The sequence below is a fragment of the Toxorhynchites rutilus genome, chromosome 2 (genome assembly GCF_029784135.1).
Source record: "Toxorhynchites rutilus septentrionalis strain SRP chromosome 2, ASM2978413v1, whole genome shotgun sequence".
Taxonomy (NCBI): Eukaryota; Metazoa; Arthropoda; class Insecta; order Diptera; family Culicidae; genus Toxorhynchites; species Toxorhynchites rutilus.
The window spans coordinates 287,655,317-288,232,032 of NC_073745.1; the positions used below are offsets into that span (position 1 = coordinate 287,655,317).

General features: G+C 37.9%; 2 protein-coding genes and 2 pseudogenes across 3 annotated transcripts; 2 read left to right on the forward strand and 2 right to left on the reverse strand.

Annotated features, from left to right (window-relative positions):
* Window positions 1–70,174: 70,174 nt before the first annotated feature.
* On the reverse strand, window positions 70,175–380,276 carry LOC129765164 (semaphorin-2A). 2 transcript variants are annotated; one of them, XM_055765066.1, is made up of 16 exons: window positions 378,878–380,276; window positions 353,452–353,619; window positions 169,922–170,009; window positions 151,788–151,839; window positions 136,587–136,655; window positions 116,959–117,066; window positions 112,275–112,412; window positions 101,919–102,051; window positions 93,739–94,095; window positions 93,067–93,295; window positions 82,378–82,714; window positions 81,994–82,310; window positions 81,808–81,916; window positions 81,333–81,411; window positions 80,646–81,174; window positions 70,175–71,415 (listed from the first exon to the last, which is right to left on the reverse strand). In XM_055765066.1, exons 2-14 carry the CDS (start codon window positions 353,540–353,542, stop codon window positions 81,340–81,342), a joined length of 2,100 nt encoding a protein of 699 aa, XP_055621041.1. In that variant the 5' UTR covers window positions 353,543–353,619; window positions 378,878–380,276; the 3' UTR covers window positions 70,175–71,415; window positions 80,646–81,174; window positions 81,333–81,339. The 2 variants fall into 2 exon arrangements, with proteins under 2 accessions (XP_055621041.1, XP_055621040.1); XM_055765065.1 differs by lacking the exons at window positions 353,452–353,619; window positions 378,878–380,276 and adding exons at window positions 243,569–244,531; window positions 287,957–288,695.
* LOC129772198 (U4 spliceosomal RNA) lies at window positions 305,336–305,412 on the forward strand (annotated as a pseudogene).
* Window positions 380,277–407,811: 27,535 nt separating the features above from the next.
* On the reverse strand, window positions 407,812–409,035 carry LOC129766947 (uncharacterized). Its single transcript, XM_055767544.1, has one exon. The coding sequence runs from the start codon at window positions 409,033–409,035 to the stop codon at window positions 407,812–407,814; it is 1,224 nt and encodes a 407-aa protein (XP_055623519.1).
* A 56,949-nt stretch (window positions 409,036–465,984) lies between these two features.
* Window positions 465,985–466,065, forward strand: LOC129772345 (U4 spliceosomal RNA; annotated as a pseudogene).
* Window positions 466,066–576,716: the final 110,651 nt, after the last annotated feature.

The window sequence follows — 576,716 nt, forward strand, 5'->3', positions numbered from 1 at the left end:
TAGGTGGGTTCAAAGAGTTTCATCGATTCAGGTTGACTCTGATTCTAATCGGAATATACGATTGAAAGTGGTTTGCCAGCGATACTTTGAAATCGAATGCACTCTTGGAATGATGCTGCAGTCGTCAAACGCAAAGGAGCGTGTGTTACGGGACTTCAATCACCGAGCGAGTTAGGTTCTAGAAAAATCATAATGTTAACTATGGAATATGGAGCGCTCACTACTTCACTATGAACAGTATTTTCCACTTATGTTCGTACGAAAATTCCAATTGGCCTATTCGCTTATTCGTAGACTTTTCGGAAATAGTATGATAATGCTTCACAATTTCTAACGCTTACCCAACGCTGTTCCAACTTTTTCGCAAATTAAATAAGAATCTAGCATTGGGTATAGAACATGTCACAATTCATTTTATACTTCCATCTTGCGATGTTAAATTATATTTTCCGCTCATTTTCACTTAAATTATCTAGTAAACAATTCTCTGGAATATCGTATAAAGACTTTCTCAGTATAATCAAATTCACAATACGTGAATTCCTTCAACAAATTTATATTTATAGTTTTTTTTTTCTTCGATTACCCTAATCAGGATGTGGATCGAGTCAGACCGAGAATATGCTGTTGCATGTTTTTACAAACACATCCGATTCAATAAGACAATCAGATATCTCCGCATTTTAGCATATCTTCATTTAATCTTAATTAGGTATGGGACGTGGAAAAACTTATTTCCTCCCATCGGCCACTGCCGCGTGGTGTCCGGTCCCCGGGGGAAGCATCGACCCTCATTGCTCGTTGTCCGACCCACACGAACTTCTAGCCAGCGTCGAATTAAAAGATCATCCGCTTTCTCCCTGTCGCTATTCGGACAAACAGGAGAGAAAAGAATACACACAACAGAATGAAAACCAGCTGGCAAAATAAGTAGGGCAAAAAGCGGGAAACGGTTTGTCCCGCTTTCCCGGGCCAGTGCTTGTTTCTTTGATAATGTTTAATTCTAGGAAACCCGAAACGCGAAGCGGCGAATGTGCCGCTACTTAATAGCGCGGGCAGTAATAGTGGCGAACCGTAACGACGCATTTTCCTTGAAAGCAATTATCCCCACGTTTACTTTGTGCCTCCCTTGCATGTCCAGCCCAGCTAGAGGTAGCGGGGGATAACAACTGAACGCATCGAATAGGATGAGCGGCAGTGCTGCTGAATTTTCTACGAATAGTTTGATTTAAAGTCTGGTCCACTTAGAAACCGGAATATTGAAATAATTTCTATCTAGCTATCCATCTATTTGACTAACGCGATACCGATGCCCTGATGATATAACTATAAAATGAATATCACAATCGATTCTGTAGAGTAACCTTATAGTTCTATCATGGGGGCATTCAGCATTTCAAGTTATTATTACAGAGTGTCCGAAATATGACTCAGAACGGTATATGAAATAGTCATAATAGAGATATTTCATTATTTTTCATCATAGGAAATAATTTCAAACAGCATTGGACTTTCTTGGGAGTTTCCACCAGCATCTGTTGCACTCGTTGTTGTTCCTCTGTGGCCAGTCTTCTGTGCCATCTGTGCAGCTTCTCGAGCTACTCGCTTCACTGCCGTGCTACGCATATATGTCCAATGTAACTTCTTGACAATTACTTCTCTTCATGAAACGAAGTTTTTATGCATGATCTTCACACGAAAAGTTGAAGGAGGTTGTGTTCAAGACACCACCGCATTGTTGACGAAGAACTACGCTGTAGTTTAATTCAAGTCGCTTGTTTATAACTGCGGATATTATTTTATAATGCTACGAACATTTTGAAATAACCATTCTAACAGTTTGGTCGCCCTGAAATGTTTCTTTTATTGCAGAATCATTTGACGATAATTGTTTGATGATTCATTCGTGTGCTGGCAGAACAATACATGCTCGAGATAAGCGCAGTCCTGTCATCCTTAGTGCAGAAAGTTTTGCTACTGGCAAGCGAAACAAAATCACATACAAAATTCCAGAACGATATTTACTTTCTTGGTGACTAAATAAACGAAATAAACTCTATATGTTAATCTCAACAACCTCGAAAAGAGTAGCACTGTTTCATTATGATCAAGATTAGCGCAAATGCAATCCTAGTTTAAAGCAGTTCTGCGACTGACACGCGAACCCAAATAAATTAATAAATTATTATATCAATTATAACTTCTTGAATAACTTGGTATTCCCCAAATAATATTTTTGGTGCACAACCTTGACACCTGCTTCACCATAGCGTCAGTTCAATGCATTGATGCATTGATGCCATGCGAAACCAAATCACTGACAAAATTCCAGAACATTCATTTTCTTGGTGAGCTGACGATAGTCTAGTTTGATTATTCCTCACACAATTGTGTAGTCCAGAACCTTAATGCAATGGCCTGGATGCAATGATTGCAATGTCAGAGACATCAGCGAGTGAGTAATTTGGTCGCGTCCACAGCTCAATCCGAAACGAAGACATGTGATGACGCAAAACAAGGTAGAACAAGCGATATCCATTGCTTTGAACACAGAACGAGACTGAAAGTTTACCTTTTTTCCTTGCTTGTTAAATTAGATAGACTTTGAACTTCTTCAGTTCATTCGTCTCTAACCTTCAAAAAGGCTCTTGGAAAACTTTACTTTATCCATCATATTACTCCTCCTCCACCATTGCCTTGAGAAGAGTATTCGATCCCTTGCCGTCCAGCTCGCCCAACAACGATGTTATTCAGTCGATTTCCTCACGAAGAATGAAAGTTTGCCTCAGCGAGAGCAACCGTTCATACTCTAGGCAAACATTCCCCTTCCTTCTTCTTCTTTTCCTTTGTTCACGGAGACTTTACACCCTATGGTTTCCCCTTCGTTGCTCGTCAATAAGTTGCTCGTTATTGAGAGCTCTGTTCGGGAAAGCACACAAATGGATAGAACAAATGTATGAGGAAATGGGAATGCTTCCAAATTTCATCTATTTAAACCTAATACAGACTACGGGATTGTAATGTTTAGCATATCAAACAAGTCTTAGGGAATTTCCGATTAGTTTGGTATGTAAATCGCCAAAATCAGTTCGCTGCAAAAATAGTTATTAATTATTAATGTTAACTTTATTTCATAAAAAACGTGACCTGTTTTCCGATTTGGCACCCTTAATGAAAGACGTAGTTCTACGTCAAAAACTTACTCAGTTCCCAGTATTTCAAAAAACAACATCAAGCCCAATTGTCCCATGTTGATATTCTAGGCATGTCCCAACTATGTATTTTTTGTAAACCCAAAATTAAGAAATCGGTTCAAGTACAAGAATTTTATATCCCGCTTTCAGCCGTGCTAATGTACTCATTTGTGGTTTGATAGAACGAACTATTTCTCAAACTAATAAAAAAAAATCACAGAACATCTGTACACCTTGTTAGCGAATGCCTAATAACAATGAGATTTATATTCTGCGAAGGTGTTGCAGATCACTCACTGCTCTCATACCCTTGTACAAGGGGTATCACTACCATATATTATATACCGATGATATTTTTTACGGCAGCAATTGTGTTTACTTTTTCATGCTATTAAACTGTTGTTTTACGCATAGTTCTCACGTATTACTTTCTGACAAATTCCACTTTTCTTTATAAAACGATGGTTTTATGCATAATCTTCCGGAAAAAACACAAAGAACTTATTGTTTGTTCCCAGTATTTAAAAAACAACATGTTAATATTTTAGTCATTATAGTCCCACCACAAATTTTAAGCCCGCAATTGAACTTGATTGATCTAAGTTGGAGGATCTTGTCACATTTCATTTATCAATAGTTTAGTGCCTTTAAAAAAACCCAGTGTGTTGCTAAACTGGAATGCTTAAAGCTTCTGGTAGACAAATATGGCAGAAAACTTTGATTGCGTTTTTCTCAGTTGCTGATTTTCGATCTTGGGACAACTATGTGTAGAACGGCCGTTCAGTTTTCTCTTGATAGTTGCCCGATATAGGCGATCGAGCAGAATTGGGAACATTTTGGTGGATTTATATCCTTTTGGGCGAATTACACCCCGTTTATCTGGAAAGATACAGAATTTTTCGTTATTTTTGGTACAAATTCAGTACGGTACAGATTACAGACTTTGTCAAAAAGTACAGATTGGTGCAATTTTTTTCCGCGTGTGAAATTTCTCTCAGAAATTTTATTGAATGATAGTACGCAATCAAAATTTAGAAAAACTCATTATTTTGTAATAATTAAATGAGTATTTTTTGTGGTACATATTTTGTGAAGAAAAGGAACAGATGAAAAGATTTTTTTTTCTTCTGGTATATATTAAAATGTGGCAACACTGGTCATGGTACCACTAGAGTGCCTTTCAGCTGTAGTGGCAGCTCGCCAAATCATCACTTCACAGGACCTTCGTGTGCTTCAATTGACGGTAGAATGTGCTTTCTAGGCTCTTTTGTTCGTACACCTTCGAATCCGTTATCGTCCATAGCTGCCATTCCTCCACCAGATCTTTGAAGCACTGTCCACTTAGCATCCTTACGGAAGAAATCACAATCACACAATCACAAATCTGTCAGACAAATGAAGCATACATTTTTGCATAACTCAAGAAATTTGAACAACATTTGACATATGGAGGTTTGAGGGAGCAATAAATGTTTCTATGGTGGTTCGACACAACTACCCCCTCTCTAATGGGCTGCCATACAAATGAAACACAAACTTCTGCAAAACTCGAGAACTAATCATGCAAATGAAGCCAAATTTGGGATGTAAGGATTTTTCGGTACGAGAAATCCTGCGTAACTTTTGGAAAGGTCCAATGTAACATTTTCGTCAACTTGAGAAGAACGAAGTTGAAGACCCGAACATTATTCCACGAGCTGTCTTAAAAGGTATCGTTCTTTATCACTACTTTCACTACTAGCAGTCAATAATAGCTCTCGAAAAACCTATCGTAACGGTTGTTCCGTGATTTGGGCTTAAAGTAGCAGCATCGGAGCGAAAAATGTTACATTGGACGTTTTGGCTGCCCGTGTTTGCACACTAGACATATTACGTTGCACGATAAAAATTTGAAACTAACTACTAAACAACAATCCAAATATAAGCATTTCGTTCGAAAGACAGATTACTGAGCAACAGCTGAGTGCTTAAAATCTGAATCTGTACATTGCATCGTATTTTTTGCATCGACGATAAAAAAAATGAAGAAGATAGGAGCATGAATGATTGTTTTTTAATGCATTCAATGATTGGAAACTAATAGCGTGCATCCATTAACTAGATTTGTTTACATTTGTTACATAGGACTTTACATTTGGAATTTACGCGAGAAATTTTTCTATGATGGTATGACACCCCTCTCTCCTCTGGAATGGAGTGGTGGTCCGATAAAAATATTACACATATTTCAACGAAACATATTCCAATCAAACATGACAATTGAAAATTTTCTTAAAACTCTGAAGGAAAATGGGAAAATTCGTAAAATTCAATTGTTTTACAATGACATAGTAACAAGCGTTGTTAGTTCATTTCATATTTGTGCTAGCGAAATTGTTCTTTGTTTGAACTGAAAATATATTTTCAGGTGATGAAACGCACTCTGTTATCAATACAAATAAAAATGGATCGCCGAATGTGTTGATAAGAGCAAAACTCGAGGAAGGAATTGTCCTATTAAGGGCTGTCTTTATTCCATCGTATTTTTAGTATCAAACATTTATATTATAATGACGAGTTTTGGTAGAAGTACTAGGGAGTTTATAGTATAAGACAATTGTAAAGGGTCAATTAGAATCAATCAATGAACAGTTCTGCGACTGAACCCATGAACGCTAGTGAAATATTTAAAAAAAATCATATCTAAATTTTGGTGAGATCAACATAGCACCACTATACGTTAAGCATTGTAAATATCGATGAGAACATTTTTTTTTATTATACATATTTTTAATATTAACGCTTTGTGGTCGTTTGTCTGTTCTCAGCCACCACAGCATGTAATCATACTAAATATTTTATTCAACGAGGTAATATTTTACATTTTTTCAAAATGAATTTTAATGTCTAGTGAACTTTGTCACGAATGTATACGGAGTTTCTATGAACAATAGGTAACGGTACTCGGTATAAACAAAATATTTTTAGCGTGGAAAGATAAGAGGATCACTTTCAAGGGATAATAATTCCGACCGCAAAGAGTTAAATGCAATGGAGTTATACAACATGTTCATTAGGGTGCCAATGAAAATGGTCATCTCGAATTTCAAAAAGTTACCACATAAAAAATGTTCACCACCTCGAAAAACCCCCCCTATGCCGAATTTCAGTTCAATCGGATTTAAGGGACACTGGCGCAAAGCGGTCAAAGTTTGAGTTTTTTGAAAATCGAAAAATCACTCAAGGGAGGAGACATTTAAGACATTTGGCATCAATTTTTTTTTAAAACCTCGATTTTCGGTGATTTTTTGTTTTTCAAAAAAACTCAAATTTTAACGTTTGTGACACCAGTAAATGAAGTCAGAATGAGCTTATATTTCGTATAGTGTATATTATCGTGCAAATCAACATTTCGTAGCAAGTTCCGAATGAACAATCGAGATAACTATTTTTATTGGCACCCAAAACCATACTTTTTGTTTCGTACTCCGAAAAAAAACTAAGTCCCAGATTGCCGATTTTTGACAATTTTTTTTCTCGAGATGACACTAGATCTCGACGTTTCATGCAATTTTAAGACATTTGGCATCAAAATTTTATTTTCGAAAAAATAAGTGCAAAAAACTTATGTTTCGATTAGCGATGCGATCATTATTTATTGGGATATGATTCATCAAAGATGAAAAGGAAATTTATCATTCAAACAATAATATCTCTGTATTGAAAGTTCATACAGGGATGTTAATGGAATCAAATGAGGGCTGGTTGATAAGGCTACTTGGATTTTCTATTGAATTAGTTGGTAAAAATGAATGTCAGTCCACAAAATCTTTGAAAAGACCAGAAAGAAATCGATTTTCTATTTCTTTTCAAGATAAAAAATTGTTCTCAAATTTTCCAAAATGCTTCAAAATGACAAATGTAAATCCGTATATCCCATGTGTTCATTTTTGAACAAAGTTCGAAATGAGGTCGCTTAGGCTTTGAATAACAGAATAGAGTAAAACGTGTTTTTATTTTGACTTAATCGGGATTGATTTGTCAGCCATTTTGGATCCCCAGATGTTGACGACATAACAGAAAATTAGACGATGAGTTTTTAGTCTAGTTTGATGTCTCCGATGTCCTAAGAACAAGGCCGTAAACAACTAAACTTTGGGACAAGTTAATAATTAAGAGTTCAAGGAATCAACTTACAATGAATGGAATCAATCCATGTATGTCAGAAAATTTTCCAAACCGTTCTGAAATTTAGATCGAATAGTTTTTTTTCAGTCTATAATGAATAATACAACAACAGGTGAAAAAACCGCGAATTAACATGCCCCAATATGTATCGAGAGTTCAGGGAGACTTTGTTCAATGCGAAAACAGTTCACTTTCGCTCTCTTCAAAATCAAATAAAATTTCAATCCTGAAGCAAGCAAAGCAACACATTGTCATAATAACATTTAAACATTGTCATGGGTTAAGAGCCCTTGAAATACAATACATCAATAAATTATCCAAAAATGCCATCCGCTCTGTGGAACATAAATAGGGGAACTGGGGAGAATGTGGTCACCCTAAGGAACATGTCCATTTCCTGTGTCCACATACCACTAAAATTTCCGATTATTGAAATAGTAGGTACATGTATGAAATGAGCTAGGCCTATTCACCTAGAATCGTAATTGAAATTTTCTCATACGTACAAAAACGTAATAGGAAACACATAACGTTTTTCAAAATAAGGATTGGTTTTGGTTGGGGTGACATATTTTTCCTGGGTCAAACCCACAAAAGGGACCTCTTTAGGAGCAGAAGGTGGTAAGATATATCAGCTTTTGAAAACAGAACATTGTCAGTAATAATCCTCCACTGACCCATTTGCCCCCCAAACAACGAAATGCGAAATATGTGAAATAATCGCTGAAATTGAACAAAATATCTGTTCACCTCTCCTAGAAAATGTGAACAGTCGTCCAAACTGTTGATTTGTCGCGAATATCAGGTCAAATAAACTGAATTTCACTAGAAATTCCTTAAATTCGAGACGCACAAAACTACGGCCGAATGGCTACCGAGAGATCGTTTTTTTTTTGTTTTTATTTATATCTTGACATACGACAGCTCCACTGTAGTACAGAGTTACTCAAAAGTCATGCCATTCCTCAAACATAAGAAGACTATCAATACGGTGTCAATAGTGAATAGTTATACTACCAAACAAGCAGGTTACCCCCACTACCCCTACATATCGCATAAGCAAATTAAATTGCATCCAACGAGCGCAGCGTGTTCCCGACCGAGTGGCAATGAAACGCAGGATTTCAAAATGTACTATCGGTTCAGGACCATTGCCATCTGAATATTTGACAATGCAGTTTTACAAAATCGAAGATTCTCCCGCTGTCTCACTAATTTACATTATTAACATAGAACTAGAGTAGATTAAGTTGAAAAAAATTGTGTAAATCCATATAAATACCCCGAATCAATAAACGATTTGCTTTTGAGACCAATTAAACAGTCAATGTTTTAACCTTCTACATGGCGATCGTGTCAGGACTCGAACCTGCAATCTTCGGTTAAAAAATTGAAGATACATTCAAGAAACAATTCAGTAAAAATTAAACAAAATCTTACAAATTTAGTCCAACTTCTATTTAATTACGATATTTTGCAATTTAATAAAGTTACTCAAAACAACAGAAACAAAAAAAAAAATGATAGCTGAATAAGACATGACCAATTTCCCTACTTTCGCGAAAGATAGACTTAATGAGTTATCCAACGATTTGTTTGTCCTTCAGAATGACACTTTGACTTGCAGCAATTTCTATAAACAAAAATTTAACTTGAATGACTCGACACCAGTTTAGATAAAAAATTATGAAATACCTGGATTTCATAGAACAAAAATAAACATACATGTACAACCAATGCTCGACGAACAAATTATTCAACCATCTATCTATATATATACTAGCTGACCAGGCAAACGTTGTTCTGCCAAATAAATTATTTCTTGTGACTATTTTGGGTGTTAAAACATAATAAAACACACTAATGTATTGTAAGTGTGTTTGGATATTTTAACGATCTTTAAAATAAATCGAATGTGACCGATAAACGAAAGGTTATATGATGTTTCTTGGTATATTTCATTAACGTAACTGACATGTTTGATCTCTTAAAAGTTAAACGTCAACTGAAAAAAGTAATATAAGTTTGTCGTAAAGTAGAAAAAATGAAATATAGAAAATCTATATTTATTGCTGTCTCCTTGTTAGAAAATACGTGCATGTGATTTCCAACATGGCTTAGTTTATAACAGCTTGGTCTCGTTCATAAATTGGAAAACAGCGATACGCCAGCTACCTTCAATGGAGCTGATTAATCGGCCTGTTTGGAATCGCATTATTTTATCGTTGTCATTCAATCGAGGAGTATTCACATCGGTAATCTAAGTTTGAAACACAGCCATATTGCTTCCTTTATTCATGGATGTTTTTATTACTTTTCACCGATTTGCAGAACTCAATATTCATATATGCATATGAGTGATCGGATTTTACAATTCGATCGAAATCGACTTTTACACTCTTAAATTTGTTCGCCTTGTCGCGAAACAATGGTCAAAATAAGTCATCCGTATTTGTGCATTACTCTCTATCTGATCGGCATAATTCCGGAAATAATTCTAAATTGTTGAAATTTTGTATGAAAATTATTATTCGATTTCGTTTGGATGCTAAATTTGTTTTGAATGTGTTTGAATGCAAAATTTTGCGTGTTTATTCCACCCGAAAAACCATTACTATTTTTGCTTCATAGAAATGGAACATGGAGACCAATGTTGTTTACGTCGAATTGCGTGGCAAAGTTGTCACATTTGCTCAACTCGATTGGACTTGAGCTTGAATAGAATGCAAAATTGCGCTTTTTCCATTCAACAGAATACAACCAACAATATGTGGGGACGAATACGATCGAACTTCATTTTGTGTTTGAACACAAAATTGCGCTTTGGCCTGGCTATAACTAAAGCTGTGTCGGCGTTGCTCATGATAGTGTCTCGCAAGTGAATGTATTATTCCTCGCACCGCTTTTGTTGATTGTGTAGTAAGAATTGCAGTCGTTCAATCTCTACCTTCGCGTATATGTCGACCATAAATTGTTGGCACAGCTTACGATATCTTGAATTGGCGTTTCTTGACCATGTCAAATCGCCATATGATAAACATAAAAATCCTTCGAGCGTGCCCTCTGTTTGTTTCGTCGCATGTTCATAAATATTAAATCAAAATGAGAAATGATATTCATAATGAATTAAGTATCTGTGACGAGGTCTCGTTGGTCTAATGTTTAAAATAAGGAATTGGGGTTAAAATTTAAGGTTATATGTATGGTATGAAGTCAAATTTTTGAAAAAAAATATCCAGATCTTTTTTTCTGCATAGAGCCACCCTATTCGGTATTAAATGTATGGTTATCGGTATCCTACCGGTATCATATATAGTTTACAACCTATTCTCATACCTACCAAGTATTTTGAGTATAATTTCATCAAAATCGGTCGAGCCGTTTCGGTGGAGTTCGGTAACAAACACCGTGACACGAAATTATATATATATATAGACATATAATTCTCGTGTCACGATGTTCGTGGTCGAACTCCTCCGAAACGGCTAGACCGATTTTCATGAAGTTATGCACTGAAAACTTGGTAAGCATGAGAATAGGACGTAAACTATATATGATACCGCTAGGGTACCGATTACCATTTGTTTTCGACCGATTAGGGTGGTCCTATGCAAAAAAAATCTAAATAATTTTTATTTCTTTTTTTTTTATAAATTTGGCATAAAAGTACATATAACCTCAAAGGTTTACCTCCATTTCCTATTTTTAATCGCGATTTTAGTATTTTGGTATAAATAATATCCAAATAATCGACCCGTAGATTGTTTTTCAAAGAGAACGAATGTCATCCGACCTTGAAACGCAATGCGTATAGACGTCATTGAGCTTCATGTTCCATTTCTGTGAAGCGTAAATTGTTATGAATTTTCGAGTGAAACAAAAATTTTAAATGAACTATGGCTCTACTGCAAGGAATGCAAGGAGATTTATAGAAAAATAGTTGAGTTAGAAATAATTCACTAATTCACTAGAAATAATTTTTATGGCAGAACAACGTTTGCCGGGTCAGCTAGTCTCATTATATAATTCCCCAGTTATACCCATGAAATCTACTAACAACGACAGAAACGGGCGTATTGTTGTAGATTTTAGACAATTGAATAAGAAAGTAATTGCATATAAATTCCCCCTACCTCGAATTTATGATATACTTGATCAATTGGGTAGTATTTCTCTACGCTTGATCTAATGTCAGGTTTTCGCCAAGTTAAGCTAGAGGAAAAATCAAAACAATTTACAGCTTTTTCGACAAATTCAGACCATTATGAATTTAATAGACTACTTTCCGGCCTTACCATTTCACTTAATAGCCAGCATATGATGGCGATAGCTCTTAAACCGCCAGAATACACATTCCTATACAGTCTTCAGAAAACATGCGCAGCGCTGCGCTTGATTTTAATTTTTATCAGCACGAGTTCAAAACAAACACGTATTCTCTCTTGGTGCGAAGTGCACAAAATTCATAAACACGACAGCGCAAAATGTACCCGGCGCAGAACTCAGATACTAAACATCTCTTCTCACTTGTGTGATGCGCACCTCATTCTATACACATATACACATCAAAGCCTAGCGCCTGCTTTGTCTTCGCTTCTAAGCGAAGCATACACACAACAGCGCGTCTCCATACGAAACGTATGCGCTTGTGTGGAGAAAAATATCTCAACAGAGAGAGCAATCGAGATTCAAGCGAGCGATATAGAAACACGGCGCAAGCACGGCGCAAAATTCAACACAAAACTCAGCTCAAAACAGGGCGCGAGAACGGCGCTGACACCAAAACATTTCATCTGTGTTTCGTAGCGTGCTCATTCGCGAGGGCGCATGTGTGCAAAAGGAATGGGAGCTCAACTGGGTACAAAGATCTTGTTGCGCATCAGCATCTAGCTGCATTTTGAAGACAGTTCCTATACATCGACGACACCATAGTCGTGGGATATCATTATAAAATCATTATAAAAAAGTCAATGTCAATGTAAGAATCTATATCTTTTCACTGAAAAGCAGTATTTCACCAACAAATTAAATTTCAGCATGGAATGTGCACAAAAAAAAAATTAAATCTAAACTGGTACAAACGAGCGGGAATAAACCGTTCTCGAATGAAGCACAAACGTTTTAATTTACAATTTATTTTAATTTATTAATTTAAATTTACTTTGAAATGTAATGTTTGAAGTCTCTCTAAAGCAAACATCAAACTTTAAAGCTATTACTTGCAAATCTGCTACTGAATTTTGTACACGTTCTACACATAGTTGTCCCATGTTTCTTTCTGACAATTTTCACTTTTCTTCATAAAACGATGTTTTAATGCATAATCTTTCGGAAAAAACAAAAAAAACTTATTGTTTGTTCCCAGTATTTCAAAAAACATCATCAAGTTCGATTGTCCCATGTTGATATTCTAGGCATAACTGTCCCAATAAGATTGAATGATTCAAATGAGAGGATCTTTTCACATTTTATTGAACAACAGTCTATGCATGTAAAAAAAACCGGTGTATTGCCAAACTGAAATGCTTGAAGCTTCTGGCAGACAAATATATTAGAAAACTTTGAATGCGTTTTTCTCAGTAGAACGGCAGTTACAGTCATACTGAAGGTTTTTCTCCGAACTAGAATCGGCTCTTGTAATGGAATTTAGGAAAGCAACCAATATGTGGTTCCAACGAAGCTGACGGTGGATGGCTTATCCGTATGGGAAAGCAGATTTCGACATTAAGTGCTTCAAAGCTTACAGATGAGATTGAGAAATATTTCCAGATAAACGAAGCTGTGGATGTAGACGAATTACTAATCTCTCTGTAATTATTCATCTGTTTAGAGCTTACAATTACATCTGTCGGTGGACGATTTGGAACGTGACTAACTTTAAATTCAAAATTAAATACGGATAAATCCATGGTGATTGTGCTAATACCGATAGAATTCGATAAGGATCCGTATTCCCGTAAAAATCAAACAAATGCGTAGATCTGCCGATATGTCTGGAAGTACACGAAATCAGATTGGGTGACGACCCTATGAAAAAATTGACAATGCAAATTTCCGCTGATAACAGCGAGACCCGAAATTCCAAACGAAGTGGTTTCACACGCTCGAGTGCTTGGGTCAGCGATTAAGACCCTCCTCGATGCAATAAAATGCGCCACAATGTAGGGAACATTACGAGTTCCAAGAAAACGCGACAATTAAAAACAAGTATAATGTTCGGCAGCGATAAGATCGAGAATACCATATCGATGCACGACGTCGCATCATATTCCATAGACGGGGCATTCATCGTGGCGATGGTGATCGCCATCATTTACTACCATTGGAGGAGAAACACGAAACGACTGCGCGAACTGGAAGGGGCGCAGCGGAGGATCCGACTCGATAGTGTGAATGCTGTATAATCAAAATAATGCGAACGCTGTATAATCAAACGCACATTTTGTGCTGACATGGAGAAACAAGAAACACCCAAGTGACCTAAGCAATGTAAAATTTAAGGAAATACAGTTCAGTCTAAAACCGACCGTGAAGGAGTTAGTACTTAGTCCGAAAGCCGTGTTGGGCCACTATGGCCCAATACTAACATCTTAATTTTAACGAACAACATTTGGTGACCCCGACGTGATCGCACTTCGAGCGATCACGGACTCGCGAAAGTAATCGATTCTGATAAGTGAAGTGACATTCTCTCCGCGCGCGAAAAAGTGATGCCATTGCATGGCTGTATAATCGGAAAGTGAAGTGACATTGTCTCAGCGCACGGAAGATGTTGCGCCATTAAGTGGCTGAAACCAAGAAAATGAATCTCCCATTCGCGGGAAGTATGGTGTGCCACTGCGTGGCTAAAAATTAACAAAGTGAACTTCCTACTCGCGGGAAGTATGCTGCGCCACTGCATAGTTATTACAATGCGCCACTGTGTGGCTGAAAATTGACAACGTGAATTTCCCATTCGCGGGAATCATAACATGACACTGCGTGACTGTGTGATCAATAAGTAAACTTCGCCCGTGAGCGAAGCACGGTGTGCAACTGCGTGGAAGATGTGTGATAAACACGAATTATTGTGACTGATGTGAAAAATTTGTAAAGATGAATTCTCGACATTCCAACGACCTACTGTATTCCATGTGCTACATGTATATGAGGGATACGGAGGAGAATTTGAAACAGGACCCGCGTCGTACGCGGGAAGAAGCTGCAGCGATAAAACTGATAATATCGCACATGTTCAACTTGGCGGCAGGAGCCGCGGATACGAAAGCAGATTTACCACTGAACTAAATAGATCGGCCGAAGCCATAGCCGACTATTTAGACTGGAGCATAATCAATGACCCAGCTAAGTATTTGAGTCAATCAAACAAGTAAAGCGGTTAGTAATTATCAAATCAAATAAACATGACGACAAACGAGGACGATGCCGTTGAAAGCTGGAAAAAGCAGCTAACGGCACTGGAGCAAAGCATTGCTCCGATTATCAAAGACGCATGCAAATTAGCAGAAGACGACGACGAAGTCGAAACATTACTAGTGCAACAAGAAGTACTAACAAGCTTGTACGATCAAGCTTGTGCAGTGATACTGAAAATTGAGGGCCAAACGGGGCCCTCCAAGAGACGGGATGCTCTCCTCCCCGCATATATCAAGTCCAGAGCCAGTTTGGCAAAGAGAATACGGCATGCGCAATCACAGACGAATGAACCGAGTCAGGATGAAGGTTCAAGGCAAGTACTGGATCAAACAATGATCACCGGCAATAGCAAGGCCGATTATTTACCCCGATTGGAGCTCCCGAAGTTCCGTGGGTCAGCCACCGAGTGGCTATCGTTTAAAGCCCGCTTTGAGAAGCGGATTGCGACCCTAAACGAGAATGCAAGCAAATACGCTTTCCTGGCGAAATGTTTAGAATACGAGCCCGCTCGTAACTCCTGCGAAGCACTCGAGAATTCAGGAGTGCCTTTCACTGAAGCCTGGGCCAAACTGGAAGCAAGATTCTACAAGAAACGAATCGCATATGAAGGTTACTTTTACACTCTGCTGAAAATTAAAAGGATACATAAGGCATCGCAAAGAGCGATACTAGGACTGATCGACGCTGTCGATACACTATTGTCCGCCACTCGACAAATAGCAAATGAACAACCTGGCGAACCAGATTGCATCGCCAATGGGTTACTAATATGCTTAGTGAAAGAACGATTGGATGAATCAACACTTTCTAAGATTGAAGAAAAGTTGGACCTCCAGCGCATTTATGTTTGGAGCGAATTCAAAATAGAATTAGAGCGGCTGGCTAACCAGATGACTTGCAAAGTGGCTGCCGAAACGGCACACTCTAGTCATCGACCCCAGCCGAAAGTCGTAGCAGCAATCGAAGGCAAAGCTGCGACCACCAAAGACAAAAGGGAAGCACAGCGGTGCTACGTTTGTCACAATGAAGGACACACAGCATTTACGTGTCCTAAATTCACGAAAATGAGCATCCCAGAACGATGGGAAACTATCAAAGCAGGGAGGCACTGCTTTAATTGCCTCATACCTGGGCACTCAACGAAGGAGTGCAAATCACAACGGAAATGCCAAATATGCAGCACGAAGCATCATACACTACTTCATCGTGGAGACTCTCCCAAGGGGGACGAGATCCATCCCGAGAAGGATGTCAATCAAGCACAAGCAAGTTCAACGAAATGACTAGCTCAGGAAGAATACGTCTTTCTGGGCACAGCCATAATTCATGTTAAGGGTGAGCAGAAATGGCACCCTCTTCGATGTCTACTTGATTCAGGGAGTCAAGTAGAAACAATCACAGAAAAGGCTGCTCGAAGCCTAGGAATTCCGCAACACTCGGTAAACGTAACCATTAAAGGAGTTAGCGGACAAGCACATGTTAAAAGGGGTATCAAAACTGTGATAGCCTCTCACGCAAGCAACTACAATGAAAGTTTAGAATTGATCATAGTGCCAAAGATATTGGACGATCAACCAAGCACAGCTATTGATGAAAAGGGTATACGGATACCAGAACAATTGCACCTTGCCGATCCCCAGTTTTACAGATCGAATGAAATCGACATTCTCCTCGGAGCGAGAATATTTTTCAAAATTCTAATGCCAGGCCGGCTTAGCGTAGCCAACGGTCTTACGTATCAAGAGTCCAGCTTGGGCTGGATTGCATGTGGGACGCTACGTCACAGCAGCCCATCAACCACTGTATTGTCTGCTACAAGGTGTAGCAGAAATGAATTCGAATTCCCACAGGACGAAATGGCCAAACTCATAGAGAAGTTTTGGCGTCTTGAAGAAGCGTGCTTTCAAGACTGGGAACCAAAGCAACATGACGAATGCGAGGCGGAAAGTCACTTCCGCACAACGTTAGAGATCGCTCCCGACGGGAGATACATTACACGAATGCCCCTACGGGGGGAGCCGTCATCGTTAGGCGACTCTTATCAACAAGCATATAGAAGATTCACATCGCTTGAGCAAAGGCTCAAGCGGAATGCAGACCTGTACAAAGAGTACAGGGCTTTCATGAATGAATATGAAACACTGGGACATATGGTACCAGTCACCACAGAAGACTTTCACAAAGTAAAGTATTTCATCCCTCACTCGTGTGTGGTGAAACCAGATTCAACATCCACCAAGGTTAGGGTGGTGTTCGACGCAAGTGCAAAGACGTCAACCGGAGTATCCCTGAACGATATACAAATCGTGGGACCAACCATTCAAAAGGACTTATTTGATCTGCTAATTGATTTCAAGACGCACAACGACGTGCTAGTAGCAGATATTGCAAAGATGTACAGACAAATTCACATCGCATACACAGACACTTGGTTACAATGTATTTTGTGGCGCGACAGCCCCAATGATCAATTGAAAGCGTATAGACTGACGACTGTCACATATGGTGAAGCGTCTTCATCATTCTTGGCCTGTAGGGCACTACACGAAGCAGCTGAAGATTATCGGTCGGTAAATCCGAGAATTGCCGACACCATTCAACGATCGTTCTATGTTGACAATCTAATGATTGGAGCGTCCAACGCAGATGAACTGACGGAGACGAAACGAGAAATAGAGCATGCATTGTCACTTCATGGATTTCCACTTCGAAAGTGGGCATCAAACAACGCAAGCGTACTGGAAGAAATTCCAGAGAAAGACTTGGAACCATTGATCCAAGTTGGTGACCAAGAGGTCATAAAGACATTGGGGATAGCCTGGAACCCCAAAACAGACGTGTTCCAGTTCATCAGTACGAAAAACATAGGTGAAACATACGAAGCGCTCACAAAGCGACAGATGGTCTCGAAGATTTTGAGACTGTATGACCCAATCGGATTGATACAACCTGTAATCATTACAGCTAAAATATTGATGCAAGAATTGTGGACTTATAACGTCAGCTGGGACGATGATGTTCCAGATCAAGCACTAAGCTCATGGAAGAAGTTCGAAGCTTCATTAGTGGAGCTCAGCAAGATAGAAATACCTCGGATGTCGACTCCGAGTCATACGATCGCACTAGATTTACACGGATTCAGTGACGCCTCCGAAAAGGCTTATGGATGCGTCATTTACTTACATGCAATCAACTTAAAAGGAGAAGAGAGTACGAATCTCTTATGTTCGAAATCGAGAGTGGCGCCTTTGAAGAAGGTCACTCTGCCCCGTCTGGAACTCTTGGCGGCGGCACTTCTAGCAGAACTAACTGCTAAAATAAAGAGCATTCTGGCCGGTCGAATCTCGTCGGAATATTACTACAGTGATTCACAAGTAGCGTTAAGTTGGATCAAATCTTCAAATACACGTTGGGGAACCTTCATTAGAAATAGAGTGCAGAAGATACACTCCACCACGAATCCAGAGCATTGGAAATATATATCTACGAAAGAAAATCCGGCTGATATGGTTTCGAGAGGAATTCCAGTCAGAAAATTACGCGAAGCAAAACTAGAATTTGGTTACACGGACCGGAATGTATACGAAGAAGACAATATTATCTGCAGAGCGGCTACGAATACACTGCTGCTGCAGAACAGGAAGAGATTAAAGAACCAATAACACGATTGGTAGCAGCAACAGGAAAGGCATGCGAAGACTTAATCGCAAAATACCCGCACCATCACACTCATGACAAAACAGTAAGACACTTTGCATGGCTGTGTAGAGCCATAAACAATATGAAGAAGGTCAATAAAGACACAGGCATCAGAAACGAAAAGAGATCGGGCCCACTCACCACCACTGAATTGAATGAAGGACTAACACTCGTAGTCCGAATTATGCAAGCCACTATTTATCCAAATGAAGTAGCGGAATTACGAAAAACTGGGAAGGTGCCTACGAAAGGACCTTTCCAGCATCTCAACGCAATCGTCAGAAATGGAGTCATACATGTCACAGGGAGACTCCACAATGCAGAAATGCCCATCTCACAAAAGAATCCAATATTGATTCCCAAATCGCACCCATTTTCGAGGGTAATAATTCAAAAAATACATGAGGATAGATTTCACGCCGGAACAGATCTGGTAATAAACGAATTTCGACAAAGATTTTGGATGAGGGATCTCCGAAGGACCGTACAAGGAGTCATTCAACGATGCATCTTATGTGCCAAAGCGCGGCCCAGACGTTTACAGCAACGAATGGGACAACTGCCCTCGCCCAGGGTAAATGAATCAGTAGCGTTCACTCACACGGGAGTGGACTTATGTGGGCCATTCGAAGTATATCTCAATCAAAAATCGAAATGCAAGACCACAGCATATGCTTGCATCTTCATATGTTTTGCGACCAAAGCAGTTCACCTAGAAGTCGTCGAAGATCAGTCGACGGCAGCGTTCATATCAGCACTTCTCCGTTTCACATCAGTGAGGGGAATACCCGAGGTTATTTACTCCGACAATGGGCGGAACTTTGTCGGGGCCAGCAGAGAACTCAATCGTTTACGAAGAATATATAACAATGAAGTTTTTCAAAACAAATTAGTTGATATTGCGGCAACTCACAGAATAAGATTTTCATTCATTCCACCCCGAAGCCCCAGCTTTGGAGGACTTTGGGAAGCGAACATAAAGGTAGCCAAGCGGCTCTTTAGTGCAGCGGCCAGAGGAGCACAGCTAAACATCATGGAATTGCAGACACTGTTCTACCAAGTGGCCGCAATAATGAATTCGCGACCACTCACACCTGTTTACACGACGCCAGATTCACCGACCGCGATCACACCCGGTCATTTTTTGATAGCACGCCCAATGCTAGCCGTGCCCATCCCTACGCAGAGTGAGGATGGAAGCAATCTCACAACCAGATGGAAACGAGTACAATCGCAGCTCGAACAATTTTGGAGAAGATGGAGAGACGAGTATCTCCACCAGTTACGTGATTATGCAAAATGGACCAAGCAACAAGCCAACGTTAAGGTAGGCCAAATCGTATTGATCGGAGACGATCACCTTCCCGTAGCAAGGTGGCCTATGGGAATTGTCACACAAATACACCCTGGAAATGATGGAGTAGTCCGAGTGGCAGTAGTGCGAACCGCTACCGGAATTTACAAACGCAACGTGCGAACACTTGCTCCTCTACCAGTCGAGGAGCACACCATTCAACCCATTATAGAAGAGTATGACAACACAGCTGATAACGAACAGCAATCTCAAGCCGAAGCAATCGAACTAGAAGACGATCCCCCTCCCCAAGCACCCCAAATGATTTGGGACGGTAGACTACGCCCTCGTCCCAAAGGGGGGAGAAAATGGAAGTACACGAAATCAGATTGGGTGACGACCCTATGAAAAAATTGACAATGCAAATTTCCGCTGATAACAGCGAGACCCGAAATTCCAAACGAAGTGGTTTCACACGCTCGAGTGCTTGGGTCAGCGATTAAGACCCTCCTCGATGCAATAAAATGCGCCACAATGTAGGGAACATTACGAGTTCCAAGAAAACGCGACAATTAAAAACAAGTATAATGTTCGGCAGCGATAAGATCGAGAATACCATATCGATGCACGACGTCGCATCATATTCCATAGACGGGGCATTCATCGTGGCGATGGTGATCGCCATCATTTACTACCATTGGAGGAGAAACACGAAACGAGTGCGCGAACTGGAAGGGGCGCAGCGGAGGATCCGACTCGATAGTGTGAATGCTGTATAATCAAAATAATGCGAACGCTGTATAATCAAACGCACATTTTGTGCTGACATGGAGAAACAAGAAACACCCAAGTGACCTAAGCAATGTAAAATTTAAGGAAATACAGTTCAGTCTAAAACCGACCGTGAAGGAGTTAGTACTTAGTCCGAAAGCCGTGTTGGGCCACTATGGCCCAATACTAACATCTTAATTTTAACGAACAACAATGTCCATATGTCCAACTGTCTGCGAGAAAATTCACTAATCCATTATAAATATTGTATACAAATATGTGATAGCGATATGAACTAACATTTCAAACGATGTTATCGGTGCAATCTTATACGACTACCAATTGAGTGGGAAACAGACTCGACAAATGAGAAAAATTCTCTACAGCTGCCAGCACTGCAAATCGGTAACACTACAAATGTGATTTCGATCAGCTCATAAAAGTTTTATCCACCCAGGCGCAGCAAATGTGCGTGCCTCGGAAACCCTCTCGCGTGGACCATCGAATTGATGGTATCGTCGGTGAGCGGACGGAAGGTGGTGCCTTACACGAAGCCACCACAATGTGATCAGTTTGATTTCTATGGGGAATTTTCCGTTCGTTGAATATTTAATAGCACTAAGACTGGAGAGGTAATCACAGTTTGCCAATGGCTGCCCTTCACGGATAAGAGGGTTTCGGATCAATTACCTAATGGTTGGACAAAGTCAGTGCAAGGGCCGGAAAATTGTACATCAAAGCCGGATGGGTGCAATGGGATGACCAGCCCATTTGTGTACTATCAGCAACGCAAGGATGAGGGTTTTTGTTGGAATTAATCAATAATTTATTAACCCAAGCGTGCAGGTGATTTGAGAACGGAAATGTCGTGGGTAGGGGCTCACGTTTAAGGACATTGTTTCTTGTTTTGCAATGTAAGAATTATTCTCCCCAATGCGATAGTTTTTCGAGCGTCAGAAATCGGTTGTGTGTATATCTCTTTGCCATTCAACTTTTGATATGCATCGAATCCGGATGGTAAAGTATTGCTCCCATGCCGGGAATTGGGCCGGTTACGAGCACGAAAACTCACTTAGGATAATCCAACTATCCGTTTCTACATCCATTGTTTCACATATATGCATAAGATTTGAATAACTGACTCCAGAGAGCAACAAAATCGGCTCGAGTAGTACTGTTCCAAAGCCTGGCTGACATGGACTTGCACTCAGCCGTCAGCACCGCTCCGTCCAAAGGGACTCCCATAAAAACATATACAAGTCGTCACATTTGGGAGGGATACATTCTCATCCTTTCAGCCCGTTCCGGCAGTGACAAGTTTGTTCGTCGTGCAGAGCTATTCGTCTCTATTCGTTGTGATTGCTCTCCTGAGCCAGAGTTTAGTAAGTCCTAGAAAGTCGTTCATATTTTTATACCCGTAGAACATCACCAGAAATAACTTTCTCCAAATCAGGGACTTTATAGCAAAGATAAAAATTAAACATCAAGAGCTGCTCTTGTAAATTGTTTACCGCTGGACGGGTATACTTGAATGCTTCAATCATTATTCCCTGGCGGCTTCACAATGCTTATCCAACCAAGTGTGCAACCGACACTCTCTTAGAATACTTTCTAATACTCAATTCCTCGTGGTTAATGCACTTTATCATCAGGCCTCTATCACTTACGGAACCATCATGCACTCCAGCGAAATGTCGGTTGAAAAAATCGAAGATTAAATCGAAAAAAACACATCCTCACGTTCTTTGACTCGTCTTGAATAGTGATAAAATTTATCAACATAATATCTTCCCTCGACACCGTCTAACTCTACAACAGAACATTTTTCATTAAAAAAAAACAACCACAATCTCCAAAACGCAAAGAAGTGGGGCTGCGGCCTTCGAAACGAGAGTTGCTGTCAAATGCTATTCAGCAGGCGCATCTCGCACGTCCAGCTTTATATGCGAAATCTGTCATGTAGAAAGAGAGAGAGTGCTTCTAAGTGAACCCAGATCAAAGAAAAAATCTTTCTCCATTCGCTTCCACGCACATACACACACACCAAACACTTCAACCTGAGAGTGGTGGAAATGATGCGGATGTGGGATGGACCATTTTGGCTTATGCATCGGCGTTTGCCCTTCATGTGCAGTTTTATCGCATTTGATAGACCTTTCCATATTAAAAGCTTTTTTGTTTGTTTGTAAATTTACGAAAGATATACTTCAGATGCGATGGCTTATCTGCATCTGAAATGTTGTGCAGCATATTTGGATTAGTTGTCTTTTTGGAAACCAGTCCTCGTCGGTGCACTTGTACTTATATTGAAACAAACATAGCAGCTTTGATGTTTAAACTAGACATAGAAAAACTGATAAGACTTGAGGTGTCGCTTGCTCATATTCATTTCTTCATCCCAAAGGTACTTATTGTATAAATAGAAAATAGTCAGAAATACGACTAGAAAGTAGCCACATTTTGTAAAACATTCGAAAACAAACCATATATATTTTTCTTTTCTTATTTTGTAACTGTCAGTCCTAGTCAGTCAGTGCTTTCCTATCAAAAAGCTCAGTGGTCCCTGAGAAAATTAAGGCGGCCAAAACTCAGATTTTTGAGCTGAAAACCCAATTTTTGGTAGACTGGGGTTTTCGGATACACTGAGTTAATTTTTTAAACCCTGTTTCACCAAAAACCCAAATAAGGGGAGAGGGGCATGGAAGCAAAGTGCAAAATTTTCAGTTTTTATCGTGTTTGGTATCAAAATGTATGTTTTCGGGATACGCAGAGTTCATTTTTCAGCTCGATTTAACTAAAAAACTAAAATAAGAGGTGATGCGAGGGAGAAAAGTGCAATATTTTTTATTTAATAATGTGTGATTTTTATATGAATAATCGAAAATCAATACTAGAGATCAAAATATTATTTGAAATAGTGTAGTACAAATATTCTACTGAACCGATCAACATGAAACGTGGTATGTAGGGGTTTTTGGGACCGGGGAAGGTTTTCGTGATAGTTTGAGACCCCTCCCCCCTCTCTAGGGAGGGGCTGACATACATATGAAATACAAATTTCTGCATTATTCGAGAATTATTCAAGCAAATGAAATCAAATTGGGAATATTGAGGTTTTAGGGTGCAATAAATGTTTTTGTGATGGTGAGATCCACCCCCACCGCCCCTCTAAGGGAGGGGGGGGCGTTGTCTGCCTTACAAATGAAACACAAATTTCTTAATTACTCGAGAATTAATCAAGCAAACGAAACCAAATTTATTATGTGGAGGTTTTAGGACGCAACAAATATTTCTATGGTGGTTAGACACTCCTCCCGCTCTCTAAGGGTGGACTGTCATACACTTACTTACCTCGAAAATTTCTTCATAACTCGAAAACTAATCAAGCAAATGGAGCCACATTTGGCATGTTAAGGTTTTACGGGGCACGAATCGTTTCTATGGTGAATACACTCCTCCCCCCTCTCTAAAGGGGAGCCCCTATACAAATGAAACACAAAATTCTGCATAACTCGAGAACTAATCAAGCACAATTTGGGATGTGAGGGTTTTTGGGTATGAGAAATGTTTCTATAATGGTATGACACCCCTCCCTCCTCTGGAATGTAGAGGGGGTCCCATCAAAATATTACACATATTTCAACCAAAAATATTCCAACCAAACATGACAATTGAAAATTTTCGGAAAACTCTGAAGGAAAATGAAAAACAAATTTGGCATGTGAAGATTTTAGGGGGCACGAAACGTTTCTATAGTGACTAGACACTCTCCCCCTCTCTAAGAGGACAAAGAGAGAGGGGCCTGTCTTTATTCCTTTATTCTGTATCCAAAATGTATCCCATGTAACGGAGAAACATGTTATTTGCAAGTGGTTGAAAAATCTTGAACGAGAATTGTGTCTGAAAATAATCTGATATTATAATGATGAGTTTTGGTAGAAGTATTAGGATTTTTTCATTAAAAGGTAAGTTCAACGGGGTCGATTAGAAATAAATGAATGAACAGTTCTGTGATTGGACTCATGAACTTGCGCTTAGTAAGTAAACGTGAATTGATAACAAAAAAACAAAAAACAAATTTTGGGCGGGAAGAAGTTTGCCGGGTTAGCTAGTTTATAATAAGAAAACACTAAAATTACCAATTTCTGAAGGAATTACAAATTCCAACTTCAGCCATGGATCTTCTTTATTTGAAAGTCGGTCCACCATATTCTTTGCGGAGCCCCATTTCTCTACTAATTTACTAACAAATCTTCCAATATTCTTTCGTAGAAGCGCTTGCAAAGTTGACGAAATGTTGGTTAAATTTGTTTTCCCTATAACGAAGTCGTATAATGAATTCCTCACGGAAGTTGAGACAGTTACATTCTTCGAAAAAGTTGTTACATATGGCAGAGGGCCCATTTTCATGTTGCCAAAAATAGGGTGATCAACATTTTTAATGAAATAAGAAATCTAACTTTCTTATCTCTAGGTAAAAGAAAACATAGTTCGACAATGTTGTAGCCCCTGTTATTTGATACATCTTTGTAGAACAAAGTTTTTTTTCTATCCCTCGAAATAACCGATGTAGCGCCTTTTTTCTAAGTTGCGTTAGGGTCACCATGAAAAAAAATTGTTTTTTTGCTCTAACTTTTATATTTCCAATTCTACATACAAACTGTCTTCGAAATACTTTTAGAACATACTGATACAAATATTTTTCGATGCAGAACTTGTCAATATCTCAACTTCACTAAAAGTTCCAATCATTTCTTCTCAAAGAATACGCTCTCTTCAATTGTTTGCCATTCTTTCTGGGGCAAACATAAACATAGTTTAACGTAAAACATAGTAAAACGATATTTCGAGAACCTAACCATCGACCGGAAGGTGAAGAACGGCAAAAATGGATGTTCCGTCAGTGAAAAAGATCACAAGCGCGTAGTTAAGCAGTTTAGACGTGATCCGAGAAGTTCGGTCCGGGATGTCGCCAATAAGCTGAATTTGTCAAGTTCATTCGTTCAGCGGACCAAGCAGCGGGAGGTCCTGCGTATCTACAAGGTTCAGAAGGCTCCTAACCGCGACGAAAGGCAAAACATGGTGGGGAAGACGCGAGCCCGGAAGCTGTACACCGAAATGCTGACGAAGCCGCATTGCCTAGTAATGGACGACGAAACCTACGTCAAAGCGGACTTTCGTCAGCTGCCGGGCCTGTTGTTCTTCTCCGCAGAGGACAAATTCAGCGTTCCGGAGGAGATTCGCAAGCAGAAACTATCCAAGTTTGCCAAAAAGTACATGGTGTGGCAAGCGATCTGCTCTTGCGGAAAGCGGAGCGCCCCCTTCGTGATGACCGGCACGGTAAACGGGCAGGTTTACCTTAAGGAGTGCCTACAGAAGCGCTTACCACCACTATTGAAGCAGCACGAGGGCCCGACCATCTTCTGGCCGGATCTCGCTTCGTGCCACTATTCAAAGGACGTGTTGGAGTGGTACGAAGCCAACGGGGTCACCTTCGTGCCAAAGGAAATGAACCCGCCCAACGCGCGGGAGCTTCGCCCAATAGAGACATATTGGGCGATTATGAAGCAGGCCCTCCGGAAGAACCCAAAAGTTGTCAAATCGGAGGCGGACTTCAAGAGAAAATGGATTTTTGTTCAAAAAAAACTACAACCTGACGTTGTACAGAACCTTATGGACGGGGTAAAGAGGAAGGTGCGAGCATACGGGCTTGGGCTCGAAGTATGAATAAAAAGAAAATGCCAAAAGTTGTTTAATAGTTTTTATTTTACTGTCTAAAATTTTCAAAAGGATCGGTCTACTGGGCGAATTTCTACAGCGTTTTTTCCGTGATGCAATTTGATGTGACACACCCTTTAAATATGAAATTTTAACAGTAGTACCATATATTTCAGTTTTTATATGGTACACCATATGATCTATGGTAAAAAATGCACCTTTTCGTTTTTTTCACGCCATTCTCAATAGCTTTGAGAAAATAATATGAAAAAAATACGGAGAGTACATCTTTCGAAGGTGAATTGATCAATATTTTCAAACAATTTTTCCACCAAAAAATTGACAATTTAATTATTTTTTATTTTTATTTTAAAATATATTTTTTTTATTTTGAGATTCAGTACTATGCTAGTTTGTGTTCAAATTTCTTCCTACGTCTATTTTAGATATATGTGATTTTTGCAGAATTTTTAAAGTATTCTTCGCGGTACAAAAAAATTAATAGGGGAGAGGGAGGTAAGTTGGCGAGGGAGGCAAGATGACGAATCGGTAATTTGACCCGTTGTAATGAAGGTAGCGCCACCTACTTTTCACTGAAGATGCATCATAACAAGGCCAAACTTTGTACTCGTTAACACTGCCGAAAACGTTGTCACAAAAAAAGTTAAAAATAAAAATGAGAAAAATCGTAATTTTGTTATTTTTTCCGTTTTTTTTAATTTCATTATCCACTTTATGAGAAAAGTTAAAATTTCAAAATAATTTTATACATGAAAAAGGTACTCTATTGTACATAATCTGTTTGTTTCCGGCAAGTTTCAATCATGAATTTTTTTCAGCTAAATTTTTTTCATTGAAAAAGTCGCTTGGGGGCAAGGTGGCGAACTTTAGTTTTTTATTGCAGATAGTTAGAACTTATAAGCGAAAAAGAGACGAATAATGGTCGGACACCAGTTTGAAGAATGTTATGAAAGCTATGTATCAATTTCAGGATACGTCGTCCAATAAAGGCCTCTTTAAAGCCACATTCAGGTCCAGCTTCGAAGAATTGCCTATTCGTTTGCGGTTAAAAATGGCATAGAGCACCCTTTCAAAGGAACATGCGCTGGACGGATATGGGTTGAAATATTTATGAAGGTTCATAAGCTACATCTTTGAGAAAGCCAGAAAATACCTCAGCGGCTCGATTAATGGCGTTCAATAAAGAAAATTGTGACTTATTTTTTCGAACTTCGGGAGATATACGAGCTCAGTATCGTTTTCCTGCGTGTGACATTTACAGTGTTGATGAAAATGGCATTTCCACTGTTCCAACCAAGGATAAATAAATAATTGTTATTACATTTTGTTCATTTTTAGGTGACCAAACCATATTCGCCAACTTGCCTCCAGGCATTCGCCATCTTGCCTCCACGTGGAGGCAAGATGGCGAATTCGACGCTTTTGCACAAAGCTTTTGAGTGGACAAGTTTTTTTAGTTTTTTCGCCCATCCAATAGGTATTATGATAGAAACACTTCAGGTTTTATGAATCAGCATCAACATTTTAAAAAAAAATCCAAGATCCAAGACTCGCCAAAGCTTATCGTTGCCAACTTGCCTCCCTCTCCCCTATATATTTTCAGGCATTTCGAAATTTTGGAAAAAAATTTATTACTTTGGGACCCACTTTTGCTCTATTTGTTATTTAAATGCGTTCGTATGTGTTGTTTTTTCCATATGTAGCGAAGTGAAATTTTCTTTTTAAGAGGATTGCGCGAAAAAAAAAATTCTGCCTTTGGGCATTTTTTTTTGTTTGAATTTGGAGGCCCAGCACTGCTCTAATATTTATTTAAATTTTGTTTTTTATGTGTCTAAATTTTGTCGGTTTATTTAGAGCATTGCACTGTACAAAGATTTTTTTTTCTCGTATCTTATAATATAAGAGATTATCTTTACATTGGATTAGATGGTTTACCAAATTCATAGGAGTCAGCAGTACGATAGAGCTCTGTGAGAAAAAAAGAAAGTCCTTGAGGAAAGATCATTCGGATTAATAAGAAGAACACTCAAAAAAATCCAAATTATTATTATTTTTTTTTATTTTAATCTAACAATTGAAAACCGCGAATACAATAGAATAATCGATTTCAAGAAAATAAAAATAATAATGCAGACGATGAATAACATTATTTTTGTGTCTCGTAATGCTCTTAAAAATTCAGGAAAAAATTACGTCACATGTAGAAAAAAGACACATACGAACGCATTTAAATAAAAATTAGAGCAAATTATTTTTGCAAAATTTCAATATTTTTTTAGTATTTCAATTTTTGATGAAATTTTTTTTTGATAATTTTTCTTGATACACCATTGTGAGATTCAGTATTTTTTTCAAATTTTTATCTCGAAGCTATTGAGAATGGCGTGAAATAAACGAAAAAGCACGTTTTTCACCATAGACCCTATGTTAAACCACATAGGATTCAAACAAACCGCCAAAAGTTCTTATTTAATATCTTATACAATATTTGCCATACAGCTAGTGATTCGGTTTTGGGACACTTTTTATTTCCTTACCCGGCCAGGCCATTTCTGCATAACTCGAGAACTAATCAATAAAATGCAACCAAATTTGTCAAATGGAAGTTTTAGGGAGCAATAAGTGTCTTTATAGTGGTTTGACATTCCTTTACCTTCTCTAAAGAGGGGGAGGGGAGGGTGCTGAACAACTCGATAACTAATCAAATAAATGGAATCAAACTTAGCATACAGAGGTTTTAGGGATCGATAAACGTTTCTATCGTAGTTCGACACTTCTCCCCCCTGTCTAAAGGGGGCTCCCACACAAATGAATCACAAACTTCTACATAACTCGAGAACTAATCAAGCAAATGGAGTCAAATTTGGGATGTGAGGGATTTGGGTACGAGAAATGTTTATTTGATGGTATGACATCCTTTCCTCCTTTGGAAAGGAGAGGGGGTCCCATGAAAATAATGCACATATTTCAACCAAACATGACAATTGAAAATTTTCGGAAAACTCTGAAGGAAAATGGGAAAATTCGAAAAATTCAATTCGTATATGTTCTTCAATTATATATTGACAAGCATTGTTAGTCCATTTGATGTTTGCGGTAACGAAATTGATTTTCGTTCGAAAGTGAAAATGGATTTTAATGTGATAAAACGCACTCCTATATCGTCTTCTATCTATATGAATGAAAATGGATCGCCGAATGTGTTGATAAGAGCAGAACTGGAGAAAGGAATTGTCCGATTTAGGGCTGTCTTCATTCTATCATATCAAACATTTATTCCATGTGCAGGAGAAATATGTTATTTGCAAGTGGATGAAAAATCTCTGGAAATAATCTGATATTATAATGTCGAGTTTCGGTAGAAGTACTGAAATGTTAAAGTAAAAAATAATTTTAAAGGGTAGATTAGAAGATCAATCAATGAACAGTTCTGCGATTGGACCCATGAACGTAGTAGGAAAACGTGGATGTGATAACAAAAAATAAATTTTGGGCGGGACGAAGTTTGCCGGGTCAGCTAGTGAAAAAATAAAAAAATGCGCTTTTTTCCAGTTTGAAGTGCAAACGATTTCAATTACATCATTTCCCCCCATTTGATCATATTTCAATCGATTTCTGGAACAGGAAACAGCTCCACCCCTCCGGATCGGGTCAGCAACGTCAAGCGGCACTACTGCGGGATTAATGTCGATTTGCCACTGCAGTCTGAAAATGCACCAAAAGCTTCATTAGCCGGATTACCTTCGAATAGCTGAGTAAATAACTGACTGACATACGGAATTATGCTTTATTATGCAGCAGTAGCGGTGGCGGCAACAACGGCACTGCGATTATATTGGCCACCGGAGCAAAACAGTAGTAAAATCAACAATGAATTTTCCATCCATACGCCAGTCAAAGCAATACACTTTGCCACTGTAATACAACCAACTAGCAGCCGAACCGTTCGTGTGGAATGTTTACTCCGTCGGATTGGGATCTAGGACTTTCCACAACACAGGGGCGGCTATTGTTAGTCGCTTTCGTGTCGATAATTGATGGCTGGCGATCGAAACGGGCCATTTCTCCTTGCCCGAAATGCTTCATTCAAGTCGATTGCATTGGAGAGAAAGTGTAGTAGAAAAAAGTCGGAAAAACTTTAATTTGCTTGTTTGTTAACGGTAACAATAGCCTTCCAGATAAGGGTCCTTCAGATGTCGGTCAACAGAATACATATTTGATAATTTTCCCCGGTCGAAACTAGTAATTTTGGTATTACAGGTTCTGGCAAGTCATTGAGAGATACTGCGTCTCCTTAATTTGTTTCCCAAGGAAATATAGTTCAACACGATTGATTTCTATTTCTTCCCTCGATTCTGATCGAACCGATGAAGTATGCTAATGGAGCTGCCTATCTGATGATCCACCTTTGCCCGCATCAACATCAGAATATTATTCCACGTTCACTGGCTTTATGAAATTGGGAACGGGATCTCTCACCAAAGCAAAGCCGAAAATTGAAACAATATCGGATGAATATTTGCATATTTTTGCCTATTTCGTTCTCGCAAATGCGATAAATAAAGTTGATAATGCCTCGACGAGTATCCCTTTCGAATCGGGGGAATCCTTTTCGGATCCACAGGCACACACAAACACTTACCCGATGGGGTGGTAAAAGTTTACGAAGATGTAAGCGCTTTCTCCGAGGGGGCTGCTTTCTGAACAGAACCTTTCTATTTAGCATGGAAAAACTGAGAAAACCCATTTCGCTCAGTTTGAAAAACCTCCAATCTCTAGCGGCGTGTATTAGGAAGTTGATTTTCTTTTGATCTTCGAGGAGTGATATAAATGGGGAATTTATGGTTTTTTGCCTTTTCCTGGAACTTTTTTTTTTCTGCCCCCTTATCTCCAATTTGGGTGATTTTCATTTACGAATGATGCTTTGATTCGGTAACAATTACTTGGTTGAGAAGCGAGCGACGAAAGCTTTGGTGATGAAAATGATTGCCAATGCGAAAAAGCGCTCCCCATTATTTGTCGTTGTTGTTGATGTTTTTAGCACTCGAGTTTTTGGAATGGAGCAATTGTCTTCGTTTCGTGGCAGCCGATAAGCGAAAAGTGTGAAAACTGTCCTCAAAATCGTACCCACTCTTTGTTTCTCGAATCAAAGAAAAAAAAAACGGAAAAGGAAAACGCAGTACGAAAAAAAAGCTGCGGATTGAAAGTCGAAATTGGATTTTGCCTTTTGTAAACAATTTTTGTTTTTTCCTTCCGTATCCTTCCCCCTCCACGCAGCATTAACCGTTGGCGGTGAGCGCTAATCTTTGATGTTTCAGCGGAGCAATCTGTCAACGAACCCAACAACGAGTGGCAATTCTGCCGAGCTGCCGAGGTTCAGCCTTGCGAAACGGGGAATCAAAATTTGACAGTTTCAGCTTTGGTGACATGTTGTTTCTGCCGCGTTTAGATGGAAAATAAACAATCTTTTCGTTTGCCACTCGTGAGCCGATTATTTCAATTGGATTGCGCCGGGAAAAGCTCGACAAAATTGACTTTTGGAGACAACTTTGGAGGGGCATTTTGATTTCGAATGAGAAATTCCTCGCAGAGTTGCTATTATCCTGGATTATGTGCGAGAGCTTTGGGATCCGAACGTGTGGTAGGTGGAAGAAAATTGAACAATTATAACGAGATCAATTTATATTTAGAATAACATTTTCTTCATTAAGGTGTCCAAATTTTATCGAGTAATATTTTAATGATTCCGAATTATTTGCAAGCAGCAGTTATCAAACAGACTGAAATATGTTTTCTAAAATCTTTGAATTTCTTCCAACCAACTCCACACAGATTCGGCCACCTGCGGCCGATTCCCTATCCTATGTTTTACAGATTGTTTTCAATATGATGTTAGCCATGTATAATGCCATTTTTCATTTTCATATGGTCAAATGGCACGAATACTAAAAACATATTAACTTTGAAAAATCATAACTCAAAAACGAAAAAAAAACCTCTCTGGTGTTATGTAGAAAAGCCAGGACTTTCAAGAAAACATATAAAAAATAGCACCCTTTATTTCTAGACTATGTATTATACATAATCAATCATAATGATCGTATTTGGGCCAGTGGCCTCCATTGCCATTTTATGTTGTTGCAATTTTCTGTTAGTCTAATCCTAAAAATAGGAACAAAAAATTTCTATTCATTTAGGACAATCCGAAGCCTTTACCGAATCCAAATAAACAAATTTACGTCCTCTGGATACGTCAGGATTTTGTTCTAAAAATGCCACCAGGCGGGTAGATTGCTTTTTGTTCATCTTTTTTTTTTTTTTCAAAAAGCAAGACCAGATTCAAAATGTTAGCAAAAAACTTAATAAATGCCAAATCAATCTTACTCCATTACGCGTGACTAGCTTTCACCATTTAAAACACAAGTGACAAATATACTTGTTTTTCCCCGTGACGTGACAGTATCGTAGTATTCATAATAACCCCGAGTTCATCAAAGTTGTCACGATGGATGAACTCTTCCGGGTTCTACACGCACGGTGGCAGCCGTTATAACGTTGTATACAATTCACTTCGTTTTCACCGTGAAGTGACATTGGTGATCAGGCCCAGAGTGAACGCCATTCAAACATGTGTGTTGTCAACTTCAACGCAGGCAGTCTGAACCTCAACCATCTAACCGTTAGTTCCTGTGGGTGTAATCGTTTCCACACTCATGAGTTTGATTTGTACCAGTAACGTCTTTTTTGTTTTGCAGTGACCTCCTAACAACAGACTAGTTTTTTCACCCAAGATATGACCCGATCGAGCCAAATTAAAATACGTATATCGCACGACCCTTTTTGCGGATCGTGTGAGTCATAGGTGGCATTTGATTACACCCAGGTTTTTTTGCGCGGTTTTTTACGAGGTTTTTTACGCGGATTTTCCAATCAATACGGTTTTTTACGCAGGTTTTCCAATTAACGCCGTAAAAAAAGACCAGTGCAATAACACATCTCCCCCTCAGCTTACATTTTTCTCTCATGTTCCCTCAGAGCATATTACGGTAATTAGTGCTTAGGTGTATAGTGAAAAATAAATGCATCCTACCTGCACGATCCCTTGTATGCCTTGTGTTACTCATAGATGTGTCTAGTTGTACCTAGGCAGTCAAACTTATTACAAGTTCGTTTTTCTATTATGCTTCGAAATTTTACAATAGGGACGAGCTTATCAAATGTTCGTTTTGCTCATTATGTTCTGAGGAAGTAATATATAGTTGCCTTCTAAATGGCAACAAGTTTGCGAACGAAACGGCGCATATTTGACTTAAATTGGATAATTTTAAGTATGTTAAATAAAGCGTCAAATTTCGATCAAAAATACGACATTTCTTTATCTCCAACCCATTATTTAATAAAAAAAAAAAACTTGTGTAAAGAGGTTGTTCATATGAATCCAGTGGACTGGAGACACCTTTAGAGAAAAGACGATTCGGATAACGAAATGATAAATTCGATGGTTTACAACAGACTGACTTTGTATATTTCGGTTATAGAGCTTGAACCTAATAAATTTCATTTGTTCTAGTATAAGTGTTATACGGTTCACTGGATTCAACCCGTTTTATAGGAAGTTCATTACACTTGTATATATAGATTAACAGACAATGAATAAAGAGTCGGTTGTATTTTGTCCACTGCGACGTAACGTCATTTCTTCAAAATAATTCCAGTACACTTTTATTGGCATAGTTATTCTACCATAAATTTGTCTCATCCGTAAACTAGATTTTTCAATGTAATTCGGGATAATTTCCATCCCTTCCAAATCCCAGTTTGCAAGCACTGGAAGCAATCCATAATAACACACTTGAAAATGGCATGATTGACTGAACACATATCACGGCCAATGCAAGATTTGGAGAATCCAAGATGACCGCCATGAGTAAGCAAAATCCTACTTTATCTACTGGGAAGCACTATATAATATTGGGCTTAGATGCTTACGTTGGCGAAATCCAATATTCCTAATGCGTTTCCATGCGGTTTCCACCCAAAATGTGAAAAATATAATGAATGTCATTTGTATCTTACTTTTATGATTATACTAAACTGAACAGGTGAGGACCCTTAGATTGAACTCAAGGTGTTTGCTCAATCAGCAAACGTGAAATCTTTTAACTGACCCACATTTGAAGTCCTCTTACATTAACAACTAAAGGAATTTTCACGTTCGTTCGGAAACCTTGCAATTTGTGTTTCAAATACATATAGCGAAACAGGAGAGTATTTTACAGTATTTTTTTAAATGAAATTATTTTTGGAATATCTGCTAAAGGGTACGATGATCAAAATTTGGTCAACTTAAATTTAGCGTATTTCTTCGAAGTGTGCATTAAAAAAAACCTAAACATCCCTCATTTATTAGGTGTGTGCGTGTAAAATTATTCCACTATTTTGATTTTGACGTTTGTCCTTCAGTACTCAAAATGGCATCTAAACAAGATTCTGGGATTCCCATGGAATCCCAGATCACCTACGCTCCGATTCTATTCCGCCGATATTTTCGGCAGAATATGGGAAAGTTGGATCTGATAAAATGTTCTTTACTGACGGTTCATTCATAAACGGGTCCACTGGCTTCGGCATCTTCAATGAAAATTCCAGTGCCTCTTTCAAACTCAAAGATCCTTGCTCCGTGTATGTCGCTGAACTGGGTGCGATATATTACGCATTAGGGATCATTGAAACATTGCCCATCGACCACTATTTTATTTTTTCAGACAGTTTCAGCTCAATAGAGGCAATCCGCTCAATGAAGGTTGATAAACGCTCATCTTATTTCCTAACTAGAATAAGACAACTATTGAGTGTTTTGGTCGAAAAATTATTCAAGATTACCTTAGTATGGGTTCCCTCTCATTGCTCGATTCCGGGGAATGAGAAAGCGGACTCGCTAGCTAAGGTGGGCGCTTTAGAAGGCACACTTTTTGAAAGGTAAATTGCTTATAATGAATTTTTCCACATTCCTCGTCAGTATACGCTCGTAAGTTGGCAGCGCATGTGGAGTGGTGATGAGTTCGGTCGTTGGTTACACACGATTATCCCTAAGGTCTCGACGAGGGCATGGTTCAAGGGATTGAATGTAGGTCGTGATTTCATTCGCGTGATATCTCGGCTTATGTCCAATCACTACAACCTAAACGCGCATCTCTATCGCATTGGGCTCGCAGCAAACAATCTTTGTGATTGTGGCGATGGCTACCACGACATCGAGCATGTTGTCTGGTCGTGTATCCGGTTCCATGCTGCTCGCTCTCAGCTCTCTAGAGCACTGAGAGCATAAGGCAGACAATCGGATATCCCCGTCCGGGATATCTTAGGTAGCCGGGATCCTGATCTTCTGCTTCATCTATACCTGTTCCTCAGAAACGCCGATGTCAACGTTTAATGATGTTTCCTTCGTTGTGTCCCCGTTTCATATCCCTCCTATCCGATCGATAAACTTTTACTTAGTCGCGGCAATACATACACACACTCTTTACAGACACACGGGCCAAAGGTTGTGCAGTCCACTGATCATTCAACAAGAGCCAAAGGTTGTACCGCTCATGACAACTCTACACGAGCTGATGATTGCGCCGCCATTCTATCCTGGATTCCTCGAGTCGAGAAAGACGCACCACGCTAGATATGGGGTACAGACTAGGGGGGCGTTGCTGATTAATGGTCAGCTGCATCCCAATAGGAAGTATCCTGTGTCGGGCACACGTACAGAGCATCGAAGACTGCGACATACCAATTATGAGAACACTTGTAATACTAACCTCGAGTCAACCGCGAGTAATCGGTTACATATTACTAACATAGTCTAAGCAAACATTGTCAAAATATTGAACTCCCGGCCCCGTTAGGCTGACGCCATATGAGCCTTAATAAAATATATATTTTGGATAAAAAAAAAATAAACAAGAGGAAAAAAAATCAATTTTTGTTTGCGCAATGTGAAAACGCACACGTAATTGGAAAATCGGATTTCGAGAAAGTTTTTGGACAGGAGTTTTACATGACTTCGAGAAAGGGGAAAGAACTCTCCTCACTTCACACCTAAAACTTTTGTTAAATTGTGAATAACTCGCTTTCGTTAAACTTTTTTTTATTAATTTTCATACTCAAAAGAATAGTAAACAAAAAAATAAATAGGGTAAGAGATCCAATTTTCGACCCTGTGCTAGTTTTCGCACCATTACTGAAACATTAATTAAATAAACACCATAAATGATTATTGAGAAAAGTTTTGATTGCAGGAATATGATTCCACATTTTTCCACTTCGACTAGAAATTGAAATTCTTCGATTTAAAAAGATAATGTTTAGTTACCTTGTTTTTTTAAATTTATTGCTGTATGCAGGTGTTGCATTTTTATTGCAGTAAAAAAAGACTCAGTAATTAATCACACGAATTTTGGCCATATCGATAATAACATCATGTAGTGAAATATTGTATTACAAAAAGACAGTAATTTTTTTTGAAAAATCTTCTGTTGGATGTTTTATTTATTTTAATAATCTATAAAACTAACATTTTTAAAACGATCGAAAATTGGAACCTAAAACAACACATGTGTTATATTTCGACCGGTGGAAAAAGCATGCCATGTCTTTTCAAACTGACGTGTTTTGATTTTCGACCTGTTCACCGCGGTATCGGTTTTATAGAGAACTGTTTTCAAATTCCGGAACTACTCAGACAATATGGTGAGTTATAACTACAAATTTTGCATTCAATCTATACCAGAGGTGGCCAAACTTTTGGGCATTGCGGGCGACTAATTGCCCAAATGTTAGGCTGAGGTCTACCAACGTTGACTGTGTTAAAAAACCATCAGAAATCGAATGTAGTACTAGACGATAAAAGAAAGTTTTAACCTTCCTGTACTCGCGCACACAATCATAACTCCTATACTCGCGCACGGTGTCATAGACTGTGCGTGTTTTTGTATTTGTGTATTGCTATTGTGTATTTTTATGCATTATTGGTATTTATTTAAAGTAAAAAAAAGATATAATTGAATGAAAAAACTTCAAAAAATATGTTTTTCTTCTACATCATTCAGTTTTAATAGTAATTTCCTTTCCAGCCTCCTCGAAACAATTGATGCTCGAGTATAGGAGGGTCAAATAATGGAAAAACATAGGTCATACTAATGAATATTCAATAAGGAATGTTTCTATAAAATAAAAATAATTATCGGTTACTAGATATATTACATTTTTAATGAAATAAAAATACACCCAAAATGGTTTATATACTGCAATTACCTAGAGGTATAAGAGGAATATTTATGGAAATATTGACCCCTGTTATGTAAATTGAATCGAATAGTCGATCCTATCCTTATAACTATCACACCGAGCAAATTTTTGTATATTGTAAATCGATAGAATGTTATCAAATCGATTGATTTATTATTCATCGTCAATGACGACAGGGTACTTTTTTTATTCAAACAAAAATATCTCTGTATTGGAAGTTCTTACAGGAACTTTCTAGAAACCAAGGGATAGCTAGTTGATAAGATTAATAGGATTTTCTATTCAGTTGGTTAGCAAAAAATTGTGTTGATCCACTAAATCTTTGGAAAAACAGAAAAAAACAAAAGATCTCGAACGAAAGTAACGAATCGTACATTCTGGGTGAAAGCCGTTCGTTCTGTATTTCTGGTATAATTTGCGATGAAGTCCTCATCTCATTTAATCCAAGCTTTTAAAAATCGGCTGAGCGTATCAATATGAACTATTCACAGAGGTTTATAGGATACATTATGCTAAACCATTGCCTGCAAACATTCGAACTTACTGCAATATTTCCAATATTTAAGTTGATTTCCTAAAACACTACAAAAAAACTGTTTGGGGCACTTTTTTGAAATCGATTCGAAAAATTCAAATGGTTTTTTTTCGACAAAGTAAAAAATAACCCTTGTACAGAATTTATTGGAGTTTTAAAAACTGCCATTCGATTTGCTAACAAAATCTTTGAAAGAAACGAAAACAAATCGATTTTTTATATCTTCCCGATTTGTTGTCCGCTTCACCTACACAGATAAAAATATGTACATAAAATATTCTACCACCTCAAAGATGGAGTTTTCATCCATCTATATGCGTTGATTTTTCACGAAATTACATCATGTCAACAATCACTTAACATTTTTGACCTCGTACTCTATCCTCTCAATTGCTTGTCGAGTGTATGATACGACCCAATATTTAATTTTAGAATTTTCTAGTTTCTCATTTATCACTGTTGTTCTATTTATAACTATATTTCTCGAAAGAAATATACAAAATTAATTCACATTACTCATAAAAATAACTATACTGCATTAAAATTTCGCATTCGCAGATTTCAAAGGCGAAATTTTCTCCAAAAATATAGTTCTTCTTTATTTTCGAAACCTTATGCCAGATGTTTCCAGCATTTTGAATTGGTCATTTAATAAATGATATGCCTGGAGAAAACATCGTTGACATTATTCCTAGTGATAATTTTTTGCTTTATTTCAAGTTATGGTTGAGAAACTGGATGTGTCAATATAAAATAACTATCTGGAATAAAATATTAGAACGGAAAACCTAATGAAGAAATATCTACTCTTACAACTATTATGTTTTATTGAGGATAGCATAAACACCTTATAAAATGATCACGGCAAAAGGTGAAGGGGTGTCCAATCCATTGCGTTTGGAGGTTACACTATCCTAGACTAACTGGCGGGCACCTACGAATACCTACGCGGGCGACCGGTAGACCGCGGATTACCGTTTGGCCACCCCTGATCTATACAATACTTATCATGTTTTTAATCGAAGCGACCTGGAAAATACAGACAAGTGTACACGGAAGATGCTCTCCAGGAAGCAGTTTGCAAAATACGAAACAAAGAACTTACCATCTATGCGGCAGTTAAGCAGTACCAAATTCCAAAATCAACTATAAAGTCGAGATTGCTCTAGAAATTTCAAACCATTTTCCGATCTGGACCGTCTACCATACTTTCCCAGAAAGAAGAAAATGATGTAGAAAATTGGATATTCGATATGCAGAGGAGAGGCTTTCCAGTAACTCGGGAAATGCTTACAGAAACTGTAAGGCAATTCCTGGAAGCATCCGCCAGACCCAATAACTTCAAGAACAACCGCCCAGGTAAATGAAGTCTGTGTTTCCCCGGAGATTGATTAACATAGTATATAATTTGTTTACAATAAGGACGCACGTGGATGCGATTATTCCTTAAAAGACACCCGCAGATCACGCTTCGCACTCCGGAATTCGTTACGAACGCCAGCGCAAAAGTGTCCAAGCCGGAATCATGGTTTAAAAAAATTCAAGACTTTTTGACAACGGAAGGACATTTGGACATTTTGAACGATCCTGAAAGAATTTTCAACGGAGATGAAACTTCGTTCTATTTAAATCCAAAAACAAAATCTGTTTTCGCGCAGCGTGGAAGTCGTAACGTATATGACATCGAGAGAGGCTGTAGTAAAACCAACATTACAACGATGTTTAGTTTCTCCGCAGCTGGTAAAGTAGTTCCTTCTACAATTATTTATCCATATAAAACCATTCCTAAAAAAGTAGCTGACTCGGTTCCATCAAAATGGGGAATCGCGAAATCTGACAATGGTTGGATGACGTCGGACGTGTTCCGGGATTATATCCGCAATGTTTTTCGCCCATTCATTGAAAGCAATAACATTTCAAAGCCGGTTTTATTCATTATTGATGGCCACAGTAGCCACATTAATTTAAACACATCACTGATGTGCCGAGAACTGGGTATCATTTTAGTCGCGTTGTATCCGAACGTAACGCGAATCATGCAGCCAGCTGATGTCGCGGCCTTCAAACCTCTTAAAAATGGTTGGCCAAAAGCTGTTGCGAGATTCAGGAGTCAAAATCTGATAGCTTCTGTGACAACCATGAATTTTGCATTAGTGCTTCAAGACTGTCTTCGAAATTCTTTGACTATCCAAACTATTAAGAATGGTTTTAGGTCCTCTGGTTTATACCCATGGGATCAGACAGCAATTGACTATTCAAAGTGTTTGGGGAAATATACTAACGAATCAGATTCCCTGGAAATAATTGAAAGAGATCAGTTGGAAACATCTGAGGAATCATTTCAACTCCAAGAAAGATTATTTACTGCCACGAACACTTTGCAGGAATGTGTTAAAACTATTGACTCACGAAGAATTAAAAAGTTCAAGAGTGAACTCGTCTGCCTACAAAACGAAGACGAAAGAGCATTATTTAAAAATTTTACTATAATAGAGAATAATTTTCCTGATTTTATTGAGACAATTCAGGAAAATGATCTCAACGATAACTTGCTATGCGACATCGACTATGGTGAACCGCTTGTAGCACCAGTAGAAGGAGTTTCTGCTGCAATGCAAGTTATCAATGACGATTCTGTACATAACAAGCCTCTTGCATCTTGTTACAGCTGATGCAGCAGATCTAGCAACGATGCCTTCAGAGCCAGCATTGGGAAATTATTTGACCACACCTCCTACTCCAACGAGAAAAAATACACGAGAAAATAAATCGAAAAGGTATCATGTACTTACGTCAGATGAATTAATTCGAGAGTTCAAACAAAAGGAAGAGGACAAGCGTCGTTTGGTGCAAGAAAAGGAGAACATGAAGATTGCTAGAATGGAACGTAAACGGATATCCGAATTGAAGAAACAGAAACAAGAGGAGGCAAAACGAATGCGGCAGAGTTTGAAGCACGATAAGTTGACCAGAGAAAATCATCCTTCGAAGAAAAGGAACTTAATCTAAAGTCTAACAACAGTACCTTATTAAAGCAAGATCAATATTGATCAATATTATAATTGATGGATATAAATCGATTGATAAGAAACATATAATATAGTTCAAATGGATTAGCATTCGATTGCCGTGATGTTTTAATAGTAATGATAGTACTATACCATAAAATAGTATATGTAGTTGTAGTTGTAGTTAGATACCAATGAAATATATTGCTTTTTGTTTTGAAAACTGTATTTTTTCACTTGTGTCGAAAATTAGAACACTTAGAGGTCGAAAATTGAAACCAGTGGTCGAAAATTAGAACAATAGAACATTACAGGGGAAAATGGACCTTCGCCGATTGCCCGAAGAAATCAGACGAAGGAAAGTCGCGTCCAAGTTCCGTTATCGGTTACCGCGTGATTGTTGTTTTTTTTGCCGCTGAAGAGTTCATTTCGCTATCTGGATAGTGAGTGAAGTACCCTGCCTGCTAGTGGATAGAGGCTTTCATCCTCGGAAAGCTAAGCATTGGTTTTTGTTTTGTCGCTGCTTCGCCGACATTGGAGATTTCGCCGAGTCATCGTGCCAACAGTGACAGTGCGGGTAAGCTTTCACCGACGACTGTGTGTAGTGGTGTCGTAGGCACATTCCCACCACCAACGAGCTTTCAGCACGCTCCCGTTCATCTGCACTGGAGTGCGTTCATAGGTGAATAAGATTGAATATAGTGAGAGAAAATATTTATTAATTATAAGTTTTTTTTTGTTTGTTTTTGTGAATTATTATTATTGTGAAATATTATTTTTAAAAAAATACTTAGAATATAAGTGCCAATTTTAAAATGGCAGAGGGTGGGGGACCTTCGGATATGGAGGTCTCTGACTCTAGTTCCCTCCTAAGTGATAAAAAAAAGTCACTCAAACGCGTACCAAATACGGAAGATACTTCTTCTGGGGACGAGTCAGCTAACCCTACCAAGCCTCCCTCCAAAAAACTAGCAAATCTCCCATCTGCCCTTAACGATCTCACTCTACCTTCAACCTCGTCTTCTCCCTCTGTTCTTCCCGCTCCTTCTCAACCTTCGTCTTCCCACTCTCAATCCCCGTCCTCGCCTTCCCCCCCCTGTTATTCCCACTCCCCGTGTAAAGGTCTATCCAGAAGATGCGCCCGGAACTGGTCCCTGGGTTGTTTTCTTCAGGCCTAAGCCAAATGGAAAGGCGTTGAGAGTCATGCAGATCGCGAAAGATCTGGCAAGGTATACCTCCGTTTCGGAAATTTCGAAGGTTAGACCAAACAAATTGCGAGTTGTCGTGAATGATCGAAAAGACGCAAACAAGATTGTTGTCGATCAGCATTTTACAATTGAGTATCGGGTCTACATTCCCTCTCACATAGTCGAAATTGAGGGTGTGATAACCGAAACGGGCTTGACGTGCGAATACATTACGAGTGAAGGTACCGGCCGTTTTAAAAAACTGCCCTCGACGACTGTTAAGATCTTGGGTTGCCGCCAGCTCGGAACAGTCTCCCATGAAGGAGAAGAAAAGAAATTTACGCCGTCCAACTCGTTTCGAGTCACCTTCGCTGGTTCAGCTCTCCCTGACTACGTGATGGTAGATAAATTGAGGTTAGCCGTGCGACTTTTTATTCCAAAGCCAATGACTTGTCTAAAGTGCAAGTCAGTTGGTCACACGGCTGCTTATTGTGCCAATAAAGAACGATGTGCCACTTGCGGAGAACAACATGAGGGGAAATCCTGCAGTGCGACTGAGCATAAGTGTCCATATTGCGGGGGATCCCCACACGTGCTCTCAGCTTGTGAAACATACAAGGCTCGCTGGGAGAAACAGAAGCGCTCTTTGAGGGAACGCTCTAAACGCACTTTCGCAGAAATTTTGAAGGGCGCTTCTCCACTGGCTCAACAACAACAACCAATCAATACACACAATGTCTTCGCTACGTTGTCAGTTGACGAAATGGAAGCGGATACAGCTAACGGGGGCACGCCGTTTATTTCTCAAGGGAATCACGGCGCAAAAATGTGACCACTCCCAAAGTTCAAGGACAAGTCCCTCCGGTGATACCCCCTGTTAGCTTGCCCAAAAAATCGAGTGCAGCGGATAAGCAAAATCAGGTCCCTCCTGGCCTCCGTGGTAATAGTTCACCTTCGAACGACCCAGCACTTGAGGGGACATCAAAAACCCCAACTGTCCCTGTTTTTCCGTCAAGTTCAACTTCCCAATCGGGATTTATAAAGTTGTCTGACCTTGTGGATCAAATCTTCACGTGTTTTAATGTTTCCGACTCCATCAGAACCATTGTCACCGCAATGCTTCCAGTACTAAAGACAATTTTGCAGCAATTGATGCAAACATGGCCCCTCCTTGCAATGATTATCTCTCTTGATGTCTAATTTAAATAGAGAGGTCGGAGATATCACTGTTTTACAGTGGAATTGTCGTAGTCTTATCCCTAAATTGGATACATTCATAAACTCAATTGTGATGTTTTTGCTCTATCCGAAACCTGGCTCTCTTCTCAAAATGATCTCTCTTTCCACGATTTTAATATAATACGCTTGGACCGCGATGACAGATACGGAGGGGTACTATTGGGGATCAATAAGTGTCACCCATTTTTTAGAATTGAACTTCCACCTATTGGAGGGATCGAAGCTGTTGCTTGTCATGCAACCATCAGAGGCAAAGACCTCTGTATTGTCAGCTTGTATTGGCCTCCGAGAGCTTTAGCGGTTAGCCGCAAACAACTTGTTGACATGTGCTCACTCCTTCCTGAGCCACGATTGATCTTGGGAGACTTCAACTCTCACGGAACTGCCTGGGGGGAACCGTACGACGATAATCGTTCATCGTTGATATATGACCTTTGTAACAGCTTCAATATGACCGTTTTGAATACTGGGGAAACAACACGTGTACCTAAACCTCCTGCTAAACCAAGTGCTCTTGACCTCTCGCTTTGCTCGAATTCACTATCGTTAGATTGCAAGTGGAATGTAATACAGGATCCCAACGGTAGTGATCACTTGCCAATCAAAATTTCCATCACCATTGGGTCGAATTCTTCTGAATCTATAAACATGGCATATGACCTCACAAGACACATTGACCTGAAAAAATATGCGGACGCGATTGCTCTAGCCATCAATTCCAGAGATGGTTTGCCTCCATTGGAGGAGTATAACTTCATTTCTCGTTTGATCTATGACAGCGCGGTTCGCGCTCAAACGAAACCCATCCCAGGTTCCACTATTCGTCGAAGGCCTCCCAATCCATGGTGGGATGGCCAGTGTTCCAAGCTTTATGGAGATAAATCGAATGCATTTAAAGCTTTTCGGAAACGTGGAACCATTGAGTATTTTCAAACGTATTTGGACCTTGAAAATCAATTTAAAAACTTGATCAAAGGGAAAAAACGTGCTTATTGGCGAAATTTCGTGGGAGGTTTGTCACGAGAAACGTCAATGAAAAAATAATGGAAAGTGGCTCGAAACATGAGAAATCGCTCTTCAACGAATGAAAGCGAAAAATATTCACATCGATGGATTTTTAATTTTGCACGGAAGGTTTGTCCCGATTCCGCTCCAGTGCAAAGAATTATTCGAGATATACCACAAGATAGGTGCGATCTTGATTCCGAGTTTTCGATGGTAGAATTCTCTCTTGCTCTCCTTTCATGTAACAATTCTGCTCCGGGATCGGATAGAATTAAGTTCAACTTGCTGAAAAATCTCCCTGATGTGGCGAAACATCGCTTGTTGAACTTATTCAATCGGTTTCTGGAGCATAATATTGTTCCAGATGATTGGAGACAAGTACGAGTTATAGCTATTCAAAAACCCGGAAAACCCGCGTCCGACTTCAATTCGTACCGCCCAATAGCAATGCTGTCTTGTATACGGAAATTGTTGGAGAAAATGATCTTGTTTCGCCTTGATCGATGGGTTGAAACGAATGGCCTACTCTCAGATACACAATATGGGTTCCGCAGGGGCAAGGGGACGAATGATTGTCTTGCGTTGCTTTCTTCAGAAATTCAAATGGCTTACGCCGAAAAAAAACAAATGGCTTCAGTATTCTTGGACATAAAGGGGGCCTTTGATTATGTTTCAATAGAGGTTTTGTCAGACAAATTACAATCTCGGGGTCTGCCGCCTCTATTGAATAATATGTTATATAACTTGCTTTGTGAGAAACATTTGAACTTTTCTCACGGAGATTCGGCAGTAAGTCGGGTCTCTTACATGGGACTCCCCCAGGGCTCATGTTTAAGCCCCCTTTTGTACAACTTCTACGTAAGCGACATTGACAATTGCCTTACACAAAATTGCAGCCTAAGACAACTTGCAGATGATGGAGTGGTGTCTGTCGTAGGATCAAACGAATCCGACCTGCAAGAATCTTTACAAGATACTTTGAACAATTTTTCAACCTGGGCCATTGGGCTAGGGATCGAATTCTCCACGGAGAAAACAGAGATGGTGGTGTTTTCTAGGAAGCATAAACCAGCAAAACCAAAGCTTCAACTTTTGGGTAAACCGATCACTCATGCTATGTCATTCAAGTATCTTGGGGTTTGGTTCGACTCTAAATGTACTTGGGGGGCCCATATTAGGTATCTGAGTAAAAAATGTCAACAAAGAATAAACTTTCTCCGTACAATTACCGGCACCTGGTGGGGAGCCCATCCCGAAGATCTTATAATGTTGTATCGAACAACTATTCTCTCAGTGATGGAGTATGGCAGTTTCTGTTTTCAATCAGCTGCCAAAACACACCTCATTAAACTCGAGCCAATTCAGTATCTTTGTCTCCGTATCGCGTTGGGATGTATGCCCTCAACGCATACCATGAGTCTCGAGGTTTTGGCAGGCCTACTCCCACTAAAAGATCGCTTCAATTTATTATCTCTTCGGTTCCTCATCCGGTGTAAGGTTATGAACCCATTGGTGATCGGAAATTTTGAGCAGCTGATCGAGCTAAATTTTCATTCTGGATTCATGAGCTCATATCATGAATTCGTCTCCATGCAGGTTAATCCTTCTTCGTATATTCCCAACCGTGTTTGTTTTCCTGACTACATCAATTCCTCTGTGCATTTTGATCTGTCCATGAAGCAGGATATCCATGGAACATCAGACTATCTTCGATCGAGGATCGTTCCAACGATCTTCGATGCAAAGTATGGGGATATCAATTGTGATAATATGTACTTTACTGATGGGTCCTCTATGAATGAGTCCACAGGATTTGGAGTGTTCAACGAATTTTTTAGCACCTCACACAGTCTTCAGTATCCTTGCTCAGTGTATATTGCTGAATTGGCAGCGATACACTGGGCGCTGGACAGCGTCGCCTCACGACCTGTTGAACACTATTACATTGTAACGGATAGTCTTAGCTCTGTCGAAGCTATCCGTTCAGTGAGGCCGGAAAAGCACTCGCCGTACTTCCTTGAGAGAATACGAGAAATTTTGAGTGCTTTATCCAGACGCTGTTATGTCATTACCTTTATCTGGGTCCCTTCACATTGTTCAATTCCGGGTAATGAGAGGGCTGACTCATTAGCAAAGGTAGGTGCAATTGAAGGCGAAATTTATCAGTGTCAAATCGCCTTCAATGAATTTTATTCTTTAGTCCGCAAAAATACCATAGTTAACTGGCAACGCAAATGGAACGAAGATGAATTGGGCCGGTGGCTCCACTCGATTATCCCTAAGGTTAGCCTCAAACCATGGTTCAAAAGTCTGGACTTGAGTCGGGACTTTATTGGCACCTTCTCCCGACTCATGTCCAATCACTGTTCGTTAGATGCGCTACTCTTTCGTATTAATCTTGCCGACAACAATCTTTGTGTTTGTGGCCAAGGTTACCACGACATCGAGCACGTTGTTTGGTCGTGCGAGCTGTATCTTGTCGCCAGATCGAATTTAGTAGTCACCCTTCGGGCCCGAGGAAGGCAGCCCATGATGCCGGTGAGAGACGTGTTGGCTCGGTTAGACCTTGATTACATGTCCCAAATATATGTATTCCTTAAAGCTATCGATCTTCGTGTGTGATTGTCCTTACACCCTTAGTTTTTCCTTTTCCTTTTCCTTAATGAGAGATCGGATCCCTTCTTAAGAATAAGATGAAATGTAAATACATATTAGATATAAGATAGGTTTAAGAATTGAGTGTGATGAGTGTGATTGAGAGTGTGAGTGTGATCATTGTCAATATATCCTCATATCCCCTCCTTTTCCTGAAGAAAATATGTCACCCTTCTAAACTCGAGTCGACCGCGAGTAATCGGTTTCCTATATTATTAACATTAGAATTAAGGAAAAATGTTTATATACTAGTAACAATACAGTAAGGAGTTCGGCTCCTTTAAACCTATGTAACTGAGCCTGTAAAAATAAACGATTTAAATAAAAAAAAAAAGGGGAAAATGGATATAGAGGTATTGTATGATTATTTTTCATATAAAACCAGATTCAATGAATGTCTATCTCTAACATTGGGACATCTTCCATGAAAAACCATACTGTTTTTGTGATATACACACGTTTCTTTTACCATGAGCTGGACTTATGGGTCGAATTATAGTGCCTTTACCCTAATGGATGGTAAAACTATAATTTGTTTTATTTATTCAGATCTCAAAAAACGTGCCACAAAATCTTGCCTCTACACTTGAATACCAACTTACGAATTCACTCTTGAAATTAAAAATCCTTATAGTCAGGAAAAACTTAGTTCCTGTGTGCCCATAAGCCTCCGCGGGATAATCAGAGACCGCCCGAAGCCGAGCGGTGACTGCCTGCTGAGGAGATGGCGGAGAATGAGCCGAGTGCCCGGCCCAATAGATCGCTAAGCTGACGATGCCTGTGTTACCAGAACTATGCTGTGGATCTACAATACTTTGCAGAACATAAATCTCGTTGTTATTAGGCATTCGCCAACACGGTGTACATGTTTTCTGTTAAAGTTTTTTTTTTATCTGAGAACTAGTTCGTTCTTCCAAACCAGAAATGAGTACATTAGCCTTGCTGAAAACGTGCCAAAAAATTCTTGTACTTGAACCGATTTATTTGATATGGATCTACAAGAAATATATGGTGGGACAGTTATGAAAAGAATATAAACATGGGACAATTGAGCTTGATGTTGTTTTTTTAAAAGCTGGGAACAAACTATAACGTTTTTTTTGTGTTTTTCCGGAAGACTATAAGAACATCGTTTTATGGAAAAAAGTGAAAATTGCCAAAAAGTAACATGGGACAACTATGCGTAGAAGCGCAGAAAGGGTCTGGCTGGGTAAGGGAGTAAAAAGTCCCCCAAACCAAATCACCAGCTGTATGGAAAATATTGTATAGGGTACTAAATAAAACATTTTGGAAGTACAGGTCGGACTCGATTATATATAATCGCAACTTCACTTTCAACGTTAATTTTCGAATCCAGTACATAATCGAATCACAAAAGAAGCTATTTTTCTCTTAATGCTTGACATTCATACATTAATGAAATTGTTTTCTTGAGATTCAATTATGTATAGGATTTGAAAATAATTGTTGAAAAAAAATGGTCGACTATATATAATCGAGTCCGACCTGTAGTACCATATATTTGAGTCCTTATATGGTAGGACCTATGGTAAAATCACCTTTCCTTTTTTTTCACGCCATTCTCAATAGCTTTGGGACGAAAATATGAAAAAATACTTAAAGTACATTTTACTAAGGTGTATCGATAAATATCTTCAAACTATTTTTTCATAAAAAAATTTAAATACGCAGTACAAAACAATGTTATATATTTTCTGGCATTTCAAAATTTTGAAAAAAAGTATAACTTTGAGACCCACTTCTGCTCTATTTTTTGTTTAAATGCGTTCGTATGTGTCTTTTTTTTCTACATGTGGCGTAGTTTTTCCTAAATTTTTAAGAGCATTGTGAGACACAAAAATAATTTTCTTCATCGTCTGCATTATTATTTTTATTTTCTTAAAATCGATTATTATGTTGTATTTGTGGTTTTCAATTGTGAGATTAAAATAATAAAAATAAAAATAATTCGGTTTTTTTAAGTGCTCATCTCATTAATCCGAATGATCTCTCCACAAGGACTTAATTATTTCTCACATAGCTCTAGCGTACTGCTGACTCCCATGAATTTGGTAACCATATAAATCCAATGTAAAAATAATCTCATAAATTTCAAGATACGACAAAAAAAATCTTTGTACAGCGCAATGCTCTAAATATACCGACAAAATTTAGATATATGAAAAACAAAATTTAAAAAATATTAGAGCAGTAAAGGGTCTCTAAATTCAAAATAAATTAAAAATGCCCAAAGGCCAAAAAAACTCACTCAAAAATCACATATACCTAAAATAGACATAGGAAAAAAAAAAATAAATGCAAAGTAGAGTAGTACTGAATCTCGAAATAAAGAAAAATAAAATTTAATTTAAAATTAAAATAAAAATTAATTTAAAATTTTTTTAGTGTTTGAGTTTCTGATGAAATTTTTTTTTTAAATATTGATCGATACACCTAAGTAAGATATTCTTTCAGTATTTTTTTCATATTTTTGTCTCGAAGCTATTGAGGATGGCTTAAAATAAACGAAAAAATACGTTTTTCACTATAGATCCTATGTGAAACCACATAAGGGTTCAAATAAACCGTCAAAATTTCTTATTTAATATCCTATACAATATTTGCCATACAGCTAGTGATTTGGTTTGTGGGGACTTTTTACTCCCTTACCCGGTCAGGCCCTTTGACCAAAACATTATTTGGCGGAGAAATGCTCATGAGTGTTATATTAATGTTGATGCTGTAATTTATAAACTTTCTTTATAATGCGTTTGCTTCTAAAATTGCATGAGTAGACTGTGAATGTGGCCAAAACATATGTAAATTATGAGTAAATTATGAGTGAAACCCAGAAAATCTGTTACAGATATTACAGATATTACAGATATTTGTTTCTAAAAAGTCAGAAAAAATGTAGAAAGCATATTAATCACTTGGCAACCCTGGTGTGGACTGCATTTCCAGACCGCATTGATAGGATATTTAGTTATAGTTTTATAGTTACTAGAAGACATATTACTGAATGAAAGGGGGAAAATGTATATATCCCAGATAACTCATTCTAAAAAACAAAAAAAAATTGTCGACCATTTTTTTTCAACAATTATTTTCAAATCCTATACATAATCGAATCTCAAGAAAACAATTTTTTGATTAATGTATGAATGTCAATATATATATATATATATATATATATATATAACTCAACTTCCTATGTGAGGAAGTGGAGTTTTTTTAAAAAAGACTAACTAAACTAAGCTAAAGCTAAAAAGGAAAACGCGACTGTTCTCGTCGGCTCACTAATTTAATCTGAATCTTTATTCAATTTCTTTTTGGTACAATACGAGTTGGAAATCATTATTACTTGGAGAGATGTTGGCATAATTTGATGCCTCCGCGGTTGGTCTCTGCTGCGATCCGGTTCCGTTGTTTACAGTCACAGCACGTCTTATGCCGTGGGTATGGTTGCTGGTTTGATTATATGGGCCTGGCGATAACTTGTGGACCTGGCGATAACTTCTCCCTTTGGTAAGAATGAGACGTCCCGGCTCACTAAGGATGATTTAGCTTCTTCGGATGCTGTTATGGGATTTTCTGCTGGTTTTGGTAAACGATCTAAGAAAGATTCGTGTGGTTGAGGTTTTCCAAGAATTCTGATATTGATGCTTTTGGATTTTATTAAGTACAGCACGATCATTATTATAACTCCCAGGATACTGACAATAGATAAACTCATTGATGAGTAATGGTGAATTTTATAGCTTTCCACCAATGAATCAGTTAGAAGCTTGATTTCATTTTTCCGTTCATATTTTTCAAACGTACAATTTCCAGTAAATCCTCGTAATATTTTTGAGAAGCATTTATCATCGCTGTAGTTTAGGAGCATGTCTTCGTTACAAATGTTGTTCTGCTCGATCTGCTGACATTCTCTCGTGATGAAGTAAGTTCCTATCTCGCTCGTCATTGCTTTGTTTGCTGGTATGTTCAATATCTTGTTTCCAACTGGTAAGGTTTCTAGTATCAAATTACTATATGTTACATTTTGAAGAGAAGGTATCTTGACTACAAATATCAGTTCAAATGAATTAAAAAATGCAGATATTTCAAGGAAGTCGTAAGCTTGCTCTATATTTTTGATTTCTATGCCTTTTTCTTCTAATCTTTCTATTGAAAACAAAAGTTCTTCTGGGTGGAGGATATGTTTCGAGATAATGTTAAGTTTTGCTAAATGAATCGACTCTGCTATGTCCTTGAAATGTGAGATTAAGTTATCTAGTAACATGTTGATTTTCATTACATCTTTGATTATTTGTATTTGTTTTGCTGTGTTATCCATACGAGCCTGATTGAAATTTTTGACAATGATTTCTTGCTGTTTATTAATTTGTTTTATAATTGTATCTATTCTGTTATTCAATTGATAATTTATCTTGGCTTGTTTGTTATTTTCATTGATAAGTTGATTGCCTTTAATTCTTAGCTCCTCCAAATCTTTAATAATTTCATTGTAATCTTCGTTATCCAAGTTTCCGGTGATAAATTTTATTCCGCTTCCCACAAAATTCAATAATCCTCTTTTGGGTCGTGGTTTATTCTGAAGGCTATGATAAAGATAGTTAAGATTATTAAATTTTGAAAGGATAATTTCGTTCAATTCCGATGTATTGCAAATATTCTTTATTTCGACGATCATATTTTTTATCGTTATCAAAGTGGGGTGATAAATTTCGAAATCTATGATGTGGTAAATTTTGTGTTCCCCATCTTTGATGTAGTTTTTACCTGATGCTATTGCTAGCAGACCTGGATTGTGACTAAGTTCCATTATTTGTATGGTAGGTTGCCTGCCCATAGTTCCAGATACTAAAACGAGAAATAAGAGAGTTCGGACGGCGGTCCATATCCTAAAATAGAAAAATAGATTAGAGTTCATTTTATTACTTCCTTATTCTACGCATTTTTGCTTTATGTAGTTTCCTATTTTTATCGTCTTCATACGTTTGGTTCCTGTCTTCGACAACTTTAATAGGTTGAAACCATTCTTTAGTTTTTGCTTTAATACCCTGCCGTCTATTAAAAACTGTTTGATCGGCTTCAAGTAATGGTGGGTCTTCTCTAGATGCATTTTGTTGTTGATGTTGTTTCTGCTGTGTATCAGTAGCTCTAGCCTCTGCTTCTTTATAAATTTTGTCACGGTATTCCAAAAGCTGGGCTCTATCTAAAGGTCGTTCTTCTTCGCTTTTTATTCCGTAGAATATTTCGCGAGGTCTCATATTGGTAGAGCTGTGAATTGTATTATTGCACAAGCTACACGATATTTGAAACATTTCCTTATTGGTGACATTCTCATATTTGTCTTTATTGCATCTGAAAATTTCTTCTATTGTTGAATGGAATCGTTCTACCGTTCCATTTTGTTCACTGTAGTTGGTTGGTGTAAAATACTGTTGAATATGAAGTTTGTCTAGCATGTCCCGCATTTCAATGGATTTGAATGCTGGTTCATTATCAGATATTATCATTTTAGGTGTTCCGTATAATGAAATAAATTTGACAATAGCTTTTCTAATGTCTACTGTGGTTCTTGATTTAATAGGAAGTAGAAATCCAAATTTAGACAGTTTGTCTATAATTGATAAAAATAAATTAGGTTGGGATATTAACACATCAATGTGGATAATATCCAATGGTTGCTTTGGGATAGGGGTTTCGCCTAGAAGAATCTTATACGGTTTTCTCTCATACTTCATTCGATTGCAGGTATTACATAATATGATAAACTTCCTTATCTTAATTTTCATTTTTGGAAAATAGAATCTTCTTCTCATTACTGCCAGATTTTCTTGAATTCCACGATGTGCAATTTCGTGAGTTTCTTCAATTAAAGTATCTTGCTCTTCATCGGATCTCACGTCGATTAGTAAGCGTTGTGATATTCTAACCTTGAAAGTACGACATCTACTGAAATAATTTTTATAAACTATTTGAATTTGGTTTATGAGATTTTCTGGACATATCATGCAATTTGTGCGTCGAGGGTCCATATATTCTTTAAACATTTTAATTAGAAACGGTACGCCAAATATTACTTTGGTAATAGTCCGCCTGTAAACTCTGGGAAACACTTCTTCGAAAGTAGTACTTTCTTCACCAATTTTGAGTATAATTTGATTATGGAAATAATTTATGGGAGCCTCTGTGCATTGTATGAATTCTGAATCATCAGTATTCGCTGAATGCACGGTGATATCGTCGGAAGATGAATCAGTTTCATTAATGTTAAGTTCGTGGAAAACTCTGGACAATCCATCGGCTACCACATTCTGTTTGCCAGGTTTGTATTGGATGTCAAAATCAAATTCTGATAAACTTAACTGCCAATGAATGAGCCTTTGATTTGGTTCTTTGAGGTTTAGGCTGTAGGTGAGCGGTTTGTGATCAGTATAAAGTGTAAATCTGTTGCCATAAAGGTATGGTCTGAAATGTTTGCAACCCCAAACTATTGCTAATAGCTCCTTTTCTATGGTGGAGTAGTTCTCCTCGGATTTATTAAGGGTACGAGAGGCATAGGCAATTGGCCTATCTTTACCTATTGGCCCTTGCGAAAGTACGGCACCTATTGCGTGATTAGACGCGTCAGTGGTCAAAATAAAAGGTTTTGTGAAGTCTGGGTACTGAAGGATGTCACTACTGGTCAAAATGTTTTTGCATTTGTCAAATGCCTTTACGAAGTCTTCATTGTGAACTATTTTTTCACCTTTTCTCAAAGAGTTAGTCAAAGGTTTTGCAATTTTTGCAAAGTCCTTTATAAATTTTCTATAATAACCGAGTATTCCTAGAAATCCTCGAAGTTCTTTATCACTCTTAGGTAAAGGCCAATTTTGAATTGACTCGATTTTATCCGGGTTGGGTCTCACACCTTCGGATGTGACGACATGTCCCAGAAAGGCGACTTCTTTACTTAGAAATTCGCACTTATCCAGCTGAATTTTCATATTATATTTAGACAATGAATCCAAAATTTTCTTTAGATTGTCTAAATGTTCTTGCAAACTTGTAGAAAAAACGATGATATCATCCATATTGATGAAACATCGCAAACCAATATGCTCTCTAAGAATATTGTCCATCACTCTTTGAAATGTGGATGGCGCATTCTTGAGTCTAAATGGCATTCGTAAGAACTCATAGTGCCCATTTTCGACACTAAAAGCCGTCTTTGGAATGTCTGTTTTCTCGACTTCTATCTGGTGAAAACCAGACGCTAAATCAATAGTAGAAAAATAATTACATCTCCCAAGCTTATCGAGAATATCGGAAATGTTGGGGATTGGGTACCGATCGTTGATTGTTTTATCGTTCAGTTTACGATAGTCAATCACTAATCTCCATTTCTTTTTGCCAGAGGCGTCTAGCTTCTTGGGAACTATCCAAACTGGAGAGGTCCACGGGCTAACTGAGTGTCTTATAATACCCTGTTGTAACATCTGGGATATTTGTTTCTGCACTTCTTCTCGATGGCAAAAAGGGTACCTGTATGATTTGGCATAAATTGGTAAATCGTCTTTTGCTTGAATATTATGCTTAATAGCATTAGTGAATGATAAAGCTTCTCCTTCTAATAGAAAAACATCTTGGTTTTCCGCAATTATTTTCAGTAGCTTCGATTTTTCTTCTGAGTTGAGGTGATTCAATCTTAGTTGATCAAAAAGTCTTCGGTTTATTGGAACTGGAGTTGTTGAGCGAATTTGTGTTTCAAAATTATTCAATTCGAATTCAAAGGGTTTCTCAATGTTAATTTTAGTAGGTTCCTTTGAGTAATTAGTAATTGTCATGAAAGCACGATTGTTTACGGCGTTGTATATTCCAGAGTGAATAAATGTGGTATCGGAAATATTCATGTCAGTGTTCACGAAGAAATCTCCTTCACTGATTGTTACTGGAAGGCTCACTACTTTCGTTTCTTCAGGATTCAATTGTATTTCAGTAGCAAACGGATATTTTCTTTTCATTTTTATTTTCCCAGTAGGAAATTGTAACTCATTTGTATTTGTGAGAATGTCGATTCGAAGCATTTGTAAAGATTCGTAACCAATCAGTCCATCAAAAAATGGATGAAAGTCAAAAACGTAAAATTGCAATTTTTGTGTTTGAGGCACTTGAATGAATGGATTGAATTCTACAAAACGATTAATTGTATGAGAACAGTTAATATTAGTGACAATGGCTGGATCGGTGTGTCTGCAATTTTCAAAGTTAACATGTCGGGTGCTTATGTAGTTTTTATTTGCCCCGGTATCTATTAAAAATTTTAAAACTCCTTTCGAAGTAGGAACTTCGATATAAGGTATGAAATTATTTACGTTGGATTGAATTCTGCATCCTGCTGTCGAAAATTTAGGTCATCGATTTCATTTGTGATTTTCTCTTCCTTATTGGTTTCAATTTGTTGGTCTGATGGCTGGGTTTCTGAGCAAATCTCATTGCTTTGGTTTTCGAAATTTTGATATGCGTAATAGTATTCGTCATTATTGGGGTAATAGTAATTTTCAGGATTTAATTCCTCAGGAATTTGGAAGTTGGGTCTATTCATATAATTGACTTGACGAGTTCTCATGGAGTGGTCAACCTCCATCGGTACCGGTCTCGGTTGTTGATCGTTGGGTCTTTGTACATACGCGTCCCTTTGGGGGTTCGGTAAGTTGAAGCGTGGTTGATTGAAAGATTGTGAGTGATGAGCTCTTGGAGGTGGATGGAAAGGTGGTTGCAATGCTCTATGTTGTGGTTGGAATTGTCTATGTGGTGGTTGGAATGGTCTATGTTGTAATTGGAATGGCCTAGAATGTTGCTGTGATGATCTAGGGTGTTGTTGGAATAAATTTGGGATCGAATTGTTGGGTCTTGGTGGAATTGGGGGTGCAGCTTTAAAAGGGTTTCTAACATAATTATAATTTCCTTCCTCGAGGCAGAGTCGTAACGCTTCCTTTAGTGTTTTTGGACATTGCGCTCTTATGATTGGTCCAAGTGGATCCTTTAATCCTGCCAAAAATACTTTTAGACCTAATTCTTGATAAAATGAATTTTTCGCTGCTTTCACGTCAGCATTATTTTCGTTCAAATTGAGAAGATTCACTAGCAGTGAAATTGAATGAGAAATCCGACTATAAAATTCTTCTACGGTAGTGCTCTGGTTCGATTTAAATAAATCCCGCGTGAGGGAAATTTCGTCACGCTCATCGCTATAATGTGTAATCAATGTGTTTTTAATATCGTCCCAATCTGTCGAGGTGCCGTAAATTTCCAGAACGGTATCGGCATCTCCTATTATTTTGCTACGGATGGCTTGCATCCAGACTTGAAATATAGGGGAATTTCTAGCTTCGGCCAGAAGTGGAATTAAATTGTCGATGCATTTGATGAAACTGTGCAGTTTCACTGGGTTTCCATCGAAACAAGCGATGTCCCTTATGATTTGTGGTGTTTGCAAAGATTTTATGATTGTTTCTGTTCTGGCAAAATTGTTGGCAACATCGTTTTGAACGTTCACAGGTTCAGGTTGATGTTGAATAATTTGTGCTGCTTGCGGAGCAACAATTTGTGGGGCGGCATGTTGAGCAGCGCGTACTGCTTCAACGGCGCCTTGTATCTCAAGCTGAAGCTGTTGAATTTGATCATCTCGGTCCATGATGGCTTGTTGCAATTCTGCAATATGCGCATCCATTTTTACTTTAATTAATTCCGCACTTGATAAAAGTAAATAATCAAATCACTATTTTACGGTGTACTTATTGTTCTTTTGAAAGTATTTTATTTCACTTATATCTCTTATTTATTTAATAGAATAAACTCTTTAATTATTTTGGCACTTGATAGATAGTTAAATCGTAATTGAGTGATTGGTATGTATTGTTTTATTTCACTTTTATTTTTCTTATTTATTTAGTAGAATAAAATAAAATTCTTACCTTAGAAAAAGAAATGGTCCCATATCCTTTGGGTTCTTTTTATGTAGAAGCAGGTCGTTAGCTCCGTGATGTGTCAGCTGCTGCGTTTTGTATCTGATATGCACTCAGGGAACACTTTCACTAAACACTCAACACGGGGCGCTAACTAATCCTACCGACTGCGCCACTTAGCTTCCCATGTGAGGAAGTGGAGTTTTTTTTAAGAAAGACTAACTAAACTAAGCTAAAGCTAAAAAGGAAAACGCGACTGTTCTCGTCGGCTCACTAATTTAATCTGAATCTTTATTCAATTTCTTTTTGGTACAATACGAGTTGGAAATCATTATTACTTGGAGAGATGTTGAATCGGCATAATTTGATGCCTCCGCGGTTGGTCTCTGCTGCGATCCGGTTCCGTTGTTTACAGTCACAGCACGTCTTATGCCGTGGGTATGGTTGCTGGTTTGATTATATGGGCCTGGCGATAACTTGTGGACCTGGCGATAACTTATATATATATATATATATATATATATATATATATATATATTTATTTATTTATTAAGAATATGCAATGACCGATTTGTTCTGGGACTTCGAGTTCTATCTATATTTTATCCATTTATTCATGCGTGGAATCATAAACACAAAATCACCAGATCTCAAATCTCTGGAGGTGCGCGGCTAGCTTAACGAATGTTTCGATGGGATGCCCAGAAACAATTTATCACGTGAAAACATACGACCCCATGTTTCCCAACTGTCGGGTTGTTAAAGTAATCAGTAATTAATATTCCACAAGAACTCGGACAATGCAACTGGACAAAAAACTTTATAAATTATCCCTGCCTCTCCCGCTAGCCCCACTCAAATTAAAATTGCCAACTATTACATAATTCCAGACGATCAAATGCTGGCTCCTATCCCTGCGCCCAGCAAATCAGGAAAGAAATTAAAACTTCCTCAACAAGATCGAAGGAAAGAGAATTAAAAAAAAACTTTCCTTCAAATTATGGGGTAATAATAACAGAGCTTTCCAGTGAAGAGATTTATTCATCTCCAGCACGACTTCGGAGACACGTACAGAATACTTGCTTCATTCCCTATCCCAACTATCGCTCGAGACGGCGGTCCAGGCCTCTCGTTTACAGGCATCCTCTTCGCGATGTTGATATCTCGTCATCCCTTTCGTTTTGTGTAAACTCATAGGCAGGCCATCGTCAGCCCTCCAGCCGCCTCACTCCCCCCCAACTCCCAACGCGGCGCCTCCTGCCTGAACTCTAATGAAATTATGGTTTTATAAAATTATTAATGAGACTTTCTTTGTTTCGTATCATTTTCTCATCTCGTCGCATCAGCTGGAGCCAACCAGATTGGGGAAAGATCTTTCGCCACTTTCTCATCTGTCATACCGTTTTCCCGGCCGCTCTCGAGCATCGCTTCAATGTTCGATTGGACTCTCGCAGGCGGAGGCTTGATTTGCGCTATTTGTCAATGAGTTTTGTAGTTTGTAATTAATGAGAAAATATGATTGAAAACTGAAGAAAAAAGATACTTTCATTTCGTAAAGTTTGCGAGGAAAGGGTCATCGTGGACTGAGAAGCGAGCCTGCAGTTTTCCCCTGCAGTGTAATTATGGCGTAGGGAAAGCTAAAATGTGTATCGTTTGAAATTATTCTTTCTGGTGGAGCATAACGACCGCCACCACAAACGCCACGATAAGACAAATAAATAATTTTAAGGAAAATGCAGACGGCGACCGCAGTGAGGCGATTACGCTAGTCCGGATCAGGAAGCACATACACACATCAGTAGTGAGAAGGAAGGAAAAAAATAAATAAATGAACGGAGAGCGGTTAAATTTTATTTCCGTTTTCCAGACAAATAAATGAACACACGCAATGCGGTGGTGCCGTTCTGTGGTGTGGCCCTACGACCGTAAAAAGGCCACCCCTCCCGCACAAATAGTCAGAGGTCAGCGGCTCAGGTGGGGTGGAGTTGTGGTTCGTGCGGATCAAGCGGATATATGGTTAAAGTTTATAGTTACCATCACGAATGCCGAGGAGGTGGAGAGTGATTGAAGAAGTTTTCTCTTGGATCGCCTACAACTGACATTAAATTGTTACATGAAAGTGATATCGTGATGAGCAGTGGACCCCGATAAATTCTCCATCGTCTGGATAATCTTTCTAGTTCCCGCTGCTGTGAAATACAAGATCTGTCAACAATTTATCCAAATAGTTTTCTACGATTTTGGTACTTTCACAATTGCTCTCTTTCTAACTCTTGAAAGTGAATTTTAGAGCCATTGGTTTAGCTGAATGTTATTTTATTTGGTATCACAAGAGCCAAATTCGATGCGTGATTATAATAATTTGACTGGATCGCCCAAAAGCTTGTCGTATTTTGTACAATTAACCAATATTTCTTTCATTGTGTATCTTAAGTGATTTTTTTTTGATTTTTTAAATATTTTTATACTTTCATTCTTCCAGCAATATACCTTTTAACCAACTTGTTTTTAATACTGTACATTTCAAGAGAGATTACTTTTTTACGTCAAGCTTACGAATAAATTTTAGACGTGGCCGGCGTCGTTATTGACCATTTAAAGCTGGAAACCCCAGGAATTGCACAACGAGAATGATTTTGTTTTTTGTGCAATTTGGTTGGTTCAGGTCAATCACGGAGAGCAACTACGAAGTGTACAGTCTACTCAAGCTCAAGCTCAAGCTTACGAATAAATTTTATCGAAATTTTTTCGTTATGTTATGTTTTAGATTGAAGTTATCGTTTTGATTGATATCCCTAAAATACTAATTGAACCTTCGAAATGGTGAATGTTTTGTACAGAAATGGAAGGAAACGATCTTCGTATGTTATTGTATCATACCCATTACTTCCCCTTCTGTTCCTCAAACAAATAAGTCTCTCTACTTAACTTAAAGCCCGTAAGAGATCGGTTCCGAACATGTGAAAACGAATGAGGCTTTTGAGAAGCAATGTAGCTAGGCTGAAAGAAATACAAAAGGCCTGGCCGGTAAGGGAGAAAAAAGTGCCCCCAAACCAAATCACCAGCTGTATGACAAATATTGTATAGGGTACTAAATGAAACATTTTGACAGTAGTACCATATATTTGAGTCCTTATATGGTACACCATAGATTCTATGGTGAAAAATGCACCTTTCCGTTTTTTTCTACGCCATTCTCAATAGCTTTGAGACAAAGATAAGAAAAAAATAATGAAAGTACATCTTACTAATGTGTATCGATAAATATCTTCAAACTATTTTTTCATCAAAAAATCTTATAATGAAAAACAAATTAAATACGCGGTGCAAAAAATATATATATTTTCTGGCATTTCGAAATTTTGAAAAAAATATAATTTTGAGACGCACTTCTACTCTCATTTTTATTCAAATGCGTTCGTATGTGTTTTTTTGCACGTGGCGTAATTTTCTCTCAGAATTTTTAAGAATATTGCGAGACACAAAAATAATTTTCTTCGTACACATTACTACGCACGCATTATTATTTTTATTTTCTTGAAATCGATTTTTATTATATTCTTGGTTCTAATTGTAAGATTAAAATAAAAAATAATGAAAATTTGGATTTTTGTTAAGTGTTCTTCTCATTAATCCGAATGATCTTTCCACAAGAATTTTTTCGCACAGAGCTCTATCCTACTGCTGACTCTTATGAATTTGGTAAACTATCTAAATCCAATGTAAAGATAATCTCATATATTTTAAGATACGAGAAAAAAATCTTTGTACAGCGCAATGCTCTAAATATACCGACAAAATTTAGACATATAAAAAACAAAATTTGAATAAATATTAGATATATAGTATATATAATATATGCGTCTCTAAATTCAAAATAAATTAAAAATGCCCAAAGGTCAAACAATTTTTTTTGCGCAATCTTCTTAAAAAATCAAGAAAAAATTACGCTACATGTGGAAAAAACACACATACGAACGCATTTAAATAAAAACTAGAGCAGAAGTGGGTCTCAAAGTAATTTTTTTTTTTTTCAAAATTTCGAAATGCAAACTAGAGTAGTACTGAATCTCAAAATAAAAAAAAAATTAAATGTAATTTAAAATTAAAATAAAAAATAATTAAAAATTGTTTTTAAGTATTTGAATTTTGATTAAAAAATTCTTTGAAAATATTTATCGATACGTCTTAGTAAGATGTACTTTCAGTATTTTTTTTTTTCATATTTTTGTCTCAAAGCTATTAAGAATGGCGTGACAAAAAACGAAAAGGTGTATTTTTTACCATAGATCCTGTGTTGTATCATATAAGAACTCAAATATATGGTACTACTGTCAAAATTGCATATTTAGTACCCTGTACAATATGTTTATACAGCTGGTGATTTGGGTTGGGGGCACTTTTTACTCCCTTACCCAGCCAGGACCTTAAAATATAAAAAAATATATATAAAAAAAAATATTTTTTGTACCGCGCAGCACTGAAAAAAAATCATATATATCTAGAAAAGCCGTAGGAATACATTTAAATATGAATTATAGTAGTACTGAATCTCTAAATGCCAAAAAATTTTTTTTTTCTAAATTTGAATATTTTTTTAGTACTTTTTCTGGATACACCGTAGTGAGATGCACATTCAGTTTTTTCCCAAATTTTTATATCAAAGCTTTTGAGGATGGCGTGAAATAAACGAAAAAGTACGTTTGTCACTATAGATCCTATGTAAAACCAATAAGTGTTCAAAAAACCGCCAAATTTTTTTTATTTAATATCTTCTTCTTCTTGAATGGCGTTAACGTTCCCTGTGGGACTTTTGCCGTCTCAACATATGCATTAACTAGCGTCATTCATTAATACTTAGTTGAGATCTCTTAAGCCAAATAACACGCCTTGAATGTATTCCGAGGGGCAAGCTCTAGAATACGCGTGACCACAGTGCAGGTCGGAGGAAATTTCTTTGACGAAAAATCCTCCGGCCAGAACGGGAATCGAACCCGTTCTGGCCGTTTAATATCCTATACAGTATTTTCCATACAGCTGGTGATTTGTTTTGGGGGCACTTTTTACTTCCTTACCAGGCCCTTTGGAATTTCAATTATATCCATATCTATGAAGAAATTTTGACAATTTTAAGCGATTGAAGAAAATCATGAATTAAAACAAAATTGTTTACAAATTATTACATCGATTTTACGAATTGCATGTATTAAAAAAGACTGTAAAAATAACGATGAAAGATGTTATAGGAAACTGCAACAATATATTCCGGTCGGAACACCAATCCGAAATAATCCTGGAAAAATTATGTATATATAGTCATTCCGTGCCAAACCGATATAGTGGGTTTTGCAAAAAAGTGATAGCAAAATATTAAACTCGTATTTTCTTATTTTTTCATTCTGGTGACAAGGTTCCATTTTAGGGTGTTCCGAAAAATCAACCTTTTCCCTTTTTTTTTTTTCCAAAAATGATTTCTTTTTCAAAAAAATCATAACTATTGAACTACTGGACCGACTCAGATGATTTATATATAAAATTTAAGCCAGTGAACTAGTCTTTTAAGTATTATGTTTGCAAAAAAAAAATTACAGTTTACATAGTCGCGGGACCAAGGGCGCTATATTTTCCTATACATCCTCAAATATATGACTTGGAATAATTTAATATAACGAGTCCGCAAAAAATAAATTTAAATAACGAGCGGACATGTCTTTCTAAATGATTGATATCTAATGTACAAAATATCTGTATTTCCCAAACCATATTAGTTGTACCGGTAAGTTTATTCGGTTTTACAACAGATGGCGTAACTTGATTATTATTCCAGTGAATCAAATATCCAGACATTCGTTGGAAAGCTACTGTTATTGCGCGTCTTTTTCAGTATATGTCAGAAAGTTGGAGCGTAGGCAACATAATTTTTTGCCACCTCGAATATGTCGAATTTCGTACAAACGAGAGTGTTTTTGCGGGGAGTGTTACTTCATTACTTTGATATGAAGAAAAAAGCTGCGGAAAGTCATCGCATTTTGGTGGAAGTTTATGGTGACCATGCTCCAACTGAGCGAACGTGTCAGACGTGTTTTGCATGGTTTAAAAGTGGTGATTTTGACATGGAAGACGAAGAACGTTCCGGACCGCCAAAAAAGTTTAAGATGAAGAGTTGAAGGCGTCACAAACGCAACAAGAACTTGCAGATACACTCAGAAAACCATATCCGATCGTTTAACACGTTGACTGCCATGTCAGTCAACGGTGACTGACAGTATAACATATGATGATAAAGCTAACTAACATAAGAGTATAAGCTTATAAGCATTCCCTTTCGAACAAAAATACCTTCCACTACGATAAGATACGTTGGCCCTAATACGTTTAAAAATTTCCATAGAGTCACTATAAAACCGTGGCACTCAACGTGTTGAAAGCAATGGGAATGATCCGAAAGATAGGGCATTGGGTGCCGTATGAATTGAAGCCACGAGACGTTGAACGCTGTTTTTCACGTGCAAACAACTGTTCCAACGGAATAAAAGAAAGGGTGTTTTGCATCGAATAGTTACTGGCGATGAAAAGTGGGTCCATTACGACAATACTAAACGTCGGGCAACGTATGGATACCCCGGCCATGCATCAACATCGACGGCCGCGCGGAATATTTACGGCCAGAAGGTTATGCTGTCTATTTGGTGTGACTAGCTGGGTGTGGTGTACTATGAGCTGCTAAAACCGAATGAAACCATTACGAGGGACCTCTACCGACGACAATTGATGCGTTTGAGCCGTGCACTGAAGGAAAAACGGTCACAATATGAACAAAAACACGATAAAGTTAGTTTGCAGAACGACAATGCTCGGCCGCATGTCGAGAAACCGGTCAAAACATACTTGGAAACGCTGAAATGGGAAATCCTACCCCACCCGCCGTATTCTCCAGACATTGCTCCGTCCGATCACTACCTTTTTCGATGGATGCAACATGGCCTGGTTGACCAGCACTTCTACAATTTTGATGAAATCAACAATTGGATCGATTCGTGGTTAGCCGACAAACCGACCGATTATTTCCGCAAAGGGATCCGTGAATTGCCATAAAGATGGGAAAAAGTTGTGACTAGCGATGCTTTAAATATTAAATTTGTAACCATTTCTGAAGAATAAAGCATTAAATTTTGAAAAAAAAACTAAGAAACTTATCGGTACTCGTATTATAAACAAAAAACAAATATAATCAAAAACAACAGAAACCAAATTGTTTTTGCAGATCTTCCGTTGATTTCGATCTTTCTATGAAGGACGAAACTCGAGACATTTCAGATCATCTTCGATCATCGTCAATCCCTAATATTTTCGCTTCAAAATATAACCATATCAATTCTTCAAGAATGTTTTTCACTGATGGTTCAAGAATCAACGGATCCACTGGTTTTGGTATCTTTAATGAACATTACACTAGCTTTCATAAACTTGAAGACCCTTGTTCAGTGTATGTTGCCGAACTGGCTGCAATATATCATGCAATTAAGACCATTGAGTCCTTACCACCTGATCACTATTTTATTTTCTCGGATAGTCTTAGCAGTATACAAGCTATTCAATCCTTGAAACAACAGACGAAAGCATCATATTTTCTTATCGAAATTAGGAATGCATTGAATTTTCTTGTTGATAAAAGTATTCGAATCACTTTCATTTGGATTCCTTCCCATTGCTCTATTCCTGGTAATGAGAAAGCGGATACACTCGCAAAGATAGGTAGTATGCAGGGCACAGTTTTTGAAAGAAAAATAGCGTATCGGGAATTCTTCTCCATTTCCCGACAGCAGTCACTCACCAGTTGGCAAACCAGTGGAACAGAAACCAAATTCAAATTTTCTGCAACCGTAGTATTTTTTCCAAAAAGTTTTTTAAAAATTTTTTTTTTAATGTGTCGATCATCTGAATCAGTCGAGTAGTTTAAAAGTAATGAATTTTAATAAAAGTCATTTTTGAAAAAAAAAATTCAAAAAAAAAAATTTTTCGGGCACCTTCACGAAAAAAAATTACGAGTCTAGTGTTTTGCAATAAAGAACAACATTAGGACTTTTCGTGAAAATTTGAGAACCACTATATCGGTTTGGCTGTACGAAGAATCATATAGGGGAAGTGGAAATATTTATATTTTGACATGCGACAGCTCTATTGAAGTACAGGGTGACTCAAAAGTCATTAAATTCTTCAAACATAAGGTGACTATCAATACGGCATGTATAGTAAATAGTTGTACTACCAAACAAGCAGGGTACCCCTTTACCCCCCATGACCAATTTGCCCCCACTGCCCCTATGAACACTTGAGCCTCGAACTGTTCTGGCTGCGCTTTCCATTCGGCCCAAATTAAATGCGCTTGCAGAATGTCAATGTGGTTAACATCATCCCTACCTCTCACACTGAAGGACACGAGTTCAATTCTCACTCCCAACCAAAAAAACGTTCCTATATTAGTTATGGATTGATATCAATAATATTTTTTCCCATCTCACCAATTTTAATCATATAGCATTGGGATCACTCTGAATAAGAATCATTTTGGTATTCATATTTAGCGTGAAGTTCTTCTTTCTGCTGTTCGATCCAAGGCGGAAAGATACAAAATCTGCGTTATACTTTACAATGAATAAAATAATACTGTTAACTTTTTCACAGTAAATGTGAATTTCAAAAGTGCGCCCATACTGTCGTGAAAATCCATTTATTGAAAATATCAAAAAGAATCATCGGTTTTGACGTAGTATTACGTTTTTGGGAACATATAGCAATTACAAATTAAATATTATATATCGGTCGCGTCACGAAAGTGATGCTCAAGTTGGGTTTTACTGGAAACCGTCGTTGAACGCAACCTAAAAAGATTCAACTATGACCAATAGATTTTGGAGATTCTTAACAACGTGAAAAAGTCACACGAGCGTGCTTCGGTGTTGAAGAAGCTGCTGAACTGGGCGAAATCAGAAAAAATCAATCTATTAGGCTGTCAAAAAAGTCCTGCAGTATTTTTTTTGAATTTTCATTTGTTCATAAAATTAGTTACAATCATCTGTTTTAAGTCAAATATGCGCCGTTTTGTTCGATGACTTGTTCCCAACGAGATGCCAACTTCATAATACCCCTGTTATAGAAGCTCGCTTCCTTATTAGCAAAAAACTCGGATAGCCAATTTTCACAGGCCTTTTTTGTGGCTAACTTCTGACAACCTAGCTCGTTCGCCATGGACAAAAACAGGTGGTAGTCACTTGGTGCAAGGTCCGGACTATACGGCGGATGCAAAAGAACCTCCCATTCGAGCTCCCGGAGCTTCTGGCGCGTCACCAAAGAAGTGTGTGGCCTGGCGTTGTCCTGATGGAAGACAATGCGGCCTCTGTTTATCAAAGATGGCCTCTTCTTCATGAGTGCTACCTTCAAGCGGTCCAGTTGTTGGCAGTACAGGTCCGAATTGAGCGTTTGGCCATAGGGAAGCAGCTCATAATAGATTATTCCTTGACAATCCCACCAAACACACAGCAGAACCTTCCTGGCCGTTAATGAGGGCTTGGCCACCGTCTGAGCCGCTTCAGCGGGCTTCGACCACGACCGTTTGCGCTTCACGTTGTCGTAAGTGACCCGCTTTTCATCGCCAGTCACCATCCACTTCAGAAACGGGTCGATTTCGTTGCGATTCAGCAGCGATTCACATGCGTCGATACGGTCAAAGATGTTTTTTTGCGTCAACGTGTGTGGCACCCATACATCGAGCTTCTTTGTGAATCCAAGCTTCTTCAAATGATTAATAACGGTTTGATGACTTATCCCCAGCTCTTGGCCGATGCTACGGCTGCTACTATGCCGGTCTTTCTCGGCTAATTCAGCGATTTTGTCGCAATTTTCGACGACACGCCTTCCGGAGCGTGGCGCATTTTCGACGACCTCTACACCAGAACAAAAACGTTGAAACCATCGTTGTGCGGTGGAAATGGAAACTGTATCGGGTCCATAAACTGCACAAATTTTATTGGCAGCTTGAGATGCATTTTTGCCTTTGTCATAGTAGTACTGTAAAATATGTCGGATTTTCTCTTTATTTTGCTCCATATTTGCGACACTATAACTTACGAACGACTTAACCAAACAAAACACTGTCAATGACTACGTTATAGCAAATACCTTTCCAACAAGCTATAGTATGACTCGATACAATGAATACAACTAGAACTACTCGTTTAGAACGACACCTCGCGGAAATACCGCAGGACTTTTTTGACAGCCTAATATATAAAATCAGAACCTGTCCGTACACTAACCATATGATTTCAAAGCAGCTACATGTCTATTTTTTAAGCGTTGGAAGTTCTTTTTTTTTGGTTGTAAAAATCTGTTCGCAATGTAAAAAAGCTGGCACTGGTAACTGTTGGAACTTCCATTACACCTCAATTAAGCATTGTATTTTTACTACAGCCTGGTTCTACGTGGATACCATCAACATCGTCCAATTCATAATATGCCAATCAATGATACTAAAGCAAAATTGGGCTAATAAATTTAATACAGATTTTCTTAGAAAAAATCAAGATAAAAAGATTTTTTTGTGACTAAAAACACAGATTTTATTATAGCCCTGCAACATTCTTCCAGCGGTATAAATTAGTTGATCCAAGATCCATATCACTAATTGAAAATGCTCGAAAACTATTTGAAACCTATTTCGTACCTTGAAATAACTACAGGCGAGCCTTTTTTTGTGCGGGGGATAAGGACCGCACAAGAAAGTCGCATAAAAAAATCGTGCAAAACATCACCAGCAGCTTTAAAAAATCGTGTTTGGTACACATATTGAGAAAAACATTTTTTGTGTAGTAGATAGGGGCCGCATAAAAAAAGTTTCTCAAATCCACGCCATTCACCGTTTAATTTCCTTTTGTTTCCCTGCTTTGCGATGGGACACTTTGCCTTTTCGGTTGCGCGTGGTTGTTTTGTGCTTTTAGTTGCATGTCGAAACGTGTTGCTTAGGGTGCCAATGAATGTATGGGAAAAAATCGACCCTAAAATTTCAAAAAGTTACCCTATACAAAATGTTCACCCCCTCGAAAAAACACCCTATGCCGAATTTCAGCTCAATCGGACTTAAGAGAGAGTGGCGCAAAGCGGTCAAAGTTGGAGTTTTTTGAAAATCTAAAAATCACCCAAGGGGGGAGTAAAGGGAATCGGAGTTTTCGAAAAAAAATTTTGATGCCAAATGTCTTAAAATTGCATGAAACGTCGAGATCTAGTGTCGTCTCGAAAAATTTAGTTTTGTCAAAAATCGGCATTCTAGGACTTAGTTTTTTTTTCGGAGTACGAAATGAAAAGTATGGTTTTGGGTGCCAATAAAAATAGTTATCTAGATTTTTCATTCGGAACTTGCTATGAAATGTTGATTTGCACGATAATATACCCTATGCAAAATATTACCTCATTCGGGCTTCATTTACTGGTGTCACAAACGTTAAAATTTGAGTTTTTTTGAAAACTTAAAAATCACCGGAAATCAGGGTTAAAAGAAAATTGGTGCCAAATTTATTAAAATTCCATGACACGTCAAGATTTACAGTTACACCAAAAATATTTTTTTTGTTGAAAATAGATAGTCCGATTAAGCTGAAATTCGGCATAGGGTTGTTCGAGGTGGTGAATATTTTTTATGAGGTAACTTTTTAAAATTAAAGATGACCATTTTCATTCGCACCCTAGTGTTGCTGTTAAAAATCATGTCTTGCAAAAACATGGAAAAACTTAGAAAAGCATTTGATGAGAGGAGGGGAATGTTTTCAAAAGTAGATAATTGAGACGCAAATATGCTTTTTTCGCACAGAAATGCATATAAATCAACGAAAAAAACAAAATGGACGATAACTTCGTCAAATATGCTTCTTTTCATACACCGCACAAAAAAAATCGCACAAAAAAACCGCACAAAAACAGGTTTTACTGTACAAGCAAGAAATCGTCTAAACTTCGAGTGTAGTTCAAAAAAATAGTTTTCCCTACAAAATATTTGTTTTAAAAAATAGTGGAGGATAGGGACCACATGAAAAAGTCGGGCGCAGAAAATAACTGAAATCTCGTTGATTTCGTTGGTGATTACCGTCCGATTTATTTTTGTTTTATTGCTGTATTTTGGGACAGGTCCCCTTTTCGTTTGCACGCGGGTGTGCTGTGCTTCTAGCTGCATTTCTGTAGCATTTTGAAATTATGCCATGCACAACATATTGCATTTGATGAAAGAATGAGAATTGGAATGGCAATGGGATGGGAGTGTAAAATTTAAATGTAACCTTGCTCTTTTCACACTGTCAGTTGCGAACAAACTACCATTTACACTTCGAAATAAATGTTATCGTAATGGTTCAGGTTCGTGGAAGTGTAGAACGTGAACGTCAATTATCGAAGGATATAAAAATTAAAACACACGTTATATATCTTTGTAGTTTTTTTCCATTTTAATAAGTGGCCTACTCACTTACGCAAATCATAAAATCAGCTCTTTGCTCCCATCAATAAGCTGATACTTACAAGTCTAACGTAAATCAAATGGGAACCAGTGCTCTAAATAAATATATTGAACAAGAAAATCACATTGTCGGGCGAACGAAGAGACTTATAGAGTACATCCTTATTAACAAAGTAACTCAAAGCATCATGTATATAAGAAAAATAAAGAAATTAGAATATTGTTTCATCGTGTTTTAAATGTTTTCGATTTCTCATAACCAATAACTATGCGATATCTCTGCCAATGTTCAATTGCTCTCAGTTATGATGAAACAACCGATCATTTCAATTTGTAAATTTTCAGTTGTTTATTTCTAAATTCATCTCCATTACTTACCGTTGAACATTCATCAAATGAATTTTATCGAATGATTCGACGAAATGCACCGTTCACGTGTGTTCAAAACTCACAACTCCAGAAAGAAATTTCGGATGAATCACAACACAAACGACGCCACATCTTATTTTTATTTTTTTTTTTATTTTCGGGTTGACAATTATTGTCATATTAGATTCACGTACAAAAAGCAATTATAAGAAATCAAATTAAACATTGTTTTTTTTTTACTTCTCAGTCTTAAACTTCTAATAAAAACTTAGTGCTAAATGTAATACTTTTCTTTATGTACAACTTTCGGCGTTTACTCTTTCTGGTCTTCACAACGCTTCTTCCGTGTTTCTGTTTTTGCTTCTTTTGGGCATTTCACTCTACATTCTACCGTATTCATTCCTAATAACACTATACCTTCGAACATTCATGTTTTTTTTTGTTTCTTGCTTGTCGATTTCTGTTTCGTTACTTCCGGCTCCGGTGATATGTCAGCGGGTATTGCATCGGTCACTAAAACAAACCTTTCACCATTTTTTGTCTGTTTTGCCCGTTGTTGACTCTGTGTTTTTTGTAAAAAAAAATCGTGTCCTATTCCTTTCCTTCCAGGCGGCTACCCTAAACTCTAACAGCACGCACTTTTACACTTACATACATTCGCTCGATGTGTGTGTGTGTGTGTGTGTGTGTGTGTGTGTGTGTGTGTGTGTGTTTGTGTTATCATTTCTATGAAATTGAAGAGAGAGAATCTATGCGTAAGGGGTTATTGCTATCAGGGAGATGGGAGAGATTATCGAAGCATGTTACGTGTATACGCGCTTTTTTCTGCTTCGATTATGTTTTTTTTCATTTCAATTGTCGTATAGTTTGAAGAGTAGGGGTGGGAGATGAAAATGGCTATAGGGAGATGAATGGGCTATATAGAGATTTTTTTTGTTTGTTTCTTTTCTTCTTGTGTCTAGCTTTTCCCACCGTCCGCTGGTTATAGGTTTGTCTCAGGTGTAATAACTCTTTCTTTTTTTTTGTCTCTCGCAGATTGATTTGTCTTATGTTTTATTTTGCTCGCTCACTATGAACTCGTGTGGTTTGATGTTCGTGGCATTTGAATTGCTTTTCTGTGATAAAATGCTAGTTGTTTGTTATCTAATACTTACCTAGGTTTGTTTGTTAGTTTTAAAAAAATAAATGAAAACTAAACTATCCCTTCCGCGCTCTCTCCATTTGGGGTGGGTGACAGAGAGAGAGAGGGTGAAACGTTTCATGACTATTTTTCCAGGTGTGGTTCTCTGCAATTACGGCTGTCTCTCGAGCGGTGCATTTTTCAGTAGGATTATTTACATTTGGAAAGTCAGGGGGGAGAAAAGAGGCATTCTACAACCTGTGAAGATATCGGAGAGAGGAAAGAAAAAGAAATACTTCGATTAAACAGCAAATATAAGTCTATTGCTTTGAAATGATAGATTTTCGATCAATCATCAAATAACCAATACACAGAAAAAAAAATTTTCAGATGTAGATCCCTTCGAATATTAAAAAATAAGATGTGCTGAAATTAACATTACGACGAAAGACGAGGTCAGAAAATGAAGCAATAAAATTCTGTTTCAACTGGCTGTTGTATTTATTTCTTAGCTTCTTCGCTCTGTAACATGTGATTCACAGTTTTTCTTACTGTTAATGTCACACATAACGGTTTTTTCGATACGAAGCCCGAGGGCTAAAACTCCTCGGATAGTGTGTTATGAATGACAGATAATACACATGAGAGCCGATTTTCATCGCAATTTCATATTTGAGGTACAGGGTCGATTATGTGATATACTTAGTTGGTTTCATGCCGGCTGATGGAGAGTGATGGTGTATTTTTGCATCACATGCACACATTGTTCTTGTTTTATGCGTTTCCAAAGATACATTAATGTAGTTACGATGGTATTGTGTTTTGTTTATCAGAAATTTTATCAGCGTACGGAATAGTTGGTTTTGATTGGCCATTTTGTAAAGATAGAGGTGGTAAACTATAAAGGTTGAATCCTCTTTAATATAAAGAAGACGACCGTAACCACTTTCAGTGCAATCCAGTACTTTGTCGACACCTTCCTTCTAGACATGTGATTCACACTCAGCTGCGCGAACCTTTATCGTGAAAGTCCGTATAATTTCTCAAAAACACACGTTTTTCACTAGACTTTCAGGTGTTAGATGTCACAAAAAAGTTGATTGGACATTTTTATACAGCAATAAAAACCGGAAGGGTCTCATCGAAGCTGTCAGGAACAATAGAATCCTGTCTAACCGTTTCTTTATCAGGTCTTTCTCGACTATATGACGTCGAATTTGAACGAAACATTGATAAAACATTGCGTAGAGGCTTGACACACACCTTCCACTGCATACTGTTGCCGTCCACATGACCGTTGTTTGACCCAATTAGAGTTCAATAGCAGATAAAATTAATTTCCTCATTTTGGTGAGCTCAACACGGCACCGTGACACGTCAAACTTTGTTGAATTAAAACAGTTTTGTATTAAAAAATACATCAAAAGGAGGGTGTTTTGAGTTATAAAAGTTTTCCATGCTGAACGCAATTTTTGGATAAAACTTTTAATGATGTTTTAAAAATATTTTGGGAAATTAATTAACTATCCATTGATTTTCCAACAACTTAGCCGTTCACCATATTATAATTAGACGTGTATATTTCGAGTAACGATTTTTTGAAAAAAAAACCAAAGAAATTATGAAATTCTGCCTCGTCATCTCGAACTTTTGAACGGAACTTCCTGCAAAATGTTAATCTCCGCGAAAAAAAATTCCCTATGCAGAATTTCAGCTCCATCGAACCTCGTTTAGTAGTGTCGCAAAGACGTCAAAGTTCGAGTTATTTCAAAACCGGAAAATCATTGGAAATCGGGGTTTAAAAAAATGATGTCAAATGTCTTGAAATTACATGTTGAAAAAATTGGAAATTGAATTTTTGACTCTGGGTCTTTTTTTCTATCTGAAATGTCGATTTTTGCACTGTCAAAAAACCTTATTCAAAAATAGGATTTTATATTTAGAACAATAGTTATATTTCGGGAAAGGTAAATCCTAGGATAAAACTTTACACATAGTTTCTCATGTAGAATCGCATGTAGATTCCATTTTTATGTTACTTTCCTTAAACGATTACGATTTTGCAAAGTATTATCAAGTATTATAAATTTTCAAAAATGTATATCTCCATTTTGGTGAGTTTGCCACAGAACCACTGTACGTTAAATTTTGTAAAATTAAGAGGGGTTTCCAATAACGGTGTTTTGAGATACAATAGTTTTAATATCAAATTTATTTTTTGAGTGATATATTTTAACATCGAATTTGAAATGTTATGTTTCCTGAAGAGTTCATTCATTTTAAAACAGGCTGAATTAAATGACTGTTAAAACTAAATGAAGTGAAAGAAAAAATATTTTCTGGAGTTTTTTCATTTAATTATATGTTTTCAAGAAAAAATAATTTTAATTTTTAAAAAAAAATTTTTTCAATGATTTTTTTTTTCAAAATTTTTTTCAAAAGTTTGTTTGATATTTTTCAATGAATCAATTTCTACATTTAATTTTTTAACCAACATTTCGCAGATCTTAAAGTTTTGCAATTAATATTTTTCGAAAAATGTTAAAAAAAACTCAAAATTTCGGAAAAAATTTCACACAAAATCTATAAGGCCTTCAAAATTGTAGTCAAAGGATGAAATATTTTATTCATGTTTTCATTAAAAAATATCAAACAAATTTTTAAAAACAATTTTTTGAAAACAAATTTTTGAAAAAATTTGAAAAAAATAAATTTTAAAGTTCAATTTATTTTTCTCGAAAACATGTTTTTTTCAAAATTCTGAAAAAAAATATGAATAGCCGATACAATTTACACCATGTAACCCATACATCGGAAGATGAGCACTTTTACAGGGGAAGAGTTTTTCAAACAACAACTTTTTCATATTTTTCTTTGAAAAATTACTGTGTAAATTAATTCATGTCACCTTTTTTCTATTTATAAACATGTCAAACGCGATATTTAAACACACATAAATGTGGAGGCGATCTGGCGTGGTGGTAACATCCATACCACTCACGCAGAGATCACAAGTTCAATTCTCACTCCCGACATTCTTCCAAAAATGGAAGCAAAAGTGACGAACCAGCCGAAATGTTTTGAAAGTATAGTGAAAGTATAGTGATAGAGAAAAAAAAAACACACACATAAATGTTACGAATAAAACATTATTTTTTCAGGAGTATCCATATAAAAATGCCTTATATTCCAGAATCTATAAAAGATAGAAAGTTGACGTCTTCGACAAAAGTTCATATTTTAATAACATCTAAAACTTTGCCGAATGCACTATCTCGCTATCTTGACTTTAAACAAAATTAGGATTATGTAGTTGAATTTTTTTCATAGAGAACATGAAAAGGTTGTTGGAAAAACTTATTCCTTGTAAAAGTGCCCATCTTCCGATTCATGGACGATTTGGTAAACATTTCAAGATATTCACACTTTTTTTTTGAGAATTTAAAAAAAAGGTTTTTAAGAAAAATGAGTTTTCATTTTTAAAATATTTTTTTTTTTTAATTTGGTAATTTTTTCATGAAAATTCCTGTATTTCATTTTTTGAACGATTTTTTTAACACTAAATTTCTCAAGCAGTAATAATGATGACATATTATGACAAATTTTCTCAAAAAGTTGTGACTTTTTGTACAACTTATTAATACGTTTATTAATATGTACAACTTAACTCACAATTTTTTAAGGAATTATGTCATCATTATTTTTCTAATTGAAATTGAAAAGCAGTCAAAATAACTTGCTTGGGCAATCTAGTGTTAAATCTTATAGTTTTTGCGTTAGAATTTTACAAAAAGTTCTAACTCATAAACTAAAAGACCAAGAAAATCGATCAAAGGATGCAATGTAGGAAATCGTTTAAACTTTCATTGAAAACATCAAAATGAGTTTAAAAAAAAAGCACTGAAAAAAAAGTTATTTTAAAAATGAAAATTGATTTTTCTCAAAAACGGATAATTTTAAAATTCCATACAATAAGTCATCCAAACATCGAAAGAAGGGCACTTTTACAGGAGAAGTGTTTTTCTTACAGCAACTTTTTCATGTTTTCTTTGGAAAAGAGAATTCACATACAAAGAGGTTGCGAGAAATATATTAGTTTTTCAGGAGTATCCATGTAAAATTCCATACATTTCAGTAGCTATAAGAGATAGAAAGTTGACGTCTTTGAAAATAATCCATATCTTAATATTCTTATAAACCTTGTCGAATATACTATAACGTTGTATTGACTTTAAACAATATTAGGATTAGTTGTAATCATTTCAACGAAACCATGAATAATTTGTTGTTGGAAAAAGTTTCCCTGTAGAAATGCTCATCTTCCGATGTATGAATGATTTGTTGGTTACTCTATTCATTTTTTTTTTAATTAAAAAGAAGAAAAATATTTTGGTGAAAATTGAACTTTAATTGTTTGAATATTAATTTTTCAGTGTATTTTGTTTTAAATTTGTTTAATATTTATTATTGAAAATTTGAACAAATTCATCCATTCTTCGACCATAATGTTGTAGGTTGTAGGTTGTAGTTTTTAAGTTACAATTTTTTGTAAAAATTTAAGAAAACTACTAAGACTCTTTTAAAAAAATCATCTAAATTTTCTTAGAAAATTCAAGTATGCAAAGGAGCTTAAACGGCCAATGCATAATGATCCAGGGGATGAATTTAGGTGGAAAGTTTCAACTAGAGCTCAACTGTTATTCTCTAGACAAAAACCGTCCTCGACAAAGTGGTCACATGTGATGGAGTACTCATTTTCATATTGTCATAAATAGGGTGACCCAAATTTTAGGTAAAGTAAAAAACGAACATTCTTATAGATAGAGGTAAATTTAGTTTGAGAATGTTGGAGCCCTAGTTATTTTAGGCAACATTGTAGACAGTTTTTTTTGTGTATAGGATAACGTTCTTTGACAAAGTTGTTTATCGCGTTTCCTATTTGGGTCGCATTAGGGTCGCCATGAGAGAAATGGTGTTTTTGCTTTCATTTATATTTTCGAAGTTCTAAATGCAAACCTTTTTCGGACGACTTTTAGAACTTGCCAAGACAAACATTTTGCGATGCTGAACTTATCAATATCTTGATACCATTCAAAATTATTTTCCACAAAAATACGCCCTTTTCAATTGTTTGTCGTTTTTTTCTGGGCAAACATGAAAAGATTTATTGACGAGTAAAATATGCCCTTCAAATATTTTACTCTACATAATGTGAGTGTTTCCAAAATATCTTATTTTTTGTATTTGTATAATTTGTATAAAATTATTTTTATATATAAATTTATAAGTATACAAAAATATGGTTTATAAATTTATAGTAAAATATAGTTCGACAATGTTGCAGCCCCAGTTATTCTAAGCAACTTGGTAGAACAAAGTTTTTTCTTCTATCTTTTAAAATAACCGATTTATCGCTTTTTTCTAAGTTGAAATAGGGTGACCATGAAAAAAACGGATTTTTCGCCATAATTTAGGCATTTTTAATTCTACATTAAAACTGTCTTCGAACGACTTTTAGAGTTTATCAAGGCAATTACTTTGCAATGCCAAACTTGTCAGTATCTTAATCCTACTCGAAGTTATTGATGTTTTTTTACCCAAAAACTCACGATTACAAGTTGAGTTTATTCAAATACAAAAAAAACATATTACTGAATCATTCACATTATGTACAGTAAAATATTAAAAAGGCAAAATGGTAAAAAAAAGATTTTTCATGTTTGCCCCAGGAAGAATAACACGGGCGTATCTTATTGGGGTAAAAATGCCAATAACTTTAAGTTGCATAAAAATAACATGTTCTATTTTGCAAAATATTTATTTTGGTGAGCTCCAAAAGTCGTCTCAAGACAGTTTGTATGTAGGTTTTGGAAAAAACAAAGATAGAAAAACATGATAGAAAAAAAAAATTGTACCTCAAAGTTTCTTAAAATAACTAGGGCTACAACAAACTGTCAAACTTGTCAAACTTGTCAAACTATATTTACCTCTATCTATAAAGAGGAGAATAAGATTTTTGATTTCACATAAAATTTTGGTCATCCTGTTTTTGACAACATGAAAATGAACGCTCCGTCCTATGGAACAACTTTGTCAAAGACAGTTTTTATCTAGAGAATAATTATAGCGCTATAGATGCAAATTTCTACTTAAATCTCTTCCCCGAACCATTGTGCAATCTTTCTAAAATCCATGAAGATTCACTGCAACATGAGATGGTGTTGACAATGACTGACTAGTCGAGTTGGGATGAAATTCGTCGATTAGTGTAGATGAAACTGAAAACTACGAGGAATCGTCATGATGGTTGGGAATATGTGATTGAATAGTTTATTTAAAAAAATGTTTTAGTTTACTTTCCATAATAAAAAAAAATCGAAAAAAAACGTCTTTAATTTTTAGGCATTTAAGTAACTTTCACAATTACACGTTGAATAAGTTTTATATGCGAACAATAACCCAAATAATCTCATGAACAACTATTGCGGTAGCTAACAAAAACACTATTTTGCAATGAAAAATGGCGCTTAAGACGCTTTATGAGGTTCAAAATATTTAAGAGAATTTCATGCCAACTCGGTTGGCCATTGGCCGCACCATCTCAAATTGCAGTGAAACTTTATGGCAATGTGGCAAGTAAGCAATTTTGCATACTTGAAATATTCAAAACAAGATTTTTTTTACATATTAATACAAAAGTTTCTAATTCAAAAACTATAATACCTAAAAATAATGAAAAAATAGTGCAATCTCAGAAATTATTTCAATATCCATTAAAAAAACAAAAAAAAAATTTAAAAAAACTGAAATTGAGAAAACAATTAATTGAAATTAATGTTTCTGAAAAACGTATTTTTAATTTTTTTTTTAAATAAATTGCTGCAACACTGCAACATGAGATGGCGCTGCTAACTCCTAACATGAGTTGGCATGACATTCGTCTTACTAATTTTGATTTTTTTATTACCGTATTTTAGTGACTTTCAACACATTTGGTTCAGCTCTTTTGACTTTCATTTCTGGAAGAATGTCGGGAGTGAGAATTGAACTCGTGACCTTGAGCGTGAGAGGTACGGATGTTACCACTACGCCAGATCGCCTCCGATAAAATGCAGAGTAGTTCACTTCATGAAAACATAAAGTTTGTACAGTCGTAAAATACACCTTTTACTAGAAAAACGAAAAAAAAAATTGAGGTGGTGAAAAAAATAAATGAATAATATACAGGGTTTTCCAACTTTAAATTCCGAAAGTAAATTGAAATAAAACACACTTAGAATTCGAATTTCGATGAAACTTTTAATTCAAATTAAAGTTTGGTTTATGCCATTATGTGTGAAATACAACATCATTCAAATGTCCACCTAGGGATTCCTCGCACACCTTGATCCGGAACAGGTAATTTTCGATTACTTTTCGGCACATATGGGGCGGTATCTCGGTCATAACTTCACGAATGTTGTCTTTCAAATGTTCAAGAGTTTGCGGAGAGTTGGCATAGACACGGTCTTTCGCATAACCCCACAAAAAAAAGTTTAGCGGGTTCAAATAGCATGATCTGGACGGCCAATTGGCATCACCAAAACGCGAAATTATGCGTCCCCCAAATTTCGTTCGCAATATGGCCATGTTCGGTCGTGTTGTGTGGCACGTGGCGCCGTCCTGCTGAAACCATATGTCATCCGTATCCATATCTTCAATTTGTGGCAAAAAAAAAATCGGTTAACATACGGCCATAGCGCTCACCATTCACAGTTACCGTCTCGCCGTCCTCATTTTCAAAGAAATACGGCCCGATGAATCCACCAGACCATAATGCGCACCAAACAGTGACTTTTGGCGGATGTAATGGCCTCTCAACAGTCACGTGTGGATTTTGTGAGCCCCATATACGGAAATTTTGGGTGTTCACATAGCCACCGAGCTCGAAATGTGCCTCATCGCTGAAGAAAATTTGATGCGAAAATTCAGCATTTTGCTGCTGTTGTTCGTTCACCCAATCGATGAATGCCCGACGCATTCCATCACCACGCTCTAATTTTTGTACCAGTTGGACTTTATATGGATGTAGGTGCAAGTCCAAATGCAAATGCCAAAGTCCAAATGCAAAATTCGACACAATGATGTGTTTGACAAGCTTCAGCATCGCACAACGTGTTAATTTTGTTAAATTATACTATAAAAATGATGAAAACCAGGCAAATGTTTTTCGAGCATTACGGACGGATTGTGGTCGTCATGAACGGCCTACAAAGCACACAATCGCTAATGTAGTGCGTAAATTCGAACAAACTGGATCCGTAGCGGATATTGTGAAACCTGTGCATCATCGTAATGTGCGTTCGGCCGAAAATGGATGACGATGGATGGATGACGGATGACGGATGATGGAGGATGACCAGAATGTTTCGATTCCACGGCGTGCTCAGCAATTGGGCTTGTCAAACACATCATTGTGGCGAATTTCGCATTTGGACTTGCACCTACATCCATATAAAGTCCAACTGGTACAAAAATTAGAGCGTGGTGACCATGGAATGCGTCGGGCATACGTCGATTGGGTGAACGAACAACAGCAGCAAAATGCTGAATTTTCGCATCAAATTTTTTCAGCGATGAGGCACATTTCGAGCTCGGTGGCTATGTGAACACCCAAAATTTCCGTATATGGGGCTCAGAAAATAGACACGTGATTGTTGAGAGGCCATTGCATCCGCCAAAAGTCACTGTTTGGTGCGCATTATGGTCTGGTGGAGTCATCGGGCCGTATTTCTTTGAAAATGAGGACGGCGAGACGGTAACTGTGAATGGTTAGCGCTATGGGCGCATGTTAACCGATTTTTGTCTTGCCACAAATTGAATATGTGGATACGGATGACATGTGGTTTCAGCAGGACGGCGCCACGTGCCACACAACACGACCGAACATGGCCATAATGCGAACGGAATTTGAGGGACGCATAATTTCGCGTTTTGGTGATGCCAATTGGCCGTCCAGATCATGTGATTTGAACCCGCTAGATTTTTTTTGTGGGGTTATGCGAAAGACCGTGTCTATGCCAATTCTCCGCAAACTCTTGAACATTTTAAAGACAACATTCGTGAAGTTATGACCGAGATACCGCCCCATATGTGCCGAAAAGTAATCGAAAATTACCTGTTCCGGATCAAGGTGTGCGAGGAAGCCCTAGGTGGACATTTGAATGATGTTGTATTTCACACATAATGGCATAAACCAAACTTTAATTTGAATTAAAAGTTTCATCGGAATTCGAATTCTAAGTGTGTTTTATTTCAATTTACTTTCGGAATTTAAAGTTGGAAAACCCTGTATAAGTGAAATAAATAATTTCACTTTGATTTAACAGGTGGTTTGGAAAAAAAATGAATATTACAGTTATTCACTCAATCATGTGCTCAATGTGAAATTTGATGATTCGATATTCAAAAGCCAGCAGCAAAACAGAGGAAGAAGCCCATAAACTCACCTTGAAACGCTACGCGTTGCTCTACTGACGTCCAGATAGAGATGAAAAAATGACAACCTGTACAGTTTTACTCCGGGGTATGATGATCTTGCGCAAGCTCGTTGGAATTGGCTAATAATGTGTTATGTTTTATTTGTTTTTTTTTATTTTCCTCTAATATTCTGCTGCTGCTGTTGCTGCGGTTTTTCAAATAGAAAATCGAAGTTCTTCTCTGGATACACGAGATTTTGCCGCTGCTGACTCTATTACATTCATTTCATCAAACGCAACCGCAGTGTGTATCACCGATTGTGTGGCAAGCTCCATGTTTTATTTTGCAGCACAGCTCCCTTTGCTGCCACCACTCGTCAGCGCTTCAATCTATTTTTTTGTTTGTGTGTTTTTTTTGTTGTTTCATTTTGTTTTCATTCTTTTTCTCTTGTTTCTTAATATTGGATCATTAAGGGTATCACAGTTCATTTAGTTGATTGTAGTACCCTACCAAAGGTAGTGGACAAGCTATTCGATGTTGAAGTGTCAATGTTTGGTCCTGCGGTGCCGGGAAGGAGAGAAGGAAGACAGACAATAAAACAATATAGCGATAAAACGTGGAAGGGGAGGGCTACAGAAGGATCCGATGGATGGTAGCCCCCGGCGCATATCCGACGAAATCAGTGATGATAATTTTTCAATTTCGTTCTCGCTTACCTTGATATCAGACGTTGGGATTGCGTTGGAAAACATCGTTAGGATGTTGATTGCTGTAGTTTTGCTTGGATGAACATTGCTGGAAGTGAGACGAGAAGCGAAAGAGAGGGGGCCATTATTGTTTATTCTACTGCTGGATCGTAAAAACACGGCGGCGGATTGGACAATCCTGGACTGGGTTTCTATCAATAATGGAACGAGATTGTGGGTCGGTGTTGCCAGACGAGCGCAACAGCTTTTATCGTTATTAACGAAATCAATTTTCCCGATTCCAGCAACACTTGGGCTGCTATTGACGCTATCAGCATTTTATTTGCATCATTGCGACCGTTTGGAATAATTCGAAGAATCGGTCATAAAAATGAATTGACGGAACACATGGTGCTTCGAGATGTGACAAACAATAAAAACATTAACGATTCTGCTCCCGATAGACGGAAAGAATAGGGCTTGAGGCGCAAAGATGAACACTTACTGCTTGTTTCTTCTCCCAGGTCTTCATCGCCGATTTGTACTTCTCGAACTCGTGGCACCAGTCGGAATAGATCTTCTGGTAGTCGTTGCTCTTATTCGGTGGTGTACATCTGTTGGAACGAATTATCACGGAGAAAAAAAAAACATTCAAGCAAATAACCTACAAAACGTGCCAAACCGTTATTACCTGTGAGCATCCACTGTTATGTTGTAACTGCAGAGAAGTGACCCCCCAAGGTGACAATCGTACCGACCGCCGTCCGCTTCGTTCACCGAAATCACAACCAAACCACGCTCCGTAGTCTCGATATATTTTGTCGGATTGTACTTGATCTCGTAGCGTCCCTTTTCCTTCGAGTGATGATACCAGGTGACCGATTGATCCTTCAATATCTCCGGAACTTTCACGAAGCAACCCAAATGAACACTCTGACCGTATGTGACGATGATTTTCTTCTTCAGAACACTCGTATCGCAGATGTCGTACGTCTCGTTACCAACGTCCTGTTCGTGTGAAACCAAACATTACCCTCAAAGCCACTGCACCAGTACCGACATAATCCCAACTCACCTGTAACAGTCCCAGCTCGTACGGTTTGCACGTGCTCGAATCTTTATCCCAACCGCAGTACGGATCCTTAACGCACCGGTAGCAGCTGTCGTACCGTCGATTGCACATCGCCAGGTCGACCTGCTTGACGCGATAGTCGGTGGCGACGTAAAGCGATTTGCGGGACTGGCTGATTTGCATCACCTGGATCGGTTCGTTCTGGGCGATTTCGAAGATGTCCAGCAGTTTGGACTTGGACTCTCCGTTCGAGAGATAGTGGACAATCTTGTAGATGCGACCCGCGTTGGTACCGACGTAGTACACCGTGTACTCCTGGTTGAGAATATCGATTTTGATTCTGGAACCGAAATGGAAACATAGATTTCCGTTAATTTTGACACACGCTCTGCTCTCGAACGGCAGTAAATTTCATTACATTTCGCGGACGGTTTATCAATTGCGACCGCGATGACCCTAATTGAAAGCTGGCAGCTTACCGAGGAATCAATTAGCAGGTTTTCCGGGAGATTTTTTTTCAATTGCTCGAAATTCATTTTCCCCACAAATTGCTACCACCTATTTTTGAAGCGTAGCCCCCGATGGGTGACCAATGCCACGAACATTTCGACGTTTCGGGGTTACCAATTTATGTGAAATTATGTGTGTGTATGTGTTTGTGTGTACATGTATCGATGGTCAGTTTCATTAATTAGTGGTCAACAACCCCCACCTGCGTTCGCTTCAAATTTGAACGTGCACAAAAAAATGTGTCTGATAACGGATCAGTGTTTGCTGCTTCTAATGAAGCATATAATTACTTGGGTCGAAGCAATTGAACCACGAGTAATCATTTGTGGATTGCACAATAGAGCGACTATGGATCAGTTTTGTTTCGTTATGTCTTTTCAGAATATCCATTGCGTGCTTTAACACTTTGATCGCCCCGTCACCCAGATGTGCGTGACACTTTTCTCGTTCAATTTGAATAGGATTTTCAATCGGAATTTGATAGAATAGGCACTTAAATGTAAATATGGGATATGTAGAATAATCAACAAATCAAAAACATAAAATATACAGTTTTTATACTATACCTCTGAACGGTTTTATTTAGCATGACCTATTGTAAGTTTGTATGTTTATCTGTAGGGTTTTCCCATATCAATAGAAATTTAACCCCCTTCCTCTTGACCGATTGATCTGAAATTTGGAACACGCCTTTATCTCTACTGTAGTTATAAAACTGCGTGTTCCATGATCTTTAAAATCCAATATGGCGGCCGTTATAAAATGGCGGACTACATATTTTATCAAAACCCCATCAATATGGGCATCAAATGAAAGGGCTTGACACAATTATTTATGAAAAATGCAAATCCAAAATGGCAACCTTTTTTTCAACTCATGAATATGGGTATCAAACGAAAGGGCTTGACTAGTAGAACATAGTTATTTTTGAAAATGCAAATCCAAAAGTGCGATATAGGATTTTTTAAAAACTTCTCCAATATGGATATCAAATGAATGGCTTGACTAGTAGAACACATTAGTTCATGAAAAATCCAAATTCAAAATGGTCAATTACTTTTACGCATACAACTCTCATACAGAGCAATTCCACCCCAAAGCTGCTGACACGATCCTCTACAAACGTTTGAAACTTGGAATAAACTACCTAAATTACAATTTTCATTATTATAGGATCAATTTAAATTACGACTGATTTTTTTAAAGGGCGTAATTGAAATGATTGATCTTTCATTCGAAAAATTGTAACTCAAAAACCAGATGTCTAATCAAAATATGATGTTTGACAAAGTTATTGGAAAATCAATAAACCGTTTGAGGAAAATCATTCTCATTACCAGAAAAAAAAACTTGTAACTTGCTTCTTCTTTTAGATTTTTGTCTGCCAAGCGCAAAGAATAATGAAAACGAATCCGGTGAGAAATCGGAGTTGCCAAATGTGATATAGTTTGCGACGATTATTTTCCCACAAAAGTGACATATGTTCTCGGTATGATATATTCACAGAGCCTTCGCAATCGATTGAACAGAATATTTCATATCTATCTTTATAAATAAAAAAAAGGATTTTCCCACGTACGTGTACAATATCATCACGGGAGAACGGCTGATCAGATCTACGCCATCCATATATTTTACGAGTTTATCTTCACCCAAATTACAATGTTAGATAACTTAAGAAAATATTTGAGATGATTAGAAAAATTCGAAAAAATTTACTATGCATATCTTTATATATATATAAATGGATTTCTGTCTGTCTGTCTGATTCTTATGGACTCGGAAACCCCTGAACCGATCGGCATGAAACACAAATTTCTGCATTACTCGAGAATTAATCAAGCAAATGAAACGAAATTTGGCATGTGGAGGTTTTAGGGTGCAATAAATGTTTCTAAGGCGCATTAACACTCCACCTTCCCCTCTAAGGGGGGGCTCCCATACAATGAAACAAAAATTTCTGCATTACTCGAGAATTAATGAAGCAAATGAAACGAAATTTCGCATGTCGAGATTTCAGGGTGCAATAAATGATTCTATAGTGGTGTTAGACTCTCCTCCCCCCTCTCTTAGGGGGGGCTGCCATACAGATGAAACACTTCCATGAAAACGAAATCAAATTTGGCATGTGAAGATTTTAGGGGGCACGAAACGTTTCTATGGTGAATATACACTCCTCCCCCTTCTTTAAGGGAGAAGAGGGGAGGGGTCTGTCCTTATTCTATCATATTTTCTGTATCAAACATTTATTCCATTTAACGGAGAAACATGTTATTTGCAAGTGGTTCAAAAATCTTGAACGAGTCTTGTGTCTGAAAATAATCTTATACTATAATGATGAGTTTTGGTAGAAGCACTAGTAATTTTTTAGTAAAAGGTAAATTCAACGGTGTCGATTAGAAGATCAATCAATGAATAGTTCTGTGATTGGACTCATGAACTTGCGCTTAGTAAGGAAACGTGAATGTTTGAAGGTATTGATACCAAAATTTTGGGCTGGACGAAGTTTGCCGGGTCAGCTAGTTCTCCTATAGAATTGCAGTTATTCATCGTCATCGAATATAGTATATAGAGCAAGTAAGTTCGGTTGAATTTCATTTTTTATTACACACTATACAATTGGCTGAAAAATTATTTCTATAAGATTTCTAATCAGCAATCAGTTGATTTTATTCGGATTCAACAGAAAAGTAGTCCTGAATCGTTGCCCGCTTATTTCTCTAGCGCACTGAGAGTTGAATTTGGGCCCCGCAAGAAACTCGACCGAATCGCTCTGGGCGACGAAAGTGTTAAAATGTTAAGACTCATGAATCATAAAAGTTGTTTTTCTATTGTTCTGCAATTCTCCCAAAATATTCGTTAAAGTAAGACACGAATCTTCACACACTCTTTAAATAACATTTTACAAGGCCGAAAAATTTCGAAAAAAATATGTTTAAATTCTTACTGCTTTCACATAAACGACTATTTGAACCGCACTTACTCGTTATTCGAATCTAGGAAATTCATACCATCATATTTGAGTGAATTCGAATGTCTCCTACTCTTATAGTTTGTACATCCAAATATTCAAATATTCGGCAGACAAGAATGCCAACATTTTTAGACTTTTCATTAAGCAAATGATCTGGACAAAACTCGACAGGGTAACACCTATAGATTTTAATCATGAAACATGAGAGATTTAACGCCACTCGACTAGGTTTGAAATATGTTGATACTTTGTAAATTTGGAGACTTTAAATGAATAAGCATCTCAGTATACCTAATGTTCCCAGAATTAGTATGCACTGTCTTTTAGCACAGCAATTTTATGAAAAAATATTTACACCGAAAAATAAATGCTCTGATTTTGTTCAACCCCTGTTCCGATCCGAATCATATTTCGGACCCTCAAGGCATATGATGCAGAAAACAGATCTCAACTTTATGCACAGGTGTTATTTGGTGGATATTTTTAATAAATTAGTTCAATGAGAACCAATGAAACACGAGAGAAATTTCAATATTGATGAAGAGGTGAATTCTACGTGCTCACGCTAAGCAAACGTCAAACACAAACGGAAATGAGTAGCGCTGTTGGATTTTTTCCTACCATGTTATAATTCAAATGTAATTCCCAAATGAAGTGATAGTGAAACCAAGGGATTAAAGAAAAGAAGCAATTGTGATATTGATTTTATAGTTATATCATCAGTGCATTAAGCATTTCAAGATATCAGAACAATGTGTCCGATATATGATGTTGTCCGAAATATGATTCAGAACGGTATATTTGTTTCGTTTCGAAAACTTTTAGGCACATTTTCATTAATATTCGCCCTTAGAGTGCATAAATTCGGAATTAGGGTAGTCTGTTTTTTTCGGCTGCGCTTTCTTGAATGAAAATGAAAAATGTTCGATAGACTTTTCAAATAAAATATTTTATGGCACTTCAAACGCTTAGTTTTATGCGAAAATATCAGAAATGTTAAAACAAATTTTAAAAAAAAACATTAAAAATATGACAATCTCAGGAACGCTTATTTTTTCCAAAATTAATGAGCGGTTGAAAAATTACAAATTTTTAAACATTAGTATGGTTTTTTCAAAATCTCCATAAAAAATGGCAAAAATTATACATCTAATTTTTTACATTTTTCATGCTGATTTCTTTTATCCCATTTGTTAGTTTATTTATTTTAGCTCTCTAGAATTTTAGCTGTCAACAGCACACGTTTTATCGTATCCATATAAATTGTTAATTACACCACCTTTAGACGAATATTAAAATAAAACGTTTTTATGGTTTTTGAGATATCGAGAAACCTCTCCTCTTCCTGAAAAAAAATATCACCCTGCTAAACTTAAATCACAATAGAATTGAGTGAAAATTTTGATGTTCTATTCATAAAAGTCTCACCTTCCCGAAATTTATACTCAAAAACGAGGGTCTCTAATGAAATAAGTGTTTCAGGGATTCAGATGTTTTATGTAAAAAAATAAATAAAAATGATTTGAAAAGTTAGGGTTTCTCAGGTCTTGAAACCTGGAAAACTAAAAAAAAGAACAAAACTAAAAAAATAAAGCGGGGTTTAAAAAAAAATTATGCCAAATATTTAAAAACTGGGATGTCGAGATCTACTGCTATCTTGATTTGTTTATGTTGCAAAATCGGGTTTCTGAGACTTTTCGTTTCGTTTTTCGAAAAACATGCCAGTAAATATGAATGATTTGTTTGAGAAAAACCCCATAAGTTTGACACGCTTATGAGAACACAACAAAAAACTGTTTTTCTCAAAAATTATACCCGGTCCTCCTATTGGTATCAGGTTCGATTATAAGGGGAAGCGCGGATAATACGGAAAGTAATATAATACGGACGGTAATATGGACATGTGGTTGATTTGTAAAGTTACACTAGCTGACCCGGCAAACTTCGTCCCACCCAAAATTTATTTTTCGTTATCAAATTCACGATTTCTTACTAAGCACACGTTCATGGGTCCAATCGCAGAACTGCTCATTGATTGATATTCTAATCTACCCTTTAAAATTACCTTTCACTATAAATTTCCTAGTACTTCCACCAAAACTCTTCATTATAATATCAGATTATTTTCAGACACAATTCTCGAAGATTTTTCAACCACTTGCAAATAACATGTTTTTCCATTACATTGAATAAATGTTTGCTACAGAAAATATGATAGAATAAAGATAGTTCTAAAGCGGACAATTCCTTTCTCGAGTTTTGCTATTATCAACACATTCGGTAATCCATTTTTTTATATAGATAGAGGAAGTTTTAGGAGTGCGTTTTATAAAATTCAAATCCATTTCCACTTTCGTATAAAAATCAATTTCAATTATCAAACATCAAATGGACTGACAACGTTTGTCGCATATGTTCTACATGCGAATTGGAATTTTCCTAATTTTCCCATTTTCCTAATTATTCCAGTTTTCCAAAAATTTCAATTGTCATGTTTGGTTGAAATATGTGTATTTACTATTTACTGAACTCCCTCTCCATTTTAGAAGAGAGAGGGGTGTTATACCATCATATAAATATTTCACGTATCCAAAAACCCTTACATCCCAAATTTGGCTCCATTTGCTTGATTAATCTCGAGTTATGTAAAAGATTGTGTTTCATTTGTATGGCAGCCCTCTTGACTTTAGAGAGGTGGAAGGACTGTCCCACCTCCCCCCCCCCCCCCCCTTAGAGAGGGAGAGGAGCGTTCATTCTTCATAGAAACATTCCCTGTCCCTTTAAACCTTCACATGCCAAATTTGGCTCTATTTGCTTGATTGGTTCTTGAGTTATGGAGAAATTTATGCCTCATTTGTATGGCAGCCTCTTAGAGAGAGGGAGGAGTGTCTATTCATCATAGAAACGTTTCGTAGGTATTTGAATACAATTTCAATGTATTATAAATCATTGGTATGCAATACTTTTATAGTATAGTACAATTAGGGCCTTTGGAATCAGAATTTTTTCAATACCCCGATTTTCATTTTCTGAAGGAAAAATCACTCGCCGCGCGAAATTAGGATGATTGGCTGGTTTTGCTGTATGTGATGGAGCATTATCATGCAACCATTTTTTTTTCGTTGCTTTTTTTGTGGTCCTTTCATTTGCTGTGGACAGCATCGGTCAAGTAGCTCAAAAGTATTTTTTTTATCGATTTCGGCAAAAAATGAGAAAAAAAGTGTTTTTCTTGATATATGATATGTTATATGTTATGTACAAAGTTTGGGGTAACCAAAAATAATAGAAACAACAAACAGCTTAGACACATGAAGTGCAGATCACTAAAGTTCAAGAGTTCATTGATATACCATTCATTTGTTGGTAATAGATCGAAAATTGGTTCAGAGGTTCAGATAGATTGTGAAAACAGATAGTAGCAGAACTGGCAAATAACGAACTCAGATCACTCCAATTCAGGATGATGCACCCTCACAAAATTTTGAAATTTTTCAAAAATTATATACCGGGTGTTCAATAACTAACCCGGATTCTTTCAGGAGGAAACAGAAGAATATAATTTATGAAAAAATCCTTCTACGCATACGATCGAATCTCAACTATGATAGACTCATTGAACTGAGACTTCAACTGGTTCTAATTCAAAAAACACGAGACACTACATGATAAACTTGGTTGTTTCTATCAACCATTTTGAAGCACTAGAGTTCGTTCTTTGACACCCAATTCCTATCTTTACGCAAATTCCGCTGTAAAAGCCTATGAAATAGAGCTAAAATATTATTCCTGATTAGAATCAATTAGAATTTTCAAGAGCCAGATTTTATACACCAATGTATCTCCATAATTTGTTCTGATTTTGCACAAATCTCGTATATATAGTTACTATATATATACGAGATTTGTGCAAAATCAGAACAAATTATTTTCGATAAATCTTTTTTTTAAATGAAATTGTTGTACATGAACAATGGTAAATGATAAAACGGAAAACGGACAGCTACACATTACAAAAAAAAAAATTAAATATTTTCGTAGACTTACGTTACAAAGTTGAAGCGCTAATTGAAAGCTGAATGGCATTTTTTTGTAACATTTCACGGAGAAGGTTCCAGTGATACTATTGGGATAACTATTGAATGGTTGATCGTGATCTTCATTCACTACCGACAAAACTCGTGAAAGTAGTCCAAAATCAGTTATTGTGTCCGATAGCTTGGGACTGCGTGAAAATTGCCCTAGGACAAGCTGTGAAAGGTATTAGTTCCCCTAGATTATAATGATGATCGCTCCACAGGATCTTTCTAATAAAAAAAATGAATTCCGAAATAAAAAAATTCTGAAAAATAAATTATCAAACTTAATCAAACATTGACACAAAAATCCTAACTGGAATAAATTTAATTTTACGCTTCTATGTTACACATATCTACACAAATGTTACAAATTGTTTGGAAGCTTTACTAGGTAACAGCGAAATGGGTGGTTTAAACACCGGCACATAGCTGGTAGCTAGAATGTTCATGACGCAACGTGGATCAAGATAGACGAAGTAAAAAATGTATGAATGTTTGTCTGATGTTCGCTATTCTCAGGTATATGTAGGGTAAGTTGGGGTGATTTGGACCACCCCTTTATCTCAAAAAGTACGGCTCAACTTGGTTTTTTAATAATGACTTATATTGTTGAACCGTTTGTACCTAACGTAAAAAACATTGGTAAATTTGTTCGCTTACAGAAGAGGAACAATTTGATGCAGCGAAACTGTAAGTTTGATAACAACAAATGACATTAATTGCATTTTAATTTTCGCATGTTGTGTGGGGTGTATTGGTCCTACAGGTTTGAAGCTTTTCATTGGTCTAATTGATTCCAGATGCCGCTGAATTGCAAAAAAATTGTAAGGGGTTGTATCTAGGACACGACCGCATAATTTCGACGTAGAACTATGCAATTATATTATGCAATCCACTTGTTTACCACTTCGAATATTATTTCGGAATGCATCGAAATTTTTGTAATAGATTATATTCTTCGTTACAAATAAATTTGATGAACGTCCTTTTACGTTTGATATGATGCCTAGGACTACCAAAATATTTGAACGGAAAAATTGTCAAACGATCATTGTATTTTACATTTCCGTCTCAAATTATTGCACATCTCATGTTTACGTAGTTCTCGAACCGCGAAAGTTCAATCACCTCTAGTATCTGAAATGACGATTTTCCTAGGCTTCTAAGTGTAAAGTACGTTTTAAGGAAACATATTACGGTCTGCATAACGACAAGCGAGTACAAATGTACTCAACACCAAAAATTACCCCGACATGTATGTATTTGGAAAGCGGATTCCCCCAGGTACATTAATTTGAAGTCCGTGTTAGGGAAACACAGCTAAGTGGGAAAAAATACACCCAACTTGCATGTTTTGACGAAGCGGATTCCCCCAGGCACATTGATTTTGAAGTCCGTGTTAGGGGAACACAGCTCGGTGGGAACAAAAATACCCCAACTTGCATGTACATTTGCAAAACGGATTTCCAAAGGTACATCGATTTTGAAGTCTCTGTTGGGGAAACCGTTAATCGGGCCAATCAAAACTTGGCAGTTAGGGCGTTTAGATAACGCTTGATATTTTACAGTTATTCAATTGTTCATCTAATGAAAAATAACATTTTATTAATTGCGATAAACGCGTAGAAATATTTCCTATCAATTGATGCAAACATCTTTCCGATCTGTTAAGAATTGTTCTAGTTATAAGCATCCGAAATACGGGTAGGGTTAGCACAAATGTATGGGAAAAAAGGAAGTTCTTCCAGTTTTCATGAATTTAAACCGTTTAGAGATTAGCGAATTGTAATCTATAGCATATCAAACAAATCTTAGAGAATTTCCGATTCGATTGGTATACAAATCATGAGAATTCGTTCACAGATAAAATAGTTATTAACGTTAACTTTATTTCACAAAAACGTGACCTGTTTTCTGATTTGGCACCCTTCCTGAAAGACGTAGTTCTACGTCAAAACTCAAACTTTGCGCCACTCTCCCTTAAGTCCGACTGAGCTGAACTTCGGCATAGGGTGTTTTTTCGAGGTGGTGAACATTTTGAACCCTAAACCCTAAAAGTTCGATTTTTTCCCATACGTTCATTGGCACCCTAACTTATACGCTAGCGACAGTTCACTATGCAGGGGTGGAGTTTACTTCGCAAATATTCTCCTTTCGATATCCCCCTTCATTGTTTCTATTCTAGCAGCTGCATAAGTTGTCCATTATTGACAGCTCTGTTCGGGAAAGCACACAAATGGACAGAACAAATGTATGGGGAAATGGGAATGCTTCCAATTTGCATCAACTTAAACCATATACAGACTATGGGATTGTAATGTATAGCATTTCAAACAAATCTTAGAATATCTCCGATTCGATTGGTATGCAAATCGTTAAAGTCCGTTCGCAGCAAAAATAGTTATTAACGTTAACTTTATTTCATAAAAACGTGACCTGTTTTCTGATTTGGCACCCTTAATGTAAGACGTAGTCCTACGTCAAACAGATGGACAGACAACGTTGAAAGAGGAAGGCGATATATTTAGTAGTTCGAAGCTTGATATAATGATTGAGAGAAAACAAGTGTAGCTCAGTGTTCAATGTGACATTTTTCGTTTAGACCATATTAGTTTGGAAATAGGCGATTTGCTTAACACGTTAATCCCCGCGTCGGTCCCTGGGGACTGACACTGAATTTTTCATCTTTTTCGCGCCGATCTCACCGGACTGACAGTTGATTTTTCGTTCGGAGAGTGTCGGCATTTGGAACGGCAACAACAAAGCTACAAAATGATATTTAGGAAAGCCCACTACCGATTCGTTGGGACCGACACGGGTCAGATGAAAAGTTCTTTATCAGTCCACTATTTCGGTCAACGTGTTAAAGGGGCCAAATTGCTCTCACTTACCCTACTTGACATAAAACCAAAGGCAAAATTTATACGACATTTAAAAAACACACATCAACACCAATGCACCTTTCTCTCGAATAGGTGCTTGTTGTTTGATTATGTTGTTCCCAAAAAAAAAAAAGCTAATGGTCATTCGTTACCCGTCGGGATTGGGGCTTGAAGCCTCACCCCAACTCTTGTTATTCGGTGCTTAAATTAACCTTTTTTTTTTCCTAAACAAAATCCATAATATACTCACTTGTCAACGACCAGCTTGGTGAAGACGAGGTCCCGCTTGTAGAAGACCGGATTGTTGTGCTCGTGATTAACGGCCCTGTCCATGAGCGGGTGGGAGCGGATGAAGTTCAGCACCGAGTCCGGAAGTGCCGATGTATCGTTGACGCACGTGCCCGGCCGCGGGTCCGGAATCTTCGAGTTCAGCACCGGAAGCCAGGCGGAATTGGATGTGGCCTGCTCCTTGAATTTGCCTGATGTCGATGTTAATCAAGCAGCGGTGGGTGGGGTGGCAGCGGGGAAGGGCGGTCACAAAACATGGAAATAAATCACAATTTAGATTCTCACTGTGAGCAGCAAAATAAAAATGTCGCATTTATGTGTGGTAGTGAAATGAGCCTGCGAATCGTTACGGCATAAATCAAAGGCGATAAAGTGTGAAAAGGTGCCACGAAACCAACGGCGGAAATATTTTATTTCTGCTCCCCTCCGCGAATACCGGGACGTAAGTAGCTTCGCACGCAATTTAAATTAATTTGCGGTAACGGTTGTACACGAGCGATAAGGTGGTAGCTCTGAATGTGCTTGGCAAGCGAAAATTTTCGGGCTCGGTGGCGACGTGTAGGATTTTCTATTTTTTTCTTAAAATTCCAAAAAAACGAAATCATAAATACAAACAGCGCAAGTGTTCTCTCACCTGCGAATGCCCCGTGCACCTCGCCTATGTCAAAGCTACACACCGCCGAGCCCACGAGCCCATTGGTGCTGGTGGTGAACGTGGCATAGAATTTGCTCTTGTCCGACGGCAATTGGTACACATCCTGGATCTCATTGAAGTAGAACGGAAACTCGCCGGAGATGCTGCAGTTGATGCGAGCCTTCAGATAGGTGGCCCAGTTCTGGTTGAGGATGTTCTTCCCGCCGGTGTCTTTCTTGCAGACCCGGGCGATCCGCGAATAGACGGCCTTTCCGCAGTTGATGTACTCGACGGCGGTCTCCCGGAAGAAGAAGTACACGTACTCACCGATGTCGAATGAGCCTACGAAGTTGGGTTCTGGAATAGAGGTGGGGGAAAAGAGACACAGAGGGAGGGAGGGTGGTTAATACGTTTACAGATCCAGATGATAGATGATGATGATGGCACTTAATAAATCAACAACGCTCATGAGCGCTCGCTTATTATTCATTACGTCGGCAAATATTAGCATAGACCATGGTTTCCCGCAACCAAACAGGGAATCGGATTTCCTCCATAAAATTACGATGAACAGTTTCAATTTTGGAGCCCTAAAATGTATGGTTGCAGCAACGCGGTAAAGTGATGTACACCCAGATTTTTTACGCGTTTTTTGCGCGGTTTTTTTACGAGGTTTTTGTTACGCGAAATTTCCAATTAACGCGATTTTTTTCACAAGGATTTTCCAATTAACGCGGTTTTTTAGAATTAACGCGTTTTTTTACGCGGATTTTCCAATTAACGTGGTTTTTTCACGCCGATTTTCCAATTAACGCGTTTTTTACGCGGATTTTCCAATTAACGCGATTTAATTTTTTACGCGGATTTTGCTATTAACGCGTTTTTTACGCGGAATTTCCAATTAACGCGTTTTTTACGCGGATTTTCCAATTAACGCGATTTAATTTTTTACGCGGATTTTGCTATTAACGCGTTTTTTACGCGGAATTTCCAATTAACGCGTTTTTTACGCGGATTTCCCGATTAACGCGGTTTTTTTACGCGGATTTCCCAATTTACGCGGATTTTTAAATTTACGCGGATTTTACAATTAACGCGTTTTTTTACGCCGATTTTCCAATCAACGCGATTTTTCACGCGGATTTTCCAATTAATGCAGTTTTTCCAATTAACGCGGATCTTCCAAATAACGCGTTTTTTACGCGGATTTTCCAATTAACGCGTTTTTTCTACGCGGAATTTCCAATTAACGCGTTTTTTTTACGCGGAATTTTCTATTAACGCGGATTTCCCAATTATCGCGGTGCAATATCACGACTCTCTCTCAGCTCACGTTTCTCTCTTATTGTCCCTCAGAGCAAATTACGGTAATTAGTGCTTGTAACGGAGCATAGCGTTTATGAAGGAAATTAGTGCCGCACCTTATCACGATTCTTACATAGATTATAGGTGTTGGGTAACGGGTAACTCACCGGGCGGTACAACGGCACGGGGTTTTTACGGGCAGCGATTCGTGAATGTCTTTCCCTGTCTCCTTAGCTGTGGACGGCCCAACAGCAACACAACACTACACTTTTTAATTCCGTTCTACGTTGTGTATTGAAACAATTTTATAATGGATAAGACAAAAAAAAAATACAGAGGACGTGAACAATGGAATTCAAGTTGGAATATTTGGAATAGATAGAAAGCGCAACTAACTTGCGCTATTGAATATTTCAGCGATACAAGGATAGTCCGATTTGATATCTTTCATTAGGTGACATGTTCTTTTACGCGGATTTTCCAATTTACGCGTTTTTTACGCGGATTTTCGAATTAACGCGGATTTTCCATTTGACGCGGTTTTTTACGCGTTTTTTTACGAGGTACGTATCCCCCGCGTAAAAAAACCTGGGTGTATTTGTTATCATGATTGTGAAAATCGGGAGCAATACCCGGTAGCCAGATTTCAGAAATGATCCAAAAACTTAAACAAAAACGTGCTATATCAAATCGCTCATCAGGAACATTGCACCTCTATTGTAATTATACCATTGAATGCTGAATAAGTTCGACACATGTCACCGGGAATACAGTTCACGAAAGAGATTAAAAAAAATTAAAATGAATCTTTACTAAGCGTTATAATGAATTGTCGATCCTAGTTGAGCATTGAGATAAAAATTGTAAATTCAGAAACAGACGTTCGGACATATTCATATATTTATTAATCGAGCAACTAATAGCGATATTGGGTATTCGTAAATATTGTAGAGTTTTTATTATGTGGTAATGTATTTATTTTAACCAAATATTATCGTCATAGCTTTTAAAAAGAACTGAGTTGTCGCAAAAATAAATTAATTCGTCAACAATGAAAAGCCTCATGTAAGGATTTTGAGAAAATAGCTTTAAGACGCTGAAGCCGTATTTTTACTTTTTGGAATGTTCGATAATGTTCAAAATATCTAAAGACATAAAGACATTCCAATTTTGTTAAAATTCACAATAATCATTTTTTTCATTATATCATCTGAGATCTAAGTTTTTGGATTTGGCAGCGTTTCATTTCAGATCACAAAAAATATATACAGTTTCAAATAAAGCCCAGTGTAGGGTAGCGCTTAACGTCATATGATTTTTTTTACTAGTTGAATAACTGAATCAAATGCTTTTTACATGTTTCTACTAATTATCACATTTCCCATCCTGTGTAACTGTGAAATACACTTAATGGATTATATTTTACTCCATTCGAACCATAGAACAAGTGATAGTCAATGGGTGCTATATTTGAATTATATGTGAGATGCACAAACATATCACAAATAAACTCACATATATTCTACTTTATCGCCAAAAACGTATATGGTTTCAGATCATTCTCTACCTATGTCCTGGTGTAATCAACCCAACTAAGCTATAATCTCACACAGCATAACTTTTTTCAGGACCAATTGATTTATTTTTTGCAATTCAATAAATTGCAGCCGCATATCTGTTCCTCTATGTTATACATCAATATAGGTGTGTAGGAATTTCCATTATTTAAATACACATTCTACTTGACTGCTTCAATGAATTCATAAGGTTTTCCAGTTATGGTTAAGCAAAAACATATTTTCAAAAGCTCTAATATTTGCAAAACCAACTAGACATAATTCTTTGCCATTATTTTGAGACTTTCAGTCAATGTTTTTCAGTTTGAAATTTGAAAGAAAAAATCCACGAGAAGATTTTAATTTAAATTATTCATTGAAAGGATACTGGAAGATCGTTATCAGCCACTTGTTTTTGAAACGCTCCCACGAGAAAAAATACTGCTCGAAATACGCCGTAAATTCTGAAATGCGTTTCTATTGTAAAAAACGGCGGGGAAGGCTATTTATGGGAAACCTGAGGAGGAAACCGAACCGACGTTATAATTCGACACTCATCGGGTAGCGAACTATGAAATCAAATATCAAGTTTTACGATATGCGATTGAACGACTGGACAATCTTATTAAAACATGTATTTAGCCGAAGACGTTATTAAAATATGTATTTAGTCTAAATTTTACAGTTTCTGGAATATGTGGCTTTTATTGTATGGAGAAAAATATTATGTTATCCTCGTAAATTTTCTGTACGTAAATTCTTGTGTTAGACATGTTCTTGGCGTGTTTCTACACAGAAAAAAAGTTTTTAGAACATGTCAAACTCGATAATTCACACAGAGTTAAGCATTAGTAGTATTTTTTTCAAATATAACATGAAAAGGTTATTGTTAGAGAAACTTTTTCCATGAAAAACATGCCTTTCTTCCGATGTATAGATGACTTGTTGGTAATTGTATGGGCTATGCATTTATTTAGTTTTTCAGAAATTAAAAAAAGGTATTTGAATTTTAATTCTCGAAAAAAAAAAATTCAACGAAATTTTCTAGAACAACTTGTTTGATATTTTTTTAATAAAACATGAAGAGTATTCTAAATTTCATTTTCTGTTAATTAAATAATTTTCATGTGAGTTAGAAATTTATGTAAATAAAGTAAAAAAAATTTAAAAAAAAACTTTGCTTTTTCCTTGTCCTTTGAACATCATTTTGAAAGGGTTATAGTTTTAAGTTGGAAATTTTCGTAAAAAATTTAAAAAAATAACAAAATGTTGCCCTTTCAGAAAAAAACTAGTCTAACTATTTTTTGCGATTTCAAGCGTGTAAAGTTGATAAAATGACTAATGTAGATACACCCACTGCAAGATAGTGCTGCCAATGGCCTGTCGAGTTGGCATGAAATTCGTCATTTTTGAAATAGGGCGAACTCGATTATATGCAGTCTCCGATTTCTTTTTACTGTATACGATCGAATCCTGTATGTAATGTAGTCAAAAAAATATGTTTCCAAAATTTATTTTTTATGCATATATTTTTCGTTTTTTGAATATGAAAGAATAATCAAATTTTTTATTCATCCCCCAAAAGTCATAAAATACCTTTTATACATAAAAAATCCGAATTCTTTGAAATATGTGATAGAGGATCATATATGATGAAAAAAAAAATCCTCCAATGTTCGAATATCAACAATGACACAATTATTGAACTTTTTTTCTGTCCGGACTCTGTTTGCCTTAAGCAGGCTCTCATTAAAAAAATACGCTATGTAGGACAATTCGGTTATTCCATTTGAAAGATGAGAAAATTCAATACAGGATATAGTTGTAAAACTTTCAAATTAGTGGAATTAAGTATCATTTTAGAAGTGGCAGCCTTAAAAGTTAGTGGTTTTTAAGGTGTTATTCTTATTTTATATAAAAATACATGATAAACTTGAATGTTTCTATCAACCAAATTAAAGCTCTCAATTTGTTCTTTGACACCTAACCCATATTTTTTTTTTTAGTTTCGCTGCAATATTATTTTTCAACGATTCTTAGTGAATCTTCAACTAGAATCTACCAAAATCACGATTTTTACTCTACTGTACTCCTAATATCCAACTAACTTTAACTTTAATGTTGAAATATTTCATTTTCGCTTATTTCAAAGCCACATTTGAAAAATATTTATTTTTATATACAGGCGAACCTTTTTTTAAACGGAGTATAGGGACCACACAAAAAAAGTCGCATAAAAAATCGTGCAAAACTTCACCAGCAGCTTCAAAAAATCGTGTTCGGTACACATTTTGAAAAAAAACTTTTTTGCGCGGTAGATAGGGACCACACAAAAAAGTTTCCCCCAAGAAAATAACTCAAATTTATACCATTCACCGTTCAATTTCCTTTTGTTTCTCTGCTTTGCGATGGGACACTTTGCCTTTTCGATTGCGTGTTGCTGTTTTGTGCTTTAAGTTGCATGTCGAAACGTGTTGCTGTTAGAAATCATGTCATGCAAAAACTTAGAGCATTTGATGAGAGGAGGGGAATGATTTCAAAAGTGGATAATTTCGCACTGAAATCCATCGAAAAAAAACTAAATGAACGATAACTTCGTCAAATATGCTTCTTTTCATACACCGCACAAAAAAGAATCGCACAAGAAAAAAACCGCAAAAAATTTTGAAATTTTGAAATTTTGAAATTTTGATATTTGATATTTGATATTGTGATTTTTTGATATGTTGATAAGTTGATAGTTTGATAGTTTGATAGTTTGATAGTTTGATAGTTTGATAGTTTGATAGTTTGATAGTTTGATAGTTTTATAGTTTGATAGTTTGATAGTTTGATAGTTTGATAGTTTGATAGTTTGATAGTTTGATAGTTTGATAGTTTGATAGTTTGATAGTTTGATAGTTTGATAGTTTGATAGTTTGATAGTTTGATAGTTTGATAGTTTGATAGTTTGATAGTTTGATAGTTTTATAGTTTGAAAGTTTGATAGTTTGATAGTTTGATAGTTTGATAGTTTGATAGTTTGATAGTTTGATAGTTTGATAGTTTGATAGTTTGATAGTTTGATAGTTTGATAGTTTGATAGTTTGATAGTTTGATAGTTTGATAGTTTGATAGTTTGATAGTTTGATAGTTTGATAGTTTGATAGTTTGATAGTTTGATAGTTTGATAGTTTGATAGTTTGATAGTTTGATAATTTGATAGTTTGATAGTTTGATAGTTTGATAGTTTGATAGTTTGATAGTTTGATAGTATGATAGTTTGATAGTTTGATAGTTTTAATAGTTTGATAGTTTGATAGTTTGATAGTTTGATAGTTTGATAGTTTGATAGTTTGATAGTTTGATAGTTTGATAGTTTGATAGTTTGATAGTTTGATAGTTTGATATATTGATATTTGATAGTTTGATATATTGATATTTTGATAGTTTGATATATTGATATTTTGATATTTGATATTTTGAAATTTGATATTTTAATGTTTTGATATTTTGATATGATGATATGAATATTAAAAAAAAAATACTAGCTTTTTCAATATTATAATTGCAAACATAACGTCGAATTGTTATAGTCAAATGACTATTAACACGTTAAGCTCCAATTTTTTCCTGTTGCGCTTTCCATTAAGCATGCATCAAGAGCGTTTGCACAATATCAGTGTCGGTCCCAGATCCCAAAGACACTTATTGTATTAATAGAAAATAGTCAGAAATTCGACTAGTAAGTAGTCACATTTTGTAAAACATCCGAAAACAAACCGTATATATTTTGACTGTCAGTCCCAGTCAGTCAGCACTTTCCTACCAAAAAGCTCAACGTCGGCCCCTAGGGACCGACGCTGGGCTCAACGTGTTAAAATGGAGGAAAAAAGAAGATAAAGGAATAGTTCGCATCAAAATTTAAATTCAAACTGAACAAAAAAAATGGTAATATCAATAATCTGACACAGCTACTCTAATCTTCCGGCATCTTTCCAAACCGGCACCAAAATTGAAACGCAAATGTTTCGGATAAAACACAAAAAAAAGTTAATGCAAGCTGCTCTTCCACAGCAATTTACACAAAGTCGGGAAAGAACTACTGGAAGTGTTACAATTAGGAGTGGTAAGCCCCCTAAACACCTGGCGCACAAAAAGAAAGTAAAGTGAAAAAATTCATTCAGAGAAAAACGGCAAAAAGCTTTCTGCAAACACAGAATGCATAGAGAAAAAAACAGCTATGCAACACCTACAACACTCAACACTTTTCCATTTGCATTCATCACCTAGGCGCGCAGGACGAAGTCGGAGAAAGAAAGCAACAGGAAAAAAAATAAAATCTGAAAACTACTACCGGGAGGGTTTTTTTCCCCGGTAGGTCAGGAATGTGCTGATAGTTGGCTATGGTGGCCACTCCAGGCTGAATTCATGTTTGAATAGTTGTCTGTCGGGACAGGTGAGTTAATGATTCCGAGATGGATGGGGTGAGAGGGGGAACGAAGGAAGCAAATAAATGACACACTCCGTGCGATGCTCGTCAGTCAGTTAGTCAGTCAGTCAGTCAGTTTCCTCGGCCAATGACTGCTGCCGCCAAGAGTGTGAAAAGAATGCTACCTAGTATTTGCGTGATAACCTGTCCTGCGGTTGTTGACTACAGCATTCTGAAAGGAATATGTTTCATTTGAAGTGCTCAAAGGTGATACGGCTTGGCGTTCTTTTAATTGTTCAATGATAAACGAGTGACCACTCCATGAATAGGAAATGATTTACTTTCCATTGAGTAGCAGTTGGGAACTATCCGGAAGGCTTAATGGGGGATTTTAAGGAAAGTAGGACACTGGTCTTGTTCGCTTTGGTTGATTTCTAGACGTGGTTTGGAAACGGTGTAAACTTACATTGAGCCCTCACAATGTTCCACAGAATAGGGTTATCATTAGATCTCTAATGCTTCGGACAATTCGAGGCTCTACACTATTGCACCCGACAAAGGAACGAACGAGAGCTGCGTCATCAGCTCCGACCCAACCATAGCGAAATCCAATAAATTATCTCACCACACAACACCAAACTATCCCTGAGAGTAACGATGGAACAAATTCCTTACCAACACCTCGCACACGTCACAACCACCCGCGCCTTACAGGAATCGTCTCCCAGGAGGCAACAATGGGCGAAGACATTAAACGTACAAATCAGTCCGTTACAGAATCCCTTTAACCGGTTTTCTTTATTGCAGAAAGTGCGGCATGTTCGCCCCCACATACACACACATGCTCTCACATACGTGAACGTCTTGCTCTGCTGCGTCCCAAGATTACAGCCATAAATTATACTTACTATCCAGCCACTTGGAGTCGTATTTCAAGGTGCGCTTAAAGTTGAACACTTTCTTGCCGGTCGTCATGTTGTACAGATCGGTCCGGAATATCACCGTGTCGGCTTTGGTGAATTCCGCATTGGTGCCGGAGTACTGGGGAGGAAGAAGAAAAGAGCAATGGTTTAAAGAAACGTTTGTCGAATCTGTTGAGGAATAAGTGATTTTGGAGAAATAATTCAATTAGGTGAGATATTGCAATACCATCATTACGTTTGAAATATTCCTGGGTGATTCCGCCCAAAAAAGTCTAGTAATTTTATAAATATGACCTCGAAAAATATGAAGATTTTGGCGAAACTTTGTGGTATAGTAAATTAAAGTTTTTTTTTGCCACGGATGCTAAGATTATTCCGACCGAAAGGAAATTGTTTAAAAAAAGTTGTATTTTGAGACAAACTTTGATAAGAAAATTGTAGCTTGACAATATCGTGTTTAAAGAAAAAAAACTGACTTAAGGACATTTCACGAAAGTAATAAGGTTTTGCGAAAAAAGTACCATTGAAATTATAAACCTCGGCGCAACGTTGAGTGCTCGTTATTGACGGCTCTGTTTGGAGAGCGCAAAAAAGTCTATAGAATAATGGAAAAACTTCCGGTTTTGCGTCAATTTGAAATATTTACGAACCCAAACCTATTTAATAAGAACTTCCCATGTTTTATGATATGATACATTTGAAGGTAGACGTAGTCTTACGTCAAACCGTTAATGTAAAAAAAATTGAAACCAAAATTTGCGACATTTTGATTATTTGATTATTTTGACAATCTGAAAGAACGAATGTTTTCAAGTGATATAAGTGATTATTTAATTCCGAAAAGCTCATATTGTCAGACATCCCTAAAAGATCCATTTCCAGGCTCAACGCATATCGTTATACGGTTTTCAACAAACTTGTTATTTACTGTTGTTGTATTGTATTGTGAGATATATCATTTCGCCGTCCATTGTAGCCAAAATATTAACAAATTTGCGATTTAATACACCAGCTGATCTATCAACCGAAGCGTGCAAAGATAAGTGCTCGACCTGATCTAGCGCAACCAAAGCGGAATGAAGATTAATATCGTGAAGATTGGTCGCGAAAACTTAAGGCGCCAAAGAAGTGGGAATGTAGAACCAAAACACCAAAAGATCGCCGGAGGAAATTCAAATCTATATCATTGGAGGTATTGATTGTGTCGGTAAATGAAATAGTGAATTACTATATCTCGAATTTTATTTCGGTGTTCAGTAAAATATCGCAAGTTGTAAAATGTGAATCATGCAATAGAAAGCGTTCAAAAGGATTTGGTTTTAGAGTCATTATTATTTTTAACTCTTACCAACCATCCAATATTTCGTCTTGCCCAAAGATTGGATCATTGTTTCTAGTCAACCGACGATTCTGCTTTGCGATACGTTGCTTGGGACAAGCCGCATCCTCCGAGAGACGATCCTTATGGATCTACTGGTACTAAAAACGAGCATGATGGAATTCAATCTTATATTTAAGCAGGGTTCATGGTATCTGCGGATGGAAGCAGCGGTAAACATCCGGACGGCGATCCAAAAAGCGAAGAAGGCATCGAAACAAAAGCGAGGGGATGACGAGTTTTGCCTCGCATTCCGAAAACAAGTCCCAGAGTGTCGATTTTTGACAAAACAAAATTCGAGATGACAGTAGATCTCGACGTTTCATGCAGTTTTAATATATTTGGAATCGAAATCATTTTTTCAAACCCCGATTTCCGAAAGAGGGAGCTTGGGTTAATTTTTTTTTTAAACCGCTTTGCGCCACTCTCCCTTAAGTCCGATTGAGCTGATATTTTGCATAGAGTGTTTTTTCGAGGTGGTGAACGTTTTTTATGGGGTAACTTATTGATAATCGAGATTCGAGATTCATTGGCATCCTTATATACAGCCATTCCATGCCGCACCGATGTTCTCAGATTTTCGTGAAAATTGGTAGTTTTGTTCTTCATCGCAAAATATTAGACCCGTTTTTTATTTTTTCGTTAGGGTAGTCATATCCATTTTAGGGGGGTCCGGAAAATAATTAGTTTCCCTTTTTTCCTAAAATAAGAAAAAGGAAAAGTCCGAATTGGGTTATTTTTTTCGGTCTCTGTACATCGATCGCACTCCCTCGAAATTATAGTAGTGGTAACATCCATGCCTCTCACGCTAAAGGTCACGAGTTCAAATCTCACTCCCGACATTCTGCCAAAAATGGAAGTAAAAGTGACGAACCAGCCAAATGAGTTGAAAATCACTATAATACAGATAAAAAATAGCTAGTAAGTAATAACGTTATCGTTCTTAATAGAGAGTTGGAAAAAATCTTTGAAAAAAGCATATGTTCCTAAATTATTTGAACTCTAAAAAACTTAATCCCAAATTCCTCGAAAACATACTGGGTCTGCAACTCTTTACGGCAACTTACGTATTCCGTTGCGAAAGAAGCATTCATCTTTTTGAGGCAAAGAATGAATCCAATCAATTTTAGATAGCCTGTTCTGAAGTAAAGCCTATTCCACACAAACCGTTCATGCAACATTTCAGACATGCAAAATCGCCTTTCGACATCTCTCGCTTTCAATTCGTGTAGAACATAATCTCTTTGCTTTGGCTTGTCGAGAAAAAAATAGCTTGTCGAGATACTCCCAATGAATCTGCAAGTTCTGATTGCGTTTGACACGACTCTTGATCGAATAATGTCTCTAATTATTCGTCTTCAAACATTTTCGGTAGACCTCCAGGTCTTTTTGTTTTTAACATTAAAATCACCACTTTTCAACCATTTGCTACAAAATTTATCCGATGGTGCAGGGTCGCGATGAACTTCCATAGACATATAATGCACTTCCGCTGCATTTTTCTTTCAATAGGAACCGGAAATCAAAACTTCTCGCAAATGGTGCTTATTTGCAACGAAGCTCGTCATTTTTAATGCATTAAAAAATGGAACTTGTGCAAAACTCAATATCCGGATGACAGATGTCGACAGTTCACGATTCAGCAAAAATCAGCTGTCGCCATTAACTATTTATGGTCCGTTGAGTTATCTTGTGGAAACGGAACGAACTAAGTTGCACATCCAATATTCACCGAGGATTTTTTTACATGTCTATTTTACAATCTTTTATATATTTTTTTTAATCTTTTACGACCCAGTATATTCAGTTTTCCAAAAAACTCGCAAGAACTTTTAGAAAATCGGCATGCATTTTGTGACGTTACAGCGCACTCTGTGCGAAAAAAAACAGTCTCCACAAAGCGTTGCCATGTTACACACGTCTCAGCTATATAAATTGAATCTACCAGTTCCCTGGAGTACACGGTATGCCGTTATTTGGGAAAAGTCGGGGTGGCCCTCAACCGATTCACAGTTTTTACATCGTGATTGTTAAGCACTGATGTACATTAGGGTGGCAGCGAAAATGGTCATGTCAAATTTCAAAAACCGAAAAACGATATGTACAAATTTTCAGCTCGATCGGACATGATTTAGGGGTGCCTCAAAGCGCTCAAAGTTTTGATTTCTTGATCCTCGAAAATCTTCAAAGGGGGGGGGGGGGGGGGGGGGGGGTGAGTAAAAGAAATTTAGAAAATCGAAATTTTTTTTTCGATGCCAAATGATTTAAAAATGCATAAAACGTCAAGATCTGGTGTCAACACGAAAAAAAATTTGGCCGAAAATCGACTTTTTGGGACTTAACCTGAGTGGCCAAAAAATCAAAACTTTGAGTACTTTGAGGCATCCCTCAATCATGTCCGATCGAGCTGAAAATTTGCACAGATAATTTTTTTAAACAAAATGTACATGGTCGGTTTTTGAAATTCGATGATGAAATTTTTCCCATAGGGTAACACGGGGTGATTTGGACCACCCCTTTATCTCAAAAAGTACGGCTCAACTTGGATTTTTTATAATGTCATATCTTTCTATTGTTGAACCGCATGTACCTAACGTAAAAAAACATTGGTAAAATTCGACAGCTGGAAGGAATCGGTAGCATGAACACAACAAACACTTAGATTGTCAAAAAATGTGAGTTTTCCAATCGGGGTTTTAAGGTTTTCCCGCTGATTAAACAAACTTTTCGAGTATTGTGCAGTAAAGTTTAGTTCGCCTACAGAAGAGGAACAATTTGATGCAGCGAAACTGTAAGTTTGATAACAATACATGAAATTAATTGCATTTGAATTTTTGCATGTTTTTTTTTATAAATCGTTTATTTTTACAGGCTCAGTTACATTAGTTTAAAGGAGCCGAATTCTTAAATATATTTTTTAAAACTATACATACACAATTTTCCTAACACTATGGTTAGTAAGGTGGAAAAACGGTTTACTCGAGTTTAGAAGGGTGACATATTCTTTCAGGAAAGGGATGGGATATAAGGGAATTGTTACAATGTTGATGATCACACTCAATTCTTAAATCTATTCGTATATCTATTGTATATTTACATTTCAACTTATTTTACTGTTTATACCAAGGGGGGCAATCGCTCGCAATGAATGAAAAGGAGGGTATAAAGACATAGGGACAATCACACACGAAGATCGATAGCTTTAAGGAAAACATATATTTGGATCATGTAATCAAGGTCTAACCGAGCCAACACATCTCTCGCCGGCACATTGGGCTGTCTTCATCGGGCCCGAAGGGAGTTTTCTAAATTCAATCTGGCGACAAGATACACCTCGCACGACCAAACAACATGCTCGATGTCGTGATAACCTTGACCACAGACGCAGAGATTGTTGCTGGCAAGATTGAAACGAAAGAGTAGCGCATCTAACGAACAGTGATTGGACATGAGTCGGGAGAAGGTGCGAATAAAGTCCCGACTCAAGTCCAGACTTTTGAACCACGGTTTGAGGCTAACCTTAGGGATAATCGAGTGAAACCACCGGCCCAATTCATCTTCATTCCACTTGCGTTGCCAGTTAGCGATGGTATTTTTACGGACTAAAGAATAAAATTCATTGAAGGCGAATTGACGCCTACCTTTGCTAATGAGTCAGCCCTCTCATTACCCGGAATGGATCCTTTTTTTTTTTTTTGCATGTTGTGTGGGGTGAATTGGTCCTACAGGTGTGAGGCTTTTTTTTGGTCTAATCGATTCCAGATGCCGATAAATTACAAAAAGAGGTTGGGCAGACAATGTTGGAACAAGGAGTAGCTTGAAAAAGTAATGCGGGCCATCAAGAACGGATTTTCTTTGACCAAGCATCGAAAGTGTTTGAAAATGCTCGAACAACAGAGAAAAGATCCATGCAGAATTCGAGATGGTCTCAATCCAATTTTTCTGGTCTGGAATCTGGCCAAGACACCTGGTATCGATTCCAACACACTGTTACTGATTGTAACATTATCCCAAAATACTTTACATAAACATATGTATGTTTTTTTCGATGAAACACACTCTGGACCAAATCACCCCGCATCAAATTTTAATGTCCAAAAATCATCTCTTTTATTTTATGATATATTTGGTAGATCGAAGCTTTATATCATGATTAAATACTATTGATTGAGAGAAAACAAGTGCAGCTCAATGTTCAATGTTACATTTTTTATTTAGACCGTATTGGTTTGGAAATATTAGGCGATTCGATTAGGGGGTCTAAATTCCCCCCTTTTACCCTACATCCATTGCCACCCTAATGTACATATACATCATCACGCATTTGTAGGTTAAATCCTATTCGCTCGCTATCAAACTTTATTTTCTTTTTTCATCCTTCTTCGCGTACCTATGGATATATGCCAACGCTACCATTTACGATCGTATTGTGGGATATTATGCCATTTCCGGTCTTTTAAATCCGTTTTTAACAAACCGGAAGCCAACATCCTCGATTTTAAAATGACTTCGGAATACGATATTCGATTTCCGCTGGTAAGCAACCACAACCTGCAACCAATACCCATATCGTATGGGGTTCCCATATTTTGTTTGTCACTCAGTACTATCATCAGAAAACCGGTAGTCGAAACAAGAATCTATTCTATATTCTGGAATCTATGTTCGTCTATTGTTGATAGAACATAGAAGAAAGTTCATTTGTATGTTTTGTAACGGAACTGTTTGTATTGAGTCAAAATATTACAACGTCACGCTGGAATGGATCGTATACTTTGCGTGACGTGACAACATCTTCTTGAGACAGTTGATACTCCTCTATTTGTGGATCGATCTTAACCAAATTTTGTGTGTTGTTGACTCTCATTGTTTGCTCGGAGAATAAACTAAAGCTGATAAACTAAACAAATGCTCTATTTTTGTGACTTTGAAGCGTTGCCTGTTTTTCGAATCCTTGTTTCTCACAAATTTCAAAATGAAACCTCTGTCTACCCGCGGCTCTTCGAACAAATAGTCAATTATCCATTATATGGTATATATACATTAAAGTTTGGTGAGCAGAGATTCCAGAATAATAAAAATAATGAAGACCTAAAATATTTTTAATAATTATGTAGTTTTTTAACTCGCCCCTTTCAAAGGTTGGTGCATAAAAATCAAGTTCTTTCCAAGAATTTATGGTATAACTAGTGCTTATTCAAATAAAGTTTTCACTTTTCTCCTAAACTAGATTTGAAATTTGGTTCTCTGGTGTATAACCACATGGAATGGCTTTTGTGGCTGCATTCACATCGTAACATGAGTGTTCAATTAGAGTTTTTGGGTGTCAAGTTTATTAACTTTTACACAACCTACAATTCTTTTTCATACGAATAATTATCCGAGCTATAATTCCTTGGTTATAGACTCTCCTTAAACAAAATCACCTTTTTGAAAAATTATTCTTTAGTCAGCATACAGGAAAAAATATGATTTTGCCAAATATAAAATGAATAATTCAACCTACCATAGAAGAGCAATATACATACGATGTAAAATGAATAATTGGAATAATGGAATTCAACATCATCGTTACTGTGATTTAGCCATTGCGCTATAGGAACTTGTGTGAATAAAATGAAAGTTCCTTGGCCCTTCCATTTAGTGAGTCTCCATAAAATAGATAGATACGTTACCACAGGTTTTTGGAACATTGAAAGTGTTTTCGGAACGAAGAATTTTATCAAAAATCGAGACTAGTAATTCACATACGAGAATAAACAATAGCATTAATTTCCTGGAAATACCTTAAACATTGACAGGAAAAAAATCTGTTCTTTCGTGTTTGTACATCACGTTCCAAATATTTAAGCGGGAATCATACCTTTCTTATTAACAAACAGTCCCTTCAAGTTATATTGATTTATTGAATTGATGCTATTGATTATGAACATATGATTATGGATCATACATTTTTAAAAATGTTTTCTCCTTTTTATTAGGGCGAATGTGACATTCGGACTTGTTGAGATTAATGTTTTAAGGAAAATAGAAAACTTTACCAGGTGTGTAGGTTGAGTTTGTACGGTTTTTTTTGATGAATAAAACACACAAAATCTCCAAATATTTTTAATCAATTCCTATTTGATTCTTCACTTTCCGCCCATCTCTCGGGCAAATTGCGGATTCCTTTCCTATTTACCTTTTTTGTTTCGACGAAAACCATTCGCCGAACCATCGGCATTTTCATATTAGGCGAAGTGCTGCCCTTCAAGTGCATATCCCATTGAATCGAAAAGTTGGTTATCTAACGGAGCTAAATCCGGAGAATATAGCGTGTGCTACAACGTTTCCCAGTTAAGAATTTTTATTGAGTTCTTATCGACTTTAGAAGTGTGCGCCGGAGCGTTGTCATGCTATAATATAACTTTACCGTGTCTTTGGTCTCATTCCGGTCTGTTTTTCTATCAATGCAAAATTCAAACTAAACATTCGTTGTCAGTAACGATCTGTATTCACCATTTCACCCGGTTTTAGTTCATGGTACAGCATACTCTTCTGGTTCCACCATACACAAATCGTCTTTTGGGTGAAACGATTTGGCTTTGCAAAGAATGGTCAGCCTGCACCGGGTTCAAGTCACGATTTTTTGCGCCTTGGATTCTCGAAATAACGTTATAACTGCTTTTCGAATGTAAAAAAAAGTAGCGAAGGACATTGACATATTTCTAAAGTTTAATGTCGTATGAACAAATGACATAAATGATTTTGGTTTGTCCAGTCGAAAATATGATCATGGTTTGTTCACTTTTTTTTAATGTTCTAATTTAGCAAATCTTTGTCAAATCAGGTATTCGAATGTTTCAATACATATAAATAAAATTGTCTTCTTCATGATTTACAGTAGTTTTATAGTATATTTTTACGAAATCACATGTTTTAAAGGATTCTAAAATACACCTTCTATCTGTGTCAATGCGCCCCTCTTTCGAGCTGATTTTTAATCGATCACCAGAATTTTATTTGGCACGTATTCAGACCTTTTCTGGATTATAACACTTACAAATATTGTTTACATCATGCTTGAACACCATTTGTATCAGATTTACATAGCTAAACCATTAAATTAACGCATTTTAATGAACTCAATTCTGATCATGAGATCATGAGTCAATAATGTTGTTTTGTCTACATGATTTCTATGGCAACCGCTTGGCGCGCTAAAGTTTGTTTATTGTGTCCTTCGCGCATAGCAGAAATAAAGTTTCTCTGTGTTGAGTGTGTTGAGGGTAACACTTTTAAAACGCCCAAGAAAAGGCACTATTCTGAAGAAAGCCTAAATTATCAATGGATCAATATGATGACAGTAAACTCGAGCAATGATAAATGCCGCATCTACTTGAGAATTCGAATGTTTTCATTCAAAAATGGTGATTTCTGAACCCGGACAAACCATGATAATTTTTTGGACAAACCATGATCGGAGGTGGTCAAACCATGATCATAATTCCTCTTTGAGGAAAATCGTTAAAAACATAAAAATTTGAATAATTTCAACACCTTATGGTAATATTAGTAACTATAGACTTGGGGCTTTGCAACAAACCCAAACTCGTATCGATTATATGTGATTTTATGAAGAAAAATCGATTTGCATCTACTAGTTGCGTAAAAACACCCCAAATCGGGCAAACCAAGATCATTTACCCTATATGTCAAATCGAAGGAATGCCCTGTTAGCAACATCTAAAACATCAACCGATCAATTCCAACTTGCACACCCGGTATTACGCTTTTCATAACAGTTTAAAAAATATGTTGTTATCGCTAGCTTACTCAATGTGTGATTCGCTTATTATCGATGAAATTTCGAGGTCACTGCACTGCAGTATAATTTATATTTTTTGTCGTGTATTGAGGTAAGACCAAATTAGTCGCCCTACAGAAACTACAGAAACTACAGAAATAGCAGTTCCTGTTCCTGCGATCGTTAGAATTGCCATAATCATCTCCTATTGTAAATAACACCTCATTGAAATTGAAAAAATAGTAATTTGTAGAACAATGTGAATGTGTTAGAAAAAATTATTGTAATTTGAATTTTGCTGAGTTATCAATGTATTTTAAAAAGGCGTATTCATATATATATTTAAGAAAACAAATGTGATCTTTTTATTGTCGTTTTTTAAAGCCTGTAATAAAAATTACAATTAACTTCTAATAATAAAACTCTAGTGTTTTACCCGAACAAAAGTTAATTTGGAGTAAATGTTACAATCGAGTAAATGTCACAATGCAATTCGCGAATTCGGATGTGACAGAAGTCAAGTCTGATCGATCCGTCATTTAGCGTTGAATTTTCATTCACCAAAAAATCACAATAAAAGAACAAAAAACTACCGGATTGAAATCGCTTCTATTCGCCGGTTTGAATACATTAAATAACCAGGTTCACCTGCAAAAGACGTAACTTTTCCATATTTCCACCGCGTTAAATAAACTAGGATCTGTTTTTTTCTCCCAACCGTTGATTTGGTTTGTTCCCTATTGTAAATTGATAACTTCCTGTCTGACATTTCCATTCGGCTGCTGCTGCTGCTGGCTGCGCCAATTGAATCACCAAACAATCCACTTCGACCGACACACAAGTTGAAGTTTCGGCCGTGGCAAATAAAAACCGCGGCACATACACACAGACACACACAATTGATGGCTTTCGCGAGCTTTTCGAAAATTTATTCCGCGATAGTTATTTTAGTTCAGTTTTTTTTCTCCTGTTTGTGTGCCGGCTATATTTGCACTCATTGGCGGCCATATATTACATACAGGGAGTTTTGGCGCAGAGATTTTTTCGTTATATGTTTTTGTTTAGCTTGTAGTTTCCTCGTGGTCCAGGGGGCCTGGCCCGAGTACCTCGCGGTTCTCTCTCGCTAATGGTTCTAATGGATGTGTTGCTGTGTTTTCTAGGTTCATATTTTACTCACCAGCGCGGGTAAATCTCCGGGATTGCCATGGTGCACGTAGATGGCCGTCGAGTTATCCAGCGGGTCGTATGGGCACTTGGCGATACCGAGCCCAATCCCGGGCACGAATTCCGTCCGTGATAGATGAGTGAGGTTGGACTGCAAGTGAATAAGAGAGGTTCATTTTTATTTTTTGCTTGTTATTCCGTTACATTTGCGATCCAATGTATTCTCGGGATGAATCCGGTTCTGTAGAAGGCGGGGAAAGTGAGGGGAGAAAATGTGATGATTTAAATGATTCCGACGGAACTGCGCGGTTGGCGGAAAGGGATTCGGACAATAGCGAAAATGCAAACGAGCGGAATGCAAACAATCAATGCACCCGATCGGAGCCTTTTGTGCCGATGGAGAAATATTAAATGGAGGAGGAAAAACGAACAAGTTTGCTGAAAATTTAGACTGCTCACATGGCGAACAGAACAATTCCAAAAAATGGTCAACTACTGATGGACAAACTTTTTCAATTCGATTCTTGTTTTCTGCTCTGCGTTATGCTTTGTTCAGGATGTTTATTTATTCGGCATATATGAATGTGAAACTGACAGAGTCCGCCCATAAATGAGAGAAACTTTCGGATAGAATTTGGTAAATATAAACATTGAGGCAAGCGGCATTCTTCCCCTACCGAGAATTTAATTGAAAGTTCCATAATTGAAACAATGTTGCTGCGACATGTTGACATAAATCTGCCGCTTGTGTCACCGAATTTTCAAATTCGCGGCTTTGTGTGAAATACACCGAACGAGGAAATCAAAATAATGCTTGCCGAGCCGAACGGTCTATTCAAATAAGCGCGTTGGCTCTTCTCCAACGCATGTAATTGTTGCGTGATGAAAATTTTGTGTCCAATGGTGCACACCTACATGGTAACATAATGTGACACCGGTACATGTGGGAATTAGACACATGTCGAATTTACAATCAAATTAATTCGCTGATAACAGAACAGCGCATATAATCGAAATGGATTAGAAAATGTATTCCAAATCTGACCCAATGTGAGCTGATGTGAAATAGTTGTCATTGTATTTATTTGAATTTTAACAGATTTTACCATTTTCAGCATGGAGTGTTCCCACATGTTATTCTCCAATATGTAAAAATACATGAAAATCGACTCCTGGTCGCAGCTTACCCGAACTGCTTGGGATAGGTAAGAGGCGAAGTAATATGTGGGCGAGCAGTAATTCAATATTTTCAGACTATTCGAATACCATTCTTTTTCGTCAAAAATGTCTCCGTCTACCGTGAAATATCTTGAAGCTATGCTCATCAAAATAGAGAATTGCCATCAAACCACTTTCTGGTATTGCCTCGGCTCTCCCAGAATGTTCTTGTTCACATGATAGTACCAGTAGTACCAAAAGATTTGCATCAAGGTCTCAAGTGACACTACTGAGGTTACTGCGACATATTCCATGCTTCGGAATCTAGCTGGGAGAAACGTACCGATGCAGAAGAGTCTACTAACATGGCCTACAGATAGTGGGCATGTTTGTATGTGACATTGGCAGCACATTGATTTGCGCTCATGCTAAGTTTCTGCTAATGAGCGTTTATCTTGAGGATGGAGATTTGTTAAAATCAAGATTTTACGTTGTGGTTTTCTTTGACGCAGAACTACGTCTTTCATTAAGGATGCCAAATCAGGAAACAGGTCACGTTTTTATGACATAAAGTTAACGTTAATAACTATTTTTGCCGCGAACGGATTTTGGCGATTTACATACCAAACGAATCGGAAATTCCTTATGATTTGTTTGATATGCTATACATTACAATTCCATATTATGTATATGGTTTAAATTGATGAAAATTGAAAGCATTCTCATTTCCTCATACATTTGTTCTGTCCATTTGGGTGCTTACCCGAAACTTATCGACGAGCAACGAAGGGGAAATCGTAAGATGCAAAGTCTCCGTGAACAAAGGAAAAGAAGGACGAAGGGGAATATTTGCCTAGAGTATAAACAGTGGATCTCGCTGAGGCAAACTTTCATTCTTCGTGAGGAAATCGACTGAACAACATTGTTGCTGGGCGAGCTGGACGACGAGGGATCGAATGCCTTTCTCAAGGCAATGGAGGTGGAGGAGTAATATGATGGATAAAATTTTCCAAGGGCCTTTTCGAAGGTTAGAGACGAATGAACTGAAAAAGTTTAAAGTCTCAAGCAACGAAAGAAGACAAACTTTCAGTATCGTTCTGTATTCAAAGCAATGAATATCGCTTGTTCTTCCTTGTTTTGCGTCATCACATGTCTTCGTTTCGGATTGAGCTGTGGACGCGACCAAATTACTCACTCGTTGATGTCTCTGGCATTGCAATCATTGCATCAAATTGACGCCATTGCATTAAGGTTCTGAGCTACACAATTGTGTGAGGAACCATCAAGCTAGGCTATCGTCAGCTCATCAAGAATGTTCTGGAATTTTGTCAGTGATTTGGTTTCGCATGACGGTAGGAAAATTCTCTCTACAAAGGATGGCAGCTAAGCTAATCTAGACTGGCAATATTAACAAAAAGGGCTTCTGTTGGGAAGAGCGCAAAACGGTGATAAATGTGTGTATATTTAGTTGCTTCAAGCCATCGATATATGGATATTTATGTGCGTACGTGCGTGCTTCATAACCCGTACGTAAAAATAGTGCATCTTCGCTACGCTGAAACCCCATTTGTATCTGCTCCCATGTGCATTGACGCTGTAACGATGCAACAATCGCATACTTTTTTTATGCTATGATTGACATTTGTTTTGTGTCGCAAATTATGCAGTCGCAATGATAAATATAAACAAGGAGGGGAGATAGCGGGAGGGAAATATTTACGCTAGGGTATTAGTGATGAATCTCTGTTGAGGCAAATATTCAGCCTTTTTCCAAGCAGTTAACATAGTTTGTTTTCTGTCATCATAAATGCTTCGTTGGTGCCTTTAACATTGCATCAATGCATTGAACTGACACTATGGTGAAACAGGCGTTAAAGTTGTGCACCAAACAATTATTTGGGAAATACCAAGTTATTCAATAAGTCATAATAAGTTATTAATTTATTTGGGTTCACGTGCAGATAGAGTTTATTTCGCTTATTTAGTCACCAAGAAAGTAAATGTCATTCTGAAATTTTATATGTGATTTGGTTTCGCTTGCCAGTAGCAAAACATTCCCCACTAAGGATGACAGCTGCACCTTGTGTCGAGCATGTATTGTTCTGCGATTATTTTAAAATTTTAAAATTTTAAAATTGTTTAGCATTATAAAATAATATCCGCAGTTATAAACAAGCGACTGGAATTAAACCACAGCTTAGTTCTACATCAACAATGCAGTCGTGTCTTGAACACAACCTCCTATAATTTTTTTGAACCCTAAAAAATAGTTTTAAAATAAATTGTGAGGCTGAAATTAATGGCTTCATGGCCCATATGAAATATTTATGAATATATTGACAATGTAGCTTATCTTTGAAGAAAACTGAAGAAAAAGTTGATACAATTTGTTCGAAAATCGCAAACTGATGATCAGAAAACTAGCAGAGATCAACAACATATCATTCATATGTTTTCAGAACGTTTTCATTTTTTCAGACTGAATCTCATTCAATAGTTGTGGCTTAGCACATAACAATCTTTTTTAGAAAAACCGAAAGGAACTAAACTCGCGATAAAAAAATCATGGCGATTTTCACAGCCGCGAATATCTTTTCAGAATCAATCGGGAAAATCGAGTTAAACCATGAAAATGAATATTTGTAGGGAAAGTTACTCATTATAATCTCACTTCCGTTTGAAGAAAAACTGAGCCACAAGATTCGTGACAAAATTTACTTCAATTCACTGTTTTGAACAATCTGTGCTGTCATTATATGAGTACTCTGGGTGGGATTAAATTTAGAAATTAAATTAGAAAATATATTCAAAATTTCACGTTTCTCCATTTACACGGTTTTAAATAGTACTGCACTAAAATCTCGAAAGAGATGCTTCTCGTGGTCGATTTCGACCCAGCTGTCATCAGACGCACAATTTCATGTAACGAAACGTAGATACAGGATAACTTCGATATAACGTACATTTTACGTTCAAAATTGTACGCTGTATCGAATTGTACGGTATATCGAAGCATAATAAAGAACTCAGAAACGTAACTTATATTACTTTATTGTGTTGCTGTTTGAGTAATGTAAATGAATAAAATCAATTAGAAGACTAAGTCAACCTTGATTAATCGTACTGTTGATTAAAATTTGATTCATTTAGAATCCGGAATCACAAAACAGTTGTACTTCGGGATTGGTTAAAGATACAAAACAAGCTTTAGTATCAAAATACATATAATTTGTTGTTCTTTCAGAAAAACAATACTCGAAAAATTATTCCTCTGGACTTTGATAATTTGTACGTTATATCGAGTGACGTTATATCGAGGGTACGTTATAACGAGGGTACGTTATATCGAAGTTTCCCTGTATATCTAACGTGAGTAGACAGTTGACAGGGAAAATTTCCACGGAAAATTGTGAATTTTAGTTGTTTTTCATAATTGTAGAATTTAAAAACATTTTAACACTTAACTGGTAAACTTGTCCAATTCAATAATATTCGGATCAACCATGTAGACATAAATAAGAACGGAAAGAGCAACTTACGTAGATCACCACATCCTTTGGGTTGTGCGCATTGGTACCGCAAATGTATAATCGGTTCCCGCTGTCCATCGGTTGAATCACTCGTATGTGGTTCTTGCAGTCGAACATCTGAAAAAAATAAGAAGAAAACACGTTAATTATTTTATAACTGGGGATTACGTAAAGTCAGTTAATTTGTCCGTTTGGATCAGACTCTGATATAGTCAAATATATAAATATATGATTCTAGGATCCGACTCAGTTATATCTATTTGGAATACGTGTTTGGAGCCTGAGAACCTGGATTTCGAATCATGTATCTAAAATCTGTATTCGGATTCAGAAGCCGGAACCAGGTTTTCAGTTACAAACGGAATCTGGAATCTAGAAAACAGTACTTCAGGTAGATTGGACGTTTTAATGAGAAATCAAATCTAGTTTTGGATTCTAGACACTTAATCTGAAATGTCAGAAATTTATAATGCTGCTTCTATGTTCAGAATTGCGTATTCCCATCTCGTTACATGCGAGATCGAGAATCCCAGAAACCCAATCCTGTACCTGAACGAGGAGTGTGTGTGTATGAAATTCATCTAATACCTGACTTTGGAGACATAAAGCCTACGAATGAAATGCTTGAAAAAAAGATCCAATATCTTTCATTCAAATCTAAACTATGGATTCATAAGTGTCTGATATTTAAGTTTATAATTTAAGTGTGGAATCTTAAAAGAAAAGTGCACATGCACATGTGGTAAAGTGATATCCCATGTGCTTCCGGGGCCGAATGGTTGTCGTCACACATTCCATGCCGGAAGTTCGGGTTCGATTCCCCTTCTGAAATGATTTCCGGCTAGCATTGTCACGCGTACTCAGATTCAACTCAGAAAATATTCAAGGTGTGTTATTTGGTATAGAAATCTTACCCCATCCTTTCCACTCAAACATGTTTGTACGACATTTGTAATATGCGAACAGGCGTTGTCAGGTACTAAAATGTTTGTTATTCCTTTTATAAATTATTTTTACGTAAAAATATGTTTAGAAGGAAGCTCTAGGATGTAGAATTAAAACCTTAAAAAGCATGTAACAAAAAATGAAGGATTTTAAACGCTTATAACCCGGTAATTTTTCAATAGACCGTATAGATATTTGCATCTATCGATTGGAAATATTCATACGTACCCATTAAAATAATATGAATTATTATTCTCGAGAAAGTTATTCAACAATTGAAAAATGTCAAGCATCAAGCAGAACGAGAATCCCACGATTAGTTAATTGGTACGAACAATCTGTGCTCCCCCAACCGGGCCGTCTAATACCGTAACGGCGTGGCAAAGTTCATCATTTTCTTACGACTTTTTTCTCTTGTTTTGCTCTGTCCAGCGAGCCATCAACAACAAATGCTATGTAAACAAAAACAACAAACATTGTGATAAAACATGCATTGGACGCATGTTTTCCTGCTGATATGTATATCGGTTGCGAACATGTCACGTTGAATCGTGAAACAGTATAAAAGTAGCTTTTTGTGTTTCCAGTGTCGCTCTAGCGAGCGAGTATTAAACATAGTTGATTTTTCAAATTGGCTATTTCAAAGGCTATGATAGAGTTACGACAAAAATCTTTTTACTATACCCTTTTTCATCTCTAATAACTATCTGGAACCAATAAAATACAGGGTCTTTCAGATTGAATGCTCACGCAACAAATTTTAATAACTTCTACAAAAGTGAACCGATTTTAATTTTTAAAAAACGAAAATAAAGCCTATTTTAGCACATTTGCGATGTGACCACACCTTTTTTCGATAACGCGTTTTAAACGGTGAACAAAATTCTTCATGCACAACTCTAACATTACGACTTCGATGCTGTTGAAAATCCGAGTAATTTCTACTTTAAGTTCCTCCAAACCCGTTCCCGTTCCCGTTCCCGTACCCGTTCCCGTACCCGTTCTTGTAAATTGTACATCTTGACACTAAAAACCATCCGATCAGACTGAACGAGTATTATCGTCCCGAAGTGGGGAATGCAGTATTACCATCGACGGGACGAAAACAAATTTTTATAAGGAGGTATTCGATTTTTGTTTTTGCGAGAGCGTTTGATCTGAAAGTTCCTATATACCCAACGTTCGATATGCTTGTTATTTAGTTCGTGATGAGCCCTGTAACAAACTTTTTAAATTATTCCATTTCTGCAATTTTCATTTATCGATATTCGATGTTTGGTAACAATCTTCAGTAAATATTTCTATCAATTAATTAAATTTTTTGTTGTGATATCCATACTCTTTGCCGTCATTGTCAAAACGATCATTTATACATCGTCGAAATCATTCTTTGCTAATCGTTTTATTTTGTATAATGTGGAATGTGTAAATGGAAAGTTTCCATTGAACTTTTATTCGCAGTTTCAAATCGTTATATTTTGAATGAGAATAATTACGTTATAATTTTCTGATGCTTAAAATACTAGGACTACGTTAACTAATTGTTTATAAATGTTCTGCTATTTTCATAAAAGCTCATCATCATTATATGGATTATTATCCGATAGAGTTTTTTTTAATACATGTCAACATTTGCGAAAAAAAACGTGTTCCTCTATTATTTGGAACAAATATTCGACAGGGAAAAGTTAATTTTCATTAATTTGATTCTAAAAGAGCGTTTATTCCACCTGTAAATCCAATAAGATTTTCGCTTCAAAATGATATAAAACGAAACTTGAAGCCGTCAACGCGGAATGAATAAATGAACATTGAGGATAGTGCTACGATTTTTTGTACTTCTCACTCCTGAATCTTAATTCAAGCATATTTTATATGTAACAGTTCGGCTGAAAAGTTCATAAGGTTGACGTCTAGAGGGCGCCTCTTGCAAAAATCTACTTGACTATCACAAAGCACCATCTTTCAATGGATACGTGTCAAAATTTGAACAGCGATTGGTTCGTGAGTTACAGCATTGAGAGTAAAGCAACTTTTGTTTATTGAGAAACAAATAAGAAAATCCGAATTTCGTGTATTGATAAAGCAATTGCATAAATTGGTCTTCGAATTGCTTCCGCATCCACCGTGTTCTTCAGATCTGGCCCCCAGCGACTCGCTGCTCGCTGTTCGGCTGCTCGGCAGCTCGCTGGCAAGAAATTTTAGACCGATGAAGAAGTGATTACCGAAACTGAGGCCTATTTTGAGGGATAACCGAAAGAGTACTATAAAAATGGTTTGCAAGTTGCAAGATCGCTATCATCGTTGTATCGCCCTCGAAGGTTGAATAATAAAATTAAATTTTGCAAAAAAAAATAGTTTTACTGTGTTACCTTATGAACTTTTCAGCCGAACTGCATTTGAAAAAAATCTGATGCCTCTGTATAATCTTTCGCAATTGATCTCAAAGATGCATTTATTAATTATTTTCAAATCACTGGAGATCATCGAAATCAGTCGATGCGGCAGGAATCAGTGATTGTGGCAGTGCCACACAATTTTGCCGAAAAAGCTTAAATGGATTGCATCTCTATTGCATTTATGAAACGACTCACTTCATAAACGTAACGAAAATTTTTAGACTCTGGCTGGGATCTGCTATCCTATCAGCTAAACTAACCGAATACTGCACCTACAGATTATCACAGGTTCATTCCTGCGAAGTCCACTTAAGGGGGGACCCCGGTCTGGAAAATTGAAAATAAAAGATAATTTGTTTTTTTTTGCATTTTTGGGAAGCTTATGCCCTCAGAAATGTTGTCCTAAAAAGATTTTTCGATATTTAATTTCTTTGGAAAGTTACAGCCAAAAGTATGAAGTCACTTCAAGGGATATAGTATTGCTGTACGAATTTTAAAACACGTCTTTCTCGAAACCATGTTATCTTGACTGGTGGTATCGATATCTTAGAATTTACTCGACCGATTTGGCTGAAATTTTTTTATCAGCATGTAAAAATGAATTATCTAAGGCGCTACATAACCATTTTTTCGAGGAAAAATATCTTATTTTTAACAAAAATGGCTGCCGTTTTGGCAAGTTTCCCAATTTTCAAAAGCTTCTATGTAACGCTTTAAGTATTGTCCTAACGTTTCAAAATATTCATTGGAATTTGTTCTACGATACCCCGTTGCTCCAGAACCGATACCACCAGCAAGGCACCGATTTTCAGACAGCATAGATGCATCCAACTGTCAACAGCGTCCAAATAATCATTCGTGCACTCAAAAAATGGAAAATACATCTTCAAATATACCTTGAACAATAACCAAAATACACGAACACTTCACTTTACTCGTAACATCCGAAAAAAATCCACGAAAATTTAATGTTTTCCGACTTTCCAAACAGGGGTCCCGCCTTAAGAGCACGACTCTATGGACAGCGTAAAATATACGTTGAAAAGTTTACAACAAGAAAGCAAACATATTCTGGGTGGATAGATTTTTTGAGTTACCTAAGAGATAGCGATAGATTGTGAGACAAAACTGTAAATATAAAGTTGAATAAATATATGTTTGCCTATAAAAGTGATGCTTTTGTATTCCCACGACCTTTCCGGACAACCCAATATGGTCTATCCGGATTTCTTCCTGATTTTAAACTATAGAAAATTATAGTTGGCGACCCTGGTAACGAATTACTGTTGGTACTTTTCTTTTCAGCTTTATTCCAGTTTCAGTTTCCCCGTCTCTTCCATGCTTCTTACAATAGGCTACCCCAGCTGTTTAGTTCTTAAATTGTTTGTATGACGGACTGTTGTTGTTTTTTTTTACATTTAGCGTCCTGCTTCCTATAGTTGAATTTATCTAATTGATCTTACCTAATTAAAAATTAAGAGTAGACATAACTTCTCAGAAATTGTCCGTGTAGTAATTTCATTTTTTTTTATTGTAGCAGAAAATTATTACAAAGAGCAATGGGCAAACTTCCAGTATGTCTTCATCAATAAACCAGATTGTTTTCTATTGTAATCTGTATGCTTATTAGCGCTAGCTGATCAATATCGCCCATATTTTGCTAAAAATCTGATCAAAACACGAGCTCATAATTCGTATACAGGATATCAATACAGATTTCCTGAGAAGAAAACTAAGGTGGAAACACTTTTATAGATCGAAAACACAGATTTTATTTTGGAAACTCTGCTGTTCTAGGAGGGCTCGATTTCTTTCATCGAAGTTAAAAACGTTCAAAAATTCCCCTTTTTTAAAAAACAAATTTCAAAAAAATTAGAGAGGTTCGGTCGGCTGATTTGGCGTGCAATTGCTCTATATTTCAAATTAAAAATTTTATACAAAAATGAAACATTTGGCAAAGATAAACGTGAGGTCAAAAGCTGCTAGACAAAGGATTCTACTGTGTCCAGAATTCTCTCACCAGGCGACACTCCTGAATAATCAAGTATTCTTATGAATGGTTATGAATATACCCAATATCGTCTAACGAAACATTTCTACTTCCGGAACGAGCGGTTGCTGTATTGAGCAATGGTCGTTGGTTAATCTTCAGGTATTTGGATATGATAAGTTCTCAAATAAACTTGGCAAGAATAAATTCACTAGCGACGAGCCATTCAAGGTCATGGATTAACAAAACGAGATCAATTTGTTATAAATTATATTTACTCAATCCGGATAAATGAAACAAAGGTTAGCATCCTCTAACCACGGGGATACTGCAATTCCTTTTCCGTATATCCGTGTTCCACGTGAGAAAAATCCCAACGCACACACACACACATTTCGGCGAACATGATTGATTGAATAATCAATAGCAATCCGGAGCCAAAAATTATCCGCCTGCTGGAAACCATTAGTTGATGAGGGTGGCGGAATTTAATTTGAAGGCATGATTTTCCACTCACTACATCATCAATACACACGACACCCCGAGAAGTCCCGTCTCGTTTTTCCGGGAAAACCCGAGAAATACTAACTGTAGCCTTCTTGGCGGGACGAAAGCCAGGCACGCCACAATACACCAATTCTTCCCGCCACAAATGCCACACGCCACACATCGAATCGTCAAATTTCACCCCGCTGAAATTGGCTTAGTTTTCTCGGCACGTAGCCATTTTTCTCGCGCGCGTACGTGAAAATGAGAAATCGAAGAAGCTGATTCATCTTGGGAACGAGCGCTCGATTTGGCGCGTGTGTGCGAGGGGAGGAGGGGTCGACAGGGGGAAAGTTGTTCAACATCTGCTGATTCACGCTCGTCTCGCGCTGTTTCATCCACAAATTGTCGACTTTGCGCACAGCACTCTCGCCTCGCCCCCCTCGCGGAAGTAAGAGATAAGCGTTCGGAATTCGCGTTCGGTTAGGAATGCAATTATGCTGAACTGTTGCGAAAAAAGAACCGCGCTGCTCGGGTGGTGATATGCTCAGAGCAGAGCTTGGAGTGCGTTTCAATGGAAAGAAGGTGTTTTTCTTCGATTTGTGTAAGGTAAGCAGAAGCTAACTTACGTGGAAAGCGATTCACTTCGTGAAGAAACCACTGTCTATTGTAGCTTTACCCGGAAAATGAACTTATTTGGACCGTGATTTCGTTGGAATTGAGATAATATTGCGAATAAAATGTCTCCATCTCACGGATATCGGGATGTAGGTGGAAATTGAGATCTGAAATTTACCGATGACGTAATTTGAAAATATTTGTATAAGTGTGAATTTGATAGCTTCACACAAAGATAAAATAAATAATATTTTTTGATGACATCCCAAAACATTTCATGTCTGATATTAAACTGCGAAGAAAGATGTGAACATCCCAATAGCGATGATTCGATATAAAACGGTGGTAAATGTTTGTATTATGTCACCGCCGAAATCTGGAAATATGACACCTTTTACACGCTCGTTACGCTTCCTCGCGCGTGTGTTTTGCCAGAGATTGACTTGATCGGGGTTCCCCAACGCATTCCCGCCTCCCCATAGCCAGCAGCAGGCAGCCATCGCGTGTTCACTTCTGCAACGATGGCGGAATTGAAAAGCGATAAAGTGGAACAATACAGGTGAGTACACGAACCGAACCGTGTGGGTGTGTGGAAATATGAAAAAAATACTAAAAGAACCGAGCGAAATTCCAATCAAGCGCGCCCAAGATAAATGGAAAATTTCGATATCTTTACGGTGATGTTTTCCCCCTCTCATAAAGGATGCCATTGAGTGATGCGAAAAAGGGCTAAGGTGTAGAAATATTATATTTTTATGATTTAAAGTATGGGTGACAAAGGAATCAATTGCTTGGCTGTAGAATTATTCGGAAAGTTTTGCAGATGCGAGAATTTGCGAACGAAATATATGTTAGTATCTGGATCGAAAAGCCGGTCAGAATGATTTCAACGTATTCTCAAATTTTGATCGACGTATGTTAGAAATTTTCAATACAAAGATTCACCGAGTGTAAAAATGGGTGCGTTATATCTATGATATAACCACAAGGTTGACGTAGGACTACCGTTGACTTAGTAACTAGAGAGTATTGTATTCATATTCGCTTTTGTAGTCCGGAGTACAACCCGGAGTACAAAAATCCATGCGGATACAAAAGTATCCTAAAAAAACTTTATGGCCACTGCAGTTTTTTTTCTCTCAAATTGATTTTAATGAAGGCAAATCAGGCAAAGCAATTCACCATGTAGTGATATCTCATTTCACATCTTCAAATCACATTGTTCTGCATGTCTCTTGTTGGGGGATTTTTGCTTTATCATTCTGTCAGCGTTCCAGATCATTTATGTTATGTACAGTGAGCATAGCAATGAAAAATTGGAAAAGCAAAAGTGAATGAAATTATAATGTATTTTACGTGTTGCCGCATATTAACTGTATTTGATATTATTTTACCAATTAGTTTTTTTTACATTTTCGTTCAACGATTTTTAATAATTTTCATATCAAATAAAAGTTTGGCCTAGAAACAAAAGAAAAGCCGAATAGTTCCCGAATCAGGGCTCTCATCTCAGCCTTGATTCGGGATTCATTTTTTCCCATATTTTGTACAGTTGCAAGTATAATATAAAAATAAATGCAATTATCAATTAAAGAAATTATAAAAGCGTTTATGTTTTTCAACATTTAAATCGTGAAAACATATTTATTTTATTAATATAGAATCTGTATTAGAAGAAAACATGGACGTTAAGCATTTTTTTACAATTATTTCAATATACAAAGGAAGGGGAAGGTTACACCCCCCCCCCCTCTCTAAGAGGGGGCTGCCATACAAATAAAACACAAATTTCTGCATTACTCGAGAATTAATCAAGCAAATGGAACCAAATTTTGCATGTGGAGATTTTAGAGTGCAATAAATGATTCTATAGTGGTTAGATACTCCTCCTTCCTCTCTTAGGTGGGGCTGCCATACAAATCACTGCATAATTCGAAAACTAATCAAGCAAATGGAGCCGAATTTGTCATGCGAATGTTCTAGGGGACACGAAACGTTTCCATGGTGAATAGACACTCCTCCCCTCTCTCTGAGGGGGGGCTGCCATACAAATGAAAGACAAATTTCTGCATAATTCGAAAACTAATCAAGCAAATGGCGCCAATTTTGTCATGCGAATGTTTTAGGGGACATGAAACGTTTCCATGGCGAATAGACACTCTTCCCCTCTCTCTGAGGGGGGGGGTCTGCCATACAAATGAAACTCAAAATTTCTGCATTACTCGATAATTAATCAAGCAAACGGAACCAAATTTTGCATGTGGAGGTTTTAGGGTGCAATAAATGTTTTTACGGTGGTTAGACACTCCATCCCCTCTCTCTAAGGGGGAGCTGCCCTACAAAATTCAACGGGGTCGATTAAAAGATCAATCAATGAACAGGTCTGCGATTGGATCCATGAACTTGCTCATAGTAAGAAAACGTGAAAGTATCCGATTAACACTAAAAACTAGTTCCACATGGCGCTTGTTGATTATTTTCCTCATAAATATTCGCCAGCTGTCAACAACTAAATTTGCATTCTGAGCCTCTAGAAGAGCAAGAATCATGCTCATCTTATTTCCTAACAAGAATAAGACAACTATTGAGTGTTTTGGTCGAAAAATTATTCAAGATTACCTTAGCATGGGTTCCCTCTCATTGCTCGATTCCGGGGAATGAGAAAGCGGACTCGCTAGCTAAGGTGGGCGCTTTAGAAGGCACACTTTTTGAAAGGCAAATTGCTTATAATGAATTTTTCCACATTCCTCGTCAGTATACGCTCGTAAGTTGGCAGCGCATGTGGAGTGTTGATGAGTTCGGTCGTTGGTTACACACGATTATCCCTAAGGTCTCGACGAGTGCATGGTTCAAGGGATTGAATGTAGATCGTGATTTCATTCGCGTGATATCTCGGCTTATGTCCAATCACTACAACCTAAACGCGCATCTCTATCGCATTGGGCTCGCAGCAAACAATCTTTGTGATTGTGGCGATGGCTACCACGACATCGAGCATGTTGTCTGGTCGTGTATCCGGTTCCATGCTGCTCGCTCTCAGCTCTCTAGAGCACTGAGAGCACAAGGCAGACAATCGGAGATCCCCGTCCGGGATATCTTAGGTAGCTGTGATCCTGATCTTCTGCTTCATCTATACCTGTTCCTCAGAAACGCCGATGTCAACGTTTAATGATGTTTCCTTCGTTGTGTCCCCGTTTCATATCCCTCCTATCCAAACGATAAACTTTTACTTAGTCGCGGCAATACATACAAACACTCTTTACAGATACACGGGCCAAAGGTTGTGCAGTCCACTGATCATTCAACAAGAGCCAAAGGTTGTACCGCTTATGACAACTCTACACGAGCTGATGATTGCGCCGGCTAGTGACCATTCTATCCTGGATTCCTCGAGTCGAGAAAGACGCACCACGCTAGATATGGGGTACAGACTAGGGGGGCGTTGCTGATTAATGGTCAGCTGCATCTCAATAGGAGGTATCCCATGTCGGGCACACGTACAGAGCACTGAAGACTGCAACATACCAATTATGAGAACACTTGTAATACTAACCTCGAGCCAACCGCGAGTAATCGGTTACATATTACTAACATAGTTGTAAGCAAACGTTGTCGAAATATTGAACTCCCGGCCCCGTTAGGCTGACGCCATATGAGCCTTAATAAAAATATATATTTTGGATAAAAAAAAAAAAAAAAAAAAAAAAAGAGCAAGAATTTCTTCATTGCTGCCTTCTGCGCTCATCGGAAAAAAGCCAACTAACGTCTCCGGTTGGGAGATTTGGTCTTCATCAACTGCAATAAGCACTGCCCCCACCCATGAAACTATTTTAGAGATCACACCTTTGATCCAGTCATATGTTTCCTGGTTTTTACAAATCTAAATCAAATATCCTGGCCTAAACAAGCAATTCCCAAACTTGGGCTTCAACTTTTCTTTTCGCTGTTCTACTACTTTTTTTGAGAACAGCTTTTTGCGTTGCAAGAAGCTGCTGCATTGTTAACTCTGAGTTAGGGTAGTCCTTTGGAAGTATGCCTACCTTAACACTGTTGATCACATCCCTATACGATGGCTTGTCCTTAACCTCTGTTCTTTGATGCTGTACAGGGGATTTCGCTCTAGTCGGATTCAAGCGATGTTGAACTGATCCCCCATCAAGGGACAGTTTTGATCCTGGGATACGACCCTGCTTCTTTGGGCGCGGATTATTGCCGCTGCTATCACTATTATGATAGCGCTTGGTTGGGTTCGAGTTTGGTGTCACCAAAGGTAGCATAGCCAACCGTCGTGCCTCATCAGGAGTGATCCCGCTTTCAATGAAGCGTTTGAATCGCTTCTTCCTAGCCCCGCTTAGAGGTTTCATTGAATCGCTCTTAAGTTTAGTGCCTTTTTGGTCCTGTCTGAGTAGAGTAGTCGCAACCTCCAATGGTGGTTTCGAGATTATAGTGATTTGTAAATTGTTATCATCCGGGTCACTTACAGTTTTATCAGCATCACCTCCATTCTTTTTCTTTTGAGGCGTATTTAGGATGGACGACGAGCAGGAAAGTACACCGTCATCCGATATACTCTGCATATTTCCCTCTTCTATATCTATATCTTCTATATGGAACAGCACAGATATTAACACAAGAGGTGAGTGTTTATTACAATATTTGACAACCAATAATATAAATATTTGTAATGAAGGTACCAACTGTACTTTTATGAACTCCATAAGACTTCACCTTAAACCCCAACCAAAATGGTAATGGGTTCAAGTTGAAGTGTACACAATTAAATGAAAACTATGAATTAAAATTAACATTTCCATATGGAATACGCATGTAATTTGACAATATCTCCATATCATATTTAGTATATTATCGACTCGCAGTGATGCCAGTGTCGTAGATTTCGAACACTTACGTTCCCCCGTTAATTTATCTTTTGTATATAATATTTTTGGGATATAAACCTGACGCAGGTTAAAACGCATCAAACCTGATACTGCTTTCGTATGCGTTGCTCCGTTCTCGAGTTAAATTGTGAAGAACGGACACCATCTTTTTTATTTACATAGATATGCAAAATTTGCTTTCTAATTTCCAAAATTTCCGAATGATTTTCATACGCTATGAAAAAAGATTATCAAATTTTTCAACTTTTCGAATGATTTTCATAGGCTAAAAAATTACATTCTAACTTACCAACTCTTCGAATGATTTTCATACGCTAAAAAAAACTTTCCGATTTCCCAAATTTCCGAATGATTTCCATACGCTAAAATGACTTTCTAATTTACCAACTTTTCGAATGATTTTCATACGCCTAAAAAACTGACCAACCTAAGAAAATTGGCACCCTAATAAAAAAAAATCGAGTGTCATATTTAGCAATAAGCAACAAAAATTTCACGAAAATCTGAAAACCACTATATCGGTTTGGCATGGAATGGTTGTATGTGTACGTATTGCAAGATTTACTCAGACACATTGATTTTGAAGTTCGTGTTAGGAAAGCACATTCATTCCGTAATGGAACAGAAGTGCTGCAAAGTCACCGAGAATAACGAAAATCGCGGATAACGCAATAAAATGATAACAATGAGGTAGAAACACAAAACGAAATATTTCAGCATGCAAACTATGTTTTATCAATACAGAAATAATTGAACTATCCATCTATATTCTATAAGGTCGTGTACACCAGTGATAATGTCATATAATGTCAGATAATGTGAAAGCCAAAACCAAACAAAAGATGCATGGACCTACCACTCACTGACAAATCTTAGGAAGGGCCATATATGTGCTATGGAAACCACTGTCGAGAGTAATCCGCAATACGGATCATCCGCTCGCGGATAACCGGGGTTCTACTGTATTTGCAATTTCGATTTCCCATTATTTAAGAAGTCTGTGTTAGGGAAACCGTATTTTATTGTTACTCTGGTTGCTCCTTTTGGTCGGATACATTTGAGGACCAATCAAAACGTAGCACTTAACGCTTATTCAATTGTTTATCTCAAGACAAATAAAATGTTATTCATTGTGATAAATGCGAAAAAAATATTTCTTATCAATTGATGCAAGCATCTTTGCGATCTATTAAGAAATGCTCAAGTGCTATGCATTCGAAATCTTTCATTTTTTCTACAAGTTCAGTGTTTAGATTTTCATTTTACCTACGTCAAAACGTCAAAACATTTACAGTTAATGCAGCAGTATACGGTATTTCTACAACTTATTCAAACTACAATTGCGGGTTCGTCACACAGCGAACTAAATAGATATTAGAGGAATATTCGATTCCAGAAACCAACCAACAGCTTTATCTTTGTTATGAAATGCTATAGAAGCTGTTTATGTGATAAACCCCGTAGAGATCTTCCTGGCAACAACCGCACAAGTGCGTACCGAATCGATTTCTCGTTCTAGATAGAATATGTTTCCGGCTCGAAAGTAAACAAAGGCAAATGAAAATATTTAATATTCGCATCGATACGTGTATAATATCGGAACCGGTGGGCAAAAAAGAAGAATTTAAAACAAAACTCCCATTAAAGCTAAACCACACTTCGAGAAATAACCGTCTGGAAGCACCAGCTGAACCGATCCCCTAGCAATTTCCTATTTACAAAATTATTACCATTATTATGTGCTAATGCAGGAATGGCGTGTCTTCTCGACCGTCGGCTTCCCAACTCGGCGGAACGCTTCGTGAGAGAAGTAACATTCTAACTTTAGGGTAGCCAATTATTTCTGTTATATTTTCTTCTTTTCCCCGCTGCTTCCCGACTGACACACCCCCCCCGCGCCTTACGTCGGGCGTCATCGGGTTGCCTGCCGAAACTGGATCAACTGAAACCTGCCCCTGGAAGTTGGGTTGAGTGGTTCAAGTTTTAACGATAGGAGGAGCGCAGGTTGGGGCCGGTTCCAGCGCGCCACGAGTAACCGCTGGTGACTTACCTTCCGAATGTATTGATTTTGTGCCTCTTCTAAATTGAGCCGGCCGAGCCGGGGGGGGAGCGTGGGTGAAAATTTCCGTTTGTCAGTGTAATAATACGTCGGCGAGGGTCCAACCAAGTGCCGTTCAACTTTCAAGGTTTAATTTGGAATTTTCTAAATGGTGGGGCTGTTGCCGCACGTTGGGAACAAACACCTCCCCGTTGTGTCGAGGGGGAGGGGTCGTTCAAAGTATCGATTGGTTGACACTTGATCGACATTGCTTCGGACGTAATATCGGAAAATGGAATCGGGCTGCCCCGGTCACGCAATGGCGCCATGTCAAGCCCTGAAGGTGAAATGCCAATAGTTCTATAATTCTAAGACTGATGTATCAATTTGTAACAGCGATACAAAAGTACGTTCCGGTGCGTTTGCGAGTTTTCGCACTACCCGTGTGTTATTACTTTGAAAACGCGTGTACAAGTGCGAACCGGAAGTACACGCATCTACAGCAACATGCAACCTCGGCGGTTTAAGTTCGTGACTCGGTCAAGTCGGTCGAGTTTGTAGTGAAAGAACAAAGAATGTGCCCGGAATTTGTTGAAATGAAAACGTTATAGAAGGGTAAGAAATGTTTTTAATTTCGATACTGTCACAATTTCGGGGAAATTAACTACTATTATATGGTTATGGACGCTATCTTGTATTGTTGAAAAATGTTATCGCTACGTTCTGTATTAATCCACATGTCAAAAGGACAATAAATTAGAAATATTTCTTTAAATACCTCGAGAATGGCTGCAGTTAGAAGTAGATTGATAAAGAGCTTTCTTGCTTTAAATCACATCAGAATTAATAATTTGTGGTTAAAAATGATTATTAACATACAAAAATTCGAAGTTTCGCAAATTCATAAAAAATCAATGTTCCACAAAGTTCGTCAAAAATAGTCTTACCATCTTGTACCCATTTTTTAAATTTTCTACATGACTTCTATTTTATATGAAAAAATTGAAAAAAAAAATAAAAACTATGTATTTAAAATATTGCAAATTAAAGTTTTTTTTTTTGTAAATAAAAAAAGGACTAATTTTTTTCTCGGCGTACATTTTTTTTCACACTTGCACATCAATTATCTATAACTCTTTCTAAGACACTATTTCTGGACGACTCATAGTTTTGGAGATATAAATTATCCAAGATTTCTCTTGCTAATCGATACGCTCTTTCAAAAATTACACTTGAGTCAAAAAATTCCCAAATGCTGTGGAAAACTCATATTTTCACAAACCCAAACGGAATACAAACTTTCATTCGAATCAAAAATACTCATGTTTTGTCATTTGTCGATTTCATTGGGAATTGCTCTATAGAAGAAAGTTACGTTGTTGTATTCGAAACGTAGGGTAGGGCGGGCCAGTTGATCATAGGGGTAAGTTGATCAGTGACGATGTCATAGGGGTAAGTTGATGTGAGATTGATGTGGGGCGCTACATACAAACAAGTTACAAACGTGTTACAGGGCAAGCTAAATAAAACCGTTTAAAAATACGAACATTATGCCGATTTTTCCAGAAATCATTCGCTGTTTGCGCATTATACAATTGGTTCTGAAAATGGTTACTAATCAGAAAAAAAATCGAACGTAAAACAAAAGTTTATTGTATGAATTAGTTTTAAATGTTAATGGAAACCGCATTCAAAATTATTTTTATTGATTTTTTTATGAATATTCTTCTCTATATATAGAGCAAAATTGCTTGTTTGAGAGCAACGCATATAAAATTTTCAGGTATGCCGCGTTTCATTACGCATGCTATAAACAAATATAGAAAGTAATGTTTTACTGCCAAACCAAGTGTAGTAGAAACGAGACAACCTGATACCAACCACCGCACAAACCACTTGCAATATAATTGACATATTTTTATTTTTTTTTTTTCTGTAAAATTTTCATTAAATATAATAAACGCGTACATTTAATTTCAGAACTCACAATAATGCATGCATACCTGGAGGTTATTTCAATATACTTTGGGGCGAACGGTACAAATGCAAGCAAGAAACCGGTTGTAGGTCGCAGGGATGTCAGGTGATTTTTTCGAATGTCTTCAGCATAATATCGGAGGAAAGTTCTTCACACAAAAACGGAGCTGTGATAACTCTGTTTGTTTATTTCAGCTTTGAAGTTTTGGTTGTTGCTCAAACCATATCCATCAAACTAATTGTAGAAGAGATATGTAACCGGAAAACCTTCGATTTGTGAAGTGGTCGTTTGAAAGATCTAGATTAATCTATTGTATCATATAGGCCCAAAATAATAGAAATGCAATGTCACAATGATTCGAATTTTCGAGCGCAAATGAACTAATGTCTTCCAGAGACAATATGTATTCAGACCGCTTCGTTCGCTGAGACTAAAGCCCTTTTTTTTTGACGATTGTTTGATTGGCCAATAGTTAGAATTTCATGGAAATAATTTTTTTTTAAATCCACGTACGCTATTATACTGAAATGTCTTCACTATATTTCATAATGTTTTAAAAATGTCTTCACAAAATCAAATGTCTTCAAAAATGAAGACATGTCTTCAAACCTGGCATCTCTGGTGCGCCGCAAAGTGGAAGAGAGACGAAATCGCTAAAAAAGATTGCCTGAGTAATTTCCAACAACGATGAGAATTTAAATTTTCATTAATTTGTTTTTCTACTTGACTACATGCTATTTCTTAACTGTTTTTGTTTTGATATTATTAATCAATTTATAATGAAGGAAACTTCTAATGAAAAAACGCTTATTATTTGCTCAAACAGAAAATTCCTATTATTGACCTACTTACCCCGTGTGTGGGGTTAGTTGATCAATTTATTCAGAAATATAAAGACGCTAAATAAAAGAAAAATGTCAAATAATTGATTCCCTGGTTATTTTTCATTGAAAGGGTAAAAGGTAAGATTCATTGTGGTACATAACATTCTAACGCAAAACTTCGTACTACAAAGTTATAGCCAAATTAATTAAAAAGTGACCAACTGCCCCGCCCTACCCTACTCACCGAAATTATTGGAAGCGGCGAGGTGAAATATTATGCAGTGCGACAGTATGAGTAATCAGTTTCTGGAGGTGGTGATTTTGTGGTAAACGTGCCTCTTCCAATTTTTCTTTCCTCGAAGACGGTTTAAGAACAACCAATTTTAGTGAATGAAAAAAACAGATAAAACTTTCAATTTAAAACAGCGAGCGCCCTTTTTACGCATCACACAATGAAACTCTTTGATGAAAAAAATGTTTGTAGTCCATTCGGACAGTTTCAATCGTCAATGAAGACTTCTGCTTTCGAAATTGAAAGGACGCTACTGACGAATTTCATGCCAACTCATCTTAGGAGTTGACAGCACCATCTCAGATAGTAGTGAAACATTGTGGGTGTAAAGACATGGGTCATTTAAGCAACTTTGCATACTTGAAAAAGAATTAGAATACTTTTTGGAAAAAAACAATTTTTTTTCTTGATGTTTTACAAAAATTTATAATTTGAAAACTATGATACCTACAAAATTCTTGTCAAAGGATGAAATGTAGGAAATTGTTTAAATTTTCACAAAAAAATACCAAAAATTTTTTGGAAAAAAATTTCGCTGACAAAAAAGTTATTTTTAAAATTAAAATCCATTTTTCTCAAAATAGTATTTTTTTTAAATTCCCAAAAATATATATATGAATAGCCCTTACAATTTCCAACAAGTCGTCCATACATGGGAAGATGGGCACTTTTACAGAGAAAAAGTTTTTCTAACATAAACTTTTTCATGTTTTCTTTGAAAATAATTCAACTAGCCCTAATTTTGCTTAAAGTCAAGAGTATTCGACAGAGTTTTAGATCTTGTTAAAATATGAACTTTTGTCGAGGACATCAACTTTCTATCTTTTATAGTTTTTGGAATATAAGTTATTTTTTATGAAGACTCCTGAAAAAAATAATGTTTTGCTCGTAACATTGTTGTGTGTAAATTCTCACGTTTGACATATCCTTGACATGTTTTTAAATTGAGAAAAGTTAGCAGAGCATGGAAATTGCGATAATTTATACATAACAATGTTACGAATTAAACATTATTACTATTTTTTCAAAGAAAAAAAATGAAAAAGTTGTTGTTCAAACAACTCTTCCCATGTAAATGTGCCATCGTCCGATGTATGGAAAACTTGTGGGAAGTTTTAAGGGCTATTTATATTTTTTTTTCAGAATTTTAAAAGCATATGTTTTCGAGAAAAATGAATTTTAATTTTCAAAATATTGAAATATATATATTTCATATATAGAATGAAATGTAGGAAATTACTTAGGTTTTCATTAAAAATATCAAGGAATTTTTCGGAAAAAAATTTCATCGAAAAAAAAATATTTGGAAATCAAAATAAATTTGATTTTAATTTCTGCTTTTAAAATTCTGAAAAAATAACTTTGTCGAATACACTATATCGCTATCTTGACTTTAAACAAAATTAGGGATAGTTGTATTTTTTTTCAAAAAAAAACATGAAAAAGTTGTTGTTCGAAAAACTTTTTACCTGTAAAAGGATGGGCACTTTTACACGTAAAAAGTTTTTCCATTTCGACTTGTTGGAAATTGTAAGGACTAGTCATATATATATATATATATATATATATATATATATATATATATATATATATATATATATATATATATATATATATATATATATATATATATATATATATATATATATATATATATATATATATATATATATATATATATATATATATATATATATATATATTTTTTTTTTTAAGAATTTAAAAAAATACGTTTTTGAGAAAAATGAATTTTAATTTTTTAAATAACTTTTTTGTCAGCGAAATTTTTTTCCAAAAATTTATTGGTATTTTTTTATAAAAATTTAAATAACTTCCTACATTTCATCCTTTGACAAGAATTTTGTAGATATCATATATCATAGTTCTTAAGTTATTATTTTTTTGTAAAAAAATTAAGAAAAAACTTTTTCCAAAAAGTAGTCTAATTATTTTTCGGATATTTCAAGTATGCAAAGTTGCTTAAATGACCTATGTCTTTTCACCCTCAACGTTTCACTGCTATCTGAGATGGTGCTGCCAGCGGCCAGTCGAATTGACATGAAACTCGTCTACTGCAGAAATTAACGTAACTTCTCTCCGACAGGTTTAAATAAATCAATCGAAAGTCAATCAATAGTGATGGTGTCGCCTTATCCCCACACATATGTTTGAGCTGGACGAGTTATCTCATAGTTAATAATATGAAGGAATTTTATTCATGATATCACACTAGATCAGTAAGGTGGCTGAAAGGAAACAAATTGGACAGAAGTTATTACAGATATCGATATTGGAGATATCAATCCATTAATACGATTCTGGATACTGAGCCAACCCAAGTCAAAATCTAACCGATACTTCAAGCCAATTTCTTATTCCGAGGTATGTCAAGAAAACATCCAATCTAACTGTTTTACCGTGTTAATGTGTTAAGCTGAGGCTGTGACGAGATTTGTCATAACACAAAAAAATCTCGAAATAACCATTTGTGGAAAAAATAGAAGTAATTCGGTTGAGTACATATTAGATACACTTGAAAATAAAAAAAATAGAAGCAAATGATTGCTTTGAAGAAATGTTTTATTATAATTTACCACATCGATTTTAAAAAAGGTACCGAAAACCGTTTTCTGAAGAATTTAAGACAATGTATTGCAGTTTTGAAAACATTACAGTAAGTTAAAATTTGATGATAATGTTTAGCTTAGTGTATCCCCAAAACCCCGTTTTTCTTCGCGGATCGATAACATTGTTGAGTAAATTCAGGGAGCACTCCATCAAAAAATGTAATGGGAGTTAAACTTAATAGAAATACTCGTGAAATGTACTTCAAATTTGAAGGGACAAAATGGCATTAACTTAAAAATGATGCATATTTTGTCACTAGTTGCTCATTTGGAACCAAGGTACAACATTAAGAAAATCTCAATATAAACTCGATGTTGCCCCCTGCTTCTATTGTTTTCATCTAGTGCATCTTCTTATTATGTGAAGGAATACTTTTTGATAATGATAATTTCTCTCATGGTCTCTAGAAGTATTACGTAGAATCCAAAAATTTTACACAGGTGTAAGTTTAAAAATACTAAAAATTGTAATACTTTTCAGATACTTTGAATGCAAATATGATTATGTTGTAATACTTGATACGATCATAGACACTTACCTCACTCTTGCCTTTTGATACGCAGTTTCGTATATCCGAGCTGGATGGATCCAGGACGATGGCATCTCGCTGAAAATATAAGAAAATACAGTTCGTTAGTATATGCGAAAGAGAACAACGGCGAACCAATTTCTGCTATCATGTTATCAAAGTAACTATTCCATGTCAGCTTTAACATTTACAAGATCATTAGCAGCGCGACAGTATAGATATGGATAATCATTTCTGCAAATCATTTCCCACCGACATCGTGCCCTTTTCCAGTGAAGATACACTACTCCTCGACTGCTAGCTAGATCAGATTATAGCCTGACACCCGATTTGTTGCCAAACTCGTGGCAATCGTGATGCGATTTTCCGGGCTGATTGTTGAGAAATCTTATGTCAACGCGAAAAGCATACACCCGGCGCACACGTTGACAAACTGATCCAGTGCCCTAATCAGCTGGCAAACAGTTGACTGAGCAAATAGAGGCGCCTGTGCCACAGTCGTGTACGCTAATTACTAAATTAATTAGTTTTGATTCGAGAATAAATATTGTAGTTTACCCTTCGGGAGGGGTGCCACTCCTTCCAATGCGTCTTTCTCTCGTGTTACCAGAATCAAGCATTTGAACAATTTCGAATGATCCTGTGTGTGCATCAATCAACTTTGGAATTCAATCAGTGGCTGGAGAATTTGAAAATGGCTAATTATGTACGAATTGTACATATTGAACATCGTGTTGACGCCAGACTGCTATATGACCAGTTTTCTTTGAAGCAGAGAGACAAATATGCACTATTTGGCATTCATCCAGAAACAATGTGATAGAAGTGATTCGTCATTAGTATCGGGCGAATGCCATTTCATGAATAACACAATTTCAGAAATGTCAAATGAATTAATACCGAACAAGAATCGTTCATTACATTCCAGACTTCCGTCTGATGCCAACGGCAAAATTAAATTCACACACACAGCCATCGTTCGAGTCATAAAATTTTCATCGTCAAATTTCATTCGCAGGCTGAAATTTAAAGCCACGCCAAAAGTTATCCCTCACCAATCGCGCTCGCAAATGGTCTAAATCCCTTCGGAATCAACCATCACCACATTTACTCTTCCGAACAACCCATAATTCTACCCCTGTCAGGAGAAGATAAACTTCTGTGGGCGCACACAGTTTTCAAAGATTACGTACGTTCGCCCCCTCGCGCCATCCTCTCGCTGCAGTGCGACGGTGAACGCAATTATACACACATTCACGAGTCACGAGCCTTGCAACATAAAATTCTATCTCCCGGTAGAAATGATGTGTTTGTACACACTATTTAATTTTCCCGTCCCAGCGCGTATTTTGCTCCCTTCGTATCGAAGGGAACCCCTCCTCCTGTATGGAACGAACGGGGACGAATGCGTCGTACGCGTCCGGATGTTCATCTCTCCTGGGATTTCAAGTGGATTCAATTATTTTGTGTACGCGCTATTTTTAATCAAGATCAGTTCCGTCCCATTTGCCGGTGGATCGGGAGAAGCACGGAGAGAAACCTAAACCGGGTAATATTTTCAGCTTGATCGACTCGCGAGCGTCACGCGCTTCGACGCTCCAACACACACTCTGGGGAATTATTGGGGTGAAGAATTATAAACGATCAATCCATAATTTTTTTCTGAGTGTCATGATGTATGCAAAACATGGAATCGCACGATTCCCCCTTTTTTCTAGCGAAACGCGATCGCCGACATATTCCTCTGTCGACAGAGAGCGAAAGGATATACTCGTGTTTTGTTTATCGTGCGTATTTGGGGCGTAATTCGGCGTCGATTCCGGCTGGATTCTGCTTGACTGGATGGCTTCAAAGCTCAAAACAGCAACGCAATTAATATAAATTCTTCGTGAGCATAATTTAGCCTTCCCCTTACGCGTACCTCATTCTCGCTCTCTCACGTGCTCGAAACGAATGGAATTCTTTGGAGAATTGATGTGCACATGAATCCGAAAGAAATAATAATAATTAATGAACATAAATATTTGAACGCGCTTTAACTAATGCAGGAGGCGTGCATGTTGGGACGTATTGCTTAATCTGAAACGCACACACACAGTGTTTGTGTTTGAGGGTGAATTAAATGCGTTATATGATTTAGACGGTATTTAATTTTTTTTTATCCAAAATATAATATTTATTAGACTCTTTTGGCGTTAGCCCTACGAGAGAGACCAGGATTCCATGGTTTCACTTTTCAAACCATACAAACTTAACTATAGGCGTACATGTACTTTAGAGCTCAAAACAGAGCGGTTTACTCGAGATAAGTATTACATAAATCCAAATTCACTGAGTTGACAATCAACAATTAATTATGATCAAATATCATTCTCATTATCTTTTTGAGAACACAAAGAAATAACAAAAAGTAATCGTATGAGTTTTCACGAAATAATCAACTAAGAATCTAGGTTAGTTTTTTTTTTTGACATATTCAGCCTCCTGGGCTGGTTCGTCTCAGGGTTAGTTGTAGGATTGAGCGATTTTTAGAAAAAGGTCGATCTTGATAGATCGATTTTCTACACAGCGCAGGGATCGATTCACTGATTAAGTCGGTGCCAAAGAATCGATCTTTGCTGAATCAATCTTTGAAAAATCGAATGCCAATGTGAATATTTACTTTTTTAATTACTTGTTCTATATAAGTATTGTCTTTTTCTAAAACATGAAATAAACATTTCAAACATCAAAGGCATTTCAGTTTGATTCTATGAATGTAAGTCACAAATAACTTGAAAGCGTAGAAAAATGTATTCATCTTGAACCGTTAAGGAATTATTTAATCAAATAAATTTTCACTGTCAGCCTTGTGAATGTGATGCTGTAAATATAACTTGTGACCACTTGTTTTGTAATGACCAAACTTACAAAACTGCTTCTCCTGAATTTACGACCACTAATTTGACAACCTTGCAAAGGATCCAATGTTTATGAAATTTGTGGATTTTGGTGAGAATCAATGTTCACAAAAAAACAAATTCACAAAAAAATTTCTACGATCAAAAAGTTTGGAAATATAGCAAAGAGAAGATATATTTCCGCAATTTTATTTGGAGTAGGAAGAATCAATTCGAAAAATCGTAAATCGGAGAGAAAAAGACCGATCTTCTAAATATCGATCTTGGATAGCTCAATCCTATTCACTAATCACTTATTTGACATCCTCGAAAGCTATCCAAATATTGTCATTATGTTCATAAAATTTGTCAGGTGGTGAGATTAAAATCGATGAACATTGAAAATCGGAAGACAATGAAACATCGGAAGAAAAAGATCGATCTTTACGATTTTTTCGGGTACAAAGAATCGATCCAAAAAATCGGAAATCGAAATGGAAAAGATCGATCTTCTGAAAATCGATCCAAGATCGCCCAATCCTAGTTAGTTGAATTAATAATAGTATCTTAACATTTAACATATGCTTTGTTAATAAGACTATTTTCGCGGAAGCGACACGACATAGTAACTATAATATACTGCGCAATAAACCAGGAGATGCATTCAAGTGGAAATTAGCAATTAGAGCTCGATAGTTACTTTTAAGTTTCCACTTCCGAAATGTTTTTTAAATCCACTAATTCACACTACAATATCCTGCACTAAATTTTCACATCTTTCAAATAGAAGTAACATAATCGTCTTCAGTAGCGTACTTTTTAATGTAGAGTCAAGTTGAGGCAACAGAGTCCGAAACAGATAAAAAGTTCTATAACTCTCTCGTTGTTGAAATTCGAACATATACTCGATTCTGAATAAATTTATTTTTTTCATGTGAGAAAGGTGTTTTCTGACTTCAAGAGGATAAATAAAAAATCAAATTTTTATTTTATATTCAAACAACAAAACATATATGCATAAACATTGAATAAAAAATTTATTTAACTCGATTATATACAGGATTCGATTATATACAGTGAAAAGAATAATCCGAGACCGAATATAATCGAGTCCGCCCTGTACAGCCATTCCATGCCACACCGATATAGTGGTTCTGAGATGATTGTCAAAAGTGGTAATTATAAACATTAGATCCGTTTTTTTTTTGTGCCCATTTCCATTTTTGAGGTGGTCAGAAAAATCATTTTTTTCCACTTTTTCCCAAAAAAAGTGTTCATTCAACTTATTCAAAACTCATAACTTTGGACCACCTAACCGATTTAGGTGATTGTCATATTAAATTGAATTGAGTTTTGAAAAATAATATCTTGAAAACAACAAAAAACCTCTCTGATATCGAGATATGTAATGCAAAAGAAACCTCAGTTTTCAAGAAAAAATATAAAGATAAAAAACGCCCTCTAGTCCATAGCCATTGAAACAGTAAAAAACGACCACAATCAATAATTACGAAAATTTACGTTTTAATATTATTTAATGAAAGGCTAGCTTGTATTTGATATGGCGATTATCAAAATCGGTTCAATGGTTCAAATGTTATGAATTTCATTCTGAAAGTCATTTTTGGGAAAAAGTGAAAAAAAAATTTCGGACACTTAAAATGGAAATGAGCACCCTAATGAAAAAAAAATACACGTTTGATGTTTTGCGATAAAGAACAAAATTAGCACTTTTAACGAAAATCTAAGAGTCACTATACCGGGTTGGCATGGAATGGCTATATCATACAAATACTGTAGCAGTGTGGGAGGGTAGCACATTTTTTGTTGTTTTTAAGCTCATTTAATGTTATAAATCAGGATGTCAAAACATGTGCCAAAAATTTATTTTAGTTATACATAAACGGATTTTTTTTTCTCAACACTACCAGAGTAAACGAATTTCCAGACCATCCGTCATGCACATGAGCTAGATCCGTAAATTGATCGATGTGGATTGCAAATTAAGGGGATTCCTCTCGGTCAAAATTTGCACTTTAACGGCTTTAGATTTATCAGTGTATCTTTTTTGCATGGTGTTGTTTCTCAACGAAAATTTCCGTATTTGAAATGCACTTAATTTCCCAAGAACTGATATCGCTGTTTTTCAAAATGCAAGGTTTAATAATGATTTCTCCGGTTGTGTGGGTTATTGATATAAAGAACCATTTATCAGCCCCTTCATAGTTTATATTAAAGTAAATTAGAAGCATTTCAATTTTACCTTACATTTGTTGTAAATCAAACTATCCATAACGAGCACCGAACGCAACGACAAAGCACAATTTTAATATACTATTACTATTGAGGATCCAACCGTAACAGAATATGAATCAAAGAGAAAAACACTGCAACAAAGCATAATTTGCTGCTCTGGTACTGTGCGGATCGGCCACGCGAATTTAGAATGCGCTTCAAAATGAATTCGTAGAATGTGTGTGCATGGTGTAAAAGGAGATATTATTGAAGATTTTCACTATAGTCTCGTTCTAGCCAGCGAGTGATAAACAGCATTTCCTTTGACGGCTTTGAACTGACGCGCAAAAGCAAATAAAAAACTAGTAAAGAAATATTTGCACCACAAGCTCGGTCTTTGCACCGGCCGAAAGAATAGAAGAGATTTTTTTTTCGAATTTTGATTTGATACGTTTATTTCTTTCGTAGATCATCTTCTGCATTCGTACTAGCAGATCATCAAAAGGGTTTATAGCAACTTCAGGTCCGTGGTGATGTTTTTTTTATGAGTGCTTACGACGTTGTTATTTCTCTACATTTTCTCTACCATGGCCTTCGATCGAGTGTCAGAGTTTTTTGTGTTCATCCAGAAGACAGAGCAAATGAACACAGACAATCGGAAAACGGGGAGACACAATGCAGAGAACGCTGTGAAATAAATCAACGATCGACGTTTTATTGATGTAGCATCACTCACCGTTTTCATATATTGCTCAAATTATTCATCTGCTTAATGCCATTCCTTGAGGCTCCCGTGGCCGAGTGGTTAGCGTCATACCTAACATGCCGGGAGTTCGGGTTCGATTCCCATTCTGGTCGGTGGAATTTTCAAATCGTCAAATTAATTACCTCCGAATTGCACTGTGGTCATGGGTATTCTAGAACTTGCCACTCAGAATGCATTCAAGGCGTGTTATTTGGCATAGAAATCTCCAACTAAGTACTAATAAAAATGACGCAAGTAATACTACGTTGGGACGGCGAAGTTCCTCTAGGAATGTTAGTGCCATTCAAGACAAGACAATACCATTCCTTATGCAGAATTACATTAATTTTTTTTCTATTACTTTTCATAAAAAAATGCAACTTTATAAAGTGTATAAAGTTCAATTATTACTGTCATATTTTAGCGGATCAAGTCAGTATTTTAATAAGAATAAATAAAAAAATATATATATCGCAATGGGGGATATTTGGAATTGTGATTTGTGTGAATTTTGATTGCCCAAACTGTCTGTCCGATTCTTATTATCCAAGCCAGTGGATGTTATTGAAAACTAACGTAAAGGGAATAGGAAAAAAAATGAGACTATCAGAATTTCTCATATGTCTATATATTCAAATCTTTAAAAAAAACTGTACTTATTTGGATGCAACTGGTTGGATTTGACAAGAAAATGCATCTAGTTTGCATCATTATCATGTGTTCATGTCTTTTCAACCGTGGCCGAGTGGTTAGCGTCTCACATTATCATGCCGGGTGTTCGGGTTCGATTCCCGTTCTGGCCGGGGGATTTTTCGTCAAAGAAATTTCCTTCGACTTGCACTGTGGTCACGCGTATTCTAAAGCTTGCCCCTCGGAATACAATCAAGGCGTGTTATTTGGCTTAAGAAATCTCAACTAAGTATTAATAAATGACGCTAATTAATGCATACGTTGAGACGGCAAAAGTTCCACAGGCAACGTTAACGCCATTCAAGAAGAAGAAGATGTCTTTTCAAAGCTTTTTGATGGTAAAAACTAACATTTTTTGGATGATTTTTTTCTTTTTTCACGAAAACAATTAATAATTTCTGGATCGATTGTCGTCTCAAGCAGCATGAATGAGGCGAATTAATTGTGGAACAAAACGATACATGTGATATTACACGAATATATGTCTACATGCACGAATTTTCGATGAAATTTACATTTCAATGTATTGATGGGTTATTTCGGGCGAATGTTCAATGCTGATTTTTTTTTACTCACGTATGGTAATCGAATTCACTGAATTAGAGCAAAATTTAAACTAATTTACGGTTAACAATTATCTTTTGAATGTATTTTTATTTAATACTAGCTCACCCGGCAAACTTCGTTCCGCCCAAAATTTATTTTTCGTTATCAGATTCATGTTTTCTTACTAAGAGCACATTCATGGGTCCTATCGTAGAACTGTTCATTGAATGATCTTACAATCTACCCTTTAATACTACCTTTTACTATAAAATTCCTAGGACTTCTACCAAAACTCGTCATTATAATATCAATTTTTTTTCACTCACAATTCTCGTTCAAGATTTTTCAACCACTTGCAAATAACATGTTTCTTCGTTACATGGAACAAATGTACAGAAATATGATAGAATTGAATTTTCCGATTTTTTCCATTTTCCTTCAAATTTTTCCGAAAATTTTCAATTGTCATGTCTGATTGGAATATGTTTGGTTGAAATATGTGTATCATTTTTGCTGGACCCCCTCTCCATTCCAGAGGAGGGAGGGTCGTCATAACAACAGAAACATTTCTCGTTCCCAAAAACCTTCACATCCCACATTTGGCTCCATTTACTTGATTAGTTCTCGAGTTATGCAGAAGTTTGTGTTTCATTTGTATGGCAGCCCCCTTGACCTTAGAGAGGGGGTAGGTGTGTTCAACTCAATTGACTAGTTATCGAGCTATGCAACTGTTTTACATAATTTTTCCATGAAAGTTACCCATGTCAGAGCAGATCTTGAGAGGTTCTCATGACTGAACTGAATGTAGTGGTTAATGAATATAATCAACTTTACGCTAGGTTGAAGAAAAAATGATGTCATTAAAAGTTTGCGCTGAAACATTCGGCTGTAAAAATAATAATATATTTGGTTTTTCTTTTTGCTTTCTTTTGTTTTTAAATACCTCCATCCTCAGCCTTCCACAGTGTCTTTCTTGTTTTAACAAATAAATCCCTTAATGCTTAATGGGAAATTTATGTTCGTTCCCATTTTCAATTACCAAACGTCAGGTTAATAAGATAAACGGATGGAGATAGAGAGCCTCTAATCATCTGTTTCAATCTCGATCCCAGCCGAATGCTGTCACGACATGTTGCCCGATTTCCGCGTGATTATCCCGCTCTCCACACCCTCCGGGGTTGTTCGACGATTTGGTCTGAAGGGGATTTAAAACTTGATGAAGTATAAACATGCCATTTTCTCCCGCGACCTCATTTCACTGCCATTTATTTGCTTTCATTACATCAGAAAGTCAAATGAAACAAAATCACTACGCGCCGAGCGGAGCGGCGACAGATTGAGTTCCCCTGCCTCCTGGAGATGGCATTAAACCAGAAATACCCTGGCTTGAAACCCAAATCCCGCAAGGGAACCCATGATGATATAGGAATAAGAGAGGAGCAGCAAAAAACTCCGAAACGAGATGAGAACACGACGCACAGCACAGGGGAACAAATATTTGAGTCATCTTTTATTTATGAAATTCGTCTCTTTTAGAGGCTTGTAATATGCGAATCAGACCTCGTGCTCTTGCTGCACTATTTACTCAGTGTAGGATTACCCTGTGCTTCTGTCGTAGCCTGAATGCGAATATACATTTCCTCTATGCAGCACGATAATGTCGCTACCTCCCAAATCATCGTGAGAGATGCTGAAGCTGATCAGACGCCCGGAGGCGCCTTGGTCTGCTTGGATTCTTAAGTTATGCGGTTGTCCGACGTCTCCGTCTGTATGCTCTGTGCTCGCTTGCTTGCACAACAGCACCATTTAGCAATAAACACATCAAAGAGTGGAAGACAGATAGGGAGAAAGCGGATCCCAATCCTGGAAACCCTAGGTCCAGGCTTGCTCCCTTCGGGATTGATTGTCGGGGAAAAAATAAACGCGTGCATTCCCTTTTAATTTAAATGCTGTACAAATATTATTCTATTATCTCGCAAATGCGCTCTTTGTGAGTGCGGATTAACAACAGAAGGAGGGGTGGTGGTATGAACTGATTTTCCCTCACCCTGGATAACGGAAAGCTCGCCCCCTTTTGGTATCGGGCAAAGACGTTTGATGTTTCCTTCGGTCCCCGGAGGGAATAGGGAGAACCTCGAATGCCACACACTTGAGGAGGAACATGTTGCGATCAAACAGATAGCTGGATAATAAGGTGTAGCACTCGTAGAATCAGACAGACGGCCAGATGTTGTGCCCAATGGAAAAGAGAAAAAGGGTTATATAGACACTGGCACACTTGACGGATTGAACAGAGTTTTCATTTTAGAGCAGATTAGATTGATGGTGTTGGAGGTGTGTGTCATGTTCAATTGTATGTCATTGAAAAAGGGGGATTCACCGATAAGTACATCGCGGATTGACGCGATCATCATCAAGATTTGTACAGCTCGTTTGCTTTGGTAAGAGTTTGGGAAGAAAGTTGGTCTCAAGTATCAAGAGTGTTCAACAAAAGATCTGAAATTGATGATGATGGTCCTCATCATACCACTAAAAATGTTTTGACAGAATGATATATACAGGGTGTTCTGACAAGAGGAGTAGGGTCCATCCTACGCAATCAGTTTATAAGAGAGATGCTGAAAATACAGTTACGGCCAAAAGAACACGATATCGGGACAGTTTTTTATAGTCAGGATTTGAGTATATTTCGGTTTTATCCATCTCATTAGGAGTCTTGATCTTGATTCGATCAGATCAAGGCAGATGCGAGAATCATTAAGATACTGTTATTGAGTCGATATCCAAATACATCAAAACAATATTGATGGATTTCATGCCAACTCGTCTTAGGAAATTCGGAAATTTTCAAATTAAAACGGAAATACCAAATAAATTGCACCGAAAAGAAAATTATTTTAAAAATTGAAATTAATTTTTCTCAAAAACGTTCTCTTTTGAATTCTCTGAAAAAAATGTTGATATCTCTTACAATTTCCAATAAGTCACCCATACACCGAAAGATGGACACAAGGGTGCCAATGAATGTATGGGAAAAAATCGACCCTAAAATTTCAAAAAGTTACCCTATACAAAATGTTCATTACCTCGAAAAAACACCCTATGCCAAATATCAGCTCAATCGAACTTGAAGGAGAATTTTTGAAAATTGAAAAATCACCCAAGGAGGAGTAAAGGAAATCGGGTTTTTCGAAAAAAAAAATTTTGATGCCAAATGTCAGAATTGCATGAAACGTCGAGATCCTGTCTCGAATTTTTATTTTCATCAAAAACTTTGACCGCTTTGCGCCATTCTCCCTTAAGTCCGATTGAGCTGATATTTGGCACAGGATGTTTTTTCGAGGTGATGAACATTTTTTATGGGGTAACTTTTTAAAATTGGAGATGACCATTTTCATTGGCACCCTAATGGACACTTTCACAGAGAAAAAGTTTTTCCAACAACAACTTTTTCATGTTTTCTTTGAAAAAAATACAACTAATCTCAATTTTGTTTAAAGTCAAGATAGCGATATAGCGTATCCGGCAAAGTTTTGGATCTCATTAAAATATGAACTTTTGTCGCAAACATTAACTTTCTATCTTTTATAGTTTCATTTTTGTACGGAAACTATTGAAAAAATAAAGTTTTGTGTGAAAATTCTCGTGTTTAACATGGTTCTTAAAAAGAAAAAAAAAGATTTCAGGCCATGTAAATTGCGATGATTTGTGCACAAAAATGTTACGAGTTAAACATTAATAGTATTTATTCAAAGAAAACATGAAAAAGTTGTTGTTGGAAAAACTTGTTCCTTGTAAAAGTTCCTATAAAAGTGATGTATGGGAATATGTTGAGAGACTTGTTGGAAATTATAAGTGCTGTTCACATCTATTCTTTTCAGAATTTGAAAGAATTTTCAAAAAAAATGAATGTTAATTTTCAATTTTTTTTTCAATGAAATGTTGTTTTAAAAATTTGTTCGATGTTTTTTAAAGAAAACGTAAATAATTTCCTACATTTTGTTCTCTTACTAAAATTTTGTAGGTCTTATAGTTTTGAAGCTATGATTTTTCTAAAAAAATGTTGAAAAAAACCTCAAAATTTTAAAAAAACTTCCACTCAAAAACTGTAAGACCTAAAACTGTTGATTAAATGAAATGTAAAAAAAATGGGAGGGTTATATCTATGATATAACCACAAGGTTGCACCCGTGGCCGAGTGGTTAGCGTCCCACACTATCATGCCGGGTGTTCGGGTTCGATTCCCGTTCTGGCCGGGGGATTTTTCGTCAAAGAAAATTCATCCGGCTTGCACTGTGGTCACGCGTATTCTAGAGCTTGTCACTCCAGAGTACATTTAAGGCGTGTTATTCGGCATCGAAATCTCAACCAAGTATTAATGAATGACGCTAGTTAATGAACACGTTGAGACGGCAAAAGTTCCACAGGGAACGTTAACGCCATTAAAGAAGAAAGAAGAACCACAAGGTTGACGTGGGACTACCTTAGCTTAGCAATCATTTGTTTGTATTGATTGACTTTTTGATTGAATGAAACAATTTCCGAATTTAATATATTCGGTTGTGGGTAAAAAGATTGAATAAATGCCATATAAGGTCAATTCATGCATTGTGATAGATTATGTTCTTCGTTATAAGTAACATGACATGACATTTCTTTTACGTTTGGTATGATGCCTAGGACAAAATAAGTGAACGGAAGAGTTATCAAACGATTATTTTATTTTACATTTCCCTCTGAAGGTTGCATCTCTCAAGTGTACGTACTTCTTGAACCGCGAATTCGCTTGATTTGATGAATTTCAGGCACTCAGTTTCGATTTTGATATGTACGTCGAACGCATATTGTTCAATCATCGTTTGACACCGGAGAAGGGAAATCAAAAACAGAATCCGAGAGTATTGGGTACATCCCATTCTCAGTGATTCGCACGGCATGTATGTAGGATTCCAAAATTGAGAGCGAATTGAACTATCGATCAATAAACAATCGTCGTATGGCCGCAGGTCAAAGCTAGCCAGTACTGATCAAACAGACGGCCGATAGTTTGCCGACAAAACAGTTTGAATGCTGTTTTCCGATACTGAATCGGTGAAGTGTGCGCATATGCATATCGCTTTGTACTAATTAAGTCGGACAATCAAACTATCGGCCAACAAAAGCCTGCAGTCTGCGGGGGCTTTTAGGGAAACACATTACAATCAGAACAAAAAAAAAACCCCGACTTGCATGAATTTTCAATGCCAATTTCCCCATGCTCCATGAATTTGAAGTCTGTGTTAAGGAAATATATTCCAGCCAGAACAAAAATACTCCTGACTTACATGAATTTGTAATGCCAGTTTCCCCACGCTCCATTGATTTCAAGTCTACGTTAAAGAAACACATTAGAGTCGCAACAAAAATGCCCACGACTTACATGTATTCGTAATGCCAATTTCCCCACGCTCCATGGATTAAAAGTCCGTGTTAGGGAAATACATTTCAGTCGGAACAAAAATACCCCCGACTTTCATGTATTGGCAATGCCGATTTCTCCAACGCTGCTTGGTTTTGAAGTCTGTGTTAGGGAACACATTTCGATGAGAACAAAAGTCCCCATACTTTCATGTATTTGCGATGCCGATTTCCCCAATGCTGCTTGATTTTGATGGCTGTGTTGGGGAAACCGTTAATCGGGCCAATCAAAGCGAGGTAGTTTAGGCGTTTAGATAACGCTTAACATTTTACAGTAATTCAATTGTTTATCTAATGAAAAATAACATTTTATTAATTGATTAATTGATTAATTGATTAATTGATAGATGCGTAGAATTATTCCCTATCAGTTGATGCAAACATCTTTCCGATCCAGTAAGAAATGTTCGAGTTATAAGCATTCGGAATCTTTCATTTTTTCCTGCATGTTCTGTGTTTAGGTTTTCATTTTACCCCCCATATACTCCGGTTAGACGTAGTCCCACGTCAAAATTGAAAAAAAAATATTTTGAAAATTAACCCATTGCGGTCGTATTAAATTTGAACATGGGTATAATACTGGTCGTAATTATTTTTCCTTGAAAAAGCTGTGATGCATAACTTTGTGAGATTTTTTGCAGTATATTCATAACTTATGAGATTATGAAAGATGAAAATGATTATTTGTTTTGTAAACTTCAGATAAGTATCTACTAAACATGTATTTCAATGTGTAACTTTCATATAAAGATTATGTGTAACAAAATTTCTTCGATATCTTTCGAAACAGCCCTGGTTCTCGCATATATAACAAAAAAAAAATAGTTTGGTGTCTTCCGCCTTGAATCTTTCAGTTTCAATATACAGAACAATGTCTTTACATCTACACATTGCCGTAATACATAAAATCTTGCATTAATTCTTTCCTCAAGTATGGGTAACAACTTTTATTTATACTGAGTACCGTTATTCATTATTCAAGCACCGTTTTGATTCGTGAACAAGTTTACTAGACATTAAAATTCGTTTATAAAATGTGTAAACTGATAAATTGTTGCGTAAAGTAAAAGATTAGTATAGTTTCTTGATGTGGTGGCTGAGAGCAGACAAACGACCCCAAAGAGTTAAAATTATTTTTTCTCAATAATATGATTTTTTGAATTTTTGAAAAAATAGATATACTGTAGTCGTTTTTTAGGCGTGGGATACGTTCCGCGTAAACAAAAACCGCGTAAAAGAAAAGCGTGTTAATTCCAAAATCCGTGCAAAAAAAACGCGTTTTTGGAACTATCCGCGTAATTTTCGAAAACTTTTTCCCTGTGAAAGTGTCTATCTTCCGATGTATGGGTGACTTGTTGAATATTGTAAGCGCTGTTCACATATATTTTTCAGAGTTTAAAAAAACGGTTTTGAGAAAAATGAATTTCAATTTTTAAATTTTTTTTTTCAATGTAATTTGTAAATGGCCAGTCGAGTTGGCATGGCATTCGTCTATTATATCATTTTTATTTTGGCGTTTTCAATGTAACCGATGTTTACAACCGAAACAACGAACGATTCAACTAGACTTTGATCATATATGCACATTCAAAATCGTTGAATTTAATTTTAACGATTTAAAGTCTCTTCGTTACCATGATAAACCATCTTTATATTATTTTCACGCTCAATTCACTTCCCATAAACAAAATAAAGCTGCCACAGTTTGGCGAAAAAAAAATCAATCGGATTAATTGGAATGCCCAATAAAAAGCCCGAAGCGTTACAGAAACCACTTTCCATAAGCCGATGGGATAGTTTGTGCCATTAGCTCATTAAACTTTGATAAACTTGTGGTCTGTTGTTTCCAGTTTCATTCTATTTATATTTGTACGCCAACAAATTCATGCCGGATAGTGTGGGTCCAGCGCTCATCTCCAAATCGACACTCAATCAAGCATGAATACTCGCAATCAATTTAACACCACAACAAGCACTTTGAACTCATCCTTCCCACACCCACACCCACACCCACCACCTGCTGGCTTGCTGTGTTTTCGCATCGTTTCAAAGAATCCTCGAAAAAAAATATCCTGCTCGACCGTATGTTTTCAGCCTATTTACCACCCCCTCCCACACACTCGGTTCGCACTAGTGAGCTGTCCAGATTGAGCAGCAGCGACAGTGTAGCTTCCGAAGAGCTCTTTTTTCCATTCAATTGGATCGGAATGGCATTTCGCTTTATCAAAGTCAATTTTTGGCTTTTGTTGGCTGTTTTTTTTCTGTTCATGGCTGTTTTCTCGCACCCTCATGCTTCACAGAATTTTGTGCGTGAAAACTTCACACTTCCAGTCGTCTTTGCGTGAGGCAGAGCGAAATCGGAGAAGACGACTGGAACGACGATTCTGTAGGGTGTGGGAAATCACCGAAATCGATTTGTGTGAAAGGACGTGGAAAAACATCCATACTCGATTGTCGGTCAATAAAATCACCAAATAAGTATGTGTTATCTGCGACGTGACGTGAGACGTGAGCAGCGAGAGTGTGGAAAGCCTCTTTTCCTAGGGTCAATTATGATGCTACAAGCTGCGGAAAGAGAGATGTTCGGACAGTATGCTGCCGATGTTGTAATCTAGTGAAGATAAGTGTTGATGGAGTCGGTCGAATGAGTGTGCTTACCTCACAAGATGTCATGCTGATGTTTTTCAGATTTAACCTGAAGACGCGATCCCTGGAAGAAAAAAAGAGAAATGAAACCGTATGAATAATTTTATCTTTGGTATGTTATAAGCGCCGTTGAAATTCAAAATGACTATTTTGAAATGAGAACGAAGACTTCCCTTAAACCAGCAACTAGATTTCTTCGAATATGTGAAAACTACGAAGAATATCATCGAAATGATTTTCTAGTCATGAAATCATAATCATTGACGTATATTAATGAAGAAATCAAAAACTAATGTTTCATTCTGCAAAAATGGTTACAAATTTGATGTCCAAAGTATTGGCCATCACTAGTCACAACCAGTGTTGCCACATTTTAATCTGTACCAGAGGGGTTAGAAATCTTTCTCATATGTACTTTTACTTCCAAAAATCTGACGGAGCAATGTCTGGAGAATACGGCGGGTGGGAGAGGATCTCCCATTTAAGCGCTTCCAAGTATGTGATGTATGTAACATTTTCGCGACATGCGGCCGAACGTTGTCGTGCTGGAAAATAACATTATCGTGTCTTTGCTCGTATTGTGACCGTTTTTCCTTCAGTGTACGGCTCAAACGCATCAATTGTCATCGGTAGAGGTCCCCCGTAATGGTTTCATTTGGTTTTAGCAGCTCATAGTACACCACACCCAGCTGGTCCCACCAAATAGACATCATAACCTTCTGGGCGTGAAAATTCCGCGCGGCCATCGATGATGCATGGCCGGGATATCCATACGTTTCCCGACGTTTAGGATTATTGTAATGGACCCACTTTTCATCGCCAGCAACAATTCAATGCAAAAAACCCGTGCTTTTATGCCGTTGGAGCCGTTCTTCGCATGTGAAAAAAAGGCGTTCGACGTCTCGTGGCTTCAATTCATACGGCACTCAATGTCCTATCTTTCGGATCATTCCCATTGCTTTTAAACGATCGGATATGTTTCGCTGAGCTTCTCTTAGTGTATCTGCAAGTTTTTGTTGCGTTTGTGACGGATCTTGATCGAGTAAAGACTCCAATTCTTCATCTTCAAACTTCTTTGGCGGTCCGGAACGCTCTTCGTCTTCCAAGTCAAAATTACCACTTTTAAACCGTTCAAACCACGTCTGACGCGTTCGCTCAGTTGGATGGACAGTTCTGCGATTGGACCCGTAAACGTTCGCTTAGTAAGAAAACCTGAATGTTTCGTATTGATAACAAAAAAATAAATTTGGGGCGGGACAAAAGTCCCAGAGTGTCGATTTTTGACAAAAAAAATTACGAAATGACATAAGACCTCGACGTTTCATGCAGTTTTAAGACATTTGGCATCAAAAAAATTTTTTCGAAAACCCCGATCTCCTTTACTCCCCTCTTGGGGAGTTTTCGATTTTCAAAAATTTTCAAAAAAAAATGATACCTTGATCGCTTTGCGCCACTCTCCCTTAAGTTCGATTGAGCTGATATTTGGCATAGGGTGTTTTTTTCGAGGTGGTGAACATTTTTTATGAGGTAACTTTTTGAAATTAGAGTCGACCATTTTCATTGGCACCCTAATCTATAAAAAGAAAAATGTAAGGCAAAATCTGTTGGTAAGCGGAAAAACCCGAAGAAGGGATGGTCCGATTTTAGTCTCCTGTATTTTGTTGTATTCGTATCTTCCCGTAGATCAATATAGTGGATAGAAATATCGGAAAATTTTCGGAAAATCCTGAAGGAAGGTCGGAAAATTCGGACAATTGAATTTCCTCATGTTCGAAAATTACGTTATAACAAGCGTTGTTAGTCCATTCGATGTTTGCGCTATCGAAATTGTTCTTTGTTCGTAAGCGGAAATGGATTTTCAGGCGAAATAACGCATTACCATATCTTATATCTATCTATCTATATAAATAAAAATGTTAGGCAAAATCTGTTGTTAAGCGGAAAACCCGAAGAAGGGATGGTCCGATTTCAGCCTCCTGTATTTTGTTGTATTCGTCTCTTCCCATCAATATAGTGGAGAAATACAATCACTAACTGAAACCAACCCAATACATTGATTAATTTAAATTTTGGCTTATTTTTATGTAAATTTTAGAACGTTTCAACCATTTCCAAAAAACAAAGCCCATCAGTTTTCAATCTTCAATTCACATTTGGAAACTTTTAAATACGGATCTCGAAGGAACGCTCCAAGATTCTATGTTTTCGCCACTGTTTCAACCAAAAGCCGGGTAACATCTCTAAATTCTAAAAACATCCAAATTTTGTACGACTTAAAGGTGTCTGAAGTTCCCTTCACGGAGCGTTTTTGCGCGCTAATTCATGTCAATGACTTTTTGCGATTTATTTATCTTCCCCCCACAAATAAAAAGAAAGCTGCATCATCTTCAAATGTGATGAATCATCAGCTTCAATCTGGCACGACCACGGGTGGATCATTCGTTGGCTGGCTACCATCATATCCCCCGCGCTGCTAGAACAAAAAATAGACCAGCATCGAGGAATCGGGCACGCTTGGCCAGCGTAATGGAACCGAATCAATTTATTTTGTGCCAGTTGGGGTGTGTAAACATGGAGATAATAAAACCCAAAGGGAGGAGGACAAAGACTTTTCACGGTTCAGCAGTCATTGGTTAAGATTGGGACCATTGCAAAATCGAATCCCATTTCCATCTCCCGGGAGGAGCTGGCCCATTTCTTTCTGCGAATTCACAAACTGTGTCCCAAAGTCAGCTGGCAAGACCGATTCGTTGCTAGACAGCAGCGAAGGAGTTGGGGCGCTGACGGGGGAAGAACAGAAAGTTCCAATTGAGTGAATTAAAATATGTTTTACAGTCGATTAGCTTCTGAATGCATAAAATTCTCGTCCCCCTACAGCCCGAACCGGAAGACCGAAGGATCGAACTGTTTAGGCGTGCAATCGGCGCCAACGGAGGGACCGGCGAAAATCTGGCCCAAGTGAAGGAAAATTCATGTTCACTAATCGGAAAAAGCAATAAATTTGGTGTTTTGACTCTTGCTTTCACCCTCGTCTGCTGAGTTTGGGGCCTTCTTCGGCTCTCGGCGCGTTATCATATCGTGGGACTCTTCGACTCGGGCAAACAAATAATTGAATTTTCCGCTGTTTTCACAAATAAATTTCGCGATATGGAAGTGGAAAGCGGAGAGCCAACGGCAGCACAACTACCGAAAGCCCAATCCGTTGTCCATCAATTGATTTGTTAGCGTGAAGGCAAATGCCAAACTAGTGGAGATGAAGTCGACAGCGGATCGCACTCCGCCGGGGGCCGTAACCCATGTCAGTTTGTTTCGGAATGGAGAATCTGCCGCCGCTTATAGACACAACTTAGGTAAGATGTTATCGGAGAAACTGTATACTGCGTAACAGATGTCTTCATAATTTGCGCCGTTTGTTCTACAACTAAATGGCTCTCGGTATTCGGATAACCTCTTTCTAGGCGAGGCTTGATTGGTTGCTCATTTGGGTAAATGCGGGAATCGGGATTGGGAATGGTTACGTTTTGAGATGAATGACAGCCTCCGAGGTATTCCCTTCCCTCGTAAGCAAAAGGACCGAAAGAAAACTGTAGATTTGATTTATTAATGCTGACTTGTTAATTGATGGCTACGAAGGCTTGGGATGATAGTGGGTCTTTACTCTTTCTTTTTTTTCAGCAAACATGTTACAGGGTAACTTCGATATAACGTACATTTTACTTTCAAAATTGTACGTTGTATCGAATTGTACGTTATATCGAAGCATATTAAAGAACTCTGAAACGTAGCTTATATTACTTTATTGTGTTGCTGTTTGAGTAAGGTTGATGAATAAAATCAATAAGAAGACGAAGCCAACTTTTCTCATGATGTTTCCCTTCGTTCGGTTGATTGAAGTTTGATTCATTTAGAATCCGGAATCACAAAACAGTTGTATTTCGGGATTGGTTAAAGTTACAACACAAGCTTCAATATCAAAATACAGATAATTTATTGTTCTGTAAGAAAAAGATATTCAAAAAAAATTTTTTTTTTGACTTTCATAATGTGTACGTTATATCGAGGTAAAATGTACGTTATATCGAGTGACGTTATATCGAGGGTACGTTATAAAGAGGGTACGTTATATCGAAGTTTCCCTGTATTGATTTTTTTTCCTCGCAACACAGTCCTTCATTTCCCACCAAGAGGACCTAAGCACTCAGAAAATGCCAAAAGAAGATAAACCAATTCATCCCCCGTTAACCGCATTGTATCGAATGCGCTAGACAATTAAATTTAATGCAATCAATTATCCCGGGCAAAACATTATCGTGAAACGTGATGCACTTGAAATTTCGTTCCGTTCCGACTTTGGTGTGCTTCCGAAGTACCCTTCCCAGGCTACGCCAGAGTATGCACAATGTTTAGCCAAGTGGTACGTGTTTTCCGGACGTCTGGACGGAGTCGTTTCTCACTATCAAAAATAAAGAAAATTTATTGCAATGAAACAGCAACAATTACAACCATTTGCTGCTGCCGATCATCCGGGATGTGCCTTCCCTTATGGTTTTACAGCGCAAGAAGAGCGAAGAAAAAAATTGCACTAACTTAACTTCCCTCTCCCTCTCGTATTCCTCGGCTGGTAATAAATTCTTCTTCGAGACGCTTTACACTCTGTGTGGTGTTCTGCTGGGGGGAAATGGGCTCCGAGTTCATTCTCACGTGCGGTGGATTAAGATTGGGACCGCTCAACATTGTGAACTTTTAATGTTCCCACGAGAGGGCATTCGTTTAATTAGGCTAGTGGAGTGAATGCAAATTCCGTGGGGATATGGATCCACGAAATGTACAATGTAACACAGTTATCGTCGATTCTGATGTCAAATTTTAGCACATTGTGGCTTTTTAACGGATATTTGAAAATGTACCAGGAAATTATGAAATGTTCCCTACAGAATTATCACATGCTATTTCTGGAAATGAAACACTTTATTCCATTTAAATCAAAGAATTTGAATATTTGAATCAAAGAATTTAAAGGAAGCTATGTCGAAGAAACAGATCCTATCTAGAATGTTGGAGACCAACCGAACACCCTTACTGCAACCCTGGAAAAAAGAGTTTGTTTACGTCTGCGATTTGCGATCAATGCCCTCACTATGATCTTCATCAGCTGATTGCGGACAGAGAGGCAGTTGTAAACAAACCGGGTGATAGTAACGGTACGGCTAACTGGTACAGGAATCCCACTAGCGGAAGCGAGAACACTACTACACCCAAACTAGCGTTGGCAGAAAACATTTCATCTTTGGCAGAAATGATGCCATTTAGTGTGCTAGAGAGTCAAACGCGCAAATAATGAGCTGTTTTAAAAGCTTAAAAATGGTTTGTATGTATGCGTGCAGACATCTCCTTCTGTTTTCTTTTCCCATTTCATTTGGGATTGTGCCAAAAAAAAAGTTCATTCGACGTCAATGGGGATCGAACCAAGGCCGGTTGGAATGCAAAGCTATTTTACACGACCACGCTATCCACATGGCTAATGATGCTTCAGCAGTCATTTAGCAAATACGTGGATAATATTGCACCTTATTATAAAATGAAGTTGGGAAGTGTTTTCTAAGAGTAAAAAAGGAGCGCATGAAGGAGAACAATATCTATCTCGGTCTGGGCCGTGTATGTGGCAAAGCATGCGGAAAGCTTATTTGTCTTTTGTTTCGCTCGCTCGTATTAATCTTATATTGCTGTACCATGTATATTATACAAATGCTTACCAGTATTTGTGAGTCATGAAATTTTTTGTTATGTTATGTCTCATTTAATGTCATAAATCGGGATGACAAAACATGAGCTATAAATCAATTTTGGGTGTAGAAAGTGATTCCCAATCTTACCCTTTATTGATTTTGCGAAAGGTAGGAAGCTAACCTCTGGTTCTTATGATGGAAACTACCCAAAATCACAGTTTTCATTATCATTTGACCAATTTAAATTACTACTGATTTTTTAAAAGGGCTTATTCGAAATCATTGGTATTTCTTCCAGCAAATCGTAACTCAAAATCCAAATGTCTGATTGGAATATAATGTTGGACAAAGTTGTTGGAAAATCAATGAACTATTTAGGAAACATTGAATTTGAAATGCACTAATAAAAAATTATACACAGAAATTGAATTTAACATTGAAAACATTTATAGCGTAAGACACCCTTCGATATTTTTTGCATATTTTTATAGGAAAAGTTTTCCAATTTAACAAAGTTTGCCGTATAGTGGTGCCATTTCAGATTCACCAAAATGGAGATATGAATTTTTGAAAATTTAAACTAAACTTTAAATAAATTTAAACTTTGTGAAATTGTAACCATTTAAGAAAAATAACATGATGAACATAGTTTTAATAACAAAATATCTTTTTTCGCTTTAGTACCTCATTTTAGTTTTTTTTACGTTATCCGCGATGACCTTGCCCGATTATTCCGCGGATAATCAGGGTCCTACTGTATTTTTATTATAAGAAATTGTTTATATCTCGAGAACGGTTGGTCCTAGGATATAAGGTAAATGATTTTGGTTTGTCCAGTCGAAAATATGATCATGGTTTGTCCACTGTTCTGAATGCTTTAGTTCAACGCACCTGTATCAAATTAGGTATTCGAATATTTCAAAACATGTAAATAATATTGTCTTCTTCATGATTTACAGTAGTTTTATAGTATATTTTTAAGGATTCAAATGTTTCAAAGGATTATAAAATCCACATGCTATTGGTGTCAATACGCCCCTCACTTGAGCTAACTTTTAATCGATCACCAGATGATTTTTTCGCACGTATTCAGACCTTTTCTAGATTATAACACTTACAAATGTTGTAAATATCATGGTTGCACACCATTTGTATCAGATTAACATAGCTAAACCATTAAATTAACGCATTTCGATGAAATCAATTCTGATCATGAGTTGTCCAATTCACTAATGTTGTTTTGTCCACATGATTTGTATGGCAACCGCTTGGCGCGCTGCAGTTTATTTATTGTGTCCTTCGCGTATAGCAGAAATGAAGTTTCTCTATGTTGAGTGTGTTCAGGTGAACACTTTTAAAATGCCCACGAAAAGGCAACATTCTGAAGAAAGCCTAAATTATGAATGGATCAATATGATGACATTAAACTCAAGCGATGATAAATGCAACATCTACTTGAAAATTCGAATCTTTTCATTCAAAAACGGTGATTTCTAAAACCGGACAAATCATTTTTTGAACAAATCATGATAAGAGCTGGACAAACCATGATCATAATTTCTCTTTGAAGTAAATTGTTAAAAACCCTGAATATTTGAATAATTTCAACGCCATACGGTAGAACTAGAAACTAGAGACTTAGGGCTTTTCAAGAAACCCAAACTCGTCTCAATTATATATGATTTTCATGATGAAAAATCGATTTGTATTTACTAGTTGCGTGAAAACACCCTAAATTGGACAAACCAAGATCATTTACCCTATAGTTTTTTATGTTTTTTTTTTTTTTAATTCGTTTATTTTTACAGGCTCAGTTACTTAAGTTTAAAGGAGCCGAATTCTTAAATATAATTTTAAAACTATATATATAAACAATTTTCTTACATCTATGGTTAGTAAGGTGGAAAACCGATTACTCGCGGTGTACTCGAGTTTAGGAGGGTGACATATTTTTAGGAGAAGGATGGGATATAAGGAAATTGTAACAATGTTGATGAACACTCAATTTATAAATCTATTCGTATATCTATAGTGTATTTACATTTCAACTTATTCTACTATTTATAGCAAGGGGACGAATTACCCGCAAAGGAAGGAAAGGAGGATATAAGGATGTAGGGGCAATCACACACGAAGATCTATAGCTTTAAGGAAAACATATATATGGGACATGTAATCAAGGTCTAACCGAGCCAACACATCTCTCACCGGCACATTGGGCTGTCTTCCTCGGGCCCGAAGGGAGTTTTTTAAATTCGATCTGGCGACCAGATACACCTCGCACGACCAAACAATGTGCTCGATGTCGTGATAACCTTGGCCACAAACGCAGATATTGCTGCTGGCAAGATTGAAACGGAAGAGTAGTGCATCTAACGAACAGTGATTGGACATGAGTCGGGAGAAGGTGCGAATAAAGTCCCGACTCAAGTCCAGACTTTTGAACCACGGTTTGAGGCTAACCTTAGGGATAATCGAGTGAAACCACCGGCCCAATTCATCTCCATTCCACTTGCGTTGCCAATTAGCGATGGTATTTTTGCGGACTAAAGAATAAAATTCATTGAAGGCGATTTGACGCTGATAAATATCGCCTTCAATTGCACCTACCTTTGCTAATGAGTCAGCCCTCTCATTACCCGGAATTGAGCAATGTGAAGGGACCCAGATAAAGGTAATGACATAACAGCGTCTGGATAAAGCACTCAAAATTTCTCGTATTCTCTCAAGGAAGTACGGCGAGTGCTTTTCCGGCCTCACTGAACGGATAGCTTCGACAGAGCTAAGACTATCCGTTACAATGTAATAGTGTTCAACAGGTCGTGAGGCGACGCTGTCCAGCGCCCAATGAATTGCTGCCAATTCAGCAATATACACAGAGCAAGGATTCTGAAGACTGTGTGAGGTGCTAAAAAATTCGTTGAACACTCCAAATCCTGTGGACTCGTTTATAGTGGACCCATCAGTAAAGTACATATTATCACAATTGATACCCCCATACTTTTCATCGAAGATCGTTGGAGCGATCCTCGATCGTTGGTAATCTGAATATACATGGATATCTTGCTTCATGGACAGATCAAAATGCACAGAGGAATTGATGTAGTCATGGAAACAAACACGGTTGGGAATATACGAAGAAGGATCAACCTGCATGGAGATGAATTCATGATATGAACTCATGAATCCGGAGTGAAAATTTAGCTCGATCAGCTGCTCAAAATTTCCGATCACCAATGGGTTCATGACCTTACACCGGATGAAGAACCGAAGAGATAATAAATTGAAGCGATCTTTTAGTGGGAGTAGGCCTGCCAAAACCTCGAGACTCATGGTATGCGTTGAGGGCATACATCCCAACGCAATACGGAGACAAAGATACTGAATTCGCTCGAGTTTAATGAGGTGTGTTTTGGCAGCTGATTGAAAACAGAAACTGCCATACTCCATCACTGAGAGAATAGTTGTTCGATACAACATTATAAGATCTTCTGGGTGGGCTCCCCACCAGGTGCCGGTAATTGTACGGAGAAAGTTTATTCTTTGTTGGCATTTTTTACTCAGATACCTAATATGGGCCCCCCAAGTACATTTGGAGTCGAACCAGACCCCAAGATACTTGAATGACATAGCATGAGTGATCGGTTTACCCAAAAGTTGAAGCTTTGGTTTTGCTGGTCTATGCTTCCTAGAAAAAACCACCATCTCTGTTTTCTCCGTGGAGAATTCGATCCCTAGTCCAATGGCCCAGGTTGAAAAATTGTTCAAAGTATCTTGTAAGGGTTCTTGCAGGTCGGATTCTTTTGATCCTACGACAGACACTACTCCATCATCTGCAAGTTGTCTTAAGCTGCAATTTTGTGTAAGGCAATTGTCGATGTCGCTTACATAGAAGTTGTACAAAAGGGGGCTTAAACATGAGCCCTGGGGGAGGCCCATGTAAGAGACCCGACTTACTGCCGAATCTCCGTGAGAAAAGTTCAAATGTTTCTCACAAAGCAAGTTATATAACATATTATTCAATAGAGGCGGCAGACCCCGAGAGTGTAATTTGTCCGACAAAACCTCTATTGAAACAGAATCGAAGGCCCCCTTTATGTCTAAGAATACTGAAGCCATTTGTTTTTTTTCGGCGTAAGCCATTTGAATTTCTGAAGAAAGCAACGCAAGACAATCATTCGTCCCCTTGCCCCTGCGGAACCCATATTGTGTATCTGAGAGTAGGCCATTCGTTTCAACCCATCGATCAAGGCGAAACAAGATCATTTTCTCCAACAATTTCCGTATACAAGACAGCATTGCTATTGGGCGGTACGAATTGAGGTCGGACGCGGGTTTACCGGGTTTTTGAATAGCTATAACTCGTACTTGTCTCCAATCATCTGGAACAATATTATTCTCCAGAAACCGATTGAATAAATTCAACAAGCGATGTTTCGCCACATCAGGGAGGTTTTTCAGCAAGTTGAACTTAAATCTATCCGATCCCGGAGCAGAATTGTTACATGAAAGGAGAACAAGAGAGAATTCTACCATCGAAAACTCGGAATCAAGATCGCACCTATCTTGTGGTATATCTCGAACAATTTTTTGCACAGGAGCGGAATCAGGACAAACCTTCCGTGCAAAATTAAAAATCCATCGATGTGAATATTCTTCGCTTTCATTCGTTGAAGAGCGATTTCTCATGTTTCGAGCCACTTTCCATAATTTTTTCATTGACGTTTCTCGTGACAAACCTCCCACGAAATTTCGCCAATAAGCACGTTTTTTCCCTTTGATCAAGTTTTTAAATTGATTTTCAAGGTCCAAATACGTTTGAAAATTCTCAATGGTTCCACGTTTTCGAAAAGCTTTAAATGCGTTCGATTTATCCTAACAGAGCTTGGAACATTGGCTATCCCACCATAGATTTGGGTTAGCAGGAGGTTTAGGTACACGTGTTGTTTCCCCAGTGTTCAAAACGGTCATATTGAAGTTGTTACAAAGGTCATATATCAACAATGAACGATTGTCGTCGTACTGTTCCCCCCAGGCAGTTCCGTGAGAGTTGAAGTCTCCCAAGATCGTGGCTCAGGAAGGAGTGAGCACATGTCATCAAGTTGTTTGCGGCTAACCGCAGCTCTCGGAGGCCAATACAAGCTGACAATACAGAGGTCTTTGCCTCTGATGTTTGCATGACAAGCAACAGCTTCGATCCCTCCAATAGGTGGAAGGTCAATTCTAAAAAATGAGTGGCACTTATTGATCCCCAAAAGCACCCCTCCGTATCTATCATCACGGTCCAAGCGTATAATATTAAAATCGTGGAAAGAGATATCATCTCGCGAAGAAAGCCAAGTTTCGGACAGAGCAAAAACATCACAATTGAAGTTATGAATTAAAAATTTGAATGTATCCAATTTAGGGATAAGACTACGACAATTCCACTGTAAAACAGTGATATCTCCGACCTCTCTATTTGAATTAGACATCAAGAGAGATAATCATTGCAAGGAGGGGCCATGTTTGCATCAATTGTTGCAAAATTGTCTTTAATACTGGAAGCATTGAGATGACAAGGGTTCTGATGGAGTCGGAAACATTAAAACACTTGAAGATTTGGTCCAAAAGGTCAGACAACTTTATAAATCCCGATTGGGAAGTTGAACTGGACGGAAAAATAGGGACAGTTGGGGTTTTTGATGTCCCCTCGAGTGCTGGGCCATTCGAAGGTGAATTATTCCCACGGAAACCAGGAGGAACCTGATTTTGCTTGTCCGCTGCACTCGATTTTTTAGGCATGCTAACAGGGGGTATCACCGGAGGGGCTTGTCCTTGAACTTTGGGAGTGGTCACATTTTTGCGCCGGGGATTCCCTTGGAAAATGAACGGTGTGCCCCCGTTAGCTGTGTCCGCTTCTATTTCGTCAACGGGCAACGTGGCGAAGACATTTTGTGTGTTGATTGGTTGTTGTTGTTGGGTCAGTGGAGAAGCGCCCTTTAAAATATCCGCAAAAGTGCGTTTCGAGCGTTCCTTCAAAGAGCGCTTCTGTTTCTCCCAGCGACTCTTGTAATTTTCACAAACTGAGAGCTCGTGTGGGGATCCCCCGCAATATGGACATTTATGCTCAGTCGCACTGCAGGATTTCCCCTCATGTTGCTCTCCGCAAGTGGCACAGCGCTCCTTGTTGGCACAATAATCCGAAGTGTGACCAACTGACTTGCATTTGTTGCAAGTCATGGGCTTTGGCACGAAGAGTCGCACAGGTAGTCTCAATTTGTCCACCATAACGTAGTCAGGGAGGGCGGCACCAGCAAAGGTGACTCGAAACGAGTCGGACGGCGTAAATTTAGTTTGGTCCCCATCATGGGAAAGTTTCCCGAGTTGGCGACAGTCCAAGATTTTCACTTCCATTGAGGGGAGCTTCTTGAACTTGCCTTTTCCTTCTGCTTTTATTTGTTCGCTCGTCAGACCCGTTTCAGTTATCACCCCCTCAATTTCTACGTTATGGGAGGGTATAAATGTTCGATATTCGAGAGTGAAATGTTGATCAGCAACAATCTCGTTTGCGTGTTTCCGTTCGTTCACGACAACTCGCAATTTGTTCGGTCTAACCCTGCGAATTTCAGATACAGAAGTGTATCTGGCCAGATCTTTCATGATCTGAATCACGTTAAGGTTTTTTCCTTTCGGTTTTGGCCGGAGGAAAACAACCCAAGGGCCAGTTCCAGGTGCATCTTCTGGATAAACTCTGACACGTGGAGCGGAGACAACAGAGGGGGAAGACGAGGACGAGGACGAGGACGAGGATGAGGATGAGGACGAGGACGAGGATTGGGTTGGATCGGAAGCATCAGAAAGGGGAAGCGAAATCGATGATGGGAGAGGGGGAGTGGAAGTAACAGTGGGTTGAGAAGGGAGGCTTGCAATTTTCTTAGAGGGGGGCTTGGTAGGATGAGCGGATTCGTCCCCAGAAGAATTATCTTCCTTATGAGGGACTCGTTTATGTTTTTTCCCTGATCTTGTATGAGATTCATTATCGGAGATCTCCATCTCTGGAGATCCTCCACTATTCTCCATTTTACAAAAATTTCTGTCTTATTTCTAAATTATTTTTGATTTTAACAATAATCTTAAAAAAAGATAGCAAAAAAAAATTATGATAATAATATCAAACAATGAACAAATGAATTGAATAATAATATTAATAATAAATATGTGTACCTTAATATATAAGTTGTTCCAATAATGCGCTCTACTGCCCTAATCAGGGAGAGACAGAGGCTACGCGCTACGGAGACAACACAATAGCGCAAGAATAGCTTACGCAGCCACGTGATGATGAATCCCGTTTGCGACAGTCACGCGATGGCGATCCCGTTATGCCGAATCAGTTCAACAGCCGCAATCCGGATCGCTGCAAGAGCGCTGCTTCCTTTGTTCCTTCGTTCCACTTCACAAAAGGTCAGGTCGAAAGCGGACAGCAATGACCTTCACTCGTACACGATTCACTCGTACCAATAGCACAATAGCAAAAGTGGCAACGCACAATACCGACACTGAACTTTACTCGTCAAGAGTTGGATAGCGAATGAGTTTTTTATGTTGAATCTCATATATATTCTATTTTTTATGTTACTTTTCTTAAATGGTTACGTTTTCATAGAGAATTGAAATCTGATAAATTTTCAAAAACTCGTGATAGTGTACCATACAATTTCGATCGTGGAGGAGCTACAGAAAATCACCGGGAGGTGGAAAATATTCGATTTTTCGGGAAATGGAAATGCTTGACCATTTGCCATTTCTCCACCGTCAACAATAAAAATAACAGCAATAAATTTTGTTTGGAAGAAAGAGATCGCCAGTAATAACTTCAAACTACATAAAATAAGGCAGATCATATTTCATCATTGGTGGAATGAATTTCGGCTTTTCCATAGGTACATTCAACTTCCTGTGCTTTTTCGTCTCGGAATGTAACATTAGTTCAATCATGAATACTAATTAAAGTGACTGTTTGAGTTTGTACTTGCAAATAAAAAAAGCAAGTTTTGACCAATGTACGAGTCATTTCTCGGAAAATAAAAAAAAAATAAAAATAATGTTTGGAGGCGATCTGGTGTGGTGGTAACATTCACGCCTCTCACGCTAAAGGTCACGAGTTCAATTCTCACTCCCGACATTCTTCCAAAAATGGGAAGTGAAAGTGACGAACCAGCCAAATGAGTTGAAAGTCACTATAATACAGGTAAAAAAAAATGTTTTTTTGAATAATGGGATTTCTCTAGCTAATCAAAATTACAACAATCTTGTACCTCAAAAAAAAAAATGGAATAAATCGCTAATGGGTCAATTAAAAAAGTTGATTGTATCTATGTACTTTTTTACTATTTCGGTCATAATTTTAGAAAGCTTTCATTAAGCTAGCTAAGTTTATTTCGTTGTCAGAAAGTGCCCCAGGACTGTCGGAAAATTGGACACATTCGGACACAAAGGCAAATTCGAATAAACCATTCGTAATTGCATCAACGAACTTCGATGTCCAATTAACAACCAGAATGAATTCAAGATTGTTCTTGACGTTTAAAAAAATATGAAAAATCAAGGAAAAAAAGTGTCCTAATGTGGCCTCTCTCCCCCGTATGTATTATTATGGCAACTTTATAAGTTTTTTTTTGTAAAAAAAATTACGATGTTCCTGTGACTTCAAAACGTTACAAAACTACCAATTTTGATGAAAATCTGAAAACTGTTATATCGACTTGGAAAGGAATGGATGTATACAGCGCGGACTCGATTATATACAGTTTTTGATTTCTTTTCGCTGTATATAATCGAATCCTGTATATAATGGAGTCAAAAAAATTGTGTTATTCGTTTTTTTTGCATGTATTTTTGCTTTTTGAATATTAAAGAGGAATTTGGGTTTTGATTCAACCCCTTAATGTCAGAAATCACCTTTCTCACATGAAAAAAATAAATTTATCCGGATTCTTTCAGAAGGTGATAGACGATCATATTTCATGAAAAAACCTTCTACGCATATGTTCTAATTTCAACAATGACAGAGTTATAGAACTATTTTTTTGTTTCGGACTCTGTTGCCTCAAACTGGCTCGCATTACAAAGTACGCTCCAGAAGACGATTTTGTTGCGTTCATTTGAAAGATGAGAAAATTTAGTACAGGATATAGTAGTGGAACATCTAAATAAGTGGATTTTAATAACATTTTGAAAGTGAAAAACATAAAAGTTAATTATTTTTAATGTGTTATTATTAATTTCATCCTAAAAAATTATATTAAACTAGATTGTTTTTATCAATTAAATTAAAGCTTTTTAACCGTTCTACAATTTGTTCTTTGACACCGAACTTCTATCGTTCTTAATTTGGCTGCAATATCGATATAAACAATTATTGGTGAAAATTCAATCAAAATCTTCAAAAATCACGATTTTTACCCCACTGTACATGTAATAGCCACTTAAATTACACCTCAACGTTGAAAGATTACATTTCTTCTTGAAATAAGTCATATTTGAAATATAAAAAAAAATTCCAAAATTGTATATAATCGAATCACATATAATCGAGTCCGACCTGTAATTAAAATTATTCAAACAACTTAAAAAAAAGTTCTATTATTCGTCCACTTTCTCCTCGTTTGTTGAATCAAGATTGATTTCAAAGTATGGGCAAAGCATTCAGAGAAATTCTTAATGCTGGCTTTTCTTTAATTGACCCATCTGGTGCGGTTTTTGGGAAGAAATATGAACGAGATCTGTCGAAGAGGCGACACGTGACCAAGTGAGCCTGTTTTATCAAAAATGTGTGTTTTCTATCGTTTCCGTCGGCTTCGTTCAAGAGACAACTTTGAGCCTCAAATATATCTTTTTACGCAATGCAGCGCATTCGTAGTACATCGCTGACTGCGTTTGCCCTATCGCACTTGAAGATAGAGAAAAGTGTTTCAATGACGAAGGGTTCAGATGGAAGGTTTGATCCCGGTAGTCATTATTGCTTATTTCGTAGTGTTGTGTTGTGTTGCGTGCGGGTTGTGTGGTGTAGTCAAGTGTAGCCATCAGACACCATTCTTTAACTTGGAGAAGTTTCACCCAAACAGTAAATAAAATAAGGATTTTCGGGACAATATGTAAATCTATATAAATAAAAATGTAAGGCAAAATCTGTTGGTAAGCGGAAAACCCGAAGAAAGGATGATCCGATTTTAGCCTCCTGTATTTTGTTGTATTCGTCTCTTCCCGTTGATCAGTATAGCGGAGAGAAAAATCGGAAAATTCGGAAAATTTAATCCCCATATGTTCTACAATTAGCTAAGCGTTGTTAATCCATTTGATGTTGGTGCTAACGAAATTGATTTTCGTTCGAAAGTGGAAAAGGATTTTCAGACGGAATAACGCAGTCCTATATCTTCTATCTGTATAAACAGAAATGGAAGGCCAAATGTGTTGGTGTGCCCTAAACCCGTGGAAGGAATGGTCCGATTTTTGCTGTCTTTATTTTGTAGTATTCTCTGTATCAAACATGTATTCCATGCAACGGAGAAACATGTTATTTCCAAATGCTTGAAGAATCTTGAACGAGAATTGCGTCGGAAAATAATTTTATATTATAAGGACGAATTTTTGTAGAAGTACTAGACAACTTATAGTAAAAGGAAATTGTAAAGGGTCAAAGGGTAATCAATCAATGAAGAGTTCAGTGATTGGACTCACCAACGTTCACTTAGTAAGAAAACGTGGATGTTGGAAAGTATTCAAATCAAAAAATCTATTTTGGGCGGGACGAAGTTCGTCGGGTCAGCTAGTTACAAATAAATTACCTTCGATAATTCCTCATCCGTGCTACAAATGTGAAATAATGAAAATAATAATAAGTATTTATTAATGTTAACCAAAATCGAATTTTAAAACATTATTTGAGGAGCTCAAAATGAAAGGTTGTAAGTGACATCATCGATTTCTTTACATCGACTCTCTCTTTTGGTCATAACTCAGCTGTAAACAAAATTCTTATCTGTATTTGACAATGTGGAAGATAGATCAGAACTTCATCTCTCGGATTCTATAACAAACTAAAATTGGATCGTTTTTACAGTTGGGTTATTAACTAAAGAAAAAGTTGATGAAGAGAGATCGATCACGTCATTTATAGCCCTTTCCTTCTGAGCCTCTCAATAGTCAAGTATTCATGTAGTTAATTGTACATCAATCAGTTTACTTAAAATTTGCCAGAAATTATGTAAGGCATGAATTTTAATTATCAAAATATGAATTTGTTAATGGAATCTTGATAGAAAATATCATTGCTGAAATCTATTTATGATTTCTTAAGCTGTACGAATTGATAAACAACTCGAAATTGGTTTCACTGTGGGAAGCAGAACTTGATCGTGATTCAATCACGGCTTCTAACTAGATGCTGTCATAATAGTTTATCATCTAAGTTAAAACAATTTTCGAAAATCTTGTCAAACGTAGGAAATTCCAAACCGCACTCAAAAAAACTAACAACTATGGAAATTCGAACGCGGTGTGCAAAACTTTCTCCGGCTCAACCTCGCTGCAGCGAGACTGCGGGAAACCAAATTCCGGAAGCAATAACACACACTCTGTCAAAATGATCTGTTAGCTCACTAACTTTAATTGAATTTTATTGTACAACGCAAACTTTTCCCTTTCATTCGCACCAGCCCCAGACATGATCTCATACATCAGGCTCATAAGCTACCATTTATTCCTCGCCGAACATAGAGCGAACTCGAACTGTGCTCCGGCGGCATAAGGAAAAAGACAAACTGTGGTAGGATTATTCAAATCTGATTCCACGTTACTTGCTAATTATTTAGTGGTAAGTGTGTGTGTGGCAATGTGTCTGTACATACACATACACTCCATAACCTGGCCTCCCTGCCCAACTGAATCCCTGCGATGAGAGTTTCACCTGGCGAGGAGGGCTGACACGAGACATTATGAGTCGTTGTGTGTACTTAAGCCAAATAGGTTCGGTGAGACAGAGAGACAGGGTACATTCATTACGTCTACCGCCGGCGGATTGCACACCCACCCCTTCCTCCCAGAACAACAAAGCGGATTAATTATTTTATGTAATTAATTTTTTTAACAGTCCTTCCCAATTCAGGCACACTCGAAGGCGGGTCTACGGGAGGAGTGCACCGATTCACAACTGGCTGAAATTCTTGGAAAAGTGGTTGTAAAATAGTACTCCGACTATTGCTGGGAAAGGCACATGTGGCAGCATGCACTAGGCGGCGACACATCCATCGGGCGCAAAATGGTTCACGATGCGAAACTAAATATTTATAATATTTATATAGTTTTTTGTTTCACCTGTGTGGTACGAAGCAGGAAGGGAATGGTGTGGCTCTATATGGGGTTGCTATTGATACTTACATCGCTCCAACGTAGAGGGCATCCCGGTCCTCGTCCAGGTAGAACGTTCGGTAGTAAAACTTCCCGCACTGGAATTCTCGCACATGGTCTGAAATGAAACGAAGCGTTCATAAGATGGGGTTATTATTGGGCTAATTGTTTAATTACGGTGTGCTTTGTTTGTTTAGTCGCGGACAGAAGCGAGGGTGTACTGGAGGGTTTAATAATCATTTTAATAAGCTCTAAAGGGTTTTTACGTTCAAATAAGCCGCACAATGATATTCACATGTCGTGTACCAAGTGTTTCATGATATCGATTTGCAGTCGCATGAGTGTTATTTCCTTTCATAGCTCTATTTTTCTGAGTTTCCAGAGAAATGTAAGAAGTCAGTTTAATTGAAGTATATAGTGTAGAATACAAAATCTATCTTCATTTATAAGACTGTTCATTTGAACTTTATTGTTGTGTTCAGGCGCGGACCATTCAAAAAACTAAAATTCCAGTGTTTCAAAACTATAGAACCAGATGGAAAAACGCTCACTCCTTCACAAAATTAACGTCAATTACACATTAATTACGACAAGTTTCTAATTCGTAGGTCATCTTTAGTTCTCAATCAGCGCCATGCTGTAGAGCGTATCTCGATCTACGAATACTGCTCGTTTAAGATCTTCAAATCATTCACACTGCTTGTAAGCTGCATTTACTATTTTTCTTTGCATTCTGGACGTAGCTCTGCGACATGCCGATCTCACGGCTTGATACGATGGGATTTGCTTTAATCATCCGCTTCACCTTTCCCTCCGTCTTTTTGTTCTCCGGTCCCGGTTTTCTTCCAGCTCCTTTGTCGTGGTCCAACGTCAACCGCTCCTGGAACCGCTTCAACACTCTGGAGACGGTTGAATGGTGAATGTTCAACATTTTCCCCAACAGCCGGTGCGACAGGTCAGGAAATTCCAGGTGTTCGGGAAGAATTTGTTCTCTCGACTCGCGTTGGTTCACCACCATTTTCGTTGAATCGAAAAACACGACTTCGAGTTTGACAGCATGTAGACAATACACATCAATGAGAAAGTGTGCAAAATTTGGTTGATTTTTCGCATTTTTTTTTGTCGCAATAATTCCGTGTGCGCCCTTTATGCTCACTCCTCATAAGTTCTTGACAGGGTTTTGATCTGGTAAACAAACCGACCAGTCCAGAATCTGAAGCCCCTGTTCATTGAACCATGCCATTTTTGCCAATTTAATGGATTAATGCCAAATTACCCAATTATCACGGTGTTTTTGATGTAAAAACAGAAGTAAATGATTCTGAAGTACTTCATTGCACTTCTGACCGTACATTCGTGTTGATGAAAAGCTATCCAGGCCTTTATGAACATATTTTCATCGAACCATCAAACCACCGCCTGCAAAGTAACGAGTTGAAAAATTACATGACACGTTCCGTAAGTCCTACCAGTATGAAGAAATTCTATTCAAGTTGAATTTCAGTTTTTATTAGAGAAATTCTCCTGAAATAGTGAAACCCATAGGATTAGTTTCCACATTAGTTTTTGAACCCGCAGCTTTGTAAATGGGACTTTTATGGTTTGAGGAGAATTTTTTCAAAAAGACCTGTTTCAGATAGCTTACCTTCAATACGAATGAACAGCCAGAAGGGCAACGAAGTACTCCAGAATCTGATGTTTTCGCATAAAAAACAATGTGATAATTGGGTAATTTGGCATCAATTCATAAAATCCGAAAAGTCATGGCATGGTTTAATGCAGAGATTCTCAAACTATTTTAGACAATAGACCCCTTTTTCAGGATAAACCCACCTCAGGTCCTATAGTCAATTTTTTTTAAACAGAAATCAATTTATAGTTTCTGTCTTATTCATACAAAATTCTTACTAATTTAAAGACTTTGCGGTTGGATAATCTGTTATAGGGCCGTAACAACTATATGGCCACCCACAGATTTTTTTTGTTCACTTGGAATCACTTGCTTAACCAAAGACTTATAAAAGAATTCTGTTAAAATTCGTTGAACATGTAACAAGTTGATAAGTTTTTCACTGTAAGCGTTCTAATTATGATCTACTGTCTAAGTTCGTACAGCCAGGGTTGCCAGGTGTATTCAACAGAAATCTGGATGTTGGAGAGTCAAAAATCTGGATTTGTTTGGATCTTTGTCGACATTATTTATGTTTAATTGCGAATTTCATTGAACATTTTCACGAGAACGTCGTTTGATGTTTGTGGAAACGGACACGATTTGTGGACGAGCAATGACAATGAAGTGCCTTTCTCAAGGCAGGTGAAGAAGGAGTTTGGATTGAGATTGTGCACAAGGGTCCTCAGGACTAGAACTACAAAAGTTTCATGTCTTTATAATTCAACACAATCAATCAATCAACATTTTTATGTCTGATGTGTAAAACCTGGTTTAAAAGTTATTTCTTCTTATCATATATCGGCTCATAATACATAAACTTGATGGTTGCAGACATGTGCACAAAACCACTTTCGTCACCACCACGGATAGTTGTGGCTAGAACTTTACCCCAAAACATAACTACATTGGTTCGGTCATCCGGAGGATAGTCTGAAAAATCAACGTTGTGCAGCTCTCTGAATTCCTCGTCAATTGGCTGAATCAGTTCTCTGGGAACCAGATTAAAAAATAAATTTCAGTAAGCTTTAGTATGGCTTGATGTTTCTTTTTCTGATATAAAATTAAAAACATGAAATATGATTAATAGTTTCACATTAATAGATATGATTAATAGTTTCACAAATCCAAAGTAGATTGGGAGAGGTTCATATCTGGCAAGCACTCTTTGCACCACTGCTTCCAGTGAAATTCATCTAGTTGCGCATGGATGCAGCAATTGGATTCAAGAATTTCCTGAATTTCATCACACTCACTAGACTGCAGCTAAGACAGCTAGCTTGCTCAATTTCATTTGGAATATGTTTACACGCATACGAAAAGCCTAAGGCAGAACTATAGCAAATACACTTCATAATGTAAAGCGATAGAAATTTCTTTTAAGTAAAGCGCCAAGTGAGTTGCCTGGTGAAGTCATGATCTTTGCTCCATCAGCCTCATAGCCAATCAAACAAATTTTGGTATGCAATCATTCACGAACAGTATACCATCCTCCCAATAGCTAGCAGTCGCTTTTGTGCTTCTCAGTATTAACATGCTTCAAAAAATCCTTCAATCCTCCAAGACACTTTGTGTTTTTTCTACATGCTTTGTAGAAACCAGCATGCTCTGAGAAAGCCAGCTCAATCTGGCCTCACAATCTCTTAGCTGAAATCAGTGTTTCAGTAAAAATAGCACAAACTAGCTTTCCAAATAATAAAGTCAAATGTGATTGCAGAATTTTTTTTCTAATCTGGAAAAATCTGGGCAAAGGAAAGCCTGGACTACCCAAAGTGCGTTCTGGATATCTGAATGCCAAAATCAGGAAGATTCCAGACAAATACGGAAGTCTGACAACATCATTTCCTTATCAAGAGTCAACAAAATAAATAGATGTAAAATTATAAAAATATTCATTTAATTGCAAATATGTTAGTAGGCAATAATTTTTTGAAAAAAATATAAAAACCGCACTTTAATGATAAAAAAAAAACTGTGTTATGAGATGAACCCGGTGGCTTTCTTTCTATTCCTACTAATGTAATCTGATTATGTAATTATGTAATATCTTGTGTTAAATTAGTAAATGAGTATATTCATATTCTAACAAATTCAGAACGCTAATGCCAAATTCACTTGCCAAATTTTTCATTTCATATGATCTTATGCGCGCTCACCTATTTGTTGAGTTGTTGAAAAGTACAACAATAATACTTTCCACTAGAAATCAAGTTGGATCACGTAATATAACTTATACTGTACCTTGAAAGCTTCCAACAAGAACTTGTGTTAATTAAAGGGGGTCAATTCTTAGACTTCGTCGACCCCCAAAATCAATTTTCGTTCATGTGGACCCCTAAGGAACCAATATCGACTCCAAGGGGTCGATATCGACCGCTTTGAGAACCCCTGGTTTAATGAATAGGGTCTTCCGAATTTTCTATTTTAAACGTGTTCATTCCGCCTGAATATCAATTACTATCTTTGACGCTCCCCGAACTCCTCAAACGAAGCTCAATGCCGTCTACGTGAATGAATTAAGGTTCCATGAAGCGGACGTAGCGCCATCTGTCATTCAACAACGTAAATAAATTCGTTCTGTTTTGAAAACGAACGACGATTATTGTTTATACAAAAATACTAAAATCGAGACTAAAAATGCAATTCCGGATTCTCATGGTCAGCTGCTTGGTGTCCGTGGCCAACCAATTATTCTTATACGTCAGGGCACTGAGGGAGCCGAAAAAATCCTCGATCGGACGGCACTGGGTCAAGTTGGTCGGGTTCCGTTCGTTGGGTACGAACGGTATCTGTTTTTCCTCGAGGTACGCTAACGTCTTCTTGGCATAGTGGGAAGACACCTTGTCCGACCAGACGACGTACATCTCATCAGAATGATGCTCTTCTAGGAACGGAACCCAAATCTTCTTCAGGCACTCCTCCTGGTGCACCCTCCTGCTTGAGAGTTCTGGGGACGCAGAAATGAGAGCGGCGAAATTTTCGGCCGGCGTCACGCAATCTCGTATAATCCTTGTTGTCGAACAGCTTTTTCAGAGGTTCCTTCTTCTTTTTCGTCATGATCTTCACCGGACGGCCACTACCGGTCTTCTGCTCGACGTTCCGTGATGACAGGTCCGGTAAACAGTGCTCAACGGCACATTTTCGTCCCGAATATGGTCGACTATAATTTTTTTCCCTTTACTTTCACGCGTTTCAAAAAACCGTACAACGCGCTCCCGGAGTGCTTGTAGTTTCGACGCCATCTTTGATCGAACTTAGTGATCCCCGGTAATCGTTCGATTAATCGATTAATCGAATACTTCCTACAGAAATCGATTATTTTTTTATTTTTTTTTTATCCAAAATATATATTTTTATTAAGGCTCATATGGCGTCAACCTGACGGAGCCGGGAGTATAATATTTCGACAATGTTTGCCTTATAACTATGTTAGTAATATGTAACCGATTACTCGCGGTTGGCTCGAGGTTAGTATTACAAGTGTTTTCGTAATTGTGATGTTGCTGTTTCCAATGCTCTGTACCTGTGCCCGACACGGGATACTTCCTTTTGGGATGCAGCTGACCATTAATCAGCAACGCCCCCTAGTCAGTACCCCATATCTAGCGTGGTGCGTCTTCTCGACTCGAGGAATCCAGGATAGAATGGTCACTAGCCGGCGCAAACATCAGCTCATGTAGAGTTGTCATGAGCGGTACAACCTTTGGCTCTTGTTGAATGATCAGTGGACTGCACAACCTTTGGCCCGTGTATCTGTAAAGAGTGTGTGAATGTATTGCCGCGACTAAGTAAAAGTTTATCGATCGGATAGGAGGGATATAAAACGGGGACACAACGAAGGAAACATCATCAAACGTTGACATCGGCGTTTCTCAGGAACAGGTATAGATGAAGCAGAAGATCAGGATCACGGCTACCTAAGATATCCCGGACGGGGATATCCGATTGTCTGCCTTTTGCTCTCAGTGCTCTAGAGAGCTGAGAGCGAGCAGCATGGAATCGGATACACGACCAGACAATATGCTCGATGTCGTGGTAGCCATCGCCACAATCACAAAGATTGTTTGCTGCGAGCCCAGTGCGATAGAGATGCGCGTTTAGGTTGTAGTGATTGGACATAAGCCGAGATATCACGCGAATGAAATCACGACCTACATTCAATCCCTTAAACCAAGCTTTCGTCGAAACCTTAGGGATAATCGTGTGTAACCAACGACCGAACTCATCTTCACTCCACATGCGCTGCCAACTAACGAGTGTGTCCTGACGAGGAATGTGAAAAAATTCATTATAGGCAATTTGCCTTTCAAAAAGTGTGCCTTCTGAAGCGCCCACCTTAGCTAGCGAGTCCGCTTTCTCATTCCCCGGAATCGAGCAATGAGAGGGAACCCATGATAAGGTAATCTTGAATAATTTTTCGACCAAAACACTCAATAGATGTCTTATTCTTGTTAGGAAATAAGATGAGCGTTTATCAACTTTCATTGAACGAATTGCCTCTATTGAGCTGAGACTGTCTGAAAAAATAAAATAATGGTCGATGGGCAGTGTTTCAATGATCCCTAGTGCGTAGTATATCGCACCCAGTTCAGCGACATACACGGAACAAGGATCTTTGAGTTTGAAAGAGGCACTGGAATTTTCATTGAAGATGCCGAAGCCAGTGGACCCGTTTATGAATGAACCGTCAGTAAAGAACATTTTATCAGATCTAACTTTCCCATATTCTGCCGAAAATATCGGCGGAATAGAATCGGAGCGTAGATGATCTGGGATTCCATGGTGAAATTAACCGTTAATCGATTATTAATCGAACGAATACTGCACAACCAATAATCGAAGCGAACGAATAATTTACGTCGATTAATCGATCCAAACCCAGAGCAAAAAAACCGTACAGCCGCTGCAGTTTTATCCTGAAAATCAATCATAATCTTTGACGCTCTCCTAAACTCCTAAAAGAAGCTCAATGCCGTCGATGCGAGATGAGCTTCGTTTACGAGTTTAGGGGAGCGTAAAAGATAATAATTGATTTTCAGGCGTAATGAACATTTTTTTGATTCCAGATGGCTTTCTAACGAATGAGAAATATTAGTCTAACTAATTATTTCTCTCAGTGTGACGATTAATCGATTAATCGATTATTTGGATCGATTAATCGTATCGAATAAGAAACTGCTTAAAAGTATTCGATTAGTGGATGAACGATTAATTTCAAAAATCGGGGATCACTAATCGAACTGATAGCACCCGAGCGAAAAGAAACGTTTGTTGGGAGCTCAGAGAGCAATTCCCTCGGTGAGAAACAAATTTACGCTCTTTACTTTTTTTACAGAAAGGTATTCAAATCATTCTCATTTTTTATTGAACACCCGTTATACTGCGGATACAATTCACATAGGGAACATTCAGAAGCGATCCAAACACGGTTTTGATGGACCCCTTACGGAAGTAAATTCATCACGATTTTTTAAAATATTTTTCTCCATATCTTTAACACCAAGATTAGACGTCAGCTGTCTAAGATTGTTGCCAGAGCCATCTCCTACCAGCACATTTTCTTTCCCATGGGCCAAATGCACAATTATTTCATCAGCGAACAGCTTGCCCATTTCATTCCTATAAATTTCCTATAATTTCCTATTTCCTATAAATATTTATGTCAATTATTGTGTCAATACACACCGATGACAATCGACCGTTATCGCCCAATAAGATATCTTTTCAACAGATTTAGTTAATAAATATGGGCCGAAGCGAAATTAGTTGGTTAGTTATTACTAGGACCTTATGTGAATTTTTAGTATTTTAAGTGAACGAATAAAGTTTTTTTTATATGTTTTCTACCTTGAGTGAGTCTTATTATTCTAGACATGGTTCAAGTTGAACATTTTCGTTGATAGACAAACGCGTAACATGTACCGTTTAATTTAATTTTCATTTTTTACATAATTTGTTTGTGGTTTAACATCAATATTTTTATTCACATCAAAATCATCAGTTTTGTTCGCGAGAAATCAAATCCCTTCTTACTAACTATAGAAAAAGGTGAAATGTAAATACATATTAGATATAAGATAGGCTTAAGAATTGAGTATGATGAATGTGAGTGCGAATGTGAGTGTGAACATTGTCAATATATCCTTTTATCCCTTCCTTTTCCTGAAAAAAAATGTCACCCTTCTAAACTCGAGCAAACCGCGAGTAATCGGTTATCTACTTCATTAACATTAGAATTAATGAAAAATGTTTATATATACTTGTAACTATACAGATAGGAGTTTGGCTCCTTTAAACTTATGTAAGTGAGCCTCATAAAAATCATCAGTTTTGAATTGATAGAATCAATGTATTCATAATTGACCTGAGATGGTGTATTTTCGTCGTCAGCTTGTACATCCATTTGGTGAAATTGAACTACAGTTTTCTACGAAGCATAAAAAAGGATTAACTCTCCTGTAAATCTTTTTTCTTCGATTCTGGACTCTACATTTTCGAAGAAAATAACATGAATTTCTAATACCCTATTTCTCCACCTAGTACAGAATTTCTAGGTTACAAACAGTCGAACAAAATGCTATACATCTATGTAGAATAACCGAATAAAAAAACGACTCAAGTGAACTATTATACTACTCAATCACAGTAAAACATGGGAAACAGCTCATTTTCAACTACCCGAAATAGCAGAAGGAAGAATGCAGTCTATAATATTTGGCTGTTAGATACACCATCAACAAAACACAACTGAAAATTTTAGAAATTACCATGACAAAACCGAAACCGATTCGTTGGTTCACGGGTCAACCTCGATGCCGGCGCCGACAGCCGCAACCTCTTGAAATTAGCTACCCCACTTGACACGGAGCCAGAGCCAGAAGCTCCCAGGAAATTCACCCAGTTCATTACTGCTGCCATCATCCGCCCGAGGACACTCCAGGCTGTCTCATGATAAAATTATTTCCAAACTCCAGAAAATCAAATTCCACCGAACAGCTGGAGATGACACATTCTCGACTGGTCTACTCCGAAAGCCCTACCGCTTCGCCGCTCCTTCCTTCCCTCTTGGGTCGGTGCTGAATTTCCAAATCACAGTGTGATGGAAAGTTTTGGAATCATTCAACCCTCTCAACCGCCCGCCACTCCCCCGTCAGTGAAAAACCAAAGGATGAGTTTGAGAGGTGGTCGGAATGAACGTTAAATATTTGCTCTTGAGCCGACGCTGTCCCCATCGCGGCGAGTTTTCTCCGAACGCGAAGACAATAATGGTCCTGTGTGTGTGTGGAAAATGGGAAAGGTGAAAGTGAAAAACGAACGACGCCCAATCCTTGGTCTGGTGTCACTTGCTGAGAGCAACCATTGTGTATGGAAAGCAGAGCAGAGCATAGCATAGCATAAGCATACCGCCCAAAGATAGTAGCTAATCAAAATTCAAGTGGCGTCGCGGCGTTATTAATGGGGTACAAGTTTTAGTTCCAATGGATTTGCCCCTTGATGACACAAACGCCTGTACCGGGAGATGGCCGTGCGAGGCAATTAGGACTGGGTGTACGATGAAGGAAAAATAAATCTTCCTGAAATGGGAGGCATGATGGTTCGCTTGAAGTATAGTATCGATTGAATCTGCTTCGGCAACTAATTTCCATAGCCATAGACAAACTACGCCTGTTGTAATGCACAGTCAACTCATTGAAGCGCCGCCCCAATCATGTTTGCGTTAATAATTGTATTTATTGAATATTCATGTGACAAACAAAAACACAATTCATTTAGCCCTCCGCGTCGCGGCAATTCGGAATATTAAATTTCATCCATTAGCCTCTCCGTCGGATAAAACAAGCATGGGAACCATTTCACCCAGATTCAATCTGTTACAGTGGCCGAAAATAATAACTACTCCCTGCATTATATCTCAGCCACAACTAAAAAGATACGAATGCATCATAAATGGAAATCTAAGCGCGGGACAGTGGCTTTGTTTCGGACATAGTGGATCCCAACTCAACTCAACAACATAATGAGCTTATGTTGATCTCCCGAGATTCGTTGTTCTTTGTCTTGATCTCGCTGCGTTGTGGGTGGATGTAAGTGCTTTTATTTATTCACTTTTTTTGGGTAGCCTGCTTTGAAACCTACCAAAAGCTGTTCGCGTGTGGCCTTGGGAGAGCTTTATTTAATTTTCTACATGAGTGGACAGAAACGGAACGAGAAACAACCAAAAAAAACCCGATTCTGATTCTGCTGCCAACGAGCAGCACTGTGCCGCGTTTGCGAGTGGAGTGGATAACGTGTAATTAGTTAGGCAGTAGCCGCGTATACAATGTTAATGGGTGGGAGATATTTCGCCGTGAAGTGTCTTTTCGTGGCGGACAAAGAAGTGGCAAGAGATTTCGCTAGCGTTGGCGTTGTTTGTTTCCTAAAGTTAAATTGAATCTTCGGCAAACACGCAAAAACCGTCGTCTGTTAATATGAAACAACGGCTGGTTATATTTACAGGAATGTTCATTATCGTTGAAATGTGTAGATCAAAATGTATGAAAAGCTTTGATATCATGTGTAGGATGTAATGTTAATTTACATGTTAATTTCGTTTAGAAGCTCCGTGGGCACATGTTCTGCAACCGTTGCGTTGGAGAAAGCTTGATTAATCTGACACGAACGGTTGCCATTTAAATACTAATAAAATTAATTATAAAATTTACTTGTTTTCTTTATTTTTTTTTATTATTTCATTTATTATTTGAAAATTATTTTAAACTAGCTGTACCCTGTCATGCTTTGCTGTGGCACATTGTGGTTGCATGGTTGAGTTGAGTTTTCCATTTTTTTTAAATTTTTGTATTTAATTCTAGATGTGTTTGGTTGTTTTCTATATTGTATCATAGTTTGAGCTCAGTCGGTTCCGTACTTTTCGAGTTTTTAACGCGCACACAAACGAACAAAAAACTTTTATATATATAGAGATAGATGGGGGGAATCGATACATTTTAAATCACTTCGAAACACAATTTCAGTTCATGATTTTGTCAAACACGTGGAAAAAAAAAGTTTCCTTCACCTTCACATACTCATTACTGAATAGTCGATTTTCATTAGAAGCTCAATTTCAGAAACGCTCTATAACATAAAACATAAAACAGAACCATCGTATCAACGTGTATACTTCTTCTTCTATGATACTCACTTTTTACAACTGTAAAATTCGGCGAAATAAGATTAAAAATAAAACAAAAAAATCAATAGATGATACAGATACATATTCATTATAAAGTTGGATTGCTTTAACGATCATTTTCGCTCACTGGAGTTAGATAGTTTATCGGCAATCTCTTTGGTAGGGTTAGAAAATTATATTTGCTTATAAAATTTCTCTACGCTACGGTATATCCCGCTATATCTAATTCATCGTTTATAATCTAGTATTTACATTCAAAAGTTTAATTCCACGAATGTAAAATATAGCAATACAATATTGCTTTGTCTCGAAAGATGGGGAACCCCACTTAGTCGAACATTATCTGATGTAATTTTACTTCACGCACACTTTGGAAATTCACTGGACCACGGATTCTTAAACTATTTTGGCCAAGAGATACCTTTTCCAGAATGAAGTGATACCATCGACCCCAATAGTAAAATTTCTTTAAAAAATTAATTTTTATCTCATTCATACAAAATACATACCATTAAAAACATTTTGAGTTTACTATTGGTTAACGATTGGATAAATGAGTGAACTTGACATCATATGTTCATCAATAAATAGTCATAAAATTCCGTAAACATCAAGCATAATTAATAATTATTGATACAAATTACAACAATTACACTTTCTACTACAATATTAGGCATTCTTATAACAAGTCGGTCCAAGTAACACAACTTATACAAATAAGAACTTATGTTAATTATTTAAATAAGTTTTCGGTTTTGTCGACCCCAGGAATCCGATATCAACCACTTTGAGAATGCTTGCTCTAGACACTCAATGGCGCTGATGCACTATTAGCCGAAATATGGAGTAAAACGTGTCCTCTAAAAGTCTCCAAATTCTCCGGAAAAGGTTTTGTACTGCATCGACGACAACAGTTGAGCTAAGATACTAGAGTCAAGATGAATCAATCATATTCCGCAATGTACAATATCATCATGGACCAAAGAAATAGAACACAAAATATTAGTTTTCGCTGCCTACTTTATCTTTTAATTAAATATAAAAGATGGTAAATGTTCCATTGGTTAACAGGGATAGGAGTATAATCAATTACCTCGTTTGACCACGGAGGGAAAGGGGAAGTCTAAAATCTCAATGCGAACATTCAAACATTGAGGAGGTCTGGGGTTTTTTCCTTCTGGTACGGAGTTGGCCTAATTTTCTGCCAGATAATGGATCAGTATCTTTATAATGCGTTCATGGAAAACGCAATACTACCATTTTCGGAATGGGATGAGGCGATATAATGGTAGTTCATGTCTTCATGCATAGTGATCTTTTTACAGCCCATATTCATGATTCATGATCTTTAAATGGATTTCTTGATAAATCCAGCCTCCCGATCTATATCCAATCGAAATACTATGGAACATTGTCAAAAAATCTGTGAACCCTGTGGAGTTAGAGAATAAAGATAAACTGTGGATCAAAACCGAGGAGCCCTGCTATGCTATTCCTGTAAGTACGTGTCGGAATCTCGTAGAGTCAATGTCGAGGAGAGCTCGTGAAATGATGCGGGCCATGGTTATACGAGGGTCGTTCAAAAAATAAGTTTCAGTGCCTCAGAAATCGCGGAAAAATAGAGTTAGGAAAAATAAAATAAGTAGAAAGAAACTTTTTAAGTTAAACGGTTTAATTATGATTAAACATAATAATGTACTAAAAGCTAGAAAAAAGTTAGGCAAGTAGCAGTTAGCAGTTATCACACCTCTCCTTCATTAGTCTAGGGCATTAATAAGACTAAAATAAAATCGTGGGACATATGATGAAGTCGCTAATTGTGGATAATGGAAATACACGCTCCATTATTTTATTTTAGCAGAAAGCGAAAAAAATTGTTCAAATTACATTCACGATAGAAAATGTTGTTTTCACAAAATGAGTATTTATTGGAAATGTTTTTCTACTGCAGACCACCGTATATGTGGATATATTACCACAAAGTAAGTTACAACAGCTATTGTGATTATTCTCTTTATTTTAAAAATATATACTACAGTTCAAGCTGATGATATCATTCTCAAATAGTGTTCGGTTTTTCATCATTGAATGGGCTTAACATTAGTAATTTTTTTTTCTCAGTATGATTTTTTTTCTTAAAATTATAACTCATTCATTCAGTCTTGAGAAACCGTCAGCGGGAAAAGCAAGATGACACAATCAAAAATATGATAAAATGGGCAGAATTAAACAACTTAGATTTAGGTATATGATACATGGTATATGTTTCAAATCTATCACGTTTTCATTAAATCGCGCGAAAATTTGTTTTGAGCGTGATATAATCGAGACGTTATTGCATCATATATCACGGTTTACTAAAATAGGCTGAACGCTAATAACTGTTCTCGTTGCGAGAGAATTTTGTCGACTAGCATACTAATCTAATCCTCTAAAATTTGGTTGATATGTTATACATTATACTTCCCAAATCCGGAGGAAGCATTCCCATTTTCCCATACGTTTGTTCTGTTCCTTCCTATGCTTCCTACCCATGTTTCAATAACGAGCAACTTATGGAACGAGGCACATTTGTTTGTACTGTGCAGTGATATATAAAAATTAGAGTTGGTTTTGAGTGAATTACGACCTACGACCAGCTTATGTATTGTTCTGGCGAGGGCCACCTCAGCTGCTACTACAAAACCACGTAAAACTATCGGCCCCTTGCAGAGTCGTCCCAACATTAGGTTGATAATAACATCATGATACATACAACAAGCAATGACCAAAAGGAAAAACAAGCGAATAAAATAAAATTAAATAATTATTCTTAAACACAGTAAAACCTGTTTTTGCGCGTTGGATGAATGGACCAAATAAAGGGTGTGTCACATCAAATTGCATCACGGAAAAACACTGTAGAAATTCGCCCAGTAGACCGATCCTTTTGAAAATTTTAGACAGTAAAATAAAAACTATTACATATACAACTTTTGGCATTTTATTTTTATTCATACTTCGAGCCCAAGCCCGTATGATCGCACCTTCCTCTTTACCCCGTCCATAAGGTTTTGTACAACGCCAGGTAGTAGTTTTTTTTGAACAGAAATCCATTTTCTCTTGAAGTCCGCCTCCGATTTGACAACTTTTGGGTTCTTCCGGAGGGCCTGCTTCATAATCGCCCAATATAGGAGAGCCCGTTGGCTTCGTACCACTCCAACACGTCCTTTGAATAGTGGCACGAAGCGAGATCCGGCCAGAAGATGGTCGGGCCCTCGTGCTGCTTCAATAGTGGTAGTAAGCGCTTCTGTAGGCACTCCTTAAGGTAAACCTGCCCGTTTACCGTGCCGGTCATCATGAAGGGGGCGCTCCGCTTTCCGCAAGAGCAGATCGCTTGCCACACCATGTACTTTTTGGCAAACTTGGATAGTTTCTGCTTGCGAATCTCCTCCGGAACGCTGAATTTCTCCTCTGCGGAGAAGAACAACAGGCCCGGCAGCTGACGAAAGTCCGCTTTGACGTAGGTTTCGTCGTCCATTACCAGACAATGCGGCTTCGTCAGCATTTCGGTGTACAGCTTCCGGGCTCGCGTCTTCCCCACCATGTTTTGCCTTTCGTCGCGGTTAGGAGCCTTCTGAACCTTGTATGTACGCAGGCCCTCCTGCTGCTTGGTCCGCTGGACGAATGAACTTGACAAATTCAGCTTATTGGCGACATCCCGGACCGAACTTCTCGGATCACGTCTAAACTGCTTAACTACGCGCTTGTGATCTTTTTCACTGACGGAGCATCCATTTTTGCCGTTCTTCACCTTCCGGTCGATGGTTAGGTTCTCGAAGTATCGTTTTAGTACTCTGCTGACCGAGGATTGGACGATTCCCAGCATCTTACCGATGTCCCGATGTGACAACTCCGGATTCTCGAAATGAGTGCACAGGATTAATTCACGACGCTCTTTTTCGTTCGACTATACTAAACATTGGTCGTTCTTGACGAGGTGATCTATTTATCGCATACTCGACATTTATGTTTGAGTTTTACTTTTTCTGAGTTGCTTGAAGCTAATCATTCCTTTTACTTGAGATTAGCGACAGGAACTCTGAAAGAAACATTCTTACAACATTCTCGATGAATTCGTCTCATACATAGTTCATATATTCTCGATCGAGTTCCGAATACAATACATGTTCTAGCTGATTTTATCTGTAACCTGATAAGTCTCGAATTCACGTTATATCGAATGATAACAAATCTATATTTTGATTTATAGCCCTTATCTTGTTGTCAGCTATCTACTGACAACTTCATCGATATTTTATCTAACTCTATCTGCCAATATCAGCTTCGAATTATTATTTACAAGAAAGTTAGCAAAACAAACTAGCTTGTAAGGTTAAAAAAACAATAAATTCATCTAAGAAAAAAACATTTTAGTTGGAGCTGACCACGAATCTCGTTTCGCCATATCCGGAAAATCAATTTTAAAATTTTGATCATTGTTAATTTCTGAATTCCTATAAAAATGTCAATATTGTACTCTAATAGAATGTTATTTTGCCGAAAAACTGGGTACTTATTTGATAAAATCGGACAGCATATGTTAACGGTATGCATTTTTTATGCTCGTGTTTATAATAAAGAATGTACTCTTAAAAACAACATGCTTAGTTTATAATTTGTGGCGATATTGGTTGTCATAAAAAAAAATTGCGAACGAAATAGAAAAAATACATTGACTACATATAATTCCAAAAGGATAATGTTAACTTTTTATATAACGCGTTTATATAGAACAAAAAAAAACATTAAAACTAACTCTCAACCTCAACAAACGCAGTTGAATGTTCGCTGGCAATACTGGCATAAAAATCGCAGAGCAGATCTGCTATTCTCTCGCCCGGTAAATTCTGCCTTGCAGCTGTCCTTGTTTTTGATGCCACTATTTGAGGAGCACAGATTACTCGTGCTGGTGGACCAATCAGAATGTGACATTTTTGTGTAGATCATGCATGACGTTCTTCAATGAACCATTACTTTGTTATAATACTTTATTTCATTGTGGTAAAAGGTGCGTCAAATATTTCTAAACTATTAACTCAAACATTTCTGTGATCTATCAAGTAATGATCGAATCAGATTAGGGTTCAAAATCAGGAAAGAAAGTTTTAATTGTTTATTATCGGTTACTTTGGCCTCAGCAGTGGGTATCTGAGCGCACATCAATCTTCGATTGGTGTGCCACGTCACGCCCATCCTCCCTCAATTGACGGTATAACGGATGGCGGTATTGTGACTCCAGCCTTAGACAAGTTTTGTGCAACGCAATACACCAGGCAATGCGGTAAAAATTAAAACCCAATCGAAAGGAATAGATGAAAATAACAAAAAAATATAATTCGTCATCAAAATAAGCGTTGCTCAATCTTGAATGCTGAAATGTTGATGCTGAAAGTAATATTGCTTCGAATTTTGTAACCGCTGAATCTGAATTCCAATTCTCCGTGCATTCGCAAACATATAGGGATAAAAAGTGCGATCAATATGTAGAGATATCCAGAATCTACTTTGGACGATTTTTTAATCGTCATTAAAACATGATCTGTGAAACTGTGCGCTGTCGGAATTCCTGAGAATATATATCCAATCAAGGTTCAATATTCCACCTCTCTCTCTATCTCTGAAACCGGATTCGCCATCAAGTGCGGTTGGATTGACCGTTAGCAAACTGCGGCCATCAACGAGAAGTCCCGACGCCGACTAGCCAGCCACCAGGCTAATTTACCCACATGAAACAGGGCCACTGTGCGGTGTCGATTCGTGACATAGGCCGGCGCTTCATTCAGCACGACGAGCACTACAATTAGCCCCAACCTGGTGTCAATCACGAACACAACGGGAGCTCTTTCACGCTTATCTCGCCCGATCCTTATGCGTGGCTGACGTGAGGAGCGAACAGATGCGAGCCAAATAGAAGCCCATGAAGCCGGGCTATGTGCCGACCGGAGCCGGCCCATACCGTGAGTCTGACAAACATTCCCGGGTGAATAAACAACCGAAAACCGCAGGCTGAATCTGTATTATAGATACGAGCCACACATGGAGATAAATTAAATTTCAGAACCTTCGACTTGTCTCATTTGCCGGAGAACCGACAGGACAAAGTCGAAAATGTATGATCATGTGTGTGTGCGTGATGATATAATGCCACTGGCTTCGGGCGAGGCGCTGTGTATACCATGTCAGGAAAGCAGCAGCACATGACTAGAAAATATTTCCCGTTCGACGGGTTCCACAGAAATACCCGCGTATGCTTCCCACATAATAATGCGTAGATGATACCACGCCACGTCAAGGTTCGTCGTGGTTGAAATATGAGCGGAGATGTGCACCTCATCAACTTGTCTGCACCAAAATAGATCCGTGTCAATCGCGTATATGTGCCAGCTAAATTCGACTTATCGATCAGCTCAAATTAGTCCAGCGGAAAAGTTTTCCCATTCCGGTTCGATACCGTCCAGCTGCTAATATCCCGTGTATCGATCGCTGCCCCTCACCGCACCGCCCTAAGCGACAAGGGCGAAACGATTTTTCTACCTCAACGAGTTTCACCAGCATCCATTTGGGCTGCGACGGGAGAGAGAGAAAAAAGAACATCCACAGCGAATGTAAGTATATACGAAGGGATAGGAAGCGAAGCTTGGTCCTTCTTCCTCATTTACTAATTCCAGTGGGAGGAAAAATTATGAGCCCGAGGAAAAACTTTGGCAGCAAGTTCACCCGGCATGGGGGTGGTGGGAATGTGAGGCGAAAGCTTAACTTCATCTCTCGTCTATCACCATGGATACCATGGATGGCCAGTGGTGATGCGGGACAACGCCGAGTCCCAACGGAACCGGAACGTAGAAATGGCACTAAAAATGGAAGCGTTAATCCTTTACACATAAATGTAGCTTCGGGGAAATCCTTTTTTTTGTTCTTCCTTGCTGTCGGTTGCTCCTTCTGTTTTTTTCTGTCTCTTTCTCGCTCTCTAGCTCACAGCAGCCACTTTAATCCAATAAAAAGAATCCTAATTAGGTGACTTAGTGTGACCATTTGTCCGGTAGTTGGAACTGCGGTTTTCCCCCAGGGCTCCGGATGGAAAATGAAGACAGAAACAGGCCAGCTGAGTGGAGAGATAAAAAGCGACGAAAAAGCCACGTGAGTCATTCGAAGCAGATAAAGCAATCAGTGTTTGGAGTTTTTGCTTCGGTGTGTCGACGGAGTTGGAAAAATATCGTGAATTCGCTGCGCATGAAACACTTAATTCGACTAAATAGAGAAGCTAGCTTTTGGGGAGATTACTTCGGACAGTTCACTGCATCAATCATTTTGTATTATTTTGCGTAATTCTAAATTAATATTTCGATTCCATTCCTCCGTAACGGTTTGATTCAGTTTGACTGACTTTTATTCAAACTTTATCGATGCGCTAGAGCCTTCTTATTCTCAACCATTATGCCTGGCAGAGCACAGTCGCAATAAGCCTCAAATTTGGAAATCGGAAGGAAATCACTCGAAGCTTTCGTAAGTTTCATACGGCTTCCGAATTTCGGACTGTCTTCCAAAAAAAAGTGACAATAAAATAATTATAGGAGATAGTGTCCAAGATACGACCTTATTGTTGACGTAGAACTACGCTACGCTTTTATATAAGTTACTTTGGATATAATGGTGTGAAATTTTCGAAATAACTGTTTAGCAGAATGGTTTGATGAAATGTTTTTTTTATTGTAGAATCAGTTGACGATAATTGATTGATGATCCATTCTTGCCCTCGAAGAACAATTCACTAAATGATCGCGTGTCGCACTTTGTTTCATGTCAATGCATTGAAAATTTACCTCGAACGCTATTCCGGTGACCTTTTTCGCAATTGACATAAACTCGCCTACAATACTTGTGGCCCCAGTTCCTTTATTCCACATCTCATAACATGCAATTATCATATACCATCATACTACATTTTTTTTATTTTTGTCTCAGTGGAATCGCGCCTCTAGACATCGTTCGTACAACGTAAACCAAGCGTTTACCATAGCATGAATACAGAGCCATACATTGGTGGCTTGAAGCTACTAGAAATATAAACACTTCTCATCATTTTTCTCTATTCTCAAAAGAAACGCTCCTGTTAAAATTACTGGCCTCGAAAAAAGTTGCATTACTTTTTCATGCTCGAGATAAGCGCAGCTGTTATCCTTAGTGGAGAAAGTTTTGATACTAGCAAGCGAAATCAAATCACATACAAAATTCCAGAACGACATTTACTTTCTTGGTGACTAAATAAAAGAAATAAACTCTTTCTGTTAATCTCAATAACCTCGAAAAGAGTAGCATTGCTTCATTATGCTCAAGATTGGCGCAAATGGAATCCTAGTTGAAGACAGTTTTGCGAATGGCACGCGAAACCAAATAACTTATACATTCCAGTACGACATTCAAGATGCTTGGTATTCCCCAAATATGTTTTTGGCGCACAACCTTAACGCTTGCTTCGCCATAGCGTCAGTTCAATGCAGTGAAGCAATGTCAAAGGCACCAACGAAGCCTTTATGATGACGGAAAACAAACAATGTTAACTGCTTGTAAAAAGTCGGAATATTTGCCTCAGCAGAGATTCATTACTAATACCCTAGTGCAAACATTTCCCTCACACTATCTCCCCTCCTTGTTCATATTTATAATTACGGCTACATAATTTGCACCACCAAACAATCGACAATCATAGCATCAAAAAATTAGGCAATTGTTGTATCGTGACAGGGCCAATGCACACGGGAACATACAAATGGGGTTTCAGCGTAGCAAAGAGTTACTGTTTTTGCGTGCGGGTTATGCAGCACGCACATACGCACACAAATATCCATATATCGATGGCTTGAAGCAACTAAATATACACACGCTTATCTCCGTTTTGCGCTCTTCTCAACAAAAGCCCGTTCTGTTAATATTGCCGGTCTAGATTAGCTTAGCCAAATCACAGGCAAAATTCCAGAACATTTTTTTCTTGGTGAGCTGACGATAGCCTAGCTTGATGACTCCACACATAATTGTGTAGCTCAAAACATTAATGCAATGGCGCCAGTTCGATGCAATGATTGCAATGCCAGAGACATCAGCGAGTGAGTAATTTGGTCGCATCCACGGCTCAATCCGAAACGAAGACATGTGAAGGCGCAAAACAAGGAAGAACAAGCGATGTTCATTGCTTCGTATCTAGAACGATGCTGATCCTCTAGGCAAATATTCCCCTTCGTTTTTTTTTTCTTTTTCTTTGTTCAGGGAGACTATATATCTTACGATTTCCCCTTCGTTGCTCGTCGATTAGTTGCTCGTTATTGACGGCACGGGGTTGGGAAGCTCACATATGAGCAGAACAATGTATGGGAAAGGAGGCGATCTGGCGTAGTGGTAACATCCATGCCTCTCACGCTAAAGATCACGAGTTCAATTCTCACTCCCGACATTCTTCCAAAAATGGAAGTAAAAAGTGACGAACCAGCCAAATGAGTTGAAAATCACTATAATACAGATAATAAAAAAAAATGTATGGGAAAATGGAAATGCTTCTAGTTTTCATCAATTTAAACCATTTACGCACCAGGGGATTGTAATGTATAGCATATCGAACAAATCTTAGGGATTTTCTGATTCGTTTAGTATGTATATCGCCAAAATCCGTTCGCGGCAAAAATAGTTATTAACGTTAACTTTATTTCATAGAAACGTGACCAGTTTTCTGATTTGGCACCCTTAATGAAAAACGTAGTTCTACGTCAAAAAGCTACAGGAAGACATAGCACTCACGCTTAGCACTACACCGTCGGTAACTGATAACTCATTCTAGCATACTGTACAGCCTTTTACCTCACCGTGTTCATTCGTTCCATTAAGTACGTTTTGAATAAAACTACAAAACTTTCGTTTGAATATCAACAGCTCTGAAAAAGATATTTGAAATTTTCACATTGGTTTGAAGAATGAAACGAATGAACGTGAAGTGAGGGGAGCTTGAACGGAGGCAATGAAATATTTTCCTCATTGAGCGTGGAAAGAGAGCAGCAACATATTGTCCCAGAGTGGTTAAGGTACAACACGAAATGAAGTAGGTATATTATTGAGCGACTATGAATGACTAATTCTAGAAAATGCAATCTTCTTTATAAGAAACATGAGTAAACATAACATGATTCAACATATTTTTATTGAGAACTTGCATTACAATAATCGAACATGTATCGTACAACACTGCAAAAATTTACTTGATTATCACAAAGCACCATCTTTCAATGGATACGTGTCAAAATTTGACAGCAATCGGTCGATTGGTTCGTGAGTTACAGCATTGACGGTGAAGGAACTTTTGTTATTGTGAAAAAAAATGGAAAAATCCGAATTTCGTGTATTGATAAAGCAATTGCATGAATTGGGCTTCGAATTGCTTCCGCATCCACCGTATTCGCTAGATCTGGCCCCCAGCGTCTATTTTCTGTTCGCAGATCTGAAAAGAATGCTCGCTGGCAAGAAATTTAAGACCGATGATGAAGTGATTACCGAAACTGAGGCCTGTTTTGGAAAAACCGAAACAGTACTACAAAAATGGTATCGAAAAGTTGCAAGGTCGCTATAATGGCTGTATCGCCCGCGAAGGCAATATTATTTCGTTGAATAATAAAATTTAATTTCGCAAAAAAAAATAGTTTTACTGTGTTCTTATAAACCTTTCAGCAGAGCTGTTATGTGAGATTATATGGAGAATGTGTATAACTTGTGAGATTATGAAAGATGAACAAGATTTATTTATTTTTATGTCAACTTCAGATAATTATCAACTAAACAATGTGTTTCCATATAAAATATATATCCTATAGTTCGAATAATATCTTTCGAAACAGTCCCCAAAATGCAGTTCAGGTGTTCGCATGTATCACAAAAATAATTAGTTTGGTTTCTTTCGATTTTTACACAATACATGGAGTTTTCAATTAAGCTCTTCCTTTTATTTTATTGAACTATATGTTCACAATATATAATAAAAATTATTTACTTTTAGGAAATTATTAAAAAAATAGTAATTGTAAGAGTGAAATCATTTCCCCATAATGCGAGCAGAGTAACATAAAAGAATATGTTAACCAATTAACGACCAGCTGTTCGAAAAATTGAACAGCAAATTTGATTATTTTTCATGTTATGTTTATGCACCAAATGAACGCTTAATTTATTAATCGTTACTAACATTTTATATTTTATATGGAAACACATTGTTTAGTTAATACTTATCTGAAGTTGACATAAAAATAAATAAATCTTGTTCATCCTTCATATATATGGAGATAGTGTTTCCAATTTCAGTTGCAAAACCTGATAAAATACGAAAACATGTGAACTTTTCTACAATATCACTTAATCACATTAATAATACACACATTATGATGTAAGACAAAAACATAAGAAAATATTGGTGAAACTAAAGTATTCGAAAAATAAAATATTGGCAATAACGAACTTTTTTTTTCTACTGAATCACAACTAACACATCTGACTTCCGCAGCGCATTCAAGATTGTCTTCTTCGGAAGACGATATATTTTTTTCATTTATTTTTACGTTTCCAACCGAGAATGTTTATAGGCATCGATTTATTTAGTAAATATCGATTAAAAGACACGATTTTGTTCCCAACAACCCCCGGGTGATGGCGTTCCGTACAATTTTGAACGTGGAAAAACTGGAGTAAATCATCGGGACGTGAAGCGACGATTTTAATCAGTTTGCTGGTGTGGATGTTCTTCCACCGAATACGTTGGGCCAACTCACCGATGGAGAAAACATAGATGATGATTATATTCCACTGAATAATAACCTCCCAGCCATCAACGCCATTTTTTTTCGCAGCATATTTCGTAGTGTATTTTCGCAGCGTATTTGTTCTTTGCTGGTTTTGTGAATTGTTCGATTTTTTGGGAAATGGATAATCGGAAAGTGTTAATTCCTGGACATTTCTCGCCAACAATAAAAATAACAGCAAACAGTTTTCGTTTGAATGAAAAATCTGGCTGGGTAATAGGTAAAAATCATATAAAATAAGGATGGTCTCATCTCACCACAGGTGGATGAATTTAGGTTTGTCCTGAGAGAGTTTCATCTTCCTGTGCTTGTTGGTCTCGAAATGTAAGATGAATGAGTGTCGTATATTTGCTAATGATAGTGACTTTTCGTTCATAGTGTGTTTGTACTTGCAAAAAAACGTTGACCTATTACTCCCAGTCTTTTTCAAGACTAACTTATGTTTGAAGTCTTCAATTTTTGACATGAAATTAAAAATCAGACGTTATGAGTTTTCAGAATAGATATACTAGGCTGTCAAAAAAGTCCTGCGGTATTTTTTTTTGAATTTTCATTTGTTCATAAAATTAGTTACAATCATCTGTTTTAAGTCAAATATGCGCCGTTTTGTTCGATGACTTGTTCCCAACGAGATGCCAACTTCATAATACCCCTGTTATAGAAGCTCGCTTCCTTATTGGCAAAAAACTCGGATAGCCAATTTTCACAGGCCTCTTTTGTGGCTAACTTCTGACTACCTAGCTCGTTCGCCATGGACAAAAACAGGTGGTAGTCACTTGGTGCAAGGTCCGGACTATACGGCGGATGCAAAAGAACCTCCCATCCGAGCTCCCGGAGCTTCTGGCGCGTCACCAAAGAAGTGTGTGGCCTGGAGTTGTCCTGATGGAAGACAATGCGGCCTCTGTTTATCAAAGATGGCCTCTTCTTCATGAGTGCTACCTTCAAGCGGTCCAGTTGTTGGCAGTACAGGTCCGAATTGAGCGTTTGGCCATAGGGAAGTAGCTCATAATAGATTATTCCTTGACAAACCCACCAAACACACAGCAGAACCCTCCTGGCCGTTAATGAGGGCTTGGCCACCGTCTGAGCCGCTTCAGCGGGCTTCGACCACGACCGTTTGCGCTTCACGTTGTCGTAAGTTACCCACTTTTCATCGCCAGTCACCATCCGCTTCAGAAGCGGGGTCGATTTTGTTGCGATTCAGCAGAGATTCACATGCGTCGATACGGTCAAAGATGTTTTCTTGCGTCAACGTGTGTGGCACCCATACATCGAGCTTCTTTGTGAATCCAAGCTTCTTCAAATGGTTAATAACGGTTTGATAACTTATCCCCAGCTCTTGGCCGATGCTATGGCTGCCACTATGCCGGTCTTTCTCGACTAATTCAGCGATTTTGTCGCAATTTTCGACGACAGGCCTTCCGGAGCGTGGCGCATCTTCGACGACCTCTACAACAGAACGAAAACGTTGAAACCATCGTTGTGCGGTGGAAATGGAAACTGTATCGGGTCAATAAACTGCACAAATGTTATTGGCAGCTTGAGATGCATTTTTGCCTTTGTCATAGTAGTACTGTAAAATATGTCGGATTTTCTCTTTATTTTGCTCCATATTTGCGACACTATAACTCACGAACGACTTAACCAAACAAAACACTGTCAAGGACTATATTTAGCGCGCAAAAATACCTTTCCAACAAGCTATAGTGTGACTCGATACAATATATACAACTTGAACTACGCGCTTACAACGATACCTCGTGGAAATACCGCAGGCCTTTTTTGACAGCCTAATATTTGGGAAATATCGTAAAAATATTAAAAACCTGTTTTCCAAACCACTCGAACTTAGGCAACCCAATGGCCAAATGAGATATAGAGTCGATTTTCGTTAACAAATGAATATAGATCATTTGAGCCAAATCGGAACAATTTTTTTGTCTATCGTTTTTCACGGATTTTTCGCTGTATAGTTGTAATAGAGTTTTATTTTCATTTTGCTTTTGCTAAGATGTAACAAAACAGTTTTCAATCAACATAAAAAAATTCCTTGAAGATTATAGTCAACTTCGGTGGTAAAACCTGTTCTGAAAATAGCAAAATTAGTATTCAAAAATTATCTTTAATTCTCTTATAAATGTAGTTGTTGCTACCTATAAGAATTGACTTACACGTGCAACCGTCGGAAAAAAAATCATGAAAGTGAGAAGAAAAAATAAATTTAATCGACCCAAAGTTTCATTCAGCAATCGAAAATTATTCACATTCATGTATTGTCATCCAATCAGTGTTCAGAAAGTACAGGAATGGTAATGCGATGGTTTACAAACGTAGACAAATGTTTACATTTTTGTTTAGCGATATTTTGTGTTTTGCTACGGGAGCAAGGGAAAAATTAAACCGTGATCTGTTCCAACTTAACAACGATATATATCAATATCATATTTCTTAGTTTATCTGAGTAAGTTAGCTATTTGACAATTTTCTATAAGTTTTGTTAATGTTGGTGTTTGCAAGAATAGTTGCTATTATGCCATTTTATATTTCTTTCTCATTTAACACATAGTTGAATAAGTTTTTCACACAAGTAAAATGAATTGGTTCCATCAAATGAGCGTGAAATTATGAGGTAAATTGTGTTTTTAGCTGTTATGATCTAATTTTTTAAATTTAAAATAGCAATTTCACATCTCAATTTATGGTCGTTCTTGATGCTTTCGTGTTTATTCTACGAGTTATCAACTCTCGCCCTTCCTTAAATCGTGACGTTATTCATGAATGATCCCACAGAGATTTTTATTTACTTCGGGAAAAATGGGACATTGATGATGATTTTGCGCTGCTTTGAGACGAAAAGTGTAGCAGAAAATCATCGATTACTTGAAGAAAATTATCGAGATTGTCCTCCATCGCATACATCATATCAGCCATTTCATGCCAAAATTTCATGTAGTGGTTTTCAAATTTTCGTGAAAAGTGGTAGATTTGTTCTTTATCGCAAATTTTGGACTAGAGAGGGATTTCAATCGAGCGGCCGTCGGATGTGGACGTGTGTTTCTTGTGCTCCGCGTATTTCGTTTGCGAGTTCTTGTGTTTTCACTGTGTTGAGCAGGAGGCAACATACTGAAAAATATGTGCGCGTTAGTGCTGTGTTGATTATTTTATTTTGAATGGGCAAAAAATAATGCATGTGATTTCGAAACCATTACATTTTTCAATTCTTCGAAGATGTTTTTGAGATAGTTTGGTGAAGTTTTCTGGGAAGCCATTTTTATACCGCGTTTGTGGTAGTGAAGAGATCGTTTTGTTGCATTTTCAATTCGTCGCATGTTCGGTTCTGTATTATAGTGCGCTCTCTCTCAGGCACGGGCATATTTCATCATGACGAACGGTTTGTTTGCCCTCGTCTAATACATCGAGTGCGGAGTTATTACGTCGTAGTGAGTTTATCACAATTGAAGGAATCACCGACACGGATGGGCTGAACATGCAGCAGTGCCAGCTAAGTTTTCTTTCACCATACACACATACAGCTTTTTTCATACTAAATTGTATCCATTTCTAAAGAGTTGGAATGTTGATTTATTTAGATAGGATGCTACAGAAGATTACGTTGACTTCTCCCTGCTCGCTGATGGTGCGATTGCTAACGTGTTTTTTCAACTCACCGATATAGCAATCTCGGTGTCGGTGCTATTCCGGAAACGATTGTTGAGTCGTTCCCGGAGATCAAAGTTCTAAGCAAAAAATATAAATATAACAATCCCAAAAATTAGAAATCTAAAAATCTAAGAATGTAAAAATCTAGAAATCTAAAAATCTTAAAATCTAGTCATCTAAAATCTAAAAATTTAAAAATCTAAAATATAGTAATCTGAAAATACAAATATCTAAAAATTTAAAAATCTAAAAATCCAAAAATCCGAAGGTCTAAAAATCTAAAAATCTAAAAAAGTCAAAATATCTAAAAATTTAAAAATCTAGAAATCTAAAAATCTAAAAATCTCAAAACATAGAAGTCAAATAATCTAAAATCCAAATATTCAAAAATCTAAATAAAAAAAATAAAATAAAATTTAAAAATCTAAAAATCTAAAACTGTAGAGATCTAAAACTTTAATAAACATATTCTTTTTCCACAGCTATCAACGTGACGGCAATTAGAAGGCTGAAGTTCATTTATAACAATTAGTATCATATTTTCTAGTAATAGTAATAGTAATACAGCCAACTCTCCCAAACTCGATGATCTGTAGCTCGATGGATTTCATGGCACCTTCGATTGATTTTACAAGCATTCTCCACTCCATAACTCGATACCTCCCTAACTCGACGGTCCCTCGGATATCGAGCTAGAGAGAGTTGACTGTAGTAATAGTAATAGTAATAGTAATAGTAATAGTAATAGTAATAGTAATAGTAATAGTAATAGTAATATTAATAGTAATAGTAATAGTAATAGTAATAGTAATAGTAATAGTAATAGTAATAGTAATAGTAATAGTAATAGTAATAGTAATAGTAATAGTAATAGTAATAGTAATAGTAATAGTAATAGTAATAGTAATAGTAATAGTAATAGTAATAGTAATAGTAATAGTAATAGTAATAGTAATAGTAATAGTAATAGTAATAGTAATAGTAATAGTAATAGTAATAGTAATAGTAATAGTAATAGTAATAGTAATAGTAATAGTAATAGTAATAGTAATAGTAATAGTAATAGTAATAGTAATAGTAATAGTAATAGTAATAGTAATAGTAATAGTAATAGTAATAGTAATAGTAATAGTAATAGTAATAGTAATAGTAATAGTAATAGTAATAGTAATAGTAATAGTAATAGTAATAGTAATAGTAATAGTAATAGTAATAGTAATAGTAATAGTAATAGTAATAGTAATAGTAATAGTAATAGTAATAGTAATAGTAATAGTAATAGTAATAGTAACAGTAATAGTAATAATAATAGCAATAGTTATAATAACATGCGCCAATAACACCGGCTGAGTGTATCCTATGGCTCACCTCCCCTACTAATACATTCCTAAATTCCCGAGACATTTATGAGAGGTCGTAGAGTTCTCTGCATCTCTCTAAAGTAAATGTCGAACTAACATTCCTTCCCTTTCCTTAGCAGTTGCAAGGACGTGGCCAAGACAATTCGTAACTGTTGGAGAAAGCATGCCTTCATCTAAGAGATATTACCAATCATCAGCAACGGATGAGGGCTAGTTTTTGACTTAACAGTTATGAATTCGTACCACCTACGATATTGTGCAACTTGCTCAATGCTAATGCTATCGCAAATTTTGGACTAGAGAGTGCTATATTTTTTTATAATTTTTCTGAAAAGCATAACAAAACATATCCAACAATCAGAGATGTGATTTTTATCGTTTTTGAGTTATGATTTTCAATTATTAACCAATGTTCCAAAAACATTTTTTTCCAAAAAAAGACTTTCTAACCACTGGACCGATTCAAATAATCGACATATAAAATTGAAGCCAATTAGCAAGTCTACTTAACACATTAGCAATTAAACACTTGGAGATAAATTATTATAATTTTTTATAATTTATAATTATTGTTTTTTTTATTTTCTATAGTTTGCATGGTTAAAGATAGAGCGTGCTATATTTTTTATGTTTATTTCTTGAAAGCTGGGGGTTTTTTACATCATATATATATATATAAAAAAAGGAATGTAACTTTTATCGTTCTTGATGATTTATAAAAGTTAACTTGTTTTTAGTCTTCGTTCAATATTCCTATGCAACTGAACTAGATCTTTACGAATATTATACAATTTTTCCTCAAGTATCTTATTGTTCCAAAGCTCATTGACTTCAATTTGATGTATTGATCATCTGAATCAGTTCAATTGTTCATATGTTATGAATTTTTGAGAATAGTCATTTTTGGAAGAAAAAAGTGGAATAATAATTTTTCGGACCATCGGTCAACTTTGAAAAATAATCACTTTAAAATGAAAAAAAATCACATCTCTAATTTTTGGATATATTATTAAAAAAAAACGCAACTTTCAAGAAAAAATATTTAAAAATATAGCGCCCTCTAGTTAAAGCTTAGCCATGAAAACAACAAAAATAAATATAATCAAAAATTGCGAAAACGAAATCAATTTTTTTTTCAAATGTAATATTTTTTCAAGAAAAAAAGTCCTGCTCATTGGCTTTAATACGTCAATCATCTCAATCGGTCCAGTTGTTCAAAAGTTATGAATTTGATGAAGCTAATTTTTGGAACAAAATGAAACAAAATCGATTTTTCGGATCACCCTAAAAAAAGGAAAAAAAAATACGGGTCTAAAATTTTGCGATGAGGAATAAATCTACCATTTTTCACGATAATCTGAGAACCACTTTATCGGTTTAGCATGGAATGCTGCCGTATTTTTTCAAAACTTCATCAATAGGGATATCAGATGAAAGGGTTTGACTAGTAGAACAAAGTTATTTATGCAAAATGTAAATCCAAGATGGCGGCCGCTACAAAATGGGTGATCACATATTTTCTCGGAACCCCATCAATATGGGTATCAAATAAAAAGGCTTGATTAGTAGATCACATTTATTTATGAAAAATTCAAATCCAAAATGACCACCACCACAAAATGGCGCCATATATATATTTTTTTAAATCATATCAATATGGGTATCAAATGTAAGGGCTTGTCTAGTAGAGCATAGTTATTTATGAAAAAATCAAATCCAAAATGACCACCACTACAAAATGGTGAAGCGGCAAATATTGTTTGTCCAATACCCCATCAATATGGGTTTCAAATGAAAGTACTATTAGAACGTAGTAGGTCGTTTAAAATTCAAATACAAGATGGGCGCAGTCCTCAAATAACCATTTACTTTTTTAAATGTTTTTATTCAGCTTAACCTGTTTGTATGTATATTTGAATGTCTGTGGGGTAGGTATCATGTATTTTTGCAATCCCTTCAATGTCGGTATTAAATGAAATGATTTAACTAATAGAATACAGTACATCATAAAAATATTCCGAGAAAATTAGGTAAGAAATAAAAAAACTGAAAACAAAGTTGAATGGTTTTATTATAGAGGAATAAGCCAATGACACAAATAATGCACTAAAAACTAGAAAATAAAATAAATTAAAAAAACTTTTTAAGTTAAACGGTTTCTTTGTGGTTAAACATAATAATAATACAGATAATGTACTTAAAGCTAGAAAATAATTAGGCAAGTTGCAGTTAGCATTTATCATACCCCTTCCTTCATTAATCAAGGACATTGATGAGACTAAAATAAAATCGTAATAAATTTCCATTATCCGCATTTAATGGTTTCATCATATGCATATTGGATATGGATCTTCAAAAATATATGGTGGGACAGTTATGAATAGAACATCAACATGGGTCAATTGAGCTTGATGCTGCTTTTTTTTAAATATGGAGCAAACTATAACTTTTTTTATGTTTTTCCGGTAGACTTATGCCTAATCTTATGAAGACTTACATCGTTTTATGAAGAAAAGTGAAAATTGTCAAAAAGTAACATGGGACAAGTATGCGTAGAACGGCAGAATGGCTGATATACTATATAAGAGTGGTATGAATGAATTAAAAGTAATGATTTCAAAGTCAATGACAAACCATGTTCAAGACAGCCGAAACAAATCGATGATGATGAATCGCTTGTATTGCATCATCAAAATACAGCTAGCACATTAGAAGTATTTGGTAACGAACTAGGAGTTAGTGACGTTCTCAATTGTTTATATATTCACGAGAGATTACTTACTTTTGAGTAGTTTTTGCCTATTTTTATAGGTATATTTTTTGTCTATATAGTCTTTGGACATCATCTGTCAAGTGATGTGGACAATATAGTGGTACAATATACGCTATATCGGTGAATTTACATAAAGGAGAACATGTCCAGCTTGATTCTCGCTAAAAAATATCCAAAGCAAATTGTAGCGATTGTGGGATACCATCTAGATACCGTTTACCGCGTGAAACGTTCTCTTCTTGTTGGACCATGGCCACGGAAACCGGGTAGTGGACGACCAAGGTATGCATACACTGCAAAAGTGGTGAAATCGGTCAACAAGAAAATGAAACGGAATTCAGTAAGCTGGCAAAATCCTCCATGCATCAATTGGTCGAATATGGCTTAGAAGCATCACCCAGGGCTAGGGAGAGGTGTCATTTGATAACGGTACGGATCAAAGCACTCAAAAAACAATGGGAAACAATGGGTACCTCACGGCTGAAAAAAGGCAAGCGATCATCATATTCTCATATGCTAAACTTTTCTCGATTGATCCGGTAACCATTTCTCGAACGGAAAGGTATACTAATTCCTGAAGACTGAGAATACTCCCGAGAATGTAAAATATAAGTTCACCACCAAGCATCCAAGACAAGTATAGTGTCATGGTATTTGGAGCGGTTGCGTCGGACATGGATATTTTGGAGAACCAAGTGTTTCCATGGATTCAAGAAAAGTCCGACGAACACGAGAATATTGTTTTCCAACAAGATGAACATGTCATTCTGGTCGAAATATATTCGGCCTCCAAGCAGTGAATGTCTGCTTATCCTCAAACGCAAGTGTCGATTCTTTGAAAGCTTCCATCACCAAGGCATGAGCTTCAATGCCAGAGGACCATGATATGAAGGTGTGCTCTTCATTTCGCAGTCGCCTGGAGGGAGTAGTTGAGAATGAAGGTGGAAATATCGAGTGATTATTTATGAATTGGCTAAAATATTTGCTTGGATAAATAAAAAGGTGTTTGCATTATAAAAAAAAACAGAAATTGCTTTTGAACCATTAGGAAGGATTTTCTCTTTTCTTTATGGAACGCTCTGTACAGAACCATTTCAATTACTCGTTTCCTTTCCTGTTAGACAAAAAAAAAGTTTTGGGCCGTATTGTGACTAAAATAAATAAATGGATCCACTACGACAATCCTGAAGTCAGGAAATCGTGGGTAGAGTCCATGGGACAAATATAAACATCGCAGTCAAAATGAAACATTTGCGACCATAAGGTAATGCTTCTACTGTAAACTGTAGACTCAAACCGTTCCCCTAAATCAGCTACCATAATCCTTCACCAAATCATCACCTAAGCGCTCAGTGAAGCACAACAAAAAACGGCATGAAAAATAGCACATAAAATTTGCTCAAAGTCAACGTGGAAAATAGAGCTGTAAACCCGGAAATCACTTCTAAACATGCTTACCGCCCGCCCTGCAGCTCGGATGCATAGAAACGTATAAACATGTTTAAATTTGATAGATTTTTCCGCTCGAAAAGTATCGGAAAGCAAAATTTGGATGGTCTCCGAGTTAAGGTATGGAGAGGGGATGGACGGCAGAGTGGTGAAAAGTAAACGCAAATCCGGAACCCTTTTCCCATCTGCATCACCGATGCATACATATGTGAATGAACGATGGTGCTCTGCATTCCGCGTTAATGCCCCGCTTGGGTTCCGTAAAAGGAGCAAATGTACGAAAATCGTTGAATGGGAAAAGTGTTTTCCTTTTTCACACTCTTTTTTTTTTGCTCGATCTCTGCTCCGTTGTTGGAAATAAAGGAAAATCCGATGGCGTGCAAGTCGGAAAACTTCCGCCCTGCGCGGAGTTGCAGGGACGTAGATTTTGTGCAAACATTCTTTGAGAAAGACGAAGTGTTGCAGCTGCAGGCTGACAGCGAGGACGACGACAACGACGATGACGGCGGCCGGTTTCGATTGGTGAAATGTGGTACAAATCGAAGTATTGGGTCAAAATTGTGCACCCCCAAATCGATGACGTTGGATCCACTGTGCAGCGAAGCAAAAAGACAATCTACCGCAACTCCTGCGAGGACAAGGATATGTGTAGGTACGTACACTGGCTGCCGCTGCTGCTGGTTGGCTCGGCTGGAGGTTCCTGCTGGCGCAAAACGTTAGCTGTTTACATCAATTCCACATTGAATAGAAATTGAATCGTTAGTTCGTCACGTGGAAAATGTTATCGTCGTTTTTCCTGCACCCGGTTTCCGACAGTCGGTAGTCGGTATCGTTTCAGTTTTGTTCGCAATTTTCTCCCCATATCGATAGGTATTTTTTTTTTGCACACGTTCTCAACGTTACCATGTACACCCGGTGGTGGTATGCCTAACTGAGCGCTATAACCAACCACTTTCAGGAGTGATTCTCCGAGTGGACTCTCCTTACCGGAAGAACAACCAAGACAGTCGAAGAATATGGGCCAAGAACGTAGAAGAACGTGGTGGCCAGTACTCGCACAGGTGCGGGGCTTGGACGGGGAGGGGGCGAGCCAACTGTGCAGTTCCGTTGGTGATGTGTGCTCAATTTATGCAAATTAAATCGATTTGTTCGAGTGAGAAAATCTTCACAGTATATCCAGTGGGAAATATGTTTTGCTTTGTTGGAAAGTACACACAGCGCTTCTCGTGAGTGAAACATTGCTGTGCTGCAAAATTATAGTACACGTTATGGGGAATGTTTTGTGTTGTGAAACAGAGTGGTAATTCGATGAAACGAAACAGCTTCACCGCTGTTGTCAATTAGTTTCAACCTCATACTAACCCGGCCTATTTTGTTTATTGGTTTGCACAAATAAAATGTTGTACAGATTACGTCTTTTATTCGGACGAATGCACTACACGATTTCTGGCGAACAAAAATCGGAAAAGTAACTGTCACCGATCTGTTTTTCTATATTTTCTATAGAAAGTACACACTTTAATCAAGAAAAGTTCAAAATTTCACCACTGTAACAGGTACTATACCTAAGTTATTGCGAAATAAAGATGGAAAAATGTAAAAGAAAACATTTGTTTTGGAGAAAAATGCAAGTTCTAAAAAAATTGCTTTGATCATAATTACAGAATAAGTTATGTGAACATAAATAATTATTATGTGTGGTTAAGTGGATTCATGGGTAAAAATAGATAGAAGATAGTCATAGTAGCTCCTAGGTCGGGTCCTGGTTTTTTTCCAAGTTTTTTGTATATACTAACAAGCTTTGAAGAGGTGTGCTGCGACAACCTGCGTCTGTATGATTTGGAGCGTTTTGATAATTTTTGGTCTCTATAGGAAATATACAAAATCCAAAATGTTTTCAACAATTATAAACAATTATTTGTCAATAAAATAGGTGTGTGACGATATACCGTTTAATATGTGTAGCACTCAAACTTTTACTATCACAGCGTCCACCATGATTGCACCATGATCCGTATCTTCATCTATTCGCTTGATTTTGTCGATGTGTGTGTGGCAATTCATTTGATGGTGTCAAGTAAACTGACGCTATTGACGAATTTACGCAAAGCTGAATCAGCTCATGCGACACCTACATTAGAGCTCAGAACCACTAACGTGATGATGTTTGTTCATTCTACGCACTGAAAAGCAAGATTCGGTTGTGATTATTCATATTATTTCTGTTTAGATTTATTTCAACCATGAAATGTCGTCTGTATATGGTAAGAAAGTTAGGGCTTTGTATATTTACGATAGTTTCAACACGCAATTGGACCAAAGTCATTGAAAATCTTCGAAAATTTTAAGTTTGATAATGTATACCGGTTATTGATACTATGGATAATTGCGATGAAATCGATATCATATCAAATTGGCTGATATCATTGATTATATAGAGGCCGATACGAGAAGGATTTGCAATATTTTTAGCGAAACACATGTTAATCATCATTTACCTAGTTGAAAAATAATGAAGTTATGATACTTATACCAAGTCATTTTTCAAAATATGCATATCACATTGTAAAATTGCGATTTTCTAACCTTTTTAGTGCAGAAATAATACATGAAACCGGGAAATTTGAAGATAAATTCTGATTTTTCTAGAAAATTTAAACGAATTTCATACCAATAAAACAAAACATCCTCATTTTACTCGCTGCGTCATCTGGTTGTAAATCCAACATAAATTCGTCAATTGGCGATCTAACGTACCTAGGCGGCGCTGCAGTGAAAGGTGGAAGGTGGAAGCTAGTCACAAATGGCTGCCACAATGGCGCTCATTTCTTTCATCTCCCTCCCTCAACCCTCGCCCAAAAATCAATAGTTTTGCGAAACAGTGTGAAGAAAATGATCGTTTGCACAAACTTCCCACCAAGTAATACTAACCAAACTCTAATCGATTACTCACAAGATATTAAATTTTCATCTGCTGTCGCACTGTATAGTGAAAAACGTCGGAAAACTCGAGCTAGTGCTCTGAAAGTTAAATTTCCATTTTTCAATCTTCGGCAATGGCTTTGTTTGTATTGGTGAAAGCATCGTTATTTTTTCGACACTGATACCAGACAACATCATCGAAACAGCTATAAAAACCACTCAATACAATGTTATTCCTGAGCCATAGCGTTTCATGTCACGAAAATCAATAGAATAAAATTGTGTTGATAACAATACCATTACTATTTTTACGTTTAATGGGTATATAATGTAAGTTTTAGCAGCTTTAACATTGGATAAGAAAATTGTATTGCAGAGTTCGGAACACTGCCACGGCTGCCTATGCTTCCAGAAACAGTAAACGGAAAAGTATTACATCCAATCAAAATGCCTCGGCCAACGAAGAGAAGGATTAAGGCTCTCCAAAGTGAATATATGATAACAATACGATCAACGAAGGAAAATATCAAGGAATTATCAACATCGAGTTACTATGCGGAAGAACTTGTTAATACCAAAAGAGCCCAAATTTGCATGTGTTATTAATTTGCTCATGTTATGCTCGCGTATAATCAGAATTTTACTTCATATGCAAATGCACCTTCAATATATATTTATATTTGCAATTGTTCATCGGAACATATCGTTCAAACATTTTACTTTAGTATTGAATTGTTATTTTTTTCAAATGTATTCAAAGACTCTTGTCAATGAAGCGCCACCCAGTCTGATAAGTGAATTGATCTATTCACGTGTGCTTTGCTCTTCTCTCACAAACACTATTGCCCCATTTTTATACGTGAGGTTACGTGGCTATACTACTCCAATGGCTAGCTTCCACTTTCACCTTAATGGAAGGTTTGTAGTTCTTTCCATAAATTAAAATATTATAATCATAAAAGATTATTTGATTGCGATGAATTTGGGAGAAATTTATTTCTGCGCAATTTTATATATAACACTAGCTGACCCAGCAAACTTCGTACCGACCGAAATTTGTTTTTTGTTATCAATACCTTCAAACATTCACGTTTTCTCACTAAGCGCAAGTTCATGAGCCCAATCGCAGAACTGTTCATTTATTGATCTTCTTATCGACCCCGTTGAATTTACCTTTTACTATAAAATTCCTAGTACTTCTACTAAAACTCATCATTAGAATATCAGATTATTTTCAGACAAAATTATCGTTCAAGATTTTTCAACCACTTGCAAATAACATGTTTCTCCGTTACATGAACTAAATGTTTGGTACAGAAAATATGATAGAATAAAGACAGACCCCTTCCCTCTTCACCCCTCAGACAGGAGGGAGGAGTGTCTATTCACCACAGAAACATTTCGTGTCTCCTAAAATCTTCAAATGTCAAATTTGGCTCCATTTGCTTGATTAGTTTTCGAGTTATGCAGAAATTTGTTTTTCGTTTATATGACAGCCCACCCTAAGAGAGGGGCGAGGAGTGTCGAACCACCATAGAAACATTTATTGTATCCTAAAACCTGCACATGCCAAATTTGATTTCGTTTGCTTGATTGATTCTCGAGTAATGCAGAAATTTGTGTTTCATTTGTATGGCATCCCCCCTCCCTTAGAGAGGGGGGTGGAGTGTCTAACCACCGTGAAAACATTTATTGCGCGCTAAAACCTCTATATACCTAATTTGGTTTAGTTTGCTTGATTTATTCTCGAGCAATGCAGACAATTTGTGTTTCATTTGTGTCATTGCCGATTTTCTAATCTATTTAACGTAGAAAGAGTATGTGAAATCAGGTAATTTGAAGATAAATTATGTTTTTACGTAAAAATAGTACGAATTTCAAAAACAAAACATCATCATTTTACTCGCTGCGCTATCTGGTTGTAAATCCAACGTAAATTCGTCAATTGCCGATCTAATGTACAAATCTACACCTAGGCGGCGCTGCGGTGAAAGTGATGATGGTTCTAAATTTTGCAACGTAAGTTTATAGAAGGTTTGTAGTTCTTTCCATAAATCCATGAATCACAATGTTATAGTTGTAAAGATTATTTGGTTGCGATGAGTTTGGAAGAAAATCAATTCTGCGCAATTTTACATATAACATGATATTTTCTTACCTCTTTCAGTGGTGAAAACTTTATGGTTGAATCAAAAAAAGGAAATACGAGAGCACGATCAAAAACAAGTTGCAAAATGCAAGGTGCCTGCATGTGAGAGCTACCTTGAAAAGTCCGGAAGTAAAATATGAGTGATTTGTTGTTGAGTTTTAGGTTACATTATCATCATTTTCTTAGTTCAGAAACAAAATCCAGATGTCTCACCGATCGTTTACGCTTTGCGTTAGATCGCCAATTGGCGAACAAATCACGTATATTTCACTTCCGGTATTTCGAAGGTAGTTCCCACATGTAGGAAACAGGCATTTTTCAACTTGTTTTTGATTGTGCTCTCGAATTTTCTTTTTTGATTCAACCATTGTCAACATTTATACAATTCTCACTACTGAAAAAGGTAAGAAAATAACATGTTATATATAAAATTGCGCAGAATTAAGTTTCTTACAAACCAATCGCAATCAAATAATTCTTTATGACTATAACATTGTGATTTATGGAAAGAACTACAAGCCTTCCATAAACAAATAAATAAATAAGCCTTCCATAAGCAAAATTCAAAACCATCATCACTTTCACCGCAGCGCCGCCTAGGTCTAGATTTGTACGTTAGATCGCCAATTGACGAATTTACGCAAAGCTGAATCAGCTCATGCGACACCTACATTAGAGCTCAGAACCACTAACGTGATGATGTTTGTTCATTCTACGCACTGAAAAGCAAGATTCGGTTGTGATTATTCATATTATTTCTGTTTAGATTTATTTCAACCATGAAATGTCGTCTGTATATGGTAAGAAAGTTAGGGCTTTGTATATTTACGATAGTTTTAACACGCAATTGGACCAAAGTCATTGATAATCTTCGAAAATTTTATGTTTGATAATGCATACAGGTTATGAATACAGTGGATAATGGTGATGAAATCGATATCATAATAAGTTGGATGATATCATTGATAATGTAAGGGCCGATACGAAGGATTTGCAGTATTTCGAGCGCAACACATGCTACTCATCGTTTACCTTGTTGAAAAAAAATAAAGTTATAATACTTATACCAAGCCATTTTTCAAAATATACATACTACATTGTAAAATGGCGATTTTCTAATCTATTTAACGTAGAAAGAATACGAGAAATCGGGAAATTTGAAGATAAATTCTGGTTTTTCTAGAGAATTTGAAAGAATTTCATACCAAAAAAAGAAACAAAACATCCTTCATTCATTTCCTTCATTCATTCGCTGCGCCATCTGATTGTAAATCCAACGTGAATTCGTCAATACAAAAAAAAACAAAAAAAATTCGGAAAAGTGGCGTTTTATTTCTCAGCGCGATACACTTGACTCCAACTTCTTTAATCCATCTGAAAAATACGTTTTCTCGAGGTCTGCAAAGTAGGCCTCCGTGGCGGCGATGACCTTCTCATTCGACTCAAAATTCTGTTCGGCGAGTGACTTTTTCAAGATTGGAAACAAAAAAAAGTCGCACGGGGCCAAATCTGGAGAATACAGTGGATGGGACAGCAGTTCGTGATGCAATTCGACCAATTTGGCCGTGGCGACGGCGGAATTTCCATTTTTTCCATTTTTCTAAAATCCGCGGACACGCCCGCTTTCACACACGGTCAAAACAAAACTACGAGTCCGATTCGGCTGAAATTTTGACAGTAGCCGTTTACGAGATTTACGATAAGTAATCTCTCTTGCGATACTGACACAATCGTGCGATGAGGCTAAGTACTTATCGGAGCGCCCTTGTCTTTTATTCTAGCTAGTTTTCATTTAATCTCCTGTAGTTGGTAGGATTGATTAATCTTGCAGTTATAAGTTTTTCATTTTCAACGGAAATAATTTCTGAACTCTCTTTCAGAACAACTAGAATGGGCATAAATCGTCACTGTATGTACTTCTGAAAAAAGAGACCTAGTGAGAAAACTTAGTGATGAGGGTGAAACATATAAAACCATCGCTAAAATGCTGGGACGATCTGAAAATTTCGTAGCCAATACCTTGAAGCCAGCAAAAATAACGGAAATGGCAACTAGGAAACCACACCGAGAACAGACCATCGTATAGTATTTCTGCTGATCCATTTACGTCGTTCAGAACAATTTGCTCCCAAATTGACAACATCGTAAGTTCTAGAACAGTTCGTCAACGATTGGAAGTAGCGAAACTACTCGAGCGAATCACTAGGAAATTTCCAGAAAGAAGAATGTGCATGATGGTGGCAATATCATGGTTTAGGGTTATTGTTCCTGATATGGTGTGGGTTCTATATTCCGAATTAAGAACACAATGAATGATGTCGATTACAAGTCAATTACGGATAAGGTAGTGCTTCTTTACGCAGAGGAAAATATGCCTCTCAAATGGCTATAAAAGCAAGATAAAGACCCCAAACATGCATCAAAGCTGCTAAAATCGCAGTTTGATACAAATCAAATATTAGTTCCTCCTGGGCCAAACCAGTTTCCAGATCCAAACCCGATAGAAAACTTTCGGAATGAGTTGAAGAAAAAGTTATCAGCGCAGTATTTTGTTTAGCAAGGATATACTTCGGGTGAAAGTGCAGGAATAATGGTATTTAATACATCTGAATACATGTCAAGTTTTGGTAGACTCTGTGCCCAGAACTGTGCATAAAGTGCTTCAAAATAATGGTGGTTATGTCTGTTTTTTATAATATCAGGAAAGCCTCAGGAAAGATCTTATTGTTAACTCAAACCTATTTTATTCATCATATACTTTTTATTCCTTTTAATGGGAATAAGAAAGTTACTGGAAATGTCTCGAATCTCTTTATCTATTTTACTAACACTGTTTGAATTGTTTACCCTTTTTTAAGTTTCTGTTATACGGTTGAATCTTGTCATCTATGGTATTTTTTTGTATATTTCACGACCAACCTATTAAAAGGGCTTATTTTTTCCAGTTTTTCCCAAAAATGACTTTTTTCAAAAATTCAAAACTTTTGAGCCGCTGAACCGATTTAGATGATCGGCATATCAAATTGAAGCCAATGAGGCTTTTATTACAAAATATTGAGTTAAAAAAATGGATTTTATTTTCGTAATCATTGATTTTAGTCGTTCTTTATTGTTTTCATGGTTTTGGATTGGAGGGCGCTATATTTTTTTTATATTTTTTCTTGGAGGTTAGGACTTTTCACAAAATATATCTCGATATTAGAGATGCATTTTTTTTCGTTTTTGAGATATGATTTTTCAAAGTTAACCAATGGTTAAAAAAAACAATTTCCCCCCCTTTTTTCCACTACAAAAAATCAAACTTTTTAACTACTGAACCGATTTAGATGATCGACATATCAAATTGAAGCTTATGAGTTAGTTTTCTTTGAAAAAATACAGCTTTTGCGATTAATTTGGATTTTCGTTTTTGTAATTATTGATTATGTTAGTTTTTCATAGTTTTCTCGATTAAAGAGAGAAGGCGCTATATTTTTTTATATTTTTTTCTGGAAAGCTGAGGCTTTTTTACATAGTATATCCGAAAATCAGAGAGGTGTTTTTTTTCGTTTTTGCGTTATTATTCTGCAAATTTAACATGTTTTTTATTTAAATAATGGAACACGTAACGCCATTTGCTGAACGTTGGCAACATTAGAAAGGTAAAGATCTCACCTTTCAAACGCAGCCAACTTTATGTAAATCGGTTGACAGGTTAAAGGTCGTAAAATACTATGGAACAAAGAGCAAACATTAAATTTTGTTTCGTTATTTTTTTTAGTTTTGGGAATACAAAATAGTCGCATGGTGATAGTTCAGGAGAATACAGAGGGATGACACAAATCTGTTTTTTCATCAAAAATTCACGAAACAAAATTTAATATTTGCTCTTTGTTCCCTTGTATTTATCCGACACAAGCACAAAACATACTGTCAATTAAAAGCGCGTAACTTTTGACGTAGGACTACGTCTTTCATTTCTATACCGGGGTGTAGAATCAAAGTTTCGAAAACGAAAGCGTTACGCCGGAGACCGAGATTTTGAGCGTTAATAGCTCCTAAACAACTGAACGAAATGGTATGATAAACACTTCATTCGAAAGATAAAATGTCTACGCGTTCTATACTTGTTACTTTTTGATCCAAAAACTTGTTTCAATAGTCTTAAAATTGCTTTCAAAACAGGCTATTGAAATCACCAATCGGTATATAAGCGAGCGCCGCTCGGAAATCTACTCAGTTCTAATTGAACAGCGATTGGAGCATGTTGTCGCTGTTGTGGTGAAGCTCTACGTTTATCATGAAAGCGCTGATGAACGGTGTCACCAAGAGCCTGTTTGTGCATCTTAGGCTAGACATGAATCCATTAGAAGGAGAGTGATGCCACAAACGGTTCCCCGGGAAGATCTCGAAGCAGCCGCTACACACACACATACACGCGCGGAATTCTTTCCGTTTGGATGCCATTCAGCATGGAGAAAGATCCGAAAAATAATCTGCCAGTTCCTCTGGGAATTTAAAAATACATTCATGTGAAAGAGTTTATTTGAATGTTTTCTATTCATGTAACACTGTGACCAAATATTTTTCAATCAAGTACTATTAACAGGTGGTTATCGAGCTAGTATTAACCACTGGTGGGCTTCCAGTATCGAGGAAAATGTGGAAATATCTAATCGTTACTGAAAATAATCTGCCAGTTCCTCTGGGAATTTAAAATTACATTCATGTGAAAGAGTTTATTTTAATGTTTTCTATCCATAAAATATCCATATAATACATTTAGGTTTGTGATTTGTCAATCAAGTACAGTTAGCAGGTTAGCTTCTGAAGATTATTCTTCAGAACAAGGTTTTTCGTATCCTATATTGGATGCATAAAACCTTGTGCCTCCAACGTAACGCTCTCGTTTTCGAAGTCTCCCAAATATTCATTTATTCATTCATTCAGAATGGATTTAGATTCAACTTCAAACAAATGATCTCTAAATCAACGATAGTCCTACGTCACCCTTGCGGTTATACCATAGATATATCCCACTTCCTGTTTTTAACCTGTCAATCGATACTTTTGCGTAACTAGCTGATGTGTACACGTTTTCAAGGTAATAGTTAGAACAGCTACTGATTCATCTAAATTATCGACTTCGAATGGAAAATCCAGGCTTCTCGTCACAAGATTCGAAATAGCATGTTTCGAATATTTCCTCCAGCACTTTAATTTAACAAAATCGTCGTTTGCCACGAAATAATCTACAATATTGATAACTAAGGTTTCATGATCGGGTATTTTCAAATTGGTATCAGTGACAAAACACCATAATTACCCATCTTCATGCCACGTTCAACTGTAATGCCCAAAAACCAGTTTCCATCAATAACTTCGTTGAGGCGAATATTAAATTGAACTGATTCTTTGACATAAATAGCAACACCGCCAGTATGTCTGGAATGTGATAAACAAGCAGCAACATTGTATCCCGCAATACTATATTGATCAAATGATTCAATTTCAACAATATGTGTTTCTGATAATAAAACTAAACGTGGGCGCTTTTCCTCAGCAATCTGACGTAATGCGTCGTAGTTTGTTGACAACCCCGCAATATTCAAATACAGAACATGAAATTGATTCACAATTCTTCTGGAACATGGTTGCTATTTGATGAAATGTAATTCATTTTTTTCAATTCATAAAGTCTTTTGTATACTAACACTCAGAACTAAATACGGTATGGTTGACGTCCAAATTCATTTTACGTTCTCTATTCATTTTCAAACAATTAACACATTTCAATACAGTTGACCTGCACTCAGATGTCTTGTGTTTCCCTAGAACACAACCTAGAACACGTTTCGCAATTTTGTTTGCAATCCGTGCTCTTATGTCCAAATTCTCCGCATTTGAAGCATCTTAACACACTAATCGCGGGAACTACGGAGCACCAACCCACATTTATTTTTTTCGCATTTAGTAAATTATTACATGTGTCAACATCTACTTCAATCATAGCGCTATACTTGTTCTATGTGAAGCGTGGATTTTCGAAAACTTTTAAAACTTTTACATCTTTAAATGTGATGTTTTCATTTTGGCTCTTTAAATAGTCAATGAAAACGTCGGAGGAATGCTGATCGCTCATGCTCACAATTTTCATCCAAATTGCTTTCAATATCATTTTTGACATCATTTATGTTGATGGCCTAACGTTATTTAAATTATTTAAATAAAAAGTCTTAATTTATTGAACATACTGTGTGTGACTAGACTAAACCTATGCGACTAGAATCCAATCTTCCCGTGAATGTGATATTTTTCCAAAGAAGCTTATTGGCTTCAATTTAATATGTCGATCATCCTAATCGGTTCGATAGTTCAAATGTTATGATTTTTTGTATAATGTCATTTTTGAATAGAAGGAGACAATTTTTTTTTGGGTCACCGGTTAACTTTGGAGAATCATATCTCAAAAACGAAAATAAAAGCATCTGTGATATCGATATATGTTATGTAGAAAAGGTTTCAAAAGAAAAATATGAACAATATAGCGCCCTTGGACTAGAGGCCATGAAAACAATAAAAAACGACTACAATCAATAATTACGAAAAATAAAAGCCATTTGTGCATGTTCAATATTTTTCAATAAAAGACTCGCTTCAATTTGATATGTCGATCATCTAAATCGGTTCAATTCAAATGATATAATTTTTTGAAAAAAGGCATTTTTGGGAAAAAATGGAAAAAATTGATTTTTGGGACCACCCTAAAATGGAAATGGGCATCCTAATAAAAAAATTATAGGAGGTTGTATTCAAGACACGACTGCATTGTTGACGTAGAACCCCGCTGTAGTTTCATTCAAGTCGCTTGTTTATAACTGCGGATATTATTTTATAATGCTACGAAAATTTTGAAATAACCATTCTACCAGTTTGGTCGCCCTGAAATGTTTTTCTTTATTGTAGAATCATTTGACGATAATTGTTTGTTTGATTCATTCTTGTGCTCGCAGAACAACACATGCTCGAGATAAGCGCAGCTGTCATCCTTAGTGGAGAAAGTTTTGCTACTGGTAAGCGAAATCAAATCACATACAAAATTCCAGAACGACATTTACTTTCTTGGTGATTAAATAAGCGAAATAAATTCTATCTGCCACGAACCGAAATTACAAATGGGGTTTCAGAGTAGCGAAGATGCACTATTTTTACGTACGGGTGATGAAGCACGCACGTACGCACAAAAATATCCATATATCGATGGCTTGAAGGAACTAAAAATACACACACTTATCTTTGTTTTGAGCTCTTATCAACAGACCTTTGTGGAAAGAGTTTTCCTACCGTCATGCGAAACCCTGACAAAATTCCAGAGCATTTATTTTCTTGGTGAGCTGACGATAGCCATTAATGCAATGGTGTCAGTTTGATGCAATGATTGCAATACCATTCGATTCCTCGCCGTCCAGCTCGCCCAGCAACGGTGTTGTGCAGTCGGTGTCCTCACGAAGAATGAAGTTTGCCTCAGCAAGATCCACTGTTTATACTGTAGGCAAATATTCGCCTCCGTTCTTCTTCTTTTCCTTTGTTCACGGAGATTTTACATCTTACTATTTCCTCTTCGTTGCTCGTCGATAAGTCGTCGTTATTGACAGCTCTGTTCGGGAAAACACACAAATGGATAGAACAAATGTATGAGGAAATGGTAATGCTTCAAATATTCATCAATTTAAACCATATACAGACTATGGGATTGTAATGTATAGCATAGAAAACAAACCTTAGGGAATTTCCGATTCGTTTGGTATGTAAATCGCCTGATTCCGTTCACGGCAAAAATAGTTATTAACGTTAACTTTATTTCATAAAAACGTGACCTGTTTTCTGATTTGGCACCCTTAATGATAGACGTAGTTCTACGTCAAAAAAAAAATACGGGTCTAATGTTTTGCGATAAAGAACAAAATTACCACTTTTGACGTAAATCTGAGTTTGGCATGGAATGGCTGTATCTATGAATGTTTTTCACCATATCTCTGAAATCCCTTGACCAATATTCACCAAACTTGACATGCATGTTCCTTACGCATTAGAGGTGGTCAATGTGCATTAGCAATGGAAGGGCAGCCACTGAAGGGGGAAGGACTGAATTCCGAACAAAATCATTGTATAATTTCTGCTTTTTATATGAAAAAAAAATACACGCTTCTATCAAAATTTGACCGTAATATAGTCACAGATGGTCTTAAGCAACTTGTTTCGATCGTAACCAGTAGAAAAAATATCGGAAGTATTGAGAAATTTATTAAAAGATTTTCGTCCGCCTGCTTGTATGGAAGTTCCCATGGTGGAATGACACTAAAACCGACACAGATATGCCATATCCACGGATATATTCGTATATCTACTGATTTGTGTGTTTCTACGGTAACACGGATCCGTTGAAAAAATCCACCAAATTATTCTGATACATATCAATTTTTGTTTGCAGTGAGTGTTGTTTCGATCAATACACGTTCCTAATATAAACAGCCTAACCCCGCTTGTAATTTGTCTTGTCACTGTAAACTGTTTGGATTTCTCGCTATTTGTAAGGACATAAAGTCCAATTCAAATCATCAAGCTTAACCCGGGTTTTGCTGAGGAAATTTGGTCCCCAGATTTGAATAATTAAACGGTTTTACACTAAAAAAATTACATCTCTGAACACGGGCCGTGAGCCGCTAGTCCCATTTTCCAGCCAATTTCCGCGACTGTATCCATCGGGGCTGCAGGCAGTGATGGAAACTAGACAGTGACACAACGCAACGCTTTTACCCGGCAGACAAATGGGCTGCAGCAAGGTTTCAGGTCATCACGTTCCTACCTAATTCCAGTAGTTGTTTCACACTTTGCTGCTGGTTGTATTTTTTTTTCTGCTCCCACACACCTTCCCAATCGCCCCCGTCCCGCCCCGAACTGATGAATGACATGCAGTAATCGCATTGAGCCCGGACTTTTCCTGTAATAGACTTACGAGAAATGCGAAAGCAAAACGTATCACCGCTAGGCCGTAAGTTGCGTGTGGTTTTTTGTCCACGACAGTTCTTTTTCGCAGAACTGCCACACCAAGGCTTCAGCCCTATGTCGTCGTTTGGGTAGGGGTGAAAAACGTTTAGCACACATTACTGCTTAATTGCAGGGCACTTCTGACTGAGGCCCCGCGTTCCCAACGGTTTCGGTGGGGGGTTGGTGTCCAGTTACCTCACACAACAGCATGCAACCTCTAGAGCAGCTAATTAGAGTTTAGACATTTTTCCGAGAAGCAGATTCGAAGTCGGAGGGTGCTTGCAGTGTCCTGGGAATATCCAGGAGTACCAGGTATCCTGCCCGCTACAACCCTGCACCGAGCCAGTTGTAAAATCCGTCGACCAGTCAATGTCACACTAATTTTCACGCTTCTGGTCGTCTGATGGTACACAAGCAAGGCAGCGACGACAGTCATTCATTCATTTCGTGCGAAACCCTTTTTTCGTCGAATCTCGGGTTAAATGTTGCCATCGATAACGAACCGATTCCTCGCTGGCAAACACGAAAATCTTGGCTATCCCCGCCGAGCGTACACACATTCGCGCGCGCACTCCCGGTTGCGCCCGAACGAGTTCAGTTGCTATAATGCCAAAACGCTAGGCGATTATCGAAGTTACATGGAGGAACTGTCAGTCCCGTCAGGGCTGATTGATTGATTAACTCGGGAAGTGGACTAATTCATTCTTCCGGGGAGAGATGACGGAGGAATGCTCTCCGTTTCGGATAAGTAGAAATGCCAATGGGAGGACCCGATTGATCCACTTCCAGTTCATTAGGACTGCAGTGATCTGGAAAAAAGTGCGTATGTAGTTTTTGCGGGATGGCCCTTCTAGCGGGAAAGAAATTTTAAGATGGTATGGAAGCACATTTCGGTGGAGTTCTGCCATAGTGCTATTTTTGCGCTGACGTAAGAACCGATTACTGAAATAATGACCAAATTGTCTGGGAATGTTCACTTGTTTGGCAAGATTACATGACTAAAATACACACTTAAATCTCTTTCAACACTCGTGGAAATGTGACGCTTATATAGACGTTACAATCCTTGTTAACTCTTCAGTGGTAATGTGGATCAATGTTGGAGATATAAGTTCAGCGGCCAGATTTTACTAATTACCGTTGTGAATAATATTTCGGACACTCTGTAATGGTAACTTAATGCCCTGATGATATAACTATAAAAATTATATCACAATTGATTCTTTAGAGTAATCCTTTAGTAATATCATCAGGGCATTAAGTAGTTTGAGTTACTGTTAAAACACGAACACATCGAGTCGTTCTGCTACAGTCAACCCTCCTATAGTGCGGAAAACTGGAAGCATTCTCATTTTCCCATACATTTGTTCAGTCGATATGTGTGCATTCCCGAACAGAGCTGTCAATAACGAGAAACTGATACATTCGTTTCTGCCCGTTTTTAACATATTTGGTTTAAATAAGCCATCCACGATTTGAAGCCACACCATTGGAGGCGAATGAACTGCAAAATTTAAAGCCTTTCAAAAACAAAGAATGAATGAATGAATGAATGAAGCCACACCACTTCTCGTTTGGTGGTCATCGAAACAACATGGTTGCCGCAGAGCGTCGAGCGAGAGGGGATTGTTTTCTTGACGGGTGAAGGAGGAGTATGGAATAGAGTTTCTTTCCACAAGGGCCCTTCTCAGGGCTAGAGGCGGAAACCAAAAATATAATAGAATGAAAACACAGATGCGAGTGAGCAACGAGCGAATATCATTCATGCCTAATGCTGATTTCACACACATACACACATAGCTCGATACAAGGAAAGGAAGCCCTCTGTATCGAGGTGTGCTACGACAAAGAAGAGCAGCATACGAGAAGTTTTTGTGCTAGTGCGGATATGGAAGAGAATTCAGAATTTTGGAATATAAATATACACTGCATTCATTTAGATAAATGTATATTTCATGAAAGTATGCTCTCAAATTCCAGCAGGGTAACCTTACTGTTGTATGTTGTGGGGTTCGATCACATCTCAAGCAGAATATAAGAGCAAACGAGTTCATACTTCGTAATCGATATATGATATATGAGGAAAGAGAAAGTTTGATGCAAGTTTAACCAATTGATTAGTTCATATAAGAAAATGATTGAAAAATGAAACAAAAACTGAACTAAAAAACTGTTTTCCAACAAAAAAGAAAGAATTTTTGTAAAATTATAAAAAATTTTAACAATCATCCTCGCTGTCAAATATGAGTTGCCCAACTCGTCTCCTTCTGATGGATAAAATGTCTTCCTCACTTGGTTCGTCTTCACATTGGTTTTCAATTGTAGCTTATTTCTCTAGCTCAACTAACACCTCTCTATAAGGAGCTAAGCAATTTGTTAACTCTCTTTCAAACTTTGCACTGCGCATCGTTGAATGATCAGTTTGAATGAAATGATGTTCTAATTCTTTAGCTCAATTTAGCCCTTTTTTCACATCTTGTAAATCAGGACTTGGTACTAATTTGTTTTCCATCTCATCGTATATCAATGCACTTGAGGTAGGTGCACCAATTAATTTCATCAGTTCTTCCTCGTCTAAAGTTTATTCCTCGAGTACTAGTTCTCTCACATCCTGATGGTTTACTACAAATTCTTCATCGATTAAACGATAACCTTTCTGTAACTGGGAGTGAAATTGTAGAATCATCTTGTATTGCTTGAACCATTTGAGGTAAGAGAGGTTTCCAACACACATCAAGCGTAGGTGGTTTAATTTCCGCGCAGGCCGATGACACGGTTCTGATACAATCTAAAACATTAAATTCATTCCTCACTTCAGTGAGAGTTTCATTTTCACTATTTTCTAATCTGAAGAAAACGGTTTGGAAAAGTTGGTGTTTGTAGTACATTTTCAAGGTTTGAATGACTCCTTGGTCCAAAGGTTGTATCATTGACGTGCAGTTAGGAGGAAGGAAGACAATTTTCAATTTTGAATGATTCATTATTATGTTGATACTAGCTGACCCAGCAAACTTCGTCTCGCCCAAAATTTAAGTTTCGTTATCAATACCTTCAAACATTCACGTATTCTTACTAAGCGCAAGTTCATGAGTCCAATCGCAGAACTGTTCATTGATTTATCTTCTAATCGAATCCGTTGAATTTTGTATGGCAGCTCCCCCTTAGAGAGAGGAGGTGGAGTGTCTAACCACCGTAAAAACATTTATTGCACCCATAAACCTCCACATGCCAAATTTGGTCTCATTTTCTTGATTAATTCTCGAGTTATGCAGAAAATTTGTTTTCATTTGTATGGCAGTCCCACCTAAGAGAGGGGGAGGAGTATCTAACCACCATAGAATCATTTGTTGCACTTTAAAACCTCCACTTGCAAAATTTGGTTCCATCTGCTTGATTGATTCTCGAGTTATGCATAAATTTGAGTTTCATTTGTATGACAGCTCCCCCTTAGAGAGGGGAGTGGAGTATCTAACCACCGTAAAAACATTGATTGCACCCTAAAACCATCACATACCTAATTTGGTTTCATTTGCTTGATTAATTCTCGAGTAATGCAGAAATTTGCGTTTCATTTGTATGGCAGCCCTCCCTTAAAGAAAGTGGAGGGGTCTCAAACTATCACGAAAATCTTCCCCGGCCCCTTAAAACCCTACATACCAACTTTCACGTTGATTAGTTCAGTAGTTTCCGAGTCCATAAGAATCAGACAGAAACATATATATCTATTATAAAAATCTCGTGTCACGGTGTTTGTTACCGAACTCCTCCGAAACGGCTCGACCGATTTTGATGAAATTATACTCAAAATACTTGGTAGGTATGAGAATAGGTTTAAACTATATATGATACCGGTAGGATACCGATAACCATACATTTAATACCGAATAGGGTGACTCTATGCAGAAAAAAAGATCTGGATATTTTTTTTCAAAAATTTGACTTCATACCATACATATAACCTTAAATTTTGACCCCAATTCCCTATTTTTAATTGCGATTTTATTATTTTTGTGTCAAAAATATTCTAATAATTTAACCGTTGTTCGTTTTTCAACAGAAAGAATTTATTTAAGTTGTTCAATGACCGATGGCGTAATGCCCGCTTCATTGAACATCTATCTACAAATACACAATTAACATCAATTCATCTAAAGCAGGGAGCATCTCCGACGAGCTAGAAACCTTTTTGAATGAGCACAATGAGTTATCGAAATTCTTCAAATCACATTTGCTCGGATTACAAAATGACAATCACGCTATTGCCATCAACCCTGATAAAACATCAGCTGGAGAGCACGTGTGTAGATTCAAAGCACATTCATGATAGCACGGTGACACGAGAAATTTAATGCGAAGAAAAAACAGTAATCTGGAATTCATCGTTGACACACACCGTTCATACGACCCTCGCTATGTTCTTCTTCAATGGCACTAACGTTCCCAAGGTTTGCCTTATCAACGTAGTATTACTTGCGTCATTTTTATTAGTAAATAGTTGAGATTTCTATGACGAACAATGCGCCTTGAATGTATTCTGGAGTGGCAAGCTCAAGAATACGCGTGACTACAGTGCAAGTCAGAAGGGTTTCTTTAACCAAAAATCTCTTGCATAAACATTAGACCAACGAGACCCCGTCACAGATACTTAATTCATTATGAACATCATTTCTCATTTTGATTTAATATTTATGAACATGCGACGAAACAAACAGAGGGCGCGCTCGATGGATTGTTATGTTTATCATATGGTGATTTGACATGGTCAAGAAACGCCAATTCAAGATGTCGTAAGCTGTGCCAACAATTTATGGTCGACATATACGCGAAGGTAGAGTGTGAACGACTGCAATTCTTACTACACAATCAACAAAAGCGGTGCGAGGAATAATACATTCACTTGCGAGACACTATCATGAGCAACGCCGACACAGCTTTAGTTATAGCCAGGCCAAAGCGCAATGCATTGTCATGACATCGCGTGTGTGTTCAAACACAAAATGAAGTTCGATCATATTCGTCCCCACATATTGTTGGTTGTATTCTGTTGAATAGAAAAAGCGCAATTTTGCATTCTGTTCAAGCTCAAGTCCAATCGAGTTGAGCAAATGTGACAACCTTGCCACGCAATTCGACGTTCGACAACATTGGTCTCCATGTTTCATTTGTATGAAGCAAAAATAGTAATGGTTTTTCGGGTGGAATAAACACGCAAAATTTAGCATTCAAACACATTCAAAATTGGTTTGTAGGTCATCCAGAAAGTGGAACCTTTCAACGGCTCACTTACATGATAGTTTTGAAAAATTATGAAGTTCTATATGTCTCATGATGGGATTTGGTTCTGCCCATAGAGAGGTCTCTTCCATCGGAAACCTAATCCGGAACATATACAGGTTACGTCAACAAGCTCATGTAGGCTTGAATTGGCCTGCTGACTCCTTATCGACTATTTTGTCTGAATAGTTGAGATCAGTTCTCGCACTCAGCCGTAGGTTCGAGACATGTTTATCTTTTATCTTTAACTTTTCTTCTTGATTTAAACGACACTCAAAAGTTTTCCGAACGCAGGATGAAAAATTACATATAGATGAGATATAGATGATTACCTTCCAATCCCACCAAACACACAGCGTTACAGTATCGGGTCCATAAACTACACGATTTTTTTTGGCCGCCTTCGGTGCAGTTTTACCTCGCAGGTAGTAAAAACGTAAAATATGGCGAATTTCTTGCTTGGTGGACTCAATCTTTGACGCGCTTTAACTTGAGACTGAAAAGGACAATCACAACACTGTCAAAACGACACTTGTAGCACAGATTGTCGTCTTTAAATAGCCGTAGAGGAATGCGGGGCAAATGTGCGCACCTAACTGTTGTTGTCCAATAACTCTTAAAATAAAAGCAAATAAAATTCCGTTGCTTACCAAATTGTAACTATATGTATTACCTTCGAAACGACCGGGTTCAGACACTGGTTGTTATACCTAGTATACACTAACCCCAAAAAACTCCCAATAAATCTAAATAAACTATATACCACCACAACAAATTTGTGCTGACGTGTCAGCGGTCTGCCGACGCAATTGCTTGAAACAAATCGATAGGTCGGGGCCAAGCACCAAATCATACCCAATCGTCTCCGCACTTAGGGTTTCTTATTCCGTTCGATCCTTATCAAACGCTTCGCCATAATCAGCGCGAAGGTGTGATTAGTTTATCAGGGATCGCTTCTGAATATGTATCTGCGCGTCATTGGCGCCTTCCACAACAGGGAAGCCTGCCAGGCCAGGCACTGCCGATGGGAATTCCACCCAATATGCCACCTGCTGGCATATTCATGACGCAAACAGGCCTAAGCCCCAAATGTTGCACCATATTATCATCTCACATTCGGCGGCGAAAGAATAATCATTTCTCATCGAGCCGACGACCCGATGGAATACACGCGCTTGATGGATAGCATCCATAACTCATCGCGTCTAGACCTTCTCAACCTCCTCCTCCAGGACCTACGTTGCCTATTACCTTCTGGTCGATTACTGAGTGAGCATGAGATTGATGTGCTTTTCGATTTCATTCTTCCACATCGGGAGTGGAGAATCCTTCGAGGTCGACCGTCGAAAACGTTCGAACCCGAGGTTTCTATCAAACCGCCGCCGTCGTCGTCGTCGTCGGAGAACACGGATCGTAGATGCTGGAGATATTTCCATTCTCGATGCCAAGGGGTGGAATTTTTCATTTCCCACTGTCACCGGATGTCGACAATTTTCTCCACTTGTGCGAATAATTAATTGATCGATGGTGAGCCGTTTTTCCGGTGGATGATCATCATTATTATCCCGGAACGATGGTGACTTGTGGAGGGGGGGTGAAATTCGGTTTTCAATCGAACGTTTTTAAAGTTGAGTCTTTAAACGCCGATAAACTACGGCAAAATTACTCGCTCGCTTTTATGTTCATTGGGTAGCTCGTGATTATCGAGATTTGATTACACGATAACACATTATGGGCAAGCTACTTTCGATGAGCTATAAAAATGTGGAAGATTTATTGCATCACGTGCCCCGGCGGCATGGGATTAGATATAAATTAGGAAATGACCAATATGAAAGTTTGCTCGTCCCCTACTCGGGAAGCCCGATCTCACTTCCTGTTGACAGTGAGACGGCGCAGGCAGTGGTTTAAGGGTTGGGGGACGAAATGCTCATAATCAAGTGAATAAATTAGAGGGAAAGCTCGCACTCCCCTCGTCAGCTTGTTTGGTCAGAGTGCAACTAAATGAAGTAAAAATAACGCATAAATTTCAGCTATATCATAGATTAAAATGGCTGCCTTTTTCGGGGGTGGATTTGTTTTCGAATGCTAAACATATTTTCGTTCCCTAACTATGGTACCGAAATGCCTGGACTTGTGGAACTCATAATAATAATAATAGCCGTTGTTTCTCCCCTCGATCCTTTCGGCAGGACGAACGAAACGCGCACGAAAACTACCAAATAACGATTCTATTTTTTCTTCTCTCCTCGGGCGTGTTTTGATTATTTATATCCCTTTTCTTTATTAGCGATAGCATATGCACGATTTAATTTATCTTTCCGGTTCAATCAGTATTTAGGGAAGCCCCGCCACCATGTCAGCACAGTATTGGGCCGCCGCCCCTCGCCCACAACCCGTCGCAACTCGGCTCGCTATTGTTGTTATTCCAGTTGATTGGGGGAAAACAAGAAATATAGACTCCAGTGGCCCACGCGCTAGTGGCAGCTCATTCAAATTTTAATATGTTTTGTAACGAAATAGTTCTGTTGTGAACACATAAAATTCCGTCGAACGCGGAAGGAGGCGTTTTTTCCTCCCGTCTGGGGGAAGTTTTTTCGAGTTTCGGTTCGTTGATGCTTTCGCTTTCATTGACCTCCTCCTTCTGCTTCTCCTGAAATGCGCTGGATTCCGATAATTTTTCATCGTATACTTTAGGGAAAAAGCTGGTTATAGTACATCAAAGACCAGTGGGCTGGCTTATTGGTTTTTCGTGAACTTTGGTGAGTCATCGGTATTGAAGCAGGGAGGGGATGTGGAAGCAACAATAGTTTTATTTGTGATTTTCCCTATGAGCCAAATAGGAAATAACTTGCTTTGAGAGTTCCGGTTATTCATCCATCGGGTAGGAGAGATAATGCAAACAAAAGAGTATACTTATTCAGTAATGAATATACATAACGTACACAGGATATGTCACAAAGTTTAAGCAAAATAAAGATTGTCAGACTACCATATCTTAGGGTGTGTTTAGACTAGTGATATATGCATGTTAAGAAATATGATGAGATTTATAGAAATCGCATCAACCGTTTACAATAGCGTGAACTTATATAATGAATATATTCATAATTACGGTGAATTTATTCACCTGAAGTAGAACTGCATCCAACTTTAATGATTTCTCACCAGTGAGAAATTCACAAGCGTTTACAAATGCTGAATTTATTCAAGTTATATACACCTCGAATAAATGTATCATAATTATTTTCACCCGTTTACATCTATTTCAGGTGAATAAATCAATCTATAGCTATAGATCTCCCTAATGTAAACCCGCCATAAGTAGCTTCGGAACATGAATTGTTATATATTTCATGCCAACTCGACTTAGGTGTTGACAGTACCATCTAAGATTGCAGTGGAACGTTGTGGGTGTAAAGATTTTGGGCATTGAGGTAACTTTGCATACTTGAAATGTTCAGAAAAGAGTGAAACTACTTTCTGAAAAAAGTATTTTTTTCTTATTTTGTTACAAAAAAAAACTAACTCAAAAATTATAATACTTAAAACACTTTGGTCAAAGAATAAAATGTGAGAAGTTGTTCAAATTTACTATAATTGTATTTGACAATTTACAAAAATACACTGGGAACAAAAATTTTCAAATTTAAAATTCATGTTTCTCAAATTTTTTTTTTATTCTCGAAAAAATATAGGAATAGTCCGTACAAAAAATTATTGGGTTTTTGTGAATTATAAAACCATTTTCTATATTTCATTTTCTGATTAAAATTTTGAAGGTCCTCAAGAGAATTTTTTTCGAAAAAAATTCAAAAAAAAACTTCAGATATCAAAAAGTTTCTGACTTAAAACCATAAGACCTATAAGATTGTGCTCTCGTGGTCGAGTGGTTAGCGTCACACCTAACATGCCGGGGGTTCGGATTCGATTCCCGTTCTGGTCGGGAGAATTTTTCGTCAAAGAAATTTTCTCCTACTTGCACTGTGGTCACGCGTATTCTAGAGCTTGCCACTTAGAATGCATTCAATGCGTGTTATTCGACATAGAAATCTCAACTAATTACTAATAAAAATGACGCAAGTAATACTAAGTTGAGACGGCGAAGTTCCTCTAGGAACGTTAGTGCCATTTAAGAAGAAGAAGAACCTATAAGAATTTTAGTCAGAGAATCAAATATCAGTAATTCTTTATTCTTCCATAAAAATTGCAAAGAAACAGAAAAATACACTTAAAAAAATTAGAATTGTAAATCTTTTTTCTCAATTTTTTTTTAAATTCTGAACGAAAATTATATGAATAGTCCAATTACCAACAAGTCACCTATGAATCAAACTAGGACCACTACTACTAGGAAATAATTTTTATAACTACAACTTTTCATGTTTTCTTCGAAAAATCACTTTTAATGTTCTACTCTCAACTTCTTTGTGTGTAAATTTTCACGTTTGGCATGTTCTTGACATGATTCTAAATAGAAAAAAGATTTCAAAACTTTTCAATCGCGATAATATGCACACAAAAATGTTACGAGTAGAACATTAATAGTAATTTTGCAAAGAAAACATGACAAAGTTGGTGGTAGAAAAACTCTTTCTTTACTTACTTTATGGTAATTGTGTAGACTATTCATATAATTTTCGGTCAGAATACAAAAAAAATGAGAAAAATTAATTTCAATTCAGATTTTTTTTGTTTTCAGTGTAATTAAAAAAAAAGTGTTTTTTGGGAATTATTAAACAATTTCCTATATTTCATTCTTTGATTAAAATTTTGATGGTCTTAAAATTTTCAACTCAAAACTTTTAAGTGACGAAAAAAGTAAGTGACTTTAGATATAAAACAAAATCTGGTTTCAAAACTATAGGACCTACAGAATTTTAGTCAAAAAATGAAATATAGGAAATTTTTTAATATTCAATAAAAAAAAATCAAAAAAAAACCGTGCAAGTGCAAGTGCACAAAATTCATCAACACGACAGCGCAAAATGTACCCGGCGTAGAATTCAGATACTAAACATCTCTTCTCTCTTTTGTGACGCGCGCCTCATTATAAACACACGCACATATACGCACATACACATCAAATTATAGCGTTCGCTCGTTCTAAGCAAAGCATAAAAACTACAGCGCGCCTCCATACGAACCGTATACGTTTGTGTGAACTCTCAACGTAATATCTCAACAGAGAGAGCAATCCAGATTCAAGCGCGTGGTGTAGAAATACGGCGCAAAATTCAGCGCAAAACTGGGCGCAAAAACGGCGCTGACAACAATTTCATTTCAACTTTTTTGTTAGCCAGAGCGCAAGTGTACACAAGAGCTCAACTGGGTACAAACATCTTGTTACACATCAGCACCGCGTTGCATTCTGAAGACTGATCCATACAAAAATGCCATATATTCCACGAACTATAGAAGAGAAAAAGTTGACGTCTTCTAAAAAAGATTATATTTTAATAAGATCTAAAACTTTGAATACACTATATCGCTATATTGACTCTAAATAAAATTATAGTTAGTTGTTATTTTTTCAAAAAAACATTGTGAAGTTGTTGTTGGAAAAACATTTTTTTCCTGTAAAAGTGCCCATCTTTCGAATTCGACACACAATAAAAACTGCAGCAGTTCCAGTGATAATCTCTGGTAAACTCATCCCGCGAGGTCACGTTCATTGCTCTCCTATTAACTATGAATTTTTAATCAATCAATGTTGACAGCATGTTGCCAAATTGCTTCTTCTTACTCAGCACTATTTGTTCAGATTTCCTGTCCCGAAGAACAATTCTTATAGGAATTAACGCATTTATATTTTTGTTATTGACGCACACTCGTTCAGCATGAGATCTAAACAGTTGAACACTTTTTCAATAATCTGAGTCACACTCGCATTTGGAACTGTTGGTTTGCCCCAGATTGCAATGTTATGGTCAAAAGCAGCTTTATCGGACTTGCTGACGTTTGCTTCCAACTTATAGACCATATTTTGTAGTTCGTTATGCGACTTTTTCAAACATTCTACTTATTTTTTTTTTATTTTTTGTTTTCTAATTTAATGTCTTTAAAATCAGTCACAATCTCATCGATCTTAGAGGACGAAAACTTCCGAGATCTTCCTATCGTAGTGGTGATCAACCTGATTTTAGACGAGCCAGATTCATTAGCAACAGAGGCTGAAGTGGTTGCTTTCATTTAAGCAGCAAAAGAAGACATCAGAGACTTGTTATGTATTACCATACTCATATAATCCCATATTCAGTCTTAGGGCAGCTCCACATAAGATTGGATTCAATGATCGTGTAACACCACCCAAAATATGTGAAAAATTCGCAACCATTAGGCCCCGCGTGGCTCAAGGTAACGCCTTTTTTCCCTAAGACTTAGAGAAAGGGGTTGGAAAAAAAATACGCGATGGGGTTTTCGAAAATTTCACAGCAATGGCGAATGATGATGGCACACAATGGCGCTCGCCTTCTTTCTCTTGCGTTCTTCCGGAAGGTGACACTTCTATGAAGTGGGCATTTTTTGCTTGCTTGCTGTTGTTTCACTCCGCCATCGTTAAATGTTGAATCGCAGGAATTGCAGCCCTGGAGAGGCTCCCGGAGAAGGGAGCTTTGACAAAACGCACAACAACAACAACAACATCAGCAAAATAAGTGAGAAAATGCAACGTAATCCTTTAGTGCTTGTCCTCTTGGGGTGTTGCGAGTTCTCCCCTCATACTTTTCATTGCGCGCAAACACAGCATAACAGCCGTGTGTGTATGTGTGCATCCACACGTGTGGTGTGTTACTTGAGCACGAAAAAATGGAGAAGTTTTAAATAGTAGGAAAAAAATGGAAGTGGTCCACGGCGACCTCCGCCAACGCCTCCATCAACTTCACTGTGCAGCGCACCATTATACTCGCAGCCTGATTTCATGCAGTTTAACACTCTGCACTCGCCCTCTCTTCCATGCATGACGCATCTCATGCTTCCACCCACCACCACTCTCACGCCACCTCCCAGACCACAGGATCACGTATGGCACTTTCCTTCATACTCCGCCCCGCCGCTCATTGGAGTGGTTATTTGTTTCGTGTGTTCTGCGCGCTCTTTCTCTCTCGTCGTCCTTATTTCCCGTCGGCTCTTATTTCCACACAAGGCAGACCCGCAGCCGATACATGGTTGGCGGGGCTGTGCTTGGGCTTCACACATTTTAAGGAGATTAATTTTCGTATATGCAAATGTTTTTTTTTGTATTTGCTTTCAATAATACTGGAAAAAAGGATTACAAGCTATGCCGTTTCAGGGCGTTTGCTCTCTTCTTGGTGCTCCTCCCGAAACCTCTTAAATCCTTCCCACCAGCCACCGCGTCTCGTGTGCGTGCTCCGCTGCTCGATGATAAGCCATTACAAGCTTTTTCTCCGTTTCCGAAACGAAGCCGAAATCGACCGACAGGTGGAGCAACCTTTCGATGCGGTAACAGCCCGCAAATGGCAGACCAATAAGACATTGGTTTTTTTTGTTTTATCCAAAACTATTTTTTTATATTTTTTGTTTATCCATGGATACAAAAGTTGATCAAACTCCCTACCAACGATCTGATCTGTTATTTAGTAGTTGCCAAGGTAATTTAGATAAAAATGGAAGCGGGACGCTTCATTACGCATGCTATTGCGGTGTATTACGGAAACGATGTTGGTGTTTTTGTCTAATTATAAAACAATTTCCCACGAGGCGTTTTCTAAAGAAGGGAAACAAAATTTGATCCCCGTCGGCTCCGATTGTTTCTGCCGTTATCTTCATGATGAACTTTGGGGCACCTCCCATTTTGAGCGTGATTTTTTTAAGTCAAACAGAAGCAAAACTGAACTTGATTGCAATACAAAAAAACTTTTTCGAATACAGGGCGGACCCGATTATGTATATCCAGTCTCCAACTTTTGTTCACTGTATAATCGGATGGATTTTTTTATGCATATATACATGATTTTTTGAATATAAAAGAAGAATTGTATTTTTGATTCATCCTCCGAAAATACATTTCTTTAATTGAAATAAAAATGCATATATATGTATCCAGTATCTTTCAAGATGATAGACGATCACATTTTCTATCTTTTTTGATTTCGCTGCAATATTATATTGACCGATTCCTGATGAGCCTTCAAGAAGAATATTTAAAATCGCAATTTTTGCTCCACTGTACTTGAAATATCCAGTTAACTTTCACCTTAAAATTGAAATATTAATTTTTTTCTTAAAATATGCCATTTGACATATATAAAATATTTGTTTACGTGCCTAGAACTTCCGACCGGTCAAAATGGCCGATTGTATTACAGGTCGGAATCGATTTTATACAGACTCAATTATATGGGATTGGATTATATACAATTTTGGACTCGATTATATACAGTTTGAAAAAAATTTTTTTTAAATTTTTCAAATATGACTTATTCAAGAAAAAATGTTACCTTTTAACGTTAAGGTGAAATTTAAGTGGCTTTTATATGTACAGTGGGATTACAAATCGAGTTTTTTTTGAAGATTTTGCTTGGATTTTTACCAGGAATTGCTTATATCGATATTGCAACGAAATTAAGATAGATAGAAGTTGGATGTTAAAAAACAAATTGTAGAGCGACTAGAAAGCTTAAATTTAAATAATAGAAACAATCAAGTTCAATATAAATTTTTAGCATAAAATTAATAATAACACATTCAAAATTATTAACTTGGAAATTTTTCACTTCTAAAATGTTATCTTAATCCACTAATTTAGATATTTCACAACTATATCCTGTACTAAATTTTCTCATCTTTCAAATGAAAGCAATATAATGGTCTTCTGTAGCGTACTTTTTAATGAAGAACCAGTTTGAGGCAACAGAGTCCGAAACAAAAAAAAAAGTTCTATAACTCGGTCATTGTTCGAATTTGAACATATTCGTAGAAGGTTTTTTTTTCATCAAATATTATTCTCCATCACCCCCTGAATGAATTCGAATTTTTCATATGACAAAGGTATTTTTTGACTTTAAGGGGATGAATCAAAAATAAATTCTTCTTTTATATTCAAAAAAACGAAAAATATATGCATAACAAACGATTAATTTTTTTTGGTTATATATAGCGAAAATAAATTCGAAACTGTATATAATCGAGTCCGCGCTGTATTTGGCCACAAAATTGTTGTAATTTTAAAATTTTTAAAATTTCTCAATAGCTTTTTCTAAATAATAATAGTTTATTTCCATCAATTTTTTTAATATTTTCACAACTGGATATCACATTATTCAAAATGATCGGTTTGGTAGAAAAAGGTATATTAAATATGTCGGTAGTTTTAGTGTTGATGGAACCAGTCAAAGACGTTTGTGTGCCATGGCTTTATATGCGTATACTAGTTATTGAGAAAGGAAAATGTTGTCGTTTATAGGACTGTTTGAAATGTAAGAAATAACTGAGAAATAACACTTCTTATCAAACAGTTTGAACATTTTGTTGATGAAAAAATAATTTAAAATAATGAAGATTTTCTGAATTGCAAACAAAATTTGTAAAAATTCAGTAGGAATCGAGCATTGATAAAACGGTCAAATTCGACTAAAAAGTCACCAAAATGTGATCGAAATTTGGCCCCAATTCAATTGAAATTGGCATAAACTTCACTTTCATTGGTAAAAAAAGAAAATCGAGTGAAATTTAATTTTACTTGATATTACAATTTGGCTGTATATCTTTTATGGTTGATAGTTTCTTGACAATAGAATTATTGGACTTCATTTAAAATTTGGAGAAACTTCATAGCACTTCACACCGAAATATTCCACATACAATTACAAAATCTAGCTCATAGCTCAGCATTTATTTCCGAGGATTGATTTAATTTTGAAATTCGAATAGAGTTAAATATGTTTTTTTTTTTTAATCTCTTCGCGACAATTGTGATGAATTTAGTTGACTAAAATTACCACAAATTGATTCAAAATTTGATTGACATCAAATCACAAATGATGGATAATCCCATACTTGATAATTAACAAAACCGGCTGATGACAGTTTTAAATTTATTATTAATTGTGTAACAGAAAAAAAAATATTTACATGATTTCTTTCTTCAATCTTCAACTTATCTCTCACATCCGCTCTTTTCTTTTTCTATTTCATTTCTCACTCTTCGCTCCCATTTTCTTACCTCTCTCTTTATTCAACTCTTCCTCTCTCCCTCTCTCTCACTATCTCACTCCCTACTGCTCTCTTTATCCCACTCCCTACCTCCCTCTATTCCTCCCTTCCTCTCTCCCTCTCTCCATCCCTCCATCTCTCCATCTCTCCATCTCTCCATCTCTCCATCTCTCCATCTCTCCATCTCTCCATCTCTCCATCGCTCCATCTCTCCCTCTCTCCATCTCTTTCTCCCCTCTCTTCCTTTCTCTCTTCTTCTCTCCCTCTCTTTCACTAAAGCTCGGTCGGATAATGCTAAAGGAGTGTATCCTATGTTTCAAACTAAATGTTAACAAATGAAAAGGTTTGCGTGCGAGAGACCGTCGCTTTCGACGGCGGGTCGACGGTCAACTCGGATCGTATACTTTTGGTGGCAGCTTGGGTCGTCTCGATTCCTTATCCTCGTTAAATGTGGACTTGGTCTCCATCACATTGACCTCAGAATAAATTTCGAAAAAAATAAAACGAGAAAATTAGTTTACTATAGAAATCACCGTTTTTTTTATACACAGGATGCTTTTCCCGCGCCACTATATTTTTACCCTACTTGTGAAATTGCATTTTTTCTGAGTAGTTGTTTCTCTTGCTGTTGTTTTATGGGACGAATTTTTCCAGTCAGTGACCAGTTGTGACCTGATCAGTTATCTACGATTATTAGTATTTTTTTAAATATACCCAAATTCATCCGTATGTTTGATGCTCACCTCCTCACTGGAACGGTTAATGTTGTATTTTTAATTCCGTTCCAAAACAGTCGAGTGTATACTCGACTAAAAATTTAGAGGAACAGAATGCGAAGTCGGAAATTTTAAGTGATTTTTGACATGCTGTAACATCGTGAAAAATAAACGCATATCGATGGGAGACGCATCATTTTGAAGCTACAACTTTCAGGTATTAGAGTATTTTTCGTACATATTTTTATCTTGGTGTGTGTAGGTGTAGTGGACAACAATATCGAGAAGAAACGAAAAATCGATTTTTCTTTATTTTTTCAAGAATATTCTGGACTAACAATTTTTTTTTGCCAACCAACTCAACAGCAAATCCAATTAACCTCACCTTTTTTGGTTTCAAGAATGTTCCTATAGGACCTTCCCACACAGAGATATTTCAGTTTGAATGAAAAATCGTCTTTGATGATGAATAATTCAAGAAACAACCATCGCACCGCAAATCGTAAGGCAGTTTTGAAAACTCAAATAAATTCTGCACAAGGATAATTTGTTACTTTGACGAAAAAAAAAAATAGTTGAATTTTTGCATCGATTTAAAAAAAATACCAGAAACAGGATTTTCATAGAGCTTTACAAAATTCACTGTAGTTCTGCAAATATCGCAGTAAGTTCTAATGTTTGCAGGCAAATTTTTAGCCAAGTGTATTCCCTAAACATCTGTGAACATTTCATATTGATACGTTCCGCCGTTTTTTCTAGCCGATTTTTCAAAGTTTGGAATAAATTAGAGGAGCATTTAATCGCAAATCGTATCAGAAGTACAAAATCCTACGCGACTCTCAGAATGAACCATTCGTAATTTTCGTTTTCACTGCGTTTTTTACTGCGATATTTGCAGAACAACAGTGAATTTTGTAAAGCACTATGAAAATCCTGTTTCTGGAACTTTTTTTAAAATCGATGCAAAAAACTTAACTAATTTTTTTTTCGTCAAAGTAACAAATTATCATTGTGCAGAATTTATTGGAGTTTTAAAAACTGCCTTACGACTTGCGGTGCGATGGTTGTTTCTTGAATTATTCATCATCAAAAACGAAGGGGTGATTTTTCATTCAAACTGAAATATCTCTGTGTGGAAAGGTCCTATAGGAACGTTCTTGAAACCAAAAAAAAAGCAGATTAATGAGGTTAATTGGATTTGCTATTGAGTTGGTTGGCAAAAAAATTGTTAGTGCAGAATATTCTAGAAAAAATACAGAAAAATCGGTTTTTCGTTTCTTCCCGATATTGTTGTCCACTACACCTACACACACCCAAGATAAAAATATGTACGAAAAATATTCTAATACCTGAAAGTTGTAGCTTCAAAATGATGCGTCTCCCATCGATATGCGTTTATTTTTCACGAAGTTACAGCATGTCAAAAATCACTTAAAATTTCCGACTTCGCATTCTGTTCCTCTAATTTTTTTGTCGAGTGTAGGTGAATTTTGTCTATGATTTATCAACAATAGAAGAAAATTGAATACAGAATTTAGAATATCATCTGTGCTCCCTTGGCCGAGTGGTTAGCGTCACAACTAACATGCCGGGTGTTCGGGTTCGATTCCCGTTCTGGTTGGGGGAATTTTTCGTCAAAGAAATTTCCTCCGACTTGCACTGTGATCACGCGAATTCTAGAGCTTGCCACTCAGAATGCATTCAAGGCGTGTTACTTGGCATAGAAATCTCAACTAAGTACTAATAAAAATGACGCAAGTAATACTACGTTGAGACGGCGAAGTTCCTCTAGGAACGTTAGTGCCATTGAAGAAGAAGAAGAATATCATCTTGTTTCGACTTCCAGATTGCTGATAATAGTTCCCAAAAACAAACAAAAAAAATGCCATTGCGGTTTCGAAAATGGCGTCTTCGTCGAAAGCGGCTGCATAAGACCGAAAATGGCATGGATTCCAACAATACGATCGGAAACGATAATGTTGACATATATCCATTGGGTGTGTGAAGAAGAATGGAAAACGAACATTAAAAAAATTTAAAAAGTGTGTGTATACTTTCAAAAGAAGGTTTAGGTTATATTGAATATATTCGTTTGAATAATATGTTAACGTTAAAAAACAGATCAGTGTGCTGTTCAGGCGTGCGACTCTTCTTAAAATTATTTAGCTTTTCGACCGCTGCTTTATATATGGGATGCTATACTATATACTTCATTTCAACCAAGTTCTTACATATCTCTGGATACTAAAAAAAAGTGGTTCTAACGGTATGAAATATCGGGTTGTTAAGATTCTTGCTCCACCAAACTTTTTTTTTCCAATCAATCAAAGGACTTTGAACATAGAAACTCTGATGTTTCGGGTTGTGATTCAGCATCCCTCCTTTATGTACAGGCTCACAAGAAGTCTAGTTGCACCAAGCGAATAAGACCGAATGAAGTGCCATTAGGGACACCGGACGCAGAGAAACCTTCGAATTACATTAGAACCAATTTGCTTTCAATCAGCGCGCCACGTGCGCGCTAGTAATTGTAACGCGGAACCATTTTGTGCCCTTTCAATTCCCGGATACCGGATACCGAAGGGAATCGATGTAATGCTTTCACAAAACCTGGAGCCCGGAATTTCATTTACCAAAGTGAATGCAACCGTCGGATGTTAATAGTTGCGAGGAGTAAGCCATCGAATTCGAAGGTTCCCTCCTGAAGCATGATTCGTTCCCTATCGTATTCGTGTTGTGGAAAAAAAATCGATTTTACTAAATGTAACTCTGAATCCCGCTCAGAGTTCACATTATTAGAGCATCGCGCATGGACTTGCAACGCAATTAAAAACCCATAAAGTACCATCAGAAATCCATTACCCGGAGTGCATTATTAATTCATCCTTCCGATATCGCCAGAACAAACAGCTGTTTGATTGGATGAGTTATTATACTGCAGTTGTTATGAATTTGATACTGATCTGCAAACAAAGAAAGTGTTTTGTGGCTCAATTCATTGCAGGAAACATCTGTTTGTGCGAATGGTTTCCAGTCCAAATCAACGTCATTTTCAGAAGTCATTGGAAACAGACAGCGGCCGCCATGAGCGATGCTTAAGCATCGCTAAATGGCCTGTAAACATAACGAAGGAGCGCTCAGAGCTGGAATAAAAATTCTTCAAATAGCTATAAAAGCAGAAAAAAAACCGTCGCAGGAAACCATCGTCGGTTGTGCACACCCGGGTCGAATAGTGTCGCATCGAGTCGACCAGCGGTGGGTAATCGATTCCAGATTGCGGGCGTACATCTGCCACCCAATGCGACCCTCGCGGGTAGCTTCTTGGGAAATTGGTTCCAGATCGGAATTTGATCGATCCCCCGCAACTGATAGTGGTGGCACGGGTGGCATATTATGTGTGTCTCTGTCTGTCCGTCGATCTCAGATGGGGGAAATTCGGTGTGCTGCATTTGTGTTTTCCTTTTGCGCTACCACACCTCTCCTCAGGGTGAGTGTAACGACAGTGACTTTTCGCCAATAGATCATAACCTTGCAGAAATGTTTCGATAGATTGAATGGTGTGTTTTTACTTTGAGAAAAACTCAAAATTTTCTTCTTAGAATCGCAGAAATTGGTAGAAGATAACACTGAACCTGAGTCTTGTACGGACTTCATTAACTACGTCTATCAGTCTATCAGAATCAGAAAACAGGCTACTTTTATGAAACTAATAATAAGATTAATAAAATAACCGTTATAACTACCTTCACTACGAACGATGATTTGCAAACAGGAATTCTCTAAAATCGGTTTGATATACTATACATTATGATTCCTTAATTTGTAAACGGTTTAAATTAACGAAAATGGAATCATTCCCATTTTCCCACACATTTGTTCTGACCAATTGTGTGCTTATCCGTGATGTCAAGAAGGTTAAACTTATGCATCGGGGAGGTACAATACCACATGCAAGCTGCTGACACTTTTTTACTCACTTGCATTGTTACAGACAGGAATATGTTTCCACAGAATACAAAACTAAGGAGTCTGAGTCAGATATAGGGGAACTTCGTAGTCTAAAGGGCAGCCCGTCCGCCGAGCAAGCGAACCATCGTGGGGTTCGATTCCGGGACCCTCCATTAATTGATTGGTCTTTTTCGAAGTTAGAGACGATTTAACTTACAGATACACAATTACAAATCATCAGCTAGTGATCGGACAACAGTGGTGACGAGACGAAAATCGCCGCGATAGCTGTTGCAGCTATGAAACCAAGAACATGAATAACACTTGCGTTATATATGATCAGTGCATAAGCAGCTGCAGGGTTGCCACATATACAGAATATTCTGTATTTTACCGATTTTCCGCCAAAATTGAAATACAGAATCTGTATACACAGAATTACAGATTTTCAGCTAAAATACATGATTTACAGATTTTTTTTCAAAATTAAATTTTAAATATTAAATTTATTATACGTAAATACATTTTTTATTAAAAAAAAATTACGCAACGCAACGAGATGGATTTCGTTGCAAGCAGTCATTAAGCGAACTCTTGAGCAATTTGAAGAGCTTAAACTAACAATAGGTGGGACTCGATTATATACAATTTGAAAAAAAAAATTCTTATAGTTAAAATATGACTTATTTCAAGACAAAATGTAACCTTCCAACGTTAAGGTGAAATTTAAGTGGCTATTATGAGAACAGTGGGGTGAAAATAGCGATTTCTGAAGATTTTGCTTGAATTTTCAGCAGGAATAGTTTATATCGATATCGCAGCGAAATTAAGAAAGATAGAAGTTGGGCGTCAAAGAACATATTGTAGAGTGGTTTTAGAGCTTCAATTTCATTTGTAGAAACAATCAAGTTCAATTTTAATTTTTGGGATAACAATAATAATTACAAATTGAAAATTACTAACTTTTAAAATTTTCACCTACAAAATGTTTTTTAAATACACTAATTTAGATGTTCGACTACTATATCCTGTACTAAATTTTCTCATCTTTCAAATAAAAGCAACAGAGTTGGCTTGCGTAGCGTACTTTTTATTGTAGAGCCAGTTTGAGGCAACAGAGTCCGAAACAAAAAAAAGTTCTTTGGCTCGGTCATTGTTGAAATTCGAACATATGCATAGAAGGATTTTTTCCATCAAATATGATCATCTATCACCTCCTGAGAAATTCTGGGAAAAACTATTTTTTTCATGTGAGAAAGTTGTTTTCTGACTTCAACACGTTAAGCCCCGACCGAAATAGGACAATGAACAATGAACTTTTCGTCAGGCTCGTGTTGGTTCCAGCGAATCGATGGGGGACTTTTCTAAATATCATTTTGTAACTTTGTTGTTGCCGTTCCCAATGCCGACACTCTCCGAAAGAAAAGTCTACTGTCGGTCCGGTGACATCGGCGCGAAAAAGATGAAAAATCAGTGTCAGTCCTTAGGGACCGACGCGGGGCTGAATCAAAAATTAATTTTTTCTTTTATTTTCAATAAACGAAAAATATGTGCATAAAAAACGAATAAACAAAATATTTCTTTGACTCGATTATATACGGTGAAAATAAATCGAAGACTGTATATTATCCCCGCTGTATTTATAATGAGAGAAGACTGATATTGTTGATCATGTTGGGTAACTTATGTTTGGAGAGCTATGTACAACGATTCGCTGATGCTGACCTTTATGGGAAAGATTTTGAAGACTGTGTGATGAAGCTTGAGGATGTTTACGTTAGTATCGATGCAGAAGAAGCTGAAAAAGATTTGGATGCAGCTGGGAAGTTGATCTTCAGATCGATTTCTATATTGAACTGGTGAAGCATAATTGCAGCCTTGACAAACACCCAAAACTTCGTAAAGCCACCAAAACTTAATGAGTTGATGCGCCAATTTCCTCAATTCGTTGAAACAGGCAATAGACAAGAATGAATGAATTCAGGGTACTCAAGTCGAATCATATTGGACAAAAATTGAGTGACTCGGATGTCAAAAAAACGTGATGGTAAATTTTTGTAGGTCGTTTGTAAGACATTTGTTTGATAACATTCATAAGCATGTGTTGAGCGAATATTTTTGCTTTATAGTGCCAACGAAACAAAGGAATCCGGTTGGCTCCCACAATTATGGACTCTATTTTGAAAGCGAAGGCAAAGTTCAACAAAACCATGTAAAACATCACACAATTCAGCGGAGGCGATCTGGCGTAGTGGTAACATCCATACCTCTCACACGGAGATCACGAGTTGAGATTTTTCATACAGATTTTTTGGCTAAAAATGCAGATGTACAGATTTTTTCAGAAAATTTTACAGAATTAAATGTGGCAACCCTGGCAGCCAGTGTACAGGTCGGACTCTATTATACAGGGTAACTTCGATATAACGTACATTTCACTTTCAAAATTGTATATGTATCGAATTTTTACCTTATATCGAAGCACACTAAATAACTCAGTAACATAGCTTATATTATTTTGTTGTGTTGTTGTTTGGGTGAGGTAAGTAATTAATGATGAAAAAGTTCAACTAGAAGATGATGCCTGTTGATTAAAGCTAGAATCAGAAATCATAAAACCAGTTGTATTTCGGGATTGGTTAAAAATACAAAAAATTGTTTATATCAAAATATAGATAATTTCAGAAAAAAATTATTGTAGAAATTATTCCTTTACACTATGTTCTTTTACGTTTATGTTCCACTAAGACGCGTCCTTTGATCCATCAGAACAACACTTGCACGTCCACGAAAACGTTTCAGTACATCATACACTGTCGATTTAGCCGATATCGTGATTCAAGTACCTTACCACGTCGGATTTTTAATATGGATGTCCAAAATCAAATTTCTTCTGCAATTTTTTTCAAAACGAAACGAATCAAACTAGGTAGTTTTCCAAACAATTAGCTGTCAAAGTATTTTAGATACGCCTACTACAACCGCTGGTTTAAATGAACTAAGCTTCTAGATTCTAACTGAATCAATTCCAAAGTGTAAAAAGCCATACTGCAGAGCATGTAATGCAAAAATGCTGATTTCATTTTCAGTTCTAGTTACGGGCTATGGTTTCAGACATGAGACTATAATCAGCTTATTCAGAGTGCACAATACACAGGTCGATTGTTTTTATGGGGTTTCAAATGGCCTAATTAAAATTCGGAAACCCATACCCAGGCCACCAAGTAATCTTTGTTGAACCTCTGAGTTTGAGATGAAACTCTCAGTACCTATTCCGAAAATATTGTTTACACATTGAAAATGTGTACGTATCGTAGATGATTGTTATATCGAGGATACGTTATAACGAAGTTCCCCTGTATATGTTTCCATTATATACAATTATAAAATACAGCTTAAAAACTGTTTGTCGTAATATTTAAAGACTTTTTTCGAAAAAATGTAATATTTCAACGTTAAGATGATATTATTGACTATTAGAAAGGTGTAGGAGTGCCAGGAATTATTTAAACTGATGCTGCAGAGAAATTTGAAAAGATAGGTGTTGGGTGTCAAAGAACAAATTGTAAAGCTTTTTAACTTTCTTGAAAAAACAATCAAGATTATTAGGATTTTTTAAAATAAAATTAATAATAACACATTAAAAACCACTAACTTTTTACTTCCAAAATGCTACTTAAATGAATTTCTAGATTTGTGACTAGATGTTTTACAACTGCATCCTGTATTTTTTTTTCGTTGAGCGATTTCAGGCCAAATCAGCCGAAAACTCTCCGATTTTTTCAAACATTGTGCAATATGATGTACGGCAGAGTTGTTGGGAAACCAGTTAACTATGTAGGAAAGATAATATTTTGAATACATCGTTAAAAAAATCAAAAAATTAATTTAATATTAAAAATGTTTATAGCTCACAACGTGTTCCCTTCGGTATTTTAAAAAATATTTTTTATTAGAAAACTCTTTTAATAATTTTAACAAAGTTTGACATATAGTGGTGTCATGTTGGAGTTACCAAATGGAGATTTGAATTATGAAAAATTTATGATGTTTTAATACTCTGCGAAATCGTTGAATGGTTGCGAAAAGTAAATATAAAAAATAAAAGTAAGAAAAGTAATATAAAAAATTAAAGCTAATTTTTTTTTTTATCTGTATTAAAGTGATTTTCAACTCATTTGGCTGGTTCGTCACTTATACTTCCATTTTTGGAAGAATGTCGGGAGTGAGAATTGAACTCGTGACCTTTAGCTTGAGAGGCATGGATGTTACCACAACGCCAGATCGCCTCAACGTGAAATGCTTGTGATTTGTGATTTTGTATTAAAAAGAAATTTTTAACATTATATCCTCGGACTAACCGTTTCGAGATTCTTCAAGTTTCGTTTGTCAATGGTCCAATGCAGTGGGATTTTTTTCTATAATCGCACCAAGATTTTTTACAGCTTCTACATATGATTTTGTATTAAAAAGAAATTTTTAACATTATATCCTCGGACTAACCGTTTCGAGATTCTTCAAGATTCGTTTGTGAATGGTCCAATACAGTGGGAATTTTTTCTGTAAGCGCACCAAGGTTTTTTACAGCTTCTTTTTTAAATAGTACCAAGTCAACCCATTTCAATTATTATGTTTCCGTAAGTATATTCGTGCTGTAAAAATATTGTTTTCGCTACAATTAGTGCTTCTATACTTTTTTGGCATGAGATTTTTCATATTTTGGAGTATTTAGTATCACCAAACCTTAATCACAATATCTTGACCACCTGTTAAATCATCAAGAGGAGATTGTAGGTGTGTACACTCATACCATAATCAGACGATTTTTAAACACGATTCCGAAAGGAAAGTTCTTAAGACGCGTCCAGCCGTAAAGCCGACTAAATATGGACATTCCGCCCGGGTTTGCCGACGTGCCGAAAACCGACTCGAATCAAACCGAACCCAAACCGAAACAAGTGGGTCCGGTTCGAGAGAGTCGAACCAAAACAAAACGAAGTAAATTAGCGTTGACGACATTGTACTTCGTGCGTTCGTGACGGCTCCGTTCATCCGATGGGTCTTCGGCTTCGTGCACCCGATGGGGCGTCCACATTACATAACGAACCGAATATGCCGCCGACAGGCCGATCTGCATCATTCGGCGTAATGTGGACGAGCCTTTAGACAAAACTGAGCGGAAATTAATTAGCAAATTGAAAGATATCGGCTTAAAAACCGGGCGATAGCGAAGAGGATCAACAGAGGAGAAAGTGGTTAAGAAAAATTCTTAAGTAAGGTCTCAAATATGGCATATGGAAGAAAAACAAAGGCACCTCCAAGATTTCAAACCGGGACCAGAACAGCATTATACAGCTTGGAGAGACTGGAAAGCTTAATGACTAGGAAATGAAGCAAGAACTTGACCTTCCCATATCGAAAAGACGTGTATCTCAAATTCTATGAAGTTTTGGACATTTGGTTTGCACTACAAAGGCGAAGAAACCTAACCTTACCCCAAGGCATGTACAGGTGAGATTGGAATTAGCGAAACAACACATGAGCTAAAAAGCGGAGTGGGATGGGTTTATTTTTTACGATGAGAAGAAGTTGAATCGTGATGGACTTGACTGCTGCGCGTTTTATTGACATGATTCTTGAAAAAATCCTCGAGTTAAGTTGAACAGGAACTTTGGAGGCGCCATTCTCATGGTATTGGTCATTTTTTCAAGTAGAGGAATACGTCTTCAGCAACAATTTCGACATGAATGAATTTGGAAGCTTATTTGGAGCTGCTGGACAGTGTACTGATATCGTTTACCGAAGACGTAATAGACGACAGCATCAACATCTTGCTGGATGATAATGAGATCACGTCAGCAAGAAGTCTTTGTCATGGTTTTTCGAGAGAAACATTCACGTTTTGAACTGGCCAGCTCGTAGTCTGCGCTTGACCCCTATTGGGAACCTTTGGGGAATTCTGTCAAGGCAAGTTTACAGTGGCGGACGACAATTTGAAACATTTCGTGAGCTGCAGAGACAGTGTTAGAGATGAGTGGAATAAAATTTCATGAGAATGCTGGATGATCTGATTGATTCAATGCAAACCAAATTTATGAAACGATTCTGGAAAATGAAAAGTCAACCAAATATTATTGATTTTTCAGTTCCTTGTTTTAATCTTTTTTATTCTTTTTTTTTTTTTTTTTTTTAGAATAATATATGAGGTGCGCTTATAAGAATTTCTACTCCGAAAATGGTATTTTACGTATTGTATCTGTCTATGAAACGGAGTCCTAAGGTATTCATAGGTTGTGAGAGCGCATCACACTCATTTTTTTTCCATTACTACAGGGTGAAAAATCCGGCAGAAGCAGAAAAGATACATTTTTCGAGTTTCTCGCATGTAATAAGCTCCTTTTGCTCCTTTTGCTTGGACATCATTTTGAAAACTGAAAAACAAGCGTCAAAAACAAAATATAATGATCATTCTACACGAACACACCTACAAAATGAGGGTGGTTATATGTTTGTTGAAATACGTCAAATTTAAATTGACCAAATTTTGATTGTTCCACCCTTTACTTATCTGTCCATTCTATCGATATACTTTCTCTACCATAGTATGACTATCGTTCATATTAATTAGTTATGGATTCGTGGTTGAGTTGATTAGTAAAACATTGTGTTAGTCCACAGAACCTTTGTAAAAACATAAATGAATCGATTTTTTATTTCTTCTCAATATTGTTGTGCACTACACCTACACACACGAAGATAAAAATGTGTACGTAGAATATTCTGAAACTTGAAAGATGGAGCTTTGAAATGATGTACATCCCATCTTTATGCGTTTATTTTCACGAAGCTACTGTATTTCAAAAATCAACTAAAAACTTCAACTTCGCACTCTATTCCTCAATTTTTTTTGTCGAGCTTTTGTGGTGGCTCGAGATATGATTTTTTTTTAAATTTTTGTTTTTTTAAATTTTTCCTGATAATTTCATATTTAATTCTCTTTCCGACCGGACACGAAAACTGGTTTGCCGAACATTTTTCTGCAATTTTCACTTACACCACGTTCTTGATGATTCATCGAATGTTGGTGAAGGTGAAACAAAGACATTGACCAATGTGAATTGCCGAATAACAAACACGTGTTTAAATTTCATGAAATTTTACCGTTCATGATCCTGTGAAACGCCTTAGTTGTATTTGAAAACTTGATGTCTGTATTCAAGGTATTAACAAGCTGTAGAAAAAAAAGACGGCTCCGTCATTGTGATGTCTGAGATTTTTTTTAATGAAATGCAAACTAGAGATATTTGATTCAGTTACATGTTAGAGGAATGTCAAATGCAACAGATTTAGAGAACAAAACGATCAACCAATTAACCATTGAAACGCTAAGCTAGATCTTTCAAAATTATTTCAATGGTGAATCTTATAAATAAAAGAATCTTTTTAAACTTTTTCGAATTTGTTATAAACATGATCACAGAATGAAAATATAACACAGCTTTTCCACTTACCCCTGTGATGCCGCAGGTGATGTGTGTTGGTGGTTCCGCAGCAGGGCTGCTCGTAGTAAAAGTTCCAGGTATTCTCATAGTCACACCGGGCTCCATCCAGCAGTAGCACTACCAGGAGCAGTGCAACCGATCCCAGCACCGTATCCAGCGAGCTCATCATCGCCCCTCGGGTACCCATTTGTCTATGAGGAACTATATTTTCACCTATCTCCCCAGCAAATTTGCCGTTCGCCAACTACCTCTCCCCCAGGGGATGGGAGGCAAAATAACATGCAATTCTGAGCGAAAATATTCAATTTCCAATGGAAATCCCCAAGAGATTCATAAATTCACCTTTATAGCATACTCCTCCCCACGATGGCTCATACATCGGAGATACACAGAAGCGAAATAAAACAGAAACAACTAACTTTTTTTTTGCTTAGGTATAATTTACATACTCTTATGTCTTTTTTTTTGCCCACTCTTCTCCCGCTTTGGCAAATCGAATATATTTTTTCTCTGCTATCCTCTTTCCCGGCCTTCGGTTTCACACAATGGGAATCTATAATTGATGCTCCGGTATCGACATACTTATTCAGTACCCTATACACGCGCTCTCCCCCACATCTACATATGCATATACTATGTGGGTGGGAAGCAGCACTCCCGCTTTGTTTTCCCAAACGCACGGCACTACTATTTATTCATGAAAGAACTTTTTTTTTCTCGTTGCCACCGCAACTTCTTCTGGCTCAATAAACCAGTGGCTCTTCTCGATGTCGATGATTTTCGCTGCTATGATGTTACGTGTGTGTGGTACAGTAAGAGCGGAAGTAATTATTCACAGAACGCGTTTAGAATACCAATTTTTCCGACCAACCAAACGCGCAGGACGCAACAACTGTGGGGACGAAGGCTCGACCCGACGCTTCCTAGCTGCTGCTGTTCGAATATCGTTGTGAAGGGCTTGAACGGAAAATCCTGCAAAAATCAAACAGTTCATTGGTTATTTGAACGACGACCGGAAACTGCGGTTCCTGTGTTTGGAAAGTTTGAATAGTGGATGACAGCATTCACAGAAATTGGAGGTTCTAACTCCGTCGTGTATCGTTTAACGTTAATATTCCGGAATAAAATCGACTCTCAACTGTCACAATTAGAGATTGTGAATCCACGGCCAAATACTGACCACAACACTGGACGCAGAAGAAGCTCATCCCCTTAGTTGGTTCTCCAATTTCGCTACACCACAGCTCACAGTTTCTTGCGCTAATTACTCTCCCTTACACAGCTAATTAAATTTCCCTACTTCCTCCGCGAAACGCACAGCAAAAAAAAACATTACGCCGCAGGGAGGGATTCCAACTTTTGGCAAGATGCACACAATTAAACACACAGATCCTGGCGATTCACTACCAGCCAACGTTCCTGATTTGTTTCTGTACTTCTCGGGGAAGCTTTACCCGCCGCTCTGCTCTCTACGCCGTCATCCATTTCAACTGCAACCCGCGAGCTCAACCCAAAATAATTGAAGAAGCAAACTTTAGCAGAACTATGGAACAAAAAAAAACAGCATCTTAATGAAAACTTAATTATGCTACCCGCCTGAAAATTTAGTTCGCATAAGAGAACGTGGAAAAAAAAAACTATGGCGCTCGGAGGATTCTCTGCTTCCGAGGTGGTGCACTGTTGGTTGCAGATTCACTGCATTCGGTAAAAACTTGGATGGTCAGTAAGCTTGGAAATGAATCAAATTGATTTCTAATGAAATCATTCCTATGAATATTCCACAATTTTGAGCTGCTTCAGATCGCCATAAACACCTCAAGGCTTATCCATTGTCCACGCTTTCCATGGATATAAATCGTTCATCAAATTTAGACTAATCGAGCCGCATCAATCGCCCGGTGTCCGACCTCATCAAGCCGGCGGAAGAGCGCCAGAAGAGTCAACAGGAAGGACAGAGTTATATCTTCCGCGGAGATCTGTAGTTCAGACGGACTTTGTTTTTTTTTCAATTCCCCTATCTTCTCGACCGGATTACCACTATCCACCGGTCCATGCCATGAGCAACTGCTTGGGTCGGGATGGCACGAAGAAAGATACTACACAAACGCAGAAGGAAATTTCGGAAAACATAAAACAAAATAAATCTTAATTATGGTTTTCGATGGTACTTGAGACAACAAAGCGCTTTATCATGTTGCGACTAATTATAATGGCCGTAACGATATGTTCGGCAGAGGCAGAGGCCACAGGATCGTGACAGCGGTTTGCACGGAAGTTCAAGTGACGCGAGCACTCGAAGGATGAGGGTCCTGTTCTCGCAGTGTGGTGGGGATTCTCTCTCGCTCGGACAAGATTTATAACTGAAGACCGGCGGCTGCCAGTTCAAGCGTTCGCTGTCTTCGTGGTCATTATACAGATCACATTGTCGGCATATTCAAGTCGGAGCGCTTTGATTGAAGGTTCCGACAGGGAACCGGTCGCTCCAAACGTTCTCGACTTGGCGGAACTGCTGCTGTAATGATGCGATGAAATAGGCATTGGTTCATCGGCTGGTAAATTATGAATGGCACAATCACAGCAATCACTGTTGTTGAACAATGACATATGTTGTTGAACAGATACCTCAATATTGCATCAACGACCAGCATTCCAGGGTAAGATCGGAACGATTGCCGGCAATAATATAGCGCAGTAGTTGCGAATATACAGCAGCTGCTCATGTGTCTCCATCCGCCATCACAAACGTGCGATACAACAATTTCTTTCAAAGCCCGAAGTGCCAGATATGTGTAGGATGTTTTCGATAAATTTGTGAAATTATTTTAAAGCAAGGAATAATCCTTTTAAGTTCTTAAGTTGATGTATCCGATAACTGCACTTGATCTGTATTATACTTGACTCTTTACAATCTGTACAGCAGTCGAATATTTTTGTCAGAAACAGTTTTTAGACGTTTTTTTTTAGCTTTTCTTATAATATGTGTTTTTGACATGTTTGTCTGTAGCGCTGTCCCACATTAATAGAAATTTGACCCCCTTCCTGTTAACCGATCGACCTGAAATTTGGAACACACCTTTATCTCTGTAGTCATTATAAAACTGCATATTTCATTACCTTGAAAATCCAAGATGGCGATCGCTACGAAACACATATTTTCCTATGCGGAATACATTTTTTCCGAAACCCCATCAATATGGGTAAAATGGGTAGCACATCAATATTATTTATGAAAATCCAAATCCAAAATGGCTGCCACCAAAAATGGCGGTATATATATTTTTTCAAAACCCCATGAATATGGGTATCAAATTTAAGGGCTTGACTAGAAGAACACAGCTCTTCATGAGAGATGGAAATGCAAAATGGCCGCAACAACGAAATTGTGATACAGGGTGGACTCCATTATATACAGTCTCCGATTACATTTCACTGTATATAATCAAATCCTGTATGTAATCGAGTAAAAAAAAAATTTTTTTTATTTGTTTTTCATACATATATTTTTCGTTTTTGAAATAAAAAAAGGTTGGACGATTCTTTTGTCTCTATTTGAAAAACGAGAAAATTTGGTATAGGATATAGTTGTCAATCATCTAAATTAGTGAATTTAAACATTTTGAAAATGAAAAACATATTAGGCTGTCAAAAAAGTCCTGCGGTATTTCCGCGAGGTGTCGTTGCAAGCGCGTAGTTCTAGTTGTATTCATTGTATCGAGTCATACTATAGCTTGTTGGATAGGTATTTTTGATTCATTGTATCGAGTCATACTATAGCTTGTTGGATAGGTATTTTTGCGCGCTATAATATAGTCCTTGACAGTGTTTTGTTTGGTTAAGTCGTTCGTGAGTTATAGTTTCGCAAATATGGAGCAAAATAAAGAGAAAATCCGACATATTTTACAGTACTACTATGACAAAGGCAAAAATGCATCTCAAGCTGCCAATAAAATTTGTGCAGTTTATGGACCCGATACAGTTTCCATTTCCACCGCACAACGATGGTTTCAACGTTTTCGTTCTGGTGTAGAGGTCGTCGAAGATGCGCCACGCTCCGGAAGGCCTGTCGTCGAAAATTGCGACAAAATCACTGAATTAGCCGAGAAAGACCGGCATAGTAGCAGCCGTAGCATCGGCCAAGAGCTGGGGATGAGTCATCAAACCGTTATTAACCATTTGAAGAAGCCACACACGTTGACGCAAAAAAACATCTTCGACCGTAACGACGCATGTGAATCGCTGCTGAATCGCAACAAAATCGACCCGTTTCTGAAGCGGATGGTGACTGGCGATGAAAAGTGGCTCACTTACGACAACGTGAAGCGCAAACGGTCGTGGTCGAAGCCCGCTGAAGCGGCTTCCCTCATTAACGGCCAGGAAGGTTCTGCTGTGTGTTTGGTGGGATTGTCAAGGAATAATCTATTATGAGCTGCTTCCCTATGGCCAAACGCTCAATTCAGACCTGTACTGCCAACAACTGGACCGCTTGAAGGTAGCACTCATGAAGAAGAGGCCATCTTTGATAAACAGAGGCCGCATTGTCTTCCATCAGGACAACGCCAGGCCACACACTTCTTTGGTGACGCGCCAGAAGTTCCGGGAGCTCGGATGGGAGGTTCTTTTGCATCCGCTGTATAGTCTGGACCTTGCACCAAGTGACTACCACCTGTTTTTGTCCATGTCGAACGAGCTAGGTAGTCAGAAGTTAGCCACAAAAGAGGCCTGTGAAAATTGGCTAACCGAGTTTTTTGCCAATAAGGAAGCGAGCTTCTATAACAGGGGTATTATGAAGTTGGCATCTCGTTGGGAACAAGTCATCGAACAAAACGGCACATATTTGACTTAAAACAGATGATTGTAACTAATTTTATGAACAAATGAAAATTCAAAAAAAAATACCGCAGGACTTTTTTGACAGCCTAATATATATTTTATCAATAACATCGTCAATATGGGTATCGAATGAAATTATTAGACTAATCAAATACAGTACATCATGAAAAAATTCCGAAAAAATGAAGTAAGGAATAAAAATTAAATAAAATAATTTAATGTTTTTTTTTTTTTGCAGAGAAATATACTAAGGATACAAATAATGTAATAAAAACTAGAAAAAAGTAAAAACTAACTTTTCAATTTAAACTGTTTCATTCTGATTAAACATAATAATAATACATATAATGTATCATAAATAATAAAAACTAATAAATTTGCTGGAAATACTTTTTGGAAATCGATGAAAAACAAGCTTTTTTTCGTCGATGTATCATATTATTCCAAAACTTGAGAGTTTAAGCTTTAAAATGATGTATATCCCATCGTTATGCGTTCATTCTATGTACACAGGATTGCCAACTATAATTTGAAAAAATCAGGGAAAATGAAAATAAAAATCAGGACAAATCAGGATAGCTCATATTGGTTTGTCCGAAAAGTTAATGTCGATTTTTGGGAAAACAAAAACATCATTGTCAATCAAAGCATTATAATTTAATTTTATATCCATAGTTCTGTTTCACAATCTTTCGCCATCTTTCAAACAGCTTAAATATTCTATACTCACTGTACATGTTTGCTTCCTCGTCGAAAATTGCTGCTGAAAATTGCTTTACATGTGAGAAACAGGATGCTTGGTGGAGGCGATCTGGCGTAGTGGTAACATCCATGCTACTCACGCTTAAGGTCACGAGTTCAATTCTCACTCCCGACATTCTTCCAAAAATGGAAGTAGAAGTGACGAACCAGCCAAATGAGTTGAAAGTCACTATAATACAGATAAAAAAAAAAAGGATGCTTGGTAGAAGCTCATAATACAGAATCCATTCCAAATCCCAACAGAAACAGAGTATATCTTCCTTCGGGCGAAGACCGGATATGTAAAAGAATTAATAAGCATGCTTTATACCTCGCATAAGCGGAAATGCTAGTGTTTCACCTGACTTTTTGATCGTTCATATTTTTTCCGGAAAACCTACACCATCACTACAGTCAATTGCAGAGAAATCCATTTTCAAATTTTGACTGAATTCATCATCCATGCTTTAAAATGAATCTTTACTCAACAAATGAGGAAAGCATAGCAATGGAAGCCTTGTTGAATTTTCCTAATTTTCATGATATTTAGTACGGTTATAGATATATTTACCATAGTCCCATCATTAGAGTTGATTCTACTTTGAATCAGACGAACAAATTATATATAAAATCTTTATATATTGCCTGTTGATTCAAAAATTTTCTCTTGAGTAATTTTACACTCTGAAACGTATTCCTACATTAATAATTCTGGGGATACATCTACATACACAATCTCCTCAATAAAGCAATGTTGTTCCTCAAACTTAATCTCGTTGTAATTTCATAAATTCGTCAGTCAATCTGATATCATAAAATTTTCTAACATTGTTTTGGAAAGCCACGGAACAATTTAGGGTAGAGATAAAAAAGTTAAGTACAGCTTTGCGTCTAGAAAATTTAACTTAAAGTAAGATATATACAAGTGCGAACCGGAAAAATATCATGACAGAAAGCTTTGGCATGGAAACCAGTATATTTATTACGAATAATGTGAAGAGTACAAAAATCCGGAAAAATCAGGATCATTTCAGAAAAAACCAGAATAAATTGAGTGTTCGTCAGGATATCAGGGAGCGTGCTAAAAAATCTGGGAAATCCTGAAAAATCAGGAAGGTTAGCATCTCTATATGTACACAAAATTGTATGTTATTTGTAATGAAAAAAACGGCCTTGCTGTTACACTCCGAATTAACTTTCTAGGGAAAATAACATTTCAAATACATTGTTTAGAAATTTACTCGAAAATGAAATTCATTAAATTGTTCAATCTTTCAGGAACCCCCTTTGAAGATATTTTTAAAATATTAATAGATTATTGTTCCACTATAGCATGGTTTGCCGCATAGTGGTGATGTGTCAAACTCACCAAAGTGAAGATATGAGTTTTTAACAATAAATTTATTTTCGAGCAAGATTTTCCAACAGTGTATTCTGAAGGTTGTTTATCTGAGAAACTTCATAGATTTTCCAATATCTTTCTTGAACACCTTATTACAATCAAACAGCTGAATTTCGATTTTCTGTTCATTGAAAAAAAGTCAATGATTTTGGATAAGCCGTTATAAAAAAATAAATCGTAATTGATATCTTTCATATGGTAAAAAAAAACTATGGGTGGGTTATATCTAAGATATAACCGCAAGGTTGACGTAGGCTTAGCCAACCAACCAACCAAGCCAACAACCATTTGAGTGTATTGATTAACTTATTGGTTCAATCAGTGATTGAATGAAACAATTTACGAATTCAATTGCCCACAAATCCCAATTTTGGTCAATTCATGCATTGCGATAGAGTACATTCTTCGTTGCAAATCTGACGTATGGCACGATTCCTTGTTTATTTAATACATTTAAGGTGGACTTCCAAAATATGTGAATGGAAAAATGGCTAAACGATCGATGTACTTTACATTAACCTCTGGTTACAAAAGTACCCGCATCTTGCATATCTTTGCAATGCCGATGCCCTCAAACTCCTTGGTTTCCAAGTCTGTGTTGGGGAAACTCATTCCGGTCTGCAAAATTAATGCGGGTACAAAAATACCCTCACCTTGCATCTTTTTTGCAACGCCGGTTTCCCCTGGCACATTGGTTTTGAAATTTGTGTTAGGGAAACACACAGATTTCAGCGATCGTACATCAACCGCGGCGCAATCATAACTGAGTGGATTTCCGAGAGGGTGTTCGTGTTCAGATTTATGTGATTTCAATAGCCTGTTTCAAAGCAACTTTTGAGCTATAGAAGCAAGTTTTCGGGTCAATAATTAACAATAATATAACTTTTGGACATTTTATCTTTCGAATGAAGTGATTATCATACCACTCCGTTCACTCTCTCGTTTTCGGAACTTTGAACTTACACCCCATTACAGAAATGAAAGACGTAGTCCTAGGTAAAAAAAGGAGTTTTGAGTAATAGGAGAGGGTCGAGCAGCAATCGGTTTATTTGACGTGGAATTGCTACAAACTAACCGTGGAATATTTGACAATTGATTGCCAGAAAATGAGAAAACGAGGATTAGAAGATAATAGGTACTTGCTTCCAGAAACTGCCATCATTGATGGTCTTCAATAGAAAATATTGGAGTACAGCACAGTTGGAGTACAGTTTGCAACGACGAATATCTGTATATCATGCAGATGAAGTTCGTGAGCCGCATAAACGTATGTTTTTAATCAATGAAGTACTGCGTAAAATCGTGTTACATGCTGTGGAAAATCATTTAATCATATTAGAAGATCGTACAAAGATATCGTAGAAGATATGTACTCTATATCACATCTTATTCTGAATTCGACACATCAAAATTCTTTTTCTTGCACTGACGTTTTTTGAGGTACTTCGGCGTTTCAACGTTATAGAGATTTATATGCCAAATAGCTTGAAAGCCTTGAGTATATTCTAAGTGGGAAGCTCTAAAATACGCGTGATACAGTGCAAGTCGGAAGAATCTTCTTTGACGAAAGATCCGTCCGACTACAATGGGAAACAAATTTGAACCTCTGGAATTATATGTGTGAAACTACATTCAGAATTACTTGAGAGAACAAATTGTTTTTTTTTTATTAATCCGTTTATTTTTACAGGCTCATTTACATAATATAATGGAGCCAAACTCTTACATATATTTCAACTAGCATATATCAACATGTTGCTTCCTTAATTCTATGGTTAATGAAATAGGAAACCGGTTACTCGCGGTCGACTCGAGCTTAGAAGGATGACACATTTTCATTAGGAAAAGGATGGGATGTAAGGAGATGTGTGTTTACACTCGCACTCACATTCACATTCACATTCTCATTCACACTGACACTTCACACTCAATTCTTAAAACTATCCTTACATCTAATATGTATTTACAATTTAACTTATTCTAATGTTAGTAGGAAGGGAACCGATAGCTCGCGAAGGACGAAAAGGAGGGGAAAAGGATGTATGAACAATCACACTCGAAGATCGATAGCTTTAAGGAAAACATATATTTGGAACATGTAATCAAGGTCTAACCGAGCCAACACATCTCTCACCGGCACATTGGACTGCCTTCCTCCAGCCCGAAGGGAGTTTTCTAAATTCGATCTGGCGACAAGATACAACTCGCACGACCAAACAACGTGTTCGATGTCGTGGTAACCATGGCCACAACCGCAGAGATTGCTGTCGGCAAGATTAAAACGAAAAAGCAGCGCGTCTAACAAACAGTGATTGGACATGAGTCGGGAGAAGGTGCGAATAAAGTCCCGACTCAAGTCCAGACTTTTGAACCACGGACTGAGGCTAACCTTAGGGATAATTGAGTGAAGCCACCGGCCCAATTCATCTTCGTTCCATTTGCGTTGCCAGTTAACGATGGTATTTTTACGAACTAAAGAATAAAATTCATTGAAGGCGATTTGACGCTGATAAATTTCGCCTTCAATTGCACCTACCTTTGCTAATGAGTCAGCCCTCTCATTACCCGGAATTGAGCAATGTGAAGGGACCCAGACAAAGGTAATGACATAACAGCGTCTGGATAAAGCACTAAAAATTTCTCGTATTCTCTCAAGGAAGTACGGCGAGTGCTTTTCCGGCCTCACTGAACGGATAGCTTCGACAGAGCTCAGACTATCCGTTACAATGTAATAATGTTCAACAGGTCGTGAGGCGACGCTGTCCAGCGCCCAGTGTATTGCTGCCAATTCAGCAATGTACACTGAGCAAGGATACTGAAGACTGTGTGAGGTGCTAAAAAAATTGTTGAACACTACAAATTCTGTGGACTCATTCATAGAGGACCCATCAGTAAAGTACATATTATCACAATTGACACGCCCATACTTTGCTTCGAAAATCGTAGGAACGATCCCCGATCGATGATAATCTGGAATTCCATGGATATCCTGCTTCATGGACAGATCAAAATGCACAGAGGAATTGATGTAGTCAGGGAAACAAACACGGTTGGGAATATACGAAGAAGGATCAACCTGCATGGAGACGAATTCATGATATGAGCTCATGAATCCAGAATGAAAATTTAGCTCGATCAGCTGCTCAAAATTTACGATCACCAATGGGTTCATTGAACAAATTGTTGTCAGATATGTTTTGTTTAGTTGGGAAGTTGGGAAGACTTTCATTTTAAACATTTATATTCCATACTAAAAGCCAATTGAATTGAATACTATTTCTACAAACATCAATATTCTCATATATAAAAATGGCGATTCGTGAGGTTATAATTACATTAGAATATTCGCCATTTGTTTTCTTCTATGCCTGCAGTAAATCGAATATTCGTAGAATAATTCGTATAAGACGCCGTAAGTCGTATAATAAATATAATATAATAAATGCATATATAAATCGTTTATTCATCCAAACCTATTCGCAAGTTTGTGTCATGTATGTATATTGCCTCCACTTTTGTATGTATATGCCAATTGGACACATCATATACCACCCAAAATTTGGGATATATGCTGCTGTACATACGCTGGTTTTACGATTTCATGTTTGCTGGGACAGTGTGACTCCATGGAAGCCATGAGAAAAATAGAAGGAAGGATAAAATATCAACATGATTCTGTGGGTCAAATTAAAAAGAAAATTGGCAAAGAATTTGTGAAAGTTTGCCTACCAGATACAAAAAAAAAGTCATTCATGTTCGCGACCAGGGATGAGAGGTGGATATATTTCAATAATCCTAAGCACAAAAGATCATATGTGGACTCCGGCCAACTATTCACATCGATCGCAAAGCCAAAAAGCTGTGGGAAGAACACAATGATGTGTTTTGAAGTACCTCTTAGCTCAAGTTATCTCAAGTTACATCTCTATCGCTTTCAAAGACACCATTCTCAAAGAAATAATCAACAAATTATATTATGCAGCACATTTCGCAGAATTGCAACAGAAAATCCGAACCGAATCGGGTGTGTGATTCAGTTCAGACAGTTTAAACAGTTTTAAACCGAAGAACACAACTCTCATCGCTAAAAAATAGCTCCTCCATATCCGGCTTGAAATGCGTTGCATTTTGACGTCACTTCTCACCCAGAAAAAATGCACGAATTCGCGGAAATTGGATGATCGATCATAAATTCATAAATTCACATATGATCTGCTTATTCCTCTATGTATCAGAAAAGCTTTTAAATTTGTAGTTCATTCGCTTCTAAATAATTGCTATTTATTAGGCCGCTTTCATGTTATTTACCGCGGTCGAGTAATGTATGACATTTTTCAATTAATAATTAATTAAATCGTTCAAAGAATAAGTTTCAGTGCCTCAGATATCGCGGAAAAATAAAGTTAGGACAAAAAACAACGTGATTTTCGTAATCTACCTTTTATTTTCTATTTTACTACATAATCGCCGTAACGTTCGAGGCATTTTCGTTGTGCGGTCAACGATTCGATAACACTGAAGAAATTCGTGACGCAGTTACATCGTACTTCAAAAAGTTGGACGCTACGCACTTCGCGTTCGGAATAGAAAAACTCGTGCCACGCTATGAAAAATGCCTCGAACGTTACGGCGATTATGTAGAAAAATAGAAAATAAAAGGTAGATTACGAAAACCACGTTGTTTGTTGTCCTAACTTTATTTTTCCGCGATTTCTGCGGCACTGAAACTTATTTCTTGAACGACCCTCGTATATCGTTCGTTTAACACGTTGACTGCCACGTCAGTCACCGGTGACTGACAGCACAAAATATGTTAATAAAGGTAACTAACATAAGCATATAAGCTTATAAGCACTCCCTTTCGAACAAAAATACCTTCGACTACGATAAGAAAAGTTGGCACTAATACAATTAAAAATTTCCATAGAGTCGCTAGAAACCGTTATATCAACGAGCAAAAAAAAAATTTTTTTATGCGTAGAAATATTCCCAACCAATTAATACTAGCATCATGACGAATTATCAAGTTATGCGCGATCGATTTTTTTTATTGTTTCTTACAAGTATAGTATTCTGATTTTCAAAAATAATCTAGAAAAAATGAGCTGAAAAGTTCTGCCTCAGCTGCCATACTCCCTCAACATGAAATTTATATTCGTTCCGATGGCATCGGCTCTTTTTGAAGACATTTTTCATCATGAAGGCTCCTCTATTTTTAGTTCCAATCCAAAATCAAAGTACTCTTCCCTAATTAAACATCTAAGCTTAACGAGAGAAGTCTTATTATGAGTCGTGATTATCATACCCTAATGATTTTTAGCTTGAGTTCTATTAATCCCAAAAAACTTTTTTCTTCCTTGCTTCCTTTCGTCTGTTTAAGGTTTGGATTTATATTTATTCCTAAATACAGTGATATTAGCATAACTCATGCAGTCGAATAAACAACAAGATGTGATGTGATAAAAAAATTCTAGTGAAAGAAATGTTCGAATGATCCGATCGTAGACAGTCGACTGCTATTTGGGGGACCCTCCCAAGTAAACTCTAATGAATATCATTTTCATTTTCCTGCTTGCTTCTCGGGAAAAGAAAAGTTTTAATCCATCTTCCCGCAGCATCGCACGATACGTCCTGCGTCGCGCAGAATCCCCGCCGAACAACTTCGCACTGCTCATCATTCGTCGGCAAAGTTATAATTATATAATTGAAATTGCTTGTTCTCACTCAGCTGTCCGGACTGTGAAAACATAATAATTAAGTTTGTCAAGTTTTGTACGCCGAATGTAGGACCAGTGTGTATGTGTGTGCTCTAGTATAAAATACTTTCCGAAGCGAGTGAGTATTGATACTCGGAGCATCTAATTCAAAACACATGCATCATGTGAAGACCGTTGCAATACAATGAATTCCTCATTAAGACTAAGAGTTACGATCGAGATATGCGCATAAAGTACAATTAGTCCGTCGGGGACTCGATTCGCGAAACCATTAAATGATCTCCCGCATCGGTTCTAAGCACATATCCGTTCAATGCTCCCGCGACTTTATTTCGCTGTCCGAACCAACTCCAATTCTTCGAGTTCAACAATCTTTGGGTTCACCACAGCGCACATAAGCGTGATATTCCACAGCGCGCGCGGAGCAAACGAGCAAAATTTATGCGAACCTTTGGCTTTGCTCATCACCCAAATCGGGGCATGGGAATGGATCGCGACGACGAGAGTAAAAAAGCCGCTACGGGAACCGGTTTAGAAGCGATGATTGTTCTCGGCTCTTGATTGCCCAGTGGTGGTTCAAGCTGCAACCAAGACCAATGATCGTATATTTGTTTCATTATTCGAGGTGGCAGAAGTTGTGTTTTCCTATACAATTAGTTGTTGCTATAAATGGATTTTGGTTTCATGTTCTAAGGTTTTGTCTTCGGCATTTTAAATTGTTTTGAATATGTCCTTATCTTTTCGCCGAAATGCAGCTTTGAGGTATTCCATCATTATAAACGAAATTTGAGTCATCTAAAAGGCCCCAAAATCCTCATAGTCTCGATTTGTAGGACAGCTTTTAAAAGGTACGCCAGCAACTATGAATCAAAAATAATATGATAAGCCATAGTCAGAACACATATCCAGATGGACACCTGGTTACCGCAGTTATTTTCATATCTCGTCTATAGCACGATAAATAAAATTGTTGTATTGGTTAGATAGTTCTATAGTGAAACTTTGATAACAATTTAAACCTCGTCATCTCTTCAACGAACAACTATTGTAGGAGAGAGACACAATCTGATCTGAACTTTGAAAATAGAAACTCAAACAACACTTCCAATGACTACTTTGAGTAGATACTATTCAAAATTTCGATATTTTTTATTAAATTTTGAGGTGTCGAAACCAAAGAGACGTTGTTTGCTTGCATGTTTTTGGCAAACTATCATATTATTAACTCATTAGTGGTTAAGCTTTTTTTGACGAAAGTCGTTGATATGATTTTGATTATTGATGGTAAAGAAACCCCCAATTATTTTCTCCAATCATCCATTTTCCGGGAAATGACAAAATATAAAAAAAAAACATTAAAAAATTATGTTCGATTTTTCAGCCGCAAAAATTAAAACTATGAGTTATTGATTGCATTAGGTTAAGCATTTCGTAAGCTACATAACACATTTATCAGATTTGGAAAAGCACACGTACAGCAGGAATAACGAATCGAAATTGTTTTGAATACTCAACGAAAACCCCTTCAAACATCCAAACTTCAAGGTCGTTTTTTCTCGGAATCATAAAAATGTCACATGCTCCACACCGACCACATCAGACTGAGAATGTTTTAAAATCATGGAGGATGATGTCTAAGACACGACCGTAGTCTTCGTAGTCTTCAAAACTCAGGGCTCTCAATTGATCATCTTTGTGTTGTTACAGAATAACTACGTCCATCATAAGCGATGGAGATCGATCCACGGTGGAAATGAGATCGATTCATCCATACAACTGCTCTGCTCTGCAAGAAACATTGAGCTGATGTTCTATTGATAACACAACAATGATCATATCAACTGTTTCCGCTGTCCGGTCTAACTGAACAATGCACAATGGTCCAGGAGATGCATTTAAGTAGAAATTAGCATTTTGAGCTCGACAGTTATTCTCTAGACAAAAAGTGTCTTAGACAAAGTTGTTATATATGATAGAGCGCTCGTTTTTATGTTGTCAAGCATAGGGTGACCAAAATTATTGATGAAATAAAAAATCTAACTTTCTTATCTCTATAGATAGAGGTAAACATAGTTCGACAATGTTGTAGCTCCAATTATTTGAGATATCTTTGTAAAACAATGTTTTTCTCTATCTCTTGAAATAACCGATACAGCGTTTTTTTTCTAAGTTACGTTAGGGTCACCATGAAAAAAACCGTTTTTTTGCTCTAACTTTTATATTTCAAATTTTACATGCAAACTGTTTTCGAAAGACTTTTAGAGCTTACTAATACAAAAGTTTGTCAATGCAGAACATGTCAATATCTCAACTTTACTCAAAGTTGTGCATATTTCTCCTCAAAAAACAGGCTCTTTTCATTTGTTTGTCATTCTTTCTGGGGCAAACGCAAACATAGTTTATTGGCGGCATTTGAAAGAGAGAAATCATGAGTTTTTGGGTAAAAAACCATCAATAACTTTGAGTAGGATTAAGATATAGACAAGTTCTGCATCGCAAAATGTTGGTATAGATAATTTCTAAAAGTCGTACGAAAACAGTTTTGATGTAGAATTTGAAAAATAAAAGTTAAAGCAGAAAAAAACACGGTGATGAAACCCTAATGCAACTTAGAAAAAAAGCGTTAAATCGATTATTTTAAGAGATAGAAAAAAGATTTGCTCTACAAAGTTGTTTAAAATAACTGGGGCTACAACATTGTTGAACAATGTTTGTCTCTATCTATAAAGATAAGAAAGTTATATTTTTAATTTTATCGACAATTTTGGTCACCCTATTTTTGGTAACATAAAAATGAGCGCTCTATCATATGTAGCAACTTTGTCTAAGACTGTTTTTGTCTAAACAATAAATATCTCCCACAAAGTTGTTTTTAGCGCCTTCTATCTGAGTTGCATTAAGGTAACTATGAAAAAACGGATTCTTACTTTTATACTTAAAATTCTACATCAAAATGGTCCTCGTACGACTTTTAGAGCTTATTAATACCAACTTTTTGCGATGCAGAACATGTCAATATCTTAATCCCGCTCAAAGTTATTGATGGGTTTTCATCCAGAAACTCATGATTTCAATTTTAATTTACTCAAACACAAAAAAAAACTCGTTTTGAAAATCACATATTAAAGGGTGTGTCACATCAACTTGCATCACGGAAAAAACGCTGTAGAAATTCGCCCAGTAGACCGATCTTTTTGAAAATTTTAGACAGTAAAATAAAAACTATTAAACAACTTTTGGCATTTTCTTTTTATTCATACTTCGAGCCCAAGCCCGTATGCTCGCACCTTCCTCTTTACCCCGTCCGTAAGGTCCGTAAGTTGTAGCTCCAATTATTTGAGATATCTTTGTAAAACAATGTTTTTCTCTATCTCTTGAAATAACCGATACAGCGTTTTTTTTCTAAGTTACGTTAGGGTCACCATGAAAAAAACCGTTTTTTTGCTCTAACTTTTATATTTCAAATTTTACATGCAAACTGTTTTCGAAAGACTTTTAGAGCTTACTAATACAAAAGTTTGTCAATGCAGAACATGTCAATATCTCAACTTTACTCAAAGTTGTGCATATTTCTCCTCAAAAAACAGGCTCTTTTCATTTGTTTGTCATTCTTTCTGGGGCAAACGCAAACATAGTTTATTGGCGGCATTTGAAAGAGAGAAATCATGAGTTTTTGGGTAAAAAACCATCAATAACTTTGAGTAGGATTAAGATATAGACAAGTTCTGCATCGCAAAATGTTGGTATAGATAATTTCTAAAAGTCGTACGAAAACAGTTTTGATGTAGAATTTGAAAAATAAAAGTTAAAGCAGAAAAAACACGGTGATGAAACCCTAATGCAACTTAGAAAAAAAGCGTTAAATCAATTATTTTAAGAGATAGAAAAAAGATTTGCTCTACAAAGTTGTTTAAAATAACTGGGGCTACAACATTGTTGAACAATGTTTGTCTCTATCTATAAAGATAAGAAAGTTATATTTTTAATTTTATCGACAATTTTGGTCACCCTATTTTTGGTAACATAAAAATGAGCGCTCTATCATATGTAGCAACTTTGTCTAAGACTGTTTTTGTCTAAACAATAAATATCTCCCACAAAGTTGTTTTTAGCGCCTTCTATCTGAGTTGCATTAAGGTAACTATGAAAAAACGGATTCTTACTTTTATACTTAAAATTCTACATCAAAATGGTCCTCGTACGACTTTTAGAGCTTATTAATACCAACTTTTTGCGATGCAGAACATGTCAATATCTTAATCCCGCTCAAAGTTATTGATGGGTTTTCATCCAGAAACTCATGATTTCAATTTTAATTTACTCAAACACAAACACGTTTTGAAAATCACATATTAAAGGGTGTGTCACATCAACTTGCATCACGGAAAAAACGCTGTAGAAATTCGCCCAGTAGACCGATCTTTTTGAAAATTTTAGACAGTAAAATAAAAACTATTAAACAACTTTTGGCATTTTCTTTTTATTCATACTTCGAGCCCAAGCCCGTATGCTCGCACCTTCCTCTTTACCCCGTCCGTAAGGTTCTGTACAACGTCAGGTTGTAGTTTTTTTGAACAGAAATCCATTTTTTCTTGAAGTCCGCCTCCGATTTGACAACTTTTGGGTTCTTCCGGAGGGCCTGCTTCATAATCGCCCAATATTTCTCTATTGGGCGAAGCTCCGGCGCGTTGGGCGGGTTCATTTCCTTTGGCACGAAGGTGACCCCGTTGGCTTCATACCACTCCAACACGTCCTTTGAATAGTGGCACGAAGCGAGATCCGGCCAGAAGATGGTCGGGCCCTCGTGCTGCTTCAATAGTGGTAGTAAGCGCTTCTGTAGGCACTCCTTAAGGTAAACCTGCCCGTTTACCGTGCCGATCATCACGAAGGGGGCGCTCCGCTTTTCGCAAGAGCAGATCGCTTGCCACACCATGAACTTTTTGGCAAACTTGGATAGTTTCTGCTTGCGAATCTCCACCGGAACGCTGAATTTGTCCTCTGCGGAGAAGAACAACAGGCCCGGCAGCTGACGAAAGTCCGCTTTGACGTAGGTTTCGTCGTCCATTACCAGGCAATGCGGCTTCGTCAGCATTTCGGTGTACAGCTTCCGGGCTCGCGTCTTCCCCACCATGTTTTGCCTTTCGTCGCGGTTAGGAGCCTTCTGAACCTTGTATGTACGCAGGCCCTCCCGCTGCTTGGTCCGCTGGACGAATGAACTTGACAAATTCAGCTTATTGGCGACATCCCGGACCGAACTTCTCGGATCACGTCTAAACTGCTTAACTACGCGCTTGTGATCTTTTTCACTGACGGAGCATCCATTTTTGCCGTTCTTCACCTTCCGGTCGATGGTTAGGTTCTCGAAGTATCGTTTTAGTACTCTGCTGACCGTGGATTGGACGATTCCCAGCATCTTACCGATGTCCCGATGTGACAACTCCGGATTCTCGAAATGAGTGCGCAGGATTAATTCACGACGCTCTTTTTCGTTCGACGACATTTTTCCAAATTTACGAAAAATTGACAGTGAAGCATGGGCAACGTGATCGATACACTCTTATCTGATTATAAGCGAAAGCTGAAGATATAATTCCTAAAAATTAAATTTCTACAGCGTTTTTTCCGTGATGCAATTTGATGTGACACACCTTTTATACAGCGTGAAATCTGCTCTTTCAAATTCCGTCAACAAACATTTTTTATGTTTGCCCCACAAAGAATGACAAACAAATGAAAAGAGACCGTTTTTTGGGAAGAAATATCAATAACTATGAGTAAAGCTGAGATATTGATAAGTTCTGCATCGAAAAATGTTTGTGTTAGTAAGCTCTAAAAATCTTTCGTAGACAGTTAGCATGTAAAATTTGAAATATAAAAGTTAGAGCAAAAAAAAACATTTCATGGTGACTCTAACGTAACTTAGAAAAAAGGCGCTACATCGGTTATTTCAAGAGATAGAGAAAAACTTTATTCTACAAAGATGTCTCAAATAATTGGAGCTACAACATTGTCGAACTATGTTTACCTCTATCTATAGAGATAAGAAAGTCAGATTTTTTATTTCATCGACAATTTTGGTCACCCTATTTTTGACAACATAAAAACGAGCGCTCTATCATAAGTAACAACTTTTTCTAAGACACTTTTTATCTAGAGAATAACTGTCAAGCTCTAAATGCTAATTTCCACATAAATGCATGTCCTGGACCATTCTGCAATGGAAGAACAGAAGGAATACTCTTATGCCTAAAAGTAGCAACTGTGAAATGTGCTATTGTAAGATACGATAAAAACATGTGACATGTGCGTGGAGGCGATCTGACGAAGTGGTTAACATCCGTACCTCTCACGCTAAAGGTCACAAGTTCAATTCTCACTCCCAAAATTCTTCTAATGGAATAAATCCGTTGGTCCAAGTGACGAACCAGCCAAAGGGTGAAAATCACTATAATACAGCAAAAAAAAATTGACATGTACACGATTCATATTCAGCTCTGTTACAGCAAAAATTTAATTAGCCTAAAGAAATAAACAAATGGGATTAAAAAAAGACATGACCGCACTGTTTACGTAGGACTACGAACTACTTTCATACGGAAAAAGTTTTTCTAACAAATACTTTTTCATGTTCTCTATGAAAAGCAATACATCTATTCGACAAAGTTTGAGATCTTATTACAGTCAACTCTCCCTAACTCGATATCCAAAGGGACCATCGAGTTAGGGAGGTATCAAGATACAGAACATTTTTTCCTAATTTTTTTTTATGTCTCAAATTGTCATATATTAGGGTAAGTGTCCCAATTATGGTATGAATTTGAATTTTTGATTCATTCCCTTAAAGTGAAAAAACACCTTTCTCATATAAAAAAAAAATATTTTTTCCAGAATCTTTCAGGAGGTGATAGACGGTTATATTTCACGAAAAAAATCCTTCTACGCATATGTTAGAATTTCAACGATGACAGACTTATAGAACTTTTTCTTTGTTTCGGATTTTGTTGGCTCAAACTGACTCTACATTGAAAAGTATGCTACGTAATCCGATTTTGTTGCTTTCATTTGAAAGATGAGAAAATTTAGTACAGGATATAGTAGTGGAACATCTAAATTAGTGGATTAAACATTTTTGAAGTGGAAAATTTAAAAGTTTTTTTTTATTTGTAATTATTAATTTTATCCTAAAAATTCATACTAAACTTGATTGTTTCTATCAATTAAATTAAAGCTCTCTAACCTCTCTACAATTTGTTCTTTGACGCCCAACTTCTATCTCTCTTAATTTCGCTGCAATATCGATATAAACAATTCCTGATGAAGATTCAATCAAAATCTTCAAAAATCGCGATTTTTAACCCACTGTACTTATAAAAGCCACTTAAATTTCACCTTAATGCTGAAAGGTTAATTTTTTTTCTTGAAATTATTCATATTTGAATTATAAAAAAAAAACTTTTTTTTTTAAACTGTATACAATCGAGTCCTAAATTTTACATAATCGAATCATATATAATCGAGTTTGTATATAATCGAGTCCGACTTGCATGAGGCACTAGGTTAACAAAGAAAATATTGATTAAGTATGTTACTCAAACTGAATTGTAACGATCACGCAGGAACTGTTCAATCACAAAGAAATGTTCGAATAGTTTCACAGGAACATTTTCAGTTGATTTCAATATTCCGGACATATTCTTCAGGTTTGATTAAACGTTCGAATTAACATCTCAATAGAACTACTATCTTCAGCGTTTTTCTCAGGTTTTTCAACACTTTCCAGTATATCGGTATCTGGCATCAGATCACAGCAAATCACGTTTTGGTCCTTTTTGCACTAATTATTAAAAGACATTGAGCAATCGAACGGTATTGTACCGTCGACATCAGCAAGCTCACGACGCATTAATTATGCCAGCGGAATATCACTCCCGTCCATGTTGGTTGTGCTTTGAAGTTAGGAATTCCCAGTTTCTGGACAAATTCTCAAGCCATATCCCGAAGAATAGAAGAGGGGCAATTTATTTTGTCTAGCTTGACAAGACAAAAATTCATTGACCAACCTTATATGCTTTTGGTCTAGATACAATTTTCCATTCCGATTCCATTTTTACTTTAGTTTAAGTAGTGTTGATACCGCACTTTGTGCAATACTGAAATTTTTTGCAGCTTCAGACCCCTTCCGTCCATACTTTTCGACCTGCTCGATGATGCTCAAACGTTGCCCAATGGTTAGCGTTTTGATTGTTCGCTTGAAAGGTTTCTCGTGGTTTTCCATACTTGAAAAGAAATTGTTTGATGACACGAACACTCCGTCTTCACTTTCAAGAACAATTGAGGGGCTCAGAATGCAAGGGGTGTAAGTGACTTGATCGATTTCTCTTCATCAACTTTTTAATCCGATAGATGAGGTTCCGACCTATTTTCCACATTGGTAAATACAGCTGGGAATGTATTTGCAGCTGAGTTATGACCCAAAGAGAGAGTCGATGTAGACAAATCGATCAAATCACTTACACCCCTTTCATTCTAAGCCTCTCAATTGAAATATGAGGTAATAACGCACAAAAACATGTACGCGAAAATCAATCGAGTTAGGGAGGTGAAAATCCATGGAAAAATGAATCAAAACACATCGAGTAAGAGAGGCATCGAGTTAGGGAGGTATCGTGTTATGGAGTGAAGAATGCTTGTAAAATCGAAGGTGCCATGAAATCCATCGAGTTAGGGAAAATATCGAGATACAGAACATCGAGTTAGGGAGAGTTGACTGTATAACATAAATTTTTATCGTCAACATTCTATCTTTTATAGTTTTTGGAATATAGTATTTTAAATTGTTTTGTGAGGAGACTGCAATGTAATGTAAAACATGATGATTTACCCGTAACATTTTTGTGTGTAAATTATGACGTTATGTGTGTAAATTATGACGTAACGTAACAAAAATGTTACGAGTAAAAAATTAGCAGAAATTTCTCAAAGAAAACATAAAAAAGTTGTCAGAAAAACTCTTTTTCGGTAACAGTGCCCTTCTTTCGATGTACGGATGACTTGTTGGTAATTGTATGGTTTATTCATAAATTTTCCAGAATTTAAAAAAAATATATATCCTCGATTGGAATGAATTTTAATTTTCAAAATATTTTTTTTCAGCGATTTTTTAATTTTTTAAATTGTTTGATATTTTTTATGAAATGCAAAATGATTTCCTACATTTCATTCTATGATAAAAAAAAATTGTAGGCTTATAGTTTATGAGGTAAAATTTTTCTAAAACAAAGTTTAAGAAACTCATAATTTAAAAAAAAAAAGTGACTCAAAAACTATGAAACCTACAAAATTTTCTCAATGGATGAAATGCGGGAAATAGTTAAAGCATTCATTAAGAAATAACACTGTTAAAAACATTTCAGTGAAAACAAAATTTTCATTTATAAAACCTACAAAATTTTGGTAATAGAATGAAATGCAGGAAATTCTTTAAGCTCTCATTAAAAAGCATGATTTTTTTTCAAATTCATTGAAAAAAATATCAGTAATATCACATATCTCCCTCAACCGAAGCTTTTTGTACATTTGAACATTTTGAATTAAATTTAGTGCTATTTATATGACGGAAATTTGTGCCGCATCCTCACGTGGATTATTGGGATGACCCTGATTTTTTACGCGGATTTTCCAATTGACGGCTTTTTGAAGTCTATATTTTTAACGGATAAATCGCAAAAAAAACATAAGAATCCAGAGAAGCGTGCAAAGAATCGATCAAAAATTACCGTTATCATATGAGGGGATCAACATGAAAGGGGTGTAAGTCATCGATTTCTCTACATCGACTCTCTCTTTTGGTCTTTTGGTGTTTGCTCATAACAAACACATACCTAGCTGTGTTTGACAATGTGAAAATAATAGGTCATAGGTCAGAACCTCATCTATCGAATTCTATAGCTAACTCGAATTGGAACGTTTTCGCAGTTGAGTTATTAACTAAAGAAAAAGTTGACGAAGAGAAATCTATCAAGTCAATTACACCCCTTTCCTTCTGTGCCCCACATATCAAATTAACCATTAGGCTATTTGTGCCACTACAGTAGATCAAACTAATGGTCGCAGTGATACAATGCTCCTACAGAAGAAGGCTATTTGTGGATTCCTTCAATATTATCCTTCTCGGCAACTGAGTCAGATCCTCTCCAAAACAAACGCATTCAACCAGACTCTGAAGGAATAAATTTTAATTGAGGGGCTTAGAATGCAAGAAGTGTAAGTGATAAATATTAACATAGGACTATGTCTTTGATTTCTATATAGGGGGGTCACTTTCAAAATGTAACGATTTATTAAGAGTTTTCAAACGCATATTACACAAAATGGATATTGCGACATATGTTGTGTTATATATCATTAGACAGGAAATTTATCCACAATTTTTCTTGTTTGAAACGTGAACAGTGAATATAGTAAAAAAAAGCTAACAATTGGAGGATTTAATTGGGTATGTTTTCTTTCGATTGCACTATCCACTCGCTTCCTCCCCGACGCAACCAGCAATCTTTTTGCCTAAATTCGGGCGTTAGCTCATAAAGTGAGTTGATGTGTAAAATGAATTATTCTCCATTTACCGATAATAGACATTAATTTTCTATTATATTGTATGTTGTCCAGTCAATTTATGTTTTTATCCTGTAGGTCTCACTACTAACAATTTGTGTAATTGTGGTCCAGGATGTCATAACATCGAGTATGTTGTTTGGTTATGAGAAAATGCAATAAAAGAATTTAAATGGCTGCTGATTTAGAATATCGAGAGGGTATACTCACGTAAATCAGATTATGATAGCTTGAGTAGTCGCGATCTTACAGGGCTATAAAGTTATTACAAACAATGTTCCGGACATCATGGTAACGATGGATATAATGCTATCTACAATATATTTTTGTAGTCATAGATTGATTTGACTCAGTCTTATATTTATGTAGGTCATAACTATTTAGACTTGTGTTTAAAAATGATACATGATGACTATTTGTATTCTTCTGCATGATTGAATAAACAGAAAAAAGGGTAATAATGGCTTTAATGGTATTTTTGTGTACATTTTTGAACAGAATGCGGTACCGAATTCTACCACGTTATGTCATCTAACCCGTTTAAAGGATACAAGTACATACAGAAAACGGTTTTTCCAGGGCATCCATTCGATGTATCAGAAGAGAAAAAAATACAGATTTTGAACAATGAAAAACTCAATTTAAATGCAATTACTACACACAATCACAGTCCTATGTCAAGATCCCGTCCATGCCCTAGGCTCAGACCCATCAACTTTATTTATATCGCCATTTTGTCAAAACAAAATTTGTCTTATCCGAGTTTATAGTAGCCATAGCGACATCTTTACTGAATCAGAATCTGTTCAATTTTTTTGTTTAAGAAAATAAGAAAGGCTCGTGTACGCCATGGTACAACTTTTTTAGAACCCCCTCACTTCACCAACTTGTAACAATTCTAAATTTGAATATATTGTTGTATTTGTTTTATCTTTACTTATTGTATTGTTAAAAGATAAAGAAACAAATTTTATAATAAGGGGTGCCAAAATGTTCTTTATTTTATAAGTTCAGAGCTCAAAAAACGTTGAAATTCGCGCCTCTAAACTAGAATACTCCCTTAATCGCAATATTCACCCCTAATTATTCGATGTATTCGTTTTTTTATTGCGCATTACAGAATTACTATTGTAATTAATAATTTATTGAACGATTATCCGACATCTCTACTCGATGCCTCCACCGCAAGCTCTACACTGAGTAGGCTTCGTGCATAGGGGTAGTGGGGGCAAGGTGGTCACCTGCTTGTTTGGTAGTATAACTATTGACTATAGATGCCATATTGATAGTCACCTTATGCTTGAAGAATTTAATGACGTGTGTGTCACCCTGTACTTCGATAGAGCTGTCGCATGTCAAAATACAAATAAAAACAGAAATTACTCTCTCGATAGCCATTCGGCCGTAGTTCTGTGCGCATCGTTTCTAAGGAATTTCCCGAGAAATGTAGTTTATTCTATTTGATATGTTGCACAAATCATCAGTTTGGACGACATATTCTAGGAGAGGTGAACAGATATTACGTCAATCTCAACATTTAATTAACATAGAAATTATTTTCATGTTTGGGGGCAAAGTGGTCATAGGTGAATAACAACTTACAATGTTCCGTTTACTAAAGCTGATATACCTCATCACATTCTGCTCTTGAAGAAGATCCTTTTGTGGCTTTGACCCTGGATCAATATGCCACTCCAACTAAACCAAGCCTCATTATGCGGAACGTTATGTGTTTCATACTACGTTTTCGTATGCATGAGAACATTTAAATTGAAATAATAAATGAATAGTCCAATCTTATTTCATAAATGTACCTACTACAATAAATATGATTTGAACAAATTTGGACGAAAAAAAACGCATAAATCTATCACATTTAGCTTGATATGTACGGGTGACCACTTTGCCCCCAGTAGGTGACATTACCTCCAAGCAAAAAAAAAAAGTTCGATTTTTCACCTTTTTTTCTAATGATGAAAAGTGTACTATTTTGAATTTTTCTAGTAAAAGCTGTTTGCTATCTCGAAGAACAATGAGTTGAACTATAATATTCTTCGAGAAAAATGGAAATTCAATCGGTATGTGGGCGCTGCAAATGGGAATATTCCTTAGGGTGATGACTATGCCCCCCTAAGGAAATTAAATCGACTTCCCCTATTTTGAAGGTGCATTCTGAAACACACGATTTCGGGTGGTTGTTCCACACGGGATCGGTTTGTGAAGCACGGAACAACTGTATAGGAAAATGGAAGTGCTTCCAGTTTCGTCAATTCGTACCTTTTTCGAACTAGGAAAATGTTATGTATAGCATATCAAGTCAATTTCCGATTCAATTGATATGCAAATCATCAAAATTCGTTCACAGCGGAAAATTTGATTAACGTTAGAATTATTTCATAAAACGTAATCTATTTTCTGATTTGGCACCCTACTGAAAGATGCAGGCCTACGTCAAAAATACAGTTGAATAACGTTTTGATGATTAAATTATTCATTGATGAAGAGATTTCTTTTTGGAACTGGTCTACTTAGAAGGTTAATTACAGTGAACTCAGAGAATTTGAATGCACAATAAGAATTTTGTGTTGTATTGACTCGTTTTCCGAAACCGTTTCACAGACTGAGAAATTTACCTTTTTCTCGCTTGTATGAATTGAGACATTATTTTGATCAAATTGGATGAATCTTGTGAGCGAACTGATAATTACACGTGCGATGAGTTCCTCAATCATACGCAAAAGCAATACTATTACAGGTAAACTTCGATATAACGTACATTTCTCTTTCAAAATTGTACGTTGTATCGAAGCAAAATAAAGAACATAGGAACATAGCTTATATTACTTTTTTATGTTGTTGTTTGGGTGAGGTAAATAAATAAGGATGAAAAGTTCAACTAAAAGATGAAGCCAACCTACATCCCGATGTTCCCCTTCATGTTATTGATTCATTTAGAATCCGGAATAATAAAACCAGTTGTATTCCGAGATTGGTTAAAAGTACAGACCAGCAAGAGGCCTTTGTTGAACCTGTGAGATTGACATGAAACTCTCAGTACCTATTTCGGAAAATATTTTTTACACATTGAACATGTGTACGTTATATCGAGTGACGTTATATCGAGGGTACGTTATATCGAAGTTACCCTGTAACAATACAGTAGTCGTTCGCTTACTGGGCCTACTTTAACTGAACTGCTTTTTTAACAGGGCGTGCATCAACTAGGCTGCAGCCCATTTATGTATTAACTAGCTGACCCAGCAAACTTCGTCCCGCCCAAAATTTGTTTGTTGTTATCAATACCTTCAAACATTCACGTTTTCTCACTATAAGCAAGTTCATGGGTCCAATCGCAGAACTGTTCATTGATTGATCGACCTCGTTGAATTTACCTTTTACTATAAAATTCCTAGTATTTCTAACAAAACTCATCAATATAATAACAGATTATTTTCAGACACAATTCTAGTTCAAGATTTTTCAATCACTTGTAAATAACATGTTTCTCCGTTACATGGAATAAATGTTTTATACAGAAAATATGATAGAATAAAGACAGCTCTAAATCGGACAATTCAAAAACCTTCACATGCAAAATTTGGTTTCATTTGCTTGATTAATTCTCGAGTAATGCAGAAATTTGAGTTTCATTTGGATGGCAGCCCCCCCCTTAGAGAGGAGGGTGGAGAGTCTAACCATCATAGAAACATTCATTTCCCCCTAAAACCTTCACATGCAAAATTTGGTTTCATTTGCTGGATTAATTCTCGAGTAATGCAGAAATTTGTGTTTTATTTGTATGGTAGCCTCCCCTTAGAGAGGGGGTAGAGAGTCTAACCTCCATAGAAACATTTATTGCACCCTAAAACCTCAATATGGCTAATTTGGTTTCATTTGCTTGATTAATTCTCGAGTAATGTAGAAATTTGTGTTTAATTTGTATGGGAGACAAACCCCCCCCCCCCTTTGAGAGTGGGGAGGGGTCACAAACTATCACGAAAACCTTCGCCGACCCCAAAAACCCCTACATACCAATTTTCATGTTGATCGGTCCAGTAGTTTCCGAATCCATAAGAATCAGACAGACAGAAATCCATTTATATATATATATATATATATATATATATATATATATATATATATATATATATATATATATATATATATATATATATATATATATATATATATATATATATATATATATATATATATATATATATATATATATATATATATATATATATATATATATATATATATATATGTATATATATATATATATATATATATATATATATATATATATATATATATATATATATATATATATATATAGATAATAGGTAGCGAACTGTAGTCGCAAAAATACTCTTAACATCGAATATGTGTTGTTTACGATCGTCAGCCAAAAATTATCATATTACACCTCGAGTTGAAGAAGAATTGTGTCCATGCATAGCATCTCTACCGTATCCTACCATCGCCTCTCTCATTCACAGTAAAGAAGTCCTAATTAAAATACTTCCCAATTCCTTATCCTATAAATTGTCGATTAAGAATATTTACGACGCCAACTCTACGAGGCGCGTATTTAATATCCAGACCATAATTAAGCATCGTTTCTGGGCTTCACTGTGTGCGAAGGTGCTTCCAATCTTCCAGTGTATTTCTTTTTTTTCCATTCTCATCTTCGATCTGTAGGGGGTATCGCTAACTTGAGATGCCTACCTGGCGGCGAGCGAAAATAACCCCGGTAAAAAACAAGAAGAACCAATTCCAAGCCACACGAGACGAGGACGAAGCGCCGATCTGTTCGACTAGCAAGCGAGCGAGCACACAAACAACAAACCCAATTCAATTCTGCTTTGAGGAGATCCATCTAAGATAATTATATTTTTTTTTTTCTTCTCTGTGTGTGCTCTCTGTGAGAAAACGAATAAAAACACCTTCGCCACACGAATCGGAGAAGTACCTGAGAGTGTCAAGGTATCTGCGGCGGTCCGAAGCTGGACAGGGTGGTGTTGATGACGGTGCTGCGCTGCGAGCTGAATTGAGTTATTTAGTTTTCTACTTTTTCCTCGGCTTGATAATGATGCGATGCTTCACGCGGCAGGTAGCCTTCGCTCAGTCATCGCGATTCCCTCCGGAGTTTGTTGCCGTCGCTAACCAGCTGCTGGCACTGCTGCTGCTGATCCGATAGACTACGGTGACTATCATGTTTTTCGCATCGCAATCAAAGTCAGCATCCCCCAATTATTAACATTCGCTTGTCCCAAACACTCGTTCGAGAGCCAATGATTGACCGCCGCAAAAACAATCGTTTTCCGTTAGCTCTTGAAAGTTTTTTCCGTCCCCCGCGATAGGACCAAAAACCATAGCACAGAAAGCCAAGATTGCATTCCGTTTTCGACCATCGGACTTATGCTCGACTCAAACATAAGTATCTATTTCTGTGAACCTTCACCGATTCGCCGTGTAGAGAGGGAAACACGGAAAAATCCATCGGTGAAACGTTGAGGTGCGCGCGGAGCGAAAAGTGGCAAAAGGAAAAATATCAGACAGCCCCTGAACCTCCTGGCGGTAGTGAGAAGGGTACCTACGAACCGTTGAGAGAGCGAGAACGGGCTGAAAGATGCAATCTTTCACTCACACAAGCTCGAGCTCCGGCAAAGGTGTAGCGTAGAATAGGCGCAACAGAGGAATAAAAATGCTTCGTCCGACACACACAGCCGAACATACACAAGCATTTAAGCACACGTGCGTGCCACCGCCGGAGTAGGGTGTAATAACCGGTGCATATGTGTTTGTTTGATGACTTTATGGCTGATTTTTTGCCAAACCTCTTTGGTAAAACGGAGTAAAAATGAATCGTATGAACCGCTTTGGAAGATGATTTTCTGGATGGAAATTGGTGTGTTTTCAAGGTGCACCGGTTTACCGGTCATGCGCGGCAAACGGTGAGCAATCAACGTATTTAGTCTAGTGTTTCATTAATGCTGGAGAAATTGACAGTTTCCAGCACTGACACTAACCAGAATATATCTACTAAAATAGAGCACTTTCCATAAATCTGAGAAGGGAATCTTAACCCTCCTGTACTCGCGTGCAAAATCATAACACGTATACTCGCGCACGGTGTCACAGACCGAAAATTGCACTTCTACATATGTTTTCTTCGTCTTTATTATGTTTTAATAGTCATCTAATTCAGCCTCCTCAAAATAGAGTAATTTTTAATACTCCAACACAAATAACGAAATTCGAATTTTTCACTGTTTTTAATTAAAAGTAAGCAACTGAATATAATTCATGGAAGTATAAAGAGTTATAAAATAACATAAAAACGTATTAATCGATTGTGGTTTCATTGGAGTAAGAATCAGAACATAGCATAACTGCATGCTCGAAACAAACATATTTTTTTACATTGCATGCAGTTGTTGCGTGTTTTTCGGGTTTTTAATCGAAAAGAAGAATGTATAATGACCTTCTAGATGATTACCAGATGATAAAGGTTCTGGAATATAAAATTTGCATATTTATAATATTCTTTGTCTCTGTTTTCTTGGTAAACTAAGAATTAATGCCTTTTTTAGATAGGGCATAAAAAGATGATATAAAAGGATTTCTAGGAACCTCCTTTTCTTTTTCTTGTTGTGTAAAAAAAAATATCCCCGAAACTGTAACTGTTAAAAATTACCATAAGCTACCGATTAGTTTATAGTTTACTGTTTACAATTCTTCCACAAGTGAAATTCTTTCGCAAGTATGTCTATGTATGACCATTCTATTTAGCGAATAACTATACAAAAGTCAAACATTTATATTTTGCTTTTATATAAACTTTTGAACGTTTTCCCGTTAAATTTGAACGTTGAGGAACGCTCTACCAGCCTTATCTGGGAAGGGTTAACCCAGACGTCGAGTGGGGATCGCACCCACAAAAACCAAGCCCTCTACTCGTTGCCTTATTCCCCCTGGGACCACATCTAGGCGACTACTTCAGGGGGCGGCTGTGCTCATGCACTCTTCGAGTTTTCAACGCTGACTAGCGTTGTCCTTCCTTTTTCTCAACATTTTTTCTCTCTATTCGCTTTTCATTCCACTGCGCTTATGTCCTCTTCGCAGGCCTCCATTTACCCGTCGAGACGTGTACCGATTAGGAATTGCCTTCCAACTTGACGCGCAACCCGTCACAGTCACCCTCGCGGGATTTCTCACCTGTCGAGACGTGCACCGATTAGGAAGCGCCCTCCAACTTGACGCGCGCCCCGTCACAGTCACCCTCGCAGGATTTCTCTCCCAGCGGAGCGCCGATTAGGTAGTGCCCTCCAACATGACGCGCACTCCGTCACAGCTACTCTCGTGGGGTATGCACCATTTTGATCATGGTTTCATCCTTGATGCTCGCTCCTTCGAAACGTTCGCAGTGTTTCTCCATCCAGGCCACGATCAGGCGTTGCCAGGCAGGCATTTTTGCTCTTCTCCGTGGCAGTATCCGGTTACCTGTCGAGACGTGCACCGATTAGGAAGCGCCCTCCAACTTGACGCGCGCCCCGTCACAGTCACCCTCGCAGGATTTCTCTTCCCAGCGGAGCGCCGATTAGGTAGTGCCCTCCAACATGACGCGCACTCCGTCACGGCGGCTCTCTGGGGGGCGGGGGGAATGACTATCCGGTACTACAGTCGTCTCGATTGTTCATCTCTTATGGTCAGGCGTTATCCGCATGCTGGTCGGTCCTCCACTTCCGCTGTAGCTCGGACATGATATGTACGATTGCACTGTTTACTGCGTTCCAGGTGCCCTCGTCACGACACATTTCCTCCACGATGTTTCCAGCATGAAGGGTAGGCAGCCCCTCGCGCACTGTGGTGAATCTGGGACATTCGAACACATCGTTCCGGTGTTTCCTCCACATTTTCACACTCCGGACAAAGAGGCGAACTTGCGTGTCCGAACCGGTGCAGATACTGCCTGAAGCAGCCATGACCAGACAAAAACTGCGTTAGATGGAAATTTACCTCTCCGTGTTTCCTGTTCACACAGCCCATTAGTGTCGGTATGAGCTTTTGAACGTATGAATCTAATGACAAATCTATATATATATATATATAAATGGAGTGATGTATGTCTGTCTGATTCTTATAGACTCGGAAACTACTGAACCGATCGACATGAAAATTGGTATGTAGGGGTTTTTGGGACCGGGGAAGGTTTTCGTGATATTTTGAGACCCCTCCCCCCTCTCTAAGGGGGGGCTGCTATACAAATGAAACACAAATTTCTGCATTACTCGGAAATTAACCAAGCAAACGAAACCAAAGTTGGCATGTGAAAGTTTTAGGGTGCAATAAATGTTTCTATGATGGTTAGACAGTCCTTCCCCCACTCAAAGGGGGGCTGCCATACAAATGAAACACAATTTTTTGCATTACTCGGAAATTAATCAATCAAACGAAACCAAAGTTGGCATGTGAAAGTTTTAGGGTGCAATAAATGTTTCTATGATGGTTAGACAGTCCTTCCCCCACTCAAAGGGGAGGCTGCCATACAAATGAAACACAAATTTCTGCATTACTCGAGAATTAATCAAGCAAATGAAACCAAATTTGGCATGTGGAGGTTTTAGGATGCAATAAATGTTTCTATGGTGTTAAGATACTCCTTCCCCCTCTCTTAGAGGGGGCTGCCGTACAAATGAAACACAAATTTTTGCATTAACCGAGAATTAATCAAGCAAATTAAACCAAATTAAGCATATGGAAACTTTAGAGTGCAATGAATGTTTCCATGGTGGTTAGATACCCCTCCCCCCTCTCTTAGGGGTGGCTGCCATACAAATAAAACACAAATTTCTGCATTACTCGAGAATTAATCAAGTAAATGGGCGGGACGAAGTTTGCCGGGTCAGCTAGTAGTTAATATGTGGATCCGTTCAATCCAGTTGCAAAAGGGACTGAAATCAAATAAGAAATGTCCGGTAATGATCTCATGCATTATATTTAATAAATATTCCACGCCACTAACATTAATTTATACATTTCATTCAACAATATTCCAGGATATGAAAAAAGGCACTTGTCCAAAATAGTTACTCCTATACTCGCGTCGGTGTGTCAGACCGAAAGTGTTAAAAAAGTGACACACGTCCCATTTGTACCAACACATGCGATACGCTAAACGATGACGAACGACGAATAACGAAGCTAGAGAGAATCGCAAAGTTGTAGTGTTGATATTTTCTGAGAAATGAACGACTTATTGATTTGTCGGTCTCACAGACCAATGCGCGAGTATAGGAGTGTTAAGAACGTCGAAGACGCTTAACAGCAAACTCTGCAAAACGGAAATACGAGAGTCGATTGAAAATTCCGTGCGAAAATATTAATTAATAAATGGTTTTAGTAAACCTTTTCTATTTTTCAATATAGTATTCTTTCAGACATATCGATCAACGCTACTGTAGTATCCCTCTCCAATAATAGGATTTGTCCAAGTCTGGAAAATAGCCATTCGTTTCAGCAAGCACCACCTCGTTTGAATGAAATCTTTTTCCCGTCCGTCATTTCTTCAAATTGGGGAACAAATAATAGTCCGATGGAGCCAAGTCTGGAGAATAGGGGGTATGTGAAACATGTTGGAACCGTATTTCCCTTAATTTTGCGACCACAACTCCACTGGCGTAAGCTGGTGCGTTGTTCTAATGAAAAAAAAAATTCCGACTTCTTCAATTGAAACGGATGCTGAACACACAAACAGACCGATCTGCCTGAAACTTTGTGTGTTCTTCCAAGAGATGCTACTAACTGAACATAACCTCGTACGCGTCAGTAGTGCCATCTGTCTGACTTTGGACGGACTTTTCAAACGATTCTCGATTCTCGTTGATTCAGCCATACTATGTAATACAGGTCGGACTCGATTATATATAATCGCAATTTCACTTTCAACGTTAATTTTCGAATCCAATATATAATCGAATCACAAAAAAAGCTATTTTTCTATTAATGTTTGACATTCATACACTAATGAAAAAATTGTTTTCTTGAGATTCGATTATGTATAGGATTTGAAAATAATTGTTGAAAAAAATGGTCGACTATATATAATCGAGTCCGACCTGTATACACATTTTGAAAATTCATGATAACCATGATTTGTTTCTATAAAAATATTCGTATCGGATAGAAGAAAAATAAATACCGGGTTTTCCAGTAAGAGCACTACAAAACTTTTTTTTAAGTGAACGGTTTTGGATGTTAATTTCATTGACATCCAAAACCGTTCACAAAGTTTATTCATGTGAAAGTACCGTTTTGTCACAAATTCCGAACACCTCAGATTTGGTGGTCATTAAACAGTGTCTCATTACTCAAAATGGTACTCTTTCGCGAAGTTTAATTGCTTTTTGGATACAATAGATCCTTCTTTTCAACTTGACTACAACAAAATTGATTTACAAATGTGTATTCAAGGTGAAAAACTAAAAATATGTTTAATCACTTTTGTCTCAAATTCCGAACACCATTTTTGTCACTGACTCCGAATTCCGAACACTTTTGTCTCGAATTCCGAACAGCAAAGATGCATTTCTTAAAAAAAATCATACCTTTTAAACTACTGGACCGATTCATATGATCGATATATCAAATCAAAGTCAATAAGCTAGTCTTTTTTGGAAAAATTTTATACTCGCGAAAACAAATTGGATTTTGCTTTCGTGATTATTGATTGTATTTGGTTTTTATAGTTTACATGGTTTCGGGACCAAGGGAGCTATATCGGTATCGATACCTGTAAATGATGTTAAAATGAAGTCTATAACCAAAAGAAAGTCAAGATTTTGATTATTAAATTATTTATTACATGAAAGTTCAGTAAATTCACATCGAGAAATGATGTGTTCGCAAATTGAATCATGCGAAGAAACTTGATTCATATTCCGAACACTAATTTTAATGAAGATTTCTGCATAAAATATCGTTTTTTCTTTCATTTTTTTTGTAGATTCGTACAAATTCTTGCACTTACCATAAAAACAACAAACAAAATAGATGAAAAAACTACTAAAACTGAAAAATTAACAATGCATGTTTTTTACAGAATTTGCTAACGTAAAAATTTAATCATTGGTTTTAATTGTCTCTTTTTTGAAAATGCTCAATATTATAAATTAAAGGCTGTATCGAAATAAAGGCTATAACCCAAATAATTTCAGGGTTTTGATTATTCAACTATTTATAACATTTAAGTTCAGTAATTCTACATTTGAAATGAAGCGTTCGGAATTTGAATCATGCGTAGAAATTTGATTCATATTCCGAACACTACTTCAATATTAATTTTAGTCAAGATTTCTGCATAAAATATCATTTTTTCACCCAGTTATTATAGGTTCTTACATTCTCTAGCACTTAACATGAAAACAGCAATCAAAACAGTTGAAACAACTACAAAAACTGAAAAATTAACGATGCCTGCTTTTTACGGAATTTGCTAACGCATACATTCTATCATTGGTTTCACTGTCACTTTTTTGCAAATGTCTAATATTATAAATTATAAGCTGAACTGATACCTGTAAATGATGTCAAAATGAAGCCTACACCTCAAAGAATGTCTGTGTTTTCATTATTTTATTATTTGTAACATAAAAGTTTAGGAAATTTATATTTACAAATGAAGTGTTCGGAATTTGAAACTGTTCGGAATATGAGACAAAACGGTACATTTGATGCCATTATGAATGGAGCTCGATTTCTTTTGCATGACCACCACGGGTACGCTTGCAGAAGTCTAGACGCTGAACCCAATTTTCGACGGTTTTCAAGCATAAATCGGCCGATACTGCTGCGATTTCAAGTTCGATATTCGTACGAAGTTCATCAATCGTCGCTGGCTTGTTGGCATAGACCATAGACTATTTCGTGAGATAACACGCTCACCAAAATTGGTTTTCAATAAATCGATTGTTAAATTCGCGATTCCCATTCACAGTAACGTGCCGAATTTGATGATCACGGAAGAAGTACGGCCCAATGACGCCGCCGGACCATAAACCGCACCAAATCGTATTTTTTTCAGGATTCAATGGTGACTCATGGAGTACGTGTGGATTGCTGCCTGACCGATAACGCATATTTTGCTTAGCCATATTTTGCTCAGCCAGAAATGAGCCTCATCGCTGAAGATGATTTTTCGATGAAAATCCGAATTATTTTCAAGTTGTTGCTCAGCTCAATTCATGAACATACGACGCTTCTGGTGGTCTAGCGGCTTCGGCTCTTGCGTCAATTTGATCTTGTCCAAGCCAAGTCCATTGGCCAAGATCTTTTCGCAAAGACGTCACAGAGATGCCCCACGCTTGAGAACGACGTGTGAGAGACTTCCTCAATTGATGCGCTAGTAGCAGCAATATTCTCGACACTACGGGCACTTCTTTGTCTCACTGGGACGGGAACATTTTGTACTGTGCCTGTGGATTCAAATTTTTCCACTAGACTTAAAATTGAGGCCATTGACTCCGAATCTCGATAGTAAATTCTAATAAACTCGACTCGTTGTTGGATCGTATATCTTTCCTTTATGAAATGGCAAGCTTTACTAAAAAGAAATGTCAAGAGAGCAGGAAAAAATATGGCGTCGTTTGCTGTCCCTATAGGTCTACTTTTGTGGCGTTCCTATTGAAATACACGTTAGAAATATAAAAAAATGTTCAGTATGTTAATTGACATCAAACCTATACCCAAAATAGCGTTGGCTGAAAACATTTCATCTTTGGCAGAAATGATGCCATTTCGTATGCTGTGGGGTCAAATGCGCAAATAATGAGCTGTTTTAAAAACTTAAAAATGGTTTGTATGTATGTATGTATGTATATTTAATGTAATAAATCGGGATGCCATAACATGTGCTAAAAATTAACTTTGGGTGTACGAATACTCTCGACTGAATTTGTTTTGACATTTGAAAATACAAAATTCTCCTCCATGTACATTGGTTCGCATTGTTTTCCCGTTAAATTTGAAATCACGAAAGCTCGGTGTTTTCAAAAACAATTCCTTTGTGGGTTCATGAATTGCTGGTTCATGATGAGGGGAATGGCGAATCGCATCGTTGAAAAGTAAGTTGGAAAAAATCAGTAGTGGAGTAGTAGTAGAGCCAAGAAACGCAATACTGATACAAGGATGGTTACCAAAACCTTGCGGGGAATGAAAAAAAATCCAAAGGTCATCATCAGAAAGATACAGAAAACCCTTATGCCGCTAGTTCATGATCATAACAATTCGCCGGAGAAACGCAGAACAGCAAGCTTGCTTGGGAGTTGTCATTCATCAGCAATGACAATAAAACCAAGAGGCAGAAGTTTGCTCAGGAGCATGTGGATAAGCCGGCAGTGTATTGATTGGATGAAGGTTCTGTGGACTGATGAAACAATGTTTGAGCTTTCTGAACAGGATAATGCGTGTTCGTGTAGTGTGAAAACTGGGAGAGCAGCTTCAGGAACGGAATATTCAAAGCACAATTAAGCATTATGGAAGCAATGTTATGGTTTTTAGAGGCGAATGAACTTAAAAGTTTAAACCCTCTTAAAGCCAAAAAGAAGAAGAAGAAGAATATTATGGTTTGAGGGTGTTTTCATGAGCTTGCAAAAATGAATGATATTACGGGTCTAGCAAACTAATTTGTGAAACACACTTGTTTGAAAACCTGTTTTGTGTCCTAAACTCACAACAAACTGCCGTTTCGTTCATGCCGTATTAAACCCATTTATTGGAATTGGAATCGGTAATTTGACCCGTTGCAATGAAGGTAGCGCCACCTACGTTTTAATGAAGATGCATCATAACAAGGCCAAACTTTGTACTCGGTAACTCGGCCGAAAACGTTATCACAAAAATGTGAAAAATAAAAATGAGAAAAATCGTGATTTTGTTATTTTTTCCGTCTTTTCAATATTTTCATTATCAACTTTATGAGGAAAGTTAAAATTTCAAAATAATTTTATACATGATAAAGGTACTCTATTGTACATAATCTGTTTGTTTCCGTCGAGTTTCAATCATGAATTTTTTTCAGCTTTTTTTTTAGGGGGCAAGTTGGCGAACTGCAACATTATGTTAATTTTTAGTTTTTTATTGCAGACGGTTAGAACTTATAAGCGAAAAGAGACCAATGTTGGTCGGACACCAGTTTGGAGAATGCTATGAAAGCTATAGAAGAAGGTTCTTCTGTTTTGGGTGCTTCAAAACAGTTCGGTGTGCCAGAATCAATTTTGAGACGCTATCGACGAAAATGTCAAGACATGGAGGTTAGATTTTCAATTCAGCACATTCTGAATGCAGTTACTGGATATATCCTGACAAACCATATGTGTGTGATTTATGTGTACATTGAACATATTTGTACTTCTTATGTCCTTCTGTCATTAAAATAAATAATTATTGTTACATTTTGTTGATTCATATGGAGGCAAGATGGCGAATTCCACACTTTTGCGCAAAGTTTTTTGGTGGACCAGTTTTTCAGTTTTTTTTGCCCATATAATAGATAGTATGATTCTTCAGACTATAAGAACCAGCATCAACATTGAAAAATAAATCCAAGTTCCAGGGCTCGCCAAAGCTTAACGTCGCCAACTTGCCTCCCTGTCCCCTACACACTACTAAAATTATTTCAATAGTATTATTTCCACTCACAAATGGATTTACTTTCTGATACATGCCTAATATCGTTTTGATTTTATCGTATCAGTCTTCGTTTGTTTATTGGTGGTTCAAATATCATAGAATAACACGTAGGAAAAGTTCCCACTAGCCGGAATATGAAATTCGAAATGTAAGTATGTAAATCAATCGTATATCCACTTTACCCCCACTGTGGTATAAAACGACCGGTTAAACTTTGACAAAGATGCATCAATTCGACTAACACTTATTAGCATTAAAATAAGTTCAGTATTGGTACAAAAGGTATATTGTTAAGATTTAACTACTCCATTTCCAAATTCCATTTCAACATAACAAGTTGGTTTACTAGTAAAGGGTTTTCCAACTTTAAATTCCGAAAGTAAATTGAAATAAAACACACTTAGAATTCGAATTTCGATGAAACTTTTATTTCAAATTAAAGTTTGGTTTATGCCATTATGTGTGAAATACAACATCATTCAAATGTCAGGTAACAGGTAATTTTCGATTACTTTTCGGCACATATGGGGCAGTATCTCGGTCATAACTTCACGAATGTTGTCTTTCAAATGTTCAAGAGTTTGTGGAGAGTTGGCATAGACACGGTCTTTCGCATAACCCCACAAAAAAAATCTAGCGGGTTCAAATCGCATGATCTGGACGGCTAATTGGCATCACCAAAACGCGAAATTATGCGTCCCTCAAATTTCATTCGCAATATGGCCATGTTCGGTCGTGTTGTGTGGCACGTGGCGCCGTCCTGCTGGAACCACATGTCATCCGTATCCATATCTTCAATTTGTGCAAAAAAAAATCGGTTAACATGCGGCCATAGCGCTCACCATTCATAGTTACCGTCTCGCCGTCCTCATTTTCAAAGAAATACGGCCCGATGACTCCACCAGACCATAATGCGCACCAAACAGTGACTTTTGGCGGATGCAATGGCCTCTCAACAATCACGTGTGGATTTTCTGAGCCCCATATACGGAAATTTTGGGTGTTCACATAGCCACCGAGCTCGAAATGTGCCTCATCGCTGAAGAAAATTTGATGCGAAAATTCAGCATTTTGCTGCTGTTGTTCGTTCACCTAATCGACGTATGCCCGACGCATTCCATGGTCACCACGCTCTAATTTTTGTACCAGTTGGACTTTATATGGATGTAGGTGCAAGTCCAAATGCAAAATTCGCCACAATGATGTGTTTGACAAGCCCAATTGCTGAGCACGCCGTGGAATCGAAAAATTCAGGTCATCCTCCACACTGGCAGCAACATTAGCAATATTTTCGGCCGAACGCACATTACGATGATGCACAGGTTTCACAATATCCGCTACGGATCCAGTTTGTTCGAATTTACGCACTACATTAGCGATTGTGTGCTCTGTAGGCCGTCCATGACGACCAAAATCCGTCCGTAATGCTCGAAAAACATTTGCCGGTTTTTCATCATTTTTATAGTATAATTTAACAAAATTAACACGTTGTGCGATGCTAAAACGATCCATATTGTAAAATGGCAGACATTCAACTAAAGATATGACGCTTTGGTTGACAGCTATGTCAAACGGTTGTCAGCGCAGGGCTGTATACTTTCGGAAGCCCGAAATGGAAAACCCTGTACATTAATGAAATAGACACATTTCAATCTGTCCCATATGTAGCTGATTTAGACTTTACCACAATTGGATAAAATATAGTCAGTATTTCTAACGCCTATACAATGTGCTAAAACAGCACTTTAGATCAAAATAATTCGATGAAAAACTCGGTTGCGGTACTATTTACATTGGTTCGGTGAATTCATCGAAGAAACCTCATCAACCAGCTTTCGTACGTTCTTGGAACCAAATAAAAGCTGGTTGATAAGGTTGATTGGATTTACTGTTGAGTTGTTTATCAAAAAATTGTGTTTATCCAGAATATTCTTGAAAAAAAAACAAAGAAAAATATATTTTTGATTTCTTCCCGATATTGTTGCCCACAAACCCTACACACACTAAGTTGAAAATATGTACGCAAAAAGCATGTTTTGACATACAGCATGTCAAAAATCACTTGAAGGTTTCGACACTCTGTTCCTCTAATTTTTTTCTCGAGTTTGTATATATATATAGTTACAACTTGGTAAGCAAACTGAGTTATTGTACGACAACAGTTAGGTGCGCACCTTTGCCCCGCACTACTCTATGTTTTTGTTCTTTACCTGAGAGTTTCTCAAATATTCGACTTAAAATAAATTTTTGGTGATCAGTCAGCTGCATTTTTTCGAGTACGGTCTTCATGACAGCTGATATTCTCACGGAGAGTTTGATGGAATCGCTTCGAAAAACTGGGCTGAGGAACGATTTCGTCTTTCAAAACACACTGCAAAAAAGGGCGAAGTTCTGTATCCGATCTCAATGTAAGAAAAAACTGAAATGGTCTCTCCTAAGCCCACATCTTAAACCAATTAGAATTTGTGGGGTTCTTTGGATTGTAACGTAATGAGGAATGATTTTTTTAGTCCCTTTGTTTATATTTTTAGGCTCATTAGCATTTTAGCTGTAACAGAGCCGAATTTAAATTGTGTACATGTCACATGTTTATCATATCTATAATCAGCACATTACACATCAGCCATTTAGGCGTAAGAGTTTTCCTTCTGTTCTTCCATTATCCAGTTAGACCAGACAGCGGAGACAGTTGATTGATCATTGTTGAGTTATTTACAGAACAGCAGCCCGATGTGTCTTGCAGAGCAGAGCATTTGTATGGATGAATCGACGTGGACGTAGTTATTCTGTAACAACACAAAGATGGTCAATGAGGGTCCTGAGTTTTGAACTAACAATCGATCGCTTACTAAGCGAACGCGAATTAAGAATGATGTCAGGAATTAGAACAATTATTTTGAGGCTCATCACAGGGCCCACAGCATCAACGAAACCTTACTGACAGCATATCAAAGCGTCTGCAACATGTCACGGAGACTAATGAAGATCATGAATCATTGATATTTTTGGTTACGCTCTATGGTATATTTAAACCTTTCACATTTCAATATGGGCTTTTTGTTATACATATTTTCATGTATTTATCAGAAAACATGCGTATTTTCCTGTTACGGACAAAATTGAATCGATTATAATATGAGAGTTACAATGTTCGAACAATTTTCAGAATACATGAAACTCCTTCACTTTACCAATTGTGATCGAGCCAAACAATGAAACTCAAACGAGCCTAATATGGCAAAATACATGACAAAATGATCACTCTGTGGGATAGCGCACATGCTAGAAAAGCCTTCCGAGCAACCTTGGAGACGATTCAATGGGATGTCCTACACTGCATTCCGATTCACCGGGACATTGCTCCATTCGATCATAAATTGTTCCGGTCAGTGACTGATGACCGGATGGCCTAATTGCTAATTTCACTGTTCGACTGAGTACTAATAAAAATAACACATGTAATACCGAAGGCAAAGTTCTACTAGGAACTTTAATGCCAATGAAGAAGAAGAAAATGTGTTATGTTTAGGATCTAAATTAGGGATTGCAAAATCTCATAATCATTTTACTGACAGGGTGGAATACCTTCATCCGTAAACTGTTTAACTGAGAATGGACAGTTAAAATATTCACATTCATCTTCGATCAACTGACAGTGAAAGAAAACAAATATTCATTCCGAGGAATATCGTCATTTTTATGACGATTTTACGTTTATACTCGCGTTACGTATATATTATATTTCACCGAACCGGACCTTTGTACCACATAGATGATGGAAATAAGTCACAATACAATTGTCATCCGTGAAAAAACCAACAGTTGCAATATTTCATGAGAACATTTGGCTCGTGAGTAGTGACGTGGGACTACGTCTTTCATTTCTATACCGGGATGTAAGTTCAAAGTTTCTAAAACGAGAGCGTTACACGTGGAGTGCAAGGTTTTGAACGTTAATATCCTTTTGCCGGCTGAATGGAATGACATGATAATAGCTTCATTCGAATGATAAAATGTCCAAGAGTTATATGCTTGTTAATTATCTTCCCGTAAGCTTATTTCAATAGCTTAAAAAATTTGTGGAGGCGATCTGGCGTAGTGGTAACATCCATGCCTCTCACGCTGAAGGTCACGAGTTCAATTCTCACTCCCGACATTCTTCCAAAAATGGAAGTAAAAAGTGACGAACCAGCCAAATGAGTTGAAAATCACTATAATACAGATAAAAAAAAAAAAAAAAGCTTAAAAATTACTTTGGAAATGGTCGATGTTAAGTCAGAGCGGACCAAGTCGCAAAATGAAAAAAATCGAGTTATTGATTGCATTAGGTTAAAAATTTTGTAAGCTACACTCAACATTTATCAGATTTGAGAAATCACGCGTATAGAAGGAATAACTTATCGAAATTGTTTTGGACGCTCAATGAAAATCCCTTGTAGCACCAAACTTAAAACTCGTTTTTCTCGAAATCATAAAAATGTCACACGGTCCGGTCTGAATTAACACCGACTAAATAGTCTACCGAAATCATACAAATCTCTATATAAACGAATGCCCGCTCTGAAATCCACTCTGTTAATATTGCGAAGCGGTTGATATACGATCGCTTTTTGTTGACCGGAAGAAGTTTCCCCAACACAGACTTCAAAACCAAGGAGCCTAGGGAAATTGGCATTGCAAAAATATGCATAAATTTTACTTTTTTTTACTGGAATGTGTGCGGAATTCAAAAGCGGTATGAACACAACGCTTTGGCTCTGTTATAGAAGACTGCATTGGAAGATATCGCATCATGTCTTCAGCTCACTGAAATTCTGCGTATATCGTTTGGCAAAATGTCGATAAAATTTTTCTACGTTAACATCGATAACGTCGATTGAACAATATACGTTCAACTTGCATGTCAAAATCAAAACTGAGTTCCTGAAGATCATCAAATGAAGCAAATTTCCGGTTCGAGAAGTACATACACTTGAGAGATGCAATAACTTTGAAATACAATTTAGCAATTCTTCCGTTCACATATTTTGGAAGTCCACGATAAATTAATGAAATGAACAAGGTATCATTCCATACGTCAGAATTGCAACGAAGAACACAGCGCATGAATTGACCTAAATTGGGATTTGTTCGTAATCGAGTTCGGCGATTGTTCCATTCAATCACTGGTTCAATCAATAATTCAATCAATACACTCAAATGATTACTAAGCCAAAGTAGTTGTACGTCATCATGCGGTTATATCTTAGGTATAACCCACCCATAGTTTATAGAATATTGTTTGTTTCTTTCACTTTCACTTCATATAGAATGCAAATAATTACGACACCATATTTTGCTTGCCAATACAAGTATACTTCGCCTAAACGAACGTGATTATGAACCAGTTTCCAAATCGTAGGGACTGTGATGTCAAGAAATGAATAGTGGAGATTTGGTTTGCACTGAAAATATTTCAACATGTATGTGCTAAATTCTTGCATCCTTTAATTCTGAAATATTAAAATCATTAAAATCACATAGCTCTGCTAACTTTATCGAGGAAGGATCATCGAACTTTCAATTCTAAAACTAATCGAACCTTATCACGAGTCTCATAACAACCTTATCACCGAAGCCAAATGTGCTTATCTGTTCTCTCCGAGTACGGATCTACATCAGGTCAAACAGTCACACAGCCATCCCACACTCTGTGTCTGTCTCAACAGATATGCTAATATTAGCGCCCGGAAACGCATCCATCTGAAGCAGCTTCCGCTCAGACCACAGTGGCCAATGAGCCAGTAACTATCGAAGCCATCAGTGTCTGTTGATGTGTCCATATCCCATAGAGATTGGCAGCCAAAGCTGAGACAGATATGTTTGTGACATATCTGATCCGAGTGGGTGAGCTCCAATCAGAAGGTCAACTTCGATTCCTGCGATAGTGACCCGGATGACAGAGTAACATATCTTCCATTTCCCCAAATTGGGACAAGCATCGGTATAATCATTCCATGTTATCAGAAACAGTTACACAAACGAACGGAACAGTTCATTTTCCGGTTTCGTTCTAAAAGGTAAACCACGGCACCCAGTGTTCTAAACAGTTACTTGTGTGACAATCCAACTCCGACACATCGTGTAGTGGCAGCGTTTATACGCCAGGCCGGCAGAGAGCACTTAAAATAAAGAAAGAAAAACTAGTTTTCAGTTTATCTGTTTTCTTCGAGTCTCTGTGGTTCGGTTCGGTTCCACATCTGCTTTCTTTGCCTCTTTGTTATGCTTCTACTATGTAGCGGAGAATATGCGCCACGTTGGTGGTATGAGTGTGTCTTTTCCGTCGAGTTGAACCTATTTGCTTTCTGTGAATGCTGCAAACTTTCCAAAAGAAACAGACAAATATGCTCGGAAATTACATACTTGAAACAACACTTCATATCTTCCGTGCACACAGTGTTTCTTCCCGAAGGGGCCACTATCACTTTAACTTTTTTTCTCGCTTTATTTCCTTCGAATTTGAAACTCTTATTTGCTTCACTCCGTAGTTTCTGGTTGCACCTTCACCACAACTGCGCGGCTCTGTTTTGGTGCCACTTATAGGTATCGCTTATACGCGTCGTGAGAGCTCCCCGTTCACTTAAACTTGGTGCATTTCATCCATCTGCAGAAATTCTTTTCCGCCCGTTGGCCACATCAAACCGCTAGCTTCACGCGCATCGCGCCGCTGTCTTCGCACTGTCGATAGCACTCGCGACGACCCGTGGCGTTGTGGCGTTCGTCGAATGCTGAGATCATCAAAACCACAGGAAACGCCAAAACACGAGAAAACCGCCCGCCTGCAACAAGCGGACTCAGAGAACAACCGAAATACGAAATATATCCGCCAGGTCAAAACCCGGGGACACGAAAACGCAGTGTTTGTCCTCTCGCCCGGTTTATACACAACAAACAGCAAGTCGCGCAAACATGCTGTGCATGGGTTCGTACGTGTGTTTGTGTACACTCTGTTCACACGGACCAGCAGTCAGTCAGCCAGTACCAGTTTTGGCAGATTTTGTCGGTACCGAGAAACTGCCAGCATAAATGGGAGTTTGGATCCGGAGTTGGAATAAATATATCGCACCGAAAACACACCCAACATACACATCCGATGCCGACCGATGTTCAGAATAAACTAAGCGCCCTTCGGTCGAAACCCAGCTAATACACACAAAGAGAGACACGCGAACCCCCGACACGAGCGAAGCCCGAAGAGCGTGGTCAACATATGGCAGAGGAGCCGAACGCGTGAACCCAATGTTGGCGGTTGTGAGTTAACGGGTGAACACCACACTGGAAGAGTCATTTCGCTCGAGTCGGGAGCGAATGAAGCGGCCACGGCGCTGCCATTTTCTATTCGTTGGTTGGTGCGTTTGTTCATTCGGTTAGGAAGGCGGTGGTGAAGCAAGGTAAATGCACACGATGAGTGGAATGCAATGGGCGTTCATCTATACGCAACGGATGAACATAAACATTGCGAAAGAGATCTAATCGGAGGCGGTGAATGCGTATTTCCTCGGAATAGCCAACAGCGTTATCCGGAGAGCATTCGACTATCGAATGATTGCCGGATGAGAAACATTGCTCATGCTGAATGGTTGATGCTGGTTTTAGGTAGAACATTTGTTTCCCAAACTTAGCTCGCTCACACGCACAATTGCTATTCCAATTTGCCACTCTAATGAGAAGTAATTGATGGAAAATATATTGATGGAAAACAAATATAATTGATGTAATATATAGTGTTGGAAAAACCATCCAAAACTGACTATGAACCATTTTTAAGAACATTTGAGTTCATATTACATTTTTTAGAATTGTTCATAGTCAGTTTCGAATGTATGTTCCAATACTGTATATTTTATCAATAATGTATTTCCATCAATTACTTTTTTTTAGAAATACAGATTGAAATGAAAATTGTGCGAGTGAACAATCTTTGGGAAACAAATCATTTACCAGAAATCAGCATAGAGGTAATTAAAATTGGTCTAAACTTCTACCACATGATCTCATGCCCAATCAGTTGTTCTATGGCTGCACATAACTTTAAGAATTATCACCATTTTGCATTGGTGAAAACAAGTGCAACTTTACAATTTTTTTACTGTTTATTGAAATATAAATGGTAAGGTATTACATTTATATTACTGCATATTGCAATTTGAATATTGCTTCTACTTGAGTGTAAATATCAAAATGGTCTCATGACAACAGAAAATAAGTATACTCAAGTCTCTCAAAACATTGTACGATTCATTTGACCTGGCCTCATAGAAGTTGGACAGAGAGTATGCCTATGAATGGTATACCTATGGTATGATTTGAGATTTATGGAATACACAACTTTAAAAGCGAAACGAAGAATTTCAATTAGTCAATAATGAGAATCCACAATCAGGAAGCTCAAAACAGTTTCTTAAATCATTATTATGTTAATGAGACGCCCATACATTGTAGTGCATGACGAATTTCATGCCCTTTTTCAAGTGGAACGTTGTGTGTGTGTGTGTGTGTAAAGACATTGAAATCTGATTTAGACTACTTTTTGAAAAAGGCCAAAAAAATTTCCAAATTTTTTGCAAAAATCATAATTCAAAAACTATTAGGTGTTCCGGTAAGTTTCTTCGGTTTTGTAACAGATGACGTGACTTGATCATTATTCCAGTGAATCAAATTTCCAGACATTCATTGGAAAGCTACTGTCATTGCGCTTCTTTTTCAGTATATGTCAGAAAGTTGGAGCGTAGGCAACATAGTTTTTTGCCACCTCGAATATGTCGAATTTCGTACAAACGATTATTTCCGCAAAGGGATCCGTGAATTGCCAGAAAGATGGGAAAAAGTTGTGACTAGCGATGGACAACCCTTTGAATAATAAATTTGTAACCATTTTTGCAGAACAAAGCATTAAATTTCGAAAAAAAAGAAGAAACTTACCGGTACTCCTATTATATTACTTGCAAAAATCTGGTCAAAGGATGAAATGTGTTTTTTTCAGTTTATTTTATTAGGCTCATTTAGAAATTCAGCTGTAACAGAGCCGAATTCATTCGTGTACATTTTTATCTCAAGATAGCTTTTGTTGCATATTACACTTTTACCATTTTTTATATGCGTAAGAATATTCCATCGATAAACATTTGTTTTATCTATTACACTGTAGCCGTTCAGGCGTAAGAGTATTCCTATTCTATCAATACACAACACATGTCACCTTATTTCGGCGTAAAAGTATTCCATTTGTTCGAATGTTTGCGGTTGGACTGCTCACAACGGGACTGTTGATATGAGGCTTCAATTGTTGTGTTATTAATAGTGCCAATTACCAATTCAGCAGACCGAAAATGTGAGCGGCAAGGGACTGGGATTGCCGTCACATGATGATTGTTGCGTGGACATACTAGCTAGAATAACACACAAAGATGGTCAATTGAGGGACCCTGAGTTATGAACTCATGATCGTTCGCTTAGTAGCGGACACGCAACCAATTAGGCAACGAAGCCCCCTTAGGATGAACTGTAGTGAATTTCAAATTTTCGTAAAAGAAATACTTATTGATAAAAATAATTTTTACAAATTTAAATTCTCAAAAAAGTTTTTTTTTAAATTAAAAAAAAATAATTTGGAACAAAAAATATACAAATAGCCCTTATAATTTTCAAAAAGTCATCCATGCATCGGGAAATGGGCGCTTTTACAGGGAAAAAATGTTTCTTTTTCTAATGACTACTTTTCCATGTTTTCTTTGAAAAAATTACAACAAATCCTATTTTTTTTTAAGTCAAGATATGCTAGATCGCATATTCAACAATGTTTTGTATCTTATTGAAATATGAACTTCTGTCGACATTAACTTTTTATCTTTTATAGTTACTGAAATATTTGGCATTTTTGTATGGAGATTCTTGAAAGAATAATGTTTTATTCGTTAGATTTTTTTGTGTAAATTCTCGCGTTCGACGTGTCATGAGAAAGTTTTCTAACAATGTGTTTTTTAATCTGAAAACAATAGATATGAATAGCCCTCACAAGTACCAAAAAGTCATTGTTGTTCGAAAAATGCCCATCTTCCGATGTATGGGTGACTTGTTTGAAATTGTAAGGGTTATTTGCATAATGTTTTTAAGAATTTAAAAAAATACGTTTTTGAGAAAAAAATAATTTTTAGATTTTTTGGCATTTTTTATGAAAATTCGAGCAAATCACTACATTTCGCTCTTTGATCAGATTTTTGTAAACATTATAGTTTTTAAATCATATTTTTTTTCAAAAAATTAAAAAAAAAAGACGGGTGGGTAATGTCGGGGACATAACCGGAGTGACGTAGGACTATACAAATGGGACAGCTTTTGTTAAATATATATTTTAAATATATTGTTTTATTTTCTTCTTCTACGTGAATACCTACCTATCTACCTGAAAAATGGATTAGTTTACTGTTTACTCTTTATGAATATGTTGATGGTTCTGAAAAGAACCTTTGGTGTTGTGTTTTTGTTATCACTCGATATTCCCATCTTGTTCGGTTAAACCTTCCTGTTTAGCTATTGCGTTTGCCACTCGCCACAGCTTTCACAGTTGGAAAATTTCTTCCCATCCAGCTTGTGACATGTTGTTCAGTAAATTACATTTAATGCGACGTGCCGGAGAAACACTTTGCCACTCACTGAAACTAATTGTTGCCTTGATGAGCGCCGAACCGAAGCTGCTCTGTTCTTGATGCGGGTTTTCTGATTGTCGTGAGCAGCTTTGCAAGCCAACTCGAGCACTCCGACGGCCGAAACTCTATAATCGCTGTTAGGTATACTGGTGCTCCGGCACCAATCCGTTCGGCCTAGTTACCCTTGCGGAGCAATCAGTGAATGCGACCAACAGGGAACTGGAGACCTGCACGGTTCGAGTGAGACTTTGCCTTTCCCTTAACTTGTCCTCCTTTGTTACGTCCACGATGCCGATACCGTACAACCGCACGGGTTTACGGTTTGAAAGAAAATAAGATATTTTTTGGGGTCCGCGTGTTTTATACTCTAGCGGTACACACTCACAGGATAGAGACAAATCGGTAGACTTAGCCAGAGGGACGAGTCCAACGAGGCGAACGAATGAGCGTTAAAAGGGAGCGATGGCAAAAAAATACATTCATTACGATTTGTTCGCTCGTTGGATTTACATGAAGGCTAAAAAGGGTCCTTTTCAGGATCACAAAATTATCTTCAATCTAAAGAGTTTATTGTTTTGTTATCACTCGATATTCCCATCTTGTTCGGCTAAACCTTCCTGTTTAGCGATTTGTTGCCACTCGCCACAGCTTTCACAGTTGGAAAAATGTCCTACTAAATAAGTCGCATTACATGTCCGTCCAATTAGCTAAATGTCGAACTAATTGTAAATTACTGTACTTTCAATCTGGAAACAATTTAAGAATTGGTGAAAATTGAATAATCAGGAAAGTCCCCAACTATCAATAAGCTCAGAACAACTGCCAAATTCACATACTCATCAGATCCTGGCAAACAAATTATGAAAAAATCAATTTATGTTTTATTATTATTTTGGATAATGTTTTAGAAAGCATTGAACTGTATTTCCTAAACTCTTTTTTGGAAGGTTTAATGGCCCTGAAAAGCGCCTTGTTTTATGGAATGGTTCCAATTTAGAAAACTTAGTACTCGTGGTTTTGAAAAAAAACCATTTCGAACGCCCTCGATGCCGGCTTGTTCTGGATTTGCCACCACAGCAGATTGTGTAAAGAACAAACTTTTTTCTAATGCTACCTGCTGCCGTTTTGCGATTGCGTTTGCCACTCGCCACTCGCTGCAACTGCCTGTTGTCTTGATGTCCACCGAACCGAATGTGTTCTGTTCCGAATGCGGGTTTTATTATCGTCGCGAGCAGCTTTGCCAGCTAACTCGATAACATCGGCGGCCGAAACTATATGTCGCCTGCTAGGCGAACCGATGTGGTGTACGGTTTGAATGAGAATGATCGTTACGGAAGGAAGGAAGGTATTGTATTATAGAGACTTTAAACTTTTGCAGTTCATTCGTCTCTAGCCTTGAGAAAGACCGTTTGAAAACTCTACTCTACTCTACTTCAGCGCTACCAACTCCGCCCTCTTGCCTTGAGAAAGGCACTCGATCCCTCGCCGTCCAGCTCGTCCAGCAACTATGTTGTCCAGTCGGTGTCCACACAAAGAATGATCGTTACGGAAGGAAGGAAGGAAGGTCTTGTATTATAGAGACTTTAAACTTTTGCAGTTCATTCGTCTCTCGCCTTGAGAAAGGCCCTTTGAAAACTCTACTCTACTCTATTACTCTACTCCATCGCTACCACCTCCGCCCTCTTGCCTTGAGAAAGGCACTCGATCCCTCGCCGTCCAGCTCGTCCAGCAACGATGTTGTCCAGTCGGTGTCCACACAAAGAATGATCGTTACGGCAGCGGAGCGGGGATTTTTAAGCTGACTGGCTGGCTCGAGAATTACGCATGTGTGAGACTGCGACCAATGTTTCGTTCATTTTTTTCTTTTTCCTTCCGAATCGTGCTTCATTCTATTTCGCTGCTGCTCTGGTTGCCCGTTTTGGTCGGTACGATTTGAGGAGCACAAAATGGACCAATCAAAAATGGGCACATAGTGCATTTTGACAATGCTTGATATTTCACAATTATTCAATTATTTATCTCAAGAAAAATGAAATGTTATTCGTTATGATAGATGCGTAGATATATTTCCTATCAATTGATGCAAAAACCTTTGCGATCTATTGAGAAATGCTCGAGTTATAAGCGTTCCAAATCTTGCATTTTTTCCTACTTGTTCAGTGCCTAGATTTCCATTTCACCCCCTATATCTTCCGGTTAGACGTAGTCCTACGTCAAAAGCTTTTTATAAAGTAGTTTAATTTTTGACGTAAGACAACGTCTAACCGGAGGATATAGGGGATCGAATGAAAATCTAGGCACCGAACGCTTATAAACATGCATTATAATGCATTTATTAATAAATCGCAAAGATTTTTACAACAATTGATAGGAAATCTTTCTACGCATTTATCACGATGAACATTTTCTTGAGATAAACAATCGAATATTTGTGAAATGTCAAGCATTGTCCAAACGCACTATGTGCCTCGTTTTGATTGGTCCAATTTTTGCTCCTCAAATAGTTCCGACCAAAAGGAGTCCTACGTCTCTTCGGTTATGTCCCCAACATTACCAACCCGTCTTTTTTTTTAATTTCAAGTATGCAAAGCTGCTTAAATGGCCAATGTCCTTACACCCATATTGTCTCACTGTCATCTGAAATGGTGCTGCCATCTTCTAAGACGAATTGTCATGAAATTCGTCGCATGTAGTAAAAATTTAAAATTGAACTTCTCATCAAATTTAATTTCTTTCTGTAGACCAAGTCAGTTTGTTCGATTAGTAGGGTAGGGTGGGCTAGTTGGTCATAGGGGTAAGTTAGTCAGTGACGATATCATGAAATTTGAGCGTCCAAAAAATAAGCGATCTATGGATGAAAATAGTGAATTGCTTATGCAATAAAATAAGCAAATTGGGAAAACTTTTTATTAAGTAGGATAAAAAATACGAACATTGTGCCGATTTTTCCAAAAATCATTCACTGTTTGCGCATTATCAAATATGTTCTAAAAATGGTAGTATCATGAAAAAAATCGGTTCTAACGTAAAACAAAGGTTTATTTTATGTATTAGTTTTAAATGTTAATAGTTAAATCATTTTTATTTAATTTTTTTTTGAATATTCTTTTTCATCATTAGAGAGGCTAGCTGGGATACGAATAGCATCGTTGTAGAAATTGCTTGTTTGAGAGCAACGCATATAGAATTTAAACATATTTAAACATATAAAACTATGGGGCGAACGGTACAAATGTCAAAACAAATGCAAGCAAGAAACCGGCTATGCGCCACAAATTCCTGATTCTGATGCGAGCTACATGGAAGAGAGACGAAAATTGCCTGACTAATTTCCAACAACGGAAATCTACGCTATCGATTAAAAAGCCGGAAGCTTGTTGTTTTTTTTACTTGACAACATTAAATTGGTTAACTGTTTTTGTTTTGATTTAATTAATTAATTAATAATGAAGGAAACCTCTAATGAAAAAACGTTCATAATTTGATCAAAAATAGCATGCATATTATATGCTAGACATGCCCTATCTATTGATCAACTCACCCCGTGTGTAGGGTTGGTCGGTCACTTTATTCTGAAATATAAAGACGTTAAATAAAACGAAAAATGCCAAATAGATGATTCTCTGGTTATTTTTCATTGAAGTGTACATAACATTCTAACGCAAAACTCCGTACTACAAAGTTATAACCAAATTTATTTAAAAATTACTAGCCCCGCCCTACCCTAACGGAAGTTTGTGGATTCATATCCATATGAAATAGTAAGAGTTCAAGAGAGGTAGATAGGTTTCAATTTTTGCAATTTATTAAATTTAATTATATTTTCTCAATTGATTTTTTCGTTCATGATTGTTCAACAAAACTAAACAAAATAGTTTTGTCCAATCAATATCTAACCAATAATTAAGAGTTTTCTTGGTGATAGGATAAACATTCCTATCACTATCTTTGTCCTTCGTTATTCGTTATCCTAAAACGTGTATAATTTGACGTTGCCCTGGTGGAGGATGACCCCTATTATAAATACTAATTCTGGAGGTTTGTTCTGGATCTGTCATGCCCAGTTGCTAGCAGTACTTATTGGAATTTATAGACTGTTTTCTTGGTAAAAGCTCATGACGCAGATTTTTTTTTCCGTCCCACTAGATGCGATTATATTTGATCCTGATGGCTTATTTCACTTGCACCAAGATTTATTCGATCAGTGTTGTTGTAAATCGTCCCTCCGGACCCTCCGGACCCTCCGGATAACCCAAAAATATTGAATTTATAGTTTCCAAGTTTCCAATCTCTTTGAACGAAAGAATACCATCGAATTATATCATGTGAAAATGAGTTACAATCAGCCAGTCTTCCCCTTTTATCAGATTTTTTTTGAAACGGACACAGGATTTACAACAATCTTACAAATCTGCAAACTTGAATAGTGTTGGTCATGTTGTTGTTGATGATGATGATGCTAAAGACCCAATCCATGCCCCTAGAAAGGTTTGAGCAGGACGATTTATCTTATAGATGAGGGGCTCAAGATGAAAGGGGTGTAAGTGATATCATCGATTTCTCTACATCGACTCTCTCTTTTGGTCATAACTTAGCTGCAAACACATTCCCAGCTGTATTTGACAATGTGGAAGATAGGTCACAACCTCATCTATCGGATTCTATAGTAAACTTAAATTGGAACGTTTTTGCAGTTGAGTTATTAACTAAAGGAAAAGTTAATGAATATAAATCGATCAAATCTCGCGTAATTTTTGAAAAGGACCTATCTACATTGATCGATTCGCTTCATCGAAATTCTCTTTCGTTAATAACTTTGCGATCAAAACATTTACTGATGTGTTCGAAGAACAGGAGTGTAGTATGTAACATCTTTTATCAAGCTATGTAACAAAACTGGCGCAAAATCTGTTCGCAAGGCCGTGGTTATCGAAAGAGAAAGTCAATGAAGAGAATCGATCAATGTAGATAGGTCCTTTTCAAAAGTTACGCGAGAAATCACCTACACCCCTTTCCTTCTGAGCCCCTTAGATAATATTTATGTTTCACTAGATGAAGAAACAAATATTTTTATTTATTTATTTCTTAATTAAACTGACAGATGAATAACAACATAAACTAATCTTAACTAATCTAATAATATACTAATCTTAAACCGAATCTGCCGTACGAAATAGGCCGAGAAGCCGTTGTCGAAAATTGTTGGCAGAAATATTAAGGCCGAAAAGACTGGCGTTGTCTTTGAAGCGCTAGCATATCGAACGAATGGGCTCATACAACCCATGGTTTCTGCTTCATGGTGCCAACAACAGAAAATCACATTGGCGAAGTGATCTTTCATGCACGTACAATGCTTCTGCAAATTATTTTTCAGCAATGGGGAGGAAATAACGATAGTGTTCATTTTATTCATATCGCTGGTGCATGAATAAATTTGCTTTAACACGTTGAGCCCAGCGTCGGTCCCTTGGGACAAGACTTTCCTACTACTTGCAAAACAAACGTGTTACTCTATTACACAGAGTACACATCTGAAAAAAAAAAGTTAATTCTCATACATAATTTATGTGTTGAAAACGTGTTTATTTCACCTCCAAATCCATTATCATTTTCGCTCCACAAATCGAAAACACGAAGCTTCAACGCGAATAATAGCTGATATTCATTTCGTCGGAATGAAATTCAATTTTGGCGTCTTCAATAATCATGATGAATATGACTATCTGTGAAAAATGAACTTCAAACCATTGTGTAGAACTTAAGTTCATCTGCACATATTCACTGGCTGTCTAGATCCCTTACTTTGGATTTTCGTTTGGAATATATAGATTACCGATGCAACGTTGTCCAGAAATCTAAAGCGGCCCTCAAACGCTCATCCGTATTGATATTACCGGTAATGATATTCATTCTAGGTTCCCTTCAATCCACATTATCATTATTCTTCAACCCTACACAATTATTTCCATTGCCATTACTTTCCTACAGTATTGTTATGGTTTTAAGTTTAACAGGTATGCTTGAATTTTTATATTTTACACCAAAATTACGCACATAAATGAAAATAGTTTGCAGAACTTCGATGTTATTGCACAAAATATTTTGCTGTTTATTCACTAATAGTAATGCGTGGACCTTTACAGAATACTGAATATGTACAATGGATCACGACAATAAAGCCGATTTTGACAGCAACTCTAGCACTCATATCCGTGGGAGAAATTAACACACTTTCAAAATGACAATTCTTGATGAAAATCATCTTTTCTGTATCGAATATATATTCTGATTGATAATTTGAACAGTTTTCTTTAAGCAGTGAAAGAATCATGAACGAAAAGTATTTCTGACTTTTATTTATAATTTCAAAAATTTGATTTATCCTGGTTGAAAAATGTTTGGAATAGCATGTTTTGAGAGTTCAAAAACCATTAGCAATTATTTTTATTGATTTTTTGACGATTCAAAACTGCCTTTTTGCATAGTTATTTAAATGGCTTATGCTTGCTTCACTCGTTCAAAACGTTTCTAGATGTCGATACCGTACTTTTTTGTCCGAAAATGTACTCAACACACATTACTTTATTAAATTAAGTAAGAACAATAAATGTTATGTCTTGTCTCGCGTCGCGTCGTATAAGTGTCATGAAGTTCTTACGTTGCACAGCAATTAAAAATAATAAGTGACACATTACTTTTTCTACCGTTATTAATGAAATAAACGTGCCCTGCCTTATTCCAGTAATGCGGTATTGAAAATCCGGATTTTCGTCATTATTATATAACTTGGGTTTGAATGATCATTATGAATGTCGTTCTATTGAACTAATGTCAATCGTAAAGATTGTGTAAGGCCGCTTAATGATTTGAGCAACAATATTGTGATAATGATTCCGAAAAGAAAATCCTCTATCCAGAATAACTTCGGGCTAGATGTCAAGCCGTGGTACACATTTACGTAACGCTAAAAATGCCTGTTTTGAGTTTTTCATCCAAGTGAGATCCGTCATGATCATGAGGAAGTATTAAACCTGCTAACTTCTGGAAAAGGGGAGCCATCCGACGCTTAACTCGGTTGAAAGCACTGCGTCCTGGAGCATTTGTAGCAACGAATATTGCATCGAGATGCAATCGAAAATATTTGTTTTGACGTGGGACTACGTCTAACCGGAGTATATGGGGGGTAAAATGAAAACCTAAACACAGAACATGCAGGAAAAAATGAAAGATTCCGAATACTTATGACTCGAACATTTCTTACAGGATCGGAAAGATGTTTGCATCAATTGATAGGGAATATTTCTACGCTTCTATCGCAATTAATAAAATGTTATTTTTCATTAGATAAACAATTGAACAACTGTAAAATGTTAAGCGTTATCTAAACGCCCTAACTGCCTCATTTTGATTGGCCCGATCTACTGTTTCCCTAACACAGCCATCAAAACTAAGCAGTCTTGGGGAAATCGACATTGTAAGTACCTGAAAGTATGGGGACTTTTGTTTTCACCGAAATGTGTTCCCTAACACAGACTTTAAAACCAAGCAGCGTTGGAGAGATCGGCATTGCAAATACATGAAAGTGTATATATGTTTTTGACGTAGGACTACATCTAACCGGAAGATATAGGGGGTGAAATGGAAATCTAGGCACTGAACAAGTAGGAAAAAATGCAAGATTTGGAACGCTTATAACTCGAGCATTTCTCAATAGATCGCAAAGATTTTTGCATCAATTGATAGGAAATATATCTACGCATCTATCATAACGAATAACATTTCATTTTTCTTGAGATAAATAATTGAATAATTGTGAAATATCAAGCATTGTCCAAATACACTATGTGCCCATTTTTGATTGGTCCATTTTGTGCTCCTCAAATCGTACCGACCAAAACGGGCAACCAGAGCAGCAGCGAAATAGAATGAAGCACGATTGGAAAGGAAAAAGAAAAAAATGAACGAAACATCGGTCGCAGTCTCACACATGCGTAATTCTCGAGCCAGCCAGTCAGCTTAAAAATCCCCGCTCCGCTGCCGTAACGATCATTCTCATCCGAACCGTACACCACATCGTTTCGCATCACCTCACATCAACAAACCAACACAAGCAGCCATGGTTGGATATGGCAAAGGAGGAAAAGTGAAGGGAAAGGCAAAATCCCGCTCGAACCTTGATCTGGAGTTCCCGCTCGTGTTGATCTGGAGTTCCCCGCAAGGGTAGCTAGGCCGAGCGCGTTAGTACCAGTGCACCAGTCCACCTAGCCGGCGTTATATAGTTTCGGCCGCCGAAGTGATCGAGTTTGCTGGCAAAGCTGCTCGCGACGATAAGAAAACCCGCATTCAGAACAGACCACATTCGGTTCGGTGGACATCAAGACAACAACAGGCAGTTGCAGCGAGTGGCGAGTGGCAAACACAATCGCAAAACGGCATCAGGTAGCAGAAGAAAAAAGTTTGTTCTTTATACAAACTGCTTTGGCGGCAAATCCAGAACAAGGCGGCATCGAGGGCGTTCGAAATGGTTTTTTTCAAAACCACGAGTACTAAGTTTTCTAAATTGGAACCATTCCATAAAACAAGGCGCTTTTCAGGGCCATTAAACCTTCCAAAAAAGAGTTTAGGAAATAAAGTTCAATGCTTTCTAAAACATTATCCAAAATAATAATAAAACACAAATTGATGTTTTCATAATTTGTTTGCCAGGATCTGATGAGTATGTGAATTTGGCAGTTGTTCTGAGCTTATTGACAGTTGGGGACTTTCCTGATTATTCAATTTTCACCAATTCTTAAATTGTTTCCAGATTTAAAGTACAGTAATCTACAATTAGTTCGACATTTAGCTAATTGGACGGACATGTAATGCGACTTATTTAGTTGGACATTTTTGTAAACATAGAGATCCAAATTATGACCCCACATTGAAAGTCGACACTGTACCACTGTCATCGCAAATGTTCAATTACAGGTTAAAATTACCTCCAATCCGGCACTGAGTGGTGGTAATGCGACGTGCCATTGAATATAATTTACTGTAAAATATGTCACAAGCTGGATGGGAAGAAATTTTCCAACTGTGAAAGCTGTGGCGAGTGGCAAATGCAATCGCTAAACAGAAAGGTTTAGCCGAACAAGATGGGGATATCGAGTGATAACAAAACAATAAACTCTTTAGACTTTTTGTGATCCTGAAAAGGACCTTTTTTAGCCTGTATGTGAATCCAACGAGCGAACAAATCGTAATGAATGTATTTTTTTGCCATCGCTCCCTTTTAACGCTCATTCGTTCGTCTCGTTGGACCCGCCCCTTTGGCTGAGTCTGCCGATTTGTCTCTATCCTGTGAGTGTGTACCGCTAGAGTATAAAACACGCGAACCCCAAAAAAATATTTAATTTTCTTTCAAACCGTAAACCCGTGTGGTTGTACGACATCGGCATCGTGTACTCAACAAAGGAGGAAAAGAGAAGGGAAAGGCAAAATCCCGCTCGAACCGTGGTGGTCTGCAATTTCCCGTAGGTGTATCCGCCAATTGCACCGGAAAAGGTAGCTAGGCCGAGCGCGTTAGTACCTGTGTACCAGTCCACCTAGCCGGCGTTATATAGTTTCGGCCGCCGGAGTGATCGAGTTAGCGGGCAAAGCTGCTCGCGACGATAAGAAAACCTGCATTCGGAACATAACACATTCGGAACAGAACACATTCGGTTCGGCGGACATCAAGACAACAGGCAGTTGCAGCGAATGGCGAGTGGCAAACGCAATCGCAAAACGGCATCAGGTAGCAGAAGAAAAAAGTTTGTTCTTTATACAAACTGCTTTGGTGGCAAATCCAGAACAAGGCGGCATCGAGGGCGTTCGAAATGGTTTTTTTCAAAACCACGAGTACTAAGTTTTCTAAATTGGAACCATTCCATAAAACAAGGCGCTTTTCAGGGCCATTAAACCTTCCAAAAAAGAGTTTAGGAAATAAAGTTCAATGCTTTCTAAAACATTATCCAAAATAATAATAAAACACAAATTGATGTTTTCATAATTTGTTTGCCAGGATTTGATGAGTATGTGAATTTGGCAGTTGTTCTGAGCTTATTGATAGTTGGGGACTTTCCTGATAATTCAATTTTCACCAATTCTTAAATTGTTTCCAGATTTAAAGTACAGTAATCTACAATTAGTTCGACATTTAGCTAATTGGACGGACATGTAATGTGACTTATTTAGTTGGACATTTTTGTAAACATAGAGATCCAAATTATGACCCCACATTGAAAGTCGACACTGTACCACTGTCATCGCAAATGTTCAATTACAGGTTAAAATTACCTCCAATCCGGCACTGAGTGGTGGTAATGCGACGTGCCATTGAATGTAATTTACTGTAAAATATGTCACAAGCTGGATGGGAAGAAATTTTCCAACTGTGAAAGCTGTGGCGAGTGACAACAAATCGCTAAACAGGAAGGTTTAGCCGAACAAGATGGGAATATCGAGTGATAACAAAAACACAACACCAAAGGTTCTTTTCAGAACCATCAACATATTCATAAAGAGTAAACAGTAAACTAATCCATTTTTCAGGTAGATAGGTAGGTATTCACGTAGGTGAAGAAAATAAAACAATATATTTAAAATATATATTTAACAAAAGCTGTCCCCTTTGTATAGTCCTACGTCACTCCGGTTATGTCCCCGACATTACCCACCCGTCTTTTGTTTCGACTGAAATGTGTTTCCCTAACACAGACTTCAAATCCATGGAGCGTGGGGAAATTGGCATTGCAAATTCGTGTAAGTCGGGGCATTTTTGATTTTGTGTTGGGGGCAAATAAATGCAAACTGGAGTGCTTTTGACTCGCTTGCCTTTGTGCAAGTGCCTGAAGTTCATCAAATCAAGCAGATTCGCGGTTCGAGAAATACGTACACTTGAGAGATGCAAACTTCAGAAGGAAACGTAAAATAAAATACTCGTTTAACAATTCTTCCGTTCACATATTCTGTCCTAAGCATCATACCAAACGTAAAAGGACTGTCATTAAATTTACTTGTAACGAAGAACATAATCTAAACACAATGCATGAATTGACCTTATATGGAATTATACAATTTTTTACTCTCAAAGCAAATATATTGAATTCAATTGAATTGTTTCATTCTATCAAAAATTTCATCAATTCAAACGAATGATTGCTACGCTAAGGCAGTCCCACGACAACCTTACGGTTATATCATAGATATAAACCACCCATTTTTTTTTATATCACGAGGGTACTCGTCTGGTTCTCCAACCACATTTATTATGAATTATGAGCTGGCTTGATTATAACTTGATGCCGATTATCCTCGAATTCAGGCAGCTCGCACACCTTTTTAAAATCGAACCCATGAGAAAATGCGTTCGAAAAACAGTGCCTTCCTAAACGAACTGTAACGTACATTGGACCATTGCATTCTACTGCTTCAGCATGAGCAGAGAATCCTAGCTTTATTTTACATCCTGCGCTAGTAAACGGAATAGGCTTATTTTCAGCATACATGACATGATTAACACGATATTAGAGATGCATTAATCGGTGCCTGCTTACTGGCTGCTGTCAGGCCGATTACAGCACGTGCTTTATCATTTTGGCTCAGTAAACAAACCTCATTCGGTCCCAGAATCGAAGCTAGTTGCTCAAACATATAGGGACGCGTGAATTTATTGACGTAGGACTACGTCTTTCATTTCTATACTGGGGTGTAAGTTCAAAGTTTCGAAAACGAAAGCGTTACGGCAGACACGGAGATTTTGAGCGATAATAGCTCCTAAACAACTGAACGAAATGGTATGATAAACACTTCATTCGAAAGATAAAATGTCTACGCGCTCTATACTTGTTACTTTTTGATCCAAAAACTTGTTTCAATAGTCTCAAAATTGCTATTAAAACAGGCTATTGAAGCCACACCTATCGGTATAAAAGCGAGTGTCGCTCAGAAATCCACTCAGTTATGATTGCGCAACGATCGAGATACCATCGCAGGAATGAATGGATGTTTCTCCAACACGGACTTCAAAACCATGGAGCCTGGGGAAATCGGCATTGCAAAATAGATACAAGCAGCGGGTACTTTTGTACTCGTTTGCATTTCTGCAAATCGGAATGTTTCCATATCACAGACTTCAAAACCATGGAGCCTGGGAAAATCGGCCTTGCAAAATAGATTTAAGCAGCGGGTACTTTTGTACTCGTTTGCATTTCTGCAAATCTGAATGTTACTCGTTTGAATTTCTGTTACACATTGAATGTTTACACCCTAACACAGATTTAAAAACTATGGAGCTTGGGGAAACAGGCATTGCAAATGAGATGCAATCAACGAGTACGTTTGCGCTTTTGCAAATCGGAATGTTTCCCTAACACAGACTTCAAAACCATGGAGCTTGGGTAAACTGGCATCGGTCTTGCAAAATGATACAAGCAGCCGATACTTTTGTACTCGCTTGCATTTCTGCAAATCGGAAAATTTCCCTAGCACAGACTTCAAAACCATGGAGCCTAGGGAAACTGACATTGCAAATGAGATGCAATCAACGGGTAATTTTGGACTCGTTTGCGTTTCTTCAAATCGGAATGTATCCCTAACACGGATTTCAAAACCATGAAGCGTGGGGAAATTGGCATTGCAAATGAGATGCAAGCTGCGAGTACTTCTGTACTCTACTATACTTTGTTTGCAAACCGGAATGTGTTTTCCCAACACAGATTCCGAAACCAATAAGTTGGGAAAATCGGCATTGCAGATCTCGACAGTACTTTTATACACCCATGCATTTTTACACTTCGGAAATGTTTTTGCTAACACGGTCTACAAAAGCGGGTACTAATGCAACGCTTTAGCTCGGTTATTCAAGACTGCATATTACTTCATGTCACTGGCTCACTGAACTTTTGAGCATACCGTTTGATGATTAGGCAAAATGTTGATAACTATTTGCTGCGATAACCACTACCATTATACATGATTTGACCTGAATTGGAATTTGTTTGCAATTGAATTCGTAAATTGTTTCATTCATTCACTAGTTTAATCAATAATTTATTCAATACATACGAAAGATAGCTCTGCGCAGCGGCGATATCGTACCCAATGAGGAACATCCGAGGTGCGATTATTGCTAATTGAAAAAACACAAATGATTACTAAGCCAACGGCAGTCCTACATCAACCTTGCGGTTATATCATAGGTATAACCCATCCATAGTTTTTAGAAATAAACATTGAGCTTTGTTACGTAACGATTACCGTTAACTCCCCTCCCCCATATGTCACCTTAGGTAACGCAGCCTCGTTTTTCTCCCCCCCGCTTCACGCGTTACGTAATTTGTGCACGATGCCTTATAACGAACTAACAGCATTTAAAAAATCACCTTAAATATCGATGTCTTATTTTTCTCTTGTAATTTTGTTGACTGGTGTATATTTTCAATTAATAATGAATACTTACAATTATTTACTGTAAAAATCGACGACGGATTCTTCATGAAGTAGAAGTTCTCATACATGAGTTATATTCTTCTGTTTTGTATAATATTTATGGCATCTTCCCGGCCATACCAAAATAGTATACTACTAAAATTTGTAATCTTTGCTGACAAAACACTGATCTGAGTCATATTGATATATTCATTTAACCATTTGAGGAATCATCCGATCGGACTAAATCTGGAGAATATTGATGTTATACCTCATCTAAGCCGTTGTAGATTTGTACAACAATCGAAATTTTTGACACAAGCCCAATTTCAAAACATTTTGCTACTACACATCGTTCGACAGTTTGTTATTGATCTCTCACTTTTGTTTATAAAATAATTACTATACATAAATTGAAAATAACCAATGAAAGGCAGTTTTAAAAAACACAAGAACTTCTGAAGGAGTATAAATTTTCATATATATATTTTTGAATTCAATGATGTGGGAAGACGAAACACTTATCTGAGTATTATTTGCATCGCCTGCCTCAATTTACCTTTTTTCGAAATCTTCAAACCATTTCAATAATGGAACAATATTGTGTTAGATCGAGAGCCGGTGAACTGTCCGGTGAGTATAAACTGTTTTGACGTAGGACTACGTCTTTCATTTCTATACCGGGGTGTAAAACCAAAGTTTCGAGAACGAAAGCGTTACGCCGGAGACCGAGATTTTGAGCGTTAATAGCTCTTAAACAACTGAACGAAATGGTATGATAAACACTTCATTTGAAAGATAAAATGTCTACGCGTCATATACTTGTTACTTTTTCATCCAAAAACTTGTTTCAATAGTCTTAAAATTGCTTTCAAAACAGGCTATTGAAATCACCAATCGGTATATAAGCGAGCGCCGCTCGTAAACCCACTCAGTTATGATTGAACAGCGATTGGAGCATGTTGTCGCTGTTGTTGTGAAGCTAATTTCGTTTATCATGAAAGCGCTGATGAACGGTGTCACCAAGAGCCTGTTTGTGCACCTAAGGCCAAAAGGGAATCCATCAGGAGGAGAGTGATGCCACGGTTCCGCTTGAAACATCGGAGCAGCCGCCACACACACACACACACACATACACGCGCGGAATTCTCGTTGCTGAAAAATAATCTGCCAGATCCCCTGGGAATTGAAAAATACATTCATGCGAAATAGTTTATTTTAATGTTTTCTATCCATATAACACTGCAACCAAATACATTTGGTTTTGTTATTTTTCAATCAATCACAATTAACAGGAAAGCTTCTGAATATTTTTTTCCCCATCAGTGGAAATTTTCGTATCCAATGTTGGATGCATAACATGAAAAACGGAAAATGTTTTACATCGCGAAAATCAAGTCATTTTCGAGCGATTATTTGCTTTCTACTCATATAATGCTGCGACCAAATACATTTCGTTTTGGATTTTTTCAATCAAGTGCGATCAACGTAAGACCACGTCTTTCGGCAATTTATTAGAGGTGCAATGAATATTTAGGAATTCCCGCTCTACGCGCACTGGCAAACAATGTTTACTCAACAATTTCTCAAACTAGAAATGGGTGTTGTGAGAAAGGATTAGCGAACGCGAAAACGACAAACGGGAGAAAGATACGTTTGGAGGTTGAAGGAAATTGGCAGAAAACTTCTTCATTCTATCATTCAAATAATGTGATTCATACCACATCGTTTTGCCAGAAAGAGATTATTAATGCTCAAAGGAGGAATCGAGTCCTCCGAGGAAATTACCCAGCGCAAATTAGAGTCGACTATCGATTGCGGCATTCGTACACAAATAATTTTATAATGCAGTTTCACCAAAGTGATTTCTTCGGATATATTCACTACATCATGTCATGTATTTCATATTCTTCATTAAGAAATCCATATCCATGGCACCTATCGGTAACGAATTATTATCGAAACCACGATTTTCGCTAAATGCTCCTTTCAGTTCGGCCTGTAAAAAACTTTTCTAAACTCTAATCCATCAAATTTGGAGCCCTGAAAAGGGCCGTTGATTATATGCTAAGCTAATATAGCAAGCTCTCCTCGGATACGATGGGCCAGCTAGATGTCCTTGGGCATGATGTGACGCGTTTTGCATGGATAGCACACAAATTGGTATCTTCGAATAAGCCTCCTGCAGCGTCATAACCGCGGAACTTTGGAAGCCCAAGTCGGTTTTGAAGTCCTGAGCAATTCCACGAACCAAATGCTGCGAAGGTAGCTTGCGGATCAGCAATTCGGTCGACTTCCGATAGCGATGAATTTCACGCAAAGTTCCCGGTCGATAGCGATGTGGCTTCTCCACCTATCCTGCTACTGGTGCGCTTATCCGAGCTGACTTCGTGTGCCTTACCACCGAATGACTAACGAGCTGTCTGCGAAAGACTAACGAGCTCGAGTCCTCACGGTGCGAGAGTAGAGTAAGAAATGAACGAAAGCAAAGGAAGCGTCATTTTATAAACCATAAAAGTATAGAATCTAAATCCCACCCTTATTATATTCGTGAGTATACAGTAAGCTTATACAATAAAGAGGGTGGGGTTTACATTCGATTCTTTTATGTTTTATAAAACGACACTTCCCTTGCTTTCGTTCATTTCTTACTCTACTCTCGCACCGTGAGGATTCGTTTCATCGGGACTAAGCAGACAGCTCGTTAGTCTTTCGGTGGCAAGGCACCACGAAAGCAGCTCGGATAAGCGCATCAGCCGCAGGAAGCGTGAAGAAGCCACATCGCTATCGACCGGGAACTTCGCATGAAATTCGTCGCTATCAGAAGTCGACCGACTTGCTGATCCGCAAGCTACCTTTGCAGCATTTGGTTCGTGGAATTGCTCAGGACTTCAAAACCGACTTGCGCTTCCAAAGTTCCGCGGTTATGACGCTGCAGGAAGCTTATTCGAAGATACCAATTTGTGTGCTATCCATGCAAAACGCGTCACATCATGCCCAAGGACATCCAGCTGGCCCATCGTATCCGAGGAGAGCGTGCTATATTAGCTTAGCATATAATCAACAGCCCTTTTCAGGGCTCCAAATTTGATGGATTAGAGTTCAGAAAAGTTTTTTACAGGCCGAACTGAAAGGAGCATTTAGCGAAAATCGTGGTATCGATGATAATTCGATACCGATAGGTGCCATGGATATGGATTTCATAATGAAAAATATGAAATATATGACATGATGTAGTGAATATATCCCCATATCGAAGAAATCACTTTGATGAAACTGTTTACCATTTGTCGTTTTTAATTGTTGGGAAAGGGCATTATTTCTGCTGACTAAATTCCAAGAAAAAATCCATTCCTTCTTTAAGCGTGATTCATTCTGCTTCGGATCAACGGAACAGTATGATAATCATTTCATACAAAAGATAAAATGTCCAAGAGTTATATGATTGCTATTTATTGAGTCGAAAAATTGTTTCAATAGCTTAATGATAGCTTCGAAAACAGGTTATTGAAATCATTCGTATCCGTATGTAGCGCGCCCACTTGGAAACCCATTAATCTTATTGGAATGTGAGATGGGGAAGCTCATACTTACGTCTATGCATTATGCTGTACACCACAGACTTTTTTTCTCCGTACTGATTAAGAAGCCGACCGAACTATCGGTCGACAAGTCAGTCTGCAGTCGGCGAGCGCTCTTAATTTCGTTTTTGCAGGCCGAACCGAAAAAATTTCAGTCGAGTTAACTCTTTTTTACAGTAATGCTTTTGAATCCGGACACTTTGCATTACATTCAATATCATACCACAGCCATAACATTTTTTTCATGTTGAATTTATGCGATTAATAGTTGCTAATATAGTTACTGATAGTTTCTTGATAGTTACTTATCAATCGCATTAATTCAACATGCAGAAAATGTTGTGGCTGCGGTATGGTATTAAATGTAACGCAAAGTGTCCGGATTCAAATACATTACTGTATACTTACTTCGATGTTATTCGTTTCTCTCTCAGGGTAAGCAACGAATATAATAAGGGTGGGGTTTACATTCGATTCTTTTATGTTTTATAAAATGACACTTCCCTTGCCTTCGTTCATTTCTTACTCTACTCTCGCACCGTGACGACTCGTTTGTTTGGGACCAAGCAGATAGCAGGTTAGTCTTTCAGTGGTAAGGCACACGAAAGCAGCTCGGATAGGCGCACCAGCCGCAGGATAGGTGAAGAAGCCACATCGCTATCGACCGGGAACTTTGCGTGAAATTCATCGCTATCGGAAGTCGACCGAATTGCTGATCCGCAAGCTACCTTTGCAGCTTTTGGATCGTGGAATTGCTCAGGACTTCAAAACCGACTTGCGCTTCCAAAGTTCCGCGGTTATGACGCTGCAGGAGGCTTATTCGAAGATACAAATTTGTGTGCTATCCACGCAAAACGCGTCACATCATGCCCAAGGACATTCAGCTGGCCCATCGAATCCAAGGAAAGGGTGCTATATTAGCTTAGCATATAATCAACGGCCCTTTTCAGGGCTCCAAATTTGATGGATTAGAGTTTAGAAAAGTTTTTTACAGGCCAAACTAAAACGAGAATTTTCGTTTGGATGCCATACAGCATCGAGAAAATTCCGGAAAGATCTAATCGTTGCTGAAAAATAATCTGCCAGTTCCCTGGGAATTGAAGAATACATTCATGCGAAAGAGTTTATTTTAATGTTTTCTAATTATATGGCGAAAACAGCGACCAACTACATTTGATTTCGTAATCTTTCAATCAAGTGTAATTAGCTGGAAAGCTTCTGAAGATTATTCTTTCCCATCAGTAGGATATTTTCGTATCCAATATTGGATGCATAACATGAAAAACGGAAAATGTTTCGTATCGCGAAAATTATATAATTTTCAATCGATTATTGCTCAGTCGCCGAAATTTTCATACTCAGAGAGTTAATTCTCCTCTAGTTTGCCTTCCAAATTGCCATCGTAAACCACACCTTCGCTCGATTCAATCACGCACGAAAAGCATACTGAAATGATATTCAACATCGTTACTGAACGAGCTGAACGGCGAGGGATCGAGGGATTCATTACCTGGCCTGACCTGACCTGAAATGCAATCAGTTTGTTTTAACTGTGAGGGAGCGCAGAGAAGCCGATGCTGATACTCTCGTGACCAAGAGAGTATCAGCATCGAAATACGATTCCTCGGGAAAACATAGAAGCAGCCGCCACACCCACACACATACACGCGCGCAACTCTTTTCATTTGCTGGTTATCGAGAGGAAACCTGGAAAGAAATGATCGTTGCTGAAAAATAATCTGCCAGTTTCCCTTGGAATTGAAAATTACATTCAAGCGAGTTTATTTTAATGTTTTCTATCCATATAATACTGCGACCACATACATTTGGTTTTGTGATTTGTCAATCAAGTGCAGTTAGCAGGAAAGCTTCTGAAGATTATTCTTCAGAACAAGGTTTTTTGTATCCAATATTGGATGCATAAAACCTTGAGTCTCCAACGTAACACTCTCGTTTTTTAAGTCACCCAAATATTTATTTATTCATTCATTCAGGATGGATTTAGATTCAACTTCAAACAAATGATCTCTAAATCAACGATAGTCCTACGTCACCCTTGCGGTTATACCATAGATATAACCCACTTCCTGTTTTTTTAAAGTTGATAGAGCTTTTTTGGCCGAAACCCCAAACGAAAAGAACTTCAAATAGGTAGAAAATTTTATTATATGAGATGTAATCCGTTGAAAATTATTGTGAACCGGTACCAAATGATGATGAGCAACGAATAAAAAAGCAGATGTTTTTATGGAATGGAATATCAAATTTAACGTCCTGTATACTGATTTCACTAAAATGGTTTTTGCAATTTTCAAAGATTCGTTCCAATCAGCCAATCACAGAATGACTTTTCCACTCATCCAAGCATACAACTTGCATCGAATTAAAACCCAATTTTCTTTCTCGATGACATCATAACAAGAGAGCGTAACGAGCCAGAACTGAGTTGATCAATATTTATATTTTCATCAATGGTCCAGCGGACGTCGCCAAGCTTAGCCGGCACAGTTTCCACCATGCACGAGAAAAAAAATAATAAAAACTAAACGAGTAGGGGGAAGCACCACTCGATGACACTTCCATTGTCAGTGTGGAAACCACAGCAGCACCGAACAGCAGTGGACTATTTTTCAACGTCTAAAATGGGACATAAACATCTGTTTTGCCATCAACAAGTTATTTATTTTCCTCCAGAAACGATGCCCCCTATCCCCTAACCATACACTTCCTCCCTCGCCGTTCATCGGAGTGCCGGCCATATGTATGTTATTCTGGGCGTTGATATCCGTTTAGAACCAATTTGGGTGGCCGGTGGGTGGAATGATGGGCTGGAAATGCGGAGTGCCCGGGAGGGGAACGGAGGAGGCTGCGGACCAATTCGGGCAAGATAAACTCCTCGAAATTTTCAAGTGACACTTTAGACGCTATATGGCGCGAGCACTGTGAAATGTGTGTCGTCCCAATGTGCTCCCACCGATTCTTCGGTGTGCTGCTTGTGACTGGTTTTTCCCGACTAGCATGGCTACTCGGAGCTTTCGAGAGAGTATATAATTTATTATGCCAAATGGGATCGGAACTGTCGGCGGGAACTTCATTATTTGTTCTACTCACTCCGAAACGCGTGTGTGGATTTCAGCAGACAATTTGTGAGGTTGATTTATATCGCTTCTTGTGTGACCTTTGCGTGAGTGTAAATCAATCGGATCATAGATGATGGTGTTAACATACCTGGAATGAAAATTGATGTTTATCAGCGATTAGAATCATTTTACTGGAAGGATACATTGCATTGGCGTAATCGAAATATTAACAAGTTTACTCAAGGTTATTAATTGAATTGCTTGCGGCGAAATTTGAATTTATCCACATAGAAGACTAAACATGAGTATTTTTGATTCGAATGAAAGTTTGTACATCGTTTGGGTATGAGGAAAACTGAATTTTCCACAGCAATTGGAAACATTTTGACTTTTCAATAGGGTGTATCGATTTTAGTAAGATGAATCTTTGATCACTTATATCTCAAAAACTATGAGTCATACCGAAATAGTGTCTTAGAAAGAGTTATACATTGAGAAAAAAATAGTACTCTTTTTGACGGTGGACTACGTCTAACCGGAGTATATGGGGGTTAAAATGAAAACCTAAACACGGAACATGCAGGAAAAAATGAAAGATTCCGAATGCTTATAACTCGAACATTTCTTACTGGATCGGAAAGATGTTGGCATCAATTGATAGGGAATATTTCTATGCTTCTATCGTACTTAATAAAATGTTATTTTTCATTCGATGAACAATTGAATAACTGTAAAATGTTAAACGTTATCTAAACGCTCTAACTGCCTCATTTTGATTGGCCCGATCTACGGTTTCCCTAACACAGCCATCAAAACCAAGCAGCCTTGGGAAAATCGGCATTGCAAATACATGGAAGTATGTTCCCTAACACAGACTTCAAAACCAAGCAGCGTTGTAGAGATCGGCATTGCAAATACATGAAAGTGGGGGGTATTTTTGTTCCGACTGAAATGTGTTTCCCTAACACAGACTTCAAAAACATGGAGCTTAGGGAAATTGGTATGCAAATACATGTTAGTCGAGGGTGTTCTTGTTCCGATTTAAATGTGTTTCGCTAACACAGACTTCAAATCCGAGGAGCGTGGGGAAATTGGCATTCCAAATACATGTAAGTCGGGGACATTTTTGTTCCGACTGAAATGTGTTCCCCTAACACAGACTTCATGGAGCATGGAGCGTGGGGAAATCGGCATTGCAAATACATGAATGTCGGGGGTATTTTTGTTCCAACTGAAATGTGTTTCCCCAACACCGACTTTAGAACCAAGGTGTCTGAGGAAATTGGCATTGCAAATTCATGCAAGTCGGGGGCATTTTTGTACCGACTGGAATGTGTTTGCTTAACACAGACTTCGAAACCAAGATGTCTGGGGAAATCGGCTCAGCAAATAAATGCAAACTGCGGGTACTTTTGTACTCGCTTGCCTTTGTGCAAACTAGAATATGTTTCCTTTAATATGGTCTTCCGAGGGTACTTCTGCATTTGCATGTTTTTTTGCACTTGAAGGATATGCCTTCATATCCTCTGCTCACTGAATTCCTACGCATACCATTTGATGATTGGGCAAGATGTTGATAACCTATTGCTGCGATGACGCCTGTTGATTAAACAATATGCGTTCGACGTACATGCCAAAATCGAAACTGAGTGCCTGAAGTTCATCAAACCAATCAAATTCGCGGTTCGAGAAATACGTACACTTGAGAGATGCAAACTTCAGAAGGAAACGTAACATAAAATAATCGTTTGATAATTCTTCCGTTCACATGTTTTATCCTAGGCGTCATACCAAACGTAAAAGGACTGTCATTAAATTTACTTGTAACGAATGCATGAATTGATCTTAAATGGAATAATACAATCTTTTTACTCACATGGCAAATATATTGAATTCAATTGAATTCGGGAATTGTTCTATTCAATCAAAAATTTAATCAATACAAACAAATGATTGCTACGCTAAGATAGTCTCACGTCAACCTTGCGGTTATATCATAGATATAACCCACCCATTTTTTTATTTACAATAAAAAACTTTAATTTGCAATATCTAAAATATGTATTTTTTTATTTTTTCATTTTGTTTTTCACATAAAATAGAAGCCACGTTGTTCAAAAAAAATATTCCAAGATGGTAAAACTATTTTTGACGAACTTTGTGGAACATCGAATTTTTATGAACATTCGTAACATAGAACTTTTGTATGTTAGCAATCAATTTTAGTCAAAAATTATGAATCCTGATGTGATTTAAAACAAAAAAGATCATTATCAATCTCCTTCTAAATGCAGCCAGTCTTGAGATAATAGAAAAACAAATATTGTCTCTTTATAGTAAATAGGCCCCTATAATGTATATGTTTGTCGTGTTATACCGCCATGTCCATGATTTTTTTTTTGAATTTACTTATAATTTCCAACAAGTTCTTCAAATATATGATTATGATAAAACTATATACAGGTCGGACTCGATAATCCGGAGTATTTTGGTCTAGATGTTTTCTTTGATTAGAAATTTTGAATAATTTATTAATATACTTTATGAATAAGATTATTCGACCAAATTGAACTTAACTAGGTAGAGGATGAAGCTGAAACAGGGGTTGTTCCATACAACTAGCTTCGATTAGACGCAGTAGATTTATATACGTTGAAAAATCCAAATTTATATGGATACATTGGTTTAACATTGAAACATACCTAATATTATAATTGAATGAAACAGGGATGTAGCTAAGATGAGCAGGGTCCATGTATATTCAAACTCGGTTGCAATTGCCTCTCAATGTCCTCTGCCGTGTGATGTAAGAACGATTCTGCGTAATATGTCTTTGAGATCTCTTAATTTTTTGTTACATTTTTCGTAGAGTGACCCCCTATACAGAAATCAAAGACGTAGTCCTACGTCAAAAGTATTGTAACTATTGAGGTTAGATTTACAAAAAGAATACAAGAATATAAGGTTCAAAAGCAAATACCCTCTACCCAAAAAAAATCCATCATCATTCATTTAGAAGCAGCGAAGAAAAAAAATTAATTATTAAAACCAAAACCTATTTTATACTACTTGTAATTTATTGTATAAATTGTGAATTGTGGTTAGCACTGTGAACTGTAAATATTATGTAATTAAAGGGTGTGTCACATCAAATTGCATCACGGAAAAAACGCTGTAGAAATTTAATTTTTAGGAATTATATCTTCAGCTTTCGCTTATAATCAGATAAGAGTGTATAGATCACGTTGGCCATGCTTCACTGTCAATTTTTCGTAAAATTGGAAAAATGTCGTCGAACGAAAAAGAGCGTCGTGTATTAATCCTGTGCACTCATTTCGAGAATCCGGAGTTGTCACATCGGGACATCGGTAAGATGCTGGGAATCGTCCAATCCACGGTCAGCAGAGTACTAAAACGATACTTCGAGAACCTAACCATCGACCGGAAGGTGAAGAACGGCAAAAATGGATGCTCCGTCAGTGAAAAAGATCACTAGCGCATAGTTAAGCAGTTTAGATGTGATCCGAGAAGTTCGGTCCGAGATGTCGCCAATAAGCTGAATTTGTCAAGTTCATTCGTCCAGCGGACCAAGCAGCGGGAGGGCCTGCGTACATACAAGGTTCAGAAGGCTCCTAACCGCGACGAAAGGCAAAACATGGTGGGGAAGACGCGAGCCCGGAAGCTGTACACCGAAATGCTGACAAAGCCGCATTGCCTGGTAATGGATGACGAAACCTACGTCAAAGCGGACTTTCATCAGCTGCCGGGCCTGTTGTTCTTCTCCGCAGAGGACAAATTCAGTGTTCCGGAGGAGATTCGCAAGCAGAAACTATCCAAGTTTGCCAAAAAGTACATGGTGTGGCAAGCGATCTGCTCTTGCGGAAAGCGGAGCGCCCCCTTCGTGATGACCGGCACGGTAAACGGGCAGGTTTACCTTAAGGAGTGCCTACAGAAGCGCTTACTACCACTATTGAAGCAGCACGAGGGCCCGACCATCTTCTGGCCGGATCTCGCTTCGTGCCACTATTCAAAGAACGTGTTGGAGTGGTACGAAGCCAACGGGTCACCTTCGTGCCAAAGGAAATGAACCCGCCCAACGCGCCGGAGCTTCGCCCAATAGAGAAATATTGGGCGATTATGAAGCAGGCCCTCCGGAAGAACCCAAAAGTTGTCAAATCGGAGGCGGACTTCAAGAGAAAATGGATTTCTGTTTAAAAAAACAGGAAGTGGGTTATATCTATGGTATAACCGCAAGGGTGACGTAGGACTATCGTTGATTTAGAGATCATTTGTTTGAAGTTGAATCTAAATCCATTCTGAATGAATGAATAAATGAATATTTGGGGGACTTCGAAAACGAGAGCGTTACGTTGGAGGCACAGGGTTTTATGCATCCAATATAAGATACGAAAAACCTTGTTCTGAAGAATAATCTTCAGAAGCTAACCTGCTAACTGTACTTGATTGACAAATCACAAACCCAAATGTATTATATGGATATTTTATGGATATAAAACATTAAAATAAACTCTTTCGCTTGAATGTAATTTTCAATTCCAAGGGGAACTGGCAGATTATTTTCCAGCAACGATTAGATATTTCCACATTTTCCTCGATACTGGAAGCCCACCAGTGGTTAATACTAACTCGATAACCACCTGTTGATAGTACTTGATTGAAAAATATTTGGTCACAGTGTTACATGGATAGAAAACATTCAAATAAACTCTTTCACATGAATGTATTTTTAAATTCCCAGAGGAACTGGCAGATTGTTTTCCAGCAATGATTAGATCTTTCCTGAACTTTCTCGATGCTGAATGGCATCCAAACGGAAAGAATTCTGCGCGTGTATGTGTCGATCCTTCGCCGTCCACCTCCTCCAGCACGTTAGGCAACGATGTTGTCTTGTCGATGTCCTCACGAAAAATGAATGTGTCTCACCACCAGAATATTGCTTAAGTATGCTTTTTGTGCGTGATTGAATCGAGAGAAGGCGTGGTTTACGATGGCAATTTGGAAGGCAAACTAGAGGGGAATGAACTCTCTGAGCTCGGAACTTTCGGCGACTGAGTAATAATCGATTGCGGGCACATACAATATTGGATACGGAAATATCCTACTGATGGGGAAGAATAATCTTCAGAAGCTATCCTGTTAATTGCGATTGATTGAAAAATCACAAAACCAAATGTATTTGGTCACAGTGTTCATGGATAGAAAACATTCAAATAAACTCTTTCACATGAATGTATTTTTAAATTCCCAGAGGAACTGGCAGATTGTTTTCCAGCAATGATTAGATCTTTCCTGAACTTTCTCGATGCTGAATGGCATCCAAACGGAAAGAATTCTGCGCGTGTATGTGTCGATCCTTCGCCGTCCACCTCCTCCAGCACGTTAGGCAACGATGTTGTCTTGTCGATGTCCTCACGAAAAATGAATGTGTCTCACCACCAGAATATTGCTTAAGTATGCTTTTTGTGCGTGATTGAATCGAGAGAAGGCGTGGTTTACGATGGCAATTTGGAAGGCAAACTAGAGGGGAATGAACTCTCTGAGCTCGGAACTTTCGGCGACTGAGTAATAATCGATTGCGGGCACATACAATATTGGATACGGAAATATCCTACTGATGGGGAAGAATAATCTTCAGAAGCTATCCTGTTAATTGCGATTGATTGAAAAATCACAAAACCAAATGTATTTGGTCACAGTGTTCATGGATAGAAAACATTCAAATAAACTCTTTCACATGAATGTATTTTTAAATTCCCAGAGGAACTGGCAGATTATTTTCCAGAAATGATTAGATCTTTCCGGAACTTTCTCGATGCTGAATGGCATCCGAACGGAAAGAATTCCGCGCGTGTATGTGTGTGTAGCGATGTCTTCCCGGGGAACCGTTTGTGGCATCACTCTCCTCCTGATGGATTCCCTTCTGGCCTAGGATGCACAAACAAGCTCTTGGTGACACCGTTCATCCGCGCTTTCATGATAAACGAAGAGCTTCACCACAATTAGAACTGAGTGGATTTCCGAGCGGCGCTCGCTTATATACCGATTGGTGATTTCAATAGCCTGTTTTGAAAGCAATTTTAAGACTATTGAAACAAGTTTTTGGATCAAAAAGTAACAAGTATAGAACGCGTAGACATTTTATCTTTCGAATGAAGTGTTTATCATACCATTTCGTTCAGTTGTTTAGGAGCTATTAACGCTCAAAAACTCGGTCTCCGGCGTAACGCCTTCGTTTTCGAAACTTTTATTTTACACCCCGGTATAGAAATGAAAGACGTAGTCCTACGTCAAAACTACAACCTGACGTTGTACAGAACCTTATGGACGGGGTAAAGAGAAAGGTGCGAGCATACGGGCTTGGGTTCGAAGTATGAATAAAAAGAAAATGCCAAAAGTTGTTTAATAGTTTTTATTTTACTGTCTAAAATTTCCAAAAGGATCGGTCTACTGGGCGAATTTCTACAGCGTTTTTTCCGTGATGCAATTTGATGTGACACACCCTTTAGGCGTTTTTCATAACGAAGAGGTTTCTGCAGGCCAAGGGCCCAATACCCGGAGGAAATAGTTACAAACTTAAAGTTCCTAAATGCAATGAAAATACACCCGTATTCATAAATACATGATTAAGTTTCTAGTCCCTTGATTAAGTAGAGTATAGAGATTGAAGATTGGAATATGATTATTTTTCCAAATGCAATGCCTTTTCATATTAGTCTACGAAGATTCTCCATTTTATATAGGGGTAGTGGAGGCAAATTGGTCATGGGGGTCACCTGCTTGTTTGGTAGTATAACTATTGACTGTAGATGCCGTATTGATAGTCACCTTATGTTTGAAGAATTTAATGACTTTTGAGTCATTACTTTTGAGTCTGTACTTCAGTAGAGAAATTTCTCGTGAAATTTAGTTTATTTAATCTGATATACTGGACAAATCATCAGCTTGGACGACTGTTCACATATTCTAGGAGAGGTGAACAGATATTTTGTTTAATCTCAACGATTAATTAGAATAGCAATTATTTTGATGTTTGGGGGCAAAGTGGTCATAGGTGAATAAAAACTTACAATGTTCTGTTTACTAAAACTAATGTACCTCATCACATTCTGCTCTTGAAGAAGATCCTTTTGTGGCTTTGACGCTGGATAAATATTCCACTCCAACTAAACCAAGCCTCATTATGCGAAACGTTATATGTTTCTTACTACGTTTTTGTATGCAATAGAAAATTTAAATTGAGACTCTAGGTGAATAGGCAAGGCTTATTTCATACATGTACCTACTATATAAAATAACATTTGAATAAATTTGGACGAAAAAAAAGCATAAATCTATCCCATTTAGCTTGATATGTGCGGGTGACCACTTTGCCCCCCACAGGTGACACCTTACCACTACCACTAAGTTCGTTTTTTCACTTTTTTTTTTTCTAATGATGAAAAGTTTTACTAAGTACTATTTTGAATTTTTATAGTAAAAGCCGTTTGCTATCTTTAAGAACAATGAGTTGAACTATAATATTCTTCGAGAAACGGGAATTGAATCGGTATATGGGCGCTGGAAATGGGCATTTTCCTTAGGGTGACCACTATGCCCCCACTTTCCCTACTATGTATGAGTATATCCCATACATGAGGAGCATTGATGTGGTTTTTTTTGTCGTAAAACTACGTCTTTCGGGAAGGGTGCCAAATCAGAGAACAGGTCACGTTTTTATGAAATAAAGTTAACGTTAATAACTATTTTCACTGCGAACGAATACTCATGATTTGCATACCAATCGAATAGGAAATTCTCTAAGATTTGTTTGATATGCATACATTACAATTCGCTAATCTCTAAACGGTTTAAATTCATGAAAACTGGAAGAACCTCCTTTTTTTCCACACATTTGTTCTGCCGATTTGTGTGCTAACCCTACCCGTATTTAGAATGCTTATAACTCGGACGTTTCTTAACAGATCGGAAAGATGTTTGCATCAATTGATAGGAAATATTTCTACGCGTCTATCTCAATTTAAAATGTTATTTTTTCATGAGATGAACAATTGAATAACTGTCAAGCGTTATCTAAACGCCCTAACTGTCACGTTTTGATTGGCCCGATTTACGGTTTCCCCACACAGACTTCTATTTAAATCGATGTACATGTGGAAATCCACTTTGCTAATATACATGCAAGTCGGGAGTATTTTTGTTTCCACCGAGCTGTGTTTCCATAACACGGACTTCAAAATCAATGTGCCTGGGGGAATCCTCTTTGCAAATATATGCAAGTCGGGGGTATTTTATGGTGTTGAGTACTTTTGTACTTGCTTGTCGTTGTGCAGACCGGAATATGTTTCCCAAAAACGTACTTTTAAACTGAGAAGCCTGGTAAAATCATCATTCAGATACTAGAGGCGAATGAACTTCCGCGGTTCGTGAACTATGTAATCATGAGATGTGCAAAAAATTTCGGAGGGAAATGTAAAATACAATGATCGTTTGACAATTCTTCCGTTCAAATTTTTGCTAGTCCTAGGCATCATATCACAAACGTAAAAGGATGTTCATCGAATTTATTCGTAACGAAGAACATAATAATCTATTATATAAATTTCGATGCATTTTAAAATAGTATTCGAAGTGACAAACAAGTGGATTGCATAATATAATTGCGTAGTTCTACGTCGAAAATATGCGGTCGTGTTCTAGATATAATCCCTTACAATTTTTTTTTGATAATCTTGCATATTCTTCGAATGTCACATTTTGGAATATTTCGATATAACAGTTTCAAAACTTAAAGTGTGCGCTATTGCATTATTCTAATACGAATTCGAAGAGAGTTGTGCGAACCGACTTCCTTCCTCTAGATACAAAGAGTGAATACGGCACACAATTTCATTCGCTTTTGAAATAAAAAATCGTTAATATGCTAACAATAAACGCAGTCAAAGGACTCCTGTTTCCTATCACGAACCGTGAACGGAATAAAACAGAAGATACGCATCGTTTCCAAGGCGACTTTGAACACAACCCAGTCCTACAATTAATCTCCATTAAACAATAATAAAAAAAAATAGAGGCTTGTGTTGAAATAGATGCATTACATTTTAATTGTTTTGCATTTGTTTTATTTTTTACTTCGTTGGGGAATGCAGTCCCTTTGTGTTGCGATCTGTAGATTATGTTTTAAACTATGTGTGTAAAACACCAACATATTTTCAAACATTCGCAGTATAGTCACGAATGATGATTTTCCATCGTAACTAATACGTGTAACGCGGAAATCGTAGCTCTTAGGCCATGTGAGTGGCCACATAGTGTTTATTCCGTTGGTACCCCTCCGACAAACCACGCCCGGAAGAGCAAAAGGTAATGCAGGTTATAGAATTTCCGCCGTAATGACCGTTCAAAATCGACGGAACGTGAGCGCAGAGTGGAAACCAGAAAACCAGAATGATGGAATAGATAACGGGATCCCATATAACAAAAAAAAAAAACAAAAACATATCTTTGTCGGTAGAATTATGTGTGCGGCAAATATTGAGCCCAAATAGAACATCGACCGAAAAGGGGGATTTACAAATATCGTCATGTTGTCTCCTTCTGGGAAGGTGAAATGAAGCCATTATTCTGGTTCTTTGTGTAAGAGTGTTCCGAGGGAATTTCAGAATCGCACAGTAGATGAGGGCACTCGAACTAGCTAATACACGATACATCTGATGATCTAAGTTTGTCTAGCTAATGGTAGTTCACTGGTAATAGAGAGGCTACCCAATAATATTTGATCGAAATAACAAATGTCATTTCCTTTCGTGCTCACACTTACCCGACCCGAACATTTTTACATAAACGCTTTCCGGTCCTGTGAGCTCAAGTCACAGCATCTCACCTCTCTTCTCTGGACCCGCTCGTTTCAATGGAATCGTCAAAAAAGGCGAAGCAGAGCATTGTGATATCCGATCCGTTCTCTGCCTGCGGCCGACATTCAGCGGAACAAAGGTGCCAGAAGCCACAAGTTCTGTTTGGATTACGGTTCAACAAAACGGGCTGACAATAACGCTGGGGTATTGGTAAAGTGTACAACATCAATTTCGATGATGTTGTTGATTACCGAAATGGAATTTCACACTGAATTCCAACTTCTTTTTTGTTTCTTTTCCCTGTGCGAAAAACGTGTTGACCGAAGCTAGTGTGTGCCAAATATGGTGCGCGACGGAAAAAGGAGCGATGAGCATCACAGCCTCATGTTCATCGGTCAAAATCTGTGCCCTTGGTACATTTTCCGAGAAATTTAAGCTTCATTATTCGCGGAGCCCCGTGAACCTGCTAAATTCTATAGTCTTCCCACTCACTCTCTCACATATACACGTAGGATGTGGCTGATTATTGGTATAACCGTTGTAGAGCATCCAATACATCAGCTCTTCCCTCCCACTGGAAACAAAAACTTACACTGATCCATTATTCCATGTTAGATAGAGGTAATACGATACATCCATGTTTTATATTCCTGGAAAATGCTATGTATGGCGCAACGAGAAGCCCCTGTACTTCTCCCGGGTTCATCATTTTCACCTTCATCCTTCAGTGTTGGTGCACGGAAAAAATAGTTCCTAAGAAAGTCGGCGAATTTGATTATGTTTTCTGTCCAAATGTGGAATTTGGTATCGATGCAACATGTAACAGCAGTAACGTTTTGGAAAAACTAGAAATGGGTTTTATATGTGATATAACCGCAAGGGAGACGTAGACGAATGGATGAATAAATATTTTTTCTTGTTGATGTGTGAGTGGATAAGTACAAGTATGAAATTATTTCTACAGAAACACATACATAATATTCAACTCTTTAGAACTTGTTGGTGGTCCTGAAAAGAACCGATGGATTTGCGTGGCTTTGCAACTGAAGAAGCTTGATATAACGGCTTTATTCCCGTTTCCACTTCACGGTGAAAATGAAATGAAGTGTATCCGCGATGACAACGGTACGGTGTCGACATCTGGATACGAAATTAGTTTTCCACTAAAACTTAGCATTATAATATTGAATAATTTTCAAATACAATTTTTGTAAGAGTCTATTTTACCACATGAAGAAAACAATGTTTTCCATTCACATTGAACACCAATTTGATACGGAGAAGTTAATTTTCATTCCTAATTCCTATTTGAAAGATGTTCATTCCGCCTGAAAATCCATGATTATATTCGACGTTTCACTAACTCGTAAAACGTAGTTCAATGGCGTGCCGTTCATTTCTTTTTGACCGAGAAGTGGAAATACACCATACGAGATTTGCTGACACGATGATTTTTCCCAGGTGCTTTGATTGAGCTTCCGTGTTCGAGAACACGTTCCGATCACCACAAATGCAAGCATCGTCAATTAGTTAGATTCTTAGGATTCCAATGGCTTACTTTCGAAACAATTTTTGAGCTATTGAAACTATTTTTTGGATCTATAAGTAACAATAATGTAACTCATAGATATTTCGTTCAGCCGACAAAGAGATATTAATGCTCAAAATCTTGTTCTTTCAATATAAGGCTCTCGTCTTCGAAACTTTGAAGTTACACCTCAGTATAGAAATGAAAGACGTAGTCCTACACCAATAAAAAAACATAAAAACTAGTGTTTTCATAGGCACGTTTCTTTTGGTTTTCTCCAAAAAAGCTTGATAAACTTCTACAGAGTCGAAAGAATTTCTCTCTAAAGAATCGAATCGATATACGATATACGAGGGTCGATTGAATAGTCCATGCAAGAATACCAACTACGTAGCTGTATGGGGCGAACCTTTTCTTAAATTTCCCACATAATCTCTTTTTAGACTTCGTTACACTTCGTCCAACGCTGCTCTCTTTTGTTGACCGACCGTCAGTTGAACGTTTAAATGTTCTCTCTTTCTGTCGAACGTACACAGAAGAGCGGTGAAAATATGCTATTTTCACTCTCGCATTCGTAACCATTTGACTGCCAATGACATGGATGCCTTTGCATTATTTATTCTGCTTTCGAGCATAGCTGCACACATCCATCCACATCCACATGCATCCATAGACGATGGATGGTAATTACATGGAAGGCTCTTATCAAAGCAACCGTCAAACTCTCCCCTATCAATTGCAAATGTGTGAATGAACGTTTCAAGCGGTGAGTATTTCTCGTGAACATTGTTGTTTGATTACAGAACAATGAACATCAAGTGAATGAGACGAAAAAAAATCGAAATGTTTTATGACATTTTAGTATGACGGTTGATTTAATGTTCATATTATGATGTTCATTAATGACACAGTTCATTAATGGCATAAGTTGACTTGAAATTCACATCAAAGAACTTTCAGTTCGTCGTTTACCAGGCGTACGATTTGAAATTGTCCAGTTGATGTTTCAATGTTCCTAGCAGGGTTGTATAGATTTCTTAGATTTAACATGTATGCCAGTATGTCATGTTTTCATTTGACATTCAACTTCAAAAATGCTTTCGAGCTGAAATTTCGCACATTTTGAAATTTAAAGGTCGTTTTTTCCTATACATTTGACACCCTACTGTGCATGTTGGATCGATAGCACGAAAATGGTTTACTTTTTCTGCTTGGTAAACAGGGGAACGTAACAAGTTGTGACAGGAGCGATGCAGATGGTTCAGATTGTACAGGAAAATTTAGAATTGTTCGCTGCTACTGCTGATGATGTGGTTGGTGCTATGCTACCGCCCCTCTCGATGTGAACTGTTTCCCGGTTAGACAATTAATGATCACTTCCGCAGTGAAGTAGCGAATTTTATGTATATTGACTAGCAATCAATTTGGGGCGGGGCTTGCGACGCAATTTTTCGCTTCTCTTCAGGCTTCTATTGTATGGAGCAAAATCGTTGTATGTGCCATCACCATTAGGAAAGAATATTGTCTGCTTGCTAGCTTGTGCCTGTGTTGGCTTCGTTGTCTTATGTTTTAATTCCCATTGGATAAAATTATACGCAAGGTGGATAGTTATGTTTGTTTTCGCAGTGGTATTGGTATATTCAGATTGTGTTCCGCTGTTACTCTAATCGCCCCTTTTGATTAGTACGAATTGAGAAGCATAAATTGATTATTGATTACCTTAAAAAATATAATTTTCTTAATTGTGATAGATGCGTAGAATTTTTTCTAATTAATTGATGCAAACATCTTTGCGATTCGTTCATTATTTCTTACATGTTCAGTGTGTATACTTTTATTTTAAACTCATATGCCCTCTATTAGACGTAGTCTTACATTCAAACAATTATCTCATTGAAAGTACCACGTTATCTGTATGAGAAATTTGATGCCACAAAAAATAGTACAACTGCAGTAAATGTCAAAGCATTTTGGGATAAGTAATGTTAATCGATTGAAGGTCACAAAAAACAATATCCGAACGATTACTCGATACATTTTATTTTATTTCACAAACAACAGGTTTCGCATTTTTGCTCCAATGACCGAAAAATAACAACAGAATGGTGCGCTTTGATAGACGTAAGTGAAAAGCGATAATCGAAACACGAACTACAAAGAGCCCAATGAATCCTACGCTATCAGTTCACAGCGATCCTCGTAGTTTGGCGGATTGAATGGATCATTCAATGGCAGATTTCGTGAAGAAAATCAATCAAATGACTACGTAACTAATAATCAAAGCGATCGAATAGTTTACCTCAAATAATCTATCCAAAATTTACAATGCGGTCGTATCTTGGACATCACAATTGCAATTTTTTGAATCAGTTTTTTTTCGGAAGGATCTGATGATGCAAGGTCGAACAACATTTAAGCAACATCTTCATTAAAATAGTATCACTATGTTGGTTCAACATTGCTTGTACTCAGAAGGCGCGTATTTAAAATGTAGTCAATAAGATTAGGAAGAATAGTGGTTTACCAAATAGAAACCCCCAGCGAAAAACTGATTCAAGATTCGAATATTTGAAGAATATACAGCCCACAAGGCGGTTATGGGTCTCATAAATTTTTAAAAGCAAATTCACAAAAAAAAAAAAGACGGGTGGGTAATGTCGGGACATAACCGGAGTGACGTAGGACTATACAAAGGGGACAGCTTTTGTTAAATATATATTTTAAATATATTGTTTTATTTTCTTCTCCTACGTGAATACCTATCTTGTTCGGTTAAACCTTCCTGTTTAGCTATTGCGTTTGCCACTCGCCACAGCTTTCACAGTTGGAAAATTTCTTCCCATCCAGCTTGTGACATGTTGTTCAGTAAATTACATTTAACGTGCCGGAGAAACATTTTGCCACTCACTGAAACTAATTGTTGCCTTGATGAGCGCCGAACCGAAGCTGCTCTGTTCTTGATGCGGGTTTTCTGATTGTCGTAAGCAGCTTTGCAAGCCAACTCGAGCACTCCGACGGCCGAAACTCTATAATCGCTGTTAGGTATACCGGTGCTCCGGCACCAATCCGTTCGGCCTAGTTACCCTTGCGGAGCAATCAGTGAATGCGACCAACAGGGAACTGGAGACCTGTACGGTTCCAGTGAGACTTTGCCTTTCCCTTAACTTGTCCTCCTTTGTTACGTCCACGATGCCGATGCCGTACAACCACACGGGTTTACGGTTTGAAAGATAAAAAGATATTTTTTTGGGGTCCGCGTGTTTTATACTCTAGCGGTACACACTCACAGGATAGAACCAAAACGGCAGACTCAGCCAGAGGGGCGAGTCCAACGAGACGAACGAATGAACGTTAAAAGGGAGCGATGGCAAAAAAAAACATTCATTACGATTTGTTCGCTCGTTGGATTCACATGCAGGCTAAAAAGGGTTCTTTTCAGGATCACAAAATTATCTTCAATCTAAAGAGTTTATTGTTTTGTTATCACTCGATATCCCCATCTTGTTCGGCTAAACCTTTCTGTTTAGCGATTGCATTTGCCACTCGCCACAGCTTTCACAGTTCGAAAATTTCTTCCCATCCAGCTTGTGACATATTTTACAGTAAATTACATTCAATGGCACGTCGCATTACCACCACTCAGTGTCGGATTGGAGGTAATTTTAACCTGTAATTGAACATTTGTGATGACAGTGGTACAGTGTCGACTTTCAATGTGGGGTCATAATTTGGACCCCGAACTCTATGTTTACAAAAATGTCCAACTAAATATGTCGCATTACAGGTCCGTCCAATTAGCTAAATATCAAGATAAGTGTAAATTACTGTACTTTCAATCTAGAAGCAATTTAAGAATTTGTGAAAATCAATAAGCTCAGAACAACTGCCAAATTCAGATACTCATCATATCCTGGCAAACAAATTATGAAAAAATCAATTTGTGTTTTATTATTATTTTGGATATTGTTTTAGAAAGCATTGAACTGTATTTCCTAAACTCTTTTTTGGAAGGTTTAATGGCCCTGAAAAGCGCATTGTTTTATGGAATGGTTCCAATTCAGAAAACTTAGTACTCGTGGTTTTGAAAAAACCATTTCGAACGCCCTCGATGCCGCCTCGTTCTGGATTTGCCACCAAAGCATTTTGTATAAAGAATAAACTTTTTTCTTCTGCTACCTGATGCCGTTTTGCGATTGCGTTTGCCACTCGCCTATCGCTGCAACTGCCTGTTGTCTTGATGTCCACCGAACCGAATGTGTTCTGTTCCGAATGCGGGGTTTCTTATCGTCGCGAGCAGCTTTGCCAGCCAACTCGATCACTTCGGCGGCCGAAACTATATAACGCCGGCTAAGTGGACTGGTGCACTGGTACTAACGCGCTCGGCCTAGCTACCCTTGCGGGGAACTCCAGATCAACACGGTTCGAGCGGGATTTTGCCTTTCCCTTCACTTTTCCTCCTTTACCATGTCCAGACATGGCTGCTTGGGTTGGTTTGTTGATGTGTTGTGATGCGAACCGATGTGGTGTACGGTTTGAATGAGAATGATCGATGCGGCAGCGGAGCGGAGATTTTTAAGCTGACTGGCTGGCTCGAGAATTACGCATGTGTGAGACTGCGACAAATGTTTCGTTCAATTTTTTTCTTTTTCCTTTCCAATCGTGCTTCATTCTATTTCGCTGCTGCTCTGGTTGCCCGTTTTGGTCGGTACGATTTGAGGAGCACAAAATGGACCAATCAAAAATGGGCACATAGTGCATTTGGACAATGCTTGATATTTCACAATAATTCAATTATTTATCTCAAGAAAAGTGGAATGTTATTCGTAATGATAGATGCGTAGATATATTTCCTATCAATTGATGCAAAAAACTTTGCGATCTATTGAGAAATGCTCGAGTTATAAGCGTTCCAAATCTTGCATTTTTTCCTACTTGTTCAGTGCCTAGATTTCCATTTCACCCCCTATATCTTCCGGTTAGACGTAGTCCTACGTCAAAAGAAAAACCGAGGACCGATTCAGATGACCGACATATTATTCTTGCACCCGTGGTCGAGTGGTTAGCGTCTCACATTATCATGCCGGGTGTTCGGGTCGATTCCCGTTCTGGTCGGGGGACTTTTCGTCAAAGAAATTTCCTTCGACTTGCACTCTGGTCACGCGTATTCTAGAGCTTGCCCCTCGGAATACATTCAAGGTGTGTTATTTGGCTTAAGAAATCTGAACTAAGTATTAATAAATGACGCTAGTTAATGCATAGGTGAGACGGCAAAAGTTCCACAGGAAACGTTAACGCCATTCAAGCAAACATATCATTTTTTGGAAAAAAAAAAGTTGAAATGGGCATCCTGTTAAAAATTTAAAAAAATGGGTGGGTTATATCTATGATATAACCGCAAGGATGACGTGGGACTACCGTACTCTTAGTAAGCATTTGTATTGTACTCATTAAATCATCGATTGAATGGAATAATTAGAATTAGAATTCAACATTTTTGCTTTATAAGTAAGAAGTTTGAACAGTTGCCATGTAAGATCAATTCATGTATTGTAATAGATTATGTTTTTCGTTACAAGTAAATTTGATGAACTTCCTTTTTCGTTTGATATGATGCCTAGGACTACCAAAATATGTGAACGGAAGAATTGTCAAACAATCGTTGTACGAGGTATGGCTATTAAATAACGAGACTGCTAGTGGGGTAGGGGAAAAACGAATAGTGCGTTCGGTAGCTTGAAGTGTCTGCTATAGACGTACGAAAACACGTTTTTGTCACTATAGTAGTTTGCGAGCAGCAGTGGTTTGAATGGAACGTGGTTTTTAGTGCGCGTCGGAAATCATGTGTGACGAAAAACACGAGCAACATACCGATAAGGGCATTCCAGTGCTCGAACATGCCCCGTACTCGCCCAATCTAGCCCCATGCGACTTTTTTCTATTCCCCAAGATCAAATCCGTGTTGAAAGGTACCCGATTTCAGTCTCTAGAAGAGGCGAAGGAAAAAGCACGCGGCTTTTGAACGCCATCACAAAAGAAGAGTTTCAGCACTGTTTAGGTTTTCATTTTACCCCAGACGTAGACGTAGACGTAGTCCCACGTCAATAAAAAAAAACTAATTTTTTGCGATAAGAAACAAAACTACCAATTTTCACGAGAATCTGTGAACCACTATATCGGTTTGGCATGGAATGACTTTTATGTAATGCATAGATAGGTGAATTCATTTTTCACTGTAGCACTTTTTTTCCAGTGCAAAACATCTCCATCATCCGATTCGGGACAACGTGTGGAGTTGCGCTAAAGTTGTCAATGCACGAAAAACATCAAAGCACGTAGCGAATACAACACGGTCATCAGCTTGATGAGAGGGGAGTGTTGCGGTTGAATAACTTGAAAGAGGTCAGTGCTGACATAATGGATAATGATGGAAACGTAGACTGAGCCGCTTTTTGTCACACCTCGTCCTGCTGGCTCCCGAACTCCCTCCACGTTCGTTCCGCATCGGTCCCGATCATTCGCCGGTATCCGTATGCGGTTCTCTCTGGGTCTTCTCTTCTTCAAAATAAATATTTTCACAAAAGATGAACGTCACCAGAACTTTGACACATACTTACCCCAGGTTGTGAAGTGTGCGGCGTGGAAATTTCAACACCTAGTCGTTCGTATTCGCAACCACTCGGCTGTTATATCCTTTTTCCGAGCGTTGAGAGACCATGAAGTTGACACATTGTGTGCAAAAAAGCGTATATAAACGTCTTTCAGCGTAGCAAATTTCTCACACTTTTCTGGTATTGTCCTGTCTATACCGTTTCTTCTGTACGCGCTACTCGTGATGAAAAAGCGCCTATCCTAGCAATTATAATTGAATTAAATTATCTATTATTCATATTCTGTCAAAGCAGTGCGAATTCGTCCCTGATGGCCAATGTCTTTCATCCCCCTCCCGCTACAGAACGGTTCTCTCGTGGGCGCATCTCCTGCGCTTCATTGAAAGGCGCTCTTCAAATGAGATGAATTATTTTTAATTTGACATTCAAGACGCGCGGATCGCCTGCCGTTGGCGACGAGCGCGAACCTTAATTGCACGGAATACAATTTTCTACTCCTCGCAATTCAGGGACCAAAAGACTGCAATTAGGGGACGTATTGTTATGATAATTCAGAGCGGAGTTATTCTCGATGGTCGATTAAAATGTGCTCCGAAAATGGCGCTTGTTCCGAGCGTAATTTGGATGCAATTTGGGGAACGATGTTGTGATAGCGTTTCAGGTTGCAGTTTCATCCTACTGAAACGTGTAAAACCAGCAATTTATGGTGATGGTGTTAATTTCCGAATCGGAAGTACTTTTTTTGGGATCTTGAATACCTTCTCTGTTTTAAAATAGATGATATTTCGAAAAGAACGTGCGTATAGTTTCAGTTTATAGTTTGTGTATTTGGAAAAATGATGTTTATTTTTCCCTGTTGGGTGTGAACCACTGCGTCCGTTATTTTGAACTATTGTGGTGTACCCCTTTTTTTATACTACACTTCAAGCTTATCTACTACTTATTGATGAAGGAGTAGACTGAAAGCTATAGCGTGATAGGTGCCAATCAGGAATAATCTGTTTGATAAAATTTATAATCCTGATCTGCGACGCAGACCAAATTTCCTTGAGCTCCAGAATAGCTTTATCAAGGTGTTGAAGTCTGCGTCTAGTTAGAGCTCCACAGTTACAGAGCAAATGTTCCGAGTGAGTTTGAGCCGTTCCTGGCAAGTTCATCTGTTCGCTCGTTACCCTCTATACCGAAATGGACAGGAATCCAGTACAATTGTACCGAACTAATCTGACTTAATTGCCGTAAAAGGAAAATGCATTCCCAGACAATTTTTGAAGAGCACTTGAAGGCATTTAGAGCTTTGAGTGCCGCTTGACTGTCAGAGAATATGCAGATGTTAGCAAGTCTATACTTTCTTTTGAGGCAGATGTTTAGACATTCTATTATTGCAGCTATTTCTGCCTGAAAAACTGTTGGCCAGTTTGCTATAGCCACAGAGATCTTTGTTCTGGGACCATACACTCCGGCACTTGTTCTGATTCCCATTTTCGACCCATCAGAGCAGAACATGATTGAACCATTACGAATAATTGGTCCTAGGTTCCATCCATGTATTCAATTCAATTCGCTGATGGTTATATTTCGGTTTGTATGTTAACAGCGAAGCGATATTAGTAATGTACGGAAAAATAAGTTCGTTTTTGAGTGGAAGATTTAAATTATAGGAATAATTGTACTGGTGGGGTAAAACGGACTGTTGCCAGTGGGAGTGAGACTGTGAAAAGTCTGTTTAATCTATTCCAAATGAATGTCCTGCGTCTATAAACGGGAATCAAATCACCAAATGTGAACTGTTTAGAAGCTGATTGGAACCAAAAGCAAAATAGTTGAGGGTACGTCCGTTTATACTGCTGAAAAGCACGATATCACTTCTAGGTGGATTAATTCAATTTTTAATCGTTTAACGGACATTCGTGATGAGTTCAGACCTTGGTTAATAAAATGATTCCTCTCGCGATCGATAAACCTCTACGCTTCATACATTACAAACCTGTCCGTATTCACCCCGCTATATGTCCATTAGAGTGCCAATGAAAATGGCCATCTCGAATTTTCAAAGCGAACTTGATTGAAAATGTTGATTCTCATGAAAAACTGCCTTATGCAAAATATCAGCTCAATCGAACTTCATTTACTAGTGTCGCACAGCGGTCAAAGTTTGTGTTTTTTGAAAACCGAAAAATCATCCAATCGGGTTTTTTTTATGAAAAATGTCTTCAAATTGCATGAAACGTCGAGATCTACTGTCATCTCGAAAAAAATGTTTTGACAAAAAATCGACGCTCTGGGACTATGTCGTTTTTTTTTGAAATACGAGGCAAAACGTATGGTTTAGTATGGTTTAGGCTCTACAAAATATGAGCTCATTCGGACTTCATTTACTATTGTCGCAGATGTAAAAATTCAAGTTTTCTGAAAACCGAAAAATCACCCAAAGGGGGAGTTTCCAAACTCCCCCTTTTCTGTTTTTCTGTTGCCGAATGTCTTAGAATTGTATGAAACGTCGAGATTAACTCTTATCTCGAAACAAAATTTTTTGTCAAAAATTGACTTTTCGGCCCTTGATCGTTTTTGTCTGAAAAGTCGATTTTTGACGATTTTTTTTTCGAGTTAATAGTAAATATCGACGTTTCATGCAACTCTAGGACATTTGGCATCAACTTTTTTTTTTAAAAACACTGATTTCCTTTACTCCCCCCTTGGGTGATTTTCGGTTTTCAGAAAACTTAAATTTCCACAATAGTAAATAAAGTCCGAATGAGCTAATACTTTGCAGAGGGTTTTTTATCGTGCAAATTAACATTTTGCAGGCAGTTCCGTATGAAAAATCGATATTACAATTTTCATTGGCATCCTGAACCATTCGTTTTGCCTCGTTTTTCGAGGCAAACCTTTGACCTCAACCTTTGACCGCTGTGCGACACTAGTAAATGAAGTCCGATTGAGCTGATATTTTGCATAGGGTAGTTTTTCGTGGGAAACAACATTTTAAATCAAGTTCGCTTTGAAAATTCAAGGGTCATTTTTTTCCCATACATCCATTGGCACTCTAATGTCCATATTACGCGCATCGAAAATAATTTTCTACTTTTTGGTCTGTTCTAATTACAGTAAAAAACATTGAAAAACACTTTTTTGCAATATATTTGGTCCATTAGGTAGGAAAACAGTACATTGAATTGCAAGAAACTGCATCAAAGTTTTGGGAAACATCAGTTTCCAAAAATAGAGCCGTTTAATAGGAGACATATTTTCACTACTTCCAATGCATAATACTTAACTGTAATACAAAAAGGTATTATTTCATAATTTATCAAAGTATGATTTGCATTATACAGAATTACTATAATGTTAAATATTGGAAAGAATGATTCTTTCCAATATTTAACATTATGAGTCAGATGAGTCATTGCTGATTTTGAACATCACAAGCTTTTTTCGGACCTATGAAGTGTAATTGAAGACAAATTCTTCGCTCGTGTAAGGAGAAAAACGCTTCCTTAGGGTGCTCATACACTGTTTGACCGAAGCCAAATATTTGACTCTTTTTGACAGATAAAATTTGGTCAACGTGTCAAATATATTATACACAAAACACGACAAGCAAATATTCAATTATTGGATGCCTAAAATATTTTTTCAGTCTGTTCTTCGAACCTGTCGGTACATGGTTAGGTTACCTTGGATATTTCAGTTGATTTTTTTCCATGTTCGGTGTTTGATATTGTTTACTACTGTTTAAAATTGAAGAGTGGCAAACAAAATAGTGTTTGTACAAATATCAAATCAAACCTTATCTGTCAAAAAATATCAAATATTTGACCTCCGGGCAAACAGTGTACGGCCACCTTTAGTGACAACTTTGCGGAAGTCACATTTTCCAGAATTGCTAAAGCCGCTAATTGAAAACCTTAAGTACAATCAAAAGAGCAACTTGGGACATTTATCAGATTACTGTGAAGTCGCTACTAAAGAGTATCTCACATGTTCCAAGTTTACCAGAAAACAAAAATTAAGTGTTCACCTGAACCAGTACAAGCCAGAAAAACGACCTTTGACACTAGAATTTCTGACCCGAACGAAAATCGAACCCGAAGCTCCCATCTTGGTGAGCGAGACGAAAGTAACTAAAGAAGTTTGATATCCTTCCAGGGACCAGCATCATGGCAGAAGACATTGTCGACGGCAGATTTAAGAAAAATCTTCATATATAAACATTTCCATCGCACTTCTAGGTGGATTGACACTATTTTCGTAAATGATATAATCATTCAAGACACTTACATGTCGCAAATTATCTTGAAATTATTGGGAGATTGATTTCTGAACATGATTCTTAATAGAAATGACCACTCTAAGGGGTGAGATTGGGTCAACTTTCATTTAATCGCAGTTCAATGAAAAAAAAATATTATTCAACCTTTCCCTGAACACTTGTAAGTTCATCATTGGAGAACATATCTGCGTAAACAGAATTGCGCTTTACTCTAATTTACGATAGTTATTCCACAAAAAGTTCGAAAACTACCCTTTTTGACCCATTCTCACCCACATCGACGGTATATAAAATGGTTGCTGGGATTCTCGGCGAACGTTTTCTGTCAGAAACCATATACACAAATGCATCATAAAAGATTTGTTAGGATGCATCAAACAATGAGTTTAGCGATGAAGATAAAGCTTCTCAGTATGGAATTCAAATTTTACCACATAAATGTGAGACGTTATTTATATAGAACAGTTATTTGAAACTAAAATTACTGGTAAAATTACACTTACACTCTGAATCGTGTTCGAATTTTATCTACCACCTTGATCAAAAAGTTACCGGAATTTATTCAGGAAATGAAAAATACATGATTATATCAATATCGATATTATCCCTTTCAAATCACTCCCCATCGAGTGCAACGCACTTATACCAGCGCTTGATCCAACCCTCGAAAAATTTATTATATTCGATTTGCGGTATCTTCGATTTTTCCATTATCTCATATCGGGTGCTGAAACGTGGTTTCTTGAGTCTTTCGAATAGGAAAAAATCGCAGGAAGTCAAATTAGGTGAATTCGGTGGTTTCTGAATGGTATTCGTTTCGTTTTTAGCCAAATATTTACGAATAACGATTGATTTTACAAATTTTGCAAATTGTACAAAATCGAGCACAATAGCAGATGTACTCAATACAGCGTAACTTTTAGAAATTTTTAACTATCACACTACAGATTTTACAGAATGTCAATGACAGATGTGACAAAACACATTGAAAAATAAAAACGGGTGACTGCGAGCGCCACACGGTGGAGATTCCGGGAACTTTTTGATCCAGGTATGCAGCTCTTAAAAAAATATCACGACATCGAACATGTTTTTGGTTGACAGATCGAATTTAGAAAACTCCCTTCGCGAGCATGAAAAAAAACTCTCTTTCATGTATATTTATAAGATCCAATTTAATTTTATAATTTTCTGTAATATTCGCATACATTGGTGAGACAGCACCAGTGGTGATGTGCAGTGTTGCCACACGTAGAGATTTATCTGGAATGGTACAGATTTTTTCGTTATTTTTGGAACAGATTCTGTTCGGTGCAGAGTACATTTTTTCGTCAAAAAGTACAGAGTTCCGCATGTGAAATTTCTTACATTCGAACAAAGCAACATTAAGATACATGAAGACTTTTACGCCGCAGTACAGTGATAGACATTCGTTTAGCCGAAAAGTATCTTCAATTACTGGAAGACGTTTTGATTGGCCATAAAGTCTGCTTCATTTAATATTGGAACACAAACAATTGCGTGTAGTTCAGTCATTTATTAACGAATTCATAATTTGTTTTTCATACAAATGTAGCATTTTCTTTACTCTTTCATAAAAAAAAATTAAAAAAATTATTCATTGCTGTTTCGAAGAAATTCTCGTACTTTTCCCGTAATACGGCACATTAGGCGGCGCACACCCTTTTCGTCCACCGTTTTGGCGATTTGATTCCACCAGTTCTTCATTTGAGTCATGTTCCTAACAAGTTTTCCCTTTGCCTTAAGCCTCCGCTTCGTGATTGCCCAGTATTTCTCTATCGGCCGGAACTGGGGGCAGTTTGGGGGGTTGAGGTCCTTCGGTATTACGCTGACCCCGTTCGTTGCGTACCATTCCATAACCGTTTTGCTGTAATGGCAGCTTGCGAGGTCCGGCCAAAACATGACTGGACGGTCGTGGGCACGAATAAACGGCAGAATCCGTTTCTGTAGGCACTCTTTTTTGTAGACTTCTGATGTCATTGTCTTGTCAGTGAGAAAGACTTTGGTTTTCTGTCCACAACTGCATATCCCCTGCCAAATCATGTACTTGCGGGCGAATTTTTCCGCAAACACGAACTTAAATTTTTCAGGTACATCCCCCCGAGCCGTCGCCAAATAAAATTTTTGACCTGGGATTTGCCCAAAGTCCGCCTTCACGTAGGTCTCATCGTCCATCAGAATACATCCGTCGAACTTGGTCAGCACTTGGTCGTACAGCTTTCGAGCACGGATTCTGGCCACATTGTTCTGCTTCAGCGTCCGATTTGGCTGTTTGCTGGCTCGGAATGACCTTATTCCTTCCCGGAGACGAATTCGTCGCACCGTACTGTGAGCGGCCTGGAACTTATTGGCCAAATCGCGGTCTGAATGATTGGGATTCCTCTTGACGGCCTTGATGACTTTCCCACGCAGTTTCCGGTCGACAGTTCCACTCCGACGCTTCGAATGCGGCTTCCGAGTCGTCGTCAACGTTTCCTTGTACTGCTTGATAACACGCCATACAGTATTTCTGGGCATTTTAAGCTGTTTAGCTAGCTTAGATGCCGACAACAATGGATTTTCAAGAAAACTGTGCACAATTTTATCTCTCCGTACGGCTTCCATGGCGGTTGTTTACAAAATGCTATCGTTTGGTGTTATGACATAAATACATGGTGAAAGGTAATGAATTTCCCGACACGTGGGTGAAAAAAGTTTCCAAATCCGTCCACTAGGAGCGCCACAATGAGCAAAAGAATTTGTTCCAATATTAAATGAAGCAGACTTTATTGAGAATAACGCTACCGAGGATATCGTTTTTTCAGCAGGATAATGCATCGATCCACGTTTCCAAGCAATCGAAGGCATGGATTGCTGAGAAGGACGTTCCGCTTCTTTAATGACCTGCTTGCAGTCGATTGCAATCCCATAGAGAATCTATGGAGAATCTTGGCCGAGATGGTCTATGCAAACGGATGACAATTTAACAACATTTCCAGTCTCAAGACAGTAATGGAGTGTTGGGCTATAATCAATATGGCAACACTTTAAAAGCTGTCTGACTCGATGGGGGTTTCAAAGTGATCCGAAATGGAGGTGGACATATTAAATATTAGTTACCGATTGGACTCGAAATTTGCCGCACAAATTTTCTTTTATTGAAATTTTAGGATGCGGCTAAACGAATGTCCACCCTGATTCCACATATTTAAATTACTTAGAAAACATAAAGTGAATTTATACTTTTTTTTAGAATTAAATCGATGAAAATAAACAATAATAGTCTTTTATGAACAAAACTGTAAAAATAATTGATTAATTTTTAAAAAAATTGAGAAAAAATAGGGTGCGGCTAATCGAATGTCAACCACTGTATCGCTTGGAGCGATTTTTATAAAATTTTAATTCATGATAGTACGCAAATTGTATAAACACTATAAAACACACGAAGGACTTGCAAATGTAAATGTACTATTTATAGTGAATAAATGAGTATTTTTTCATGCGAAATTGCTACAACGAATATTTTCGATGGTACAGATTTTTGGACGAAAAAGTACAGATGAGAAAGATTTTTAACCTCTCTGGATACAGATTAAAATGTGGCAACACTGGTTATGTGAAAAGCGTGGTTTTCGGGAAGGGCGTTATAAGCCATATCTGGTCTTGACTCAATCTCCGCTTGGTTGGTTATCGTTTGATTTTTTGTACAATGATAAACCGACATTCAGTCTGAAAAAATGAGAAGTCTGTTCCATACATACACGCATTTTAACACTCTTTAAAACAAGTGCTTTTATTTATGCATTTTACCTTGTCATGAAAAAGCATTAATTCTGCCAAGGATACTACAGTGATAGTCATAAAAAAGCCAACCTTGGAGGTTTAGAAACTTTTCTCAATTTCTGGACTATTTTATCAACATGTAATAACAAGTTTTGCCAGTTTTGTTAGATTTGGTTTACTCTCTCACATAACCCCTCGTTTCTTCATGTTATGACAGTTAGAGCTATGCGGTATTGTTGGCAATCGATATTGAAGCGATGTAAACAAAGTGTGGTTTACATTGTATTCGAAACAGCATTAGATAACGATTTTCTTAATTTTGTTTGAATAAAAAAAAAATAATTTCATTAAGTAAAAATAGCAATTTCATGAGTCTTTTAGCTAGTTTATTTAGCTCGATTCAATTAATAAAACCTCAACAAAATATTTCATTTCAATGGCACGCAAAATAAAAATAGCAAACAAGTATAAAGAAAAAACACATCGCACAATAACAGTAAAAAGTTAAAACATCAATATTTGGTGTGGCTTTCAATGCTTCAATGACCTGTTGAAGACGTTTGGGCATACTATCGACCAAGTTCTGGAGGTGCTGATGGTCGATTTCGTTCCATGCCTTCTAGCGAGCCATGAAATAAGTGAAAGAACTTATTTTTATTAGTGACACCATCTTTCACCACTTTGTTATCGAGAATGACCCACAGGTTTTTAATCGGGTTGAGGTCAGAGCTTTGTAGTGGCCATTCAAGGGGTTTTATTTTGCGTGGGCGGAAATAGGCACACACGTTTACATAACATTGCCTCCTCTGTGCTTGGCTGTAGCCTGTAAATGATGTTCCTGAAATCCTTCATCATCCTCCCACCACATTCTTTCGCGCTCAAATTTCGATTCATCAGTCCAAAGTATTTTTTTCCAAAAATATTTTACACTAGCTAACCCGGCAAACTTCGTCCCGCCCATTTACTTGATTAATTCTCGAGTAATGCAGGAATTTGTGTTTTATTTGTATGGCAGCTACCCCTAAGAGAAGGGGGAGGGGTATCTAACCACCATAGAAACATTCATTGCACCCTAAAGTTTCCATATGCCTAATTTGGTTTAATTTGCTTGATTAATTCTCGGGTAATGCAAAAATTTGTGTTTCATTTGTACGGCAGCCCCCTCTAAGAGAGGGGGAAGGAGTATTTTAACACCATATAAACATTTATTGCATCCTAAAACCTCCACATGCCAAGTTTGGTTTCATTTGTTGATTAATTCTCGAGTAATGCAGAAATTTGTGTTTCATTTGTATGGCAGCCCCCCCTTTGAGTGGAGGAAGGACTGTCTAACCATCATAGAAACATTTATTGCACCCTAAAACTTTCACATGCCAACTTTGGTTTCGTTTGATTGATTAATTTCCGAGTAATGCAAAAAATTGTGTTTCATTTGTATGGCAGCCCCCTCTAAGAGAGGGGGAAGGAGTATCTTATCACCATAGAAACATTTATTGCATCCTAAAACCTCCACATGCCAAGTTTGGTTTCATTTGCTTGATTAATTCTCGAGTAATGCAGAAATTTGTGTTTCATTTGTATGGCAGCCCCCCCTTTGAGTGGGGGAAGGACTGTCTAACCATCATAGAAACATTTATTGCACCCTAAAACTTTCACATGCCAACTTTGGTTTCGTTTGATTGATTAATTTCCGAGTAATGCAAAAAATTGTGTTTCATTTGTATGGCAGCCCCCTCTAAGAGAGGGGGAAGGAGTATCTTATCACCATAGAAACATTTATTGCACCCTAAAGTTTCCATATGCCTAATTTGGTTTAATTTGCTTGAATAATTCTCGGGTAATGCAAAAATTTGTGTTTCATTTGTACGGCAGCCCCCTCTAAGAGAGGGGAAGGAGTATTTTAACACCATATAAACATTTATTGCATCCTAAAACCTCCACATGCCAAGTTTGGTTTCATTTGCTTGATTAATTCTCGAGTAATGCAGAAATTTGTGTTTCATTTGTATGGCAGCCCCCCCTTTGAGTGGGGGAAGGACTGTCTAACCATCATAGAAACATTTATTGCACCCTAAAACTTTCACATGCCAACTTTGGTTTCGTTTGATTGATTAATTTCCGAGTAATGCAAAAAATTGTGTTTCATTTGTATGGCAGCCTCCTCTAAGAGAGGGGGAAGGAGTATCTTATCACCATAGAAACATTTATTGCATCCTAAAACCTCCACATGCCAAGTTTGGTTTCATTTGCTTGATTAATTCTCGAGTAATGCAGAAATTTGTGTTTCATTTGTATGGCAGCCCCCCCTTTGAGTGGGGGAGGACTGTCTAACCATCATAGAAACATTTATTGCACCCTAAAACTTTCACATGCCAACTTTGGTTTCGTTTGATTGATTAATTTCCGAGTAATGCAAAAAATTGTGTTTCATTTGTATGGCAGCCCCCTCTAAGAGAGGGGGAAGGAGTATCTTATCACCATAGAAACATTTATTGCACCCTAAAGTTTCCATATGCCTAATTTGGTTTAATTTGCTTGAATAATTCTCGGGTAATGCAAAAATTTGTGTTTCATTTGTACGGCAGCCCCCTCTAAGAGAGGGGAAGGAGTATTTTAACACCATATAAACATTTATTGCATCCTAAAACCTCCACATGCCAAGTTTGGTTTCATTTGCTTGATTAATTCTCGAGTAATGCAGAAATTTGTGTTTCATTTGTATGGCAGCCCCCCCTTTGAGTGGGGGAAGGACTGTCTAACCATCATAGAAACATTTATTGCACCCTAAAACTTTCACATGCCAACTTTGGTTTCGTTTGATTGATTAATTTCCGAGTAATGCAAAAAATTGTGTTTCATTTGTATGGCAGCCTCCTCTAAGAGAGGGGGAAGGAGTATCTTATCACCATAGAAACATTTATTGCATCCTAAAACCTCCACATGCCAAGTTTGGTTTCATTTGCTTGATTAATTCTCGAGTAATGCAGAAATTTGTGTTTCATTTGTATGGCAGCCCCCCCTTTGAGTGGGGGAGGACTGTCTAACCATCATAGAAACATTTATTGCACCCTAAAACTTTCACATGCCAACTTTGGTTTCGTTTGATTGATTAATTTCCGAGTAATGCAAAAAATTGTGTTTCATTTGTATGGCAGCCCCCTCTAAGAGAGGGGGAAGGAGTATCTTATCACCATAGAAACATTTATTGCACCCTAAAGTTTCCATATGCCTAATTTGGTTTAATTTGCTTGAATAATTCTCGGGTAATGCAAAAATTTGTGTTTCATTTGTACGGCAGCCCCCTCTAAGAGAGGGGAAGGAGTATTTTAACACCATATAAACATTTATTGCATCCTAAAACCTCCACATGCCAAGTTTGGTTTCATTTGCTTGATTAATTCTCGTGTAATGCAGAAATTTGTGTTTCATTTGTATGGCAGCCCCCCCTTTGAGTGGGGGAAGGACTGTCTAACCATCATAGAAACATTTATTGCACCCTAAAACTTTCACATGCCAACTTTGGTTTCGTTTGCTTAGTTAAACCTAAAGGTGTGGTCGTACCTCTCCTATTTGTCCTAATGTGGCCAAAAACCATTGAAATTGTTATCAATTTGTTAGTTTCGACATACCATGAAGTCCGATATGTCGCATGATGGGATTTGGATCTGGTCATAAACTGGTCATGATTTTTTGGACCATCGGGTAACTTTGAAAAATCATAACTCAAAAACGAAAAGAATCGCCTCCCTGGTTTCGATATATGTTATGTGAAAAATCCTCAGCTTTCCATAAAAAATATAAAAAATATAGTAAAGGCGCTAGACCATCCGAGACCATGAAAACTATAAAAAAACAAATACAATCAATAATAACGAGAACATAATTCAAATTTTCTGCAACTGTAGACCAGCTAATTGGCTTTAATTTAATATGTCGAACATCTGATTCGGTCCAGTGGTTCGCAATTTATGAATTTAAAAAAAAGCATTTTTTTGCAAAAATGCGAAAAAAATGATTTTTCGGACCACCCTAAAATAGAAATGGACACCATAATGAAAAATTTGAAAAAATACGGGTCTAATAGTTAGCGATAAAGAACGAAACTACCACTGTTTACGGAAATCTACTAGATCGGTTTGACATGGAATGTCTGTACAGGTCGGACTCGATTATCCGGAGTATTGATTTTTTTTCACTACGGATAATCGAGTCAAAACAATTTTTTTTCTTTATTTGTTTTTTTTTGCATGTATTTTTCGTTTTTTTGAAAATAAAAGAGGAATTTGATTTTTGATTCATCCCCTTAAAGTCAGAAAACTCTTCTCTCACATGAAAACAATTAATTTATCCAGATTCTCTCATACACGATCATATTTAATGAACAAAATCCTCCTACGCATATGTTCGAATTTCAACAATGACAGTGTTACAAAACTGTTTTTTTGTTTCGGATTCTGTTGCTTAATACTGGCTCTACATTAAAAAGTACGCTACGGAAGGCAATTCTGATGCTTTCATTTGAAAGATGAGAAAATTTAGTACAGGATATAGTAGTGGAACAACTAAATTAGTGAATTTTAATAACATTTTGGAAGTGAAACACTTAAAAGTTAATAATTTTTAATGTGTTATTATTAATTTTATCCTAAAAATTTATAATCAACTAGATTGTTTATATCAATTAAAATGATGTAACCGCTCCACAATTTGTTGTTCGACGCACAACTTCTATCTTTCTTAGTTTGGCTGCAATATCGATATAAACAATTCCTGGTGAAAATTCAAGCAGAATCTTCAAAAATCACGACTTTTACCCCACTGTACATGTAATAGCCACTTGAACTTCACCTTAACGTTGAAAGGTTACATTTCTTCATGAAATAAGTCATATTTGAACTATAAAAAAAAATATTTTTTTCCAAACTGAATATAATCGAGTCCCAAAATGGAATATAATCGAATCACATATAATCGAGTCCGACCTGTACTGTATTCTATGAGTCAAATCATTTAATTTGATACCAATATTGAGGGGATTGCAAAAAATACATAGTCGAACATAGTCGAACATTTCGAATTTATGTTGTTCATAGTGTAGTGTATTCTCCAAATCAAGCCATTCAGCCATTTTTTTGCGGCGGCCCAAATGAATTTTTCAAGATCATGGAATACGCAGTTTTACAATGACAGTAGAATGAAATGTATGTGTCATGAATGTATCATTCAACAGGAACGGGTTCAATTTGCTATTAATGTGGGACAAACCAACAAACATTCAAACATACATAGAAACAGGTCAAGCTGAATGAAACCTTTCAAAAAGTAATTAGTTGTTTGGGGACTGCGACCATCTTGAAATTGGATTTTTCATTATCTGCTATGATACCCATATTGATGGGGTTCTGAGAAAATATGAAATCCGCCATTTCGTAGTGGCCGCCATCTTGGATTGGCATTTTTTTCTAAATAATTGTATTCTACTAGTCAAGCCCTTTCTTTTGATACCCATATTGATGGGGTTGTGAAAAAAATATATATTGCGCCATCTTGCGGTGGCGGCCATTTTGGATTTGCATTTGTCATAAATAAATGTGTTCTACTAGCCAAGCCCTTTCATTTGATACCCATATTGATGGGGTTCTGAGAAAATATGAAATCCGCCATTTTGTAGTGGCCGTCATCTTGGATTTGCATTTTTCATAAATAACTGTGTTCTACCAGTCAAGCCCTTTCGTTTGATACCCATATTGATAGGGTTCTGAGAAAATATGCAATCCGCCATTTTGTAGTGGCCGCCATATTGGATTTGCATTTTTCATAAATAACTGTGTTCTACTTGTCAAGCACTTTCTTTTGATACCCATATTAGCTATTCAACGAAGAATTATTATACAAATTATTCAAAATTTCCGAAAATCAAAAATAAAATACTCCGGATAATCGAGTCTAAAATTCCGGATAATCGAGTCCGACCTGTATATAGAAAACAAGGTTTTTCCCAGTTATGTATTACATATCATCATAGGAAAACGGCTGATCAAATTTTAGTCGTCTATATATCGTTGTGTCTGTCTCCATCCAAATTTTGAGTAATAGAATACTTTGGAGAATATCAAAGATATATATAGAATAATTCGAAAAAAATCGACTACGTATGTGTTCTGCAACGGAAATGCATTTTGTTCTGCATCAAGTTTTGCCTAAAGTTATTCAAATAAATCGGAAAATTGAAAAAAATAATATTATATAAGTTAACGCAAGCAACATCATTTTCCCCACAGCAACAGAACCGATCACTGTGGAACAGTTTATCGGTAGCACCAATTCGCAAACGCAAGCGAAACAACAATTTAGGACACCAACGTAAAACACCGATTCGGACTCTGTACCTGACGCGACAACGGACTGGATAGAATGTGCAGCGTAAGGGCTTTAGGTAAATGGCTAGGCTTCATGATGTAAAATTGACAATAATAAAGTCAGTCTAACTTGTGCTCTCTGTGAAACCGGTCTTTCCTTTCTTTTTAAAAACTCTTCGATATCCTCATGTAACTTAATTGGCGCAGTCGGTAGGATCGCTCGTTCAAGTGTTCACGCGTAGATCCAATTCGCGAAAGTGATTTCCCGCGCGAACGAATATCGAGTGGCTGACGATTGGAGAACTACAACGGACGCACGAGTGATACCTTTTTATCAAGTAAGTAATTAGATCTTAGTCAAATTAACAATCATTTAATCGGAGTGGTACAAAGCTTACCCGAAACAAAAAAAGCTGTATCCACATCCATAAAATATAACAAAAACTACTAATTCAGAGAGACGAGCCCGGGTAACACCGTAAGCGACTCTTTTTATATCATAAAAGTGAACTACTAATCTAAAACAAAAACAAACGTTAAATCAGAAAAAAAACTAGCTAATCTAACAAGAGTGATTTAAGTTTTACCTTGGAGTGCTTTGTGAATAATCGCGAAAACAATGAACCCAAACAGTTTTAACATATCCCCTGAATTACCGAGGAGCAATACCTCAGCACAGGAGGAAAATTTAAATGAACACGAAGAAGCCGCCAGAATTGCTCAAACAGCGGTAATGTTCGACAAGGCGGAGAAAATCCTAAAGGCGATGCAAACGCCCCAGGCAATCCGCGAATTGCCGCAATTCGACGGTAACCCCGTCAAATTACACTGCTTCATTAGAGCAGTGGAAAATCTGTTGCCCTTTTTAGAAACTCTTAAAGGGACACCCTTCGAGCAAGTATGGCTTCAATCCATACGCTCGAAAGTAACCGGAGATGCGGACCGAGTTTTAGAAACATACGGGACACCGCTAATCTGGGAAGAAATTAAAGCTAACCTGATAGCTTACTATAACGACAAGCGTGATTCTGTCACGCTTACCCGCGAATTGTTCCAACTGCAACAAGCTGGAACAATAGAAGATTTTTATAGTTCGGTTCATCAATTGCTTTCGCTTTTGATAAACCATACAAATATTTCAACATTCGATCTCAACTTGAGAACGGACAGAATCTCGACACACCAGGAGAATGCTCTTCAAGTGTTTTTAGCAGGACTAAAAGAGCCCATCGGCGGGAACGTAAGAGCCCGCCAACCAAAAAAATTAAAAGAAGCTTTCGATGCTTCTATTGAAGAGAGAAACTATCAAAATAAATGCGGTCTTAATAAGATGGAAACTACAAATCGATTCCAAAAACCGATTGTTGTAGCACCACCTCCCCCACCAAGGCAAAAGAACTGGAATAATTTTAATCATTACCAAAGAGCCCAGTATCAGCCTCAAACGAATCATTTTAATCCACAGCAAAATTTTTCGAGATTACAAATGAATCCTTTTAATCAACGGCAAAATTTTCAAAGACCTCAAATGAATCAATTCCACACACCTTACCAACAACATCAGAACCAAAGCTTTCTAAATCAACCGCAAGTTCCTCCGCGAAACGTATTCGCCCCAAGACCAGTTCAGATGCCGAAGCCTACTCCCATGGATGTAGACCCTTCAATAAGATCTAATAAAATAAACTATATGAATAGACCTCGGAGAGCAATCAATTACCACGAAGGCACAAATATGTCTGATCCTTACGGCCCGTACGAAGGACCAAATTGTGAATACGAAACCTATGATGAAGAAAATTATGAGCAGGATAATTATCACAATGAATCGATGGCTAGTACATCTTTTCAACCTGTGGTAAACAATCAGGAAGAGAGTGTCGAAGAAAATACCACTTCCACTGATGAACTGAATTTTCAGATAATTACGGCCCAAGAAACTCCTCCGTAAACAATTTTATACCGTACATACAAATCAATACCACTAAAGGACCACTGAAGTTTTTGATCGATACGGGAGCGAACAAAAACTACATTAGTCCGAAACATGTCAATTTGGACAAATGCAAGTTCACCAAACCTGTAAAGGTAACGAACGTTAATGGTTCGCAAAATATAGATCAATTCGTAAATTTCAACCCCTTTTCCACAATACCAGGATCAAAAAAACAAATATTTTACATATTCGACTTCCACAAATTTTTCGATGGTCTCATAGGATACGAGACCTTACGTGAACTAAAAGTCAACATATTAACAGATCAAAATGAGTTGAAATTCCCCACTGGCGTACTGAAAATGTTTCGAAAATATCCAAATTCGGCAATAATCCAGTTAAATTCCAATGAGACAAAAATTGTGAATTTACCAACTATCATCAATAATGGAGAATTTTATTTGGAAGATGACATTTTTCTCTCTAAGGACATTATCATACACTCTGGTATCTACAATTCAAAAGATAGCCATGCTTTTTTCACTGTATCAAACATATCAAAAAACCCTTCAAAAGTATTAATAAAACGTCCTCTAGATGTTGAACTTAACAATTTTTCCTTAGAGGAACCGAACCAAGATTATGTAACTCAATTTGGCAGGACACCCATTTTCGATCAATTGAGAGTTGATCATCTGAACAAAGAAGAAAAATCTAACCTAATGAAAGTGATTGCAGATTATGAGAGTATATTTTATGTAGAAGGCGAACAACTGACCTTCACCAACGCGATTAGACATAAAATTTCCACAAAAGACGATATACCGATTCACACGAAATCTTATCGCTACCCTTTCTGCCATAGAGAGGAAGTTCAGCGACAGATTTCGAAAATGCTTGATCAAGGCATTATAAGACCTTCAAGTAGCCCTTGGACTTCACCAGTCTGGATAGTCCCAAAAAATGGACGCATCCGGCCAGAAGAAATGGCGACTTGTCATTGATTATCGTAAGCTGAATGAGAAAACGATCGATGATCGTTATCCCATTCCTAATATTAACGACATTCTTGATAAGCTTGGCCGTTGCATTTATTTTTCAACACTTGATTTGGCATCTGGATTTCACCAGATCGAAGTGGATAAGAGTGACATCGAAAAAACTGCGTTTAGTGTCGAAAACGGACACTACGAGTTTTTAAGAATGCCATTCGGTTTGAAAAATGCTCCATCAACGTTTCAACGCGTGATGGATAACGTTTTGAGAGAGCACATTGGTGTCCGATGTCTTGTGTACATGGACGATATCATCGTGTTCTCTACCAGCCTAAAGGAACACCTTGACAACCTAAAGAAAATTTTTGATAGTCTTAGAAAATTCAATATGAAGGTGCAACTCGATAAAAGCGAGTTTCTTCACAAAGAAGTAGCCTTTCTAGGCCACATCGTAACTCGTGAAGGAGTAAAGCCAAATCCCGAAAAAATGGAAATCATCAGAAAATGGCCACTTCCGAAGAATGAAAAAGAACTAAGAGGATTCTTAGGAATTTTAGGCTATTACCGCAAGTTTATTCGAGACTTTGCGAAAATAGCCAAACCATTTACAAAAACGTTGAGAAAAGGAGAAGCTATCACTCACACTAAGGATTTCGTAGATGCCTTTGAGCGATGTCGAAATATTCTTACATCGAGTGATATATTACAGTACCCGAATTTCGACAAACCATTTATTTTGACAACAGACGCCTCCAATTTCGCAGTTGGAGCCGTTTTGTCACAGGGGCAAATTGGCAGTGACAAACCAATTGCCTTTGCTTCTCGAACGCTGAATAAGTCAGAAGAAAACTATTCCGCAATCGAGAAAGAACTTTTGGCGATCGTGTGGGCATGTAAATACTTCCGTCCTTATCTTTACGGAAGAAAATTTACTCTATACACGGATCATAAACCTCTCACATATAGCTTAAACCTTAAAAACTCAAATAGCAAGCTCATACACTGGCGCTTATACCTGGAAGAATTCGACTATGAAATAAAATATAGACCTGGGAAGCAGAATGTGGTGGCCGACAGTCTTTCAAGAATACGAGAGGAATTGAACGCTAACGATATGGAAGAAGATTCCTCTTCCTCATCTGAAAACGAAGAATCGTCAGATGGAGCTACAGCCCATTCCAAAGATACCGATGATTCTGCGTTCATTTCTTGTACAGAATCCCCTCTTAATGTCTTCAGCAATCAAATTGTCCTCAAAATCGGCCCCAACGATGATAATACTTGCGAGGAGATTTTCCCCCGTATTTTCAGACGCACTATCACTAAAGTAAATTATGGAGTTCCTTTTATCATAAAAGTGTTTAAAGATTTTATTGACCCAAAGAGAACAAATTGCATTTTGTGTCCCGAATCTGTAATTCAGACCCTCCAAATTGTTTACAAGAACTATTTTAGCAGGGGAAAACCATTTAAAGTTTTCATTACACAAAAAATAGCAATAGACTTGAAAACCGCAGAGGAACAAAATGAAATCATAGAACAAATTCATACAACCGGGCACCGAGGCATATGGGAAAACAATCGGCAAATCGGAAATCGTTACTATTTCCCAGCTATGAAAAAGAAAATAAGACAGTTTCTAAGGCTCTGTCACACCTGCAACAAAAATAAGTACGAACGACACCCTTATAAAATCCAACTGGGCTCAACTCCAGATCCGAAAAAGCCTTTAGAAATTGTTCATCTAGACATCTTTATCAAACAACCTAATATATTTCTTTCATTTATAGATAAATTCTCTCGATTTGCAACGGTAATTCCCATCAAATCCAGGAACATCGGCGACGTAAGGAAAGGTTTAACCAAGTACTTTTCTATTTATGGTACCCCAAATTTAGTTATTAGTGATAACGAACCCGCATTGAAATCCATAGAGATTAGAACACTTTTAGACAACCTAAATATCCAGATGCATTTTACTCCACCCAAACATAGTTCGAGTAATGGTACAGTGGAAAGATTCCACTCAACTTTGAGCGAAATTTTTCGTTGTACTAAGCCTAATTATCCCGACATAAACGAAAAAGAAGTTTTTAGAATAGCTTGCACCATATACAACAACACAGTCCACTCTACCACAAAAACCAAACCCCGGGAAATATTCTACGGAATAAGGGATGGAGAGGAAAGGCCTCTTGATATGGAAAAGATTTTAGAAAACAGAAACAAATTCTACAATGAAATTATTGTACAATCAGATAAAAATAAAAATTTGGGTTACCACAATAAAAAGAGAGAACATCCACCGGTTCTTCGAGAGGAAGAAACCGTATATAATAGAAGACAAGGAATAAGGAACAAAGGAAAAGAAATGTATTTCCCAGTCAAAGTTGTCCAAGATAAAGGTAGAACGTTTCTGGACCACTCTGGCAGAGAAATACACAAAGAAAATATTCGGCGAAAATGAAACCATACAAATTATTTTTCTAAATTATAGATGTTGCGGAGCCAACTTCTAAAACTAATTACGCTGACGTTCATCACGACCTCATCATCGAGAACGATACAAATACATGACCTGACCAGAAACCCAGGACTAGTGACGTTACAGACCGGAAACGTACTAATTAAGACTGGACGTCACAGGATATATCACACAATAGACTTGGAAGACTATAGACCATTACTAAACAACATCGCTATCACTATCGACGGACTTAAAATATTCACAGACTTCAGCGACGTTTATATCACATTACAGTCCAAATTTAAGAAAGCCCAAAACACGTATATGAAATTGTTACCAAATAGAAGAAACAAGAGAGGAGCATTCAATTTTCTAGGCTCAGCCATAAAGGCGATTACAGGCAATTTAGATGAAGAAGATCGAATCCAAATAGATAACGATATAAATGACTTAAAACGAGGCAACCAAGAACTTATAAGACAAAATAATATTCAAGTAACTATCAACAAACATCTAGGAAAACGTATAAACAAATTAATAGATTCCGTTAATGAACAACAAAGAATAATCAAGCAACAAATTATATCAGCCAGACAATCTCTAATCACCAACAAACTTGTCAATCAAAATTTCACAGCAATCCGACAGGCATTTAAAATTTCTTATCATGTCGACCTAATACAAGAACACCTAGACTCAATTTTCGAAGTTATACAACTTGCAAAAATAAATATCATTTCTAAGAATTTTCTAGAAGCAGAAGAACTAAAGTTTATCTCAGATAAGTTAGAAGAACAAAATATTACCATTCTACATCCAGACCAAGCATACGATTACCTAGACATCAGAGCCCTCTTCAAGGAATCCATCCTCTACTTCATCATCGGCGTCCCGCAGATTTTACCACATCCATTCACCAGTCTTCTCCTAGAACCACTTCCAATCAACGGTCAAATCATCAAACTCCCTTGGCATAAAGCAGCAATCTACGGAAACTCCACCTATTCCATCAAAGGCAGTTGCCAAAGTATCGGCGAAAATTCCATTTGCGAAGAAGATAAATTAGACGATACCTCAGACGACAGATGCTTCTCCAAAATCATACGAGGCTCCCCAGGAAAATGCACCTTTACGAACTATCGGAATACAACCAACATAAAACGATTGACAGACAACCATATCATCATCATAATCACAACAGTCACACTATCAAGCGACTGTCTACATAACAACAGAGTTTTAACAGGAACGATGCTGTTGTTTTTCGAGAACTGTACAATATCACTGAACAACAAAACTTTTAGCTCCATTACGTTTCCATCGAGAATTATCCCAACAATAGTGCCTCTGGATGGCGTGAAAATTGAACAAAACGAATTCGAGCAGAACCTGGACTTTCACACATTAAAGAAATTACATTTCCAAAACCGAGAACAACTGGAGATAATTAAAACCCGATATTTCATCCAAACATCAACAAGTTTGGGCCTCTCATCTATATGCATCATTATAGGCTTGATCGTCATAGTTTACCATTGGTACCAGAAGAAAAGGACACCCAATGAAGAAAAACCAAACATCAGTTCAGCAGACAACCATCATCCCAACACAATTGTATCGGGACGATCCAAACTTGATGAGGGAGTAGTTAACGCAAGCAACATCATTTTCCCCACAGCAACAGAACCGATCACTGTGGAACAGTTTATCGGTAGCACCAATTCGCAAACGCAAGCGAAACAACAATTTAGGACACCAACGTAAAACACCGATTCGGACTCTGTACCTGACGCGACAACGGACTGGATAGAATGTGCAGCGTAAGGGCTTTAGGTAAATGGCTAGGCTTCATGATGTAAAATTGACAATAATAAAGTCAGTCTAACTTGTGCTCTCTGTGAAACCGGTCTTTCCTTTCTTTTTAAAAACTCTTCGATATCCTCATGTAACTTAATTTATATTTATGTGAAAAAAAAGGAAAATTTCTTACATTCGAAAATGTTATCTATTCAGCGAACCTTGCTCATTTTTTTGCTAATATATTGCTTATATAAATAACAATTTTTTTGTGTTCGTCGGGATGTCGGGATCTTAACCCTTTACTTTTGTTTTTATGTTTGATGACCCTTTCGATTTTGGGGACGTAAATTTCTCGTTCATGGCTTCTTACTATTCCATCAACTAGCTGAACTTCTACGAATACCATTGATTGTTCCAACATGTGTTCGGCATGTATGTCGAAATCGAGAATGATTTCCTAAAATTCATCAGATTCAACAAAGGTAATCCAACGAGTACACTTAAAAGATGAAATAAGTTCGGAGGGAAATGTAAAAAAACATAAATCGTTCGACAATCTTTTCGGCCATTTATGCCAGTCCACGGTATAAGAATGAATATACCAAAGTCGCAATAAAATACAAAGCATTGAATTGCCCTACATGTGTTTGGCTCACACGCTTGTTTGGATATATAACATATATTTTTACTTTAATGATGTAGTTGGCAAAGTTGTTGAAAATTATAAACAAATTCACGGTATAACACGACAAACATACTAAAAGAGTCTATTTACTATAAAAAAGACAATAAATTAGAAATATTTGTTTATTTGGCTGCAGCTTTTTTTTTTTTTAATCAGATCAGGATTTATAATTTTGTTTGATTGTTAACATACAAAAATTCGAAGTTCCGAAAATTCATAAAAAATCGATGTTCCAACAAGGTCGTCAAAAATAATTTCGCCATCTTGGACTCATTTTTAAAATTTTCTACAATACTTCTATTTTATATGAAAAAAATAAAAAAAATAAAATATATATGTTTTAGATATTGCAGATTAAAGTACACTGATTTTTTTCTCAGTGTATATTTTTTTTGCATATTTTAGTATCAATACTCTATAACTCTTTCTAAGACACTATTTTGGTACGACTCATAGTTTTAGAGATATAAATTATCAAAGTTTTCCCTTAATAAAATCGATACGCCCTTTTCAAAAGTTACGCTTGAGTCAAAAAATCTCAATTGCTGTGGAAAACTCATGTTTCCTCTAACAGAAACGGAATACAATCTTTCATTTGAATCAAAAATACATGTTTATAAAATCTTCATTTTTAGGACGATTTCATTTGGGATTCTTCATATGCTTCATATGCTCAGGACTATATTGTGGCCAAGCATGGCTTTACCCAATTGTAATTCGGTGAACCACGATATTATTGATATTTAATTGAACTTTTTGTTCTCGAATTAATATACAGTCATTAGCAACTTACCCGGTGGAAGTTCCTCTGTGACCGTCTCGGCATTGGTGGTCGATAATCCAACCAACAGCACAATTAGAATGTTGAATACAGCTTTGGCCATTGTTCGCACCTGTTTCCTTCGAATTCCACTGTAAACACCCTCACAACACAAACACTAGAGCGCACCGTAGTCAACAGCTGGAATGAAACCAAAACAAAAAAGTATATATTATTATTAATTGAAACGTTCCACCATCACGTCCATTCTATCGAACAGGCGGTTGGAATGGAATTATTACAACAGAAAAGGGAAAAAAATATATAATACTCGTCATCCGCAGGTCTGCCGCCGGAAATCGGGAAGGCTGTATAATTTGCTGACCCATTGGCACACGCATTCGAATCAGGGTCAATCAATCGTGGATGGCAAACACGTGTGTGCACCAGGAGGTTTTCCTTTTCCTCCAAAAAAAAATCGGTGGAAACAGCCGTCACCGACCCTCTAAGGTTATTTTCCTGCGTTCACAAAAACTCACAACCATGACGAGTTTGGAAAACTGTCAAAAGCAGAAGGATTAATCGATTTATCATATGCTGCTTGCGTTCAACCATTTTACATCACCCTGGCGGTCCTGGCGGTTGGGCCCCTCGGCTTTGGAATATGTGCCCCGCTGGCTGGCTACCTAAACATTGAAAATTCGAAGATGCTTCCGTCACTCGTGCGTACGTGATTGTTGCGGTTTCGGAAGGATACATCGGGAGTGAGAGATGAGGATTGTAGGGATGCTCGCTCGATTGCAGTTTCTCAGCAGACCTACCCTGCAGAAATAACGCACGAACGCCCGCACCCAGCATATGGAGCCAACAGTCGGACACAAAAAAAAAACTAGCTGAACTAAAGGATTCTTGTTTTATTCAATTCTTCAGCACAGAAGGCATCCTTCACCGAAGTTATGGAGTGTGCATTTTTATTGTTACCCCCTGCAAAACTTATATTGCGAAAGGCATCTTATTTCAAACGAATTGCTGGTTTCATATATGACAAAGATAGCGCTCCTTTTCTCAGGCGAAAAGCGGGGAAAAGGGCTATCGAACACAGCAGTGCAGAGGAAGGGGGGAGAGTATCGGTTGGATTTTAGAGCGATCGAAAGTCGAAAGATGAAACGTGTTTTTCATCAACATGCCAATAGCACACACCATCTCAGGCAACAGCCGGTTTTACTGGTTGATGTTGATGGGCGGAACGGAACATTTAATCCACTTCAAGAGGGAAATTAATTGATTCGGAAGCATGTGCCACTCTCTCTCGGAATCGGAATCAGTTTGTACTGGGGAAAGATCGATTGTGTGATTAGGATGATTCATGTGACCGAATGAGTGCGGAGTGTTTGTGTTTGATTTTAATTGCAGTTGCATCTATATCTGTTTTGGCGATAACCGGATCATTATTGTTTTACTAAAGCTGGTCGTTGTGGATTTTTTGACAAATAATGGGGGATACTATTTAAATGATATAATACATAGAGTATAACTCTTGTATCTAGTATCTGGAAAGTGGTTTCAAAATCCTGAATTTTTTATCGGATCCTGTAAAATTCATATCTTTTGTTGGTACCTAGGATCAAAATGTTCCATCCACGTTTTGGTAAAAATAAATAAATTTTGCTACCGTTCTGAATCATATTTCAGACAACATCATATTTCGGACACTTTGTTTGCTTAGCGTGAGCAGGTAGAATTTACCCGTTTATCAATATTGAAATTTCTCCCGTGTTTCATCAGTTATCATCATCGTTAACAGTTTACTGTGATTGCTTGGTAAGTGTTTCGCATTTGACTATAAAATATAATCAATTGTAATGTTATTTTCGTTCAAAACATTGCAAAATAAAGTGTCCGAAATTTGAATTCAATCTGTCCGAAATTTTATTTTTTTATAAATTGTGTTCGAAGTTTGATTCTTATTCGCTTGATTTGAAAAGCATTTAACTCGATGATTTTTTATGTATATATCAGAATATTGTTCAATGAAAATGTATACATTAATTTTAGTAGTGTAGAATATTTATTGGGTAGATTGCATAACATTATTGCAGGACCATTCTCATTTTATTTTAGTCATTTTTGTCACCGGAATGAACGAAGAAGAATAAAGCCATCGTTAGTTTCATACATGCAAAATCAAAGTACGAATGTTTGACCTTCGTATAATCGTTATATATAATGGTTACACATAATGTGGGAATAGGAGGGAATAATACTTAAATGGGAGGATTGTATTTTTGTTTGCCTATACACACAACAACGGAAACAGTAAATCTTACAATGTTCATTCGAAAATAAACTTACAATCAAGATACACGCACGTTTTTCATTGATTTTCTACCGGAAGAAATCTAGTTTCTACATTATACGTGATAGAAATTTATTGAGAAACTTTGCATTATCTAGTTTTGAATGAAACAACTATTATAGGCAAGTAACTTTTGACGTAGAACTACCTCTTTCAGGAAGGGTGCCAAATCAGAAAACAGGTCACGTTATTATGAAATAAAGTAAACGATAACCCATTAACGACCAAGCTGTAAAAATTATTTTTTGACGAAAACTATTGGTGTAATTTCGATTATTGACGCTAAAGGAACTCCAATGTTCAAGAATTATTTTTTCCCCATCTTCCATTTTCCAGGAAATGACTGTTCGAAAACTCAAACATTGGCCGAAACCCGCACTTTTTTTTTACAAGTACAAACATACTGCGAACGGTATTCACGAATGTATCAGTTTTTGATTCCGAGAAGAACAAGAACAGGAGAGTGAATGTCTCTAAGTATAAGCCCAAATTAATCCACTTAAGGTGAGATGTGGTATTTCTTATTTCATGTAATTTTAACTTATTACTGGCAGGCTTTTTCTTTGAAACGAAAGCATATGCTGTTACTTTTATTGTTAACTGTGTAGAAATGTCAATGCTTGAAAATTAGTCTCCACAATTATCCATTTCCCGAAAAAATTGAACAATATTCACACAAACAATCATTAGACTCCTCGTTACACGTACTGATCATTTTCTCCAGCTCCTCCACGAAAGAAATTCTACGGGCCGCCATCACCTAAAGTTATTACGGACAAAAAATCATACAGCATTTTAATAATATTTGCAAAATTAATCGATATTTGCAAACATTCACAATTGAAAATGCAAGAATAAATGGAAAACCTTCCATCTTCTAAAGTAAACAAATCAAAATGCGCAGCGGAGGTTAGATGTGTTGGTGTTGATTCAGCAGGAAAAAAAATGTTCGTTCTGGCCAACGTTCGATTTTTCGAACACTCAATTTCCCCGGTTGTTATTTTCCTGTAGGAGGCTCAATCGAATGATTTTCGCTCTATATCATAATGTATGTCCTTTTACCGAAGCAATACTGTAGAAAAGTTCACATATTTTAGTATTTTATTGGTTTTTTTTTAATTGAAATTGAATACACCTTCCAAACATACTTGCTTTAAATCGAATTTATTATCCAATAAAGTTACTCAAAATTGAATTAAATCGATATATGTGGTAGCTCCGCCTGCGAATGACGGATCTCGATAATGGCATGTCCTTATAAGAACCTGAAATTATCTTGATAATAGCATGTCCGTATAAGAACCTGAAACTATTGAGAACCAGAGCAGTGGGTCCAAAGCCCCTAAAAGGAGGATGGTTGTAATAGCTGTTATCCATGGTTATTATGGAAAGAAAGTAATGGATAAACCCCTAATCCAAGGTGTGACGCGACCCGTGCTGAGGGATGAATGGTTGGGGGGGTTTCAATCAAATACCTTGCCTCTAACGGAGCCTGTGGAGTACCAGGGCACCCTCCACAGTATCGTCTGCCCCCTCTGCATTAAGCGGATCACTGATGCAGTTGAACTTCTTTACCGCGCAACTCGTGGGAATTTCATGAATAATTCAACAAAAAACAAAAATCTTCCGGGTTCCGGCAGCCTCTCTCTGTCGGAAAAAATCGTCATAGAGGTCGACTCTATGAATGTCGAAGAGGATGAAGTACTGAGTGACGCACCTGCGGATGTTCAGTCCTGTTCCTCTTCCATCCTCAACACCCCGACTCGTTGTGAGTCGCTAGAGGATGATAGTGACGAAAGTAACGTCACTACAAAAACTGAACCTAAAGTGCTAGATTCAGCTGAGGTCCACTCTTCGTGGAAGAAAAACCTCACCAAGGGTCAGAGAAGGAGGCTGAAGAACTTGGTCGCAGCCGGGATCCCTGCAAAGGAAGCTCGGCAGCAAGCACTGAGTCAGCACATCTCTGGACCAGCAAAACGCCCCCGAGGATCGGAACTACCTAGTAGTGACGAAAAACCGATTCTCAAAAAATCCAAACAAAATCTCTGCCCCCGTAAAAGAGCGGGGTTGAACGAGCAAAAAAAGATGCTCGAAACACTCTTCAAAACAAAGACTCCACAATAACTTCTGTCGAAACTGGAATCTCCTTCAAGGAAGCTTTGGAACAAATCAAAGTTGGAATACTCCCGGAGGACTATCCCAACACCGATCTTACTACGGCTCAGTTAGATTCCATCCAGAATGCTCTACTCACTGCAATAGAGCAACAAAGAAACGAGCCGGTTAAGCCCAAATTTTTCAATTGCTCGTATAAGTCAGGTTATCTAATCCTTTCGTGCAAAGATCATCAAACTTCGGAATGGTTGAAGAAAGTGGCTCCCGGGATAATCCTAGACGACAACATCAAACTGGTTGCTCTAGACGCCAAAAATATTCCGCGTCCAGAAATTCTCCATGCCTTTTTCCCACAAAGCGCAACATTCAGCGACGAGAGACTCAAAAGCCTCATTGAGAGTCAAAATGAAAATCTCTCCACCGATAAATGGCGAATACTAAAGAGATCCAATCCCAACGAAATTCACGCGGACTGGACGCTAACAGTCGACGAAGCTTCGATGCGTCAACTAACTAGCACAAACTTCAACATAAACTTCCGATTTGGCGAAACTAAGCTGAGGAAAACAAATCCAAAGCAGCGCCAAGTCATAATCCATAAAAGCTCCGGTGTATTCAAAGGAGATCTGGGGCCAAAAAACTAGGAACCTAAAAATTTCAAAAACCCAGGAAACCTGAAGTCTTCGGAGACTAGTGACTCCAAAATAGTGGAACCACAAAAAACTCATGAAGTCGACAGAAGGGTTTCTGGAAAACCAAAGCGCCCTCGTGAAGATTCTCCGAAAAACAAGAAGCTTGGCATCCTGAGTATTCCCGGCCCAAGCGGTACGAACTCAATGGTTTCGCAAACAGGTTAGGAACCTCGATTGTGCCAAGTAAAAAAGGTGAGTTTCTTTATACCCATCCCAGATCTAATACGAATACGGAAGCTGGAACAAGCAAAAAACCTGACCTGATTTTCAAAAAACCCATCTGTTTTCATCTCCATCATCTCCGATCCTCCCAAATGAACCACCAGATCGGATAACCCAACCTAATGCAGAACACTAAAGTTCTGCAAATAAACCTCCACCACGCCAAAGCAGCGTCGAGCGTGCTATCCAGGAGGTTTACAAAAGACGCTGTGGATCTAGCTCTTATACAAGAGCCTTGGGATCACAAAGGAAGAATACTAGGTATTCAAACAGATTCATGTAAGTTGTTCTATGATGACAAGCATGACTCCCCAAGAGCTGCTGTCTTAGTAAATGCAAACATTAAATGCTTTCCTATTACAGAGTTCATTCAAAGGGACATCGTCGCGATCAGAGTGGAAGTTCCTACCGCCAAAGGAAGGGCCGACATCGTAATTGCGTCGGCTTACTTTCCAGGCGACGTTCCTGAGGTTCCTCCACGAGAGGTAGCGGCGTTTGTAAACTACTGCAGGGAAATTAACAAGGACTTCATAATCGGATGTGAGGCCAACGCTCATCACACCATGTGGGCAAGTACGGATATCAACTACCGAGGTGAGTGTCTTTTAGAATTTCTCTCGTCAAACAACATAGATATTGCTAACAAAGGGAATGAACCAACCTTCATTAACGCTATCAGACAAGAAGTCTTAGATCTAACGTTGTGCAGTCCGGCTATTCAAGAAAATATCCATAACTGGCACGTTTCGAATGAGGCGTCTTTGTCTGATCATAGACACATTATTTTTGAATGGAATGGTGGCATGGAAGTTCATAGAGAATACCGAGATCCCAAAAAAACCAATTGGGATCGGTATGCACTTGAACTCGAGTCTAAAACTCTAAACTCAAAAATAAGGTCGATTCAACAGATTGAATCAGCTACAAAAGAATTAAATGAAACGATAATCTCTGCCTACAACAGTAATTGCCCACTGAGAAAAGTTTCTTCGACAAGAAACGTTCCTTGGTGGAATAAAAGGCTCGAACGGCTTCGCAAAACGGCGCGTAAATTGTTCAACAGAGCAAAAATTACCTCGGACTGGTCTCAATATAAGAGAGCCCTAACTGAGTACAGTAGAGAACTGAGACGATCTAAACGAAAATCCTGGGTATATAACTGCGAAAGCATTGAAAATACCCCAATCGTTGCTAGACTCAACAAGACTTTGGCAAAAGACCACTCGAACGGGCTTGGATCGCTTAAAAAGGACGACGGTTCGTTCACAAAAACCCCCTCAGAAGTACTAGACTTACTGATGAAGACTCACTTTCCGGGATCTACATCTGTCCACTCGGACACAAATCCTGGCTATAATGGCGACACAATATGCTCCCGAAGGCGTCTCATAGGACCCGAAAGTGCAAAGGATGTCGCTAACATAGTTGCTGGGTTAGTCTTCACGAGGGCCAGAGTAGCAAACGCGGTGAGATCCTTTCTACCTTACAAATCTGCAGGTGCAGACGGGATTTTTCCAGCCTTGATTCAAAATGGAGAATCAAAACTAATTCCGTCTCTAATCGAGATCTTTAAGGCAAGTCTGATACTAGAGCACATTCCTTCGATATGGAGACTTGTGAAAGTAGTTTTCATCCCAAAAGCGAGAAAACGCGACAAATCACTTCCAAAGGCTTTTAGACCAATTAGTTTATCATCAATACTGTTGAAAACTATGGAAAAAGTATTATATGAATACATAAAGTCTGTATTCATGTCCAAACACCCACTATCCAAATACCAGTTTGCCTACCAATCAGGCAAATCCACAATAACAGCACTACACATGCTTGTGACAAAAATTGAAAAATCTCTCTTGTCAAAAGAAACCGCATTATGTGCGTTTCTTGACATCGAAGGTGCTTTTGATAATGCTTCTTATCTATCAATGGCACAGGCAATGAGAAGAAGACACTTTGATAACTGTATAGTCGAATGGATCCATGGCATGCTCACACAAAGAAAAATCACCTCGGAGCTGGGCGGGTCGTCTAATTATGTGATTGCAACAAAGGGTTGCCCACAATGAGGCGTTCTATCACCTCTCCTTTGGTCACTAGTAGTTGACGACCTTCTGACAAGTTTAGAGGCAAAAGGTTTTGAAATTGTGGGCTTCGCCGATGATCTAGTCATAATGATACGAGGCAAGTTCGACGACGTGATATCGAGCAGAATGCAGATGGCCTTAAACCTAACACAAAATTGGTGTACCACAGAAGGTCTGAGCATAAATCCCTCGAAAACAACAATTGTTCCATTCACCAAAAAGAAAAAAACAGCATCTGCAGTCTTTATATCTTGGGGGAGTGGAAATAAAATGCAGCGCTTCAGTGAAATATCTAGGTGTTATCCTAGATGCTAAACTCAACTGGAATGCGCACTTAGATGCAATAATCAGTAAGGCCAATACAGCCCTATGGGTATGTTCTAAAATGATAGGAAGAACATGGGGTCTTAAACCAAAAATGGTAATGTGGGTCTACACTGCCATTGTGCGGCCTAGAATAACCTATGCCTCATTAGTCTGGTGGCCAAAGACCAAGGAGACTGTAGCTACAAAAAAGCTAAACAAACTCCAACGACTAGCATGCATTGCAATTACTGGAGCAATGCGAAGCACACCCTCGAAGGCACTGGAGGCTATCCTTCACTTGCTACCTCTGAACCAACATGTTCAGCTAGAGACTAAGAAAAGTGCTCTAAAGCTTAAACAATGGAAAAAAATACTAGACGGAGACAAAATTGGTCACTTGAGCATCCTAAATCTCTTACCCGTAGGACCATCCTCAGAGATGAACAGTGATTGGATGGAACCTAGGACTAACTACGACATTCCATACAGTGTAATCGAGCCTTCTCGTTCAATATGGAATGAAGGCGGTCCCAGTGTTCGTAATGGTTCAATCATGTTCTACACTGATGGGTCAAAAATGGGAATCAGAACAGGTGCTGGAGTGTATGGTCCCAGAACAAAAATCTCTGTAGCTATGGGAAACTGGCCAACAGTTTTTCAAGCAGAAATAGCTGCGATAATAGAATGCTCAAATGTCTGCCTTAAAAGAAAATATAGACATGCTAACATCTGCATATTCTCAGACAGTCAAGCGGCACTTGAAGCTCTAAATGCTTTTAAATGCTCCTCTAAAATTGTCTGGGAATGCATTCTCCTCTTACGGCAACTAAGTCGGATAAGTTCGGTACAACTGTACTGGATTCCTGGCCATTGTGGAATAGAGGGAAACGAGCGAGCAGATGAACTTGCCAGGAACGGCTCAAGCTCACCTTTCACTGGTCCAGAACCTTTCTGTGGAATATCTGACTGTATGTTGAAAGGTGAGCTGAAGAACTGGGAAGACCGGGAAGTATTAGCCAACTGGTTGGCGGTACAACTTAACCAGTCAAAAAAATTTATCACGCCGAGTATTAAAATTACTCAACAATTGCTGAGTCTTAATAAGAAAGACTTAGGCACAATCACAGGCCTTATAACAGGACACTGTCCGAGTAAATACCATCTCAAAAACATAGGTTTAATGCAAGATGATATTTGTCGTTTTTGTTATACCGAAAGTGAAACCTCGGAACATTTGCTCTGTAATTGTGGAGCTCTAACTAGACGCAGACTGCAATACCTTGATGAGGCTATTTTGGAGCCCAAGGAAATTTGGTCTGCGTCGCCGATCAGGATTATAAAATTTATCAAACAGAGTATTCCTGATTGGCACCTATCTCGCTATAGCTTTCAGTCTACTTCTTCATCAATAAGTAGTAGGCAAGCTTGAAGCGGAGTACAAAAAAATGGGATATACCACAATAGTTCAGAATAATGGACGCAGTGGTTCACATCCAACAGGGGGAAAAAAAAAGTGGTAGCTAATAAATTAAGCTATCTTTTGGTGCAAAAACATTAACATATGGTTCCTTTCCAAATACATGAAAAACTATCAAAGTTGCTGTTTGATTTTTCGAACGCTTGGCCTGAAATGTGTTAATAACTATTTCCACTATTTCAACGAATTCTCATGATTTGCATACCAATCGAATTGGAAATTCTCTAAGATTGGTTTGATATGCTATACATTATAATTCGCCAAACCCCAAACGGTTTAAATTCATGAAAACTGGGAGAACTTCCTTTTTCCCATACATTTCTGCGGTTCTACGCATAATGGTCCCATGTTACTTTTTGACGATTTTCACTTTTCTTCATAAAACGTTGTTTTTATGCATAATCTCACGGAAAAACCCAAAAAAAAACATATAGTTTATTCCCAACTTTCAAAAAAACAACATCAAGCTCAGTTGTCCCGTGTTGATATTCTATTCATAACTGTCCCACCATGTGTTTTTGTAGATCCATATTATTGGTTCAAGTACAAAAATTTCATGTCACACCTTCAGCAGGCCTAATACACACTTTTCTGGTTTGGAAGAACGAACTAATTCTCATGCAAATAAGAAAAAGTTCAACAGAACACGTGTACACCTTGTTAGCGAATGCCTAATAACAATGAGATTTATATTCTGCGAAGGTATTGCAGATCACTCATTTCTTCATAAAACTACGTTTCTATGCATAATCTTTCGGAAAACACAAAAAAAAGTTGTTTGTTCCCAGTACATCAAAAAACAACAGTTCAATTGTTAATGTTGATATTCTAAGCATAAAAGTCCCACCATTAATTTTTAAACCCGTAATCAAGCTTGAGAAATCGAGAATTATCCTATTTCAAACGCTTATTGCTCAGTCATGATGGATTGATGATTTTTTCTGCGTCAATCAATTTCGGCATTCCATAACAATTGTTTATATTGAAGAAAATAATATATGTCATGAAACTAACCATCGAACAATTGATAAATCTCAACCCCTATCCTAACGAAAATACCCACTTCTGATTGGTCGAAATTGAAGGAACATGCGGCGGGTCCCATGAAAGAAGGGGACTTCATGAGATGAACAATTGAATAACTGTAAAATGTCAATCGTTATATAAACGTCCTAACTGCTAACTGTTTTCATTGTCCCGATTTACGGTTTCCCCAACACAGACTTCTAAATCGAAGTACCTGTGAAAATTCGCTTTGCAAATATACATGCAAGTCGGGGATATTTTTGTTCCCACAGAGCTGTGTTTCCCTAACAGGGACTGCAAAATCGATATGCCTGGGGGAATCCGCTTTGTCAAAACATGCAAGTCGGGGGTATTTCTTCCCCACTGAGCTGTGTTTCCCTAACACGTACTTCAAATTAATGTGCCTGGGGGAATCCGCTTTGCAAATACATGCAAGTTGGGGGTATTTTTTGGTGTTGAGAACTTTTGTACTCGCTTGTCGTTGTGCAGACCGGAATATGTTCCCCTAGAACGTACTTTTAAACTAAGAAGCTGGGAAAATCGTCATTACCGATACTAGAGGAGAATGAACTTTCGCGGTTCGAGAACTACGTAAACATGAGATGTGCAATCGTTGATCGTTTGACAATTTTTCCGTTCACATATTTTGGTAGTCCTAGGCATCATATTAAGCGTAAAAGGACGTTCATAACATTTATTTGTAACAAACAACATAATCTATTACAAAATTTCGATGCATTTTAAAATAATATTCGAAGTGGTAAAGAAGTGGATTGCATAATATAATTGCGTAGTTCTACGTCGCAAATATGCGGTCGTGTCCTAGATACAACCCCCCATTATTTTGTGCGGAGGATAGGGACCGCGGAAAAAAATCGTGCAAAACTTCATCTTTCTTTGTGCGGTAGATAGGGACCGCATAAAAAAAGTTTCCAAGAAAGAAACAAGAAAATAACTCAAATGCACGCCTTTCACCGTTAAATTTCCTTTTGTTTCCCTGCTTTGTGATGGGACAGTTTGCCTCTTCGGTTGCGCGTGGCTGTTTTGTGCTTTTAGTTGCCTGCCGAAACATGATGCTGTTAGATATCATGTCATACAAAAACATAGAAAAACTTAGAGCGTTTGATGGGAGGAGGGGAATGATTTCAGAAGTGGATAATTGAGACGCAAACATCCTTTTTTGGCACTGAAATGCATATAAACCATCGAAAAAAACTAAATGGACGATAAACTTCGTCAAATATGCTTCGTTTCATACACCGCACAAAAAAAACCGCACAAGAACAGAAAACCGCACAAAAAAAAATCTCACAAAAACAGGTTTTACTGTACAGTTTCTGATTTATTTTCACTGTATACAATCGAATCCTGTATATAATCGAGTCAAAAAAAAAATTATTTTTTATTGGTTTTTTTGTTTTTCGAATATAAAAGAGGAATTTGATTTTTGATTCTTCCCCTTAAAGTCAGAAAACACCTTTCTCATATGAAAAAAAAATTTCAAACTGTATATAATCGTGTCCAAAATTGTATATAATCGAATCACATAGTATCAAGTCTATATAATCGAGTGCGACCTGTAGATGGAACAAAAATTGTTCATCTTATAGTATAAGGACAAGGTCTCATTATTTGGTCTTCAGTTACCTGGCGTAAAGAGAGAAGCACAAAATAACAAAGATCCTGGTGAGATTGGAAAATATTTTTTTCCAGATAAAGTAATCCACCTTATTACGAAGTTTACTAACCAATATATTGAACGACTTTCACCTGAATTCAAACGAGCTGGTGACTGTCGACTTACTGTCGAAAAGGAAATTGAAGTATTACTTGGACTACTTCTATTTGCTGGTGTTAGGAAAAATGGTCGGCTGAATGCTAAAGAACTGTTCAGGTCTGATGGTTAATCTCCAGAGAATTTCCAATTTCCAAATTTGACAATGAGCTGGAGTCGATTTTATCTTCTATTACGATGTCTAAGATTTGACAACAAAAAAAAAACAAGAACTGAACGTGCTTCAGTCGACAAGTTGGCTCCTATAAGATACCTGTTTGAGGAAATTGTGGCATCTCTCAGATAATATTTTAGTCCATCTGAATTTGTAACAATCGATGAGAAATTAAACGCATTCAGAGGCCGTTGTGTCTTCCGGCAATATGTATGTCAAAACCAAATAAATATGGTATAAAAATATATGCACTCACCGATGCCAAAATGTTCTATACGTAGAATCTGGAAGTATACGTAGGGAAACAACATGAAGGGCCATATAAAGTCGATACTGGATCGTGGGCATTAGTCAAGCGTCTTTTTAGCGTAATCGATGGATCTGGTCGAAATATAACTTGCGACAATTTTTAGTTTTTAGTAATAGTATGCACGCTGATGCTCAAATTGATGAGCAAACTGGAAAACCACCGATAATTATGAATCATAATGCTACAAAAGCCTACGTTGATACGGTAGAAAAAATATGCGAAAGCTATAACTGCACTAGAGGAACTAATCGATGGCCGATGGTTATTTTTTATAATCTTATGAACGTTGCGAGCATAAATTCTTTTATAATATATGGACTGAACAATACTAATATTAGAACAAGCCGCAGGAAGTTTATGGAGATGCTTTCATATCATCTCATTATGCTTCATCTAAATAAACGGTCATTCATTCTAAGTTTACCTAGAACACTAAGACAACGAATATCAGAAGTATCTGAACCTGATATTCCAGAACCTTCATCATCTGGTAAACATCTGGAAGGTCGTTGTAAATTATGCTCTCCGAAAAAAACCGAAAAAAGGTTATAACTGCATGAAATGTGAAACATACTTTTGTCTCGAGTATGTTCTGATTGTTATAGCAATGAAGCCTTAATCGATTAATACCTTTTCATGTTATTTTCTAGTTCTCTATGCTTTCATTTATTATATTCAATTGTTTAAATTTTGTTAATAAAAGAAGAAAAAACTCTTTATTTTTATTTGTGTTGGAGTATCAAAAATTACATACCTACATACCTGAAAAAAATGACTATTAAAACTGAATAAAATGGTAAAAACAATATTCTCTGGAATTATTTCATTCAATTACATCCTTTTCTTAAATGAATATTAATAATGCCTTGAAAGTTCACACTAGTAATATTCTAGAGAATTTCAACTTTCGGTCTGTGACACTGTGCGCGAGTATACGAGCTATAATTTTGCACGCGAATACAGGAGGGTTAACAAGGAGAATAAGTAACAGTTCCATGACTCAAATCATTAACAACGAAACAAATAATTAAAAAATAATTAATTTCATCGATTCAATCATCGATTTTTTTGGTAGATATGCAGTATAAGTCAGCAGTGAATAAATCCAAAAAAAAAAATCACTAGGAATCACAGGTGGATAACCGGAAACCGGGCGAACTCACCGTCTTAACGTTTGCACTCTCAAATTAACACACAGTTTCTAAGTATCTCTGTTGAAAATAAATAAAACAAATTCACAGCAACACAGATGTACACACTCCAATCTCATTCACAATCGTTAATGGGTCAAGCTCTGTACCCTGCATGCTGTACTCAACTATTAATGAACCGACAGATCAAAGCGACGAAAACTTCGTTGTTGAAATTGGAACAATTTGCAATTGCTTCTACCCCTATGGGGGACAAGCACTGACCGACCACACGACGGACGGACACTCCCAGACTGGCTCATCTAAGACACCGGGACGTCATACGAAACGTCCTAAAACCTTTCTGTCTCAATTGAAAACTATCTCACGGGTACCAATTCCGAACCAACCAACCAACCCGGTATTGCTCCCTCCGGACGCTTTCATGCACTCATTGCCAACACAAAGTTTTATCTTAATGACGATCTGTGTTTCTCGTGCTTGTTTTTGTGAACTATTTTCTCTGCCAGCAGTCGTCGAGATTTTCGAGCCGCACCACATTCAAATGGGAAAAACTATAGTGATGAGATCAAGAGCTTTTTCCACCTTCGCCGCAAAAACAGAGAGAAAAATGAAGTCAAAGCAAATGAAAAAAAAGGAACTATTTATCCTGATGATCTCATGATGATGATTGCGCACAATGTCCGGAGAGGAAGGAACTTCTTACAATTGCCGGACCGGGATGCCGGTGCGGAGTGGGGTTTTGGGGGCAAGCCGTTTCGAAAGTCTCATTGCTTCGATTAGAGCTGGTAACATCAGTTCCACTGATGGCTGTGACATTTCGGAGGACCTCTTGCTGAGAGTAAAAAAAATATCCCGCAGAAGGAAGTTTCATACACTACCAACTGGGGAAGTACGGAAAGTTTCGAAGCCGTGCTGTCATCCGATTTGAATATGGTAATTTTGGTGGTTGCGAAAAGTCCGTTTTTTATGTTTGAAAAGTTTAATTCACCCACCTTTCGGTAAGGTTGAACCGATCTTACCATTCTGTTTGACAGTGGAACGGATCCAATTTCCGATTGAGAGCTCTCAGTATTCAGTACTCACCATGACCTGAGCTTTCAATTGTTTTATTTAGTTACAAAACACTAGAAAAATGCATCGTTTTGTTTGTTTTTCAAATAAAATCAATGTGAAAATTTGCAACAAAAATTATAGTGCTACAGATGTAGTAGCGATACGCTATAAAAATATCTTTTTTTTTTTTTTATCTGTATTATAGTGATTTTCAACTCATTTGGCTGGTTCGTCACTTTTTACTTCCGTTTTTGGAAGAATGTCGGGAGTGAGAATTGAACTCTTGACCTTTAGCGTGAGAGGCATGGATGTTACCACTACGCCAGATCGACTCCATAAAAAATATATAAATAGTGAGAACAGAAAAGTAACTTATTCCATACCAGATAATCTTCTCATACAGCGAAACTTTTCCAAGTCGGCTCATAAAGCAAAACATCAAATAGATCGCGTATATTAATTGGAAAAACTCTGGATTAACACGGAAAAACAAGAAACCATTTCGAGGAAACCCCAAAACTTTCAATAAATGACCCAAAAAAATCTCGGATAATTATGAGCACCGGTGGATGACGACTATGATTTTCGAATAATATCAATTCAATAATAAGACGCGACATTTTTACGTAATTTTTTCACACTTTTTTGACGGGGACTTTCGTTTGACTGAACTATACCAAGAATCAAATTTTCACATTTCGATATTTTTTTGATAATCTCATTCAGCGGAAGTTAAAAATCGATTTTTCCAAAATAGCCAAATCCGGTTAGCTAGAAAAAACGGAGGTCAACAGAAAATGGCAAGGAGACACCGCCAAATGGGTGATTTTGGAACCGGCTCGACCAGCGAATGTCAAGCGGTCTTCGCAGCCACATTGATTGCGCATGCGCTTACTAAGCGATCGATCGTGAGTTCGTATAATCTAAACGTTTTTCGGCAATTGCTTGCTTTAAACGGATCACTTGTTGCCTGTAGAAGTCTCCATTGATCGTTTGACCAGGTTTCAGCTGCTCATAGTGGATCACACCCTCTCGATCCTACCAAATACAGGTCATTACTATGGCGACATGTACATTCGGTTTCGGTGTTGATGTTCCTAGTGGGCAAGGCTTTACATTAGATATTTTGCGTTTTATTTTGTAGTAGTGAATCCATGTTTGTCCTCGGTAACGATTCGATGTAAGGAAGACTAACTTTTGTACATTTCAAGCAACAACCGGAATCGCCGTTCGACATCTCTCGCTTTCAATTCGTGTGATTTCCTGGCTTTTGGATGCTTTGAGTCGTTTAGAAATAGACTGTTGAGTTACCTTCAATATTTCTGCCAGCTCTGTTTGCGTTCGACACGAACCTTAATCGAGTAATGTCTCCCATTATTCGTTTGCAAACTTTTTCTGTAGGCCCGTACGATTTGAATATATAACACTAAAATCTCCAGAAAATCAAAAAAATCCACAGATTGGCTTATTGGCAAATGAAACTCGACAATCAAAATTAAGTAAATATTGAACTCGTTGCGCAAATCTCAAATGATTCTATGGTGGTTAGACTCTCCACCCCCCTCTTTGAGGGGGGCTGCCATACAAATGAAACATAAATTTCTGCATTACTCGAGAATTAATCACGAAAATGAAACCAAATTTGGCATGTGGAGGTTTTGGAGTGCAATGAATGGGAGGCTGCCATACCAATGAAATACAAACTTCTGCATAACTCGAGAACTAATCAAGCACAATTTGGGATGTAAGGGTGTTTTGGCATAAGAAATGTTTCTATGATGGTATGACACATCTCCCTTCTCTGGAATGAAGAGGTGGTGCCATAAAAATATTACGGATTGCCGAATATATTGATAAGAGCAAAACTCGAGGAAGGAATTGTCCGATTAAGGACTGTCTTTATTCTATCATATTTTCTGTATCAAACATTTATTCCATGTAACGGAGAAACATGTTATTTGCAAGTGGTTGAAAAGTCTTGAACGAGAATTGTGTTAGAAAATAATCTAATATTATAATGATGAGTTTTGGTAGAAGTACTAGGAATTTTATAGTAAAAGGTAAATCCAACGGGGTCGATTAGAAGATCAATCAATGAACAGTTCTGCGATTTGACCTATGAACTTGCGCTTAGTAAAAAACGTCAATGTTTGAAGGTATTGATAACCAAAAACAAATTTTGGGCGGGACGAAGTTTGCCGGGTCAGCTAGTATTAAATAAAACGGATGCGTAGACTTACGTCCTAAGCGGTCGTGTCTTGGATACTCAATTCGAGCAGTAACTCTTAAGTTATATCGTATTGAAGGATTGACTGAAACGATTGCATAAACAATTTTTTTTTGATATCCAATCTTTCCCAAAAAGTGAAAAACCGGTAGACCACACATAAAAAACAATGCACATGATAATTGCGAATGAAAGCTGTCAGATGATTTTTTATTAACAGGCATTGAATAAATGGCACATTGTGATTTTTCCAAATCCACTTTTGAAAAAACTTGAAAACATGAAGCCTCGGATTTCCATTATTCACAGTTAGTGGTTTCATTATATGCCCCACGAATTTATTTTAGTGTCATCTATGTGCTACAGTGATGGGCACAGCAAAATCCACCCCCATTTGAAATCAAGGTGTTTCAATATTTAAAGTTTTTCCAAACTTTTCGGCATTCCAGTCAATACTACGTAAAAGTAGGTAATTAGTGAACCATTTTGCCATCTCCGTATCGTTAATAATTTCCTAGAAAAAACTATTTTGCTGCGTTCAAGAAGGTTTGCGACGAGCTGGACCCTCAACACCTCCGGAACCTCGTGGAGAGTATGCCAAAGCGTTGTCAGTTAGTTATTTAGGCCAAAGAGAGTCATATTGACTATTAATTATTTGTTTCTATTTGGTTTTATTTTTTTTAATAAACCACGAGGTTGATTTTTTTTTAATGTCATACCCTAAAAGTGCATATCTCGGAACAAAAGGTTTCATGCAGAAGGGAAGGTATGATGAGACGAGCGGCGTTTAACACGTTAAACCCCGAGTAGGTTTTGCTACAAGGGGTTAAACGTGTTAACTGTTAAGTCGAGTCGTGCTTGCTAAGGTCTCCACAAACACTTGAGGTCAAACAGACTTAGCAATCGAGTGAAATGTTCCCTGTACAAGATGCTCAGAAGAAGGGCACGAAACAAACGTGGACAATACTCGAAGAGCACTCCGAGTCTTTGAATGACGACTGTAAAGACCCATCTTCTGCGGTGTGCAGGACAACGTATGGAGGCGAAAAATGAACCATAAGCTGATGCACTTTACCGGTGAACCCAATGTTCAGAAAGTGATCGAAGCTGGAAGGATATGCTAGGTAGGACAGACATGTTGCACGAATGTCTGACAACTATTCTGCAAAAATGGTGCTCATCGGGAAACCGGTTGGTTCGAGTCGACGAGGAGCGCAGCAAGCAAGGTGGAACAGGACATTTATCGTTTGACCGATCCAAGGTGTATTTACGTTGGATAGCTCATTTTGATCATGGTACCAAAATTTAATAATTTTAATACCAAGGTATTATTTGAGCAATATTGTTTTGGTATTGAATGTGCTTATTTTGGCACAGTAAAACCTGTTTTTGTGCGGTTTTTTATGCGAATTCGGCCCTCTTTTTTCGATATATATTTCATCGCTCTACATAACGAATGTAACACCTAATTCCCATTCTTATGTTTTGTCTTGTTTGTTTTAAGGTGTCAGTAGGAGTTTATTGAAAGTAACAAATAGTTGATTTTATGATCTGCGCAAGTGAGTAAGTCGCCTTCTAGGATGATAAAAGGAAATCGAATGCTGAACACGAATGGGATTTCATCATTTTCAATCATTGGGATTTAGGTTACATCATCAAGGAAACTTTTTTTCGTGTAGTCCCTACCTACCGCAATTTTTTTTTTCAAATTGTGTAGCGAACACGATTTTTTAAAGCTACTGGTGAAATTTAGTATGATTTTTTATGCGATTTTTTTGTGCGGTCCCTATCTCCCGCACAAAAACAGGTTTACCTGTATAGGATCATATTGTAGGATGCTAATCGTAGTTTTGTGACGATTTTCTATCAGCTATTTTATTACCATGAAGCAAGATTCTCAAGTTAGCTTTAGAATGAAAAAAAAAAAACATTTTAGATAAATCAAAGTCGATCTTTTTAAAAATCAAATGATGTAACAGGATTTAGTTTTCTTACAGTTTTTTTTCAAGAGCATTTTTTTTAAATATATTTTTGGCAACACTGGCCCGATGTTACTGGCAGAGCAGAGCAGTTTCAAGCAGAGCTTATATGGAAGAGGCCAGGACAACGGTCGTGAATCGATTTCCGTGGACGTAGTTATTTTAAGCGAAGGCGCAACCTACGTGGCTACGAAGAACCCCATAATTATCGATTAATTTAGCAAATATTGATGAAACTGCCGTTGGTTTTTGCAGCGTATTTGTACTCTGCAGGTTTTTAGAAAATGTTTTTCTGGAAATGAATAATTGGAAAGAAGTAATTATTGATCATCGACTTTTCTCCACCACCAACAATAAAAAAAACAGCAAATAATTTTCATTTGAAAGAAAAAGCTTGCCGTTAATAAGTTAAAATTATATAAAATAAAGATCACCATAGGTGGATGAATTTAGGTTTTCCTCAGTCCTACCGTACTTGTTCGTCTCGGAATGTAAAATTAATGAATTTTCAAATACTAAAGTGACTTTTTGCTCGCAGTATGTTTGTACATGCAACAAATGCATGTTTTGGCCAATGTTCAATTTTTCGAATAGTCATTTCTCGGAAAATGGAAGATTCGAAGAAAATAATTCTTGAAAATTGGGAGTTCTTAAGCGCCAATAATCAAAATTACAAGGAGCTTACATCAAAAATATTTTTTACAGCTTGGTAGTTAACACTTTGCTCACGAGATTTCTCGTTTTCGCGTTCCTTCTTTACGGACTTGTATGAAGTTAGCGGATAAAATTTTTTGTTGCGTGCAAGTTTCTGTTCAATGTCTTGCTGGATTTAATGAATAATGAATTATTTCAATTGATATAAATTGATTGTTTATCAAGTAACAACCTTCAAAAGCATGCTCATTGGATACTGAATTGAATCATTCATCTTTCCACATAATTTATTTTATTCTTGATCGTGAAAGAGAAAAGTTATATACTGAAACGTGAACATCATAGGTCAACATAGGAAGATTTACAAAACTTTGAAAATCAAAAAAAGTTGTTCGAATAGAGTTATCGAAGTTATTTTATTAATCGAAAAAGGGTATGAGAAAAGTTATAGGCCAAGTTATATGGAAGAAATTAATTATGTTAAAGGAAATTTAAAAAAGTTATTTGAAAGGACCCAAAACACATTTTCAGATAATGCTTATTGGATAGAGTATACTTTTATCCATCTTCAGCCAAATTTTCGTCTGCCGGAAAAGAGTCTGAGAGAAGGTATGGGTCAACATGTATACAAATTGTAGAAGGGAAATGAGGGGCTTAGAATGCAAGGGGTGTAAGTGACTTGATCGATTTCTCTTCATCAACTTTTTCTTTAGTTAATAACTCAACTGCAAAAACGTTCCAATTTAAGTTTGCTATAGAGTTCGATAGATGAGGTTCTGACATATCTTCCACATTGCCAAATACAGTACGGAATGTACTTGCAGCTAAGTTATGACCAAAAAAGAGAGTTGATGTAGAGAAATCGATCAAATCACTTACACCCCTTTCGATCTAAGCCCCTCAAATAATAAATTTATCGAAAATTGAATTAGAACTTTTTCACACTCTAAAAAAAAACTGAGGGAACAGAGTGCGAAGTCGAAATTTTTAGGCGATTTTTGAAATGCTTTAAGATCGTAAATATCAACGCATGAATATGGAATATAAATCTCTTCAAAGCATAATTTACATGGATTTACACGGAATATTTTACAGAGAAGTTTGTATTTCGATGTATGTAGATGTAGTGGATAAATGATGAAATGATGAAATGATGAAATGAGAAATCGATTTCTTTTTGTTTTTTCAAAGATAGCAAACCAATTAACGTTATCATCTATCTTTCATTTGATTTCTATAATGTTGTTGTGAACCATTCAATACTGAGATATTGTATGAACGAAAATTTTCGAATTCGTATTTTATAATAAATAGATCAATAGATAATCATCGAAAAACAGTTTTGAATACTCTTATAAATTCTATACACCCAGGATTTTTTTTTACGCAGGGGATATAATTTTGTTATAATTTTTGTTATAATAAACCCTATAGTAGATGAACTTTGAGTATTTTCTCAAATTTTCCTTTTCAACCCTTTTGAGAATGAGGAAAAAAGAAAAAACTCATTTTTCACTATAGCTCTTATAGTGAACCATTGAGGAGAATTCTCGCGTAACTTTAGAAAAGGACCTATCTGCATTGATCGATTCTCTTCATTGACTTTCTCTTTCGATTACTACGGCCTTGCAGACAAATTTTACGTCATTTTTGCGACATAGTTTGATAAACGAGGCCTCTTTCTACTCTCCTGACCGTCGAACACATCAGGTAATGCTTTTACCACTGAGTTATTAACGAAAGAGAATGTCGATGAAGAAAATCGATCAATACAGATAGGTCCTTTTCTAAAGTTACGCGAGAATTAACTTATTAAAATCTGAAAAAAAATCACACATCTATAAAAGGCGTAGGAACACATTTAAATACGAATTATAGTAGTACTGAGTCTCTGAATACTAAAAAAAACAATATTTCAAGATTTTTGAAGTACTTAAATTTTTTAGGAATTTATTTTTTGATTAAATTTCTCGATATATCATAGTAAGATGCACTTTCAGTATTTTTTCAATTTTTTATCTCAAAGCTATTGAGAATGACGTGCTGAAAATTGAAAGGTACGTTATTCACCATAGATCCTATGAATAGAGATTCCAAAATAATCAAAATTTCAATAGAATTTTTTGCTTTCTTTTTACTTTTTACTTCCTTACCCAGCCAGACCCTTTCCCCCGTACAACTCGTGAACGTTTTGGCCAATAACTTTTCTCATACCCTTTTCGGACTAATGAAAATTTGGCTAAAGATAGATAAAAATATTCTTTATCGAACGAGTACTACCTCGAAAATGTGTTTTGGGTCCTTTCAAATAACTTATTTCAATTTTCTTTAAATTAATTTATTTCACCCATTGTACAGTTTTTGGCCTATAACTTTACTTAGACTTTTTTCCGACCAATGAAAATTTGACTAAAGATAAATAAAAATATTCTTAATCGAATGAGTACTATATGGAGAATGTGATTTCGGTCCTTTCAAATATTTTTTTTTTATTTTCTTTAAAATAATTAATTTCTTCCAAACAACTTATTTTTTATTAATTCGTTTATTTTTACAGGCTCAGTTACATAAGTTTTAAGGAACCGAATTCTTAACCATATTTTCATAACTATATATATACAATTTCCTAATTCTATGGTTAGTAAGGTAGAAAACCGATTACTCACGGTTGACTCCCTCCCATACAACTTGGCCTATAACTTTTTTCAGACCCTCCGATTGATCAAATTGTGGCTGGAAGATAGGTGAAATATTTCTCTGTCGAATAACTTCAATAACTCTATTCGAACAACTTATTTTGAATTTCAAAATTCTGTATATTTTCCTATATTGACTTTCTGTCACGATCAAGAAAAATTTGATGGGTCTTGGCCTAGGGACACGGACGGGATCTTGACATAGGACTGTGATTGTGTGTAGTAATTGCATTTAAATTGAGTTTTTCATTGTTCAAGATCTGTATGTTTTTTTCTTCTGATACATTAAATGGATGCCCTGGAAAAACCGATTCCAGTATGTACTTGTATCCTTTAAACGGGTTAGATGACATAACGTGGTATAATTCGGTACCGCATTCTGTTCAAAAATGTACACAAAAACACCATTAAAGCCATTATACCCTTTCTTCTGTTCATTCAATCATGCAGATGAAGATAAAGAGTCATCATGTATCATTTTTAAACACAAGTCTACATAGCTAAGACCTACATAAATATAAGCCTGAGGCAAATCAATCTATGACAAAAAAAAATATATTATATATAAAAATAGCAAAATAGCTCCTTCGTTACCACGTTGTCCGGAACATTGTTTGTAAAAACTTTATAGCCCTGTAAGATCGCGACTACTCAAGCTATCATAATCTGATTTACGTGGGTATACCCTTCGATCTTCTCAATCAGCAGCCATTTAAATTAATTTATTGCATTTTCACATAACTAAACAACATACTCGATATTATGACATCCTGGACCACAATTACACAAATTGTTAGTAGCGACACTACACGATAAAAACATGATTATGATTAAAATTAATGCCTATGGTCGGTAAATGGAGAATAATTCATTTCACGCATCAACTCACATTATGAGCTAACGCCCGAATTTAGGCAAAAATATTGCTCGTTGCGAGTGGATAGTGCAATCGAAAGAAAACATACCCAATTAAATCGTCGAATTGTTAACTTTTGACGTAGAACTACGTCTTTCAGGAAGGGTGCCAAATCCGAAAACAGGTCACGTTTCTGTGAAATAAAGTTAACGTTAATAACTATTTTCACAGCGAACAAATTTTGATACTTTGCACACCAATGGAATCGGATATTCTCTAAGATTCGTTTGATATACTATACAGTACAATCCACTAATACCTACACAGTTTAATTTAATGAAAACTGGAAGCATTCTCATTTTCCCATACATTTGTTCTACCGATTTGTGTGCATTCCCGAACAGAGCTGTCAATAACGAGCAACTGATACATTCGTTTCTGCCCGTTTTCAACATATTTGGTTTAAATAAGCCATCCGCGATTTGAAGCCTCACCATCATCTTGCGTGGACATCGACTGGACAACATCGTTGCTGGACGAGCTGGACGGTGACGGATCGAGTGCCTTTCTCAAGACTAGAGGGTGGAGGGGTAATGCTGGAGTAGAGTAAAGTTTTCCAAGGGCCTTTCTCAAGGCTAGAGACAAATGAAGTGAAAAAGTTTAAAGTCTCTATAATACAATACCTTACCTTACCTGAAGCCACACCCCTTCCCGTTTGGTGTTCATCGAAGTTACATGGTTGCCGCAGAGCGTCGAGCGGGAGAAGATTTTTTTCTTGTCGGGCGAAGGAGGAGTATGGAATAGAGTTACTTCCCACAAGAGCCCTTCTCAGGGCTAGAGGCAGAAACCAAAAATAGAATAGAATGAAAACACAAACGCGAGTGAGCTAGCATAACACAACGAGCGGATATCATTCATGCCTAATGCTGATTTCACACACATACACACAGCTCGATACAAGGAGAGGAACCCCTTTTTATCAAGGTGTGATACGACAAAGAAGAGAAGCATACGAGAATTTTTTTGTGCTAGTGCAGATATGGAAGAGTATCCAGAATTTTTGAATATAGACATACACTGCATTTATTTAGATAAACGTATATTTCATGAAAGTATGCTTCAAATTCCAGCAGGGTAACCTTATTGTTGCATGTTATGGGGTTTGATCACATCTCAAGCGGAATATAGGAGCAAAAGGGTTCATAGTTCATGATCGATATCTGAGTGGAAAAAAGAAAGTCTGATGCGAGTTGAACCAAATAAACGAGAAGTGCTGATAGCTATCGACTCTACTCGACTCTTTCGAGTCTACTGAAACAATAAAAAATTAAATAGCTAAAGAGATGTTACAAAAATTTCGATGCATTTTAAAATAATATCCGAAGTGATAAACAAGTGGATTGAATAATATAATTTCGTAGTTCTACGTTGAAAACTGCGGTCGTGTCCTAGATACAACCCATTACAATTTTTTTTACTATATTTACTGTTCATGTTTCAAGCAACAAAAAAAAATTGTGGATAAATTTCCTGTCTAATGATATATAACACAACATATGTCGCAATAACCATTTCGAGTAATATGCGTTTGAAAACTCTTAATAAATCGTTACATTTTTCGTAGAGTGACCCCCTATATAGAAATCAAAGACATAGTCCTATGTCAAAAAATAAATTATGTAGATAGATGAATGATTCAATTCTTTATCTAATGAGCATGATTTTGAAGGTTGTTACTCGATAAACAATCAATTTATTTCAACTGAAATAATTCATTATTCATTAAACCCAGCAAGATGATGAACATAAACTTGCACGCAACAAAAACTTTTATCCACTGAACTATCATCCGCTAACTTCACACATTGAGGCGAATGAACTGCAAAATTTGAAGCCTCTTAAAAACTTCCAAGCAAAGCAAGCAACTTCACAAAAGTCAAAACGTGCGGTCCCAAGCGTATGTCTTACATATTTCTTCCCGGTCCTTAAAGTGTTAATGGTTTAATGAGCGGGGAATTATTGTTCTGTTTACATGGGAATTAACATTACAGAATTAAATTGAAATAAAGCATCTATGTAGCGCGTGTGTGCATTTCCGCAAAAGTAAAATCCAGCGTGGCTGATTACCCTGAATCTAAATCATGAGAAGGCATGTTCCTTTGAAGTCGTATGCAAAATATCAACAACAACATACGGAAAGCGCTTAACGTTACTGACGGATGCACAACTTAAAGCAACAACAGAGTGTACCACCTTTATTGGATTTGCTCCGTTGAATCCCCGGGAACGAAAGTCTGGCTCACCTGAGGTTTGTACTTCCTTAATCCGAAGTCACTTTCCTCCTCCGCGGGTAATCTGGGGATTCGATTTTCACCTCGTCAACGCGTGTCACAACAATTGGTTCTCAGCATAAAAACACAATCACATACACAAACACAAACCAACAGCTCCCCTCTATCCGACACAGCGCCCTTATCCTTGTAGCATCCAAGCTGACAGGACGTGCTCTCGGGTGGGTGGCAAAGATTTTCTTTTAAGCTGTGATTTTCTTTTCAAATATCAATAAATGCACATAAACGCACGACAATAACACCTTCAGTCAGGAAAATGCCTTCACACAAGAGAACCCACTATCGACACTAACACTAGCGCGAGACGATTACTTTTGGGGCGAGAGAGTGGTGTGGGAGATTTTCACTTTCGCGATATTGTGGACAGAAGAGGGGCAAGGTTCTGTTGATATTTTACTTTCACACATCAAAACAATAGAGGGGCGAGTTCGGTGTTCGCAATCGAGGAACCGCCACTCCCGAGGTGAGTGGGTGGTTGTTTAGGGATCTTGGAGAATAACAAGCAAAAGAGAACGAGAGAGGAAAGAGCACAAACACCCGCCAACACCTTGTTTCCGCTGATAAGAGCACACCAACACTCCGATATGGTTCCGCGAGTCCTCTCGTGTGTTAACGGGGATGGGTTTGCTCTCTTGGCGTGTTTCTCTTTTGCTCTGGAAATGCTTTCGTTTTACTTTTGTCTGGTACGAATTTCCTTCCTTCCTGGCACTAGAGACGGATTCGCAGGATACAGCTGCTGGCTTAATTTCTGTTTTCGAAGAGCGCGAGCGGAAAACGTATGGTGAGAGGTTTCCAGAGCGTACTTTCGGAGACGAGTTTCGACCCCAACGATTTTTCACCGCTACTTGGCTGATGTATCGGACAGTTTGCACTTTTCCACACTTAACACCATTTTTAGATATGTTCTGTGTTTGGATTCGTAATGTGTTATGCTTTGTTTGGCGATGAATGATCAAAACCACAAGTTTGAGACTATTTATTACGAAACTACTCGACGGACGCGACGATATTGAATGTTATTTGTAACTCGAACCACCAGCAAAACTAGACTAACTGTAAGAGAGAGCCGTGCGGTCTGCGAAGCGAGAGCAGGCGATTCTTGCAAGTCCAGGGACGGTAACACACGAAGGGAGCTAATTATGCTGCAATAGCATACAACACCGTTAGAGTGCCCGGTCAAATCGATGTTGCACGGAAGCTCTTCACAATCGATTGCATCTTCAGCCACTTCATGATAAGATAGATTTTCATTGCCACTGAATATCCACGGAAAAACACACAATTAAAGAGACAACAGCTAATCAAGTCAACACAACACTGCACAATCCTACTTCCTGTTACGTCAATGTCGAGAGTTGGGTTTGGTGTAGGGCATAACAGATGCGCAAAAATATCGCACCTTCTACGGGAGCTGCTGTAGAAATTGCGCACCACCACCGAGACTGTGTTGGGCTGCGATAGAACCTACACATCGACCCTTCCAGACGGGTAGAGACACACACTACCACATGTCCAGCCGAGCCGAGCCGAGTAAGTGTCAGGATACTCTGACTGACTGCGGCCAGACCAGACGAAAGGCGCATTGTTGAAAAAAAAACAACACACCCCGCATCCCCCATACCCGATGGTCTATCACCGGGGAGTGGGTTCAAGGCTCACGTCCCAACGAGCAGGATCTGTGGATCGTTCATGTTCCGTGGGGTGGTGCTGGTGCTGTGGCGAGAATCGAGAAGAAGCACAAAACGAAAATAACGAACTGGAGAGGGTGTCTGGAAATGCCGTTCTAGCTTCCACGCCGCACGGCACGACTCGAGGCTTCGAGGGTGGACGTAAGCGTCCCATTCTGTCACACCTCTGCTGGCTCTCCGGTAGTCGTTAGTGCTGAATGAATGGGGGTGCCGGCTGGCGCGGTGAGCAGGTGAAAGAATGAAAATGTGTAGTTTATGCTACAGATCGTTACGTTGCTGTGGATATCTCGTGAAGAGATAGATGAGCAGAAAAAAAAAACATCTTGAAGTTAAATTTGGCGAGCTTGGTGAACGATTGATGGAAGCGAACTTTAACCCTGGGAGGGACGATGACTAGGTTGCGATTCGGTGTAAATGGTGGGTGGGAATTGATCAAACATTTAAACGTTGAATCTTGTTTGGTTCAGCTTCTGCAATGAGATTTTAGTTTTACCTTTTTCAATTTGATTCAAGACACAAAAAAATCAGACTCAATTTATCGAAAAAAATGCTCGATGTAAGGGTACTAGAGACTGGTTTAAGTACAAGTGAATTAATGTTATTTGAAAAAAAAAAACGAAGAAGGTTTAGGAAAAAAATTATTCTTTTCTTTTTTTTCGAGAGCTCACTATTTTAATCTCAAATACGGCAACCATTTTGAAAATGTATTTTTTGCTAATGCATAATACAGGGCGGACTCGATTATATACAGTCTCTGATTTCATTAAACTGTATACAGTGTTGGACAAAAGTATAGCTTTTTTGCAGTTAAGTTATTAATTAAAGAAAAAGTTGATGGATAGAAATCGATCAAGTCACTTACACCCCTTTCCTTCTGAGCCCCTTATATATAATCGAATCATATATAATCGAGCCTGTATATAATCGAGTCCGACCAGTACTTATAACCTCCATCAACTAATAATACAGGTCGGACTCGATTATACACTCTGTCCAACATCTATAAGACCAGGTGATTATCTTGCTGCTTTGTACCATTGTAAACAAACAATGCTTCAACTTATATTCTAGTGTATTGTTATTGGTGACTACCAAACACTGCATGATTTTCATATGTGTGTGCGTGCAAGCGCTGTGCGTAAACCAAAGGTGTTGTATTTTTCAAGTGTCAAGTTTCTCTAAGACCAGTTACATTTTTCCGTTGTTTTAGTTGTTTTGATCAATAAATATGAAAAATGCTGGAGGGAAAAGTACTCACGGAAAGAAAAGAAAAACAAATCGATGCATTTCACCACGAAAATGTTGGTATCAGAGAAATTTTTCGTCGGATTGGACGATTCCATCAAGTAGTGCGCAATTATTTGACGAATCCTCAAGGATACGATAAGAAGGAGAGAGCTCCACGTAAATCGGAGCTTTCTGACCAGAATAAGCAGGAAATAGCTAGAACAGCTTCGAATACCTCAAAATAGCTTATGCAAATAAAGCAATATTTCAATTTAAATGTTACTCGGGTGACAATTCGTCAAGTTTTGCTAAAAAATGCTTACATAAAGAGGGTTTAAAAGGTTAAAGATCCTCATCTTACACCATCTCACATCGGAAGACGTCTTAGTTTTGCCAAAGCTCACATGAACCGACAGTGGGACATGGTTGGTTGTGACAAAGAATGTTTCTAAAGGAATACATTTTGCTATATACCATAACGAAAAGTTCTTCAATGTATAGATCATCTTCACCGACGAAAAAAGTTCAATTAGGATGGTTCGGATGGTTTCAACGGGAATACGGTGGATGGGGTAGCAGTTCGACCAATTTGGCCGTTGCGACGACGAAATTTCTATTTTTTCCATTTTTGTAAAATCCGCAGACACGCCCGCTTTCACACACGGTCAAAACAAAAATACGTGTCCGATTCGGCTGAAATTTTGACAGAGTAGCCGTTTACTAGAATGTACTACTCCATAAGTAATCTCTCTTGCGATACTGACACCATCGGGCGATGAGGCTAAGTACTTTAGAGACCGCCCTCATATACTGACTCGATTATATATGGGGGGCTCAGAAGGAAAGGGAGTGCTCCCGTGGCCGAGTGGTAAGCGTAAAACCTAACATGCCGGGGGTTTGAGTTCGATTCCCGTTCTGGTCGGGGGAATTTTTCTGGTTTAGGGTGGTTTAGAGCGGATCACCCTAAAATGGAAATGGTTACCCTAACGAAAAAATAAAAAAATACGGTTCTCATATTTTGCAATAAAGAAAAAAACTACCACTTTTCATGGAAATCTGAGACCCACTATATCGGTTTGGCATGGAATGGCTGAATAACTATGTTCTACTAGTCAAGCCCTTTCATTCGATACTCATATTGATGAGGATTTAAATAAAATATATACATATACTGCGTTTCACAACTATAGAACCACTGAGTTTCCAGAGATATGTAAGAAGACGGTTGAATTGAAGTATATAGTGTAGGATATAACAACTATCTTCATTTAAAGAACTGGACATTTGAACTTCATTGTTGTGTTCAGGCGCGAAACATTCAAAAAACAACAATTCCAGTGTTTCATAACTATGAAACCAGATGGAAAAACTCTCACTCTTTAACAAAATTAACGTCAATTTCACATGAATTACAATATGTTTCGAATTCGTAGGTCATCTTTTGTTCTCAATCAGTTCAAAAAACCCATTCGGGGTGGTTTGACCAAGCTGCGCCATGTTATAGTATTTATCTCGTTCTACGCAGAGGATGCTACTCGTTTAAGCTCTTCAAATCACTCATACCGCTTGTAAGCTGCATCTACTATTCGTACGATTACTCCTCATAAGGTCTTGATAGGGTTTTGATCTGGTAAACAAGCTGACCAGTCCAGAATCTGAAGCTCCTATTAATCAAACCATGTCAAGATCTTCCGGATTGAATCAATTGATGCCAAATTACTCTTTTTGTCAAAAATGGACACTCTGTGACTTAGTGTTTTTTTCGGAATACCAGACGAAACGTATGGTAATACAAAAACAATAAAAATTGTTATCTCGATTTTTCATTCGAAACATGTTGCGAAATGTTGATTTGCACGAGAATATACCCTATGCAAAATATTAGCTCATTCGAACTTCATTTGTTAGTGTTGCGGACGTTAAAATTTAAGTTTTTTGAAAACCAAAAAAATCACCGGAAATGGGAGTTTTAAAAAAAAAATTGATGCCAAATGTATTAAAATTGCATGACAAGTCGAGATTTACAGTTATCTCAAAAAATTTATTTTTGTCAAAAGTCGAATTTTCAAACGGAAAAAACGACTAAGCGCAAAACAAAATTTTTTTTAAACAATTTTTTTTGAGATGACACTAGATCTCGACGTTTCATGCAATTTTAAGACATTTGGCCGATTTCCTTTTCTCCCCGCTTGGGTGGTTTTTCGATTTAAAAGAAACTCAAACTTTGACCGCTTTGCGCCACTTTCCCTTGAGTCCGATTGAGCTGATATTTGGCATAGGGTGTTTTTTCGAGGTGGAGAACATTTTTCATGGGGTAAATTTTTGAAATTAGAGACGACCATTTTCATTGGTACCCTAATTTATATTTTGCATTTTTCATAAAAAACTGTATTCTACTAGTCAAGCCCTTTCATTTGAAAGCCATATCGATGGGGTTTTGGAAAATATGTAATCCACAATTTTGTAGCGGCCGCCATCTAGAATTCCAAGATCATAAAATACACAGTTTTATAGTGACTGCAGAGATAAAGGTGTGTTGCAAATTTCAGATCAATCGGTCAACAGGAAGGGGGGCAAATTTCTATTAATGTGGGACAGCGCTACAGACATGTTACGAACATACATACATTTTACAAACATACAAACATGTTACAAACATACAAACAGGGCAAGCTAAGTAAAACCGTTTAAAAACCGACGTAGTGCATGTTTTTATCGAAGCTTGATGGAGGTTCGATAAAAACATGCACTACGTCGAAAAAAAAACATCCGAACGAAATGATATTTAAAGAAGAAATCAAAATAACTGTGTGTGTGCAACATTGTTGACACACACTGCGCGATTATACATTTGTTTCAACGTCTATTGACGTAGAACTACGTCTTTCAGGAAGGGTACCAAATCAGAAAACAGGTCACGTTTTTGTGAAATAAAGTTAAAGTTAATAACTATTTTCACAGCGAACAAATTTTGATACATTGCACACCAATGAAATCGGAAATTCTCTAAGATTCGTTTGATATACTATACAGTACATTCCACTAATGCCTAAACAGTTTAAATTAATGAAAACTGGAAGCATTCTTATTTTCCCATACATTTGTTCTGCCGATTTGTGTGCATTCCCGAACAGAGCTGTCAATAACGAGCAACTGATAAATTCGTTTCTTCAGTTTTCAACATATTCACCACTTTTCGTTTGGTGGTCATCGAAGCAACATGGTTGCCGCAGAACGTCGAGCGGGAGAGGATTGTTTTCTTGTCGGGTGAAGGAGTAGTATGGAATAGAGTTTCTTTCCACAAGGGCCCTTCTCAGGGCTAGAGGCGGGAACCAAAATTAGAATAGAATGAAAACACAGATGCGAGTGAGCTAGCATAACACAACGAGCGGATACCTAATGCTGATTTTACACACATAGACACACAGCTCTATACAAGGAGAGGAAGCCCTCTGTATCGAGGTGTGCTACGACAAAGAAGAGCAGGCTACGAGAATTGTTTATGCTAGTGCGGATATGGAAGATTATCCAGAATTTTGGAATATAGATATACACTGCTTTTATTTAGATAAACGTATATTTCATGAAAGTATGCTTTCAAATTCCAGCAGGGTAACCTTACTGTTGCATGTTGTGGGGTTCGATCACATCTCAAGCGGAATATAGGAGCAAAAGGGTTCATAGTTTGTGATCGATATCTGAGTGGGAAGGAGAAAGTCTGATGCGAGTTGAACCAAATAAACGAGAAGTGCTGATAGCTTTCGACTCTACTCGACTCTTTAGAGTCTACTGAATTAATAAAAAAAAAAATAGCTAAAAAGATGTTACAAAAATTTCGCTGCATTCTAAAATAATATCCAAAGTGATAAACAAGTGGATTGAATAATATAATTCCGTAGTTCTACGTCATTACAATTTCTTTCTTAAACTTCGCGTCAAGCAAAACCTCCATATGTATTTTTTTCCAAAATATATATTTTTATCAAGGCTCATATGGCGTTAGCCTGACGGGGCCGGAGTTCAATATTTTGACAATTTTTCTTATTATCAATGTTAGTAATATTTAACCGATTACTCGCGGTCGGCTCGAGGTTAGTATTACAAGTGTTCTCGTAATTGGGATGTTGCTGTCTCCAATGCTCTGTACGTGTGCCCGACACGGGATACTTCCTATTGGGATGCAGCTGACCATTAATCAGCAACGCCCCCTAGTATGTACCCCATATCTAGCGTGGTGCGTCTTCTCGACTCGAGGAATCCAGGATAGAATGGTCACTAGCCGGCGCAATCATCAGCTCGTGTAGAGTTGTCATGAGCGGTACAACCTTTGGCTCTTGTTGAATCATCAGTGGACTGCACAACCTTTGGCCCGTGTATCTGTAAAGAGTGTGTGTATATGTTGCTATTGGCTGCTCGCTGACTGGAACGATAGTATAATACAGGGTTTTCCATTTCGGGCTTCCGAAAGTATATAGCCCTGCGCTGACAACCGTTTGACATAGCTGTCAACCAAAGCGTCATTTTACAATTTTACAATATGGATCGTTTTAGCATCGCACAACGTGTTAATTTTGTTAAATCTATATATATAAAAATGGAGTGATGTCTGTCTGTCTGTCTGATTCTTATAGACTCGGAAACTACTGAACCGATCGACATGAAAATTGGTATGTAGGGGTTTTTGGGGCCGGGGAAGGTTTTCGTGATATTTTGAGACCCCTCCCCCCTCTCTAAGGGGGGGCTGCCATACAAATGAAACACAAATTTCTGCATTAATCGAGAATTAATCAAGCAAATGAAACCAAATTTTGCATGTGGAGGTTTTAGGATGCAATAAATGTTTCTATGGTGTTAAGATACTCCTTCCCCCTCTCTTAGAGGGGGCTGCCGTACAAATGAAACACAAATTTTTGCATTACCCGAGAATTAATCAAGCAAATTAAACCAAATTAGGCATATGGAAACTTTAGGGTGCAATGAATGTTTCTATGGTGGTTAGATACCCCTCCCCCCTCTCTTAGGGGTGGCTGCCATACAAATAAAACACAAATTTCTGCATTACTCGAGAATTAATCAAGTAAATGGGCGGGACGAAGTTTGCCGGGTTAGCTAGTTATACTATAAAAATGATGAAAAACCGGAAAATGTTTTTCGAGCATTACGGACGGATTTTGATCGTCATGGACGGCCTACAGAGCACACAATCGCTAATCTAGTGCGTAAATTCGAACAAACTGGAACCGTAGCGGATATTGTGAAAGCTGTGCATCATCGTAATGTGCGTTCGGCAGAAAATATTGCTGCTGTTGCTGCCAGTGTGGAGGATGACCCGAATGTTTCGATTCCACGGCGTGATCAGCAATTGGGCTTGTCAAACACATCATTGTGGCGAATTTTGCATTTGGACTTGCGCCGACATCCATATAAAGTCCAACTGGTACAAAAATTAGAGCGTGGTGACCATGGAATGCGTCGGGCATACGTCGATTGGGTGAACGAACAACAGCAGCAAAATGCTAAACTTTCGCATCAAATTTTCTTCAGCGATGAGGCACATGTCGAGCTCAGTGGCTATGTGAACACCCAAAATTTCCGTATATGGGGCTCAGAAAATCCACACGTGATTGTTGAGAGGCCATTGCATCCGCCAAAAGTCACTGTTTGGTGCGCATTATGGTCTGGTGGAGTCATCGGGCCGTATTTCTTTGAAAATGAGGACGGCGAGACGGTAACTGTGAATGGTGAGCGCTATGGCCGCATGTTAACCGATTTTTTTTGCCACAAATTGAAGATATGGATACGGATGACATGTGGTTTCAGCAGGACGGCGCCACGTGTCACACAACACGACCGAACATGGCCATATTGCGAACGAAATTTGAGGGACGCATAATTTCGCGTTTTGGTGATGCCAATTGGTCGTCCAGATCATGCGATTTGAACCCGCTGGACTTCTTTTTGTGGGATTATGCGAAAGACCGTGTATTATGCCAACTCTCCGCAAACTCTTGAACATTTGAAAGACAACATTCGTGAAGTTATGACCGAGATACCGCCCCATATGTGCCGAAAAGTAATCGAAAATTACCTGTTCCGGATCAAGGTGTGCGAGGAAGCCCTAGGTGGACATTTGAATGATGTTGTATTTCACACATAATGGCATAAACCAAACTTTAATTTGAAATAAAAGTTTCATCGAAACTCGAATTCTAGGTGTGTTTTATTTCAATTTACTTTCGGAATTTAAAGTTGGAAAACCATGTACATATTTCTTTTTTCGCTTGTTTTTTTGTATTCGACAGACTAGTTATCACAAATGAACTTTTTCTTTCACTCTACCTGGTTCAATGGTGGAGCTTACGATGCATTATCTTTCTTCTTTCGCTCTCCTGCAATGCAGTTGCATTTCCATTTCGAGCGAGACACGTAAACCAACTGATTTGTTAAGCAGGGTTACCAATGGAAGTGATATTTGAAAAAAAGTGTTGTTCGTTATTGATGGCGTGAGTAGTTCAGCATATAATCCGCATGACCAAACCGATCAGAGTTCATGTTTTCTTTTTTAGTACCCTTAATGAAAGATGTAGTCCTACGTCAAAAAGTTTTCCCGAATGGTAAAATTTCCGACAAAATTGTTTTTAAACTGAAAATAACCAATAACAAGTAAAGTCGCTATTTTTCGCTAATAGAATAGTTCCACAGAAGGTTCACATTCCATATTCAGATATAAACGTTCAAGCTGATCAATAACCCAAATCAGAGCCAAACTATGTTTACCGATGCACAATTTAGGTGGTACAAATTTGACGCTTAGCCAGTCCGGCGTGAAATATTGGGAGCGGCTCTGCTTCCTTCCCTCCGCACACGTTCCGCATGTCATCAATCTTCCCTTCAGCGCTCCAAATCTCTCGTTCTGGGACCGAGGACAAAGTAGTGTTGTAATATGATACTGCAGCTCCTGGTTCTCCGGCTCGGTATGTATATCGATGTCCGCTGGTGTGACACACTTTTTGCTGCACACAGCCAACTTTATTTAGGTGTGTAGTTTGGGTTGCCCGGCTACACAGGGCAACGAACATCTTTCCTAAACGGTAGCCGCAAAAAAAAGAAGAGTGAACGAACGGTGGTGGGATGGGGCGGGTTTTTGAGAGGAGTGTGAAAAATCTTCCACCTTCATTTTGCGCCCATGTCCTGGCGCGAACTCGTACCCACACGATGCAAGCGAAAACCATGGGTTTGAAGGGGAATATTTCACTCACGTCTCTGTGCATCGCTCTGGGCTGGTGTTTTCTATTGACAGCGTGAATTAGCACACCATCAAGTACAAACCGTACCGGGGCATTGGAATGTCCTTTGACGCGATTCCACTATAGCTCTTGCCATGCGGAAGGGCTTTTATGAGCATCCCTAGCACCGAGTTTATGTGACATGCAAACATTTCCTTTCCTTTATTCCTTTCGCCATTGGAAGCGTACATTTTCTCGCTTTTTTACTCTACTGGCAGCCTTTTAAAAAGGGTGTAATATTTATGTCACACCGTGGAAAAGTAAGCAAAGTGTCGTCCTGGTAAAGTGGGAAAGAATCGTGGCTCGAGCCTGGAGGGTTGCGCGGAGAGAAATTGTAAAGTGGGAATAATTAGTACACGGCATTCAGAGCAACTTCACACTGCAGTCGTCTGCTCACGTCTGGAGAAGACCGAGGGCTTCGAAGTGTGAATGAGTGATTGGATAATGCTAAAAGCGAGCAGATTTTTTTCTTCCAGGGGATGCGTAATGTATAAAATCAACAATTTCGCGGTACACAAATCGGATTCGGATTTTGTTGTCTCGCTTGTTGAATCGTGTATTCCCTGATATTCAGTGCCAAAATCGCCACTGTATCTACGAGCCTTGAAAATGCTCAAAAATCGAACCCATAAAGGCAAGCCTAATTCTCAAAACATCGAAGAAGCAAACGGTAAACCTCAATCGCAAAAAGAGGGGTGACACATGTCGTTATTGTTATTATGTTGGAAATACACAAATTTTCACACTTTAGGCGCTGCAAATAACACATCGAAAAGACTGTGGAATAAAAGAATGTGTAAAATGCATTCCCTTCCCCGCGTGCACTCATTGCACGCTCCCCACCCGAAATGCATGCTAAATTTTATCGCATAAGCCGTAGCCCCGCTGGCATAATAAAAAAAGGTGGCAATAAGGGACAAAACAAAAGGGAATGCATAACCCCTGCGCGTAACTGGATCTGCGGAATCCGAGAGGCTCCCAGACTGGCAGTGTTGGTGTGAAAAAAGGATGCACTCGCACCGGTGGCGGGGGACGAGAGGCGGCGGAAAGTGCGTTCAATCGGGAGGCAAATGAAGATTATTTCGTACGAGCGGTGTATTTAATTCCCGCCGACTAGGTGACGATGAGGGACACTTGTGACATACTTACGCACAATGATAGGGAACAACCGCACCGTTGCTTAGCGTTTCCCCGTGTGGTCGATCAATTCCTGACAGCAATACATGGTGTCCCAGGGATACCAATTGCGGATAGCTCTGTGTGTCGCCTATTACTGTTATACAGGAGTTCGATACCAAATAAGTCGAAAGACAGCCGATTTCGACGTCAATCGCAGAACTGTGCATTGATTGATCTTCTAATCTACCCTTTAGAATTATTATTTACCATTAAATTTTTCAGCATTTCTAGCAAAACTCGACTTTATAATATCAAATTAGTTTCAGACACAAGTCTCGTTCAAGATTTTTTAACCACTTGCAAATAACATGTTTCTCCGTTACATGGAATAAATGTTTGATACAGGAAATATGATAGAATAAAGACAGCCCCAAATCGGTCAATTCTTTCCTCGAGCATTACTCTTATTAACACTTTCGGCGATCCATTTTTATTTATATAGATAAAAGAAGATATAGGAGTGCGTTTTATCACATTAAAATCCATTTCCACTTTCGAGCGAGGATCAATTTCGTTAGCACAAACATCAAATGGATAATAACGTTTGTCACTAAGTAATTGTAGAACATATGTGAATTAATTTTTTCGAATTTTACCATTTTGCTTCAGAGTTTTCCGAAAATTTTCAATTGTCATGTTTGGTTGAAATACAGGTCGGACTCGATTATACACAGACTCGAATATATACATACTCGATTATATGTGATTCGATTATATACAATTTTGGACTCGATTATATACAGTTTGGTTTTTTTCTTATATTTCAAATAGAGCTTATTTCAAGAAGAAATGTATCCTTTCAACGTTAAAGTAAAGTTTGAGTGGCTTTTACATGTACAGTGGGGTAAAAATCGTGATTTTTGAAGATTTTGCATGAATTTTCACCAGCAATTGCTCATATCGATATTGCAGCCAAATTAGGAAAGATAGAAGTTGGGTGTCAAAGAATTGATAGAATTGATAGAAACAATCTAGTTTAATATAAATTTTCAGGATAAAATAAATAATAACACATTAAAAATTATTAACTTTTAAGTTTTTCACTTCCAAAATGTTATTAAAATCCACTAATTTAGTTGTTCCACTATAATATCCTGTACTAAATTTACTCATCTTTCACATGAAAGCATCAGAATCGTAGAATCTTCCGTAGCGTACTTTTTGATGTAGAGCTAGTTCGAGGCAACAGAGTCTGAAACTAAAAAAAAGTTGTTAAAATTCGAACGCATGCGTAGGAGGATTTTTTTCATCAAGTGTAATCGTCTATCACCTCCTGAGATAATCTGGAAAAATTTATTTCTTTCGTGTGAGAAAGGTGTTTTCTGACTTTAAGGGGATGAATCAAAAATCAAATTCCTCTTTTATTTTCAAACAACGAAAAATACATTCAAAAAGACGGGTAAGTAATGTCGGGGACATAACCGGAGTGACGTAGGACTATACAAAGAGGACAGCTTTTGCTAAATATATATTTTAAATATATTGTTTTATTTTCTTCTCCTACGTGAATACCTACCTATCTACCTGAAAAAATGGATTACTTTACTGTTTACTTTTTATGAACATCTTGGGGGTTCTGAAAAGAACCTTTGGTGTTGTGTTTTTGCGTTTTTTTTACAAAATTGATTCTTGATTTTTTTCTGAAGGCTTTGTACTTATTAAATATTCAACGCCGAGCATCTTTCGGCGTATGAACATATCGTACAATCAAAATGATGGCTGTGATAGGGAATGCATAGATGGTCATCAGCTCATTCACTATAATATATTTCATTATTGAGCACATTACCGTACCTTAAACTGTGGTTTCGGAGACGAATGAATTGTAAGATTTGTAGTCTCCGCAAACAAAGTAAATAAAAATGAAAAAGAACTGAGGTTTTGGAGAAGAACTCTACGATCTGTCGAGAAATAAACGAGCTATAAGCGTTCTGAAAAACCAACAGTAAATACAGGGACGGATGACCTTCGGATTAAAGTCCTTTAAAATAAGAACAGAGCAGCAGGAAATACATAGCTCATCATGTTGGTCCTTAGTTATTTTTCTATACAATGCAGATGTAACGTCAGTCAATTTTCAACATCAGTTATCAACCAAAGAAAGCAGTTCTTGCTACCGAGAAAATTCGTTAATGCCATCCTGCAAACAATGTGAAGCCACTTTTAATTCGGAAACCATGCATGGGTTTGTGAAAACTGAATGATCAATTTAAAAGACCCCAACCACCAATAAGTTCAAGAACAAGCATAACCAAAATAAATCAGTTTATATTATATGTCATATTATGTCACTTTAGAATACATTGGTATTGTGAAAAACTTTTAATAACTCTTCTTTGAAAGGTTTAATGGCCCTGAAAAGCGCCGTGTTTTACGGTGGCTGGTTTTGCCACCGAAGCAGTCTGTATAAACAAACTTTTTCCTTCTTCTACTCGCTTCACTCGCTGAAAATAGTTGTTGCCACCGAACCGAATGTGCTCTGTTCTGTAGGCTGGTTTTCTTATTGTCGTGAGCAACTTCGCAAGCCTACTCGAGCACTCCGGCGGCCGAAATTCTATAACCGCTAGGTATACTGGTGCTCCGGCATCAATCCGTTGATGCGATGTGATGTGAAACGATGCCATACAACCACACTGATTTACGGCTTGAAAAAAAATGAGATATTTTTTGGGGTCCGCGCGTTTTGTACTCTAGCGGTACACACTCACAGGATAGAGACCAATCGGCAGATTCAGCCAAAGGGGCGAGCCCAACGAGACGAACGAATGAGCGTTAAAAGGCAGCGATGGCAAAAAAATACATTCATTACGATTTGTTCGCTCGTTGGATTCACATGCAGGCTAAAAAGGGTCCTTTTCAGGATCACAAAATTATCTTCAATCTAAAGAGTTTATTGTTTTGTTATCACTCGATATTCCCATCTTTTTCGGCTAAACCTTCCTGTTTAGCGATTGCGTTTGCCACTCGCCACAGCTTTCACAGTTGGAAAATTTCTTCCCATCCAGCTTGTGGCATATTTTACAGTAAATTACATTCAATGGCACGTCGCATTACCACCCTTCAGTGTCGGATTGGAGGTAATTTTAACCCGTAATTGAACATTTGCGATGACAGTGGTACAGTGTCGACTTTCAATGTGGGGTCATAATTTAGACCCCGAACTCTATGTTTACAAAAATGTCCAACTAAATATGTCGCATTACATGTCCGTCCAATTAGCTTAATGTCGAACTAATTGTAAATTGCTGTACTTTCAATCTGGAAACAATTAAAGAATTGGTGAAAATTGAATAATCAGGAAAGTCCCCAACTATCAATAAGCTCAGAACAACTGCCAAATTCACATACTCATCAGATCTTGGCAAACAAATTATGAAAAAATCAATTTGTGTTTTATTATTATATTGGATATTATTTTAGAATGCATTGAACTGTATTTCGTAAACTCTTTTTTGAAAGGTTTAATGGCCCTGATAAGCGCCGTGTTTTATGGAATGGTTCCAATTTAGAAAACTTTGTACTCGTGGTTTTGAAAAAAACCATTTCGAACGCCCTCGATGCCGCCTTGTTCTGGATTTGCCACCAAAGCAGTTTGTATAAAGAACAAACTTTTTTCTTCTGCTACCAGCTGCCGTAAAACGTTTGCCACTCGCCACTCGCTGCAACTGCCTGTTGTCTTGATGTCCACCGAACCGAATGTGTTCTGTTCCGAAAGCGGGTTTTCTTATCGTCGCGAGCAGCTTTGCCAGCTAACTCGATCACTTCGGCGGCCGAAACTATATAACGCCGGCTAGGTGGACTGGTGCACTGGTACTAACGCGCTCGGACTAGCTACCCTTGCGGGGAACTCCAGATCAACACGGTTCGAGCGGGATTTTACCTTTCCCTTCACTTTTCCTCCTTGGCCATAACCAACCATGGCTGCTTGTGTTGGTTTGTTGATGTGATGTGATACGAAACGATGTGGTGTACGGTTTGGATGAGAATGATCGTTACGGCAGCGGAGCGGGGATTTTTAAGCTGACTGGCTGTCTCGAGAGTTACGCATGTGTGACACTGCAACCAATGTTTCTTCATTTTTTTTCTTTTTCCTTTCCAATCGTGCCTCGTTGTATTTCGCTGCTGCTCTGGTTGCCCGTTTTGGTCGGTATGATTTGAGGAGCACAAAATGGACCAATCAAAAATGGGCAAAAAGTGCATTTGGACAATGCTTGATATTTCACAATTATTCAATTATTTATCCCAAAGGAAAATTAAATGTTATTCGTTATGATAGATGCGTAGATATATTTCCTATCAATTGATGCAAAAATCTTTGCGATCTATTGAGAAATGCTCGAGTTATAAGCGTTCCAAATCTTGCATTTTTTCCTACTTGTTCAGTGCCTAGATTTTCATTTCACCCCCTATATCTTCCGGTTAGACGTAGTCCCACGTCAAAAAAAAAAACAAATAAATAATATACAGTGAAAAGAAATCAAAAGTTGTATGTAATCGAGTCCGCACTGTATGTGTATTATTTTTACGAACCCCTCGCAATTCCAGAGGAGAGAAGGGTGTCATGCCATCATAGAAACATTTCTTGTACCCAAAAACCCTCACATCCCAAATTTGGCTCCATTTGCTTGATTAGTTTTCGAGTTATGTAGAAGTTTGTATTTCATTTGTGTGGCAGCCCCCATGACCATAGAGAGGGGGTAGGTGTGTCGAACCACCATAGAAACATTTATTGCTCCCTAAAACCTTCTTCTTCTTCTTCTTCAATGGCACTAACGTTCCTAGAGGAACTTCGCCGTCTCAACGTAGTATTACTTGCGTCATTTTTATTAGTACTTAGTTAAGATTTCTATGCCAAATAACACGCCTTGAATGCATTCTGAGTGGCAAGCTCTAGAATACGCGTGATCACAGTGCAAGTCGGAGGAAATTTCTTTGACGAAAAATTCCCCCGACCAGAACCGGAATCGAACCCGAACACCCGACATGTTAGTTATGACGCTAACCACTCGGCCACGGGTGCACTCCCTAAAACCTCCATATGCCAAATTTGGTTCCGTTTGCTCGATGAGTTCTTGAATTATGCAGAAATGTATGCTTTATTTGTATTGCAGCCCCCTCCCCCACCCCTCAGAGAGATGGGAGGAGTGTCTATTCACCATAGAAACGATTCGTGTCCCCTAAAACCTTCGAATGCCAAATTTGGCTTCATTTGCTTGAAAAGTTTTCGAGTTATGCAGACATTTGTGTTTCATTTGTATGGCAGCTCCCCCTTGTCTAACCACCGTAAAAAAAAAACATTTATTGCCCCCTAAAGGGTGTGTCACATCAAATTGCATCACGGAAAAAAGGCTGTAGAAATTTTATTTTTAGGAATTATATCTTCAGCTTTCGCTTATAATCAGATAAGAGTGTATAGATCACGTTGGCCATGCTTCACTGTCAATTTTTCGTAAATTTGGAAAAATGTCGTCGAACGAAAAAGAGCGTCGTGAATTAATCCTGTGCACTCATTTCGAGAATCCGGAGTTGTCACATCGGAACATCGGTAAGATGCTGGGATTCGTCCAATCCACGGTCAGCAGAGTACTAAAACGATACTTCGAGAACCTAACCATCGACCGGAATGTGAAGAACGGCAAAAATGGATGCTCCGTCAGTGAAAAAGATCACAAGCGCGTAGTTAAGCAGTTTAGACGTAATCCGAGAAGTTCGGTCCGGGATGTCGCCAATAAGCTGAATTTGTCAAGTTCATTCGTTCAGCGGACCAAGCAGCGGGAGGTCCTGCGTATCTACAAGGTTCAGAAGGCTCCTAACCGCGACGAAAGGCAAAACATGGTGGGGAAGACGCGAGCCCGGAAGCTGTACACCGAAATGCTGACGAAGCCGTATTGCCTGGTAATGGACGACGAAACATCCGTCAAAGCGGACTTTCGTCAGCTGCCGGACCTGTTGTTCTTCTCCGCAGAGGACAAATTCAGCGTTCCGGAGGAGATTCGCAAGCAGAAACTATCCAAGTTTGCCAAAAAGTTCATGGTGTGGCAAGCGATCTGCTCTTGCGAAAAGCGGAGCGCCCCCTTCGTGATGATCGGCACGGTAAACGGTCAGGTTTACCTTAAGGAGTGCCTACAGAAGCGCTTACTACCACTATTGAAGCAGCACGAGGGCCCGACCATCTTCTGGCCGGATCTCGCTTCGTGCCACTATTCAAAGGACGTGTTGGAGTGGTACGAAGCCAACGGGGTCACCTTCGTACCAAAGGAAATTAACCCGCCCTACGTGCCGGAGCTTCGCCCAATAGAGAAATATTGGGCGATTATGAAGCAGGCCCTCCGGAAGAACCCAAAAGTTGTCAAATCGGAGGCGGACTTCAAGAGAAAATGGATTTCTGTTCAAAAAAAACTACAACCTGACGTTGTACAGAACCTTATGGACGGGTAAAGAGGAAGGTGCGAGCATACGGGCTTGGGCTCGAAGTATGAATAAAAAGAAAATGCCAAAAGTTGTTTAATAGTTTTTATTTTACTGTCTAAAATTTTCAAAAGGATCGGTCTACTGGGCGAATTTCTACAGCGTTTTTTCCGTGATGCAATTTGATGTGACACACCCTTTAAAACCACCACATGCCAAATTTCGTTTCATTTGCTTGATTAGTTCTCGAGTAATGCAGAAATTTGTATTTCATTTGTATGGCAGCCCAATTTTCATTGATCTTTTTTTTTTTTCTAAAAACCATAACTTAAATTCTAGATGCCTGATTGAAATGTGATGTACAGCAAAGTTGTTGGAAGATCGATGATTTTTTTTTAGCAAAAATAATTTTCGAATAGACTTATAGAAAAACACTCAAATCATTTAAAAATAAAATTTAATATTAAAATGTAAATTTTAAGTTTCTAAAACGAGACCGTGACACTTGGAGTGCATGGTTTTGAACGTTCATAACTCTTTGGCGGTTGAACGAATTGGTTTGTAAATCACTTCATTCTAAAGATAAAATATCTAAGATTTATATGATTGTTACATATTGACTTGAAAAATTGTTTCAATAGCTTACAAAACACTTTGAAAACAGGTTATTGAAATCATACAAAACTGTATATAAGCTGACATCCGCTCGGAAATCCATTTAGTTGTGATTGGAAAGTGACGGAAGATAGTCTTGGTCGTTCGCTCAAAAGCTATACTCTTTTCTACCAATTCCATTTCTTTTCTGCAGTCGGATCGAACGGAGAATTCAGCGAAAAACGAAGTGTGGATGACAATTCTATTCTGGTTGTTTGCAAATGGTGACATTGGTAATGGATTTGGTAACGGAGAAAATAATATGTTTGGTATGGTGTAGAGAATAGCTTAAAAAATGCTTAAAAAATTTGATGTTTGCTGAAATGGACACGGTTTGCTGAGGAGCGTCGAACGACAATGATGTGTTTTTGTCAGGGCAGGTGGAGAGAAAGTTTGGATTTAGTTGGCTTTTCAGGCTAGAGATGAATGAACTGCAAACGTTTAAAGTCTCAATAATTCAAGAAGAAGATGTAGAAGAAGGGAAAGAAAACTCATCTAGTTTTGATTGCGAAATGACATATGAATGATCTCGCTAGGTCGTCAGGAACTTTGCTCTTCTCTCACAATACCATTTCTTTTCTGCCGCCGGACTGAACGAAGCCACATTTTTTGGTAAGCGCAGCAGTTCTATTATCGGATACTCGCGAATGCCACTATCGACCGATGTTTCCAATTGTCGGGGGTATTATTTGCGTTGGGTATTACCGAGGAGGAATCGATCCATTCTTTGACCGATAATAATGGTATGATAATCACATTATTCGAAAAATAAAATGTCTAAGAGCTATATGCTTGTTACTTATTGATTGCTAAACCAAGGGTAGTCCTACGTCCAGCCTGCACATATATAACCCACCTCTAGTTTTATGTTCTTAATGCTGTCAAAACGGGTACCACGAAGCGGGTTTAGTTTCGGAAATAGGAAAAGTCACACGGGAGAGTGTTTATTCAATCACATTTTTTAACAAACATTCGTTCAATCGATCGATGAGCTGGTGTGTTATCGTGGTGCAAGATCCAACTGTTATAGTTCCATAAATCTGGCCGCTTGCGGCATGTTTTTCTCTCAAACGCTTCATAACGCCAGGGTAATATTCTTTATTAAAGCCTTATTTAAGTTTGGCTCTCCGCAAGGAATTCCGAATGGACAACATCATCAAAATCATACAGCAAAAAAAAGTTAACTTGTTCTTAACGATACTGTGACAAACTAAATGACATGTCGCGCTCAAAATTGACATTAAGACCACTGACAGTAGTACACACATAGAAAAATGAATAATTTGAAAAATGTTCAGCGGGAAGATTTAACATTACAAATTCCCGGTATATATTTGATAGAATGTTAAAATTTCAAATACATTAAATACCCGTGTAACCCGAGACGGTCGGGTCTGAAGGAATGGGGGAGTGTTTAGTGAACGGCTTAAGCGCCACTCCCGGAGGAGACCGTTCACCACGGTTTCTGTGCCCAGCTTGAGACTCTGCCAAAGGGCAGGTTTTATCTTTGTACCCCCAAACACAGAGAAGTTCCAGGTTTGACCGTCCCAGGCACGTTGGGAAACCAATAATTGCTGTGGGAATTGTTGCTCTCAACAATTTTGCCTGTGTTATCATCACAGGTAAAATCTCAAACAATACACGTTTTCCCTTCACGTTTGGGAAACCAGAACCAACAAAAATCTCCAAAAAAGATCAATGGGGAAAACAAGGCTCAAAAATCGTGATGCCTTCACAAACCAGTTCCAGGAACTATAAATTTCCCACGAAACAACAAAGAACTTTAACTAAATTTCCAGCTTCTAAAACAAAAATGCATATATTTGGTAGTAATTTTCAACATTTCATATTTACAATTCTTTATTTTCTATTTTATCAATCAACTTCTTCATTTCCCTTTTTCTCCATTTATCCCCTCTTTCCCTAAACTTCACATCCTTCGATTGGCTCTTAATCCTTTCTAAACTTCTCTATTAATTCATCATCTCTCAAGTAATTTCACCTAATCAATCGTGCTTTTGTCCCGTGCTCATTTCCATCTATTTTCTCTTTCACCCAACAGTATTCGTCGTCTCACTCCACACACTTTCATTCATTTGTATTATTGGGGTGGGTGGGTTTTTGTTATTTGTGTGCGTATCATAAACCATTTAATATTCATGCAGCGGAAAAATACATCGCTGCGACCTAGGATTGCGGTATCTCACTTCATCCAGTGATTCATCTCACGTACGTGGAAATGTAAATTTGTTCTATATGATCATATTATATATCAACTCGAGATTCGAACCGGCTACCCTCAACCTGACAGACCGGACGACTAACTCGCTCGGCTACGATCGCTACTCTCTCGACTGTACCGGCACTAATTTCGACATGCGCATGGAATTAGTAAGTTTTCGTTTGTTACTCTCGACCTTTTTGAGTTCGCTGTCCAATATAACTTTCGATGCTGCTTATGCTGCTTAGATCAGCGGGGCCACCTCCCGCTTGTCGATGGTGCCGTTGCACGAATCAGCTGAGATTAGCGGGGTTTCTTCCCGCTTGACGTGGATGTTGCTGCTGCACAGATTAGCGGAACTCCTCCACTTTCGTCGGTCGTCGTCGCTTTTGTTGCTTCCTGCCAGCGCTTCGCGCTCTTCAGCTCGTGGTTTGCTGGTACCTTCTCGCTGCACCGTGGGGTCTGGAACGGCTCTAGCTGTTGAACGGTGTGTCGGAATCGCAACTGTCAAACGGAAAATATATGTTTCCACCCACGTGGAATGTCAGCACACATGGCACCCATGGATATAACAAGCACAGATTACTTGGGATTTTACCACGCTTCGCACGATAACACTCCTATTCTTTTTACCTTTTGAGCCACTACTTTTAAATCTAGGAAAAAATAAATTGAAATTTCCAGAAAAAAGAACCCCAAAACTGGCTTGCTCGGAATAACCGCGACTCACTAACCTAAGCTAACACACCGAGGCTCTTGGCAAAGTCCGCCAGTCCAGCCTCTTCCACGATCCAAGACAAAGTGACCGATTAGAATTTCTAAATCTTCAGATCAACCAGGCGCGAGATCAATTTTGTCTCAGTTATGTAATTGCCACAAAAGTGCGCAAGTACATAACATTTCTAAAGTCGATTATCGTGGGCAACAATTGCCTCAATCATTAAGGCCATCCACCTTTAATCCCAAGTGCCTGATCTTGCCGGACCTTCCGTCCAACCTATATTTGGGCACAAAGCACCTGCTCTTTTGCAGAGTTTCAAACCAAAAACAGGAACAGCTCTTTCACTTCCCCTTTGGGTGAGGATGCAGCTCAACGTTTCCACAATAGACATGTTCCAAAACAAAGAAGAAAATACTTTCTTTCTTTCTTAGTTTTTAAGAGGCTTTAAACTTTGCAGTTCATTCGCCTCTAAAAAAATACTGAGTGCCGCGTCGCTAGAATGGAATGATTTTTGTCATCCCAGTTCTATCGACGTCTGAGCACTCAGTGGAACCCTACAAATGCCTCTTGTGGAAAGTTGCCCAAAAGAAGCAGTTCCAAAGCTTTGCAGAATCAAGGGGCCGGCATATCTGGATTTGTGTACCATGCTACACCCGATTGATGCGCGCAAAAAAAAAAAATCGCGTTTAAAAGATAATGAAATTGAGAACAAGCTTTACTCGATCAAGATCCGTCACAAATACAACAAGAACTTGCAGATACACTTGGAGTAGCTCAGCAAACCATATCCGATCCGTTAGAGGCGAATGAACTGCAAAGTTTAAAGCCTCTTAAAAACAAAGAAAGAAAGAACCATATCCGATGGTTTAAAAGCAATGGGAATGATCCGAAAGATAGGACATTGGGTGCCGTATGAATTGAAGGCCCGAGACGTCGAACACCGTTTTTTCACGTGCGAACAACTGCTCCAATGTATAATGGTCCAGGAGATGCCTTTAAGTGGAAATTAGCATTTAGTGCTCGACAGTTATTCTCTAGACAAAAACTGTCTTAGACAAAGTTGTTACTCATGATAGAGCGCTCGTTTTTATGTTGTCAAAAATAGGATGACCAAAATTGTCGATGAAATAAAAAATCTAACTTTATTATCATTATAGATAGAGGTAAACATAGTTCGACAATGTCGTAGCTCCAATTGTTTGAGACATCTTTGTAGAACAATTTTTTTTTCTATCTCTTGAAATAACCGATATAGCGCCTTTTTGAAAAGTTACGTTAGGGTCACCATGAAAAAAACTGTTTTTTTGCTCAAACTTTTGTATTTCAAATTTCACATGCAAATTGTCTTCGAAAGACTTTTAGAGCTCACTAATACAAATATTTTTCGATGCAGAACTTGTCAATATCTCAACTTTACTCAAAGTTATTGATATTTCTTCCCAAAAACACGTTCTTTTAATTTGTTTGTCATTCTTTCTGGGGCAAACGTAAATAAAGTTTATTGGCAGCATTTGGAAGAGCATATTTCACTCTACATGATGTGTGATTTTCAAAACTATGTTATTTTTTTGTGTTTGAGTAAATTAAAATTGAAATCATGAGTTTTTGGGTAAAAACTCATCAATAACTTTGAGTAGGATTAAGATATAGACAAGTTCTGCACAGCAAATTGTTGGTATTGATAAGATCTAAAAGTCGTACGAAGACAGTTTTGATGGAGAATTTGAAATATAAAAGTTAAAGCAGAAAAAACACATTTTTTCATGGTCACCCTGAGAATAACTGTCAAGCTCTATATGCTAATTTCCATTTAAATGCATCTCCTGGACCATTGTGTAATGGCATAAAAGAAAGAGTTTGCATCGAATCGTTACTGGCGATGGAAAATGGGTCCATTACGATGATCCTAAACGTCGGGCAACGTATGTATACCCCGGCCATGCATCAACATCGACGGCCACGCGGAATATTCACGGCCAGAAGGTTATGATCTCTATTTGGTGGAACCAGCTGGGTGTGGTATGAGCTGCTAAAACAGCTAAAACGGAATGAAACCATTACGGGGGACCTCTACCGACGACAATTGATGCGTTTAAGCCGTGCACTAAAGGAAAAACGGCCAAATACGAGCAAAGACACGATAAAGTTAGTTTGCAGCACGACAGAAAGTCGCGAAACCGATCAAAACATACTTGGAAACGCTGAAATGGGAGGTCCTTTCCTACCTGCTGTGTTCTCCAGACATTGTTCCGTCCGATTATTACCTTTTTCGATCGATGCAACATGACCGGGTTGACCAGCACTTTTCCAATTTTAATGAAGTCAAAAATTGGATCGATTCGTAGTTAGCCGATAAACCGGCCGATTATTTCCGCAAAGGGATCCGTAAATTGCCAGAAAGATGGGAAAAAGTTGGAACTAGCGATGGGCAATACTCCGAATATTAAATTTGTAACCAATTTTGCAGAATGAAGCATTCATTTTTGAAAAAAACCAAGAAACTTACCGGTACTCCTATTATAATTTGTTGAAATAGAACATAAAATTTGTTTGGGACAATAATTGTGAAGAGGGTTCCAAGATTTCAGCCTACATTTTGAAAGAATTCAGTATTCGTAACTGGTTCTGTTATACAAATGAAACACAAATTTCTGCATTACTCGAGAATTAATCAGGCAAATAAAACCAAATTTGGCATGTAACGTAACGGAGAAACATGTTATTTGCAAGTGGTTGAAAAACCTTGAACGATAATTGTGTTTGAAAATAATCTGATATTATATATATATTTGGTAGAAGTACTAGGAATTTCATAGTAAAATGTGCTTTTAAAGGGTAGATTAGAAGATCAATCAATGCATAATTCTGTGATTGGACCCATGAACAGCGCTTAGTAAGAAAACGTGGATGTGATAACGAAAAATAAATTTTGGGCGGGACGAAGTTTGCCGGGTCAGCTAGTAGCATATATAGAAGCATATTTGAACTTTCAATTAATGTTTTTGCAATCCTGAACAGGCCTTCTGCTAAAATGGGAAATGCGGATTTCTGTTCGCGGTTTCCTTCAGAGCAGTCGCTCTAAACCAACTCCTGGTCAAGTTTATTTGAAACTTGACCAGGAGTTGGTGAAAATAATACTTTTCAGTAATGACATCCCAATTGATAGAGTATTGACTGCCAAATGGACTTATAAAGATGTCTATTTACAACAAATTATCGCATATTTGGGGAATGGTTGGTCGAAAAATGTATGTAAGGAAATTATTGAAGAATGCATGTTGTATGAAGTATTGAAGCTGTGAAGTTGTATGACAATTCTACAACGAACAGAAAACGCCATTGCACGTTAACCCTCTCAGGACCATAAGATGTCCAAGACTAAATATACCAATTGAACACAAGAAGGTAAAGCAAGAGAATATCACCAGAAAAACATAACAGGGTGTATAGTTTTCCTATAATTTTATTGGAAATATTTTTCCCTATGGCCCATATATGTAAATAAATGAAGAGTTAGGTTTATTATATTGGTATTTTAGTTTTGCTTTGTAATACAAATAACATAATAAAACTTATCAGAAAAGTAAAATAAATAGTTAGTTATGGCATTCTACGAAACAATTTCGTTTACTTGTGAAGCACAAGTGGAGATTGCACATAACAAATAACACATTCATTATTGTTAAGCCAGACCGGACCATGTTTGAGAGTTCTTTTTTATTATTCGTTAGGAAACACATTTGCTGCCTTGGACATACGTTTTATTTTGACATTCAGTAAAAACAATATCGAATCAATAATAATTGAACATTCGATAACGATTTTTGTAGAAGGGAAAAATAATTCCCTTGGGCGTGAAAGGGTTAATGGTGGGGGAACAGTGAAAATGAAACAATTAGACAATTGGCTAGATAACAAGTGTTACAGCGTGCAAAAGCTATGTCTACCTGGACGCCCACTACAAGACCTTCCAGCCGAATTCATATTGATTTCTCTCATTTTTCACACCATACTTTCCCATTAATTGTTGATTCTTACTCAAAATGGCTGTAGATGGAATGAATGAAAAAGCGCATGGATTGTGCAAAGGTGTGGAAGGAATTGATGGCCTTTTTTGCTAGATATGGATATGGATATCAGACGTTCTGGTATCGAACGGTGGTCTTCCATTTAGTGCTAATCTGTTTCTTATTTCTTGAGTGGCAAGGAATAAATGTACTGAAAAGTCATTATCCTTATCTGATTAAGCACTGATTGCCGCAGTACACCTTATCGATTGCGGCACCTTCTTTTCTTATCTTCACTAACTTTTCGGAAACGTAAAACGACTCCACAGAAATTCCAAATCACTTTACTTTCGCGAATTAAACTCATCAAACACTTCCGTTCGCTGTTAGCAATCCAATCTTGTCTATTTCGTCTCTATTTGTAAATTGATTTTGTTTTCTCTTGTGTTCATATTTACAATTCGTTGTTTTGTTGTGTCTGGTGATTTTGTGTGTAGTAAACAATGCGTGTTTGTTGTCAGTTCTTGGATTCGCACAGTGTGTGCGGCGTGTAAAAACTGGTAAGTAATTCATTTCAAGTGTGTCTTATATTCTAGGTGTATGGTGAGTGTATCGTGTAGTGAGTATTTACATTTTTGTATAAATTTCAATTCAGGGTTCTGGTAAGTATTGAACATTCCGGCCGCCAATGAAATTTCTTTCCTTCATTTCGGCATCGGCGGTGGAATCATCTTCAATGGTAGACCTGAAGGTCAATAGGTGTTGCTTCGGCAGGAAACGGCTACGCATCGTCGACGTCGCACGACATGGAAACGTCCTTGATTGTTTCTGTGAGGAAGAGAAATTCGTACGACGACTGGCGATAAACAGTGTGGAAGGAGAACTTAACTTGTGTTAAGTCTCGGTCACGGGGCCGGGGTTACCGCACCCCAAGGGGTCGGAATGACCGAACCCACATGACAAGACTTTTTTTTTATTAGAGATGCTCCTCGAACTCTTGACGTGTCTTCATCGGTGTGTTTGTGCATGGTGTTGGTTTACAGGGCTGGCGCAGTCTTGGGTTCTGGTGAATCGTCTATCGTTGATGAAAACTGTAAGCAAACAGGGTTGTATCGGTCGAAAGAGAACACAAACGGGAGTACTTAACTTCTGTCAAGTCTCAGCCGGGGGCTCCGAAAAGCCCACACGGCGAGGCCTTGTTCTCTTTACAGATGCACCAGGAACATGCTCGATTCCCCCGAGCTTGGGCCAGAACCCCGTGCTAGCGGCTCTTAACCTAGAGCTAGAACCAGCTAGTTCTGGCGACATGAAATGGTTGGTGGGGGAGAACCTGGAATGGGTTGCCTGGTTGATCCAATCCGGCCGCCAAGATGCCAAAATCTCTGGCGGAGGGTAAACATCAGCAGTACTGGATCAGCGTTCAACGGTTCGAAGCACTCTCGCAGACAGATCAGCTTAATGGAACGATGGTTAGCAAGTTGCACGATGGGATGTCTCTCGTCGATTCGTGCAAAGGGCAACCGGCCGCCAACTCGGATGATTCTGTCCACGAACGGAGGATGGAGGATGCGGAGCTTTGATTTCCCTTCCATTTGACCAGAACTGGTGAGTCTTTGTGTTTGGGTCTTGCAGCACTGCCTTTGAACTTTCCGAATCAGCATCAACAAGGTGCGATCGTTCTCTTCGGAAGTCAGCGGTCTTACTTCTTGAGGTCCATTTCGTTTGTGGCGGTGACAGTTCACGCAAAACCATTGGAGTAATGCAGTGATTCGGAGACTTTGATTAATGCCGCGGAAGCGGTTGATGATGTCTGGTTCTCTGGTTGTGGGAATCGGTGTGGGTTTAGGGCACAGCGAATTCTGGGAACGTAACCAGGGCGGTCCGTCCCACCACAGTGAAGCGTCGAGAAGATCACCAAGGTCTCTTCTCCCAGAAATATGATCTGCGGAATTGTGTTCTGTCCAGACGTGAAGCCACGCAGCACTACAATCAGGCGGCCACTGTCGGAGAGAAAGACTAGCAGATGCAAGCATCGCGACAAATTTCCTACAGAACTCAGTGAGTGAGTCGGTGCTGTCTGAATCCGTGAGTTGATTGTTCGTGCTGAAATCGTGCCGTTCAGCAGATGCGGCAAACGGAAATGTCTTCTCTTCGTCATCGTCGTCGTCTACTCTGGTCGCAAAAAACGGGGCACTGCTGGTGCCGGAGGTGACTGTGCGAAGCTGATACACCGTAAGCGATGGAACGGAATCGTCACGCCACAGGATTCGTTGGAGAGGCTGATCTGACTTGTGAACCAGCGCTCGACGGTACATCTTCTCAATATGAGCAGAGATGATGTAGTGGTGGAATCTGAAGCGTAGTACGATTGTGACCAGAGTATCTTTGATGGTTAGAGCAGAGAGAAGAACATCGTTGATCAACGGGTCCGAAATGGACCGGCAAGGCGCATCGGAAACAAGACATATCTCATTCGTGGTGCTCTCTGGATTCACGACAGCATGATGAGGTAGGAAATACGGTGACTGGAGCTCTTCTTCGGCAGCGTTCACCTCGTGCATTCTGACCAATTCACTGATGGTGCGGATGGTGTTGTTAAACTGAAATCTACCCGTATCGCTGTTGTTTAGCACATTTCCCGGAAACGACCCAACCGAACTCGGTGCTTTGTAGCAGAGGCAGATCATCTCCTAGCGAAACACGACCATTACGAAGCATACGGAGGAAATGTGTTGCACCCAGGATGATGTCGATGTTCCCAGTTACCGCAAACGTGGGGTCAGCGAGATCCATATTGTGAGGAATTGGCCAGTGATTGGTGTCTACTGTCGATTGTGGAAGCTTCACCGTGATGGATGGCAGCACCAGCATCGTGTCCATGATTGAGAACGGTGACACTCTCGAGCATATCGTCGCCGTAGACTGGTACTCAACCGATGTCGTTGAATTCCCGACTCCACTGACGATGACAGGATGTGGTAGACAGACAAGTGGAAGCTTCAGTCGATCGCACGCAGCCTTCGACACAAAACTACGCTGAGAAGCACAGTCCAACAAACAGCGAACGGTGCAAACTCGACCTCTACTGTCCCTGATGTTTACCATGGCGGTTGGCAGGAAGACGGCTTCTGAAATCGTTCCCGCAGAATGCGTAACGAGAGCGTACTGCGGGTTTCCAGAAGAGCCATGGACGTTGGAATTGCTCGAAGTAGAGGGAGACTGTTGCTGGACGGCGACCGTGGTGACGGACTTCGTGATTTGCGGAATGGAAGCGATCTGAGGTTGCGGAGGAGAAGAGTGTTGTTGCTGGAGTGCCACGCAGCAGCTGGTATTGGAGGACTGACTGCCAGAACCGATACCTGAATCGGCGGAATCCAGATGCAGAAGAGTATGGTGCTTCTTGGAGCACACACGACATCTCTGGCCAGAACAGGTCCTCGCGTAGTGAGAATTCGAGCGCATGCAGTTCATACACAGCCGGTTTTGCCGCACAAGCTACGATCGTTGAGTGACGTTCATCGTGCGGAACTCGGGACACTGGTACAAGTAGTGCGCTTGACCGCACTTGGCGCATGGCTTCGACGACTGGATGACGGTGGCTGCAGCTGAACTGGATGTTTCGGGTTGTGCTGCTACAGGAAACGAAGCGAACTTGGAAGGTGGAGGTTGAGGGCGAGGCGGCTTGAAGCATGGAGCAGAGTGGGAGACGATGGGAGAGACGGCTTGCAACACTCGAGCGTAATTCTGGAGGTAATTGACCATGGAAATGTACGATGGAATTGCTGATGACTCCTCGTTAACATGGTCGACATCTCGGGCGGTACCTCCTAGAACAGCGGCGATGTTATCGGCGTCGAGTTTTGCACAGTGATTCTCCCATTCTCGTAGCGTACTCGGATCAAGGCGGACAGACAGCAGATACACCAGAAGAGAACTCCATCGATCGGCTGGTTCTCCCAAACTCTTGAGAACGGAAATTTGCTGCTCGAAACGGTCCACCAAAGCCAGAAGTTCCTCAACGCTCTCCTTGCACATCGCTGGGGTATCGAAGATTGATCTGATGTGACATTTGATCAGCTGTCGTTTGTTCTCAAACCGCAGACGCAACGATCGCCAGGTGTTCTTATATCCCTGCTCGCTGATTCTTATCGGGTCGAGGATTCGCGCTGCTTCTCCCTGCACTAGACCCTTCAAGTAGTGCATCTTCTCGACCGCGCTGATATCGTCGCGAGAACCAACCGCTGACTCAAACGTATCTCGGAAAACACACCAGTCCTCTAATCTCCCGCTGAACTTCGGCAAAATTATCTCCGGAAGTCGTATGTTGAGTGGTCTTACCGAAGACTGGGGATTCACGGACGCTGAACCACTGGATTTACTCAATTTGTTCATATAAAACGCCCGCAGCGCATAATATCTGGTGTCAAAATCGATACGCTCACCTTTTAAGTCGACGGGCTCCTCTTCGGTGGAGAAACTCTCCAGTTTCGCAATGATCCGATGATAATCGTTGTACAATTGCTCTAACTTCTCTGCCCACGCTCCTACCTGACCTTGTATCTTCTCCGTTTTATCGAACTCCTTCACGTAATATTCCAGCAACCCCAAGGAATCGACGATGTTGTCCTTGGTACGCTCCAGCTCACTTATTGCATTCCCACTTTCTTCCGCTTCGGTGGCTACGGCCAACTTTTTTTTCGCACTATTTCTCTCCGCCATTTTCCTTTCTTTCGGTAGTGTCACTCCCGGTTCGCGCACTAATTCAACCTCCAAGAATCACTTCTCCACAATCGAAATTTTTCGATTTATTTTTGTGAAAACTTTTGCCAGAAATATTTTCTTCACTTTAATCGTCTATCGGGCACACCGTCTTCGCTGTAGATCGACCAAAACAAACAGCGAACAAAACAGCCGACGCTGTGAATGATTCTGTCGCTTGTACTCACTGTGGCGATATATTTTTTCTCGATGGCGGATTCTTGGAGGGAACACTTTCACGATGGCGAATTATCACTCGGGGACACTACCGACGGTGATTTTCTACGCACTTTGTCACCACTTAATCGATATAAAATCGATTTTCTAATCGATCCGTTTGTTTATACGCACAATGTTTACACTTTGCGGTACACAGATCCGGTTCGAAGGACCAAATTATGTTCAAGCACTGATTGCCGCAGTACACCTTATCGATTGCGGCACCTTCTTATCTTATCTTCACTAACTTTTCGGAAACGTAAAACGACTCCACAGAAATTCCAAATCACTTTACTTTCGCGAATTAAACTCATCAAACAATTCCGTTCGCTGTTAGCAATCCAATCTTGTCTATTTCGTCTCTATTTGTATATTGATTTTGTTTTCTCTTGTGTTCATATTTACAATTCGTTGTTTTGTTGTGTCTGGTGGTTTTGTGTGTAGTAAACAATGCGTGTTTGTTGTCAGTTCTTGGATTCGCACAGTGTGTGCGGCGTGTAAAAACTGGTAAGTAATTCATTTCAAGTGTGTCTTATATTCTAGGTGTATGGTGAGTGTATCGTGTAGTGAGTATTTACATTTTTGTATAAATTTCATTTCAGGGTTCTGGTAAGTATTGAACACTTATCATCATAATCCTTCGAGTAATGGGCAAGCGGAAGGGCTAGTGAGAACGACAAAATAAGTTTTTAAAAAGTTTCGATTGGAACCCGAAATGGATTATTTGGATTTGGAAGACTTAATGAACTTATGTTCAATAAACTATAGACATAATATAGTGACAATTAATGGTCAATTTCTCCTAGAAAAGTGTTTATTTATAAACCTTGAACAATTATTGACTTGATAAATCAAAATCAAAATATTATAAATATAAATTATTTGGACCACAAACCCAATATGATAATGGTATGGTTCTTTTTCAGAATTGATTGATAAAAAGTAGAATGATAACTTGATTGGTCTGATGGATCAATGGTGATACAGTGTGCTATTCTCTTAAAAGAAAATTTGAAAAATATCATTCAGGTGTTGCTTGAAAGCGTGGCAATCATGGCCCACCGCAATCAAATTAGGCTTTTTCATGAGCAGCACTTTCCATGAGAAGCTCGAATCGGCTTAAAGGACAAAATCTTAGGGCAAATTCCTGAAGGTAGATCACCTTGGCAATGGTCAAATATTCGAGAAAAAGAAAAGTTCATACGGCGGAACTGCCGGGAATTTGTTTACAGCGCTCGATATGTATGAGACGCCTTATTGAACATCAATACTTTGGACATGGGAATTCATCTCGGAGAATTTGCCGAGGAAAAATCAACGGCGTTCCATAACGCATAATAAATTCCATAAGTTTTTTTTGTCAGTTTCCAATAATTCATTTAAATGAATTTTGAATTGCATAAATTGTTCAGTTTTTTTTTCATTTGAATTATTGTAAACTTTCAAAAGGGGAACGATCGTTATGTCCAGCCCTACATAAATTGAGAAATACGTGTATCGTATAAAGCTTGATAAAACATTAACGCAGGTGAGGCATGTGTAAGAAACCTGCCATACTGATAGAAATAAATCTGTCTCTTTTATCACTACAACTCCGAAGATATTATATATTTAAGGGGATGTTTTGGGTTATAATAGTTCACAGCAAAACTGAGCAAGTTGGTTGAACAGTTTATTGCGAATGTTAGTCTTCCGAGAAAGTTCATTGATTTTCTAACAACTTCATTGAACACCATATTATATAAATATATATAAAAGACAGCTTAATTTCGAGTTATGATTCTGGAAAAAGGGACAATGATTTTGGATGTGCCATTTGAAAGAATTAAATGAATTTAGATTGGTTTAATGAGGTTCAAAATGATAATTTTGTGTAACAATACCCTTATGTATAAAGATTTTTAAAAATTGGAGACGGCCGGGTTAAATCGGGAAATTTTTTGGTTAATTTGACATGGAATTGTTTTATGTTATTCTAGCGCATTATATAAAATTGTATTTTGAATGAAAAAGCACTGAAACATCCTATATAAATACAGTTACCCCTGTATCTGGCCTATCAGTATGGTCCTTTAAATCTCAAGCCTCGTTGACTGCGGAAGTTTAACGCGATTTAACTAAACGAAAAGTTGATATCTGATTCACCCAGTTTTTTTCATCAGATAGTCGAGCATCTCGGCTAGTTTCATAAATTACACCCACTGTATTCCGCAACACGTCAACGTCCCAAAATAGTCCAGAACCAATCACCGGTCTCTTCCTATTTATTTTTTCCCCCTGTCGAGAACCGTCATCATCAAAACTAGAACTGTGTCAGAATCGATCGTTCGGATTCGTTCCGCTCGCGGGCTCTATCGTTTGGTGCTGAAATGAGACCAGCCCCCGGCAAGTGGTCGAAAGGGGATATTGTGGCACAATTCAATTATGCGATTTTGTCAGCTGAAATCGATTTGTCCTGCGGCTTGCTGCTGATGACGAGAATGATGATGATGAACGAACGAACGAACGAATGAATCGAACGAGTATTTCAGAAAATTTCCGTATTTCGTCGTCCTGCCACAACAGTGAGTCCATTGGCGTGGTTTTGGGCCCCGGGGACCCGTTCGGCTGACGCTTTCGATTACAATTGCGAACGAGAGCCGCCCCGATTGCGGGCTAGTGTGGATTGAGGTCCGTTTTCCGGGCCTGCGATGTAATAGGACACTTTTGGATTACTTCATTATTTGGTGGTTTCATCTCCATTGCCGCAAAATAATGAGGCCGATCAGATGAATTGATTTTGCATTGCGATTGTGTGCCACTGTGGTTGGATGTGGCGTTATGCGTTGGGTATAGAGGGATCACATTCTCGTAATAACTTTAAGTTCATTAAATTTGTTCCCATTGAAAGGCATATCTGTGGTGGTTTTTGTTTTCTACCTTTTTCATATTAAAGTCTATTCTGTTCAGAATTTGACCGCACAAAATTCCCAATTTCTCCAAGAGGAAATTAAGTAACTGAGTAAAGTAAACCTATTTTTTTATTAAAATTGAGGGAAAAATACAAGAAAAATATTGTTTTCATTTTCTACATAACTTTCAAACTATTCGCAGAACACCTTCCATCATTTTGTGCATAGTGACATTACAACCGTATCTGCCATATTCCCTCATCACCTTTTCATATCAGATGGTGTTTTGATGGTTTTGTCATACTTCCTCAATTTTTGCTTGACAATTTCCCAATATTTTCCGATGGTACAAAAAACTTGACAATTTGGTAGGTTCATACCATTTTGAATAAAATTAATATTATTCTGCTTATAGTGTATGTACGGGTAAGACTGACAGGAGGGTAAAAATGGACATACGATTGATTTGTATAGTCATATTTTGAATTTAATATTTGTGTTAATGTCATAGGGAATAGAAATATTTTAATCGCCCTATGACAATGAATTCGGATGTATCTTTTGCGCCTTCGATATTATTCATTTTAAGTGGCTCAATATCAAATTTATATTCCGTTATATAAATTACCATTAATGGGGGCACCTGTCTGGAGGGTCAAAAAATAATGAATTTTCGTGGATTTTTCTCGGATGTTAGGAAAAAAGTGAAGTGTTCGGGTATTTTGGTTATTGTTTAAGGGATATTTCAAGATGTACATTCCATTTTTTGAGTGCACGAATAATGATTATGACAGCTGGATGCGTAGATGCTGTCTGTAAATCGGTACCTTGCTGATGGTATCGGTTCTGAAGCAACGGGGTCTTCTTCTTCTTGAATGGCGTTAACGTTCTCTGTGGAACTTTTGCCGTCTCAACATATGCATTAACTAGCGTCATTCATTAATACTTAGTTTAGTTTTCTTAAGCCAAATAACACGCCTTGAATGTATTCCGAGGGGCAAGCTCTAGAATACGCGTGACCACAGTACAAGTCGAAGGAAATTTCTTTGGCGAAAAATCCCCCGACCAGAACGGGAATCGAACCCGTTCGGGTGTTCCGCTCGACCACGGGTGCAACTGGGTGCGGTAGAACAAATTCCAATGAATATTTAGAAACTTTAGGACTATACCTAAAGCGTTACATCGGGGTTTTCAAAAATTCGAAAAATTGTCAAAATTTCGGTCATTTTTGTTAAAAAAAAAAAAAAATTAAAATTAAAAAAACAGCTATGTAACGCCTAAGATAGTTCATTTTTACATGCTGATAAACAATTTCAGCCAAATCGGTCGAATAGATCCTGAGATATCGATACCACTAGTTGAAATAACATGGTATCGAGAAAAACGCGTTTCAAAATTCGTCCAGCAATACTATATCCCTTGAGATGACTTCATACTTTTGGCTGTAATTTTAAGTAACGTAAGTAACGAAATCAAATATCGAAAAATAATTAAATAATTTGTGAGTGGAAAATTTAACTGATTGAAATAATTGTACTTGTAGAGTGAAACGGACAGTGAAATGTTGTGATGGATATGATGAATGACGGAATGTCATAGAAAAAAGTATTCAACTCTTTCTCTCTCTATATGGTTATTCTATTCCAGTTGCTGGATAGAAAAAGACGAGTGGGTAATGTCGGAGACATAACCGGAGAGACGTAGGACTACACCAAGGGATGTCCATTATTCAAATATGGTGGAGCACAGATCCCAGAATGACCAACTTTTCATGTGCAAAATTACAGCAAAAAATCAAAGGATAAAATAAAATCTCAGCACTCAACAAACACTCAAACGTTTAGGTTCAAATACGAAAAAATCAAAATTTGTCGTGCAAATGTCGTGCGGTGCAAATGCTGTAGGGGTTATTGTTCAGCCGGCAACGAACACACAGTTGATGGCAAGCATATCGTAATGGGAATTTACCGTCTGGTATCGCGATATAATTAGGCTTTGCACTCCTCATGAATAACTGTGATCTACTAGTCAAGTCCGTCATTTGATACCCATATTGATAGGGTTTAGAGAAAATATGTAATAGGCCATTTTGTGATGGCGACCATTTTGGATTTGCATTTTTCATAAATAAATGTGTTCTACTAGTCAATCCCTTTCATTTGATACGCATATTGATGGGGCTTTGAGATAATATGTAATCCGGCATTTTGTAGCGGTCGCCATCTTGGATTTTCAAGATCATGAAATACTCAGTTTTATAATGACTGCAGAGATAAAGGTGTGTTCCAAATTTTAGATCAACCGGTCAACAGGAAAGGGGTTAAATTTCTATTAATGTGGTACAGCGCCATAGACAAACATGTTACATTCAAACATACAAATATGTCACAGCTAAATTAAACCGTTTAAAAACTCCGGCATTCTATCAAATCGAGTGCTGTTAGTCCCCCATTCACCCGGCGCGACGCTTCCACCGCTTTTAACACACTTCGAAAGGCTCTCCTGCTCCACATCCCATTGAAAATCCTGTCTCTCACTCTTGCGGTATCGCACCGCATACATCCCCGGCAAATGCAGCGATATCTCTTATGCTCAAAATCAACCTCAAGATATCGTCTTTCCTACTTGACGTCCGATGATAGAATGTGGCCAAGCCCCACCATCGCTTTCTTTATATAGCCATATAGTTAACGTTGTAGCGACCGCCTATATTTATCTATAATCTTTTTTTTGTCTCCCTCCTTCACCTTGTCCATACGTTTCACCCGTACCCGTGATTGTTTGTAATGAATAGCTGTTTGCTGCGGGAGCGCAGACAAAATGTATGGGAAAGTAGGGAATTCTTTCTTCCAATTTTGCATCAATTTGAAAGTTATATGAGCTGAAAAACCGTAATGTGTAGCATATAAACAAATGCTGAGGATGTTTCCTATCAATGTGAGTATTCGGAACCAAAATCCATTCATTAATTAAGGAGGTATTAGCGTTCAAAAACTGAACACTTTTTCACACCGAAATATTGAAATGGGCCCCTATATTGAAAGGTTAGACGTAGTCCTACGTCAAAACGATGAGAGAGAGAGAGTAAAATAATTCATCTTGCGACCGGTAAATTACTACGCATCATCTATTTATATATTAGGCTGTCAAAAACGTCCTGCGGTATTTTTTTTTGAATTTTCATTTGTTCATAAAATTAGTTACAATCATCTGTTTTAAGTCAAATATGCGCCGTTTTGTTTGATGACTTGTTCCCAACGAGATGCCAACTTCATAATACCCCTGTTAGAGAAGCTCGCTTCCTTATTGGCAATGAACTCGGATAGCCAATTTTCACAGGCCTCTTTTGTGGCTAACTTCTGACTACCTAGCTCGTTCGCCAATGGACAAAAACAGGTGGTAGTCACTTGGTGCAAGGTCCGGACTATACGGCGGATGCAAAAGAACCTCCCATCCGAGCTCCCGGAGCTTCTGGCGCGTCACCAAAGAAGTGTGTGGCCTGGCGTTGTCCTGATGGAAGACAATGCGGCCTCTGTTTATCAAAGATGTCCTCTTCTTCATGAGTGCTACCTTCAAGCGGTCCAGTTGTTGGCAGTACAGATCCGAATTGAACGTTTGGCCATAGGGAAACAGCTCATAATAGAATATTCATTGACAATCCCACCAAACACACAGCAGAACCTTCCTGGCCGTTAATGAAGGCTTGGCCACCGTCTGAACCGCTTCAGCGGGCTTCGACCATGACCGTTTGCGCTTCACGTTGTCCATCCGCTTCAGAAACGGGTCGATTTTGTTGCGATTCAGCAGCGATTCACATGCGTCGATACGGTCAAAGATGTTTTTTTGCGTCAACGTGTGTGGCACCCATACATCGAGCTTCGTTGTGAATCCAAGCTTCTTCAAATGGTTAATAACGGTTTGATGACTTATCCCCAGCTCTTGGCTCATGCTACGGCTGCTACTATGCCGGTCTTTCTCGGCTAATTCAGCGATTTTGTCGCAATCTTCGACGACAGGCCTTCCGGAGCGTGGCGCATCTTCGACGACCTCTACACCAGAACGAAAACGTTGAAACCATCGTTGTGCGGTGGAAATGGAAACTGTATCGGGTCCATAAACTGCACAAATTTTATTGGCAGCTTGAGATGCATTTTTGCCTTTGTCATAGTATTACTGTAAAATATGTCGGACTTTCTCTTTATTTTGCTCCATATTTGCGACACTATAACTCACGAACGACTTAACCAAACAAAACACTGTCAAGGACTATATTATATAACGACACCTCGCGGAAATACCGCAGGATTTTTTTGACTTTTTTTTAATATATAAATGGATTTCTGTCTGTCTGTCTGAATCTTATGGACTCAGAAACTACTGAACCGATCGACATGAAAAGTGGTATGTAGGGGTTTTTGGGGCCTGGGAATGTTTTCATGATAGTTTGAGACCCCTGGCTGCGATACAAATGAAACACAAATTTCTAAGTTACTCGAGAATTAATCAAGCAAATACAACCAAATTAGGGATCTGTAAGTTTTAGTGTGCAATAAATGGTTCTATGGTGGTTAGATATTCCTCTCCCTCTCTTAAAGTTGCTGCCATACAAATGAAACACAAATTTCTGCATTACTAGAGAATTAATCAAGCAAATGAAACCAAATGAGGCATATGGAGGTTTTAGGGTGCAATAAATGTTTTCACGGTGGTAAGACACAGTTTTGGTAGAAGTACTAGGAATTTTTCAGTAAAATGTAAATTCAACGGGGTCGATTAGAAGATCAATCAATGAACAGTTCTGCGACTGGACCCATGAACTTACTCATAGTAGGAAAACGTGAATGTTCGAAAGTATTGATAACAAAAAAACAAATGTTGGGCGGGACGAAGTTTTCCGGGTCAGCTAGTATATGTATATAAAAATGGATTTCTGTCTGTCTGGCTGTCTGTCTGAATCTTATGGACTCGGAAACTACTGAACCGATCGACATGAAATTTGGTATGTAGGGGTTTTTGGGGCCTGGGAATGTTTTCATGATAGTTTGAGACCCCTGGCTGCGATACAAATGAAACACAAATTTCTAAGTTACTCGAGAATTAATCAAGCAAATACAACCAAATTAGGGATCTGTAAGTTTTAGGATGCAATAAATGGTTCTATGGTGGTTAGATATTCCTCCCCCTCTCTTAGGGTTGCTGCCATACAAATGAAACACAAATTTCTGCATTACTAGTGAGTTAATCAAGCAAATGAAACCAAATGAGGCATATGGAGGTTTTAGGGCGCAATAAATGTTTTCACGGTGGTAAGACACAGTTTTGGAATTTTTACTAGGAATTTTTCAGTAAAATGTAAATTAAACGGGGTCGATTAGAAGATCAATCAATGAACAGTTCTGCGATTGGACTCATGAACTTGCGCTTATTAAGTAAACGTGAATGTTTGAAAGTATTGATAACAAAAACCAAATTTTGGGCGGGACGAAGTTTGCCGGGTCAGCTAGTCAAAAATAAAATACTCCAGATAATCGAGTCCGACCTGTATTACAGAGATGAACTCGAGTACAGGAGGGTTTATGGAAATGTGTATAATTTCCTATAATACACTCATTATGCATTAATATAGCATATGAGGACACATAAGATCGCAATTTTGTAGGAGTTGCTAAATCGATTTATGAAAAAAAGCACAAAAAAGTTTCGGACTATGTATTCAGTTTAGAACAAAAAAATATTTTAAACAAATTGGAATGGAATAGGATTCATGGGGAACTCGTTCATCCCGATCGTTTTCAGTTTTTCAAATATCGATAAAAAATCAACATCAATTGTTGGTTAGACGGTTCGCCCGAAAGATGGATTTGAACCCCCTACCTGGCGTCGAAGTAATATTCCTTGCAACAGAAATTGAAAAAAAATCCGTTACGCATGAAAAGACATTTTCCGATACGCCCTTTACCCCCGGCAGCCAAAGTTCTTCCCCAAAATAATGAAGGGAGTCGCGTCTCCGCGTTTCGTGGCGTCGCAGTCTCTCCACATACCAACACTTCAATCCGTGCGGGGGTTTGGGAAAGGAGGTCTGCTTGACAGCATGTGTCATCTTCGTTTGCTTTCATTACTCTTTGATTGAGTTTTTTAAGCCACCGCCGTTTGTCGTTTATTGCCTGCGTCTGTGTGTTTGTGTGTGTGTATTTTTTTTAACGTCTCCCACAGCACGCGTTGTTGAGTTTTGGTTACACTTACCCATCTTCGAGCACCTGACGGCATTCATCGCGTCGCGACGGGCATGTTCTGCCATGCAATCCCTGCGTTCCTCGGGTTGGAGTCTGTGTCACATCTTGGAGTGGGTGTTATTTGAATGAGGGGGTTCGCTGCTGACTGACGGCGAAAAAAAACATGGAAGAGTGGTGGAAGACAGCTCTTGAAAACACACAGCACTGCTTATAGTGCTTCGGTACATAGACAATTTTGCTGTTCGGCAAGTGGAGGAAACGAATATTGATGTTATTATGCTTTTAGCGTCAATCAACGGTGTTGATATTTTGTGCTGATTTTTTCATCCACTCCGAGCGGTTTTGACGGTGTGACTCAAAGTGAATTAAAGAGGTAGAATAATTAAAAAGGATTGCAATGATTTTATTGTGTTTGGATTTTAATCAGCATTGTCACTAAGAATTGAGCTATATCTTCGCATATATTTTTACTATCGCCCAGATAAATCGTCGCATTCGAACGCCGCATCGGGATGCAGTGGAAAATTCAGAATGGTAAATAGCGTAACACCATCACTGCTGTTCTGTTCCCGGCGTCGCTTAGTTGTACCGAGCGGTCGGGCAAATGACGTGCGGAGTTTTTGTTAACGCTGAGGTATTGATTTTTGATTAAAGGTACGAGAGGTGACAACGTAATGGATCGCTATTTCACGGTGTTAGCTCGCAGTGTACGTTTCCTTCTTCCGAAACTCTGCCTTCGGTGTGTTGTTTTTGAATTTCTCGATGCTGTAAAGATGTGATGAGCCAGTTTCCAACATGTTAGTTCGCAGGGAAAATTAAAAACTACACTACATCCCTAGTTGATTTGATTTTCAGAAAAGGGAAATAGATTACCCTATTCAAAAAAATTAAACGGAAACGTAAAATTACATCTCGTAACGGTCTATCAAATGCGTGCGGTATACCTAAAACAGCAAAGTTACCATCGCGCTTCATAAATTTAAGTGAGGAATTTGAGAATCCTCATTAGGATAACCAAATCTCATTAAACTGATGTGCCGGGCAATGAAGAGGAGGAAAAAAACCTGCCTTGTGTGGACGGAATTATGATTTTTTCTTCCACTCCAATGAAACAATCTACGGATCCAGCGAGAGCTACTTGAGGAGCACCATCAAAAACATCTTTCGCGGCAAAGTTAATATTTTTTCGCTCCCACCACCCTTTTTGCGGGGAAGCAAAAGAGCTGTTTCGAGCAAAAGGAGAAAGTTTCCTGGGATTTAATTTTCTCGCCTTTGAATGCTCTATAAATTTCTATTATTTCTAACGTACTCTCGAGTAAAAAAGAAGCCGAAAAATGTGTGGCAAAAAAAGTAAGGGAAAAGTGAATCTAGAGGGTGAACTTATGCTACGGTAATTCGGTGGAATCTTTTTCTGTGAAATTTGCAGAATCTTTTTTCTTTCCTATTTGAAGAATATGAAAGCCTTCTGGATTGAGCGATAAAATGTGTAGTAATGAGAATAGAAAGAGTTGCAATGCGTGAAAAATATCATTAACGAGACGTGAGTTCCATACACAAATGGTTCTCAGAGTAGCTGTGTAATGGAATTTAACCTGAATAAAGACATATAAGTGATTCTGGAGAGAAACATTCGCGACAATCAATGAGGGGCTCAGAATGCAAGGGGTGTAAGTGACTTGATCGATTTCTCTTCATAAACTTTTTATTTAGTTAATAACTCAACTGCAAAAACGTTCCAATTTAAGTTTGCTATACAATCCGATAGATGAGGTTCTGACCTATCTTCCACATTGTCAAATACAGCTGGGAATGTATTTGCAAGTTATGACCAAAAGAGAGAGTCTTCTTCTTGTATGGCGTTAACGTTCCCTGTGGAACTTTTGCCGTCTCAACATATGCATTAACTAGCGTCATTCATTAATACTTAGTTGAGATTTCTTAAGCCAAATAACACGCCTTGAATGTATTCCGAGGGGCAAGCTCTAGAATACGCGTGACCACAGTGTAAGTCTGAGGAAATTTCTTTGACGAAAAATCCTCCGGCCAGAACGGGAATCGAACCCGCACACCCGGCATGATAATGTGAGACGCTAACCCCTCGGCCACGGGTGCACCCTAAAAGAGAGAGAGTCGATGTAGAGAAATCGATCAAATCACTTACACCCCTTCCATTCTAAGCCCCTCAAATATATTCAGTTGTGTTCAAAATAATAGCAGTGGTGATTCATAAATTGAAATATGTTAATAAATTGAAATTAGCTTCTTGATTCCAGTTTTCTTCATAGTGAATTTTTGAAGAGTGTTCCAGCATAACAGAAGTATGGTATTTGTTTCAAGTTTTATTTTATTATTTATCAAATCTATCAGTTTCTTGGCAGCGAGAAACAGGTATCACAACCCAAGAATCACGAACTGCAGACCACAATTGATCCACATTTTTCGGTTTAGCTTCAGAAACAGCGCATTTGATATCTCCCCACAGGTTCTCAATCGGGTTCAAGTCCGGAGAATGCGCTGGCCACTCCATGAGCTCAATTTTTCTCTCCTTAAAGCATGTATTAGCGCGTTGGCTCGTGTGTTTCGGATCGTTGTCCTGTTGCATGGCCCATTTTAGTGGCATCTCCTCCACAGCATAGGCAACATAATCTTACTAAGTATTTTGATGTAACCATATTGATCCATGATGCCTGGTATGCGGTAAATCGGTCCAACGCCGTTGTAGGAAAAACATCCCTATACCATAATTTCTGCTCCACCGTGCTTTATTGTCTTAATCGTGTACTGCGGTTGATACTCTGTGTTGGGTGGACGTCTCACATACTAACGACGGCCTTTCGATCCAAAGAGAACTATTTTGGACTCATCCGTCCACAAAATAAAGGGTGTGTCACATCAAATTGCATCACGGAAAAAACGCTGTAGAAATTCGCCCAGTAGACCGATCCTTTTGAAAATTTTAGACAGTAAAATAAAAACTATTAAACAACTTTTGGCATTTTGACGTAGGACTACGTCTAACCGGAAGATATAGGGGGTGAAATGGAAATCTAGGCACTGAACAAGTAGGAAAAAATGCAAGATTTGGAACGCTTATAACTCGAGTATTTCTCAATAGATCGCAAAGGTTTTTGCATCAATTGATAGGAAATATATCTACGCATCTATCATAACGAATAACATTTCATTTTTCTTGAGATAAATAATTGAATAATTGTGAAAAATCAAGCATTGTCAAAATGCACTATGTGCCCATTTTTGATTGGTCCATTTTGTGCTCCTCAAATCGTACCGACCAAAACGGGCAACCAGAGCAGCAGCGGAATAGAATGCAGCACGATTGGGAAGGAAAAAGAAAAAAATGAACGAAACATTGGTCGCAGTCTCACACATGCGTAACTCTCGAGCCAGCCAGTCAGCTTAAAAATCCCCGCTCCGCTGCCGTAACGATCATTCTCATTCAAACCGTACACCACATCGGTTCGCATCACACACATCAACAAACCAACCCAAGCAGCCATGTCTGGACATGGTAAAGGAGGAAAAGTGAAGGGAAAGGCAAAATCCCGCTCGAACCGTGTTGATCTGGAGTTCGGAACAGAACACATTCGGTTCGGTGGACATCAAGACAACAGGCAGTTGCAGCGAGTGGCGAATGGCAAACGCAATCGCAAAACGGCATCAGTTAGCAGAAGAAAATAGTTTGTTCTTTATACAAACTGCTTTGGTGGCAAATCCAGAACAAGGCGGCATCGAGGGCGTTCGAAAAAAGAGTTTAGGAAATACAGTTCAATGCTTTCTAAAACATTACCCAAAATAATAATAAAACACAAATTGATTTTTTCATAATTTGTTTGCCAGGATCTGATGAGTATGTGAATTTGACAGTTGTTCTGAGCTTATTGATAGTTGGGGACTTTCCTGATTATTCAATTTTCACCAATTCTTTAATTGTTTCCAGATTGAAAGTACAGCAATTTACAATTAGTTCGACATTAAGCTAATTGGACGGACATGTAATGCGACTTATTTAGTTGGAAATTTTTGTAAACATAGAGATCCAAATTATGACCCCACATTGAAAGTCGACACTGTACCACGGTCACGCAAATGTTCAATTACAGGTTAAAATCGCCTCCAATGCGATACTGAGTGGCGCTTCGGCACGTCGCATTGAATGTAATTTACCGTACAACATGTGACAAAGCTGGATGGGAAGAAATTTTCCAACTGTGAAAGCTGTGGCGAGTGGCAACAAATCTCTAAACAGGAAGGTTTAGCCGAACAAGATGAGGATATCGAGTGATAACAAAACAATAAACTCTTTAGATTGAAGATAATTTTGTGATCCCTTTTTAGCCTGCATGTGAATCCAACGAGCGAACAAATCGTAATGAATGTATTTTTTTGCCATCGCTCCCTTTTAACGCTCATTCGTTCGCCTCGTTGGACTCGTCCCTCTGGCTAAGTCTACCGATTTGTCTCTATCCTGTGAGTGTGTACCGCTAGAGTATAAAACACGCGGACCCCAAAACATATCTTATTTTCTTTCAAACCGTAAACCCGTGTGGTTGTACGGCATTGGCATCGTGGACGTAACAAAGGAGGACAAGTTAAGGGAAAGGCAAAGTCTCACTCGAACCGTGGCATTCACTGATTGCTCCGCAAGGGTAACTAGGCCGAACGGATTGGTGCCGGAGCACCAGTATACCTAACAGCGATTATAGAGTTTCGGCCGTCAGAGTGCTCGAGTTGGCTTGCAAAGCTGCTCACGACAATCAGAAAACCCGCATCAAGAACAGAGCAGCTTCGGTTCGGCGCTCATCAAGGCAACAATTAGTTTCAGTGAGTGGCAAAGTGTTTCTCCGGCACGTCGCATTAAATGTAATTTACTGAACAACATGTCACAAGCTGGATGGGAAGAAATTTTCCAACTGTGAAAGCTGTGGCGAGTGGCAAACGCAATAGCTAAACAGGAAGGTTTAACCGAACAAGATGGGAATATCGAGTGATAACAAAAACACAACACCAAAGGTTCTTTTCAGAACCATCAACATATTCATAAAGAGTGAACAGTAAACTAATCCATTTTTCAGGTAGATAGGTAGGTATTCACGTAGGAGAAGAAAATAAAACAATATATTTAAAATATATATTTAACAAAAGCTGTCCCCTGTGTATAGTCCTACGTCACTCCGGTTATGTCCCCGACATTACCCACCCGTCTTTTCTTTTTATTCATACTTCGAGCCCAAGCCCGTATGCTCGCACCTTCCTCTTTACCCCGTCCATAAGGTTCTGTACAACGTAAGGTTGTTGTTTTTTTTGAACAGAAATCCATTTTCTCTTGAAGTCCGCCTCCGATTTGACAACTTTTGGGTTCTTCCGGAGGGCCTGCTTCATAATCGCCCAATATTTCTCTGTTGGACGGAGCTCCGGCGCGTTGGGCGGGTTCATTTCCTTTGGCACGAAGGTGACCCCGTTGGCTTCGTACCACTCCAACACGTCCTTTGAATAGTGGCACGAAGCGAGATCCGTCCAGAAAATGGTCGGGCCCTCGTGCTGCTTCAATAGTGGTAGTAAGCGCTTCTGTAGGCACTCCTTAAGGTAAACCTGCCCGTTTACCGTGCCGGTCATCACGAAGGGGGCGCTCCGCTTTCCGCAAGAGCAGATCGCTTGCCACACCATGTACTTTTTGGCAAACTTGGATAGTTTCTGCTTGCGAATCTCCTCCGGAACGCTGAATTTGTCCTCTGCGGAGAAGAACAACAGGCCCGGCAGCTGACGAAAGTCCGCTTTGACGTAGGTTTCGTCGTCCATTACCAGGCAATGCGGCTTCGTCAGCATTTCGGTGTACAGCTTCCGGGCTCGCGTCTTCCCCACCATGTTTTGCCTTTCGTCGCGGTTAGGAGCCTTCTGAACCTTGTATGTACGCAGGCCCTCCCGCTGCTTGGTCCGCTGGACGATTGAACTTGACAAATTCAGCTTATTGGCGACATCCCGGACCGAACTTCTCGGATCACGTCTAAACTGCTTAACGACGCGCTTGTGATCTTTTTCACTGACGGAGCATCCATTTTTGCCGTTCTTCACCTTCCGGTCGATGGTTAGGTTCTCGAAGTATCGTTTTAGTACTCTGCTGACCGTGGATTGGACGATTCCCAGCATCTTACCGATGTTCCGATGTGACAACTCCGGATTCTCGAAATGAGTGCACAGGATTAATTCACGACGCTCTTTTTCGTTCGACGACATTTTTCCAAATTTACGAAAAATTGACAGTGAAGCATGGTCAACGTGATCTATACACTCTTATCTGATTATAAGCGAAAGCTGAAGATATAATTCCTAAAAATTAAATTTCTACAGCGTTTTTTCCGTGATGTAATTTGATGTGACACACCCTTTATCACGCCATTTTCCTTCGGGGCAATCAATGTGCAGTTTAGCAAACTTGAGACGACTTGTAACATTACGTTTTGTCAACAATGGCACCTTTCGAGGGCTATGTTGATAAAATTGACTTCCGCCAATCGTCGTCTGACTGTAACAGCGCTCACAGTTAAGTTCAGTTCATCTTTGATCTTATTAGAAGGGAAAGTTGAATAAGTCCGTGATAGTCTAACTATCTTTCGACCAATTCTTTCAAAAGTGCAACGTTTTCGACCACGAGTTTCAGACTTCCCTTTATATTTTAAAGCATTGCTTCTCATTTTGGTAGAACAACCAACTAGTTCCTGTACTTGTCTGTAGGTTTGTCCTTGATTTATTAAAGTTCTGATTAAATTGCGTCGCTCCTCAGAACAATGTTCACCGCGACCCATTTTCTGCAATACAAACAAAAAATACATGTTATCTTGTGCATATTTTACAATTATATAAGCATATAAACACTTACCGATCCTCGAAACGACAAAACTTGACGGAATCTTCGAACGAAAACATGCTTTCATTGAAATCGTCCTTCACTGCTATCATTTTGAACCGCGCGAAAAGGACGCAGCCAGAAGTTTCGAATAAGATATACACTGAACTAAATATTCTCGTTATAAACAATGTGAGTTTTAAACAAGAAATACTACCTTCATATATTCATATGGTTAGTTGACAACATCGAGGGTATGTATGCGAGAAATGATAAAACATATGAAAAAGCATTAGGTGCTGCTATTATTTTGAACACAACTGTAGATCATTCAAGCAACTTGCATACTTGAAATATTCAAAAAAGAATTAGATTACTATTGAAAAGGCTAAAAAATGTAAGAGGTTGTATCCAGTGTTGCCACACGTACAGATTTATCTAGAATGGTACAGATTTTTTCGTTATTTTTGGTACAGATTCTGTACGGTACAGAGTACAGATTTTCGTCAAAAAGTACAGATTGGTACAGATTTTTTCCATTTGTGAAAATTTTAATTTTTTAAAATTTAAATATGAAAATCATTTGAAAAGCGACAAGAATTTTAGGTTGGAAAAGCAGCAGAAGAAATTATCAGAACAATTGACAGCGAAAGGCAGATCATTTCAAAAAATAATTGTCACATTCTCGTGGAGCTGATCAAACAAATGAGAAAAAAATCGATTTTGATGATTCTACGCTCGAGTCTTCGGCAATGTAAAATCCCAGAAACTTTTCCAATTTTACTAGCATTAACGTTGTGTTAGAACCGTTTCTAGGATTCTACAATGGGAATGTAAATGATGTGGAGTATTAATTCTGTAGCCTAAGGATAAAATTACTCCGTAAGGAAATCACAATTTCATAAAATGAGCATGTGTAGGGTTGGTCGACAAAAATTGGATGCCTAAAATCAATTGACGGTTCGCTCGCCTTTTGGGCGCTTAGATGCCTTGTTTGTAACGTCCTCACTATGCATCACTCCTCGGCAACTATCGTGCGATTTTTTCTGAATATAATAAGAACAAAATTACCTTTGAAATCAGCTCAGCAACGACACGACGATAACTATGAGATTAAAGGATTTGGTCAAACATCGTGGTGGCAGCTCGAAAATTAATTTCGAATTTTAAAAATGCAATCTAGATTCAAAAAAACTATGTATAAGCATCATCAAAAACACGAATAACTTGCAAATGTAAATGTAGTATTTGTAATAAATAAATGAGTATTTTTTAATGCTAATAAATTATTTTTTTCTCTACAACGCATATTTGCGATGATACAGATTTTTGGTACAGATTTTTGGAAAAAAAAGTAGATGAGAAAGATTTTTGGCCCCTCTGGTACAGATTTAAATGTGGCAACACTGGTTGTATCTAGGACACGACCGCATATTTTCGATGTAGAACTACGCAATTATATCGTGCAATCCACTTGTTTACCACTTCGAATATTATTTTAGAATGCATCGAAATGTTTGTAATAGATTACGTTCTTCGTTACAAATAAATTTGATGAACGTCCTTTTACGTTTGATGTGATGCCTATGACTGCGAAAACATGTGAACGGAAGAATTGTCAAACGATCATTGTATTTTACATTTTCTTCTGAAATTATTGCATATCTCATGTTTACGTAATTCTCGAACCTTGAAAGTTCATTCACCTCTAGTATCTGAAATAACGATTTTCCCGAACTTCTTAGTTTAAAAGTACATTTTAGCGGATTGGCACATTGATTTTGAAGTCCGTGTCAGAGAAACACAGCTCGGTGGGAATTCCCCGGCTTGCATGTATATTTGCAAAGTGGATTCCCACAGGCACATTGATTTTGAAGTCTGTGTTGGGGAACCCGTAAATCGGGCCAATCCAAACTTGGCAGTTAGGGCTTTAAATAACGCTTGACATTTTACAGTTATTCAATTGTTCATCTCATGAAAAATATCTTTTCATTAATTGTGATAGACGCGTAGAAATATTTCATATCAATTGATGCAAACATCTTTCCGATCTGTTATGTTATAAGCATTCGAAATACGGGTAGGGTTAGCACACAAATCGGCAGAAAAAATGTATGAGAAAAAAGGAAGTTCCTCCAGTTTACATGAATTTAAGCCGTTTAGAGATTAGCGAATTGTAATGTAGAGCATATCAAACAAATCTTAGAAAATTTTCGATTCGATTGGTATGCAAATCATAAGAATTCGTTCACAGTGAAAATAGTTATTAACGTTAACTTTATTTCATAAAAACGTGACCTGTTTTCTGAATGCCACCCTTCCTGAAAGACGTAGTTCCACGTCAAAAATTTCTTTATTTTTTACAAAAATTTCTCTATGTTTTACAAAAATTTATAACTCAAAAACTAAGATAACCACAAAATTCTGATCAAACGATGAATTGTAGAGAATTGTTTGAATAGCCCGATTCATGTTTTCATTTGAAAATATCAAACAAATTAAAAAAAAAAATACTTCGAAAACTAAAATTTATTTATTATTATTGTATATTTATAAATATACATCGATGAGATGAGCACTTTTACAGGGAGAAAGTTTTCCGAACAACATCTTTTTGATGTTTTTCTTTGAAAAATTACTATTAATGTTTAATTCGTAACATTTTTATGTTTAAATTATCGCGATGGTCTGCTAACTTTTTCCTATTTCTATTATTTCCTCTATATAAAAATGCCTTATATTCCAGAAACCACAAAAGATAGAAAGTTGACGTCTTGGAGAAAAGTTTATATTTCAATAAGATCTAAAACTTTGTCTAACACACCATATCGCTATCTTGTCTTTTATGTATACAATGAAGAAAATCTGTTTGGCCCTTTTCAATAAATTGTCTAATTCTTTTTTTGAATATTTCAAGTATGCAAAGTTGCTTGAAAGACCCATGTGTTTACCACCCACACTGATATCTGAGATGATGCTGCTAACGGCCAGTCGAGTTGGCAAGAAATTCGTCAATACCTTTTATACATTACCGTTTAACACGTTGAGTGCCACGCGGTTTTATAGCGACTTTCCCGTCAGGCCATAATCGCGATGGTCTGCTTTCATACATTTTAATAACACTAAACCAGTATAAGCTAAATAAATAACCTTTTTTTAAATAACGGATTCATGGCCGTTCAAAATTGACTGTTTAAAAAGAACAGCTTAAAAACGACCTAAAAGAATAAAAAATATCCGTTTAGTAAACTTTCGTTAACAATAATCGTTCGGAATTATCTGTTCATAATTAATCGTTTGAGAATGAGTGTTAAAAAATATAGTTTTAAAATAGCCGTTCGAAATAAACTGATAATAATATCCGATTCAAAATATCCATTCGATAAATAACTGTTTGATAAATAATACTTCAATAAAAATGACGGTTTCAAAATAACAGTTCAATAAAAGTTTGAAAAATAACCGTTTCATGAATATCCGTTTTAAAATTTCATGAAAAAGCCATTGAATGAAAATATCCGTTAATTTACAAAATATGTGTTTTAAAATAGTCGTTTAAAAAGTAACCATTGAAAATAATTACAGTCATCATAAATGCTACAAAAACAGTAACCGGTACAAAAAATACGAAAAAAACTAAATAATTTAAATGTTTATTAACGGTTTATTGAAAAAAATGTTTAAAAATAACCATTTGATAATACAAGTTTCATAATCGAAACTTGAAGATAACCGTTTAAAAACCCTCGTGACACCCTCGGTGCGCTTCAACCTTCATTCTTAACTTGAATGGTGTACCGTTGAATAATCATGTTGTGTGCAGAAGAATTCCACGCCAAATCACCTGAAAAGCGGCCGATTTTGACGCGACCCTATCCGATTTCTTTTAAATCTTGTGCATACGATGTTAGCTAAGAATAACAATTTTCATTTCAGTGTGATTAAAATGTGACGTATGACATAGTTATTGTAAAATTATTGAAATATTTAGGAAAAATAACACTGTAAATACACTGTTAAAAATGTTACTCAAAAATTGAATTTAATGTTTTTTTTTTTTTATTTAAATCGTTTATTTTTACAGGCTTAGTTACATAGGTTTAAAGGAGCCGAACTCCTTACTGTATTGTTACTAGTATATATACATTTTTCCTTAATTCTAATGTTAATAATATAGGAAACCGATTACTCGCGGTCAACTCGAGTTTAGAAGGGTGACATATTTTCTTCAGGAAAAGGAGGGGATATGAGGATTTGTTGACAATGATCACACTCACACTCTCAATCCTACGACAGACACCACTCCATCATCTGCAAGTTGTCTTAGGCTGCAATTTTGTGTAAGGCAATTGTCAATGTCGCTTACGTAGAAGTTGTACAAAAGAGGGCTTAAACATGAGCCCTGGGGGAGGCCCATGTAAGAGACCCGACTTACTGCCGAATCTCCGTGAGAAAAGTTCAAATGTTTCTCACAAAGCAAGTTATATAACATATTATTCAATAGAGGCGGCAGACCCCGAGATTGTAATTTGTCTGACAAAACCTCTATTGAAACAGAATCAAAGGCCCCCTTTATGTCCAAGAATACTGAAGCCATTTGTTTTTTTTTCGGCGTAAGCCATTTGAATTTCTGAAGAAAGCAACGCAAGACAATCATTCGTCCCCTTGCCCCTGCGGAACCCATATTGTGTATCTGAGAGTAGGCCATTCGTTTCAACCCATCGATCAAGGCGAAACAAGATCATTTTCTCCAACAATTTCCGTATACAAGACAGCATTGCTATTGGGCGGTACGAATTGAAGTCGGACGCGGGTTTTCCGGGTTTTTGATTAGCTATAACTCGTACTTGTCTCCAATCATCTGGAACAATATTATGCTCCAGAAACCGATTGAATAAGTTCAACAAGCGATGTTTCGCCACATCAGGGAGATTTTTCAGCAAGTTGAACTTAATTCTATCCGATCCCGGAGCAGAATTGTTACATGAAAGGAGAGCAAGAGAGAATTCTACCATCGAAAACTCGGAATCAAGATCGCACCTATCTTGTGGTATATCTCGAATAATTCTTTGCACTGGAGCGGAATTGGGACAAACCTTTCGTGCAAAATTAAAAATCCATCGATGTGAATATTCCTCGCTTTCATTGGATGAAGAGCGATTTCTCATGTTTCGAGCCACTTTCCATAATTTTTTCATTGACGTTTCTCGTGATAAACCTCCCACGAAATTTCGCCAATAAGCACGTTTTTTCCCTTTGATCAAGTTTTTAAATTGATTTTCAAGGTCCAAATACGTTTGAAAATACTCAATGGTTCCACGTTTCCGAAAAGCTTTAAATGCATTCGATTTATCTCCATAAAGCTTGGAACACTGGCCATCCCACCATGGATTGGGAGGCCTTCGATGAATAGTGGAACCTGGGATGGGTTTCGTTTGAGCGCGAACCACGCTGTTGAATTTAATGTTAGAAATGATTGTATCTAAAAACACCCACTCTTCGATATTCCTCAATATATATTAGAAAATTCTTTCAATTCAACAAATTCTTAAAACGCTTAGTCCTAGGATAAAACGTTCCAACAACTTTGCCGTTCTATCTTAAGGGGGTATTCTAGTCTAGAAATCTGAAAAAATCGAAATTTTTTTTTTACCATATTTCTGTAGTTTAGGCATTCAAGAATATACTCTAGAAAGGACTTATCGAAAATCCTATTATTTACCTAGTTAGAGCCATCTTAGTGATGTGGTATCTAACCTGTTACGGCCATCACAATGAACTTCAAACGCGTTTCTCTCGGAACTAGTTTTTTTCTAACTGGCGTACACGATATCTCAAGTTCTACTGAACCGATTTATGTCAAATTTATATGAAAATAATCTGCATACATCTCTCTATCGCATGAACCAATAAAAAATTATAACTTTTTAATTTTACTATTTTTAAAAAATCGGTAAACGCAAAAAAAAACGTTTTAAAAAGCATTTTTGTTTTCAAACGGCCGCCATTTTGTTAAAACCCATGTTTTTGACTTGTCCGAGGTTCATGCCATAGCGACATCTTTACTGATTCAGAATCTGTTCGATTTTTTTGTTTCAGATAACCAGAAGGACTGGAATCGTGTACGCCATGGCACAACTTTTTTTTGAACACCCTCACTTCACCAGCATGTAACTATTCTAATTATGAATATTTTTTTCCGTCCTAATTTTGTTTTATTGTTGAAAGATAGATAAACGAATAATGATATAATGGATAGTAAAAATATTCTTTGTTTTATTTTTACGGAGTTCGAAAAAACGTCCGAAATTCGTGTCTCTACACTAGAATACCCCCTTAATCAGACATCTCGATTTCGAGTTACTAATTTTTGATAAGAAGCTCAATTATTTTTACATACGCCCTTAAGGATAAATAGTCGTAAATAAAATTGGTCATGAAAAACGCGATTTTGGTGATTGGAAAAAAATCGGAAAGGTTGGGACGGAGAGGTAACATTTTCAGAATCAGTACAATTTGTCATGCGTCAAAAATAACCATTCATGATTGGCCGTTTAAGAAAAAATGTTGAAAAATAACAATTGAAAAATATTCAAACAGTTATTTTTTGAAACATTTCATTATAAAAACACCAACATTCGAAATTAATCGATAAAAATAATCGTATCAAAACAAGCATTTAAAATTTAACATAAAAGTTTTTTTATTTAAAATGGTTTAAAAACTCGTTCAATAATAGATTGGCAAGTAACTATTTATTCAAATAACCCCTTCATAAATATCCGTTTTGAAATAACTGTTAAATTGAATCCTTTGAATTTGAATTAACCGTTTAGAAATACCAGTCATTAAATATTAGTTTGAAAATAACCATTTAAAAAAAAGACATTTGAAAAAATAACATTAAAAATAATCGTCCAGATATTAACCTTTTGAAAAAACATTTTTAAAGGTGGAAACTACCTAAAATCACAATTTTCATTATCATATGAGCAATTTAAATTACGATTGATTAAAAGAGGGCGTATTCGAAATCATTGATTTTTCTTTCAAATAATCTTAACTTCAAATCCATATGTATAATAATTTGAGATATAATTTCGAGTTTTTCATGTAGAATCGCAAGTAGACTACATTTTTCTGTTACTTCTCTTAAATAGTTACGATTTAACAAAGTATTGAAATTCCAAAAATTTTCAAAAGTGCATATCTCCATTCTGTTGTGAAACCATGAGAAAACACGTCAAACTTTGTTAAATTGAAAGAGCTTTAAAAAAATATATACCGTAAACCGGGGGCAAACTGATAACTATTTCAGAAAAATGTGAATATTTCCGAGTATTTTTGTTAGATTTATACCCATTTTTTTTAATTTTTGGAAAAATGATCAACGATTTTCAATACGCTCTTTCTAAAATTCAGTCGTAATTTGAATTGGTCATATGATAATGAAAACTGTGATTTGAGGTAGCTTCCACCATTTGTACCAAGTTTCAACAAAATCGAAGAGGGTCGCGTCAAAATTTGTTGTTTTTCGGCTGATTTGCGGTGGAATTGCTCAGTTAGCTGTTCAAAAGTAACCGCTTAAAGAAATGGGAAATCAGAATTAATCTTTTGAAATAATTGTTAAATGAATATTTATCTGAAAATAGTCGTTTTCAAAATAATCGTATAAAAACATAAATAAAATAACTGCTTAAAAAGTACCCATTTGAAAAAAACTAAATCCATAAAAAAAGAAAATGAAACGGTCATAAAATGAATACACGTTTTGATATATGACCGCTTAAAAATATCTAAGAAAATACCCGTTTCGTAAATCAACGGTTTGTTATAATGGAATGGTTACTCGTAACGTTCAAAATAACCGTTTGATGAAAACCTTTTTCAAAATAACATAATAACCGTCTACTAACCATTCAATAACTTTTTTATAATTTACCGATAAATGAAAATGCGTTTAAAGTTGAATATCCGTTCAGTTATGGTTTTATTAAGGTCATTCATTAAGGTTAAGTTATATGACGGGTCTTTCATTGATGTTAAGATTTTCCAGTTCTGGCCAAAAATATTGATTCAACATGTCGCGATAGCGCTCACCATTGACGGTAACATGGCGGTCGACGAAAAAATACGGCCCAATCACTCCTTATTCATAAAAACCACACCAAACAGTGATTTTTTTCGGATGCAATGGTATTTCTTGAAGCACTTGTGGGTTTGCATCTGAACAGTAACGCATATATATATGCTTGTTGACAAAACTATTTAACCTCATCGCTGAAGATGATTTTGTGATAAAAATCATCATTTTCTTCAAGATTCGCCAGAGCCGGAGATCGAACAAGTTTGGGCGCTTCTTATTGTCAAGTGGTTTTAGTTCTTGAGTTAATTTGATCTTGTAAGGATGTGGGCCAAGATCTTCTTGCAAAATACGCCACAATGAGGTTTGGGAGATGTCAAATTCTTGAGAACTACGTACAGTTGACTGATTTGGGTCGTTTCGGATGGATTCACTTGCGGCTGCGAGGTTTTCGTTGCTTCGTGCGGAACGGCTTCTTGTTGGCACGGTTACATCTAAAAGCGAAAATGTAGACTCAAAGGGCTTGGCCGGGTAAGTGAGTAAAAAGTGCCCTCAAACCAAATCACTGTATGGCAAATGTTGTATAGGATATTAAATAAGAAATTTTAACGGTTCATTTGAAACCCTATGTGGTTTAACATAGGATCTATAGTGAAAAACGTACTTTTTCGTTTTTTTACGCCATCCTCAAAAGCTTCGAGATAAAAATTTGAAAAAATACTGAATGTGCTACGGTGTATCAAGAAAAATTATCAAAAAAAAGTTTATCCAAAATTTTAGTACTAAGAAAAAATGTTGAAATTTTGATTTTTTTTTAATTTAGAGATTCAGTACTTCTTCAATTCATATTTAAATGTGTTTCTATGGTTTATCTACATATGTGTGATTTTTTCAGATTTTTTCAGTGTTGCGCGGCATAAAATTTTTTTTTTTTATATTTGCAAAGAGTCTGGCTGGGCAAGGGAGTAAAAAGTCCCCCAAACCAAATCACCAGCTGTATGGAAAATATTGTATAGGGTACTAAATAAAACATTTTGGCAGTAATACCATATATTTGAATTTTTATATGGTACACCATAGGATCTAAGGTGAAAAATGCACCTTTTCGTTTTTTTCACATTCTTTCATTTTTTTTCCACTCACAATAGCTTTGAGACAAAAATATGAAAAAAAATAATTAAAGTACATCTTAGTTAGGTGTATCGATCAATATTTTCAAACATTTTTTTCATCAGAAAATCAAACACTCCAAAAAATTTTAAATTAATTTTTATTTTATTATACTTTTTTTACCGTTCTGGTCGTTTGTCTGCTCTCAGCCACCACAGCAAGGAATTATACTAATCTTATACTTTACGCAACAATTCATCAGTTCACACTTTTTATAACCGAATTTCAATGTCTAGTGAACTTGTACAAGAATTGAAACAGTGCTCCTATGAATAATAAATAACGGTACTCAGTATAAACAAAAGTTGTTACCTATGCTTGAGGAAAGACTCAATGCTAAATTTCAAGCATTGCGGTAATGTGTGATGTAAAGAGCATTGTTCTGTATGTTCAAACTGATAGATTAAACTTATTTTTTGTGATATATGCGAAAACCAGGGTTGTATTGTAAGAATTGATTCGAAAGATATCACACGAAGAAAATTTTTTACACATATTTTTTTATATGAAAGTAACACAATGAAATACATGTTTAGTAAATTCTTATCTGAAGTTTACAAAAAAAAAATAATCATGTTCATCTTTCATAATCTCACAAGTTATGAATACACTGCATATAATCTATCAAAGATATACATCATTGCTTTTTCAAGTTAAAATAATTACGACCAGTATGATAGCCATGTTCAAATTTAATACGACCGCAAAGGGTTAAATTAAATTTTTATTTTTTTTTATTTTGAGATTCAGTACTACTCTAGTTTGTATTCAAATTTCTTCCTACGTCTATTTTAGGTATATGTGATTTTTTCCAGAATTTTTAGAGTGTTTTTCGCGGTACAAAAGAATTATATATATTTTCGAGAATTTCGCAGTCAAAAGTCAAAATGACATAACAAGTTATTAGTAAATATTAACAATAAATAAATTATTTTACTTGAAAACATCATTTTTGGACTATTTATGTATTTTTCTGAGAATGAAGGTGGAAATTTTTACATGTGTTTTTTATTACTTTTATAAATTTTCACATATTCATCCTTATAATCTACTGTAAGAACACAATTCTCTGATTTACATAACAGAGTTGAAATACGAGGCATGTTATCTTCCGTTTGATAAGCTCATACGGATAGTTCCCTTTTGTTTCCTAATGGTTTCAACTAAAATTGTTTTTTTTTGTCAATTATTTTGTGACATGCTAGGGAAAATTGGTCGTGATATTTCTTGAATATCTCGTAAATGGCTTGACAAGTTTCAGAACAACGAGTCCACTGAGAAGCATTGATGATATTTCCCCAAATAAGAAAAACCATTCAAAACATTCATTCCAATTGCAGGCCAAGTTTATTGCGTTTATTAGACATATACTGTGAAAATCTGCACCTGATTTTTGTCGAAAATAATTGCTCGTCAACTGTAATATTTTGCCCTGGTTGATAGCAAGCTTTACTATTCTCAATATTCTCAATTCCACAAGCATATAAAATCCCAAGAAATGCACATATATCAGATAATTCTGTTGTTCAATCATTCCTCAACATTCATCCGTATACATTCGTGCGTTTTTGACGTAGAACTACGTCTTTCAGGAAGGGTGCCAAATCAGAAAACAGGTCAAGTTTTTATCACATAAAGTTAACGTTAACTCTTTTTTTTGCCGCGAATGGATTTTGGCGATTTACATACCAAACGAATCGGATATTCCCTAAGATTTGTTTGATATGCTATACATCACAACCCCATAGTCTGTATATGGTTTAAATTAATGAAAATTGGAAGCATTTACGCTAGGTTATTGGTGATGAATCTTTGCTGAGGCAAATGTTCAGCCTTTTTCCAAACAGTTAACATTGTTTGTTTTCTTTCATCAATGCTTTGAACTGACGCTATGGTGAAGCAGGTGTTAAGGTTTTGCGCTAGTCTTGATCATAATGAAGCAGTGCTACTATTTTCGAGGTTGTTGGGATTAACAGATAGAGTTTATTTCGTTTATTTAGTCACCAAGAAAGTAAATGTCGTTCTGAAATGTTGTATGTGATGTGTTTCGCTTGCCAGTAGCATAATTTTCTCCACTAAGGATGACAGCTGCGCTTATCTCGAGCAAGTATTGTTCTGTGAGCACAAGAATGAATCATCAAACAATTATCGTCAAATGATTATACATTAAAAAAAAACACTTCAGGCGACCAAACTGGTAAAATGGTTATTTCAAAATTTTCGTTGCATTATAAAATAATATCCGCAGTTATAAAAAAGCGACTTGAATTAAACTACAGCGTAGTTCTACGTCAACAATGCGGTCGTGTCTTGAACACAACCTCCTATAATATTTGTATATGCTTGATAATATTGTTATCTATAATCAACGAGATAAGACCATCTGCCATAATGCTCGTTTGCGTTACCCTTTCACTTCCTTGAAAATACAAGTAGATGGTAACCTTCCAGAAACACCAGTTTCGTGAAATTATGACCACACAATGCCATCGACAACTGTTTCGGTATCCTGGAAAGTGTTTTCTGTTTCTTCATCAGACTCTGTACTTCTTAGCACCCTACACATTTTCCCGGATATATTGATGACATTTTCATTTTCATCATTGGTGATCGACTCCTCATCGTTATCTCCAGTGCCAGATGGTTCACTTTGAATACAATCTGCCTCATCACCACATGATAGTTCAGAATTTATTGCATCTGATTCTACAGTACATCGAAACACTCTTAAATAAACACTCTTAATAACTTATTTTTATTCAACAGTGATTTCCTGCATTTAAGCCTCAAAATAAATAAAATAAACAGCTTAGATCAAGTATTACTGCATAAAAATTCGAATAACAGTTACTACTTTAGTGACAATTTATCATGTTCTTGTATGTTATCACGTGACGATAATCGATAAAAAAATTAAAATTGCCTTCCAATACAAGGCCGAAACTGGCCATATACGAAATTTACTGAATTCAGTAATAAAAGTCATTTTTTATTTAAAATTCCTCAAGCAGTCAAAATGACTGCTTTTGGGCTATATAGGTATAAAACATATATATCTCCGGAAATGAAGAAGGGAGGGGAAACTACAATTAATAATGAACACAGTTTTGTGTTGTGTAAAAAGTCATAACATTCTAAGAAACTGTGATTATATACATAACAGCTTTCCTAATTGAAATTGAAAAGCAGTCAAAATGACTTGCCTGGGCAATCTAGTGTTAAGCATTGCTCGATCGTGTATTTCATCATGATGAAAATGTTGATTTGACTAACGTTTTTAAATTGACATTGATGATTTAAGGGTTCGTTCAAACGAATACACAAAACTGTCAAGTCGTAAAAGGATGACCTTTTATTTTATGTTGCGAATATGTCCGAGGCCACATTTTCATTAGGCAACAAGTCATACAGCTATGATAATTTGAAAATAATGGATATGCGCTTATAGAAAAGTTTCAATGCAGTCGCAAAGTTAAAGTAAGACAAATCACGACAAACCGTAGTCTGCGACTCGTACGACAAATCACACCGTAAGCAAACGGAAAGATACAAATCATGGATTCGTTTTGATTAAACGAACACAATAGCATCAATTAGCAAAGTTGTAAACCGATTTATTTTCTTCTCAGAACCCCTTCCCCTCCGATCTGTTCTTAGTTTTTTTGACGTAGGACTACGTCTTTCATTTCTATACCGGGGTGTAAAATCAAAGTTTCGAAAACGAAAGCGTTACGCCGGAGACCGAGATTTTGAGTGTTAATAGCTCCTAAACAACTGAACGAAATGGTATGATAAACACTTCATTCGAAAGATAAAATGTCTACGCGTTCTATACTTGTTACTTTCTGATCCAAAAACTTGTTTCAATAGTCTTAAATTTGCTTTCAAAATAGGCTATTGAAATCACCAATCGGTATATAAGCGAGCGCCGCTCGGAAATCCACTCAGTTCTAATTGAACAGCGATTGGAGCATGTTGTCGCTGTTGTAGTGAAGCTCTTCATTTATCATGAAAGCGCGGATGAACGGTGTCACCAAGAGCCTGTTTGTGCACCTTAGGCCAGAAGGGAATCCATCAGGAGGAGAGTGATGCTACAAACGGTTCCCCGGGAAGATCTCGAAGCAGCCGCTACACACACACACATACACGCACGGAATTCTTTCCGTTTGGATCGAGAAAGATCCGAAAAATAATCTGCCAGTTCCTCTAGGAATTTAAAAATACATTCATGTGAAAGAGTTTATTTGAATGTTTTCTATCCATGTAACACTGTAACCAAATATGTTTCAATCAAGTGCTATTAACAGATGGTTATCGAGTTAGCATTAACCACTGGTGGGCTTCCAGTATCGAGGAAAATGTGGAATATCTAATCGTTACTGAAAATAATCTGCCAGTTCCTCTGGGAATTTTAAATTACATTCATATGAAAGAGTTTATTTTAATGTTTTCTATCCATGTAACACTGTGACCAAATACATTTGGTTTTGTGATTTTTCAATCAATCGCAATCAACAGGATAGCTTCTGAAGATTATTCTTCCCCATCAGTAGGATATTTCCGTATCCAATATTGGATGCATAAAACCTTGTGCCTCCAACGTAACGCTCTCGTTTTCGAAGTTCTCCAAATATTCATTCATTCAGAATGAATTCAGATTCAACTTCATACAAATGATCTCTAAATCAACGATAGTCCTACGTCACCCTTGCGGTTATACCATAGATATAACCCACTTCCTGTTTTTTTATTCTATCAAAACTGCGAACGTCGCCACGTCGCGATCTCATTTCCGTCTGCAAAATTGAAACATAAAAGTGATTCTTTGAAGACTTCAATTAAAGTTTGTCTTGCTCGCGTTGTACCATAATTTAATTTCGAATTTTTAATTAGATCTTTTTATGGCCTCCAAAGATGGCAACGCAACAACCGTCATACTTATCACCATCACCGTCATCATCATCATCGTCGTCCTCGTCCTTGTTCCCATCGATGGCGCGAGAACGCGTTATTATCGTCTTCATAGCCGAGTTTTACTGCCGTTTGACAGTCAACAGTTTCGAGATCCATTTTGATGTTACTGCCGCGGCGCAAAATGTCGCGCAGAAAAACAACTGTCAACCGAACTAATTTCCCGCCGACTTCCGCGGGTTGAAAACCACTCAGGGGCCAAAATTGATTAAGAACGGGGTTTAAAACTTTGATGAGCAATAACCTCCCGGATTACGCTGTTTTCACTTCCGCAACAGGGCGCGCGCTTATGCTAACGACAGTTTCGCGCATTAATTCGGTGCTATCCAATATTCGCCGTAATGTGCGTTGGATGAAGAGCGGAGTGTGGGTGGTTCACTGAAGATTGCCTCCTATTGCCCGTCACGTTAGTCTGTCATCAAAATAATAATCCATGGGCTGATTACAAGCGCTGCTTTGCGTGTTTCGTTGCTTCTTCACCCAAGGTAGGAAACCCTTCGTTCAAAAGTTTTAATATTACGAGCTTTAGTTAACGGAGAGAAAATGCCCTAGACGTAGGCGACCGTCACAATCCGCTCCGACGTCGACATTGTGTCCGTTCTTCCGTCTATTTATGTTTGCATAAGAGCCTAGGAACTCAGGTGTTCATAAGCCCTCAATGGCCAGGCTATTTGTGTTTTAATCTCTGTTCGTTGAGAGGGCTGCTGCAGTGTGCTTTTGTTCTAATGGGGCTGACGGTTAAAGACGCTTGCTCTCGTGCCATGCAGTTCGTGCGAATAGTCTTCAAATTAATGGGGGTTATGTTGCGTCGTTATGACCAGATATAAAATGAAAAAGCAAAGAGTGTGGTATTATCACGCTGTTGAGTTTCATTATAGCTGAAATAGGCGAACTATGAGAATCCTTCATAAAAGGATAGAGTAAGATCAAAGCCAAGTGGCATAGATTACAAATACTTCGGTTATCCGTCATTGATTATCGATTCAGTGTTACATTAATCTACAAAAAAAATCGATAATTACTGCCCGTAACATCAAGTTATAATTAACCATTCATTTGACGTGTCACTGTACATTCAACTACACCCAGGTTTGTTTTCACGAACCTAACCCCCGGTACCTCGTAAAAAACCGCGTTAATTGGAAATTCGCGTTAAAACTTAGGTGTATATAGAGCAATCCCACGCCAAATTAAATTGTCGCTGGTCCGACCGTTTCCGATTTTCTCAATCTTTGTACAACTACCCGACATTAAAATTTTCATGATCATATGACCAGTTTTCGTGCACAAAAAAAAATCTATTGTGATTAATATTAGGCTGTCAAAAAAGTCCTGCGGTATTTCCGCGAGGTGTCGTTGTAAGCGCGTAGTTCTAGTTGTATTCATTGTATCGAGTCATACTATAGCTTGCTCGAAAGGTATTATATAGTCCTATAATATAGTCCTTGACAGTGTTTTGTTTGGTTAAGTCGTTCGTGAGTTATAGTGTCGCAAATATGGAGCAAAATAAAGAGAAAATCCGACATATTTTACAGTACTACTATGACAAAGGCAAAAATGCATCTCAAGCTTCCAATAAAATTTGTGCAGTTTATGGACCCGATACAGTTCCCATTTCCACCGCACAACGCTGGTTTCAACGTTTTCGTTCTGGTGTAGAGGTCGTCGAAGATGCGCCACGCTCCGGAAGGCCTGTCGTCGAAAATTGCGACAAAATCTCTGAATTAGCCGAGAAAGACCGGCATAGTAGCAGCCGTAGCATCGGCCAAGAGCTGGGGATAAGTCATCAAACCGTTATTAACCATTTGAAGAAGCTTGGATTTACAAAGAAGCTCGTTGTATGGGTGCCACACACGTTGACGCAAAAAAACATCTTTGACCGTATCGACGCATGTGAATCGCTGCTGAATCGCAACAAAATCGACCCGTTTCTGAAGCGGATGGTGACTGGCGTTGAAAAGTGGGTCACTTACGACAACGGGAAGCGCAAACGGTCGTGGTTGAAGCCCGCTGAAGCGGCTCAGACGGTGGCCAAGCCCTCATTAACGGCCAGGAAGGTTCTGCTGTGTGTTTGGTGGGATTGTCAAGGAATAATCTATTATGAGCTGCTTCCCTATGGCCAAACGCTCAATTCGGACCTGTACTGCCAACAACTGGACCGCTTGATGGTAGCACTCATGAAGAAGTGGCCATCTTTGATAAACAGAGGCCGCATTGTCTTCCATCAAGACAACGCCAGGCCACACACTTCTTTGGTAACGCGCCAGAAGCTCCGGGAGCTCGGATGGGAGGTTCTTTTGCATCCGCCGTATAGTCCGGACCTTGCACCAAGTGACTTCCACCTGTTTTTGTCCATGGCGAACGAGCTAGGTAGTCAGAAGTTAGCCACAAAAGAGGCCTGTGAAAATTGGCTATCCGAGTTTTTTGCCAATAAGGAAGCGAGCTTCTATAACAGGGGTATTATGAAGTTGGGAACAAGTCATCGAACAAAACGGCGCATATTTGACTTAAAACAGATGATTGTAACTAATTTTATGAACAAATGAAAATTCAAAAAAAAATACCGCAGGACTTTTTTGACCGCCTAATATCTAAACAATTCTTTATCAAAAAAGAAGAAAACCAATAAATGTTACCATATTACAATTAATACTATCAATCATATGCATGAAGATAGTAAATAATGAATTCATAATTATATTTCATAGTTAATCATTCAATGAAGAACAAAAAAATATTTTTGAAACATTAAAAAAATTCTAAAATTACTTCTGTTTGCAAAATTGGTGAAAATGATACCGAAACATTTAAATTGCAGAAAAAGTTCTTTACAAAAAACACAATTTCATTCAATATTTTTTCGTCGTGAATCAAGTCGTGCCCCGATTAGCACTGATTTTTCAACTAATAATTTTGTTTTATTTTACTTTACTTCCGTTTGAGACAATTTGAAAATTGGAATTTGAAACATAATTTTAACGGAGGATAACTTTAATAACATCCCATACACTAAAACAAAATTGTTATGCATATTTCGATGGTGAAGATGAATCCAATTTGGATTTCTTAATCCAATCCAAAAATAATAAAAACAAATCGAATTATAGGTCTAGGACACCACCGCAATGTTGTCGTAGGAATACAGAATTATTTTATTCAATTCGCTGTGTTAACTTCGATATTAGTTTGGAATACATCTTCATTTTTGAAATAACTCTTTAGTAGACAGACTCTGAAATAAACCTACGGTTTGCGTGGTTTTGTGGAAGCAGTTGCAAATTGTTGGTTGATTATATATTCTTGCTGTTGTGAGAACAATACATTTGTTGGCCATATATCGAGACTTGTGTCCTTATTGCCAATGCACGAAGTGCACTCAGTATGCATCTCTTCTTCTAGACACATTGAGGACACACAATACAACCAGTACGACGATAATATGTTTGTTCCACCTCTGCCGACGCGTAGAATCGAACATGCTTACGTGTGATTCAATGGTACACAAACATTTTCCACCTGATAGTATGAACACCGACGCGGTAAAAGTTTTTATATTTTCACCTCGGATTTGAAAACAGAAGCCGAAAAAAATGATCAGAAATACACTGCAGTGTGAAAATTTCTTTTCACAACACACTATCCTTATTCCGAAGCGATTTAGCTCTTAGACTTCGCGCCGAACAAAACGATTATGTACGGATGTTGAATGCTCGAAAGCTGAAGGGAGATTAAAATGAAATCGCAAGTGAAATTTTTATGCACGATGATTAGCAACGATTATTTTCACAATGCACAATGGTCCAGGAGGTGTATTTAAGTGGAAATTGGACATAATTTGCTGCCATACAAATGAAGCATAAATTTCTGCATAACTCGAGAACTAATCAAGCAAATGAAAACAAATCTGGAATATGGAGGTTCTAGGGGGCAATAAAGAACTAATCAAGCAAATGGAATTAAACATGGCATACAGACGTTTTAGGGATCGAAAAACGTTTCTATGGTGGTCCAACACTCCGCCCACCTCTCTAAGGTCTGCATAATTCAAGAACTAATCAAGCAAATGGAACCAAAATTGCATATTCTCTGGAATGGAGAGGGGGCCCGTAAAAATAATATACATATTCCAACCAAACATAACAATAGAAAATTTTCGAAAAACTCTGAAGGAAAATGGGAAAATTAGAAAATTCAATTCGCATATGTTCTACAATTACATAGTGACAAGCGTTATTAGTATAGACTCAGCGCCCTCATATGCAATGGTATAGAAGGAAATACTCTAACGCCGAAAAATGGCAGCTGTGTAATGTGCTACTTATAGATATGATAAACGTGTGACATGTACACGATTAAAATTCGGCTCTGTTACAGCTAAAATGCTAATGAGCCTAAAATAAACAAAAAGGGATAGAAAAAGCGTTATTAGTACATTTGATGTTTGCGCTAACGAAATGGATCTTTGTTCGAAAGTGGAAATGGATTTTAATTTGATAAAACTCACTCCTATATCTTCTTCTATCAATATAAATCAAAATGGATCGCCGAATGTGTTGATAAGAGCAAAACTCGAGGAAGAAATTGTCCGATTTAGGGCTGACTCTATCATATTTGCTGTATCAAACATTGATGCCATGTAACGAAGAAACATGTTATTTGCAAGTGGTTGAAAAATCATGCACATTGAAATTGTCTTTGTACGACTTTTAGAGCTTATGAAGACCTACTCAAAATTATTGATGGGTTTTCACTCGAAAACTCATGATTTCAATTTTAATTTATTCAAATATGAAAAATAACATAGTTTTGAAAATCTCATCATGAAAATAACATCTTGAAAATCTCAATAAACATTTTTTTACGTTTGCCTCAGAAAGAATGACAAACAAATGAAGAGAGCGTTTTTTTTGGAAGAAATATCAATAACATTGATTAGAGTTGAGATATTAATAAGCTTTAACTAATACATGAGTTTGATAACATAAAAATGAACGCTTTATCATATGTAATAACTTTGTCGAAGACAGCTTTTGTCTAGAGAATGAATGTCGAGCTCTAGATGCTAATTTCCACTTAAATGCACCTCCTGGACCATTGTGCAATGGTCTGGATATATTTAAGCTTTGCTTCGCTGCTACATTTATTGCTCGATTTGGTATAATTTGAAGAGATATAATGGGAATCAGGGTAAAGCCGACACCCTAAGGATTTCCACATATTTCCAAGATCTACCATGTCTCTTCGAATTCAAATCATTACAGAACCCCTCTTCAACTAATCACGAACCATTCTACAGTATCTGATTATCATTTGAAAACTTGTTACAATAATATCAAAGTATTAAGAGGTTATCTATATACTATGTGGACTCTTTAAGATCCCAGTTTAGGTGAGCATCCACGTGAAATGTGCCGGTGGGCGTTGAACGAAGAGATACCATGAGATCTGCCAGGCTTTTTTGTTGACATGCCCGATTCAACCTTGTTTTTGGATATTTTATTAGTTTAGCTCTCCCATTTTGTCTGTCGAATATAAGCACGAGGTATCTATAAAAAGTGAGAACGCATTTTTCCTGTCTGTGAAACACAAACCAGGTGTCGGTTTCACACTGAATGGACTCGTAATTTCAAAACAATGTTTTCGAGAATTGATAAGCAACAACACCACCTACCGTCTCACAAACTACATTGGACAATGATATACGATGAATTAAGCATCAAATTTTCCACAATTTTCTGACTTGAACACTTAAATTCCACGAGCGAAATTTTACATGAACTGTCTTATGTTTGCTGGCCGGTTCTGTTTTGTTGTTTGTTGTTTGACAGCAAAGCGACTTCCGCAGATGTGAGGTATTTCGAAACGTAAGAAATGACTAGTGTGTACAGGGGACATCGGAAAATTTTCAAAAAATTGCTTCTAACTGAAAAAAATAAGGGGGTGTTGGTTTTATCCTCAGTGTCGGTTATTCCCTGATTTCTCTTACATTTTGTCAAATTTTAAATAAACATTTATTAATTTTTGTTTTAAGTTGGTTCTACTGCCTCTGGTTTTAATGTAAATTTGGAGCGCGATCTATCATTTAGTTTGTTTGCAGCGTCATTAAGAACAAGTTAACTCTTTTTCCCAGTGATTTTTGGTATGGATAATTCTATTGGTCATAGATATTGTGTGAAATGTTGTGTGTTACAGCCCGTGTGCCTACAGTTTGTTTCGTCGATGATGTTAGTTTGAAGCGTTTAACTATAATACATTCAGTGTGTAGGAAAATATGTCATAAAAAATCCGTTACACATTAGTAAGGGATTAGGGCAAGTGACATTTACACGTTCACATAAAAGCTGGAGTGAGAGAAAGGATAGAATGTAATGGAAGTAGAGACAGGGTTAGAGATGAACAATGATGAATATATAGAGGAAAAGAATAAAGAGAGAAGCAGAAGAGAAAATCAAGAGACTGAAGACAGTATATACATACAGCCAGTCCATGCCAAACCGATATAGTGGTTCTCAGATTTTCGTGAAAAGTGATAGTTTTGTTCTTTATCGCAAACTATTAGACCCGTATTTTTTAAAATTTTTCATAAGGTTGTCCATTTCCGTTTTAGGGTGGTCCGAAAAATCCAATTTTACGCATTTTTGCCAAAAATTGCTTTTTTCAAAAATTCATAACTTTCTAACCACTGGACCGATTCATACGATCGACACATTAAGTTAAAGCCTATTAGCTGTTTTTTTTTTTGGAAAAAAATACTACACCTGTAAAGGATTTGAATTCGGTTTTTGTTATTATTTCGTACTTTTTTAAAAAGACCAGGTAATTGGCTTTAATTTGATATGTCGATCATCGGAATCGGTTTAGTAGTTCAAAAGTTATGAACATTTTTGGAGAAAAGAAGAAAAAGTTGATTTTTCGGACAACCCTAACATGGAACTAGACTAGAGCGACGACAGAGAGTACTTATAAAACACACGCAGAGAGATAGCTTTATAGTTCAACAAAATAATAAATTGTTGTAACAAAAAATCGTGATAACCAGTACAAGCTGATAGAATCAGGTATTTATTGTAAATGTCGGTGTCAGGATTTAATTAGAATGAGACTCGAGGTAAAATTCTTTTCCTCTTTGTCCTATCAGGACCAGTTTATTTAGGGTTAGATAATAACCCCAGAAAGCTGTTGAGCTTGAAGCATCGTGCAGAGACCCTATCCAGCCGGCGACAAGAATTCCAGTGAAAACACAACAACGTCTGACATCCACCCACACAGCATTGTAAGAGGTTAGGTAAAAAAGAAAATGGTTATATATGCACACTCTTTTATTACACTCCACGTCCTAGCCTTGATAAGCTTTTCCCTGAAGAGTCGACCCTGAGAGTGATTGGCCTCAAGCTCGAGCTTGCCAACATTAAAAGGTACCTTGAGAGCCCAACCTCAAAGGTTCCCGAGGCTCAGACCAGGAACTGAGGTGTTGCGGGAGGTCCGTCTGACCCTCCGTCTGGTTGATGTTTAGGGCATGATATAAGTCACAGCACGACTAGCATCAAAAGAGCTCAATTTTCTTCAAATATTTCATCGCAATCAAGTGTCTGAAAACATGTTTGAACGATCAAATTCTGATCCCACGTTCATCCAACACATAATTACGGGCGACGAGACATGGGTGTAACTTTTACCAGTTTCCGAAAATCAAATTCGCTTCAAATTCGCCTATTTGACATCATTGAGCTTTTGTGCTCCCGTGGCCGAGTGGTTAACGTCATAACTAACATGCCGGGTGTTCGGGTTCGATTCCCGTTTTGGTTGGGGGAATTTTTCGTCAAAGAAATTTCCTCCGACTTGCACTGTGATCACGCGTATTCTAGAGCTTGCCACTCAGAATGCATTCAAGGCGTGTTATTTGGCATAGAAATCTCAACTAAGTACTAATAAAAATGACGCAAGTAATACTACGTTGAGACGGCGAAGTTCCTCTAGGAACGTTAGTGCCATTGAAGAAGAAGAAGCTTGAGCTTGGGTAGATTGTACACTTCGTAGCTGCTCTCCGTGGTTGGGCTGAACCAGAGAAATTGTACGGCCTTACGGTCGCTTAGAGAAGGGAAGGAATGTTAGTATGATATTAGCGGTCAGAAAGGCCGCTTCCCTTGCGATTATCATAGACAGAAAAATTGTTAGTGGGAATGGGTAGGAAGAATCAGGATTCACTGTGGTGAGTGATGTGATTCATCGTACGTTGTGCAGTCCTCGATTCCATCAGATTTTGTTGACACTTTGCTTCATATTTTCCTTCAGGTTGTTCAAGTAAACATGATGATCCTTTATACCATCGATAAAAACCAAATTGAGCAAACAAGAAGTTTGTAATGTACCTAGGAAGGGCAACTTGAATACCCGAGCACAGAGGAACAAACCGTTTTTCAGCAAAACAAAAATCAGTAACTCCAATTTGATCATTTCAAACAGCATGAAACACATCAATGTCTTACTGGTAAGATGTATTCTCCATAGATGTGTCCTAATTGGATATTTTTGGCTCCGATGGTTATCGTTTCGTATGGAGGAGGCCAACGATGAATCAAACGTAAAAAAATGTTAGGGGTTGTATCTAGAACACGACCGCATTTTCGACGTAGAACCACGGAATTATATTATTCAATCCGCTTGTTTTGACGTGGGACTACGTCTAACCTTTCAATATAGGGGTCTATTTCAAGGTTTCGAGTGGAAAAACATTAGATATGAGTGTTGTCCCCTCGTTGTGCTGCACTCACTTACTCATCGCTCGCAACTGTGTTTCATTCCATTCCATCAGTGAAAAGAAACTCTACTCCATACTCCTGTTTCCCTTGTCTTTCTCAACAGGGATAGAATCCATTCTCGCTCGATGTTCGCCAGCAACGATGTTGCTTCGATGACCACCAAACGAAAAGTGGTGTGGCTTCATATCGTGGGTGGCTTATTTATGCCAAATAAGTTGGAAACGGGCAGAAACGACTGTATTAGTTGCTCGTTATTGACGGTACGGGTGTGGGAAGCACACAAATCTACAGAACAAATGTATGGGAAAATGGGAATGCTTCCAGTTTTCATTAATTTAAAACGTGTAGGGATTGGGGAATTGTAATGTATTGCATATAAAACAAATCTTAGAGAATTTCCAATTCAATTGGTATGCAAATCATCAGAAGCCGTTCGCTGTGAAAATAGTTATTAACGTTAACTTTATTTCATAAAAACGTGACCTGTTTTCTGATTTGGCACCCTTACTGAAAGACGTAGTTCTACGTCAAAAAGTCTGAAAGCAACGTTGAAACATGGTGGCGGAGGAGGGATGAGGGTGCATGTATGAGCAATTTGTTTTTTTCTTGATGGTGTATTGGATCAGAATGTTCACTTGAAAACCCTGAAGGAAAATATGAAGCAAAGTGTCAATAAAATGGGATGGAATCGAGGATTCAAGTCTTGCCAAGACAATGACCCAGAGCTCAAGACATAAAGTTCGCACATTGTTACATTACAATAACTCAAAAGTTATGGATATTCCTGCACAATTTTCCGACATCAATCCAAGTAAAATCTAAAGAAGTTATCTGTGTAGAAAATTTAGAAATAATTAAATTTCTAAAAATAAGGATTTTAAAAACCATGTAGCATGGTACCGATTTGAGTATTTGGAAGCCCCTCGTTTCATAACTTTGAAGCCCAGAGTCAACACAAACTCGGTTGTGTTAATCTGAGCTCCTTCCTTCTTTCTCTGTATGGGATGTTTGGCAGCGCGAGTGCCCCTCCTATTTTTGTATTTGAGCGACTAGCCATAATGGGTGCTGGATGTTGACTCGGCGACTGTTTTTAGCCAAGACACCCACTGACCAATACATTTTTAGAAGACTCATGCTTTCCTTTTTTCGATAACACATTTTCCCCCGAAAAAGTAGAGTCTTTCGGTGGGTTTCTTGTTCTTGAAACTCCAAATCCGGCGAAAAACTCGATTTGAACTGTATTCGGGAGCGTAAAAACCGCGAATGCAGGAAAGCGAGACGGATGCAAGCACAAAGAACTTCGGTAACAACTATGGAATTAATAACTTCGCTAATAATTACGCAGTTCCGGTTCTAAAGAATGCTGGGCTGATCTGAGGATCAAATGATATATTCGCCCATTCCAACTTTGGCCGTGTAAGAGGCAAAGCGGACTAGTTTAAATCCGCGAGTGTTCAACTGGAAGGTAGTGGTCGGTGCTAGGTTCGAGTCAGCTAGTGTGCTAACTGTTCTTTTGTTTTTTCCTGTTTTTTTTTGTAGTGTCACAATCTTGATAATAATAATTTAGAGTTAGATTTAAATACCCTCCTGTGCATCCGTCTACATAAAATTGAGGTAAGCTTTGAATCAAACGTGGCACGTGGCTTGTATATAATTTAAATGTGGCTTTGTGCGGTATTCTTGTCTGTTGTGTGTCAGGAGAAAGATCCGTTTTGACCCCACGATCATCGTTGGAATCGAGTCTGTGCGTAAAGGAAGATCGCGCAATACGCCATCAAGCGCAGACACTACTCGCCGGAAAATCGCTGCGGCTCAACTAACACGGAGATTGAGAATTCATCGGTATATTCATCGCCCACGTTCTCCACGCGGTAAGAAGCCGCCGGCTATTCATCGATAAAAAGGTCGTGAGTACTCACTTGTTCAATTACCTAACACATGCGCATGTAGAGTTAGAGAAATGAATTTGAAAAGCCACACAACTAACCAATGCCACAAACAATACCACACAATGAATATCGAAGCATGCTAAAAATGGACCAATAACCGACGACGAGAGAATATCGTCGGTAAAGAAGAGGGTGCACACGAAATGAAGCGATAGGTTAGACAGTAAAGCTATGAATTACAAATCCCATGGGTCGAGGTTCGAAACCGAAAGATTATTAAATAAATTATGTTGTTGTTGATTTGATGTTAAGATTAAATGTAATTCCTGTTATAATATGAATTAGAATATAATATGTGTAGTAATGAATTCTATGTTGTTTCGATAGAGTGAATAAAATGTGTTTGAGGAATTTAGAGGCTTAGGAAAGAACATTGATGTATTCACTGGCTGGCGTGTAGCCGAAACACCGAAATTTTTTTCAGGAATAGGTCTCGAGTCCAGGGTTGGGACTCCTCTTCTGTTGCTGTAGCAGTATTTCAACCCCCGCTTCGTTCTCTGAAGCTAGTTTCAAGGTGGGTGGGATTGACGATATTTGAATTTGGTCCTGTGATGAGATTCTCGACCTAAGCGGTGTTCTTGGAACCAGCCGAGGTTCTCAGTTTTGTGGATGTATCGCGAATCGCGGACCAACGGTGTCGCGGGTCCTCCAGAGAGCGCAGAAAAGGTCGCGTAATAAACCGGGTTTGTGAAGTGAAAGGACAAACCCGCCCTCAGTGGGTGTCTCATTGCCGGGCAATTAAGGTACAACACGGCGGTCGGTCTCCCTCGCGGGAGTGGCGCTTAAGCTGACCGCTTAACTGCGCAAAATCCCCGCTCGCGACGAACTCGCGCGCTTTCCCGGTGTCGCGGGTTACAACCACTTGATGAAAAAAATGATAAATATTCCTCCCGAATACACTCAAAAAACTCCTAGATAACGCTAAAGACAGTTAAAGATAGTTGCAATGAACAAGAGATACTATACTAATGATGGAATTCGGAAGTTGGCCAACGCCTTGGAAATCGAGTTGAGATTTCAACCAGCGTACGATTATGAGTTTGAGTCAATTTTCATACACTAGCAGATACATTCACCATTTTTAGAGAAATAAAAACCATTATTCGGAAAACAAGTAGCAAAACTTTTATCTCTCATATGACACTATGATTTTATCTAAATAGGATGCTCCGAAAGCTTGTTTTCGACTTCCAAAAGAAGGAAATAGCGATCTGCATGGTGGAGTACGATTATGAGTTTGAGTCACTGTAGGTATTTTTCCTGACCTGATAAGGACACAGAGAAAACTCTCTTAAAAACTCTCGAACTATATATTTTTATTCATTATGTTTCAAAATTTTTCTGCAAACTTGAGAAGGTCGCCGAAAAACTCCTTCAATATTTCTCGAATAGACGATATATTTTTCAACCTGAGAAGGTCACAAAAAGAATTTCAGTCTTAGAGGCTTCTTTGCATAATAATTATGGATAACAGCTATTACAACCATCCTCCTTAGGGGGTTGTTCTTTGGACCCTCTGCTCTGGTTCTCAATAGTTTCAGGTTCATTTCCGAACATGCTACTATAGAGATCTTACATTCGCAGGCGGAGTTTACAAAATTAAATCCTGTGAAGAAACAACTTTTACACGTTTTTTTGTGTTTCACCTTTTTTTTTAATTTCCCAATTCATTTGTCTAGTCTGTCCAAGGAAAGGGGAAAAAGAGTGATAAAGGGCGAACACGGAATTATTGCGACACATTCAACAGGGCATAACTTTTTTACCATTGGGTAAAAATCGACCAAATTTTGCACACTTTCTCATTGAAGTGTATTGTCTACATGCTGTCAAACTCGAAGTCGTGTTTTTCGATTCAACGAAAATGGAGGTGAACCAACGCGAGTCGAGAGAACAAATTCTTTCCAAACACCTGAAATTTCGTGACCGTGCGACAGTTGGGAAAAATGTTGAACATTCACCATTCAACGGTCTCCAGAGTGTTGAAGCGGTTCCAGGAGCGGTTGACGTTGGACCACGGCAAAGGAGCTGAAGAAAACCGGGACCGGAGAACAAAAAGACGGAGGGAAAGGTGAAGCGAATGATTGAAGCAAATCTCAACGTCTCAAGCCGTGATTTGTCTAAAAAGATCGGCATGTCGCAGAGCTACGTCCAGAATGCAAAGAAGAGAGCTGGACTACATACATACAAGGTACAGAACTTCCCAAACCGCGATGAGCGGCAACAATCGACGGCTAAAACTCGGGCACGGAAGCTCTACGAGAAGATGCTGACAAAATATGGCTGCTGTGTGATGGATGACGAAACGTATATAAAAGCCGATTTTAAGCAAATTCCGGGGTTGGAGTTTTTCACCGGCAAGAGCAAGTTCGATGTGGACGACAAATTTAAGAAGAAGAAAATGTCGAGGTTCGCCTCCAAATATCTAGTTTGGCAGGCCATCTGCTCTTGCGGACTGAGGAGTGAACCTTTCGTGACAAAGGACACAGTAAATAGCGAGATCTACAAATCTGAGTGCCTCGAGAAGCGCCTTTTGCCGTTCTTGCAGCAGCACGACGAAGCTCCGCTATTGATGCCAGATTTGGCATCATGCCACTATTCTAAAAGTGTCCTGGAGTGGTATGAGGCCAATTCTGTCCATTTTGTTCCAAAGGACATAAACCCGCCAAACTGTCCGGAGCTGCGCCCGGTGGAGCAGTACTGGGCAATAATGAAGCGGGAACTTCGTAAGAGCAAAAAGACAGTCAAAGACGAGAAGGACATGTTAAGAAAATGGAAAAAAAACTGTGAAACTGGTACCGGATGACACTGTAAAGACTTTGATGGAGGGCATCAAGCGAAAATGCGTTCAATTTTACACTCAAGTCTCCATCGATTAACTTTTCTTTTGATTTTTGAAGTAAATACATGTATAAAACTACCCTAAAATTTTGGTTTGATTCTAAACATTATAAGAAAATTGGCATGACATTTACGGTGTCGCAATAATTTCGTGTTCGCCCTTTAGATAGAGATTGAGAGGGAGGAAGGGGCGGTTGTGTTAGAAGTTAGTGAGATTCCTTAATTTTACTAGCAATGGACTCCATTAACTTCATTCAAATGGAGTAGAAAAGTATTAACACGAACATTTGAATGATCTGAAATTTTGTAGTTTTGTAGTTATGTCGTTAGACATATGAATGAGCATAACCGCTGAAGAATATATATTTGAAAGCAACATGAAATAGCCCCTCTAATAGGTCCAAACATAAACAGTAATACTCGTTCAACATTAATCAGTTCTCAAATGAACAATCCTTTAGAATCGTCTTACCCATCCTCTTCAGACATTCAGTCCAACTCATTCATACAAATCACGGAACGTCGTTCTGACTGTTCCTGGGCAACATAAATTAGCACTGATAGCACCATAAATTGGCAAAGTGGAGGCCCTCAAGTAAAATAAACACACGCACAGGCTGACGTGGAGAGTGAGTATTTCAAGTGCAACGACGATTCGCCCGGCTCGCACAAATTGCGCATTTCCCACTACATACTGCCCACATTACATATGTTGCGATCGAGTGAGCGAGTGAGTCAATCTGTAATGAATATAAGCACATATCTTCTCATACCCCGCCGATGATAGCCTCGAACGATGCACTTCAGGCTGCTTAGTGTTTCTAGCTCATGCTTGCTTCGAGTTCGAGCTCCTTTGAAAACGAAGGGGCAAAATTAAGACATTAGGCTCGAAGCGGAAAGCAGCTTAGCTTCAAACGAAGAGCTAGTCCTTCGTTCACCTTCGGTACCACCCCCTCTCGAACAGGTGCAACAGAATGGAGCGAATCTTGGCAGTAATTTATGCAGTCCTGGCAGTTGCATTCCGCCACAATTGAGGATCCACTTTGTTGAACAAATGAGCATTGCGCTGGCAATTCCATTTTGTATATTGCCCATTAATAAACGAGACCAGGCGACCGCTTTATCTGATGAAGACGCAGCGCTTCTCGGCCCCGATTAAGGCTGGTGTCATTAATTAAAACTATTCTAAGGGCACATCTGCCCGGTCAACGTAGTTTTGAACTACGCAAAACTTTTCCTGGGGAGAGCATTTCATGTAAGCCACTTCACCTTCAGTTGGGAGAGAAGAGGAATAAAAACGTGTGTTCACACATTTATCCCCGCCGAAGCCAACGCTGCAGTTATTACATTACCAAACTACCAAACTCGACCATACGTGATGTCTGTGGCGGGTGGCGGGTTGTTGTTAGTCTTGCCTGGTATCCACGGATTTCTTCCCCATCACAGCATCGTGCATGTTTGCAACTATAAACAACACTTTTCCATCCGTATCTCACAAAGTGGCCTCTGTGCAGAACATAAATGGCGAAGCTGGAACATCTTAGAGATGGTCCGGTGCAGATTTTAGCAAAACAAATGATAATCAAATGCAACAGCAAACAAATCCCCGACGATTGTTCGAAACTAAACGATTAGCTGCGCTTTGCTGAGTTGGGCTAATATTTGAACATCCCTTTATTGGTGGTTTCCGGAAGACGTGAAGAAAGGGAAAGAACAGGAAAGACGGCGAGGGGAGACAGGCGGTAGCGCACCCATATGTGGAAAAGCGGCGATAAATATAAATTATACTTTTTAATAACTTCAATAAATTCCATTCTCGCGCAGCAGCCCAGCTGGGGGCGGTTGCAGGCGAACTGTTAGGCTTCTGCACGGCTTACGTAACTCAGCAATTGTGACAAGAAGCGTAACTTTGGCGAGTGCCCTTCCTGCAATCTACTATTTGTCCTACGGTACATCATTTGTATTGCTTTGGAAGCTATGATAGGCGAAACTTTCGTTTTAGAAGGACCCACGATACGGAGAAGAAGTTGTAATGGCCTTGGAAATAGCTCGTCGGCTCGGGTTTGCACAAATAGACGATACGTCGAAGTTTTCCGTTCCATCGAAGAAAGCAGGCTCTCAGAAGCTGTATCACTATGATTCAACAAGGTAGTCGTTCACCGGTCTGCTATGTAAAATTATGATTATTGAGGGTGGAATTTATGATAGTTGGAAAATTGTCTCCGCGTAAGTACCTCGCCGTGAAAAGACGAGAAACGATTAGGCGAAGGCAAAACTTCATCTCAGGCGTATTCACACCGGCAATAACCATTCCACGCAGTGGTGGCTGGTGGCTGGTCAGAGATGCTAGTTCTACGGGAGCCATCTAAGTCAGATAAAATGTATCATTTGTATTCATATTAAATCAATTCATAAGTAACGTTCGCGATTCTCGGGATATTTAAAATTTCAAATTTATTGTGTTTTTATTAGTAAACTAGCTGCCCTGGCGAACTTAGTCCTGCCCAAAATTATTGTTTCGATATGAATTCTTTAGAACAAATTTCTAAACTTTTTCTCATCATAACATTGTTCTATGGACAGAATACAACAGATACAACAACATGAAGACGGCTCAAAAGGGACCTTTCCTTCTTCGGATTTTGCGATTAGAAACACATTTGGCCTTCGATTTTTATTTATATAGATAAGAATGCGTTATTCCGTCTGAAAATCCATTTCCACCTTCAAACAAAGATCAATTTCGTTAGCGCAAACATCGAATGGACTAACAACGCTTATCGTGATGTAATTTTCGAACATATGGGCATTAAATTCCGAATTTTCCGACCTTCCTTCAGAGTTTTCCGAAACCTTCCCGAATTTTCTATCCGCTATATTGATCTATGGGTCAAGACAAATAAAACGAAATAAAGACGACTCAAATCGGACCATTTCTTCTTCGGGTTTTGAGCTTGGCAACACATTTGGCCTTCCATTTTTTATTCATATAGATAGACCCTTTTAACATATTAAGGACCGCACGTTTTGGGACAAACTTCTACGCTTCATTTGTTCATATTCCACGAATGAGATCGTTTCCTTCGCAATGTTCGCAACGTGTTAATATGCTTGCCATTTCATGTTCATGAAATGTTATTGCTCATAATTGCTTATAATTTCCAATAACTTTTCCAAACGCATCATTATGGTAAAAATATATGTTTAGGAGTTACGTTAAAAAACATTTGAAGCCATGTGGGTTAGTATTCATAATTTGTGATTGTTCTGTAACTCGATTGATTTCTTGGTACCTTTGAATTATTTTACAAGCATTTTTCTCTCCATAACTCGATGCACTTCTAACTCAACGGTCCGGAAAACGAATATACTCTTGTTTTGACCTCCGGTTTAATGATACTCGCTCTAAATGACCAAAGAAAGTGTTAGAAGCTATGATCGTATCAGAGTGATCTGGCGGTAGTAAAAGAGCATAGAATGCGAAAACAAAAACAGAAACGGAAGTGAAAACGGAAACGCTTAACTCTCAACTCTCAACTCTCAACTCTCAACTCTCAACTCTCAACTCTCAACTCTCAACTCTCAACTCTCAACTCTCAACTCTCAACTCTCCACTCTCCACTCTCCACTCTCCACTCTCCACTCTCCACTCTCCACTCTCCACTCTCCACTCTCCACTCTCCACTCTCCACTCTCCACTCTCCACTCTCCACTCTCCACTCTCCACTCTCCACTCTCCACTCTCCACTCTCCACTCTCCACTCTCCACTCTCCACTCTCCACTCTCCACTCTCCACTCTCCACTCTCCACTCTCCACTCTCCACTCTCCACTCTCCACTCTCCACTCTCCACTCTCCACTCTCCACTCTCCACTCTCCACTCTCCACTCTCCACTCTCCACTCTCCACTCTCCACTCTCCACTCTCCACTCTCCACTCTCCACTCTCCACTCTCCACTCTCCACTCTCCACTCTCCACTCTCCACTCTCCACTCTCCACTCTCCACTCTCCACTCTTCACTCTCCACTCTTCACTCTCCACTCTCCACTCTCCACTCTCCACTCTTCACTCTTCACTCTACACTCTCCATTCTCCACTCTCCACTGCGATTTGAGAGTTGAGAGTTGGGAGTTGAGCCAACTCTCAACTCTCAGATCGCAGCTCGCAGAGGACCTCCTTGGGATGCTTCTGTAGGGCCTACTTCATAATAGCCCAGTATTCTTCGATGGGTGTTAGTTCGGTGCGTTGGGGGGTTCATGTCTTTGGGTACGAAAGTGACCCCGTTGACTTCGTACCACTTCAGGACATCCTTTGAATAGTGGCATGAAGCTAGATCCGCCCAGAAGATCGTAGGGACCTCGTGTTGCTTCAACATAGGAAGCAGACGCTTCTGTAGACCCTCCTTGAGGTAGATCTGCCCGTTTACAGTCCCGGTAGTAACGAACGGTGCACTCCGTTTGCCACATGAGCGGATCGCTTGCCAAATCATGTATTTCTTGGCAAACTTTGAAAATTTATACTTCCTTACTACCTCCTGAACCCATGAGCTATAGGTGGAGCAGATGGTAGAGTTTGCGAGCGTAGTGCGTGATAGCATGCGCTGCCATAGCTACTTCTCGAATTGTGACGTTCATTTTTGTGTTTACATTCAATTGCCTTCTACATCCATGCTACAACGCTATTTTCAACAAGTTTCTTATCAGTTAAAAACAGATATTTTTTGAAAATCCCGCCGAATATGAGTATAATGTGGTGGTGTGCAGTGGATATTTGTGAAATCATGTCGGAGAAGATGAATGAAAATGATTTTTTTGTGTGCGTTTTTCACTCTCTAACCATTATAGAAACAAAGAAATTTTCATCATTTTCGCGATAATATGACAATATTTTTAAGGTTCACAGCGTCGATGTATGTGATTCGAGAAAATCGTTTACAATCAAGCAACATTTCATTGAAAATTCTGCGATTCCTGAGGACTAAGAATACAACTGTTCTCTGGACCTTTTTACCCCTTAAATGATGGAAATAAGTCACAGTACAGTTATCATCTATTAAAAAGCAATCAGTTACAAGATTTCATGAGCAAATTTGCTCATTGCATCATGAAACTGTGCGTAGAACATTGTTTTGTTTTTTCCATATAGATTCCATATTGAATGCAAATAATGACGACACCATATTTTGTTTACCAATCCAAATATACTATGCCTAGTGCTCCACCTCATATGTATCTCATTGCTCCGGAACAACAAACTTATACTAAGTGGTGAAAAACAGTAAATCCGCAAGCTGCCAGAAGTCCGCCTTGGCGTATGTTCCGTATCAATGATGAGACAATGAGGCTCCGTCAGCATCTGGGTGTACAGTTTCCGGGCCCCAGTTTCCAGCGTATTTTGTCGTCCGTCACGATTTGAAACCTTCTACACTTTGCACGTATGTAGTCCACTCTGGACGAAACACTTGGACAGATTCAACTTTTTGTCACAAATATAAATTAGATTAGTACTGGGTCTCAAAAAATGAAATTCGGAAATATAAAAAAAATGTATCGCAACACTTTCAAAATTAAAAAAAAAAAATCTGGAAAGAGATGAACATAGATAGGTGCAGAAACACATTTTTTTTAATCTGTATTATAGTGATTTTCAACTCAATTTGGCTGGTTCGTCACTTTTACTTCCATTTTTGGAAGAATGTCGGGAGTGAGAATTGAATTCGTGACCTTTAGCGTGAGAGGCATGGATGATACCACTACGCCAGATCGCCTCCACCACAGAAACACTATTAAAAGCAAATTAGAGCAGTACTAAATCTTTAAATCCCAAAAAAAATCAAAAATTTCAAGATTTTTTTGGGTATCTTAATTTTTGATGATTTTTTTTTATTTTTTGATAATGTTTCATATCGGCTACACATTTCGACCGGAATGTTGCGAATTTAGCGTTGAATGTTGTCTCTGAGCTCTGCTATAGTTGTTGGCTTGTTGGAATAGACCAGTGACTTGACATAGCTCCATAAAAAGAAATCCAATGGCGTCAAATAGCCTGAACGAGGCGGCCAATCGAGAGGTCCTTTTTTTGAAATGACACAATTATCAAACTTAGCCCAATATATTTTCGCATAATACGCCACAATGAGGCTTCTCGCTGGCACGGAAATGCCAATGAATGTATGGGAAAAAATCGACCCGAAAATTTCAAAAAGTTACCCTATACAAGATGTTTACCACCTCGAAAAAACAGGAAGTGGGTTATATCTATGGTATAACCGCAAGGGTGACGTAGGACTATCGTTGATTTAGAGATCATTTGTTTGAAGTTGAATCTAAATCCATCCTGAATGAATGAATAAATAAATATTTGGGTGACTTCAAAAACGAGAGTGTTACTTTGAAGACTCAAGGTTTTATGCATCCAATATTGGATACAAAAAACCTTGTTCTGAAGAATAATCTTCAGAAGCTTTCCTGTTAACTGCACTTGATTGACAAATCACAAAACCAAATGTATGTGATCGCAGTGTTATATGGATAGAAAACATTAAAATAAACTCGCTTGAATGTAATTTTCAATTCCAAGGGGAACTGGCAGATTATTTTTCAGCAACGATCATTTCTTTCCATGTTTCCTCTCGATAACCAGCAAACGAAAAGAGTTGCGCGCGTGTATGTGTGTGTGTGTGGCGGCTGCTTCTATGTCTTCCCGAGGAACCGTATTTCGATGCTGATACTCTCTTGGTCACCTTCTCTTCTCCTTCTGATCGATCGGCTCTTCTGCGCTCCCTCACAGTTAAAACAAACTGATTGCATTTCAGGTCAGGTCAAGCCAGGTAATGAATACCTCGATCCCTCGCCGTTCAGCTCGTTCAGTAACGATGTTGTCTTGTCGATGTCCTCAGGCGTCGTGCACAAATTACGTAACGCAAAAATCTGGATTTTGAACCTCCCCCCCCCTTTCGTAACGCAATTTCCTATCTCTAATAAACAGAAAGTAACGCAACATCTAACCCCTCCCCCCTTATCGCGTTACGTAATTTGTGCACGACGCCTCACGAAAAATGAATGGGTTTCACCACCAGAATATCATTTCAGTATGCTTTTCGTGCGTGATTGAATCGAGAGAAGGTGTGGTTTACGATGGCAATTTGGAAGGCAAACTAGAGGAGAATGAACTTTCTGAGTATGAAAATTTCGGCGACTGAGCAATAATCGATTGAAAATTATATAATTTTGGCGATACGAAACATTTTCCGTTTTTCATGTTATGCATCCATTATTGGATACGAAAATATCCTACTGATGGGAAAGAATAATCTTCAGAAGCCTTCCAGCTAATTACACTTGATTGAAAAATTACGAAATCAAATGTATTTGGTCGCTGTGTTCGCCATATAATTAAAAAACATTAAAATAAACTCTTTCGCATGGATGTATTCTTCAATTCCCAGGGAACTGGCAGATTATTTTTAGCAACGATTAGATCTTTCCGGAATTTTCTCGATGCTGTATGGCATCCAAACGAAAGTTCTCGTTTCAGTTTGGCCTGCAAAAAACTTTTCTGAACTCTAATCCATCAAATTTGGAGCCCTGAAAAGGGCCGTTGATTATATGCTAAGCTAATATAGCACCCTCTCCTTGGATTCGACGGGCCAGCTGAATGTCCTTGGGCATGATGTGACGCGTTTTACGTGGATAGCACACAAATTGGTATCTTCGAATAAGCCTCCTGCAGCGTCATAACCGCGGAACTTTGGAAGGGCAAGTCGGTTTTGAAGTCCTGAGCAATTCCACGAACCAAATGCTGCAAAGGTAGCTTGCGGATCAGCAATTCGGTCGACTTCTGATAGCGATGAATTTCACGCAAAGTTCCCGGTCGATAGCGATGTGGCTTCTCCACCTATCCTGCTACTGGTGCGCTTATCCGAGCTGCTTTCGTGTGCCTTACCACTGAAAGACTAACCTGCTATCTGCTTGGTCTCAAACAAACGAGTCGTCACGGTGCGAGAGTAGAGTAAGAAATGAACGAAAGCAAAGGAAGCGTCATTTTATAACCTGTTTTCGAAGCTATCATTAAGCTATTGAAACAATTTTCCGACTCAATAAATAGCAATCATATAACTCTTGGACATTTTATCTTTTGTATGAAATGATTATCACTGTTCCGTCGATCCGAAGCAGAATGAATCACGCATAAAGAAGGAATGGATTTTTTCTTGGAATTTACTCAGCAAAAATAATGCCCTTTCCCAACACTTAAAAACGACAAACGGTAAACAGTTTCATTAAAGTGATTTCTTCGATATGGGGATATATTCACTACATCATGTCATGTATTTCATATTCTTCATTATGAAATCCATATCCATGGCACCTATCGGTATCGAATTATCATCGACACCACGATTTTCGCTAAATGCTCCTTTCAGTTCGGCCTGTAAAAAACTTTTCTGAACTCTAATCCATCAAATTTGGAGCCCTGAAAAGGGCTGTTGATTATATGCTAAGCTAATATAGCACGCTCTCCTCGGATACGATGGGCCAGCTGGATGTTTTGCATGGATAGCACACAAATTGGTATCTTCGAATAAGCCTCCTGCAGCGTCATAACCGCGGAACTTTGGAAGGGCAAGTCGGTTTTGAAGTCCTGAGCAATTCCACGAACCAAATGCTGCAAAGGTAGCTTGCGGATCAGCAATTCGGTCGACTTCTGATAGCGACGAATTTCATGCGAAGTTCCCGGTCGATAGCGATGTGGCTTCTTCACGCTTCCTGCGGCTGGTGCGCTTATCCGAGCTGCTTTCGTGGTGCCTTACCACCGAAGAACTAACGAGCTGTCTGCTTAGTCCCGATGAAACGAGTCCTCACGGTGCGAGAGTAGAGTAAGAAATGAACGAAAGCAAGGGAAGTGTCGTTTTATAAAACATAAAAGAATCGAATGTAAACCCCACCCTCTTTATTGTATAAGCTTACTGTATACTCACGAATATAATAAGGGTGGGATTTAGATTCTATACTTTTATGGTTTATAAAATGACGCTTCCTTTGCTTTCGTTCATTTCTTACTCTACTCTCGCACCGTGAGGACTCGAGCTCGTTAGTCTTTCGCAGACAGCTCGTTAGTCATTCGGTGGTAAGGCACACGAAGTCAGCTCGGATAAGCGCACCAGTAGCAGGATAGGTGGAGAAGCCACATCGCTATCGACCGGGAACTTTGCGTGAAATTCATCGCTATCAGAAGTCGACCGAATTGCTGATCCGCAGCTACCTTTGCAGCATTTGGATCGTGGAATTGCTCAGGACTTCAAAACCGACTTGCGCTTCCAAAGCTCCGCGGCTATGACGCTGCAGGAGGCTTATTCGAAGATACCAATTTGTGTGCTATCCATGCAAAACGCGTCACATCATGCCCAAGGACATCCAGCTGGCCCATCGTTTCCGAGGAGAGCGTGCTATATTAGCTTAGCATATAATCAACGGCCCTTTTCAGGGCTCCAAATTTGATGGATTAGAGTACAGAAAAGTTTTTTACAGGCCGAACTGAAAGGAGCATTTAGCGAAAATCGTGGTTTCGATAATAAGTCGTTACCGATAGGTGCCATGGATATGGATTTCTTAATGAAGAATATGAAATACATGACATGATGTAGTGAATATATCCGAAGAAATCACTTTGGTGAAATTGCATTATAAAATTATTTGTGTACGAATGCCGCAATCGATAGTCGACTCTAATTTGCGTTGGGTAATTTCCTCGGAGGACTCGATTCCTCCTTTGAACATTAATAATCTCTTTCTGGCAAAACGATGTGGTATGAATCACATTATTTGAATGATAGAATGAAGAAGTTTTCTGCCAATTTCCTTCAACCTCCAAACGTATCTTTCTCCCGTTTGTCGTTTTCGCGTTCGCTAATCCTTTCTCACAACACCCATTTCTCGTTTGAGAAATTGTTGAGTAAACATTGTTTGCCAGTGCGCGTAGAGCGGGAATTCCTAAAGATTCATTGCACCTCTAATAAATTGCCGAAAGACGTGGTCTTACGTTGATCACACTTGATTGAAAAAATCCAAAACGAAATGTATTTGGTCGCAGCATTATATGAGTAGAAAGCAAATAATCGCTCAAAAATGACTTGATTTTCGCGATGTGAAACTTTTTCCGTTTTTCATGATGGGGAGAAAAATATTCAGAAACTTTCCTGTTAATTGCGATTGATTGAAAAATAACAAAACCAAATGTATTTGGTTGCAGTGTTATATGGATAGAAAACATTAAAATAAACTCTTTCGCATGAATGTATTTTTCAATTCCCAGGGGAACTGGCAGATTATTTTTCAGCAACGATGATAGCAACGAGAATTCCGCGCGTGTATGTGTGTGTGTGTGTGTGGCGGCTGCTCCGATGTTTCAAGCGGAACCGTGGCATCACTCTCCTCCTGATGGATTCCCTTTTGGCCTTAGGTGCACAAACAGGCTCTTGGTGACACCGTTCATCAGCGCTTTCATGATAAACGAAATTAGCTTCACAACAACAGCGACAACATGCTCCAATCGCTGTTCAATCATAACTGAGTGGGTTTACGAGCGGCGCTCGCTTATATACCGATTGGTGATTTCAATAGCCTGTTTTGAAAGCAATTTTAAGACTATTGAAACAAGTTTTTGGATGAAAAAGTAACAAGTATATGACGCGTAGACATTTTATCTTTCAAATGAAGTGTTTATCATACCATTTCGTTCAGTTGTTTAAGAGATATTAACGCTCAAAATCTCGGTCTCCAGCGTAACGCTTTCGTTCTCGAAACTTTGGTTTTACACCCCGGTATAGAAATGAAAGACGTAGTCCTACGTCAAAACATCCTAGGCCAAATATTAGCTCAATCGGACTTAGGGGAAAGTGACGCTAAGCGGTCAAAGTTTGAGTTTTTTGAAACCGAAAAATCACCCAAGGGTAAAGGAAATCGGGGTTTTCGCAAAAAAAAGGTCTTAGAATTGCACGAAACATCAAGCTTTACAGTTATCTCAAAAATGGTTTTTTTTTTCTTAAAAATCGACTTTTTAGACGGAAAACGACCAAGCGCAAAAAAAAAATTTTTTTTTACAAATTTTTTTTTAAAGATAACAGTAAATCTCGACGAGTAATGCAATTTTTAGATATTTGGCACCAAAATTTTTTTTTGAAAACCCCAATTTTCGGTGATTTTTCGTTTTAAAAAAAAAACTCAAATTTTTACGTCTATGACACTAATAAATGAAGTTCTAGTGAGCTAATATTTTGCAAATGGTATATTATCGTGCAAACCAACATTTCACAGCAAGTTCCGAATGAAAAATCGAGAAAACTATTTTTATCGGTTCCCAAAACCATACGTTTCGTTTCGTATTCCGAAAAAAACATGCATGTTTCATGCAATTTTAAGACCTTTGGCATCAAAATTTTTTTTTTTTAAAACTCGATTTCCCTCCCCCCTTGGGTGATTTTTCTATTTTCAAAAAACTCAAACTTTGACCACTTAGCGCCACTTTCCCCTAAGTCCGATTGAGCTAATATTTTGCATAGGGTGTTTTTTCGAGGTGGTGAACATTTTTTATGAGGTAACTTTTTGGAATTATAGATGACCATTTTCATTGGCACCCTAACGTACACTTTGTCCAACTTCTAAAAGGCCACCCTTATTATGGTTCGTTGCAACACAAACAGTTAGAATTTCAACAAGATACATTCATACATTGTTGAATGCTTAGAATAAAGTATATTGAACGTCAATTTTGTTCAAAAGAGTTGTTTGTTTATTTATTGTGCTCAAATATGATAATTTTAGCTGTCCAGTTTCTATAAGACCATTTCAAAGTTCATAAGTATTATCAATGAAAAATCCAAAACGATCAGCTGATTTACATGTTGTAGAGGGTCACTCTGGTCTGCGATTAATAAAACACCGTTTTATTACACGTAATATAACTTCTTTTATTTAAACACTCCGCAGCTGCATCTAACCATCTCAGCGTACTTTCACCGACTACCCCGTCTCTTTTCTCTCGCTTCCTAACCAAGGTCCCTACAGTTCTGAGTAGGTAATGCATCTCAAGATGTCGTAATTGTATTGTATCGTGAGTAGAACCCTACACATGTCAATAATTGGCAACCTTGACATTTGGGCTAATAACTTGGAAAATTCGTGTTGGAACACTATTTACCGATTTCTGCTGAAAGGATTTCTCGATATTTTTCCATGTTTTGCGAGCTTGAACTCTTCAATCGTGGTGTACCGTTTTCACTCAAGGTAGATTCTGCGTATAAGGGTCCCTCTAAGATTTTCAACAGGATTCAAGTCTGGAGAGTGAGCCAGTCTGTTCAAAAAATTTAGTTTTTGGTCCTTAATCCATGGCTTAGTTTCCTTACTGGTATGAATAGTAGTATTGTTTGGTTGGAATGTGATTTTTTGTGACTAACCACTCAGAAACGGTAGGAGAGAGTATTCCAGAAAATGTATGTAATCCTTGAATAATGTGAAAGCTATCTTGACCTTTCCCGTTGCACAGAATCGCACCCAAACCATGCACGAGCCTCGACCAAAATTCCTGGTTGAAAAATACTTTTACTTCTTCCGTAAATAACGCCAGTACACGTTGGAACCATCCAAAATTAACTTTTTGACGTAGGACTACGTCTTTCATTTCTATATTGGGGTGTAAGTTCAAAGTTTCGAAAACGAAAACGTTACGCCGGAGAACGAGATTTTGAGCGTTAACAGCTCCTAAACAACTGAACGAAATGGTATGATATACACTTCATTCGAAAGATAAAATGTCTACGCGTTCTATGCTTGTTACTTTTTGATCGGATTGATGGGATTTGTTTGTAATTGAATTCGTAAATTGTTTCATTCATTCACTAGCTTAATCAATAATTTAATCAATACATACACAAGATAGCTCTGCGCAGCAGCGATATCGTACCCAATGAGGAACATCCTAGGTGCGATTATTGCTAATTGAAAAAAACACAAATGATTACTAAGTCAACGGCAGTTCTACGTCAACCTTGCGGTTATAGCATAGGTATAACCCATCCATAGTTTTTTTTTTGTCAGTGAAGATAAACTATACATTAAGGGGGTATTCTAGTGTAGAGGCACGCATTTCGGACGTTTTTTCGAATTCCATAAAAATAAAACAAAGATTACATTCAGTATCATTATTTGTTCATATATCTTTCAACAATAAAACAAAAATTGAACTGAGAAAAAATATTAATAACTAGAATAGTTAAGAGCTGATGAAGTGAGAGGCTTGAAAAAAAAGTTATGCCATGGCGTACACGATTCCAGCCCTTCTGGTTATCTGAAACAGAAAAATCTAACAGATTCTGAATCAGTAAAGGTGCTGCTATCGCATGAACCTCGGACAAGTCATAAACATCTTTTTTGACAAAATGGCGGCCGTTTGGAAAACAAAATGCGGTTTAAAACGTTTTTTCTTACGTTTCCCGATTTTTTCAAAATAGTAAAACTAGAAAAAATATCTCATTTCAGAGGTTCATGCGATAGCGAGATGCCTACAGATTGTATCCATATAAACTCGACATGAATCGGTTCAGTAGAACTTGAGAAATCGTGTACGCCAGTTTTAAAAAACTAGTTTTGAGAAAACGCGTTTGAAGTTCATTGTTTTGACTGTACCAGGTTAGATACCGCATCACTAAAATGGCTGTAGCTCGGTAAATAATAGGATTTTTGATATGTCCTTCCTAGAGTCTATTCTTGAATGCCTAAACTACAAAGAAATGAAGGAAAAAATGATTTTTTTCAAATTTCTAGACTAGAATACTGGCTTAAAGAAGTTTTCATTATGGTATATAGCAAAATGTATTTTTTGGAAAACTTTCTTTATCACAACATAGCATGTCCCACTGTCGGTTCATGTGAGCTTTGGCAAAACTAAGACGTCTTCCGATGTGAGATGGTGTAAGATGAGGAGCTTTAACCCTTTAAGCCCTCTTTATGTGAGGATGTTTTAACAAAACCTGACGAATTGTCAATTTAAATGAAAATATTCATAAGCTATTTTGAGGTATTCGAACCTGTTCTGGCTATTTCCCGCTTATCCCGGTCAGAGAGCTTCGATTTACGAGGAGCTCTCTCCTTATTACCGTATCCTTGAAGATTCGCCAAATAATTTAACACTACTTGATGGGATCGTCCAATCCGACGAGAAATTTCGCTGACACCAAAATTTTCTTGATGAAATGCATCGATTTGTCTTTCTTCTCTCTCCGTGAGCATTTTTCCCTTCGGCATTTTCCAGATCTATTGGTCAAAACAACTAAAACAACGGAAGATGTAACTTGTCTTATAGAAACTTCACACTTGAAAAATACAAAGCCATTTGTTTACGCTCAGCGTTTGTACACACACATATGAAAATCATGCACAATATGGTAGCTTCAAATACCTACACACTAGAATATAAATTGAAGCATTGTTTGTTTACAATGACACAAAGCAGCAAGATCATCACCTGGTCTTAGAGAAGTTGGACAGAATGTAGACTCAAATTTGGTCACTAAACTATGCACAACCTGCCGGCTGGGACAATTATTACGGTCGATAATTAGACTAAGCGCTCTTTAAGTTGCAAACGCCGTCTCCGAATTCAGGTATTACATTTTAATAATTATTTAGCGTTGCTCGTTCGTGTACTTCACCATGATGAAAATGTTGATTTTGACTAACGTTTTGACATTCACAGATTCTTGAAATGTTTTAAGAGTTCGTTCAGAAGAAGACAGAAAACTGTCAAGTCGTCAATGGATAACATTTTATCAACGTTTAGATAAATGAGTTGGTTGAAGTAAACACTGCTTTCCACGAAAAAAAAACTGGCAACTCTGTGGCTGATACGCAGTCTGCAGTCTGTCTGGGAGCAGATGGCGGCTTTAAGATGTTATAAGCACTAAAAGATTGAATCGTAATAACTTTGACAATTATTATTGCAATAGGTAAAATTTGTATACCGTTTCAGACAAGAAACGCAGCAAAGTTAGCATGCTATACCGGTCTTCAGAGCAATCGAAAATAATTAGCACACCTACCGGTGATTCGAATGTCGGAAGAATCGGAAGCAATCTGCTTTTTGAACATGTTTCACCTACATTCTGGTGTAAATTTGCATACCTTTCTCGGAATTTATTTCATGTACACAGCATCTTTATTGCTGCAAGTGTTAGCTGGCACACAGAAACCCCGCTCCCCTCGCGCCATAAATCCAAAGGGTAACATCCGCCGTGTTCGAATTTGCATTTCCGTGTGCGGCGGAAAAAGTCAAATATATGTGCGAACTGCAACTGTGTATGCGCTATCACGCAGACCGATAAACTGCGTCCCTCGTCGTCTCGCCTCGTATTCCTGCCACCATTTAAATCCACAGCACCGCTGCTGGTGGCTCACCAGAGCCACGATTGGCCAGCAGAAAAAGCAGGAATCGAATGCCTGCTCCCGAACCAATTTATGTTTGTTGGCCATTTTCTTTCCAACAAGGCACCACCGTCGCTGCTATTTTTTTCCCTTCAGACGACCGAAACTGATTCGGAGGACACTGGCAAAGAAAACTGGTCCAGCTAGAAGCATAAATCACACCAGAGCCATAAATACAAAAGCTCCACTGGCTCGGCAATCGGCAATCGGACAATGCGCTCGCTTGCTGCTGCTCGAGAGACAGTGTGCCACCAATCCCGGAAATGGAGAAAACATCGCTGAACAATACTGTGAACTACGACGAACATTGGAAGGATACATTTTAGCTGATCTCTTACCGCTCCGAAGCAATCTCCAGTAATTCGAGAGAACATCAGCAACAGCAGAGCTCGCACTTGAAAAGGGGGAAAAATGCATACAGCGGAGATTGCATACGGTTTCCCGAACAGCTTTCCTGAATGCAAGTGCAAGTGGCAGCGACAAAGTCAAATTGGGAAATGAATAAACTACCGAGCAGAATGGATACAGCAAAAAATGATTTTCATCTTTCGCGTATGAAGTATAACCATCTTGATGTTCGAGTTTTGGCATTCATCCGGGAAAACACAACATGAACCACAGATTTCATTTCGATCCGAGATCAAAAAGATTGATTTACTGTGACTAAACACTCGTTGTTTGGTAGTGTAACATGCTTTTTTCGGTGACCGGAATAAATCGCCACAGTAAACAACTGCAACAGAAACAACCGCTTAGAAAAAGTGTAGTAGGCTAGAAATATTTGGCGCGGGAAAAACATCATGTGCCTCACATTTCTATTATAAATTTATTCTCTTGTTCTCGTTTTTCGAAATTTATTCTGAGGACAATGTAATGGGGACGAAGTCCCCATTTGGCGAGGATAAGGAATCGAGGCGGCCCATGCCGCCAAGATGACGCAATCCGAGTCCACCGCCGACCCGCCGTCGGAAGCGGCGGTGTCTCGCACGCAAACCTGGGATCCACTGATTGCCCGGTTAGTTTGAAACATAGGATACGATCCTTTAGCAATGTCCGACCGAGCTCTAGCGAGCGTCGGACGGTATACGTCTGCCCGGGGCGTTACGTTTGCCTGGGGCGATACGTTTGCCCGGTTAATTCTTGTTTTGAAATACAATACCGCGCCACAATATTTATAGCCTACTACACATTTTATAAGCGGTGGTTTCTGTTGCAGTCGTTTTCTGTGGCGATTTATTCCGGGAACCGCTTTTTTCAGTTGTTTCATTAGAAACCATCCGATGCTAGCTGTCAAATCAATCACTAATCGTATCCGACTTAACTTTGTTCATTATCTATTCTCTGAGGTTACAGAAACACTTTCATTTTTTTTCAGATCGCTAACTGTTGATTTCCGCCATCTTTTACGCTGAATCATATTGCATTCCTCAGTTAACCCTTTATAGGGCCGTGGCAACTATATTGCCACCCACAAAAATATTTTTTTCACTGCACTTGGAATACGATTTCAATATTTTAGTTAACCAAAAACTTCTAAAGTTATCTAGCAATATTTCATTTTTTTTCTGGACTGCTACAAATGTACTATATTAATTTGGGAGTCATTTTTATATACAAAAACAGCGATTTTAGAGCGCTTCGAGATTTTCGCGTTTTTTTTAACGAAAAAATAAATTACTGTGATTAATCTGTTATCACAGTTTTATTAAGTACTAGCTGATCCGGCAAACTTCGTCCCGCCCAAAATTTGTTTTTTGTTATCAATACCTTCAATCATTCACGTTTTCTTACTAAGCGCAAATTCATGAGTCCAATCGCAGAACGGTTCATTGGTTGATCTTCTAATCGACCCCGTTGAATTTACCTTTCACCAAAAAATTCGTAGTACTTCTATCAAAACTTATCATTATAATATCAGAATATTTTCAGACACAATTCTCGTTCAAGATTTTTCAACCACTGGCAAATAACATGTTTCTCCGTTACATGGAATAAATATTTGATACAGAAAATATGATAAAATAAAGACATACCCCTCCCCTCTTCTCCCCTTAGAGAGGGGGGTGGAGTGTCTAACTACCATAGAAATATTTATTGCACCCTCAAACCTTCAGATGCCTAATTTAGTTTCATTTGCTTGATTAATTCTCGAGTAATGCAGAAATTTATGTTTCATTTGTATGGTAGACCCCCCCCCCCCCTAAGAGAGGGTGGAGGCGTATCTAACAACCATAGAATCATTTACTGCATCATAAAACTTCCATATGCCTAATTTGGTTGCATTTGCTTGATTAATTCTCGAGTAATGCAGAAATTTGTGTTTCATTTGTATGACAGCCCCCCCCCCCCTTAGAGAGGGAGTGGTCTCAAGCTATCATGAAAACATTCCCCGGCCCCAAAAACCCCTACACACCAATTTTCATGTCGATCAGTGCAGTAGTTTCCGAGTCCATATGAATCAGACAGACAGACAGACAGAAAACCAATATCTATATATATATATTAGTAAACAAACAAAAATAAATCGGTGTCCATTGGACTGTCCCCTGGATAACTGCAACCGATTTATTGAACCCATGCAGCCAAAACCTTGTAAACTGGTGGAAGTTCTGCATAATTTCTAGTGGACCGATTTCAACTAATTGTTTTTTTACATGATCTTCGATAAATTTCCTGTCATCGTACGTAGTTTTTTTTTTAAATATTGAGTTTTGACGAAATGGCGACATTTTTTGTAAAAAAATTGCGGTTTTGTCTCAAAAATCGAGACAAAAAAAAAATCGCCAAAATTATATATTTTTTTCAAAATATCGAAAACGATGACAATAAATTTAGTGGAGAATCTGGGGAAACCAATTTCATTAAAATCGGATGGAGGTAGAACTCCCACCAGTTTGCAAAACATGGTTTCGGGAAAAACGCGTTTCAAACTTTGGATGCGCCCTCTTTACGCAAAGATTTAGGTCCACTAATTGGCTTGTAACTTCGGAACGGAGCATCGGGCAAATTACAGTAAAGTAGACATCCCAGAGAACATTTTAAGTCAGAATCTTTTTTTTTATTTTTTCATGTTTCCATAGTGTACTACTCCCTTAAATTCGTTGAAGATCCAACAAGTTGACAGGTTTTTCGCTGTAAACGTACTATTTAGACCCGTAATCTACTGTGTAAGATCATGAATATTTTTCAATAAAATGAATGGTGTATTTGATGAATAATTCGAAATTTAATTTTTTTCGTAAGTCTATAAAAACATTTTTTTCGGCGCTATAAAGTGAACTTACAACGTAGCGGCAAACAGCGGTCGTTGTTCGTGCTAAGTGTATATTAATTTATGATGAAGGTCTCAAGACATCTAACTCATATTGACACTTATTACAGTCCTGAAATATTACTTCAGAAAAAATAATTGAAAGATATGAATGATATGAATGAAATACTTTATTCAAGGCCAAGTGGTACTTTTTTCCCATCTGTCAGGCAACTCATGATTTCCATGCCAAAACATTTTTTTTTGTTTTGAGCCAAATCACTCTTCTAGCCATTTTAGCAAAATTTTAATAAAAGTTGAAACGCTACACAGCAAGATCGTATCATGAAAACAAATGGTGTATAAGCAGCATAATGCAGTTGATCCCAATTGAGTAGCTCAACCGTTTTCCTGCCGGTCTTGCTCGGTATGGCGGGGCATTGTAATTAAGAAAAATTCACTTTGTGTTACCTTTTCTGATATTCCGGTCGTTTTTTGGAGCGCAGCACGGTTAAACTCGATCAATCGTTTTCGATAACGTTCACTTTGAACACTTTCACTTGTTTTCGGCGTCCTCAAACACGTTCGGTGGTTTTCCAAGTTCGTCTTTCTCACATCAAAATTCAAACTTTTAAACTTTTGAACTACCCATAACATTGCGATTATTGTTCCTGCTCGTTGTATGGTTCCCCCAACATTCTATATGAATCGGAAGCGTATTTTCTAGAGTTTATAACGAAAAATCATTGATGATCGCAGATGAAAGTTCGTAGATACGAAATCCACATTTTTTCCTAACAAATTACTTGAAGTTGAACCGCAAGATGGACGTAGGACTATCGCAAAACCCTACCAGTAAACTGATTCATCAATGATTCATTGCAGAAACAGAACCGCCCAGAGTGGAACGAAACCATCCGGCAACGGATTGGCGACGAGTGTGGAGGAACATAACACCAACACAGCTCTGATCGAGTCAACGAAGCATATTGTACCTCTTCGCAAACGAGAAAATTGAGCACCGAAGGCTAATGAACGATATGCAGCGTACAGATCGAGCTGTCTTCACTGTAATTCAGCAATTGACCACAAATACAGCGAGTACCCACGAGTTAGAGCAGCATGGACGTTTATTAGGGTGGCAATGGATGTATGAAAAAAAAAAATCATCATTGAATTTCAAAAACCGACCATGTACATTTTGTTTATTGGCCCAAAAAAGTGATCTGTGCAAAGTATCAGCTCAATTGGACATGATTTAGGGGTGCCTCAAAGCGTTCAAAGTTTTGTTTTTTTTTTATTCTCGGAAATCTTCTAAGAGGGGAGTAAAGGAAATTTAGAAAATCGATTTTTTTTCGATGCCAAATGACTTAAAAATGCATGAAACGTCGAGATCCGGTGTCATCTCGAAAAAAAATTCGACCATCTGGGACTTAGCCTGAGAGGCGATGAAGGAGTGGAAAAAAATATCGAATTTAAAGAACCGACCATGTACATTTTGTTTATTGGCCCAAAAAAATGACCTGTGCAAAATTTCAGCTCAATCGGACATGATTAGACTTAAAAATGCATGAAACGTCGAGATCTGGTGTTATCTCGAAAAAAAAATTTGACCGAAAATCGACTTTTTGGGACTAAGTCCTGAGTGGCCAAAAAATCAAAAATTTGAGCGCTTTGAGGCACCTCTAAATCATGTCCGATCGAGCCGAAACTTTGCACAGGACTTTTTTTCTAACCCTCAGAAGAGCCCTTGAGGACGACTCAACCCAAACTCCTTCTCTACCTGCCTCGACAAAGACACTTGTTCGACGCTCCTCAGCAAACCGTGTCCGATTCAGTGACCATCAAGCTACGTCCTTGAAATTGATTTCCGAGCGGGCACCCGTTTATATACAGATTTGTGGGATTTCATTAGCCTGTCTTCAAAGGAGTTTTCAAGCTATTGAAACAAGTTTTCGTGTCAATAATTAAGAAGCATATAACTCTTAGACATTTAAACTTTCGAATAAAGTGATTACAATGTTACTTCGTTTAGCTGGAAAAGAGTTATTAACACTTAAAGGAGGAATCAAATCATCCTTGAAAATACCTGTATTTGTATCGAATTGTCATCGATACTTCGTTTTCCGCTAAAGCCTCCGTTCGGTCCGGCTGCAGACAAGAAATGGAATTCGGAGAGAAGAGCATAGTGTTGAGACTAGCGAGTGAACGAGACCATCTTCCCGACACTTTACAATCACAACTAAATGGATTTCTAATCTAATCTTTTTGTTCTAGAGAGACTATACGGAGTTATACGGCATTTCGCTACAACGGTCCTCTTCAATTAAGGCACATTTTCGATTAACGGCCTTAAATGATTCGCTATTGCGGCAAAAAACTGTTTTTCGATGTCAATATACAGCCATTCCATGACAAACCGATATAATGGTTCTCAGATTTTTGTTTAGATTAGTAGTTCTGTTTCTTATTGCAAAATATTAAACCTGTATTATTTAAAATTTCATTAGGGTGCCATTTCCATTTGAATGCCTGTCCACGTTAAATTTCGGACACCAAGATGATGCCAGTAAAACAAAAATTCACGTAATACAACAAAACCGATTCTTTATTTCAGTAAAATAGACTTATATCTAAAGCAAGGAAAGCTTACTTCGATGTTAACACTAAACCTACCACGAGGGGTCAAATGACCCATTTTAAACTTTTAGTCAAAATGTACTTCCAAATTACATTGTCACAACATCATTTGCCTACACTACTTTTCCTAAAACCTACATCGAATGTATTTTTCAGCGTTTACTCCTTTCTTGTTATTTTTTACAGAGAATTATATGTAATCTGCCCTAACTACCGCAACGGGTCATTTGATCCTTGCAATCGTCCATATGATATCAGAATGATTTCTATGTGTGATTATGACACAAAACCATTGCATTACACATTGTTGCTATTGCTTTATATATTTTGTTGTATTTGTGAATGAAAAGTAAATGATTAGAATTACTTGTATTGCTGGCTATCCAAGCGAACAAACAGTAACCATCCCAAGCTACAGTGATTATTTTGCGTGTCAAAAATTATAATTCCATTATTTTGCTAATAATTTTTATCCTAAAAATGTCGAAATATACAGAAGAAATATGATATGTCACGTTTATCAACAAAACTATATAAATCGAGTCATTGTTCACTAACTATTCATGAAAGGTCACTTGACCCCGCTATGGTAGGAATAGGTATACATAAAACATCGGTAGGTTTAGTGTTAATTACGTTGTCTGTAAAATTCACGAACTTTCTTGGGAACGTCTGCCATTAGGTTTCGTACAGTATCCTCATATATGCTGGCGGCGGCGCTTTTCCATCTCCTCTTGAAATCATTAATGACATTCGCTTTCTTCTTAGTTTCAAATAGTTTTCGCTTAATCAGAACCCAATACTTTTCTACTGGGCGAAGTTCTGGACAGTTAGGTGGATTTGCTGTTTTTGGCACATATTTGACCTCATGTGCATTATACCATTCCAGGATGGATTTTGCATAGTGACAAGAGGCCAAATCTGGCCAAAACAATGCTGGAACATTCCTTCTCGTAGACATATTTGTTGATAGTGCCGGCAGAGACGAAAGATTTGGATTTTCGACCACAACTGCATATGGCCTGCCAAACCAAGTACTTTTTGGGGAATTTAGACTGCTTCTTGGTCCGGAAATACTCGGCTACGGCATTCCGTGACATTGCAGTATAAAAAGCGAAACCCGGAAACTGTTTGAAGTCTTCGTGAACATAAGTTTCATCGTCCATTAGGGTGCATGAACATTTTTGCAAAAAATGGGTGAAGAGCACCTTAGCACGGCTTTTTGCAGTGAAATTTTGCTTATCATCACTATTGGGCACCTTTTTCACTTTGTACGCCTTCAGTCCTCTGCTTCACTTTTTGTACATATGATTTTGATTTTCCAACCTTTAGAGCCACATTTCTAACTGAAAGGTTGGGATGTTTCTCAATAATGGCAACCACCTTTCGGTCCATCTGTCGGGAGCATACTTTTCGATTTGTTTCGCTTCCAACCTTCCGATCCACAGTTAAGCGCTGGTCAAACGATTTGCACACATTAAACACGGTGTTCTTCGGTAGTTTTAGCTTTTTGGCGAGATCGCGTACCGACATTGTTGGATTTTGCTGCGTTCGCGCAAAATGCGTTTGCGTACTTCCACTTGATACGACGCCATTTTACCAAACTGAAGAAGAATGTAAACATGTTGGACATCGAAATAAAGAGGAGGGTTTCAGCTGTCATGTAAATGAAATCTTCCATTGATTAGTGAAATATTTCATAAACTACACTGAAAGAAAAGTGTCCGAAATTTAACGTGAACAGGCTTTAGGGTAGTCCGAAAAATCAACTTTTTCCTAAATTTTCCAGTAGTTGGAGAGATGTTGTTGTGATTTTTTTTTAAATAATTTTGGGAAAAAAGGGGAACAATTGTATGTACTTGTTATGTAGGTGTTTTTGATAAACTATGTCACATATTCCAAGAATTTGGAACCGATCCGATTGAACTTGTATGAACTTGTATTAGAATAATTGTTTCATTATTCGGCTTTTCGCTTTGCGGCCAAGTTTCGTGGAACGAATCCAGGCCGTAAAGCGAGGTATGGGTGTATATATACTTTTTTGTATGAAAAAGATATTTTATGACTTCTGAGGTTGAATCAAGAATTTGAATCTTCTTTCGTATTAAAAAAAAAATGATTGAATGAAACAATTTGCGAATTCAATTGAATTCAATATATTTCCTTTGTGAGTAAAAAGATTGTATAATGTCATGTCAGGTCAATTCATGCATTTGGATAGATTATATTCTTCGTTACTAGTAAATTTAATGACAGTCCTTTGATGTTTGGTACCATGACATATTGGTTTTGAAGTCTGTGTTAGACAAACACATTTCAGTCGGAACAAAAAGGCCCCCGATTTGCATGTATTTGCAATTCTTTGTTTCCCAGACACCTTCGTTTAGAAGTCTGTAATAGGTAAACATATTTCAGCCGGAATAAAAATGCCCTCGAATTGCATGAATTTGCAATGCCAATTTTCCCACGATCCTTGTATTTGAAGTCTGTGTTAGAGAAACATATCTCAATCGAAAGAAAAATACACCCGACCTGCATGAATTTGTAATGCCAATTTTCTCAGACACCTTGGTTCTGAAGTTTGTGTTGGGGAAACATATTTCAGCCGGAGCAAAAATACCCCCTACTTGCATGTATATTTGCTAAGCGGATTCCCACAGGTACATTGATTTAGAAGTCTGTTCGGGAAACCGTAAATCGGGCCAATCAAAACTTGGCAGTTAGGGCGTTTAGATAACGCTTGACATTTCACAGTTATTCAATTGTTTACCTAATGAAAAATAATATTTTATTAATTGCGATAGAAGCGTAGAAAAATTCCGTATCAATTGATGCAAACATCTTTCCGATCCAGTAAGAAATTTTCGAGTTATAAACATTTGGAATCTTTCATTTTTTCCAGCATGTTCTGTGTTTAGATTCCATTTTACCCCCCCAATATAGTCTGGTTAGACGTAGGCCCACGTCAAAATAAAAAAGGTATATAAAACAGTTTAAAAAACAAGTTTTTTTTTATTATAGTTATATTTATTATATGCAGTGAAAAGAAACAATCTATAATCTCTCTGTAAGGGGGAGGGGGGGGGGGGCGGTAGGTGTTTGCTACAAATGAAACATAAATTTCTGCAAGACTCGAAAACCAATCAAGCAAATGGAGCCAAATTTGGCATGTGATGGTTTCAATGGACAAGAAACGTTTTTATGGTGAGTAGACACTCCTCCCCCTTGCCATACAAATGAAACAAAAATTTATGCAAAACATGAGAACTAATCAAATGGGACCAATTTCGGTATATGGAGGTAATAGGGAGCAATACGCGTTTCTATGGTGGTTAGCCACTCCTCCCCTCTCCCTAAAGTGGGGGGCTGCATTACTCGAGAATCAATCACGCGAACGGAACCAAATTGGGGATGTGAGGGTTTTTGGGTACGATAAATGTTTCTATGATGGTATGACACTCCCCCCTCCTCTGGAATGAAGGGGGGGGGGGTTTCCAAAAAATTAAAACACACATTTCAATCGAACATATTCCAACCAAACATGACAATTGAAAATTTTCGGAAAACTCTGAAGTAAATGGGAAAATTTGCGAAAATTCTATTCCCATATGTTCTACAATTTCATAGTGACAAGCGTTGTTAGTCCAATTGGTGTTTGCGCTAACGAAATTGATCTTTGTTCGAAAGAGGAAATTGATTTTAATGTGATAAAGCTCACTCCTATATCGTCTTCTATTTATATAAATTAAAATGGATCGCCGAATGTGTTGATAAGAGCAAAACTCGAGAAAGGAATCGTCCGATTTAGGACTGTCTTTATTCTATCCCATTTTTTGTATCAAACATTCATTCCGAGTAACGGAGAACCATGTTATTTGCAAGTGAATGAAAAATCTTGCACGAGAATTGTGTCTGAAAATAATCGGATTTTATAATGTCGTGGTGGATTAGAAGATCAATCAATGAACAGTTTTGCGATTGAATCTATGAACGTGAATTGATAACGTGAATGTGATAACGAAAAATAAATTTTGGGCGGGACGAAGTTGGCCGGGTCAGCTAGTATACTGTATATAATCGAGTCCGCCCTGTGTTTGTATATTCACTTACCGCACTCAGAATACAAACAACGTAAATCCTCACAGATCTGTGTACCCCATCTACTCGGTTTTCCGGGCCATATAACCAATTCGTTGTCATCTATGCTTGGACAACTTTTTCTTCCCGTCCGAGCCAAAGCAATTCGCGGAGCAAATGTATGTGATTTTAGTCCAGCATTCGGATGCGGATATTTATTTTTGAATCCAATGTTCTTTCTGTTTCCTGTACTACCGTTTTTTTTTTACTTTCTCTGGTTCCAAGCGGCATCACGAGCTGTGCGGTATCGCCGCTACTGCGTTTCGACTCTCCATTTGCATAAACTGCAGTGTTTTGATATTCATATCTCCATTCGGGACTGTCGTGTGTTTTGTGTCTGCGTGTACTACTTTTTCTAAATTTTCCTCTGCTGAGGGGAAATATGAAATATTGCTTGTGGAAATTGGAAACTCTACATCATCTGTTTATGAAGTCTATTAAACTTTTCAAGATTTTTATGTTGTTGTTGTTGTTGCCGCCTCGGTTCGGTTCCATTCGGAGTTGCATTCGAAAGTCAGCGCAGGGCAGCAGATTTCATTGACGTGTGTGTGCAATGTTGAAATTGGACGTCGCTGCACCACACGTCCTTGCATATTGGTACATATTCCCCGGGATTTCCGTTGTGCAAATTTTGTGGAGAAAGGTAGACGTAGAGGTTGAGCAGAAAAGCAATATAATCGGGACCCGTCAAATCCTGGAAGCACCAGAAAGCGCTGCTTGTCAAAACCATTATTATTGTCGGCAGTGTGCGAACATTTCTGTTTTCCTGACGAGTTTTGAACTCTTTCCGAATAAATTTGTTCCATTGTAAGAAGGGCCCGAATGTGAAACTAATATGCCAATACGAAACGTCGAAAGAGAACAGCTTAATTGTGCCTAGGATCAACGCAAAAGTCCAACCTTCAACTTATCTATTTTTTTGGTTCTATTTGTAGAAAATTTATAAGCGGTGCCGATGGAAAAAAAGACTGTACATTCGCATGGAATTTTATAATATCAGTTTACTCTTCCGCTTAGCAGCTGGAAAAGAGAAGGACGGAAATGACATTGGGGTCATAAGAGATGACATTGAAAACGTGTAGTCTCAAATTCGAGTTCGTCTCTTGAGGACCCACTTTCTGTGACTCCGTAGCCTTGACCGTGAAAGGAGATGTTGTGGAAAGTATGTCATTTTATAGAATTAAATCTTCGATTCGAAGTGAGGTGGTTTCTTCATCGCTTTGCGAATTTGTGGTTATTCCTATTCCAAGAGACATAGCGACCCAATCCATAGCACTAAACATATTTCACTTATTTTAGAAACGTAATCAAATTTTCCACCGAATTTTTTCCCCTATTTTCTATGCAAAACTATGATAATTAAATTCAACACGTTTCGGTCGTTCCCTGCTGCACTAGCTGCATCGTCGTTCGGGTGGAACCATGCGAAGCGGTTGCAATTTCCCAGGTTATTAGATTTGGCGCTGCACGCACTCCAGTGGCTTTGCCAAATGCACTCGGTGAAGCTGATACATTTGACCATGGCATGTCGAAGCGGATGGTCGACAATCTCACGCGCTTTTACATACATGCTTTTTTTTTCTATTTTGCATGTGGAACTAGAAAAAAACCCATGCCCAACAACGCTACTTCTAGTCCTCGTCCGCGTGTATGTGCGCCAGAGAAAAGGGAGCCGTTTGGTGGAAGGTGTTGTGACGCACCATCGACAATCCACCATGAACGACCAGTGCATATGATGAACTGCACCACTTGATCCGGTCTCCACCCCTACCCGATGCGGTGGAACGGAACTACGTTCGATGTTACACATATATGAGCAAAACCAGCTGCCAGACAAGTGCTCGAACGCTGCTCGCTCTGCTCTCCAGCAGAGCAAAATTATCATAGTAATGGACGGGAAATGCAAATGAGTGTCAATTCAATCCTTGCGCTGGGATGTTTCTCCAGATGTCGGTGTATTGTGCACCCGGCATTATGGAAAGACTTTAAAGCAATGTATTGTGTGGAACTCCCTCGGGAATTGAGGTACAATGGTTACCGATGCTACAAATGATCGATGGTGGTCAATAGAATTTCGATGGAAGAATCGTTAGGCGTTAGGCAAGCTACACAATCCTCCCAAGTCATCTAACTGTATGTGGCTTCTTGAAAGATTCGTTGTAAGTTTAAAATTTTGTGCTGAAGTTCAGACGTGTTGTCATTTGTTTTGTTTTAGTTCTGTATGATTATTTGTTTGTAAAATTTGTTCAAAATTATTTTTATAACCTGTTACAGTTAGTATATGTACGCAAAAAATCAGTTCTATCTCGGGACCGCTTTGGTAAAATTAAATTGTGGAGGGATCAAAAAAAGATATTTTGTTGCTAACCTCAAATTTAAATTCAAAATTTTAATTTAATTTCGAAATTCAAAATATTTAAAAAAAATCCGAATTGGTTATGATGAAATCACGAACCTTTCATCGAAAAACTTGAACAATTTTTTTGCACAATTCATTGGTCAACCTGACCGGTCTTTTTTCTGCCACCATATTCATCTCATAGGCATCAAGGGGGGATTACAACAAATCCACTCTTTCTAAATTTCCGTTTAACAACTGCTTGATATTTTTCGATTGGGTGGAAATGACGTTTTTCGATATTCGCAGCATTCGGGTTGTCCAGTTGAAGAAAGAAAATGGTCGGTGTTAAGTCAGAGGGGACCAAGTCGCACAATTGAAAATTTCGAGTTATTGATTACATTTGGTTAAGCATTATGTAAGGCACATACCACATTTATCAGATTTGAAAGATGGCGCATACAGCAGGAATAACGGATCGAAATTGTTATGATTGATCAACGAAAATGGACCATGTGACAATCATTTGTATATTGAATTTAAACAATATCCAAGCGCCGAATTCAAACCAACAAAACATTTTCTTGAAGCTAATAGGTACCTTGGCGAAATCCGTTAGTGTAAAATGTGCACATTCGGAGTATATTGAAAAATAAACTTGGTCTACTCCGACTGAAAGGATCAGTGAAAAATGCTGGTCTTCAGTGTGAATGATCGCAAAATGTACTATTTCAGAGTGCGATTTAGGCTGTAGCGATGGCAATGAATCAAAATTTTACGATTCTATTGACGAATACTGTCTAAGATGATTGAAAATGGGAAGTTCAGGCTTAACATGTTTACTGTGCAATCATATTCATGCCAACAGTAGATGGCAGAGGCTATTATGCTGAACGCAAATGCAGCTCCAAACTCACAATCCTTCTCGCTCTAATTTTCATAGCAGAATGACACACTTTGACTCACAACTGTTAATTGATTGAGAAATATTTCGAAATTGTTCAGTCATAGTGAACCAACTCTTAATAAATGCTTCATTTGATTAAGTCCGAATGGACCATGTACGTATAGGCAGCCAAATAACTGCATTTTTTGGCATGATACTAGATGTTTTTTACAACTATCATACGTCAAAGTATTTCCAGAGAGTAGCTAACATTTCTGAGAACAATATTGAACGAAAAAAGCAAATGCTTTGAAAATTGCAGAGCATTAAACTTTATGTTCGTTTTTCTCGAAATCATGAAAATGTCACATGGTCCGGTCTGACTTAACACCGACCATATTGATCGTTTGATTCCTTGGATCATGCGGAAACGCATTGCAACGGAAACGGTCTACAACACGAGAATATTTTATTGCAGTCCATTGTAGTATACTGTTATTCACTCTATCAGCAAGATTGTTCGACTGATGAACGATGTTTGAATCTGAGTAACTTTATATACAGTGATAGACATTCGTTTAGCCGCCCTTGAAAAAAAAATGGTTACACTTATAAAACAATTAGGAATGCTCTTTCTATAGGGATACTTATTTGCTGTAGTGGTAGTATATTTTAGTCACTTTTATTGAAAGGACGCACGTCTCACCCACAGACGCACAAGGAGTCATCGGTGGATGTAAACATTCAAACGTCGTTTTTTCCCGAGACATACGTTTAGCCGCAGAGCATAAAAATCAGGTTTTCGTATGATTTCCTAGCCTTTATCTGTGTTTTTTTTTTGAAAAATTACTTCGGTGTATTCAATTTATACGGTAAATATTAGATGTGCAACGTAAGAAGTTCGTCAGATTAGTGATTCACGTCTAATTTAAAGGAATAGCGAAAGGTAATCGATTAACGGAGGAAGAACGGAGAATAATAAAGATGTTCAAAGAAGAAAAGTTTTCTAATAGCTCGACCGCAACAAAAATTGGTCGATCTGAGAAAGTGGTACGTAATTTCTTGAAAATGGGCCCGAAATATGAAATAAAACAACCTACAGAAAGAAACATCAAAGTTACTTTGTGTCAAATAAGGCACGAAGCAACCGAGAAACAATAGTCCTGCTCACAAATTAAGGCAGAATTTGATGTTCCTGTAACGAAGAGGCATATTGCGCGCATCTTGAACGAGTCACCAAGCATCAAGTGGAAGAAACTTCAAGAAAAGCCGAAACTGACCGCCACTCATAAGCAGAGCCATCTAAATTTCACCCGGCAATACATGGAATGGAAACTAGAATGGCGAAATGTTGTGTTTTTCGACTAAAAAAAGTTTCATTTGGATGGCTCGGACTGTTACAGTTGCTATCGCCACGATTTAAGTCAGCAGAATGTCGTTAGATTGAAGCTTAGATTCGTAGCCACTTGGTTACGCGTTCACTTACCAAGCGATCGATCGTGAGTTCAAACTCAGGGCCCTCAATTGACCATCTTTGTGTTGTTATAGAATAACTACGTCCACGCAACCATCATCAGCGATGGAAATCGATCCACGGTCGAAATAAGATCGATTCATCTATACAACTGCTCTGCTCCGCAAGACTCATCGGGCTACTGTTCTATAAATAACCCAACAATGATCAATATCAACTGTCTCCGCTTTCCGGTCTGCTGAACAATGGAAGAACAGAAAGAATACCCTTACGCCTAAATGGCTACTACTGGGTAATTTACCTTATTGTAATGGAACAGAAAACTTAACGCATAAATGGGTACTACTAACTAAGTCACGACACGATGAAAGAAATTTCAAATTTTGAACAAATATAACATGATTTTGTAGAATTCTGTGATTCATAACTTAGATGAAGGCCTTCTAATTCTATAGGAGCACTATTTTCTTCATGCTATGATATGTCAATGTTTTTTTAGTAGTTGAAGTAAAATTCGCAAGCGCTTAATCGTCCGGTTTTCGATGCATTACTATACAATGTTTTAATTTTGTATTGTTTGAGCCGTTGACGATGGTTTTTTTTCTGTTCAAAAGTTTACGAGAGTGTATTCTCAACTCGCAATTCTTTGTGACACATTTAATAATACCGCGTTGGCTGTAATGGGAAGTAAAAAATATTATATTACATCCCCGTATGGCGCACTACGTGGTATTTTTATGGGTTGCACGGGAAGCACTCCGAATCAGCCACTCTGTCGTTGACAGTAGCTAATTCCCCCGGCGGGGAAATTCGCCACCAAATTAAAATTTAAAGCATCCCTCCGTAAATATATTTCCCGCAGTCATTCATTATGATGACTTCAATCTTCAAACGACGCACCGACGCTACTTGGAAGTAGCGAATGAAAAAGACCGGCGTGTGTTGTCTGGGACTGTTAATTAAAATCTACGATCCTTCCGGCTCCTTCTCCCTCAGCAGCAACTTCTCCAGCTCGCTCCAGCCCAGGGAGCCAGGAGCTGCTTCCGAAGGCTCCTGTACTCGCAACGCTCGACCGGCCGATGGATTCCCGGATGATTTTCATTAAATTTATGCACATGTAAACTCGCTTTTATGAACAGTCCATAAATTATACTTTCGTTTTTTTTTCGCACTCCAGACACGTGGTGGCGGGCTTCCCAGACTGGACGTTATTTTTTGCCGCCTCCACCTAAAGTCGCAAGTTGAAACACTTTCGCTTTTCAAACACACCATCCCGTGACGCTGGTCATCTAGCATGGTCACTCCGGGACAGGTCCAAACAAGCGCGAATGGTCATTACGGAGTGCAGAACGTCCGAAATGAAGATGAACGACTGCGAGCGACTACTTTCGGTTGATACTCGAAGCATCACGGCAGATGTGTTCCACGGCGCCATTTCGTATGCGAATGGCATTCCTGTCGCTGGCAGCAATGGGGAATCCCCTGTTGGTGTCTCCGTCCTAGGCCATCGTTTCCGTGGCTTCCAGGTTGAAAAAAAGGGGAAATTAAAAAAATCCGCAAAATGCTTCTGATTATACTTTTTAATATCAGTCCGAGGTTTCGAGGCGTAATTTGAACCCACTCGGTGCATTTTTGCAGGGTTTTTTTTTATTATTTTAAACAATCCGCAGCCCTTCTTCACACACTCCTCGCACTGCTTAATGGCTCAGTTACACTATACTGCTAGTCATACATTAGCAGCACCCAGCTGAAGTACCACCGGTGGCACACAAAACACACAAAACACATTCGTCGCCGATGTCAGCCGTGTAAAGTGCCAAACGTGTGCAAATATTTATGTATGTACAATGTATCAAGTATGCAAATGGCAACAGAACATTCGCATTAAAATGCAATAATCTCTTTTCTGCAGCCGCACTTGTTTTCACGCAACACGGTGAAGTTGGTGCGCATTCGTGTGGGGGTGGAATGCCGGGCTGCTGTTCCACAATGTTTTGTCCCACGGCAAAGCGATCGCGTTTTACTTGTTTGATAACTTGAAGCATTTTTATCCGCGAGAGAACTTTTAGTTAGACTTGATTAGTTTATGCTCCATATAGCAGGTGATATTGATATTATTTTAGAACGAAAAATTGTTAGGAAATTCAAATTCCATCCATGGATGCTCTTTTGGTCAATGATTATAATAGAGTAGTGCGGGGCAAAAGTGCGCATTGGCCTTTTTGAAGCAAACAAGCATAAAAATTCGACAACAGTGTATTCGTTTGATACATTATTACACCAGCAGCTCACACATATAAACAAGATACATTTCATGAAAGTGACATAAAGTTATGAGGAGAAAAGAGTGTTGCGATGTTTTGATCCAATTTTTTCAGTTTTGGAGATGACGATTTACTTACTTCAAATAACTCGAATGTTCGAAACTACCCTGTCATGGAAATCTTCATTCTATAGCAGATGATAGTGCGTATTCGTTTTTGTGAAAAAATTCAAGAGCGTTTTTTAAAAATTCGATTAGCTCAAAAATTGCTTGTGGGGTGAAAGTTCGCACCAGCGTTTTGCTCAGAAAAAAATTATAAAATGTTTTCAACAAATTTTTTAACGGGACCGACAAGAAGAAAACTGATTTGAAGAAATGCACTCCAGAAATGCTCAAATGGCCCGACAGAGGCTTCGAGAGGGAGTCTCGAAGCGTCGGATTGCGGCAGACCTCGGTATTTTTGAATCAGCTCTGAGGAAGATGCTCATATCAGAAAGAGATTTATGATTTTAATCTTCGTTTATTAACATTTCTACTTCTGCTGGGATGTGCCAGCGAGCACCTAGGGCGGTTCAGAAATGGTATTCACGAGTGAGCAGTCTGAGGAACTGGCGGACCACTGCAGGTCACTGGACAAAGCTCTCTATGGTATGACTCTCAAAGATTTACGGCGTCTGGCGTTTGATTTTGCGGAAGCCAACAACCTCCAGCACGAATTCAACCAAGTTGCAAAAAGGCAGGAAGTGATTGGGATTCTAGCTCCATGAGGAACTATGGTCTGTCTCTTCGAACCCCACAACAGCACAACGGAGCAACAGCGCTCCAAGGCAAAGAGTCGGAATCCTCAGAATCGAAATTCAGGATGAGGAATAAAAATAAACAATTGCTTGAAAATAAATCAAAATGAATTTCAAATGAAAAATGTTTTTATTTTCACCTTGCATTCGCGAGTATAGATTACGTACATAAAAATAATTTCTGTGGGAACTTGAGTGTTCGAAATGATTTCGAAATTTTTTTTTATTATCAATACATTCAAACATTCACGTTTTCTCACTAAGCGCAAGTCCAATCGCAGAACTGTTCATTGATTGATCTTCTAATCGACCCCGTTAAATTTACCTTTTACTAAAAAAATCCTAGAACTTCTACCAAAACTCAACATTATAATATCAGATTACTATCAAACATCATTATAATATCAGATTACTAGCTGACTCGGCAAACGTTGTTTTGCCATAAATATTATTTCTAGTGAATATGTTGGTTGTTGAATAAAAAATAACTAATGTATTGTAAGTGTGTTTAAACGATTTAACGATCTACATATACGTGAAACGTTCGTTACTCTTGTGTTTGATATACCGAGGAATAGAGCGCCAAGTCGATGATGATTGAAAAAAAATCACAAGCCATTCTTTGTATTCCATTCCCGATGTATTTCATTAACGAATCTGAAGTGAAAAAAAGAATATATTTTTATGGTAAAGTAGACAAATTGAATGAAGAATATCAATATAAATTTCGTTGTTGCAAATGTATTTGTTGCTCTTCATCGAACCACAGAACTCAACATTAATATGAGCATTGAATGTTTTGCTCAGCTGAGGCGAATATGACACTGCCGAACGATGTTCCATGTCAATGTCTGCGTTGTTAAGTTTTATGTCTGCCTTCATCAGTTTTTAGTCGTTGATATATTGTACATCCACCTAAGGTTGCGATTTTGTCGTTGGTGAATTCTTTAAGAAAATGCACATTGTACATTTTCCATCTGTCATGCAAGGCTATAAAAGTTTTTCGTTCGCAATTCATTCTACGTTGAGATGGTGGACGTTAGGAACATTAGAAACATTAGTACCACTGAAGAGGAAGATGGAGAGTGTCGTTTGAAAGGTGGGTGTCAACGATGAACTCCAGATTGTTGTTTCTTCTTCGAATCACAATTTCTCGCGTCACTGTGCAGTCGCCTACCATGACTCCAGCGACAATGACAACTCCAACGACATACGCATTGATTGTACACATGTGTTCTCCAGTCGGTGTTATATTAGAATTGATGAAAATAACGTGATCGTCACCTTGCAATCCGAGCATGTATGATATGAAGAATTTCAATAACTCATTGTGTTTATTCAAAAAGTCTTCCAGTTCGCTGGCTATACGTATGGCTTTAGCCGAATTAAGGTTATTGGCGCATGTGAGGATGAATGTGTTCAATGAAGTGAACTTAGCGTCATCTGTCATTTAACAACGTAAATAAATTCGCTCTCTTTGAAAAACAAACTACGGGTCGATTATTTGAATATTAGTCATACCAAAATACTAAAATTGCGATTAAAAATAGGAGATGGGGGTGAACCTTTGAGGTTATAATTAGTTTTATGCCAAATTTGAGAGAAAATAGAAATCAAAATTATTTAGATTTTTTTGCATAGGGCCACCCTAATCGTTATTAAACATATGGTAATTGGTACCCTAGCGGTATCATATATAGTTTACGTCCTATTCTCATGCCTACCAAGTTTTTTGTGCTTAATTTCTTAAAAATCGTTCGAGCCGTTTCGAGATTTTTATATATAATACTAGCTGACCAGGCAAACGTTGTTCTGCCAAATAAATTATTTCTAGTGAATATTTTGGGTGTTGAATAAAACACACTAATGTATTGTAAGTGTGTTTGAATATTTTAACGATCTTTAAAATAAATCGAATGTGACCGATAAAAAAACGAATTAAATGATTTGAACGAAAGGTTATATGATGTTTCTTGGTGTATTGCATTAACGTAACTGACATGTTTGATCTCTTAAAAGGTAAACGTCAACTGAAAAAGTAATATAAGTTTGCCGTAAAGTAGAAAAAATGAAATAAATATAGAAAATCAATATTTATTGCTGTCTCCTTGTTAGAACATACGTGCATGTGATTTCCAACATGGCTTAATTTATAACAGCTTGGTCTCGTTCATAAATTGGAATACGCCAGCTAACTTCAATGGAGCTGATTAATCGGCCTGTTTGGAATCGCGTTATTTTATCGTTGTCATTCAATCGAGGAGTATTCACATCGGTAATCCAAGTTTGGAACACAGCCATATTGCTTCCTTTACTTATGGATGTTTTTATTACTCTTCATCGATTTGCAGAACTCAATATTCATATATGCATATGAGTGATCGGATTTTACAATTCGATCGAAATCGACTTTTTCACTCTTAAATTCGTTCGCCTTGTCGCGAAACAATGGTCAAAATAAGTCATCCGTATTTGTGCTTCAATTTACTCTCTATCTGATCGGCATAATTCCGGAAATAATTCTAAATTGTTGAAATTTGAATGAAAATTATTATTCGATTTCGTTTGGATGCTAAATTTGTTTTGAATGTGTTTGAATGCTAAATTTTGCGTGTTTATTCCACCCGAAAAACCATTACTATTTATGCTTCATAGAAATGGAACATGGAGACCAATGTTGTTTACGTCGAATTGCGTGGCAAGGTTGTCACATTTGCTCAACTCGATTGGACTTGAGCTTGAACAGAATGCAAAATTGCGTTTTTTATATTCAACAGAATACAACCAACGATATGTGGGGACGATTACGATCGAACTTTATTTTGTGTTTGAACACACGCGCAATGTCATGACAATGCATTGCGCTTTGGCCTGGCTATAACTAAAGCTGTGTCGGCGTTGCTCATGATAGTGTCTCGCAAGTGAATATATTATTCCTCGCACCGCTTTTGTTGATTGTGTTGTAAGAATTGCATGAATTGCATAAATTGGAAGAATGGCAGAATTGCATAAATTGTTGGCACAGCTTACGATATCTTGAATTGGCGTTTCTTGACCATGTCAAATCACCATATGATAAACATAACAATCCATCGAGCGCGCCCTCTGTTTGTTTCGTCGCATGTTCATAAATATTAAATCAAAATGAGAAATGATGTTCATAATGAATTAAGTATCTGTGACGGGGTCTCGTTGGTCTAATGTTTATGCAAGAGATTTTTGGTTAAAGAAACCCTTCTGACTTGCACTGTAGTCACGCGTATTCTTGAGCTTGCCACTCCAGAATACACTCAAGGCGTATTGTTCGTCATCGAAAAATCTCATCTATTTATTAATAAAAATGACGCAAGTAGTACTATGTTTAGAAGGCAAACCTTGGGAACGTTAGTGCCATTGAAGAAGAACATAGCGAGGGTCGTATGAACGGTGTGTGTCAACGATGAATTCCAGATTATTGTTTTTTCTTCGCATTAAATTTCTCGTGTCACCGTGCTATCATGATTCCAGCAGCGCATGTGCTTTGGATCTACACACGTGCTCTCCAGCTGATGTTTTATCAGGGTTGATGGCAATAGCGTGATTGTCATTTTGTAATTCGAGCAAATGTGATTTGAAGAATTTCGATAACTCATTATGCTCATTCAAAAAGGCTTCCAGCTCGTCGGAGATGCTCAATTTTGGGGTCAAATTGGGGTCAAAATTTAAGGTTATATGTATGGTATGAAGTCAATTTTTTGAAAAAAAATATCCAGATCTTTTTTTTCTGCATAGAGCCACCCTATTCGGTATTAAATGTATGGTTATCGGTATCCTACCGATAACCATACATAGATACCTTCCACGTATTTTGAGTATAATTTCATCAAAATCAGTCGAGCCGTTTCGGAGGAGTTCGGTAACAAACACCGTGACACGAGATTTTTATATATATAGAAGATATAGATTTTCAGACACAATTCCCGTTCAAGATTTTTCAAACACTTGCAAATAACTTGTTTCTCCGTTACATGGAATAAATAATTGATATAGAAAATATGATAGAATAAAGACAAACCCCTCCCCTCTTCACCCTTTAGAGAGGGGGGAAAAGTGTCCATTCACCATAGAAACGTTTCGGTTCTTTTTATTGAAAGTATATTTTAATCAATTTTATGATTACCATTATTATCTATTATTATCTATCGATTCACCATTTATCGGGCGTAGAACGTTTGTGGTTTGACAGAGAAAATGTCTTCAAGTGATTTTCGACAGCTCTTATGTCGGACAATGTTCTGCAGATATCGAAACAAGCGGTAGTCAGACGGTGCAAAGTCCGGACTATACGGTGTAGACATTAAATCTTCCCAAACAATCTCTCTCAATTTTCGTGTAATCATCGAAGATGTGTACGGTCTCGTTTTGTCATAATGGAAAACAATACCTTTTTCTTGTTGACCAATGCTATCAATGATCAATAATTCGTGGTTATTGACCATTATTCCTTGGGTTAATCTGTTTTTTTTGGTTTGGTTTTTGGTTAATCTGGTTTTTCAGGAGTTTCCAGACTTTTTGGAACGTTTCCTGATATACTGACAAACACTCAATTTTGCCTAATTTTTAAGAAATAAATACGATTTTTCTTGATTTTTGTGCCTTTTACTTCATCAGCATTAAAATTATCTGAGATGCTGAAATGTTCTGGTTGGAGTCATAGTCATAGTGAAAATAATTTTTTACCGAATTATTTTCACTACACACAAATGTGTTGAGGCCTTTCAAAACAGCGCTACATAATTTCATGAAATCGTAATATCTGACGAAATTAAGAAATAATGACGAGATTAAGGGTGCTTATGCATGTTTGACTCTTTTTGTCAGATAAAATTTACGATAAAATCAACGTGTACTGATTAAATTTATTGGACACAAAACATGACAAGCAAATATTCAGTTATAAGATGCCTAAAATAATTTTTCGGTCTGTTCCTCGAACCTCTTGGTACATGGTTGAATATTTCAGTCGAATTTTTCCATTTTCGATGCTCGACATTGTTTGCCGCTGTTCGGAAGGGATAAAAAAACTAGAGTAGCATATGGGACGTAGTATATAAGCCTAAAAGGAAACTATGTTGAAAAATAAAAAAATAAGTAACCAAACTTTTTAGTTAAACGATTTCATTGTGATTAAACATAATGGTAATGATAATGTTCCAAAAACTAAAAAAAATAATTAGGCAAAAAGTCTCATCGATGCCCTAGGTTAATGAATGAAGGGGTGTGATACCTACACTCTGTCCAACTTCTATAAGACCACCCTGATTCTATTTCGTTACAACACAAACAGTTAGAATTTCAACAAGATACATTCATACATTGTAGTATGCTTAGAATAAAGTTTATTTAACGTCAATTGCATTCAAAAGAGTTGTTCGTTTATTTATTGTGCTTAAATATGATAATTTCAGCTGTCCAGTTTATATAAGACCATCTCAAAATTAATACGTATTATCAATGAAAAATTCAAAACGATCGGCTGATTTACATGTCAATAATAGGCAACCTTGTCATTTCGGCAAATAACCTTGAAAATTCGTGTTGGCATACTATTTACCAAATTCTGCTGAACGGATTTTTCGATACTTTTCCATGTATCCGAAATTGCGACCTTAAGCTCTTCAATCGTGGTGTATCGCTTTCCCTCAGTGTAGATTCTGCGTCAAGGATCCCCCTAAGACTTTCAACAGGATTCAACTCTGGAGAGCGAGCCGGCCAGTCAAAAAAAAAAAACAATTTTCAATCATTAATCCATTGCTTAGTTTCCTTGCTGGTATGAATAGTAGCATTGTTTTTTCTGGAATGTGAATTTTTGTGATGATATCCACGCAAGAACGGTAGGAGAGAGGATTGTAGAACATGTATGTAATCCTTGAATGATGTGAAAGCTATCTTGAGCTTTCCGGTTGCATAGAATCCCACCCAAACCATGCACGAGCCTCCCCAAAATTCCTGGTTGAAACATACTGTTTCTCCTTCTGTAAATCACGTTAGTACCCGTTGAAACCATCAGGACCATCCAAATTGAATTTTTTTCGTCGGTGAAGATAACCTTTACATTTAAGAACTTTTCGTTATGGTATATAGCAAAATGTATTCTTTTAGAAACATTCTTTGTCATAACATACTATATCCCACTGTCGGTTCATGTGAGCTTTGGCAAAACTCAGACGTCTTCCGAGGTGAGATGGTGTAAGATGAGGAGTTTTACCCTTTTAAGCCCTCATTATCTGAGGACTTTTCACCAAAACTTGACAAATTGTCACCCGAGTAATATTTAAATTGAAATATTGCTTTATTTGCACATACGATTGTGAGGTATTCGAACCTGTTCTAGCTATTTTCCGCTTATCCCGGTCAGAGAGCTTCGATTTACGTGGAACTCTCTTCTTCTTACCGTATCCTTGAGGATTTGCCAAATAATTGAGCACTACTTGATTGGATCGTCCAATTCGACGAGAAATTTCTCTGATACCAACATTTTCTTGATGAAATGCATCGATTTGTCATTCTTCTCTCTCCGTAAGCACTTTTCCCTTCAGCATTTCCAGATTTATTGATCAAAACAACTCAAACAACGGAAAAATGAAACGGGTCTTATAGAAACTTGACTCTTGAAAAATACAAAACCTTTGGTTTACGCTCACACACACATATGAAAATCATGCAGTGTATGGTAGTCACCAATACCAATACACTAGAATATAAGTTGATGCATTGTTTCTTTACAATGGAATAAAGCAGCAAGACCATCACCTGGCCTTATAGCATTTGGACAGAGTGTATTGGTCGATTTATGTTTGAAAACCATCGAAAATTGGGTTCAGCGTCTGGACTACTGCAAGCGTGCCCGTGGTGGTCGTGCGAAAGAAATCGTGTTCCATATATAATGGCATCAAATGTACGTGAACGTGAACGTGACTAACTTTTTTTCTCTATAATAGTGACTTTCAACACTTTTGGCTGAGGGTCTTCGTAGCCACATTGGTTGCGCGTTCGCTTAGTAAGCGATCGATCGTGAGTTCAAAATTAAGGGTCCTCATTGATTATCTTTGTGTTGTTACAGAATAGCTACGTCTACGCAACATTCATCAGCGATGGAGATCGATCCACGGTCGAATGAAGATCGATTCATCCATACAACTGCTCTGCAAGAAACATCGGGCTTACTGTTCTATTAATAACACAACAACGATCATTTCAACTGTCTCCGCTGTCCGGTGGTATAACTAGATAATTAAAGAACAGAAGGAATACACTTACGCCGAAAAATGGCAACTGTGTAATGTGCTATTTATAGATATGATAAACATGTGACATGTGCACGATTAAAAATTCGTCTATGTTACACCTAAAATGCTAATGAGCCTAAAATAAACAGATGGAATACAACAGTTTTGGCTGGTTCGTTAATGTTACTTCCATTTTGGAAGAATTTCGGGAGTGAGAATTGAACTCATGGCCCTTAGCATGAGAGGTATGGATGTTACCACTACTCCAGGTCGCCTCCTCTCACGTGAATAAAGAATTTCGTTGATATCCAAAACCATTTTTGTTTTATTTGAAAAAAAAAACTTCGTAGCGCTCTTATTGGAAACCCTTTACAAGCAGCTATTTTAAATAACACGTGTTTGTCATTAAAAAGTGTTTTAATTACTTTTTTTTTATTAGTTATTGGGATGAAGTTCAGTATTATGAGTTTTCATCAAACAAACAATTCCCACAAGTATTGCTCGTAACTGGACAAATTGAATGCAGCGATCCGGGACAATCTTCCAAAATTAGTCGATGTGATAGGTGTCGTGTTCCATCAGGACAACACCAAGCTTCCTGTCTTTTTGACACCGCGATTATCTTGGAGTCTCGCTGGGAGATGCTATTCCACCAGCTAAACCAACCAGATATTGCACCGTCAAATTTCTGTTGGTACAGGATTCTCACAAGGGCAAGAATTTCGAATCTATGGCCAGTATAAATAATACCTTCAACATTTCCATATATTCTGTGAACATTTTCTACAATCATTGCAAGATGAGAAGTAGACAGTGTATAAAATTTCGAAACATTATTGTGGAAGCTTTTTCGTTAACAGTATCTACTCAATACTACACTCTCGTATGAACAGAAAAAATGTTAACTTCCATCATTACTTGTTGAAACGTAATTCATTATGAAGCAGCAAACGATATTTCTCCCTTCGTTCCCCCTTTGTTTTCAGAACAACTGAAATGCGCTTACCTCGTAGTACCAACTGATTGAGAACTCGTTCACGTACTATTTCCCTGCCCAGAGCTTTAATTTCATCGATTTTACTTCAACCCGGGAGCATTCGCTGAAATTAAGTACCCTCCACCAGTCGAATCAGGCGCCCCAATATGAATCGCCCAATAAAACCTCTTTTGAAAGCGAGCTGATTTATCGCCGGCAATAATCGAACCACTATCGTCGACCCTGAATGGTCGAAGTATTAGCAACCAAGCTTCAGTCCGCACCGGAAAACCTCTACACCTTTCATTTGCTTGACCAAACCACCCACCCAATAAAACCGCGCACCGTCCGATCGATTTATATATATGGCTCAAATAAACAAGCTAATAAATGACGTTAATAAATTTGAACATTTTTTGTTGTTGTCCTTGTTCTCGATACGTTTCCGATTATGGGACTACCCCTTTTTGCTGGTTTATCCGGTTGGTCGTAGTCTTATTATGAGTGTCCCAAAAACCTTGTCAAGAAGTGCAAACAGGAACACCGTAAAACACGAGTCCCGAACAATAAAACATATGTTTCTTTTCTTTGTCGCTAGTGGTAGTTGGGATAAAGTGATTCAGCAGTCGACCCTGCGTGAAGCCACGACAAAAGCTCTTTGATTATGTTTACTACTGGCTTTGTCCGCCTCCCCCGTTCCGGTACAAAGTATCACAGATCGGAATCATTTCTCTATCCAGTGTCGACAGCAGCCGGACTGGTTCAGGAGATTCTGGAGAAGTCCTTCCCTTTTTTGTTTTGGAATGCAGCTTTTTTCTTCGATGGGAGCCGATTTTCGATGGGAGGATTGAATGTGATTGGGTTTTGATTTAGTGCGTTGTGTTTGTGTTTTTTTTTTCCTGTGGGAGTTGGAGGAAATCCTTTCTATATGAACATATCATTTGCAGAGATCGCCAGCAATCATCATAAAACCTTATGATTTCAGAATTGCTACGAATGGTAAAACAATCACCATGTTTGGGGAGGAGCATTGACTCTTTTTAGAAAAATTAGGACGATAGACTAATGAGCAGCATAACATTCTATCCGTGTTTCTTTTGGTTTAGGTATTATTATATTCAATCAAATACATTCTGCAGATTAATAGTAGGGTCACTATTCATATTTTGAGGCTTGGCAACATCGTTTTGAGAGCAACAAATATGGTACTCTTACCCAGTGCTGAAAATTTTCAAATCATTAATTTAAATTTTTAACGGGAAAATACCTTCAGACAAACTTGACAACACTTCTATTCATCACGAATACCGCGGACACATGAGATGATTTGACGAATGGGTTTCATTCGTACGGTTCTCTTCTCATCTTTCTCATCCACCTGTTAAGCTGTTTTTGAGATCAACTGTTGTCCCTATCAATTGAAGCAGTGACCAAGACTCAATTGACATTCGACGATTTGGTGTGATATTTTGGCACGTTTTCAGAGAGAAACAGAGACACAGCATATTCAAGAGAGACAGCAAAGAGAAAAGTAATTTTTTTGCTTCTTTCATTTTTACAACTTTGGCATTGCTGTTAGTCTGTGAAGTTACTACATAGGTAGGGAAACTTATAGTAAACGCACCATGTCGGTAAAACGCGCCTCCATCGAAAATCATGAATAACAGTTCGGCTAAAAAGTTCATAAGGTTGTCGTCTAGATGGTGCCTCTTGCTAAAATCTACTTGACTATCACAAAGCACCATATTTCAATGGATTTTATTTATTTATAATGATACTACATCCCATTGAGAGATTAGATCTTCTTCACAATTTTTCGCCAATAGTCCTGATCCATGGCTGCAGTTCTCCAACTCCCGGCTGCACCGATTCTTGCCAAGTCCTGCTCCACCTGGTCGAACCACCTCGCTCGCTGGGCTCCTCTCCTTCTTGTTCCTACCGGATTCGATGCGAACACCATCTTTGCAGGGCTGCTGTCCGGCAATCTTGCAACATGCCCTGCCCATCGCACTCGTCCAGCCTTGGCGACTTTCTGAATGTTGGGTTCGCCGTAGAGTTGCGCCAGTTCGTGGTTCATTCTCCTTCTCTATACTCCGCTTTCCTGTACACCACCGCATATTGTTCTGAGCACTCGGCGTTCGAAAACTCCAAGCGCTTGTGAGTCCTCTTCAAGCATCGTCCATGCTTCGTGCCCATAGAGAACAACCGGTCGAATTAGGGATTTGTACATGGTACACTTCGTACGGGGTCGGAGTTTGTTGGACCTCAAGGATTTGCGGAGCCCATAGTAGGCACGACTTCCATTGACAATGCGTCTTCGAATTTCACGGCTGTTGTTGTTGTCAGTTGTTATCAACGAGCCAAGGTAGACAAATTCCTCTACCACCTCGAGCTCGTCGCCGTCGATCACAACACTACTACCAAGAAGAACTCTGTTGCGATCAGTCCCTCCAGATAGCATGTATTTAGACTTAGACGCATCCCAAGCCCAATCAGCCCTGCTTCGTGTTTCAGTCGGGTATACAAGTCGGCTACCATCGCATGTGTTCTTCCGATTATGTCCACGTTGTCGGCGAAGCAGATAAACTGACTAGACTTGTTGAAAATCGTGCCCCGCATGTTGAAGCCCGCTCTCCGCATAACACCTTCCAGCGCCACGTTGAAGAGCAGACAGGAGATTCCATCGCCTTGTCGAAGTCCCCTGTGAGTCTCAAATGATTCCGACAGCTCACCTGAGATCCGCACACTGCACCGCACACCGTTCATCGTTGCCTGAATCAGTCTTGTCAGCTTTCGGGGAAAGCCGTGTTCGTCCATGATCCTCCATAGCTGTCGTCGGTCGATTGTATCATATGCGGCCTTGAAGTCGACGAAGATGTGGTGTGTAGGGACCTGATACTCGCGGCACTTTTGGGAGGATCTGCTGCAGTGTAAAAATCTGGTCCGTCGTCGAGCAACCGGACATAAAACCGGCCTGATAACTTCCCACAAATCTACTTACTATTGGCGATTGACGGCGGAAGAGGATCTGAGACAAAATTTTGTAGGCACCATTCAGGATTGTGATGGCACGATAGTTCCCACAATCCAACTTGTCGCCTTTTTTATAGATGGGGCAGATTACCCCGTCCTTCCACTCCTCCGGTAGCTGCTCTGTGTCCCAGATCATGACTATCAACCGGTGCATACAATCTACAAGTTTTCTCGGACCTCCCTTGAAGAGCTCCGCTACGAGGCCATCCTTACCAGCTGCTTTGTGGTTCTTGAGCTGATTAATGGCCTCCTTAACTTCACCCATCGTCGGGGGTGGTACGTCGTCGTTGTTCATTGCACCGGTGTAGTCCTCCTCAACGCCGTCTAGGTCTCCTGTCTAAGCGCTGTTAAGGTGTTCATCGTAGTGCTGCCTCCACCTTTCGATCACCTCCCGTTCGTTCGTCAAGATGCCTCCTTCCTTGTTTCTGCACATTTCGGCCCGCGGCACAAAGCCTTTGTGCGAGGCGTTTAGTTTCTTGAAGAACTTCCGCGATTCTCGAGAACGATAAAGCAGCTCCATCTCCTCACACTTTTTCTCTTCCAGGCGGCGCTTTTTTTCCCGAAAGAGATATGTTTGCTGCCTTCGTTTCAGTCTGTATCGTTCCACGTTTTGTCGAGTCGCTCGTTGCAACATGGCTGCGCGTGCTGCATCCTTCTCGTTCAGGAGCGCTCTGCACTCGTCGTCAAACCATTCGTTCCGTTGTCCTCGTTGTTCATACCCGATGACGGTCTCTGCTGTGCTGCTAATTGCTGATTTTAATGAGTTCCAGCATTCATCGAGGGGAACAGCATCCAGTTCGTCTACCCCCGGTAACGCAGCTTCAAGACGCTGCGAGAATGTTGCAGCAACGTTCGGCTCCTGTAGTCGTCGTAGGTGGTACCGTGGTGAGCGCTGGTGTCTTATGTTATTGACGACTGACAGTTTAGAACGCAGTTTGACCATCACCAGGTAGTGGTCTGAATCGATGTTAGCGCCACGATAGGTTCTGACGTCGATGATATCCGAGAAGTGCCGACCGTCGATCAAAACGTGGTCAATTTGTGTTTCTGTTTGCTGTGGTGATCTCCAGGTGTAACGGTATTGGAGGCTGTGCTGAAAATAAGTGCTACGTATGGCCATGTTCTTGGAGGCAGCGAAGTCGATAAGTCTTAGGCCGTTTTCGTTGGTTCGGTGATGGGCGCTGAACCTACCAATTACCGGTCTGAATTCCTCCTTCTGGCCGACCTGAGCGTTCAAATCACCGATGACGATTTTGATGTCGTGTTTTGGGCAGCGATCGTATTCACGCTCTAGCTGCGCGTAGAATTCTTCTTTATCGTCATCGGTGCTAGCTAGATGGGGGCTGTGGACGTTGATAATGCTGATATTGAAGAAGTGGCCTCTCATCCTCAATCTGCACATTCTTTCATTGATCGGCCACCGACCAATCACCCGTTTTTGCATCTCCCCCATCACGATGAAAGCTGTACCCAGCTCGTGTGTGTTGCCGCAGCTCTGATAGATGGTATATCCACCATGGAACGATCGCACCATCGAACCTTTCCAGCACACCTCCTGCAGCGCTACGATGTTGAAATTGCGGGCTCTCAATATTTCCGAAAGAATTCGGGTACTCGCAAGAAAATTGAGAGACTTGCAGTTCCATGTTCCGAGTTTCCAATCTCTAGTCCGTGTTCTTTGCGTAGGTCTAGTCCGATTGTCCTGTCTCGAATTTCTTAGTGAATTCTCCTGTGCGTTTTATTTTTACGGATGGCTTGCAGGGCCTGCACCAACCCCCTGTCTCGCCGGAGGACCGTCGTGCACAGCTCTTTTTAGAGTCCCCGCTGGCACGAAGACAGTGATCAGCCGCCCCTAACATGGGGATCAGACGCTGTTTTGAGCCGCACCTCCATGGTGAACAGACGCTCGGATAGGCCCCCTTCCCTGTCAGCATACGACCAAGATCCCACCGGGGTTGGTTACCCGATCTTCACTATGGTTACTCGTACCCCAGCCGGTACCACGGGGAGGTAGGGATAGGAGTTACTGGACAGGAAGCTAAGGACCACGAATGGGGTCTATTTTATGCCTGCAGGTACGCGAAGTACCGATGGTACGCTTAGTCCAGTCATTTACCAACCAACCAATTTCAATGGATACGTGTCAAAATTTGACAGCAATCGGTCGATTGGTTCGTGAGTTACAGCATTGAAAGTGAAGCAATTTTTGTTATTGTGAAAAAAATGGAAAAATCACAAATCAATGAAAACGATGGCAAAATTGCATAAATTGGGCTTCGAATTGCTCCCGCATCCACCGTATTCTCCAGATCTGGCCCCAGCGACTATTTTCTGTTCACAGACCTGAAGAGAATGCTCGCTGGCCAGAAATTTAAGACCGTTGATGAAGTGATTACCGAAACTGAGGTCTATTTTGAGGAAAAACCCAAAGAGTACTATAAAAACGGTATCGAAAAGTTGCAAGATCGCTATAATCGCTGTATCGCCCTCGAGGGCAATTGAATAATGAAATTTAATTTTGCAAAAAAAATAGTTTTACTGTTTTACCTTATAAACTTTTCAGCCGAACTGTCACGCAACAGTTGAGAGGATTTTATGTGCTTATAACTTTTTTATTATAAATACAATTAAATACATTTTAGCACTGAAAACCTCATTTATCTTCATGAAATAGAAATATGTAACAAACTGCATGATTTCATGCATCTTATGGCGTCCAAATTTCAATACATTCTAAATGTTACCAGATCAATCGATTAAGAAATTAAAATGCATTTTTTCACCAAGCCATAGTTGGGCGAGTCGCTCCAGTATGGAGATCAAAGAAGAGTAAGTTTACAATCAGTGTTACTAAATCACTTAGAATATTTTTTCCTCTGTTATGCCTAGATGGTGTCTGAAACGTAAAAAAAAATGTGATACCTATTCTTGTATTATGTAATAAAAACTGACGAAAGTCGCCAAAATTAATCGAATTCATGAACTTTATTACAGAGAATAAATCATGTTACAAATTCCTAAAGAACGATCGTTACAATTAGTATTTAAAAAAAACTTCTCAAATGTGATAAACTTTCTTTTGTACTTATTACCTTTTTATCCTAGTAGTTAAAAAATTTGTTCTGACCCTATCCTAACTATTTTTGTATGATAGCACTTGCGGAGCAATCGAATTATAATGAAAAGCCCTGTGAAAATGCAAGAAATTCATCAAAAACATGCACCCAATTCATTTAATGTAAGTCTTGCAACTGAAACTAGCTGGAACGAAAACGTAAGAAGCGAGGATTTTTTTTTGGAAATAATTTCAACGTATTCCGGCACGACCGCAATTTTCATTGCCCTTAATCTGAAGAACTTATAAGCGAAAAACATGAGGAATTTGAACATGGCAAAATTATAAATACCTGGTGATTATATTTGCTTCTATATGATTTCTCTTTACCAATTTATCAAAAGAAAAGATATCTCTGTTTAATTCCTTCCCTCCTCATCAAATCAACCTACCCCACTCGCTCCATCCTAGTCCTAAATCCCAATCCTGAGTCTGAGTCTGAGTCTTTAAATGAGTCTGATTAATAAACGTTTTTGGAAAAAAAATTGCTTCTGTGTATTTACCACTTGAACATGTACAAGAAAAATCGCATGCATTTCTATTGTATATATTATTTTTTTCAGTCGGAAATCGAATAGCAGAAAAACAAGAGTCAGAGTTCGATCGGTTCGGTAAAAATAAATAAAAATCGGTTCACTTTTGTAGAAGTTATTAAAATTTGTTGCATGAGCGTTTAATTTGAAAGACCCTGTAGTTCAAAAGAAAAGATTTTTAAAAAAAGTCATTTTTGGAAAAAAAAATTAAAAACTTGATTTTTTGGACCCCCCTCAAATGGAAACCCTCAGTCATTCGATTTTTCGTATCTTTAATGTTATACATTATACCCAATAAATATTTTACACCTCTGAAAATAATTTATACATTTTATTGAATAATATTATAGGAAAAAGTCACTTGTCCAAAAAAGTTACTCATATACTCGCGTCGGTCTCACAGATCGAAAGTAGTAAAAAAGTGACATGCGTCTCTTTCATACTAAAACTTGTGATAAGCTAAACGATGACGAACAACGAATGAAGAAGCTACTGAGAAATCAGCGAATTATTGATTTTTCGGTCTGTGAGACCAGTGCTCGAGAACAGGAGGATTAAGCTTCTCCTTCAATACCACCTTTTGTTCCTCAATCTTAGCGTAGCGTCGTTCTGTCATTGGCCTCTTCAGTTTGAGGAACAATAAAAAAGTCAGCAAAATTAGGCGCAACTTGGTCGAAACCATCCCGAATGGGTTATTTGAACTGATTGAGAGCTAAAGATGACCTACGAATTAGAAACTTATTGCAATTCATGTGAATTGACGTTAATTTTGTAAAGGAATATGAGTTTTTCCATCTGGTTCTATAGTTATGAAACACTAGAATTTTAGTTTTTAAATGTTTTATGCAATAAAGTTCAAATGGCCAGTTTTAAAAATGAAGATAGTTATTAAATCCTTCACTCTATACTACAATTCAACCGACTTCTTGCATATCTCTGGAAACTCAGAAAAATGGAATGGTTCTATAGTTATGAAACGCAGTGTATGAAGGAGGCTAAAAGAAGAACATATCAAACTCTGGAAATAATTGTTACAACTTCATGTGGAACGTTAAATAATAAAAACAAGATATGACGGATTTCGCACCAACTCGTCTATGGGATTGGCATGACCCTCTCAGAACTTAATGAAACTTTCTGGGCGTGAAGACCTTACTTAATTAAGCAACTTGGAATACTTAGTTTTCCGAAAATTTATCTAGACTAACATATGGAAAATATTTAGTCTAAATATAAATATTTTTGGTCATTTTTTTATAATTTTTTTTTAAATTGAGAAGGGTAAGTCCTCAAAAAAGTGATTTTTTTAATATTTTTTATCCCAAATATATATTTTTATTAAGGCTCATATGGCGTCAACCTGACGGGGCCGGGAGTTCAATATTTCGACAATGTTTGCCTTATAACTATGTTAGTAATATGTAACCGATTACTCGCGGTTGGCTCGAAGTTAGTATTACAAGTGTTTTCGTAATTGTGATGTTGCTGTCTCCAATGCTCTGTACCTGTGCCCGATACGGGATACTTCCTTTTGGGATTCAGCTGACCATTAATCAGCAACGCCCCCTAGTCTGTACCCCATATCTAGCGTGGTGCGTCTTCTCGACTCGAGGAATCCAGGATAGAATGGTCACTAGCCGGCGCAAACATCAGCTCGTGTAGAGTTGTCATGAGCGGTAATCCCTTTGGCTCTTGTTGAATGATCAGTGGACTGCACAACCTTCGGCCCGTGTATCTGTAAAGAGTGTGTGTATGTATTGCCGCGACTTAGTAAAAGTTTATAGATCGGATAGGAGGGATATGAAACAGGGACACAACGAAGGAAACATCATTAAACGTTGACATCGGCGTTTCTGAGGAACAGGTATAGATGAAGCAGAAGATCAGGATCACGGCTACCTAAGATATCCCGGACGGGGATATCCGATTGTCTGCCTTTTGCTCTCAGTGCTCTAGAGAGCTGAGAGAGAGCAGCATGGAACCGGATACACGACCAGACAACATGCTCGATGTCGTGGTAGCCATCGCCACAATCACAAAGATTGTTTGCTGCGAGCCCAATGCGATAGAGATGCGCGTTTAGGTTGTAGTGATTGGACATGAGCCGAGATACCACGCGAATGAAATCACGACCTACATTCAATCCCTTAAACCAAGCACTTAAACCAACCTTAGGGATAATCGTGTGTAACCAACGACCGAACTCACCTTCACTCCACATGCGCTGCCAACTAATGAGTGTGTCCTGACGAGGAATGTGAAAAAATTCGTTATAAGCAATTTGCCTTTCAAAAAGTGTGCCTTCTGAAGCGCCCACCTTAGCTAGCGAGTCCGCTTTCTCATTCCCCGGAATCGAGCAATGAGAGGGAACCCATGCTAAGGTAATCTAGAATAATTTTTCGACCAAAACACTCAATAGATGTCTTATTATTGTTAGGAAATAAGATGAGCGTTTATCAACTTTCATTGAGCGGATTGCCTCTATTGAGCTGAGACTGTCTGAAAAAATAAAATAATGGTCGATGGGCAATGTTTCAATGATCCCTAGTGCGTAGTATATCGCACCCAGTTCAGCGACATACACGGAACAAGGATCTTTGAGTTTGAAAGAGGCACTGGAATTTTCATTGAAGATGCCGAAGCCAGTGGACCCGTTTATGAATGAACCGTCAGTAAAGAACATTTTATCAGATTTAACTTTCCCATATTCTGCCGAAAATATCGGCGGAATAGAATCGGAGCGTAGATGATCTGGGATTCCATGGATTTTTTGTCGCATGGACAGATCAAAATTGACAGAGGAATTGCAAAAATATGGGAAGCAAACTTGGTTTTAGATGCCCGGTGAAGGGTGCACTTCATGGGTAAGGAAATCATGGTAAAAAAGACATAAAACTTGACTGAGGAGTCAGTTGGAGTAGATTTTCGAAGTTATCAATCACCAATGGATTCATGATCTTGCAACGGATGAGAAATCTGTAGGATAATTCTGTGAACCGAAGAGTAAGCGGGGGTACTCCTGCCAAAACTTCGAGACTCATCGTATGTGTCGAATGCAAACACCCCATGGCTATACGCAAGCAACGATATTGTATTCTCTCCAGCTTGAGAATATGAATCCTGGCAGCTGATCGGAAGCAAAAACTGCCATATTCTAACACTGATAATATCGTTGTTTTGTACAACTGAATGAGGTCTCCTGGATGGGCACCCCACCATGTTCCGGTTATTGTTTGGAGAAAATTGATTCTTTGCTGGCATTTCTGTTTCAAATACGCAATGTGTATTCCCCAGGTACATTTAGAGTCAAAATATACTCCAAGGTATTTGAAAAACATCGAGTGCCTGATCGCTTTACCGGATAGGTGAAGCTGGAATTGGGCGGGTTCGTGCTTCCTAGAAAAAACCACCATTTCGGTTTTCTCCGTAGAGAATTCGATACCCAGCTTTAGAGCCCACGTGAACAGGTTGTTCAGAGTATCATGCAAGGATTTTTGCAGAATGGCGGGATTAGTACCCGTGATGGAAATAACTCCATCGTCTGCAAGTTGTCTCAGCGTGCAGTCTCTAGTTAGACAATCATCCATATCATTGACGTAAAAACTGTACAAGAGGGGGCTTAGGCAGGAGCCTTGCGGTAGGCCCATAAAACTGTATCGAGAAGATTTCAAGCTGCCATGATTGAAAAACATGTGCTTTTCTGAGAATAAATTGTACAGGAAATTATTCATAATTGGCGAAAGTCCACGATTATGAAGTTTCTCTGAGAGAATTTCCATGGAAACTGAATCAAATGCCCCTTTGATATCGAGAAAAACGGAAGCCATTTGTTCTTTACGAGCAAATGCGATTTGGATTTCAGAAGATAGCAGCGCCAGACAATCGTTCGTCCCTTTACCTCGGCGGAAGCCAAACTGCGTATTTGACAGCAAATTGTTCGCTTCAACCCACTTGTCCAAACGAAGTAGACTCATTTTCTCCAACAATTTACGAATACAGGATAACATTGCAATCGGCCTATACGAGTTGTGATCGCAAGCCGGCTTGTTGGGTTTTCGTATGGCTATCACTCTAACTTGTCTCCAGTCATGCGGGACAATATTCAGCTCCAGAAACTTGTTGAACAAGTTCAGCAAACGCTGTTTCGCCAAGTCGGGAAGATTCTTCAACAAGTTGAATTTAATCTTGTCCGACCCCGGAGCTGAATTGTTACATGACAGGAGGGCAATTGAGAATTCTACCATCAAAAAATTCTCATAATCGCATTGGAGCGGAATGTCGCGTACGACGTTTTGTGCAGGAACGGAATCGGGACAAACCTTTCTTGCAAATTCTAAAATCCAACGGTCAGAGTATTCTTCACTTTCATTTGTATGGTTCCAGCCACGCATTCTCCTAGCCGTATTCCAAAGAGTGCTCATAGCTGTCTCCCTTGACAAACCATTGACGAACTTCCGCCAATATACACGCTTTTTTGCTATAATCAGACCTTTTAGTTTGGCTTCTAGAGCTTGGTACTTTCGAAACCATTCCACTAATCCAGTTTTCCTGAATTTTTTGAAAGCGGATGATTTTTCAAGGTAGACCTTTGAATACTCCTTGTCCCACCAAAGTGATGGTGGACGACGTCGGAAAGTGGTAGCAGGAACACGTTTCTTTTGAGCTTGAAGTGCGCTTTCGTAAATCAAACTCGATATAAAGTTATACTCTTCGAGTGGAGGAAGTTCAATCGAAAAAGTGATCTATGGAAGAGTTTTAGGAAAATAATTCAGGAAAATATTCAGAAAAAAATACCGAAAAAATATTTTGTGAAATCCTACACTGAAAAAATCCATTTCAAAAACTAAAAGTCGATTTTCTCAAAATAGTTATCTAGATTTTGATAGATTTTGATGAAATGGTTGGTAAATGGTAGATAAATATGTGCTCTACAACTTTTCCATACATCGTAACTTGTGCATATTTAAGGTAAAAAAGTTTTCCTAACAAAAACTTTTTCAAGAATTTTCTTGAAAATTTTCTATTTTTTTTGTACAGCTATAGAAAAAATCAATAACAGGTAGAAATGGATTTTTGGTAACCCTTGGATGCTAAAGTACAGTTTTCAGCTAGTTTTTGTAGTCAAATACAATATGTTTCAATTCAGAGAGCAACGACAACTCTTGAACAATAGCCATCTGTTAAAAATCTGTTGATCGGTCGGTCAGATATCAAATAGTTGTTGTAGATTTAGGTATCTATTAAGAGTCACTGTAAGTCACTGTAGATATGATAATGATAAATGGATTGTAAAGATACCTAACGGATGAATAAAAAAATTACGAAAATTACTAGTCGTGACCAGCAGCAAATATAAAGTGACGGAAAATAAATAGCATTATTTTGTCTCTGCGTAATCATCAGAATTCAACAAAGAAAAGTGTGACATTGTTTAGCAACATTAGTCAAGTCGTGATCGTCAGGTGCAAGGATTACAAATGCAGTGCTGGTATTAACTCCCTTCCGTATTATTTAATACGTCACACATCAAGTGATTTCACTACTCTGCTGAGCGCTCTAGCGCCCTATGTTATGCAAGTACACCACGAGTGAGACTCGATGTTGTACGGGAAAGGGTTAGCAAACCCAAGTGTAACCATAATAAATTACGTCGGTTAACATCAACATCAATAGAGAAAATACGTTTACTGGCATATACCCATCCGGTGGATGATACAATGCGAATTTGTGAATCTTTTGTGGCAGTGATTTGGCACAATAAGTGTGTCCCAAAAAAAAAAAAGACGTATAGATGAGGATAACACTAACCAAAATATTGAAGATTCACAAGCTCCATCAAATGGTCTGGGGTTCGATAATGCGAGCGAGCGTGATGAATTATAGAGGTTTTAAACTTTTCAGTTCATTCGCCTCTAACTCGATAATGCACACGTGTGAAAGTGTTGGCAATGCATCTAAAATGTATTAGTTTTGGCTGAGTATAAATGGAGTAGTGCCAAAACTGATACCATTGTACTAATGAGAATGGTGCCAATGCTGATACCTTTAGCTATCTATACAATCCATTTGTCATATCTACAGTTACTTACAGTGACTGATCAAGAGATTTTTGGCAGATGGCTATTGTTTGAGAGCTGTCGTTACTGTCTTTGAATTGAAACATATTGTATTTGACTACAGAAACAAGCTGAAAACTGTACTTTAGCATCAAAGGGTCGCCATAAATCCATTTCTAGGTTTTATTGATTTTTTTCTATAACTGTACACTAAAAAAAATAGTAAAATCTTGAATAAGTTTTTGTTAGAAAAACTTTTTTTGCCTTAAATATGCACGAATTGAAATGTATGGAAGAGTTGTAGGGCACATATTGATCTACCATTTATTTACCATTTCATCAAAATCTGAGATGACCATTTTGAGAAAATAGACTTTTAGTTTTTGAAATTGATTTTTTCCAGTGTCTGATTTCAAAAAATATGTTTTCAGTATTTTTTTTTAAATTCAATTATTTTCTAAAGCTCTTGCATAGATCACTTTTTTGTAGGACTTACCATTTTTGAGTAAAACCAAATTCATAAGAAAATGATCAAAAATATTTAGCCCTTTCCATTCCTAGAGAAATTTTCGGAAAACTAAGTATGCCAAGTTGCTTAATTAGGTAAGGTCTTCACGCTCAGAAAGTTTCATTGAGTTCTGAGAGGGTCATGCCAACATCTGGTCGAGTTGGCGCGAAATCCGTCATATACAAAACAGCGCTCCCCACAAAAATTCACTGAAAACAAAAACGGATTTTGAGAGATTTAGTCCCACCTTTTGTTTTTTTTCAGAATGAACCCGTGTATCACCCGGCAATTGGTCTATCTGTAAATACTCCGATCGATGGTTCACCTAAATACTACCATGCAGTGAATTACCAAATTCGTTTGATTGGGAGGTAAATAAAATAACCGATTTTTGTTTCCCTAGTTCACGCACGCATCGCAAAACTTCGTGGCCAGACTAATCAGTATCCGTACGTTGATCAAATTTAGTTGTCCCACACGCGAGCTGGTGTCCCTGGCTGCCAAATTGCGTTTCCATGTTGGTCGTTTTCGAAATCGAACCTGAAAGTGAACGCATCGCTGCCGTGTCTAAAGCAAACAAAATGGTGTTTGTTTATTGTTTTTATCCCATCGGATGTTTGCCGAAACTTATGTGCTCGTTCTGCTGGCCAATTGGGTGCAATTAGGCTCATGCCCAGGGAGGTTAAGTTGATTTGGTTTACTCGACTCGTCCCAGCTAATGAACCCGATCGACGGAAGGTGGAAACTGCAATCTCCACGAGGACCCTCCAGAACCAGGAGAAAGTTGTAAATTCTCCTTCTCGGATTGTTTCACGCAAGTTTCGTCTCGATGAGGCAAAAGTTCGTTTTCTTCCTCCGCCGAGGCTGCAGCTAAGAGTGTTTAAACTTGAGAACTATTAAAAATTCATAAACATGCAAAAACCGAGAAACTATTCCCTACCAGACTCTGGCGGAGCAGTGATTTGTACGAAGTTTTTCCAGAATGTTTTTTTTCCTCGCGCTCAGGATTAAATTTACAACTTTTCGCTCGCTCATGAAATATTCCTCAAGCACTTTAATTCATTAATTGCTTTGTGCTGCTTCCTGCCCCGTCCTGCCCGGTCGCTGCATTTCCAGGAGTACAACTTGATAGCATTCTTTTCTTAATAAAGGAATAAAAAGCACACACACACACAACGTTAAAGCCTCTAGAATCAATAAATTTCCGCGAACCGGGAATATTTCGCGAGAGCCAACAAGGAGTATTATCCAGTGCCGTGGTCGCAAAAAAAAAGCGACTTGATTACACTTAAGCAAGTAAATAAGCACATCTCGAGCACCGGAATAAAGATTAATTGCTCGTGCCGGGCTAGACGTTCGAGAGTTTGGGGAAATTTTCTGAATCCTATAATTGCTTCAACAGAGAAAGCCAGAGAAACCCTATTTTTTGACGGGGAGGGGGAAAGCGATGCTACGGGTGCCGCCAAATTAGTAAACTTTCGCCCAGGCTGATAATACACAAACTTTTTCCACTGTATTACGATACGCTCGGGATGATTTTCGATGGTGAGGAAGTGGCGCGGAATGGTGCTGCTCATTTATGTGGCCGAGCTCGTGGGGATAATATATCACATTTTGCAAAAACCAATCAGAAGAAGGATAATCGGTACTCAATAATCAATTAGGTGACAAGTCGAGAAGAAAGAGATAAAAGTTCGCCCGAGCGAAACGTGGCGCGGTGTGCGCTTGTATGAAAGTTTTGATGGCGAAATTTTTGGGATGAATTGTTTTGCGCGGAGGTTTGTTTCGAATAATGGTTTTACATATTTAGATTTATGTGCTTTGTTCAATTGTTCCTATATTGAGTTAACATGCGACGTTTCGTTATAAAATCATGCACAATTACATTGCTTATCGCTTCTAGTCGATAAGACGAATTTATAGTGACCGTAAACAGTCAATTGACAACAATAACGATTGTTAAAATAATCATTTATTGTTCCATAGTTCCATTCCATTGTTCAATGGATAATGATATATCAACATATGTTACAAGTGGCTATGAATAACAAAAAAACTTCAGTACAATACTATTTTTCCATTCTGCTTATTCGAGAAATTTTTCTCTAACACAGCCATTCCATGCCAAACCGATATAGTGGTTCTTAGATTTTCGTGCAAAGTGGTAGTTTCGTTCCTTATCGCAAAATATTAGACCCATATTTTTTTTTAATTTTTCATTAGGGTTCCCTTTTCCAATATTGTTTCCTAAATCTGATTAATATCTAGTTTGATCTGTTTGCAGTAATGATGCCACTGAGGCACCATGTTTTGCTAACTAGAACAGAGCATGATTGTTTTTTTTTATTACAAAATTCATAAATTTTTCATGGGATCTTCATAGCCTAATTGGTTGCGTGTCCGCTACTAAGCGAACGATCATGAGCTTATAACTCAGGGCCCCTCAACTGACCATCTTAGTGTGTTATTCTAGCTGCTATGTCCACGCAACAATCATCATGTATCGGTAATCCCAGTCCCTTACCGCTCACATTTTCGGTCTGCTGCATCGGTAATTGGCACTATTAATAACGCAACAAAGGAAGCCTCATATCAACAGTCCCGCTGTGAACAGCCCAACTGTGAACATTCGAACAATAGCCAATATTCTTACGCCGAAAAAAAGGCCATATGTGTTGTGCATCGATAGAATAGGAATTCTCTTGCGCCTAAACGGCTACTGTGTTATAGATAAAACAAATGTTTATCGATAGATAGCGATACTCGTACGCCTCAAAAAATGGTAACAGTGTAATACACAACAAAAGTTATCTTAAGATAAAAAATGTACACGAATGAATTCGGCTCTGTTGCAGCTGAATTGCTTGCTAAATGAGCCTAATAAAAATATTGGGATAAAAAAAAATTAAATTGAATATATGAATATATGGCGGTATAACACGACAAATATATCAAAAGAGTCTATGGGGTTGTGCTGCCATACAAATGAAACACAAACTTCTAAATTTCTCGAGAATTAATCAAGCAAATGAAACGAAATTTGCCGTGTGGGGGTTTTAGGGTGCAATAAATGATTCTATGGTGGTTAGATACCCTTCCCCCTCTCTTAGGGGGAGCTGCCATACAAATGAAACTCAAATTTTTGCATTACTCGGAATTAATCAAGCAAATTAAATCAAATTAGGCATATGGCAACTTTAGGGTGCAATAAAAGTTTCTATGGTGGTTAGGGGGGGAACAGCGCTTTGTAAGATAACGTGGATGTGATAACGAAAAATAAATTTTGGGCGGGACGAAGTTTGCCGGGTCAGCTAGTCTATACACATAAAAATGGATTTCTGTCTGTCTGTCTGTCTATCTGTCTGATTCTTATGGACTCGGAAATTACTGAACCGATCGACATGAAAATTGGTATATAGGGGTTTTTGGGGCCGGGAAAGGTTTTCGTGATAGTTTGAAACCCCTCCCTCTCTCTAAGGGGGGCTGCCATAAAAATGAAACACAAAGTTCTGCATTACTCGAGAATTTATTAAGCAAATGAAACCAAAGTAGGCATAAAGAGGTTTTTGGAGTGCAATAAATTTTTCTATTGAGGTTAGACACTCCACTTCCCTCTCTAAGAGGGGGTGGGGGATGGCCTGCCATACAAATGAAAGACAAATTTCTACATTACTCGAGAATTGGTCAATCAAATGCAACCAAATTAGGTATATGAAAGTTTTAGGGTGCAATAAATGTGTTCACGGTGGTTAGATACTCCTCCCTCCTCTCTAAGGTGGGGCTGCCATACAAATGAAACACAAATAACTACATCACTCGAGAATTAATCAAGCAAATGCAACCAAATTAGGTATATAAAGGTTTTACGGTGCAATAAATGATTCTATGGTGGTTAGACACTCCACCCTCCTCTCTAAGGGGGGGCTGCCATACAAATGAAACACAAATTTCTACATTACTCGAGAAATTATCAAGCAAACGAAACCAAATTAGGCATATGGAGGTTTTTGGATGTAATAAATGTTTCTATGGTGGTTAGACACTCCACCCTCCTCTCTAATGTGGGGCTGCCATACAAATGAAACACAAATGTCTACATCACTCGAGAATTAATCAAGCAAATGCAACCAAATTAGGTATATAAAGGTAAATTACAAAAAAAATTCAAATATCTCGAGAATGCCTGCATTTAGACGAAGATTATAATGAGCTTTTTTGTTTGAAAACACATCAAAATTCAATATTTGTGGCTAAAAATAACTGTTAACATACCAACATTCGATGTTGGTATGTATTGGATGTATTCATAAAAACTCGATGTTTCAGAGACTATTTTTCACGAAGTTTGTCAAAAATAGTTTTACCACCCTGGACTAATTTTTTGAATTTTCTACATGACTTCCATTTCATACGAAAAAGTTAAAAAAATAAATTAAAAATACATAAAACGATACCTCAAGTTTTTTTGTAATTATAAAAGAGCCCTATTGTTTTTCTTAGTGTATATTTTTTCACGTTTAAACATCAATACTCTATAGATTTTTCTAATACACTATTTCAGTATGACTCATAGTTTTTGAGATATGCATTATCAAAGATTTCTCTTACTCAAATCGATACGCCCTTTTCAAAAGTTACACTTGAGTCAAAAAATTCCCAATTGCTGTGGAAAACTCCTATTTCCTCCAGCCCAAACTTTCATTAGAATCGAAAATACTCATGTTTTGTCATTGTCGATTTCACTTGGAACTGCTCATGGATGTTTGGATGTTTCGTAAAACGGAAGCACAAATGATTGTTTTTTCCTTTCTATAATATTGATTGAACTACAAGAAGAAAAATAAGATGATTTTAAAATTTGATCAAACTAGCATTTTTCTTCGACCAATCCCAAACGTTCCACGTTTTAGAAGAATTTTATAAACAATTCACAAAATTTATGTCTTGCAACATTTTCGGTAATTCACGGCCATCGATGAACTGTTTAGAAATATTTTAGGTGAAAATGATCTTTTATTCGAAATATTATTCCTCGAAGCCTAAGAACAGCAAAATGTTAATACACTGAAATCGCTTTTTTCGCGGTTCTATTTTACGTGGTTTATTTTTACGCGGATTTCGGAATTACGGCGGTTTCTTTACGCGTTTATTTATGCTGCACGAATCAACCGCGTAAAAATTCAATGTACTAATTAATGTGACTTTTCACGAAGTAAGTTTGTAATGTATCACCGATTAGTAGCTGAGAAATAAAAGGAGATGCAGATATCATGATTGTAGCATGCAAAAAAAAAGTTAATCTATTGCTAGAATATGGGTTGCATTTTAAACTTATATTTCACTGTTTGTTAGATTTTGAATTTTGGAATTCAAGCGGATTTTTTACGCGGATTTTGAAATTTGCGCGGTTTTTGTTTACGCGGCACTTATCCCCCGCGTAAAACGCGACTCCAGTTTAAAATAGATTAAAATGGAATAAAAGGGTTCAAAGCAAGAGAAAACTTATTCCAAATAATATTTCAAACTTTTTAAAAATGTTGGTTTACTCTTGAAATATTCACTCAAAATCATATTCAGTAAAGTTTGTTCGTTTATCGTTTCCTTGTAATTTTCTTATTCTTTCACCTTGATCTTTACGTTCATAGTTAGCAATGCCAAGTTTCTAAGCACGTAATTGTATATTCCAATAGTCCGCAGTGGAACGTTATCGTAAATATTCAATTCGACACTCAAACAGCACCCCGTTTCTGGCTTTGAACCACTCGCATAAATTTAAATCACTAAGTACCACGCTGAGTCGCTCTGCCCAATCGCCTGGGGTCTTGGGAACAGCTTCAAAAGATGCTGGCAGAAACGATGAAAACACGACGAAGGAAGAAGTATGATTTATGCTAATTTTCTATTTGTCTATCAGTGGGAAGGCCAATGAATTCATAATGGGAAGATGAAAAGGAGTGAAAATTGAGCCCCTCGGACACAAGGTGCTTGCGGTTGTTACAGCAATCGGGCGCGGGGGTGTCAATTGCAATTTACGACACGCCATCTCACTGTGCTGATGACAAACGTGATAAACTCTTTCCACCGGAGTCGGTTCACAATGTGGCCGCAGGACAGACAAGAGAATGCTGGTGGCTTTGGGGATTGTAAAAGGATTTATTTCACCCCGCATCTGGAAAAAGCTGCAGCTTCACTTTCTTGAATTAGGCAAACCGAGCCGAGTTAAACATGTAGCCGAGAGGCTTTGATTATTTATGAAAGCAAAAATTCATACTTTTACAAGCACACATCACCGTCTCCGCAATCTGGAGGGGACGAGCGAGTTCCATGCCCTCCATTCCGACACGGAAAAAAATCGTCATTAGCTAAGCGTTTTAGGATAGGCCCGACTAGACTGAGAGGTGGCGCAGACCAAAAGACAACAGGAAAAGCTTTCGTGGACGAGAGTGGTGCCATTTTTTTACGGTTACGGTTATTATGATGGGCCCTGGTCGCTTAGCGCGGTGCTCGGTGATTTGATTGGGCAGTCTAACGGGAAAAATCATAATTTTTGCGGAAGTCTTTCCGAGAAGAAAAGCATTTCTGAAGAGAGTGCTTGAAGTACTTCAAATTATGAAGGAAGATTTTATTCATTTCATTTTATCATTTTATTTTTTAGGATGAAATCAATATCTTCAGACGTCGTACAGCATTACTTTCAACCACACATGTATCCACAACAGAAAGCTTTTTTTATGGTAAGAGAAATTTGATTTTAACTTCTTCAGTAATCTTTATATGCAATACGGGGCTGTGGTAATAAACTCGGAAAATTTTTACAGATTCCATTGAGTAATTTCAAGCTTGATAGTATAAAGCTTTTACGTCCGAAGCAGATGTTACTAAAAGTTCAAAAACGCCTCCCTAATGCTGCCATACAAATGAAATACAAATTTCTGCATTACTCGAGAATCAATCAAGCAAACGAAACCAAATTAGGTATATGGAGGTTTTAGGGCGCAATAAATGTTTTCACTGTGGTTAGACACTCCACTCCATTTCTGCATAACTGGAACTATTATTACTTACACTTACTTAATGGAGCCAAATTTGGCATGTGAAGATTTTAGGAGGCACGAAACGTTTCTACAAATTTGTTATTGGTTTCTGCCATTGAGCAAATTTTCGAGTCTTTGAATATACAAAAATTATGATAAAATTGAGGATTAAAATTTCAAAATTAAACCTGTCGACTTTTTGCCACCCAATTGAATGTAGTATGATGGGTATGATTTATTCATGGTAGGAATGAAAACACAGCACAACAACACAAAAAGGGTAACGGTAACTGAGTGACCGAAACAATTACAAAAAATAGAATCAGTCAATCATCCATTTCTATCATTCATAGAAGCTCCGTATAAATTATTGAACAGGTTCACTAGACATTAGAATTAGTTTAGGAAAAGTGTAAACTATTACATTGTTGGATAAAGTTTTTAGTTTAAGTCCTTGCTGTGGTGACTATGAGATGACATCCGACCGGAATGGTAATAAAGGTTTGGTGGATGAGAGCAAACTTATGCCCGGAAAGATTTAATACTGGAAACAGGTTTTATCAAATCAACAAAGCAGACTAGTTTCAAATGAACTTTTAAAATGAACCGTATGGAAAAATAGAGTTCTGTTGAAGTTATGTTATGCATAACCTCTTATAACCTATAGTAGTCTCCATCTGGCAATTAGAGATGTACCAATCAGCTCCAACTATAAATTCAACTTGAGAGATGCTGATACTCAAACAACAAAAGAACCAGAAGTAGCCAAATGAAACCGTTTAAAAATATGAATGTTCATGATATGTTTACCGGTTTCAAATATTTTTCCTACGCTGAAAAGGTTAGAAAATCATCATTTTATATTATTTCATTCATAACATATGAAGAATGGCTTGGTATAAGTGTTGTAATTCACATTGTTCCGCTAGGCAAACGATGGGTGCCATATTTTGCGCTCCAAATACTGCAGATTCTCCTCGTATCGGGTGAACGGAATCCCCTGAATGATGAATGATATAAACAAACTTAATATGATATCGATTGCATCGCCATCATTACATGCGTCCTGTGTTATGTATGGATGAAATAAAGAAAAAAAACTCACCAATTTATGATAAGATAATTATCAATACCGAACACAATTATCGATTTTTCATCACTTTTCTAATTTTCCTCGCCGTATGAACTTTCCTTGGGTGAAAATGAACACAACAAAACAACAGACAGCTTAAACCGATCGACTCGTTCTCAAGCGGGAACACACCTTGATTTTTATTTATGAAAATTTTAATAAATCGTTTCCTATATCAAGTCATTTTTAACACAACTGCTACAATATACAATTTTACACTTACACTTGTGCTCAATTTTCCACAATACACGATCAGTAATTGATGTGAAATTTCACGAAGCAACCAACATTGAAGTTCCAAATTTAATTTTTATTTGCTAAAATTGATCGAATCACTCACCTAACTTGCAATATGAAAATGCCCCCGACTTGCAGATACAGTCGATTTCTCCCAGGCTGTTTGTTTTTGACGTCTCTGTTAGGGAACACATTTCGGCGGGAGCAAAAGATCCCCCTACTTTCATGTAGGGGAAGTGGGGGCATAGTGGTCACCCCAATGGAATATGACCATGTCCAGCGTCCACATACCGATTCTATTCACGTTTCTAGAAGAATATTATAGTTCAACTGATTATTCTTCAAGATAGCAAACGGCTTTTACTATAAAAATTCAAAATAGTACATTTTTCATCATTAGAAAAAAAGGTGAAAAATCGAACTTTTTTTTTGACGTAGGATAACGTCTTTCGGGAACATATTGAGGTACGAATTGAAAATGGAAAATCGAGCAAATCGTGAAAATTGTCCAATTTCAAACGCTTATTGCTCAGTCATTTCATGATGGATTGATGAAATTTTTGCGTCAATCGATTTCGGTACTTCATAACAATTTTAAATATTGAAGAAAATAATATATGTCATGAAACTAACTATCGAACAATTGAAAAATCCTCAACCCTTATTCTAACGGGAATGCCCACATCTGATTGGTCGAATTGACGACACATGCGGCGGTTTCATAACAGAGACATCAAAACCAAGCTGCCCGGGGGAAATCGGCATTGCAAATATATGCAAGTCGGGGGCATTTTTATATTGCAAGTAAGGTGATTGATTCGATTAATTCTAACAAAAAAAAATCTAAATTTGAAACTTTAATGTTGGTTGTTTCGTAAAATTTCATATTAATGACCGATCGTGTATTGTGAAAAAATTATCACAAGTGTAAGTGTAAAATTGTATATGGTAGCAGTTGTGTTAAAAATGACTTGAAATATGAAACGATTTATTTCAATTCTCATAAATAAAAACAAAGGTGTGTTCCCGCTCGGAACGGGTCGTTTGGTTTGAGCTGTCTATTTTGTTGTGTTCATTTTCACACAAGGAAAGGCGGGAAAAATTGGAAAAGTGAAGAAATATTAGAAATTGATTTCCTATATGCTCTACGATTAATATTAGTTGTTGTTAGTCCAATTAAAATCCGCATTTGGTTGAATAAACACACAAAAAGTAAAAATTATAAAATAAATTTACCTTTTCCATTCCAAATATGTATTCTCTATATTAAAGTAACATGGTTTTACTTATGAGAAAAATTGATAATTGTGTTCGGTATTGGTAATTATCTTATATTACATTGGTGAGTCTTTTTTCTTTATTTCATCCATACATAGCCCAGGAGGCATCTCGTCTAGGATCACAGAGAGCGGTTTTTATCATATCTCGTTCCACTTCGGTATCTTTTATCTGATATGCACCATCCAACGACCATCCTTCTGTCATCATTACTCGGTAAACACTGGTGGAGTGAACGAACAATTTCCAACAACTAAACAAAACTGCCCTTTTCATGGCCACCATGGCCACCACCAAATCATTATCAAAGAGTTTAACGATGCAATTCTTCAAACATATCCAAAATCAACAGATAGCCTAACGGAATCCTACGTCAACTATGCGGGCGTGCCTCGGACACAACCCTCCTGTGATTTTTTTGCTTGGAGGTAAAGTGGTCACTCACACATATCAAGCTAAATGGAACAGATTTTTGCGTTTTGTTCGTCCAGATTTGCTCAAATCATATTTGATTTTAAATAAGCTTGGCCTATTCACCTAGAGTCTCAATTTAAATTTTCTCATACATATAAAAACGTAGTAAGAAACACATAACGTTCCGCATAATGAGGCTTGGTTTAGTTGGGGGGTAAATTAATCCAGGGTCAAAACCACAAAAGGATCTTCTTCAAAAGCAAAATGTGATGCGGTATATCAGATTGAGTAAACAGAACATTGTAAGTCGTTATTCACATATGACAACTTTGCCACCAAACATTAGAGTAATTTCTATGCTAATTAATCACTGAGATTTAACGAAATATCTGTTCACCTCTCTTAGAATATGGGAACACTAAATTTCACAAGAAATTCCTTGGATACTATGCGCACAGAACTACGGCCGAATGGCTATCGAGAGAACAATTTCTATATTTATTTGTATTTTAACATGCGACAGCTCTACTGAAGTACAGGGTGACTCAAAAGTCATTAAATACTTCAAACATAAAGTGACTGTCAATACGGCATCTATAGTCAATAGTTATACTACCAAACAAGCAGGTGACCACTTTACCCTTCATGACCAATTTGCCCCCACAGGTTTTACTGTATATCTAAGAATCAAACTGCTAGAAATTGGACTATTGGAGTTAGGATTGGTCGATCTTCAAAAAAAGATGGATCTTGACGAATCGATTTTCTAAATGGCGAAGAAATCGATCTTTGAAAGATCAAATGGCTTTTTACAATTTATTTATTTATTCTATTGTATATTAGAACAGTATTTTCTTTAAACAGGGAATACAAATTTCATATTTCTCAGTATAAAGGCTACAAAAAACTTTATAGCCTTGTATTGTCATGGAATTATTTAACTAAATAAATTATTATTAGAATTGGTATTCGTTCAGAACTCAGCTAGCTGTCATCATTCAACCTAGTGAATGTGATGGGTGTAAATATAACTTGCAACCACTTGTTTTGTAATGACCGAACTTACACAACTGCTTCTCCTAGATTTACGACTAGAATTGGGCGACCTTTATAAAAAAAATCGCATATCTTCTATGAAACAACCTTTCGACTGATGTCATAACCCAGTCCAGTGATTGTATGGGTCACTGATTGCAGTATGCCGCGCCCCTCAGTAGCTGATGCTAGTTGTGATCCTGTCAGCACTTGTACGGAAGAAAATCATAGAAGAATTAGACTATCTGAAGCGATCCAAATGTTAAGTGGTCTTTGGTGGGATTCAAATCGATGTGCACAAATCTACAAAAAGATTTTCTAAAATCGAAAAATCGGATGAGAAAGATCGATTTTATGCGATTTTTTCGAGTATAAAGAACCGAACCTTAAAATCGGAAATCGGAATGGAAAAGATCAATCTTCTAAAGATCGATCCGAGATCGCCCAATCGTGATTGGAGTCCAATTTTTTCGCAAGTATAATATTTTATTCATAGAATATTAGCTCATTGGTTTCAATCCAGATCCAGTGGTTCAAAAGGTATGAATTTAAAAAGAAAGTCATTTTTGGAAAATAGGGGAAAATGATTCTTTGGACCATCGGTTTACTAAAAAAAAATGTAGTCTGGGCCTAGGGGCACGGACGTGATCTTGACATAGGATTGTGATTGTGTGTAGTAATTGCATTTGAATTGAGTTTTTTTCGTTGTTCATAATCTGTTTTTTTTTCTTTTGATACATGAATGGAAGCCCAAAATAAAAAACCGTTTCGTGTATGAACTTGTATCCTTTAACGAGTTAGATGAGAAAACGTGGTAGAATCCTGAACCACATTCTGTTCAAAAATGTACACAAAAATACCATTAGAGCCATTACTACCCTTTTCTTCTGTTTATTCAATTATACAGAAGAAGATCAAGAGTCACCATGCATAATTGTTAAAACCAAGTCTAAATAGTTAAGATCTACGTACATCTAAGCCTAAGTCAAATAAATCTATGACTACAGAAATATATTATAGATAAAAATAGCATGTTCTCCTTTGTCGCCACGTTGTCCGGAGCATTGTTTGTGATAACTTTATAGCCCGGTGGTGTGTATTGAGTATTCTATGGCGCTCTCTTGGGAAGTTCGTGTTGCTGCTGTAGTGAATTGATCTCATTGGGTGCTAAGTTTTGCTTATGTATAGGAAAAAGGAAAGAAGAATGAGCATGTACACGAGGAAGTGAAGCGGGTTTCTTAGGAAGACATATATAGGGAGCATAATATTAAGATCGCAACTACTCAAGCTATCATAATCTGATATGCGTGTGTATACCCTCTCGATCTTCTAAATCGGCAGCCAGTTTAATCCATTAATCGCATTTTTTACATAACCAAACAACATTACATAAATTGTTAATAGCAAGTCCTACATGATAAAAACGTGAGCTGAGCACGAATTAATTGGGAAACATACAATACAATAACTGATAAATGCCTATTATTGGTAAATGAAGAAAAATTAACGTGAATTATACGCATCAACTCATATTGTGAACTAACGCCCGAATTTAGGCAAAAAGATTTCTCGTTGCGTCTCGAAGGAAAGCGAGTGGTTAGTGCAATCGAAAGGTAAAACATACTCATTTAATCTCCAAATTGTTAACTTTTTTTGCTATATTCATGTTTGAGGCAAAAAATTGCTGGATAAATTTCCTGTCTAATGGTATATAACACAACATATGTCGCAATAACGATTTTGAGTAATATAAGTTTGAAAACTCTTAATACATCGTTACAGTTTTCGTAAAGTGACCCCTCTATATAGAAATCAAAGACATAGTCATACGTCAAAAAAAAAAAAAAAATTAAATTAGTGGTAAGTGTACTCTTGATAATCTTTAGGAAATGTGTACTTGCTAATGCAAAACAGTTGATTTAATATCATTGAACTGCTACAACTTATGTAGGAATTGCGTTTTATAATCGAACGACCTATGCATACTTCATATCTCACGGGACAAGTCGTGATACACATCACAGAATGTGTAGTAGAATGTAGCATTAAAACGAAAAATATGAAAATTAAATGTGCGTACTTCTCCTTAAGCACTGATTGTATTATGATCAAACATGTTCGAAATTTTTAACGCGGAAATTTTTGGAATGCTTCAAATTTGTCATGGTATAATTACACAGATTCACCGAACATTGCACAATAAATCGAAGAAAACACAAAAGAATCTCATTTACATGGTATTTACATTTGGCATTAATAAAAAAGAGGGAAGAAAAAATAACTCGCCTAACCACAAATAAAACAGAAAACTAATTTTCCTCCAGGAATAAGACCTACTTTGCTATTCTGCCTTTGGAGGAGGGTCACTCCTTGAGCAATTCCACGATACTCTTATTTTTCGCTCAAGCCCTCAAAATCGCTACCTTCCGCCAGGACTCCGCCTACCCGGCAGTGAGTGTGGCGTAATATTAAAAAGACAACGGTGCTAACAAGTATCCCCAGGGAGTAATATCTATGCAAATGGCGCCGGTCTAAATGAACTCGAGATGTATTATTTTCTTCTGGATTTCCATATTTTTTCCCTCCTCGTTGTTTTGCTCATTGTCCCGCAGCAAGGGTTTCGCATCTTTTTTTCTTTTTTTACTTGTGTTCTTGTTGCCTTTATTATTTCCGTCGCCAGGCGTTATTCGCGATGTCATCGACACCTATCTGTTGGGAAAAGCGAAGCAATTTGGGGCGGATTTTTGAGTGAGGGAGAGGGAAAGGTATACCATCTGTTGTAATCTTTGGTCTATACCTGTTCTTGTATGGGATTTTGTGTTTTGTCATAGGAGCGTCGTGGATGGAGAAGTAACTCAATTAGGATTTTAATAATTCAGAATTGAATTTGTGGAACTTGATGAAAATATGAGATGTAATTGTGATTCCTCATATTTGAAGCTGATTTTAAAATTCGGAAGGGCAGTGATCCCTATGAAAAAAGGAAGGTTATTCAGTAATAAACAAAATCATAGCCTAAAATCAAAAGAATAACATTCACCGAGATGATATTAACGTGAAGCGAATTTCCACGAACGCACAGTGCTATCAAAGTTTCAAATTAAGTTCAGATCATTGCACCTTTTTCTCCCCCCAAAGGGGCTCTGGAAGAGGCCTTCAGTGCTCCAAAGGGGTCTCTGATCCACCGGACACTTCGGCCGACGACGTGTCATCAACTAAATTGATTCATTAGACCGTATCGCAACTCTGCTCCTCTCGTAGCCGATGAATTTTAATGAAGCAATGTTCGATAAGCACAAAGTGTCCTTTCTTTTGCATGTCGGTCATGTCCGAACGGATGCCAGGACTCTGTCCGGGCCTTCTGTTACGACTTGGTATGATCGAAATGTTGTGCGATAGATGAATGTATCGCAGCAAGTTAAAATTTCGAGCCTCCCTGGTCAAAATTAGAACGTGCGAACAACCTTCCAGCTTAACCTCATCATTTCAAAACTCAACGTTGATCCACAGCAAACGCTAACTTGGACAAAGGCGAACCCATCAATGTTTTGCAGAAGCTAAGCACAGTGCGCTTCTGATTTTATCCAATAAATTATTTAACATTCCATCCCAAGGATATTCGGCTTGGTTGATGTCACAGGCAAAACATGTGGAGCTAGTCTTTTGCGAACAACATCTCTCGCCGAGATGATATGCTCTGATTTAATTATTCATAAACAGGTCGATTGGGACATGTACATAACGATGGAATCAAGTCTCACTCGATTTAGCTGTGTGCACAGCTCTCCAGCCTTTTGCGCCTCGGCATAGGACAATGAGGAGTACGAGAGGATGTGATTTTTAGAACCTATTCGGTTTGCAAAACGAAAATGCATGTCCCTTTTTATGGCAGACTAGAGCAAACATTTTTATATGCGGCCCCGCGCGAAAATCGGCGCTTGCATGAGTAATGATGCCTATTGAGTCGAGTGTTGCGCAAACAGTCATCAAATGGTGGAATCGATTCGTCACGCGCGTTCCGTTCCATTCGGTGGAATTTGGAACGATCCTTCGCTCCTTCCGCCCACCCGAATGGCTCCCGACTGAGATGGAGCGGTAGCGCAAGGGTCGGCGCGTAAAAACGAACGCATCATCGCATCATTGGCTGGAGGAGCATTGAGCAAAATAAAAATCCATTTAGAGAATAAACATTTGTCGAAGCAGGGTGGCGAAGAGATCTGTTCAATGACCACCTAAAGTGTTCCGCATGCTTCCAGAGATGCGAATGATGGGAGACCGATTTAACGCATTCGTGCGCTTCAATATTTTATAGAAGGGTCTCAGGATGAAAAGATTGCACTATGGGACGGATTTCAAGTAGGATTATCGAGTTGAAATGGTTAACTCTTTCGGTTTAATCGCCTTATTGAGAGCCCTAGCAGAAAATAATATGGTTTATTTTTTCAAGAATTGAATTCACTGCCAAGAAGATGAACAAATATTGTAATCATCTTTGACATCAGCGATGCTTAATGTGGTTTGAAAAAAATCATGCTTTATTTGAAAAATTATGAGGTAGAGTCGACGTCACGTCGTTGGCGTAATACTACTGAATTATTTTATTTACTTCTCTTGTAAAATTAGCTCGTTAGTCTTTCGGTGGTAAGGCACCACGAAAGCAGCTCGGATAAGCGCACCAGTAGAAGGATAGGTGGAGAAGCCACATCGCTATCGACCGGGAACATCGCATGAAATTCGTCGACCGAATTGCCTGATCCGCAAGCTACCTTTGCAGCATTTGGTTCGTGGAATTGCTCAGGACTTCAAAACCGACTTGCGCTTCCAAAGTTCCGCGGTTATGACGCTGCAGGAGGCTTATTCGAAGATACAAATTTGTGTGCTATCCACGTAAAACGCGTCACATCATGCCCAAGGACATCCAGCTGGCCCATCGTATCCGAGGAGAGCGTGCTATATTAGCTTAGCATATAATCAACAGCCCTTTTCAGGGCTCCAAATTTGATGGATTAGAGTTCAGAAAAGTTTTTTACAGGCCAAACTGAAATGAGAATTTTCGTTTGGATGCCATACAGCATCGAGAAAATTCCGGAAAGATCTAATCGTTGCTGAAAAATAATCTGCCAGTTCCCTGGGAATTGAAGAATACATCCATGCGAAAGAGTTTATTTTAATGTTTTCTAATTATATGGCGAACACAGCGACCAAATACATTTGATTTCGTAATTTTTCAATCAAGTGTAATTAGCTGGAAAGCTTCTGAAGATTATTCTTTCCCATCAGTAGGATATTTTCGAATCCAATAATGGATGCATAACATGAAAAACGGAAAATGTTTCGTATCGCCAAAATTATATAATTTTCAATCGATTATTGCTCAGTCGCCGAAATTTTCATACTCAGAGAGTTCATTCTCCTCTAGTTTGCCTTCCAAATTGCCATCGTAAACCACACCTTCTCTCGATTCAATCACGCACGAAAAGCATACTGAAATGATATTCTGGTGGTGAAACCCATTCATTTTTCGTGAGGCGTCGTGCACAAATTACGTAACGCGATAAGGAGGGAGGGGTTAGATGTTGCGTTACTTTCTGTTTATTAGAGATAGGAAATTGCGTTACGAAAATCCGGATTTTTGCGTTACGTAATTTGTGCACGACGCCTGAGGACATCGACAAGACAACATCGTATCATCGAGGTATTCATTACCTGGCTTGACCAGACCTGAAATGCAATCAGTTTGTTTTAACTGTGAGGGAGCGCAGAAAAGCCGATCGATCAGAAGGAGAAGAGAAGGTGACCAAGAGAGAATCAGCATCGAAATACGGTTCCTCGGGAAGACATAGAAGCAGCCGCCACACACACACACATACACGCGCGCAACTCTTTTCGTTTGCTGGTTATCGAGAGGAAACCTGGAAAGAAATGATCGTTGCTGGAAAATAATCTGCCAGATCCCCTTGGAATTGAAAATTACATTCAAGCGAGTTTATTTTAATGTTTTCTATCCATATAATACTGCGACCACATACATTTGGTTTTGTGATTTGTCAATCAAGTGCAGTTAGCAGGAAAGCTTCTGAAGATTATTCTTCAGAACAAGGTTTTTTGTATCCAATATTGGATGCATAAAACCTTGAGTCTCCAACGTAACACTCTCGTTTTTTAAGTCACCCAAATATTTATTTATTCATTCATTCAGGATGGATTTAGATTCAACTTCAAACAAATGATCTCTAGATCAACGATAGTCCTACGTCACCCTTGCGGTTATACCATAGATATAACCCACTTCCTGTTTTTTTAAAATACATTTAAATTTTTGAATTAACTTTCTGCTGAAAAGGTCTCACTGAAAAAAGATGTTCTGTGTTAAAATTTTTATTTTAAAATGTGTCACAAGATTGTCTTTTCTCGTTAGCCACTACTTAAATTTTAATGACACAAAGTTTTTTTTTATATCCGCGTTTAAATTATTATTTTCTATATAGCCACCGTTCAAGAAGTACGTTATGTTCCAGTTGCTGATTTTTGAAACAAATTAGTGCATCGGTTGGAAAAAGCGAGGAAGTTTGCGGTGGATGTATTTGAAAAATGTCTCTTTTTTTTGGGTGTCTCCTAAACGATTTGTGTAAATATTTTGGGAAACATAAAAAAAAGTCTCAGGACACTCAAGCATCGCAAACTCGCTCAAAAATGCACTGTTATCTCCGAAGCGATTAGATTTCTAGTGTTTTCTCTGTGTTAATTCCTGTGAACACTGTACAATGGTCCAGGAAGTGCATTTAAGTGGAAATTAGCATCTAGAGCTCGACAGTTATTCTCTAGACAAAAAAGTTGATAAAGTTGTTACATATGATAAAGCGTTATGGAAAATAGAGTTACCAAAATTTTGGATGAAATAAAAATTTAACTTTCTTATCTTTATAGATAAAGATAAACATAGTTCGATAATGTTGTAGTCCAAGTTATTTAAAACGTATTGGTTGAATGAAGTTTTTCCCTATCTCTTGAAATTACCGATATAGCGCTTTTTTTCTAAGTTGCGTTAGGGTTACCATGAAAAAAACTGTTTTTTGCTCTAACTTTTAAATTCCAAATTTTTGCGTGAAAACTGTCTTCAGACTAGGGCGAAGACTTTTAGAGCTTACTAATACAAACATTTAGCGATGCAGAACTTGTCAATATTGGGAACTCGCGACATCTGCTATATGCAGTTGATCTATATGTTTGTGAAACGGTCTAGTATAAGTATTTAATGCTTTTGTGTTTTTCTTTTTCGTTATTAGTTTGTTTGTCTTGTCCCCCCATCTCACCGTCGCCCACCCTCGACAGCTAGTCGAACACCAGATGCTATCCCTGGTCATTATGCACAATGCTACAGTGCGTGCTGTTTTTTGCGTGCGGCAACCCTCGGTTGAGACAACGATACCTCATATCCATATCCCCAACCTGACCCGTCCCACAAAAATGTTGCCCTTTTAACCTCGAGTAAACCGCGAGTATTCGGTCGAATCCTACTAAACATAGAAATTAGTTGAAACTTTGTATAAACAAACCTTGAATTAGCGGCTCCGCAAAGCTTATGCGATTGAGCCTTACAAATAAATGAACTGGATAAAAAAAAAAAAAAAAAAAACTTGTCAATATCTCAGCTCTACTCAAAGTTATTGATATTTCTTCCCAAAAAACACGCTCTCTTCATTCGCTTGTCATTCTTTTTAGGCAAATATAAAAAATGGTGGTTGACGGTATCTGAAAGAGCATACGTGACTCTACATACTGTGGGATTTCCAAAACTGTTGTTTTTTGTATTTGAGTAAACTAAAATTGAAATCATCAATAACTTTAAGCAGGATTAAGATATTGACAAGTTCTGCATCGAAAAATATTTGTCTTATTAATCTCTAAAAGTCGTTCCATTACAATTTTGATGTATGATTTGAAATATAAAAGTTAGAGCAAAAAAACCCGTTCATTCATGGGCACCCTAATGAAACATAGAATAAAAAGCGCTATATCGGATATATTCAAGAGATAGAATAAAACTTTGTTCTACAAAGCTGCTTAAAATAATTGAGGCTGCAATATTGTCGAATTATCTTTATCTTTATCTATAAAGATAAGAAAGTTAAATTTTTTATTTCATCAAAAATTTTGGAAACTCTATTTCTGATAACATCAATATAAGCGCTTTATCATATGTAACAACTTTGTCAAAAACAGTTTTTTTTCTAGAGGATTAAGATCTTTCATAAAGTTGTATTATATCTAAGTTGCGTTAGGAACACCATGAAAAAACGGTTTTTTTTGTAACTTTTATATTTCAACATCTACATGGAAATTGTCTCGGGATGACTTTTAGAGTTTATCATGACCAACATTTTGCGATGCAGAACTTGCCAATATCTTAATACTACTCAAAGTTACTGATTAGTTTTCACCCAAAAACTCTTGATTTAAATTTTAGTTTACTAAAATACCAAAAAAAAATAACATAATTTTGAATCCCACATTATGTAGAGTCAAGTATGCTCTTTCAAATGCCGTCAACCAACATTTTTTTATATTTGTCCAAAAAAAAAAGACAAGCGAATGAAGAGAGCGTATTTTTTTGGGATATAATATTCATAATTTTGAGTTGAGTTGGGATATTGACAAAATATAAAAATATTAGTTGGGATCGCAAAATATTTGTCTCAGTAAGCTCTAAAAGTCTTCTGAAGACAGTTTTCATGTAAAATTTTCAATATAAAAGTTAGAGCAAAAAAAAAACCGTTTTTTTATGGTGACCCTAACGCAACTTAGAAAAAAAGTGCTATATTGGTAATTTCAAGAGATAGGACAAAAAATTGTTTTAAAAAGTTTTCTTAAAAGACTTAAATAACATTGTAGAACTATGTTTACCTCTATTTATAAAGATAAGAAAGTTAAAAATTTTATTTTGTCGTGAATGTTGGTCACCCTATTTAGATAACATCAAACTAAGCGCTTTATCATATGTAACAACATTGTCGAAGACAGTTTTTGTCTAGAGAATAACTGTCGATCTCTAGATGCTTATTTCCACTTAAATGCACCTCCTGAACCATTGTGCACTGTATTCTGCGAACATTTGAGTTGATACAAATCGATAGATTTCTACATTTTACAATTAGTGTCATTCATGTTCTTTTCCTCAATATCTCATAACAACGTTGACGAAAAGTGTTTGTTAGTTTGGTGGAAATGACTTATTGTTCGGTCAACGGTTTGATTGTCACGGAGTTTTATTCAATGGAACACTGTGTTATGAAATAGTTTTATTCAATGGAACACTGTGTTATGAAATAAAAATCCATGACTAGTGCAATCGACAAAAGCTTTCAAACGAAAAAAAAACCTTTAGTCGCTTGGTGCGTGAATAATTTACGTTAAACTTACTCATTCTTTAACTTTGAGGAAGTCGAGTGATTTTGTTTCCAACACGATAACGCACCAGCTCATGCCTCAGCTTTTGTTGTCGCAAAATGAATGGATATAGGGTTACAGCACATTTAACATCCCCCTTTACTTCACTCTCGCGGACTACTATTTGTTATAATCCTATTATTCGGAAGGTATCTATAAACCAGAGCAGCGTTGGATAAAGTGTATTAGCCCAAAAGGAGACTTGAATAATAAGAAAAAAAAGTTTACCCCAAGCAATCAAAAAGTTTTTATTTTTGCACGAACTTTTAAAACGACCATCTAGAGCAATATTGACATCCCGAGCCTGCTGTTCGTGACCGATAGTTGGAACGAAAAGCAAGTGTTCCAATAAGTAGTTTCCATTCCGTTTCCCCATCAATCATTTCTTACCCACCAAAAAGCAGTATGTCAGAACCATCGCATACAACATATCCCGAAGGTATTCCGGCGTAAAGCATAAAGAAAGAAGTAAATAAACTAACATAAAAAACTCTCATATCAAATCCATGTTTTGAAAGTGTAGTATCATGAAAATATATTCAGTGGTGTTTGACCCATTAATGACCAAGCTGTAAAATTTATTTTTTTACCAAAGGTGTAATTTTGATTATTGACTTTACAGAAACTCCAATCTTCAAAAAATGATTTTTCCGTTCATCAGTTTTATGGAAAATTAGCTGACCCGGCAAACTTCGTCCCGCCCAAAATTTGTTTTTTGTTATTGTTATTTTGTTTGTAATCCCTTCAAACATTCACGTTTTCTTACTAAGCGCAAGTTCATGAGTCCAATTGATCTTCTAATCGACCCGTTGAATTCACATTTCAATAAAAAAAATCCCAGTACTTCTACCAAAACTCATCATTATAATATCAGATTATTTTCAGACACAATTCTCGTTCAAAATTTTTCAACCACTTGCAAATAACATGTTTCTCCGTTACATGGAATAAATCTTTGATACAGAAAATATGATAGAATAAAGACAGACCCCTCCCCTCTTCTCCCCATAGAGAGGAGTGTCTATCCACCATAGAAACGTTTCTTGCCCCCTAAAACCTTCACATGCCAAATTTGGCTCCATTTGCTTGATTAGTTTTCGAGTAATGTAGAAAATTGTGTTTCATTTGTATGGCAGCGCCCCCAAGAGAGGAGGAGGAGTATCTAACCAGCGTAAAAACATTTATTGCACCCTGAAACCTTCACATGCCAAATTTGGCTCCCCCTTAGAGAGGGGGAGGAGTATCTAACCACCATAGAATAGTTTATTGCACCCTAAAACCTCCAGATGCCTAATTTGGTTGCATTTGCTTGAATAATTCTCGAGTAATGTAGAAAATTGTGTTTCATTTGTATGACAGCCTCCCCTCAGAGAGGAGGGAGGGGTCTCAAACTATCATGAAAACCTTCCGTGGCCCCAAAAACCCCTACATATCAATTTTTATGTCAATCGGTTCAGTAGTTTTCGAGTCCATAGACAGACAGACAGAAATCCATTTTTATAAATATATAGATGACAAAAAATCTAAAAATCGCCAAACAAAAACATTGGTCGGAACCAACATTTTTGTTCCTGTAGGAGGTTCAATCCAATATTTTTTCCCCTACAAAATAATGTGCAATCTTTTATTAAGGTAATACCGAATTCATTACCCAATAAAGTTATGCCAAATTAAATGAAATTGATGGTGAGTGATAGCTAAATGGTAGTTATCATTTGATGTCAGAACCTTGCCTTGCATTGCATGCTAAATTCTCTAGACGAAAAGCTGTACTTAACTTTTTTTATCTGTACCCTCAATTGTTTCGGGACTTTTCAAAACAGTGCTAGAAAATATCATGAAACCAGATTGTCTGACGAATGTATGAAATTACAACGAAATTAAGTTTGAGGAACAACATTGCTTTATTGGGGATAATGTGTGTGTAGATGTATCCCCGGAGTTGTTAATGTAGAAACGCGTTTCAGAGTCTGTCTCCGAGCTTGGTTTAGCTTATCGTATATCTGTTGGTTGAAGAGCGTTTAGTGCTTCCTTCAATGTTCGTTGCTGTTCTTTGAGGTGGGCCAGTTGAGCTGATATAACTGATATACTCTGTTTTTGGTGGGATTTGGAATGGATTCTGTATTATGAGCTACTACCAAGAAACCTGTTTCTCACATGTCTAGCTCGCAGCAGTTTTCGACGAGGAAGTGAATATGTTCTGGGAGGATAGAATATTGAAGCTGTGTGAAATATGACGAAACATTGTGAAACAGAACTATGGATATAACATTAAATTATAATGCTTTGATTGAAAATGATGTTTTTGTTTTCCCAAAAATCGGCATTAACATTTCGGACAACCCGATATGAACTATCCCGATTTATCCTGATTTTTATTATAATTCTTCCTGATTTTTTAAAATTATAGTTGTCAACCCTGGATATGTGCGGTTAAAACTACTAAGCATAATATGGCTAACTCCTAAACATATATTTTTACCATAATAATGTATTTGGAAAAGTTGTTGAAAATTATAAGCAAATTCATAAAATTTCATGAACATGACGGTATAACACGAAAAAACATATTGAAAAGCCTATTTACTATAGAAAAGACAATAAATAAGAAATATTTTTTTAATTATCTCGATAATAGCTGCATTTAGAAGAAGATTTATTAGAAGCTTTTTCGTTATAAATCACAAATAATTGTTAACATACAAAAATTCAAAGTCTTACATGGGCCTCCCCCAGGGCTCATGTTTAAGCCCCCTTTTGTACAACTTCTATGTAAGCGACATCGACAATTGCCTTACACAAAATTGCAGCCTAAGACAACTTGCAGATGATGGAGTGGTGTCTGTCGTAGGATCAAACGAATCCGACCTGCAAGGACCCTTACAAGATACTTTGAACAATTTTTCAACCTGGGCCATTGGGCTAGGGATCGAATTCTCCACGGAGAAAACAGAGATGGTGGTTTTTTCTAGGAAGCATAGACCAGCAAAACCAAAGCTTCAACTTTTGGGTAAACCGATCACTCATGCTATGTCATTCAAGTATCTTGGGGTCTGGTTCGACTCCAAATGTACTTGGGGGGCCCATATTAGGTATCTGAGTAAAAAATGTCAACAAAGAATAAACTTTCTCCGTACAATTACCGGCACCTGGTGGGGAGCCCATCCCGAAGATCTTGTAATGTTGTATCGAACAACTATTCTCTCAGTGATGGAGTATGGCAGTTTCTGTTTTCAATCAGCTGCCAAAACACACCTCATTAAACTCGAGCGAATTCAGTATCTTTGTCTCCGTATTGCGTTGGGATGTATGCCCTCAACGCATACCATGAGTCTCGAGGTTTTGGCAGGCCTACTCCCACTAAAAGATCGCTTCAATTTATTATCTCTTCGGTTCCTCATCCGGTGTAAGGTTATGAACCCATTGGTGATCGGGAATTTTGAGCAGCTGATCGAGCTAAATTTTCACTCCGGATTCATGAGTTCATATCATGAATTCATCTCCATGCAGGTTGATCCTTCTTCGTATATTCCCAACCGTGTTTGTTTTTCTGACTACATCAATTCCTCTGTGCATTTTGATCTGTCCATGAAGCAAGATATCCATGGATATTCAGATTACCAACGATCGAGGATCGCTCCAACGGTCTTCGATGAAAAATATAGGGGTATCAATTGTGATTATATGTACTTTACTGATGGGTCCTCTATGAATGAGTCCACAGGATTTGGAGTGTTCAACGAAATTTTTAGCACCTCCCACAGTCTTCAGAATCCTTGCTCAGTGTATATTGCTGAATTGGCAGCGATATACTGGGCGCTGGACAGCGTCGCCTCACGACCTGTTGAACACTATTACATTGTAACGGATAGTCTTAGCTCTGTCGAAGCTATCCGTTCAGTGAGGCCGGAAAAGTACTCGCCGTACTTCCTTGAGAGAATACGAGAAATTTTGAGTGCTTTATCCAGACGCTGTTATGTCATTACCTTTGTCTGGGTCCCTTCACATTGCTCAATTCCGGGTAATGAGAGGGCTGACTCATTAGCAAAGGTAGGTGCGATTGAAGGCGACATTTACCAGCGTCAAATCGCCTTCAATGAATTTTTTTCTTTAGTCCGTAAAAATACCATCGCTAACTGGCAACGCAAATGGAACGAAGATGAATTGGGCCGGTGGTTTCACTCGATTATCCCTAAGGTTAGCCTCAAACCGTGGTTCAAAAGTCTGGACTTGAGTCGGGACTTTATTCGCACCTTCTCCCGACTCATGTCCAATCACTGTTCGTTAGATGCGCTTCTCTTTCGTTTCAATCTTTCCAGCAACAATCTCTGCGTCTGTGGTCAAGGTTATCACGACATCGAGCATGTTGTTTGGTCGTGCGAGATGTATCTTGTCGCCAGATCGAATTTAGAAAACTCCCTTCGGGCCCGAGGAAGACAGCCCAATGTGCCGGTGAGAGATGTGTTGGCTCGGTTAGACCTTGATTACATGACCCAAATATATGTTTTCCTTAAAGCTATCGATCTTCGTGTGTGATTGTACCTATGTCCTTATACCCTCCTTTTCATCCATTGCGAGCGATTGGCCCCCTTGGTATAAACAGTAAAATAAGTTGAAATGTAAATATACAATAGATTTAAGAATCGAGTGTGATCATCAACATTGTAACAATTCCCTTATATCCCATCCCTTTCCTGAAAGAATATGTCACCCTCTAAACTCGAGTAAACCGCGAGTAATCGGTTTTCCACCTTACTAACCATAGTGTTAGGAAAATTATTTATGTATAGTTTTAAAACATATACTTAAGAATTCGGCTCCTTTAAACTAATGTAACTGAGCCTGTAAAAATAAACGATTTATATAAAAAAAAAAAAAAAAAAAATTCAAAGTATCGAAAATTCATAAAAAACGATGTTCCACAAAGTTTGACAAAATGGTTTTACCATCTTGGAGTTTTAAAATTTTCTACATGGCTTTTATTTTATATGAAAGAAACAAAAAAAAATACATATTCTAAATATTGCATCCAAAATATGTATTTTAATCTGTAAATAAAAAAAGAGTACTATTTTTTTTCTCTGTGTATATTTTTTCACGTTTTAACATCAATCTTTATATATAAAAGTGAGTTTTTCCCATGTACTTATAACTTACCATCACGGGAGAACGGCTGATCAGATCTACGTCGTTCAAATTTGTCTTCACCCAAATTAAAATGATAGAGTACTTTGGAAAATATTTGAGATGATTGAAAAAATTAACTATGCATATTCGAAAATAAGAGGTAGGTGTTTCGCTGTGAAAATCATCATTCAGATCAATTTCACAGATCTGAACGATGACATACAAACTCTCTTGAAATATATTCGTTATTTTTACCAACCAAAATATTCTCTAGAAATAAATGATATGGCAGAACAACGTTTGCCGGGTCAGCTAGTACTCTATAACTATATTTCGGTATGCCTCAAAGTGTTTAAGATATAAATTATCAAAGATTTCTCTTGCTAAAAACGATACGCCCTTTTCAAAAGTTACACTTGAGTCAAAAAATTCCCAAATGCTGTGGAAAATTCGTATTTCCTCCAACCCAAACGGAATACACACTTTCATTCGAATCAAAAATGCTCATGTTTTGTCATTTGTCGATTTCATTCGAAATTGCTCTATAATGGTTTCGATGTATGATCGTGGTCGATATTGCTTCACCATTGATTTGTAATATGATGGAGACTCATGGTCACAAACTAAGTGAGGCTCTAGAAAAGTACGATTTCTTCATACTGGAAACGAGATCATTTCAAAGAATCGAGTAACTTTGGCACCTACACTATTGTTACTGAACAATTTCTCATCCAGATTAGTATGCATGATCATTCAGATACGTGGTTTGCCCCAAGAAACTAACAATAATCTTGAATAATCGATCTGTACCGAATCCATAATTATTGTGGAATCAACAACCGGAAAACCCCGTTGCATGAACCTTTCTGGAGCGAAATATGTCTTATTTTGATACGATTACCATTTGCTATTAGACTAAATACCCGTTACCAACCGTCATGTGGTATCTGGATTGCATTTCAAGTGCTGACCAATGCACATAACACAAACCTATATTCCCATTGCACCACTTTTTGGCACTGGATATATGTCATTAAGGCTGCCACGGAATAACAACGAACGGCATTGATTACATTTGCAAACGTCAGTCCAATTACGGTTTCCCATATATGTGTTTTCTCTTCGTTTGTGCTTTTCCAGCATTTAAAAGTGCTTTGGTGGCGTTATGGCTGTAGTGCAGTTAAACATTTTTCCATATTTCAGATGGAACAAGCCGCAAAACAAGCAGTAGCGCGCCCGGACTCATGCTGTGGTCATTCGATTCGCGGCCGCCGTTCGTGCCTATATAATTAAGCTCATTAAAATCATTATCGTTTCTTAACCTGCCAGCGTCCGCCCAGCTTGGTGGTGGCCAGCTGGCCGACCGGGCAGCCCGTCTCCAGCGAGCTCTTCGTGCAAAACAGCTATCCACCGACTATTAGCAAGTACTCCAATTTTTGCCGAAGCCAGATCTACCATTATTGAAAATTATATGATCGCACGGGTGGCCAAACGGAAGATGGGAGGCGAGTTCGCAGACAGAATGGCGCGTCATTAGGTTCCGTTGCTTGCGGTGAATCATTGCTCAAGGTTTGTTGGTTGTCCGTCGAACGATTGGAGTTATAAGAACATTCTACACTAGATGGTTTTAATGTTTTTTGAGTATTGAATCTATTACAAAGGGAACAGAAATCTTATACCGTTAAGACGCCATTCACCGTGCATTTTTGAAATATGTTCCAATATTTTTTCTAAATAATGGGATGATGCGTCACTTTTGCATCTATGGTACCAAAAATGGTATAAAAGCTTTAATATGGGTCATAGCCGCGATCAAAATTCTTTTAAAGTGTCGTTTTGTGTTTTTGTTTGTTAACATCCGAAGCAATTAGCTCTTCATCAGCGTCCCTACGAAGGAAAGTGGCAACAATGTTTTTGAGATTTTAGTGTTTAAAATACTTGTTGCAGTTGATTTTCTCCAGTCTTACCGTACAATCGCGTACAGATTTGTTTTTTGAGGCCGGGTATCAAATACAGAAGAAAATTGTTTTTACATTGATATTTCATCAAAACAAAAAAGCACGGCGAAAGGATCCTTCAGAAAACTGCATTCTCCATTCACCATGGAAATGCATGGAAAATTCGAAATACATAAACGACAAGTGTCTTTTTTTTTCCTACAGAATGAGTCAGAAGAAACTCAAAAAAAAAAGCACTATCCCGCAGATGAGTTGGAGAAAACAATCGATTCAGTTCGAGTTGGAGTATCGGTGAAATCCGCGAGTATGTTGATACCGGTACAGACTATTCGCGAAAAGGCTCAATATAATTACCCTCCCGGATCAAAACCTGGTGCATTATCAGTGTTATCTGCAAAATGTGAACGGAAGATTGTGGAGTGAATTGAATATTCTGCTTATTTGGGTCTGCCAATTGCATTGAATAGGCTCGTGGAACAATATGGGCGCCTTATGAAGTTGAAAACTCCGTTAAAAAATGGGATCCCTGGAAAAGAATGGTTGCAATTTACGGAAGAAGGAATGGAGCATTGTCGAACCAGTTTTTCAATTCAGACGAGTCTGCTTTCCAGCTGGTTGTACGAAATGAAAAATCCGTAGCTACGCAACAAGATTCCTGATTCACCAAAGTTTGAAGGGTTTTCAGAGAAAATATTCCCCAACGAATTTTAACAGAATTGAATTTGATACTTCTTTTTGTAAATTCTTCAATTTTTTTTTAACAAATAAACTATACGACTAAATGTAAACCATGACACAACACTTCATTCGACGATTTTATTTTTTCTAATGTAACTAGGATGAACACTCTAAATGCACGGTAAATGGCGCCCAAGGTGCACGTTGGATGGTAACGGCAATAGGCGACCATAACATGTTCCGGGAAAATGTTCAAAGCAACTTATTTTTGATCATGATCCCATTTTTTAAATTTTTTTTTTGAGAATTTATATACTTGAAGAAGGTATTCTATGATATTTGAATATGCGATTATCATTTTGTTATTATATCAAAGACTGAAGATACATCAAACTTTGCTTGAATGCACGGTGAATGGAGACTTAACGGTAACATTTCTACATAAGATATATGTCCGCTGAAATGAGCATCTGACAGCTTTAACTGAACCATCTATGTTTCACAATCGAGTTGTATTATGTTGTATTTCATATTAATTATAAATGACGGATGAATGATGATGGTTCTTAAATTACCAAAAAAAATCTGTTCGAATCATTGAATATTTAAACAACACTAACCGAAAGAATGTATTTTTTAGACGGACCCAAACCTCTCAGCACCAGCCAAGCCAGTTATGTGTATACATATGTGATAAGCGCACGGAACCGATCTCCAGTTTTTGCCGTATACGACGAGAAAAAGTATCGCATCAAACATTGTGTGGTCTCAAGCTAGGTTAAAAGGATAGACTATATATGTTCTCTGCGAGTGGCGTTTGTTCATTAGCGAAACATTTCATTCAGAACCAATTTTGTGAAATTTGCAGAATTAGCCTCATGTGTGGCGGTATTGTAATGTCATGCGAACGTGACTTGGTTTTTCGCCGGAAACTTCTGGCGTTGGATGATGTGATGAAAATGAAATTGAATCACGGGAAATTCGGAGGAAAGTTCAGTGGTTTTAATTTCAGCTTGATCAAAGACGAGCTTTTTCTGCGTGGTACATATTCTCGCTTCTAGGAGCAACACAGATTGATAAAATAACGTTGGCTTCCTAATCTGTATTCATATGTTTCCTTCTTACCCTACCTGGTCAGTAAGATAGGATGAAAACATTGACTTTTTAAATTTTGTTTCCAGAAGCATTCTTGTTGAAACTCCAAAAGACCATTGCACAAAAATTACGACGGTTTTTAGAACTGGAGTGGCAATGAGTATTACTGGGAGATAAATTGCAACTATTTAGGAAACATTTGATTCAATTCGCACAAATCGCGAAGTTATTGAAATTGACTAAATCGACCGTGTGCATCGTTTTCGAGCATTTCCGTGAGAGGCATACTATCGATAGGCAGGATTAACATGATTCCGGGATAGATCCGTAGTTTCGCATCCAGATATTGAATGACTCACACTTTAGTGATAAACTGCATCATTCATATTTTTTTCCGATAATTTTTCAATGTATGCATTGAAGCACGTATGTACATCGAAGCATGAATCGAAACAACCAATGGTAACTAATTCTAAGACATGACAAGAAACTTGAACAGTAGCATATGCTATTGCTAGAACCATTTTCATAAGATCTGGCAATGGTAAGTAAATTTCAGGCAGTATTGATTGTGTTTTATTCATGTGAGAAAGTTTAGAAGAAAGTACTTCGCGATCAAGATGGATACTGGTCTGGTTCAAAATGTTGATTCGTTGCCACATTTAGACGAATTATTGAACGAAATGAATCTTTGTGGATGCACTATTCGAAGTAAATGTTCCTTTACCGAATATCGAAAAACAGCTATCCAAACAGCTTCATGAGCTTGCCTTTAAAGGATAATATTCAATAAGGTAGAAAAAATACGCGATATATAAATATTCTTAGGCGTAACCAGAAGTCAAATTTTGAAGGTCATATGAACTGACGATGTTTCTCTTGGCTATGTACCGTTCTGAATCATATTTCGGACACTTTGTTCTAATATCTTGAAATGCTTCGTGCACTGATGATATAACTTTAAATTTAATATCACAATTGCTTCTTTAGAGTGATCCCTTGGTTTCACTACCAAGTTTGAGAATAACATTTGAATTATCACATAGTAGGAAAGAATTCAACAGCATCACTCATTATCGTTTGTGTTTGCCGTTTGTTTTGCGTGAGCACGTAGAATTTACCCGTTCATAAATATTTAAATTTCTCCCGTGTTTCATCAGTTCTCATCATCGTTAACAGTTTACTGTGATTGCTTGGTAAGTGTCTTGCAGTTGGCTATAAAATATAATCAAGTGTAATGTAATTTTCGTCCATAAAATTACAAAATAAAGTGTCTTCTTCTTGTATGGCGTTAACGTTCCCTGTGGAACTTTTGCCGTCTCAACATATGCATTAACTAGCGTCATTCATTAATACTTAGTTGAGATTTCTTAAGCCAAATAACACGCCTTGAATGTATTCCGAGGGGCAAGCTCTAGAATACGCGTGACCACAGTGCAAGTCTGAGGAAATTTCTTTGACGAAAAATCGAACCCGCACACCCGGCATGATAATGTGAGACGCTAACCACTCGGCCACGGGTGCACCCACAAAATAAAGTGTCCGAAATGTGAATTCAATCTGTCCGAAATTTGATTTAGTGTCCGAAGTTTGATTTTTATTCGCTTCATTTGAAAAGCATTTTATTCGATGATTTTTTTCATGTTTTCAATCAAATAGGTACCAAAGTAGAAAGCTTAAATGCATATTGAACTAATTTATTAAAAATATCAACCAAATAATATCTGTGCATGAAGTTTAGATCTGTTTTCTGTATCATATTCCTTGAGTGTCCGAAATATGATTCTGAACGGTAACTAGGACTACTTGTTCCACCGTGTTCAGTCATAAACAAGAAAAAAACTGGTGCTGAATCTTTTGTACAATACCAGTAATGGTTATCCGTAGAATCTCTTCTCTGATGTTCGAAGACTAGTTTTGACGTAGGACTACGTCACACCATTCAATATGGGAGCCCGCTTCAATGTTCCGGGAGGAAGAAAAAGTGTGTAGATTTTGAACGTTACTATCTTTTCACATAATAGCTGGATTATGATTCCAAATAAATGAGTTAATATCTCCACTTCCAATAATAATAATATAGTATAAGTAACCATGTAACGAAAAATAGGAGGGTTTTCCTGATTTTCAGTCGGTCCAGGAGCACCGGTCGCATTGCGATCACCTTTCCTTATAATTTGTTAAATTGTTAAATTTAAAATTTCGTTGGGGATTTTTTTTCTGTGAGCGCTGAAGATGTAATTTTGCTAAGAGATACATAGATAGTTGGATATTCAATAATTAATATAAATAGACTGCATTTTGTATAGTCCTACCTTTCTCCATTTATTATTATTAAATCGTTTATTTTTACAGGCTCAGTTACATAAGTTTAAAGGAGCCAAACTCCTATTTGTATAGTTACAAGTATATATAAACATTTTTTATTAATTCTAATGTTAATGAAGTAGAGAACCGATTACTCGCGGCTTGCTCGAGTTTAGAAGGGTGACATTTTGTTTCAGGAAAAGGATGGGATATAAGGATATGTTGACAATGTTCACACTCACATTCGCACTCACATTCATCATACTCAATTCTTAAGCCTATCTTATATCTAACATGTATTTACATTTCACCTTATTCTATTGTTAGTAAGAAGGGATTTGATTTCTCGCGAAGGGAAAGGAAAAGGAGAATATAAGGATATAAGGACAATCACACACGAAGATTGATAGCTTTTAGGAAGACATTTATTTGGGACATGTAATCAAGGTCTAAACCAGCTAACACATCTCTCACCGGCACATTGGGCTGCCTTCCTCTAGCCCGAAGAGAGTTTTCTAAATTCGATCTGGCAACAAGATACTCCTCGCACGACCAAACAACGTGTTCGATGTCGTGGTAACCTTGGCCACAAGCACAGATATTGCCATCGGCAAGATTAAAACGAAAGAGTAGCGCGTCTAATGAACAGTGATTGGACATGAGTCGAGAGAAGATGCGAATAAAGTCCCGACTTAAGTCCAGACTTTTGAACCATGGTTTGAGGCTAACTTTAGGGATAATCGAGTGAAACCACCGGCCCAATTCATCTTCGTTCCATTTACGTTGCCAGTTAGCGATGGTATTTTTACGGACTAAAGAATAAAATTCATTGAAAGCGATTTGACGCTGATAAATATTGCCTTCAATTGCACCTACCTTTGCCAATGAGTCAGCCCTCTCGTTACCCGGAATTGAGCAATGTGAAGGGACCCAGACAAAGGTAATGACATAACAGCGTCTGGATAAAGCACTCAAAATTTCTCGTATTCTCTCAAGGAAGTACGGCGAGTGCTTTTCCGGCCTCACTGAACGGATAGCTTCGACAGAGCTAAGACTATCCGTTACAATGTAATAGTGTTCAACAGGTCGTGAGGCGACGCTGTCCAGCGCCCAATGTATTGCTGCCAATTCAGCAATATACACAGAGCAAGGATTCTGAAGACTGTGGGAGGTGCTAAAAATTTCGTTGAACACTCCAAATCCTGTGGACTCATTCATAGAAGACCCATCCGTAAAGTACATATTATCACAATTGACACGCCCATACTTTGCATTGAAGATCGTAGGAATGATCCCCGATCGATGATAATCTGGAATTCCATGGATTTTCTCCTTCATGAACAGATCAAAATGTACAGAGGAATTGATGTAGTCAGGAAAACAAACACGGTTGGGAGTATACGAAGAAGGGTCAACCTGCATGGAGATGAATTCATGATATGAGCTCATGAATCCTGAATGAAAATTCAGCTCGATAAGCTGCTCAAAATTCCCGATCACCAATGGGTTCATAACCTTACACCGGATGAGGAACCGAAGAGATAATAAATTGAAGCGATCTTTTAGTGGGAGTAGGCCTGCCAAAACCTCGAGACTCATGGTATGCGTTGAGGGCATACATCCCAACGCGATACGGAGACAAAGATACTGAATTCGCTCGAGTTTAATGAGGTGTGTTTTGGCAGCTGATTGAAAACAGAAACTGCCATACTCCATCACTGAGAGAATAGTTGTTCGATACAACATTATAAGATCTTCGGGATGGGCTCCCCACTATGTGCCGGTAATTGTACGGAGAAAGTTTATTCTTTGTTGGCATTTTTTACTCAGATACCTAATATGGGCCCCCCAAGTACATTTGGAGTCGAACCAGACCCCAAGATACTTGAATGACATAGCATGAGTGATCGGTTTACCCAAAAGTTGAAGCTTTGGTTTTGCTGGTCTATGCTTCCTAGAAAAAACCACCATCTCTGTTTTCTCCGTGGAGAATTCGATCCCTAGCCCAATGGCCCAGGTTGAAAAATTGTTCAAAGTATCTTGTAAGGGTCCTTGCAGGTCGGATTCGTTTGATCCTACGACAGACACCACTCCGTCATCTGCAAGTTGTCTTAGGCTGCAATTTTGTGTAAGACAATTGTCGATGTCGCTTACATAAAAGTTGTACAAAAGGGGGCTTAAACATGAGCCCTGGGGGAGGCCCATGTAGGAGACCCGATTTACTGTCGAATCCCCGTGAGAAAAATTCAACTGTTTCTCACAAAGCAAGTTATATAATATTCAACAGAGGCGGCAGACCCCGAGAGTGTAATTTGTCTGACAGAACCTCTATTGAAACAGAATCAAAGGCCCCCTTTATGTCCAAGAATACTGAAGCCATTTGTTTTTTTTCGGCGTAAACCATTTGAATTTCTGAAGAAAGCAACGCAAGACAATCATTCGTCCCCTTGCCCCTGCGGAACCCATATTGTGTATCTGAGAGTAGGCCATTCGTTTCAACCCAATGATCAAGGCGAAACAAGATCATTTTCTCCAACAATTTCCGTATACAAGACAGCATTGCTATTGGGCGGTACGAATTGAAGTCGGACGCGGGTTTTCCGGGTTTTTGAATAGCTATAATTCGCACTTGTCTCCAATCATCTGGAACAATATTATGCTCCAGAAACCGATTGAATAAATTCAACAAGCGATGTTTCGCCACATCAGGGAGGTTTTTTTAACAAGTTGAACATAATTCTATCCGTTCCTGGAGCAGAATTGTTACAAGAAAGGAGAGCAAGAGAGAATTCTACCATCGAAAACTCAGAATCAAGATCGCACCTATCTTGTGGTATATCTCGAACAATTTTCTGCACGGGAGCGGAATCGGGACAAACCTTCCGTGCAAAATTAAAAATCCATCGATGTGAATATTCTTCGCTTTCATTCGATGAAGAGCGATTTCTCATGTTTCGAGCCACTTTCCATAATTTTTTCATTGACGTTTCTCGTGACAAACCTCCCACGAAATTTCGCCAATAAGCACGTTTTTTCCCTTTGATCAAATTTTTGAACTGATTTTCAAGGTGCAAATACGTTTGAAAATTCTCAATGGTTCCACGTTTCCGAAAAGCTTTAAATGCGTTCGATTTATCCTGATAAAGCTTGGAACATTGGCTATCCCACCATGGATTGGGAGGCCTTTGACGAAAAGTGGAGCCTGGGATGGGTTTCGTTTGAGCGCGAACCGCGCTGTCATATATCAAACGAGAAAGGAAGTTATACTCCTCCAATGGAGGCAAACCATCTCTGGAATTGATGGCTAGAGCAATTGCGTCCGCATATTTTTTCCAGTCAATGTGTCTTGTGAGGTCATATGCCATGTTTATAGATTCAGAAGAATTCGAACCAATGGTGATGGAAATTTTGATTGGCAAGTGGTCACTGCCGTTGGGGTCCTGGATTACATTCCACTTGCAATCTAACTATAGTGAATTCGAGCAAAGCGAGAGGTCAAGAGCACTTGGGTTAGCAGGAGGTTTAGGTACACGTGTTGTTTCCCCAGTGTTCAAAACGGTCATATTGAAGCTGTTACAAAGCTGTTATCAACAATGAACGATTGTCGTCGTACTGTTCCCCCCAGGCAGTTCCGTGAGAGTTGAAGTCTCCCAAGATCAATCGTGGCTCAGGAAGGAGTGAGCACATGTCAACAAGTTGATTGCGGCTAACCGCAGCTCTCGGAGGCCAATACAAGCTGACAATACAGAGGTCTTTGCCTCTGATGTTTGCATGACAAGCAACAGCTTCGATCCCTCCAATAGGTGGAAGGTCAATTCGAAAAAATGAGTGGCACTTATTGATACCCAATAGCACCCCTCCGTATCTGTCATCACGGTCCAAGCGTATTATATTAAAATTGTGGAAAGAGAGATCATCTCGCGAAGAAAGCCAAGTTTCGGACAGAGCAAAAACATCACAATTGAACTTATGAATTAAAAATTTGAATGTATCCAATTTAGGGATTAGACTACGACAATTCCACTGTAAAACAGTGATATCTCCGACCTCTCTATTTAAATTAGACATCAAGAGAGATAATCATTGCAAGGAGGGGCCATGTTTGCATCAATTGTTGCAAAATTGTCTTTAATACTGGAAGCATTGAAATGACAATGGTTCTGATGGAGTCGGAAACATTAAAACATTGAAGATTTGAAGATTTGGTCCAAAAGGTCAGACAACTTTATAAATCCCGATTGGGAAGTTGAACTGGACGGAAAAACAGGGACAGTTGGGGTTTTTGATGTCCCCTCGAGTGCTGGGCCATTCGAAGGTGAATTATTCCCACGGAAACCAGGAGGAACCTGATTTTGCTTGTCCGCTGCACTCGATTTTTTAGGCATGCTAACAGGGGGTATCACCGGAGGGGCTTGTCCTTGAACTTTGGGAGTGGTTACATTTTTGCGCCGGGGATTCCCTTGGAAAATGAACGGTGTGCCCCCGTTAGCTGTGTCCGCTTCTATTTCGTCAACGGGCAACGTGGCGAAGACATTTTGTGTGTTGATTGGTTGTTGCTCTTGAGCCAGTGGAGAAGCGCCCTTCAAAATTTCCGCAAAAGTGCGCTTCGAGCGTTCCTTCAAAGAGCGCTTCTGTTTATCCCAGCGACTCTTGTAAGTTTCACAAGCTGAGAGCTCATGTGGGGATCCCCCGCAATATGGACATTTATGCTCAGTCGCACTGCAGGATTTCCCCTCATGTTGCTCTCCGCAAGTGGCACAGCGCTCCTTGTTGGCACAATAATCTGAAGTGTGACCAACTGACTTGCATTTTTGGCAAGTCATGGGCTTTGGCACGAAGAGTCGCACAGGCAATCTCAATTTGCCCACCATGACGTAGTCAGGTAGAGCGGAATCAGCAAAAGTTACTCGAAACGAGTCTGACGGCGCGAATTTAGTTTTTCCCTCTTCTTGGGATACTTTTCTTAGTTGGCGGCTGTCCAAAATTTTAACACCCACCAACGGGAGTCTTTTAAATTTACCAACTCCTTCTTTTATCATTTCGCACGTCAGACCAGTTTCAGTTACCACCCCCGAGATTTCTACGTCATGGGAGGGCACGTAGACGCGATACTCTAGGGAGAATCTCTCGTCGATCACAATTGCATTCGCGTGTTTCCGATCACTCACGACAACACGCAGTTTGTTCGGTCTAACCTTAGAGATTTCGACCACGGAGGAATATAATCTTGCCAGATCTTTCGAAACCTGAATGACATTAATTGCCTTTCCTTTTGGTTTAGGCCGGAAAAAAACAACCCATGGACCAGCTCCGAGTGCATCGTCTGGATAGACCTTGACACGAGGAGAGGAAACAACTGAGGGGGAGGACGAGGTCGATTGTTGAACGGGAGCGGTATCAGTAGGGCTGGGAGGCAAGTTCGGAAGTAGAGCCGAAGCGGGAGCGGGAGATTGAGGGGGCGAAGAGGAAAAGTTTGCCAATTTTCTTGAGGGGGGCTTGTTAAGGTAGATTACCTCTTTCTCTGAAGAGACATCTTCTGATGGGGGAACGCGTTTAAGCGACTTCCCAGCCCCCGTTGTAGCTAGTGAGGAGGAAACAGTAGTTTCAATCTCCATGTCAACATGACCTTCTGCCATTACGGCAGATATAAAATAATATAATTCTTATTTTTTTTGTATTTCTAAACCTAATATATATTATACCTAAATCGCACACCAATGCGAATGAAATGAAGCGGTGTCTCAATCGAACCGCGTGGCAATCGCTCGGCACAGATGCAACGGTATATCGCACCACAACACGATGATGGAATCGATGACGATGCTAAAGCACACACAGCGATGATACGGCACACGCACCGCGTCCGCCGTGGAGGACTTCTTCCTCACGCTGGTAGTGATTGCTGCTCTCCTCACTCGCACAATAAAGAGAACCCCGTTAGGGCGAAATAACTTCACCAGCTACGAACTGATAACGGTATAATCTCCACTTTATAATAGACGCGAACAAATTTGCAACCGATGTCTTCGGACTGCGCGAGCTGAATGATTTCTCCATTTATGTCCCCGACCACTGAAAGTGTTTGAAGACGACGAATTGTAAATATTATTGGATGAAGACGATGGCCAAACATAACAACAACTCGCGAAACAATGAAATGTTGATCGACGAAATGGAAATGGGTCTATGACTAGTTTGATTCAAAGCACAAAGATTTTTCGGGAGAGCCATTCATAAATTGCCTGAGAGATGCTAAAAATATGCCGTTTACAATGGTCATTACGACGCACAAAATATTTTAAACTATTCAAGATCAATAAACGTGTGTTTATTGGGAGTGCAACTAGATTCGTTCCGTTAAAAAACACATTAATTTATACAATTCAAAGTATTGGCCATCGCTAGCCACTACTTTTTTCCCATCTTTCTGGCAATTTACGGTTTCCGTCGCGAAATAAGCGTTCATCTTTTGAAGCCAATAAAAAAGACCAGTCAATTTTGATACTTTGTTTTGAAGCGAAGCGTATTCCATTTAAAGCATTCTGAACCATAACTTCCCATCTTCTATTTTTCAAATAGTTTTTAGCTCGAACAGCAAATGAGGTCAAGGGTTATCATGGTGGAATATTACCGACTTATGTCTGGTCGCATAATCTGGATTTTTTTACAAAAGGTTGTTTTAAATGGATCAATAGCTGCCTGTCTCCATTGCACGTTTGACCAGGTTTTAGCAGCTCATAGTGGATCACATCCTTTTGATCCTATCAAACACAGAGCATTACTTTGGCACCGTGAATTTGGTTTCGGTGTTGATGTTACTGGTTGAGCCCGCCCAACATACGATCTTTTGCGTTTTGAATTGTCGTAATGAATACATTTTTCTTCCCAGTAACGATTCGGTTCGATTCGATGGAAAAAGACTTCTTTTCGCGCTGTTCAAGCCATTTTTCGCTTTCAATTCGTATGGAACATAACAACCTTGCTTTTGAATGTATCCCACGATTTAGAGTTGTTTAGAAATAGCTTGTCGAGTTACTCTAATTTTTCTGAGAGCTCTGTTTGCGTTTGACACGAATCTTGATAAAGTAATTGTTGCGTCCAACGCAATATGGGTGGAGTCAACAAGCCGAGATCAGCAGCATCACATCACATCAGTTTGACAGTAGCAACCGCTACCCAACGAGTGATATAAATACGGGTACACTTGCCGCAAAATATTCATTCTCATCTCAAACTCTGTACCAGAAAGATCAAATAAATCAAGTGAATTGTTGCCACGAGTCTTTTTCTCTGCAGTGTCGAGCCGACCCCAACCAAAGCCTTTCTCAAGGCTCAGAGTAATAGTAAAGTTTTCCACCGTTCTCCCGCTTCACCGCTCATCGTTGCTGCCCCACCGTTGGGAATTCCCCGCCTCACCAACAAGTTGATACAGCATCAGTCGCTGTCCCACCGCCGGGAATTCTCCCCCGATACCGTCGCGTCAAGACGAGGATCCGTGATCGGACAACGGAAGGTCCGTAGCGGACAGTAATGTCTGTAATTCTTCGTCGTTCGGTTGAACCAGGCGCTTTTTGCCTTTGATCACAACTTCTAAATCGTCCAAACCGTTCTCTACTAAATCTACCCAATGGTGCAGTTTCATCAATAACCTCCACAACAAATGGTGCATACTTGCAACGAAACTCGAAATTTTCAACGCAGTAAAAATTGAACTTGTTGTGCAGAACTCAAAACCTGTACACAATATCTGGTTGATAGATGTCGACACTTCATGGTTCAGCAAAAATAAACTGTCGTCGTCGACTATTTATGGCACCTTGAACTATCTTGTTGTAACAGAACGATAGCATATAAGGACATGACTTCAAATCTCACCTAAGTGATAAACTGTAATCACGCCATTCGCTTCCGGGAACATCGTGACATGAACCATCTCACGTCATTCGTGCGGTCTATTTTCCTCAATATGGGGTTTTCCAAAACCCTATCAATATGGGTATCAAATGAAAGGGCAACTGCAGTTGTTTATGAAAAATGTAAATCCAAGATGACGGTCGCTACAAAATAGCGGATGACATATTTTCTCAGAACTCCATCAATATGGGTTTCAAATGCAAATCCAAAATGACCGCCACCACAAAATGGCGCCATATATACATATATATATTTTTTCAAAATCCCATCAATATAGGTATCAAATGAAAGGGCTTGATTAGTAGAACAGCGTTATTTGGTTTGATTGGTTGAATGTATAAAACATGTTTTAGTATCAAAATACAGATAATTTTGTGGTCTTTCTGACAAAAAATATTCAAAAAATTATTTCCCTACACTTTGAAAATGTGTACGTTACATCGAAGTTAAATGTTCGTTATATCGAGGGTACGGTAGGGTACAGAGGGTAGGTACCGTGTATTTCTGCAATCCCCTCAATGTCGGTATTAAATAAAATGATTTAATTAATAGAATACAGTACATCATAAAAATTCCGAGATAAATTAGGTAAGAAATAAAAAATTTAAAAAAAGTTGAATGGTTTTATAATAGAAGAATATGCTAATGATACTAATAATATACTAAAAACTAGAAAATAAAATAAGTAAAAAAAAACTTTTTAAGTTTAACGGTTTCTTTGTGATTAAACATAATAATAATACGGATAATGTACTAAAAGCTAGAAAATAATTAGGTAAATAGTAGTTAGCAGTTGTCATATCCCTTCCTTCATTACATTGATGAGACTGAAAAAAAATCGTAGGGCACGTTGGATTTCCATTATCCGCATTTAATGGTTTCATCGTATGCTCCGCGATTTTACTTTAGTCTCATCAATGTTCTTGATTAATGAAGGAAGGTGTCACGGCTCAGACGGATAGCCATAGAAAAAAACACAAATCTAATTCATAACAAAACATTTTATTTTCACACAAATAAACTGCACAAAGATCACTATAAACACATAACATTATCCTGACTTCGCACCTGTAAACGAAAACGGTTAACGTAGCTATACATTGAATAGTTATTGTCACTTACCTTTCCATACAGCAAAAATTACCTGCAAAGGGAATGGGTATCATATTAATCACAACACACAACTCACAGTACTTACCACTCACGATTCAGCACAACAAAACAATATGTAAACAATCACAACATACAAACAATAACAACCCAATTTTCAGAATAGGAACGGATGGAAACGAACCCGCTATACAAAGCACAAAATGACTATGGGTCAATCGTATGAATAGGGCACGAAATGTTCAGAGCGTGGTATTAGAGGCGAATGAACTGAAAAGTTTAAAACCTCTATAATTCATCACGTTCGTTCGTTCAGAGCGTGGTCAGTTGCAAATAAACCACCGATCAGTATAGATCAAGCATTTTGACTATATTCGTTCTCATTAATTCTCTACTCATTGGGTAGTCAGTCTATCCTCATCTCTACTACTCTGGAACTCTGCCTCTCTGGGCGGAGACATAAACTGGCGCTGTAGACAGTATCTCTACTCTTCATCACTTCGGAACTCTGCTCAGAAACCTCCCTGGGCGGAGACAGAAGAGATATGATAACTGCTAACTGCTATTTACATAATTATTTTCTAGCATTTAGTACATTATCCGTATCATTATTTTTTAATATTTTTTCTGGAAAGCTGAGGTTTTTTACCATAATATAAATATCCCAAAATCAGAGAAGTGTTGTTTTTCGTTCAATGTTCCTATATGAATAGATTAGACCTATGAGACTAGAATCCAATCTTCCTGCAAGTGGGATATTTTTTCGAATGATGGTCACTTATGGCTTCAATTTAATATGTCGATCATTAAAATTGGTTCAGTAGTTCAATTGTTATGATTTTTTTGCAAAAAGTCATTTAAAGATGAAAGAGGAAGAATGAGATAAGATAAGAGAAAAACTCGAGGAAGGAACTGATCCGAATTGTGTCTGAAAATAATCTGATATTATAATGACGAGTTTTGGTAGAAGCCCTAGAAATTTTATAGTGAAAGGCAATTTTAAAAGGTCGATTAGAAGATCAATCAATGAACAGTTCTGCGGTTGGACCCATGAACGTGCGCTATGTGAGAAAAACGCACATTCAAAAACATTTTTTGAATACCCTATTCTATTGACTCATGGTCCGAGAGGTTCGATCAATGAAACAGGTATTTCGTAACCGTGTTCCTGGATGATTGAAAGAAAAATTATTCCCACCTCATTCCTAGGGATGGAATGAGCTCGATCTACTTCCTTCGCGGCTTTTGGTGCTTAAAATTCTCGGGGAATGAGCATATCTTGCCGTAGGTTGTGAAAACTACTATAAATGTTTGATTAGCGTTAATTTAGTTAGAACCGCTTAAAAAATAAAAAAATGTTATTGTTTTTTTTGAGTAATATGAACAAGAGGCGGAATATAAGTAAACACATTTCTCCATTTACAGAATTTCCAAATTAGTTTTGACATGTAACAAACAAGTTGAGCAATATATGAAATCATTTTCTCAAAAATTGAAAAGTAACACTCTCAGATATCTCGATGCAAACAAACACCGCGCCCCCGAACCTGTTTCTGGAGTTATAAATTACATATGAAAACTCACTCCGCAAACACCCACGAACATTTTTTTCATCGTTGCGTCCTTATTATCTTCTTACTTGTAGGAGGAAGCCTGGCACAAAGCCGTAGTCACAGGTAAAAATGAGGGACACGTTCACCATCACGGATCTCCGAACTCACAGCGAACTTTGGCGCACACGTATGTGGTGAATGGAAATTTTCTTTGAACTCACGAAACACATTACGGCGAAAATAATTGCAGCAACGCGAACGCGCGAGCGAGTGAGTATATATGTCGAAAGTTAGCCTTATTTTCGGATACTTATGAGATTCTTCAAGAGTTTGTGAAGAATCTTAATAAAGCTAGATAGGCTCTCTTCGTCGGGTAAATCGTTCTGTTCACTGAGTGCAAAATTGTAGGAAATGATGGCGTTCGAGGCAAGGCATAGATTGAGTTTAGATCAAATTGGTTTGCGAGCTGGCACAAAATTGGGTGAGCACGTTTCTCAAAAAATCAAACCCAATCTCCGAAGCATCTGTGTCTGAATACTGTTTCAATTTCAAGCAGATTTCGATCACCTTTAAAGCCAATTCAAGTGAATTACCCTCACGTAATACCCTTATTATGAACCTCCATTAAATTGTCCGACCAGCAGCTGATATCCCGAGGTGTCTCCCAGCAGAGCTGAATCATATTTTTCTAGCCAAAACCATTCTCCACAGTGTGGCTCCCAATCGAACAGAAGAAACCGCACATCATCTCGCGTAATCGCTAATCCGCTATGCACGTGCATCAATTCCAGAAAGTGAATCTGATAGCAGCAATCCCGCCGCGTTCGGTGGAGATGGAATGTATGCTCGGGACGATAAAAAACTGTTTGCACAGCACACACGTGGGGGTGGGTTACGAAATTGAAAACATTTTCCCGAATTGGATTTGCTGCTTCTGGGAGCCCTCGCCCCTCGCAGCATGCTCGATTGGGTAAAGATGACAGGATCCCATAGTGCAAGTTGCATGATTCACCTTGTTTGGGGAGATAGTAGCTATCTTCGTGTTCTTTGGTGCAAGACTTCCAGAGGGGGCTCTCTGTTCTGTTTTCTTACAGGATAACTAGGTATTTTTGTGCTTCAGAGTCATTCGCTGGGCAGATTCGGAACGAAAGTGCCACCGAGTGAAAGATAGAATCTGATGGAGCAAGATAAATATGATAGAGTGGGTGATCGCTTAAAGTCACACACCTTTGCAACCTTTTGGGATCGTTTTGGAGAGGATTATGTAAATATATGTGTTCTGCTGCTTCCGCAAATTTGTTTGTTGTTGACCGGATGTGTTCTGCTTACTTCGGCGGTTGTGTGCACGCGTGGCTGAGTTGTTGACGCCGCGATAATATCCAGGTCGCCGCTGGAATTTGATGGTGCGTCGGACTGCGATGTTTCGCGGGCGATTTTGCTGACGGTGTTTATCGATTGGGTTGTCTCGATTTGTGTAGGGCCAGAATGGGCCGTAACTGCTCCCCCTTTAAGATCGAGCCGTCCCGGTTCGATGGATCTGGTTGAAGTGTTTGGTTTTGGTTTGCATGATGTGTAACGGGTTTTCATAAGTCCAACTGCTATTGCTAGGAATACTACGAAAGTCCATGTTCCAAAAGTGAGATGCAATTGTTGTTTATGCAAGACTTCGAGCTTCTTTCTTGTTAAAAAATGTGCTTCCTCCAGTTTTTCGAGGGTAATGGTTTCATTGGTTTCTAAATGGGATTCGACAATGTCTAATCCGTTTAGTGGAATCATTAGAAGTGGTTTCTTGCCGGATAATTCAATGTTATTGTATCTTGTGTTGTTGATAGTAATAGTACAGTTCTGGAAGAATATTAACGCAGTTCCAGTAATGTTCCTGCTTGTCATTCCACAATTTGTGCTCAATGGAATATTGATAGCTCTTTTGACGATGATATGATTATCATCAATTCTTTCGACTTGTGGTTCGTTAAGGGACTCGACGAAACTACATTGTCCTGAGAACCCTTTCAGTAGCTTTGAGAAGCAGTTGTCTGCAGAGACGTTTATCAGCTCGTTTGATCTGCAGATGGTTTCTTCTTCGACTTCGTAGCAATTTCCAGTTATGAAATAGGTATCTTGATCGGAGATGATGGCTCTCTTTGACGGCAGTTTCAGCATTTTACCATTCTTCGCAACAGGTTCCAGAAGCAGGCGGGTGTAACTTGAACTTTTAAAACTAGGAATCATAACAATGAATATAATTTTTGTATTTTGAATTATAGCTGCTAATTCCAAATATTCGTATGTTTTTTCAAAATTGTTGATTGTAATGTTATCTTTTCTCAAGATATGTGTTGCTTCCACAATTTCTTCTGTCGTCAGAATGTTTCTTGGTATAATTTTAACTCTAGCTAATTGAATGGCTTCCGCAATGTTCTCTATTTGGTCTTTGAGTAAGTCTAAACTGAGATTTAGGTTGAAAATTTCCTTCAGTACATTGATTTGGTATGTGTTATTTTTTGTGTTAATTATTTCTTCTCTAGGCTTAATCAGGTTTTTTACAATTGCTTTATGCTGCTCATTTATTTGCTTAATTATAACATTTATTCGTTCTTGCACTTGTTTGTTAATGCGGACTTGTTCGTTATTCTCTGTTATGAGCTTATTACTTCCTTTGTATAGTGCGTCAAGTTGTTCATTTATTTTAATTAAATCGTTGTTGTCCAAATTACCTGTAACTATTTTAATAGTGCTTCCTAACGCATCGAATAGTCCTCTTTTTTGTCTAGCTTTTGGTAATAAATTATCGTATGTTATTTGTATTCTAGAAAATTTCTGATTAAGCAATTCTGATAGATCTTTGTATTTGAAAATTTGTAAATCCTGAATTATTTTATTAACTTTTGAAAATGTTGGTTCGAATTCAAGCAGCTCTATTGAATGGAAGATTCTATGCGATCCGGTTCTAATTCGGGCTATACCTGATTGGATGGGGATGAGTCCTGGGTTATTTGTGAGGTCTTGAATTTGGAGAGATGAGCTATGGATGGATGGGGTACTATAAAGGAGGGTTACCAGCACTATCAGTTGAGTCCTCATTCTGTGAAAAGAGAAATTGGAGAGATTATTTTCTTTTCCTTTTTAGTTTGTTTTTGTGCAGTTTTCGTCCTTTGTGATCTATTATGGTTTTGATTCTGTTTTGTCGCACTACTGTTTTCTGAAATTTCGGTCTTGTCTTTGATTTAATACCTTGAGTAGTTTTGAAGATAGGTTCGTCTTCCTCGAAATGGGGTTCGTCTTCCTTATTTTTATTATTTGATTCCAAATTTTTCTTTGCTGTTTTATTGAGTGCTAAGGTAACTTCGTCTGCGATTTCCTGTCTGTTTTCAAATATTCTTTCAATTTCTACTGGTAGCCTTTCAAACTCTCTGTGCCCAAAGAGTATTTCGAATGGTTTCATATTGTGGCTTGTATGGACTGTTCGATTGTATAGATTCGTGGCTATCTTGTAAATTTCTTTTGTAGATAAGTCTTTATACTTTTCCCGAATGCATCGGAAGATTTCACTCAATGTTGAATGGAATCTTTCGACGATTCCATTGGTTTCGCTATGATCTGTGGGTGTGAAGTAGATGGTGGTTTCTAATCGTTCAAGGAGGGATCGGATTTCAATAGATTTGAAAGCAGGTTCATTATCACACACTATGTGTTTTGGTGTGCTGTATAGAGTCATTAATTTGACGAATCCTGCTCGCACATCTGGTATTGATCTGGATTTAATTGGAATTAAGGTAGCAAAACGGGAAAATTTATCTACGGCGGATAGGAATAGGTCGGGTTGTGAAATGAAAATATCTATGTGGACTATTTCAAACGGTTTGGTTGGGATGTCAGTTTTGGATAGTTTGATTTTGTATGGCCTTCTCTCGTACTTGTTTTCAAGACATGTTTCGCACATATTCACATAGCGTTGAATTTGTCGCTTCATGCCTGGAAAATAATACTGGCGTAAGATCTGGACTTGGTTTTCTTTAGCGCCGCGGTGGGCTCTATCGTGAGTTTTCCTGATGATCTCGTTCTGCTCTTCAGCGGTACGAAGATCTGTAAGGAGTTTTTGACTAATTTTTATCTTGAATGTTTTCGAGCGACTGAAATAATTTCTGTAGACTATTTGCAGAATATTTATCAGAGACTCGTCGCACATAATACAGTTAATCTTCTTTGGATTCATATATTCCTTGAATATATCTAAAACCCTGACTACTGTGAAATCCGTGCGAGTAATTGTTCGTCGATGTACTCTAGGGAATACTTCTTCGTATTCTGTAGAGTCATTCGTGCCTTTCTTCAGTATAATCTGATTACTAAAGAAATTGATCGGCGATTCGGTTGACGTAATAAATTCGCTATCATCGGTGTCTGCGGAATGACATGTTCCGGACTCTGATGATGTGTCGTTTACGTTTATTTCGTTGGTCTTGATTCTTGATAATCCGTCGGCAACAACATTTTGTTTGCCCGGACGATACTTCACTTCGTAGTCGAATTCCTCGAGACGGAGCCGCCATCTGACCATTTTGTCGTTCGGATCCTTCAAGCTAAACATATATGTTAACGGTTTGTGATCCGTGAATAAGGTAAATTTCTTTCCATACAGGTATGGGCGGAAATATTTGCATGCCCATGATATTGCTAGGAGCTCTTTTTCTATAACCGAGTAGTTTTCCTCGGTTTTAGTCAAAGTCCTCGAAGCAAATGCAACGGGTCTGTCTTGTCCGATTGGTCCTTGCGAAAGCACGGCCCCAATTGCAAACTTACTCGCATCCGTTGTGAGTACGAACGGCTTACTAAAATCGGGATATTGTAAAACGTGGCTACTAGTGAGCAATGTTTTACATTTGTTGAAGGCCTGAATAAAATCATCGGTGTGAGAAACGGTGATTTTTTTTGTATCTCCTTTGCGGAGTTGTTTAGTTAAGGGTTTTACTATTCTTGCAAAGTCCCTTATGAAGCGCCGATAATAACCAAGTATTCCCAGGAATCCTCGTAATTCTGTTTCGGTTTTTGGTATGGGCCAGTTTTTTATTGCCAGAATTTTATCCGGATTGGGTTTAACACCTTCCGGCGTAACGATATGACCAAGAAAACCTACTTCTTTACGTAAGAATTCTGACTTGTCCAGCTGAATCTTCAGATTGAACTTTTGCAAGGCATCAAACACCTTTGTCAAATTAGTTGTATGTTCTTGTAGTGACGTGGAAAACACTATTATGTCATCCATATACACCAAGCAAATTTTGCCTACTAGGTCACGTAGCACGTTGTCCATGACTCTTTGGAAAGTAGAAGGGGCATTCTTCAGTCCAAAGGGCATTTTTACGTATTCATATTTGCCATATTCTACGCTGAACGCAGTTTTAGGAACATCCTTTGGCTCTACCTCAATTTGGTGGAAACCGGATGCAAGGTCAAGTGTAGTGAAATAATTACATCGTCCAAGTCTATCAAGAACTTCGGTGATGTTCGGAATGGGATATTTGTCGTCTATTGTTTTGCTGTTAAGCTTCCTGTAATCGACGACTAATCTCCATTTCTTCTTCCCAGAGGCATCCATCTTCTTGGGCACAACCCAAATAGGAGACGACCAAGGGGAGTTTGAAGGTCGTATAATCCCTTGCTCCAATAGCTCTCTAATTTGCCTTTGGACCTCCTCCTTAAGATGGTAGGGGTACCTATAGCTTTTAGAGTGGATAGGGATATCGTCTTTTGTCTCGATGTTATGTTTTACCACATTGGTAAAACTAAGTTTTTCAGGTTTAAGGTGAAATATTGAATGATAGCGCTGAATCAATTGGAACAGCTTTTTCTTCTCTTCTTCGTTCAGGTGATCCGTCCGAAGCTGGGAAAATAATTCACTGCTTCTGGAGTTCTCGGTTGAATTATTTTCGGAAGAAATAAATTCAAAATTATTCAGTTCCGCGTCAATATTTCGGGGAATTTTCACTTCCACCGCCTCCCTACTGTAATTAGTTATAATGACATTTGTTGAAAAGTCATGTGAACAGTAAAGTCCAGAATGAATTTTGACAAATGGATGAATTTCTACGTCGTTTTCCAGTAGAAAATCGCCTTCCTCAAAACTTGTTCCTATTTTTACTATTTTTGTTTCATTGGAATTCAAACAGACAGAAGAAGGTTCGGGATATTTCCTAAACATTTGGACAGTGGTAGAGGGGAATTTTAACTCGTTCGTTGTGGTTAATATATCGATTTTAAGTTCTTGGAGTGATTGGTAGCCAATCAGGCCGTCAAAAAAAGGATGGAACTCAAAAACGTGGAAGGTGAGAGGTTTTGTTTGTGGGATAAATGGGAAAGGATTAAATTTTGTGTATCGATTTATAGTGTGGGTCCCGCTAACATTCCGAACCTTGTGTGGTTTACTATATCCGCAATATTCTATGTTGATGTGTCTGGGGCTAATATAATTTTGATTTGCTCCAGTGTCAATCAAAAATTTAAGGGGTCCCTTGGATGTATTTATTTTAATATATGGGATAAAATTACTCATCTGCCTATCTGAAAGCTTTGAGCTAGATGAAAATTTAGATCATCTGTAATTTCGTTTTCCTCTGTTTGTTCATGGTTGTCTTGTATTGCAGTTGTTTCATCCGTTTGCGTATGCGCGAAACGGTCGTAATACTGAGCATCTTCGTCGTAATTCTCGTTATACTGTTCTTGCTCGTATGTGCCCTCGTGATAATTAATCGGCCTCTGCTGTGGCCTGTTCATATAATTAACCCGCCTCGATTGGATGGAAGGATCCACTTCCATCGGTGTGGGTTTGGGCATGTGCATTGCTCTCGGCGCGAAAACGTTTTGGTAGGTCTGTTGATAATTCCGCGGGGGAATCTGCGGTCTGTTAAAATTATTAGCATTCGGTGGGGGACGAAGAGGTTGCTGCAAATTTTGGTGTGGATAGTTTCTATGTTGAGGTTTAGGGTATGAGTTTATTTGTTTTGGTATGAATGGTGGTTGTGGTTTGGGTGGTCTGTGAAAATCTGGTTTCGTCAATCCGTGTCTCATTTGGAAATTTCTTTCCTGCACGCAGGCATCAAACGCCTCTTTCAACTTTCTAGGCTGACGGGCTCTCACGTTACCACCGATCGGTTCCCTGAGCCCTGCTAAAAATACTTGTAAAGCGTTTTCAGTGTGAGTGCGGATGCGATCTTCTTTCAAATCAGCATCTGTGGTTGAAATATTCGTGTGGTTCACGAGCAAAGATAATATTTGCTGAACCGACCCGAAGAACTCTTCAATCGTTCCAGTTTGCTGCAACTGGAACAGTTCTCTCGTTAATGTGACCGCATCACGTTTATCGTTGTAGTGTGCGATCAGATTATTTTTCATGTCACTCCATGTCAAAGGAGTACCGTTTATCTCTAAAATTTGGTCTGCATCACCCGTGATTTTCGCACGTATTGATTGCAGCCACACTTTCTCGAATGGGGTATTTATCATGGTATTAAGGAACGGCATTAGATTTTCAACCGCTCTAATGAACGCGTGTAGTTTGACGGGGTTACCGTCAAAACAAGGCAGTTCCTTTATGGCTTGAGGCGTTTGCATCGCCTTTAGCACTTTTTCAGCCCTGTTGAACATGTCAACGGTGGACTGAATTAATTCCTCTTCAGGAATGTTGGTATTGTTAGTTTCTGTGGGGTTCATTTTTTTTTTTGGCAGACTTATCTCACTTCTTAACTAGGCGAACCTAGCCAGAATTTTCACCTGCCCCCGGGCTTCTGAATGCCAAAGGGGGACTAGGCTCTGCGGAATGCACGTATCTGCATGCTCGTGCTGTTTCAGTCCTGACCGAGAAATTGTCGGACAATCGCGCAGGTGCTAAGGATGACCGACTTTTGGATGCCGGCCAATTCCTTCTCCATATTCAACACCTTTAGCGCTTCCAGAAGTGTCTTCGGGACAATTCCAGTTCCAGAGAGAACGACTGGAACAATTCTTGGGACCTCCCTTAGCCCCCACATTTCCTTGAGCTCCACGGCCAATGGTCGGTACTTGCAGATTTTGCGACCGTGGGTCTCCTCCAGATTCTGGTTCAGTGGAATAGCGACATCGATGATGGTGACTTTGCGGTCGCTCTTGTCGTAAACCATTATATCTGGCCGGTTGTGGTGGATCGAGAGGTCGGTCAGAACAGTGCGATCCCAGTACAGCTTGAAACGGTCATTTTCCAGGACAGGTGCAGGCAGGTACCGGTAGTTTGGTACGTTGTCTTCCAGTAGAGCACATTGGAGCGCCAGTTGTCGATGAACAATACGGGCCACGTTGTTGTGGCGCTCGGTGTAGGCTGCGTTGGCCAAAACGGGACAGCCTCCCATAATGTGCTCTATGTTTTCACCTGGTTGATGACACATCCGGCAAATGTCATCAACGTCTTGATGCCAGACGTACCGCCTGCAGTTTCTCGTCGGCATTATCCTGTCCTGGATGGCTACCATGTCGGCTTCTACTACTGAAGAGAGTTCACCACGCGTTAGCCACAGATTAGATGCGGCCTTGTCGACGTGTGGCCGGTCCAGTTGATGGGGGTGGGCACCATGCACTGCCTTCTGCTTCCAAGCTGCAATCTTCTCCTCCACTGTCTGCAGATTGCAGTTGAGTTGGTACTCCGCTTGCGCCAAGTGCAGAGCGCTGTATCCTCTGTCGGCGGCGCAGACAGCCCGGTATAGCGCGTTTTGGTTGGCGCGTTCTGCGAAGTACTCGCGCAGTTGTCGTACCTGGGCAACACACAGTGCAGATATGTCGACTATTCCAAGTCCCCCTTCTTTGCGTGGCAGTGAAACTCTCTCCAGTGCCGATTGAGGATGGTGCATTCCGGCCTCTTTAAATGCTTTCCTCATCCTCCTCTCAAGGTCCTCTAGGTCAGTTTTGCTCCATTTGACTACACCAAAACTGAAGGTCAGCAGGGGAACCGCGAATGTGTTGATCGCGCGTACCTTGTTCCCCGCGTTGAGGAAAGTCCTCAGGACACAGTTCACTCGACTCAAGAACTTGTCTCGCAGCTCCGTCTTGATGTCGGAGTGGCGAATCCCGGTGAGCTGTCGGAATCCAAGATATTTATAGGATTCGCCACGAACCATGTCTCTTATGAACTCGCCGTCATAGACCTCGTAACCTCCGGATTCGGTAAGCTGCCCTTTCAGCAGATGGACACAGCGGCACTTGTCGAGGCCGAACTCCATGCAAATGTCCCTGCTTATGTCTTCGACAACCCGGATAGCTACACCTAGACGCTGACGTGAATCAGCGTAGACCTTGAGATCATCCATGTAGAAGGTATGGGTCACTTCTTCGTGGGCGCCGTCGCCATACCTTATTTTATAGCCATGACCGTTTCTATTGAGCGTCCTACTGAGGGGGTTCAATGCCAGACAAAACCAAAGCGGGCTGAAAGAGTCGCCTTGGAATATCCCCCTCTTTATCTGCAGCGTTCTAGACTGCAACACATTTTCCCCATCACTGAGGTGCAGAGACGTACTCCACTGCCTCATCGCATGCTGCAGGAACCTAACGACGAAGGGATCAATTTTGTAGAGCTCCAATACCCGGACGAGAAACGAGTGAGGTATGGAGTCATAAGCCTTCCTGTAATCGATATAGGCCATGCTTAGGTTCCGCTGGTTATAAACCGCCTGGCCGACTATGGCTGCGTCGATGATGGCCTGGTCTTTGCAGCCATGCGTATTTTTCCTGCATCCTTTCTGCTCTTCTGCGATGATGTGATGCTGTTCGCAGTGAGCAGAAACTTTGGCGGTAATTATGCTGCTCAGTATTTTGTACAGACTCGATAGGCACGTTATCGGTCTGTACTTTGATGGGTTCAATGTGTTGCTGTCTTTCGGGAGGAGGAAGGTGACGCCACGGGTGGCGAATTCAGGAAGGTTGTGTGGGTCACGTAGCACCTTGTTGAAGCACTCAGCTATCTTTGGATGTGCGACGGTCAGCTTCTTGTGCCAGAAGTTCTGAACACCATCGGGGCCCGGTGCTGCCCAGTTCCTCAGGTACCGCGAGGCTTCGCGGACATCGTTCTCTCCGACGATGATAGCTGGCATCTCTCCAATTTCACCACAACTCTCCTCCTCCCGTCTTAACCACATTTGCCCGTCGCGATGTTCTACTGGGGTCTCCCAAATACCAGCCCAGAAGTTCGTCACATCGCTAATATCTGGCAAACCTTCGCGGTAGTCGGGCTTCTCGTCGCTAATGTGGTCGTAGAACGCTTTCTCGTTATCTCTGAACATCCGATTTTGTTCCTGGCGCTTTGCAGAGTCAGAGTAACGTTTCAGCCGTTTTGTAAGGACGCTCAATTGCTGTACCAGTGTGTCGAGTTTTTCCGTCAGCTGGTGAGCTCCCAGCTGGCGAAGTTCAGTAGGCCGCACGATCACAGCAACTTGGCGACATAATTTCACCGATCTGCTGCCTCTTTTGTACGCCATCAGTCTTCCAATTGCGGCGCGCTTGTTTAGGATCCGTTGCTCCAATCTCCTTCGCCATGGAGGCTCACGCCTTTCACGGAGATGTTGGAGCAGTCCGCCTCTTGGCCTAATACGGTATCCTAAACTTTTGGCGGTCGCCACAGCAGCGCAGTAAACTTTCAGTTGCAGCTCCTCCATGTTCTCAGCATCAACCAAGTGCAGCGGAAGAACGTGCTCGTTCATGAGCTTTACTGCACTTGTCAGCCTGCGGGAATGCTGCAACTTCGGGATCCTGGGGCGCGACAATGGGTCTGTGTCGCGGAACTGTGAGATCGCCTCGTCGTAGTGGAAGACCAGATCGCGTAGTAGTTGTTGATCTGGCTGTGGGTCTTCCGGCTCAGGGGGTTGTTGTACTGTGGCCTCCACTGGTGCTGATTCGCGTGCCCCACTCGCGAATGAATTGCTCAGCCGTACTGAACTTCGTCTCGACACATCGCTTGCTCTGTTGTTCCTGGAGCTTATTTCTCTCTGCACCTGCTGCTTGATCTCGTCGATTTGCGTTTGGGAGAGCATGTTGTTGCGTACTATCGCTCTACGCCTCGCGTTCATCGCGTTCTGATCAAGCCTCCCAACGAACTCTGGATACGCTTCCTCGAACATTGTTAGTATTCGAGGGCGACCACTCATGTCCGTCTCCAAAGCAGTGCAGATGTAATAGGCGCGGATCACGAATTCATTCATTTCGTGTGTCCACATGATCCGGCGCCTAGTGGTACCCACGAGTGTGGACGACTGCCGTCTGGCAGTCACAACACGCCTCGTAGGCGCAGCGTTTCTTGGGTGATGTCGATGGCTGCTGTTTCCGTGTGGCGGTAGCTCTTCGGGTTGAACCCGGCTGGTGGCCCGCTCTTGCACATCGCCCTCCAGCCGCTGGCCGCTCGCTCTTACGCCCGTTCCAGGACCAGCTCCAGTTCGGGGACCCTCCTCGGGTGATCGCATTCTAATTATTCTTCGTGATCGTAGCTCCATTTTATTGGGTGTATCTCCTTTGCCCGGGAGACAGCGGGTTGGCAAGGCCTCCATGACCCGGGAGGCCTTCCCCGGGAGAGATATAGATATATAGAGATAATATATCTATATCTTCCCCGGGAGAGATATACGGTCATTACGTCATACGGTTTGGGTAGATTTTTTTTTTTTTTTTTTTTTTTTTTTTTTTTTTTTTAATAGTATTTGTTATTTTATTTATTTTAAAAGGGGATAATGTTTCTTTTAGTTTTAATAGTAGAATTGCCACTCACCTCAGCTCCGCTCGTAAACCGCAAGGGAGGATCTTCTCGGATGATGTGGGGGGGGGATGCGCCTGGTCTCTTTTTTTTTTTTTTTTTTTTTTTTCGGTGAATTCGTTGTTAGCACTGTGTTTGTTCTATCACTTAGTTCGGTCCTAAATATGACAGTTCATGCACAGATTTTGATTATAATTCACTATGTTTGTTCTATCACTTAGTTTGGTCCTAAATATGATAGTTCATGCACAGATTCTGATTATACTTCACTATGTTTGTTCTATCACTTAGTTTAGTCCTAAATATGATAGTTCGCGCACAGGTTACTACGAGTATCTAAACTTGATCACTACGGAGAGAAAAAAAAAAAAAAAAACACTTAGCGCATCCTACCGACTGCGCCAAAAACGACCGGGACTTTCTTTTTAGAGTTTTTAAAAAATGCGTCGATTCGATTCGGTCGTCTAATTGAAACTGATTTCTTTATTCAATTAAAAATGGAATGGTGCTCCTGATGTTCTGCTGCTTCCGCAAATTTGTTTGTTGTTGACCGGATGTGTTCTGCTTACTTCGGCGGTTGTGTGCACGCGTGGCTGAGTTGTTGACGCCGCGATAATATCCAGGTCGCCGCTGGAATTTGATGGTGCGTCGGACTGCGATGTTTCGCGGGCGATTTTGCTGACGGTGTTTATCGATTGGGTTGTCTCGATTTGTGTAGGGCCAGAATGGGCCGTAACTTATGTACTGAGGGGAAAAATCGATTTGTGACGTTACGTTTGTCTTACGTCTCCTTGCTCCCAAGGAGGGCAGAAGCAAACGAAAAAGACGAGTGCACGAATCTGAGTCTGAGTCAGAAAATTGCTACGTGCGCCCCCTAGGAGTGAAATTCGATTGGGCTGGTGAAGCAGAACAGACTCGAGACGAAGGGATTATAAACTCAAGTGCATCTACGAGTTGTGAGACAGGAGACAGTAATTATTCCGAATCATTTGAGACGAGTAGCTATTTGGAGTCTGGCTCTGTTTGTTTTTTTTTTCTATGAGAGAACAGAGCAACAAAGAACAGAAGGAGAAAAATCCACGATTAAAAAATGGATTCATTGGAATGACAATATTTGAACGTTTTTGTTGCATCGTTGTCATCGGTATTGTACAAAAAGTACCCTTCTTAAGAACACAGGTAAAACGTGGTCGTAAATATTGACGGAGATATTGAGTATGGGTAACGTATATTTAAATGTTACAATCTCTTCGGCGAGTAGCTTTCTATTTGTTGCCTCAAATTTTTGAAATCGTTATTGAATTATTTTGCTTAGATTTTAAATTATACATTCTGAGCTTATAGGGACTACGATATTATTCTTTCATTTTTCCTTTGCATGAAAATGCAATAATAAAAAACCTCTTCATCCAAATGAATACTTATTAGAAATTACATGCCAAATTAGCCGAAAATCAGCAAATTTGAACGCGAACCTCTCCGATTTTTTTTGAAACTTGGTAAATATGATGGAAGCTACCCAAAATTATCCAAAATTATCATACCAACCAATTTAAATTACGACTAATTTTAAGAAAGAGCGTATTCAAAATCATTGATCTTTCTTTCAAAAAATCATAACTTAAAATCCAGATGCCTGATATGTTTGACAAAGTTGTTGGAAAATATTAATGAACTATTTAGAAAAAACACTTAAAAACTTTTATATCTTAAACATCCCCTTCGATGTTTTGACGTAGGACTACGTCTCCGATTTCTACACTCTACGAAAAAAGTAACGAAAAAATGCATATTACTCAAAATGTAGCATACGCATGAGTCATCCGACTACCATTTATGACTTTATGACTTTGTTGGACTTTTACGCTTAAACACTATACAACGAAATCAGTTCATTTCCTAGACATGTGCTTACTAACATTATTCTGCTTCAATCGACATACTGATTAAGGCGGAACAATGACTGTGAGTCATGTTGATTATTTTTTCAATGATACTGACGCATAATTGCAGCGCAGCGCGCAGCACATACTTTACGACCATACGCGAGCATAATAAACTGACCCACTTTACGACCATACGCGATCGTAATCACTTCATGACCGTGAGCGTATACTCGAATAAACACAACAAGCGCGCACCAAACAAACCAAACTTCTATGTTTATGTTTATGTTTATGTTTATTTCTCTTACTAACTTAGGATAAAGAAACAATAATGTAAGAATTGATAAAACTATGTGAATTGAATAAACGGAGAACAGTCGAGTTCTGAACGAAACCAGAGCATGATATTATTCCTGATGACAAAACCCTCAAGCGGAACCGATGCCTTTTTGTCCGCCACTAAAATCGTTATGGCAACACACTGGAGTCGCTATATATGCGTGGGATACGTGCCACGTAAAAGAAAACCGCGTTAATTCCAAAATCCGCATAAAAATAAACCGCATAAATTTCAAAATCCGCATAAAAATCTAACAAACAGTGAATTATTAATTTAAAATGCAACCCATATTCTAATAATTGATTAATTGATTTTTTTTTTGCATACTACAATCAGGGTTGCCACATTTAATTCTGTAAAATTTTCCAAAAAAAATCTGTGCATCTGTATTTTAGCAAAATATCTGTATAAAAAATCTGTATCGAAAAATTAAGGGAAAAACGAAAAAAAGGTTTATTCCCAAATAAATCATAAAATGGTTTTCTCTTACTACTCTGAATTATATGATATTGGGTTAGGGAAAAAGAAATGTCGTATATTGTCAATATATGACAACACTTAAACATATCTTGTGTTGTACTTATCGCATCGGGTCATACTATACGGCTATTTAAAGACGACAATCTGTGATACAAGTTTCGTTTTGACAGTGATGTGATTGTCCTTTTCAGTCTCAAGTTATAGCGCGTCAAAGATGGAGTCCACCAAGCAAGAAATTCGCCATATTTTACGTTTTTACTATCTGCGAGGTAAAACTGCAACGAAAGCGGCCGAACAAATTCATGTAGTTTATGGACCCGATGCTGTAACGATCACACATCACAGCGTTGGTTTGATCGATTTCGTTCTGGTGTAGTGGCTGTCGAAGATACACCCGGACTGGTAGGCCAATCGTCGTGGAAACCGATAAAATTGTTGAAATCATCCAAGTAGAACGGCATGTGAGCACTCGCTCGATTTGCCAGGAACTGGGTATAGACCATAAAATCGTTTGGAACCATTTGCAGAAGATTGGATTCCAAAAAAAGCTGGATGTATGGGTACCACACGAGTTGACGCAAAAAAATCTTTTAGACCGAATTAACGCCTGCGATGCACTGCTGAAACGGAACGAACTCGACCCATTTTTGAAAAAGATGATGACTGGTGATGAAAAGTGGATCACGTACGACAACCTAAAGTGAAAAAAGTCGTGGTCGAAGCGCGGTAAGCCGGCCCAAACCATCACCAAGCCCGGATTGACGGCCAGGAAGGTTTTGCTGTGTGTTTGGTGGAATTGGAAGGGAATTGTCCACTATGAGTTGCTCAACTATGGCCAGACCCTCAACTCGGTTCTCTACTGTGAGCAGCTTAACCGTTTGAAGCAGGCGATTGACCAGAAGCGGCCAGAAATGATCAATAGGAATGGTGTTGTTTTCCACCAGGACAACGCTCGGCCTCACACATCTTTGATGACCCGCCAGAAGCTACGGAAGCTCGGATGGAATGTCCTATTGCACCCACCGTATAGTCCTGACCTGGCTCCAAATGATTATCATCTCTTCCGATCCATGCAAAACGCTCTTGGTGATACTAACGGGTGTTAAATAAAAAATGAGAATTTTTTCAATACCTTTCAGTAACTCAAATATAGAGCGTAAAATTTTCTTTTTCCAAGAAAATTGCTCTTTGGGCTCCCTAGAAACAGTAGGCGTGTTTGGTTTTGCTAGTTTGAATTTAGTCAAAGCAAAGATGGCGTCGAAACAGCACGTGCTCCGCGAACGCATTGTACGGTTCTACGAAACGCATTTCCAGCAAGGAAAACAAGTTCACAGTGGCACATTTTAAGGAAGAAAATGTACCTGTCAGTACGGTATATCGTATCCTGAGTTCCCTGAACGTAGAGCGGAAGGTCGGAAGTGGTCGTCCGGTGACGATAATGACGAAGTAGAGGAAGACATCGTTAAAGAACGTGACGCCGGTCGGAAATATGGCTGCTCCCACGTATTGATCCATCGGACTCTCAAGATGGAAGGAATCGTCTGCAGGAAGGAGACGAGGTCGCCGGAGTACACGGAGGAGCAGATTGAGACGGTTAAATCACAGTGTCGGTGGATGACCAAAAAATACCGCGGGACGGCTTTCGTTCTGGACGACGAAAGCTATTTTCCGCTGTCCAAAACGCATATTCCAGGAAATGATAATTACTACTCCAGCGACAAGTCATCCACACCGCTTGAAGTGAAATACAAGTTCAAGCACAAGTTTGAAAAAAAAGGTTATGTTGTACATCTCCATATCCGACCGGGGCATTTCAAAGCCTTGGTTTAAGGCGAGCGGTCTGGCAATCAACCAACAAATCTATTGAGAAGAGTGCCTCGATAAATCCTGCTGCCGTTCCTGAACGAGCATCACGCAAATGGTAAGTACGTCTTCTGGCCGGACAAGGTGTCTTCCCATTACGCCAGGAAGACGCTGGAGTAAAGGAGAAAAAGATACCGTTCGTGCCGAAAAATCGTAACCCAACAAACTTGCCCCAGTGCCGCCCAATAGAGGATTTCTTTGGCTCACTCAGTGCCCTAGTGTATAAAAACAATTGGAGGGCCAAGGACACGAAGCAACTGACTACAAGAATCCGGAATTGTATCCGGAAAATGGACGTAAGTGCCGTACAACGTTCTTGTGAGAGCATCGCGACAAAGTTGCGTCGAACAGCAGACCACGGCCCTTACTCAAACATTCACTGTCATGTTTTTGAAGAAAATACATTAAGTTATTAAAAAAAAAAATACTGAAATCGATGAAAAAAAAAATTATATGTGATTGAAAAAATTCTCATTTTTTATTTAACACCCGTTAAGTTGGCCTCAAAAGAGGGTGGGTTTTATAACGGGGGGATAATGAAGTTGCCTTCTAAATGGCAACAAGTTTGCGAACAAAACGGCGCATATTTGACTTAAATTGGATAATTTTAAGTATGTTAAATAAAGCGTCAAATTTCGATCAGAAATACGACATTTCTTTTCCCACAACCCTACATTTATGCATGGTTTTGTTGAACTTTGCCTTTTAATTTTTCGTCAATTACATCCTTGGAGCTCCTCAATTAGCCGATACATAGTTCTTTGCTTTCAAAATGGAGTCCATGATTGTGGGTGCCAACCGATTTCCGAACTTTGTTTTGTTGGCATTGTAAAGCGAAAATATTAACTTAACACAGGCAGCTGAGACCAAGTTATATGTGAGTCACTCAATTTTTTCCCCATAAGATTCGTCTTGAGTAGCCTGAATTCGTTATTCAAGTCTTGTCTATTACCTGCTCCAACAAATTGTGAAAATAAGCGCATCAAATCATTAAGGTTTGGTAGCGAAATTTTGAGGGTCGCTGGATCGCTGAAATCGAATGGATTTTAAATCCGTTTCACGAATTCAATAAAGAAGTCACGACAAATTGATTTGAAGGTCAGTTTTCTAGCTGCATCCAATCATTTTTCAGCTTCTTTTGCATCAATATCAACCTAAACATTCCCAGGCTTCTTCAGAAAGTCTTCAAAATCTTTCACATTAAGGTCAGCATGAGCGAATCGTTTGTCTCATTATAAAGCTCGCAAAATTGAGAACTTTCCGATTGAAAAGTGTAATTGACGTTATTGATGAGCGATAGAACTAAGTTTAGGAACAGCATAATCGGTTTAGTAGCAGGATCATTTAAATGGGTCAATGTAAGATTGGCGGATCGACTATTAACTTTCGAAAAGCAAAAAGAATACCGTTTTGTCTCATATTTCGAACAGTCTCAAATTTCGAATACTTCATTTTGAAATGTAAATTTACTAAACTTTCATGTTATAAATAATTGAATAATGAAAATACAGACATTCCTTGAGGTATAGGCTCCATTTTGACAACATTTACAGGTATCGATACAGCCTATAATTTATAATATTAGACATTTGTGAAAAAGTGACAGTCAAAACAAGTTTTCAGACAGTTTTCATGTTAATTGCTAGATAATGTGAGAACCTACAATAACTGGTTAAAAAAAAAGATATTTTATGCAGAAATCTTCATTAGAATTAATATTGATGTGGTGTTCGGAATATGAATCATATTTCTACGCATGATTCTAATTCCGAACACTTCATTTTCAAATGTGAATTTACTGAACTTTAATATCATAAATAATTGAATAATCAAAACCCTGTTATTCTTTGGGTTATAGCCTTCATTTTAACATCATTTACAGGTATCGATACAGCCTTATCAACACCAATGATAAATTGTTTGCGTTTGCGAATTCTGTAAAAAACGAGTATCGTTAACTTTTTTTTAATGTTTTTTTAATGTTGTTTTCATGTTAAGTGCCAGAAACGACGAAAAAAATCATGTTTCATGCAGAAACCATCATTAAAGTTAGTGTTCGGAATATGAATCATGTTTCTATGCATGATTTAAATTGCGAACACTTCATTTTTGAATGTGAGTTTACTGAATTTGAATGTGAGTTTACTGAACATTTTTGAATGTGATTTTACTGAAATTGAATGTGAGTTTACTGAAAATTGAAAAATAAATAATTAAATAATCCAAACCCTTACATTCTTTGGGTTATATACTTCATTTTAACATCATTTACAAGTATCGATACCGATATAAAACAAATACAATCAATAATTACGAAAACAAAATCCGATTTTTTGCGAGTATAACATTTTTCCTAGCTAATTGACTTTAATTTGATATATCGATCATATGAATCGGTCAATTAGTTCAAACGCTATGATTTTTTTTTAAATTGCATTTTTGCTGTTCGGAATTTGAGACAAAAGTATTCGGAATACGAGTCAGTGACAAAAATGGAGTTTGGAATTTGAGACAAAGGTAATTAAACATATTTTTAATTTTTCACCATGAATATGTATTTGTAAATCTATTTTATTGTAGCCAAATTAAAGAGAAGGCTCTGTTGTATTCAAAAATCAATTTAATTTCGCGAAAGAGTACCATTTTGAGTGATGAGATACTATTTAACGGCCATCAAAGCTTAAGTGTTCGTAATTTGAGACAAAACGGTACAAAACTCTTCAAATCGTTCAAGATTTCACTTATCATATGCCTCCAACGAAAACCATCTCGTTGCGTTGCGTTCAACATTTTTATGAATCAGGGTATCCATGTACGTACTGTAAGAAATTCAATATTTGGAATTGAATTTAAAAAAATCTGTAAATTCTGTATTTTTGCTGAAAATTTGTAATTCTGTATGTACAGATTCTGTATCTAAAATTTAGCGAAAAATCTGTAAAATACAGAATATTCTGTATATGTGGCAACCCTGACTACAATCATGATATCTGTTTCTCCTTTTATTACTCAGCTACTAAACTTGTTTCGTAAAAAGTCACATCAGTTAGCACATTAAATCTGTTTACACTGGAGTCACTTTTTACGTGTCGCGTAAAAAAACAGCACAAATTCCGAAATTCGGGTAAAAAACCGCGTAAATTTCGATATCCGAGTAAACTAAACCGCGTAAAAACGACTTCAGTGTATATGTTGTATTATACATGATTGGATAGGAAATTCATTCGGAATTTTTTTTTATTATAATGCAAACAGCGAAGATAGTAAAACAAGTAAACAATTTAATGAATAAAGTAGACATGTTTTTACATTTTACTCGCTACTTGCGCCGTGGAAGGAGAGTAAAAAGCAACAGGTTTGCATACACTTTGGGCTTTAGTCTCCGTTTGAGAGATGGACAAACCGTTCATGAAAGGTATGAAAGAGCTAGCTCGCCAAAGGATTGAACGAATGGTTGTTCTTTTTTTTTTAGAAAACAGTAGTACGAAATGGTTCCGAACGAACTTTTTGGAATCGATTGATGTGTAGCTTAACTGAATACATGTGAAAAACAGATTTCGTTGGATGATTTCATCATTGTAATTCAATTTGAATCATGGCAAAGCTGGAAATTTCCAATTCCATACAACTAAGAAAAAGTTCTATCTTCTTCTTCTCCTTCTCAAATGGCACTAACGTTCCTAGAGGAACTTTGTCGTCTCAACGTAGTATTACTTGCGTCATTTTTATTAGTACTTAGTTGAGATTTCTATGCCAATTAACACACCTTGAATGCAATCTGAGTGGCAAGCTCTAGAATATACGTGACCATAGTGTCAGAGGGAATTTCTTTGACGAAAAAATCCCCCGACCATAACGGGAATCCAACCTCGAACCCCCAGCATGTTAGGTTTGACGCTAACCACTCGACCACGGGAGCACGGGATTTTGTCCTATCTAATCTAACGATATCAATGCCAGGACATGAATAGCTATAAAGTACCTTTATTTGTGGGGCTCCAGCTATCATTCGATGTTGTTCTTGATACCGCTATCGATATCGCTGAACGAAAGAGCGAATGAACCAATGGAATTTTTTTTTGTTTTTCAGTCTGAAATGTCGATTTTTGACAAAAAATATTTTTTTAACTAGCCTAACTAGCCCCTCCGCCCATTGGGAGAATTTTTTAAATTAAAAAACAAACTCAAACTTTGACCGCTTTACGTCACTCTCTCTTTGGTCCAATTAAGCTGAACTTTTACAGAGGGTGTTTTTTCGATGCTGTGAAAATTTGTATGTGGTAAGTTTTCGAAATTTTGAGGTCTATTTTCTTCCCATACGTTTATTGGCAGCCTATTGTACATCGTACGACAATCACGAAAATGCCAAAGAAGAAGAACAAAATGTGAATCTATCTGATGTTAAACCAACAAGCTGCATAGAACAGATGAAATATGCTGCTGAAGATGGAATTATTTTGATATTGAAAATAATTGATAACAAAAAGAAGCCTCTATTTTACTTGAACGCGAAAATACAGCCAGCTAGAAATGGATGTACAAACGTGATTTCTCAAACAACAGAAATTTAACAATAATATTTCATCTAAAATGATTCACTCGCAGACTTAGAAATATGAACGTAACGGATCTTGGTAATTGCGTCGTTCAAGTTAACTGGAGTCTTAGGATTCGTATGCTTAACCAATTTTTTTAAACCCAAAATAGCATTCATCGTATCGTTGCTGAGTTTAAAAATAGCATTGAATAATGAAACAACGCAAGATTCCTCGCAGACATTAGGGAAAATAATCAAATAAAAATCTTTCAGCTCTTCATGTGGCATCGTGAATTCAATTTTTTCAACCTGGAACAAACGATTCAATCTGGTGATCTGGTGCAAAACATACGTCGCATCGTTCAACGTGAATCCTTTCAGACGCTCCTTGTGAGGAATTCCGTCCTTATGAAACTGATCAATCATTTAGCATTTATAATACTTATATGATCATCAGCACCAAGCGATATCGCGGCGTAAAAACCGTCATGTACCTTAATGTTGCTTTATTCAAATGTAAGAAATTTCACAGGTGGAAAAAATCTGTACCAATCTGCACTTTTTGACGAAAATCTGTACTCTGTACCGCACAGAATCTGTACTAAAAATAACTAAAAATTCTGTACCTTCCCAGATAAATCTGTACGTGTGGCAACACTGGGTATGATATGATAGGATATGAATAGTTTCAATCGCGACACTGGTTTATTTTCCAAAACATTAAAACATTACAATAACCCATTGGAGAGAAGAAGCGTTGCGGTAATCAAAAGTGATGAATATTTTTTGATAATAGATTGATATGAGTTTTTTCCAGCGCAGAATGCAACAATTATTGCTCTACCAATGGGCTATGGGATAATTCGAAATATAGAGCTTATATACCGAGAAAAATAGAAATGACAATCATGCTAAGATTGGAAACAATGAACAACGTTGGGAAATGTCGAGCTCTTTCATGATTCCTGATCCTGAGACTCAATGGACTCGGAACACGAAGAATAAAGATTGTGTGACATGTGTCACATGTTATCATTTACCCAGAACGACAGTAAACAGTAAACAAACCACATTTTTTAGCTCTTATGTTATGAGAAAAGGTTTGCAAAACAAATTTTGATATTTTATGTAGTATTGTGTTATAATGTGTTGTATTACAGCTCATTTGAAAAATAGTGTAATAAATAGTTTTCCACTCATTAAGCATGTCGCACGATTATACATATTACACATGTTGGAGAAAAAACAGATTCTTTATTGAAAAAAATACTGATTCAAATATATCACGTTTCCCATGTATTACACATTTTTGTTTTGAGTTTGATATAATCGAGACCTTACTGTAATTCGAGAAAATTCTTAGAGCTAACGACAAACCTCCAGAAAAACCAAGTGTCGAAGATGACACTTTCTCACCTCAGCTTCTTTGCCTTCAGTCTCTTTTGTATAATTCACTGGGTGGAGATTATGCAAAAGAGGCTTCTTTTTTTCTTCGTTAACAGAAACTTTGGATTTTTCGATTGTTTCACCTCCGAAAATATTTCGGAGGTGAATTATTCGCGTATACACTTCACGATGAATTTCCATACAAACAACTCCATACAAGCAAAAAAGCATCGTTAAATGCGAAAAAAATCATGGGATGCTGAACACGATTTTAGGACACCCTCCCCCAGTAGTATTTTTTCATATACTTTTTTATAAAATTTTATTATCTTTGATCACAAGCAATCCCACTGGAAAAGACGCCAGAATAAAGGATCACGAAGTATATGGAAGAATAGGAATATAAAAGATTTCATTTAGATTACAAATTAAAACAATTATCATCATCATTATCATCATCGTCTTCTTCTTCTTCTTTTTCTTCTTCTTCATAACTGTCATCAAATTCATCGTCAGCTTTTCCTGATTCAACAATTGGTTTCTCCAATAGAAACATTACTTCATCTGTAAGTTTTTTTACAATTACTTTTCTCCTTTTCAAAATAAGTGTTTACTTTTGGATATGCAAAGATAAAAAGATGATTGACTATATTATCATCAGTATTTTTTCGAATATTTTTACGAATGAAATGTTCCTGGGCATATTTAATTATGTTAATACTTTTCTCTTAAAGGGGTATTCTAGTGTAGAGACACGAATTTCGGACGTTTTTTCGAACTCCGTAAAAATAAAACAAAGAATATTTTTACTATCCATTATATCATTATTCGTTTATCTATCTTTCAACAATAAAACAAAAATAGGACGGAAAAAAAATATTCATAATTAGAATAGTTACATGCTGGTGAAGTGAGGGTGTTCAAAAAAAAGCTATGGCGTACACGATTCCAGTCCTTCTGGTTATCTGAAACAAAAAAATCGAACAGATTCTGAATCAGTAAAGATGTCGCTATGGCATGAACCTCGGACAAGTCAAAAACATGGGTTTTAACAAAATGGCGGCCGTTTGAAAACAAAAATGCTGTTTAAAACGTTTTTTTTTTGCGTTTACCGATTTTTTAAAAATAGTAAAATTTAAAAGTTATAATTTTTTATTGGTTCATGCGATAGAGAGATGTATGCAGATTATTTTCATATAAATTTGACATAAATCGGTTCAGTAGAACTTGAGATATCGTGTACGCCAGTTAGAAAAAAACTAGTTCCGAGAGAAACGCGTTTGAAGTTCATTGTGATGGCCGTAACAGGTTAGATACCACATCACTAAGATGGCTCTAACTAGGTAAATAATAGGATTTTCGATAAGTCCTTTCTAGAGTATATTCTTGAATGCCTAAACTACAGAAATATGGTAAAAAAAAATTTCGATTTTTTCAGATTTCTAGACTAGAATACCCCCTTAAGCCTCTTCGGTTGTTCTTTCCATAGGTAAAATTGCGGTTTGAATAATTCTATAACCATGAAGTTAAATTCTGCGCATAGCTTTAGTCATATGGTATCAAGAGTACAGATCAACGTAACGTTTCGCTGTGTCGACAAAATAATCGTTATTTTTTCTGGATTTATCTACCGTTCTGAATCATATTTCGGACGCTTAAGGCATATGATGCAGAAAACAGATCTAAACTTTATGCACTGGTATTATTTGATTGATATTTTCAATAAATTAGTTCAATATGCATTTAAGCTTTCTACTTTGGTACCTATTAGATTGAAAACATAATAAAATCATCGAATAAAATGCTTTTCAAATGAAGCGAATAAGAATCAAACTTCGGACACTAAATCAAATTTCGGACAGATTGAATTCAAATTTCGGACACTTTATTTTGTATTTTTGGACGTAAATTACATTACGCTTGATTATATTTTATAATCAACTGCGAAACACTTACCATGCAATCACAGTAAACTGTTAACGATGCTGAAAACTGAGGAAACACGGGAGAAATTTCAATATTTATAAACGGGTAAATTCTACGTTCTCACGCTAAGCAAACGTCAAACACAAACGATAATGAGTAGTGTTGTCATATTTTTGCCGATTATGTTAAAATTCAAATGTAGTTCTCATATGAAATGCTAGTGAAACCAAAGGATTACTCTAAAGAAGCAATTGTGATATTGATTTGATGGTTATGTCATCAGTGCATTAATTTGTTCTTACCTGATTTTTTTGTGGCATGGCATGTGTTTCGAACCCAGACTTTCGCCAGCGCTTGAATCCCAAGCGATACGAAATATGAATCATGTATTCAAACCATGGTATCCATCCATGTTAAACTTCGATATTGTAACTTTACAAGCATAGCATCGTTACGCAGAAGTTGTATTTGTTAAGGAATTGACGCATTTTTCATCATTCATTGTGAGGAATAATGAGAATGAAACAGTAACCATAGGCAGTAATCATCATTATCTCCATTAGTTTCTTTTTTATTATAACTTTATAATAATAAATTTTGTGACGTTTGATCCAAATTTCATTTTGACGTAGGACTACGTCTTTCATTTTTATACCGGGGTGTAAAATCAAAGTTTCGAAACCGAAAGCGTTACGCCGGAGACCGAGATTTTGAGCGTTAATAGTTCCTGAACAACTGAACGAAATGGTATGATGAACACTTCATTCGAAAGATAAAATGTCTACGCGTTATATACTTGTTACTTTTTGATCCAAAAACTTGTTTCAACAGCCTTAAAATTGTTCTCGAAACAGGCTACTGAAATCACCAATCGGTATATAAGCGAGCGCCGCTCGGAAATCCACTCAGTTCTAATTGAACAGCGATTGGAGCATGTTGTCGCTGTCGTGGTGAAGCTCTTCGTTTATCATGAAAGCGCGGATGAACGGTGTCACCAAGAGCCTGTTTGTGCACCTTAGGCCAGAAGGGAATCCATCAGGAGGAGAGTGATGCCACAAACGGTTCCCCGGGAAGACATCGCTACACACACACATACACGCGCGGAATTCTTTCCGTTTGGATGCCATTCAGCATCGAGAAAGTTCCGGAAAGATCTAATCATTTCTGGAAAATAATCTGCACGTTCCTCTGGGAATTTAAAAATGCATTCATGTGAAAGAGTTAAGAGTTATGCGCACGCAATCGATTATTACTCAGTCGCCGAAAGTTTCGAGCTCAGAGAGTTCATTCCCCTCTAGTTTGCCTTCCAAATTGCCATCGTAAACCACACCTTCTCTCGATTCAATCACACACAAAAAGCGTACTTAAGCGATATTCTGGTGGTGAGACGCATTCATTTTTCGTGAGGACATCGACAAGATTTTAATGTTTTCTATCCATGTAACACTGTGACCAAATATTTTTCAATCAAGTGCTATTAACAGGTGGTTATCGAGTTAGTATTAACCACTGGTGGGCTTCCAGTATCGAGGAAAATGTGGAAATATCTAATCGTTGCTGGAAAATAATCTAGGGGAACTTGGAATTGAAAATTACATTCAAGCGATAGAGTTTATTTTAATGTTTTCTATCCATAAAATATCCATATAATACATTTGGTATTGTGATTTGTCAATCAAGTGCAGTTAGCAGGAAAGCTTCTGAAGATTATTTTAATTATTTTAATTAAAAAAAAACATTTCGAACGCCCTTGATGCCGCCTTGTTCTGGATTTGCCACCAAAGCAGTTTGTATAAAGAACAAACTTTTTTCTTCTTCTACCTAATGCCGTTTTGCGATTGCGTCTGCCACTCGCCACTCGCTGCAACTGCATGTTGTCTTGATGTCCACCGAACCGAATGTGTTCTGTTCCGAATGCAGGTTTTCTTATCGTCGCGAGCAGCTTTGCCAGCTAACTCGATCACTTCGGCGGCCGAAGCTATATAACGCCGGCTAGGTGGACTGGTGCACTGGTACACTGGTACTAACGCGCTCGGCCTAGCTACCCTTGCGGGGAACTGCAGATCAACACGAGCGGGAACTCCAGATCAAGGTTCGAGCTGGATTTTGCCTTTCCCTTCACTTTTCCTCCTTTGCCATATCCAACCATGGCTGCTTGTGTTGGTTTGTTGATGTGAGGTGATGCGAAACGATGTGGTGTACGGTTCGGATGAGAATGATCGTTACGGCAGCGGAGATGGGATTTTTAAGCTGACTGGCTGGCTCGAGAATTACGCATGTGTGAGACTGCGACCAATGTTTCCCTCATTTTTTTCTTTTTCCTTTCCAATCGTGCTTCATTCTATTTCGCTGCTGCTCTGGTTGCCCGTTTTGGTCGGTACGATTTGAGGAGCACAAAATGGACCAATCTAAAAT

What these genes read in the sequence shown, in the direction of transcription:
- LOC129765164 (XM_055765065.1), bottom strand. Translation starts at nt 243,746, where the DNA reads ATGGGTACCCGAGGGGCGATGATGAGCTCGCTGGATACGGTGCTGGGA. An exon ending in CAAAGGATGTGGTGATCTAC is followed by an intron (nt 112,413 to 116,958) that starts GTAAGTTGCTCT and finishes ATTCACTTGCAG; the next exon opens with TCCAACCTCACTCATCTATC. An exon ending in ACCAAGCTGGTCGTTGACAA is followed by an intron (nt 82,715 to 93,066) that starts GTGAGTATATTA and finishes TTTCGGTTCCAG; the next exon opens with AATCAAAATCGATATTCTCA.
- LOC129766947 (XM_055767544.1), bottom strand. Translation starts at nt 409,035, where the DNA reads ATGGCGGAGAGAAATAGTGCGAAAAAAAAGTTGGCCGTAGCCACCGAA.